We start from the raw sequence: 537,103 nt of genomic DNA, 5'->3' as shown, positions 1-537,103 counted from the left end.
CATGGAAATGTTATTAAGATTGGTGTCCCTTTAATTTGAGCTTGTTCGTTCCTGTGTTGGTACAGTGTTCAAGTATGCTAGGTTTTGTGAACCTCTGGTATCGTTATGCGTGCTAGACTCTGGAAAACATTTTAATTATGCCAATGTAACACTTCGGCATATATGTATGTTTAAGGAATTTGAAAGTAACATTTTCAGTGCTACAGTTGCTCTGAATTTCTCGTCACTATGTTATGTTTTATAGGCTGACACAATATAGAGGTACCTATAATAAAATTAAAAAGGTTCGTCCTTTCTTAATAAACATTTCTTTTCATATTTTAAAAATAATCTGCTCTCTTTTAGTCTGCTTTTTACAGCGGTTCTTGTTTTTATAACAACGAACATTTTCTTAAAGTTTGAGCTTAACAGCAAAATTATTTGTTTGGATAAGAAAAATCTTTCTAAACTATTATCCTGTTTTTGTTTGAGTTCTGTATTCTAAGTCTTATAGGTATAATATGATGTATTGTGGATTCTCGGCCATTTCATTAGTTAGGTTTTCAGAAAAACCTGAGTTTGATATCTAGTTATCTTAAAATACTATTTTACGGCCACGTAGATTTTATTTTAATCTTGTCACGCTAGACATTACATAGAAACTATTATTACTAATGTGATATTTTTCTTGCTGTGAGTCCATTTTTATATTCTTCTGTAAGCTATTCCAAAGTCCACACAGAAACATACGTTTCATGTTTATCAGTTCATCAGTTTAAAGATTGTTCAAAGACTTGAGTATCAAGATTTCAGTCGCAGTATTCGTCGCGTGACAGAACGCATTAAATAACTTCATCTTTATAACGTTCTTTACAAATAACTAGTCGTTAGTGATTATCAAGATTTGCCTAAAATGGAACAAGCTTAACCACATGATAAGCATCCGAGTGACAAGTTAACGGGTTTTCAGTCAATTACTTACATTATTTATTAAATTGATAACATCTGTTTCTTTGAAACTGTAATGACTCTTATTTTCGCTCTATTTGAAATATGGCATTAAGGTATGAAGATTACAGATTTAGGCTAAGGATTATACAAGTAAAATATTAGTTCCAAATTATTCTACCAATTCTCCGTACTTTTTATAGTTAGGAAGTAGTTGATTGAGGGGGTCAGACAGGGCAGTCGCTCCTTGTAAAGCACTGGTACTCAGCTACATCCGTTTAGGCTGGAAGCCCACCCCAACATAGTTGGGGAAAAGGCTTGGAGGATGATGAGGAAGTAGTTGATTTTTACAGTAATTGTATAAATAATTGTAGTGAATATGTATTATTAGGTACACATTCTACACTATGACATAAAAGAAATACATAACACTTTTAGACTTTACCGATATTATAAAAAAAACTCCATTCAAACCCATATGAGACTGCTTCTAGCGATATACCAAAAGCGTGGGTATAAAGCATAAAAAGAGGGGATTACGTTCATTCTACAAACTCAGCTGTATACTGAGAATGATGAACGAGTACTTTGGCGGCATGGAGAAGGTAAAATAGCGGAGATGCCATAAGGAAGGTAGGTCAGGCGCCTTCTTGTAGGTCTAACAATTACTAGAACTTACGAGACGTTGGGGTCCCTTGTCAAATCGAAACTAATCTGTCAAAGATTGGTCTTGATTTTTTTTTTCACCGATTCTTTTCAATTTATTTTATTTACAAGAATGTTCACAAACTTAAAATTACCTTCTAAAACTAATAAAATGGTCTTGATTTATTGCTGATTTTATTTTGAAAAAAAAACGGGTGGGTTCCATAAACGCGTTTAAGTGCAGAGCTAATAATATTCCTCGTGCCCCGAACACTCGCATTTGACGTGTTGCTTTCTTAGAATATTTTGCGTTATGACATCTCCGCTAGTAATTTTGTTCTCCATGGTTGGCGTTAAGAATTTATTTTTAACCAAAGGCCGATACAGTTTTGAATGGGAATGCCTGCTTTTTATAGAAATGGCATTGGAGTATGCCAGTAGTCAGTATTGAAATGGGTATGTGTTACTGAGTATGTAGGTTTTTTCTTTTCATGGTTTAGTAGGGATTTTTTTATTTTAATTGCTTACGTGTATGTGATATTAAACCTATATACGCCTAGGATTTTCCTCCCACTGGTCGAAAGAGCTTTCATAGGCCTATTTGAAATAAAAAAAAATTGAGTTTGAGTCTCTTATTTATGCTTGTAGTCATATTTATGAACATTTAATTTTATTTAAGACTACTACTTTATTTTTACTTAATGACTTATGAATTAATATAATATGATTCCACGACACTGGGAGTAAATGCTACCTTTGAAATTATATATTTTTGTGTTGAATTAATATATTAAATACTTATTTATTTATAACTCGATATTGTCAACAATAATTTACTGTTTTTTTTTCAAATGAATAATAAAGGAACCTTTCACGGCCAACATAATTAAAACGTGCCACATACAATTATTATTAAAAACATATTTCTGGTATCTGCCAACAACCTTAATTGTGTCACATAAAATATTAACAGTAATTGTTTGTCAGTATTTATGTGCAATTTAACGTTCACCATCAGAATTCCTATTGAAATATTTTTATATACGCCGATAAACCCTTTAAAGTTTAAAATATTTGTGTCCGCAACGTGTGAAATAATATACTAACCGGATCGGAGCGCAGATATATGCGAGACACAATTGATTTTCTATTGTTTTATAATTAGCGACATACAAGCAGAAGCTATCTATTGAAATATGACTTATATTTGATGAAGATTGTTCATTTTGAAGTATAGATATATTACTAGCTTCAAACCGCAGTCTCACCCGCATTCTGAAAGAACTGCTGTTCGTAACCGGATGGGAATTAAAAGGGAAAAAATCTGCCAAATTGGTTTAACCATTTTTGAGTTGTATACTTTTTATATTAATAGGTTTTTCTTTATATTTTATAACTAACTCGTGACTTATTTCTAGATAGACTTAACAATACATAACTGCAGAGGTTTTCCCATAATCTAAATACCTGTAATCAAAGAATACTTACAATAAGGTGAAAAAAACTTTATAATGACAAAGTCTAAAACATCTAAAACTTTAATGCTTGTACAACAACTAAAAATAAACCTAGTACCTAAAGAATTTTCTCCTAAGCGAATTTTTAAAGCCACTTTCTCGGTAGTTATTTTAAACTGTAATGCTTTTATGTAAAGATATACTTTTAGATTAAAAATATAAAGCCACGGAGTTCGAGCAGCCTTAGCTTTGCAAGTTTCTCATACAAGTAGTGATGGGAAAATTGGTTTAGAAGTATCCGCCGTTATACGCAAAAAATATCTCTTTACAGGGGGTTTATACTAACCAGTTGCAGGTATTCAATATCTATCAGATTATAATGATTAGCTTCTTTTGTTATTAAAACATTTTAAAATTATATCCTAATTTTGTAATTCAAGTATTATTATCATTTTCAATAGCGGCCATATAATATATCATCTCATATACTTTTGGATACTACTTTTGGATTTTTTCTTGTAGATAAAAAACCTTCTCATTATAGGCACCATACGTTAATATTATTGTAACTGAAATAGCATAGCCGACTATCAGACTAACTGATGAAATATCCGCATAGCTCAATATAGCACATCACTAGCTAAAGAAAGCATAAACATCATGTATGTTTTGGTTCCGCACAGGTAAACTAGGTCGAATAGGATTATGAATGAATAATAACTTAGTACAAACGAACTCGCTTGAAACTGTAAATATTTTAACTGGATAATCGTTGATCTCTTCCTTATCTGTAACGTATTTTTACTGTTTGTATGTTTATATAATCTCAGGAATTCTTCAGGTAATTCTGTAAATGTATTCAGTGTTCAGTAAGTGTGTCGTGGTGGCCTAGTGGGCAAAGAACCAACCTCTCGAGTATGAGGGCGCGGGTTCGATTCCAGGTCAGGCAAGTACCAATGCAACTTTTCTAAGTTTGTATGTACTTTCTAAGTATATCTTAGACACCATTGACTGTGTTTCGGATGGCACGTTAAACTGTAGTTCCCGGCTGTAATTGAACATCCTTGGCAGTCGTAACGGGTAGTCAGAAGCCAGTAAGTCTGACACCAGTCTAACCAAGGGGTATCGGGTTGCCCGGGTTACTGGGTTGAGGAGGTCAGATAGGCAGTCGCTTCTTGTAAAGCACTGGTACTCAGCTGAATCCGGTTAGACTGGAAGCCGACCCCAACATAGTTTGGGAAAAGGCTCGGAGGATGGACCTACATACAGTAATTCCCACGAAAGAATCAAACGAAGGGAAAATGTTTAGTGTTATTGGAAAGCTAGATAATTTATTAAACAGAAATAGCCTTCCATTACTTGCTTAAAATTATTCTCAAACAATACATGTGTGTGTGTACATAAAAAAATATTATCCAAAAACAAAACTTGTACTTATACATACAGGATGTCCCAAAAGTCCCCTCGTGACGAATGAAGATAGATTACGTAGCAGAGAATGGTAAAACCAAAAAATACGACAAGGAAAACTGACTTATAAACGATTGTTGTCAGTTGCCCAACTTCTATCCTATTTAGCCAATAATATGTCGTATATATCACTATCATATGTATAAGTTTTTGTAAGACTTTTTTCTCTGTGCCAATTAGACAAAATAAAATCATTAATCAGGTTACCTAAACAATTTTATTGTTAGTTACTTGTCGTTTTATTTACAAGATACTCTTAAAATTATTTGTTTGGTATATCATCCAAGACCAATGAACACACGCGTATGTTTCTCAGCTCTTCCCGTGCAAAATGGCTGAACCGATTTTGTTGAAACATAGCATTAGCTAATATAGCTTAAACATCATGATAACGTATAGGCTACTATACATCCATTTGCGGGAAGTAGTGCCCTACGGGATATAATAATGAAATCATCAGCAGAAAATAATAAGGTACAATTTTCTTTCACCATAGTACTTAACCTTACGATAAAGTAAAATCACAGGTACACCACGACATGTCCAAAATCACTCTTTCCTTACAGTGAAATACAAAAATTACACCTACACTTATAAAACTGTAAAAGACAATATAAAATTGCCCGGGGCACTGCCACCGTTTCTCTGTGTAGCACAAAGCAATGTTCTAGTTTGAAAACATATAAGTTCTGGTTTAATAGAAGTGTGATATCTTGGCTCTGTCTTTGAAAATATAGCAAAAATGCATTGGCTGCGACAATATTATGAATAAAAGATAATATATTTACTTGTAACTTCGAAAGGAAAGACGGGGTTCCTAACTTTCGACTTTTCATTAGTGACATTTACCATTATGTGATCGAGCTAGACATTTAACAAAAAATATGCAATCCTTATATTATAAACTAGCTTTCCGCCCGCGGTTTCAACTGCTTCCCGTAGCTGGTTGGTGACAAAAACTATCCTAGTATGTCCTTCTCCTGGCTCTAAACTACCTCCCTGCCAATGTTCAGCTAAATCGGTTCAGCCGTTCTTGAGTTATAAGTGGAGTAACTAACACGACTTTCTTTTATACATATAAGATTCGAAAGTAACTTAAGCCTTTCCCAAGAATCTACCTACCTATAAATGTCACTCTACTTCCAAAAATCCTCTGAAGTTGTCGGAAATGGACAAACGAATGCGTTGAACGACTTTGTTTTACAATATTACCTAATATAATGCATGTTTTTGCAACTCATTTATAAAGCTTCATGTGTATTTCTATAAAATTCAGCATAGCAACTTCATTTCGTTTTTAAGGTAAGTAAATTCGCCTTGTTATAAACTACATACAGCGGCCATATTTCAGCCAATGTCAAATGACATCACATTACAAATGGCACGCACTGCGACATAAGAATAATATTTGTAAAAGTCTCTGGTTAATTTAGTAATGGCCGAGTACAATCAGGCACGAAACTGATAGTGTTTTGTTAACCGATTTCGAAAAAGAGTTTTGGAGTTTGACCTGTGTGTTTCCCAACTAATTTTGATGCGGTTTTCAGCATAGTACTTATCAGACTCAAAAGTTTTAAGTAAGGTATACATATTATTGAAGGTGATTTTTTGGAAAAAAACGTTTTATTATAATTTGCTTCGGTATACTTATTTTGAAAGGATATTTTCAATGAGACCTTTATAAATAACCTTTATAAATGTGTACTTAATTTTAAAACAACAAAAATCTATTGAAATGCATAACTTTTCATCTACTTAAGTCGTATTAAAGTTTAAGTAGGTACTGAATAGTTTTTTCAACTAGAACAAAGCTATGATTTCTTAATGAAACATGATTAAGTCTACCTTTGATTCTATTTTATAAGACAAGTATTATATAGCAGCATTAAACCTTTCATAAAAATAAAACAGATATTTTCTTCCTAAAAAACTTACTAAGCCACATCAAAATATTCCAAAATAATTTTGTACGCGATGTTCCGTATGCTTCGCATTTATTAATCAAATTATGCCTTCACTGTTCGTGTTCGTTCTGTTATTTTCCATAACATGTGCCGTTCGCAACATACGTAATAGTCATACCTAGATAATCATAGCAATGTACTAAAATACTTTTACTAATTAATTAGTGACAGCCGCTTTTTTTCCATATTTAGACAACTAACAGTATTATAACCTGCACAGTCTTTTACCAGACTAACTTATGGTCTGCTTCCAGTCTAACCAAATGCACAAATGTTCTCCATCGAGCGACTACCTATCTGATCTCCTTAATCCACTTACCTGAGCAAGACAGGTTGTCGGTTTTCTAAGTACCAAAGATGTTTAAGTGACAGCCGGGACCCAAAATACATGCTTTCCGATACGCGAAGGAACTCGTCATGGTAAGATAGTACCTAACCTATCTACGGACCGGCCGCGCTAAGCGTTGCTTAACCTTGCTGAACATCGACCCGTATGGTTATTAAGTACTTAGCCACGAGCCCACCTTTATAATACCTGTCATAAATCCCTCAACGTTTACCATTCGCATAATACTTCCAAAACTGTCAATTCTAGCGAGGAAAATTAAATAAATTAAATCCCCCACGGCATTAGAGAGGTGAAAGCGCCTCAGTAGGGTTGTGAATTGTAGCCTAAAGCAATATTTATATTTCACATCTCTAGGGCATCTCGAATAGCTAAAATAATAAATGATTTACGAGCCGTTTTGTTTTAGGATTTTTTTGTTATGTTTTAAATGTTATTTTTGTATTTTCTTTAATAATATAAAGAGGGAATTAATGTGTATTTTTGACGCAGTAGGGAAAATTTCTGGATCCACAGCTGATTTTGAAAATTCTTGTATCAATAAAAAGCCACGTTGTTTATGAGTTTCATAGGCTATATTTTACCCAGATACAGACAGTAAATATAATGGGACTTCAAAGAAGGCACTGGAAGCAGCAACACAAAATAAAACATTGTTTTTATATTTTTTTTTTGTTTATTTTGTCTTAAAAGCAAAAAACATTATTAAGTACTAACATAAATTACCGTCATACTGTTACTTATAGTGCTCATCAAATAGTTATCACACAATAATAGGTCACAAAAATAATAATAAAAGAATAGGATAACAATAAAAACAAAACAATAAACTTTTATAGCGCAAATATAAAAACTGTTTGGTATAAAACTTTCGGTGTCAAAACAAAAATACGTAGATTCCTGAGAGAATAACTTATCACTTTGACGTGTTTATAAAGAATTTCTCGTAATAAATCATTGATATTATCTTTTTATAAAACACACACACAGAAATACACATATGCGTACATTCATAGACAGATACATACATCCAAATTCTTACATTTAAAACATTCGTTGGATGGCAAACAAATGCAGATGCGAATATTTTAGTCTTAAATATTTACTAGTTTAAAAATACTGATAAGATGATTTTTAGATGAACTTTACAACCAAAAAAAGGTTTTTCCAACAAGTCCAAACACATTTATGATACAATGTTCTATCATGAAGTTCCAGTTCATATCTTAGGACTTCGATCAGTTCGACAGTACATACCATACCATTGTATTGTCATCAGAATTACATATAGCTGCCGATTTTCATGCAGCTTCAATTCTTGACAGACGGTTAAATTATTTACCTAAGATACCATTACACAGTCAGTTCGAGGTAATAAAAGCGTGCCAAGAATTATTATCTAACTCTCAAAATAACTCGAAGCCTAAAAGCAAACAATATAAATATAGTACACCAAACACATTGTCTTATCAATCAAGTCTGCTTCGAAACTTTATCAGTGAACAGTTTTGAACGACAGTCAATCAATCAAGGTTAAACAATTTGCTGAGTCAACATAACCGAAGTGTTGCGACACGGTGTATTCACTTTACTTGGTTATTTTTAGAACGGTACCATAGTAGCGCATTTTTCGTTTGGTTTTTCACGCGGCATCGTTCGAGTCATAAGGGAGATTTTCATGTACCACGCAGAGAGAAACTAAGGGTATACACGTGACAAAGTTCTAAGTGGATAGTGGAAATGCTAAGGAAGGCTAAACAATCGGCTGATAGTTGACTGACTAACTGACTAATGTCTATAAATTATCAATCCGTTTTTCTGCGATTAGAGATCAAATTTTGACGTTTGATCCATATAAATTCGTTCAATCAATCTGTAATCGCAAGCAACGGATAGGTCTAACATTGAAAGCCGCAGTTAGTCTTAGATACCCGACAGGTAGTGAAAGATAGTTTAGTTTGAAAAGTAAAAAGTTTGATAGCATTCACGATCATTACCTACTTATAATCCTTGTAATAGTTGTAATGTACGCACAACCTGATTCACCATACTGAAAGTGAGTTTGGGGTTTGTGTGTAGGGGTTTTAGGCTACAGGGGATCTAATAGTAATATAATATTATAACACAAGAGTTTCATGGTTAAGTACATCATCAGGGGACAAAACGATATAAGGTTGCTTCGTGTTTTCGCCAATAATCTACTCTTTGTCCTAATGATGTTCGCAATAAATCTTTTTGGGTATTATGATTCGAGATTTCGGTGTATGTTTTTTGCAGTGTAAGTTTTGTTTTCGTGTTAGTTGTGTCATAATGACTTAGAATTAAATAACTCTGACCATTGCAAAATAATTCTGTATTTATTGACTAACTAAATTGCTACGGAGATTCCACGAGAGGCAACTTTCACTAAGTAAACTTCATATCTCCGTATCAATCTATCTGGAAACCAACACAGAATTTTCCAATACGATATCATCAAGAAGTATTTACAATTCATTTAAAATAAGCCACCCAATATCACCATGGAGCTCTCCAAGGAACAAACTAGTGCATTCAAGAACATTCTCTCATATTTCTAGCATCAAGTGCCAGTATCCCCATTCCATATCAAAATGAAAGCATTGTCCTCAACACGCTATAATCAACCTTATTCTTTGACGCTACAGTTCAGTTTACACTGCCACTGTTATGCAGTTACACCATTTTGAAATTGGAAAACTTTTTGCTATTACAATTTGTATTGTCACATCGAACGGAAATCTTTTGCAGTCTGCACGCAAGATTGGACTTTATACGTTTGTGATTAAGTGTCGTCTTGCATGGCTGGATGGATTGAGGAACAGTTCTGATAGGTTTGAGCAGCAATTGCATACCTTGTCAGTTGCCATAATAGTAAGTCTAACGTGGCTAGTATGAATGTGGCTGACATGTGAAATAACGTCATCCACCATTAGATATTCTAAGATAGAATTTTAGTGAGACTATTAGTGATAGGTACCAATGAACCTAAGGTCCTTGAATTTCGTGGATATTGTCTTTCAATCAAAATTGTCAATAACTTTTTTTAAAAAAAATCACAGAGAGGTATTACATAAGCATCTAAGTACTTGATAACTACAGTGGCTAGCTATTTTGAAGATCGATTTTGGCAGTAAATAATATACATAAGTAGTTTACTTCAAATTGTTACCTTTCATTACTGATTAATATCCCCCAATATGCATAACACTGTTCCATAATTATTCATACGTTACTGCAACCCAAACGATCCCTCAGAGTAATATAATACGCTATCGAACGGTATCATACACTGCAAATGCACTACTATTACAATTTCACGCATCGGCTGGCATGCTAGGGTTGTCAATCTGGGTTAAAAGTTGGCTCAAATGCTGGCTCCAACGTTATCCAATGTGTTGAAGAATCAAAGATAAGCTGTCGTTCCGAGAAACTCGTGCCTTGGATAGCATGTTAGCCCGTGAGACCTTAGTTGTAATGTGTTGATCTTTAAGACTTAAAAGCCAATAGGTCTACGATTAGTGTAAGATAAGGTCAAAGATTTTTATTTCATGTATACTAAATAGGTATATTAATATTATAGGTTTTTCTTTATTTGCAGATTTTCAAAGAGTGAGTCTCGTGGAAAAGAACCAGCCATAAACTCCACAGACGCGCCCAAGAAGTACATATCATGGTTTACTAGAAACTGGACTGTGGAGATAAGATATGTATTTCCTCTGTTAAAACACTGATACTTACAACAATTACTTAGACAGAGGACCTAATAAGTTCGGAAAAAACAGGCCATGATGGTATACCCTCATGAAAATCCCACGTCCCAATTCTAGTCCAACCTCGGCAGTTGACTGTCATATCAGTTTACAAAGATATCCACGCTTGCGATTGTTTCAAACATTGGTTCCAATGTTGGCTCCAAACGAGACGGGTTTACTCGTTTATTTTTTAATGGACAACGTCATGTTAGCGTCAGATAACTAGATCAGCGCTCGGTTCGTGAATGGTAAGTGACGGGATGAAGGGATATACATATAATATACTAGCTGTTGCCCGCGACTTCGTCTGCGTGGGAAATATAGAATTGTCAAAATACTATTTATCTCGTAGGTGTATTGTGTGTAGGTATATTTTATGTATGTGTGGCCATTTATCATCATCCTCCTGCGCTTATCCCAATTTTATTTGGGGTCATTATTATGTTTTCTCCTCCCATACTCTTCTATCTGCCGTCGTCTCTCATGTGTGACCATTTATAATTAAATTTAAATGAAAGAAGTAAAGTTTGTGACTTTGTGGAAATCTCTGGGCCTAGTCAACCGATTTGGAAAATGATTACGTATGGGGCGTAAGTAATTCTCACAGCATACAAAGGTCTGATAAAGCTGTCATTTGTACATTTTCTGCAGCAACTGCGACTTATCAGAAGCCAGAAAGTCTGTCAAACAGTCTTACCATGGATAACGTGGTGTCTAGTTCACTGGGTTGAGGAGATCATATAGTTAGTCACTCCAAGTAAAATATTGGTACTCAAACAGATTCGGTTTGACTGGAAGCCAACAGCTACATAATTGGGAAATAGCTGGGTGGATGTCATCAGGCAGGCACATAGTTTCACTACAGGGGGTAACACTTGAGGATTTTCTGTGCATTCATTCACTATGTTAAGTTGGGATTCCACTGAAATGTTTGAATTAGTTCACGAACAGGTCAATATCTGTGAGAGTAAAATCCATGTGTTCGTACTTGTACCCCAGTAGGGCCCAGCAAGGTCTGCCAAGGTCTGCCGGGGCTGCGGGATTGTTCGAAAGAGTTACCGCGGCCCTGGTGCATAAAAAGCCTACGGACGGAACACGACGGTTTTTAGTCAGTAAGAGTCTGATACACCCTCACCGCTGCTAACCCACAGCGGGAGGGGTAATTTGATGATTTTTGACGTAGTCGTTAGAAAAAAAATGTGTTCGCACTTGAAGCCTGCAGTTCTTTTTCTCTGTCAGTGACAATGTGATTGCACTGGTTCCGCTATGGGTACAGCGTGAGGGAGTGTTAGGCTTTGGCCCTGGTGGGCCAACAGTCTACACAGTGGTGACAGCCGGGCGCCATCTCCATGAGATCAGAGTTGGGAATATATGTGTTCAAAAAAAAAATGGTACATTTAGCTAAAACACGTTTTATAGCAATTCTGCCTTTGTAACTGAATGATATAAATGATGTAAACGTAGATATATAAAAGGTATTTTTTTAGACTCAGCTCGGGTCTGACTGTGACTGTTCGTAATCGTGAACAGTGTATCAGGATCAGAAGTTGAAAGCAAGTTTCTCTCTGGTATGCGACGCGTAATTTGTACGTTTTCAGGCGCGATAAAGGGGTATTTCTATCTGCACTTTGTGCCTAGGCTTGTTTCTAAAACTACAGAAACTTACCTTAACTCACGCTTAGCAGCGCTTGCGAAAGACACATTTTTCTCCTTTCTTCTAGGATCCATAAGCGTTACATGTTTTGAAAAAAATATTTAAGGTTTGCTGACTACTGCTAATTTAACGTAAGTTGCTTTTAAGCCTCCACATTAATGGAAGATAAGCTAAAATAAAACCCCAGCTCAATTTGTTTATGAAAAAATGCACAACTCCATCTATGACTTTAAATGATAATTATTGTTCAGCTAATGTCTTTCCACCTTGCTGCTTTGTCAAATTTGTTGTATTTTATATACCACAGATGGAGCCGCTTTGACCGTGGCTGAATAATTTTACCCCTTTTGACCGGCATAAAAAGTAGCCTATATGTTAATCCAGGGTATCACCTATCTTAATAAAAAAAATCAATCAAATCTGTCCAGTTTTTGCGTGATTGAATAACAAACATACATCCATACATTCTCACAAACTTTGACATTTATAATATAAAATTAAGATTTTGTCAAGGAGTAGGGTAGACTCGATCGAAACTTTATAGGTATGAATAACAAAACATAAAGAAATATTGATTTTGAATCGACAACATATTATATCCGCAAAATTCGGATTATGGAGAATTTCGTTAAATTTCAATGGCCCTGACAGACAAAGCGCAGTATGACAGCCATATTTGTCAATAGATATAGATAACAGTAGATAGATCGACAATTATGTGATTTCTGGTGAAGCCAAAAACGAAACACACTTTTTTATGTAGAAGTTATAGTATTTAGAGTTACGTATTAGTATTTATAGCGTTTCTTAATTTTTGGAATCAATTTATAGAAAATGTTAAACATTTTTCAAAGTATCGCTTGTTTTGTTACTAAAATTTGTCTTTAACACATTCGGGGGCCAGCTACATGCCACTGCAGAGGTCAGTTTTTGGACTCTTATCGCATAAAATTATGTGTCACGTATTGCCTATCTATCAAACGGTAGTGGGTTTATAAATCTATGACAGCATCCATGATAAAAGGATTGACATCTGCGTACTAATAAAAAAAACCGGCCAAGTGCGAGTCGGACTCGCGCACGAAGGGTTCCGTACCATTATTTATAAATCGGACAAAAAAATCACGTTTGTTGTATCGGAGCCCCCCAAAATATTTATTACAGTCTAGTTTTCAGTATTTGTTGTTATAGCGGCAATAAAAATACATCATCTGTGAAAATTTTAGCTCTCTAACTATCACGGTTCCTTAGATGCAGCCTGGTGACAGACCGACGAACAGACGGACGGACGGACAGACGGACAGACAGAGGAGCGAAAATAATAGAGTTCCGTTTTATCCTTTGGGTACGGAACCCTAAAAACAAAAAAAATACAGGATTCAGAAAAAGAAACAGCAAAACTCAAAAGAGGCCGTCTATACTAATTTAACAAAATATTAATAAAATACGGTTTATCTCTGTTCACCGGGATAAAAAGTAGCCTATGTGTTAATCCAGGGTATAAGCTATCTACATACCAAATTTCAACCAAATCGGTCCAGCGGTTTTTGCGTGATTTAATAACAAACATACATCCATACATTCTCACAAACATTCACGTTTATAATATATAATATATAATATATGTATTTATATACATTTATGTACCAACAATGTATAACAAATTAAGTTAAGGATGGTCAGATCAAATTTAAGAACATGAGCGATTAAAATTGCAAATACTTGTCAAAGTATTTTTAGGGTTTCGTACCCAAAGGGTAAAACGGGACCCTATTGTTTTCGCTCCTCTGTCCGTCCGTCCGCCCGTCTGTCACCAGGCTGTATCTCATGAACCGTGATAGTTAGAGAGTTGAGTACAAAATCCGTAATTTTTTTGCTCATTTTCTAAATAATGGTACGGAACCCTACCCAATCTGTGCGATTCCGACTCGCACTTGGCCGGTTTTTTTATGACTGATGAATTTGAAATGAAATCTCTTCAAGATATTATCATCACTTTTGATTCGAAGGAACCCTTCATGACACCAATCGAAATCAGATTTATGTAAATAGCTTTCCAATGCAATTGCAGTTTCTATTTGACTGTTTTGACAAATATTTATTAGTAAGTAATTAATTCATCCTAACAATATTATTATGCAAATGATCATCAGTATCAGTATAGTCATTTCGCCGTTGCGGTAACAACTAAATAAAATTGATCAAGTTTTAAATTTCGATGTAAAATTGATGTTCTATGAAATCTTAAGTCATGTTGTGTTGGATATCAATGTCGGTTTTATTACGAACTTGAGTTGGTAACTAAATACTATAGTTTTCGTAACAAACTTAGACGTATAAAATTCCAAATTATTTTAAAAAAGAAACAGAAAAAAATTACAATACCTACCTAACAATTATCCCAAAAATAATTACAGAAAGATTACTGGGTAATCCACTTTTGGCCTTAAATTCCATTTTAAGAACAAACTAAAAACACATATTGTTAATCGAACTCAGTGCATCGCAGTCGATAGCAATGCAATCACAATGTAATAAATAGAACGAGTACGTTCAATAGACTATCTTGCCCACGGAAGAAGGAAAGATAGCGGAGATGCCATAACGAAGGTAGGTCAGGCGCCTTCATATAGGTCACAGTAACGTACCGTAGGCATGACGTTCGGATTTCTTGTCGAAACACGACCAATCTGTCAAAGAATGGTCTTGATTTTATTTTGAAAAATAAAGGGTTCTAAAGAAGGCGAGTATGGAGTAGTAACGATCCTTGCCCCTCAAACACCTGCATTGGGGAGCTCTACTTTCTTAGGAGATATTGCGTTATGACATCTTCGGTAGTCATATTGTTCTCCATGATTTTTACGAAGTTGGTCGTGATTGCAACTTCGATAGTTTAGTATATAGTCTTGAACAGTTAGGCCTCTGCCTCGAATTTTGCGGGCAGCGGGGCGGCAGCGGCGGCGGCGCGGGAGCGGCAGGATGTTACGCGTATAATTAAATGGACCGGCCCTCGAATACAGCGGCGCGGGAGCGGCGCGGCGGCGGGCAACGAGCGGTGCGCTCCAGTCAAGCGGTGACCGCCCGCGTTGCGCGTCTGCATTGTAGGTACAGTGTTGTACATTTTTTTTGTGACGTATCAAAATTTAAATAAAACTACTTTTACGGATTTTATCGCGGTTATATTATATTATTTAATCCCGACGTTTCGGATCCTTTACAGCATCCATGGTCACGGGCAGACTAAGGTGTTGGTCGTCTTGATATATTAGTTACAAACAGCTACCCTACATTTTGTTAATTATTATTGACAATCCGATTCACGCAAAACGAGCTAACTGTATCCTTAGGTCGAGCAGTTGTAGGCTTGGATTTTGATTTAATAGTTTCTATGATGGGATTCCAAGCAGGTGGTATGACCCAGCCATCTTCTCTATTGAAATTTGGATGTTTTTTAATTTCAATAGCCTCGCGAATCATCCTAGGTAGGAATCGGTTTTCTTTTGCAAGGACTTGTGGTTTATCAAATCTGATGTAATGCTGGGCCTTGTCTAGTGTGTGTTCACAAACTGCTGACTGTCTGGAACGGCGGTGTTTGACATCGGCGATGTGTTCTTTTACGCGGGTCCCTATGCTTCTTTTAGTTTGGCCTATGTAAGAGAGACCACAATCACATTCAAGCTTGTATACACCCGCATCTTGTAGAGGTATGTGACACTTGACAGGTGGTAAGAATTGACTAATCTTCTTCAGCGGCTTGAAGTAGGTTTTGATTGAAGCTCGCTTCAAGATGTAGCCAATCTTGTCTGTGACTCCTCTTATGTATGGAAGAACAGCAGGTAGACGCTCAACTGTGGCTGGTTTCACGCGGGTTCTGCGACGAGGGCGTGGTACTCGGAGCTTGTTGTCGTGCAGTACTTGCTTAACATGTTGAAGCTCAGCACCCAGGTGTTGTTCATCGCAGATCCCACGTGCTCTCTGAAACAATGATTTACCAACGGTAGATAACTGTGTTGGGTGGTGGTGGGACTCACCATGAAGGTATTTGTCTGTATGGGTTTTCTTCCGATACACAGTGTGACTCAAGGTGTTATTAGGGTTACGGATAACCAAAACATCTAAGAAAGCTAAGGAGTTGTTTGCCTCTGACTCCATAGTGAATTGAATTTTGGGGTTTATGGAGTTAAGATGATTTAAAAATGCTGTGACTTTGTCAGATGGTAGTATTGTGAAAGTATCATCTACGTACCGCTTGTAGAATTTGGGTGTTACGGGTGCAGATTGCAAGGCTCGCTCCTCAAAATCCTCCATGAAGATATCAGCAACAATGGGAGATACTGGGGAGCCCATTGCTACACCATCCACTTGCGTGTAGAAGTGATTATTCCACAGTAAATAGCCAGATGTTAGGCAATGTTTTAACAGTTCAGCATATTCAGTAGGCATGTTATTCTCTGCTAGTTTCTTAGACACAATCTTGATGCAGTCTTCAACGGGTAAGCATGTAAACAATGACTGAACATCAAAACTGACCATAGTTTCATTGTCAGCTAGTTGTAGGTGTTTTATTTCACTGACAAAATGGTACGAGTCCTTTACATATGCTGCTGTGTTTCCTCTCAATGGTGAAAGTACTTTAGTCAGATGTTGAGCCAATCTGTAGGTTGGTGAGTCGATTTGGCTGACTATTGGTCGTAGTGGAGCATTAGGTTTGTGTATCTTCGGTAGCCCATACAGCTTTGGTGGTTTTGCGCAGCTAGGAACTAGGTATTTTACGTCTAGATTCAATGTTTCGAGTACTTTTTATCAAATCACTAGTTGATTTCAATGTTTTGTTGTGGGGTCGGTCTTCACTTGTTTATATGTACTTACATCCGATAAAAGGTCTTGTATTTTATCATTGTAATCTGACGTATCCATCACCACCGTAGCATTACCTTTATCTGCACGTAGAATTGTTAATTCAGGCCTGTCGCGAAGGTTTTTTAACGCTAGATATTGATTTTTATTTAGATTCGGTTTGGGCAGTATGTTGCGACGTAATACAGACGAAATGTCCTGACGTATCGCCTCCGAATCATGTTTATTGATTTTATTTTTAAACAGGCAGTCTTCCACGTTGCATATAATGCTTTCTACCGGTATTTTTCGAGGTGTTACAGCAAAATTTAGGCCTTTCGATAACACTTGAACCGTATTTTCATCCAAGACATTTTTTGATAGATTGACAACTGCGCGTGATTGGCTCGCAGGTAACGGGCGCGTTCCGTTTTCTTTTCGTGTGTTATTTTGGACATTTGATTTAGACGTTAGTTTTCAAATTTGATTATTTGTCTGTTTTGCATTCATTATATTTAGATTTTTCGCGCTCATCTAGTATTTTCATGCAATTATTAAAATCAAATGTAGTTAAATCTATCTTTAATTCATGGGATGACGCCTCAATGTCTTGATTAACGCGGTGCAAATCGGATCGTGTATTTTGTATTAACTGCTGTAGTAACTTTTTACTTGCCTGGTTTAAGATCTTAGCGCTTCCTCGTATGTCCTTCCTTGGTGAAATTATGGCACACGTAGGAATGATGCTGTTGTCTCTGCATCTCTTCAAGAAATTCAAGGATGTTATGAATCTTGCGCGCTTCGTCTTGAGATCTTCCAACCGGCGTATTTTATTTGCAATTGGCAGTCCGTACTGGTTAACATATTGATTTCTGACACTTACGCGAATATTAGACATTTAAATAAAACTACTTTTACGGATTTTATCGCGGTTATATTATATTATTTAATCCCGACGTTTCGGATCCTTTACAGCATCCATGGTCACGGGCAGACTAAGGTGTTGGTCGTCTTGATATATTAGTTACAAACAGCTACCCTACATTTTGTTAATTATTATTGACAATCCGATTCACGCAAAACGAGCTAACTGTATCCTTAGGTCGAGCAGTTGTAGGCTTGGATTTTGATTTAATAGTTTCTATGATGGGATTCCAAGCAGGTGGTATGACCCAGCCATCTTCTCCATTGAAATTTGGATGTTTTTTAATTTCAATAGCCTCGCGAATCATCCTAGGTAGGAATCGGTTTTCTTTTGCAAGGACTTGTGGTTTATCAAATCTGATGTAATGCTGGGCCTTGTCTAGTGTGTGTTCACAAACTGCTGACTGTCTGGAACGGCGGTGTTTGACATCGGCGATGTGTTCTTTTACGCGGGTCCCTATGCTTCTTTTAGTTTGGCCTATGTAAGAGAGACCACAATCACATTCAAGCTTGTATACACCCAAACTCTACAAGCGGTACGTAGATGATACTTTCACAATACTACCATCTGACAAAGTCACAGCATTTTTAAATCATCTTAACTCCATAAACCCCAAAATTCAATTCACTATGGAGTCAGAGGCAAACAACTCCTTAGCTTTCTTAGATGTTTTGGTTATCCGTAACCCTAATAACACCTTGAGTCACACTGTGTATCGGAAGAAAACCCATACAGACAAATACCTTCATGGTGAGTCCCACCACCACCCAACACAGTTATCTACCGTTGGTAAATCATTGTTTCAGAGAGCACGTGGGATCTGCGATGAACAACACCTGGGTGCTGAGCTTCAACATGTTAAGCAAGTACTGCACGACAACAAGCTCCGAGTACCACGCCCTCGTCGCAGAACCCGCGTGAAACCAGCCACAGTTGAGCGTCTACCTGCTGTTCTTCCATACATAAGAGGAGTCACAGACAAGATTGGCTACATCTTGAAGCGAGCTTCAATCAAAACCTACTTCAAGCCGCTGAAGAAGATTAGTCAATTCTTACCACCTGTCAAGTGTCACATACCTCTACAAGATGCGGGTGTATACAAGCTTGAATGTGATTGTGGTCTCTCTTACATAGGCCAAACTAAAAGAAGCATAGGGACCCGCGTAAAAGAACACATCGCCGATGTCAAACACCGCCGTTCCAGACAGTCAGCAGTTTGTGAACACACACTAGACAAGGCCCAGCATTACATCAGATTTGATAAACCACAAGTCCTTGCAAAAGAAAACCGATTCCTACCTAGGATGATTCGCGAGGCTATTGAAATTAAAAAACATCCAAATTTCAATAGAGAAGATGGCTGGGTCATACCACCTGCTTGGAATCCCATCATAGAAACTATTAAATCAAAATCCAAGCCTACAACTGCTCGACCTAAGGATACAGTTAGCTCGTTTTGCGTGAATCGGATTGTCAATAATAATTAACAAAATGTAGGGTAGCTGTTTGTAACTAATATATCAAGACGACCAACACCTTAGTCTGCCCGTGACCATGGATGCTGTAAAGGATCCGAAACGTCGGGATTAAATAATATAATATAACCGCGATAAAATCCGTAAAAGTAGTTTTATTTAAATGTCTAATATTCGCGTAAGTGTCAGAAATCAAGACGTATCAAAATGTCTTCTGACGTGCAAGAGCTAATTATTTCGGCAATCTTTGAGAGGGCACCCATAAGGAACAGCAAACACAACAGAACACAACACTACACTGCTATAGTGCCGCGCGATCTGCCCGCTAGTTTGGAGAACAGGTATGCGCTGCCCGCCCCGCTCCCGCACCGCCGCCGCTGCCGCCCCGCTGCCCGCAAAATTCGAGGCAGAGGCCTTAGACGGGTAAACTTGGTTCTATGTATGTATTTGTGTAGCACCCGCATAAGATGTTCCCTGTTCAGTATGTTGAGATAAGTGGTAGTAGATTATAATAGGATGGTGAGTTTATGCTCAATCTATTCTGAATTAAATATTTGGATCTTTTGAACCGCTGACATGTAGTGCCAATAGTTCTTTTTCTTTTTCCAAATATGTTAGGAACTGAATATTCTACGTCAAATGCCCAGATCAAACCGGTAACCCCGTCTCAAGACATAGATATCTCACAGATAGAGTAGCCAAGCGGCTTAACATGCTTAACCATAACAAAAGTTCGAGAACGAGTGTATTTTCGCCGTTTCGACTCACGTGACTGTTTCAAAATATTCCTACATACAAACAAATGAGAAATAACCTATCACATACCACCTTTGAACGTCACAACACACTTGAAATGGACCACACAGGAATTTTGATTGTTCTCACTTCAAAAACCCTTGTCCCCATCAAATCTTTGACCGGTCCCTTCACACGATACTGGGTACATGATATGTTGATTAAATATTCACGTCAATAAGATTACTATTGGTTCAACGGTCTCTAACAATCATAATACGTTTAGGAGCCAAGTGTCAATCGAGGCTATTGTTTTGGGGTCCCAATGAACTGTGATTGACCGGTCCCTCGTCATTATTTCTTCCCTTAGGTTGCTTTATAAGGGAGTATATTAGGGTTGTATTTTAAGGGTTTCAATATATCCTGCAGCTTGTCATTTATTTATTTCCATATTAGGTAGATTTCTGTCTAGATTTTAAAACTTCAAATGACATTTCAGACACTATTTATCATCGTTGATATGTAATAATAATTTTTAAATATTTTGTGGGATCAATTTTTAAAAATGTAGGAAATACTACGTAGCAAAATAAATAAAGGATATAGGACATTTAAAATATTTTATATCCTGGTCTTAGGCCCAATATATGGCAGAAATACCTTTTGCCCCTTTTTTCTTAGTTTCCTACAATATACTCTGACTTTTTAGAAATAATTTATTCTAAACAGACCATTTCAGTACTCCCAAATCGTCACCACTTATACTTGGCGGGCTTGCCAACTCCATATAAACGGTACCTTCAAATTTATTCATAGCACTAATAGTTTTTGACACCCCAGCGGCCGTGTCCCATGTTTTTGGCATGTCGTCTTGGCAAGAGGTTACACTGGGTGGCTGCTATCTGTGCCAGATGCCGTGCAGTGAAATGTAGGCTTCTGTGCCATTGTGAACCAGGTTTACTGAAGTCAGAATAATGTAAAGGTTGTACCTACTATTGATTGTTATCTGCCTAACTTTTTCCAAGTTTGGGACTGGCTTAGAGTTTAACCAGGTGCAATTAAGTACTACATGAAGTAGTCTCAATACTCAGTCGCCTAACTATTCCTAGAGACAGTCACCTGTGCAACACGATACTACTTATATTAAGTATTTTTTTCTGCCTTCTGGGTTGCCTGAAGTCAGAAAGTCTAACGCCTACCAAAGATGTACAAGCTACACAAGTGATTGTCGGGACATTTTTCAATGACACTCGAATCACGGACGAACTCTGTGGTCAGTGGTCATCCATTGCGGACCGCCCGCGATAGCTGGAAGCCTTTGATCACTCGACCCGTGTGGCTGTTATCTTGCCAGGATCTCACGCTATTTATAACTATCATTACATAACATACTTGTATGTACTTGTATCTTTTAATATAAGTGTTGACAAAAGTACTGAAAGTAAACAATAACACCGGTAGCTCACATATTTGCACTTCAAAATACATATTGCTAAGCTCTCGAAATTTTAAAACATCTGGCAGCTCTTGTCATTCTACTGCTCTTGTTGCCTAAGGCTTAGCACAAACTCAGGCGTGTGAATATTGTATAAATTCAAAAATATCGTGGTGACCTAGAAGTTACAACACCTCATTCATCTCTTATGACTTTTTGTCATTTTTATTTCTATGCGTATTTTAGACACGCATGATAGCAGATACATATAATTGACTAGCCCTTTTCCTACGGCTTCCCTCGACCCGTGGGAACTACTATCCGTACCGGGACAAAATGTATCCTATATTACTCGGGTAGAGTGTAGCTTTCCAACAATGAAATAACTTTTCAAATCGGTTTAGTAGTTTTCAGTTTTATTATATAGATTTACAAGTCTACAATCAACAGTGTCACCTGATCTTGGTCCTTTTGCTTTTTGCTAAGTTCGGTTAGAAATTGTGATATGTCGCCAACTTTTAGTGTCCATGTATGCACAGCACCTAATAGTCTGTCAGGTCAGGCCGCGACTGACTGTGTCTGGTCTTTTTGACGCCTTTTTATTCGATGCTGTCAAAAATGGTTGCTGGCGTGCTCTAAAACGGAAAACTTTTCCGTAGCTTTGTTTTTGTTTAAAATTGTTTTGTGGGCGTAACTTTTTGATCAAAAATCTAGTTTGGTTCCTAGTTTAATTTGAAGTCTAAGTTTTTTGATGCTAAAAGTATGCCTTGGAATAGTTGAGATTGTGAAGTTCAGTAGAAGTTCAATAATTTAAACGTTGACAAGAAACGCCGTCAAAAATTGAGTCGAAGCTGCATTTTTTTGTGCCTTTGTAGGGCCAAGTGAATCGAAGAGCCTTACTTACACATTATTTCAAAGAATGTAACAACTTCCAAATATAGGTACTTTATTCACACAAAACTGACTCATATTACAAAAAATAGTGCCAAATTCAATAAAATACATATAATATCTTTATTATCTAAGCATAAAAGTTCTTAATCTGCAATACAGCGATTATATTGACGATGACAAAAGACAGGCAACTCAGTAACGTACGAACACTGATCGGGCTTATTCTCATCATGGTGTGACGAAGTGGACGATGCTTGAATAGGAGTAGGAGTCTCTCCAATCCGAAGCGATCACGTTCATCTGTGGTAGGAAATTAATTCGTGTTAGGTTAGGTTTTAATCATCGCGCGTTGTTCCACGCGCTCCTCAAAGAGATGTCAGCAACTCCAGTGGGGCCCAACATTGCCAAGGTCTGCCGGGGCTGCGGGATTGTTCGAAAGAGTTACCGCGGCCCTGGTACATAAAAGGCCTATGACGGAACACAACGGTTTTTAGTCAGTAAGAGTCTGACACTCCCTCACCGCTGTTAACGCACAGCGGGAGGGGTCATTTGATGATTTTTGGCGTCGTTATAAAAAAAAGGTCCCAATAACGATTGATATACTTATTGGCAATAAGTTACAGATAACTTTTAAAAACTTTTTACAAAAAATAGTTTCCTTAAAATAGTAGCATAAAATGAATTCGGTACTCATTGTTTTGTTCAATTTAAGGTAGTGATATTTAATATTTGATTTTACTAACAAACATTTTAAGCTAATATTGGAGACCCACTCTAGACTCAAAATGTTTCCTTCTCCAAAATCTATATAACTCATTAAATACTTACTAGTGCACAGCATAATTTTCTCAGCACAATTGATTTGCATATTAGTAAAATTATCAGCGGTTAGATCCATGACCAATGCCAAGGTCAAGAAAAAAAACAACGGATGTCCTGATATAAACAACCATGGAATATCTATTTTAAAATCGTCCTAGAAAAAAAAATAACATTTTATCAACCAAATCTTATGAAACCTGACATTTTTAGTTATTGCCCTAAGAAGATCCTTTGGTATCCCCAAAGGAGCTACGATATTGTTCAAAAAAGTTCCCGCGACCCTGGTACGTAAAGGGCTCAAAAAGGAACACGGTGGGTTTTAGTCAGTAAGATTCTGACACTCCCTCACGCTGAGGGGTCATTTGACGACTTTCCACGACAAAAAAAGGACATCAAAGGAGTAAAATGGTTAATTGTCAAGGAATATCGCCAAATCGGGACTTACATATTGTTTACAAAGCAATAACTGAGTAACAATTGAGAAAATCGTTTTAAATGCCGCACAAAACAGACAATTTGCGACCTGAAAATAAACAAATTCATTAATTATTATTTTCTGCGTTTAATTAAAATTAAAAATTTATTTATCTGTAAATAAAATAAATAATCATACGTACCGTAACTTTGAATGGAAATCCGATATATTTTAAAGAGTCGACCAGGGTCTCATACATTTGAATGAGCCTATTCACAGCAAAACTATTTCTGTTTGTATCTTTGATATCGAGAGAATTTAATGCCATCCTCATCACTTTTGATCGAAAATAAAGTAACACGATGTTAAGTAGAATTGATATTCTTCTCAAATCATTAGCGATATGAATAAATATAATGATTAGTAACTCAAAAGATTCACATGTGGGTGGCGTAGTTTGGCAGAACACATAGCATGAGTAGACTCTATAAATTACTATATAAATAAGACCGACTATTGCAAAGACTTTCAATTTTTTGAGTTGTTTTTTCGCTACGGATGAACTATCTATTGTATATGCGTTGATCCAATATTTAGTTATGTATTCATCTCCCGTTAACAAAGACACCAAAACGTTTACAAAATATTCGATACCCGTTAAATATCTGCTGAGCACTGATATTTTTGCGAAACGGAAAATTACACAATACATTATGAACGTAGTTAAAATGATCGTGTATAATGTGGATATACGAGGACCGATTGAATGTAACGATTTTTGATTCAAACCGAAGAAAACATACAAGTAGGCAAAATATTTTAAATCTAATACTGTGTGGCCCACAAACATTGTTCACTTTTTTAAACTTCCAAATTCGAAAACCTTTCGTAAACGTTACTCACAGTAGATTGAAGAGAGACTACTGTTCATTGGTTACAATAAAACAGTATAAGGCTACTATTTTATTGCTTACAATAATGATATATTTGAGTCAATGTTATGATGCTATTTTAAAGTTTGAAATTACTACCTTCTCTTTGAATGTGGATCACAATGTTAATTATGGCCTTATTTTAGATTATTTAAATGACCTTACACTCTACTATAATTTATTCGAATCTACTGATGATAGAAACGCGGGTTTGTTTACATTTTTAGATTACAACCGGACGGTATATACGTACATACATACCTACATATAATGTACGCAACTATCCTGCATTGTGATGTGTCCAAAACTAAAAGTGTATCACTTCCATTCTCCGAGCCCTTTTCCCAACTATCTTGGGGTCGGCTTGCAGTCTAACCGGATGTAGCTGAGTACCAGTGCTTTACAAGGAGCGACTGCCCTGTCTAACCCCCTCAACCCAGTTACCCAGGCAACCCAATATTCCTTGATAAGACTGTAAAAGTGTATTACTTAACGTAGTAGAATGAAAGAAGAGCGTTTTAATGGTCTGGCAGGTCAGACCGTTGACGGCTTCCAGTTTATTTTGACGCCTTTTTTATTCAATACTGTCAGATTTTTTGGTAGCGTGCTCTAAAATTGAGAAACTTTTATAGCTTTATTTTTTAAACGGCTGAAAATCTATTTTGATATTTTTGTTCTAAACTTAGCTTAATTTTGAAATCAACCTGTTTTTTCTCGTTTGGGAATCAAAAAAATCTGTACATGTAAAGAAAAGAAGACCAGGTACATACTAGGTATATCGCGGGCCAAAAGTTCTCTAGAAAGCAAGCCTATCTACTAAATACAGAAAAATCTAAGGCTGTAAGTAATTATCAGATTTTTATAGCGCCCTAAGTTGACTCCAAAGCTTTTTATGACAACCCTAATTAGGAACATCTTTTCTCATAAAGCGGAGAACCCACCGCTGGATGAAAAAATATTTGTTACGGCGTTGCGTCGATGGAAGAAAAAATAATCAGCAATTTTATAAGCAAAAAAAGCAATTTTCTAGTGATTTTGTCTTTTCAAAAGAGTTTCTTTAATATTTAAATGATTGTTTTTTTTTTCATAGTTCTTGATTACCCCTTCTATGTTCTTCAGCCTTTTATTTCTATGGTGTGGTAACTAATACGAACAATTTCGGAAGATTTTAGTTGGGTTTACACGTGTCATAGTTTAAATTGTTAGTTATCAATTGTTTACTGTTGGCGATCCACTCGGAAAATCCACCAGTGTGAGACCACTGTTAACCTAAATATTTTCTCTCTAAATAAACAAAACAACTAATGAACCATCACGATGATATCGCGAACTATAATAATAGCGGTATTATATGAAGCTGCTCCATGTATACCCGGCCTAACGTGGCTGTCATTACACGGCTGTTTGCGCGCCTTTGACTCGACAAAGTTCTTTGTCCCTTTGTAAGAAAAACAATGTGTTAGTCTGATGCAGTATGGAAGTTTTATAGAGCGCTATAACTTAAATCGTCATTTTTATATTAGCATTATAGCTCGGGGTACGCGAACTAATGAATAAAACGTTGGAAATGTGTAAAAAGGACGTATAATGAGTAAAATATATAAGTGTAAACAACAATGGGAGGACAAGACAAAACTTAAACATGGAAAACACTAGCTAAACACGACTTATAGGGTCGGCGCGCGGCAGCGCGCGCGCGTGTTGTTGCTGACGGAGCGCGTCGCGGACTAACTAGACTTTTGGACTGGCGGGCGGCGGGGGCGCAGCACCCGCCGCGCGCCGGTTTGAAGCGGATCGTGCGCGTCTCTGGCGCGCCGGGCGTCGGCGGTTCGCTTGGAGCGCGGGGCGAAACCTATGTTTCGAATTTTGACGCGCTATATCCTCCCCCTCCAAGTCGGTGGAAGGCTCTGAAACCGACTTGGAAACCTTGACCCTAGGGGGCCTACCCCTCCTACGAGAGTCAACGACAGCCTCACCGCTGCCGACGTAAGGGGTCAGGAGGCTGGCATGGTATTTACCCCGCGGTAAATCATTTTTGTCAACGATCTCAAAAATCGTCGGCGAAACAACACTTTTTATCTTGTAAGGACCTTCACGCCTGGGTGCAAACTTACTTGTGAAACCCTTGGCGGCCTGACTCAATCGATGGCTCTCCACGAGGACGAGGTCACCAACTGAGTAACGCGAACTAGCGTCTGTCCTTAACACGAATGGTTCCTCGAAGTTACGCTGGCGGAGTATGGGACTGGTGGAAAGGCGCACCTTCAGTCCCTCGAACGCGCACTGTTCGGATTCGGACTCCCCCCAGTGCCAGCGTCGATCCTTCTTCAAAGGAGATACATGATACGGTGGGCTAGCTATGGGTGTGGCATCTCCTGTGTCGATGCGATGGACTGCAAAATCAGTCGGTCCTCCCCCTGGAGCGGAAATGTCTGCATTGACATTCAGAAGGTCGGACAATCGCGGACGTTCAGTCGCTTCAAGATGTGAGCCCTCGTCCTCGCGAAGACCCACAGACGAACATGACAGGGATAACGCGCTTGGTTCATAAATAATGGGCTGAGGGGCCCTATTATCACGCAAATACCACTCATCACGACAGAAGTCTAATACCATGCCAGCATCCCGTATGAAATTCATTCCTAATAAGCTATCTGTAGCATTAGGTAACATAAGAAAAACAACATTAAGTGTCACCCCGCGCACAGTTACATTTACTTGCGCTGTTTCAACAATTTGCGCACAAACTCTGCCATCGGCATATTTTAATTCTGTAAATACATTGGTAAATTTTTGGCCGTTATTAACTAAATGCGCTCTTAGCGAAACACTACCGATGCAATGTTTAGCGCCAGTGTCCAACACTAATCTACCGATAACACCGTACACTTCAACTTCTAGAATCGGTCGCACTCGCGAATCTAAGCGCGTATCACTGGCGGACACTGATTGAAACACTGATGATGACACAACACTTTTCATTTCTTTACACGCCGGACAGTTCGATCGGATGACTCCGGGTGCTCCACACCCGAAGCACGTGATGATCGGCGTCGGCGCAGGAGCGGATGACGCCTTAACATCGGCGGCCTTCTTGGCTAACTTCTCACACGCCTCTTTCAAATGGCCAAACTGCTTGCAGTAATTACATTGAGGCCGGGCCTTAGGAACAGAAGCCGAAGATCGAACGGGCGAAGACGGGGCGGCGGCTGAGGTCGACGGCTTAACCACAGCAGGAGCGGGGCGCGGCCGACCCTCGTCGAGAATGTCCTCGACACGGCGCGCTTCCGCTACCAACTCCGCAAACGTACCAAAGCTGGAGCGGGCCACCTTCTCTCTAATACGATGTTGCAGGAGCCCGTAAACCATATCCAGCTGTACCACCTCTGACAGAGAAGACGGTGGTAACTGGGCTATCAGCGCCCTAATGTGGCACACAAAAATGTCGGTGGACTCGTCGTTACGTTGCTCACGCTCAAAGATTTTCCTATAAATTTGATGAGGCGGTAATCTTGGACCGAATGTAGCCTTTAATGCTTCGACGGCATCATGCCAAGTGTAAGTAGTCTCTTTAACTCCCTGCCACCACGTGGCGGCAAGCCCCGTTAATAACATGGGTAACCCACGCAGGGCGTTAGCGTCGTCGACACGCACGCACTCCTTGTAGGTCTCGACGGCGTCAATAAATGCAAGGACGTCGCTCGCTTTGTCCCCATCAAAGCGCGCAGTACACTTCGCGAAGTGGCCAGAATAAACAGGTGTACTTACAGGATCGCGACGATTACTTAACCTCTCGATGAGCAGCAGCAGCTGGTCAGTGGTCATGGCCACCGGAGCAGAACCAGCGACAGCTTGCGCGTTCTCCATTTGTGCAGGAGCAGCGCCGCGCGGATGAGAGTCCGGCGCAGGCGCGAGCGGCGGCGCCAAGTCCTCAGACTGGGCGGCGGCCGAAGCCGGGCTCGCTGCACGCGATCTCGTTAGAACCATTATTCGGAGCTAACGCGTACACACGTCGAATAAACAATAGTCCACGTTGGCACCGCACCGATAACACGACGCGAAACAAGTACCAAACGACGTACACAAAAGTCTCTTAGGTACCCTAGGTCACCGACACAACCTAAGTTTTTCCAATGCGTAAAAGTTCACGTTGATACCGCACTAACATACAGCAGTACGAAACAAGTACCAACAAAGTTCAACAAGTACAAACAGTTAGGTACCCTAGGTCACCGGCACTATCTAGGCTTTCAAAACGTACTACTAAAGTTCGCGTCGGCACCGCACTACACACCGCAGCACGAAACAAGTACCGGAAAAAATACACGGACGTCACTTAGATATCCTAGGTCACCGCACAACCTAGGTCCTAAAATGTACTAAAGTTCGCGTCGGCACCGCACTACACATCGCAGTACGAAACAAGTACCGAAGAAGATTGAGTTGAGTCCGCGGAACACACTAACCCAGTTCGTCACGCAACTTAGCACTCTCTAGTGTTCTCTCGTAACGTAAATAATATTGATGCGTCGCGTCGATCGAACGCCCAAATCCGTTACCATATAATATGGTAATGTTTCGAACGCGAAGCACGCTTGGCTCCGCCTAGCCTCCCCCGCCTCTTCAGCCTCCCCGGCGCATGGCGGTGGTAGCGAATATACCGGACGAACCAAGCCTAGCGAGCGCGTAGCGTAGGTACGCGATATTATTTACGACAACTAAAGTTCTTGTTTTTAAACATTGATTTTACCGAATTACACAATATACACATTTAAGGCTCGAGCAGACGGGATGCGTATGCGTAGTTACGGCGTACACCGCTTGCGTAACGTAGACACGCGCGTGTCTACGTTACGCAAGCGGTGTGGCCTGTCTCATACATTTCCATACATTACAACTCATGGTTACGCCGTAACTACGCGCGTGACTACGCGCGTGGTTACGCATACGCATCCGGTCTGCTGGAGCCTTTAATGTTCCAAAACTGTTATGTAATGCAAAAGTTAACACAAATTAACACTGATTCACTGCGTCACGTTGGGCTGCCAGTTATAGCTCGGGGTACGCGAACTAATGAATAAAACGTTGGAAATGTGTAAAAAGGACGTATAATGAGTAAAATATATAAGTGTAAACAACAATGGGAGGACAAGACAAAACTTAAACATGGAAAACACTAGCTAAACACGACTTATAGGGTCGGCGCGCGGCAGCGCGCGCGCGTGTTGTTGCTGACGGAGCGGGTCGCGGACTAACTAGACTTTTGGACTGGCGGGCGGCGGGGGCGCAGCACCCGCCGCGCACCGGTTTGAAGCGGATCGTGCGCGTCTCTGGCGCGCCGGGCGGTCGGCGGTTCGCTTGGAGCGCGGGGCGAAACCTATGTTTCGAATTTTGACGCGCTATAGCATTATAATTTTATGTTGGTCTACTGTTAGGATATATGTTAGTTTAACAGCCACTTTTTCGATTCTTATCTTAGGTTAATTTTCATTTATCGTTAGAAGTCGCATTCCGGGTGCTGGACATGTCCGTATCGGTTTGCCCAAGAGACTATGGTACGAGGTCAGTTAGGCAATCACACTGGCGCTCAGTTGCATCCGGTTAGACTGAAAAGCTGACCCCAAAACAAAGTTCGGAAAGAACTAGACAAATTATGATCACGTTTTTTTAGTATTTGTAACCACTTTATATTAGAATGGGAACAAATATAATGACCACCATAAAATGCTTTGAGACCCTAAGTTTTGCAACCAGAAATATCTACTGAACACCAGAAAAATAAAGTCTAAAAATGTAATAGTACCAGCTATTTTAGTCACGACTTCACTTTAAATTGTATTCGACCACCAAATTTAGTAAATGATCACCAACTCTTGACGCCCAAATTAATGTATTATTTTTGCCTAAATAAGTCACTGTGATTGCCATAAAATGTAGGCTTATTACCAAATAAAGTATTACCCACCCAAAACAAAAATGTGAAAGACTGCCAAGTTCGATAATATGGGAATGCTTCGCCTATAAAAGAAGTGAGATCTGAATAAGTACCAAGTTCCATACACATACCTCAGTTAAAAATAGTTACTTTTTAATGATGTTACTTGGCAAGTTTTCATACACCTTGTTATAAACCTACTAAACGCAATGAATCAAGTATTTAATTTTCTATTAAAACTTGCCAAGTAATCATCATTAAAAAGTAACTATTTTTAACTGAGGTATGTGTATGGAACTTGGTACTTATTCAGATCTCACTTCTTTTATAGGCGAAGCATTCCCATATTATCGAACTTGGCAGTCTTTCACATTTTTGTTTTGGGTGGGATTTCATTTATTTTTGTAAGGTTGTTTATTTTATTTTTTTCTTATGATGAAGTTAGTTAAAGAAATGTCTCATTTATACTATTTTTTAGATTTTTTAATATGCACTATGTTTCTTACAAAGAAATGAACTAGATTAACTAAATGGACTAGATTTACCAACTGACTGACATGTCATGTTATCATATATTATGTTCGTGGATCAAAGTTACACATTCGTTATTTTCGAAAGTGATTCACACTTGGCCGTTTTCAGATTTTTACTTTACTTTGACTAAATACAAACCTTTGTACCATTCGAAGATATATTATATAAATATAGATAAATTTAGTTCGTTTTAGTTCCTTAGGGGTATAAATTTACACCGGGTATAAAACACCTTCATTATTTTGAAACCGACTCACACTTGGCCATTTTCAGATTTTTCCCTTTACCTTGACATAAAGACCTACCTCCATGCCAAATTTCAAGTCAATACGACCATTGGAAGTGGTCTAGGTTTTTGATGAGTGAGTCAGTGAATAAGTGAATAAGTGAATCAGTGTATAGTAAAAATAGCGATTTTCTGACGTCAATATCTCAAGACCTACAATAGGTATATTAATGAAATTTTGTATTTTAGATAAGTGAGGGGGTCTCAACAGATACTAGAAATTTGATATGCGTAAATAAAATAGATTTTGAGTTACAGGGGGGTCGAATTTGGCCTGAAATGGTTCGTGTAATATAACCCACGGCCGGTGTGTCGCTTTTTTTGCTCGAACTTGGCGGACACACTGCCGTGTGTCTAGATGATGCCATATTAACTTATGTGTCCGGCTTGCAATGCATGCGTGAGTGTCAGTATGACGAGTGACAGGGGAAAATGGAAGAAAATGACATATTGCGCCGACGCCAAGTAAAATTGGGAACAGGGCAGGAGAAAGAAGAAGAAGAATGTGTTTCTTAATACACTCTTATCGCACTGTTTAGAGGCATGCAATAGACAATTTTCCACGCTAGTGCAGGAAAAGGGTCCCAATAATGTTATTACATTTATTTTATCAGGCCGAACTTATTTTTTTGGAGTCAGTTTACTTAAACAGGATAGCAAGATGTAAAAACTTTTTTGATGATCATTTACTACTTTTGGTGATCATTTACTACTTTTGGGATAACAATGTTTTTTTTGGACTCATTTTGCTTAAATAGGATAACAGAATTTAAAAACTTTGGTTATAACCAAAGTTTTAAAGTAAGATTATAATCTTACTTTAAAATGGTGGTTTAATTTTGGTGATCATTTACTATTTTTGGCTTACGCATGATTTATTTTGGAGTAATTTCACTTGAATAGGATAGCAAAGTGTTAAAACTTTGGTGATAGTTTTACATTAAAATGCGAGTTTCATTTTGGTGATCATTTACTATTTTTGTCTGCTGTTTGTTACTATATCTGGTGATCAGTTAAACATAAGCCTATTAGAATTTCCCGCTACCAGTCGAAGCAGTAGCCTTTAAGGAATAAAATTGTTGTGTCATATCTATCAAATACGTAGAATACCTTATAACATTAATACTTCTTGGGAAGTGGCGACAATTGGGTCGAAGCTGCAATTATTTTTCTTGTATAAGGCCAAATAAAGCGAAGAGGCTTACACAGCATTTCTGAGAATGTAACGCCTCGTAACAATAGTTATTACGACAAGCAAATATTTTGCTGAAGTGGGAAAATCACTGTTATTTATTGAACATTATTTGCTTACTGAAATATGTAAGGTTGGGGTCCCAAGTTATTTTATTTTTGATTTTTGCCTAGTATGCTAAGTTGAATTACATAGATGCATTAAAAGAAGGTTTAAAACATTTATATTCAACTGGCCATTTTCCCACTGTTTTACTCGTGTCCTGTGAGAACTACTGTCTGTACCGCGATAAAATATAGCCTTCTTATATTTTTCGGAAAGAATGCAGCTTTCCAATAATGAAAGGCTTTTTCAAATTGGTTCAGTAGTTTCGAAACATTGAAGGTACAAACAAATATTTTTTTCCCTATTTATTATTTCGCACTTCGCAGTGTAGATATTATAAAGTTTGTAAAAGTGTATACTTATGCATTTATTCCTTGTATTTATATCCCAAAACAGATGATCCAATTTTAGTTGTCATCTTACCAGTCTGACAAACTGTGAAAGTACATGGTGAAACATATATATCTGAGGGCATTTCAATAAATAAGCGATTTATCGAAATGTTCGAATTTAAACGGCCCACAGAACAGTAATTTTACTGCACCAATTATTCCGAATTCATCGTTCATTATAAATGTAAAATTTAAAAATTTATTCAGGTGAATATCATCGCCGACATTTCATCCATCGTTACATTTTTGTACATAAAAAGTTTTTTTTTCATAATTTTATTTTCACATAATATATTTTCGAGAGCTTCCTACAAATTAATCCATCTTTGTATTCAGCTAGACAAAACACTTTTTTTTTTCGACAATTTTAATTACAGAATCATCTTTCAAGTTTGATCTCCAACTCGTTATTTTACTTGATATATTCATTTCTAAGTACTGTCTGTAAGTAAGTAAGTCTGAACTATTGAAAAGATTACTATCTTGAAACCAAAATATGCAAAAGACTGATAAACAGCAGGTAACCCCTCAAAAGAAAAAACAACTGAAACTACAAGGGGTTTGCCAAAAAATCTGCATGTTACATAATGTAATCCGTAGTAAAATACATAGGAACCTAAGTATGTATTACACGAACAAGATTGGAACTACGCCAGCGAACTTAGGGTTGTCACCGTTTCAAGTAAACTGAAAGCTATATAGACTTCGCTAAGACTTTATCTAGACAATCGATAATCAATAGGGAATAGTTACGGAGTATAGATTTTTCTGTGAGAGAGTGGACATGTTCTGAGAAGTAGGATAGTAAACGGCGGATAATGTAAAAAAAAATATCTTGATGGAGTAAATAAAGTACCTCTTGTTGACATCAAAATACCGATCAGATATTAGAACGCCCTCGGACAGCCGGTTCTTAGAGCTAAAAGCAACTAAGTTCATTCAGTAGTTTATGAGCTTATCACAAAATATAAATCGACAAACAGACATGACCTCGAACTTGGTTTTATAATGATAGCGGTTTCATGTAATAAATCACTAACATTATATCAGATAATTAACCACTTTAATTTTCCATTAAACTATTGTGTGCCATCCCTACATTCCTTCATGACAGGTAGGTAATGCAAAACATCTTATGAAATTGTTTTTGTTCATTTTCAATGCAGAGGACACAAAAAGTTCACACGAAGCTACTATGTGGTCCTACCGCAGTTCCTTATGTCTTCAAATTAAACGTTCTTACCATTTTAACAGGTCTGTCAGACTGTCTTGCTTTAGATATGTTTGCTTTATGTTGTTACTTTAAACACCAATATATGTATTAATATTTATTGCACAAATAAATACATTTTGGCACACTTAAAACAGAGAATTGTGCATAACTCTCTTACAGCCAACCTTAGAGTGAAAGAGTGATTTGAAGGTGTTGGATATACAACATGTAACGTAATTAACGCACACCCTCAAACACCCCAATTAGAATATTATGTTATAATCATAACACATACACTGAATTTTTAATTTAACATGTATATGCATTGTTATTTACTAAATTAGTTATACCAATTCTTGGAGCACTTTTTGGTCATACTACTACGCACGCAAATATCGCGCCGCGCGCCGCTCGACTCGACACAACATAACGAAACTACGGAAAAAGCCGACAATACACGAAGACTTATTACTTTGAGTTACGGTCTATTTGAATTTGTTTTGATTGTACAGGGTTAATATGACAATAATTTCCGTAGTTTTAATTATTTTTGGGATAAAAAATTACCTGTATTAAAAACAATATAAATCGATTCAGTAAACGATTCTGAACAAACTAATTTCAGGATGTGCGTTAATTAAGTTACATGTTGTATATTTTTCGTAATTACAAAAAATATATGAACATGTGTTCAAATAAATTAAGATTATGATGATGACAGTATAGGCGATTGTTTTTATACAATATCAATGAAATCAAGTCACGAAGAAATCGAATAGGTTTTTTTTTTCTATTGTTACTTTCACAAGTTTTAGGAAATTGTGATCAAAGCCTGACGTCAGCCACCAACAAAACTTTACCTTTTACCTTTAGTTATAATTGAAAAATAGCGTAACCATGTTTTTATAACAATTGTTACTCACCAAATATATTCCAGTCATGTTAAGGAAATTTTTTCATTGCTATGTAATATTATTTTATTTTTTTGTGACCATATATGTGAGTAATATTTTATTATACAGCGATTATTACGAGGTAACTACTTCCTGCACCTGGACAAAAGAAACCTGAGTACTTTATTTCTTTTAAATCGGTTCAGTAGTTTTAAGGACGTGGCACATTACAGCAGCACGGCAACAGCACGGCTCCACACCAGCATTTAAGTTGTCATTCAATTTAGAGCATTAAATCGTGTACATATAATATATTTCGTAATGTCAATATGAAAAAGCCAACGGCGAGCAGTCAGCGTGCTTGCCGCTTCCACACAACTCGACTCGCCGCCCGCGTGCTGCAAGCGAGCGGTCCTCATGCGAACAGCGCGCCGACGGCGTGCTAATTGCGCGCCGACTCCGAGCCGGCAGCGAAACAACGTCATTACGTCGTATTCAATCATAACATCAATCATAATCGTCTTAAAATAATATTGAGTTTGCGGTGACAGCAAGCTAACACCTCGCGGCCGGCGAGCGGACAGCGCGCCAACCACGCGCTGACCGCTCGCCGTAGTCTTAATTCGAGGCAACGCCGTGCTGCAGCCGTGCTGTTGCCGTGCTGCTATAAGGACGTGGCACATTACAGCAGCACGGCAACAGCACGGCTCCACACCAGCATTTAAGTTGTCATTCAATTTAGAGCATTAAATCGTGTATATTATAATATATTTCGTAATGTCAATATGAAAAAGCCAACGGCGAGCAGTCAGCGTGCTTGCCGCTTCCACACAACTCGACTCGCCGCCCGCGTGCTGCAAGCGAGCGGTCCTCATGCGTACAGCGCGCCGACGGCGTGCTAATTGCGCGCCGACTCCGAGCCGGCAGCGAAACAACGTCATTACGTCGTGTTCAATCATAACATCAATCATAATCGTCTTAAAATAATATTGAGTTTGTGGTGACAGCAAGCTTACACCTCGCGGCCGGCGCGCGGCCGGCGTGCCGACGGCGAGCGGACGGCGCGCCGACGGCGAGCGGACAGCGCGTGGTTGGCGCGCTGGCAGCTAGCCGTAGTCTTAATTCGAGGCGACGCCGTGCTGCTGCCGTGCTGTTGCCGTGCTGCTATAATGTGCCACAAGCTATAATGTGCCACAAGCTTTTGCGTGAAAGTAGGACAGAAAAACAACATCTATACTAATACTAGCAGACCCGGCGAACTCCGTTTCGCCACCAGATTCGTTTTATGTAACATTTCGTTTGGTGATTAAAAGATAAAGAAAAAAAAAATTTTTATTATATATTTGAAAAGGAAAATATTTATTTCATTTCACAACAGTAATAAATACATTTCGATTACCTACTAAAATGAAGTGTTATTTAGTTGAACTTCCCTAAGTAAATGAAAGTTACTCTTTGATATCGCTACAAATCCAAAGTAAATACTGAATCGAAGCGTAAATACTGGATCGACTGCTAAATGTACAACTGTGGGATATCTTTCATGAATTTGAAATGATTGAGATATCGCTTTTCTTTATACAAAGGAGTTATAGCGTCGACGGGAGATTGGAATACTCTTGTAAGTTATGCCGTCCTGGTACATGGTGAGTAGTTGCATCGAAATTCCGCGATCCCGATGGATTTGGTTCATGTATTTTATTATGCTGTCCTGGTACTTGGTGCGCAGATGCGTCGGAGATTTTAATGATAAGTTAATAATGACAATACTGTCCTTGTATCTGTAATTGCAAATAATCATTAAAAGGATGATGGGTAAAATTGGCCGGTAAATCCAATAAAAACCATTCGCATATCAAATGATAGCTTATACCCTAAGCTTCATTTTTTGTTATGGGCACAACCTTGTAAACCACCGGAGAACGAAGATATAACACCTGATAGCATAGGATAGCCCATGGACTTGAACCACCTCAGTGCGTATGGGAGGGATGTTTAAGTGCATTATTATTGTCAATAATTGTCAGAACGAGTCACAGAAGGTATCTGTGCCCATATTTTCCAAGTTTATTGAAAAAAAAAGATTATTTAGCAGGTAGTATTTACAACGTATGATGTACGTATTCCGCCGTTCTGGTGAGTCTAACCGGTAAATCCAATAAAAACCATTCGCATATCAAATGATAGCTTATACCCTAAGCTTCATTTTTTGTTATGGCCAAAACCTTGTAAACCACCGGAGAACGAAGATATGACACTTGATAGCTTAGGACAGCCTATGGACTTGAACCACTTCATTTTGTATGGGAGCGATGTTTAAGTGCATTATATTATTGTCCATATTAGTCAGGACATATCACACGAGGAAATGCTATCTCCAATAATGGAAATACGGTGGTAGAAGTAAAAGTTTTTATGTTTTGTTTTGCTATTAAAACAATTATGCCTAGTTAAGACCGATTTTAATTGATAATCTACCCTAGGCTGATTTAAATAAGTGATAAGTTGACGAAAATACATCATGCAATGAATTTTTCTACTATGGATATTATTTTAACAAAAAAAAATGATGCAAAAAGTATAACTCTTTTGTGCCCGACTGTACTTATTTCCGGTCGATTCTTGACATGAACTGTATTATTTCAGTAACTGTAGGGTATAAGCAATAATCTAATTCACATTAGAACTTTATTGCTTATCCGGCCAGGGTTCATACAAAATTGCCCATCATCCTTTGTTGAAGAATACGTTGTAAATTGTTTGATGGTGTAGTGTGTGGTGTATATGCAGTTGTTATGTGTTGCAATTGCCATCTACTTGAAGTGTTGGATATTGGTTTGTAGTACATGCTATGTATCAGAGATGGCGCTGTATGTGAAAAACGATTTACCCACTTTTCTGTTGAATTATTCCTGATTATTCCTGAATTTTCTTTACTATAAACCTCACGGAGCCCGAGACCTTTCCAACGAATGCAAAACCGTGGAAATCGGTTCGTGCGTTCTGGAGTTATAGCGTCAGGGAGGAAAACCGGACTTATTTTTATATAGTAGATTATAAAGCTGAAGAGTTTGTTTGTTTGTTTGTTTGAACGCGCTAATCTCAGGAACTACTGGTCCGATTTGAAAATTTCTTTCAGTGTTAGATAGCCCATTTATCGAGGAAGGCTATAGGCTACTTTTTATCCCGGTACGGGAAGTAGTTCCCACGGGATGCGGGTGAAACCGCAGGCAGAAGCTAGTATTCGCTTATATTATTGATTACTACATTATTTAATTGAATAAATAATAAAATTACACTCAAGCTGTTTTGATGGTAGTAACTTTTATTCTACCCCAAAATAAATATTTTCTCCATACAACCAAAGCGAATCATGAAAAATAACCTCAGAAGGCTCAATTTCCTGAAAATCAGGCAACCCTATAAAGGGTGGGCATGACTAACTCATTATAAAGACTGTCCTACACGAACGCGCTCGCTGTGAAATAGCTATGGTTATTGTTAGTAGTTCCTATCGTATGGCACAACCTTTATTGAACGCTATTCCATTAAACTGACTGTGCAGCCATCCAATCTAAGGAATTGAAAGTTTGTAGGCTCTTGTGATAATGATATGGTACCAATATAATGGTGAATTCTCTGACTCTTCATCGCATGTCCACCGTGCCCTGAAACTTGCTCGCGGCAGGACCTCACGAGTGCATCCGGCCGTGCTCTCGCTGTGGCGGCATATTGGGCTGACAAAGTGTAGTCTTACTATAAGACATGTCATCGACACGAAAGAAGAAGAAGAATATAATGGTGCGTAATCGAAGTGTACTTGTATTATAAAACTTAACAATTTCTTTTCTAATAAGATAAAGCTACGAGTTTATTTTCACGCGCTAATCTCAGGAACAGCTAAACTGATTTGAAAAAAAGAAAACTTTATTGGGAAGCTTATTATGGCACAATATTTCACTATCGCGTCATTTTAGGTTGAGGTAGATTTAAATAACCAACAAACATATTCATCTGGTGGTTTGCTTAGAAAAAAATAGGAATTTGACATACTATCTCTAGTAAGCAAATCCAGAGATACATTATTGAAATCCGCACATACACTAGCTATATAGACAGAAGAATATATACTCAGGTTTAACGCTAATCAAGTTGACCAAGAGGATTAGAAAAATACGTAAAAATAACAAATAGGTACTACCATTTCAAAGAGAAGGCAATACGAAAATGAATTACCAATGCAGATCTGCGGTCGAAACGGTAGGTTTAAGCCAGCTTTTGTTTACATATGTGCATACAGTATGACCAATTTACATAGACACTGACTCCTGGGCTGACGGTACGAGGTAGTTTTTTCGTCCATTTTGTTATTCTATTGCATATTGAGTGGAATAAAATTTCGGGTAGGCAAATGTGATTCTAGTTCGTGTTTCGATTTGTTTTTTTAGGACTTTTGTTTGGTACGTTACGTTTTTTGGGAGTTATTTGGTTTAAAATAAGGAATATGATAGTTTTATAACGTCGAGGTGGCCTAGTGGGTAAAGAACCCACACCCTCTCGAGTATGAGGGTGTAGGTTCGATTCTAGATCAGGCAAGTACCAATGCAACTTTTCAAAGTTTGTATGTACTTTCTTAGTATATCTTGGACACCAATGGCTGATAAAAAGGTGAAGGAAAATATCTTGAGGAAACCTATAAAAAGGTCTTAACATGTAGTTTTATATGCCCGGACTGTTTTCAAATCAGAACTATTACACTGGACTATTACGTGAGGTATGGTTACAAGAAACTTCACATTGAAACAGTACCGATAATTTGTGGCTTGTATTACACCAGTAACTCACGACTTGTGAAGATATATAGGTACGAGTAGTTCCTATCGTGAACAACAAATTATTAAGGAAAACACCGTCACAGTAATATTTATCCACTGACTTTCACCCGCTGTTTCACCCACGTTGCCACTTCCCTCATCTAGATAAAAAGTAGCCTTTAAGTTAATCTGCTATACAAACTATATTACTGGAAAGTTTCATCAAAATCCATCTTGTAGTTTTTGTGTGAAAAAGGAAAAAACATCCATCAATAGATTATGTTAGTAATAACTTTATTATCAAACCACCAAGCCCTAGGCAAACGCCTTAGCATAAATCTATTGCACATTGTATATATTTTATGAATATTTAACAAAATTAACTTATGCAAACAATTTAGCTTCATCCGAGACCTAAAGCCAGCCGAAATAGTTACTCAAAGCTACGCAAATGACGTTATGTAAATGCAAACTGTTGAATACAAAAATATACTACCTCAAACCCAGTTGATCCTTAAAATTTCCGTATTGTTCAAAACCATCAAAATGTTGATGTCTAAAGCTATATTTTCATGCCGGACTTCAGACGCGGTTTTGCTTGCTCTCGACTTCCGACTGACGCTCCTAAAACGCGTCTGTAGTCATGCAATAGCAAAGTGCAGATAACATTGTCCCAAGTTATACAATACTTATAGTTATCGGCACGGATATTGAGCTCTGACTTTCACCTGCGCAGAAGCAATTTATTGGTTTATTGCCTTATGTGTACCTACAGTGCGCAAAGCGATCCCCACTCTTCCGCCGAGAGCTCAATATCCGTGCCGGTAACTATAGGTACTATACTATTTTTCAGCGATATGCAGCGCGTGATATATAAACAGTAAGTCCATTGGAGCCGATCACATGTAGCTCGGAAATATACCTTTAGAGTACCCTGCAGAATAAACAGTCGGCTGACAACAATTTTTAATTCTAATCAAAGTTTTAGTCGGTCTGATACCAGCTATGATATATAAAATACCTGAACTTTGTAATGTGTGTCTACCATTCATCTTCATACAGATTTATTATCCCAAACAAACTATCGGCCGACTAAAAGTTTGCAGTCTGCTTACTCTTAAGGTAAACGGAGCAATGTGGCTGAAAAATTACCAGCATTACTGGAAGAAAGCTCTTAGAATTTATCCTCTCTCGCTATTAGCATAGACGTTTTAAGTGTCACTTACCTTTTAGAACAAGAGCTGGTTTTTGTTGGTATTTTAAGTCTGTTTTGTAGTAGCTTAGTGGTGTGGTTAAGTGGTTTAATGCAGCTGTGTTGAATTCTAGACTGTGTGGATAAAACCAGCGGATAGAGTTTTTATTTTTCTCGTTTATTTACAAAGCTGAAGCAGGCCTCTAGTCTATACTAATACAAAAAAACGAATCGTTTTTTTGTTTGTTTGTTTGTACCCTAACAGATCCTACTGTACCGATTTGTAAAATTCTTTCACTGTTCTAAAGCTACACTCTTCCCAAGTAACATAGGCTATATTTTTTCCCGTTACGGACAGAACAAAGTTCCCACGGAACACGGGTCACAACGGGGGAAAACGACTATTAGGTAAATAAGTAAAATACACCCTTTACAAAACAGACAACACCCTTTAAACCTGACCGCGCCATAAATGACGTCACCGCAATCGTCTCACAAGATATCATTAAGCGTTTACCAACTTATCACTGTCATCGTCGGCACCCTTATTTCTTAGACATACGTTTCAAAATACCTTAAACTGGTGTGGACATAAGTTTGTGTTTTAGGTGTCATTGACGAATCTGGGTTCATTTCTCATCAAGTGTCATTTTGGTATGTCACCATCGGTTGTACAAAAACAGTCCATTTACCATAGACGGAGATGTTTACTGTGATACGTTACCAGCTTTAACTAGATAATGAAGACACAAGTATTCTATAGAGCCGGTAACCACAGGGCAGTCTGATGCGATAATCTCGCTGACAGCAAGATGTCTGCTAAATATGTTGTCAATGTACAGTGTACCTAAAGGCCAATATTTAAAGCCCATTGTATTAAATATTATAAAAATATATAAATAATATTAAACCTCTTCACATTGGCCGATTTTTCAAACGTTATTGCCCGAACGAATAGAGAGGTTTCGTGCGGAAAAACCGAGCAGAAAAACCACCAGTATGAAAAGACTGCTATTCCATTTTTGACGTATGAGAGTGCAGTCATACCTATAGGTAAAGCCTTTACATTCTTGACAAGCCTTCACATCCTCATGGTTCAACTAAAACAGAAGAAAATTCTGCACAACTCAAATGTGCAACGGTCCTAATACTGTCGTGCAAATTAACGGACGAGACTGCATTCCTCTAACTGTGCATACTCTGCAATTACTCACTTTGAACCTGTGCAATTGTAGTTAAGTTTCAAAGAACGTTAGTGCTATTTGAGCGATAGAACTTGATGAAGTTGCAATCAAGAGCATTTGGTTTGTAGGTACTTTATCATCTACCTAGCGTTTTCCTAACTATGTTGTGGCCAAGTTTTTTTTTAATGACATCATAAATCATCAAATGAAAAAGTCGTGGTGGCCTAGTGGGCAAAGAACCAACCTCTCAAGTATGAGGGCGCGGGTTCGATTCCAGGTCAGGCAAGTACCAATGCAACTTTTCTAAGTTTGTATGTACTTTCTAAGTATATCTTAGACACCAATGACTGTGTTTCGGATGGCACGTTAAACTGTAGGTCCCGGCTGTCATTGAACATCCTTGGCAGTCGTTACGGGTAGTCAGAAGCCAGTAAGTCTGACACCAGGCGAACCAAGGGGTATTGGGTTGCCCGGGTAACTGGGTTGAGGAGGTCAGATAGGCAGTCGCTTCTTGTAAAGCACTGGTATTCAGCTGAATCCGGTTAGACTGGAAGCCGACCCCAACATAGTTGGGAAAAAGGGCTCAGAGGATGATAAATCATCAAATGACCCCTCCCGCTGTGGATTAGCAGCGGCGAGGGAGTAACAGACTCTTACTGACTAAAAACCGTCGTGTTCCGTCGTAGGCCTTTTATGTACCAGGGCCGCGGTAACTCTTTCGAACAATCCCGCAGCAACGGCAGGATGTTGTGTTCGGCTTCCAGTCTAATCTGATGCAGCTGAGTATTTTGTCGTGGGGCGACTTTTTAATATGAAGTTACTAGTATGAAGTTATTATAAACGTTCAATTGAATGATTGAATTTATTTCTCTCAATATGACAAAAGCATCAGCAGTATTTAATTTTAATGTGGATTAAATAATAATATAAATGGTTATTATTTTTATTTCGAACTTAATAGAGCATGGACGGCTCTTTAACAATAATACCCACTGATTTTAAAATACTTTATTAAAACTGTTTAAATTAAATATTAATGACTGTATAATTATCATATAATCTGTACAATTGAATCCTACTTTGATTGGTCGGAAAATGTCGTTAAATTCGCTCGCTCACTCGTCATTATAATGATTTCCATAATTCCATATCGTTATTAACTTGGTTTGATGTAATTTGTAGTCAGCTGACAATAACTGGATTGTCATTTATATTTAAGCTTAAATACGTTTCATGTTCGTGTAACAGTAAGTTAAGTAGGAATTTATTAAAATGATATCAATTTTACATTGATTTAGTGATGATCGCATAATGTGTATTAGATATGCCATTCTATTGAGTTTTTTTGGAGAGGAACTCGTGGCTAATTATCAGCTACACTGGTCGACTGATGATAAGGTTAAGCAACTTAGCTCAGGTGGTCCATAGATGGGTGACCTGATTGTAAAAAAGAAGCGGAATATTGATCGATGGTATACCATTCCTTATATAATTATATCTATAAGAAATGGCCAGACTAACTAACTTGTTAAAGTAAATTAGTTTCAGTGTTGACTTCCATTTACTGCCTGCCTACCAGTTAGTCATAAAATTTCTGAATACCCTCATAAAAGGAATGTCAACAACCTTACAATGTGAACTAGTAGACCATTGACACTTTGTACCGTAACAAAATATTGAGTTAAAAAACCGCAAATAACTTTAAACCAGCTTAATCCATTTTCATGGCACTTACTTTGGAACCACCACTGGCAAACCAGCTTTCTTCTAAAAAAACTACACCCAAATTAGTTCACCCGTTTCAGAACTATAGTGCTACAGAAAGAGACACACACAAATAAGTAGCTTTAAAGTAATACCAATCTTTTCGCGTCGAGGAACAAAAACTGTTTAAAAAACCAGCGGCGTTCCAAAGATTATTGGCTCTAGTAATTTTCCATGGCTATGTAAACATTTTTTGGTTTCACCTCCTTCACAGTAATGGGGTAACTTTGGCAGTAAAATGATTTAACGCCCATTTCCTTTCCCTCGGCTTTATAGACCACTTAACTTTTTAATTTATGAACGAAATGCACCTTAGGTGTCGGAATTCTAGTGAGTTATCGTTGAAAATTAATTAAAAATACCTAGAAAGTTCTGTGTGAAAATGACTCGTTCGATTTATGGGGCTTTCAGTATGTTTTTTATGGTGCAACGAGGAGTTTTACTGCATCATGCGTTATAGAGTTACCTACATGTTTATTTTGAAAAACCGTTAGCCGTAGTCTCGTATTCTAATAGGAAATCGAAACTGGAACAGACATAGGTATATATTTTTATAGATATGTATTTTTTTAATTTTAAAGGTTTTGTAGACAGTTAATTTTTAGTGTGTCATGTTTGTTATGTGTTTTTCGTTTTAATGTGAAAATCTGAGCGTTCGGGAAAACACGCACAATAAATGTTTGGCTATCACAGTAGGAAAAGTATATAAGACATTGTTTATTTACCCAGTGAATTTATACTTCATCCTATTAAAAAGGTACATTATCCTTTACCCAATAGACTAAGTATTTACTTGATACAACAGTATTATATAAACCTTTCTTCCAGTTGAGATATTCAGTACCTTAGCTTCATCAGATGGCCCAATTCCGAGTTGGCAGCGTTGCCAAATTGGATAACAATGCTAATCGCTGACTAACCTAGTAAATTGCACTTTGATGGAGTGACGAATCGATAGCCAACTATATTAATGTGTGGATTAACTTACAATGTTAATAATTAGTTATATACAGCCCCGGATCTAGGGGGGGGCAAGCCGGGGCCCATGCCCCGGGCGGCAAATTCAGGGGGCGGCAAAATCAGGCGGCTGCCTGATTTTAAATCCTACATCACAGATTACCATAATAGTTACCTACAGGGCCGTCTTAACCTATGGTGCAGTTTGGTGCAGTTGTGCGAACAGTAACGGTTTTAGGGTAGGGCGCGGTTGGGCGACGGCCCAGGGCGCCCCCAACCAATCCTTGATCACAATATTACTCCTATTTTTGTTTTAAATTTCATCAAAGATCGCAACTTATAAGAACTGTATCCAAATGTATGGATTACATCAGGGCTGTCTTAACCTTGGTGCAGGGTGTGCGAATAACACGGGCGCCACGGGCTCAGGGGCGCCGAAGCGAATTTGTGTTAAATTCCGCGTTAAATTTGAGAAATTCTCGAACAACACTACTTTTATGTCCCAAAACTCAAAAATTTTCGCGCTCGCTTCGCTCGCGTCTTCTTTACACTTAAGTTCTTTGTCACATACAGCTACTTTTAATGTCCCAATACTCAAAAAAATTCGCGCTCCCTTCGCTCGCGGCTTCTTCACTTCATAGTCTAGTCTCCTTTTATTATATATGTTTAGGAATTTTAGTGATCCAAAACTCAAAAATTTTCGGGCTTGCTTCACTTTACAGTTGTTTTTATTTTTCAAAAAGGTAAAAAGGTAGCGTCGTTTTTAATGTTCTTTTATTAATAAGAAAGTAACTTCTAGTTTCCTTATTTACGATACTACTTTAAGTCCCAAAATTTTAATACATAGGCGCCAACACCAACAAAGAGTTATGTACGTTTGGGCTACATTTTAAGTAATTTTGTTTTGAGTTCTAAAATATAACAAAAAATTTCGCGCTCGCTTCGCTCGCGCAATCAGAAGCCATGTTCCCGTGTTTTTGCATTCACCAACAAGCAATAACTTATGTACGATTGGGTTACATTTTACGTAATTTTTGCTTTGACTTGGTAACAATATAAAAAATTCGCGCTCGCTTCGCTCGCGCAATCGACAACTGCATATATGTCTCGCCCAGGGCACTGGTAGAGTTAAAACCGGCACTGTGTGCGAATAAACCGGGCGCCTCGGTCTCAGGGGCGCCGCGGGACGCCCCATCTCCAGGAAATTTCGATGATATTACACCCGTTTGATAAGGAAGTTCCATCGTATCACGATACTTTTTAATTGATCATTTAGATTATTTTTCACTTTTAACATCCTCCAACTAATTGAAAAAATTCTCGCTCGCTACGCTCGCGGCTAAATGACAATGTGTGTGCTATTTTTCTGATGGTTTATTATTTTTATTGACGCCCGAATCAACGAACACAAATGGCATTCGCTCTAATCACGGTTTATTTTTATTTGTACATAATTCCCAGTTTAATTTGTAAGTCTTCAAACAAATATTTTTTAAAATTCGTTACTTGACAATGTACTTGATCAGGTAATTTTGTGTCATAGGCTCAAAAAATTTCGCGCTCGCTTCGCTCGCGCAATGATAAATGCGCTTCCGACTGCTTGTTACTTTACAGCGCTTTTTAAAACTTATTAACTTTTTGTGTACATTCATCTGTCTCGACTTTCATAACTTGGCCAACAGTTTGAGCCTACAATGATTTGGACACATTTTTTTAAGTCCTTTACCTACAAAAAAGGGACTTTCATTGGTGAAAATAAACATAAGTACGTATGCGGGGCGGCATTTTTCAGTTTTTGCCCCGCCTAAAAAAAATTGAAGATCCGGGGCTGGTTATATAATTTAGTTGTTATATACAATCTAGATTTGTAAGTGAAAAATAAATATTTTTGTTTGAGGTGACACAAAAAAAATATTGACCAATAACTGTTGTTTGATCTTATCGTAATTATTATAAAACATCGTCCAACGTTTTTCAACGATTGGTTTTACAGAATATTGCTAATAGGACATCAAGTAACAAATGTGTTACCAATATTCCTTGAAACCGAAAATGGTCTTGGCGGTAAATGATAGGTTGAAAGAAGGACAAGAGATAGGAACCAAAAGAAACAGAAACATCTTAGGCGAGGCGGTAAGTCCGCCTTTTTTCAATGTTTTGTAACATGTGTGCAAAAAGTATAATAAATTAAATAAATCAATTATTTAATATAAAGTGAGTTGAAAATAAGCTAGTATTATAAACGACGTTAGTCCTGATGTATTAAGCGACACCCTTGTTACCACTGAATACGTTCTAACTCTTAAAGTACACAGATTTCTCTAAGCTCCGCCTGGTATCAACTGTACACTCATTAGTCTTACTGAAATGTATCCTAGAGTTGGATTTCAGTGACTGGCATAAATTAATGAGGCGACTATCTTTGGCTCTTAATCGATATTTTAGTTTGGTTATGTTTGTGTCCGAATTTATATGCAATGCCATCCTGATTTAAATGGGGTCAACTTCAAGCCCAACGTTATGCAACTGACTGCCAGGGTATTACAAGGAGCAACTGCCTATCTGACTTCCCCAAACCAGCTACCCGGGCAATCAGATACCCCCTTTTTTTAACGACGTCAAAAATCATCAAATGACTCCTCCCGCAGTGGGCTAGCAGCGGTGGGGGAGTGTCAGACTCTTACTGACTAAAAACCGTCATGTTCCGTCATAGGCCTTTTATGTACCAGGGCCGCGGTAACTCTTTCGAGCAATCCTGCAGCAGCTCGATACCCCTTGGTAAGACTAGTTAACAGACTTTCTTATGACTTATTCTTATCATCATACAATACCTATAGATATAAGAGTCTATCAAAAAGATAACAAAAAAAAAACTAATTTCATACAAATCGAACAAGATGTCTTCTAAAAGTAATTTGCAAAAAATATTCGAGCAATATTCCGCCCAATGTGTTTTAAATTTCTCGGAGACCTGACACCGCTATCTTTGATTTATTACAACACTGTAAGTTTCTTCCAGACGATAATGGTTTTTTTATACCTATTTACAAGACCTTTTTGTCACTCTGAAGGTTGTTTGTTAAATGATTTTTAGTTAGTAGGTACTGTAGCGCGTGGCGCGCTAGGAACCGGGGATCTTCAGGTTATTAAATTAAAACATTCAATAATAACTTTAGCTTTGCGTTTATTCGCTGACTCCGGGGGTGAAGTGACATACTTCAATATAAAAAACTATTCTATTTCTATTTATATCATTGTCCAGCCAGTATCAATAATTATAATGACTAAAACCTACTTTTAATCTACTTCAGTACTACATCTCTACATCAGCTACGCCCTTAGGATAAAGTTTAAACTTTATCTCAAAAGCGCAGCTTTAGGCGGACAATCATATAAATGTTACCTGCCTAAAACCTATCAGAAAGTTACCTACGCACGGAATTAACAAAAACACGTCCCTTACAATGGGATAGTTAACGATAACATGCGTAGTCAATGATTTAATTGTGCCATGTTGCACCACAATAACGCACATTAGCATTAACTCGCACGCAACAAAAACCGTGCGAAAAAGTTGCGTGGCGTGTTGCTAACAGCAAAGGATATCCAAAGTGAACACCCGTCGCCTCCACCATATGTAGCGCGTGGCGCGCTAGGAACCGGGGATCTTCAGGTTATTAAATTAAAACATTCAATAATAACTTTAGCTTTGCGTTTATTCGCTGACTCCGGGGGTGAAGTGACATACTTCAATATAAAAAACTATTCTATTTCTATTTATTCATATTCATATTCATATTTATTTGCATACCATAAAGTTAAAAAGATGTTACAAGGGGCTTAAAGCTAGGTACATATTATGGACCCTGTTAGGGCACAGCAAAAGAAGGCTAGAAAGTTTGATTACAGTAGTATATACAATAATAATAGATGCAATAGTAGATTAGGAAAACACAGTTATTCATTCGACTATCTTTTTATCGTCAAGGTATTCTTTAACGCTATAGTAGCATTTGCTTAGGAGGAGTTTTTTCAATTTGTTTGCAAATATATGTGTCTTTTTTTCATTTCTTAGTGTTTCAGGTAGTTTGTTGTAAATTTTTATAGACATGACTAGTGGGCTTGATGAGTGTATTTGTAATCGGGATGATGGTAAGTTTAGGCGTGTTTTGTGTCGAAGTGTGTATTTTGTCTGTATGTCTCCACGTGTGGTGTAAAAATCTTTGTGTGTGTGTGCGAATTTACAGATTTCCAGTATGTATAAGGAGGGTAATGTAAGAATGTTTAGTTTTATGAAGTGTGGTTTGCAACTATCTGTTTGGTCTATGTTAACTAATGTCCGAATTAACTTATTTTGTGTTGTGAATAGTGCTGGCGCGTCGGTGCTATTTCCCCACATTATTATTCCGTAGTTTAGCCATGCATGCGCATAGGCATAGTAGGTAGTTAGAGCCGTTTTTAAGTCTGTTGTCTTCTTAATTTCACGGAGAGCATATAAAAATTTTGACAGTTTTGATTTAGTTTTTAGTACGTGCGATTTCCAATTTATGTTTGTGTCTATTGTGATTCCTAGTAATGTAAATTCATTTACTTGTTCTATGTTGTGGTTGTTAAAGGAGAAATTTAAGCAAAGAGGTTTTTTTTGATGAGGGTGAAATATTATAGTTTTAGTTTTTTCAAAATTAACTTCGAGATTGTGTGCATCCATCCAAGTTATTGTTTTAGTTAATATATTTTCAAGGGTAGAATTAATGTTTGTGATGTTATGACACGGTGTGATAATCGATATATCATCAGCGAACAAAACAGAAAGGCCAGTTCCTTCTAAGGTTTTGGGAAGATCGTTTATATAAACGAGAAAAAGAAGGCACCCAATAACACTTCCTTGTGGTATTGAGGCTGTTACTGTTTTGCTGTCGGAGCGGTATGTTTGAATTTCTTTTGTTTTATCATTAAAGTGTTCTAACTCTACAAATTGAGTTCTGTTTTCTAAATAAGAGCTGAACCATTCATGTGATTTCCCGCGGATACCTATTCCATAGAGTTTATTTAACAGTATTTGATATTGTACCTTATCGTATGCCTTAGTCATATCTAGGAGCAGACCGATTGCGTATTTTTTGCTATTAATTATATTAAGGGCCTCCTGTATGAATTTATACACAGCTAGAGTAGTTGACCTGTATTTGCGAAAACCATGTTGGCATTCATTAAATATTTTATATTTCTCGCAGAATGCGTATACACGGTTGCACATTGCTTTCTCGAAAATCTTTGATGCAGTTGGTAAAAGAGCTATGGGACGATAATTGCTAGGGTTTGTTTTTGTGTTTTTCTTATGTAGAGGTTTCACTATTGCTATTTTGAGCTGGTCAGGGAAAACGCCTTCTTCGAAAGATTGATTTATGAGTAGATAGAACGGTAAGGTAAGTTCATCTGCACATTTCCTGAGTAGTTTTGGTGGGAGGTCATCAATGCCGTGGCTGGTTTTATTTTTAAGATTTTTTATTAATGCATGTATTTCATATGGATCTACAGGGTTGAGAAACATTGTGTTCTCTGGAGTGGAATGTACGGGGTTGCATGTTGGTCTGTTAGTTTGACTTTGGCTGTTTTCACCGATAGATGTAAAAAAGTTGTTAAAAATGTCTGCGATTTGTTTGGGGTCAGAAATTATTTTGTATTAATAATAATTATTTATATCATTGTCCAGCCAGTATCAATAATTATAATGACTAAAACCTACTTCTAATCTACTTCAGTACTACATCTCTACAGTACATACCTATTATGCAAGTCTAAATATTGCTTTTTATCTGAGTTCACGGGCCTATTAAATATAACCTATTACATCAATTGAATTAAAATGAGAAATCATGAAATATGGCATTTGACAACTACGTATTCAAAAGATATAAGAATGTTTCAAATGTAATAGTTTATTTTTAAAATTCTGTCTCGTTTTTGCACATTGAAAGATGGGCTCGTATTTTTTCTTGTTTTATTCTAAACTTACCGTTTTTTCAAGAAATACATACCCTTTCGAAAATTCAAATTCGAAATAGTCCACCATTTTACTCACAAGGCCTTTACGATAAGCGCTCATGAAGCTTTTCAAGGCTTCGCTGACGGCAGGCCTACGCATTTCTTTCATCCACTTTTCACGAAACTGGTGAATACGAGTTCCCTTTATACACCTTATTCACTTAGAGTATTTTAACGACGGTTTTAATATTTCCATTTAAGGTTTGGAAAGCTACTTAAAAGATTTTTTCTTGAGTGTGGCACACGTTGATAAAGATGCCTCAAGCTAATGTGAACTTTATTGCCGTTGGATTAAAGTTGAAAATCAATGGGGTATGACGTGTTCCTAAGTTAATATGAGGCTATATTTATACTTGCACCTGCTACGGCGTAGCTTCAAACGTAGGCTACGTCTACTACGTCGTCGGTAGTCCGTAGTTATTAGTTTAGGATACAGATAAGTTTATAAATCAAATGTTTGTTTCACATAAATTATGCACTATGTACAAAAACTGACGAAAACCTGCATAAAAAGTAGCTTATCTCCGTCCCAAGTTTTATCTCCTTTTTGCTTAACATCCAATTAGATTCAGTCGTTTCGTTTTGCATTAAACAGACACTTTCTTTCTAATTCATCATAATGAATTTTAAGTAACAATTCCCAAAAGGTTTCTTTTATAGTTTAAAACACAGGCTGTGTGTATTCTCTCATTGACCCATACAAACCAAAACAACACAAAAAGATTCTCACCTCTAAAACCGAAAGTCCTATTAGAGAAGCCAACACGACCAATATCGACACAAATTGCCCAAGTGAGATATGTCCTACGTAATTTCATTAGGGACCCATTTTATAGCTAGTTTTACTGGTATACACCGGATCTTTCCAATCACGGGAGACGGGGTATGTGTAGGGACTTTAGTGGCGATCGATAGCTTTCTGGCTTGTCGTGATAGGAGTAATTTAAGGTAAGGTGTAGTGTATTTTAGGGGAGATTCTTAGAAGTTTATTTAAGAGTAAAGGCAAGAAAAAATCTTGAGGAAATCTGGTTTTTAAAGTCTAAAATTGTCTATCTGTCTTAAGCAAGCGTGGTGATTAATGCTTATTCCTTCTCTATGTGAGAAAAGGAATTTGCTCAAGACAATACTAATGTTGATGTAGGTATATATATCTTTTTTTCTATAGATTTTTACATACATGTCTGTTTACACTTCTTTCATACATAAAATACATAACAAAAAATCTTTAACTCAAATTCTCGATGCCTTCATTAGTTACATATACATACGTGAAGAAAACTACGTGCAGTTAATAAGATATTATTACTGCAATCAACGCAATAATTCTACCTTCCCTTAATATCCTACCTGCACTTAGAACAACAAAACTGAAAGATTAATCCATATTATCTTATCAGTATTCCACGAAGATATTATAACCCAACCCAATAAAACGTTATCTAACACAACGACGTACTTTCAGTATCAAGGACTTCTAAACTTGGTCGAGCTGTCTGTGAATTGTCGGTGGTATGGTGCAGTTATAGTTTAAGAGCCGGTGTTTTACAATCTTGATTTATTTCTATGGTTCATTTTTCTGCATGAACCCGGTTGACTGCAATGATTTTTAATTTTAATATAACAGTATGTTTATATTTTATAAAGAAAAAGATGTAAAATGTTACATCATCTGCCTCCCCTATACTTAACTATTTTGCGTCGGTTTCCAGTATAACCGGATGCAGCTGAGCACCAGTGTTTAACAAGAAGCGACGAGCCTATCTGAGCTCCTCAACCCCCGGGCAACCCAATACCCTAAGACATGGTTGTCAGAATTACTGGCTTCTGACTACCCATAACGCCTGTTGAAGACGTTAATATAGTAGGTAGTAAGTTTTTTTATTCACCTTTGGTCATCGGAATTTTTAACCTGCTACAAAATTATCATCCTCTTGTCCTTATTCCAATTTTATCTGAGGTCAGCACAGCATGTTTTTTCCCTTTTTAACTCCTCTATCAACCGTCATTTCACAAGTAAAATCTTTTTAAGGATGTTAACTTTCACACAATCGACTCGACCTCTATTTTCACCTATCACAACATAAGAAATATTTTACAAACCGAGCTCTTGTACTACCCGGATTATCCGTCGCTGTGATAGCAGTGAGTGTTAGCTGTAGCTGCAACGGATTATGATGGAAATGATACACGGATGCTGGAGATACACGTGTTAGTTTACTTACGTGATCGTTCTAAGCTCTACAGGTTGGTTTGGTTATCTTTTCAGGATTAAGTCTCTTGAATTCGGTTTTGGAAAAGGTTTTAATAATGGCAATGTTGTCTAGGTCTTATGCTATAAAATGTGAAACCTTGAATAAAATAATAAGTTTTTTTTTTGTATCTTACTGCAATCTGATAATTTAATTACATCAGATAGGTACACATTACTGACAAAAGATACCTATGTTGTCGATAAGTAATAAATAAAAGGTCAACAAAATTCTATAAAACTTTTATAAACGGACAAAATAGTTTGAAATTATTAATAGTTCTGCAAACTAAATGGCTGAACAAAAGTCCTATATTCAAAAGTTGGACGCACTACTAACGCGAGTAAATTTTTATATGGAATTTAGTAGTTAGGATATTTTAATTAAGGCGAGGAAGTGGTCAACAATAATTCCATAACCGGCACGCGCATCTAAGGCGCCAAAAGGGGTCGGAGCGTCTGAGCGGGGCGAGGATAACAATACGCGCGCTAGCTTATAACTAAAAGTCGTAAGCGACAAAATGGTTTTGTAATTTTAATATTTAGAAATGATAATTTAATAAAAATTCCTACTACCATTTTAAAGAGTATGTATATACTCAACTACTAAAAAAGTTAAGAGGCTTAAATCGGTCCCGTTTGCCCATAATATGTGAATCTCTTTTTAAAAAGAGGTATGTTTGATATATTTTTCTCTGTTATAAAAGTTACCTAATCATGTTTCTACAACTAACAAAATAAGGCTTATATCATGAACTTTCAGGTAACCAAGTTGTATTTTGATCCGTTTTGTATTTACTGAGAAAAATTGACATCCTTGGCGCCAAAAATTCCAATTCGTCCTCTTAAACATTGCTTGTTGTAAACGTAATCTTCTTCTTTCGTGTCGATGCTGCGAATTCTCTGACTTGTCATCGTGGTGTAGCAATCGGTTTCACGGCATACGAGTATGCCGCTACTCACGGAGGGGGCCCGAGCATAGGTGGCGCTCTACGAGAAGGCTTGCTACATCTCCCCCCAATAAACGTAATAGGAATTGAAATATTGTTAATTTTACTCATTCACTTAAGGTACGTTTTGAATACTAGCTGCCGACTGCAACGACCGATCGCACATGCCACGACTGCATGAAATCGGCCACAGCTGCACTACTGGTTTCGCAGTAGTTGCAGTCGGTAGCTAGTTTTCAAAACGTACCTTTATAATGACTCATTCATTTATTTTTATTCAGTAGATCTATTTGATCAGGTAAAACTAACTCCGAATTATTTCAAGGTTATTTTCATGTACAGTAGACCGCACATCAGTGGTAACTGTCATGCACCTTAACTCAATAGTAATAAGTACGATTTTCCTATAAAACTGTTACCACTGACCTGAAGTTGACTGTACATAGGCACAAAAGATGTTTTTGTCTCGGTTCCTAAAGTGTGGGTGAAACCCCAAAAACAGCTAGTGAATAATGGAATCAATTAAGTAGGATGATTTGCAAAATACTTTGCACGGAATCCCAAAATAGTTTTTCTACAAATATTTTCCTGTGTCAGACTTGTTTTTAGATTCGGAACTGTTAAACCTGAAGTTTTCTATAACTTTATACTTTTGAAATGAGCATTTTTTCTGTTTAGAAGATGAAGCTCTAAAGTATGACTGTGTGAGTCCGATTCCAAATCAAGCAAGAACCAATGTGACTTTTATAATAGTGAGCTATGTGTATAATAATCTACATTCTAAGTAGGTACCTATATCTTCTATACCAACAACTAAGTTTAGGTGAAAGTAAACCTGGTCTTCCAAAGTAAGTTTGAAAATAATCCGTCTTGAGCAAAAGTGATGAATAAAGCTTATACTTTCTCCGTATGAGAAGATATCTGTTCCTTGCAGTGTGACCATGATAAGGCTGATGATGAATAAATGTCTATGAGCCTGGGTATATTATGTACCATTGCAACTATGCGCAATATGAATTTAAACAATATAGGTAGCTAAGCTACTATGCAATAAATTACAAAGACAGTACATACAGGTTGTTCCTATAATGTTTTTAAAACATCTGAAACTCGACTCGACGAAAAAATACTTTAAAAAAAACCTATAAAATTGTACTATGTATTCTTTTAACGACAGCGAATTTAAGTACTGCACAAACCGATAATAAAGTCATTATGTGGTAAAGTTATTTAAGTCATAATATGGTAAATAAAAGATCCGAATAAATATAATGCTTTATGAAGTTGCTTTAAAAGCAACATACTGTATAATCCAGCTTGAAACTGCGTACCACAACGATGATTTATTGAAACACGCTTTACTATAGCACTCGTAACGTGGTAAAAGGAAAAATATGTAAGATGTTTGTTACACAAACGAGGTTTATTAAATCTGAATATAGTTAGGTGACTATGGAATTACATGTAGAGTGCATACCTATGGTATTTTTTTTCTTCTGCATGTATTAGTTCTGTGGTGTTAAGGCAAAAGGGGATGAGTCAGAAATTGTGAAAAATGAGTTAATTACACAGTTGGGTACAAAATTTTACGAACTATCATGGTAAAAAGGAGATAATTCAATATAATGTATTTTATTTCGTGAATCTCCAATAAAAAATACGAGTCTAGTCATAAATAGCAAAACCTAAAAAGTAAAAAGGAGTTTTGTCTAGTTATCTTCTTATTGCATACGTGATCCTTTACTTTTAAAATTAGGTATAATGAGATAAGTCGACTTGTGCCTAAATTCATATTCGTCGTTCCGCGTTAGTTGCATTTCGCGCGCGAAGTTGACGTCTTTTTACTAGTGCAACGGTGCAAAAAATCCTAAAATTATGGTTTACGTGGGTAATTTGAGTGTTGAAACCTACAGAAATGAATAGGATTAACAAGTTCGATTTAACGTAAGTATGATGAATTTAAAACCTTTAAATTATGAGCTGATTCGGATCTGGAGGACAACCAGTATGGTTTCCGTAAAGGGCGTTTAACAGTTGACGCTATACTGCTTCCTCCACGCATACGCGTGAGGGTCCTGGCGGTCCTGGCGGAGGAAGCAGTCGACCGGGGCGAGGTGGTTTCGGCGGTGTCGCATGACATCGCTAACGCGTTCAACACCCTGCCCTGGAATATCATAAAGGAGGCGCTCCGTTATCATTAAGTGCCAGGGTACCTCCGTCGCATAATCGGGGCCTATTTATCCGAAAGAGCTGTCGTGTACCTGGATCGAGAAGGATGGGTTCGTCAGAACATCTCTTCCTCAGGGGTCGGTTCTTGGCCCTCTCCTGTGGAACATTGGCTACGATTGGGTCCTGCGCGATGCGCTTCTCCACGGCGTCAGCGTGATATGCTACGCTGACGATACGCTAGTCACAGCACATGGGTAGACGTACCGGCAGGCGGCCATTCGGGCCACAGCCAGTGTCGCGCAGGTCGTGGGTAGGTCTTGGCCTCGAAGTGGCCTTGCACAAATCCGAGGCCCTTTGCTTCCACGGGCCAAGGAAGAAGCCACCTCCGGGGTCCAGTATCGTGGTGGGAGGTGTTACCATCGCTGTGGAGCCGACAATGAAATACCTGGGACTCGTTCTCGAAAGTCGTTGGGACTTGGGCCACACTTCCAGCGGCTCGCTCCTCGGTTGTTGGTCGCAGCTTTAGCGCTCTCACGCTTGTTGCCCAACCTCAGGTGACCCAATACCTCCTGCCGGAGGCTCTATATGGGGGTCGTGCGGGCGATGGCGCTTTACGCCGCGCCAGTGTGGGCGAGCACCCTGACGGCCCGCAACCTTCCAGTGCTGCGAAGACCACAGCGAGCGATGGCCATCAGGGTTATAAGAGGATACCGCACGATCTCCTTCGAAGCTGCATGCCTCCTAGCCGGATCGAGACCGACAGCCCTCGCGTCACTCTATACATGGCGCGAGGAAGCGGTGGGGCGGGCCGAGCGCCTCGCGCCTCGGCAAGTTGAGTTGCGCAGTTCAGAGCTCCGCCAAGACCTCATTGCGGAATGGGAGCAGCGACTTGCGCGACCCACGGCATGGCACGCCGCTCTCGCGGCGGTAAGGCCCATACTGAAGGAGTGGCTGGAGGGACGCCACGGCGCCCTCAGCTTCCGGCTGACACAGGTCCTTACCGGACATGGGTGTTTCGGAAAGTTGATGTGTCGCATCGGTCGGGAACCCACGCCCGAATGCCACCACTGTGGCATCTGGGGCAACGCAGCGCCGTGACCTAGCGGCAGCAGTAGACGCTGCGGGAAGTCTTTCGCTGCCGGCTGTCGTGTCCTGCATGGTCGGCAGCGAAGATGGATGGAACGCCGTAGCATCCTTTTGTGAGGATGTGATGGTTTGAAAGGAGGCGGCGGAAAGGGAGAGAGAAGCTGCTTCCTCTCTCCCCGCCCGCAGCAGACGTGGAGGACGTCGCAGAATGACTAATCTCCGGCCACCATAGGGCGCGGCCTGCGGGCGACAGACTAGGGGCGTCTGTCGTCCGATCAGAAACAGGCCTCGAGACGGTGGCGTTGTGTTACGCGCGCATCTCTTAGTGGAGTTTGCTGTGGCCGCTGGGTGACGGCCACAGAGGTTGACGGGGCCCGCCTTTGAACATCTGGGGGGCCAATACCTGTCGGGGGTGCGGAAGAATGCTTTGGCGATACCCGTGCCCTCGACAATAGGTAATTGAAGGCAACACTGGGTGGGTTTTTAGCCGGTAAGAGTTTGGCACACCCCCTCCACCGACCCCAGGTGGAGGGAAGTCCATGAGGATTTCCCCCCTGCCAAAAAAAAAGGTATATACGTAAATAATAATAGCAAATAAAGAGACGAGTCGTTCTAGGATTTTTTTTTAATTTTTACCGTGTTACGGAAAAAGGAGATATGTCAATTATTTTAATAATTAAGAAATAAAAATATTTTTCGGGTACATATAAAAGACGACTAAATTAATAAATGAAAATTAAAACAGAGTTGTGTTAATTATTTCCATACACTTTTGATTAAACTGCATTTTTATTACAAAACAAACACGCGTTTTTTTGATTAGCCCCTGGTGAAAAGTTGTGTTTTTTGACTCATCCCCTTTTGCCTTAACACCACAGAGTTAATTTAAGTATAAAAGGATTTCATTATTATTTTTAATAATAAACATGTAATAAATTAAAATTTTATTTATAATGTCAGCATTTTTTTCGATAAGGTAAAAGGGTGCATAGTCCATGTGCACAATTTTAATTCATTAATAAGTTATGACTCAAACTTTCAAAGAATTGTCAATTTTCTCATATTTTTCAACTATCATGCAAGCATCCATTCCAAAAAGTAGGGGCAAGCATCCTACCAAATATTTTCTCCCACGAAAGTTCTAACTCACTTTTCATGATATTTTCTCCGAACTGAGTAGAAAAGTTACGTTAAGTACGAAGGTAATTTAATATAATGCACATCGTTTAATGAATCTGGTAAACAAGAGAGGCTGTAGGAAATTCGATAATAGAGAATTTATCAAGTTTCGCTGCTACGGGATGGCTTTTAAGTACGTGCATCGTGAAACCAGTAAATACCTATTTGTGGGAAATTAATATTGTAAATGTAAGATATTAGATTCTTCATCATCCTCCGAGCCTTTTTCCCAACCATGTTGGGGTCGGCTTCCAGTCTAACCGGATTCAGCTGAGTACCAGTGCTTTACAAGAAGCGACTGCCTATCGGTTTTTTAGACCGATAAAGATAAACCGTTATTTTTAGACTGTTTCTATCCGAGTGCAGGAAGCAGTAGTACTCGTTTAAATAACCAAAAATAATTTCCACTAATAATATTCAGTAGCACTTATTTAAAATAATCTACTCTCAAAAAAAGGTTCAACAAAAACGAAAACCTAATAAAATAAATGTGTGGGGACACGTTTTTAAATCCCACCGTAATCCCGGGGCCGGGATTGAATAAGCCAGCTTGCAGACGTTAACTCAAAGCAATTACGCAAGCGAGCCGTCGGAACGCGCCGTCAGATGTAAACTTATGAGGTGGCCATATTAACATCTTGTGCTAGATATGCAGATGGATCACTTCCAGTTCATGTATATTATTTGGAGACTAGCTATTTCAGGCGTATCCAGAGGGAACTATCGCCCGTAGATGGATAAAAGATAACCAATGTCATTATTCAGGCTATAGACTATCCGTGTAAAAAAACTTTTGAACTGGTTAAGTAGTTTAATAGGGAGAGTAAAGTTCGCGTTTTATTTTTATTTTTGTATTTTTTAGCAGAGTGATTAATGGGGCAGCAACAAATGGGGACAGTAAATAAAACAGGGATAAACATAGTTCAAATTTTACTTTTAATTTTTTCTTTGTACAATATCATGACATTGTAAGTATTTTAAAAACTACAAATACCAATTTCGCTCCGAACCATAACTTGTTAAAATAAACAAACACTGAAACTACCTAGCCAGATAATTAAATTCTTGGAAAAAAATAGTGTACTTTGAAGTATAACAGCGTCCTTTATTATTTCTGAGAATCACCTGAGACAATAATTATGTCTAGAATTACTTTAATTTTATTCAATGACTAGCCGTTTTCGCGCGGTTTTACCCGCGTCCCGTGGTAACTACTGCACGTACCGGGATAAAATATAGCCTATGTTACTCATGGATAATGTAGCTTTCAAATGGTGAAAGAATTTTTGAAAACGGTCCAGTAGTTTTTGAGCCTATTCATTACAACCAAACAAACAAACAAAGTTTTCCTCTTTATAATATTAGTATAGACAAGTTGGTCAGAAATCAGATTATTAGATCTCGTCTGGTTATACTTGAAAAATCAATTTTCAAACACAGTTTTTTTAAATATAGATAACAACCAAGTTTTTTCGTTAAATGTCAAATTTTGTTTATAGCGTGCCCTTACAAAACCATGCACCATGTAGTATATTTTACCATTTTATTTATATATATTTCAATTGCAAACAGAGCATAGGACAAGAATTTCCTTTTATATTATTTAACACATAAATTTTGAAATATGTAATCCTTTCAACGTCGATGGTTTAATACCTGAAAAAAATTTGTCTGTTTTGATAAAGTACAAGCTTCATCCATATTTACATAGCATTTATTGAAAACCACTAGGATTAAATGTATTCCACTATAATATTTACAATTCTATCGATAAAATATAGATAGCGAACTTCAACAATGTTACTATTTCACACGATCACCTGATTTAAATCCGTTAATCCCGCATAATATCCCGGGATCAATCCCGGAATGTGGCCACACCTTAATTACCAAACTGAGTAATAAAATAAATCCGATTATTCCATTTCTGTCTCATTATGTGGCACATCACTGAATACAAACAAATTGATATGATTAATTTTCTTTTGAAACATTAAATATTTTGTGTATTAAAACAGCTCATTTTAATTTATTCAATTAATAATTGAATTGCTTTTAACACAATTTAGAGTTGTCTACTTAATTGAGATATTAATATAAAATGAATTATTTGTAGTATGGTCTTAAGTCACATGGGACATTTTGATAGAATTTTAAGTTGTTTCTAAATGTATATCTATTGGAATATTCAGTGGTGACGTACAGACATGGACTAAATCTTTGCTAATCAGACCTTAATCGAAACGCGAAGGTACTTTGACTTTTGATGTCTCGTCCCTCAAACTTTAGGAGTTAGTGAACAAACAAAATCGAGGTTTGCTACATAAAATCGAGCTCACTACTAATTTTATGACCTAAAGTCTGATCAAGGGTAAAAAGTTAAACGACTTTACTTTCTTAGGGTATTTTCTGAGAGCTTTTTAGACGAATCTTTATAAATTAGCACGCGCAATTATACCTTGCCTACGTAATTTTTAACCCCAAAGCGAATAAGGTATCATAAATATATGAAAACACCATATCGTTCATTCTACAATAATAAAAATAAAACTTAAAAGTATTTTCGAGTGATGCTAAATAATAAAAATGTAATGGCAGCTTTAATAGCAGCAGCAGGTAGTTGTATGTCATAAAAATGTTATTATGAAAAAAAAACTCTATAAATATTAAAATAAAAAATAAAAATAGCCCGTAAAACAACACAAGCCCATGGCTATACAGAATTTACAAATTAATATTTCAACATTTTAAAATTGACTTCGAAATTCGCTACGGTGAAAATTTCCACCGACATTTAAAATTCTATCGATAAGGCTTTTCGATTTAAATCGATTTCCATTTCACGTATCGATACCGGCATCTTAATAGTTGCATCGAAGTTTATTAATACCGAAATTCAATCATTGCGATAGTCGCGTGGCCTGATTCGAATCGACCTAGTTGTAACTTTGCCGATTCGATAACCGGTACTCCGAAGTTTTGATTACGTGTTCCGTTCGATTGTTCCAACTATTGTATTGTTATTAGTTCTAAACAATAACATATTAACTTGACAATAATGTAATAATAGTCTCCTAATGTTCCCATTGAGTACTAATATTGTTATCCTTACATTGTTCCGGGGAAGAAGAAACAAATTCTTTGATAGCTAAAAAGGCATCTTCTGGTTTTTGGGAGGCAATAAACGATTTACCCAACCATATAACATATGATTGAATGTTCTTAATTTATCTTCAATTGCTATTGCATTATCATACAGTCGTCAATCTTAGAACACAGCTGCGGCAAAGCTTTGTTTGCCAAAATAAATCTAAGGATAGATGACACAATGTACCACATTTATATTTTAAAAGTGTTTCAGACAGCCAGCCTAAGCTTCAGATGGGTTTAAAGTATATTAAATCAATCCTCATGAATAGTGAAAACTGCATGTCAATTCGTTTATTAGTATTCGAGATATACACGAATAGACGAGATACAAACTCGGCGGAGGGCTTTAGGTATACCCAATGTATTAAATTTTTTTGTATTTTGCTGTGCTGTTTTTTTACGCCGCTTTAACCTAGAAGGCATTTTAACAAAGTGATTAGTTAGTATGTCTCAGGTACCTCTCATTTATCAGATACACGACACTTTTTAAACTTTGATAAAACAGAGCAAAGATATCACAAAAGTTAGATTTTGAACAGTCCGTATATTCAAACTAACTTTAGGCACTCTAAAATTTTGCATATGCAAAGGGCACATGCAAAATTTAGTTAGAGAGGAAACGAGAATAGAATATTTGGCAGGACGGTTTTTATTTTTATGCCGTATTTTTTATCTGTGGGCGTTAAAAAAGTTCCGTTCTTTTATTGATTGTTTGGTGCTTTGTTTCAAAGCGGAACAAAAATATGCATGCAAAAACATGACAACGGAATATTAAGTATTACTCTGGGGGTTAACATAGCGTTCCAAGTTTAAGTCTAGACGATTTTATCATACTCTTAATTAAAATTCCGTCTTGTTAAACATTCAAAACTTTATGTGTCTTTTAAAATTAATTATTTGTGAAAAATATGTAATCTAAGGAGTTATTTTATAGGATATGTAGAAGCAGCTTGTGACAAAATATCTAACACACATGGAACGATTGAATACAAAGTTAAGCAACGCTTGGTGCAGATGGTCCGTAGATAAAATCTACATCATGACGAGTTCCTCCGTGATTCAGATGGCATGTTAGTGGGTCCTGGCCGTCATTTGAACATCTTTGGCAATCGTTGTAGTCGTTAGTTAGAAGCTATATATTCCCACAAACAGTCTTACCAAAGAGTATCGGGTTGCCCGGGTACCTGGGTTGAGGAGGTCAGACAGACACTCAAACATGTACTCAGCTGCATCTGATTAGACTGGTAATCGACCTCAAAAGGCAGATAATGTGTAATCATTTATATATCTCTAAATAAAAAAACCTCAGCTGCATCTGATTAGACTGGTAACTGACACCAACATAGTCGAGAAAAGGCTAGGCAGATGATGTGTAATCATTTTTAAATCCCTAAATAAAAAAACAGTTCAAAGGTAATGAGACCATAAGTCTAAGTGCTTGCTCGTACACTCAAAGCCACAAACTGTAGTTCACGAAAACTTAGTCGGAGTTAAGGCAAGTGCACTTCGTGGCATAAAATCTTTATTTGGTCTCAAGTTTGTGAGGTGTTCCCACGGAGGAAGGAAAGATAGCGGAGATGCCATAAGGAAGATAGTGCAGGCGCCTTCTTGTAGGTCAAGCAACGTACGGTGCGCGTAACGAGACGAACGGGTTCCTTGTCAAATAAAAAACAATTTGTCAAAAATTGGTATTGATTGACTGGTGCGTTTATTTTTAAAACTAGCTTCCGAACGCGGCTTCGCCCCAGTAGAGTTCGGTTATATCGCGTTTCCAAGAGAATTCTTCAAAAGTCCGGGATAAAAACTATCCTAATTCTTTCTCAAGGTCAACTCTATCTCTGTACTAAATTTTATTAAAATCGGTTCAGTGGTTTAGACGTGAAAGCGTAACAGACAGACAGACAGACAGACGGAGTTACTTTCGCATTTATAATATTAGTAGGGATAAGGGACGGGTTCCATATATAGCTAGTAGGGTTCCTCGTCCCCCGAACACTCGCATTTCGGGCGCTACTTTCTTAAGAGATTTTGCGTTATGACATCTCCGCTAGTCATTCGTTCTGCAAGGATGTTCCTGAAACTAGCGCTTGTCATGCAGATGTAGTAAATAATGCATGCCATGCTCATCAGTGCGTCTTTGTTGCACTACTTTGTAGTTGCTAGTTTTTATTGCATTTGTTTTGCGGTTTTATGTAAAAAATATATGTTTAAGCATTACATAGCAGTTTTTAACTTTTAAATAAGATTCAGAAATTATTTTGCAAGAAAATTATCTTCTGTCTAGCAATTTGCCAGTAAATATCACTTGTAAGTATATAAAATTATTTAAATAAGGAAATTGATGGTATTTTGATTTGATTTAATAATATCATGATGTGAATAAGTGGGATAATATTTTTGCACGCTGTACCACAAACATAACCATCAATACGTTTCTATTCCAAAATAATAAATGGCATTTAGAAGAGTTTTTTAGTGATTTATCGTTTTACATAGATTTAAAATAAATTCGACCCAAATGACAACCCTACAATTTTTTCCTTACCCATTTTCCGTTCCATAAATTCCAGAACAAGCTTGTAAATCCAGGCAATAGTTTTAAAAACACTGGAAGTGTCAAATGAGAGAGTAGCTTTGTTCTCAAGATTAAAGTCATTGCCGTTTTATTTCTTCACTTAGAGTTTATTCTTGTTTTACTAAGTACGAAGGCGCTTTTAGCTGCGTCTGCGGTTGAATATTTTATTTTATGCTTGCATTAAACAAAGTTGTTGTTCGTAAAACCTTGGTGTTTATGGCGCTTTTAGTTGCATTTTGTATCTTCGTTGTTTATGTCCTGTCAATAAAGTTTTAATAAAGGCATTTAAGTTTGAAAATATAAATGACTATATATATTTTTTATGGTATTTTATAAGTTCATATTTGCAGCTATCGTCCTGAGGTGAATACTCCCAGTCTATATCGTTTCTCAAGTTCTTGCTAAACTATAGGTGTACCAAACATTTTATTTGGTTCAGTAGTTTTGGCATGGAGTTGGAAAGACTGACAGAGACTGCCTTACTTTCGCATTTACAATACAAAAAGGAACTTTGGTATGAAGTATCCAGACAAATTGTAGGTAATCTTAGATGCTATTAATCCCAGTACCAGATCCTATATAACATGCAGACAAAACCGCAGGAGTCAACTAGAATAGTTATTAAAAGAAGCGATTAATATTTTCCTACATAGTGGGAAATATTACATTTTAAATACCTGCGGGGAATATTAAAATTTAAATGACACGAGCGTAATATAAAGTTTAATTAAAATTATGAAGTTTCTTACACTGAAACATGGGAGTTAGTGGTTATATTAATTTCAACTTCACTGTCTTAGTTGTAAAGTGCTTTTCTATATGTAATATTTTGTGGCTTACGTAATTCAAGTTCCAGTCCGTGGTTTTACCTGCATCAAGATAGAACTACTTACCACACATTGACAAAGAAAAACTCAAGTATAGCCTAGCCTATATTTGTTATTCTGATGATGATATTAGGTTATCTAGAATTCATTAAATTATATTCGATAGTGTTTGTGTGAATAAGTCAGAAAACATACCACAAACCAGGTTCACAAAGGGGTACAGAAGAAAATGTAGAAGAAATATGATTGGTTTTGAAGAAATATGATGATTATCCACCTCAAAAAATAGAATTTGTATAATTCTCAACAGCGATCATCATAATATATCATTGTCGACAGATGGCCAGACTAACAGTCTGGTCATCTAATCTCTCTTTAACCCAAGCATATTCACACAGTTATTTCAGACCTACGATTTAAACCAATTGCAAAGCACTTTAAAGTAAGGTAAGCTACATAAATCAGCATTAATTCGCGAACACTCGTGGTAGATTCCTGTGGGATCCAAAACGCAAGCCCCCATTATATACGCACTTCATGGGTAATAAATCGCTTAGAGAGATTTAGTATGGGGTAATTTTCTATAGGAGTTTGATGGTATCGAATAAGTTTAGAAGAGAAAGTTGCACTTCGGATTCTAAAATCATATAAAAAAACTAGTCATCTATACTAATGTAATAAAGAAAAAACATTTTTTTGTTTGTTTGTACATTAAAAGCTTCGAAACTACTAAACCGATTTGAAAATTTCTGATCTGAAAATGCTTAAAAATATCGGCATAAACAACTATCTTACAACTTTAATTTGCAAATCCAACATATTCGATATAACAAAATATTTAACTATATGGCATCTCTTTTATTATAACAAAACAAATGACGCATTTCATCAAGATATTAATCGGTAAATTATTCCTTTGTTTTCGTCGCACACGAAAATATTATGCATACAAAACGAAGTGGGGTCTTCCGTCTTGACTTACAACCATCCTTACTTTTGTTCTGTTTATTTTTCATGCGTAAGTTGAAAATGCTTTTCTTTGGGAAATGATATGATACCAGGTATCCGTCATGGATATCCACAAATGGATAGAGCGAAGTACCAATATAATAGAAGAAAAATAAGAAAAGCTGACCCCACCACCATGTGCATGTACCTAACACAGGACACTTCTGTAATATACCATTTTATTTCGATGTTTTTATGTAGATGAATACCTACCCTTGCATATTTAAAAAAACCGCTGCAATGTTTTATCGAGTTTATTCAAGCAAATAAGTAAATAATTTCCCTACACACCCTTTCTAAAATCTGTATCTAACCACGTTTTACCATGAATTTTTAATCACCACAATTAGGCACACCTTCACCATTGTCCATCCAAACTCTAGAGAAACTTGCAAGACAGTTGCTTATTACTTCTCACAATGCAACACAAGACACAAGGCCGGACAATGGACAGTCCCATGAATTAGTAACACAGTACTGCGCCATATAATCCCCTGTCAGTGCCATGACTATTACAGTTTGGTAGATTGCTAGTAATAATTGATGTTCATATCTGGATGTTGATAGGCTGGAGCTAGCTTTACCTTAACTTAGTTGATTATGTCCAAAGTATAAGAAGAAAGTACGTATACCTTAGAAAAGCTACATAGGCTGCCTAATTTTGAATCAAACCCTTGCAAACAAACAAAACTAACAAAAACTTGATTCACAACCAGGCATCCCTCGTCTCTACTTCAATATGGTTAGGAACTAAGCAAGAAGAAGAAAGAAAGAAAGAAAGAAAATACGTTTATTCACGCACGCGTGTGACACAGCCTTACAATCAATAAACAAAAATAATATTAAAAAGAGAATAACAGTCGTTATAAATAACACAAGAAAAGACGAATTACAATTAAAAAACTAGTGGAAAATATGTGTCACACCCCACGTGAAACGGCCCTTGCTCAGCATAATGCTGAGACCCTATAGAAGAGAATATTTTATCTTTTTGGTTAATATAAGTATGAACGTTTTACTTTACGTTCATTTATACATACAAACAGCGATACCTATTATAAAACATTCTCTAGTAGGTATAAGAGTCAACGACGTACATATCCTACAGATTTGAACATCAGCATGTCGATTCTATAAAATATCACAACTCACTTCGACATCACTCTCACTTCGACTTCGATCTAAAGGTGGAATTCCGTGGACGCGACAATAGTCAACCTATGAAAATGTATGGCACCGTTGCCGAGGCCCGTGACAGTCGCGCGCGGCCGACGAATTTCGTAAGCTGCTCGCGGCATTGTCAACAATTTAATTCTGGTTTTACTAAAATTCTATAGATGTTATTAAGCGCTAGACCATGTTGAGAAGCGTACGGCCGCGAGCGGCTCACGAAATTCGTCGTCCGCGCGCGACTGTCGCGGCCCTCGGCAGCGGTGCCATACATTTTCATAGGTTGACTTTTGTCGCGCGCGGCTGCGACAATCGCGACCCACGGAATTCTACCTTAAAGTTTCGTGATTGACATTGTCAAACTACACTAGCGCTTCACTATCGAGCGTGTTGACAAGTTGAACTAAATTAAAGTCGAGATTTTGACAGATCTGCCAAAATCTGTCTATCTATAGGGGAGGTAGGGGAGAGATGGGCAGTTGGGAGACGTGATGAAATCAGAATAAAAGCGGGGTCCTTTTATTCTGATTTGATCATAGTTTTTTTTATTGGGTAGTTTACGTTACCGACTGGTAACGGTGTTCATCCATAGACTTTCTGTCATTTCTGTGAGTTGTCAAGAACAAACACTCGTAAAAGTACTTAAATATTTTGTTGCGGTTTCGGATCGTTATAAAGAGAAAACTAATGAAAGGTATGTGTATTTTCTATTATTAATGATTGATTGTCAAAATCTCCAGTTACGATTATAGTAAGTCGATGCAATCCACACCTATTATACCTCTAGAAGAGGTACTACAGCAATAGTTTATGGGCCCCACGTTTTTATTTTAGTCTAATATGACCGGGACCACCGTAGGTTGACAGGTAAGTAACTATTTTTTATTTTCTAGTTTTCAGTGCACATAAGATAAAACCGTTTTAGTTAAGTTTTTTTACCGATTTTTTTTTTATAAACTAAGTCAAAAGTGTCCAATGCTCCCTATGGTAGGGAGGCTTGGACATACCATGTAATGTATAATTTGTAAATTTTTGTTCTTCTTCTTCAGTGAAAATTTGTGAGGTTATAAATCTGCGCTAAAAATCCTTTATAGAATCTTGTTTCAGGTACCGTTGCCAACTTGATCTAGGGACTCCATATTTATCAGCTGTTAATTTTATTTTTTAACCTTTTGATACCTCTTGTATTGCTCGTTATATTAAATCTTTAAGAATTTCCCGTCGCAAACCATTCTTTTAACCCCGACGCAAAACGACGGGGTGTTATAAGTTTGACGTGTCTGTGTATGTGTGTGTGTATGTGGCATCGTAGCTCCCAAACGGATGATCCGATTGTAATGCGGTTTTTTTTGTTTAAAAGGAATGTCATTCGGGAGTGTTCTTAGCTATGTTTGGTGGAAATCGGTTCAGGTCTTCAAGGTCATCAGCTCGTTTGTTAGGTGTGATAGGAATGTTACACGCTCAGTTTACTTGCAAGCATATGTGGGATCTAAAATTTGAAATACTAATGTCTTCTGGAACCACTGAGCTGGTCTGCTGTTAGGACACGAAGATAGGAGACGTAACCCTGAACTGCCTTTTAGTAAACCCATCGAGTTTGGGCTCGTTTAATTTGTCTTGACTAGTTTTCTTCATGTTTCTAATTGACGAGAACCTAATGCTGGAAATGGGATGTGGCGGATGAAACCCTAGAATGATATATAACCCTGGATCAACAAAGGTCCATCTTTATTGTTTCTCAATCTGTGCAATTCTCCCAGAGCCAGTTTGTCATGAGGATTGTTAAACAGCTTCCTTTGGCTGAGATCGCATATAGCGAACCCATCATAAAAAGAAGGAAAAATTAAGGAGCTCCTTTAAAAAACCATGAAATAAAATAAAATTATAAATTTAAAAAAACCCCCGACCCAAAAAAGTACGCAATTATTATGACAAAATGTTATAAACGATAAACCCTATAAAAAGCAAAAAGTAACTTTAAACACTACGTAAGTACCAACTAAAGCATGTCAGACTAAACAAAATTTTGACGTGTCGACGGTTTTATTGAAACCGTTTAAATATCTCGTAATGTTGAAACTGATTGTAATTTTTAGGATAGCTCTTTGATTTTATCTAGCCAAACATAAGAAATGACAATAAAAGTTGATTATCTGTAAAATCTGAATTTTTTATGCAATAAATGTGAAAAAGTGCCCATCCCTCCCCAACCTCCCCCAAAGTATGAAATGACATTACGAATCGAAGTGAAATGCGAGTTGTTGATCGAATTTTATAGAATCGCAGGACAGGACTTATTATCTCCAACCTCAAAATTTCCCGCAAAATACCGATCGGCCACAGCGCGGTTACACCGCTGCAACCAGCCTGCAACCACGCGGCACTTTGCTGCTAATTTAAAAGCACCCTTATAGTCATGCTACAAAGGTTCATTATTGCGGTAAGCATGCCTCATTACCGCCAATTTCCAAGCGCCCTTAGCGCATAAATTGCATCATTAACTAAGTATCCGTTCGCCTAACGGGCCTTGTTGGTTATTTCAGCATAAATTACACTGTTCAGCTGCAAACCAAGCAACTTCTAACTAGCAAAATATTTCCATAGCAAAACTTTATCTTGCACTACCTCGAGAACACAAACCGTCTTCATTATAATTAAAGGTGCATTTTCGAGGCACGCAGTTAAAGAAATGTGAGGAGTGTATGACGTGACGACTTAAATCGGGCCTATGTTTGTCGCATTTCTTGGGAATACTGCAATACATTTCCTTACTCTGCCTGAGCTGCATACGACTGTTGCAGCCACATAACTACATCAGACACGCGGCTTAGAAATGTAGCTTTTTAGTAACATCTTTACCTTAAACCAACACAAAAAATAGCCGGTACCTGTAACGTTAAGGGTATTTTCGAATAATCAGCCAAGATCTTAATTAACACCTACTTTTATTTTACTTAACCTAAGCATTCAAAATGACGTGAACGAAACCAAAAAATAAAATTAGATTCATGCACAATCCCTTAAGAATTAAGCACGGTAGCTTATTTCAGTAAAAACGCCTTAACTAACATCAGCAAAAATAATAACGAACAAACAAAATATTTGTTATAATGAGATGCTACTGCCTACTAAAATAACAGTTTACATCAAGATATGCGCGATAGGCTCAAACGTAGTCGTAAAAGTCTAATTTATGTATATGAAGTACTTTGCAAGTTAAATTTGACCCCTAAACTGTAGGCATTAGGAATCCATTAGGTAAATAAGTTATCTTAAAAAGTTTTGTGAAAACGCATTTTTTCCTTGCCGTCTGGGAATTACTTTAGAACTAAGACTAAATATGTCCTAAGGGCATTAAATAACCTTTCTGTAAGCTGGACCGCTGACATTAAAACATTTATCATTGAACTTTTTGTGAAAAGTGTCATTATTCAAATTGATCACTGAGAACAATGATTAATGCTGAAATTAGCCCTGTTAGACCTTAAAAAATTATGATTGAAACCTTTTTATTACAGTTGGGACCTGGCATCCTGTTTTAGTAAGATAGTCTAGAAGGCCATTCTTTATAAAATAAATTGGGGCAAAATATTTAGGTAGGTACTATCTCCAAAAAAATAATACTCAAAAAGTCTCTCGCAAATCGCCAAACAAAATCACAGACCATCTTTAACTAAAAAAGATTATATTTTCGATTCCAGACGTCTCATAACAAAAGTATTTCATAGCGATAGTACTCATAAGTACATATATTGTCCATATGTCGTCTACAGTTTGCCACTTGACTTACAAACCGGTGCGGTCCAGTTTACTCGGCAAACTAACATGACCAACTTTAGTTATACAGTACCCGTTGTAAAGTGCTTTGTGCGGCGTAGAATTGCTTCAAATTGTTGCAAGTTGTCGTAATAGTAAGTACGAGTTCACCAACGGATGGTATGGTAGCCAATCGTTAAACGAAAAAAAATCCTCGTATGAAAAGGGATCGTATGATCCAATTATGTATTGCGTAGGTCGGTATCGCCCTTATTAAACAACCAACGTGAGATATTTATAAATACCACCCACTCCTTGTTAAAATTCAATTTGGTAATCGAATCTTAGACAGCACTTTCATACTAGGGCTTTGTCCGAGCGTTTTTTGATTTATACTGGCACTGTGTACGAGCAGACTATAATTGACAACTACCGGTGTGAAAGATGACGTTAAATACAGAACGACAGAGTTTTGAAGCTCAGGATGTGTTTTATTTATACTCTCAATTTTGCTACGCGCGACAAAAATCCGCTAATATGAAAGCGTTGTTAGGAAATGAATGTTAAGCTTTGAATGTTGTGTATGGAGTGATGGTAAACGGCAGTTTAACTTAATCGGTCTGTTATCTCATTCGTGAAGCTGGGCTTTTGTCTGAAGAGGGTTAGAGTAATAATGCAGTGGTGTACAGTTGTAAATACAACTGTTTGGAAGTAAGTTGTAATGTGGGAACATGGTTGATTACACACGTTCACTGTGGAAATGGATGTTAGCACTTTATTGTTTTTGTATGAAGTTTTACTGCAGTTGTATGACTAAAACACAATTCTAAACATTTAAAGAGTTCCAACTATTGAATAGTGTACGACCCCAAAATAAACTTTATTGATCTTTCTTGACCTCTATTAATGAGATCATTCAAAACTTATGGTTTCGTCTCTTTCAGATGTTCTCGTACAAATAGCTTTCAAATAACTCCATTTCTTTCATATTATCTAAGTGTCAGAGAAAAAACGTGTGGAGAACTTACCTGACTCCGTACACCGAAATCGAACATTAAGATTTCTGTGGCCCCAAATCTTAAGGTACTACCTAAGGTATGGCAAAACCAACTCAAATAACATTGAACTATAAAAGGAATCCACCACAAGCATGATTACTTCTTTTTGCAAGGTGCATCGCATTCATGCAGATCAAAGGTACATGCAATCTTGGACTCACAAAGCTATGTTGCATCGTTAGGGAATTTTGTAAAGGTAATGTTAACTCATTTGGAAGTGGAATTGTTGGTATTTTCGATGTTATGACGAAATTCTGCAAAAAATTATTCACATTGCCATTTAATATGAATTGGTATTTTTTATATTTACGTCATTAACGTTAATTATTTACAACAGAATAAAAGATGCGTGGGCAAGTCCATTGTTGTAATAGAAAACTACATACAAACTATGACATTTTTTTTTCTAATCTTGCATAAGTATATAAGCGCGTTAAGCCAAACAACTATGTAGCTTTACAATAACAAAGGTAACTTCTATATCCGATGAGCCATAGATGATACATAGCGGTTGTTAACTTTCAAAGTCATTGTAACTGTAACTATTGTATCTTTGCCGTAGACAGGGAAGTGGTTAAAATTATGTAAGCTAATTAAAACTTGCCACATTTCTAGGTAATAATTACAATAGCCCAGATGAAGAAAAGGAACTATTTATAAAGACTTTTTCCGCAAGTTTACGGTACAAATAAGTTTTTCCCAGAACACATCGACTTTCATAGCTGCGAGCTAAAGCTGGTTTATAGAATAAAACAATTTTATATACTTACTGCGATTCAAGATTAACGTGATCTGACCCCGCCCCTTGACAAGGAAAATGTTATTAATGGATGCTAAGAGTTATGAGTGTAATATATCATCTATAGTAACATTATAAAGCTGAAGAGTTTGCTTGACCACGCCAATTACAGGAAATACTGGACATTACTAGACACGCCTATTTATTGAAAAAGCCTATAATGTAATGATAATGATGATCATCATCATTCATATTATATTAAGTACAGCTTTCACACTAGCAGATTTTTAACACAAAATATCTTCAAAACTACGAGGGTAGCAATTGGTAGCAACTAATGGTAGCTGGTAGCAACTCTCTATATGTATTTCGAGAGGATCGGAGAGTTGTGACAGGGATCCTGACGCAGACAATGAACCGTATATGAGCGACTCATTTTCTAGATTTTTCGCGCCGGTTATCAATTATTTGCCACCTACACCATCGAGCGATTGGCACTGTGAGTGATTTTCAGGATTTCATTAAATAAAAATGATTATTACTAACATTTACAGTCACGCACGTTGATTGACAACTAGACTAGATCTGTAGACATAACGTGTAGTGTGATTTCAGCTGTGAATGTAAAAGCCCGAGATTTTTGTTGGGTTCTAAAGTGAGCGGAATCGAAATTTTATCCTCCTCGCTAGGTGATTATTGAATTTATCTCCTCACTATAACATCTGATTTTATTGTTCCTGTATGTATTAGTTACTTTAGTAATTAGCATAATGAATTATAAAAGTAGATTATGTATTATTTTATACTTTAGGTACATTTATGAATCCATCTTACTTTCCTTCAGATTTTAGGATCGAATTTAGGTGAAATCTATCTGTTCGGCTTTCACGCCAAAATTGAACCGATTTAAATAGGTACTAAGAGGGTTTGGATTGAAGCTTAATATGCCAATTTTTATTAGTAGGTATACGGAAAGTAAGCACCGAGTTAGGTATTGATTTAAAAAAAAGTTTTTTTTTCAAATCATTGTTTTCATTTTACCAACCCGTTTTAACCCTTGTTAGCAAAAATCGCTAGCTTAAAGACCTCTACTTAAGTGGGTATACCCCGTCACTGTTCCCGACGGTGATGGATTAAAGATACGAGCAAACGCTCGTTACAAACATATTATATACGGAACCAGATGCTTGTGGGGTGAATTAATGTGTATGTTAGGCCCCATTGTAGGGCTGCGAGATTGTCTGAAAAAGTTACCACGGTACTGGTACATACAGGGCTTGACTAGGAACATGGTGGGTTTTAGTCAATAAGAGTCTGACACTCCCTCATGCTGCTAACCCACAGCGGGAGGGGTCATTTGATGATTTCACATTTAACAAAAAAATGCCTCAGTATAGGGTTATGTACTGGGATTTTGTTTGTTTTGATTAACAAGAGTTATTTATAAATACCACCCACTCCTTGTTAAAACCCAATTTGGTAATCGAGCCTTTGATAGCACTTTCACACCAGGGGTTTTATTCCGAGCGTGTTTCGGTTTGTACTGGTGCTATGTACGAGCAGACAATAATAATTGGAAACTGCTGGTGTGAAAGATGACGTTAAATACCGAACGACAGATCTTGGGTGCTCAGGATGTGTTTTATTTATACACTCAATTTTGCTACGCGCGACTAAAATCAGCTAGTATGAAAGCGCTGTAAGGAAACGAGTGATAGTCTTTGAATGTTGAATTTGCGCTGATGGTAAACGGCAGTTTTCAGTTAACCAGTATGTTATCTTGTTTGTGAACTCAGACGGTTGTCTGAAGAGGGTTAGAGTAATAATGCAGTGGTGTACAGTTGTAAATACAACTGTTTGGAAGTAAGTTGTAATGTGGGAACATGGTTGATTACACACGTTCACTGTGGAAATGGATGTTAGCACTTTATTGTTTTTGTATGAAGTTTTACTGCAGTTGTATGACTAAAACACAATTCTAAACATTTAAAGAGTTCCAACTATTGAATAGTGTACGACCCCAAAATAAACTTTATTGATCTTTCTTGACCTCTATTAATGAGATCATTCAAAACTTATGGTTTCGTCTCTTTCAGATGTTCTCGTACAAATAGCTTTCAAATAACTCCATTTCTTTCATATTATCTAAGTTTCAGAGAAAAAACGTGTGGAGAACTTACCTGACTCCGTACACCGAAATCGAACATTAAGATTTCTGTGGCCCCAAATCTTAAGGTACTACCTAAGGTATGGCAAAACCAACTCAAATAACATTGAACTATAAAAGGAATCCACCACAAGCATGATTACTTCAGCTCTTCTTCCGAGTGACTGGATAAGTCCAATCTCGTGGTTGCAAGGTGCATCGCATTCATGCAGATCAAAGGTACATGCAATCTTGGACTCACAAAGCTATGTTGCATCGTTAGGGAATTTTGTAAAGGTAATGTTAACTCATTTGGAAGTGGAATTGTTGGTATTTTCGATGTTATGACGAAATTCTGCAAAAAATTATTCACATTGCCATTTAACATGAATCGGTATTTTTTTATATTTACGTCATTAACGTTAATTATTTACAACAGAATAAAAGATGCGTGGGCAAGTCCATTGTTGTAATAGAAAACTACATACAAACTATGACATTTTTTTTTCTAATCTTGCATAAGTATATAAGCGCGTTAAGGCAGATAAGTAAACGAAACTATTTAACTTTATGATAACATAGGTAACATCTATATCCGATGAGCCATAGATGAGATACATAGCGGTTGTTGACTTTCAAAGTCATTGTAACTGTAACTATTGTATCTTTACCGTGAACGCGAATGGAAACCGCCGTGAACGTGAATTGGTTAAAATTATGTAAGCTAATTAAAACTTGCTACATTTCTAAGTAAAAATTATAATAGCCCGGATAAGGAAAGTGGCTTTTTCTAAACACTACTTCCGCAAGTTTACGGCACAAATAAGTTTTTCTCAGAACACATCGCTGTACATAGCTTCGAGCTAAAGCTGATTTATAGAATAAAACAATTTTATATACCTACTGCGATTGAAGATTAACGTGATCTGACCCCGCCCCTTGACAAGGAAAATATTATTAATGGATGCTAAGAGTTATGAGTGTAATATATCATCTATACTTTTGTTATAAAGCTGAAGAGTTTGTTTGACCACGCCAATTACAGGAAATACTGGACATTACTAGACACGCCTATTTATTGAAAAAGGCTATAAGATATGATAATGATGATCATCATCATCATTCATCATATTCATATTAAGTAGCGCATTCACACTAGCGGATTCTTGGCACAAAACGGACCTTTGAGGTACGGTTTCTCGCAAATTAATTATTTGCCACCTACACCACCGAGCGATCTAGAAAAGATGGAAAATGGTGGGCACTGTTGGTAATTTTCAGGATTTAATATTAAAGAAAAAAAACAATAACATCAATTATTTATTTGACATCACACACGATGATTGACAACTAGACTAGATCTGTAGACATATTGTGTAGTGTGATTTCAGTTGTGAGTGTAAAAGCCCGAGATTCCTGTTGAGTCATAAAGTGAGCGGAATCGAAATGTTTACTCTTAACTATATCTATGTACTTAGTACGTAGTAATTAACTTAGCAATAAGCATACCAAATTATAAACGTTGTTTATGTATTATTTTATACTTTTTATTTATGAATCCACCTTACTAATTTACCTCAGATTTTAAGATCCAGTTTAGGTGAAATCTACCCAGGCCTTCGCAAAAAACTTCTGAACCGATTTAAATAGTATCTTACACAGAAGCTTTGGACTAAAACCTGAGAAAGTAAATAGGCTTCTTTTTCGCCGGGTGCAGGAAGTGGTTGCCACAGGAAACGGCGCGTTAGGTATTAATCACTCTATAAAAGATTTTTTCAAATCATTGTTTTCATTTTACCAACCCGTTTCAACCCTTGTTAACAAAAATCGCTAGCTTAAAGTCCTCTACTTAAGTGGGTATACCCCGTCACTGTTCCCGACGGTGATGGATTAAAGATACGAGCAAACGCTCGTTACAAACATATTATATACGGAACCAGATGCTTGTGGGGTGAATTAATGTGTATGTTAGGCCCCATTGTAGGGCTGCGGGATTGTTCGAAAAAGTTAATGCGGCCCTGGTACATAAAGGGCTTCAGAAGGAACATGATGGGTTTTAGTCAGTAACAGTCTGACACTCCGTGACGCTGCTAACCCACAGCGGGAGAGGTAGTTTTATGATTTTACATGTAAAAAATGCCTCAAGGTTTATGTGCTAGGATTTTTTTGTTTTGAGTATCAAATGTTAAGTGTAGTGTTTGCAAAGTTTGAGTAATCTCAATTCAACTAACATTAATTTCTTCAGATAATAAGTATTCAATATACAACGTAGGGTCATTAATTAACTATTGCTATTAAGGGTGAAACTTGGAGTGGAGCGAGAAATTCAAATACAAAATGATTTTTACCTAAGTTAACCTCATGTTAAGCTTGATTTCATGATTCACGTTCGTAATACCTATAAATCGAAGTTTTTCCTCCATTCCAACTCCGGATATTCTTTTCACCATCCTATTAGACTGGTTCAACTAGCAACATATTCTGCAGAAACCAACAATTCTATCCTATTTTACCGCAGAAAAATGCATCGTATTTTCCTAAATACAAAGTAAAACGAGCATGCCGTAATCCAAATATGTAAGTTGTATCAAAACAAAGGCACACTTTGCCGTTGGGATATGATAGCAAAATAAATAAAACTACCAAATCCCGGTGGAGGCTTCAGTGGGGCGCATTTCAGACTGCAGCCCCGAGACGTGACATAATAGGGATGTGACATTTTGCTAAAATATATCGATATTTATTTAAAGAATTTTTGAGACCACTAATGGCTAATCTTGTCTTGTACCTCCTTGTATCGCAGTCTTAGCAGAGCTTAATTGTCGATTTAAACCAACTACTGTGTCACCTTTATGATTTTGCCATCAAGTAAATCGATGCCTAACCTAAAAAATCAAAGTGCAATATACAAAAAAGTTTTATACGTGCGACCCTGCCAGGATTCGAACCTGGAATCTTCTGATCCGTAGTCAGACGCGTTATCCATTGCGCCACAGGGCCTGTTCCTCATCGAACCTAAAACCACACTAGAATCACAGTATCCATATTTTTTTCTTTTTTTTGTTTTCCGAAAGCTGTTTTTGGCTAGTTTCCAAATAACCACTCTGCTTTAGAGCAGCTAGCATCTTGCCAGTGCATTCATTAGCTAGAAAACAAGCAATTACCTTAATGAAAAACATTCATAAATAACAGTTCTCTCTTTTATTAATTCAGATTCTACATTCTACTAATAATTTTATTTTTCTTTTGAATTGACTTCAAGTACCCGAACCAAACAATCTCTTTACTTTTGCTATCAAATCAAAATACCTTAAAAACTTATTATATTATACAGAATTGTTAGTATATAAAAACTTAAATCTATGTTAGTAACACTCCACTATGCACTGTCATCGTGCGGTCCTGTGGCACTTGTCCGCGGACCAACACCAAATTACACCTTATTCGGCTATTACCGGAAAAATACCAAGTCACACTAGTACCCAGTCCTACTTTAAAGTAAGCATTTCACTGATTAGCATATCTATCAATCCGCAACACAGTCTAACAATCATCTATTTATAGACATGTGACAGTGACGAGCGGACACATAATTGACAAGACTGCATCGTGCTGCTGTGGTTACCGACCGCAGCGGTATGATGCTCGAGAAGGTTCCAGTCCTTGTGGTTAACGCGGGTCTATGCTGTATTTACTGCGAATTTGTATGATTTAGACCCATTTTCAATGACAAGAATACAAATAAAAGATGTTTTTAATAGAGCAAGGCCCAAGCTCACCGTGTACATAAACGTCAGTTTTCTCTTAAAACAACTGTTTACTTTGAATATTTCTAGTGAACAGTAGAAGTGGAAATAAGTTGTAAGAAAGCTGCTGTTTATGTTGTAGCCGAACTTGGCTGAATTTGACTGTGGTTAGATAGGTACAATATATATTTTTTTTTTGAAATTTCGTATGTTGACTTCAAATATCGGTTTGGTTATGATAGCATTGAATGTGGTTTCTACAGAACAACGTTTATAAATCTAATCAGACCACGATATCTGATGGAAACAAATTTTAACTCGCTTAAAACTTGTGAATTTCCTAATCAACTTACAAAGCAGCATATTTTCCTCGATCAAATAGCGAGGTACTAGATCGTCTCTTTCATCAGTTCTATTGATCATCCTCTTTTTGTTAAGGAGTCAGCAGAATTCAAAGGGCTTTGTTAGTTCTGTTGCGAAGTAGCGATGACAATTGATTTGATTTTGTGATACTCCTTTTATTGGTGTATTTGGCTTTTTTATTATAAGGGATGAAAAAATAAGATACGTTTTTTTGGATATCGACTAAAAATAAAATTCGTTGTAGTTTTTTGTAGTAAAAAGGAATACCAAAACTTTAGAGTGTGCTACTGTTCTAGGAAATCTTTCACGTCAAAAAATACTAAGTTCTGCGAGTATTTTTTTAAGTTTTTTTTTCAAAAGTACCCTGTACACAATAAATCACAAAAATCGATTCTAAATATAGTACACGATAGCACACGCGCATTATAAAATATTTAAAAAAAAATCACAGAAAGTATCATCATCATCAGCCTATCAGAGAGAGGCCTATGTCCACTGCTGGACATAGGCCTCTCCAAGTGCACGCCACTGAGATCTATTTTCGGCTTCTCGCATCCAGCTCCTGCCAGCCGTCTTGCGCAAGTCATCACTCCACCGTGCCTGAGGACGTCCTACACTACGTTTGCCGAGGCGTGGTCTCCACTCTAGAACTCGTTTACCCCAACGGTTATCGGTTCTTCGGCTAATATGGCCAGCCCACTGCCACTTCAGCTTGCTGATTCGGTAGGCTATGTCGATGACCTTGGTTCTCTGACGGATTACCTCATTTCTGATGCGATCCCTCAGAGAAACGCCGAGCATAGCTCTTTCCATAGCCCGCTGAGCGACTTTAAACTTGTGGACCAGCCGTACCGTCAGTGTCCACGTTTCGGCTCCGTAGGTCATGACAGGTAGGACGCACTGATTGAAGACTTTTGTCTTTAGGCACTGTGGGATCGACGATGTTAGGACTCGACGTAGCTTCCCAAATGCAGCCCAACCCAACTGAATTCTCCTATTCACCTCGTCCTCAAAGTTGTTTCTACCTAACTGCAATGTCTGCCCGAGGTATACATATTTCCGAACAACTTCGAGAACGGCGCCGTGTATCGCAATCGGTTCCGGTAGAACATGTTCATTGAACATGACCTTGGTTTTGTCCAAGTTCATCCGTAGGCCGATGCGTAGAAAGATTCAGCCAAGTCGTTCAGCATCTGTTGTAGGTCCTGCAGCGTTTCCGCCATGATGACGATATCGTCAGCAAATCTCAAGTGAGAGATGTGTTCGCCATTGATGTTGATGCCGCGTCCTTTCCAGTTCAGCGTCTTGAACATATCCTCCATTGCATTAGTGAACAGTTTCGGGAAATAACATCCCCTTGTCTCACTCCTCGATGCAACGGTATGGGCCTTGTTTGCTGATTCTGTACTTGGACGGACATTGTAGCGGCTTCGTAGAGACATCTCATCACTTGGATGTATCGCCAATCTACTTGACAACGCTGCAGGGACTCCAGAACAGACCAGATTTCAACCGAGTCAAAGGCCTTCTCATAGTCCACAAATGCTAGACACAGGGGCTGATTATACTCTTCGGTCTTCTGTATAATCTGCCGCACTGTGTGGATGTGGTCTATGGTGCCGTATCCGCTCCGAAACCCAGCCTGCTCCGGTGGTTGGAATTCGTCGAGTCTTCGCGCAAGTCGGTTCGTGATCACTCTTGAGAACAGCTTATATACGTGGCTTAGGAGGGAAATGGGTCGATAGTTCTTCAACTGGGTTTTGTCTCCCTTTTTGAAGAACAGGACGACAACACTCCTACTCCACGCCTCTGGAGTTCTCCCTTCAAAGAGGACGGCATTAAAAAGCTTCTGGAGCTCCCCCAGTACGGGCTTGCCTCCTGCTTTTAAAAGCTCTGTTGTAATGCCATCCTCGCCAGGGGCTTTTCCATTTTTGAGCTGTTGTGGTCAGCTCCTCCACTTCTCCACTTGTTGTGGTCAGCTTCGTCAAGTGGCTTCTTCCAAGAGATTGTACGAACACCTTTGACCCCCGATTCAGCTCAATTGCTCTTTCAATGTCCAGAGTATTGGAGCACCGGAGGTCGCGTCGTACGTGCTTGTTGATCTCTTGGTTTAGAGCCCGCTGAGCTGACGAAGTGACAGGCGGGTTTTCACGTCGTTTCTTCATAAGCCCTAATGTCTCTTCCGAAAGCTTTGATTTCTTGCCCTTACGCTACATGTTACAGAATCTCGAACCTTCCTCCCTGAGGATCCGAACCACATATTCGTGGTTCTGGTTAACGTCTGTTGTAGTTTCCACGGCGGCAAATCGGTTCTCCAAATTTGACTGGAACGTTTCAGATCCTGTCATGGTTTGGAGCAGTGTTGGTCGGAGCCTGGCCTTCATCAGACGGAAACGTTCAGCCTTGAAGTTGATATTCAGAGAGCCTCGGACAAGTCGGTGATCACTCCCGGTATTAAACCTATTGATCACGGAGACGTCTCTGAATATGTGCTTCTTGTTCGTCATGATGAAGTCAATCTCATTTTTAGTCATAGTATCGGGGCTTTGCCACGTCCACTTCCTTTGGGGCTGCTTTTTGAAAAAGGAGTTCATCAAAAAGAGCCCCTCGCGTTCTAGGAAGTTGACGAGCATTTGCCCCCTATGATTCCTGCTTCCAAATCCATGGGATCCTACTGCCGATTCGCCGCAAATCTGTACTCCCACTTTAGCGTTAAAGTCCCCCATGACAACGGTGTAATGGGTCTTTGTAGTGAAGTGGAGGGCCCTTGATATATCATCAAACATATCCTCCACTTCATCGTCTGAATGTGTCGAGGTCGGTGCGTACACTTGCACTACCTTGAGGCTATACCTGTCGGTGAGCTTTATGATAAGGTACGCTACCCTGTTCGACACACTAGACACCTCCACCACGTTATCAGCTAGGGACTTATTAACCAGAAACCCAACGCCACCTTGGGATTGTTGGTCTCCCTCTCGGAAGTACATTAGGTGACCTGATTCGAGGGTTATGGTGTCCTCCCCTCTTCGAACTTCACATAACCCTAATATGTGCCACCTAATCTTCCCAAGTTCCACCTCGAGTTGCGCCAGATGCGAGTCAAGCCGTAGCGTGCGGCCGTTGTACGTCGCCAGAGTCAGTTTAGTTTGGTGGCCTCCCGTAACCCGGAGATTCTTCGCACCCCCTGTCCCGCCGTAACCACGGTCGCCACCGTGACCGGGAATAACGGGACTGCCGGGAACTAGGGGCCGTGGCTTTATGGTTCTGCACATAGAGGAATTTAGCCTACTGCTATCACGCTGGCCAGACGGGTTGATAGAGGGTTTTTTTTTCGAGTTTTCCTTCTCTCGCACGGTGTTCGGTGCATTTTTTACTCCATTAGTCGACTTCTACGACACCCACTGGAAGAAGGGGTAGCGACATGTGTATTCTTAAGCCGTCGCTACACGGCTAACAGAAAGTATAACTAAGTACAATTATTCTTCCTAATAATTTTAAGCATAAAAATTCACCAAGAAATGAAATAACCCAAAACCGTGAATTTCCCCATAAAATAATACCCCATCCCGTCGTACACGTCCCAACACTAGCTCGACAGTCACCGTGTGCAGCGGTGTCCCCGCGATACCCAGAATTAGATTTGTAAGCTATCACAGCTCTAGCAGGTCAGCCCCGGATATTATACCCGGTTTAAAACAATGCCTGTAGATAACGCCCGGGTATACAAATGTCATGTGTGGTTCTGGTGATTATTGTTTTAGGATTTAGGGGTAGGTATTTTATGATTTTTCTAAGCTTATATGGCCCAAGTTTTCTGTCAAAATAAACGTTGGGTTTTTAAAGCAACCGTTTACGACGAAGTTACATGTTTTTTCGGAGTATACAGTTGTTTTAAAGAAATCGGACGAACTTAGGCCTCAATTAATGAAATGGCGGTGAGCAGACCTGCTAATGCTTGATTACAACGATTTGTTTAGCTTAGGGTAGGGATAGTAATTCTTAAAACTACACGGTGTCATGAACATGGGTGATAAAATGAACATAATAATAACAGATTGCATAAGGACAATTTTCAAATAATAAAAAATGATAACAAACAAAATCTTTAAAAATCATCACAAGAATTATCTTTCCCTAAAAAAAACACAACAACTTGTAAACATACAGGAACTTGGAGCGAACTTTCTCGAACTTTGATGAAAAACCTTGTCCATATTTTGGGACTAAAGGAAATTTAATGTAAGTACGTAGAAATTTTGTACGTTGTACCTTAAGGGGCTTGCTCCAATAAAACTTTTTTAATAACGTTCCTTATTTTATCTCATTTATCCATCGATATTGTGAGGTAAGATTACTAGGTCAAGACATTGTCAAAAGTGGCACAGTTTAGGCAAATCATTAATTTTTAGTACGCAAAATACGATTTTTTATTAAATTATCAAGCCTGTTTTATCCAAAATAGTTATCTTATAAGTATGTATTATGTTCAACTGTTAAAAAAAAGTAATTTTTCAAGGGATAAATCCAACGTTTTGGGATACAACTCACAGGGCCCTGTGGCGCAACGGATAACGCGTCTGACTACGGATCAGAAGATTCCAGGTTCGAATCCTGGCAGGGTCGCATAAGTTTTTTGTTTGTGTAGTTTTTGTACAATTTCTTCCTCTAGTGACATGCAATGAAAAGTGTCTTGCTAATTAAAACTAAATTATTATTTATTGTGCATCACATAAAACTAAACAAATTAACAATTATTTTTTTACTTCGGCATACTTTTTCACAAAAATGTATACCTATGCTGAAAAAAAATTGAATGATGTAATTTTTTTTATTTATTCTCTCTTGTTCTAAAATAGCTCTTTCTATATCAAGAGGAATCTCTCAAAAAACATAGCCATAAAAGATAAAACATTCATTTTTGTACCATAAACCCCCATTTTACTATCATAACTTTTTATGTACCAACTTAGCATCAATCCAAGGGTTAGAATCGACAATAAAGCCGTTACGACGTACTACATGTACCATATAATGTAATAAATGATTATTTATATGGTACTTATACATTCTTAGTTAGTATTCAAGGGCTGACAAATTTTAGTCAGCTGATTATTTTTGTCTTTCTAAGTGAAAAATAATTTATAATTCGATATCCATACAAAATCGAGATTTGATTGAAAAGATACATATGTTTTTATTATTTTGTTATAACATCAAAAACATTTCATAAAGGGCGACTTCAAATTAATTAGGTACAGTTAGAGTTACCTTATTTTAAAAAAAAAGATCTTTTAGTTAGAACTTAACAAAAACGGCAACGATTTCTAAGGTATACTCTTTTTATTTTTTTTCCAAAAAGTTTTTAAACAGCGTTACTTTGGCCTTAGAGCCTATCGTGAAACATAATATACTGAGGAACTTACCGATTGCAACGCAGCAGCAGCTGGTTTGAAGACACTATAATAAGAGTAAGTCCTAATCAATATCAAAACAAAAAAAATATCAAATTTATTTCCACCCTCTTGCAAAGGTAATAAACTGATAAGGGTGTTCCAAATTACTGTCAAGACGTCCTACCAAGCGCTACACTGGTAGCCACAAAAACAGGGACACGTTATAAGAAAGAGGCTGGGCGTACGACCATAAATCAAGTTGCGTAGTCCAAAGAAATGTAACTAGGATCTTTGTTTTTATCTCAAGCATAGATTTGCAAGCGTGTGCTGACGTTAATGTTATAGGGAAATCGAGGAAGGATATTTTTGTGGAAATATAGGGGGACATTGCTGTATAGGCATATTTTTAATCTATATTTGCTATCTCCTTGGCAGAGTGGTCGTGAAAACCACTGTGACGTGCACAGAGTTCCGATTTCGATTCCCGGATTTGGCCAAAACCACTTATGGTTTTCTTTAAGAAACTTCACAACACTTAGGCTAGCCGCTTATTGCAATTATTGCATGCCTTTGCCAGGCATTGCCTGCTGCTGCAACTATTTGTCACCGTATTGTCACGTCACCATAATGAGCGCACTCAGTATAGTTTTCATTGCACTTGACTAAGAGACAAAAAGTCACGGTGACGAAAAGTTGCAATCAGCGGCTAGCCTTAGAGTTTGGAAGTTGGAAGTTGGTGGTGTAGCACAAACCTGCCTAAGATACCTAAAGTCACCGTTTACATTTTTGTCTTCAATGTACACAAAATTTATGTCAAATTCTCTGAATGTCAAAGTGTTATCTGAAACACAATTTCTCTCATCGAATTACTGCTCATCATTTTACCGAAATCGATTTAATGTAATCGGCCGTAGAAAATCGGTGTTTATCTTATCTTTTTCAAAACGGATATTAGATGAAACCTGCAAATGTCTGTAAGATTTTATATTTTGACTCTGATGCATAAATTTTTGGTTTTGAAAAACAGCAACACATAGTATCACACTAACAAAAAAGCTGCACAACAAAAAAAATGCAAGCATGTTTTGTTGTGTATACACACGCGTTTTGTTGTGTGTGTTAAGGCATCTTCTTGGTATCAGAAGAGGCTAATTTCTTTGTTTAGGATTTGAAAAATCACACACACAAAATGACAGACCGAATTCGAATTGATAAGCCAAGAATACCAAGTCCTTCTCATTTTCTGAAGACATACATTAAAGTTATAGTTATCCATACAATGTAAAAAGCATACAATACACCTGCTTCTATTAAATCAAATAAATACATATAAGACAAATGTTTATTTTTCTTTCATATTATTTTCAGTGTCTGAAATTACAGGATTGTATTGTCACCAGGTGCTCTTAAGGGTTATAAATGGAACTATTACCATTTGGCTATTTTCTTTCTTATGTAAGAAGAGGTAATATATTTTCTTTAGTGATTAAACCCTTATAGGTGTGACATATTCCATTACATCTCTTATGTATAAAAATTAATTGCTGTTCGTTAGTCTCACTAAAACTCGAGAATGGCTGGACCGATTTGGTTAATTTTGGTTTTAAAATGTTTGTAGAGGTCCAGGGAAGGTTTGAACGATACGAAGTTCGCGGGATCAGCTAGTAAGTAATATTTGTCGTTGTTTGTTGAAAATGAGTTATATAAATAAAATTTTTACTACATTAGAAACAAGCACGGTTTCTTGAAAAAAATTTTTCGTTCATTTCCATAAGGAAAGTACAAACTTCTTCCTTATGGAAATGAACGAAAAATTTCTAAACATCACAACAACAATGACTAAATGAGTCAGTTTGTTTGTAGTCAGTTCCAATACAAAAAGTTGTGAAACTTTAAACCCAAAGTTAACCAAAGTGGGTTTCTAAGTAAAACATCTGTTGTTATGAAACATAATAAATCTATTGATCATTCTATAGGAACTATAAATAATATAGACGGTATAATTATATTTATACATAAGATCGAGTGTTAGGGTACACGTGTCTCCAAGAAGCCATTAATCATAGCAGCCTGCTCCGCTTGAGACAATGTTGAGGAGTCATCATTGTTAATGACGATAATACGGGAAATGCGGACAAACGATACATAACATAAATATTACTCAAGCAAAAATTGAAGAAACTATATGTATATCCTGGTAAAAAATAACTTACAAATATATTATTGTGAAATATAAGCTGTATTACTGGGAAAAAACATCAAAACTCATTCAGAAATTGACGCGTAAAGGACTAAGAAACAAAAATTGCTTACAAACTTTCAGCTTAAAATAAATACAGCCTATGAACCAAGAAATTTAAATCATTTATTCAAAATACATAACATACTTTTCATTCCTTCAGCTGAAATACATAAGTTAAAAACTACACAATTAAAATTATTAAATTTATCGGTACTTTAATAACGTAATAAATAAATTTATAGCGAAATCTGCACCTTGTACAATCAATACCTAATTAGCGAATTTGTAGAAAAACAGCATTTAATGATTATGATATTTATATTTTCAGCTTAATAAACCAAACAGTTTTCACAAATGAGCGTTATTCCATACAATATAATTGATAGCTCATTACGAAATAAAACTAATTAACGGCTAATGCAAACCGCATATATTAGCATTTAAACCGCAGAATAATATTTAACGCTCATTCCATTATTAGTTGTCCAATTCGGTTTTGAATTATATTTATAATTCAATATCAAAATACAAACGACAACCAAATAACGATCAGTAATTATATCTATAACTGAAATTAATACAGTACACTTGATTTTCCCAACGGTTTACCCGTGTCCTTTGGTGGTGCTACTCCGCGAACCCGGTTAAAAACCGGAGAAATTATCGAGCTATTTATTACTGATAGAATTTTTCAGATTCTTATCTGTCTAGTGGTTAATGAGATTAACGAATTCAAATAAATAAATCTATTCTTTAGTTTATTACAATATTTTAAAAATAAAAGCTGAAAAAATTTTCGTTTTAATACCGTTTTAGTATCGCATAATAATTCGCAAATCATGAATACGGTCATAGTAAATATACGGCCTCTTTGTACGAATCCTTGGCTTTTGTTCCAGTTACTCGTCAGCCATTTTTTTGTGCTGGCAACATTATTTATTTAGAGCACAATAATGAATGTCATGCCAGCACTCTATTAATCATTTTGTCACAAATATAAATAGAATAATTATTTATATACAAGTACATATATTATTTAAATGAGGAATTTATTTTTGTAAGGCTTTTAGTCTACTTAAGTTTAATTATGTCAGTGGACACTCTCTTTGTAAGATTCGAAGTTCAATTTGTGTAAAAACGTAATGGAAGTATTATCTAAGATTACATCAAATACAAAAAGGGGGATTAATTTATTCAAACTTCAATTTTGTCCTAAGTACAAAATTGTGCTCTCTTAGTCCACAGTAAAATCTTAATTAAGTATTAATAAATAATATCATTCATTTAGAATAAATAATTACTTCATGATTTCTGTTAAATTACAAACTGCTTTATCTATACTGTACTAAAAAAATCTTTTAGTTTGTTTTTAACGTCTAAGCTCCGAAACTGATGAACCGATTTCAAAAAATATTTCAATGTTGGGAAGCCACATATGTACATTATCAGCGAGTAACATAAGCTATATTTTATCTAGGTAGGTAAGTGCAGTAGTGCCCGAGACGCGAGTAATACCACGGGAAAATAGCTAGTCCTTTAATAAAGAAGATTAAAAAAAGAATAATTTAACTCAAAGCCCTGTTACTATACAATACTGACTATTCTCACTCTCCTCAAGAGCTAACTAAACGCAGCATAACTCAGAAAGCGGGCCAGTCATGTCCCATAATGTGGTTAGCTAGCAAAATGCTCGGTAACGGTCAAAAACAACACACGTTATTCAATAAACCCGGATAACGTATAACGGTTTAACGTTATTTCATATTGTAACTTAGTTTTCGTGCTGTTGTGGTTGCTCCTTAGAGCACTCAACCTGCCGGAACCGCCATGGGAAAGAGTCTGTCATTTTGTGCACAGGGGGCAGTGCATCCCAACAGCATTGCGATAGCTCACTCATGCGTTTTCGATGTCATAGTTGCATATGCACATTGCACACGATCCAGCGAACATTTACACAAGCATTTACTTGACGTACCTACACATGAATAAGCTCTCACACCTCTGGCAAAGGAGAAGCCACAATAGCGTATCTGGTAGGTTGACTGCTCTAAGTTTTGCTATATTTTGCATGGAAATATTTTGAAAAACAAAGTTTCTTTGTAAACAATGTTTTAAGATTTGCTGACATCATCATCAAATAGAATTATAACGTTACTTACATAGCATGGTATTAAATGGTAGATCCATTGCGGAAAAACAAAGATCATGTTATATTATTTAAGAGGCACATAAATATTTTTTGCAACACAATATAAAAATCTACGGGTTCAATATCTTTGAAACGAAATAAGTACATCAATGAATTATTAAAGGAATACGCAAATGGGTAGAATCGATCACGCGAATATAATAACATTGACAGAAACGTTAGCATTATAATCGGATCAATTAGCCAATAATGTATTCTTGATTTTCATTTCTTTGGAAAAATACATTTTTTGATATTACAATGTCATACAATATTCATAATATTTACTTTTTTTATTCAAGGAAATGTCACTGTTATCCTATTCCTTGCGATTCGCTGATTCATTTTTATGCTACTATTTTATGTTCTGTGTTTCAAAAGGCACGTTAAATTGGTGGGGCTGTCATTTAAACATACTTGACAGTTGTTGGGCATACTCAGACGCAAAAAAGTCCGACAACCAGTCTAAGGTAATTAGATTAATGAGGTCTGATAGGCAGTCGCTCCTTATAAAACACTAGTGCTAATTAGCTGCATTCGGTTAGACTGGAAAGTGACATAGCTAGGAAAAAGTTAAGTAGATGAGGTTTTTGTAGTAATATGCATACCATCTAAATCATAATCTCTTGACAGCGAACAGGATGATTCATCAAAGTTTTCACCGAAGGAGTAAAATTCGCCTCCGGCTCAAAAGCTAATAAATTGCCGCTTATCTTGTGTACCATTCGAAAGAGATTTCAGAGGTTCGGCCCTAATCCCAAATAATGGGAGCCGCCGATGCTAAGGCATGGCTCTAAGCTGGTTTGTACAAAAAAGGGTTTTTTGTACAGTTTATTGCAAGTTTTTTTATGGGTTCGTAAGTATTTTTGGAGGCAACTACTACATAAATATAAGGAAAGAAGAGGATAGCGGATTATTTTGTAATAACGAACTGAGACATCATCATCTGCCTAGACTTTTCGCGACTATGTTGGGGTCGACAGTCTATCTGATCTCAACCACCCATTTACCAGGGCAACCCTGGGTAAGACTGGTTGTCCGACTCTCTAACTACGCGAAAAGATTTCTGATAATCTAAGACAAGGTACCCTAAAACTATAGTATCGCATGTGAAAACTTTTATACTAATTAGACGTTTTAATCAATGCCTTGGTAGCCGTACAGTCTTCACTGATAGTTTGGCTTTTAACATTAACTTAGGCTTTAGATCTTAGAATAGACTCCAAGAGCCTAGATCTGAGATAAGAAGGCAAGGGTTGCTAAGGCCGAAACTCCACCAAAGACGGAGACGAAAGGATCGGAGAAGAGATTTTTTTAACAAACAACAGAATTGTATTATTGTCACAAACGTGCATCGGAGAGCACGTTAATGTCGGTCCTGCGCCCGACCTCTCTCCGGTCGTCACAGATTGCCGTCCCATCGGGCAATGAGAGTGAAGGAATAGTTAGTGCACTATAAGACGTCCTGCGCAGCTGGCTGATTTCTATATATGAGAACAGCCGCCGTTTCCGAAATCGGCCTTGGATGCCATTATTCATTATTATTGCTCTCAGCTCAAATTCAGTGGAGGTCACTGTGCGGACATTTGCAATATTTATATGGCGCGATGGAAATGGAGATATGAGGTGAGGTGTGCTCATATGACGTGCGGTGATGACCAAAGACCACGAGGTATCTCCGCTCTGGGGGAGTTTGTTGCGCCACTTCTTCTTCCCAGCAAAACCGCATATGACCTGGTGAAGGGCGGGTGTTTTGGCTGTCTTTTGATAATTTGACCTTCAAAATGTGCTGATTTTCTCGGCTTACTTTGAAATAATAACTTTTTATCTTTGTCTCCCAAGCTGAAAAATGTCTCATATTTCTGCTTGACAGTAGAGTGCAAGCCTTAAGGCGGTGCTTAATCAAGATGGCGTAATTATACAGTTATTTAGGCCAGCGGAGGGTAGCAGTCGGCTGGCAGTAGTCTAATAAGTTTGATAATTTAAATAAGTGAAGAGTTTCTGTTAAAACCTTTCAGTCCAGTGAGTGGCTTTATTTATTTATGGAAAGAGTAAAACTTAGATATTGATAGTTTGAAAAATGTATTTAATTTAGGCATCTCATCCAAAAATAATAGACAAGTAAACGGAGCACCATTTTTTATCATGTTTGTTTTGGCTAAAACAGTCATTGTACGAGTACTTCGTAACTAAATAGCAACAAACATAAATTCATACATGTATTAATTGATGACACTACACTTACATTAGACTCATCACTTCCATAATTCAGAAACCTCCATTAACCAAAACATCTGTCCTCAAATTACGGAACAAAGTTTAATCAAGATTCGGAAACCGTCGGCAACGTTCGGCTATCTCCGTCAATGTTGTAGTCCCGCACACTGCAAACTTTTAGTCGGTCGATAGTTGAATGGGCTCATAAATCAGAATGAAGATGTACTTATGGTGGCCCGCATATAACAACGATCAGGTATTTGGCCAATATCAGAGACCAATCTGTGGAGATCTAAAGGGGAGGCCTATACAGGCCTATGGCTGAGATGAAGATGATGACGATGAGAAACCAAAAACTTTGTTTGAATACATAATTTTCTAAAAAAATATTTATTTTAAACATCGGGCCAACTGTCGGCCGACTGTTTAGTCGACAATCTGCGGGTCTTAAGGCGATTACACATCAGTGTGCCACATCCGATCCTGGTATAAATTCATAGCTATTTATGTTCGTATTTGCATCCCGGTTTCATCTCGCCTTTACGAGATTTAGCTGTTTTGTTTCTCAAACGAATTTTCCTTTGATATCTGCGCCCCGCTTTTTGATTTGGGTTTGCTTTGAATTATTACATTTTGGTTACGTTTCCGTTGATTAGACTGCAGAGGATTTGAGTATTCAGCGTCTATATCTGTCCGATTATCTGCTAAACATCCATGATTACATTTTGTGTAAGGTTAAATCACGTTAAATACTTATAGCCGACGACCTCGATGGCGCAGTGGTCACCATGCCGGACTGCCGAACCTGATTTCCCGGGTTCGATTCCTGGTTCGGTCGACATTTGTGTGATGAGCATGCTTGTTGGCCGTGGTCTGGGTGTTACAATATGTATTTATAAATATGTATGTATGTAGCTATATGTAGTTTATCAGTTGTGTTAGCACCCATAACACAAGTTAATTAATAACTTACCATGGGGCTAACCGACCGTGTGTGAAAAGGTGTCCCGACATTATTTATTTTTTATTTATTTATCAATTTTTAGGAAGTGACTGTTATTTTCTTGAGTTCCAAACCAAAGAGAAAAACGGGACCTTATAAGACTTTGCTGTCTGTCTGTAACTATCACGGTTCATGATATTAATATCATGGATTAGTAAAAAGAATAGCTGAGATTTTTAAGTTCAAAAGTTAGCAAACAGGATAGAACATCTAAGGCTATATTCCATTTGAAACATAATATACTTCAGGGAACAACCTGTATGTAAACTTATTTTTAGATAGCGACCAGTACCTAAGATTGGTGCGCTCAAATTCTTCACCTTTACAGTACTTATTTACAGATTTTCCCTGAAGGAAAACCTCAGTTCTCAGAAAAAACATACACCTAGAAATTCTTCTTATATTTATAGCTTCAGGCAAAAACTATAACAAACAGAAATTCTTTGCCTATTGACTCAAAACGACAAAAGGCGCTGGCATGCGAAAAAATAGGCTTTAGATATCTATGACAGAGCCAAAAACAGATTTATTTCTAACTAGCTTTTGCCAGCGGTTTCACCCGCGTAACTCACTACCACTACATACTTCACATGCACATAAATAAAACGAAACCAATTGTTATTACATATGTATACTTGTTAAATGGGCTATGTAATACTGAAAGGAATTCAAATCAGAATAGGAGTTTTTAAGAATTTTGCATTCAAACAAACAAACGTGCAAATTCTTCAGCTTTTTCATATAAAAGTATAGGTATGAAACTAGAAACACGATACTTATAGAACCTTTATTCATATTTAATAGGTATGGAGCACTGAAAATTTTTAAATATTTCCCTAAGCACCCTACTGATTATAGAACTCAAATTGACAAATAAATATTTTGATCGAAAGCTTTGAATAATTAATGAAAATATTCAATTTCTGTACTAAGTGACTTTGATTACATTTATCAATTTTCTTTTGATAGAATTATGTCAATATTAATTTTCGCGATTCGTCCTATTGTCATGCTGATACAAGTTCGTATAAAAAAAATATTGAACGACAATATTGGCATATTTTAATATTCTCAAGCATTGTTATTATTGTAAGTATCAAAGCAATTACTATGAGTATTATTTTCGTTAAAATAGCAATAAAGTCAAAATTATGTTACTTTTCATTAAATTGCTGTTGCACACAGTTGTGAGGTACACTTAATTTGCGAGAAAACTATTTTTCCGACTGAAATAGGGAGGCTCTCAGTTTAGCCTGTATATATGTATGTTTGTGCAGCATTATCTTGCGTCCCCCTGAACTGATTTTGATGCGGTTTTAAGCATAATATTTCTCAGACTTAGTAGAAGGTCTAAGGTCAGTATTAATGTCAGTTATTTTTTTTCTAAATAGTTTTCTACATGCACGAGATGTAGCATAAAATTGACTCCCCAGTTCAGGGTAATCTTAATCGGTTAACCATTCTACAGTGTTAGTGTAACAAAATAAAACACACTCTACTAACAATAATATTAGAAAATATTTCTTAAGGGCTTGTTGTCGACTTGAATGATTGTAGGTACCAAAAATAAGATGAATGGATAGAGAGTGAAGAATGATACGAGTACAATAGGAATGAATTCTGATATAACGTATGAATGAAGGAATACAATGTATTAGGTATTATATTTTTTCATTCATTCGTTCACCAATAATAGCATGAAATATATGGAACTGGCTATTGTGCATTTCGACAAAATATAAATTTGTTTAGTACTTCCAAAAATCCTCATTAGTCCCGCGTATTTTCAATAGAACTGGAATTTCTGTTTGCTACATAAGTGGTCCATGTAATTCGACTGGTGTAGATAATGTTCCCCACCGACATGAAATTCTAATTTAAATAACACATACAAGTACAAGGCAAAGGATGATGGGTAAAATTGGCCGGTATATCCAATAAAAACCATTCGTATATCAAATGATAGCTTAGACCCTAAGCTTCATTTTTTGTTATGGGCACAACCTTGTAAACCACCGGAGAACGAAGATATGACACTTGATAGCATAGGACAGCCCATGGCCTTGAACCACTTCAGTGCGTATGGGAGGGATGTTTAAGTGCATTATTATTGTCAATCATTGTCAGAACGAGTCACAGAAGGTGTCTGTGCCCATATTTTCCAAGTTTATTGAAAAAAGAAAGATTATTTAGCAGGTAGTATTTACAACGTATGGAGTACGTATTTCGCCGTTCTGGTGAGTCTAACCGACATAACCAATGAAAATCATTTGCATATCAAATGATAGCTTATACCCTGAGCTTCATTTTTTGTTATGGGCACAACCTTGTAAACCACCGGAGAACGAAGATATGACACTTGATAGCATAGGACAGCCCATGGACTTGAACCACTTCATTTTGTATGGGGGGGCTGTTAAGAGCATTATATTATTGTCAATATCAGCCAGGACGTGTCACAGAAGGTGTCTGTGCCCATATTTTCCAAGCTTATAAAAAAAAGATTATTTAACAGGTAGTATTTACAACGTATGGTTTACGTATTCAGCCGTTCCGGTGAGTCGAACCCTTATATCCAATAAAAACCATTTGCACATCAAATGATAGCTTATACCCTAAGCTTCATTTTTTGTTATGGGCACAACCTTGTAAACCACCGGAGAACGAAGATATGACACTTGATAGCATAGGACAGCCCATGGACTTGAACCGCTTAATTGCGTATGGGAGGGATGTTTAAGTTCATTATTATTGTCAATAACTGTCAGAACGGGTCAGAGAAGGTGTCTGTGCCCATATTTTCCAAGTTTATTGAAAAAAAAAGATTATTTAGCAGGTAGTATTTACAACGTATGGTGTACGTATTTCGCCGTTCTGGTGAGTCTAACCGACATAACCAATGAAAATCAATTGCATATCAAATGATAGCTTATACCCTGAGCTTCATTTTTTGTTATGGGCACAACCTTGTAAACCACCGGAGAACGAGGATATGACACTTGATAGCATAGGACAGCCCATGGACTTGAACCACTTCATTTTGTATGGGGGGGCTGTTAAGTGCATTATATTATTGTCAATATCAGCCAGGACGTGTCACAGAAGGTGCATGTGTCCATATAAAAAAAACAGTTGGTGTAACTATTCCGCTGTTCCAGTGACTTTAACCGGCATAGCCAATAATATCCATTTGCACATGAAATGATAGCTTATACCCTAAACTTCAATTTTTGTTATGGGTGGAACATTGTTAACCACTAGGGAAAAAAGATATCAGTCCTGTAAGCCTACGACTGCCTAGTGAATTAAACTACTTTGGCACGTATGGTATATAAGGAAAACCTATCTTTTTATTATAAATAACGTAGCTTTTCCACCACTGAAAGATTTTTCAAATCAGTTCAGTCAAGTTCAGAGCCCATTTAATGCAAATACTTGTCGTGAGTACTTGCACAGACATCATCTAATGGCCAGGATAATACATCTTGCTTTGAAATATAATCCTGTGGAATTAGAGGTGTGCTGGCATCAATCTATCATCACCAATGACTGTCGACTGTCCTGGCTAACAAGCCTGATGTGCCATATGATGAGAACTCTGTGAAATCTGACAAACAACTTAAATAACTTTATTCTACTGATTAAATCGGACTTGACCACCCGTTTGGTTACTATTTGTGCATCACTACATAGTATAAGACAAAGTCGATTTCTCAGTCCTTATATCCCTACGTCCCTATGAAAGCTTAAGTCTTCCAAACTACGCAACAGATTTTGATGCAGTTTTTTAATATATTGTTATATTCAAAGATAGAGTGATTGAAGAGGAAGGTTTGTATGTGGAATAACATTCGTTAAATAGTGAGTAAATACTGTTTTCCCGTGCGAAGCTGGGGTGGGTCGCTACTTTTGTAATAATTCCACAACCCAGGGCCGACTATCCTGGTGCCGCAGAACGAGGAAATGTTATCTCCAATAATGGAAATAATATACGGTGGTAGAAGTAAAAGTTTTTATGTTTTGTTTTGCTATTAAAACAATTATGCCTAGTAAAGGCCGATTTTAATTGATAGTCGACCCTAGGCTTATTTAAATAAGTGATCAGTTGACGAAAATACATCATACAATGATTTTTCCTACTATGGATTTTATTTTAACAAAAAAAAATGGTGCAAAAAGTATAAATCTTTTGTGCCCGACTGTACTTATTTCCGGTTGATTCTTGACACGAACTGTTTTATTTCAGTAACTGTAGGGTATGAGCAATAATCTAATATACATTAGAACTTTATTGGTTATCAGGCCAGGGTTCATACAAAATTGCCCATCATCCTTTATGTACTCTTTTGCGTCCGAGAATCTATGCCCATATTTATAAAGAAATAATTAATCAATAAATAAATATATTCAAAAAACATTTAAACTTATTCGAACCTTAATACAGAAACTTGTAACTATTTTTTATCCAACCCTTATCAATCATTCAGTCTGCCTTTCCGTCATCGAGGCGTATCAAGTCTGATAGTCCGACTCACGCGAGTAGGGTTGTCGAGACACAAATCAATGGGACGAGCATTTGTTGAAGTGAATGACGTTTTTGTTAATATGAAAGAAAAAAAAGCAGTTTTCATTGTGGAAATTTTAATAAAATAGATAGTTACAAGATTAATTAAGGAAAATTCATAAAGGTCTTCTTTGCGTCCGATACTGTGTTTTGTAGCTCCTAAAACAAACAGGAATTCAATATTTAATAAATAGGTACGTATATAAAAAAATAAATTAAACTTATTCGATCTTAACATAGAAACTTGTAACTATTTTTTATCCAACCCGTGGCTCTGCCTCTCCGTCATCGAGGCGTATCAAGTCTGATAGTTCAACTCACGCGAGTAGGGTTGTCGCGACACAAATCAATGGGACAATCATTTGTTGCAGTGAGCGACGTTTTTATTATTACGAAAGAAAAAACAGTTTTCATGAGAATTTCTAATACAAATAATGGTTACAAGACTAATTAAGGAAAAATTATGAAGTTCTTGATTGCGTCCGTGACTTTGGGGTGTTGTGGGTGGATGGATAGTTTGGACAGCCCTATTCTAGCCCCCAGGGACTGGGATACAAAGTTGTAAGTTTCTTGAGAGACACATGACCACTTGTATTGAAATATATGGTCTAACTTAAGATTGGGTGCTCACATTCGTATAGCTTTATTTGGTTCTTTTGTTTCTTTTTTGTGCCGAATTTGACTATTTCAAAAGACCCGATTTTCTGAGTACGTGTCAAAATAAAATGTTATCAGACTAACGAGGACCAAAGTCATTTATTTTTATTTTTGTCTTACTTTATGCTCAATTTAAATTACATAACCTCAAGAAAACATAACATTTATATTTCTTAAAATTCTACTGGTTAAAAAACACTAGTTAAACACTATCCGCCATTTTGTTTTGCTTGCCCACTTTATCTCGCTCTACATACCGGAGATATATCCGCTATTATTATGCACTATCACGTTTTGTCTCTACAAACTTAAAGAAAAACCGACAAGGCTTATAGAGCGGTTCAATCTTAGTAACATAATATTATATCACGACTATATTTCCAAAATAAATAGGCAGAAGTATCGTTTTGTTACTGCAGAACTGTACTTAGTAACGGATTTTTGCAATGGTAGTCCATATACATTTTTTGTTTTATCTTAATAGATACAGTGACAAACTACTATACTGATTATTTTGTACACAAATTAAAAGTCCAGTTATTCCTATACACAGCATACTAACATACCGATTTATATATATACTAGCTTCTATGTGACAAAATAGCGCTTGAAGAGGTTCACTTTTAATATTCGTAGACATAAAATTCTTCTGTAATCTGTAGATTACACGAATATATAGCTGAAAACACTGTTTGTATGAGCACACTATTTCAAGAAATACAGGCCCAATAAAAAAAAAAACTTTCAGCATTAGATATCCCATATATCTAGAAAGACTACTTTTTATCCAGACGCACCAAACAGTTCCCACAAGACGCGGGTGAAACCGCTGAAATCATAAAAGAGCATATTGTTCTACTGAGTAATATTAAGTAGGTATATCAAAAGATCTAATGACTTCGAGAATAGTGGAAAGATGTCTTTGTCTAGCTAATTACCTCAGAGTTATCTAAGTAGGTCACGTAATGTAGTTAGACTCAGTCAAGCGTGTAGTCTTTCAGCTGAAATTCAGCCTTCAGATCCGGGTAAAACAATACTCTTTCAATGTTTGGTATGAAAATTAATGGACAGGAAGTATTTCTTTTAAGATTTACTAAACTAATGATGAGTATAAGAAAATTTTTCTATGAATTAATTGTATCTAAATGACACTGTTAGGTAACAAAAACCAACTTCATCTCTTTTAAATCTTGACGGGTAAAAGTGTTGATTTCAACCTATTTACAAAATAAATATCTACAATTTATTTTCAAATCTTTTCATTCAATACTTTTTAAAACTGGTCAACGTAAAAATTCGCTAAAACTATGAAAACAAAGTTAAAATGGAACGCTTAATTAGTAACTCCACAGTAACAAATCGACGTACAAAAAAATCGCTAACTTTTAAACAGTTTCTACGAAATCAATTACAAACTTTCCGAAATACAACATTCTGTTAAACGAAACGGAACTAATCTCGAAATAATTAACCGCAACCGTTTGCTCTAAAAGTAACTTTTTTCAAAAAACCGTTTTTTGTTGAAATCCGTTTGAATAATTCTGAACGAAAGCGGTTCAATGACTCCGGTGGTGATTGTTTGATGAAAATATTTTTAATCACCAACATATAGGTAGGTTCACTTGACTGAATCTAACGGGTCAGTAGATTTTCAATGCGCATATTTGTATGTACGTTTAATGTCATATATTTACTGAAAACGTACAGAAATCTTTACAAACACATAATTACAGTTAGTTATAAAACTGAAACTTATCTTGTAAATGTGCGGCTTAAAACTAATTGACGGCCTCCAGATATGCATTAATTAATTAAATATGGATAGATCTGAATAGTCCTTAAAATACAGTACTTTTAAAACCAGATCATTGAAAACAGCTTTCAATTTAGTTACTATCTGCTTGAACTAGTTTCATAAACCTTATAGAAGAATACTCTATTTTATTGTAACTCAATATTACCAGTGACCGCAAAGTTCTACAATTCTTCAATCAAGAAGACATCTTTCATAAATAAATTTAAAATCAAATCAGTGTACAATATACATCAAAAACGTTCGGAATCCTCGGTCCATTCCTTGGTAAATAGAAGGTCGATTGTATTACTGAAAAAACTAACTTCGTTTTTCAGACACTCAGTCGTGAAAGCGTTCAACCTTCATGAAGGAAACACCCGTCGCGTTATTAGAATTTTGACAGTTTTCGTAACGCCTTCGAGTTTATTGAGGAAAATACAAGTTTTCTCTCGAGCCCTTAGATTGTTCAGAAAACAATTTCTTTGAGGCTTTGTCGAACGATTTCTACTCAAGTATATGTAATAGGAAAGTCTTGAGTTTTGTATTGTTTGATCTGTGGAGAGCTATTATTTTTTTTATTCGCGAAATTGTATTAGGATTCAGTTTTGCTGTTCAATTTGTTTTTATGTACGTAAATCTCACACTACATAGTTTAACGCTTTGTTCTCACGTAGGTAGGTATTTACTTTATGTACCTAAGTAGAACTTTCAACATAATGTTTAGAAAAATCATGTAGGTATACTAAACAGTGAGAAATAACAGAAATAGAGCGACACCTTTTTCAGCAGAAAATATCTCTTTCAGAAAAACTGTTGTCCCAAAATATATCATCCCATTTTCTCTAACAAATGAAAGGTCCCAAACCTAAACGATAGTAGCTGCTTATGTCTGTTACCCCAACAGCATAATGAAAATTTTAACAAAACATCAAAATTGCCAAAAGAATTAACTTCTCAACATTTATTTTTAGAAAATGTTTAACATTAGGTGGTAAATATTTAATTCCACATTTTCACTTCAGGAACCCGCATAATTTTCCATTTTCACCTCGTCAAGCCGTAAATTAAGCACTAGGTAGATATATTTTGGAAATTTCCCAACAGAAACCCGAGAAGAAGTGCTGAAATATAGAATTTTAGATGCCAGTAACATGATGTCCTGCAAAATAATGTTTGGCCTTTTTGGCAAGTCGGTCCCAAATGAAAAATGTTATATCAAGAGTAAAAAGTTGTTGCGTCCTTTTGAATTTGTATGATGGAAAATTTTGTTGAAATATCTCGTGATCGTAGATACATTCTTTAGTTACTAAATGAACTCTATGTTCATTCTATTATATAGACCTACTAGTTATAAAATTATAAAAATGTTTGTATTCCAACCCAAAAACTATTCCATGCCTAGAGATAACTTTTAATCACTTTTTTACACTACTATAAATATTAAAGACCAATTTTTCATAAAAAGCCCTAAAAATTAACGTTTCATTTCCCAATATAAAAATAACTGTGCCAACAAAAAAATATGATTCCGCAAAGAAGTAAAAACCATAACATAAATATGGAACAACATAAACATCTCGGTTTACAAAATTCCTAGAGGAGGGCATTTATTTTCATTCCTTCATAGGTTCGGCCGAGACCATTACAGGAAAGCCGAAAATTCCCTATTCGGCACTCGGCCCAAATAAATGGCAGTGCAAATAATTTTGGGGACAAACAACGCTGGACTAAATTCTTATAGGCATCTCTAGGTAACGTTTGCAAAAAATATCTGAGACAAAAAGTTTAGTTTAACGACCTTGGAGAAAATTTTGTGTAATGTTTGTTTAATAATGTTTTGTATAAAATTTTGTAAATTAACTTTTTGTACTTAGATAAGTTTGCATAATGAGCTTGCTCAAAATACTGGTAACAAGAAACTAATGGCTTTGGTATCTTCTTCTTTCTCCTGCCCTGTTCCCATGTATTCCTGCAATGTATTACTTAATTAAATTCATAGATTAGATCTACTACTCACCGTAAAACACCACCTTTATTATTTACCAAATCACTTACTGCAATATTCACCTGATTAAAAAGTAACATTACTTTTCACAGTCTCAAACCAAAGAGCCACAAAAAATAACAACTTTTCCGATATTTTTTTATCTTTTTTGCTCTGCCATTACAGAGAAGATTTTCAGTACTGCTACATTATTCAACTTATAGTGGGCACGCCTTTATATTGGCGGGTTCCATAGATGGCCAAGCCTGAATATTTTACCTGCCACAGCGATGTCAATTTTGTACCGCCCAGGGAGCTAAATAATTCACGTTTCGCTGACAATATGGCTCGAATTCTGTTTACGATGTATCATGTTTATTAGTTTTTATACAGGTAATAGAATTTTGGAGCGCGTTTTGTTGCAAACGTATTGTTTGGGTATGAAAGTGCAATTTGTTTTGTAAGTGAAAATACATCGTTTGAAATACTATAAATGAAAATGAATTGGCCAAAATAGTATTCGGAGATTATGACAGGACGAGTTCTAGAGTAGAGACCACGCCTCGGCAAACGTAGTGTAGGGCGTCCTCAGGCACGGTGGAGTGATGACTTGCGCAAGGCGGCTGGCAGGAGCTGGATGCGAGCAGCCGAAAATCGATGTCAGTGGCGTGCACTTGGAGAGGCCTATGTACAGCAGTGGACTGCGATAGGTTGATGATGATGATGATGATGATGACAGGACTATTCGATATTAACATCAAGCCCAAAATATGCAAAACTTTAAACCATCTACTCCAGTATGTATCGACGGTGTTAGCGATGCCGTTGAAATAGCTGAACTGTTTCGCCAACAGTTTACTGTTAAATCCATTTATCGAGATTGTTGGCAATGCTGTTTAACCTTTGTCTGAGTCACTCGTATTTGCCTGAAGAGATGATTAAAACAATTGTTATTCCAATCGTTGAAAATAAGATTTATTTAATTAACTTTTTATTGCAAACAAATTTCTCTTATCAATAACGAACATAACAATAGAAGTGAAATCATAATTTAATTTTACACCAAAATGAAGAAGATACTTTCCACAGCAGGCGTTTAATGTTGACAGTGTCGTAAGCCGCAGAAAGGTCGACGAAAACAGTGCCTGTCACCTTGCCGGTTTCAAAGCCTTCCTCTATGTCCTGGGTAAGGTCGAGGGTCTGGCTGCAGCATGATTTTCCAGGTCGGAATCCAGCCTGTTCCGGTATCAGTTTTGGATCGACCAGGCTAGCAAGTTTTAAAATTAATCTTTCAAATAGCTTGAAAGTGTGGCACAGGAGAGAAATTGGCCTGAAGCTTTTAGGATCATCAGCAGGTTCCCCCGGTTTCAGAATAGCAATGAAATCACTCATCATAACAAAAAATAATTTCTCGTCAAACAAATCAAATAGTTGAATTATTCATCTGTTAGTACTTTGAAGTTATTCTCGCGAACCAGGGGATACAAAATGGCTAAAGTTATCTTCGAGTCGTCCAATTATTCAGTTAGAGTTCCTGCACACTGAAGACTAAAAAGTCGCCCGATAGTTAGCCAAATGGTTGCTTTAGAGTTTGTTGCGCCACTTCTTCCCAGTAATTACACATAAGAAGAGGTGAAGAGTGGTTTTAGGAGCTGTCTCATGTAATCCTGACGTGACTCCGCTTCTGACTCTCGTCGTGTACGGACGTGTCGCTCTGCGCTCGCCCGTTTACGACTTTTGTCTTTGTTACGCCCGACGTAACGCTCACCGTAGTCGCTCTGCCGACTACAAATATATCAATCTAAAGCTGCTTTTTTCAAAGCGGCGGACGATTATCCTGTTTCTAAAACGTTTGTGTCAAGTAAATTCAGTTGACCCCTTCTGGGTAAAAGCCACAGTTTCGTGGTTCTCGGTTGAAACCATACGGTGACAACGAAGCCGAGAGGGTGTTGACCCAATCACACCCGCCGAACCCCTTCAGGGCAAGGCATTCAATTGGACGGGAGCTCGGATTTCGGCCTTGGGGGATCTCCTAGTCGTGCCTTGCATCTGGTTTGCTTTCACAGCTACACACCTGGTGTCGGTTGGGTATCTCTATACCCTTCGCACTAGACTGGCTAGGGCCCTTTCGCACAATAAGACTGGCGAACGGTTTACAAGCTTAGGGCTCACCAATAGTACTCACCTCCCTGCCTATACCCGGCAGGAGGGTTACACATCCCCGGCCCATCCACCCGGGGAGATAGGAGATAGGTTGTTAGGTTTTTATAATTAGGCCCCACCTTTAGCTCGGTAGCCCTCTTCCCTCACGGGAAAATGACTACCGAAGTAATTAAGTTCTTCTTTGAGGTCCTCCTCAAGGACCAAGACATCGTCGCCAAATATGGCGACATTATTAGTAACCTTGATATCAAGGACCCGCGCCTAGCGCGCTATTGTGTTATAGATAACGGCTCAACAAAGGAGGCCGGCGCAGCTGTGCCGCGCCCCATTGTCGAGCCTATAATTGTTTCTTCGGGGAAAACCGCCGCATTAGCGGAAACGGTAATCCCCAATACAATGGTCGATGCCCAGCTGCACTCGACCATTGTTCCTAATCCAATTGTCTCACAGACAATGGAAATTACTCAGGCGAGTGCACCTGCGTCAAACGTCGACGCCGAATGCATGGACACCTCGTCCTCCCGCTCTGCCTCACCCGTCCCAGAGGATGCTCAACCCTCCGAGCCCTCCGACTCCACTTCCTCCGATGAAGACTTCACCGTCGTACTGGGAGGTAAGAGAAAAAAGAACAAAAATAATGACAAGGCGCGCAAGACCATCGCCCTTGCCGCATCTCCTCTCCCTAGCCCGCCCGCTGTGTCTACAGCATCCCCCGCCCCGTCACCCTCGACCTCGCAGGTCGCTTCCTCCCAAGGTGCCGCTAAGCCCAAAAGCGCACCTAAGCAAACCTCCGCCGCCTGTATACTTACAGGACAAGGCGAAATGGACCGAAGTGTCCAAGCTGTGTGTTGATCGTAAGATCAACTACAGATCGGCCTCCAATACCGGCAACGGTATCAAAATCGTCCTCCCTACGTCAGACGACTATAGGGAAATAACTAAAGCGCTAAGAGCGAGGAACATTTCGTTCCATACGTACTCCCTCCCTGAGGAAAAACCTCTCCGGGTCGTCATTACCCGTATTCCGAAGGAAATCCCTTCGGATGACATTTTAAGTGACCTTAAGTCACAAAACATCCCTGCGACGCAAGTCCATAGGATGCACCGCGCCCGCAGCGGCCACGCCTTCGACATGGTGCTCGTAGTATGCGAGCCGTGTCCTTCCAAAATCCACCCGATTTTTAACATCAAATCGGTGTGTAATTTAACCGGCATCTCAATCGAGAAGCCAAATAGATCTGGCATTGTATCCCAATGCCACCGTTGCCAACTGTGGGGTCACTCACAGCGCAACTGTTTCGCCCAGCCTAGGTGCGTGAAATGCCTAGGCCAACACGGCACCTCCGACTGCCCGCGACCCAAGGACCGCACTCTGTGCACCGAGCCTCCGAGCTGTGTACTCTGCGGCGCCTCAGGCCATCCGCCAACTACCGCGGCTGCCCAAAGGCCCCAAAAACGTCTCCCAAGCTGGCCAAGCGAGCAAACGCCCGCCAGCTAAGGGAAAGCCCATCAGCGAGGCTACCTACCGCTCAACTTCCCGAGCGTCTCAGCCCACAACGGCCCTCCCATGGAACCCTCTCAACCATCAGAGAGCCTTTCCAACCCCGAGGCCAACTCAGCCCCAGCCAACTCCCGCCCCGGTGAATAATTCCACCGCGGCGCCCGCGAGCTTACCTCGCGTCCCTCCTGTCCTTCCCTCCGCGCCCTCCGCGCCCTCCGCGGCTCCTATAGCCGCCAAGCCCGCGCAAGCGCAAGCGATCGCGCCTTCTTCTAGCCCAGTATCAGCGCTCAGTTTTATGAACGTTATACTGAGCACGTTCAGTGTATTTACGAGCGACAGAGCTCAACAACTTTCGAGGGAGATAGTCGCCAGCAATGGCGACCTTATCAAACTCTACTCCGTTATGCAGGAGTATTCAGACGTCGCCCAGGCAGTTCAAAACCTGCCTCACTTTAGGAAATAGAAATGGATAATACATCCAAAATTAAACCCCATTCCCTTAGGCTTGGCTATTATAATGCCAACGGTATTCTCGGCCAACGCGACGAGATTTCCGCCTTCCTACAATCCCATAAGATAGACATTCTTCTCGTACAAGAGACCTTCCTAAAGCCGCGTGTACGCGGCCCTAATATAGCTAACTATAAGTTAATTAGAAATGACAGGATCACACGCCACAAAGGCGGCACGCTTATCTATTATAAAAGATCGCTACATTGTGTAGAGATCACTCCCCCCGACTTAAGCTGCATTGAAGCCTCGATCTGTCGACTAGCCATGTCCCACCACCAGTCGATCACTCTCGTATCGGCCTACTGCCCTCCCACGTCCTCATCCTTTCAGTCCTACGACCCGATCCTTTTCACGAACGATCTCAGAGCCTTACTAGGCCTGAGCGACTCTGTAATAATAGCAGGCGATCTAAACGCCAAACATCCCGCCTGGAATAGCAACACTACTTCTCCAAGAGGTAGGTTGCTATTCAATCAGTGTGAATCCCTCAACTTCGATGTCATCGCTCCGATGCATCCCACTCACTTTCCTAATATAGTCGACCACCTTCCCGACGTTCTCGATGTAGCGCTCCTCAAGAACGTAAACTTACGTTTACATTCGATCGAGGTACTACACGAGCTCACCTCCGACCACAGACCGGTTCTTGTGGAACTAGCCTCGCGCTCAGGCCCACTCGACCCGGATCGCCCTCCTCCCACCCAGATTGTCACGGACTGGAGAATGCTAAGCGAAAGCTTAAAATCCTCCTCCGCCCAGTTAGAATCAATTCCCGATGAAATCAACTCAGTCGCTGACATGACGGGCGCGATCGGCTCGTTCACCGAGCACGTACAATCCACCGTGGACAAGTGTTCACGTAGAGTTGAAGCGACGAGCTTTCATCGCTTCAAGCTCCCGGATGACGTGCGTGCTCTGGTGACCGAGAAGAACGCGGCTGTCCGTGCCTACAGTACTTTTCCCTGCGACGCTAACAAGTCTCACATGCGTAACTTACAGCGTGCTGTAAAGGAACGCCTTGCTGAGATGCGTGAAACGCGCTGGGACAAGACGCTGAGCGAACTCGAGCCGACTCATCAAGCCTTCTGGCAGCTTCAAAGGAAACTCAAATCCGATGAAGTAGCTTCCACCCCGCCGATCAAACGCCCCGACAATTCCATCGCCTTCGAGGACGATGAAAAGCGGAATGTCTGGCCGACAGCCTCGAGGCTCAATGCTCGCCTAGTACCCAACCGGTCGACCCGGCTCACCTACTAAAGGTCGAAGCCGAGGTCGAGCGCAGATCCTCCCTACCACCGCAAGAAGACCCCGACGATCCCTTGCCTCCCGTCACTCCAGACGAAGTGGCAGAGATCATCAAACGTCTCAAACCCCGTAAAGCTCCGGGCCCAGATAGAATAACCAATAAAGTGTTCAAAATCCTACCCGCTTCCCTCGTAATACTCATGACCGCGATCTTCAATTGCGCCATGACCCATAACCTGTTCCCACAGGCATGGAAAGAGGCAACCGTAATCGGTATTCCCAAACCCGGTAAACCAAAATCAGACCCGTCCAGCTATCGCCCTATCAGTTTACTCAATGTGTTCGGCAAGATCTACGAGATACTTATCTATAAGCGTCTCAAAGATTACGTCGAAGCAAAGAGTCTTATTCCATTAGAACAGTTTGGTTTTCGAACCCATCACTCTTGTGTCCAACAAGTCCACCGCATCGTGGAAGGTGTGAGCCACGGATTCCAACGTGGCCAACTCACCGGCACGATTCTCTTCGACATAGCAAAGGCATTCGACAAAGTCTGGCACAAAGGCTTGATTTACAAGCTTTACCAACTCGGTGTCCCAGACCGTCTCGTCGTCATCTTACGAGACTTTTGTCGAATCGCACCTTTCGCTATCGCATAGACGGCACTCTTTCTTCGGCCCACCCTATAAAAGCTGGCGTCCCACAAGGCTCGGTACTCTCCCCCATCCTCTTCACGCTATACACTAGCGATATTCCTAAGAACAAGCATGTTCAATTAGCCCTATTCGCCGACGACACGGCAATCTACTGCTCAGGCCGCAGCCCAGCCGCCATAGTGAGACATCTCCAAGCCTATTGCAACACCCTAGGTGTCTGGACTAGGCTATGGAGAATCGAACTCCACCCCGACAAAAGCCAGGCCATACTCTTTTCGAGCCCCGCCGTAGGCTTCCTCCCGCGCCCCGTCAGTCACCATGTTTGGTAGGCCGATTCCTTGGAAGGAGCATGCCAAATATCTAGGTGTAATCTTAGACCAGCGCCTCTCATTCGCCGAGCACATACGTAAGGTGCGCTCTAGAGCAGCCTTTGTGTACGGCAGATTGCACTTCTTGCTCAATTCAAAGAGCAAATTATCTCTTAAATCCAAGTTACGCCTCTACGGATCGTGCATACGCCCCGTCATGATGTATGCTTGCCCTGTGTTCGCACAGGCAAGCCATCGCTGCCTTCACAGAATGCAAGCCCTTCAAAACCGTGCCTTACGGAAAATCACAGGAGCTCCCTATTATGTTCGAAATGAGATTCTTCATGTCGACTTAAAATCCCTACCATCCGCCAGTATATGAAGCGTGCCGCCATACGGTACTTCGAACGCGCTGAGAAACACGATAACTCACTTATCGTGTCAGCCAGTAATTACACTCCCTCCCGCATCAGTAGGATTCGCCGCCCTAGGCATGCCCTTCTAGAACCTGACGATGAGATAACTGTCCTCCAAGAGAGTAGTAAACTCACTAGCACCCTATACAAACACAAACCGCGTTCGTACAAACCTCGCCGCCGAGGTCCGCCGCGACGTCCCGTTCTCTGTCCTCCCGACCCTTGCTCATCGAGCCAGCCCGCGAGCTGAGCCAGTAGCTTTAAATTCCCCATTTAATAATAATGATCATATGATCCAGCCTGTCCCTTTGCTGCCTCCCCAGCGACGCCCTAAGCCGAGGTCCGACCCCACAGGGGGTACCCTTAGCGCAGTCGCTTAGTTTATAAGTTGTTTTACGCCCCTGGCTGGAGGCCTTAAATTCTAGGCATCCACAGGGAAAAGTCCGGTTAAGCAGTACACGGCCTCCTAGGCTGAACTGCGAGATGCCATACCAAAAAAAAAATCCTGACGTTCGAAAAGTGCTGTTTTAGCCTACTTTGGATAAATAAGTTTTGATTTGGATTTGGATTTTCGTTTGAAAAAAAATATTTTATTAGGAAATCATGAATTCAATGTAAGTTATTAGTCAGTCGGATACCATCTAAATATCTGGTAATGAGCGTACTACCATTCATCATCATGCTGAATGAAATAAGGTCGACCATATTGTCGGCCTTCGAAAAATTTGCAGTGTGCGGGCACTCTTAGACGGATTAATTCGAGTGAAGTCACAATCAACTTGAAATTGATCGTCATTTATCATAAGGGGAGGGACAGACAGACTGGCTGGATTTTAGCTCTTGAGTGAAACGCAGTCGATTAAAAATTATGCTGTTCCGTTTGATTAGCGTAGGACAGTCGACCACATTGCCGAGTCGAAATGGGGGAGTCCGTGTATTAATAGCCTAATTATATAAATGTTAAGGTTAGTAAATACACTTTAATGACAATTCATCATCATCATCAGCCTTTTCACGTCCCACTATTGCACACAGGCGTCCTCTCCGCTCGCTCAATGCGGGTTGGTGATTACGGACTAAAGTAAATAATAAAAAGTAATACTTAGTCCAGGTTTCCCTGACATCTTTTTCTTCTCCATCTTAACCAGACAAAACAGAAAAACTATAAACGCGTCACCCAGACACTCATAGTATAAAGATTGATTCTTTACCCACCAGGCTACCATGACCATTATTTAATCGTATCGCCTATCCTCATTTGTTTTCAAACAAACTTTATTCCAAATACAGAGATAAAACAAAATATAGCCACCATTTGTTTTGATATTGCGTTTTCCATGTAGTCGTAAGAACTTTGTTTTCAGCTTTAAGCCATAAATAGGTTAACCATATCGGGGGAGGGTTGTTCTCATAAAGTATAATATCGTTTATTTGGTATTCAGGCGGCGTCTATACGTAGTATTGGTATTGTATTGTGAGCGTGTTCGAACTTATTATGTAAAAGATCGTATGGGTGAAGCTAGTATAATGCTTGGAGATTAAATAGATAAATAAAATATATCAATATACAACGAGTAACGTTAAATTTGCAATGTATCAAAATAGTTTCAATAGTATTGCCAACAGAACTTATCAGTAGAAAAAAAAACTTATTAAAAAAGATTTTATGACCTGTTTAGCTGATAAATCTGAGGTTTATTGTATACCAGAATAAGTCGTATTATTTTTTTAATATCTCAATATAACTTTACGAGTATATCCTGCCTTTACAAAATAATATGAAGGTCCAAAGACAAAGCCCAGAGATATTGTTGATTTAAATAAATAAATAATTAGCATATTATTAATATTTATTTGATCAGATTCAAGCAAAATTCTGCATAAGACTTTGTGGATCTAAATATTTATATAAGAACAGATACCTTTTAAATTATTCAATTAAATTGAAAGGTTTCAAATTAATTTCTTAGAAACAATACGCGTTGAATCTTTTATCTTCTCCTTGTATCTTCAAAACAAAATCCGACTTAAATAGGTACTCGTAGCAAACTTGTCGGCACTATACAATGCCTAAAGCTATTTTACATCAAAAATAATAATTATGTTTTCTGAAACTTAAGGAAAGAAAAACCGGCCAAGTGCGAGTCGGACACGCGCACGAAGGGTTCCGTACCGATTAATAAAACGGACAAAAAAAATCACGTTCGTTGTATGGGAGCCCCCCAAAAATACATCACCATCATCAGCTTTCTAACTATCACGGTTCATGAGCCGGACGGACGCGTGGTGACAGACGGACGGACGTATGGACGGACGGACGGACGGACAGAGCAGCGAACACAATAGGGTCCCGTTTTACCCTAAAAAAACAACATTTCTTATTTTCTTAGGTACTTTATTATTCAGTAACTACTAAGCACCGACATATATTTTTCAATCAACGTATTCTAAACAAAATACATAATACAGCTTTTGGCTTAAATCTCCACTATTTGCTCGCTAATGGTAGTTTTTGTTCGAAGTTCCATACAGCGGGTAATCTATCTTTATAAGGACGACTGTCCATAATGGGATGTGAGGCCCATAAATCTTTATTTGTAAATCTCCTCTTATTTGTTCGGACCATTCAAGGTTACGTCTTATATGTTCGTAGGTATATAAGACATTCAAAAAGGCTAATGTTTTGTTACAGTACTAAATGAGATGGTTTAAGTATCTACTACTAGATATTTTTCCGCGGTTTCACCACAGACTACTATAATAGTTATGGTTTCAGAGGAACTGCTGCGCGTAATCGCATTAAATACAGCCTATGTTATTTGGGAATACTGTAGTTTTCCAACAGTGAAAGAATTTTTGATTCGGTTCAGTTGTTTTGGAGCATTTAGGCTACAAATATACAAACCAAAAAAATCATCTTTATGATATTAGTAAAGACTAATTAAATTTAACATTCTTCACTATCCTATCTATCTAATTTTCTTTTATTTTTTATTCACTCTGATACCTATCGGATACCTGATCATCTTTGTAATGCACTACCATTAATCTCCATACTGATTTATGAGTCTAACCAAACTATCGGCAGTTTGGCAATTTACAATGTTCTCTACACATTGCCTCTAAAATATTGTACATGCATAAAGTAAATTCCATTTTTTTGAAACCTAAAAAAACGGTACACAAACAATTTTTAAAAAGTCCAATTCATTCTGTATTCATTCACCAATAAAATTATTTAATTTGCAAAGTGGCCTGAACAAAATTGAATATGAAAACAAAATTCTAATTGAAATACAAAACAGACCAAATGTTGTTTCATAAATGAAATGAAATGACATTGAACCATTTGGATGCAGGTTCAAACCTACTGAATAATGAATTTGGGAACGTACTATGAAAATGAGGATAAGGTAACCGAAAATAAATTTTTCGTAAATTTTTTATAAGGTTTATTTTTAGCTGTTGTGTGTGTGTGTGTTTTTTTTATATGAAGATATTTATACGCAGTAAACACAATGTGAAGGCGATACTTGAATGAATCGATACAACGATTGTTATATCAAATTGATTTGACTGTTTAAAACCTTGGTGGTGAAAAAAATTGATAGAGTCCGTGCTTAAAAAAAATACCAATTAGTAATAAACCTTGTCAAGTTAATTCAATTTATCTTTACTGAGTGGTTATTTTCTGAGGGGTTTTTTTTTATTACCTATCTTATCACTATTTAAACTATGTATATCAGGCTTTCAACAGCTTCCTGTTATTTTGATGTATAAGCTTTATTGCTCTCAAGATTCAACAACCTTCCAAAGCGTGATTAAGGAACAAACACCCAAAGCCACAAACTTTCACATTTCCAATATTACTAGAATAACAAAATAACTTCATATTCCGCCACTGCTCACAGCAACAACGCGGTAACTAACTGCAACGCAGGACAAGCCCTCTAAATGTCCAATTTAGTTCTACACGCGCCCAAAATTGAATTCTTTGTCATTTACCCTGTTTTGAATATTAGCACTCGCACGCAACACGGGGTAGGGTTCATTCATTTTCATTGTTCTTAGTAATATAATGAAGAGTAGGTATATTTTGGGGTTAGGTATGTTCTTTGCAGAGATGAGAAAGATATGTCGGTAGCTGTAGTAGGTATAGTTTTCAAGTTTTGAAATACTAGTTTTAAAATACGGTTTTTAGCGGTTCCACCCGCATCTGGATGGAAATATTTCCCGCAACCGGATAAAAATTAACATAATTATTTATACTTTCTTGGGCTCTAGACCAACGGTGTATCAGATTTTTTAAATTCGTTCATCAGTTTTGATGTAAAGGGGTGACATACAAACATTCTTGTTACAGCCTTTTTATCGCCCCACTGCTGAGCACAGGCCTCCTCTCACGCGGAGAAGGATTGAGCATTAATCACCACGCTTGCTCAATGCGGGTTGGTGATTTCAGACTTTATAGTCCAGGTTTCCTCAAGATGTTTTCCTTCACCTTTTTTTATCAGCCATTGGTGTGTAAGATTACTTAGAAAGTACATACAAACTTAGAAAAGTTGCATTGGTACTTGCCTGACCTGGAATCGAACCCACACCCTCATACTCGAGAGGTTGGTTCTTTACCCACTAGGCCACCACGACTTTATACAAACATTCATCATATTTATATGGGGGGGGGGATTAAGGATTTTGAATGATTAATATAATATCTCCATGAATTTAAAGACAAAATCACGTATCGTAAAAACAAAAGAAATAATAATGAAACAAAATCATGACCAATTTTCATCCAGTAATCAGGTAGAGATATAATAAAACTATCCAATAAAGACATGGCCAATAGACAAAAGCTCATTATTATCTGAACAAGCAATATCCGACTATTGAATAACATATTAACTACGACCATGGGCCGATGTTATTATTTATCTCATAATCTTATAATACGTATGTAAGTTCTTCCTTATTTATCTACTTAAAGGAGTTTGTAAGGATATATCCTTATGTGTGTATGTTTGTTAAGTTTTCTAAGTTTGTATGTACTTTCTAAGTATATCTTGGACATCAATGACTGTGTTTCGAATGGCACGTTAAACGGTAGGTCCCGGCTGTCATTGAACATCCTTGGCAGTCGTTAGGGATAGTCAGAAGCCAGTAAGTCTGACACCAGTCTAACCAAGTAGTATTGGGTTGCCCGGGTAACTGAGTTGAGGAGGTCAGATAGGCAGTCGCTTCTTGTAAAACACTGGTACCTACTCAACCGACTGTAAGCCGACCCCAACATAGTGGGGAAAAGACTATGGAATATACATATGTAAATATAATTTAGGTACATCAGAGCCAGGATAGATCACTAGTTTACCAACAAAACAATCATAACAACCCTACAATATCTTCCTAGTTCTCAGTCTATATTGCTTACGATAAATAATTAAAAGCCTCGGCGCATCTCATGGCGGGCTGCACAAATTGCATTATATGCAAGTCAACAGTCAAAGGGAAGACTCCCTTCAAAGAGACTGCGGTTGTTTTGTAATGCAGTTTTATTAGATTTCAACCGGCTTCTTGTTTTTATTGACATTTCATATTATATCACTGGCTGTTCCTTGTGGTTACATCGGCATCTCGGGGGAACTATAAAAATGAGCTCTGCCCATATTATTATCTGCCTATTTTAGTTTATCTGCGGTAATTTAATCGTCTCAGTAGTTTTGGCAAGGTAGCCGGACAGACAGTTAGATGGACGGACAGACAGACAGATACTTTCGCACTCATTACAACAAAGCACAGGTTTTTGTTTTTCTCTCTGTTTTTTTTTTCAAAGAAAAGCTCTTCATACTTTTATCAGATGTGATTTTATGCAGTTTATTTCACACATTATTTTTATTCCATTAATAGTTTATATAATTTATGTCTGTGTAATTGAATTTATAGTTACTTTAAAAAAAGCCATTTACTGAAATAAAATTAACATTTTGTACCTCTTAATAAACAAAGCTATCTCTTAACAAAAAAATCATAAAGAATGTTCTTGTCAATGAAACATTACTATCTTCTCAAGACCATATTTTCCCACAAAAGTGTTTTTGAGAAGCCTATTTGTATTCTGAGCGGCTTCCAACCGCTTTGAAAGTCGAAGGTTGACCCTTGAGTGCCGATCTTTTGATACAACCCTTCCTCTTTTATTGGTCGTCATTTATTTCAGGGGTATATAGGTCTTTAATGTGGTATGGGACCTGAATAAATTAGTGGTTGTCGGTTATTAGATGAAAGTTATAGAAGGTATACCTAAGGTATAGGCTCTTACTTAAGGTATAAGGTAACTTAAGACATGCAATTCTAAGTAAAATAATTAATTCTAGGTATGTTGTGTTAAAGTGATTTTATGTTGAAAAAAAATATTTTAGGTTGCTAAAATCAAAGTTACGGAATCCGCCATTTTTTGTTTCACTATTTCAGATAGATCCTGTGTGATTGAAAAAGTCATAAAAGTGCAATCACTTATTTTTGATCAATAAAGATTCAAAGGTTTCAGAAATTGAAATATGTTTTCTAAAGAAAATATAAAATCGATCGTAACTTTTACGACTCGATATAACGCAATCACTCGAACACTATTATTCACTATAAAGCCACAGAAATGTTTAATCGAGTATTATTTTATCATATAAAATCATGTTTTTTTTTAAAAACCTTATATTTATAAACTTTTGAAGAGGAAAAAAGCTGATATAAAAAATATTGGGGTGGCGAAAACAATAATCTTTATAGTTTTGTTCCTTCATCTGCGTATTTCATCTCATTATTTGGTACTAGAACAAAAATAAAAAGGAATGACAAAGAGAAAAGATTTCATATATCATTACCATATAAAACATAGGCATTTATTTTTCACGCTAAATTGAACCTTATGCAGATGCATATAAAGGCTTTACATTCAACTAAGCTTAATACAAAGGATTCATTTAGATAGGTTTGTACGAGTCTGACGTTTGATCGAGATATGAAATAAAGCGGGTACACGTTGAAATATTTGCCGTAAATTATTACCCCTAAGGCCTTTTTAGGGTTCCGTAGCCAAAATGGCAAAAACGGAACCCTTATAGTTTCGTCATGTCCGTCTGTCCGTCTGTCCGTCTGTCACAGCCGATTTACTCGGAAACTATAAGTACTACAGTGATGAAATTTGATGGGAATATGTGTTGTATGAACCGCTACAAAAATATGACACTAAATAGTAAAAAAAAGAATTGGGGGTGGGGCCCCCCATACATGTAACTGAGGGATGAAATTTTTTTTTTCGATGTACATACCCGTGTGGGGTATCAATGGAAAGGTCTTTTAAAATGATATAAAGTTTTCTAAAAAACATTTTTCTTAAAGTGAACGGTTTTTGAGATATCAGCTCTCAAAGTCGTAAAAAGTATGTCCCCCCCCCTCTATTTTTATAACTACGGGGTATAAAATTCTAAAAAAAATAGAGGTGATGCATGCTAATTAACTCTTTCAACGATTTTTGGTTTGATCAAAGTATCTCTTATAGTTTTTGAGATAGGTTGATTTAACTGTAATTTACGGAACCCTTCGTGCACGAGTCCGACTCGCACTTGGCCGGTTTTTTATTTTTAGAAGAAAGAGAATGAAAACGGTTTATTCTTATTTCTCATTAACTTTAAGCGAGCTGTGATTCATTTTTAATTAATTACTTAATTTCAAGCACAGCTTATTAGTCACTTCTTTTTTTAAAGATTCTTCTATTTTGAAATACTTTTATAAAAAGATACAAAAAAGGAAAAAAATAGTTAAACAGCACTCCAACAACACCCTCAGGCATTAAAATCATCAATTTTTTAACTGTTTCTGAATAATTCTCGTTCGATAATAACATATTTTCACAAATTAATAATTCAAGATATACACTATGAAAAAATTATCATGACACATAAATCTTAACTCAAGACTAAAATTAGTACACAAAATATATTAAAACCAAATCAACTTCATAATCTTTGAATCTCCTTGTCTAGCCTAATTTGAACTCCACTCACTCATGGCGGATAGACGCTCATTGTCTATGTACGGAGATATTCATACACTATGCGTCACATCACACGTGCCTGAGTCTAGCGTGCCTCGACGACAGTGCGCCTCGACGCGAGCATGCCTCGACGTGATCATGCCTCGACGACAGCGTGCCTCGACGTAGCATGCCTCGTAGAGTAGCATTGTCATGGACATTGCAATGCGTGACTGTGCACACAGATTCACATTTGCATATTGGTTGTTGCATTTGCAAACACCTGTGTCAGATATCGGATTAATACTCCTTCGAAATCGTGTCTACGTATTGTTAAGGGTTGTTTTTCCAAGAGGCTCTAGATATTGATAAACTCAAAACAAAGATTGACAAGTATTTGTAACTATTAATCGGAGCTCCCAATTATTAAATCAGAGACAGAACTTCACTAGACCGGGTATAAAAATTGAGATCATTTGAAAATTATAGAACTGAATAAAATTGAGTAAGCAATATTTATTGCCCCATTTAAATATTGATATGCTTGTTAATTGCCTACAATGCAAATAAATATTAATGATATATTGATTACTTTGGAACAGTATTCAAAAGGATAAAATCAAAAATATTTTTACTTATTTGTCAGGCATAGTCTATAAAACGCATGTAAATAAATAAAATTGGTATCTATCATATTTCTATCATCCATATAATAGGGTAGTGTCCAGGGTCGAAATAATGAAATAATATTTAGTCCGCTTTTTAGATAATCAAAAAATATTGGATACGTATTTTTTCTTTTTTTAATTAAACATAAAATGACAAAGATAAAACACTTCAAAAATTAGGAGTGGGGGCCTTTTACGTCACAGTGTCCTGAAAATTGTAGCAACTTGTGACGTCACACTCAACTTTAACACGCTATATCTTAACAAGTTCTGATCCAATTTAAAAAAGAAAAAATACTTATGGCTTAATTTTGGACAATCTACAAGACGGACTAATTATTATTTTTTAGGAAACTAGCCTATTATCTTCATAACTATGAATTCCATTAAGGTTTGCTTACAAACTAGATTAAAAAGTCATAGTTTGATCAGTGGTTGTGGTTCACTCTATGTCTCAACATGTGTCCATACATAAGCTATTAATTAATTTCAACAAAATACTGCTGTTATCTCGCTGGAACAGGATTATAAAATTGCAGCTTTAATATTTGAACTAATCAATTTTATGCGGTATTTTGGACTCTATTAGAATTTGGATATAGGATTTTTATGTACATATGTGAATTTTGTACCAGGATGCAGCGTAATTTGTTTTAAATAAAACAATATTTAACAATTTATTAGTTTAAAACCATAATTGATACAGACAATTTTTTGTAAACGCGCGAAATATTTATAGCTCATGTGGCGTGGCGTGGCATTTCAGCATAGAGAAGCTTTACTATTTATTCAACATTTTTCAGTACTATTTTGTTCTTAACATGAATTTAATAAATAATTATTGATGGATTAGCCTTATTTACTGTACAACAAAATATATGAACAATAATTGTAAGCTACATCACCATTTTATTTAATCAACATAATGGAAAGTTACTCTCTTCGTTCCACAAATTTTTGTTTTCACAAAGTCCATTATTAATATTTTATCATAACATAAGGTTTCCCATCAAACTTACACCCATGTTCATCAATCATGAGTTTTCAAAACATACCGTCTACTCCTTACGACGAACAATTTCATTCTAATTTAGACTATAATATCAAAGTATTAAGGACCAATTTTGTTTGGACAAATATTTACGTATTACAATGTTTTAGTACGGGCTAGTTCCTAAAGTGATTACTGCACTATATTTCAGTTTTGATACGACAAACAAACAGTCAATATGATCGCCTTAATTCATGTTAGGATAATACCAGTAAATAAAATAGAACTGCTGAGTAAAGGAAAAACTTCAAAGGAACATAAAATCAAAAGATATCTTTGTAGTTTGTGAAATATTTGATCTTTTGTTCAATTAATGAAAACGCGTTAAATGGGTCGGAGTTATTAAAAGGAGGAAAAGCGTATTTATCTTGGAAAAATATTTGATAAGAATACTTTTTTATTCCAAAGTAGGTGAATTAATGTTTTTAATTTATGATAAGCACGCGTTTGACGACTGTGATATCCTTGTGATAAAAAAGTAAAGCAATGATTTGGTCAAAAGTGGAGTACGCTTGTCTGTAAGTTATTTATTTAATCTTGACTTAAAACTCCGGGGTTGTAGCTATATACCTATTTTTCGTTTCATAGCAAGGAAAATTATACTTAAAATATTGTTTTGTAATGCGTTGCTATCGTTAAGTTGCCTCTATTTGCAGGTCCCGTGCAACGGAGCTAAGAAAAATAGGTTCCATAGGTATATATTTAAGCCAAGAGCTTTGAAACTCAAACACAACTTAGCAATATTTTTTAAACGAAAAAAGATAAAGAACCCCATTTTGATACATGCCAATATTGTATGTGTGAAAAGGATAAAGTATAAAAAGGTAACAATGTATCCTGAAATTTTCTTATAAGGCAATTTCTTTTTTATCCCGCGTTTTCCTCCTCAAGCGTGACTTATATCCCCATTCTGCCCCTCCCCATGAATTTCCTCTTTACTCTGAAAATATCTTAAAATCACAAAAAGCCTACGCTACAATTTTCAAAAAGTGGTTGAAAATCATACTGTACATATCCCAAAAGTAAAGTATAAAAGTCCCAAAGCCGCAGAAAAGCAATTTTATTTTATGATTTAATATTACTTTAGATCAAAGAGTATTGAAATTAAATATGTAACTTTAAGCTCAGTATAATAAAAGGTCACATTAATATTGTAGAGTCTGTATTTTTTTCTGTTTCAGTTTCGCACTAACAAACGTTTTTATTACACAGTTGAAAACAGCTGCCTCGTTGGTCTAGTAGTCGCATAGCGTGACAGCTGTGCATGGCGTCTCGGGTTCAATTCCTGAGTCATGCTGAAATAACATTGTGGGATTTAATAAAATCTAACCGCCCGTAGTCGGGAAGTTGGTGATTAATACACCCGTGCATCGGAGAGCACGTAAATGTCGGTCCTGCGCCTGATCTCTCTCCGGTCGTGTCGGATTGCCGTCCCTTTTGGTTTTAAGGGTGTAGGACTAGAGAGTGCACCTGTGTTTGTGCAAATGCACCGTATATGTCTTGCACAGCTAGCTGATCTTCTTAATGAAAACACCCCGCATGGCCGATAATAATCGGTCTAGTCGCCATTATTATGATTAAACTTGCTGATGAAAAATTGCCTAGAATTGAACCAAGTCAACCTTCTAACCTTTCATATAAGAGTCACGTTCATATATTATTTAAACCTGCACGATATTGCAAGATATTTCAGGTGTCGATAAAATACAGAACATTGAACTAAGTGGTAATCTTTCAAGATTTCTAAGAATTCGTTGAGACTGCATTTTCAGCTATATGGTAGGTACCGAATATCAATTTCGTTTGATAGGGAATGTGAGCTCACGTAAAAGTTTTGATGACTTCATCTGATACGAAGATAGGAGAAGAAATTGCTTTGAGAAAAAAAAACTTTAAATAAATCCTTACTAATATTTGCAAACGCGAAAGCTCTGCCTTTCTTTCTGGTCTGGTCGGTTTTCATGCTAAAAGAACTGGACTGATTTGAATGGGATAAAAGGATATAGGCTACTTTTTATCCGGATGTAGAAAGTAGTGCCATCCGGACACGCTGGCCTAGAAATGATTATACGCTACTTTTAATAGATGCCTCCGGCTACGAGTTAAACCTCAGAAAACCAGTCGTATAATAAATAAACATTTTGTCCTGACTTGCTTTACATTCGTTTTACATAATACTTCTTAATGAATGAAGACAAAGGTATTCCTGTATCGATATGCCCATGAAGAAGGATTTTAAAGAGAAAATAAGGATTATAAGCGGAAAGCCGATTATAGAGGTAGGAAAACAAAGTTAAATAAGGTTTTGTTTATTGAACATTTCCATGTAAAATCATACGTACATCTTAACGGATATCAAATAAGGAAGAGGTTCTGATGTATTTATTTTAATGATCCACAAATTATGTTCTTACACTATGAGTGTGTTTTTTATTTCCTTGCTTTAAACTCTGACCAATCCTTACTGATTGACCTACGTACGATACTGAAGATTCTGTTGAATTATATGTCTCCAACACAATCTATTACAGGGTCGATTAATGCATTCATATTATCTGAACAAAGAAGTTGTGTTCTCCATTTGGCCCATATTCGCTGCAACCAAGTGTAACACGATACGCATAACGTTCTAGTTCGCAATAATGATCCATTATTAATGCCAGCCAGTGTACGTACAATCTCGTGTAATTAATCACATGTAGTCTACACTGACAATTCAATTAATTTGTACTGATAGTTAGGCTGAAGGTGTTAATTTATAGTTAGGGTGCTTCTACATAGTAAGAGGAGCTCATGGCTAAGTAAGACACACGGGTCAATCGATCATAACGGTAAAGCACAGCTAAGCGTGGTCGCTCTGGGGATGGGTGACTACCTTGAAATGACAGATTCTTCTGTTTTTTGGAAAACACGTTAAATTCTAGAGTCCAGCTGTAATTTCAAAATCTTTAGCAGTCGAAAGTCAGAATTCAGAAAATCTGACTGCCCGTCTGTCAAAGTGTTATCAGGTTTCCCGGGTAACTGAGTTGAAGAGGTCATACAGGCAATCGCTCCATGTAAAACGCTGGTAATCAGCTGCATCCGGTTAGTCTTAAAGATGACCTCAAAATAGTCGGAAAAAGCCTACTAATCTGACCTCTTGAATCCGGGTAAACCGATATTCTTTGGTAAGACCGTTTATGACTTCCTATCTTCCGTCTTCCACAGAAAAATAATAAATATAGGTATTTAACTACTCCCTTTCATTCTCCCATTGTTAAAGTTTCAGATGTACTCTCCGTATTACCTCGTTAAATCTTAGTTAGGTTCAATTATACACCTATTACGGTTAGTTCAGACAAGTTAGACTGAACCTCGCGAAGTTTATAAACTTGGTTCAAACTGACGTAATAACCTGTTTCTGTAGTGAACATCTGATATTCAGTTTTGTTCTAAGTTTGTGTGTTTTGTTAAGTACCTATGTAAGTTGTTAAGTAAGTACAATATTTTTTCGGAAGTCTCCTTCAAATAGTTTTAGTTAATTTTCTTGTTTATAGCTACTGATATTATAGAGCTGTTTTTGGTTTGTTGTTAGTTTGAATGCGCTTATCTCATGAAAAATCCGATATGAAAAATACTTTCAGTGTTAGGTATCTCTTTTACCGAGGAAGCCTTATCTTAAGAAGAAGCCTGTCAACGTTTTGTTTGTTATGTAAATTATTTTATGCATTTTTTATTTATAATACATATTCAAACAGATAGGTCAACAGGTAGGTCAACAAAGTATAGAAGATTCCGACGAATTGAGAATCTTCGCTTTTTTTTTGTTAATCGGTGAAGAAAGTTTTCTTAACCGACCAAAGTTTTCTCATAGTTGTACGAGGCGATATCTTACCCCGTTCCCGGAATTTATCGAAGTAATTACCATTTACAAGCACGTCTTCATTCAATATTTAATCATCGGCCGTAATCCAATTATGCGTCACGTCTATATCACGGAAATCTAATATTTACTATAAAGGTTAGTTTACAATTATGGGGTCAAGTTTCAGTAATGAGGACTGAAACGCGACTTTTGCCCGGCCGACCCCAATCTTGCCCGGTCGGCCCCGAATCTTGCCCAAACGTGCCTGACTTGACAATGGGACAATTGGCACGTGAGGTCTTAGAGTTTACCGGTACATACGAGCATGGATGGAATTTTTTATTAGGGTACTTATGGCTATTGTGTAGTTGAATGTAAACATATACCTTTAAGTATGTCATTGAAGTGGGGTTACATACATTTTAAGAGCATGTGCTTTGATACTTGGCTTTATGTTTTACTAACTACACCGTGTCAGCCAATGAGTATACCTACTTACAAAAAATTGTGTCTTTGCTTAAACGCACTGATTTCAGGAACAATCATGCAATCAGATTTCAAAAATCATTTCGGTATATTATAGCGAAGCAATTAATATGAAAAGCGGCGTAAAACTGCTGGTGAAAACTAGGTATCAAGATAATAAGGCAATATCCGAAACATTCCTACCGTTAAATTAATACTAACTTCGACTGAATTCTCCAATGTATCAACGTCTTTATCCTGCCAATCATATTTATTGGAATACCTATCGAATGAATGAAATTATGTGAAGCACATTGGTGTTCTCGCGTGGCGAATATTAAGTACACGTGGGAACTATTTATTGGCTGTTCAAGCGCTTATACCTGAACAATGTGCCAATTTCATTATAGAATTTACGGAATTAAAAGAACTGGATCAGGCCATGATAAAATTTGCTCTATGTTTCAAAATATAGTGTTCATAATTTAATGGAAAATTCTCTTTCATGAAAGCTAAAAAACGATTTCATAGTTTTATGAAATGAAAGAAAGAACAAATTAAGTGTTTCAGCAACATTAAATTGATTAAAATAGAAAAATATTATTCGGCGTCTTCACTCGTACGACAATTTTTCGATAAATAGACTTTCTAACACAGAACGACAAATCGGATAATTGGTTCCTATTTACGAGATCAAGCAAACTCTTTAGCTATATACTATTAGCACACAGATCTACATAGATTAAATTAATTGGATGGGTGTCACACTTGAGGATACTGCGAGTGTTGAAATGACAACTTAAAACTTTACAAACAACTTATAACCTACATACATGAAGCAAGTCGTTACACAGCTGTCAGTAAAATCTCCAGAGACGAGCAAAGAAGAAAGAGCTTTAACTCGCAGAGGAAATAATGTATTGTTGTAATAAGCACTTCTAGTAAAATGTACGTTTTTAAAATAAATGTTGCATTTCCCAGGGTACTTGAAACAATGTGGTGTTTTACGCTTTTCAGGTTTTGTCAAAGGGGACATTCTTTGTCTGCTATTTCAGGGTACAAGTTAATACAGAAAAAAAATATAATCCATTCAGGTCAGTGGTAACAGTTTTATAGGAAAATCGTTCTTATTACTATTGAGTTAAGGTGCACGACAGTTACCACTAATGTGCAGTTTAGTACCTGGTACAAATATTTTTATGGAACCAGACATAAGTTTTTATCCGATACTACTCCAAGCTTCATGGATCTGTCTGAAATATTTACGAGGTTATAAAATTTAATCCCAAAGGACACCATATTTCAATATCGACTAGTGACCAGCCCCGGGTGTAGGTGGATATAAATAATATTCCCAAAATATCTGTTGGTGAAAGCTGCATGCAAATTCAATAGCCTTAACGCCTTTACAACTGAACAGATTTTGTAGAATTTCGGACAAAGGGAGTACCTAGGAAAGAACGACCTTCTTTCAAAGTACATTCTACAATATTTGCAAGTACACGTTTTCTATTTAACGGAAAGTTTATCTTAAAATGCGGTGTACAAGTTTTCAAAAATCTCAAAATATACCTTTTTCATTTTTTTCTCTCTCCAGATCAACTAACCCAATAAAACATGTAATAACATCCCTATATCGAAAATGCCTTCAACTGACATACACCAAACTTGTTTCACTCGGTAGCAACAAGGTAGCAACAAAACTAAACTGAAACTCATAAATCGCATGTCCTGGCATCCTGCCGAAACACATTCGACATTTTAAGACCTTTTACGTCTTCCATATGACTGAACGTAAACAAGGACAAACATAAAAGTAGGTTCCGACATTGCTACTTATTGGGGTTTTATTTTCCGTGTCCTGAATGGGTATGGAATTGAAATTGGGGAAATATATCTTACTGACGTGTACTGAAGGTATGTAGGCTATTTCTGCCTTGACATATACGTTTGGTACGTACGTATCGTTTTTTACGCGCGGCAAAAAACTGTGCCGCGAAATGTCCTACGAAGCTCAATTTCATCGTCATCTTTTATTTGTCCCACTGCAGGACACAGGTCACTTCTTATACAGAGAAGTAATTGAGCGCTAATCACCACGCGTGATCAATACAGTTTAGAAATATCAGACCATTTTTTATACAGGATTATATTGGGGGGGCATAAATACAAACGGGCAGCTTTAATTTATACCCCTAAGAATTTAACGTTATCAAGCTATAAAAAGTCTTTCAAAATAGCAATCCGCATATAGACTCGACCGATCTTAAACTTTGTATACCTAGATAAAATTATAGAAAGAACCATGTGACTGAACCAAACGACCATACAAAACTACGTAATCCACATCTTGAATTTCTAAATCCATCCCTTTCTACTCCTAACTAAGACAAAACAAAATAATACAGACTTATGACTGAAAAGACAGCTGGTTCGATCGAGCAGAATAACCGGGACAGTGGGCAATTCGCGTGAAATCTGAAATGTAACGTCAAAATATATTGCTAACGTCCTTTGTCAAAACGGCTGAGGGAGGCGAAATCCCCGAATGTTACAAAATAGAAAGAATTATGTCTCGTCTATGATTTTATTATTGCTGTGGTATATTTTTTATTGACGCTTTATGTAGCAGGCTTTATGAAAAACTAGATTTTATTGTTTTGTGGTTTATGTCTGGTCTTGTTTCTGTACCTAGCTTTTTTATTGCAGCCTCAAAATTATTGTTCCTCGGGATGTAGATACCTACCTTTACCTTTATTTGTTATCTTTGGACGTTGTAATCAGTTGACAGTCTGCGGATTTCTGTAACCGATCCATCCGTTATTTGGCGATAACTGATTGAAATAGAACACAGTTTATGTGGAGGTAGTATCAAACATCAATCTCTTATCACACCTCAACGGATAAAAAGCACTAGCTTCTGCCCGCAGTTGCACCCGGATCTAAGCTCCCCCCCCCGCTTATTTTCAGCTTAAAAGTTCAGCCTTTCTTGAGTTATAAAATGTGTAACTTACACGACTTTCTATTATATGTGTATAGATATTGCAACAGGTTACAATGGATACATGGACAATACATGGATAGATACTTTGATACTCTGTTCCTCTACATTTTTGTTTTAAAACTAAACTAAAATATAACAAAACAACAAAACCCAAAAACTACATCACAGCTTAAAACGTTCCAAATTCAAGTGAGCATTCCTTCTAGCCAGTCCAACACAAACTTTTTCATTAAAATTCTTCGAGATCTCGTGGCGGCACGAAAATGTATAAAAACCACAACCACAGTACCAACGTTAAGATAAAAGTTTACTCAATTTATGGGACATTGGGTGGGTCAAGAGCTTTTGGAGAAAGGTTTAGGCGGGACAAGACGTGATAAAAGCAGATGTTCACAGTTTTGGGAGCGGTGCAAGGCAGTGGTGACAGTGGAGATAGAAGCTTTGTATCGGGAAAATTGTGTTTTGGGCACAAACTTCACTAAAGAAGAGTGCAGAAGTTTTTAATAATCCAATAGAATTCTCCGCTCAAAGTCAAAGTCAAAAACGTTTATTAGAAGCAATAAAGTTGTAGCATTTTTTCACGTCAAAATTACAAAAGGACAGCACCCCCAACGCCCCCCTATTACCACTTCCTACTGTTATGGCTGGAAAGAAGAAACGGTGAAGAACAAACTTCCCAGCAACACAGCTATCTACTACAATTTAATTATAATTTTGAAGATGGTGCAGCAATCTTTGAATAACGAAATTCTATTGGTCATTTAAAACTTATCCTTTCCGCTCCGTTTTGGTGGAACGTGGGCCTTTAAGGTTCACCTTCGAAAATGGCTGACGCAAACCACTTGTACTTCTATGGTCACTGTATGATAGGATAAATTGTCACAAATAATATCTGAACATCCAGAATTATTGGTACCTAATTATTTGCTCTAGAAGTAACATTCGCTTGCCACATCATATTTCTCATCTGTATACTTAAGTACTAAAAAATAACGACAAAAGTTGGTTTCCAAATAAAAAATAATATCTACAATACATATTTAAAACTACGTGTAACTTGGGAAACTACTCCACGTGGTCGCATGCTATTTATTTTATCTTTCAAGAAGTTTTTAGTTTCTAATTTCACGGTTATTTCTTCAGTAGAATACCTAAGTGAAGCAGACTAACATTGTTTATTAGTACATTTTAAAGCAGAGACAGAAGACATGAGTTGATGAAGGTGATATGTCACTGGTTGAAAGAACAAAATGCGCGTAAGGGCATAGCACCTTCATTTATGCTATAAAGTAAAAAAAATATAAAATGTTACATATCACCTTCATCCACTCATGTCTTCCATTGATACAAACTTCCCTTTATAGAAGTCGTGCCCTGAATCACCTAAATAGGTAAATATAAAACTATTAGCTTCTCACTAGCCGGACATAATTTTGCTAATGTAACTATAAAAGAATGTGGCATCTATTGGCAAAGGAATTTTCAAAAAAACTTGAGCAGATTCAGATATAGCCGTCCCCAGCAACGCCACAAATACCACATTATCGCATAAATGTAGACTACAAAACCTAAGTCTACCATTAACTATCTAACTCAGGTACAAAAAAATGCCCTATAAATAAAAAAATCTACCACAACATTGATCTCCAATCTCTCATACCGCGACAGCATAAAAGTATCGACTAGAGGCTTATCCGCCGTCGATACAATCGGGATTCAATCCCGGGTCGTGTATAGCGCCAGTGCGGAATCCAGTTATACATACGTGGCTTGAATGAGAACATTTTTTTAGCCATATCTGTGACTGATAGAGACTGTTGCAGTGTTTTTTGAGAGGAAACTACGCGATATATTTGAAACTAAAAAATCATCATGCCAACCCTCTTCCCTAAGTACTAAATTAGGGCCAACTTCCAGTCTAACCAAATGCTGACTGCCTAATTGACCTCCTCAATCCCGTTACGCGGGAATACCAACATCTCATGGCTGATTTCAAACTTGCTTCTCTCTTCCCGTAATGACTGACTAACGAAGTTCATACAACAAACCTTATGATCGATCGACATGTGGGGATGTTACTTAGCCACAAACTTGTTCTACTTGTGAGAAGTTCATTGTCCAAAAAGTCATATAAATGTTATTTTATTTTGGTATTGTATATATGTTTAATTATCTATGTACTGTATTTTTCATGGGACCTAGTTGCCTCAAATAAGCCTATCCGTGAAATTGCAACAACCATAGTGGAATTTTACCATTACACACAAAACAAAAGGCATAAAAAAGGCACGAATGTAACAGGCTGAGAATGCAAGGAATCTGGCAGTAGCTTCCAAAATGCCGGTCAATCTAATCTACCTTCGGACGTCAACCCTTGCCTGGACGCCCATAACTGGCAGCCGTAACCCATGTCAAAAAATAACTGTCCGCCATTGAATTTTTTTGACATGGTCACTTCGGATTGGTTGCGCGGGCCAAAATTACGGGTTACGGAAATTCTTTTGTGATTGATAGCTTGATTTCCGTGAAGGATAATTGATTTGGACTATTTTAGGTTTAAGTGATGCAAGCTTTGTCTCTTAATATTATATTGGCTGATATATAGCTGTCGGTAAATAGCTTTACCGCACTGGATCTAGATAGGTCTCTAGTGCCTACTGAGTGCGCAATAGTGCTAATCAAAACCTATACTAAAATTATAAAGCTGAAGAGTTTCTTTGTTTGCTTGAACGCGCAAATCTCCGGAACTACTTAACCGATTAGAAAAATTATTTCAGTGTTAGATAACCCATTTCCCGAGGAAGGCTACAAACTATTTTTCATCCGGATTCATGCAGAGGTTCCTACTGGATGCGGGTGAAACCGCTGGCAGAAGCTAGTGCATGAATAAAAGTCTATTGTGCATGCTCGAAGAAAATGACTGATTGAATCACCATGATATTACTTACTATACAGTAGCTACTTACAAGTTTAGCAGTGACGAGGTATTTGACGAAAAAGAAAAAGCGACCAAAATACGATGGCCTCCTATAAAAAACATGAGAATAATAAAATGCAATCAACGTGAATGACATTTATATCATTCATCAATCTTCTTGGATCAGTGATCTGCGTAACAAATTGTTCCCAATCAGTAGATTGTATGTTTACTCACGTATTTGTTGCAGGCAATCTCTGTAAATGCATGGAGATCCACCTGAAGTTTTGCTGGCAATGAAAACCTATGTGTACGTTATTATTAGAGATATTTTTATATAATTTTGTGTATTAGTATTTAGTATATAACCATTGGCATTATGGAGAAAATTAATTAATTATACAGGTGATATCTAACTAAAACGAAAATATCTGCTATTTCTTTGTTGACAAAATAGCTGATAATCTTTGAATCCGCAGAGCCAATTTTAAAAAAATAGAAAAAATGTAAACAGCCGCTGAAAACCAGCTTTCAAGCAAAGAAAACGGCAAATCAGATCATCCATTTAGGAGCTACAGTACCATAAACAGACTCACACAGACAAATAACTCTTTTTGCGTCAGGGATAAAATCTCATTCTTGCCGAACTATCAATTCACACGTACTCTTTTATTCTTATTTAAGTACGTATTATATAAATGTTTATCTTAAACTGCACAACTAATAAAGATATACTGCCCACTTATTAATTTACGAGGCAGTATAACTGTTCATTATCAAGGAACAACATATAAGCATGAAGAAGTACGAGGAACAAAATAATTTTATGTCTGCTTTAAGAAAATCAAAGTTTTTCATTATCTACAGAATTTTCCTAAATGATGATCCTGCCTACCAGGATATCAATTTTTATTGTGGCAAATTAGTATTGTAGTATTGTGGCAAAATTTCTTTTTGAAAGCGATAATTGCTCTGATTTTACTACTCCAGATTTATTTAAATCTATTTAAAATTTATTTTGTCTTCTATCTATACATGATTATTCCCCCGTTTCAGTATTTCGTTCACGAAGGATCCGTGTAATCGGGTCAGACAGATAAAGGTCTCTAGCCTTAGGCAGTGTTTACACAACCAGCGAATGAGTACCCCTGTAACTGAATGCCCGTATTTACTGAAATAAAAGGTAAAGTTTCAGGTTTCACGCTCTTTGTTACAAGGAAAGTGGGTAGACCGAAGACAACTGAAAGTGTTTTGTACGGGAAATGCTGTTTTAAATAAACGACAATTTAATATGGTTGGACATTTTAATTTTCGTTCCTGTTGTCGTTTGTTTTTTATATAGGTAGGTAAACTAAACGTTTTCCCGCGGTTTCTCCCGCGTCTTGTGGAAATTACTGCCCATACCGGGAAAAAATATAGCCGACGTTACTCGGGATGGGTGTAGTTTGCCAACAGTGAAAGAATTTTTAAAATCAGTCCAGTTTTTTTTTAGTTTATCCATTAGAAACCAACTAACAAAAATAACCAATTTTCCTCTTTATAATATTAAGTAAGTACAGGTAAATATACCTAGTACCTATAATATTTTCGTACAGCATATAATATAGGTAAACAACATACACAAAACTCAAATAAGCTCCGTTTCAAACATCAAAATAAAACGTGTTTCGCATTGAAACTGTGTACAAATCCTTATGCCATCTCGTTTCATCCTCAAAACGGCGAAATGAATTTTGTGCATGACGTAGTCGCTGTTTATCCAGGTTTTATTCCAGAAAGTTCTCGTTTATTGCACGAAACCATTCGGGAAAATCCGGATATCTTCGGCAATCTCCGGATATCTTCGGCAATGTCCGGAAATATTTGGGATTATGTCTCTCGCTTGATTGATGTTTGTCAGTCAGGAGGGTAGTCAGAAGCCAGTAAGTCTGACACCAGTCTAACCAAGGGGTATCGGGTTGCCCGGGTTACTGGGTTGAGGAGGTCAGATAGGCAGTCGCTTCTTGTAAAGCACTGGTACTCAGCTGAATCCGGTTAGACTGGAAGCCGACCCCAACATGATTGGGAAAAAGGCTCGGAGGATGATGAGGGATCGTCATACGATTGAGCACAAATTGTCTGTTTTGACGAATCGTAAGACTACGGAATAGGGATATGCTAAATGATTTCCGATATTCGGGTGAGGTTTTATTCCGGGAAATGAGACTGGGGATTGATATCTTTTGCGTTGTAAATGATCAAGGATAGCAATGGCCAGCTTACTTTGGCAACTGTTTTATTGTTTACCTAGTCAGTTTCTTGTAAAATTGTTTTTGTATTTCTGTCTCCAAAAAGCTGCTCTGTAAAATTTAATAGGAGTGGTAGGTAAACTGTCATTCCTATTAAGATTATGAGAGATTGTGATTCGGCGAATTTGCAGTACCTAACTAAATAAAAAAAAACACTGTTTTCTTTTAAATTACAAGAAACATTTAATTAATCACCCTTGTTTATTTTCAGAGGCGTAAAACTTAAGCATCCATTTATTAATTAACAAAATTTCACGCTGTACGATTCTCAGAATTTATAAAACAAAAACCTTACAGCCATAAATAATATTTATTACAATGTAAATAAAAAAGGGGAAAGCGAAAACATTTTTTCCGAGTATCACGCTTGAATCAAGGGATTATTAATTACCCTGGCAACCTTTTTGTACATCTTTAAATAATGTTTTGATGCCCAGGGGTAACCGCGGACGACCGTGGTCAAAATATTTACGAATTGTTGTTGGTACGATGTTCGAAAATTAGGAATTTATGATACTCATTATTAACAACATGGTGCCCTCCGGTTTTGGTATGTGGCAACTTTATATACATTTATGAGGATCCATGTGTTACCTGCGTAACGTATCTGATTTTGTATGTATAAGAAAATCTTAATCTGTTCCGTTTTTGGGTTCCGTTCAGTTTTTTTATGGGAATTATCAGTAACAGTTTTTTTATGGTTTATTAAAGCTGAAGAGTCTCAGCACCACTAGTCCGGTTTAAAAAATTGTTTCTCTGTTAGATACACCATTTATTGAGAAAGGTTATAAGCTAGTTCTGATCTGGGTTTACAAAGTAGACGGCTACGGGACACGGGTGAATCAGCTGGCGGAGGCTAATCATTCATAAGTCATCTCCTCAGCGATTTGTCAATTTTCAACTGAATTGTAAATCATTTTTTAACAAACACAAAATTTAGCAATATGAAAAATTTATTCCCACATCAATTCGCAACACCCGTCCACAAAGTTTCGCTCACATTTTTCACTGCATCCATGTGTAATGCGACAGGACTTGCGAGGAGCGCTGTTCATATGCTAATGGCAATGGACAGTGGGCACGGGGCAATTGTGAGCTTCTGCAGCTTTGCCTTTGTGTCTCGTCTGGTGGACGAAGATTGTTAGATTGTACTAGGTTATGTTTACGGATTTGCTTGTAAAATTAAGTTTTAGGTAAAATGTAAAATGTAATGTGAATAGCTTGTTTCATAAAAAAGGGACGAATAAACCTGTTTGTTTATTTATTTATTTTTGTTATTCAAATATACTTTCTGTTAAAAATACACTCTTTTGCAAAAAAAGCGGGCACCTATGCAAAATCTTAGTTTTAAGGACTTTACGTGTATTTCAAAGGGTTTTAATGATTGCAGTATGTTTCTAGCATCAAAAGGGTTAGCCAAGCATGCGTGAGAGTGTATTCTAAATTTGAATTTTGTACAATTGCTAAGAAATTGGTTAAACCTTGTTTTGGACTAATTGCTGGCAGAAAGTTCGTCGGTGTTTTGAAAAGATTTTGAAGTGATTTTCAAAAAAATTATAATGCAGTTTTAATTAATGATTAATGTACCTTTTTGTGAGATCAAAACATTTTTGAAAAACTATGCGTATTTGATAAAATTTTCACCTGTTCTAAATGGGCTATGCTGATGATTGATGGCAATGTTAAGAGTTTCGGTATTTAAGTGTAAAGCGTTCTATTGTTTAGATATTGTACCCACGTGTTTTAAAATATTGCTTTTTTATTAATAAACACTATTTAGAGGAGTAACAGTAACAGTAACCTTGCGCTGCGACAAGTGCGGCAGATTATACAGAAGACCGAAGAGTATAATCAGCCCCTGTGTCTAGCATTTGTGGACTATGAGAAGGCCTTTGACTCGGTTGAAATCTGGTCTGTTCTGGAGTCCCTGCAGCGTTGTCAAGTAGATTGGCGATACATTCAAGTGATGAGATGTCTCTACGAAGCCGCTACAATGTCCGTCCAAGTACAGAATCAGCAAACAAGGCCCATACCGTTGCATCGAGGAGTGAGACAAGGGGATGTTATTTCCCCGAAACTGTTCACTAATGCAATGGAGGATATGTTCAAGACGCTGAACTGGAAAGGACGCGGCATCAACATCAATGGCGAACACATCTCTCACTTGAGATTTGCTGACGATATCGTCATCATGGCGGAAACGCTGCAGGACCTACAACAGATGCTTAACGACCTGGCTGAATCTTCTCTACGCATCGGCCTACGGATGAACTTGGACAAAACCAAGGTCATGTTCAATGAACATGTTCTACCGGAACCGATTGCGATACACGGCGCCGTTCTCGAAGTTGTTCGGAAATATGTATACCTCGGGCAGACATTGCAGTTAGGTAGAAACAACTTTGAGGACGAGGTGAATAGGAGAATTCAGTTGGGTTGGGCTGCATTTGGGAAGCTACGTCGAGTCCTAACATCGTCGATTCCACAGTGCCTAAAGACAAAAGTCTTCAATCAGTGCGTCCTACCTGTCATGACTTACGGAGCCGAAACGTGGACACTGACGGTACGGCTGGTCCACAAGTTTAAAGTCGCTCAGCGGGCTATGGAAAGAGCTATGCTCGGCGTTTCTCTGAGGGATCGCATCAGAAATGAGGTAATCCGTCAGAGAACCAAGGTCATCGACATAGCCTACCGAATCAGCAAGCTGAAGTGGCAGTGGGCTGGCCATATTAGCCGGAGAACCGATAACCGTTGGGGTAAACGAGTTCTAGAGTGGAGACCGCGCCTCGGCAAACGTAGTGTAGGACGTCCTCAGGCACGGTGGAGTGATGACTTGCGCAAGACGGCTGGCAGGAGCTGGATGCGAGAAGCCGAAAATCGATCTCAGTGGCGTGCACTTGGAGAGGCCTATGTCCAGCAGTGGACTGCGATAGGCTGATGATGTATGATGATGATCAGTATAGCCCATTTAGAGCAGGTGAAAATTTTATCAAATACGCATAGTTTTTCAAAAATGTTTTGATCTAACAAAAAGGTACATTAATCATTAATTAAAACTGCATTATAATTTTTTTTAAAATCACTTCAAAATCTTTTCAAAACACCGACGAACTTTCTGCCAGCAATTAGTCCAAAACAAGGTTTGACCAATTTCTTAGCAATTGTATAAAATTCAAATTTAGAATACACTCTCACGCATGCTCGGCTAACCCTTTTGATGCTAGAAACATACTACAATCATTAAACCCCTTTGAAATACACGTAAAGTCCTTAAAACTAAGATTTCGCATAGGTGCCCGCTTTTTTTGCAAAAGAGTTTATTATAAGGTACTTAGGGAAAGCAAAAAATCTAACATCTCAATCATTGATATACATTGTGTGCATCAACGTACATAATAGATTATACACTAATTAGTTTTGGAGAGCTTACCAAGAACGACAGATCACGTAAACACGTAAATTCAATACAAAAAAATTGCCGTTATAAGTAGGTACGAACGTCTGTATGGAAGTTATTTCCTACTTCTGTTTTAGGTACCTATTTTTATTTCTTCAAACTGGTAAAACAATACTCCAAACAAACACACTTTGCATTATTTCGTTATATTCTAAAAAGGTACGGAAGGTGTTTGAAAATAATATTCAAATAAAAGTATAAAGAGAAAAATGGAAATTCGCTGAAGTGGAATAATTTGATACAGATACAAAGGAAATGGGCGTTCTAAGTTTTATAAAAGAACCTTCCATGTATACTAACTTTATCCTTACATAATCTTTCTTTTAAATTTTTAGAAACTCAGTCTGTATTGTAGTTAATAATTCTAAAGGCGTCTATATGACGAATTTGTGTATATATATGTATTTTTTTTATTGTTCTACTACGATAGTTTTTTTTTTGTGTTGTAAATATCTATGTAGGTATATAACTATGTAAATAAATTTCAAATAGGTATTCTTACTGAAATGTGAAAATTAATCTTAATGTTGTAATTCATAACGAACACTTACTTTTGCATGTAAACCAAATTGAATACAAAAATATTTAATTACGACCCCTATTTTTATAAAATTCTTTTCAGTAGTTATTTCAACATCTGTGGCTGTCGATATGAGAAGTCAGAAGCCAGAAAATCTAACAACTAGCCTTACCAATGGGTGTCGGGTTTTCCGGGTAACTAGGTTGAGGAGACCAGATAGGTAGTCGCTCCATGTAAAACATGCTATTGAGCTGCATCTGGTTAGACTGGAAGCCGACCCCAACATAGTTGAAAAGGCTAGGCAGATTAATGATTAATCTTATATTACCTATGTCTATTTCATGATCGATTGTTACTCGATTTAACCATCTTACGAAATAAAAGGGTTTCATCACGTAAAGCCCATAGATAGGTACCTGTTCCGAATGAACCAACATAAGGAATGATACGTGAGAGCATTTGAAAATGAGATCCCGTCTCCATACTTGATATATAAAGTTTGTATACCTTGATACAGCATTTTCGAGAGGGTATATATCGAGTTTATGCATTTAATTTTGGGATTTGTAAGTAAGGACAAGTGTAAAACACTTTCGCTGTAAAACGACTGGACTGGGATGAATAGATGGAGGATACTTTAGATAAATAGATATACTTTATCAGATACACCAATTTTCGCTAAGAGCGATCACTGCCAGACAACCTTAGGATTGATTAAGACGAGGTGGAAAACAACCTACCTTAGAGATGGCTAAAGGCTTGAAAGTATTTTCCTCGAAACGCAGGTCGAATCACAGAAAATAGGAAGTACCTTTTAAGTCCTTTATAGGACTTATACATATTCGATGTTTCGCTAACGATAATAAAATTTAAACAAACCTTCCTAAATCCCAAACAAAGCTAACCCAAATTAAACAGCCAACATTATTTATAAAACAATTAGCAATTGGCTAATTATCTTAATCTGTATACAAATCCCTCGGCAGTAATCACGAGCTCACTGTAATTGTCTTGTCAGTTGTATAACTAAGTCATTAATCATGCTCGGTTATGAATCAATTAATAAATAAAGGATTTAAGGTACTGTTGTTTGTTTACCAATTTACCATGTTTTCTGGTTGCTTAGGGTTTGTATATCAGAGTAATGTGGAGGCTACTTTTTGTACCCCGGTACAAAAAGTAGCCTCCACATTTGAAAGAGTTATTCCAGCCCTGGTACATAAAAGGCCTACAACGAAACACGACGGTTTTTAGTCAGTGAGAGTCTGACACTCTCTCATCGCTGCTAACCCGGGAGGGGTCATTTGATTATTTTTGACGTCGTTCGTTAATAATCACGCTAGCTTTTGTTACTTTACCACGACTTAGCTATCATTTCTGTACAGTAAACTACTTCTTACTCCAAATGACACAATTGCACGCTGTTTCGAAAAGCACGTTGAGTTGTGGATCCCGATTGTCATTTGTACCTATATTATATTTGGCAGTTATTACGTATAGTTAGAACTCATAGCTTGTCAACCAGTCTTACCGAGTCGTACCGGGTTACAAAGGTAATTGGGTTGAGCAGGGCCAGCTAAATCTTGATGTAAAGGCGAGGCAGATTACAATAAACACTGAGTTAGGAAAATACATATATTTTTCTCTTTTTAAATAGAGGGAAGTAAATACAAAATAAAAAGTTAACAAATAAAAATTCTAATTCACGCCTTAAGTAACAGCTTTTGATTAAAAGTAAAAACAAAACAGGCACTTTAGTTTAGTACGCCGACAGTTGACGCGAAATGGTTATTTTTTTTAAGAAATTTTGATACCAATCTAAGTTTTCAATCGGTTTGATACCGGCTAAGTATCTGGCTGATCTTTGTAATGTACGTACCAACTTTCATCTTCATACTGCTTTACAAGCCCGAACAAACTATCGGCCAGCTAAAAGTTTGTGTTGTACAAAACAAAATATTCTCCCCAGACAAAATGGCCGGCGTAAACAAATAAGTATAAAAGTAACCGGGTCCGTACATAACTTCGTTATAATACCCTGCTTCCACTTATTACCCGGTTATACCGTTTATGAAAGAAAAAACGCCTTTTTTCTACAAAGTATATTAGGTAATTTTAAAATGTAATCTTCCTAGATTGTGTTTTTAAGTTATAGTTGTATTTTGCAGGTATTTTCGTGATTTATGGGTGTAATTAAGCATAGTGTTTCGTTATGCTTACAGAGGTAAACAGGTGTTATCTTAGATTTTAGAGTAAAATTTTGCTACAAAGTTAACAGAATATTTTTAAAAATATATTATAGAACCTCAGATCTGATAAAACTATCGTGTAAAAGCACAGATTGTTAAATAGCTATCTTTGTTCCTCCGTGCTAAAGACATATGTACATAGTTACTAGTAAAGGTTCAAATAACGAAGAAGTTAGAAAACGCATGAAAATGTATGCAGTAATTTTGGATGTACCTATCTTAAACAAACAGACAGATTGACAGCAGATGACTTCATTTTACAATATGTAGAGGAAGAACTGGAAACCCTTAATCAAAATTTTCTAGTAAATAAAACTAAAAAAAAACGAAGATAATTCCTTCCACTGATATAAAAAAAAATCTTCTTCAGATTTCCATTCAATAACCCGGTACCAAAATTTTCTTCACTAAAAAGTAACCTATATACAAAAAGACTCACTCCAGGTCACAGTATAAAATTGTCTAGAATACTAGAGCAGCTTAGTTCAAAGCTATAAATTTTCTAGGCTGTGAACGTCGGCCGATTTCTCGCTTCGTCGACGCTTTCGTTATTTTGTAAGATGTAGTATATGTATCAATAAGGTTTCTTCTTAGTAAAGTAAGTTTACAAGCAATATGTGTAATTTTACAGGGGTATTTACTGGTTGGTTTGTTGACCAAATAAAATTTGTGAGCCGTATTGTTTTTTTTTGGCGTGATTTTGTTTTGTGGATTGATGGTAATTTTATTTGTAACAATTTTAAAATAACTGCTTACAAAAAAAAACTTAAATGCTGTTAAATACGGTGATTAAATTGAATTTCCTTTCTTCTTTGATACATTCTTATCTTGAAGTCTCAATATTATCAGTCATCAGGTGATCATACATTAAAATATTTATGTTCAGTAGCAAGAAACCAAAATATTAAAATCGATGCTTATCAGCGATATTGAATTTAGCAAAGCATCCAATCAATAAGAAAAGAAAGTGTGATTTTATTCATGACCAATACCAGCACAGTCGTCTGATAACAACAAAATATTTCCTCTATCTAGACCGGCTCGAACTACAATATTGTAGACTGAATTTTTCATGTTCTCCCTGGCAATATTCCAAACTAGGCTATTGTAGAACAAACTTTCATTGCCATTCAGAATTTCACCCCAAACAATTTTCAACCTTAAATCTGAAAAATGAAGGTTGATTTTAGAATAGTCGTGTCTTCAGTGAAGGAATACATATTTTCGTTGAGGTGCGTTATAAGTTGTCGAAACTCCGCCCTTGATATTTTGCCAATACACGTAGATGGCAAAGTTTGATGTGAAAAAATGATAACTTGTCTGTTGATCATAAATACTTGACAATGTTCGGAGTGATGGGTAAGGTTTGATGGCTTTATTTTTTTTTTCTTTGAAATTGTTTATCAAGTTTGACATTTTTGTTGATCGAAGTCTATATTAATGTCAACGCAATTTACATAGATATTTACAATAAATATCAAAAACTATCCTAGTAAAACAAACAACGCAATTAATAGATAAGTACAGATTTACGTTATTCGGCTTAAATTAAATAATTGAAATAAGTATAAAATTATAAAAGTCCAAAACAAAACACATGCCAAAACCACAACATTTTCAGAGCACGAATTACAGTTAAAACATTAAAATAACTTCATTTCAAATATCCATACAAACCATAGCCACAAGGAAAAATAGCCAGTACAAAAACATAACAATAACAACCTATATTTAAAAACTTAAAATTACTATCTATAACTAAAAATGTACAAACTAGAATAACACAAATCACAAAACTATTAAAACACCGCAAAAGGCAGCTCTTCATCAAACCATCAGAATAACAGATGTTATTAAAATATTTCAGTAATATAATAACAAGAACTTCGCTCAGTACCGTTTACTTGGCAACAAACCAAGTGTAAGAAAACTCATGATAGCGAACAAATTTAATTATAAGTAACAAATTTAATCATGTAACTGTAGGAAACCTCTTAACTTGGAAGTACAGGAAGTTTTACTAGACATACATGAATACTGCATGGAAACACAGTTATTTCTTATTATGTTAAACCCAGTATCTATTAAACAAAATAACAAATAACCATTTTCTAACAGTAGGTATACAATTGAAATAGGAAAATCGTTGTGTTCAGAATTACATTATATCAGTATGTTAGAACCAGAAGGAGGAGGTCAGATAGGCAGTCGCTTCTTGTAAAGAACTGGTACTCAGCTGAATCCGGTTAGACTGGAAGCCGACCCCAACATGATTGGGAAAAAGGCTCGGAGGATGAGTATGTTAGAGCCAAAAATCTTTATGTCAATTACCTAATTAATTTATCGAACGAAATTAATCTATTCTTACTTTATCTTAAAAACAAAAGTATAAATAATTATGGATGCATCAATAAATGATTCACGTTAAATTCCGTTTCAAAAAAAAATTATAGCATAAACTATACGCACGCAGATTAAAATCTATCTATAAGAAAGCAATCGTTGAAAAACGAATACCTACAAAATATTGAACATAATTAACTATCAACGATGACATGAATAAAAACTCCATTTACCTAATTTCAATTGAATATCCTATCTACTAAGACAAAGCTTTGTACATGCAAATTAGCTTCAAGATAGCATGCATAACAAGCCTCGTTCAACTCATGACAATAGGTCTATGATTAGTCCTGGTCACTGAGGATGGAAAGCGCAGAGATGCCAAAGCAGGTAGGTCAGGAGCTTTCTTGTAGGTCAAAATAATACGTACAAGTAAAATAATGAGGCGTTCAGGTTCCTCAATCAAAACATCTGACAAAGATTAGTCCTGACTGATTAGTGATTTGGCTTTACACTAAATGGGCAGGTTCCAAAGAAGGCATAAAGTAGCCAGTAATGTATCCGTACCTAAAAATCCGCATTTTGGTGACGCATCTTTCTTAAGGTACGCGTTAAAAGCTTGCTGTTGACCGCACATGCTGCGACTGCTTGAAAAGAATGGATACGTGGAGGCTGACTGCACGTGCTGCTGCTGCTTCGATGCAAAAAAGTTTTATGTAAAAACATACAAACCAATAGTGCATCCGAGGTGATTTGATGCAGTAGTGGATGTGCGGATGGCAGTTTTCATTCAAAAGATAAAGATTTTCCGTTATGATATCTCCGCTAGACATTTTGTTCTCCATGATCCCGCTCAACACGCTAATGCATTTACTGTACTTGTTAAGCTTTTGTTTAAGATATTTTATCCTTGATTTAATTCTTCATAATAAAGACGATTGTTTCATTAATCATCTTTGTATTCGGGAAGCACGTGCTTGGAAATTTTGATTGTTTTCTGATTTCAGTTAAGTATGTATAAAATCGGTCTGCAAAAGTTGTTTCCAGATAGTCCTTATTACAAAAAGTGATTTCAAGAAGTACCTGTTTTAGTGCCAGGTTTCAACCGCTTACCTTCTTCAAGATGATGGTTTAAACCTAGCACTTTTAAGACCAAGCTGTACAATATGGTGGGGTCACGTAACATGTTGCACTATTTAATCCTAACTAAACTTACCTACTTAAATGGCTTAGTGATCGAACAAGCGCCGATTCATTTCTATCTATATTCCAAACAATACATAAATAAAATAACACCACCTTCGCAATACTCTTCATAAAGTCGATACCACACGACCGTTCGACTCAATCGATAACTTTTAATTATGTTCTCAGGTGTGAATTTCAAAGCCTACATCATTATAAAGGCGTCACCACAAATAACAAACTGACATATAAACCATTATATTTGACGTTTGAGATTGGGGTCAATGAACTTTACTTCGGCACGTGTTGGGTTACCTTTATTTCTATATATTGTTACCAGTAAAGAAAAGGAATGAGATTGTTTGACGCCTACATGAAATATTCTGATCGACATACATTTATTTGATTGGGGTACTAGATTTTGCCCGCAACTTTATACGCATAGGTACCTTTCTAAGTATATCCTGTACTACAGCGAAATGTGGCCTTGCTCAGTCTATCCTTATCCTTTCCTATCTTTTATAGTGAAAGCGCAAAGAAACAAACTCACTTTTGCACTCAATTTCATTTAGATGCTTCACTTCTGTAAAATCATTTACTTGAAACTAAAAACAAATAAGAACAAAAACAAATGCCATATTCTTTACTTTTACAATATTAAAGTTTTACAATTCGATTCACAATATTTTATTTATGACGTCATCGATAAATAGTACAGAGCTGAAAAGTTCGTTTCTTTATTTTCTTACATTCACTCTTATCAGGTATTACTTGCCCGATATGATTTATCCAGATGCACAAAGTAGTTCCCACGAGAAACAGGTGATTTAGTAACCACGTTATAATAATATTCGGGCTGCCTGCCAATCTCAGGCACGTAAGCTCTAATTGGCTATCCCAGGGCACTTGAGGCAAACGTTTCAGGTGCCTAAAGGGGCCAATAAACGATGGATGAAGACTTGGTATATACTGCTATGAGTGTTTGCCACGGTTTCAGTCGATTTTCGCGTTAGATTAAAAAAAAACTTGATAAAAAAGTGCGATTGTCTGTAAAAACACACGTGTATTGTAGGTATGGGAGCCTAATAAAATGTCTTTTATCCTAATTTCCAGTAATAATACACCACAACACAGTAGGTAATGTACATTTTGTGAACGGCTAACTATAGGGTTTATGAGATGCAGCCAGGGTCCAGTTAACAGTTTAACCCTTTTGGGTCCAGAACCCTAAAAACTGACAACTGCCTAAAAGGTGGACTCGACCACTGAGGTTTCCTTACGTGTATTCCTTAGATACTTTAGGAAACGAATTTATTATAGTTGAAATACATTTTCACGTACTAAAAATAACATCCAAAATGTTAACTAGACATCAGAGTCATTATTCACAAACGCTCAAAATTATGAATTTGCATGCACTCATTAATAAATGTCACACTTAATTACTTGTTCATTACGAGAAGGTTCTTAAAAACTCGTTAAATGATACCATCTACATTTTGGAGTGAATCATAAATTATAAGGAACTGAAGATTTTTAAACATGACAAAACGAAACATACCTGCCATAGAAGGGAGGTATACCAAAAACAAAAGAATTGACAGCACTTTCACACTAGCAGATTTTCAGCTCGGTTTGTACGCATCACAGCAAACAATAATTGACTAGTACTTCTTCTTCTTCTTATCGTTTATCTAGTCTTGTGACGGGGTCCGCTTTCCGTATCTTCTTTTTCCACTTGGCCCTATCTAGGACATCTTCCTCTTCGAGTTCGCAGATTTGATTAGTACCTACTACTACAAATAAATGTAATGAGTTTTAAAACCGCGCGACTTTTTGAGGCTCAGAATGCGTCGTGCGTTAAGATCGGTTTTGCCACGGAAAACCTACCAGTGTAAAAGCACTGTATGTAGCTAACTGGTGTAAACAACGAAAAATGAATGACCCTTATTTGTTAGAGCCCCAAGAATCTTCTAATTTAAGTTCCTACCACTACAAATACAAGTCAAGCAACACAATGGCTTAGCCTATTACACGGAGGAAGGAAAGATGAGCGGAGATGCCTTAAGACAGATAGGTCTACGGCTTCTTCTAGGTCAAATATTTACGATGGGGATGACCAATACTATCAGTAACTAGTAAATTAACGAGGCGTTGAAGTTTATTGAGAAAGGTCTATCATTTTTTTTTCTAGAAAATGGGCGGATTTCAAAGAATGCCGGATGCAGTCGTTCGTCGTCCCCTGAACATCTTGGTGACGCTACTTTCTGAGATTTTCCGCTATGAAATCTCCGCTCGTCTTTTGTTCTCCATGGCCTATTCTATTTACTTAAAGCCCTGTATATTCATGGGGTTAATTGAGCAGATAAATAAGAGTAAATGGCTTACGCAGTGCGGTTAGTTTCGTTATGAGGTACACTTCAGATAAAGTAGTACTTTGTTTGCTTGTTTTCTTTTCTAGTTCTGTGGGCACAAGAGTGATATCTTTCAAGAGTAATTAATTGAATGTAGCCTAAGTTTAAGCTCAAATAAAATCGCCAAAGCGTATTGAGATGGCGTGGTGATTAACGCTCAATCCTTCTTCCATGTAAGAGGAGGCGTGTGCCCAACAGTGGGACGATAATAAGGCTGATGATATTTGCTTGTAAATAGCCTTGTGGTTTTTAAGTGTGAACGATAATTTCTGAATCTGAACTGCTGATTTCCAATATTTACGACTGAATAATCATCAGCACGAATCTTGAGCGCTGACCTTCACCTGGGCAGAAGTAATTTATTGGTAGCTTTTGTGGTAGGTATGAAGTGAGGCGCGGGGGCGGGGTAAAGCGATGATTGGCCCGCAGCGCATCACGTCGTAGCCGTCACTCGGTATTGGTTCTTTGCTAATAAATCGAAGGTGAAGGTCAGCGCTCAAGATTCGTGCTGATGATTATTCATGTTCCTCAATATTTTAAATCCATCTTTTTAAATAATTTTAAATCCATCTCTTTCACTGTATTTTGTACAAGGATGCCACTCAAACCATTGACAATTTCAACAATCCCTCGATAAAATGGTTTTAGGAGTGCGCTATCTATTTTACAATGAATGGATTTAACCGACTATTCAATAAAGCTATTATAAAAGCTGACACGAACTGAACAAGTCCCATTCAATGACAATTGGAGTGTCAATCGAAACTCGATAGTTGGCAGAAATTGTGCAGTTTTCAATTTATTAACTTTAAAGCAATCGAAAGGATTGTTAACGCAGATTTTGTTAGGTTTAGATTTTAAATAGAGGTATAATAAAATTTGATATCTATCATCATATATCTGTGAGAAAATAAATATAAATACATCATTACAAAATCTCATTATAAAGCGTGGTTCAAAGTACTAGTTATAGTCCATTAGCTTTCTTCATTTGATGTTTAATTTAAGCCGAGTACTGTTATAAGACTACTTTTATAATAAGGTGGATTACCTATTAAGTTACACAGAAATCGCTATAGAACGAAATTAAATGAGATTGCAATTTTTAACACCACGTCAAAATTCAGAGCTCTAAGATTTCGTAAATAACTCATAAGCAAAACAACTGACTTGCCAGTTTCAGATACGGAAAAATATTGTGTTACCAGCCTAAAAAACACAGAATTTAATCCAAAAAATAATTAGCTAAAAGTGTTTCTTTATTACAAACGATGATTCCTATCAACGTTTTCTCCCATAGTTTTTCTACATTATAACAATTCAGAGAGCTTCTCTAGTAGTACAAAAAAATATACATACATATATAAAACCGTTCAATTATTAACAAAACAGAACCCAGTTTCAGAAAATGTACCTAAAAATAAATAAAACCGCAGACAAAGCCTATTAGACAATAGACAGACATAATACATTTATCCTATCAAAACTTTTGTACAAGATAACGAAAATAAGGGTTTCGCTAATATTAAATCCGCAAAAAGGTACATTTCAACATTATGTTATCCTACGCTTGGAAAACTATGTATACCTCCTTAATTGTTATATTATTCACAAATATATATACCCAAGTTTGTATTTTTTATTGTACTTTTAAGAGCTTGTATACTCTAATATTAAAAAAGCTGCAGAGTTTGTGGGTTTGTTTCACCGGGCTAATCTCTGGAACAACTAGTCAGATTAAAAAATATAATTTTGATTTCCCATCTAGCGTGAAACTCTATAGGCTATTTATTAGTGTCCTGAGTGTCCACGAAGTATTTCCGATGGAAAACTGATAAAACAGCGGATGGAGGCTATTTAGGAAAAAGTATCATCGAATAAAAATACCTTTTATGACAATTTCACCAGGAACACAATGTCTCATGCTTTCTGCAGAACTTATTTCATTACAAAGTTACAATGAAGAGGCAACATAACTCGCGTATGGTTTTAAACTTCAACGTACCTACAGAATAAGTTTTAACCGAATCGCCTTGTGGGCACGGTTGACACAGATGCAGGCGATTATCTTATGTCAAATGAAATGCCATCAAATTTTAAAGTGTGTTCAAACATAAATCTATCTGGGTCACACTTACCTACATTCTAGGATATAAATATTTTTAAGTAGAACATAAAGTTTCACAGTAACCTACTTAACTATTTAATAATCTGTACATAGAATTATATATACGTTATAGTTTTCCGGTATTAAGATTTTAAAGTCCAGTCTTTTGCAAAGGATTCAAAGGATCATTGTAAATGAAAAATATGTCAGTAAGAAGAATGAAAATGCTGTGAAAAATAAACAGTATATACTCAAAACAAGGGTTATTGTTTCCTCATTTTGCGCAACCACATCACACATGTTTTCATTTTATAGGCCTTTCTGTACCAATATGTTTCTAATCCCGTTTAATCCCATCGGGACGGATCCTACCGTGGCGGATAAGAAATATTCTTGCAGTAACTTCTGGTCCAACGGGCCCGGATTATCCTGTTAAAATATAACCGGGTGCTTGGCGAACCGTGAAATGCGTATCGGATTGAGTTTCCTGTAAATTTTATTTCTACGTTGTAGTTTTATGAGAGTGTGCAATGTTGAGACTGTATGTTATAATTGGAATTAGATTAGGAAAGTATTATGGGAACTTGTTAACGAATTCATGTATTTTGATGTTTAGGGGGAATTATGCTATGGTTTGTAGCGTCGAAATGAATATAAAATTTGTCTTTTTTTACCTGTTTCTCAAACAAGACACTTTTAGATTTTACCGGCAATATCAAATCGCTGCTTTACAATGTACAAATACTAAACGAGTCATTATTTTATGGTTTTAAACAACAGGGCTCTTAAAATACAATTTATGATCTACTCCATCAAAACAGAACGGAGCGGAGAAAGCTCAAAAACAACCAATACAATTTAAACATTCAAATATCTTGGCTCCACCCACCCATATTCGGAAAAATCACATTGGTTATTTAAAAACTTCTCCGCTTTGTTACAGTCTTGACCTTTAAACTAATAAACAGCACCTACAACTTGCAATAAAACCGCCTTACAACAGACTTCTCGATAATTTAAAAAGATTCTTCGCTATCACTCGAGAACACTAGCGTAAGCATCCAATTTATTTCTTGCATATAAACTGTGATTGCTATGCACCTGAGAGACTGACTTGGCAACGATACGGCTGCATAGTACATAGTATGTAAAGGAAGACTTAGGAAAGTATTTTCTTGTAGGTTTTCTTCGTTTCTATGTCGTGTATCAATGTTTTTATTTTGAGAAAAAATATGGTGATGTTTTCTTGTTAATTGCACTTAGCATCCGTGAGTAGTATGAAATTGATTTAACAAATCAATTGAACATGGAGTGGTATCTAAGTCTCTAGGTATCTATCTATTCATGGTGAAATTATACCATTGTGCGATACTGTCATCAATGTGAAGCTTCAAATGTTTCTTATGTTCTATACTCGCTCCAGCAAGCAATACCTTGTGTGAGATTTTGTGAGCAAATACATGCTTGCAGTGGACTTGAGTTCAAAGACATTTTCTTCCGCCATTAGAACACCTATTAGAAGCATGTTACGAATATAGACATTTCATGAGTTTACATTAAGCAACATAATAATTTAATCAAAATATAAAGTCCTAACATAATATCCTAACACACATAACTTAAGATTAATCGAACAAATACTTCGAGCAAACCTTGAACATTGAACAATAGATTAATAACAATAACAAAGCGAGTTATGAAAGTTCCCCGTAATCCTTGCTTTATTGAACATAGAAACTTCGTTCATTAACGATCTTATAAACCAAATAATAGAAATCGGAACTTCGATAGCTGTATGAATTGTGTGCGTGACTGTACTTTGGTAGTGTTGCTTGAAGATACTACTATGTACTGTATTGAATCCGTATATTGATGACCACAAAACAATTGCCTATCGTTAACCTTTACGAAGGAAAAAACGAAGAATTCTATTTTTTTTAAGTTTAGCCTATCCTTGAAATCGGGATTACCGTGGATATCCTGTATGAAATTGCTTTGTGTAATTTTAAAGTTCATATTACTCATTCATTCATTTGTTTACCTATGCGTTCATTGTTTTTTATATTGCCTAACGCAGATTAAGTGTGAAATTGTCTGTCAAACTTCCCTCGCTATCTACAGAGAATAATCTTAGAAACCACTGGACCGAATTTGATGGTGATTTTATCATTCCAAAGTTTATTATAATAAGGTTCAGAGTCGTAAAATTTCATTGTCTCGGGTTTATCAAACAGAAAATAATTTTGCAATTTTGTGGATCAAAGTAGAGTAAATTTTATATTACCCAAGATATTCATATTTAACTCGTGTTTGTCACAGTCTAGCATAAGCTAATGATACAAAAGAATGTAAATTATTCAGACTTGAATATATTCGATACTAATTCTCTATTGAAAAGCCAGATATTTGGCTTTTGAACATAGAATGCGAAAGTTTATTTCACGTAATTGTTAATTCTAAGCGGCAAGCAATTCCAACAGAAATGTATAAAAGCAGAGCCTTATATATATAGTTGATATGGTTCATAACTAAGACCAATACATAATAGGCCACTATATTCCATTTTTGTTGACTCATAAAAAGGTTTACAAAATAGACTCTGTATCCATAGTTAGCAAGGGGTAATGGATTAAACGCTGTGATGAGATCAGATAGACAGTCGCTTTATGAAACACACAAGTACTCAACTGCATCCAGTCAGAATGGAAACCAATCCCAATTTAGTTGGGAAGACATCACAGACATTTATCCAAAACAATATATAGGTATTCGGTAAAATGCCGATGCCAATAAATCCGTCTTAAATCACTTAGAAACTTTCTGCTTCAATCCTCACATGAATGGGGCGATCTACTACTTTCTCATACAATTGACACTTTAAAAAGGCGAGCAGCGTTGAATGCACCTACGGATATTGGACAACTTGGTGACATACTGCCAGGAAATTGGTCATTAGCTGACCTTTCCTTTGTTGGAAGTTCGTTTAAGATTTTAAAGGTCCCGTAATAGGGTTGGATATTTTAGGTGGGTTTTTGTCACTATTGTTATTTTTGGGATAATGGCAATAATTAGTGGAGTGGAAATGTTAGTTGGGTTTGGAGGAAGGAAACTTTCTGAGCAATATGTCACTGATAGGGTGTTTCCTGGTCATTCAATAGATTTTTTTCGTCGCAATTATTGGAAGACTAAATTGTCAATGTATTAAACGATGCTAGCTGGAAAATGGTCGTTTCAACAAGACATTTTCTTACAAATACAAACATCAATTGAATCAATACCTCTCCAGCCACAACTTTGTAAGATAAAGCTACAGAACCACTGATACCTGCAAGACTTTGGCATGCAAATCTTACGACTGAGTGCATTCCGTATTCAACCCTTGCGGCCATCTTTGAGACGTCTGTCAAAGGAGTTTTAAGGAAGCTAGGAATTTGTGGAACTGGAAAATGTCAGGGTATTCTAAGTAACTGTATTTGTTGAGTATGTAAAGACCGTATTCTACTTCAGGTGAAATAGTGTAGAAATCGTCCAATTTAAGGCAAATATATTAAAAAGTGAAAGAGTTCGATCAACAGTCCAATTTTAGCAGCAAATGGGTTGATTTTAAAATTATTTCAGTGTTGTATAACTCATTTATCTAGTGGGATTCTAGGCTAATTTTGCATCAAAAGCGCAGAGCAAACTGCGAAAATTAACAACATCAAACAACCTCTATAAAAATGCAGCACTCCACAACATTCGAGGAGTGTCCTCCATTCGCCGTCCTCATTAAGTCTCGCGTCCCCACAGACAATGATATACGCGGCTGCACCTCCAAGCTTTTAACGTTATATTGCATGGAGAACAAAATGACAAGCGGAGGTGCCATAACGAAAAATCTCCTAAGAAAGTAGCGCGCCGAAATGCGGGTGTTCGGAGGTCAGGGGTTGTTGCTGTTTCTATCTTCTTACCTCCTTCTTTGGACCCGACCATCTTTTGTAGTACCAAAAATCGTTGACAGATGTCGTAACTGATCGTTTTGGTCATGACCACCGTATGAATTTGTCTTAGAAGTAGGCGCCTGACCTATTTGCACTGTGGTATCTCCGCTCATCGTTCCTTACTCCGTGATTATATTGCATTTTGTGCGCGAGGTTACGACACTGACTAATTTCACGCTATTTCTACTGAAACCACTACGTAAACCTGAATGGCATTGTGAACTATTGTTCGAGGGTTTTTTTCATTACGGGTGATAGAAGGATTGTTGGTTTTTGGCAGTGATGGAACGTGTGCCAACATTGTTGGACTGCAGAGTGCACGCTTTGGGTCGGCCAATAGTTGGATTAGTAGGCTTTTGATCATGATGGTGGCCAACGATCAGTCGACTAAAAGTTTTATGGGATTCATGGTTCACCTTCAAAGTACATATGTATTTTATTCAAAGTACCTATATTGTAAGATGGATGTCTACCTACCGATAGTTGGCCGACTGTTTATTCTACAGTCTGCTAGAAGTGTAAAATCGGGATGGACCCATGTATTCTATTGCTCCCTTGTTTTGCAGTCGAACAATGGTTGCAGACAGACAGAGAGGCTTTTTTACCCATGAATTAATGGGACTTACGATATGACCATTCCATTCGACGAATGTAATATAAAGTATAAATAAATAAATTACTAACAAATGAATCATATCATTAATTCAAACAAATATAACATAATTGTCCGTAATTTTTCCTCAAGGAACAAATTCGCTAGAAAATTATGATACAATACAAAATCCATAACTAAAGCCAGCGACGCTTCACAGAATGGGCCTGAAAACTCCAATTAGTGCCGCGGCGAGGCCAAGACAATAGCTTTTGATAAAACGACTTCAAAGATGTGCACGATATTGGACTTCAAATAGGACGGCTTCGAAATAGGACGGCCTTAAAATGGGACGGAGAAGAAATGGTAAGAAATGGGGTGTAATGCCTAATGGTATGCAAGAATGGATTCGGAAGCTAAATACGGCGCCAATGGAATGCTGATTAGGGGTAATTGATGAGATAAAAATCTTTTCTTTTACAAAGGTTAAGGCCCAATTTGGGGTGAAGATTTTGGAGTGGCTTTTCCTATTAGAAGGTCGAATTGCAAAGTCAACGCAATTAATTGATAAAAAAGATCTCGACGAATTGAGAAAATTTATCCTTTTTGGGAAGTCCAATAAAAAGTAGCCTGTGTCCTTTCACAGTCTCTGGACTATTTGTATACATACAGATAAACAGGCAGAGCTACTTTCGTATTTAACAAGGATTATCAGAAAGATCAAAGCAGTGTTTCTTCTACAATTTCGAGAATACAAAACCAAAATATTCAGAGACAACGTTTTCTAAGAATTCCTTACGCGTTACATCCAAATCGTGACTTCACTGAATAATTCATTTGGACCGTTTCACAAGATGATGAAATTAAAAGTACCCGCACTGTCTCGAGTTTTGAGGGTGGCAATATAATAGATTAAATTCTCTTTGACTAATTCGCGTTTTCCCATCCTATTAACGTTTCCTTTCTGTTTCGTGAAATCTGTTAAGGCGCGTTGGGTCCAATATTGGATGTTGGTCACCATGACCAACTTGAGTTGGTTACTCCAACAATGTTTGCGATAACTCCAAAGTTTACTTCGAATATTTGTCACAAACATTTGTAGCCGGCCTTAGATTTACAATCTGTGCTTATCGTCGGTAGCTTTTTATTCTTCTAAAGAGGTTTTATCAAGTTGATGTGGTAATCTCTTTGTTAAGACGATTTTAATGGCTGACTGTTGTTACCGTGATTTTGTTTTGAGAGTGTAAGCTTGAATATTTTATGTAAAATCCAACAGAAATCGAAGTTGTTTGTCTGTGCGTAAATCTGTTTAAATATTTTTTTTATTTCATTAATAGAACAAAAAAGAGGTTTCCCCATTTCCCATTACGTTTAAGACAAAAAAAAATACATAAAAAAACCCTCACTCAATAATCCAGTCTCTATATTAAAAACTTTTCCCCACAATTTAACCCAAGTTCATTCATTTTAATATAGAGCGTTAATATTAACAAATGGGTGTCAGTAGGTCAGTGGAAGCCCCTCTGTCTTCCTTGGACGTCGGTTGCATAAAGGAATGCAGGCCGTTGAAAAATGGCTAGATATTTTTATAGAAAGGCCACGATGTCTGGCAATGAAATAAGCGATTATTTTTCAGATAAAAGGGCTTTTGATTTTAGGTTCTGTTTTTGTCCTTTTATGTGTTGTGTTACTATTTTTTGTAGTATAAAGTAGTTACGCTGTCGCTTCAGGTTTAAATCCTGTAATGATAGTAAATCATTTAAAATAAATAAAATGACGGAAAAGTAAATAACAGAACTACCAAGTATTTCAAGTACTCTCTTATTAAATACTCTAAAAAAATAGGTTTACTTATACCTAGTTATAGGTAACTAAAGAATCACACAAGAATAATTTTACAAATAATTTTTAGGTACTAATCGAATTTTAGGTTCAAAGGAAATATGATTAAAACCTAAATAAGTTACCTCTTCTAAAATTATATTTTACTTGGCAAACTTTGTTTCTTAGTTTTCTATTAAATTGAAAGTTCACCATTAATTTAATTAACATTTTGGAACTCAACCACTCTGTTTAACTTGATAATATTTACTTTTAATCATTTCTGATATTACGCCTATATTCTTGAGGTTAATTTTTAAATAAGGCGTTTGATAATTTTAATTTAGGGTTTATAATTATTCTTTAAATTCATTGAAGGAAAATTCTCTCCTGAAAAAAGTCTGATAATGGCTCAGATTAGCTATCATATCACAAAACGTAAAACTATGTATCTTCCACTTACGGCTTCACCCGTGTACATCGCGATGTACACGGGTGAAGCATTGTCGGGAACTGCCTTGCTCACCCGGACAAAATAAGATACATATACATATACCGCTGAAAGAAATTTTGAAACAGAACAGTCGTTCCTTCTGGCTAATAAGGAAACGAGCTCTTCAGCTTTATAGTATGTATACTTACTGAACGCCATTAAGTACATATATGTAGATGGTATATATAAGGTGCTTTAATATTACCGGTAGTATTGCGTTTATAGATCACAATAGTAAAGATAAATAATTGATTATTTGTCATATTTTTTTTCATACAAAAACAAAATACGTATGACTTAATTTATTAGTATAAAACCATCCAGTGGAGTTACCGCGTTGCCGCTCCGCACCGAATTCTTTTCAATTTATTTCGTAAAAAGCGCGGCCGGCGGCGCTTTTCATACGCTGTTGCCATACTTATCAGACGGCGCCGGCGCGCGGCGGCTAGACAGACTGTCGTCACTGTCGTCAACGCGGGTTGCCCGGGTAACTGGGTTGAGGAGGTCAGATAGGCAGTCGCTTCTTGTAAAGCACTGGTACTCAGCTGAATCCGGTTAGACTGGAAGCCGACCCCAACATGATTGGGAAAAGGCTCGGAGGATGAGGATGAGGATGAGGTAGAGTCGAAACTAGTCAGCTGATTTCAGTTTTCATTCACAGAACAGATAGAAAGAGATAGCAGTTGTTTTCATTGACGAAGCGACACTACAAACGTAATTTGTGAACCACGTTATGCAGAGTAGAGCCAATGTTAATTTAACTTGTTTAATGTCTCAAATTGAATTGACTGTTCCGGGGAACGAAATTTCTTCAGTATTGTAATCTATAAACGCAATAGGTACTACCCCCCATTCAAGTCCTGGCAGGTAATATTAAAGCACCTTATATATTAGGTATATACCTCTATAGTACTTTATATATCCAGCATAACAAAAGTGAAAATCCATGGTATTTAGAATTGAATAGGAAAACAGAAATTACATTAAAACCAAACGAAAATGGTTTTCAGTTAAATTCACTTTACGTTTGCACATCGTGAAAGCGAAAACGTATACGTTTGTTCACCGTTTGACTTACGGCTTTCAACGCCTACACACGTCCTACGCACACCCACACATAGCGGCTTTCATGTGTGAGTTTCAGCTATTTACACAGATTATTTATCGTCGTGAAGTCATGTTACACTTGAGATGAGATTGATGGAAAGCAGTGAAAAATTAGGTTCATTTATCAAACTCAAACTCAAACTCAAAATTTTTTATTTCAAATAGGCCTATGAAAGCTCTTTCGAAACGTCAAAGTTAGGTGCACGGTTCCAAAGAGTTGGTCTCATGGAGAAGAACCGGCAAGAAACTCCATGGACACTCTTTTTAAAAGAAAATAAAAATAATTACAAACATACAGTTTTCTATCTAGTCCTGAGAATGTTATACAATCCAAATTGAGCTAAAAATGTATTAATAAATTATACAAAATAATTTTAGTGCAATCGTTACTGGAAAAATAATTTATACAATTCAAAGAAAAAATATATTGGGTAACCAAGTTATTATATAATGCAATTTGGGGTCTTGCTGGCTTGGGCTTGCCTGGTCTGGGCGGAGGCACTCCCGTGCCCGTGGTCGCCGGGGAAGCCACATGTGCAGAGAAAAAGAAAAAACAATATTAATTTAACGCCAGGCATCACTGTCATTAATGTAATCCTGAATTTTATAATACGCCTTTTTAATCAAAATGTTTTTAACTACATTCTTAAACTTTTTATCCGTGAGATCAAGGATACATTTAGGTAGCTTGTTATAAAAACGTACACAATTCCCTAAGAACGACTTATTTGTTTTTGTTAGCCTAAACTTGGGAACAACATTATCATAGTAATCGTTGCATTATAATACCTAAGAATCTTTTAATTTATTTTCAGATTTTTTTCCTAAACTTAATAACCAGAAAATATCTATAAAAAGAAAAGTCGAACGAAAATCGTTTTACGAGCACTTTTAAGTCCAAAGAGAATATATAAATTGTGCTTCAAGTTTTGCATGTTCGAGATATTTACCCGACTGCCAAAGAAGGAGCGTAATGTTTTTCGAGTGTATGTAAGTATGTATGTATGTCTGTTCCTTTGTGACCTCCTGTAGCCTAAACGGCTTGATGGATTTTGATGTATGAGGTATCGTTAGATTTGTCTTGATTACGGGAGTGTCATAGGATACATTTTATCCTAAAAGTCCCACGGGATATTTTTTCTAAATTTCCCTTTAAAAAAATATGTATGCGGTATCATTAGATTCATTTCAATCACGGGAGTAATTAATATAGGATACGTTTTTTCTCAAAATTCCCATGGGAACATGTTAATTCTGCGTCAACGCAAAGCAACTCATGCGTTAGCAAGCAAAAAGATAGGGCGTGGCCTGGCATGCGGCGCGCGGCGCGGTGCGGAGGGGGATATGCTCGAGTATACAGCCCGAATGCGGGCACACGCATAAGGTAAAGTAAGGTAAAGTAAGGTACATAGTCTTCTACATCTACAACATTTTCGTTAAATAAAACAGCTAAAAGTTATAAATAAAAGAATTATTATTAAAAATACCCGACTGCACACTAAAAGAGTAAAACAAGCCCACAATAATATTGATCAATCAAATGCTAAAACTAATTATGTAATACCGTTTAAACAATACCTATATTAAAATACACTACAATATGTGTTCGTAATCGATAGTTAAATAAACTTATTTTGAATACAAATTTACTGAATATAATTTATAAATATTGATGGAAAGCATCGCAGGCGGGGACCACCTTGACCGCCACCAACGAAAATTCTGCTAAATGGTGCACAACCGAAATGACTATAAATAAGCCTCTGTTGGTCCCCGCCTGCGATGCTTTCCATCAATATTTATAAATTATATTCAGTAAATTTGTATTCAAAATAAGTTTCTGTTTATTTAACTATCGATTACGAACACATATTGTAGTGTATTTTAATATAGGTATTGTTTAAACGGTATTACATAATTAGTTTTTAGCATTTGATTGATCAATATTATTGTGGGGCTTGTTTTACTCTTTTTTTAGTGTGCAGTCGGGTATTTTGTTTTTTTTCACAAGTTTATTCGTACTTAAAGAAGTAGTGTCGATGTTTTATTAATGTTCGAGCAACTAGCGAACGGGAAATGCATTTAGAGTGATCGCGACTTCTGGGTTACGAAGATAGACTGGGTAGATAAACTTATTTATTGCCTTTCAATATTTTATCTATCTGTTAATGTGCTTACTAGATATAGAATTAAGACATTCGCCCCATACATTAAATATCAAAACCCCTATTTCTTGTTAAACCACACATAGACAGAGTATTGGGAACGACCGTAGGTTTTGATTACCATGGAGGTAAGATCGGCTAAACTAAGTTTCATATAATAGGAGTGCATGCAGTATATATTAGGGCATTTACTATCTATATATACTTTAATGTGTTTCTTGGGCATAATGACTACGTAAAGATGATGGAAAATTTATTGAAGAAACCTAAGCTTTAAAGTATGAACTTGTCAATCAAACATGGTAATTGCATATTCGATATATTTCACAAGTTTATTCCTTCTTAAAGAAGTAGTGTCGATGTTTTATTAATGTTCTAGCAACTAGCGAACGGGAAATGCATTTAGAGTGATCGCGACTTCTGTGTTACGAAGATAGACTGGGGAGATAAACTTATTTATTGCCTTTCAATATTTTATCTATCTATTAATGTGCTTACTAGAGATAGAATTGACATTAGCCCCATACAAGAAATATCAAAACCAAACATAGACAGAGTATTGGGAACGACCGTAGGTTTTGATTACCATGGAGGTAAGATCGGCTAAACTAAGTTTCATATAATAGGAGTGCATGCAGTATATATTAGGGCATTTACTATCTAGACACACGGCAGTGTGTCCGCCAAGTTCGAGCAAAAAAAGCGACACACCGGCTGTGGGTTATATTACACGAACCATTTCGGGCCAAATTCGACCCCCCTGTAACTCAAAATCTATTTTATTTACGCATATCAAATTTCTAGTATCTGTTGAGACCCCCTCACTTATCTAAAATACAAAATTTCATTAATATACCTATTGTAGGTCTTGAGATATTGCCGTCAGAAATTCGCTATTTTTACTATACACTCACTGACTGACTGACTGACTGACTCACTCATCAAAAACCTAGACCACTTCCAATGGTCGTATTGACTTGAAATTTGGCATGGAGGTAGGTCTTTATGTCAAGGTAAAGGGAAAAATCAGAAAATGGCCAAGTGTGAGTCGGTTTCAAAATAATGAAGGTGTTTTATACCCGGTGTAAATGTATACCCCTAAGGAACTAAAACGAACTAAATTTATCTATATTTATATAATATATCTTCGAATGGTCGTACCGATCTGAAATTCGTTACAAAGGATTGTATTTAGTCAAAGTAAAGTAAAAATCTGAAAACGGCCAAGTGTGAATCACTTTCGAAAATAACAAATGTGTAACTTTGATCCACGAACATAATATATGATAACATGTCATGTGAGTCAGTTGGTAAATCTAGTCCATTTAGTTAATCTAGTTCATTTCTTTGTAAGAAACATAGTGCATATTAAAAAATCTGAAAGATAGTATAAATGAGACATTTCTTTAACTAACTTCATCATAAGAAAAAAATAAAATAAACAACCTTACAAAAATAAATGAAATCCCACCCAAAACAAAAATGTGAAAGACTGCCAAGTTCGATAATATGGGAATGCTTCGCCTATAAAAGAAGTGAGATCTGAATAAGTACCAAGTTCCATACACATACCTCAGTTAAAAAAGTTACTTTTTAATGATGTTACTTGGCAAGTTTTAATAGAAAATTAAATACTTGATTCATTGCGTTTAGTAGGTTTATAACAAGGAGTGTGAAAACTTGCCAAGTGACATCATTAAAAAGTAACTATTTTTAACTGAGGTATGTGTATGGAACTTGGTACTTATTCAGATCTCACTTCTTTTATAGGCGAAGCATTCCCATATTATCGAACTTGGCAGTCTTTCACATTTTTGTTTTGGGTGGGTCTATATATACTTTAATGTGTTTCTTGGGCATAATGACTACGTAAAGATGATGGAAAATTTATTGAAGAAACCTAAGCTTTAAAGTATGAACTTGTCAATCAAACATGGTAATTGCATATTCGATATATTTCACAAGTTTATTCCTTCTTAAAGAAGTAGTGTCGATGTTTTATTAATGTTCTAGCAACTAGCGAACGGGAAATGCATTTAGAGTGATCGCGACTTTTGTGTTACGAAGATAGACTGGGAAGATAAACTTATTTATTGCCTTTCGATTTTCGTATAATCTGCTCTGGATTATGTTTTGGTCAAGATTAAGATGGCGAATATCCTGTACATTCGCGGCTGTGTATCCTGTATATTAACGTCATCTATTCAGGCATATCAATTAAGCTTCATATAGTATGCATATGCAGTATAGCTTATCTGCAATTTCTATTACGTCAGTATCATGCACCGATGACATTTTAATCTGACACTAAGGGGAAGAGATACTTTTATCGCAAAAGTAGCTCGGTCAGTCCGTCGCGCTTTCACGCCAACGCTTGAAGTATCCCATTTCTCTTATTCTATCAGGAAACACAAACGGTGTCAGGTTTATATGGTGGTTTGGCAAATATGTTAATTGTAAAGTCGTGTGGCCTAGTGGTTAAAAGCTACCTCTCAAGTACGAGTGTGTGGGTTCCATTCCAGATCAGGTGTCAATGTAACTTCTCTAAATGATGTAGTTTCTAAGTGTGCCTTGGATATCAATGACTAATTAAAGGTGAAGAAAAATATCTTGAAAAAATCTGGACTTAACAAATCTGAAAGCGCCAATTGTCTTGTCGCTCATTCCTTCTCTGTGTCAGAAGAGGCATGTGCCTTGCAGGAGGAAGACAAAGAACGCTGATGGTGATGTAAAGTATAGTTTTTGATCAATTATATGTATTAAGTTCTAATAAGAAAACAGAGGTAGGTAACTCAAATTAAAAAGAAAATCTTTTAGTCCCAGATCCATTGAGTTTCAGGTTACTGTGTAGACATGAACTATCTCAACAGAATAAAATAAAGGTGATAGCAATTTACTTTCATGAATGAAAGTGTCTGTCCCCTTAGATTTATTAACACCGGATACGAAACCAGCTCGCTTGAAAAGTTAAACTTAAGAAAAAATGTATACGTCGAAGACTAACATTCTTATATTCAAATAAAAGCTTTTGATTAACCAGAATCATGAAAATAAGAAGTTTTAAATCAGATATAGATTCGCTTTGTCGATTGTCATTTAATAACCAGTATGAATTATAAGAAACTGCGTTAGCATATACATTTCCTAACAGCTCCAAACATTTACCATCGTAACGTTTATCATCGTAACACGGTCCAACAATTTCATATCCAGTGACTCCTACAATCCTGTTTCACCCGTATCGAGTACGAAGAACTAGCGTGGGTTGACAAGTATCGTATTCAAGTACCTTCAATTCTTAACACTACATAAAATTCATGGGCCCGTATATCTACAGTGTACTCTAACAAAGTGTGTATCTGTGGCCACTGAAGGTTTTGCTAGAACCATCGAATAGAAATTGTCTCGTGAAACGCAACAAATTCGTTCAGTGGACTGAGTTATTTCTTTTGTACCTACCTGTGTTTTTTGTTTTTCTTGTATTCGTGAGATGAGTCTTTGGCCATATAAAATCGCCTAAACAAATGCATGCCTATAGTTAGGATATCATGATCTCGATTAATCGTAAGAAATTGAGTGACACAAAGGTGCTTAATCCGTCGTATGTCGGAGTGCAGATATATGCGAGACATAATTGATTTTCTATTGCTTCATAATAAGCGACATACAAGCAGTTAAATCCTTTTTCATTTCACATAGATGGACACATTATGAAACTTGTTACTAGTAGAAGCACTCCGTTGTCATTATATGTAGCTAATATTTCTTCCATCATATGAACTATAGGCATGTAAAATAAAAATAAATTGAGCTCGTGTTTAGTATTACCTACTGCAATAACAAAGGAGGTAGCAAACGCGTAAATAAATATTTCAGAGAAAAAGCTGGAATATGGACCTAATTTCCTTTGTTTTAATTTTTAAATTGGAAGCCCTGCTGGGCTATTTTTAGTCAGTAAAATTTTAGAGCAATATCTGGCTTTGTTTTTCCTATATCAGTCTACCATATTTATTTCAGTTTTAGTTTTCATAACTTATATTATTACTAAGTAGCTATTCCACACTGTTTCTCGCATTCTGAGGGAAGTACTTCGCGCACACAGATAAAAGTATGCCCTAGAATCTATATCCTATAGATTAATAATATTTAAATTCCCGGGAATTCATAGCTTCCTTAGAGGCCAATTCGTTTAACTTCGGCGATCCTTATTTTTCCTTTCATTGATTTTCCTACAGTTTATTTCTTATACGGATAAAATATACCGAATAAACAGAAAGTTGGCAACTATCTCATACATAATTCCTCCTCCTGATCTCTTTCTCTAAGTATTTATAAGAATACTTCGTATATTGGTTTTCCTGGATTGAGAACGAAAAAGGCGTTGAGATAACTAATAAATAAGTTCCGATGTCAGAACTTTGGGTTTGAACAACCGATGTGACCATTGCAACAACTAACTTGGGACTTCATACCAAAATATTGCTGGAGTTCTGTTAAGATTCGGATTTATTACTTGTGTTTTTATAAAATGGTCAAACACAAAACATAAAGTTTAGTATCACAGTGATTTCACACTAAGTACCTAGCAGATTTTTCTCTCTGTTTCTCGCGTGACAACGCTTGTTTTTTACGGGCGTAGTTGAGAACAAACAATTGACGACTACTGGTACAAATCATCATCATCAACCTGAAACCTCGCAATAGGTTTGGCATGTGAAAAAAAAACCAAGTGTGTTCGCTCGACAAAATTCGGTGCAGATATGTGAATCTAACTTTAAAGAGGCTGATATTACTACCGCCAAAACCATCCTTTTCGAAGCAGCAAAGTGTCGCTCAACAAGAAAAGGGGACGGCAAGAACAAACGATTACTACAGGATATTATTAAAGTTCTAAAAGAAACAGAGCCCGCTTCACTGCCCACCTTCGTGGCAAAAGATCTACACCGTCTTCCGCCGGTGACTTTCGATTACGTGGATGTAACGAGCCTACTTAAAGACATTTTAGTGCTTAAACAAAACATCCACTGTATCCAAACAGATTACGTAAAAGCATCGGAATTATTTCAATTACAGCAAGAGATAGAAAACATTAAAAGTAGTCAATATCAGACACAAAGTGAGCAAAATATTGGCGCAAAATTTAGCAACGGCTTGTTTTTAACCCTAGAAGCCTAATCTATTTCGAACGTACACAAAGCCTTAACATACGTCTCAGAGGCGTACACATATAAAAGCCCCGATTTTAGGTAAATTATTTAATTATTATTTTTATTATTGAGCAGAAATTTTAATTTGGAATATAAACTAAAAATAAAACAACACTGTTATTAATTATAACTATAATTACAGTTATTTATTACAACAAATAAACAATATGCATAAATTGGAACAAAAAAAATTAACTTCTTCAATATCAGCTAAAACATATATATTTTTTTGAATACCAAATATCTTTTTTTAAGCTAATATCTATTCTTAGAGCAAACATCACAACTAATCAGATTTGAGCTTTAACAGTTGACCAAATATGTCCATTCTGAGTACGATTACGAACACGATAAATCCGCTCCGAGTTGGTAGGTGGTAAAACACGGTCTGCGCCAGATGATGGACCAGCTTCTGCAACAAGGGTAGGGTCGGTTTCTTCAGAGGCTCCAGATTCTTGTAAAGACGAAATGTACTCAGATACTTCATTATTTTCGTCCTCGCTTTGAACGTTGTCGATAATCTGGTTATCCTCAACTTCGGAATCTGAATCTTCCTGAAAAGTTGTCTTCCTCGTTCAAAATTGCAAAAATATCGTCTTCGTCTAATACATTAGACCGTGACATATTTATACCTGAAACAACGCCGAAAAAAGATATAAAATATACGAAAAACAAGCAATAGTAAAATCACTCAATCTCAGTTAAAAGTTACACAAAGCCTAAATATACGTCTCGCAGGCGTGCAACACTTCGATAAATCAAAAATGGCGGGACTTACCTCAACGATACAGGCACCATCCTCTAGCTCCTGTCGGCCACGAAGATAACAGAAGAGCACCACGCGCTAGCTTCAACCGTTAGAAAAAAACAAACGATATTCGAATGCGTGTACGTCTCGCAGGCGTAGATTAGGCTTCTAGGGTTAAATAACGAAGCCAAGCGCGTCCCGAGTGCGTCGTCTTCGCTTCAGCAAGCAGCGACCAGCGCGCATGCGCCCTGCGTGCCGTCGTCGACACCGTTGCCGCTCCTCACGCCCGCGCAGAGCGGCACCGCTGCGCCGGCCACTGCTTCGGCACAAGAGCCGCCCCCCGCGCCCGCAACACCGTCGCTCCCCGCGCGCTCGCTCGCGCCTCACCGCGTGACCCCATCAGCTGATTGCACCGAGAACGATATAACTTTAACTCTTAAACCTACCGAGTTGCAAAGTTGCCTTGTGAAAACGACAGAATTAATAGATAACACCTTTGATGAAATACAGTTTGATGATAGTTTTACGACTGTCGTGAACAAGAAGAAGAAAAAGACCTATATAGGCAACAGGATCCCCAATCAGCAGGGAAAAGCCTTACTTACCTCTAGTAAACTTAAAATAGTGCCCAAATTATCTTACATATACGCATCTCGATTTGATAAACATACCACAGAAAACGATATCTGCGATTTTTAACCGACTTCCCAAAAAGGAGGAGGTTATCAATTCGGCCGGTATGTTTTTTTTTTTTTTTTCTATGTATGTACATCGATTACTCCGAGGTTTATAAACCGATTTACGTGATTCTTTTTTTGTTTGACGCGGAATTGCTGCCAGTTGGTCCCATAGTCATCAGGTCAGGATCTGATGATGGAAACCCTGAGAAATCGAGGGCAACCTTCGAAAGTTGTAGGCATACATAGGGTAAAAACTTAACACTCAGGTGTATGCCTGAACAGCGGGGACCAGCAGGGCCAAGGCCTGCCGGGGCTGCGGGTTGTTCGAAAGAGGTACCGCGGCCCTAGCACATAATAAGGCCTACGACGGAACACGACGGCTTTTAGTCAGTAAGAGTCTGACACTCCCTCACCGCTGCTAACCCACAGCGGGAGGGGTCATTTGATGATTTTTTACGTCTTTAAAAAAAAAAAAAAAAGGTGTATGCCTGAAAACACTATTCAACAGTGAAGGTTTGGAGCTGACCTGATGATGGAGACCAGAGAAGGTCGAGGGAACTCGATAACTGAATATGTAAAATACCTCGTATTTGGGCTTATATTCTTTGTATTGATGAGAACTTTCCACTAATATGGATAGTGACAACTATTCGTATCACTGAAAAGCTGTAAATAAAAAACTTTTATTCTATTTCTTTTATTCTATTTTATTCTATTTTAAAGAACATGACATTATTGCACTGCAGGAACATTGGCTACTCCCAGACGACCTGGGTTATCTGGACAAAATTCATCCCGATTTTTCTGGGCACGGAGTTCCAGCAGTAGATACGTCGGCAGGCGTGCTAAAAGGAAGACCTTACAGGGGAGTAGCAATTTTATGGAACATGCTAGCCAGGCGTTTCTACCACTGCTCTAAACAGGTGAAGGTAACGCTGTTCAAGGCGTACTGTCAGTCGTTCTACACCAGCCAACTCTGGTACCGGTACACGAGGAGTGCGTATAACACTCTTCGTGTACAATATAATAATGCATTCCGGGTAGTGATGAACTTGCCCTGGCGGTGTAGTGCGACTGACATGTTCGCTGAGAGCAGTGTCGCAGGTTTTGCTAGTCTAGTACAGAAGCTCAGGGTGTCATTCTACAGCAGAGCAGCCCTGAGTACCAACAAAATTGTGTCCTCTGTGTTTCATAACGTCCATCTAACCCGAGAGATGAAAGACTTTCATTAATTTTTAATTACATTTAGGTTAAGTTTTTAATTTTGTTATTTTATTTTTTCAAAGTTTAAGTCATGATGTCTGTGTTAGTCTGTAAGTATCTAGTGTATGTTATGGCTAATTACCTGAAATAAACAATATTTAATTTAATATGGGCCAGTCCCAACCTTTAGAGTTAAAACTGTCATAATATCCATAGTTCCAGAAAATGTTCCTATATTATCATCATAGTCATCATTGGCCACAGAGCAACTAGATCTGATGATTGTGTTATCCCTATAGGTACAGCACTATAGTCATAAATATCAGTTTACCTCCAAACAGTTTAAATATATTCCGCTGACCAAACAAGCAAGCACTTTCCGTCAAACGCCTGGTCACAGTTCAAAGTTTAAAAGCTTCTTTGGACCTCTGACGTCAATTCATGATCGATTGTAATACTATTTGTCTATCTTGCTCTCTGCGCCATTGAGAGTCTGAGCCCATTGAGTAGCCACTGAAATGGAGTAAGCCTATTAACAACCTAAAAATAGAACCAGATTTGTTGGATTTGATGTAATTTTTAGAGTTCCGTTAGCAATCAAAAGAGAAAATGGCTTTAACGGCTGAATTATTCTGTACTTAATCTTATTTCGACGCCTTGAGTAAAAACCTTGTATAACTTTCTAGAAGGATGTGATAGGACGTGCTTTGCGACCTATTCTTCCTAGAAAGGCCAGAAATTGCAGGAAATTGCAGGAAGCTTTTGAGGTCGACAACTTCCTTATTTTTTAATTCCAAAGAAACAAATCAAAATCAAGAATTTGTTAATTAACTTGTGTTCTAATGTTTTTGGTCAAACTTTACTTTTTAATATAACAAAATCGCCGATATACCTATCACACATACCTACATAGATCTATATGATTGATACCTTCTTTTAGTTACCCCAACTCGCACTTGTCCATTTTCATATAGCCGTGTGGCTTATTTCTAAAGTCGGTGGCGGCGTGGGGAGAGTTCAACCCACTGTCGACGAAGGATCAGACTTACATCAAAAAGAATATTAAATGCTAATTGTACGACCTTAATTGTAAGATTGTAGAAAGTTACTTTAATAAAGTAATCCACGAAACATTTATATATTTTTAAAGGTACATACTTTTCCATGGTCGTTAATCTCTGATTAAAATTCCACAACAATTTGGCAAATGTACATATTTGTAAATTAATATCTATAGAAATCGTATGTTAACAGTATTTTTTTATCTATTTTTACCTTTTTATACTCGCATTGTAGATATTGTCAATAACACCCATCGTTACTTTTTCATGCTCACATTATAGACTTGCAGAAAATGTAATTAATCAGATACACATACTTTCCATTTCTTATTCAACTTGGCAAATTAGAATTAGATTTATTGTTGGAAGGCAGAAATTACGAGTATGTTTGAATATTTTCGAAGAAATATATAACTCGATTAGCAAAACCTTTCTGTAACAATAGAGAGCGTTTCTAACAACGAGTTTCTCAATCACATGAAACAAAATAAACAACACACAACGCATAAAAAAATCATTTCATTATTTGAATAAAGTAATAATTTGTTTACAATTTATTTGTATAGAAAGAAACATTTCAGTAATAGACACAATACAAAAAAAAAACGAACTAAAATTGGCTGTCAAGTTCAATTACCAAAACCGCTGTAGTTAAGCACAAAATAAAGCTTCTAGGCAGTAAAAGTCGTGTCCTATCTTCCTCAGCATCACAGACGCAATAAATAACTCTTACTGTTTATAAATAAAATACATAAAACGGCCATTTTGGCTTTCCCAAGCCAAATAAATGGCGCCGAACGTAATTTGTAATGTCTCACTTAGGTGACGCGAAAATATAGCGACGTCCTACTACGAACACTGTCCTACGTGACAAAGTAATGATGTGAAAACGTGGTGCGATGCGTAAGCTATTTGCATGTTCCTGTTACAGGAAAATAATTATGTAGGTATCTAAAATATATGTTTACCTGAACTTAATTACCCTAGTTAAAAGTAACTTTTTTCTACGCAAATGGGAAATTTTGAAAAAATGCGAAAGTGTATTTTCAATGAAACAGCGAAATTTTGATATGAGGTACCTAGTTTATAGAGGTGGGAATTCCGACCACGTCCAAGGGAACTACATCCCGCACGCGGATACAAAGTAGCCTGTGTGCTAAGTCAGCCATGGGTACATAAATAGTCTAGCTATTTATTAATTTAAATCAGTTCATTCGTTTTGGCTCTTCAGATATTCTCTCTTTCATTTTCACGTAGGACAGCGTGACATGACGTCATGATGTCACGGTTAATCATACGGATCTCTCTCCCATTCCATACAGTATTTGTTCTAATATTATAAATGGAATAATGTCAGTTTTCGTCCACGAATGTCGAGTTGGACCTCGTAATATCAAAGGAAAAACGGGGCTCTCATTCGATTAGGTTTTTAATCAATTACCGGATACTTCCAAATCTTCGTCATTAATCTATGTAGGCATCTATTGGCGAAAACCGAATACAAATACATGCAGTAGTTTTTGAGGTTTTTTGCGAACATACAAACAGGCAATTTAATAGGTATAAACTTAGAATAACTTTACTCCGTACTTACCTATTAATAAGGGGGATAATGTTGGTAATGGTTACAAACACACATCAACTAGTACCAAAGAAAATTCTGTTTAGATTTTACAAACAAAACATTAAACAAAAATAACACCAAGAAAATTCTTCTACACAGAATGTAGGCACGGCGCCAGTCTATACGTATGACATGCCATTTTAAAAGCGGGATTAGGCATGGAAGAACGGCGGTGCATGTAGGTAAGTGGATTTCCTCGTATTCTATATACTTAAACTCTGTGAGAAACGCGATTATATTTGCCCGTCCCATTCATCTGCATTTGCATTGAAAACAAAAGAACGACTCATATACTTGATATATAAATTCTTATTTCGTCGAAATTATCTTTCTTTGCATAATACATGTGTTGAGGGAGATGTATTACTTTAATGGCAAATAACACTAGAAAAAAATTATCTGAAATTAAATAAACGAAAAACAGAATTGAGTACCTATAGGTACTCAATTCAGGTACTGAATAACAAGAAATGTGTAAAATAGAAGAAATATGTACAACACTTCGCGAGCGTTGCCCTTTTCCCAATAGCACCTACAATAAGTATAGGTATGCAAAATATATTCATATTTCTGTTCCGAAGTTATTCACATTCTACCATATAATCGAATAGATACATAAAATCGTGAAAATAAAAGTGATTTCGATTAAATCTAGAATAGGGTTGACAGCAATATAAGTTCCACTACAATATAAAAACTTTGATACTTTCCTAATATACTAAAATATTGGCAATAGATAAGAGACACATTATGTCACATAAGTTATATGTATAGTTAGTTTCAATGGATAAAGTTTTGTTTGACTAGGCGCCTGGACTATTTTACATAGCAAAGCAATTTCAGAATTATTTCATATTTTTTTTCTACCAAAAGAAAATTTTATATTTTAGATCCAGGAATGGAGTCTTATTTATTAACTTATAAGATATGTAATACACAGATACATATTAAAGTGCAGTCAAAAATATTCATACTTGTTTCTGATCAACTACAAGTATTATGTAATGCTTTGTGTAATAACCTACTCTACTACCACAGAGTAAGGGATGTGTGGAGATGGCATAAGGTAGGTAGGTCAGGTGCCTTATTTCAGGTAAAATACGTACGACGGGTGTATCCAAAGCGATCAGTTAAGAGTGGAATCTGTCAAAAATTTTTGGTATTGCAAAAAAGGGGTTCCAAAGAAGGCGTATAAGGGCATAGACGTTAACGTTCCTCGTACCTCGCACACCCGCATTTTGGCGCACTATTTTCTTAGGAGATATTCCTCTATGACACCTCCGCAAGTAATTTTGTTCCCCATGTCTGCTACTAATATAAGCCGCCACATACTAAGCCCTCGTTGGAAGCAGTTACAATAACAATTACGATAACACTAGAGCATTTCCATAAAATTTCAAACGCTTGCATTATATTGCATACGTGGTCTGAATAGTATTACCTAAGTAATGCACGATTATTGGTATCGGATTTACATACACGACAAGTTACTACAAGAAGATCAAAGCTAAATGCTTAACGTGGTAGGTTCTTGGATTGGTGACTATCCACGGCATTGGGAGTTCCTACACGTTTTGGAAAGTTCGTTAAATTGTGGACCCGGCAGCCGTTTGAACATCTGTGACAGTCGTTACAGGTGGTCTGAAGCCAGAAAGTCTGATACCAGACTTACTTTTAAGATTAACTATTGCTCCCTGGGTTAGGAGGTCAGAAGATCAGATAGGCAGTCACTCCATAAAATACATGGATACTCAACGGTATCTGGATAAACTAGAAGTTACCTCCAAAATGTTGAAGATAGGAATAATCTAGGCAGATAATGACATTGGTCACAACTATTACTTCTGGTTCTAAAAGATTATTATTTCACATTCCAACCCTGGTTCTTATTCTCTATACAGCATTTTGATAGACATTATCACCCTCCACCAAAATGGCCATGTTGATGACGTCATTAACGCCATTTTATGGAAATTAAGGACCGAAGGATGCCCATGAGACTGTTCGTATCTCTCTCTGAAGACTTTTTGCAGTACCTTCTATTCTATTGGTAACCTGGTTTCGAAACAACTGTTGAAGGGTCGTTGGTTTTGAAGGCAGTAGAAAATGTGGCCTTAGCGAAAACTTGTTGATTTTTTAAAACTAAATGATAATTGTTGATGGCACTTATTTTTAATCGACTGTAAGAAAAGGCAATCCTCAGATTTACGTCGTATGTATGTTTGTGCACGATTTTCCCACGTTTAGCCGAACTGATTTTGACGCAGTTTACAGCATAGTATTTCTCAAACTTATGACATGAATTTAGGTAGGTATATTGTTGAATCTATTTTTAAGTTTTTATTACATTATATTTAAATGGTGATTAGTAAAAAATCACGTTATTATTTACGTTATGGTCACACGTGCCGTATGATAATTATCCCACAATCTTTCTCTCATCAAGAATAGGTACCCAGCTGATACAAATGATCTTTACATATGAGTCTCATTTAGCTTTATTGATACAAATGCTGTGACAATGATTTTATTGTTTCGGTAATCATTAGTGCCGTGATTATGGTTATTTCATGAGCGAAGGAAAATTTCATGCGCCCTTAGTCTGCTTACGCTCTATACTATCATAAGAAAGAGGAAACATTCATTTGTTTATGTGTTTGTATTTTTGTACCCTAAAGGTTAGAAAATTACTAAACCGATTTGAAAAATTCTTTCACTGTTGGAGAGCTAAACTATTCCCGAGAATATTTTACCCGGTTAAGGGCAAAAGTTTCCCTGGGACGGGGGTGAAACCCCAAGAAATCAGCTAGTATATTATAATAATAACTTTTTTTTACTAGAGGTAAATAGCTTTTATACACAGCAGTTCCATTACTGATATAGAACTATAAACTGTCTTAAAATCTTACTACAAATTTTCCAACAAAGTTGTAAGCACTCGCAAACGAAATAGCCTTACTGACTAAATAACTCCAAGTTTCGAAGTGAAGTTTTCGAATATTTCGTGATTGGACTTCTTAAACGATTTCTTGCAGCTGCATTTAGTGACTGAGGGACTGACGGTACTTAAAAATTTCGACTTTCAATTGGTCATTACTGATGTAATGGTGGCTTGGGGCTCTCGTTTGTAGGGCTGCGCAAAGTTGGGTTAGAATGTTTTTAGCAGTTACAAAAGTTATACCAGTGTTATGAATGGGAAAATAAGTTGGTTTGCTTGGATTTTTACCGTGAGATGTCTGGAAAATGGTTGAAATACAAAAAAAGAACACCATTGTATGTATAGGACAATGAAGCCTGAAAATAAAGGTACCTATTTTGTTTTTCGCAGTTTCCGTATTCATGATGTATAAATAAATAACGCAGAATTAAATTGTGGTTATGTAAATATATCACAGATATTTTATTTTATTGTTAAATTCTGTTTTCCTTGAAATTTAGGAAGCTATACTAAATTGGTAACATTTATAATGACATTTCAAAATGGTAGTCTTCGTTAGTTCAGCTGTCAGCCACACAAGCTCTGTCATTCTTTATTCAAAAAATATTGTACGGCCAGTAATTTGCAAGAAGGTTAGCATCACAAACCATTGGTATAGAAACTCTATAGCACTTTCAGGTATAATATCTTGACTACTTGGCATAAGCAGCTATGATCACAGCCCTAAGCAAACATTAACATAGGTAGTAATAACATAACATCATACAAGTTTGTTTTCTCAAGGGTTAAGTAGATACAGGTACCAGTATATTATGCACTAGCTGTTTCTCGCAGTTTCACTAGCGTTTCGAAGAAACTTCTTCCCGCACTTGGATAAAATTAAGCATTATTCGAGGTATAATGTAACTTCCCAACAGAGAGTGATTTTTTGCTTGCAAATCTGTTCAGTAGTTTCGGAGCCAAAAATAAGAAAAATAACTTCATTTCACAATCAATTAATTTATCGTATCATTGACACGTAATAAATTAATTCAAAATTAATTTACTCCAACTACGTACACTTCCATACAACAAGCATTACTTTACCATGCAGTATGTGACGTTGGAAACCAGCACAGCAATTGTGTGGTCGTAGAATTGCCAATATGTGCTCAACAGTACATTACGCTTGACGTGGCAAGTATCGAGCATTCATAAGCTTGGGTACACGCTAGAATAATACCTGTAGCTGTGTTGTTTACTAACTGTTGGTTTGAACATGGGCGTATGTTAATGAACGAGCAAGCCAATATGGGTACCTATGGTCCGATGATTTTGATGCGTTTAAGATTATTGAGTAAATATATACTGGATAATAGATAAAGCAGAGTGGACTGCATTACTTGTAGTAAATAAAATAGAAAGAAGCTAAGAAAGAAGATAAATAAAGAGCAAATTAAATAAAAAAAGTGTTTTTTACACACATCAGGCTGGCCGTGGCTCTTTTTTTTTTAACATTATTCCTTGGCACTTTAAACTTCTTATTAAAAAAATCCCCCACCATGTCTGTTTGCGATAAACTCAAAAACGACTAAACTTTTTTCATTCATTTTCCACCCACAGATCCCAGAGGGATTCATGAGGAGATTTTTTATGCGTAATCCACTCATTCGAAATCAGAGCAAAGCCCTAGATTGTAACAACTAACAACCATACAAAAATGCAAGCGCAGCAACCCTGCATCTAAATATTAATTCGAACGGCAACAAGACGCTATACCGAAGTGAACTTTAAACGATTTAACTTGTTTACCGTTTGCTAACTGCTTCAGAAACTTTAGCTTGAAATTAATACTGTCTACTGATGTCGAAGATATTTTTACTTCTTGCTTTTCTTCGCCCTGTTTACTAAATTTCATTAAGTTGGAGTCAATGTTTGTCGTTTGTTGATGTCTGTTTAGAGCTGGAAATATTATAGTTGACAACCTTCTTGTTTCCATAAATAATCGCGCATACATATACGGAAGTCGGTAAAAATTCTAGCAATTACGATTTTTAGTAGCCGGTTCCGCTTTTGTTCTCATCGTACACCTATGGGAAAAATTTCAATTTTATCGATCATCATCATCTCCCGAGCCTTTTCCCAACTATGTTGGGGTCGGCTTCCAATCTAGCCGAATTCAGCTGAGTACCAGTGCTTTACAAGGAACGACTACCTAGCTGACCTCCTCAACCCAGCTACCCGGGAAATTTTATCGTTCCACGGGATTTAATATAGGAGAAGATTTTTACCTTCAGGAAACATGACCTCAAGGCTTGAGGTGTTATACTACTGACCAAAATTCCAAACTCTTTAATTTTTCTCTTTTGACAGCTTATTTTCTCATCATCATTTTCATTTTATTTTTTGGTCCCTAGAGTCTACATAAATAAGTGACGTGATCGTCTTATATTCTTCAGAATTGTAAAGTAAACAAACAAGAGAATGCAAATAGCTTTCCAACAAGAATCAAAGAGAAAACTTCATTCTGTTCGCAATTATAAATTAAACTCATATTATTAAATGTTTGAGAGAAAATTTACAACAAGACGCTATACCGAAGTGAACTTTAAACGATTTAACTTGTTTACCGTTTGCTAACTGCTTCAGAAACTTTAGCTTGAAATTAATACTGTCTACTGATGTCGAAGATATTTTTACTTCTTGCTTTTCTTCGCCCTGTTTACTAAATTTCATTAAGTTGGAGTCAATGTTTGTCGTTTGTTGATGTCTGTTTAGAGCTGGAAATATTATAGTTCACAACCTTCTTGTTAACATAAATAATCGCGCATACATAAACCGGTTAAACTAGGGAATCTATTTTTTTTTTTTTGATGTCGTTAAAAATTCTAGCTAAAGTGTTTTTGTTCTCATCGTACACCTATGGGAAAAGTTTCAATTTTATTATCATTTATATTTTCCCAAATATGTTGGGTTCGGCTTCCAATCTAGCCGAATTCAGCTGAGTACCAGTGCTTTACAAGGAACGACTACCTAGCTGACCTCCTCAACCCAGCTACCCGGACAATTTTAATGGTTCATGGGATTTAATATAGGAGAAGATTTTTACTTTCAGGTAACATGACCGAAGGTGTTATAGTGCTGACCAAAATTCCAAACTCTTTTATTTTTCTCTTTCGACAGCTTATTTTATCGTTTTAATTTTTTGGTCCCTAGAATCTACATAAATAAGTGACGTCATAGCCTTATATTCTTCAGAATTGTAAAGTAAACAAGCAAGCGAATGCAAATAGCTTTCCAACAAGAATCAAAGAGAAAACTTCATTCTGTTCGCAATTATAAATTAAACTCATATTATTAAATGTTTGAGAGAAAATTTACATAATGAGCCAGGGAATCTTATTCTGGATAATGTTCAGTACCTAAATAAATTTCATTTTATCTCTATTAAAACAAAAAGAGGATTTCTGTTTGTACCCAGGCTTCTAAAACAGGTACTAAACCAATTTGAAAAATGTTTTCACTTTTAGAAAGCTAGACTTTCTCCTAATAAGAAGTTACCCCGGAACGCGTGTGAAACCGTGGGAAAACAGCTAGTTTTCCATATAAGTACCTTCTGTCAGCGGTTTCACCCCGAACTATAGTATACGAATAAAAGTAGTCTATAGTCGTCTTCAATAAACGGGCTACCTAACACTGAAACGAAATAAATCTTCATATTAAATGCTTTCAATAAATGTTTCCTCATAATACGGCCATAAAGCATTTAACATCACAATCCACAAGAACGTGAAACGGAAATTGAAATAATTACCTATTTGATACTTTAACTTCCAGCAATTAAAAAGCTTTGTCCTCAAGTATTCCTTGAATCCTTTAATTATTAATTACAGTTACGAATAGCACATACAAGCTGTTGATTTGCATTCGTGCAATATTCAAGGAAATAATTATGCTAATGATTCTCAACCCAAATCAACAAAGAAACTGGTACGTAATTTTTTTCTGAAATCCGTCAATGTCACCCGCGCATATTTTAAACTCGGCGCGTGTGCTACTGACCTTAAAACCGTGCTGCACCCTCACACAAACGCAAACACAAAGAATACGTAACGATCGTTCATAAATTCCATTCATAAAATTGGGTTACTTCTGAAATACTATGACATTACAATGACAAAAAAAGCAGCGCATATTAGCTATATCCCGTCTAATGTAATTTCAATCGATTATTTCCGTATTTTATGTCGTCCTCCTGAAATATTACACATATGCAAATCAACACCTTGTATTGTTTATTTAGGATGTTATTGTTTCTTACAGGACTTCTTTCTTATCTTCTTATGTGAGTCTACGGGTTTAATCACCCACAAGCCCCAGTGTCAGAGTTTTCTCAAACCCTGACAGATTCTAAGGTGGAATTGTATCAACGACTGCTAATGAACAGCATTCGAGGACGCTGGCTTAACGTGGCCTCCCAGGGTACGCGTGTGCAACACCGCCATCTTCCAGACTATGGGGTGCTTTGTGAAAATTTCCAAAACTCAAGCACTTTCGGCCTTGCGCAGGAATCGAACCCAGGACACTGTGCTCGGTAGTCGACCCTGCGATCACTAGGACCAATAGCGCATTTATTATAGAAAGCCTTTTATACTAAAATCCTTATAAGCTATGTTTTATATTCAGAGCAAATACCTAAGCCATTCAATAACGAAATGCTATTTAACTACTAATGAGAAATATCCAGAGCTATTAAATTTCTATTGTTTTATGTCTAATCAATGTCGATGAAAGTCAGTGAAGCGTTCGGAACTAAGGACCAAATAATTGAGAACTTAACCGAGTTAATTTGTGATTGGGCTTTTGTTACAGACGTTTATTAGTAGTGTTTGTAATTAACTAATTTATTATTACATTTTCTAATATCGGATTGGCATTTATAATCCAGGTTCTTTAAGGAGGTACATAAGGGAGTACACATGGGGAGAACATAATAAAGTATATAAGGAAGTACATAAGGAAGTACGTAAAGAAGTACATAAGGAAGTAAATAAGGAAGTACACAATTAAATTCTAACATACCCCTCTCCTGTCCTTGGAACGGAGGGGCATGCGTAATAGCATTTTTTATTCAGCATGAAAAAAAAAGGCTCTTAATGTTATTCAGTTGTATGTGTAAACGATATACAGCTCCAAACATTCTCATAACTCAACATACAAACACGTAGGAACTCATATCATCCTCCGAGCCTTATTCCCAACTATGTTAGGGTCGGCTTCCAGTCTAACCAGATTCAGCTGAGTACCAGTGCTTTACAACGTAGGAACTAGGAACCTATATTTACTCTGCACCTTGATATTCACACGTACAATTTAACGCCGATAATTTTCCGTATGAAGAGCGAAGTGAGCACATTCACGGTTCACGTTTGCTCTCAGTATTACCGCTCCGCTCGCTCGCAAACCTTGCTTACGTCATATAGGTTTCATAGCTTGTTAGTGCTCTTGTAAATTAGACTGAAATGCTAGGTAAAACTTTAAATAGTACTAGCTGTTTCATTCGCGTTAAGGGGGAACTTATTTATTAACCCGGACAAAGTATGTCATTGAACAGCTTTGGTAGTCGTTACGGGTAGTCAGAAGCCAGTAAGTCTGACACCAGGTTATATAGGGGTATTGGGTTGCCCGGGTAACTGGGTTGAGGAGGTCAGATAGGCATTCGCTCCTTGTAAAGCGCTGGTAGGTATAGTTATCGGCACGGATATTGAGCTCTCGGCGGAAGAGTGGGGATCGCTTTGCGCACTGTACACATAAAGCAATAAACCAATAAATCACTTCTGCGCAGGTGAAGGTCAGGGCTCAATATCCTTGCCGATGATTATACTCAGCTGAATCCGGTTACACTGAATGCCGGCCCCAACATAGTTGGGGAAAGGTTCGGGAGATAATGATGATGACAAAATATGCATAGCCTAAGCTATAAATAGTATAAGTAGCTCAGGTATAGTGTAAGCGATAAAGAAACAGTGGACTTTTTTTTAATCGGTTGAGAATTTTTGGAGGATTCATTAAATTAAGGAAAAAGTAATATAGATTTTTATGGAATCTTATTTCAAGTTCACTCAAACTCTGGGGCCTGGGGCTAGCAAGTAATGACCTAAAAAAAGAATCTAGCAGTAATTTATCAATAAAAGTTGTTATTTCTAAAATATTTCTACATAAGTACAATCTTAACATACTCTTACGCTTGGTACAAAATCCATAACTTTATATGGAAAAGCGTCTAGTGTAGTAAAACTTTCTTTGAATTGCACGTACGTAACATACAGAAGATGCATTGTAAAAATGTATCCAAAGACGGTGAGCTTCGTATTGTCAAATGTAGGGTGACTATCACTTTGATAGCATTTTAGGATAAAATATTTTAATCTGTCATTTGTAAAAAAATATAACCTGTTTTTCTTTTCACTAGTTGTTAAATAACAATTTATGTTAAATTGATATACCTTTACCTATTTACTTTCAAATAATTAAAAACAAGTTATCATTGATACCAAAAGATTTATAAATTTTGATAGTCAAAATGTATGACAAAATAATAAACATGATGGCTTAGGTTACCCAACAACAAAAAACAAAATTACATGATTTTTTCTCTCTGTTCATAAACGAATCAGACCATTTGAGTGTATATTTTTCAACCTCATTATTAATACCTGAATCGCTTTAAAAAATCTAACAGAAAATTCATTACAGCTGTTTACATAACATAGTAACCCGATTTCCTCGACAAAATTGAACGACGTCAAAGGGTACGAAATTACCAATTTTTTACCAAAAAAAAACTGAAATAGCCCAATCTGCCTAAAGCCCCGTTGACCGTGGCCTAAATTGAATGTCTCCAGAATGCTTTTATAAAAGTTAATTAACTTTTTAATTAAAAAAGAAGAAATCGTTTCAAACGGATTTGTAATGGTATTGAATTTAATGGTTGTATAAATAAGTATGTTTTATTACTAGGAATTTACTTTTAACATTAATAATTCAGAAACTGACTGATCTTTGAAGGTTGTCCGTGTTGATAATGACGACGAAAAGTGGGAAAAACTTTTTAACACGAACTATGTACTTTTACCTTGTTACCTAATCGTTTGAATATTTTATCTTTTACGCACTGTGATTTGTACAGATACTTAATGAGAGACTATAATTATTTTATTTCATTAATTTTTATATTATATTCTTACCCACGTTTTGCCAAACCAAAGTTTAAAAAAACAACAAAAATTAAAGTAGACGATAAATAAAAAGTTACAGCAGAGTCCTAAAATTTCAAACGCTTGGTGTCCCTACTGCAGACAAGGCTGTTGATACGCGAATATTGTTAGCGCAGGTATTGCCGAGCGCTGCCGGACAATGGGATGTGACGTCATGCGGCCTAAACTCTTTACTTTGTTTCTATTTCTGTGCCTCGTATGGTCATGGCTTTATTTTTGTTGACCCTTTTTGGGTACGCTGTTCTCTTTGGGATATGTATTTTTGTGTGATTCTTGTAAGGCGTTGTCTTCTGAAGTATTTTCTTAAATGACAAAAAAGGTTTCACCTAAGCTATATTATATTTTATACCAAAAAGGTTACGCACATTTCAAAAATATAGTTCTGTCCGAAAACAATTTAAAAACGAGTTTTCCAGCTTTGAATAGCTACGAAACAAATATTTTCACCGTTTTGACGTTTGTTTGTTCTATAATTTATCCGGAATTTCACAAAAATAAATTTTTATGGCTAATTCTGCTATTTTCAATGAGATTTTCTATTATAAACTATGTTTTCAACACATCATAAGATCAAGTACGACAAATCTTTTATCCCCAGCAGCTGCCGTACCAAATTATCAGGTACCACGCAGAAACTATGCAGCTGCTAAGAAGTCAGTGGGGCCCCGAAGAGTATTCAAAGTTTATCGCTATGGAGGAATACAAACTAAGGAGGTACCGAAGATGCAGAGTTTCGAGCTGGACGTAACTAAGTGCGGTCCGATGGTTCTCGACGCCTTGATAAAGATAAAGGACATGGACCCAACGCTCTCGTTCAGACGATCCTGCCGGGAAGGTATCTGCGGGTCCTGCGCGATCTGCCTGCAAGGCCACAACTGCCTGGCATGCATCACCGCCATCCCGCAAGCGAAGACCGTCACCGTGCATCCGTTGCCACACATGTACGTGCTCAGGGATCTCGTCGTAGATATGACTCACTTCCTCGCGCAATACAACTCCATCAGACCGTACCTGATCAGGAAGACTGGGCCGAAGGCACTAGGGTCTATTCAGTTTGCTCAGAGCGAGAACGACTGGAACAAATTCGTCGGGCTGTACGAGTGTGTGCTGTGCGCCTGTTGTGCTACATCGTGTCCTAGCTACTGGTGGAACGGGAGGCGGTTCCTGGGCCCGGCATCGTTGCTGCACGCGTATAGATGGGTGATAGACTCAAGAGACGAGGACTCAGCGCAAAGACTATTCGATCTGCGCGACGACTTTAAAGCTTTCCGCTGTCATACCATCTTGAACTGCGCACTAGCATGTCCTAAGGGCCTGAACCCAGGACTGGCCATAGCGAGGCTGAAGAGACTCATAAGTGGCCTGGACAAGAAGCCACCGCCAGAAATGGACCCACTGAAGTTAAGCAGTGGCGGCGGCGGTGGGGGATTGGAGGCTTGTCTCAGATCGAGAGGCAAAGCATAGAACATGTTTTATTTATATATTTTTTGTTTGCTAATATACTTTGATAATGATTGTGTTTGTATGTTTTTTTTCATCCTAGATCAGTTTAGTCTTAGGGTCATGTCATATTATACCGGCACCGCAATAGCACAGCTGCAGCACGGCGTCGCCTCGAATTTAGACTACGGCTAGCTGCCAGCGCGCTAACTACGCGTTGTCCGCAAGGTGCCAGCTCGTAGTCCGCGCGGCGGCCGCGATGGGATTTTTGCAAACACGCTACGTAACCTCGCACCTCTCTGTTGGAAACGCAAACTCTGCTGATTTCTTTTAATTTGCCAATAAAAATATCTCTGTATAGTACGCAAATCGACAGACAACACGTCTGCACCGAATTTGCGTTGCTGCGCCCAGGCCGTACTGTCTTGGGCTTCAACCTTCATGGAAGGAATGTAAAACATAACGTCATACCGTGTGTGCCGTACCGTGTCGTTCATGTGTGCCATGACCTCTAGTTTACTTACAAGACTGCTCCAACACCGCTATTCTCCATCCATTTTTCCTGGTTAGCAACCTTAAGACCTTGACCTTGGGAGGACGAGTCGAACATCTTATAACGAGGAACCCATCAATCAAGATCAGCACGATAAATCATACAAACTGATGTATTGATGCTACATGACGCCACAAACTTTCAACTGAAACTCATTTCTTCAAACGAATTTCAACTCTATTCTTAAAGCAATAGAGATGATTTTCTTGAGCAACCAATCGGGGTAGTTACAACCTTAAGGCTTTAGAAAGAAAGTTGTTTTTGTACCAGTCTTACGTGTCGATCTGAGGTAATCCTAAATCCTTAGGATGGTTTGGTAATCTTACTTATTGATCACAATCGTTACATCTCGTTTGTTACTGTTATTTAGTAAACATAAGTTTTTGTAAATTGTATTTCAATTATTTTATTGCCATAAAGCATAAAGCATAGTGGATAAATTATAGCCTATGTCATCAGGGGTAGTTTGCCCAACGGTCAAAGAATTTTCAGATTGTTTTGATAGTTTCGGAGCTTTAACAAACGGGTACAAACAAACAAAAAAAATTGAAGTCTAGAGGAGTGATCATAGTTTCTTGAGTAGAATAAAACAAATACACAATTTATCAACCAACAACTTTTTAACCACGACGATGAACTACTACATTGTCATAAATCGATACATAAATCACAATTAAAATTAAATATACGTTTCAAAAACCACATTTTGAAAACGACAAACAATTACAGCAAGTTCTTTAAATAAATAATCCTGCAAGCGACTCTGCTAAAATACTACGAAAATAAATTTTAACTGGGGCACTTAATATTCTGCACGAATTTCACAAAATTTTATTTACAATTTCGACTAATGCGGTTTGTGGTTTACATTGTGTGACGAAAACTTTCATATCCGTGTTAATTTCAGCTTTCAGGGTCCAAAACTGGGACTGTATATTTTAAATCGAATTTGAATTTATTAAGTTACCTCTTAATTCGGTACAGTGCACTGAAAATTTTAGAAAACTGTGTAGTTTACAGTTTGTATTATGAGCTCATAAAATTTTTGGATTCAGGATTTGAAATAAATAGGTAATGTTTTTATCCAGGTATGCACTAAGCACTAGCTTTTACTTCAGTGTTAAATATACAATAGACACTAAGGAGAGACCAGGTAGATACTTTTGGTTAGAAGGTATTTGAGGAAAGCTAAACACCCAAGCATAAAACTTAAGCAGACCTCTCTTAAGAGTACTGTTATATATTTTCCCTAAGTTCAATGATAGACATGCGGACAGTCAGAGACAGTGGTAAGAGTAATACACTGTTTACACTCAGCAAAATATAAGCTACTTCAAAAAATCCAACTAAAAAGGTATTAATAGCTTTAGTCTCTAATAAGACAACAAAGCCATAAATCCTGAAAACAAATCACACAGACTTAACCAACCAGCTTATTCTGCCACATTTCACGACGTAACCACAGCTACCAGTTATACTAACTCGTCTTTATTAGCAAGTAACACGCCGACAACCAGTTATCTCCTGGATAAGGCACGTAACAGATTAGGTGAGTATACGTACACTAAACGAAATTGTTTGCCCCCGAGAATTCTCTCGCAAGACGTGCGTACATCCTTGAGGCATAGTGTGGTAGTACAGGGTAAATACAGAAGTTTTAAATGGAGTAGTCTTTAGAAAAATGGCTGAGACGATTTTGAAGAAACGTATCTAAATCTACCCCTGGTAAACCAGCTTCCAAGAAAGAAAAAAACATTCAAATTGGTCATTGGTCTCCAAGATACACTAAGATTTTTTAACTGAACCTTCTACATCTTACCTGTCTTAACGTCCCTGAAACGACAAAGAAAGCTCTCGGGTGATCGATGTCGCCTTTCACATCAGTCTTCATTGCGGCCTCTGTCGTATCTCCAATTATTGCTAGCGAGATATTAATAGCTGCTATTGGATTACCGCCCTAATAAATGACATTGGACCCCAGTTGTTCGTAATGAGATTTATATGTATGGAAACCTGTTGGAAATATTTTGTTTGGGAAATTAATTGGGATAATTGTTTATTGTTTTTGGTATTGTGTTGTGTTTTGAGGGAGGTAATATGTATAGGAATGTTGGGTGGAGTTAGTTTTTGTGCGTAAATTTACAATTGTGGGTGATAAGAATTTTAACAATAACGTTAAAGCTCACGTCAGCATATCGCTACGTTCAGACGGAATAAGAATTTCTAACGTTGAACTCTCAGTTATAAATTAAATTGTGACTCAACCGTCATAGCTCTTTATGAATGAAGTTCTAAATGTTAAAATGTTAGGTAACTATCGCGCTAATATTGGATTATCCAGGAATGGAAACATAGTTGCACCCAGAAATTGTGCTCCAACATACCATCCGTCAGATCAACTATATTTCATTGGACAAATAAATCAATGAAACCAGCAGTAAGCGTTAATGTATTAAGACTAACGGCCGGTTCCAATATTCATTCTATCTCTTATTTTTGCTAACCAGAGATAGGCATTGACCATAACTTGTATGGAGCTAATATCAAAATTCTATCCCTCGTAATTCAGTCAATGGATAGATCGAATATGGGGATCTAAGGCTCCCTTCATAAATCGAACACCAGTCGGCCGAATGATTTATGAAATCTTGACGGGACCCTAATTAATCTACCGTTAACCTGAAACGAAAGGTGGGTTCCGCGGGTGATTACACCCGGCAAGGTTAATTATCAATCTGACGATGGTTTAAAATTATTTGCTTAAGCAGTAAAATGGCGGACGAGACTTGAGATGACGCGGGATTCAGACCGAACTATTAGTCATGTCTGGATTTAGGTTTCGTTGGTTTGACTTAGATAGGAGTTTTGCTTACATAACGGTGCTTGTAATGTTTGTGTTTGGGAACTCCGTAAACATTTGCCAAATAAAATAAATGATGTAACTTAGTAATCTTGGAAATAATCACCCGAATTACCTCTCCTGAAATACTTCTTCTTTGCATGAGGAAACGATACTTAAATAAATCGCAGTCAAATAGATAATGTATTGTGCAAAGTAGGTACATGTCTTACCTAGATCATTTAATTACATACATATTTCTACAGTATCTAACAGTCGTATTTTTTAAACCATTATACAAAAAGTCAGGTTCTCTGGCTTAGAAATTTTCCATTAAAAGTGTCACACTTATTTCTTTTGGGAATAGGTATGTAGGTACTTAAAACATTAATAACTTTAATTTGAAAAGCTTTCGCGTGAACTGAAATACGCTTTTCTAAATTAAAATTCGTGGACTTCAAACGACACAGATTGTGAATTTCATTTTATCTACGAAAAAATAAAATTTCCTTCCTTAAAAAATAATATCTTAACCTTTTTGCTTTTTGTGGTGTTTTTTCTCTTTTTCCTTATCTTTAGAGCAAAACATTGCAAGTGCAAGTTTCTCTCCCTCCCTTTATTAATACAGTAAAGAAACTGTTTAAAAGTAAATGTTTTTTTTTGCGTAATATACTGGGGGCAAAACAGCAGTAAGTTACTGTAATTTTCTGAAATCTTCGTACATTTATAAACATCTGACCTAAAAAAAGTTTGCTATCATTTGCAAATAAAGCCGTTCGATGGTAACTAAAAACTTCGTTCTTCCATACTTCCGTTGCTTCTTCAACTCTTTGTACCTTGGCTTCCTCTACAATCTTTCTAATTTCTAGTTTTAGTACAAAATAAATATTTGCGACCAGTGCATGTGTATTAATCTTTATCAATAGGCCTCATTAAGCTGGCAATCCTGCCAAAAGTCTGAAAAATGAAAAATTATCATTATTAGATTAACAAAAGATCGCCTAATAAACAATACTAAGACCTAAGTTCAATAACCCTACAGTAATTTCTGCTTCGATATCTGTTTCAATTATCAAATTAGTATCATCTGGTACAATGTTTCAAAATGGCGTCGTTTTACCGCCTAATGGTGGCGCCATCTGTTGACAACTTTGAATTACTTGTTAAACGACCATTACTACGTGATTCTGTGGACTAATTATTGTAACCACGGAATGGAACTAAGTAAAACTATATTTATGTAATTGGGGAAGCAAGAACAACATTTGAATATGGCCGAACGTTGCTTCCAGCGATTTACCCGCGTCTCGTAAGAACTAACTCTGCGAACCCAGATATACTTTTCCTCCTATATCCTTCCTCGATAAATGAGCTATCTAACTCTGAAAGAACATTTCAAATCGGTCCAATAGTTACTGAGATTTAGCCAAACAAACAAACACAACAGCTTTATACTCATTATTTACCCATCATCGTCATAATCATCCTAAAAACATCCTCATAGCGAATATAACACACACGATTTACATACTATATTACATACACAATATGATAATAATACATAAAGAAATGCTCAGAATAAAAGCCAGTGGACAAAGGGATATAGGTCAAGATCTCCCTTAGAAAATATCTCCGCTCTATATAAGGCATTTTTGTTCTGCATGCAAAGAATAAGTAATATGCATGGAGAACAAAATGACTAGCGGAGGTGCCATAACTTAAAATCGCCTAGGAAAGTGAGCGCGGGACGAGGAACGCTACTGTTTTCGTTCTCATATACCTTCTTTCGACCCCACCATTTTTTGTTAATACCAAAAATCGAAGACAAATGTCTCAAAGAACCCGAACGCCTCAACATTTCACTCGTAACTGATTGTTTTGGTCTTGCCAATTATACGAATTTGACCTAGAAGAAGGTGCCTGACCTACCTACATCATGGTATCTCCGCTCATCTTTCCTAACTCTGTGGTAATAATATGAGACAGGATAGATGTTTATTTTATTCATAGACGCGAGTTTTCTTTAATATAGAGTAAGGAAGTACATAATTATGGAGTTTTCCTTTGATGGTAAGATTATGGGGGTTCTGAGAATTCATGTTTCAATTTTGGACTTTTACTTGAAGGGAACGCGTGGGGAGGTATCTTTATGGTTTGGGTAAACCTAATTAAGGGTTTTCCCAACCCTTAATTCAAGTCGTGACTGCAGCCAATTCTAAGACATGTAAACTTTAATCTTTAACAACTAAATGATTTTTTTTTTTATTGATTTATGATTTACAAAAAAAAAAAAAAATGCTGGCATAAAATATTTTGATAACTATGTTTCCACCCATATCCCGGAAAACCGCAGATCTAGATTAAAAGTAGCTTATATCATATCTCAGGTTTTAGACTATCTGAGTACTAAAGCAGGTTTAGCTTGAAAGCGCATTTATAAATAAGCAAGGAGTTTTGATGTCACGAACTCCTTCTCTTAAAAATACAGAATTGTTAAAGGATTCATCTATAATTTGTGTACAGCCAATTACAATTTAGATCCAATATAAACAGTTGAAATAGCTACTCAAAGCGAACAGGTGCTCACGACTCGGAAACTAATAAAAACCACTGAACCGTCTCTCACCCGTAACTTTTGTTTCAATAGACATCTTTGAAAGTATTGTTACAAAATAAGGATGAACAGAAGGTTAGTTCTATATCAATATTCTTTCTATCTGTTCATTTGTTTTTGTACCAAAGAAAGCGTGTCGTGACGAGCCAGAAGCATATCGGTTTCAAGTAAGTAGTACCTATGTTTCCACCTTTACTTGTAGAGGCTAAATACAAGTTCCTATCTCCAGTAGGCAATTCAACAAATAGATAGGATATTGAAGTCCACCAGAAGGGATGCTAAAACTTTCCATGGTCACAAAAGAGCTTAAATAAACGTATGGTAAAGCTTAATCCATATGTTTTTTCCATTGTTGTGTCCAATGTGTACTACATGCGACACTTAGTATAGCTATATAACGATTTCATGATTGAATAGAATATCTTAGTACATAGGACTCTTACTTTTCGGATTGACTGGAAGCCGATTCCAATACTTATACCTAGTAAGTAAAAGCCTAGACAGTTTCAGTGCATACCTTCTGTACTTAATTACTTGGTGGCATTATAGTGAGGCGTATCTCTAACTTGTTCGTTATTACTTATTTATTACTTAACTCTGGTAAGTTCAATCCTGATTTATGCTGAACTCTTCTTGAAGTGGCTACTGTATTTTTTCTTATTTATTGGCACTTACTTAGTTTGCCACTTTATCTAGAGGTATTCAACAATAAAAAATTATGTTTTATAATGAGGATGAGAAAACTTAAACAGTACCTATGTAGTATGAAATATGATTGTATAAAAAAAATACTATGGCCAGTTGGAAAATATTGTACCTAACTATTATTTTTAGCTTCGATTTATGGTCGAAATATCTGTCGAATATGAATAAAATTCAATTTGTGGGCAGAACATTATTAAGATTACGTGAGTAAATACGTTGTTATTTCAACCAAAATAAATTAATAATTTAAACTGGATACGATGTAAAATGTTAAGCTTTTTCGGGTTTAAATGGGTTTAATCCCTTCAGGGTAGTTCTACATTCTCAATGGCAGGGTTTACCCTAAAGAAATACCCGAAACATAGTTGTTTAGGAACTCTTGCGGAAGGAATTTCTTTGGCTCATTACCGAAATTAAATAACGAAATAAAATTTAAATATGTAATTATCGAAAGGACAAGTAATTGTGGAAATGGAGACCACCTTCTTGCTAAGCAGTACCTAGTACATAACTGTAACTACATACTTCTACTAATATTTCCACCTCATACTGTATTATGGAACAGAAAAATAAACAAAATTGATATGAATACTGATGATTGAAGCTGTTCTACTAAAGGGGCAACCTAGATGTTCAAAATATTTTCTACTAGCTGGTGCCCGCGACTTCGTCTGCGCAGGTTTAGTATTTCGAACAATATGTTTACAAATTGTAGCCTATGTGTTATTCTGATGTATAAGCTATATTATTGTAAAGTTTCATTAAAATCCATTCAGTAGTTTTTGCGTGAAAGAGTAACAAACATCCATACATCCATACATACAAACTTTCGCGTTTATAATATTAAGTAGGATTCAATTGTGTTATATTTATTGAATTATTAATGTACACACTATACAATATATATACAAACTTAACCTACTTATCTTTATACAAAACTAAAAATAAAATACTATATACAAAATGTATATAAACAAACATATGTTCAAAATTAATTGACAATTGAGGTTCAATATTGAAGATTTCACAATGATTTTCAGTAACTTTATTGCACAATATTTTTATTTTAATATTACGGAGTCTAGATGGTCTCAGGCTAATAGTACTATTTCATCCTCTCATCGTCAATCAGATTTTGGGAGTCTTTTCTCACCTGTATACTGAAACCGACTTACTACAAGTTTGTGTGATGTGTGCTATTTACTGTAACCATAGACTTTCGACTCACGTAGTCGAGCAATTTGTACTAGACACCTGCAAGGAGATATATGTACTATAAAGGTGGTATATGGCTAGAATAAAGGGTCTCTGACCGGTTTGTTTTCTTGCTAGAGGATTCCCACCATGCAATATTGAAAGCCTTATTTGAAGATCAAATTAAGATGAAAAAGTGTAAGGAGTGGGGCATTCCAGCTAGAAATAGAGCAAATTCGTCAATTATGTGGAATGTTACGGCTACAAAAACCTGTGAGATGATGGCAGACGGAAGAGTATGAAAGAAGAAGACTAAAGTACAGACACCAAATAAAATTAGGATAAGTTCAGACGGATGAAGATCTCAAAACACAAAAAATATCTAAAATATTGACGAAAGTATCATTCCACAATCAATTTCTATCATAAAAAATCCAACCATAATCTGACCTGCATCTCCAATTATTTTAAACTACTTTAACTATTTTAAAATTCAATATCTGTGTCATCCAGTCAGTCCAATGCCATTTCAGCAGTTGCATGCAGATCCCATATTCCCATATCTGTTTCCCAAAACATCTCTTGGGGCTTGACTCGTCCCGACACAACGGCAGAAATACTAGCTGAATGCCTTTCTTGGACGATCGAGATGAAAATTTAAATTGCCTTCTAAGTTATAAAAGAAGAAACTTGGAAATCATGCATTGTGTCATTTTAGTAGCCTGGATGTAAATGTTTGTGCTGTGATTTTTAGGTGCAATTAGAACAGTGCCTACATAACTTTGTGCCGCTAAAGTTATCCAAAATCCAATGATAGTGTATCAGTCCAAAGTCATTTGACTATCGTGGTGTCATTAGTAGCTAACTTCGGACAAGCAAAGCTCCTTGACAAGACAACATCTGTACGAATGAATAACTTCAGTATCCTACAGTTGTTTGGGCAGAACCGCAGAACCACAATAATACCTTCTCTATAACTCGGATATATTTCGTAGCTCGTAAAATGTAGGAACACAGCGTAGAAACATTGTGCTTTTAGTTGATTAGGAAAACCAAAACTTTACACTCTACATCTCAATGCAAACTTACATACCAACTTCTTGTCTGTATTTTGAGACTCAAACTATAGCTGTTACCCTCGGTTCCAACCGCATTCTGAGTGAACTACTTTCCGCTCGCAGAAAAAAAGTAGCCTTTCTCAAGCTTTAGAGTCCTACCTGTGTGCCAATCATTATATTTTTAGAGTGAAAGCCCTACAAACAGACAGAGCTAGAACATGTTAAGTTTTATTTACTTGTATTTAATATTGAGGATCAATCTGGATCATCCGAATGGATATTTGAAAAAATACATCTAAATCCCGCATTTTATTTTATCGACGTTTTTAATTATTTTTTTTCGTTTATTTTTTTCTATAATGAAAAATAAATACACCAATTTTTCTCATCACGGTTTAAAACCCACCAAAAACCTTTAAGCTGACCATCCGAACACATAACGCAAAATACATACATACGCGTAAGTACATAAGGATCAGTTTACACTTGATAAGGGTCGCAGTTTCACGCATCACCGCCCTGATCCGGATTTATTGATAGCGACCTGTCAGCCCGGATAAACTCAACGTGTTTGTAGATCACAAACTGCGATATGGTTTCTTCACTTGCGTAAATTAGGTCAGTGTGTAATCTTCTTTATGGTCATGCTTTTGAATTAGTCTTGTTTTGATTTCGTAACCTTTTAAATTAATTTTACGTTGAAGGAGCATTCTATGTGCGAATCAGGTAGTTACCTGTTTCACTCTCGTCTCTATGGGACAACTTCGCACAACTGGACAAAAAGTATTGATGTGAAAGACATACAGACAGACTGAGTTCGTTCTAAATTAATACGGACGTTCGTTCTTAATTAACAACATCAACCAATAGAAAATATTAAATAACTTTGTCAGACAAACACACCAAAATAAACATAGGGAATTTTAAACCCAATTTATATAGGTATTCAATATTTAATTTTAACCAAAACCTGCTTACCCAACCACAACTTAATTGCTTTACAAATTCACAAACATCTAAATCCTAATGTAACCCTAATTACTCCAACTTGACAGTCATGACAAGATGGCCGCCACATACAAACACAAGCACAAAGCGCTTAAACTTGAATTATTATAATATTACTAACAGTTTCTCGCGGTTTCATCTGCGTCCTGAGAGAACTACTTCTAGGACCTAGGTAAAAATAGCTATTTAGTCATCTGTGCTATATAATAGCCTTCTTAAATACAGACTATAAAATACTGACATAATTGACATAACTGACATAATATTTTACCTCGTAAATATTATAAACACTTTTGATAAACGTGCACCTAGCTACATATTGACGTTTCGTAAGCACCTGTATTAGGTATATGCAATAAAAACCCTTGACTTAATGATTTAAATCAACGAAGTGGACGCTGAGATTACAGCGTTCAAGCAAACAAACAAACTCTTCAGCTTTATAGCATTAGCATAGGACAGATTACATTACACTTCATTACACCAAAACTCACAAAATATCATAAAGGTAATCCTTACGCAAATTGATTCACAGAACATAAACGTGTCACTTTTATTTGCTCGACATTGTATCCAACGATTTGACGACACATCGGCCCATTTTCGGCTCTCCAATAACTGGAATGAAAACATTTTAACCCTCTGACGGTCGGTTAAAAAAAGTCGACGCCTCAAATTGGAATTGATGAAACCTACACTGCCAGTTAGACGGGTATGTTAAGCCAATGGATAGGTACTGGGAATCCGAAAATACTGAAAATGCTGTGACACGATACTGCTTTTAATTTTGTTGTCGTTGGAGGGTTAAAAATACGGTGTGTTAATAAGGCTTCCACTGGGTTTAATGTTTAAATCTATGTATAGTAATACTGTAGGTAAAGCTGATGAATTTATTTGATAGGACAGGCTAAGGCTTTATCCTGATGCAGAGATGAGGGTGAAACCGTTGGACAGAAGGTAAATCGAAATAAAATAATTATTTCTCACTACATTGTTGTAAAACGCGTATGCCTGTTCGTTTGCGAAAAAATACTAAGCGGATTTCAAGTTGTACCAATAAGTATACATATAGAAGACTCAAGAGGAAAGTTTAGGAAGTATAAAATACCCATACAAAACCGGGTTGGGTCGCTAATTAATATTAAAACAGAGCCTAAAATCATTATCATTAACATCCGTTTCAATTTTCTCTTAGAGATACGTATCAAGGCCTTGCTTGCCATTTATTACACAGGAATGGATATAAATGATGTAGTGACGATGGAAACTTATTAACCTAGTTTCTGGGCTAATCGAATGATAGTGCTTTCTTACTTACATAAATGTAGGTTATGTCTTTTTTGGAAGGAATGAAAAGGCATAAGTAATGTTCATTTATTGGCTAAAAGTACAAGTACCTATATACAAACTTAGTTTACTACACTTTAATATAACATAGGTACTTATATTTTTATGTAACAACTTAGCCATTCACCTACTTATATTTATTCATCGTGAACATATTTCTTAATACATTTTATGATTATACTTTCACATACCGATCTGTTTACAAAGTATGTACTTATTTTGAAGACAAACGGCAACTGGGAGAACTATTTTTATGCATTTCAGTAGTTTTCAAATTCCTGATTTTAAATTTTTGATAGGTCGCTTCCGCTGAACAATACAGGTATCATTTTCAGCCAATAAAACTTTCATGAAACAATATACACATGTATCTATAAAACTGGGTGCAATTCAGGTTTCACTTTTTGCGGGTGGAATTGATACTTGAGCGTCTATAATTTTTAGCGTAGTTTTTTTTTTAAGGAATGAGAATGAGCCATACACTTTAAAACTAAGGTTCAGCAAAGAAACCCGCAAATAACACAGTTGTTGAAAACTTAACTCTCAGAAGTACTAGCTCATCACTATGAATGACTAGACAGTCACGCAGTGCCCGTCCCTAGAGAAATCTCTGACAGAACCATAGATATACAACAGTACATAGATAGGCAATCTAGTGATTTTAGTGGAGCCAAAACTGGAATATATATTAGTTGAGTGACTTTTTTTTCCATGTGTGACTAAAAATGTGCTGCGTTCCTCAACTTAAAAATCGGCAATGTGGTGTTTGTTGATTTAGCTCATAGAATATTAAGATTTTTTTTTTACAATTTTGTTGTTAACATATGCGCTTGATGCGTAGGTATAGAACCACTACAGGAACCTAAAGTATTCATTTTTGAACTCTTACCAAGAATGTATATGTATCTGTCACATATTGTCAATCTATCAAACAGTAGTGAAATAAATCTATGGACAGAACACACATCGAGAGACGTGACAGACGAAATGAGGCAATGAAATAACATTGTACTGAATATTTGTGAAACAGAGTAAAGACAAACTATGTGACTTGTCACGAAGAGTTAACGTACAAGATTTACGTACAGTAAACTGCACATTAGTGGTAACTGTCATGCACCTTAACTCAATAGTAATAAGTACGATTTCCTATAAAACTATTATCACTGACCTGAAGTTGACTGTACCTTACGCCTTGGGCAGTCATGACCAAAAAGGTTTAGTAACATGCGGAACTATGGTGATCAGAAAAAAAAAGAACGTCGCTATGTCGAACGTACGGTCTCGTACAAGTGGGTCCTTCATTAATTGCAAAGCCCTGGGCACAATGGGAATAGGGCCTGTGTGCGCATCATGATCAATTATTCAGTTATCCAATTATATCCATGATTATGTTGCTCGCCAATAACCATGGTATTACGAAGAAAATTAATGAAAGGGCGAGGTGGACTGACTTCAGGGTATGCATAAGGAGGTACAATGGATACAAAATATTACTTGTGCTGAGAAATGCGACATTAAAAAAGGTCTTGACTGACAAATGGCTAACAAAATGATCATATAAGGTTTCTTTTATTTCTCTAGAGATGTGCAACCCCAAAAAAGAAAACGATTAATCCTAATTAGCTCCAATCTCTTGGGTGTAGGTGTGGTATGATGGAAAATGATTTAGTAACAAGATCCAAGTTAAAAATAACACGATAATTCCATAGGTTAATTAGAGATAATCCGGCGTGAAGCCTTTTAAAATGTATTCAAGCAATTATTTCATTAAGGCTGTGAAACTTTAGTACTATGTTGGTAGGTACCTACGTGGGTGGTAGACGCGCCTCAAATCAAAGTTTGTTCTCTATACATAGTAGGTGCTGCAGCTGACACGTGCTAACAAATGTCATATTATAAAACAAAGTCCGATGTTGTGTCTGTTTGTAATTTCGCAATAAAATGAAAAATTAACAGATTTTTTACTAGCGTATTTTTCTGCTACATTGCAATAATTGATTTTTGGTTAATGTACCTATACCTAGTTTATATCTGGGCTAAAGGAAAATAGTCCCTTAAGTATATAAAAATAATCGTATTATCACAAAAAAAATAGCCTTTAGCCAAATCTCTTGTATGTATCTACATACAAGCTGTTGATTTGCATCCGTGCCATAGTCAAGGAGGTTAAAATTAAATACGTAAATAATCGATTTGAATTACGGTAGGTGGGAAAAAGCTAATATGCGCTGCTTTTTTTGATGTTGTAATTTCATGGTATTTCAGAATTTAGCCCACGGTTAAACACAAATCATAACAGAATTCCCCCGCGGCCACAGTGTGTGCGCGTGATGGCAGCTATGTGTGCGTAGACAGAGAAAACTAATGTCTACGTGTGTGCGTGAGTGTCGATGTGTGAGTGTCTTATCTACGACATGACAGCGCGAGCGCGCGAGCGAGCGAGACCGAGTGATACGCGATAGCAATCATTTTACCTAAAGTTTCGAAAATCACCTTCATTATTGTCATTAACTTCGTTTTACTTTACTTACTAATTTTTGAGCATAAATTTAACACAGATATCTTATTAACTACAGTAATAAGCAATACTAGTGCACGAAAGAAAGTTCACTAACATGTTAACAGCTGATTGATAAAATGTTCGTTTTGCTTTATCTTTCAGCATAAAGTTTTCGCAGTGATTCAGTTTTTATTTTTGAATTAAATTGGTTAATAATTAGAAATTTTGCTTCCTTCTTAACGGTCTTAGGACCTTGGAACACGGAAATCTTATTAATGACGTAATACTAGTGCGCTAAAGGAAAGTTCACTGACCTGTTAACAGCTGATTGATAACATTTTCGGTTTGCTTTAACATTCAGCGTAAAGATTTCGTAGTAATTTTGTTTTTACTTTTCGATTAAATTGGTGAAAGATGTGTTAGTTAAGTGTAGGCACGAGGTGACGAGGTGATTCTTTCGGCTCGTAGGTATTATTGGCGTGGTTAAGAAATCAACTTATTTACACTAATAAAATTGATTAAGCTGACTACGTATTTACAAAATGTACAAATAAATAAATTACCTAGTTTAGTTACCCGGAGGTACTTACTGTTCAAAGCTGTCACCTTCACACTCTTGGCACAATCGAGCACGACGAAGTAGCTGGTTGTCCTTCAGCTAACATAACACTATCACATTCGTTTTTAATGTGTCGAAAGCACTAAGTTAACGGTCCTAGCACATAAGTCTGTCACATGACCAGCATGACCCTCCGTGATGAGGGTTCCCGGTCGGTAAACATTTCCCGGAACATAGGTATGTACGGCTGTCATTGCACATCCTTGGCAGTCGTAACGGGTAGTCAGAAGCCAGTAAGTCTGACACCAGTCTAACCAAGGGGTATCGGGTTGCCCGGGTAACTGGGTTGAGGAGGTCAGATAGGCAGTCGCTTCTTGTAAAGCACTGGTACTCAGCTGAATCCGGTTAGACTGGAAACCGACCCCAACATGATTGGGAAAAGGCTCGGAGGATGGATGGCTGTTAGTACACTGTTGTCACTGATGGCATACAGGCGGACCATCGCCACCAACTCGTGTTCGTGTAGTTTTCCGTCATCTCGCACTTTGTACCTACACGTCGCGGAATTCAAAGCGCACGTACGCAGCAGCGGCGGCGACATCAAACACACTGCTTGCCGTCGGCGCTTGTTTGTTCCGGCTTCAAAGGCACGCGGGGAGCGGCGAGGCGAGTGTGTGGGAGTACTCGCACTGTGATTGGGTGAATTTGGGTAGGCTGGATGATCTACGATTTTTATTGAACGATCGTTGCGTATGCTTTGTGCATGTATCGTTTGCGTTTGTGTGAGTGCGCAGCGCGGTAGTAAGGCTAGTAACACACGCGCCGAATTAAAGTACGGCTGGGTTACACTGACGGATATACGTAAATAAGAAAAAAACATGAAAAAATTACCTACCCATTTTTTCGTTGATTTGGGTCGAGAATCATTAGCATATTTACGTCCTTGACTATGGCACGGATGCAAATCAACAGCTTGTATATTGTGATAAAAAGGTGTCTACCAAATATCAGATCAATCTGACAAGAGGAAGGTACTTAAATTTCAATTTCTAATTTTGACCCAAACAAACAAATACCGTGCGGGTGGAGCTAAATAAAACCGTTTAAAAATAATCATAGTTACTTTCGACGACACTGTCCAAGTTATTTCAGCAATAATAATTATTCCTGCTTTTGTTGAACTAAGTATTTAAGTCTAGACATAGATTAGAGCTATTTTAAAGCGTCTACTTTGAAATAAATTCCAGAGATTAAAGTGTTTTTCTTTTAATGTTTGTGCTAAAAATACACAAGCAAAGCTTCAAATATTTTGTCAATTTCGAACACAAGTTTTAATAAGGTTTTATTTTTATCACAGGTTCAAGGAAAAGATGCAAAGGGCGAAATATTTTAATGCGCATTCATTGAAACGTGGGCAATACGGATGGTCCAATAAGCAGGTGTTATTAAGATTTATAATTTAATTTTTTATTTGAAAAAAGTTGGCATGAATTTGTTGGGCAATTTCCTGAACGTTTAAGCGGGCAATTTCATAAACTTATGTATTTTTATTTTTTTCACTCTCAGGCAAGCTATGCTATTTTATTAAACCAGTATTTCAGTTGTTTCGGTTTTATTTAATTGATAGCAATTTAACATCACTGATAATTGGAAAGTATATTCAAATAAATCAGCTTAATTGGAAAGCTTTAGCTATATATCGTAAATAGTTATATTAAATGATATTTCGTTGGTAATATTTTTTTCTTTATAATTTATTTGAATGTTTTTACATTTTCAAAAACCTTTACAAGTCGTGTTATAAATGAAATAGTTGGATATTATAAATCATCACTAAAAATTGCAATGCAACAATACATTTAACAAATATTTTATTATTGCATAACAAAGGTTTTTTTTCGAATAATATACCTGCATTTAATATTGGCCTATGAAATGCGTAAATATTTGGGATAACAAAAAATATTTAAATCGGGAATAATTAAAAAGCATCATAAAATACCATAAATTTTTGTAAGCTAAAATATTTTTATTGTTTCAGTCAACGTAAAAATTCCAAAAACATGGAACACTGAGGTTTTTTATCGTGAATTCTGTTCTAAACTAGCTGTTCCTGGGGTCTGACCCGCATCCCGGGTAAATTACCCTCTGTACCCGGATAAAAATACGCCAATGTATATACCAATGCATAAGCTATTTTACTGTGAAGTTTCATCAAAATCCGTAAACGAGTTTTCGCAATAAAAAGGAAACGAAGAAGGATTATACGACTGCCCCAAAAACACATCATTTATTTGTCAACTAGCTTCCACCAGTGGTTTTACCCGCATTGCTTCTATAAACTACTTACTCTGTGCATCGATAAAACGTAGTCTAACAGCCAGTTTTTTCATCAAAAGTAAAAGCCAAAGTAATGTCATAAAGTAAAAGTAACGGTCAAATTCGTTTTTTCAAGGCTAAAGTGACAGCAAAACTAATAGAAAAACGAATTTGACCGTAACTTTTACTTACATAAGTTTTATTGTTATTTAAAGAAGAATGTTTCAAATCGGCCAGTATTTCCATTTTCAAGTTTACCGCGACCAAACAAATGCAAACAAACTTTTCAGCTTTATAATATTAATATAAAAAACAGCAAAAGATCTCACTCATGCAGCCGACAAGGGTTCGTAGTAACTATACTACCTACCTACATACATAGTATGTTAACGAATCGATGTATTTGTGTTAGTTCGAGTGTTCCGAACTCGAACAAAGCCGAGCTGTGAAACGTATATAGTAGGTTGTTTACTCTCGGCACGTGCTGTGAATGCAGACCTTCCCTTGAATTCAGCTCTAGTTAGACTATCTAGAGATAAGTAGATGAGTCGAAACATTAGGAGAATATACCTCAATATGTTGGTTCTTTTATTCTTCCACTGACGCATCTCTGCTTACGTTTACTGATATCATCCTTCTTCGTGTGAGAGGCCTGTGCCTAGTGGGGCGATAAAAAGGCTGTAACTGTAACTGCTATTATGTATTTTGAAAAAATTATCATGGAATAAAGTAAGGGCATTTTGATGAAAATGCGTCTAATAAGTCATTACATTCGCAATTTTCGCTCCATCGATTGGTATAATATTTGGAATTCCGATAGGTATCTATCTTTATCCTAGACTCTTCACATAAGTAGTTACAGCTAAATGACGGAGAATCTGCTTTTCTGAGAATCTAAATTCTGTCACGGATAAAACAAAACTTTTCCGACTTTCTTCGCTGACTATACACGAGTACAAATCTTCATCTTATACTTATCTACCAGCATCTTCACACCTCCCTTGTGGGTGTTTCGTCAATATTTTGATAGCTAAAAGCACCCGCATATTGCAGACTTAACAGTCGGCCGACAATTGCCGATGGTTGGCAATTTTTTTTATTGATCCTTGATTCCAAAGTGTTTTCAGTCGGTCTGGCACCGGCTAAATTTTAGGGCTTGTCACTTGACTAAATTCAGCCGTCTAAATAATGCAGTTATTAAATTCAGTCAAATGTAATCGCATTTAGGAAGGTAAGTTTCACCAAATCATTTAGAAACCTAATTAGACAAACCTTATTAGGCTACTAAATTTAGTAGAGTCTAATAAGCCCTTTAGTGATATACATTTACATAACAATTTGTCAGCCTAAACAAACTATCGGCCGACTTAAAGTTTGCACTACTCGAAAGCGTCAGACAGAGCTCGCTTGAAAGAACCAATTGGGTCAAAAGTGCTTCACTAGATATGATGAATAAGTGTATTGTAAATAAGTAGCTAATTGTTCAGTGTGGAAGCGAATAGTTTGCCGGCTTATTATCGGTTACTACCCGTAGCTTGAAATTAATTACGTAACTAATAGGTACTGATAGTTTCTTTACAAACTATTATTTTTACAGAAACATACTTCCAATTTAATCTTTACCTCAAATAAGTAGACGTAAAAGTCGCTGACCGAATTCTTGTGATACCTACACATGAAATTTCGCGACAGATTATTTGTCGCGCGTAATAAACCGAGTGAAAAATCCGCTAGTGTGAACTGCTTTAATACCAGACATTTCTTAGCGCTTCGTGAATTTGATATCTTCATTTTAATATCACAGAGTTTCGAATAAGAAGTAGTGGGCTGGCTGAATTATTAATATTTCTTTTTAGCAGTTTTCGTCAAATCTTTCTAGTTTGAAGGTACTTCAGTACCTCTACTTTCTGGGAATTTAATAAGTTGTGGTGTAATATTTTACTAGGTGTAGTTTGATATAATAAACGAGCTTACGCGAGCGGTTTTACTCTCATCCAATTAAAAAATCTCAGTGCAAACAGATAAAAAATCCTCAGCCTTTCTTGTGAAACTGGGCTATCTCAGCCTGGACGTTTTTTTCCAAATGTTGGGATTGTTCTAACCCATCAACTAAATAATATTAATTCCAAATAGATACCTACAACGATTTAAGAAAGAACACGAGGGTCATCGAGACGAATCTTAAAACCATCCCACCATCATTCAGCAGTTTTGTAGTTATTGTATACATGCATGATGAAAGACAATATAATCTCTCTTGCCAGTTAGGTAAAAACGCACGGAAAATTAATTTTAGTAGCGTGTAAAAAGGCAGTGATTTACATTTTTAGGTCGATGAGCGCTATTTATCGTCGAGTAGACAAACTGCGTAGACGCCAACCTAAAGTGCAACAGTTATAAACTCTTGTAAATAAACTAGGTGGCGCTTATTAAATATAGCTTTACGGGTAAAGAATAAAACAACATTTTTGATAATTTATTTCATTTCATTTATTGTATTAAATCAGCATTTTATAGAAACATTTTTATAATTTAGTTGTATAAATAATGCTGGCTGTTTTGTGTTACATTAATGAAGTGGTCACACTAAGCAAAAGGATGACTAGTGCTGTTCTCTTTATCGATTAAAATGCAAAATAATATAATGATATAATAATGTACTTCAGAATAGTAAATAAATAATAGACATAATTTAAACATTTTAAAATCTATTTTGGTATTGAGAGAATAATTTGGAATTCTGTATGAAATAAAAATATCAAGATGTTATTACAACAGATATTATTGTCGAAAGCATTCCAATATTTCTTCCGATTTGGTTCAAATTCAATGCAATGTCTTAAAAATCTATGAATATAAAGTTTAGTCACTCTAATGACTTTTATATAAATACTTCAAATACTCAAAACATTATTTTTCTGATTTTCCAGTTTCAAAAACAAAAAATACTCATCGATCTCAGAAAAATATACGAGCTCCATACTAGACATTTAAATTTTTCGAATCCAAAAAAAAGTGTTGTTCTAAAGTTCTAATTTCGAAACTCACAATCGAGTTGTTTTCTATTAGGACAAGGGCGTGACTTCTTATATCGATTATTTCGATACACACGATTCGATAGATAAGTGCTCACCAGATAATGGATAGGTAGTTGACAACGTATTTTTTCTTTGCATACAATTTGTGAATCCTGTAAGTACTTACTTACATGTCTTTTTTATATGACTGTCATCTAACTAGATATCACCAACGTTAGCAGCCATTTATAAGATCCAGTAGCTATTATCGATATAATTTAATCGAATATTAACATGTACAACGTGGTACAACCCTAGTAGTTTGTTATGTCATCAGAAAATTAATGCGTCACTTTTTTCAACGACGACGCCATTATCTACTATCGTATCGCATGCATTGCATGATTCTTTCTTTCATTCATTTTGAAATCTTGCTGCGCGTGGTTTGGTCAATCTCCAAATATAGTTTCCACATCATCTAAAATGAAGACAAGCTGTAAGTCCGAAATAAACGAATAGTATTTGCAAATCGAAACCTATTAAATTTCGAATACGCCATAAATTGATTTTAAAATTACTTGTACATCAAGGTTATCATCGTCGCGGAACAATGGACGCATTGCAGTGGAAATTTCCAGAAGACAGAAATGACGATGGCAGCGGACTGGGCGCGTTTACTTGAAGAGGGTTTACTTAGAAGCCTGACAGATCAAGAAAAGGGTTAAAAAAGATAAACATCATGCCCGGATGAAGGGTAACAGGTATAACACGGATCAGTAGAACGAAGAGTAACTGACACGTCAGTTTATCTTTGTTCCTTAGATACTTTCATATTTCTATGCATTCCCATCGCCCAGCGTTCTTAATTTCAATTTGAAGTTAAGTCGACGTACCTACGTCTCTGAATAGCTACGTACCTCAATATGAATAAAAAAATTGACGAAATATTTATCTACTAAGTATCATACTTAATCCATGAGGTCTGGGCTTTAGTAATGCATATGCGGGACACGGTCCCGCCCCGTCACATTAGTTAAGGGTTAGGGAACATAGAGCGCCGACATGAAATTCAGGAGTAGGGCAATACTGCTTATTATGAAAGCAAAAGCAACTTTCAAGGATGCAAAGTCACCTTGGCAGGTAATGTATTATAAAAAGTTGCTAGTGGATTAGGCCTATTGGGGACACCACTATAAAAAAAGCGCACCTTGTGCTCTACCTCTAGGGTGGTGTGGAAATGAGCACCAAAATATACATCATCAACCTTTCTATGGTCCCTCTAGTGGGCACAGCACTCCTTGCACACTGAAGGATTGAACACAGTATGCAATGCAGTAAATGATTTGCGTATTAGCTTTGGTAAGTATGAATTTGTTTTATTTAGTACATGCAGAACAGATGAGATTAATCTTACACAAGTACCTGCACTTATTTGCATTCAAAACTCAGTCAATACGTATTAGAAACCAGATATCTGTAGCATTTCATGGTTGGGTAGGTACACTAGTACTACTAGGAGTTGCGGGTAGTCTGAAGCCAGTAAGTCTGACAGCAGTCTAACCAAGGGGTATATATTGGGTTGCTCTGGTAACTGGGTTGGGGAAGTCAGATAGGGCTGTCGCTCCTTGTAAGACTGGTACATAGCTGCATCCAGTTAGCCTGGAAGCCGATCTTAACATTGTTGGGGGAAAAAGGCTCGGAAGATGATGGGTAGCTACACTATTCTCGAGTTACAGAGAATATATTTATCTGGGTATGGGAACTAGTTCCCTTGGGACAAAGGGAAATAGCAGGTAAGAAACTAAACTCAAAAATATCTAAAATTATTTATTTTCCGTTGCGCTTACATCGATTCACTGTCATCATTGTAGTCTCCCCAGTTATTTTACTATTAATCATTCACTCAAGACTTGCAAAAATAATACTTGTCATTCACAACTTCCACTTAGTTTTAATATAATAAATTCCTATTAATCATGTACAATGAGATATTTTACAATATGGTAAAAGCATATAACAGTATTTGTGAAACCTCAGGCTTATACTTGTAAGAATTTCAACCATTTGTGGTCTATAAAACAAAAAAGGTGTCAATTTTACCATCTGACTAATAATATTGCTCTAATCTATTTATCTACATGTGGTAAATGATAATTTTTAAGTATATAAAGTTCATTTGTTGATTGCAATCTGTTTGAAACAATTTCACAAAAGCAGAGGTTTGAATTCGGTACATTAAGCAAATGATTGTATAAGCACATAATTAACTACTTGTTTTATCATTATTTTTTAGTAAAAACTGCTTATGGGTAGATCTATTTATGATATTGCGAGTATTACCAGAATAACACCGAAATTCCTGATATTTTTCAAATTGGATTTAGTACATTAGAGCGGTTTTAGACAAGCGTACTGCTATACGCTCGTTTTTGTATTTTAGCCAAACACTCATTCTAAAATGACTGAAAAACTTATGCCAAAACGACCAATACGCTCAGAAAAAACGCTCGTTTAAAATCGCGCTTACTCATTTTAGTAGGATCACCAGCCTTGCACAGTTGACAATCATTAATTAACCAGATTTTGTGAAAGATAACAAATTGTTATAACGAAATTGGGATCAACAAATGATAAAGTTACACCTAATCACATAAAAAATATGCTCTGCACCCATTTTAAGTATGCTTAAAACTCAAAAAGCTGTCATATTATTCTCCTATTATAAAATTAAATTATTTCTAAATATTATCCAAGGTCTAATTTGCACACATTTTCTTAAATATTAAGAGTTCATATTTAATTCAGATCACTAGCTATAAAAAGATAGACAACAAATAACTGCACTTGTGTTTTGAACAGTCGGTACACTGCAGAACTTTCAATCACATACAATACAAAACAACCACTTTTTCTTTATTTTCCAAACACAACTTTAATCATGCCTGCCACATAATTAGTCTAGGCATTACAATCTTGTCATTCCGAAACGAACGCTTTCTAATTCCCTTTACAATACCGATGTAACCCAGTGATGTGACAATCTTGTTTCAAAATTTTATCGATACTTTTTTTTCGATGAAATGACGCCATCTTCGATTTTACTTCGGAAAGAAGAAAGTACATTCCAATCATTTTTCAATCTCTGTCTATCAGTTTACAGTGGCGGTATGTACTGTAATCGCTAGTCTTGGGCTCGGTGCCCGGGTGTCGATTCTCAAATGTTGTTCATGTCGTATAGAACTTGGGCGATTGTTCGAGAAGCTTCCACGCTGCTTAGCGCGATGGTCGCCAAGTGAGCCTCGTATGACCGGAGTTGTCTGTGAAAGAAATATACGTACGAGTGATTTTGTACTGTGCATACTTATGTTTATATAAATTTAATTCTATGAAGACGCTGAGATTAACAATATGACTTTATTAACCACGAATGCCATCGCAGTTGGCGGAAATCCAATGTTTTTTTTTTATTATAAGCGTTGTTTTAATTATAATATAGCAAGATTAAAATGTTGTTATCAAAACTAATTGAACTAATAAGTCAAAATGGGATTTAAATTTTAAAGTCTACTCTAATTTTATCTGTACTGAAAGGATTTTAAAGTCGTCGCATTTTTATCTGTACTAAAAACACATGGGTAGCGCCACTACTATCATTAAAATCCATATTTTTTCTCACCTCCGTCCAGTATTAGAATAAATGACAATATTCCTTAATATAAGTGCTGCTGTCAATCGTATGCTCTTCGTGACCGGACCCTCGTTCTCATCCTGTTAAATTAACAATTTTATTAGTAAATTATTTCACTATAATATGTACAACATACAATATTTGGTTATGTTAAATAATTTCTATGGTGGTGAAAACAGATTTAAAAAACATGTGAAACTAGATAATTATTTGTGTATTTCTAATGGTATTAAAGCATAGCACTTAAAAATATTTTTTAGTTGAAATTCTATGTGTTTCATTAATAAAACATGTATGCGTGACTTAGTATACAAAAACTAACACAGAAGCCAAAAACAAACATTTGTGTTTAACACTATGATACACACAACACATAATTTAGCTACAAAAACACATGTTAAGTGTGTCTCTCTTGTTCTTCTCAATATGAGTTTGACACTACATATTTATCAGTTTACCAAAACTCAACGTTACCAGTTGTTAATAGAGATTTAGCTATATCAATACTCGAAATAAAGTCAATTTTAGAAAAGTTGTTTTCACATAACACATAAAAAATACATGGGATTTTTTTTCTTACTTATGTAGAATTCGTATAGTTTGGCTTCTCGCCCGTTACCAGATCATAGTTGAGTTTTGGGACACCTTGTATACAGTTGGATACAAACACACACACAACACAAAAGCTACAAAAACACTAGTGTTAAAGCTCATTTTCGTTGGTCGTTAACATAATCGTTATTATACAGACAACATAATCTCTATTTTAGAACAAAATGTTGAAAAATAAACGATAATTCATATGCGGATTACAGCATTCGGTCTCTGTGACATGTCCCGAATACGAGCATTAAATCCTATACAGTTTAACTTGATGAAAATGACACCTTCAAAACTGACGTAATCTGTACAGGAATGGGTGATAGGATTCATAACCATTACACGAAATTATATAAAGCATCTCATTTGCATCTTTTCTTTGTATTCTAATGTGAATCTCTTGTCATAGGTTAACAATGCCTCCGTCAGCCTATTCGGAGTTGAGAATGTCATTTTAATTAAGTTAAATGTTACAGGGCATAACGTCGCGGATGTGGGATTGTGCGAAAGAGGCTGGGCAAGGGACATGGTGGATTTTACTTAGTAAAGAGTCTGACACAGCGGTCATCTATAATATCGGATAATTCCCAACCCAAAAAAGGGCATAACGACCAATGAGAATGAGCGTATGAATGTGTTCGTCTCACCAGTTGTTCCGGCGTGCGACTGAGTTCGGCCCTGTGCTGCGCGTGCACAAACACAGACTTACGTTAGTGACGTCACACGGCACACGTGACACTATCGTGACTATGCATGACTTGAGGTGATCAAATTGTGAGTTTCAAGTGACTTTTTGTACCATAGTAAACCATCATCATAATCTTTACTCAGCTAAGTTGGGGGTGTTTATATACAGAATGGTTAAATATCGAAATTCTTTTGTTAAATAGAAATGTGATTTTAAGTGTAACTTTTTGTGATTTTATGGAGGTCTTTAGTAACTCACAATTTGATTCCCTTATTGCTTAAACGCAGGGGTGATATCATAATGAATTATTTTTAAGTACCTAGTACATTGGATTGGTATTTCGCAGTTAAAACTTAATATATCATGGTTATACAATAATAATATGATATATCGAATGAATGAAGTTAAAATTTAGTTTTATGGTCTTCACCAGTTAATCTTAAATGGCCAAATGAAATAATTATTGATGTATGTAAAAATTTAAATGAAATTAGAATGATTTGATGTCTCATAAAATCATGAGGATTTAAACTACACCAAACGCCATTTTATTAATTGCAACATTGAAATCCCTGCACCTTTAAATTATTATTGTGTTAACGAAAAATTTTACATTTCATTAAAGCATATTCTAAAACGACTGCTGCTTTCAAAAAAGGTTGCAAGTATTGAAGTGAGAAGTTTGCGAAAATAGCTCTTAATTTAGTAGTAATGAGGTACATATTCTCTTACCATAAGTTCTCTAGGATTGAACATATCGGCGGCGTGTTTGTTTAAGGCTGCGAGAGCAGCGTTGGGCGGGTAGCCGAGAGTGACGGGTTTGCCGTCAGTCCCTTCCGCAGCCGCGTGACGACGGGAATTGTAGATCGCTTTTAATGCCTGTAGTAAAAAGATAGGAATTATTAGTCCATTGTTTTATGGGTATGTCTAATGAAGGCACATCTGTCAAAATCGACAGAGACAAGGGAATCTAATTTTAGGATTCTTTATTTGAAATCGTGTGAAACTTTGGATCCTGTGCGTCGAAGTGTCCGAATCTGGAAGAATTACGGATAGGTATGACATTTTACAGAAATCGATATTCGAGTGTGCGTTCACCATGAAGTTCGCTTTATACATCCTACCTACGCCTTTAAGTTTGGCGATATTTTTACGCCTAGTAAGACCAGTACAGTGTCCAGGACAGTGAACACTGTGTGTAGGCTATACCTGTAGACATACACTGACCTGCACAGTACAATGTTTGTCGGTGAGATGGTTGAGCAGCGCGAATGTCTTGCGCGGCACTCGGTCACAGTCCAGCCACATGCACAGTGTGTGTAGGCTATACCTGTAGACATACACTGACCTGCACAGTACAATGTTTGTCGGTGAGATGGTTGAGCAGCGCGAATGTCTTGCGCGGCACTCGGTCACAGTCCAGCCACATGCACAGTGTGTGTAGGCTATACCTGTAGACATACACTGACCTGCACAGTACAATGTTTGTCGGTGAGATGGTTGAGCAGCGCGAATGTCTTGCGCGGCACTCGGTCACAGTCCAGCCACATGCACAGTGTGTGTAGGCTATACCTGTAGACATACACTGACCTGCACAGTACAATGTTTGTCGGTGAGATGGTTGAGCAGCGCGAATGTCTTGCGCGGCACTCGGTCACAGTCCAGCCACATGCACAGTGTGTGTAGGCTATACCTGTAGACATACACTGACCTGCACAGTACAATGTTTGTCGGTGAGATGGTTGAGCAGCGCGAATGTCTTGCGCGGCACTCGGTCACAGTCCAGCCACATGCACAGTGTGTGTAGGCTATACCTGTAGACATACACTGACCTGCACAGTACAATGTTTGTCGGTGAGATGGTTGAGCAGCGCGAATGTCTTGCGCGGCACTCGGTCACAGTCCAGCCACATGCACAGTGTGTGTAGGCTATACCTGTAGACATACACTGACCTGCACAGTACAATGTTTGTCGGTGAGATGGTTGAGCAGCGCGAATGTCTTGCGCGGCACTCGGTCACAGTCCAGCCACATGCACAGTGTGTGTAGGCTATACCTGTAGACATACACTGACCTGCACAGTACAATGTTTGTCGGTGAGATGGTTGAGCAGCGCGAATGTCTTGCGCGGCACTCGGTCACAGTCCAGCCACATGCACAGTGTGTGTAGGCTATACCTGTAGACATACACTGACCTGCACAGTACAATGTTTGTCGGTGAGATGGTTGAGCAGCGCGAATGTCTTGCGCGGCACTCGGTCACAGTCCAGCCACATGCACAGTGTGTGTAGGCTATACCTGTAGACATACACTGACCTGCACAGTACAATGTTTGTCGGTGAGATGGTTGAGCAGCGCGAATGTCTTGCGCGGCACTCGGTCACAGTCCAGCCACATGCACAGTGTGTGTAGGCTATACCTGTAGACATACACTGACCTGCACAGTACAATGTTTGTCGGTGAGATGGTTGAGCAGCGCGAATGTCTTGCGCGGCACTCGGTCACAGTCCAGCCACATGCACAGTGTGTGTAGGCTATACCTGTAGACATACACTGACCTGCACAGTACAATGTTTGTCGGTGAGATGGTTGAGCAGCGCGAATGTCTTGCGCGGCACGCGGTCACAGTCCAGCCACATGCACAGTGTGTGTAGGCTATACCTGTAGACATACACTGACCTGCACAGTACAATGTTTGTCGGTGAGATGGTTGAGCAGCGCGAATGTCTTGCGCGGCACTCGGTCACAGTCCAGCCACATGCACAGTGTGTGTAGGCTATACCTGTAGACATACACTGACCTGCACAGTACAATGTTTGTCGGTGAGATGGTTGAGCAGCGCGAATGTCTTGCGCGGCACTCGGTCACAGTCCAGCCACATGCACAGTGTGTGTAGGCTATACCTGTAGACATACACTGACCTGCACAGTACAATGTTTGTCGGTGAGATGGTTGAGCAGCGCGAATGTCTTGCGCGGCACTCGGTCACAGTCCAGCCACATGCACAGTGTGTGTAGGCTATACCTGTAGACATACACTGACCTGCACAGTACAATGTTTGTCGGTGAGATGGTTGAGCAGCGCGAATGTCTTGCGCGGCACTCGGTCACAGTCCAGCCACATGCACAGTGTGTGTAGGCTATACCTGTAGACATACACTGACCTGCACAGTACAATGTTTGTCGGTGAGATGGTTGAGCAGCGCGAATGTCTTGCGCGGCACTCGGTCACAGTCCAGCCACATGCACAGTGTGTGTAGGCTATACCTGTAGACATACACTGACCTGCACAGTACAATGTTTGTCGGTGAGATGGTTGAGCAGCGCGAATGTCTTGCGCGGCACGCGGTCACAGTCCAGCCACATGCACGGCGCCTCGCCGCCCGCCGCCGGCGGACAGTGGCTGCGGGCCGCGTGGGTGAACACATCTGCTGCACTGCCGAATGATCTGTAAAATGGTGATGATAATATTTATTACGAGAACAAGATATACAGGAGAATAAAATTGGTCTAAAAAGCTCCGTGCAGCAACAGTCCTGTTGTCGAGCGTTCGACGTACCGGCGCCGCACTGTTGCCGTACCGTGCGTTGTACGTCGGCACCACAGCCGGCCGTCAAGAAACGCATAAGTTGAAAGCGCCCTAAGTTTATTTGGTAAGTTTCTATACAGATATATTTTTAATATTAACAATATTCTTCGATTCTTTGGCGACACACTTAATACCAACTATTTATATAACACTCGGTTATGTACTTACTTGCCACATCCTCTCCAGTGACAAATCCATGGCGTCTCTTCGAGCGGGCTGGTGGCGGGCGGCGGCTGAGGCGTGGGGGCGGGAGGGGGCGTGGCCGACGGCACTGGGGGCGGCGTCACCTTCTGCTGTTTATGTAGTACGATTCAGGAAAGTATAGGCACAAATCTTATCGCTAAAAAGTAATTTCTTCCAGTCAAACAGCTTAGCTTATCCGAAGTACGCTAAAAGTGATTTCACGCTGGTCAAAATGTATAAAACAAAACACTCCTACGCATACGTCAGCATCTTATATCTAACTTTGGAGAAGAAAAGTTATTTTACAGGAACTGTAATTCTGGGTTACGTTGCTATCATTATCAATAGAATAATAAGAAATACTGTCTTTAAAAATATCTATTAAATACCTCGGGAACAGGTTGGTTGACGACGAGCTCTTTATCACCGATCTTGGTGTTGCCAACCATGACTGGTTGACGGGTGATCACCTGTCTCATTACCGGTTGGGTAGTGGCTTTCTGTAGACAAGAATTAATGTCTTTCAAACTCGGCTTGAATACAGGGAGGAAACAAATATTTAGTTTTACAGTTCGTAATCCCGTGTGCTTGTAAGCCAAAAAAAATGTTGATGAGAATTAAAAAACAATAAACTAATTTATTTGGCTCATTCTCATTGGTCAGAATGTTAACAGCTTGGTTCGATGACTGGCTTTCGCCTGTTTTGGCAGTCTTATGGTGACTACCCAACAGAATCACCTATCATAATCGACCGTAGTGAAAGTATCTAATTCTGTCTTATGTCAATGTCTGTGATTCTTCCAGATTCGAACGACGACTCCTTACGATTTCATAAAAATTATTATAAAATTAAATTCCTTCGTCGCGCTCGAGTCTGATTAAACTAATTTCTTCTCTGTATGAGAAGAGGCCTGTGCCCTGCAGTGGGGCAATAGCAAAGCTGATGATAATATATTGCATTATAGAATCTATAGTAAAGTACTTACCGCACAGCTCTGTATAACGCTAGTCTTGGCCTCACTAACGACGGACACCTGGTTGCTCTGCACACTGGTCACTACAGGACTCCTGTGGTTGCTGAACCATTCGGTGCACGTTCATTATAATCTACCCTATATGTACTAGAGTACAGTACTTACCGCACAACTCTGTATAACGCTAGTCTTGGCCTCACTAACGACGGACACCTGGTTGCTCTGCACACTGGTCACTACAGGACTCCGCTGTGGTTGCTGAACCATTCGGTGCACGTTCGTCTTTATCGGCGCGTTCATTATAATCGGCTGGTTGTTTGATACTGTTATAATTTGCTGTTGGCCTTGTAGAAGTTGTTGGTTACCTAAGGAAGTTGAATAAATAAAGTTAAAGTATATGAATTGGAAACACCATCTTTAGTTAGACAAAATTATATAACTAGTTTTGTCCACAATATTTGCTGTTGTACCGTGTTTGGCGCTCATTCTAACAAGATATACCTGTACAGATTTTTTTTCAAATAGGTCTTAATAAAATATTTTGTTAGACTTATTACAAAAATAGCTTCTACCGGTGGTTTTAGCTCCGCTTAATGAGAGCTGCCCCCGAGTACAATATTTGCCAGAACAAACAAACAGCCAAACATTATAAAACACTATTTTATTTATAGGTACAGACAAACTTACCCTGAATAAGCTGAGCATTACTGGTAACAATCTGATTACTGGTCGAAGTACTAATAAGCGCAGGTGGTTGTTTCTGAGTAACCACGATTTGTTGCGGCGGTTGCTGGTTGACGATCTGAGCCTTATGCGGTTGCGGGGGGTTGGTTATTATAGGTTGCTGACTGGGCGTTATTTGGGGGGCGTTCTGTTAAATTAAGAATACAAATTAATATATTATATACACCTTTTAACAATAAAACTACACCGATAAGCATTTACATAAAACAAGACTAAAAGATACATACTTTATATAAATATTAATTATAATTGTATAGAACATGAGGCTACCATGTAAATATGTAATAATCATACAATACTTATAAGGTTCTAGCAAATCACACATAGGCCGAGATATTTTTAAATAACCAATAGAATTTCGTTATTGACACATCTTGTGCTCCGTCCATTAAGCGAAGAAATTGTATTGGTTGTTTAAAAACTTCTGCACTACGATCTTCCCGTTTTCAAGTAAGGCCTGATAAAGCCTGATAAATTTTCTCTAATTCTTTAATCAATTAAAGAATTAGAGAAAATTTTATATTATATGAAGACTTCATTCAAAAAATATATACCAAAAATATCATATATGATGTATCGCTAGCACATGCATTTACATGTATAATCCCAAATTAAAAGTACAATTTAAACAAAAAAACTCTAAGCAAACTTTATAAAAAATAAACAGAAAGGAATTATAGTCCTTATATACTTATACACTATTCGACTACTTAAATACAAAAGCATAATATAAAAAGTAATATATCTGGCCCAAATCCAAACGACAAAGAAATACAATTGAAATAAAATTTAGAAGTTTTCTAAACAAACACAGACGAATATAAACTCTAAACGTGAAGCAATAAAGTCTAAAATTACACAGCATGATCATGCCTGGCATACACATAGAAAGGAATAAACGTTGGTATATTTTTCCGCTAATACAGTCTAATTATAATAAAAGTACTGTATATGTTTCAAAGTACTCATGCACATTGACAACAACCTACATAGTACAGGTTTTTGGTACAAGTGAAAAATGTCAAAATTTTAAAATTACAAATATTACAAAAACGCCAAAAATTTTTACTATAATATCATCCAATTTCTTCTAATAAAAGTACCTTATTTCAGTTTTAAACAAAATAATAATTTGTTTTTGCAATTTCTTTTGTTATAATCTATAACCAATTGAACAATCGGTAAGGCTCAAAAAACACACGTATAATTCAAAGAGGCACTCAAAACGGTACCCAAAACCTCTAAAAGCAATCAAAATCCACAAAATCATTCACTCCGTAACCTTCAAATCGATTACACCAATTTAATCGATTGAAAAATCGAATAACAATCGACTTCTACGCAAAAACCTGTGCCAAAAGCTATATGCTTATAATATAGTGTGCATGGAACCTGGGCGAGGGCATTCTTGACCATCGTGATGGCTTGCGAAGTACTCACTAAGGCCGGCTGACTCAACACTCTCTGTGTAGACTGTATCACACCAGAGTTCTGCGATAATCAACTTTATTTCAACAACTTAAAGTCCAAAATTGGTCGTTTGCTACGGTTGCTGTGGCGTTATGAAAATGAATGTAGACTGTATGTGTCACACCAGAGTTTTGCGATAATCGACTTTATTTCAACAACTTAAAGTCGACAATTGTTTTTTACTACCATTGTTTGTATTGGTGATGTTCGATCCGCAAATTATGGAAGATGTAATATGACCTTCTTGTTGGTATTTTTTTATGTGCAGTCAGATCGAACGCAACTTGCACGATTGAATTTTAATTTACTTATTCCTAGAGTTTCCATAGCCTTGTTTATGAATTACTTCTCCATCTTATGAAAACTTGTTTTTACTTTCAGCATTTATCTTTTGGAGAACATTCATAAACATGACAAAAACTTACCTTTGCCGTATAAGTACCTAGAACATTATTTCTTATAATAAATATATGAACTTAATCTATGGTTATATAACCTGTTAGTAAAGCCACGATTACATGGTTATATGGTTTGATGATGAGACGAATTTACACGCAACATAATATAAAAAGTGCAGAACCCATTTCAATTTTGAAAAAAAGATTTTTAAGTATGTACTTTTTTATTGCAGATCAATACTATCTGCGGAAAAAGTAAAACCCTTTTTAACCGTTTGACTTACATGCATTTATGCATGTATGTTTGTCCACGATAATATCACGTTTGGCAGAACTGATATTGGTACGGTTTTCAGCATTTATTTGAAGGTTCAAGGTATACTATTGAACTGCGGGATTGTTCGAAAGAGTTACCGCGGCCCTGGTACATTAAAAGGCCTACAAAAGACATGTTGGGTTTTAATCAGTAAAAGTCTGACACTCCCTCACGCTGCTAACCCACAGCGGGAGTCATTTAATGATTTTTCATTATAAAAGTATATTATTGAAGACGGTTTTGTAAAAAGTCAGTTTGAGTTTAGGATTTTTTTTCCTAATATTAATTTTTAGCACGGTTCAGCACGAAACTTTCATAAAGTATAAACAATACGACAAAATTGAAAATCCCGTATTAAACACAAGAAAACCCATTACACCTGTAAAAGATGTTATACACAAAAAAGCAGAAAAAGAAAGAATATGGTGGTTATTTTGATTATGATCCCAAAGCTTCTATATCTGGAACTATTAGTATGATTGGAAGCCAAGAGTATTAGCACAGTGAAACAATCTTTTCTATACAGTCAATCATTAGTATTCTTAGATATTGGCTCGACAACATAGAGTAAATTATTGCATTGTAATTATGTTGTAAGACCTACCGAGTCAGCTTCGTAGTTGGTTAAAATAGGAACTAAAGTTAAATCCATCATTTAGGTCAGTACCAGATGCGGAAAAAATAATTATCATAATTAAAATATATATATATATAGTAAAGTAAATAATTTAAAATTCAGTTACACGTAATGTCACATGGCGAGATTACGCCACCATGTAATTTAAGGAGATTTTAAGTCGCACATGAACTCTCGTTTCTTTTAATAACTACACCGAAGTGGCAACACCAAATTTTACTCGCCTTTGTACATCAACTTTCCAAATGTGAATGAAAATAATTAAATTAAGTCTATGTAATGTTAGTGTAACTAATTTAACTGGCCACGGGTCGTTTTGTTGTTAAATAGATAAATATGTATTAAGTATAAATTGAATCAAAGCTAGCAGTGCCAAATAGCTTACTCGGTAGGTCTATGCCCAGCAAATTAACCGATTGACCAACTGCATAGAGTGAGATAGACTGTGGTTAGCTACAAGATTTGTAACCTGTATAATATGCTGTTGCGTTATCGCCTCTGTTGCCTGCGTAATAAGGCTGTTTAGCGTTGCCTCGTCCAAACCGCCTGGGTTGTTCACCTTTTTGTCATACACATTTCGTTTAAAACCATTTTCGAAAAATATTTTATGCTAAGAAGTTTTTTATATATTTCAATGTGAAACACGTCAAAATAAATAAACATAATTACTTTAAAATGGAAAGAAAAATCTCCAATTATATGTAAAAATCTGTGAAATAAAGATAATTGAGTAAACATACCGTCAAAGTGAGAGGTCCCCCGCCGGTTGGCCCTTGAACTATAATAATAGTTTTCTGCATCATATTCCCAGGGATGTTTTGGGCGATATAACTTATTCCACCTGCAAAATGAATAGCAAATTTCAATGTTATGTAAAGGCCTCAAAAACTACTTATATTATATTATAAATTAGATTATCTATGTGCTGAATTTCATTTAACTCAGTCTAGAGCCCGGAAAAGGACATAGGCTACTTTCTACCAAGTCGAGAAAAGTAGTAAAACCTGAAGAATAAATTTAATGATAATAATAATACCTTGAGCATTGCTAGGTGTAGCTATAATCTGCATCGGTTGTTGCATAAACTGTGGTTGAGTTGATATTGTTTTCTCTGTAAAAAAAATATAATTTAAAGATATACATTGCAATTTATAAAATTTCTAAATAAATAACAATGTATCATTCATTATATGAATTGAATACGAGAGCTCACCTTGCAAGATAAGCTGGCCAGCTTGCGAAGCAATAATGTTCTGTACATCCATCGGTTGCACTTGTAACATCGGTTGTTGCATCTGTATTGTTTGCTGTGGTAAGAAGAAGAATTGAACATAACTATTAGATCAAAATTGCTTGTTTCATCTGCAGATTTGATATGTCACGAAAGCTAGTGAGCCACACTGGTTGGTAGTTTTTTTGACAAAAATTATCCATTTGTTCGAGTGCAAAGAAGTTATAAATATACATACACACACATACACAAACATTCACCTTTGTGTGAGAGTGATCGTGAGATTGTCGTATGTAGTTATCTAAGCCTAAGCGCTCTGTTATATAACAATATAAATAAGTTAGTCCGTACCTGTATAGGTGCCTGGACCTGTAGCGTCGGTTGTTGCACCTGCAGAGTCGGTTGTTGCACCTGTATCGTCGGCTGTTGCACCGACATCGTTGGTTGTTGCACCTAATTATAGTCAATGTTATATGTATTCAACGATTCAAAAAGTTTGTATTTTAAGTTATTTGGGTTTTAATTTGATTTCAGGGAATATATTTTTTGTTTTATAAATGTAGACTAATATTGCTATTACCTGTAAAATAGGTTCTTGTATGATGACAGAGTTGTCACCGGCTGCAGTCATCAAAACCGAAGGCTGTATCATTTCTACTGGCTCTTGCTTCGGTGGCAACTGTTTAGAAAAAAAGAAATCTTAATACCATACAGTTTAATAAAAATAAAAGACACAAGAAAAGTAAAAAAAAATAGCGTTCGAATTAAAAAATCACATCCTTCCGGATCCGTCCGCAAACTGAATCCGGTTTATCCGTTTAAGAGCTACGGTGCTACCGACACATCCTCTCTTACGACAGTCCTCTTTTTGCGTGGGTAAGGCAAGAAAATAATCTGCTCCAAACAACTTTAACATAATACTATCTACCAATAACAATTAAAAAATAAATTGTGCATATACTCAATAAGCATATTTAAGGCTAGCTAGTAAATTGCTTCAAATGTAATGAACAGTTGCGCAAAAAAATTAGCAAGAAAACAACGATTTTACTGCAGTGTAAAATCTACAATACAAAAAAATACACTAATACATAGTTATTATTAGAACCTTAGCTCGTAGAGCTCCCAAAAGTAATCCATGTGGGCGCTATGGTACGCCATAGAGAACAGACATGAAAGAAATATTATGTTATGATAACGTATAGAAAAAAATAAATATTGAAACCATAGCCTGAGCCCAGACACCACCAAAGCGGAGCGGAAGTTTTTAATCGATTACAAAAAAATGGTTCTCAAATCGACACCATATGAATATTTTTGAATAACCAATAGAATTTCGTTATTCGAAATCTCGCATCGCTCACTCAGTGCTGCCATAAAGTAGAAAAATTCTATTGATTTTTTTAAAACTTCTCCGCTCCGCTTTGTTTTGGTGATGTTTGAGTTATGTAGTATATAATATTTACCAAATCCTCTTCATCTTCCAGTGCTGAAGCTGCAAGCGCCGCATAAAGATTCGCCGCTGTCTTCGACACGCTTTCTTGAGGCGGCTGTAAGCAATAAAAAAAATTAGAGGTATATACAGTTACGAATTTAAATATGAGTAAAATTGCTGGTTGTAGTGGCATCGACCAATCCTGGTGACAAACGTGTTTTTGTAAGAATGGTGGTATTGATTTACACTTTCATGTAAAAGGTACAGAAAGGATTTTGATGAAACTTCGCACTGATTAGCTAACAAGGATTTATCCATATGCGGGAAGTAGTTCCCTCGGGATGAGGGTGAAACTGCGAGTGGAAGCTAGTAATTAAATATAGTTTCCTAGTTAAGTCTGTTGCCTGAATGACTGAATGACTGGTGATTAGAAAATTTTGGTGTAACGTTTCTCTATTTTCATGTTTTTTTTATTTTTATTTTTAAGAACGTGGTTAAAAGAATAGAAAAGACTAATCATGTTAAAGAATTCCACAACAAACCTTTTCTTCCACCTTCGCCTTCTTAGCCGGCGGTTCCGTATACGAATGATCACCAACACCAACAACAGATTCAACCTCCTTCTCAGTTTTCATAGACAATTGACCTTCTGCCTTCACTTGAACCAACTGTCCCTGTTCATTCTTATACTGAAGAATAGGCGCTTGCAATTGGTCACTCTTCAACTGAATGATTTGACCCTGTTCGTTCTTTATTTGAATTAGTTGACCTTGCTCATTCTTTATTTGAAAGTATTGGTTTCCTTGAGAAACAATGCCTGGGTCGTTGATTTGTATGACCGGGGTCGGGTCAGATTTGACCTGAACGATTTGACCTGTTTCAGTTATTTGTATGGTGGGGGCGTTAATCTGGGGGCCCATTTGAACTACTTGTAATGGAGGATTGGAGTTTTTCTTGAGTAGGTCCGCTAGCATTTTGTTTTGGGCTGATTTCTGTGAATATAATCATGATGAGAAATTAAATAAATGGGTTATCTATGTATATTATAGCTAGTTAATAATATAAATAAAACGTACGATGGTCAGTTGCGTTTGCTCGTCTATTTGAATCTGCACTGGTTCTTCTTTCGGTACTGAAAGCAATTTATATGATTAGACATACATAAACAGCTAATTACTAAGCTGTTGTATTTACATATCTACATTAGGGTGTCCCAAAAAAATCAAAATCATTTTTTTTTAATGCATACCCTCCTATTTTTTTCCTTTTGGTCCAAAACTATTGTAAATAAAATTTTATGATGATAGGACCACGGTAACCCGTGCCGACTTCCATTTGTATGTATGCCATACTTGCTTTCTAAGACTAACGCGATGTAACGCGTCGATGTGCTTGTGATTTCTTGTTATTTAGTGATCGAATCATTGTTTTCAAACAGCCAACATGTCACTAGACTTACGCAGTTATGAAAAGGGCATATTTTTAATTAGGGAACCTAAAATATCAATTGACGGGCTCAAAACTTCCGTCTAATTGACAAGTTCTGGCAGTTTCATTGTACAACTAGCGACCCGCTCCGGCTTCGCATGGAATAACAGTATTTCCCCACTATTTGATGTTTGTTATTATACATATAACCCTTCCTCTTTAATTACTCTATCTATTAGAGAAAACCGCATGAAAATCGGTTGCGTAGTTTTGAAGATTTTGGTATGCTTACAACGGGACACGGGGACAGAAAAAGCGAATTTGTTTTTAACTATGTAGTGATATTCGGGTAATTAATTTAATTGTGAATGAAAGCGTAAATCTTACTATTTGCGAATGCATTATCTACTGGGGAAAAGCGCGTATTCCAACTAAATCTTTGCCTATTGTGTGACGAAACTCGTCATCTTGTATCCCCTTGTATCAAGTTGGGAGGGAGGGGGTTGTTTTTAAGCAGCGCCATCAAGACTTTTTCAGCAACTTAGGTAATTGTAATTTGTTTGATTTTGCACATGCTGATGCGCTTCAATTAATAAGAACAAATCATCATGTCCCGAACCTTTTCCCAACTATGTTGGGGTCGGCTTCCAGTCTTACCGGATTTAGCTGAGTACCAGAGTTTTACAAGGAGCGACTGCCTATCTAACCTGCTCAACCCAGTTACCCGGCAACCCAATACCCCTTTGATAAGACTGGTGTCAGACTTACTGGCTTCTGACTACCCGTAGCGACAGCCCAAGATGTTAAAAATGACAGCCAGGACCTAGTGAGCGCGAGTTACAGAAAGCGCGTGCCTCAGAGGACCAAAGAGGAAATAACTCTTGAAAAACGATGGGATGTATCGTTTTTCAGGGGTTATTTCGTCTTTGCTTAATTCTTTTTTCAAAAGAAGATCTTTACGGTACGTTGTATGGCAAAAACATCTCTAACTTCATTTCAGTAAAAACCGAGCTCTTTGATCGATCGCCTTAAAATTAATGACAGTTTTCTACATGAATGTGTTCTACCTTTTAGTCAAATAATGCTTCGTATCAAGAAGCCGTTAAGAAAGTTTCATCACTGAGAGTTAGTGAACGATGTGGCCAAAAGATCGGTAAAGTTCATGCAAGACTTTTATTGATTAATCACAGTAGATGAGGAACAAAAACAATTATTGTTAAGTACCGTCCTAGAACATCGGAAAATTTATCCTGACAGTAAAAAAAACAACTTTGAAAAGAAAATTTTAACAATGATATTATTTTGCAATGTATATGAGAAGATAAAACATTATTTGGATGTATTCAAGTTTTATTTTTAGTTATAATAATTAAGATCTAAATTTCTCCATAGTAAGTCAGTACAAATTTTCATGTGAAAACTTTGGCATTAAGTCGGCACGGGTTACCACTGTCTGATCGAGATAATATTTATTATAGGAGTTAATGAGGTCAAACCGAAAAAAAACAGAGGGTATGCGTATTTGAATTCGAGAAAAAAAAATTCCCCCTTATTTCTTGGGACACCCTAATCTACATGTATATTTACCTAAAAGATCTTCTGGCTGGTTGATAACAACCTGTAAATAGAAGAAATTAAAATTACTTTTACTTTAAAAATATCACAACATAAAATACCAAAAAAATATTACCAATACCATAAAGTTGAACAAAAAACATATGTAGAGGTAATGTTTATGTATATGGCATAGAAAATTATTTTTACCTTATCTGGCGTACTACTGGCAACACCGCCTGGCGTTATCGTCGTACACTTGATTAAAGCTTCGGGGTCGACATCCATTACCTGTTAAAAGAAGACAATAACGTATTTACTTGACCAGAAGCAGAATAATACGACCACAGAGTAAGCAAAGAAGAGAAGAGATGCCATAATGCAGGTAAGTCAGACTCCTTCTTCTTGGTCAGATAGGTACGATGGTCGTGACCAAAACGATCAGTTACGAGTGAACTAACGAGGCCTTTGAGTGCTTTGAGACATCTGTCAAAGATTTTTGGCATTACATAAAATGGCCGGGTCTAAAGAAGGCGTATAAGGGCTAAGACAGTAACGTTCCTCATTCCCCACAAACCCGCATTTTGGCGAGCTACTTTCTTAAGAGATTTTCCGTTATGGCACCTCCGCTAGTTATTTTATTCTGTACTAGCTGGTGCCCGCGACTTCGTCTGCGCAGGTTTAGTATTTCGAACAATATGTTTACAAATTGTAGCCTATGTGTTATTCTGATGTATACAAGCTATATTATTGTAAAGTTTCATTAAAATCCATTCAGTAGTTTTTGCGTGAAAGAGAAACATCCATACATACAAACTTTCGCGTTTATAATATTAGTAGGATGAAACAACCTTCAAAAATAAATTTAAATTAATTGTAAATAATTACCTGATTAGTTTGAACAACAACAGTGCTAGGAGTGGCGGGTCCTCGTTGTTGACTCTGTTGTCTCTGCGCTACCTATAGTCAATATAGAGATTTAGTTTTACGCGCCAAAATATTGCCCATCCCTGATCCTACGTCAAAGAAATTTAAATAATGGAGTATTTCTAGAGACTTGTCAACAACAAATAGTGTGTTATCAGTTCGATATTACATAATTATCAATCAGTCTCAGACATTTTTCAGCCATTTCCGTACATAATCAATTCTATAAATAGCCAAGGTAACAACAATATTTCATTAACAGGTTCCTATACGTTTTTTTTAGATTTAAGCTATGAAAGATGTGAAACAAATTCAATATCTGTTTGTTTAAAATATTTTATGCCTGCTAAGGTTCAACTGATCCGCATCTTTTTTTTACAATATACAACCTACCACGAAGACAATTCCTTAAAATAGAAAAAACCATGCTGATATCAAAGCTAGCGAAATACTCATGCCGGTTCAAACCAGTTATTTTATTGTTAGTTTATTAACTAGTATACTTGGCATGCCTTACTACGTCGCTTTTCACTGCCACTACTCGCCTTTTAAGGCAAAGACCGCCTTTAATACTTTTCCATTCGTAATTGTAGGCAAAGACATCTGCAGTCTGCCTATAATGTCAAGCGCTTAAAAAAATACCTCACTACAATACATGCCTCAATTTGATAGTTCAAAAGCCATATTATGACATGGTATAGTTATCCAGTAACGAATACAGCTATCTCTTCTTCGCATTGAAACTAAGTTATCCACATTTCAGTGCGAAAGATAGACACGTTCCAGAGCGAATATGAGAAAAAAGTAATAACATAATGAATAAGACGTTATCACCTGCCTAGTCTTTCCTCAACTATGTTGAGGTCGGCTTCCAGTCAAACTAGATGCAGTTCAGTGCTAGTCGCTCCATGTAAGACACTGGTACTGTACCAGTACCAGCCAACAGTCTACCAGTCTACCAGAAAACTAGTCTCACCAACGCTTGGTAAGACTGGTTTTCAGACTTTCTGGCTTCTGACTACCAATCACTACTGGCAAAAATGTTAAACTGACAGTCGAGCGAAACCTACCAATTTATCATGCCTGAATAGAATCTGGATAACTATGACATGTAATAATACAGCATTTATAGAACCATTAAATCGTTGTTATAACGTTCAGAAACTCAATTTAACATGCATGTGGTTAATTCTTTCATTTGTATACTCGTATTTTATACCTTTGTTTGTGATTTTTATACCCTTCTTTGAAAACATGTCACCTGCATTTGTCTAGTTTCGAAAATAAATTGTTTCAAAATTATAACAAAAAAAAAATAACAAAATATAATGGGAACATAAAATTTTCCTATTATTTTTTTTAGTTCATCTGGTCAAAATTTATTTACCCGAAGATATGTAACGTTGTCTAAAAAACTATTTACTATTATATCTTAAACTGCAAAGCAAAAAACTTGCGCGAAATTAAAGATAAGAAAAAAAAACTCCTTCTGCATAATTTTTCTTATTTCCCATACATAATTATAACAATAAACAGACCCCAAAAATTTTATAAAATTCATACAATATGTTAATGTTAGTTTTGTTAGTAGAACTTACTTGCGGTGTCTGTAGGGCGGGGCTTACTTTGTGCGCTAACAAATGCTTTATAAGCGTCGTGTTCGAAGGGTTCGACTCGAGGGCTTGAGATAGATGCGGGTGGGCGGCTGTGGGTTGTGCTTGCGTCTGTAGAGAGATAAAATCAGTTAAAAATGTGATTATAAATAATCCTTCAATATCGCCACTGGGTTTTACGAGAACTATGTATTTGAATGCAAAGCTGCGTTTGTAACACCTTCACAGTATTACGCCTGAGCTGGCTGTGACGAAATTTGGTGAATAAAGAGTTTTCAATATTTATTTATATGTAATCTGGATGTGGTAAGAAGTTCCATAGAATAAAACCGCCAGAAACAGGTAGTTTTCCATGAAAATTCAACTGCAATTTCTGATTCTGCCTGTAAATGTTATCTTGACTATATGTAGACAAAAATATGACCTCTTTTTTACACACCTAATATATTTGTTCTTGTACAAATTATCCTTACTATAACCCTTACCTGTACTTGGGGTGTAGATACAGCGGGCTTTGTTTCAGTTGCTGCCTTATTCGTGAGCTGAGCTTTTAGTATCGGCGACGAAGGTCCTATAGAGAAAAACATATACATAATTAGGTATTCCAAGATAAATCACCTACTAAACGTTCGCTCGTAATAGCATAAGTCAAATATTTTTAGCATGAAGACACACGTTTATTGAAACTGACAACAAAAACATATTATTCGAACTTGGTCACTATACCACTATATAAATTGGCCCAATGTTTGTGCTTTTATATTGGTATCTACTTTTCTTTCTTTTCCGAAAAAAATACCATATACAATTATTCTTCTTTTGAACTTAATTACTCCAATAGTAAAATAGTACATCCAAAGTGAATAAATTATAACAAACCTGCAGTAGGACTAGGTCTATTCGGCATAGTTCTGGATCTGATGCCGATGTACACTTGTTGAGTCTCGCCAGTCGCTAGCGTCACTGAGTTGGGCCCGACTGTACCGCCGAACACCGTCCTACAAACATTTGAAGAAAAAAATATGTGTAAATAATTTGCAGAAGAGTGTTTGTAATGCTTTCGTAGCAAAACTGCTGGATCGATTTCGATTAAGCTTGTGATAGAATTGAAGAAACTGTGTGTAAAAAAAATATTCGGGCGCGGACTAGTACCCTCAAGGTTACAGATCTAGAGGGGAGAAATAGCTAGTATGTGTATTTGTACTAAAACAAGTATCATGAACGGGCCACATTATTTAGTAAGTATTAGGTAATTAATCCTTCGTCGGTACATCTCGTTAGCGTCGCACGCGCTGTTGTCCGACGCCGGCAACACTTCGTATGCCGAGCGAAGCCATGCTTGCGCGAAGTGTTATACTAAACAACACGAGCGAAGTCGTAGACAGTAGCTAGTGCTAAATACTAACTTACCGGACTAATCTAGGAAGTGTTGTGGCGCAATAACGCCCTTCCTGGCGAGCTTAGTGCAGCACGCGACATATTGTCGGTACATCTCGTTAGCGTCGCACGCGCTGTTGTCCGACGCCGGCAACACTTCGTATGCCGAGCGAAGCCATGCTTGCGCGAAGTGTTATACTAAACAACACGAGCGAAGTCGTAGACAGTAGCTAGTGCTAAATACTAACTTACCGGACTAATCTAGGGAAGTGTTGTGGCGCAATAACGCCCTTCCTGGCGAGCTTAGTGCAGCACGCGACATATTGTCGGTACATCTCGTTAGCGTCGCACGCGCTGTTGTCCGACGCCGGCAACACTTCGTATGCCGAGCGAAGCCATGCTTGCGCGAAGTGTTATACTAAACAACACGAGCGAAGTCGTAGACAGTAGCTAGTGCTAAATACTAACTTACCGGACTAATCTAGGGAAGTGTTGTGGCGCAATAACGCCCTTCCTGGCGAGCTTAGTGCAGCACGCGACATATTGTCGGTACATCTCGTTAGCGTCGCACGCGCTGTTGTCCGACGCCGGCAACACTTCGTATGCCGAGCGAAGCCATGCTTGCGCGAAGTGTTATACTAAACAACACGAGCGAAGTCGTAGACAGTAGCTAGTGCTAAATACTAACTTACCGGACTAATCTAGGGAAGTGTTGTGGCGCAATAACGCCCTTCCTGGCGAGCTTAGTGCAGCACGCGACATATTGTCGGTACATCTCGTTAGCGTCGCACGCGCTGTTGTCCGACGCCGGCAACACTTCGTATGCCGAGCGAAGCCATGCTTGCGCGAAGTGTTATACTAAACAACACGAGCGAAGTCGTAGACAGTAGCTAGTGCTAAATACTAACTTACCGGACTAATCTAGGGAAGTGTTGTGGCGCAATAACGCCCTTCCTGGCGAGCTTAGTGCAGCACGCGACATATTGTCGGTACATCTCGTTAGCGTCGCACGCGCTGTTGTCCGACGCCGGCAACACTTCGTATGCCGAGCGAAGCCATGCTTGCGCGAAGTGCTCGTTTTCCTGTTTATAGAAGGAGATTTTTCTTTATTGCATTTATTCTAATTTTTTGAGAAAACTTCTAACAGTCTACAAGGTCTATGATCGCACAGGACGACTGCGGAAAGTGTACTTTAACTTAATTGACTGTTATCTACGGATATTACATGCTGGAAAGGAATTTTATAAGGTTCGCGACAATGATTTGTACTAAATTGTTTTTTGAGTAACAACATTAAAGCGACTTTAAACTTCTTACAAATCATTGCACAATCCTTCAATCTTATTCTCTACTTTTGCGCAAAAGTTGCGCAATGTATAACATTTGCGCAAAAATGGCGCAAAATATAAATATTTTGAGCATTAATTACATAGAAATTAAATGAGACCTTATTATTACAATTTTCAATTTTTTTAACTTTTCGATTTAACAACGTCTAACATACTTTTTTTTTAATTACAAGTAGAAGTTTAAGATCTTACCTTAGTATCACTCACCTGCACAGTTCTCTGCTGTAAATGAGACTGCTGTATTGACGTCACGGGCGCCAGGGTGGACGATGAAGTGGTGACAGCTGCAGTGGACGCTTGAGGGGCTTCGGTCGCGGGCTTTATGGCCACTTGAGCCTGTTGGGTGGGAAAACATTGTTTTTCATGAATGTACACGCATTACGCAAAGATTTATCTATAATAATATTTTGAAGAGGTACAATTTGTAAGTTTGTATGTAGGGGGTAATCTTTGGAACCGTTCTAGTCGGGTTTCCAAAATTCTTTCAATGATAGACAGCTACTATGTTCCTGAGTGCCAAAGGCTATATTTTATCCCGGTGCGGGCAGTAGTTCTCAAAGGACGCGGGTGCAACCGCGGAAAAGCGGCTTGTATGAAAAAAAAAATATGGTAAATCGCTGGGCCCGCTCACCGTCTCCACCACGCGCATCAGTATGCAGGCGGGGGCCTAGGCTCTGTGCCTGGGGAACATACTCACCGCCTGCTGTTGTCCGAGTCGCTCGTGCGCCTCTCGCTCGGCCTGCGCGGCGAGGGCGCTGGGCCCGCTCACCGTCTCCACCACGCGCATCAGTATGCAGGCGGGGGCCTAGGCTCTGTGCCTGGGGAACATACTCACCGCCTGCTGTTGTCCGAGTCGCTCGTGCGCCTCTCGCTCGGCCTGCGCGGCGAGGGCGCTGGGCCCGCTCACCGTCTCCACCACGCGCATCAGTATGCAGGCGGGGGCCTAGGCTCTGTGCCTGGGGAACATACTCACCGCCTGCTGTTGTCCGAGTCGCTCGTGCGCCTCTCGCTCGGCCTGCGCGGCGAGGGCGCTGGGCCCGCTCACCGTCTCCACCACGCGCATCAGTATGCAGGCGGGGGCCTAGGCTCTGTGCCTGGGGAACATACTCACCGCCTGCTGTTGTCCGAGTCGCTCGTGCGCCTCTCGCTCGGCCTGCGCGGCGAGGGCGCTGGGCCCGCTCACCGTCTCCACCACGCGCATCAGTATGCAGGCCCGAGGCCCGTAGCTTTGGGCCTGTAGGACATACAAAAAGTGTCAAGTATATACGGTCCATGTAATTATAACCCCCATATTCCAGGGTCCTGGTAACTGTTTAGAACTATCCCGCAACCCCGACATGACGTGGGTCTGTGTGCGGTGAGTTCGGGTTTTCTCATCGCTCATATCTAGATAGAAAACAGACCCGTGTAGGCGGCGCGCGTTGTTCCACGCGCTACTCAAAGAGATGTCAGTAAACCCCGACTACCCGGGGCTGCGGGATTGTTCAAAAGAGTTTACCGTGGCCCTGGTACATAATAGGCCTACGAAGGAACATGATAGGTTTTAGCCAGTAAGAGTCTGACGTGCCAACTGACCTCGACAGTGACGAGCGAGACGAGCGTGTGAATAAGGCCGGGCACTCTGGCCACGGCTTCGCTAGCGCGGTCGCCGAGCGAAGTGAGCGCGTAAACGCATTCTAGTGTACATACTAGTACCATTATGTCGCGGAGAGTTAGTAGGGCGCATACTTCTTGGTACACCTGGGGACAAATAAAGTGGGGTCAGTGAACTTTGTGTTGATGTGAAAATAATGAAGAAGAATTATGAATAATGAATAGCGCTTGCTAGTATTTTCATCAGAACTCAGAGGGTGTGCAAGACCGGTAAGTGGGATTTTCTTACATACATAGTTACAAGTGAAGCTAATATAGGCCTTTTAAAAAGTTGTTTTAGTGGTTAATGACAGAATTAAAACCATTCTATCTGTAAAATAAGTTAAACAACATTAAATTGTTTATGTAAAACTGTGTGATAAATATTATTGAAAAGTGAATTAATGCAATTTTATCTACACAAAACATTACATAAAACAAACATTTTCCGCATCAGTATTTTTTTATACATATGAAACATATAACATATAAAAATGTTATACAATACCTTAGCTTCAAGCGCTTTAAGCAGCGCATCTTCATTAACTTCGTTCTGAGCGAGTTTATTCAGTAACTCAAGCGCTGCAAGCACTCTCGCTCTGTCCTGTGACACTAAAGCTGACTGAATCGTTGACAGCACGTGACGGGATATCAGACATGTTGCTGGGTCCTATAACACGAAAAAATACTGAAAAATTCACACCTGTTACTAAAACTAAAAAAACACGCTAGTCATGTATTGTCATCAGAACTCGGAGCGTGTGCATTCATCCTAATCGAACACGGGACGTGGGTCAAATTAATATTCCAAGATTTTCTTACATACATAGTTACAAGTGAAGCTAATATAAGCGGGTTAAAATAGAAACCGGATCAAGAACCTCCTCCTTTCTGGGAAGTCTGTTTAAAAAAAAGTGAAGTCATTTTTTGGCAAGTAAGTGTAATGAGCTTACCTTGATGATAAGTTCAGTTGACACATTTCCTAGTGTATCCAGTCCTGATTGGCGTAATGTGCCCACCCAGCAGTTTGCGCAGAGCAACAGGAATCTGAAATGAATAAGCGCTTTAGGGTTCTTTTCGGATGGCCGAAATAAAAGCATTATTGACATGAAGACACGACTCAAAAGTTATGAAGGTAAAAATATCGTCATTTAGTGCCTTTGTACTTGATTGTTCAATATTTTCTTGTCTTATTAACAGCGTACATAAAATGTTAAATATGTAAATAAATCATCTTTTGAACTATAAGGAATTGGTATACAGAAAATTAACATCATATTAAGAATATATAATTAATATTACAACTTTAACTTCATTTATATTAAAACCGCAAAATTCATCAACAAATCTTACCTTATAAGCGTGGTATTCTTAGCTAAATACTGCACATTCTCATCGTGGAAGGACAGCGAGCGAACTATGGAAGCTATCTGCAATACCCGTTGAGTATACACACAAGTGGCGCCCCCTGGGAGCTCGGGCGCGAACAACTCTTCTGAGGGCTCCGTTACCCAGTCTTCTAGAACATCCTAGAAGGAAATAAAACTTGGTACATACAGGTAGATTCAGGTAGGTTGGTAGATACTCGGAGAGCAAGGCCTACTAGAAGAATGATGTTGATATTCAGTTTAATATGTATTTATAAAACGTTGTATTTACATTTTGCAGGCTTCTGGGAGGCGCAGAGAAGTTGGTTACATATGTAGTGTGGTATCATAATAAAACGTGAAATGAGGTAAAACGCGACTTTTCTATAGTTTGGGACAACGATGACATGCTTAAGTTCCGATTTTCGTAGTTAGATCAAAGTAAATTAGAAAAAAATACAGGGTATTTTTTGTGGCTTTATTAGGTTAGCCAATGAAAACCCACCTTTTAATACCCTACCCATCATTTCCTTAATTGCTAATATCTAATCACATCCAAAAAAAACTTACATCATCCAAAATCTTCTCCACCAGCAATTCTTCTTCCTCAGCGCCATTCAACAAACAATCCGTCAGCGTATTATACGCAGCCCTAGCTTGCACAATCAACTCGGGTTGTTCCACTCCGGGCTGCATGAATTTAGTCTCGTCGGCTAACTCCTTGGCCCCGCCACCACCGGCGCGCATACTCCAGAAGTCGTCTGGGTAACGACCCCGGGCCTCGTAGTAGGAACGGCCGATCGTGTCGCGGAGACTCGCTGGTTGAAAGTTAGTGATGCATGATAATGTTGTAATTTTTTTAATAAAACATTTTAGTCAACAGCATGGCAAAATCTTGATGTGGATACTATCAAACACACAGTCATTAAATAGTACTTATTACATAGTAATAAACTTAAACATAAGGCTCCACCAAAATGGACAAGTTTTTGAATGAGCAATAGAACTCCTCCAATCAGTTACTGATTGAGAGGACAAAAGTTGTCTGAAAATAGAACTTTTATTGGTTGTTTTAAACCATCCCTGCATTGGTGGAGCCTGGGTCCTTGGTGACTTGTTAATTGTATACTTTTTTTGCTTATGTATTTGACAACATTATATGTACAAAAATTACTGAAAAAATATACTCACAATGATTATAAACGCCCGCATGAGCCAGCAAAAAGTCCAATATATGGGGCGTAGTGCTCAAAGGCAGTCTATTCGAGTGGTCGGCTGCCAGTACCGTGCATACATTCACAGCAAAGTCTTGCTCGTTCGGCATCGGTGACAAGAGTGAGAGAGCCAGACGTTCTGATGCTGCAGCCACCCGGGAACTGGTTCGAAGCGCCTCACCTGATGCTTAATGCCGATAAATAATATTGCCTAATAACTAGCTAAGGGCTTTGTGTTTTATTGGTTAATGTTAATTGCGGAAGAATGCTTACTGGCTTGAAATAAAAAGATGATCATCGTCTTAAGACTTCATAATAAAAGAAAATAAGATGGTTACTTTAGATAAAAACAATTTGCAAATTAGGTACTATAAAAATATAGACACCAATCAATCTCTTCAAGTCAGTGTGGCTAGCTCAAGTCATTACATATGAAAAACAGGAGATTAAAGTCAAGGGACTGTTTTGTAGATCTGCACAAATTGCTTTGGTGTCTACAATAGGTTGTCATCTGAATTTAAATAATCCTGTCAATAACATAAACCATTTATCAAAACAAATGACTAACAAAGTCTGAACATCAACTAATAGAAAAGAATAAGCACAGATAGGTATATGTTTCAAGTAGAAACATACCTGATATGTACGTACCCCCACCATAGGATATTCGCGGCATGCCCCCCCTCCCGCGGCGAGGGTCTTCATCCATATCGTTGTCGTCATCTCTGCCTGGTGGACCTTTTGCTCGCTCATATCTAGGAAAATAAATTATAGCTCAATCACTACACAGCATATAACAAAGTCGCTTTCTCTCTCCCTACATCCCTATGTTCGCTTAAATCTTTAAAACTACATAATGGATTATGATGCAGTTTTTTTGATAGTGATTAAAAAAGAAGGTTTATATGCATTGCATATAAGCATTGCACCCGCGCGAAGCTGGAGCGATTCACTAGTTATAATAACGAATTATAGATGGATGTTTGCACACTTTACATAAAACCTAGAGAACTTATAAGTAGATAAATATTTACAGCTTTACTTATAAACGTGAATTAAATATAAGTACTTAAGGGATTTTTAGGAAAATTCTTACTTATAAATGTTGCTTAAGCATGTATTAACTAACATTTAATCACTACTTAAGACTTTAAGTAGTGATTAGTTAAAATGTTGCTTAGAAGGTGATTAGAGATTTTATAAGTAAGGGGTTAGAGTTTAAACCTTATACATGAGAATATAAACCTTAACACCTCTTCATACATAAAAAAAATTGTAACACTCACTTTTCCAAATAGGACCCATAAATTCTTCTAAGCAGTGTAGATCCATTGACACATGGATGTGGCAGCCTCAATGGTCGCAGAAATGACTCCCAAGTATCATTCTGATTTACCTGTAAGTGAAATGTTATTAATGCATGTCAACATCACACTTTGAAATCACCTATAGGTTAATAAGACAGTGAGAAATATTACTTTGTTCTTATTTGTATCCAAACTAATACAATGACATTCATCTATATTCTATAAACATAAAAATGAAACCTGCTTTCTGTTGTCACAACATAACATGAAAACGGCTTGACTTTTTTTTGGCTCAAAATTAGAGGGGAGGTAACTTAGACCCGAGAGAAGGTTTGAGGTTTTTGTCACTATCCGGCTACGGGACGCGGGTGAAACCGCGGGCGAAAGCTAGTTGTAATATTATTATGTAAAATTAAAGTAACAAACCACTCCAATAAGAATTCAATAACTATACTATGTGCATATGATGACTTGTAGTTTACCTTTGCTCATTTCATACATTTGGACTAAGGTGAACAATTTAGTTGTATTTGGGACTAGCGAGGCTACAGGACAAGAAGTGAAACAGGTCTTACCTTGCTGAGTCCTCCTCTCTGTTGTACCAAAGTGTAGAAGAGGTACAGGTCTATTTCTATGCCATTCACAATTGGCACTTTTGTTGGTAGACTGTAAAACAAATTATATTATCAAATATTTTCATATTCGCTGTTGCGCCATATAATACATTTTGATCTTAAATATAAATAAATAACTAGCATCAATAAAAAATAAATTAAACTTCTGAATGTGGCTGGTTGTTTGCAAAAAAAGCGGGTAGATATAGGTAGGTAAATCGGTTCTAGGTTATGTGCACTTAGATTAAAACAGTTTTGCACTTGGACTTGTAATGAAGAGCACATTCAAGGCAATTATTGAAAAGAGAGAATATACACACAAAAGAGCATACAAATCATAGGAACTATCAAATAAGAAGATCTAAACTTCATAGTAGGAGAATTCACAAACACAAATGCATAATATCTTGTGTAAATATATACAAACAAGTTTGGCCATATAATAAGGTATACTAACTTTTTACTCTCATTGAACTGCTTCAACTCCTTCAGGAAACCTTCTCTATCCTTTATGTAGTTGCTGGATTTAGTATTTATTTGTGATTTAGCCATTATAACAGTACAAGCGAACGGCTTTTAACGCACACTTAAACTGCAAAATACCGACACTCACGGATAGCGTCACGCTATGATAGAACTTTTAAAAGATCATGGATGTCACATAACTATGTATTATATCAATTTTATCTCATAATTATTAAAGAAAACGCAAATTTTCAATAATATGAACAGTTTGCTTGGTTTTCTTTGACATTGACAGCAAGCCGGACGAACCGACGAACGACGCTTGGTCGTTGCGTTGCCAGTACAAAAAAATAACAGCAATGATATGTAATAATGGCGGCCTAGCCGATTGTCAGCCACGGCAGATATTCTCATACAAGGAAATCAGCCAGCTGTACAGGGACATATTATAGTAATCAAACATTAGTGCAGACAAGGGTGTTCTTTTTTCCTTTTACTTTCATAGGCCGATGGGAACGAAAGCCAGACCGGAGAGAGTTAAGGCGCAGAACCTGCATCAACGTGCTCTGCCACGCACGGCTGTATCAATCACCAACTTCCAGACTCCGGGCTACTTTGTGAAAGTTTCTAAAACCCACAATGAGATACCCTGGTCCCTGAGAGAATCTGAGACCCTGAATTGAACCCAAAAATCCTGCACCCAAACACAAATCAACATGTTGCGCAAAACGGTTGCTGCGTCTGGTTTCAGAACGGACTATAACGTCAATGTCATTTGCTTGACAGTTTGTCATAAACATGCCGAAAGCCGTGTGATTATTTGTAATTTCTAGGTTATAAAGTTCGTACATTCTTCGTGTTTTTAAAGTAAATTACTTTCAAAATGGTGAAGAAGAAAATAGACAACCGTATAAGGGTTATGATAGAGAATGGCGTTAAATTGGGACACCGAACAATGATTATCCTTGTGGGAGACAAAAGTAGAGACCAAGTAAGCACATTGAATTGTATTTTAAACTACCAAACATTATGCGCATATTTAAACCGTGCTAAAAAGTATAAAACAAGAATATATGCATGTGGTATTTGTTACATTGAACAAAGGCGACATGGCCAATGATTCAAGAGGAAAGCGAATTACAAGCTAGCATAAACTCCTCTTTTCATTGGGTTGTATTACAAAGCCTGACTCGTGCCTGTTTTATTTGATTAAGAGCTAAGTTCACAGAAAGTTTTATATGCACAAAAATATAGTAATCTTCTTCCTGGGATAGGGGCAGGAGGATGATTATACTCGTAGTAAACAGTTATTTTAAGAAAACTGATGTCTATATCGGTCTGATTATTTTAATTGGGTCTAAATAACTTAAAACAATCTTGTATAGAGAGAATATGTTCTCTTTCAGGTTCCAATTTTGTATGATATGCTTGTAAAGTCTACCGTCAAGGCTAGGCCTACAGTTCTTTGGTGCTATAAGAATAAGGATGAAGCTATAAGCAAGTAAGTATTAAATACAATTACACATAACTTTATTTAACTTCTAATTTTGTAAATCAACCAACTTTTTTCATTAAGTAGTAAATTATAACTTTTTACATTATTGATACAACTGAACTCAAAAATAATTTTTATTCAATTTAATAAAAATATGTGTTGATATGTAATTTACTTGATAATTTACAAAGGAGCAATATGCATTACCCTAGAACAGCAAGGAAAAATTAGGCCCTTCAGGGAAATCATCTTCAAAAAACCGGCCAAGTGCGAGTCGGACTCGTGCACGAAGGGTTCCGTAAATTACAGTTAAATCAACCTATCTCAAAAACTATAAGAGATACTTTGATCAAACCAAAAATCGTTGAAAGAGTTAATTAGCATGCATCACCTCTATTTTTTTTAGAATTTTATACCCCGTAGTTATAAAAATAGAGGGGGGGGGACATACTTTTTACGACTTTGAGAGCTGATATCTCAAAAACCGTTCACTTTAAGAAAAATGTTTTTTAGAAAACTTTATATCATTTTAAAAGACCTTTCCATTGATACCCCACACGGGTATGTACATCGAAAAAAAAAATTTCATCCCTCAGTTACATGTATGGGGGGCCCCACCCCCAATTCTTTTTTTTACTATTTAGTGTCATATTTTTGTAGCGGTTCATACAACACATATTCCCATCAAATTTCATCACTGTAGTACTTATAGTTTCCGAGTAAATCGGCTGTGACAGACGGACAGACGGACAGACGGACATGACGAAACTATAAGGGTTCCGTTTTTGCCATTTTGGCTACGGAACCCTAAAAAGCATAGCATAATAAAAAATATCTTTCACTTATAGTCATGGTCGTAAAAGAGCAAAGAAAATAGCAGCAGGTAAACTGGAGGTGTCTGAAGAATCTCTGTTTGATGCGTTCCGAGTAGCCACTACAATACATGGACGGTATTACTCCGAGAGTCACACCATGCTCGGTCAGACGTATGGCATGTGTGTGTTACAGGTAATATTATTTTTATATTAGCACTAGCGACCCGCTCCGGCTTCACATGGGATAACACTATTTCCCTACTATTTAATGGATGTTATTATACATATAAACCTTTCTCTATAATCACTCTATCTATTTAAAAAAAACGCATGAAAATCGGTTGCATAGTTTTGAAGATTTAAGCGTACAAAGGGGCATAAGGACAGAAAAAGCGACTTTGTTTTATACTATGTAGTGAAGTCAAATTGTATAAAATTAAGTCAATATTATATTAGTAGAACCTTATTGCTTAGTAAACTTTGTAGATAATGTATCTGAAGGTATTGAAATCTAAAAAAAAAAATAATGCTAAAGGGTTTTTTCTTGGATAATCTCATTAACCACTGACCCAATGAAAAATTCTTGCACTCTTAGCCTACAGTACCTAGTACAAACCACTGGTGAAAGCTAGTTCGAAACTCGGAGGAACCTGTCATGAAATTAACATATTTTTTACAGGATTTTGAAGCCCTCACTCCAAACTTGATGGCAAGAACAGTAGAGACAGTGGAAGGAGGAGGTTTGATTGTATTCCTGCTCAAATCCATGGACTCCTTGAGACAGTTGCATTCTATTACTATGGATGTTCACTCCAGGTAAATATACATATTAATCATAAAGCTCAAATATCAGAATAAAATTCATTTTTCTCTGCTAATGATTATAAACCTATAAAACTCTCTGTTAAACTCTCCAACTTCTTTAAGCCTTATTGGGTCCATGTTAATGTACATATAATATATGGAATGCTAATAAAGAATTGAGTATAATGCTAAAATTTTAAGGCAGAGTACCTTTTAATCTACTCTACAAATAAGAACTAAAATCAATTGGTTAGTGAAATTATACATATATTTATAATTGAAGATTTGCTAAGAAAAATAACACACACATTGTATCTGATTTCAAAGAGAGTAGTAAGTATGATATACATAGTCCCACTATTCCCAAATCAACATTATAACATTTTCAGATTCAAAACAGAAGCGCACGACACAGTAGTGAATCGTTTCAACGAGAGATTCCTCCTGTCTCTAGCTGATCACCCTCGGTGCTTAGTACTGGATGACTCTCTCACAGTTCTGCCTATATCCTCCAAGACTGCTCAAGTGGAGCCAGTTGATGTTACTCCAGAGGTGAGCTAGATATTGACTGATTAACTGATTGTTGTTGAAAATACCTAGTGCTAACTGATATTATAAATATGAAAGTTGGCATGGAGATATCTTAGAGAAGCAATTTTTATGTGGTTGAAATCTAGCAGTGGATATTTATTCAGGGTGCCAGAAATTTGGTAATCATATAATATGATAGTCTTTATTGTTTTGACAGAAGTTTCAAACGATTTATCTACAAAGTGGTTCTTACATATTACCTATTAGTTGATAGTACCTTAGGTACCTACAGCAATAATTTTTACTTTACAAACTTTTTACAAGAATAACATGAAACCTTAACTTCCTAATTTTCAGCGCGTGAACCCAAAACTGACTGAGCTAATATCGTCACTGTCAGACTCGCCGCCGGCCGGGCCGCTTGTCGCGTTATGTCGCACTTACGACCAGGCAACCGCGTTAGTCGCACTCATTAACACACTCGCTGATAAACAGACGAGGTAAGTTTTATAGAACTTACTTAATTATTAAAACAAAAATTACATTATCTATTTCAGTTTGTTTATTTAAGACTGTTTAGCTTAAATTTTTTTTCAACGACGCAATATCATCATTTGCGTCAATCTGCTCCAAAAGCTACAATTCAAATGTAATCCGAAATTCTTTTTTTTTTCATCTTACAATTATTAAATTGTATTTTACTGCTCTTTTATTATCATTATATCTATTAAAATGTATTAAAATGTAAAGAGCTTTTGAAGTTCGATAATCGTAGCGAACAAAGGCACCGCTCCTATTGCAAAAATACCGGAAACTCATATTCACTCATTTCTTTTCCTCAGACCACCGCACTGCCTCACAGCCGCCCGAGGCCGAGGCAAGTCCGCCTGCCTCGGCCTCTCAATCGCCGCAGCCGTTGCCCTAGGCTACGTCAACATCTACGTCACTTCCCCGCATCCGGAAAATTTGATCACATTGTTCGAGTTCTTACTCAAAGGATTAGATGCGTGCCTCTATCAAGAACATATTGACTATAATATTGTGAGGTCGACTAACCCGGACTTTAAGAAGGCAATCATAAGGGTCAATATTGCAAGGAATTCGAGGCAAACTGTGCAGGTGAGTTTGAATACTTGAAATAACTAAACTAACTATGTATATGAATAAAATATTGCTAAAAATAATGAATTGTTTATGTAGATTTAAAATCAAAAATGTGAAATTGGTGTACCTAATAAAGTATATATCTATCTATATTGTATGTCGTATTTATAAGGGAGAAGGAGCTCGTGGCTAAGTAACAGCTGCTAGTATCGCTTGATCATAAGGTTAAACAACATTCATCAGTTTGACAGACTGTGGCAACTGACTCTTTGGCTGTCGTTATGGGTAGTCAGAAGCCAGAAAGTCTTACTCTGATAGTAAGACTTTCTGGCTTCTTCTTTCTGGATTGAGGAGCTAAGATAGGCAGTCGTTCAATGCGAAACTCTGGTACTCAGCTGCATCTAGCCAAACTTGAATATCTAGGCAGATGTTATTATTATTTTTTTGTAAATGAATTAATATTTTCCCCCAGTATATAACCCCAGACGAGCACACACTCATGTCTGCAGCTGACTTGGTCCTAGTAGACGAGGCGGCCGCCATTCCACTCAGCCACGTGTCAGCCGCAGCCACGCGTGCGCCACTGGCGCTGCTGTCGTCCACGGTGTCGGGCTACGAGGGCACGGGGAGAGCGCTGTCATTGAAACTGTTCGCCAAGTTGCAGACGCAGCATAATGCTCCGCCACCGGTGAGTGTATTAGTGCTGACAGAGTATCATCCCCCTGCGCCACGTGTCGGCCGCAGCCACGCGTGCGCCACTGGCGCTGCTGTCGTCCACGGTGTCGGGCTACGAGGGCACGGGGAGAGCGCTGTCATTGAAACTGTTCGCCAAGTTGCAGACGCAGCATAATGCTCCGCCACCGGTGAGTGTATTAGTGCTGACAGAGTATCATCCCCCTGCGCCACGTGTCGGCCGCAGCCACGCGTGCGCCACTGGCGCTGCTGTCGTCCACGGTGTCGGGCTACGAGGGCACGGGAGAGCGCTGTCATTGAAACTGTTCGCCAAGTTGCAGACGCAGCATAATGCTCCGCCACCGGTGAGTGTATTAGTGCTGACAGAGTATCATCCCCCTGCGCCACGTGTCGGCCGCAGCCACGCGTGCGCCACTGGCGCTGCTGTCGTCCACGGTGTCGGGCTACGAGGGCACGGGGAGAGCGCTGTCATTGAAACTGTTCGCCAAGTTGCAGACGCAGCATAATGCTCCGCCACCGGTGAGTGTATTAGTGCTGACAGAGTATCATCCCCCTGCGCCACGTGTCGGCCGCAGCCACGCGTGCGCCACAGGCTGCATTCAAGAGAAAATAACATCGCACAATTTTACCCAAAAATACTTACCAATATCAGAGATACAATAAAGAGCATAATACTTAGGAAATGGGCAAGGAAGGGCATTATTTTGAGGTTGCCTCATCTACAATTATAGACCTTAAACACTTTCAGTATACTTTGAATAACGTACTTTTATGTTTCAGATAAAACTAGAAGAACCAATACGTTACCGTTCCGGCGACGCTGTAGAGGCGTGGCTTAACTCCCTCCTATGCCTGGAGGCCCCGCCCCCGTCCGTAGGGGCGGGCGCCCCGCCCCCCGCCGCCTGTGAACTGTACCGCGTCAATAGAGACGCCTTGTTCTGTTACCATAAGGCTGCTGAAGCTTTCCTGCATAGAATGGTCGCTATTTACGTGGCTAGTCATTATAAGGTAAGGATTTTGTAGAAATAAATTAGTGTTTGTTTTATACTTGCGAACTGATATGACATTATGCAGTCATGGGATATATTTTTTGCATAGTTGCCTTTTGTAAACTACCTTTTTGGGTAGTTGGGTGAAAACCTTTTGGAAAATTATAGTAACTCGAATCAAAACCTAGTACAAATACAACCGTTAATCCCGTTTCAACACCTCTGTATTTATAAATAATTAAAAGTTTATAAATACAAATATTCAAAAAAATACTCATCAAAAGTAAATTTTAATCGGCTTCTAAAGCCACAAACACAGAAAACAATAACACAAAATTACATAAGTCACTTTTCCCCTCACGCAATTTTCAACTCTACACCCAAAACAATAAAGTCTAATTTCCCCTTGAACCCTGTCTAAAAAAAGTGTGGCGTCTAAACGGACCTTGTTCCATCATCATTATCTGAAAAAATTTTAGACACATGTTCAACAGACGTTTAAGAGTTATTGTGATACGACGGTTAAATTTTAATGTCCCCGTACAGAACAGTCCGAACGACATACAACTGCTAGCGGATGCTCCCGCGCATTGCCTGTTCGTGTTGCTCGCGCCGACGCCGCCCGGCAGCACTAGCATGCCGGAGATACTCTGTGTCATACAGATGTGTCTAGAAGGCAATATTTCTGACAAGTAAGTGAAGATTTACAAGGGTTTTGATCATTATATTGATAATACATATAAATACGGAAGTAATACTGTGTCTGACTGTCCAGCCTTCACACACAGATATGTAGTCTATAGCTTGAGAAAGGACGTAGGCTACTTTTTATCCAAGTGTGGAAAAGTAGTTCTTTGGGAACACCGGTGGAGCTGCGAGGAACAGCTAGTTTATTTATTATACCTTATTTTCGTACCAATGATTAACAGTGAAGAAAAACATCGTTGAGGAAACCTGGTATTGAAAATCTGAAATTACGCGTAAATTATTAATAGCGTATTCCTTCTGTATATAAGATTAAGTATTCCTGTCGACAAAAGTTTTCCTCCCAGTACTTTTGCTTGTCAGAAGTTGACTGCTACGTATATAGTGACTTCACGCTAGTCAAAACTATGACGCATATCAAGACTTCAAAGGTACCTTCAGAGGAGCTATTTTCCAAAAACTCTCACTTTTAGATATCGTCGTTCATATTGCAATTTGTTCAATTTCAATTTTTTTTTAATTGCTCAGGATCGCTTAAATTTTAATTTTGAACGCAATATTATTTAAAAATAAAATATTATTTTAAATAATCTTTCACTATTCTAGGTCAGTCCGCGACAGTCTAGGCCGCGGTCGCAAAGCCGCCGGCGACCTCATTCCGTGGAACATTTGTGAACAGTTCGGTGATAAAGACTTTCCGAAGCTGTCTGGAGCCAGGATTGTGAGGATTGCGACACATCCATCTTATCAGAGGGTGAGTTAACTAATATTTTCTTATAAGGACATAAGCATGAGGGACAAAATGACAAGCGGAGGTGTCATTACGGGAAATCGCCTAAGGAAGTAACACGCCAAAATGCGGGTAAGCTAGGAACGAGTTACTGTTTTCGCACTTATACACCTTTTTTGGACCCGACCATTTTTTTCAATACAAAATATCGTTGGCAGTTTGAACGCCTCTTCAGTTTATTCGTAACTAGCCGTTTTCCCGCGGTTTCATCCACGTTCCGTGAGAGCTACTGCCCGCACCGAGATAAAATATAGCCTATATTACTCGCAGATAATATATTTCTAATGGTGAAATAATATTTAAAATCGGTCCAGTAGTTTTTGAGTTTATCCATTACAACCAAACAAACAAAGTTTTCCTCTTTATAATATTAGTATAGACTGATCTTTTTAGTCATGCCCATCGTACGATTTGGACCTAGGAGAAGGCGCCTGACCTACCTGCATTCTGGTATCTCCGCTCATCTTTCAGCTTTACTCAAGTTTTATTTCCAAAAATGTAACGTATTTTATTTTACCTTTCACACAGATGGGTTACGGCAAGCGGGCTCTACAGCAGCTGTCAGCATATTACTCGGGCGACGTGCCTTGCCTAGACGAGGAACATTCTGACGACGATGATGTTAACGCTAATGGCAACTCTAATACGCTGCACACTGAAAATATCGTGCCTAGGTGAGGACTGCCTTATAAATTAACTAAAAAAAAAATACGTTTTCAACCTGTTAATTTAAAATCATTTGAAATGAAATGAAATGAAATGAAATGAAATGAAATGAAATTGTTTATTTTGCAAGTTGGACATTACATCACTTTTACACGTCATTTTAAGAACGCTGAGGCCGGCATTTCCTAACTGACTGATCCCTGAGAAGAAACGCCGAAACAAACTCAAGGGTCATAGTCTCTTTTAAAGTCCAAACATGTTATAAATGAAATAATTATGTGTGAGTGTCACCATGTACGCGGTCTGGAATGGCCTTTTGAGGAAAGAGCCACATCAGGCTGGAGCTGACCAGTCCCAACAGACGGCACGCATGCATCAGTCGTCGTGTAGCTCAACCATATCTTAGGGAGCTCAACGACCTGTCACACGACGATACCAGATCTGCAGAACATTTGCGTAGGCCATTTAAAAATACTCAAACCCGCCAGACAGTATTTATGTTATAAGGATATATAATGTTGCTCGCATACACGATACTCACATTCACAATAATAATAATAAATTTAAAAAAAAAAATACAATTATAACATATAAATGTCAATAAAAAGAATGTCATTAATAAAAGTTATCTGATGATAATAATATTTAAATGTCAAAAGTAACAATACACAGGCATTTAAAAAGATATCACTCACTAAGCGAGCAGCTCATTCCCAAGCTTCTTTATCATTTAAATAATCAGATATTTTGTAATATCCTTTTTTCAAGAGTTTGGATTTTATATGATTTTTAAATTTCCTGATAGGTAAGTCACGAACCGCTTTGGGAAGTTTATTGTAAAAGCGTATACATTGACCCATGAACGAGTTGCTTACTCTGTGGAGGCGAGTAGCATGTACAGCGAGATTATGTTTATTCCTAGTATTTATGCTATGAACATCAGACATTTGAACAAAGTTAGAAATGTTTTTACGAACGTACATTAAATTTTCAAAAATATATTGAGAGGCAACAGTCAGAATGTTTATTTCTTTGAATTTCTCTCTGAGAGAAACTTTTGGGCCCAGATTATAAATGGCTCGAACAGCTCTTTTCTGTAGAATAAATATAGTTTCAACATCCGCACAGTTTCCCCAAAGGAGAATCCCATACGTCATTGAACTATGAAAGTAACTAAAATAAACTATTCTGGCTGTGTCCACATCGGTGATAAGTCGGATCTTTTAATAGCATAGGCGGCTGAACTAAGCCTTCCTGACAATTTAACTATATGTGGGCCCCATTGGAGTTTGGAATCAACGGTCAAACCAAGAAATACCGTTGACTCAACAGGCTTCAACTCTACTCCATTTAGTTGTACATTGGTGTGTAACTGCCTTACGTTAGGCGTTGAGAATTTAATTAACTTCGTTTTAGATTCATTTAAAAGAAGATTATTGACATTAAACCAATGAACAACCTTTGAGAGTGCATTGTTAACTTCGTCAAAATTGTCGAGTTGGCGCTTGATTTTAAAACGAGTGAAGTATCATCGGCAAACAACACAATCTTGTGATTATCCCTTACGTGATAAGGGAGGTCATTAATATAAATAAGAAACAAAAAAGGGCCTAGAATTGAACCCTGTGGAACCCCCATGGTGACCGTAGATCCAGAAGACCTCTTACCATTGACATCCACCCTCTGAATTCTATTATGCAAATAAGAAGTCAGAAGGTCAAGAGCCTTGTTTTTGATACCATAGTGGTGAAGTTTCCTGATGAGTATATCATGGTGCACGCAATCAAAAGCCTTGGACAAGTCGCAGAAAATACCGAGCGCATCCTGCGAATCCTCCCAGGCCTCGAATATATTTTTAAGCAATTCCACGCCCGCATCCGTAGTAGAACGACCCTTGGTAAATCCGAATTGTTTAGTGTGCAACAAGTTGTTTCTATTAAAATGGCTCAACAATTGACGTAATATTAACTTCTCAAAAATTTTACTCAAAGTGGGTAAAATTGAAATTGGCCGAAAATTTGATGGATCGGTTGTACTACCAGATTTAAACAATGGAATTACTTTACTAAGTTTCATCAAGTCAGGAAAACACCTGATGCAACACAAGAGTTGAACACAGTTGCTAAATAAGGTGAAATTATTTCAATTATCGATGAGATTATCTGAACTGACAATCCCCAAAGGTCAGCAGTCTTTTTTACATCGAGATCTTTATACGCTTGAATAATATCCTTAGAGCTGACAACCGTGAATTCAAAACCTTTGTCACATTCCGCAACACAATTTTTTAATATTGTAAGAGCCGAACTGGAAGATGCCATCAGAGTTCTGGTTGTTAAAATAGGGATATTGGTGAAAAATTTTCAAACTCAGATGCTACCTCCGAGTCTGACTTAATGTCTACATTGTTTATTTTAAGTGAAAGTCTCGATTCCGTACAGTGGATCGGCCTATTTCTGAATTAATTATATTCCAGGTGGTTTTTATTTTATTTCCAGAAGCTTTTATTTTCTGTTTTATGTGTACTGATTTTGCGGAGGTACAGGCTCGTTTAAATATTTTTGAATAGTTTTTAACGTACTGTTTAAATGTTTCATCTTGATTGAATGATCTTTCATAGTATAATTCAAACAACTTCTGTCTACTTTTGTAAATACCGGCGTTGCCCAATCACTAAATGTTGCCTGATCACAAACAGATATGGACTTAGTAGTAAAACTTTTTAAATTCACAATTAATTAAGTTGAATAAAAGGCTGTAAGCTTGATCAGGATTATCATGATAGGGCAATTCAGGCAGTTTTCAAACAAGTTATTTTAAATTGTTCCAAGCGATGTTTGTTTACAGGAATAAAACTTACATTTTTTCTCAGACCTCTGTTAGTTTTCATAGGAAAAATAACTAATTGACCAGAGTGATCAGAATCCAACACATTTAAAATTTGTTTATTTAAAGGTTTTAAGTTTGTGAAAATGTTGTCTATACATGTAGCACTAGTGCTAGTTATTCTAGTTGGCTCGAGAAATGTACTGTACAAGTTGTATGATTTAAATAGAGTTATAAAATTATTAACAATAGCAGTATTTTCCAGTATATTAATATTAAAGTCTCCACAGACGACAACTGTTTTATTATTATTAGAAATTTTGAATAATACATCTTCCAGATGCTTCTCAAAAATTGTATATGTTGCACATGGGGGCCTGTATACACTCATTACAATGAACTGCTCAAGCTCAACGCATGATATCTCAATTACTCGCTCAACAGAAAGGTTCACAATATCCTTCCGTTCTTTGAATTTAATGGTATTGCGAAGAATTATTAGAGAACCACCACGTATTATATTTACTCTGCTGTACGAGCTGCCTACACAATGGTTCTTGAAGCTAAACATGAACTGATGCTCTTTAAGCCAATGCTCAGTTAAACATAAAATATCTATATTATTACAGTTCATGAACAACTCCAATTCCAATTCTTTACCAATCAAACCTTGAATATTTTGATGGAATATATTCAAATTCTGTTTGTTTCTAGTATTTATACTCAAAGGGTTTGATGGATCAGAAGTGACAACATTTTTTGCGGTATTTAATTGCACATTTGAAGATATAATTGTATTTATGTCACAATCCAAAATAATCGATTGACTATTGCTAGAGATTGGCTCTATTGTCTGGTGGTGGAATTTAAATCACTTGGAACTAATTCCAAGTTCTGTGAAAAAATAAAACTAGACTGCTGAAAAGGAGCAGTATCGTTAGCCAAGCATTTGGCTTTGTTATAAATACAATAAAATAGCGATTTTGCTATTTGTTCTTTATAAAAATTACAAAGATAATAATTATCTTTTGTCATAAAATAATTATTACTAATGAGTACATTAGAGTCAATAAAATTGAATTTTTCATTATACAATGTCATAGTTTGTATTTTGAGATTGCATTTATGTCTATATTTGTTTTCTGTCTGTGACAAGCCCTTGCCATAGGGAAAAGCATACAAAACTATTTTCTCTACGTTTAATTGAGATAAACACTCAAAGTATTTAATAACTGATTTAATAGTGGCATTTCCTCTTCTCCCAATTAGTACAACCAGAGTAGTAGTTGGACAGTAACTACTGCTTAGTATTTTATCTAATATTTGTTCATAAGTAGCCCCAGGCATACAATAGTTTATTACCTGCTCACCTAAATGTTGATGTAATCTGTGACACATGTTTTGTCCAATTTCATCGCTATATATTACTATTTTTTTGCAATAATTTTTTTCATTTTGTATTAATTCTATTGGTTTTTGTGTGTCGAAGGAAGTACTTTTTTTACAACTATTTAATTTAATACAATGAGAAGATTGATGAGAACCATCTAACCCTGAACAGCCTGGCAGATCTTGTTCACAACCTGGTGTTCGATTGTTTGTTAATGAATTAAACATTTTCTCATTCTCACTACACAGATCGACCAAGCTGTTCATTGCCAGTATGTACTCACCCATTTCTCTTTGTGAGGTTTGATATTTGCATGTAACTGCCATCAATGACTCTTGTAAATGGAGAATCCTTGACTGCAGACGCTGCATATCAACCTCATATTCTTTTTTACTATTATTGAAATTTAATTGCAGTTTTTTACAACTGTTTAATGATTTGTAGGTTTTGGTGTAATTATTTTTGTTATTTTTTATTAACTTTTGAGTCCTTTTAATAAATTTATTTATTTTGGCATATTTCTTTACTTTGTTTTTGCTGCCAATAATTTGCTTGACCTGGGATATTGATGCAAAGCTGTTGTCAGTAGTCAGGTCAATAGTCACTATTTGAGAACTATTTTTCAAGAGTGAGTCAGCAGACTGCACGAGTGGTACCAACCAGTTCCTCAAACAGTGCATTGGTTTGCTCTGTTTGAAGTCTCTGGCTGGTACTCTCCATCCTAATAATAGTGTCCTGGGCCTCACTCAACCTACACTTCAGTTCAGCGTTGTGTTTGAGAGTTGTGTCAAACTCATCGCTACACCGGTCAAACTGGTCAACAATGTGTTGGAGCTTATCCCGTTCTTCTGTGATGTTTAATAATTGACAGTGCAGTTCTGCCATCTCACTCTTTAATTTACTATTATTGTTTAAAATATTTAGTACTTCCTTCTCATTGTCATCCTGTTCCCTCTGTAGATCCCCACACAAATCCTTATATTTCTTAAGTTCCACTAGTGTTTGTTGGAGTTTAGCTTCCTCCAAACGTGCAGTGGCTTTCCTGGTCATTATTCTTTCCATTTTGCACAGAAAAAACAATAACTCAGGTAGGTGTTTATGAAAGTGTTTTAGTTTGTGTGAGAAACTATTTTCTAGGCACTATTATGATGTTAATTATTCTCTCCGGTAATCACTAATGAAGAATAAGAATTCTCAGTAATAAATTAAGTTGAAAAAAGATAGTACTTACAGGATTTCACGATGACAATGCACTTTAATTCAAAACTTTCAAAGATCGTTATACCAAGTTTCGAACTTTGACAGGCCGAGACTTGGTTATATTTACACAGTAAAACACAAAGTATATCACAAAAATTTACCGTCCCAGCAATAAGTGTTTATTATTATTGCGAATTAATGTTATAACTTATAAAATAACACTTAAATTATATTTAAATTAAATTAATTAATTGGGAGAAGTTTTGTTGACGTCTTGTCAACAGGGTTGCCACAGACCAAAAAAATTTTTATTAAAAAATTTAAATCACTGTATAAAAATCTGGTGAACTGTGAGTCTGCTTCTATATAACTTCTATTTATAGTAAAAATATGAGCTTCCAAATCTTTGGCCCATATAGGGCAATTTTTTCATATACATAGGGTGGGTGTTTTGGGGCTATCTTTTATTAATGTTGACTTTCAAAAAGTGCTGTTTTGCAGGCAAGTTAATTATTTTGAGTTTGAGAATAAACAATGATAATTATGTTGATTATAATCTTATTTATCTTCAGGAGCAAACCGCCAACTTTGCTGAAACGTTTAACAGAAGTTCGCGCTGAACACTTGGACTACCTCGGCACAAGTTTTGGTCTTACTGAAGAATTGCTCAAGTTCTGGAAGTCGCAGAAATATGTGCCTGTATACCTCAGGTATGTTTGTTTCATAACTACATTTCAGCCCATAGGACAAAGAGGCGTTTTTACGGCTGGTTATGGTTATGGTTGTGGTTGGTAAATGGTGCAACCCAATACTTTATTCTGTATATGTATTTATTGCTAATCGCGTTATAAAATAAAAATTATTAAGTTGCAATTTGAAAGTCAAATATTACTATGTATCTCCATGTTTTTTTTTTCTGGAGCTTACAATATGATGAGTTACAAAAACCGCTCAAAGAAATGCCAATATATTTTTTAGTTTTATCACAATCACAAAGACCGTAGGTAATGTAAAACTAACAAAAAACATCAAAATCGTCCCAGTAATTTAACCATAATAACTCACCCAAACTTCAACTTTTCAACAGTCAAAAAGCCAACGAGTTGACAGGCGAACACTCGTGCATAATGCTCCGGGCTCTCGGCGAAGCGAGTTGGCTGTCGGCTTACAGTGCCGACTTCCGAAGACGCCTCGCCCGACTTCTGCCTCGGGCCTTGAGGAAGCTGCCCGCCTCGTTAGCTCTGACCACGTTAGTTAACGACAATGTTAAGGTGGATAAACCTGGTGAGTATATTTATAGACTCCTACTATATGTTTTGTTTGCTCCAAAAGTACTGGTTAGCTACATTATAACTAGGTAACACAGGCGACATTTAGGCTGAGTCTGATTTTCTCTCTGACTTACGAACCAAATATAAGGGCGACTTGATACCCCTTGGTAAGACTGGTAGGCAACCCCAACATAATAAGTAAAAAAACTAGGCAGATAAATCTCATAGCAGAGTTCAAAAATAGTATAGGTATCCCTCTCGCTTTAAAGTCCAATAGGCAATTTTCTGTTACTTTGACTTGGCAAAATATGAAAACCAATGTTCAAAAACTGTCTATCTATGTATTTCAAATATCAAGCTTTCCTGCAAACTAAATTATACAATATCTATGAATAATAAATTATAAATATTCTACAATATCAATCTGTTATAAAAATCATAATATTTCTTATAAATTCAAGTAAACATAAATATAATTTTCTCCCTTCCAGCGTTAACAAAGGAGCTAATAGGCCAGCACCTATCAGGTCACGACTTGGCCCGTCTAGAGGCTTACACGCGACAACAGGCTGACTACAGACTCATAACAGACTTACTGGCTTCGCTTGCAAACCTCGTGTTCCTTGCGAAGACCACGGCTAAACTAGATGCTATACAACAAGTAAGTGGTAAACTATTTTCGACTTTATGTCTCAGAAGTTAGGATCACTTTTGTATTAATTAATAAATAAATAATTTTGTACATAATTTTATCACTACATATTATAAAACAAAGTAGCTTTTTCTGTCCCTATGTCCCTTTGTACGCTTAAATCTTCAAAACTACGCAAGCGATTTTCATGCGGTTTTTTTTTAATAGATAGAGTAAGGTTTATATGTATAATAACATCCACTAAATTGTGGGGAAATACAGTTATAATAATAAAATATTTAACCTGTATTGTTTATCATTTATCAATATCATTGATCAATTTTAGACCCTTTGTCGTTAATTGATGAATACAATTCACAAGCATTTGTACCTACATTGTTTCAAATAAACGAGTTGACAGCATCATTTCTAGTTAAAATCTTAATCTTGTCTTTATTACAAAAAGCTCTTTTGCTACCTATTAATATTTAAAAAGTCTTAAAACACTGATATTTCGTTCTAGGTTCTATTCATAGCAATGGGTTTTCAAATGAAAGATGTGGATGACATAGCATCCGAACTCGGGTTACCAGGCTCTCAGATCCTCGCGAAGTTTTTCGAAGCTTGCAAGAAGATCAACGCTTCTTTGAACGCCGTTCTAGAAGATTCCGTTGCCAAGGAGATCGGTATCGATGATAAAAACACAGATGACGTGACTATGGGACCTGTCAAACAGAGCCTACAAGAAGAATTGTCGAAGGCAGCAAAGGTAATTGTTTTTGGTGCATTAGTGGCGACTGTAGTTTTGTGGTTCAGAAATAAATAGTTGACAGTTTTTAGTCGTTATTGTTTGTTTTATTTCATTTATAAAATTGATAGTTTAAAAACTAAAAAGCACGCTTTGAGTGCGCACTGAAATGTTTTGATTAATTGGATTTGTAAAGACGTTTTTAGCTAGTCGTGTATTGTCATCAAAATTCTGCGGGTGCAAAATTTCATCCTCATCGAAGACCGGGAAGTGGGTCAAATCAATATTCCAAGATTCTCTTACATACATAGTTACAAGTGAAGCTAATATAAGCTTGTTAAAAAAACCTCATTGTTATAAGAATTAACTGCCCATTAGTCTTTAAAATTAAATTAGATTTTTAGTTACATCTTTAGAGGCAATTTAGTACAAGAAACATGTTTGTAACTCAAAATTCATATCAAATCCGGTAACTTTCCAATTGACACTTGCATCATTCATCAAAATCCAATTTAGATACCAAACTTGTCAACTAATTGTAGACTTTAAATTAAAGTGAATAAGATCTAAAATTGTGTGACATTCAGGACTTGGAGCGCAAACAACGCAAGGAGTTATCTCGTCTGATGGGCGAAGACCTCGCGCAGTACCGCATCAAGGGCAGTGACCTCGACTGGGGACAGGCGCTTGCTGGCACTAAGCAGAAACAACTGGTTTCAGTTAAGAGGTATGTACCTACTAAATAAATTCTTCTCTATAAGAAGCCTGGAGAACAAAATGACCACCAGAGATGTCAACGCAAAATCTCTTAAGAAAGTAAGGCGTCAAAATTTTGTTGTGAAACGCGGTACGTTACTATAGTCCATTTCACGAAAGAAGTCTCGCGGAAAATTGTGGAACTATATATTTTTGTACGTATTTACTGAGCTATTGCATAGACAGCGCAGCGTCTGCGGGACTTCTTTAGACTTTTTCCCCCTCTTATACACCTGTTTCGGTACTGGCACATTTTTTTAAAACCAAATCATCAATCGATCAAGACTATCTTTCTATGATATTTATATGAATTTTTCAGTGGCGAGAAACGCTTAGGCGACGACAGCAAGGAAATTGACGACCTGATAGAAGCACACTCGCAGAAGAAGAAAAAGAAAAAGAAGCATGTACGGAACCAAGAATAAAAACATTGTTTACTTGTATATCGTATTTTATTTTCCATTCTGAACCCTAAAACACGCGTGGCGTAATGTTCTCGCTGACTTCGAAAATTCAGAAAACAGAGGTATATTCAGAGGTAGCTTAGACTCGGGAGATGGACATTGGATAGTCACTTTCTGTCACTCCGGCTACGTGAAGCAGTTATCTCGGGACGCGGGTGAACCCGCGGACGGAAGCTAGTATCAATATAAAAAGGGATATAGGTTATACATATCCCACCCAAAACAAAAATGTGAAAGACTGCCAAGTTCGATGAAATGGGAATACTTCGCCTATAAAAGAAGTGAGATCTGAATAAGTACCAAGTTCCATACACATACCTTAGTTAAAAATAGTTACTTTTTAATGATGTTACTTCGATGATCATGATTCGATGATGATGATGATGATGAACGAATGCCTTGTAACGAATTTCAGATCGGTACGACCATTCGAAGATATTTTATATAAATATAGATAAATTTAGTTCGTTTTAGTTCCTTAGGGGTATAAATACCTTCATTATTTTGAAACCGACTCACACTTGGCCATTTTCAGATTTTTCCCTTTACCTTGACATAAAGACCTACCTCCATGCCAAATTTCAAGTCAATACGACCATTGGAAGTGGTCTAGGTTTTTGATGAGTGAGTCAGTCAGTGAGTGTATAGTAAAAATAGCGATTTTCTGACGTCAATATCTCAAGACCTACAATAGGTATATTAATGAAATTTTGTATTTTAGATAAGTGAGGGGGTCTCAACAGATACTAGAAATTTGATATGCGTAAATAAAATAGATTTTGAGTTATAGGGGGGTCGAATTTGGCCCGAAATGGTTCGTGTAATATAACCCACGGCCGGTGTGTCGCTTTTTTTGCTCGAACTTGGCGGATACACTGCCGTGTGTCTAGATATGCGTACTTGTACTCGCCGCCGTTAAGGGTGAAAACTGTATCGTCAATTTGATATCAGTTCATATGGAAAGTACCTATGAAATAATTTGGCTGGAACCACAATCGACATTCAATTTCCATAATGCAAAGTAACACTAGCTTGCAAATGATTACTCTAAGCTTTAATACTTGTTTTTTTTTTATGCAGAAAAAAAGTTATATTTGTCGGAGGCGCCATCAGGATGGCTGGCACTATCGTCCGACATCAGTTAGGGTAATCAAGCAAAGAGATAAATTTGGATCTACAACGCTAGGCAATAACACTAGGTACACTAGCCGTGACGTAGGGTAGTAACGCCACGAACACTCAATGAAGACTCGACCAAGACTGAACTAAAAGGCCCCAGTACACGTGGGCCCAAGTGCGGGCAATACACGCCATCACCAATGTGTACACGGGGTATTGGTGCAGGTTGGCGGACATTTGTCAAGGTTGGCGCGCATTCGGCGAGTCGTCGGTTTTTTGGGCACACATCAAAGGAATCTTGGCCCAGCTTGGCGTGTGGTGTTTACACATTCGGCCAATGTTTAGTTCGTCACCGACCGCTGATGATAAAGTACACTTTTGTGTTGCGTGTAAAAATAAATATAGTAGTGTAGTATAATATAAATATATATAGTAGTGTACAAATAAATAGCCGAAGCCTTAATTACTTCGACGTCCATCGCAAGTGGTTTGCCAGGCAGGAATGAGCCATGCGCCAATGTGTAAACACCATTTGATCGTGGCCTACATTTGTGCATTGCACAGCTTGGCCGAAAACCGAAAACGCCTCCAGAGGGCGCGCTTGCGTCTCGTTCAGTGACCGTACTATTGACTATCTCCGTCACGGCCATAACTGACATACACACGTCCTCGTGTGGCTACACATTGTACCTGGTGACAGAAAAAAACAAAACTGGAGTAATTTTTCAGCTCGGCCTACCTGACTACACGAGTAGGAATGACAAAATAATTTTAAACAAAACAGAAACGAAATGTTTAGAAAGAATGCCACAATCTTAAAATCAATCGAAATCAGATCACACAATCTCGAATCAATGCACCATGTAATGATCCAGACAGACCTAAGTCAATCAGGAATCGATAGGCTCCAGTCCTTCTCACTGGGCGTGTCAAAGATGAAAAATGATCAGTCCTTCTCACTGATATGATTTAGAATTATCAGTCCTTCTCACTGATAAGTTGTCACAATGACGATATCTTTGACACAAGCATTCCAGTCCTTCTCACTGGAACACTCCTAGGATCTACCCAAGGGATATCAGGGCCCCGATTATCCTAAGTTAATAATGTCAAAATCGAATAGAAATCGAATCGCAATATGATCGTAATAGCAGTTTTAACCATATCGGGCATTCTGCTACTAATAAAAGACCAATCGTATTCGATTGACATTTGATTGGTGTGCGATTGGTCTGCTATTTTGATGATTTTGCTCTATACGGTAGTTAGCTGTACAATCATTTTGCAATCGTAAATCATTTGCAGACAAAATGATTCATTATTGAATGACAGAAAAGGTTAAAAACGTTTATTTCAAAGAAAAAATAGCGGAATGCCACATACGCTTCAATCGTAATCGAGTCGGGATTGGATCTCAGTCGAATCGAGTAGAACGTCAATCGAAGAACGCTTAAGTAAAATTAGGAGAATCGGGCCCCAGTCCTTCTCACTGAAATGGTAAGGTAGGAATTGCATCTGAACAATGAACTTTGCAATGGAATTAGTAGCATTAACTTGAAATAAAATCAGCGAAATCAATTCGAACAAAATCAGTTGCAATCATCAGTCAGATACAATTATCATGCGTGCACTAATTAGAGTTCGGTGAAGTACCTTGGCATGGGTCATCGACCTCCAAACAGCAACTAAATCCAATTCAGTTGGAATCTCAGCTTGGAGCAACCTTCTAATGCGATCGTGGGCATACTCGTAGGTTTTATTAAGAGTTAAAGATTTCAAAACATAGCGATCGCCTTCAAGTAACTCAAGAACTTTTTTTTAATTAAAACTAGGTCACCAACTTATCAACGAGACAGACTGCCTCTCAAGGTTAGGTATTAATGTCTTACGACAATTAATCACAAAAATAAACCAAAAATGGATCGGTCTCACCGGGTTTCCAATCAACGAGCATGACGATGCGCACATCGCTATGGCGCGCAGTACAGCAAGGCTTCAGTACGCAGTACGCAGCCACCACGGAGATGCACACCGACACTCCGAACTCACGATGACACGTCAGGCTCCTAGCAGGCAGCTGGGATGCTCCAGTCACGGTCGCAATTTTGCCGCCAGATTGCACAATAACCACCGTCATTGTTGAAACATGAAAAGAAAAAAAAAAAAACAAATTCGGTTAATTTTCTAGCATACCTTCAATAACTAACTTGACATGTAACAATGGAAACCGATACCATTACCATAACCGTGGTTACCATACTTGTACCTTCGCTGAAATTCCCAATCAATTTTCTACTAAAACCTCCATTGGAAATTATCGACGTTCCATTTTTTTTTTGTTAGTGTGTAGAAATTTATTTTCATTGCATCCCACTTCTGATGTCGGAGGCGCCATCAGGATGGCTGGCTCTATCGTCCGACATCAGTTAGGGTAATCAAGCAAAGAGATAAATTTGGATCTACAACGCTAGGCAATAACACTAGGTACGCTAGACGTAACGTAGGGTAGTAACGCCACGAACACTCAATGAAGACTCGACCAAGACTGAACTAAGACTGAACTGAGACCGAGCTCCGCGGACGCCGCGCTGACCGCCACGACTCCGCCAAGCGCGCCAAATTGTTGTTTCACCGAAAACGCCTCCAGAGGGCGCGCTTGCGTCTCGTTCAGTGACCGTACTATTGACTATCTCCGACATATTTATATTCCATAATTCATATCAATATTTTCAAATTTTTCATGAAATGTATTTTTTTTAAACCACGATCGTTTGAGAATGAATCCGACTGCATTTCTTAGAAACGTCAACAGCAATCAAAACATTTCCTATATTTGCGGGTATTCAGATATTCACTCTTACTGTATTGTAGTTTAACTCTTACTAGTCTGTGCGGGTATTTAAGTTTCGTGATTTTGCATCACAATTTACATACTTTGAAGATATCTAAAGCCATATAAATTCACGATTCAAAGTTTATAGTTTAAACGACTAAATAAATACTTGTTTTTAAGGGCCGATTTTTCAATGGTCAGATAAAACGTCAAGTAGCTAACTGATCAATAACTTTATCTGATTCTTTAACGAACCAATAAAGAGTTTCAATTTTTCAAAGCATAGTTACCAGTCAGTTTACTACCTGACCTTTTTTTGTGACTAGCTTCACACTACATCTGTGTGAGCGAGACGCGCTTATGAACATTTACAGATCTAAGAAAGAGACAAACAATTTTCAACTTAATGACAGCGGTTGTCACATTTTAGAGGGAATCATAACATAACCTTAAACTTTGACGACTCGTCTTCGTGTTAATATTTATTTTCCGTTCGAATTTATTGTTTGCTTTTTGTGTGTTGTGTGTAATCATGGAAAATATCGTAAAACGTGAACGTTCCACGAATTTTAACAAAAGCGAAATAAGATTATTGACTGAATTGGTGGCAAAACACCGTACTATAATTGAAAATAAGCAGACAGACGCCGTAACCAATAAAGAAAAGGAAGCAGCGTGGATAAAAATCAGTTCATTATTTAATGCGGCTACGGGATTTACAGCGAGGAGTACCAAGAGCCTGAAGCTTAAATATGAAGGCATAAAAAAGGAAACCAAAAAAACATTGGCCAAACATCGGCAAGAGCTGTACAAAACTGGTGGCGGGCCCTCTTCAGCCCCAGAGGTTACAGATATACAGGAGAGGGTTATCGCGATATGTTCGAATATCAATGGGCTGGATGCTCGAAATGACAGCGACAAAATTCCAGGTATGAAGTCAAATATTTTAAAATATTTTTGTTGATGTTACCATGGGAATTGATATAGTGTTTATGAAAACAAAAGTAATAACGCACTACATTTATCTTTAGCATCTTTCTAAGCAGTTTGTGTATTGTTGTTTTTTTCAGAACCTTTAGAACTGGAAGAGACTGCTAAAGTTGACCCGCTATCGTTGCCACTGCAATCATTAGAAAATAATTTAGTAATTGTACCATGTGATGACGATATTCCGTGTACTTTAGGTAAAATATCTAATTCAATAATAATAAATAACTTTAGAAAATAACTAAACATGTGCTGTAATTAATCTCTGGCTGCAGAATGGAAAAGAATAAATGTTTGATTTTTACTCATATCCTTGATAGATTTATGATCACATGATGGCCACTGATTTTTTTACAGAATGTTCAACCTATATATATTTATTTAATGTAAAATGAAAACAAGGACCTGAATATATTTTTTGTTTTAGATCAAGAAGAGTTTTGCCCAACAGGATTTAAAGGAGAAAGTTAACAGTGAAATTGGAAATGGTATTTTAATTTATTGAAAAAAAAGTACATAGTATAATAGTGTAATAAAATATAATAGTAAATTAATTTGTTTTCAGACAAGGCCTTTGATGACTTTCAATCTATAGAGATACAGGATATGGAAGTGGATCAAACTGAAAAAGGTATGTCTTTATCAATTTTCCAGTTCATTTATTTACATTGTATAAAATAACATTAATTAAAACTTATCATTATTTTCAGAGAATAAGTGGTCTTCATGGAAGCCAAAGGCTTTAAAAACTAAGATTAGTCCATACTTGAAAAGTAATCAAAAAATTACTAAAGTTGGAGTGACTGCAAAACTGGACCATTTAACTGAATCTCGCTTAGAGCTAGTGAAGCTCCAGAAGGAAATTGCCATAAAAGAGCATGAGTTTGTCAAACAGGCACACTTATTAAAAATGCAGAACCTGCATAATGATGAAAGAAGGAAGCAGGAAATGCATGAAGTACTATTAAGTAAGCTCCGTACTGGTGTAAATTATGGAACAAGTCCTTTAGAAATAATAAATAAAGATTTATAAAATGTTTTTTTTTTCATTTACCTATTCAACAAAACAAGGATCTCTTTAGTCTTTGACCATTTTTATTGTAATGTGTGTGTTTAGTTCCAATAAATTAATTTTTTATCACTACAAACCCAGACTGTTAAATTCTAATAATCCTATTCAAAAGCAGTGAATACCTCACCACAAATTATTTGATTATAACAATATGATTACTGTAAAGTGGAGGTATAATAAAAAGAACACATTGTAGTTATAAAATTGTGTTTATTAATATATCATTACTAGTTGATTAGACTTTCAAAATATTCTAACATAGAGTCCCTTGTACTATTGTGTTGGTGTCCTGGCTGGTCAGCAATGAGAGTTTCAAATTGTGGTTGTTGTGGTATGTGGACTTCAGGATCCACAGGTGGTTCGCTTTCATTTCTAATTCTTGCAAGATTATGTAAAATTGCTGTTGCTACAATAATGTCTTGAGCGAGAGGGATTCGGCACCGCATTCCTATACTTAACACAGGAAATCTCCTTTTCCAAACCCGAAACATCTCTCAATTACATTTCGAGTACGAATATGAGACTCATTATATAGTCTTTCGGCTTCTGTTCGAGGATCACTTAACGGAGTTAGTAAATAATGATTTAAGAAATAACCACTGTCACCTAGGACCAGTCCATTCTGAAATCTATTAGTATCAAACTGAAACTTTGCTGCAGAGTTTGAGAATATCAAACTGTCATGTGTTGAACCTGGCCATCGTGTTACTATATCTTCAAATTTTAAGTCGCTAGTACACATAGCTTGCACATTCAATGAGAAGAAACCTTTTCGATTTCTGTAGTCTTCTGCAGTATTGCCACCTGGTGAAATTATCTTGATGTGAGTACAATCCAATGCCGCTATAACCCTCGGAAATCGGGCAATATTAAAAAATCCTTCCTGTACTAATAATATTTCTTCTCTGTTAGCTGGCAATGTAACAAATTCCTGGCGAAGAGAGGCAATTGCTTCAGTAACTTTTCTTATAATTTTGCTCGCAGTTGAGTTGTGTATTCCAGCAAAATCACCTATCGTAATGTAGAAACTACCACACGCATAGAACCGCAAAGTCAGAAGTAATTGTTGTAAAGCTGGAACAGAATTGTTTCTGAAAAATAAAAAAATAATATATAGGTATCTTTCAATGTTACCTAGATCGTAGTCAATATACAAAAATCTCGTTTTATTATTTATATAGAAAATAATTCTTACCTGTTTGTTACGTTGGCGATTTTACTTTCAATGAGGGTTAATAAAATTGCACAGTACTTTTTCGAGACGAAATCTCCTATGAAATTTCTTATCATCCCATAGAGACATATTATCAGGTCTCTCTCTAATAACTCTTTCTCTTCTCTCTGACTCTAAATAATTTAGCACTATATCATCTTCCTCGATTGTTTCGTCGTCGATAGAATCAAAAATATCCATTATTTTATAATTTAGGAAGCAAGAACACAAGTATAACCTACAAAAACGAACGCGCGTGATTGCAGAAATGACAAAATATCTGAGTTATCTGACCGTTAGCGCGCTACCTGGCCCGTAAAGGGCCAGATAAATTTATCGGCTGGATAGAGAGTTTACCTGACCGTTAGGGCCTATCTGTCAATTGAAAAATTGAGATTCTCGCTAACTGTGGAATAAACCTTATCTTTCCCTTTATCTGACCATTGAAAAATCGGCCCTTAGGGCCGATTTTTCAATTAATTCTTAACTTGCCTTAAACGCTCAAATTAATTCTACTGTCATCTGAGGTAAGTAATTGTAACAAATTGCTGAATTTGCAGTCGTTGAGGTCCTAAACTTCTAAAACCAATCTTAATGTCAATTCATAAGCGTTATTAATGGCGTCTGCAATTCTTAGATAACAAAATGGTTAAACTTTTTAATATTTATACTCTTTCTATCTTCGTTTTGTGCAATTAATTTCAGGTGGTAGTAACCTACGATTAATAAATAATAATTCCATCAATTAAAGAAAGAAGTCTGCATACATGTATCTATACTAAGATAAAAAAATATCCTTCTATACTTGGTATAATAAAACGTATTAAAGTGAAATAAGGATTTCTGTAGGCATAATGCGAGAATTTGACGTTAAAAATGGGAATTGGTCGGCGTATGTTGATCGTTTACAAATGTATTTCATCGCCAATAAAATTCAACATAATTTAAAATTGCCGACACTCATTGCATTGATGGGTGAGGAGGCTTATGAGTTACTGCTTACATTAGCAAGCCCAAGAAAACCATCCACCATCAGCTATTCGGAAGCGGTTGAATTGCTAGACACGCACTTTCGGCAGAAGCCATGTGTTTTATCAGAGAGATTCAAATTCCGAAAAAGAAGCCAATTACCTGGTGAAAGTGTAGCAGAGTACGCAGCAGAGTTGATGAAATTAAGTAAAAACTGTGATTTTGAGCCGCATCTGGAGCAAAATTTAAGGGATCAAATTGTTTTTGGTCTGCGCAGTGATGGAATCCGTCTGAAGCTGTTCAAGGCCGGGAACCTAGACTACAAGAAAACTATTGAGCTAGCGAGTGCTTTAGAAGCAGGTCAACAGAGTACTGAACCAGCAGAGGGCACTACAGGTGAGGAGGCATCTGGCGTTGCGAGTGGCCCATCACAAACAATAAGTCAGCAGATCAGTGCTGCTGAAAAATCTAAACAAAAGCCAAAAAAACAAGCTAGTAAAAACCAACGTCAGGGAAAAGTATGCAAGATGCGTTTTGCTGGAAACAGTAATTGCAAAACTCCACTGCAATTGGCTCAAAGGCGGCGATCTAGAAGAATTAGCCAGGCTGCAGATCACAGAGCTAAAAAGGAACAGAAGTCACCAAACCGTATACTGGTGTGTACAATTTTTTGTTTTAATTTTACTAGGTCAATTGTGAGCTTTGCTGTTGTGCGTTGCTACAATTTTGTAATTAATTATTAAAAAATAATATCAGCACATATTGTGAGGCTGATTCTTATAAGTCCTTATGTATATTTATCAATATATGTACATACACGTATATAGCTAGTATAGAGCAACTATTTATTTTTGTTTTGTGTAATGGCTCAAAAAACACTGAACCAATATAAAAATTATTTCACTGATATAAATTAAATAAATGAAAAACTAGTTCTATACTCCTCGAGTATATTCTGAGATTATATTTGTCTAGGTAGGTACAGGAGGAAGTAGTTCCACCAAGACCCGGGTGAAGCTGCAGGGAAACAGCCAGCTAGTCACATGTAGGGTGACTGGTAATAATTAGTGACAGTTACTTGTACACATGATTACCAACAACTTTCCTGAAGAAACTTTTTTATACTAATTACTTAAATCACAATAATCTAGCATCTGTATCAAACTTTGAACTTTGCCCGAATTTACAGAAGACTGAAACGCCTCGAGCCTTGTTTGACGTATTTGTCTATAATTTTTAGAAATGATTTTAGGCCATCTATTGCATCTAAGGTAAACCACGGCAGCGCCGTCAAATAATTATAAAAAAAAAATACTCGCAACCAACCGTTCTTTTTTCGTCCGAGATCAATCACGCCATAAAAAAGCAGATATCGAGATTGCAATCCCTATTTGAACAAGATGTTAGTAAATATCCACATTCTATTTTTATTTACTTCTCACTGCAATAATCCAACTGTTGGTAAGTAGATCAGCTTTCTAAATACTAATTCTCTATTTACAGGAAAATCGTAAGATTCGCCCGCAAGGGATGAAAGCAAAGAACCGGAAGAAGCCTAGCCAAAGAGTGAAGCCAGCGCAAGTACCAGCTCTTCAGCAGAAGCCAGATGCAGCCCCAGACGCATCTTTAAATTCAGCTTCAGCCCAAGCACCATCCTCATTACCATCGGCTGCACCAAATCCTGTTGAAGCCTTAAGATTACCGTTGTATCCTCTCCCAATTGTGCCTCGACCATATAATCCATTTCTCAAAAACAGGATCTTAAAACAGTTACTCGGTTACAACACCAACAAAAACAAATGATCCCAAAGAAAAAAACTGTCATTAGTCAAATCACAATAGCAAAACTTAAGACTCTTAAGACTCGCTCTTTCTCCTTATGCCTCTTGTGGTTAAACCAGTGAGAATAGGTAAAACAGCTATAATGTGATTTTACTGTTAATTATTAATACATAAGTTTGTGATGTAGTCCTTAAGGTGTCATGATTTTTAGAGCGATACCAAGGATTTGTATGCTTTGAGATTTATTATTCTTATTATATATTATTAAAAACGTTGCGAAAGCACAACTTTTTTTTGTTACAGTCGTTTATATAAAATTAATATGGTTGCTGGATGGATGTTGGGTCTATTTGAATGTTATTAGCAAATCCCACTTCATCTGCCGCGCTATAAACTTATTTAAGATGTTCACGCGTCAGTGACGTCGTGTTACTTATGTCCTAGGATATGAATATTGTGTAGTTGTAAGCTTTACTCATGTATGATCAAAGGGGCTGGCATGTTCCAAGAACTACCCCTAAAGTAAAAGATAAAATAGTAGTTTCGGGCACCAAATAGTGCCTTGTGGTACTCCAAGTACAAGACTGCATGAATTTATTTTTTGAGATATATTATGTAGTTTTCGGTGATTAAAGTGAATTTATTGTGATTATATAAAGGATGTTTAGAATTATCTTCCTATGCAGGAAGCATTAAGGCTGTCAAATATGTGTTATATGAACAATGAACAGATTGTTCAACCTGATCAAAAGCTTTTGTCCTATTCACAATACAACGATAAAGTGTAACGTTTGAATGTTATTCTGTTCAAAGATCAGCCTTCTGTTCAAGTTTACTTACAATAAATGTGTGTTTACATGTATGTTTTTCATCGCCTATACGTCCTGACTTGCTAGATTCTGATTACTCCTTACCGTTTCCATATGATGTCACTGTATGTCTTCTACAAGTGTAGACAGCTTATCTTTCTCCAGCACAGCATTTTTTTAAACGGATTTTGTATCTAGAAGGTATAAAAATAGCTAAGAAAACGACAGGTTCAATAATAATTTCTATAATTATTGTAATATAAAAAAGTGTTGGTAGTTATTCAACCCTTGGAATAGACAATAGATATTTCCTCTTAAACATAACAAATATGAGTGCGTGCAGTGCGGATGGGGCGGAGGTTGCCGCGCTCGTAAAAAAATATCATTTTTTAATCCGACCGTGCGCGCGCATCCCCTCCCCGGTCGCATCGCCGCACGCATACTTCTATACCATTTTATTACAATATAATGTGATCTAAGAAAAATAATATTTTCGTCTAACGCCCGATACGGGGCGTCTGGTAAACAATTTTATACTATAATTTGTTTGTCCCTTATTTTAATACACGCGTTCTACTCGTTACAAAGGTACGTAACATCGGCTCGTGCCGCTCAGTGTGGTACAGCGAAGGCCCGACGTCGTCGTCCCGCCACTTACATTTGATCTAACATTTGTTAACGTACGAAGACCACCTCGTACTTTATGCTACCATATCGAGAATAAAAACATCCACTACAAAACATAATTTAGAATATCATTAACATTAGCTGCTAGTATCGTTAAGTTAAACGTTATGGGATTTCGTTAATTTATACATTATTATTATTATTTTCTCACTTTGACTTGCGGGACACTTTCGAAATGTGAGGAAATGAAAGAAGGGAGAAAGGAAGAGAAACAAATACAAACAAAAACATAACAGGCAACAGGTTTGTAGATAGGTACACACAATCTTGCTAAAGCTAGGACACTTAAATTAGAATGGTCTTATGATAACATTGGTGTTTATGGTTAAAAGTATCCCGTAGTAGATAAGTTTGGCTAAGCGAGAGGACACAGCGGCAGCCGCGGTGCGGTGCGACATCAGACGTGATGTAGGTAGGTACAGAGTAATTGAGAAGGAATTGCACTTAGGAAAGGATTCGCGACTCTTGGCACTTTGACTTACGCTAATACTGTGTGTCGGACGAGTGGAGGAACACAGGAGATGTGCGGGAGTGTAAGCGACAGACAAGCAGAGTGAGCGCTAGGACATGACATGAACATTGACCAGACACACGATACTCGATACATTTGATTCACTACGTCACTAATTACTTTCACTTGAGATAATATATTATAAAATATAAATATACTTTTAAAACGTCAAGAATTTGAACTTATTGTAGGTACGTACATGATGATGTAAGCAGTGTACAGCGTCAGCTAGTTGCCACTGGGTACTCTATACATATACATCGTTATTTACTCGAGAGACACAAAAGCAAATGCACTAAACCTTATTGCCACACTTAAAGTTATTGCTACGACATATACATACCGCTCTACGTATTATTGTAAATATAATCAATCACAACATCCAATAAAACAAAAATATTGTTTAAATATTATTGCATTAATTTAGTTCAACTATAAGTCGGAAGGGTCGCTCAGTTGAACCACTGTATAATCTCTTTACATTTAGTGCGATTACTATACAGTGCAGTGAATACCAGAAATACTGCGAAGTTAATACTTCAAATCGACATCGATGAAAATAACGTTACACATCTCTTAACCGCGTCTCAAGATCGAGAGATTCCAAACGAAATTGGAGCTAAACGATTAGTCACTAAGGCACAATTTAAATTTCCCATTTGAACTTTATTTAACTCTAAAATAAACGAATTCAATTCCCCTTCTCACGTGGAGGCTGCGCGGCTCCACGTCTCGACAGATCTGCGCATCAAAATCACTGCAAAAATATTCAACGTGCACGCTTATTCATTACTACTCGTATGTACGACACTCACTTCAGCATTGCGTGGCTAGTTCACAATATACAACGTTATTGTTTTAATGGTTTCGCTTAATGGTAACTTATATTTAATTGCTTGGTGTCATAAATTGTTGGTTTTTGTTGCAGTTTTATTTTACCTTAATTAACATCTTATCTTTGCGTTGGTATGGCAAATAAACGATGACAACAAACATTTAATTAGGTATAGCAAAGTTATAACAGTATAATAATGTGTGTAACAGGTATAACTTTAAATATTTGACTAAGTTAATGAGCTGATTGTGTTGAGTTCTTTGAATATTACAGAACCACTAGATGAGTATAAATATGTAAACTTGGCGTTAGTGTTCTAGGCTGAGGGTGTTTCGATACAAAAATATATATTTGCAAAATAAAGTCTGACATTCAAACTGCTAACTAAAGGTCGGAAGCAGCAAGTCTTCTTAAACCTATATCTATAGTTGAGCTTAGGTATCGAATCGTTGACAGAGAAACTAGAACAATGTACGTGAAACCCTCTACGAACACATAGCCTTCTTGTTGGAAGTCAGGTAAAGTAAAAAGGGCACTAGCGAACAACAAGGACTCTAACATTTAACAAAATGGAATCAAGTGCTAGTTACATTCTTATATGTAGGTACCGACGTTAACTGGAGTTTTATCGACTCATTTGTTTTTACATATTTCATTATCCTACTCATCACAAGCAGTCTTCCGATTGCCAAGTTATGTAAAGTTGCGACGTGTGAATGCTGCCTTAGTAACGCTGAGGCGCTGCGCTTGCGCGAGTCACGCGGCTATTGACAAAGTGTGCGGCTGAACGCGAGATACTCGACTGGCGCGTAAAGTCGCACGGCGGGCTGAACAATATGTGTACTCACACAAACGCAGCACACTGAATAATCCTATGCTAAATGTATTAACGTCAACTATAAATATAAGTGCAAGTGAATGATATCTATAAATATTATCTAATTCATAAATATATCGATCGCTGCGTAAACATATTTATCGCAAAACTATTTATCTATCGTATACAAAAGCGCGTACCGTTAGGCCGTCGCTGGCGGCCGCGAGCTTGCAGCGATCCGGTACGATCTAACCACACAGACGACTACATACAAATATACGAGCTTTATAATTGATATCTCTTTGCAAACTGGTGTTTGTTATACCGCGGATTCAGTACACCAGCGATGGTCGTAGGCAGTTTAACATAACATATATGCATTCCTTTATAACTCCCAACTATATGTACCACTCCATGACGCTTGCTTAGTAGTACTGGAAGCGATGGCGCGTGATATCTCGAGGTATGGCAGCCGCACCCGACTGTGCTTGCCGCTTCCAGGCGACTAAAGTACTATTATTGCTTTCATTTACTATTTCAGTAACTACATACCGTTGTACTTTGTATCATTTAACCTATTCTAACATCAATATTATGTATTAAATCTTATTCATAAATGCATAATATTCAGTTATTGTATAAACGTTCAACAAAGGCTGCTTGTGGTATTCAAATATTTTGTGGAAGCTGAGATAAATATATGGCTATCGAGATATTTTCATATCATTTCTGCAATAAGTAGGTATTGTGTCGATTGGTGTTTTATGCAGGTACATCGTATTAAAGTATTGTATCCTACTTATGTACAGTCGAACAGAGCTATTCTAAGACTATTCTAAGGTGAAGCGTTTCCCGTCTCACAAAGATCGACTCTCACTCGAGCTGTTGTACTGAATCCGCAGTATGGGTTCTGTATAAAGTGCTTCAAAATTACTCTAAAATGGGCAGCTGAGAAGACACTTGCAATAAGGCGTGATGCCGCACGGCAAGTATGGCGGCGACAGCTAGCTCTGACACGTGTCTCGTGGCAAATTGACAAAAGGCATTTGTATTACACTATCACTTAATTAAAGCGTCCGTATCATAATAAACGCGGTCCTCACTGCGACAGTAGCTCCCTTCCAAACATTATCACTAGAATGTATATTGAATCCGAATTGACTATGTCTATGTCTGCTAGCACACACCTCCGTCAAACAAAAAGGAAAGGTAAAATAAAGAAACAAATATAAATCCATACATAAAAATTAATGTATTCTATTATCAATAACATAAGGTATAGTTACACAAATAATAAAATTAGAGGAAAACAAATTTATACATAATTCTTAACGCGAATAAAAAAAAAACAAATTATACATGCTATCAACACAAGATGCTATTAAAAAAAAGAAAACAGTATTTTACAATTTCCTAAAACAATCGTCTAATGCTTTCTTACCAGCGCGCACTTGTTCAACTTACCATAATAATTGTCAATTTGGTTTCAATTTTAGGGCTCATTTAATTGAGATTTAGATTGTACCTCAAAATGGTGAGAAATATAGAAATACACGTGTGTGAGGGAAGAACTAATGTAATTAAGTAATCCATTGACACGGTAGAGGGGTTTTGTTTACAAAGACAAGTGCAAACAATCTCATAGAAGTCACTGCATGTACAGCCATGGACCGTCACACCGCAGTACTCACAAACTGGATAAATTCAATGATACGTTGGAAATGTCAAATTAAGTAATTCAATGATTTCAAAGTTAAATAATCATTAATAAATAAATTTGTGGATTCGTAAGTAAATTATTCGATCACAGTTATTTTGTCAATGGTAATTTTGTGATACATTAAATAATAAGGCCAAACTAATAGCTTAATCACAAAATAAGCAACAAAACAAAAATAATAATATATAATTGTATTATAACTCATTATGAACTACAACGATAACAAAAACCAAGTACATAGACGCGAGTTTCCGAACGAGATGCAGTTTATGATTTTTCATTTGTAAAAATAATAAATTAAACAAAATATCGTGAATCGGTTCACATATGGTAGACTGCCAATAGTTTGCAAGACTCGATAATGCCAGATCTTTGATAAACGCCTCGCAAATCAATTTAAGTAAACTTCGCTTAGTGTGCAACTAAATTAAAAGTAATACAATGCCACAATAAATAAAATAATCAACTAAAATTTAAAATAAAACATTTGTGCGGATAAGTACCGATGGTTATCGAGATAATGTCAAATTGCTGCGAATATATCGAATTAAGACCAACAAAATGAACGCAACGTTAACAATAGATACACATTGTGCGAGCGTTCGTACTGTTACACTACTATCCAGATTGCATCACCTCAACAGACGAAACCTTAACTTACGCATACTTGATATCGAGCACTCCGTCACGCGAACGTCCTTACACTCGCGCAACCAGAGCGTATAACTATTTAGCTATAACTAATTTACAACTATATCTAATTGGAATAATTCCCGGCACTATAGTGTGATGTGTTCAACTAGAGATTTGACCGTGACGTATGAGGACAGTATTGTAACGTGTTGGGAAGAACGCGGCGGCCGGTGCGAGGCTGCGGTAACTAGCGGTAGACGTAACGCTAACTATCACTACAACTGAACGCTGCAAGCTCTACTATAACAAATGGTGTCACGACGGGATTCGAACTTGCACTCACGCCAGGCCCCACTTGCACATCCGATCACGCACCATTATACAAACATTATTATGTTAATTTCTCCTTGTCCGCTTAGCTATAAATATAGTTTACATAATATAAATTAAAATATAGAGTGAAAACTACACATTTCTTACAATATACTATGTACAAGGCATCTCTTGTCGCTCCCGATACGCGGCCGGCGGATCGCCCCTCACCACTTACTATAAACGTTCATACAAAAACCTATCTGGCACTAACATGTATATTCATTACAAAATGTATAATATTATAATATTATGTATATACAATCACAACATAAATTTGATAAACAACCGAGAGAAATAGATAATATGTTGGTGTTACGGACACTTTGTCGCAGAGTCAAATCTGTTCATGTCAAGCATTATATTGTACTCTTTAAAAGTATTCATTAAAATATATTTGAACTTTTTTTATTATTACACGAAAGGAATATTTATTTTGTTTTGTTCAGAATAGTGTTTCACGATCGAAACGATTATGTTTAATGATTTTCTTCCTCCATTGCGTTGAAGGGTATTGTGGAATACATACAAACGAATCTAGCTCCCCTAACAGAGTATTATTGTCACTCCAAAAAATGTGAATAATGCAATGACCAGAGACAACGGTCCCGGTCGCGTACTTTAACGATTTCTAAGCGTACAAAATTATATAGATCGCCATTGATAATATTGATGAAACTATTTGATTTGTCCCCAAATTATTTGATATGTATACGAAATAATGTTTATATGTGAAGACATGACAATAAACAGGGTTTTGCTCAATGATTGTTCTGTGTTCAGTTATCTGGCGGATAGGAACACGTGTTGTTCGCTATACGTTCATATGTGCGACGCTCTCAGCTGTCCGGTACATTACTCATTATTCAAAGAATCTATTTCTCATTTCGCAATCTTTCTTTTGCCCAACATTATTCAAGTGCAAATCAACAATGACTTTTGGCAGAAAAATGTTCAGCCAGTCTTTAACGGCTCCTTTCATTTTTCCTTGCTACTAATTATCACCTAGTCATTGTTGTCTGTCCGTTTGGAAGTATATTAGTGCGGAAGTATTTTTGTATCAACTCTATGTTTAAGTAGCGACCTTAACGTTTGATGAGGTAGATGAAATATCACGTCGTTTTATAGTCACAAACAATTTCGATAAACAGCCTGTCAGGCTTGCACCGTCAATCTTGCTTTTAAGTCAGTATCGTAAATTGTTAGCTGATTTTATGTACCGGTCGGCTTGAGCGAAGCACAATGTATTTGATATAATTGGTGTCAAGTGGAATCGCCCCGTTACATCGTCGAGTGATCAGTTTGTCGCCGTTGCACTACATTAAACATCTAAACTAAATTATAAATCATATCAGACATCACTCGCGTAAATCAACACAGCGAAAGTATAAATCAGTAAATTATTGCGAAGACCTACAGGTGATCCCATACATGTTGAGATATTAATAATATACTCGATTGGCCCACATGCGATCAAAATATTATTTTTGTCGTATAACTCCCATAACACTAAGAAACGAGCAATTCGTATATGTGTTCCCGACAGTAAAACATTTCCATTGATAGGGAAGTAACGCTACAACGAAAAACACTTAAGATATGATTAGTCTATCACTTATAATTACAGAGTCGGCCAACACGTGACTCGTCGCTCGCCCGTTGCTACGCAACGATGCCTTATTTACAATTTTCTTACAAATTTTTACATTTTGCTTTTGGTCATCGATTTGGGAAGAGAACGAAATGCGAAGACTGAGTTTAGCGATATTGTCGTGTACGGACTCGAACCCACTGCTCGTAGGTCAGACGCGCACTCAACCGATATCACGCTGTTATTGGGATAACCTCTACTTACGAACTCTCATTCAATATTGCTGAGTTACAAAACTTATGCCGTAAGACGACTATCGAACAGTCGATCTTCTCATAAATGCGTAGCGAGCCATTTCACACATTGCAGCGATTGGACGACGCATACTATTTCCATTGAAGGACGGTGAAGCATTCACATTCGTTCAATGAAACTATAACTACGTAGCGTTATCGAATCGCTACAACAGTGAAACATTGACAATAAAGACATTTGAAGCTTGTACCAATGAACCGCTGTTGGCTGTCAAATTTCTCACACATTAGAGTCATACAAGATATGTTGTTACAGCTTACTCGAGAGCGGTTGATTGTTGCAAGCTGATCCGGCAACACTCCATTTGAGTAGCCACTTAACTAAACGTAAACAATCTTGATATTTAATTTTTTATTTCAAAATTCAATTTAATAACAAAATTTGGCCAAAAATCAATATTACATTGCAATAATAACAATTATTATTCAATAGAATAATTATTTTAAGCAGTAATTCATTTCTTTAATACATATTTCTATATACTCAAGTATCAAGATTGTTCAGCTTTAATTGAGTGTCTATTGAAAGGGAGTATAGAGGGCGTTTTGAGAGTGTTTGTATTGTGTATTCCTGTGTGTAGGTCAGGTGGGGTGTCGTATGGGGCGTCAGTCGCGTGGCACGTGCTTGAGTAGCGAGATGGCGTGACGCACGTACTGCACGAGGTGACGGAACGTCGACGATAGCGACAACGGCCCGCATTTACGGTCCACTGATATGAACAGATCTGTAATGTGAGAAAAGTCATGTTAAAATATAGGTTTAATGACGAAGAATGTTCTTTTTGAAAAACACAAGTACATAATATATAGTAGTATATATATAGTGTATAGTAGTATAATATATAGTGTAGTAGTTATAAGGGCGCGTCTAGTAACAATAGTTGCCTGACCATTACAAAAATATTTTACAGACACTTAGGTCCGAGCAATTTATGACTGCAATGTTGCATTATGTCTGCAATGTTGTAGGCCACTATGCTGAAGCTCCAAGTTACAGTTTTTTTTATCGTCCCACTGCTGGGTACAGGCCTCCTCTCACACGGAGACGGGTTAAGCGTTAATCACCACGCATGCTCAATGAGGGTTGGTGATTTCAGACTATATAGACCAGGTTTCCTCGAGATGTTTTCCTTCACCTTTTTATCAGCCGTTGGTGTCTAAGATATACTTAGAAAGTACATACAAACTTAGAACAAGTTGCATTGGTACTTGCCTGACTTGAAATCGAACCCACACACTCATACATGAGAGGTTGGTGCTTTACCCACTAGGCCACCACGACTACATGTTGAAGCTACAGGTACAAAAATGTAGCCTGTCTAGACTAAGGGTAATGTAAGATTATTAATGACTAGCTTCTGCCAGCGGTTTCACCCGCATCCCGTGGGAACCTCTGCACGAAACCGGATAAAAAGTAGCATAAGGCTATATTCCTCGATAAATGGGCTATGTAACACCGAAAGAATTGTTCAAATAATCGCTAATCTCAAGACCAGTAGTTCCTGAGATTAGCGCGTTCAAACAAACAAACAAACTCTTCAGCTTTATAATATTAGTATAGATGTAAACACCTACTAATATTGCAAATGCGAAAGTAACTCTGTCTGTCTGTTACGCTTTCACGTCTAAACCTAGTGTTGACCTTGAGAAGGAACATAGGATAGTTTTTATCCCGGACTTTTGAAGAGTTTTTTGGAACAGGACGCGGGCGAAAATCTAGTCTAACTTGAAATCATGTCTAAAATAATACTTTTTGTGTATCCTAATAATTAAACATTCTTCGTCTTACTACAAAAACCTAAACATGTGTCGAACACTTGTCTAAAAAAAAGCAAAATGGACCTTATTTCAACGTCATAATCTGTAATTTTTTAGATAAGTGTTAAACTGACATTTAAGTTACTGTAGTACGACGGTCTTTTTTTATTGATTTTATTCTTATCACAACTTTTTTTCTTATACGTACCTCTATTAGTCCTCAGCCGGCACAAGGAATCAGCCTGCTCCCACAGATCATGCGCGACGTACAGGAAGGCGTAGTACTTGTTGAGCAGCAGCAGCGCCTGGTGCGCGTGCGCCGGCACCGAGTGCGCCAGCGAGCAGTAGCCCGACGAGCCCGACGCCGAGCCCACCGACCCCACCGAGCCCGCGGGGGACGGCGTCGGCGACAGCGGGGACACTGACTCAGCTAGCGCCGGCTGAACGATACAATGTAATTTAGTATGCTGAATAGGGGGTAGCTTAAAAATAAGGAAAGGTATTAAGCAAACTGAATTTGGATAACTGTATGAAAGTCATGTATGCTATCAACGACTCAGATTATTATGAGAATACTATGTGAAAATATATTTTAAAAGTAATAAAAACTATGTACCGATTCGAAAAATTCTTCCACAGTTTGCAAGCTACAGTAAGCCCGGCTGACATAAGCTTTATTTTATTCTGGTATAGGAAGTAATTTCAATTTGTATTCATTCCACTATGCATCAACCTCTTTTCAGTATATGACATTTGTCATTGTAATCAAATTCAATAGCAACATGAGTATAGAAACTTTTTAAAACTAAAAGTACTTGTCAAAGCATATAACTTGGCAAGAATATAAATTTTTAATAAGCTTATTTTTTAGTTATTTAATAAAATTAATTACATATTTCTTAGAAAATTCGATTCATTATCAATTCTTACCAAGTTACATGCCTAGAACAGTACAGACAACAAGAAAAGTGTTTGAATAAAAAAAGAAATAAAAATAAAAGGTAAATTGATACAGACATCAGCACGTACCTTCTGTTGGTACTCGTGAACGATCTTGTTGTATTCCTTCACTTCGCGATTGTACATCTTGAACATTCGGAGATACAGGAGCGCTTGAACGCGTAGGCTGGAAAATTTTATAGAAAATGTTGTAGGTTTGTTTGTTACGTTCACACTGGAAATATTTTATTTTACTTTTTATCTTAGTGAAGGAACTAGTTTTCTTGGGATGTCAGTAGAATCACGGGGTTTTTCCCGTGTGTTACTATTTAATGTTTGGGATAATTTAATTATAGAAATACGAATATTTACTCAATAATTGTAATACATACGTACAATAGCGAAATTGGTAGATATTTGGTACTTTTGTAAATGAGCAAGAAAAAGATCTACTAAAGCCTAATCTCTAACATTTTTTTTCCACAACCAACAAAGTTTTTCAACACCATTTATTTTACAATCCAAAACTAATTACCTTAGTATATCCAGCTTATTAAAAGTATCGTGAGGCGACGCCCTAAACCGCTGCGGCATAGAGTGTATACTCTTTATATACTCTATGGTCTCCCGGTAAATGGTGAAGGCGCCTTTAGTGTCGAGTTCGAGTTCCAGTACTCGGCCGGTCAGAACGAAGCACAGTACTGACTCGAGGTATAACATGACGCGAGGTAAGGGCTCTTGTTCCTTCTCGGCGGCAGTGCGGAGTCGCGTCGCTTCTTCTAAATAGTATCTGTCGAGAGATAAGTTTGCGTTACGGCTAGTAACAACAATTGTATTGTATGATTAGTGAATGGAATGTTTGATGATGAAAATGTGATAATTAGTAGGGTGTAAGGTTGGGAAAGGGGAGAGGGAAAAACAGTTGGTATGGTTGAAATTAAAAAGTTCTTGATAAGCGTATCGATTTCGTTACAATTTACAAAGAAGTGGTTGTCATGTGTTTAATTGTGTAGTGATAATATAAGGATGTTATAGTGACACTATCATGATGAATGTGTAATGAAACCATTGTGATATAGTGATGATAACACAGTGGTGGTAACAGAATGATACAGTGATGGTAACACGGTGTTACAGTGATGATATAATAGAGACAGTTTTGTGATACAAGGATGATAACACAATGATACAATGATGATAGCATCAAAACAGTGATGATAACACTCACTTGTGATCTCTCTCCTCGTCGGAGAGCGCGTCGGCCGGCAGCCGCTCGAAGTACGAGAAGTATATAGGGGTCTGGCCAGCATACGCGTCCGTCCGTTCGTGGTTTGTCGCTGCTACTTCACCGCCCTGACGAAATAAAACATATTTTAAATTAGTTTTGCGTACTTTGCTTATACTAGGATATAATTTTTCTAAAAAAATAAAACTGACCATCTGTTCCCGCGATTTAATTACAAGGGTTCTTTTGTCTGCATCAATTTATAGTACTTAATTTATTTGTTTAATTAAGGCATTTAAGGCCAGTAAATAATATTTGGGTTACTCTGATATAGCTAAATTATTGTATGTTCCATCCCATCAGAATCCATCCTATAGATTACCTTATAAGTCATTTGTACCCATAAAAGTGTGCTCATGATTTTAATAAATTTTATTTCATTTAGCTTGGTGATTAATGCTCAATTCTTCTCCCAGTGAGTGGAGGCCTGTGCCCAGCAGTGAGTCTATAAAGGAAAATGATGGTATTACCTCATGTGTAGGCGCATGTGTCCTCTTCGGCGCGTGGTGCCGCGCGGGGCGCTGCAGCGCGCGGAGCGTGTCGGCGCGGAGCCGCGACAGCGACACTCGTACTACCAGCCGGGTCCGCTCACGACCTGATACTGAAAGAAGATGGTACAGTTAGTATAAGTATTAAAAACAAATAAAAATTTAAAAAAGCTAAAAAACAAGCTATCTTACTCACCTATGGAAGACGCCTCCTCGAGCCTCTCGGAGCCGCGGCCGGACTTGAGTCCCGAGCCGACGTCAGCTTCCGCGCGGACATAGCGCTCCGACGCGATGCGGTCCACCGGCTTGTCTAGCGACGCCTTACTCTCTAGCCTGTCTAGCGACGCCTTACTCTCGAGCCGGTCTAGAGACGCCTTACTCTCGAGCCTGTCCAGCGACGCTTTGCTCTCTAACCTATCGGCCTTGCTTTCCAGTCTGTCCATCGACACTTTATTCTCTAACCTATCGAGCGGCACTTTGCTCTCTAGCCTATCCAGAGACACCTTATTTTCTAGCCTATCGAGAGATGCTTTACTCTCTAGCCTGTCCAGCGAAGCTTTACTCTCGACTCTGTCAAGAGATAACTTGCTGTCCGATAACCGGCTTTTCATGTCAGGAAGACGATCGTGCGACAATTTGTCCATCGCTATCCGGTCGTGACTCCTCTCGCCCGATAGCCGGTCGTGGGCCATCCTCTCATTGGACAACCGATCTATGGACATTTTGTCCGGCGGTCGGTCGGAGAGGCGGTCGGACGACAGGCGGTCGCTGGCCGACGAGGAGCGATCCGACGTAGACGTCCGTTCCGTGGATATTCTGTCGAGGGGCCGGTCGGGTATCCGGTCGTTGGAGGTGCGTTCGGTCGGTATCCGATCGTTGGCGATGCGGTCGGAGGGGATGCGATCGTAGTTGCGCTCGGGCACGCGGTCGGAGGGGGGGCGGCGGGGCGCGGGGGGCGACAGACGAGCCAGGGCCTCCTCGTGGCGCCGCTCCTCTTCGTCCGCCTCGGGCGCCGTCACCTCGATGATGGTCACCTGCCCCTTGCCCTTTCCACCCTTTCCTTTACCGCCTTTACCGCCCTTGCCACCGCACTCGTCGCTCTTTTTTGGAGTAAAAACCTGTGAAAACATTACGCGTTAAATAAATCCCAATACCAGATTTATAACTTTTAGACTTAATTAGCTAAAAGACATACCTTGCGAAAGATATGCGTCTTGGTGTCTTGTAGGGGGTGATGTTGAGGCGGGTCGGGCTCCACGTCGCTGTCGGGCGGCTGCGGCACGGGCGGCAGGTGCGCGGGCGCGGGCGGGGAGGGCGCGCGGGACTTGGGCGGGCGGCCGCGTCGCTTCTTCACCGGCCGCTCCTCGGACGGCCTGGCCTTGGGCGGCCGACCACGCTTCACCGCTCCCGTCGGCGCAGACGGAACCACACGAGGCGACGTCTACGAAACCAAACAATAGATATCACTCACCGGGTCATTGTAATTCTGACCTGTCATTCAATAATTTAGATAACTAATGAGGCTACTGGTATCAATAGCTATATTTCATGTGACAGTAGTGTTATCTTACCGTATGCCTCGGCGTGTCCTCGTCACTGGATGCAGTCGACACCCGGTTGGGTATCGACCGCCTCCGCCGCACCACGCCGGGAGACGGTGACGATGCTTCCGAATCCGACATCTCCGAGATTGGACTCTGCAACAAACGAAAAATTTTAAAATCCACTTTGGAAGTTTCTGTATTTTACGTGGCCATTGTTCAGGACCGATATTTAATATTCTCGCAATCAGTATTTCTCCTAAGATGACCAAGCCTATCTTTGACCGGTTTTAGCATTTTGAAGAATTCACCCCAATAACGCTGGGAGTACATGTAGATGCCCATGCCGATGAAATATTCCCGTGCACAGCACCCACAGCTTGCCACAAATTCGCCTTCAACTCGAAGAACTGTCGCCTCACAAGCTCTTGATTTTCAAAAGGCATATTATAAATGCTACTCTCAAAAGCTAGGAGTCCATATCGAAGACTGCACTTCAGTAAGGAGAGCTTGATCCATTTCTGCGTAACGTCCTCTTCATTTTCAGCCAGAAATGTGCGAAGCAGATGGTTGAATACTTCGAAGCACTTTTCCATTTTGAGGAAGTTTATCAGCCGACAATTTTGGCGATTATATCAAAGCTCCAAATCTTGTCTTTACTGCATGAGATTTTAATTCATTTGGGCAGTTTCAGTTCATTTAGGTTCAGTCTCTCCAAAACATAAATGATTACTTAATTCTCATGTAACCACAAAAATATTTCCTTAACAAAACGTATTGTAAATCAAAACACAAGTGGTTTGTTCTGAACGCGGTCACAGAATCGACTCGTAGTTAGATTGTAAGAGCTGTTACTAAGTATTTACTGAGCAACGTACGGGAATTCGTTTCTTAGAAGTGTTTATCTTTTGGAACATAACACCTGGCAAGGGGTCGCTTAATATAGATGGGATACTATTGCAAGTAAGGCTGAGGTCAGACCGTTTTGATTTGTTATGATTTTATTACGCTGCATCATTTTACACCCATTGCAACAATAAAAGATAATGCCCCTGCTTTTGCGGAGTGTAATTTTTATGCCAGGTTCCATCAGTATAGCCTTGCCTTAAGTGACTACGTACACAAAACGCTTAGTGATCATTTTTACAGCGTGAGAAAAGCTTGGGTGCATTGTTCTCCTCAAATGTCTATGCTTTCTTTATATGGTGAACTGCATATATAGTAGCTGTTGATACTTGCTATCAACACTTTGCTGATATTTCAGAATGTAAGACAAGCGACAAGTCGACGACAGCTTCTTGAAATGCCGAACTTGTCATTCAGTGTTTAACGCGTTGGCTAGCTAAATAGGGCAACTGTTTATACGTGGAATAGTCGCAAGGCACTTCTATGTAGCAGGTTTCTATGTATTGGTGTACACAGGAATAATTTTGGTCAATACTGTATGTATTTTTTTTATATTCCTAGAATTGCCATCCCATAATGTCTTCAACATGCAGCAATATGGCATCATGACTATAGATATGTATGTTTGTAACCTTCTTCTGTAGCTTCTGGACTATCTATGATCAGGTTTCCTCCTCATTGAAACAATCATCTGTTAAACTAAAACCTAGAAGAACATCAAAACTCCAACTCACCGGTTTCCCTTTGATATCAGCGAGGGCATGTCTGACATCTTTGCCTGAGTCATAGGTCTGATCAGGCGGGTGGGCAGGCGGGGGGGCGAAGTTCGACAGGCTCCAGGAGGAGCGCTGCGCAGGAGCCGGGGCCGTGGCAGCAGGCGCGGGCGCCGGCGCTGCAGCCGTCGGCGCCGGCGCAAGGGGCGTTGACTCCTCGGAAGAGGACTCCGATTCGGAATCGGAAGGCGACGAACTATCTGACGTTGGACTGCCGGAACCGATTGGGGAGATGGGCCTGTAAGAAATAGTATTTTAAAGTTAAATGAAGGTTCTGTTTCATTTTCTACACATCTACAGTGGCACAATAAATCTATACTAATATTATAAAGAGGAAAACTTTGTTTGGTTGTAATGGATAAACTCAAAAACTACTGGACCGATTTTAAATATTCTTTCACCATTAGAAAGCCATATTATCTATGAGTAACATAAGCTATATTTTATCCCGGTGCGGGCAGTAGCTCCCACGGGACACGGGTGAAACGGCGGGAAAACGGCTAGTAAATAATATTTTATAAATAGTATTGACTAGGAAGTTAATCTTTGGAATTTGGTCAACACTCATAAAGAATATTAGCACCGACAAACAATAAGAAGCGACTGAATAAAAACACATTTAAAACGGCGCATAAATTAGCAAGTAATAAAACAAAACTGCAATCCTTTTCCATGAAAACATTAAGTAAATGAAAGAAGTTTGGCATGTTAAAAATAATTAAATTTCAGTCGCGTACTTTAAACTAAGTTTGAACTGGAGATAAAAATCAATTAAAAACTTGGCGCTTACAAAAGGTAAGTGCAGACTGGGTGTAATTTTGTTAGGGACGGGAACTGAACTTACGGTCGTAACGCGTGAGAGTTCGCCACTTCGTCATCGCTCTCCGATAGGCCGAGGTCTTTGTTCACCACGTCACTGGAAACAACAAATAGAAACTATTAAAAAAAACCTTCGTGATTAGCTGGACCGATTTGCAGAGGCATTGGACTCTCTGTGTGCAGACAGGGTCCTAGCGAAACATTTTCTCCAAAATCCTGCTTTGCTTTTCATTTTCATACTACATTTCATCTGTATATTTGAGGCAAATAAAATTAACTAATCTATCAAGGAAAATTAATTATACATTACATAGCAAGTAGGTGCTATTAGTGCTCCATTTCTTGGCATAGTAATTTGTGTGCGAATGATATTTACTATTTAAAACCCCATAAACGTCAATTCATCCTAAAACTCGAAAAGTTGTACGAAGGACAGCTTCTTCATACAAAGTTTGTTACCAAAAGTTAACTAGAACCCTTCTAAATAAAATATGATACTTACGGTGACACTGAACTCCTTGAGTTCGATATCCGGTTGTCCAAACCTGTAACAAACAAACAAACAAAAACTTTAATAAAAACTTCAAACATCGTAAAGCGCTCGTAAAAACCACATTTATGTAAATCATCTTCTTTCATTTGAGTTCAACATAATGTTCGATAATTATGTACCGTTGCATTAACAATATTATCTCTGTTAATTCTGTAATTAATCTTTTGGTTTATACGCATTTATTCGATTCTTTATTTATATATATTAGAAAGCTGACATGTTTGTTGCTTGAACGTGCTAATTTTAGGACCTACTTGTCTGATTTGAACAATAATTTCTACTGTATTAAGTGTTATTATAAATGGGAGATATACAGGCTATTACATATTTCATTACGCAAAAAAGTTCCCAAGGGGAAACGACAGACTGAAGCTAGTGTTGATTACAAAGTTCTTTATTAAAGTAGTAAGCTTGAAGATATTTTGTTCGATCATCGTGACGTCAATAGATGACCATTGGTAACTATATCCTAAAGCTAAGTCTATAGTTTAGAAGATTAAGCAACCGTAAATTCTCCGAGCCACTTACAATCTCCTTTACTTGATAAATACCGACAATATTTCAATTCTAAAAGCTTTACGATTTGCGATCATTGTCCTGAGTGACCTCTTAAAAGCTTAGCCGATTTCGCAACGCATATAGAGGTAGATAAGTGCCATAAATGTGAAAGTACATAAGTATATTAATTGAGTTGTATGAACATCAAATACATTTCGGGTAAAGCGAAGTATTTTCGTGTTAAGAGAGGTTCTCGTTATAGTAAAGTTTTATCAAAAGTAGTTCACTTTGCGGCACAATCTGCAGCAAGCATTCATTAGCTGCGCAGGCTCACAAATAACTCTATGCATAATAATGTAAGTGGCGGTCACGTCGTTAAATTGAGACTTGTTCAAAACGACTGGACGAGACATTCCGAGTACCTACCTACTTCGCTTAGCAGTTTTATGACGTATTCACGGCACGTGTTTCCTTAAGCATTTCGCTTTTTTATTCAATGACGAATGGACGCAAGGTTGGCGTCTCAATAGGATGTTAAAACAACCTATAGTTCACCTCGAGACATGGTATAATTTATCTATTTTTAAATCGTTTTAGGTTAGTCACGCAAATCAAAAATAAGATGACTTGTTATAAAATATTTAATTTATTATAGCATTTAATACCGAAATAGCGCTACATATTTATTAACAAAAACATGTGAACTTTTCAGGTATTAAAACCCAGAGCAAAAAAATACAGAGCGGTAAAAAACTGCATAGGTACTCCCCTATTGCAGAGGAGTAATTTGCTAAAGTGTCCGATTGTGTGGTTCGACTGCGGCACACACGCTGCATAAAGTGCAACGCGCAGAGACCACTGTTTACTTAGGCGTAGAGAAATGTAAACATGCCAGTGGTAGCGAGTTCGGTGCTGAGCCGATTCCCGACTTTAAACAACCTATAAAAGTGCCTTCAACTCTTCGGTACATAATTGTGTTTAGTGTAAACATTACACTTCCCACAACTCTCACGGATCACATTTAATACGTGGAATGATTCGTGCTACACTTGAGGGCTGTTTATTTTAAAACTTAATATGTACATATAATATGGCGACATGGCAACAAATATGATTATATTGGCCTAAAACGTTAAAACTCCAGTCATTTTTTACATAATCAATTCAACAAAAATATGAACACTCATGAACAGAATGAAAAAAGATTGAAACAGCGCATTTATTTTGCTACGCAAACACCTGTATATTCCATCAATAATGTGAATCGTTCCCGTCGATCAAACTCGTTCACTCACTCATCGCGGCTTATCCCGCCAATAGAGAATAGAGTACATATCGACAAAGTGAATAAAATTTACCCCAAGACCGATGACGTAACGCGAGGACTATGACCGACAGTCCTTCAGGGTCAACGACCCTCAGGGTTGCGGTGACTTGCCAGTGTCAGACGGACGAACCGACGAACCTAGGCCTACTCGGGTACAAAAGTTGAAATTACTTATATAGGCCGTTTTACTGCAATATAGATATTACTGAACTCCAATGAACCCGTGAACTTGAAAATATGTGCCTAGCTTTTCAGCTGAGGTAAACATTTTTACTTTGAGTAATGGTTAAGTTTAATGGAACATTTGAAGTGAAATGTCTTTTGTAATGTCAAAGTCAAATGTGGTAACATCCTGGTGTACTGCTGACATTCATACGTCCCACGCTTGAGTCTCGAGGCGGCTGAAAACACACCCATCGAAAGTTTGTCCGCTATAAATAGGTTGGAACTAGCGTTGTAACGTTGTTACAGCGTCATAGAACTTGTGACGTCACACTACTGCCTGATACACGGAGTAGTACACTAATGGAGTGACAATGTGTCACGTTCCAACTGCTATCGATCTCCTATGACGTAACTACGCATGATAATCACAGACGTGGGAGCCATCCATAACTCGAATTAAAAAAAAAAATTGCTATGAAAATGGCAAACGCCTCGTAATTTCTTCAGGAAACGGGTGAATAACTGTCAAAAACTAAAATAGCCTTTAATCTCAAAGTTTTATTTTCGATTTGACATTCACAAAAATGTCAAATGTCAAATGACTTTTACCTACCTACTAAAACAATAGCGCGATGGGCAGCGAGCACTGACGTTCACTTGCGTGGGCAATGAGAATGACCACCCACGTAACTAACCGTCCATACGCGTGAACGTGACTGCACGTGTATTTGTACTGAACCATAGGTGGCCACTGAGTACATATTTCCTCATATCTTGTTAACAGACGATAGAGCATGTATCATTTGTATGTTAGGACTAAAATCCATTTACACTGACAACATAATCTTAAAACAACAATTTACTTTAAAAATTGTACATAAACAGTTGTTTTAAGAAAACTGACCTTTATGTTATCAGTGAACTTGGGCCGAGTCTTTATAAACGTCATTATTTGCGAATTGAAAAAAATCTCAATCTAAAAATAACTGAACTCTAACCCGCTTTGAGAAACCTTTGGTGCTCGACGCCTCAATCAATACTCGTGCCTTCTCTGTATGAGAAGAGGCCTTTGTCCGTAAAGTGTCAAGAATAAAACACAAAATCTATACTAATAGGTATAATAAAAAGGAGATATTTTTTAGTTTATTTGTACCCTAAGGGCTCCGAAACGACTTGACCGATTTGAAAAATACTTTCACTATTGGAAAACTACTTCCGAGTAACAAAGTTCCTTCAGGACGATGGTAAAATTGTGGAAAAACATAAAGGAATAAGATAAAGTTTACAATTTCTAATGTGTGCGAAACAACGTGACATTGACGACGTAATATTTCGGGTTCATGGAATTTGACTGTTTCGAAACATTCCTTCGTACTGGCAACATTTTTATGGCTTTAAGTTCTTGTTGTGTTGCCACACTCGATGCTTTTGTTTCGGCTAGGCTTATTGTTTATGCTTATGTGACAAATTGTTATACATTACGATTACTTAGATGTTGTGTTTGAACTAATAAGATTAAGTAAATGTACCTTTGGGTCCTTACATGTGCGGCTTCAAATATTGTTAGAAAGGGTGGTTTTATAATACCTTGATCCTTAATAATGGTTCCGATTTTAAACGTCTTCAAAAAAAGGAGGTGGTTCTCAATTCTAATTTTAAGGAGAGAGAGATCAAACCTGCTTTGGCGAAACTTTTTCTCTCTCTATATTCGAAAGAAAATTCTCAATGATTCTTATTTCTATCATAGTCTTAACCCGACCACAACACCATGCAAACAGAGTGCAGTACAATTGAAACAAAATAGTAAACAAGGCAATATCCTTTGTTATAAGTTGGTGTTATGCTGCTCTTACGACAACATCCGTCTCATTGAGCAAGCCACTCAATAAAGAGTACTAACACTTAAGGCATAAATGCTAATGAATTTGTGTATTTTGCTGTTTGTAGTATAACATAGCTAGTTGGTTAGAAGTTGAACGGTTATAGCTTTTGTTTAACCAGGCTCTGTAAAATCACTGTCTTCACCAGCATGTGTAAAAAAGAGAAAAAGGTACCTCTTGTCATCTCATCAAACTTGAAAGTGACGTAACATCATAATCTACGTTTGTTTGAGGAAAATAAATATGTTCCATTAAAACCCGACAATGGTAGGTACATTGACGAATGTAGGTACTAAAAGCCACTAAATACAAATTCATGATGTTTTACGATTCTTCATAAGCCTGTTGAGTGTGACATCAAATAATATAAAAACGTCACTTGGCCTATAAAAAGTACATATCGGCACTTCACGAGTTATTGCGTCACAATTTATGAGTCCAAAAATACAAATCTCGGTCTAAAAAAATGAGATCATTTTTTGGATCTGTGTCATCGGCAAAATATCTATTTTGTAGGCTTCCATTCCCTTTTGCGTAACAGTACAAATTAATCGTATTCGATATAAATAGACTCTCAACTGCGCCATTATTATTTTATCAATGGCAAGGATTGTGACGTCATTCGAAAATGAGTACGAATTTGTTTACACTTATAAATAAATCATTTTCATTCAATAGCTGTGTCCTTATTCTAATTTGTTTTGGGGTCAGGACATTTTTTTTGCGGCAAAAAATGTTATTATCTGGCAATATTTATGTCTATCGCTTAATAGGTCTTCTCTAATGATTATGGTAATTTGAGTAGAAATTATACATTATCAATTGTCGATTTTCGGTTCACTCCTACGCATTACCTTTATCCGCAAACACTGTCCAGCGAAAATAGACTGATGCCAGAATAGTGAAATGTCAGGTTAGTTTCAATCTCAATTAGCTAATAGATCACACGTGCACTCTTCAGTGACAGTTTCTAAGAGTAGTAAGATACATGTTTACTTCACAAGTGATATTATTAACTATTTATTAATAGTTCTTCCGTTTAATCAAAACCATATACTGCAACAGAAATGCTTAAGACGAAAGACGCAGCAAAGCATAGTTCCTAGTAGAGGTAGACGACAAAACAAAAACCTGAGAAATAAATCTAGTATGTACTAATTATAAATCGAACATACAACCGATTGTTGAGCGATTAGTCGCAGCGACGCTCTATTAGCAGAGTGCATAGCGGTCCTTAGCTCGGCTCGCTATGCATTACGAATCACAAACGTTACGCATGACGGCCGCCGCCGGTCAACAACTCCACTAAATATTTGTTTACATCGCGAACATTTTCATGTTTACAGTTTGATTTGGCGGCAATTCGAGTAGCCTACATGAATTCCGAACGGAATGTCACAGGTAAAACCTAGTGTGGACACATTTGTGTATCTGAATTTCGAATTAATTCTTTGGTGCCATAAAAGATGCTCTAGTCCTTGTGTCCTCAACAAACAAAAGCAAAATTTGAATAGCACGGTTAACAAAATATTTGCATAGCAGTACTTTTACTATTTAAAATGTTAGTAGTAAAGGAATAAAACACAAGGACGCATACATAAATCATGTCTCGGAGTGCAGTTGCGACTGCGACAAGCCGCGAATAAGAGCGAAGATAGTAAGACAAATATGCTAAACACGACATCTGTTGCTGAGTCCTCAACGAGCGGAGCATCCGTTGTTTTTTATACTGAATCCAATTTTCCTTACAGGGAATTATTCATTCATAAGATTGGACGAAAATTAGTTTTTTCCACGTTTTTGTGTATTGCACGTGGTCATTTGATTTGAGGAAACTTCTCCTAAAGGTTGATCGGTAAAGGTAAAATATACCAAATCGGGATTTTTCCTCAGTAGGCAATTAGGAATTCTCAAAAGCGCACGGATGGTATCGGTTGATGGCAATAAAATCATCTTCTACTAGGAAATATGCTAAACATTCTTTCCTCCGTCTATTATTTTCATACCATTCCATGAAATGCAAAAACGTAAGAGGCAATAGGTACAATATTCAAATCCGAAAATATTGTTGACGACGATTCCAGATCTATAAATAGACAATGAAATTGTATTTATTACGTGCCCTGAGCCAGGGAAATTCTGACAAGGTATTGGTGATATTTTACATAGGATAGGTACAAATCCTATTTTGAAGTATGAGCACAAAATGTGCGTTTATTTCATATAGGTAGTAACATTCAAGATGAATTCGGTGCGCATTTCCTAATAACGACACGTTTTAGTACGCTAGGTATAACAAATACAACCTTATAACCCGCATGAACAAAGAGGTTTTTAAGGTTCTCAAAAAGATAACCTATGATTATGTATTATTTCTAGCAAAAACATGCTTCGCAGATATATAAATTAATTCACACCAAGAACTAAACAAAATCTGTTTAGAGAACTAAGTAAAGATCAAAGTAAAACCTTACACAATTTGCTTTTCCGAAAGTTTGATACTTGATACTTGTGACATTCTTATCGTTAGCATCAAGTATCAAATTCCTTCGGTACAATAATGACGCAACATCGTATGTTGACCTTTTACTGACAACGTGTAGAAATGTAATTAAATCGTTATTAATGGAAGCATTTCCGTGTCATAATAGAGCTTAAGGTGCGCTAAATATAGGCTGTTACAGGATACTTCGTTTATTTTTAACATTTATAGAAAATATTACGGAACTTACTAAGAAAAAGTATTCTAGGAAAAAAGGATTTCGAAACTTACTGAACTATTTATAATGATGGAAATGACAAATCTTTAAACAGAGCTTTTAATTTATAAATAACACTACGTCATACCGTTTTATCGCAAATTTTTAAGTGCTATTTTTTGAACACTCAATGTACAAGAAATGTCACATTCACTCCATCTGTAACTTTTGTCTCTGACTGTTATAAAACTGATTGTTTAGTCTTCCACTGTCAACAAATAACTACCGTTACTTTAAAGTAAACCAATAAACCGCATAAATCAAAACCAGGATCGTATATTTTAAAATAAAAGACAATAAACTCCAAAATAAACAAATACTGGTTGCAAAAACAAAAAGAGAAGCATTTACATTTTCTGTAAAAAAAAAACAACGGAAGAAATGTTGCGTCTTTAGAAATTGTACTAAGTTGCGCAAAAAAAGGGGTGAAATATTAACAGGCCGGCCCTTCGGTGTCATTGTTTACTGTAACCAATTAGTTACAAAATACAACACAAAAATAATGCTGGCATTTATACTTATTTCTTTTCTAAGCAATTGTGATGTTCTGAAAATTGAACATTTTAAAAGGAAACCCGTAAACGCGTCTGTTGTATTTTTATAGAGCTAAGTTTTAAAGATAAAACGCTACTGTCCCATATATCATTTGCTCGAACATGGAATAATAAAAATCGGAAGTGCCACTAAATTGTGTCCGCTAAACGGACGAATGTTTGTCAACATAATTTACACTGCAGTGAAGTGAAAAAGCTGCACTGCATGAAATGTTACATTGATTTAATTGAAGCCGCTTCTAGTCAGAGTGACAGGTACAGCGTATTTCGCGTTTAACAACACTGTTGACAGTATTGGCATTTCGCACTTTAGTATTTATTTGAAAAGCGAATCAGGCTTTTCAGTTTCATATCAATGACATATGTTAAATTGTCCCTTATTGGAAATGGATTTGTAATAAGCACAAGAGCATTTTTCTTGTTGTTTCTGATCGACAATTAGGTACGTTTTAAGCGTCTTATTGTTCATAATAATACTAAGTTTTGGCATTCGAACTTAGTTTACAAAAGGACTTGGAAGACAGAAATCCTCGGGGGAGGGTGAGGGCGTGCTATGATAATTAACCCACCCCACCCTGCAAGACAGGTGGCTATTGTTCGGACAGTTAAAAAATAACGTTAATACCATGATACAGGTGGTTTTAGTTCAATCATTCTACATAACATTACGGTTATTTAATCCAAACTGAACTTTTCCAGATGTTTTATTATACCATGTAAAAATTTACCGGGAACTTCTGGTTTCTGAATGATGATATGAAACTCTTATAAGTATGCCTTGTCTAACTATGCATTGATTAGTTGTGATATTTTGTAAGTAAATGGTTTTCCTTTATTTTCTTTCAAACTGGGAAGAAGATTTTCGATCCCAAGTCCACCTTGAATAACTTTTAAATAATTTTGCTATTTCGTTAAACAGAAACATGAACATTTTAATTAACGTTGTTGGTCAAAGCGCCACAGAACGCACTACAAATAGCCCGCACATGTGCAATTTATAACCGACAAAAACTGTTAACTATTAATTGTGTTGCGTTTTAAACAATAAATATCAATTTATTGTTGCATTTACTGCTATTTTTAACCACTATTGTAATGGAAGGATGTGATGTAGTACTTTATTGATTCATAAATATTATGGTCTCTAATTATATATGTATCGTTCCGTAAGTGGATATAACTATTTACTTTACAAGGAAAGAAAACCTTATTTTCTTTGCCACGTGTAAAAGACATAAGACAAATCAAGTGAGTTGGTCTTCTCAGAAACATAATTACTTCTAATTTCCTTATATACTTCCTAATTTGCCTCTTATTTGAGGATAAACAAAGGTATCACGTGTTGCCATTTTAATATTTGAAACGGAAAACGATATCCAAATCGGTTCATATCCGTTCGACGGTGTTTCTGTCAGACAGACAGACACATAGGTTCGAATTTTCCCAAACTCAATTAACGAGGAAAAAAACATTAGTATCGCAAAATGTTTTACCTAATATTTGAAACTGAATAAATCTTTAGTCGGGAGCAGGTAAATGGAAGTTAATTAAAGCAGAAAGGCAATATGTGAGGACAATGCGACAATAAATAATGAATTGATACGAACGACGCGTGCGCACAGCCGCGTCAAACGTTGTGCCGCATTATTATCGCAGTTCCAATTCTGCATATAATATGAGACGGTTCTTAGAACTATATACTTAGTCGTTTTTTGCATGGGAGCACCAACAGACTGGTTAGCTGGTAGCTTAATTTAAATAAAACACAAAGGTAAAAAACTAACCCAAACAAATCTATAGGTAAGACTTTCTTTCTTATAAGGAGAGAAGTAAAAATCACATTCACATGCTAGGTACATAAAGGAAATACGTTTCACGAACAAATTATTGTTAAAATTAAAAACAAAGATTTGATTTACAAAACAAATACTTGTTGCAACAAAGTAGTACTTTCGTTCGCATTGCAAGAGCAAGAGAAACTAAACAATACTACATGGTGGTAAATATACAGTAGTGTAACTACATAATAACTTACTGAACCAGAAATTGTGGTCTTCAGGGAAATAGGACAGTTCTTTGATAACGTTTCAAAGCTTTCAATCATTGCTCATAGCTAGAACATTTTCTGATAAACGAACTCAATGAAGTGCCTATCCACGATAATTTATTGATACCCCTATAACTTATCATAGAGAAGCGACCACTTGAAATGATAAATAAATATCAATGATAGGTGCAGCGAGCGTGCGTGATTATCTCTATAAATTGCTGCTAAACGTCTGATGACGTCATCGACGAACAATAAAAACGTACCGTAAACCAATTCGCGGCCCAACAGTACATCTCCGCACTCGATTAGCTGCTGCAGCAGAGTCAATCGGTTCTGGTAACCGAAATCCGAAGTAAGCAATCCCAACATTGTGTCACATTTTCCTTTATCACAAAGCACTGAATCAACTACACACATCGAGGTACAATCGCACACTACATGCTTTATTCACTGTTCATTGTTTTAAATGTACTATCACAAACACATGTTGTTTTGGCGCGAAACCAGGACAGATGCGCTCGCGCCGCACGCCGGTTGCGACTGCGTTGCGTCTTCCGAAAGCTATTACAACGGACAGGTGGTGACAAAGGAGGCCCTGCTTCCCCTCTATTGACTAAATAAGCTCTGCGACTAGTTGCTCTACCAATCGCGCGACTAGTCGCAGCGACTTTCTATGAATTTGTTTAGGAATTAGAACTACGCACTTCATATATTTTGCTGATTAAAACAAAACTATGAATGAAAATGAGAAAACTCAATTTGCCTAATGAAGTCTTTTAGAATTTAAATGGATGTTTTTTTCGTTTCCAAATTTCTGCAAAGCCAGCCGACTCTATTTGAATGAGTACTTTTAAAATGAATCAGGTGCACAGGGCAACGGCGCCGAAACGAGATACGACACGGCTTTCAATATTTTTGATGTATGAAACTTCCAGATCAATGGGAATGGCGAATAACCCAATTGGAATTGGCTAAGTGCATGCATGCACGGTGTACGTGAGCGGGTGCACGGCCACCCGCGCCCCTCGCTATTATTACTCGCAGCGTACGAGGGTGGTTGAATCGGGGTTTGATTATTCGCACATCAACATGTTTGCATTTCATCGATTTCGTCTGAGAACAAGCCGACACTGCGACGAGCGACTTTCGGACAACGAGATCATGTACTAGTACTAGTATATCGTCAATTACTGGATGACTTATAATCGCTGAAGCATAATGGATGGTGTAGATAAGTGAGATAAGGCTACCGGTGTATGGTGGATGGAGCACGCGACGCGTTTATTTATTTTAGTGTGCGCGGCACGTGGGTACTCGCCTCGGGACGTCGCGACGCACCGACGCACGCGAGTGTACTGACCGCGCGGGTTTCGGACGCGCGTCATTCGTTGCACTATTGTGCATACGGCGTTAGAATAGTAAGGACATGGCCCGTTAATTGATATAATTAACTGTATGTGACGACATGGTGGAACATTCATTTTGGAGATTAATCATTTGATTATGGTTACTTTGTATGCAAAGTAAGTTGTTAATCACTTATGGCTACGTTTTAATTTGAGTTAAGTTGGTGTTTCATTTATGATGTGACGAATGAGAGGAATAAAAGTAATTGATTCATATGAACTAATGTAGGTACCTATCATGACATTATCGTTTAACTCAACATTGCGACATTATTGTGGAAATCCCCGACAATGCGAGGTGATAATGTGTCGGCGCGTCGCGACGAGCGTTATAAATATTTCATCCAGAGAAAAGGCGTTTAACGCATCGACAGCGGTCACACACACAGACATACGTGCACACATACATGTAGAATACGTGCATGGACAGACAAACCCCATCTATTTCCGTACCCGACAAGTATTTAAGCTATCCTACTTGCTCTCCGACTAGCAAAATAACTAGTGAAATAAACTTTTAACATGTCGGTCGTTACACGTTTTCTTGCGTTTGTTTGTGGTTGTGAGGAAAACTTTCTGAGAAACTCTGTAGGGCCAATTACGTATTATTATGTTAGTTTACTTATTCTATTAATTAATTCCTGTTGGCTTGGCTTTATTTATACAATTTAATAACTTGATGCTTATTTATATAAAACGCAAGTGTATACTGATTATCACAACGATAAATAAAACCAGGTAATTTGAAATGAAATCACCCAAAATTTAAATTTTTGAAGCAATGAAATAGGTAGACAGAAATTTCAGCATCAAAGTGTTGCATAATTAGGGAAAAGGCCGTTTTTATTACACGGAAGCCTCAGAACGAGCGACAATACAAAGCCAGGGAGCGAACTGCGAAAGGAAGACAAAAGATTCTCGAGCCCTTAGGTACAAGGTCAACGGTCGCTGTCAAATATCCTATTATTCCATATTCCTAATGCCACATCGCCTGGTCGTGCCAATCTTTATAATGTCACGATGTAAAACATTATCTCGGAAAAACTCAGTGACGCAATATTTAACACATATTACATCTAAATTACGTTTGTTTTGATACAGATTTTCCGTGACATGACGTACTCCCATAAGTTTGCTAATAATTGAGCACCAATGTAAATATGACGCAATAGATACTAACAGCTCATTTAAGTGACAAATTAAATACAATAAAAACTCTAATTTGTTCGTATAAAAAAAGGAGATATGAAAATCTCAAGCAGTTTAGCGGTAAACTCGGAGAGCAACTAACGAGAAAGAGAGCAGTTTAAAGGCTTCCAATGTACATAAATATCTAAATACGGATCAGATTAAGTGTACCATTTTACGAAATAGCGGGCACGAGGCCGGCCGCGCGACCGCCTCAAAACTTTTGTTACGGGGTTACTGCCGCTCCTGAATCTGACGCTCAACCTTTTTGATTGAACGTTTTCGTAATTAATTACGAACAAATTAAGACATGAAAAATGTCGAGTTAAAGCCCCGTCAAGTATAATTGAAGCAATCAATTAAAGCTAATGCAAACTAGCCAGCGCGAGTGTGCCGTGCAATTATTTTAAGATACCGGCGTCTCGCACTCGCATAATCCAAGCTGCATTCAATTAATTGGCAGACTGGCTACTTGCTCGCCAGTGGACCGCGTGGACCGCGTGACATCATTTCCGTTGATAAACTGAATAATGATGGTCAACATTGTAGCTCTCTTATCGTAAATCCTAAAACCTCAGTGACAGCGCAAACATAAAAATGATGAACTTTGTTCAGCACGAAATAAACACCGCAACCGAGCTCCACCTGATGAATTATTACAACAATTTATTAACAAAGTGATCCACATTATCATCAACGCTCATCAACAATACAGGGGTTGTACCAACATGAATACAGCGGCGAAATCACTACCCTAAAATTAATATCAAGCTGGAAAATTAAACGGATCGCTTCGACCAAGCGTCGGGCTCTAATTCATATGCATATCTAACTCGGCCACATTGGCACTGACCCTCGTACAAACTCTGCAAAATAAGATAAGCGCAGTTCGCCACTGAACTCGCTACACTTTAGCGCCTCTCGAATCGGTCGGCTAACACTATTCCCCTTCAATAGTTTAATGGTAGTAATACGAACGAGTAAGGATGTTAATTGTTTATAGGCTACAACTATGTGTTGTTCAGTTGGTACTATTGTGTAACGCAAATTCACCTTGCGCCCCTCGTCCGGTGTTTACCAAGGGTTGGTGCAAGGTCACTGTGAACGTGGACGTCACCCGCCCTAGCGCAAATTATATAATTTATAGCTGTTTTAAATACGTTCCGTCGTACGGTACACCGTGAGAAAAGGGTTGTGAGACGGCGGCGCGGCGACGTTGGACATCGATCAGGATTAAACTTGGGAGATGGCTTCCTAACTCGGCCACGTGTAAATTAAAACGAGCCTTCGGTCCGAAAATTCCTCCAAAAACTTCAAACAAAGCCCTTTTTGGATCAAGAGGCAATAAATCACGGGAATAATCAATACAAGACACGGTTTGATCGACCGCGGCACAAACAATAGCGCGCTATGTTTACGTAAACACTAAGTAAAAATGTGATTCAAATGTACTGATACATGTATGTCGCGACGGTGACATTCATTTACCTTTACGTCATAATCGGTAGGTACACATACGTAAAGAAGTTATTAGCAATGTCTGCATAAACAGAATTTTAAACCTGAATGCACGAATCAATTTGAGCAGAGCATTTTAAAATTCCATCTATGGCATGTTCTAAACCGCAAGCGTTTAAAGACTCGCCAGAAATCACCTAAAGAGTGGAGCAGTGACAAACTGGAAGAAAAAAAAATTTGCTCTCGACCGGGAAGCGGAAAGTGCGACGCCTCGCCTTCAGCTTTCAGACGCCATTATTTCATCCGGTATTAAGTCGGGAAATATTTCGCAACAGCCGCCACCTTTTTAATGTGGAATATAACTTGACTACGATACTGTAGAGTTCAATTTTGATCGGGACCGCAATGTTTATACATGGTCTTGTTTTGCGAGGCTCTGTGGGCCCTTCTGGTTGAAGACAATAGGGTGTATATTGATTCCTAGATAAACGTGTAGTTGAGACATTTTATTTCTGGGTGGAGGTCGTGGAGGATGTAAGTCGTCTCTCGTATTGGGGCTTACAGAGATTGTGTATCGATGCACGGCACGAGATTGTTTATAGTTTTGATTGCAGTGAATTTGCCATGAGGTGCTCGGCGGTTCGCCGCTCGCTCCATCTCGTATTCTTTGTTGACATTATTACTGAATGAACTCAAACAGTTGGATCGTTGTTTAAATATTCAAGGAACTAAATCAGAGCAAGAGCGTCTTTGTTGCAACATTTTTGAAATAGAGACGAAAACTTTTATAAATATGAAGATAGAAGAGCAACATGACTACCTCAAACTAAAAACTGCAGAAAGGTGCATTGGCCCAAAAGGGCAAATTAAGCGCTTAGAGCAGTATCCTGAGTACACGGCAGAGTATTACACGCGTAGATAAAATCTATAAGCGTTTGTGTGTGGACATTGCGTAACAGAGTGATGGAGCCCGTGGAACTGAGAGGAAGCCTGTGGTTGGGGGCACGGTACGTATACGCGCGCTGCATTTTAATGCGCGTCCCGCTCGGCGCCCCTACGATCGCAATACGATTACACGTACGTCTCATATCTCTTTGTTTTAAATGTCTTCTAGTTGGATGTGTGTCAGCTGTTTATCATAAACTTGCTGGGCTAGGCTAGAACTAAGGTTTAAGACTTGTATTACTATTTCTTTGTCTTGGTAGGCTGGTATTTTATTTTCTGTTTCAATCATCATTTAATACAGCATCTATAAATATTTTGACGGATTTTGAATATGAAACTTCAAATATAAGTCAAACAAAAGTTCTGAATTTAATCTATTCCTGACCCAAAATTACTGTTTACATTTAGAAATCAGGAATACAGGTCACAACACTCACAATTCAGACTCTCGTCGTCCTAGATTCTATATTTATAGTCTAGTGTTTAAGACATTCTCTCTGAGTGTTATAAATAACGTGTATCATCATCCAATAAATAAAATAAACTTCAGGAATAACGACTGCAAGCGCCCGTACTTCCTAATCCAGTTTTGTTCAAATAAAAGTCGTCGGTCGCATCTAGACACATAGTTGTACAATAAATATCAGTAAATGCATTTCCGTGTGGGTGTCCTATACAAGGCACTTTAACGTTTGCATGATAATGCTCTTCACGGTACATCTTCACTAAAAATCTAAGAGTGTGTTAAACTGTCGAGAAGCCGTGGTTATCACTCGCCACCTACATTACGATAGGCGTTTTATCACCGAGTCTCCCGCGTATAAAACATAACATTGTACCGTGCCATACACCTTCCGGAACTCGCCTCTTCAGTCCCTTTGTTCCGTAAGATTCGCTGAAATGACTCACGCAGTGTGGGGCATTCGTTTCCACCTTATTTATTGAACAGTTCACTTGGTACATGTAAACCGTACCACTTTATTTTCATAGTACATCAGCCCTCCATAAACAAACAGATAAATTGGGAATTCGGGTAAGAACATCACTAATCAACCTCCTTTGTTTAACAAACCACTTCAAACGAAACAAAAATTCAAATTGTCGTTTGTTTAATTCTAGCGGAGACTTAAACGTGCTCTATAACAAGGTTCAAACTGTTCATAAACGCTTTGACAGACAGAACGAGCGAGCCTTGAATTAGCGTAGGGAATAATCATTTATCTTCGGAAGGATTAAACGATATTATTACAAATCTACCGTTTACACTTCGTTAGAGCATGGAGCTAGAACATACTTTTGAACGAGGCGCGACTTGCCGCCTCTGTTGAAATATTGTGTATTTTCCATTGACCGGTGCGGCTGATGCTGCGGCATGCAATATAATCTAAATCGGTGCACATCAATACGCTAGTAGTAGTGCTATCTGTAGTAAACTAGTGTCTGCTCTCGAAATAGCTGTAGCTACGTTGTCGTATAACGTAGTAGCGTAGTACGGGACGTCACGCGCCGGGGGTGGCCGCCCCGCGCCACCCACCCGCCGACCTACCTATGCCGACGATAGATGGCGCCCTTAGATTAAATTGGCATATCGGATACACGATTTATTTCGCTCACCGATCGAAATGAAACATTACTCCTTCGAGTGAAATAAAAAATAAGTCAACTTGTATCTTTAATCTTTATACAATCTTATATCGCTTATCGACAAGTAATCTAGACACACGGCAGTGTGTCCGCCAAGTTCGAGCAAAAAAGGCGACACACCGGCCGTGGGTTATATTACACGAACCATTTCGGGCCAAATTCGACCCCCCTGTAACTCAAAATCTATTTTATTTACGCCTATCAAATTTCTAGTATCTGTTGAGACCCCCTCACTTATCTAAAATACAAAATTTCATTAATATACCTATTGTAGGTCTTGAGATATTGACGTCAGAAAATCGCTATTTTTACTATACACTCACTGACTGACTCACTCACTCATCAAAAACCTAGACCACTTCCAATGGTCGTATTGACTTGAAATTTGGCATGGAGGTAGGTCTTTATGTCAAGGTAAAGGGAAAAATCTGAAAATGGCCAAGTGTGAGTCGGTTTCAAAATATCGATGGCGTAAAATACTCAGTGTAAATTTATACCCCTAAGGAACTAAAACGAACTAAATTTATCTATATTTATATAATATATCTTCGAATGGTACAAAGGTTTGTATTTAGTCAAAGTAAAGTAAAATCTGAAAACGGCCAAGTGTGAATCACTTTCGAAAATAACGAATGTGTAACTTTGATCCACGAACATAATATATGATAACATGTCATGTCAGTCAGTTGGTAAATCTAGTCATAGTTAATCTAGTTCATTTCTTTGTAAGAAACATAGTGCATATTAAAAAATCTAAAAGATAGTATAAAGGAGACATTTCTTTAACTAACTTCATCATAAGAAAAAAATAAAATAAACAACCTTACAAAAATAAATGAAATCCCACCCAAAACAAAAATGTGAAAGACTGCCAAGTTCGATAATATGGGAATGCTTCGCCTATAAAAGAAGTGAGATCTGAATAAGTACCAAGTTCGATACACATACCTCAGTTAAAAATAGTTACTTTTTAATGATGATTACTTGGCAAGTTTTAATAGAAAATTAAATACTTGATTCATTGCGTTTAGTAGGTTTATAACAAGGTGTATGAAAACTTGTCAAGTAACATCATTAAAAAGTAACTATTTTTAACTGAGGTATGTGTATGGAACTTGGTACTTATTCAGATCTCACTTCTTTTATAGGCGAAGCATTCCCATATTATCGAACTTGGCAGTCTTTCACATTTTTGTTTTGGGTGGGATTTCATTTATAGATTTTTCTCCGAGATAGGGGAATCCTTCAATATCCCGTCGGCGCGTCTCGATACTACGACTTGCTGAAATGTCAAACGAGTGTATCGGAGTCGGTTAGCAACCATACTTTTCTTTTTACTTCTCAATTTTCCACGAGTCAGACTTAAGATTTCGTCTGCGATTTTGGTATGTGGATCCAATGTGTCTTATTTCTGTTATATGTCGCTAGCGGTTTTTTTGTTTAGTTATGATACACAACGCAACTTTTTATTATGGGGATGAGTATAGGTGTAGGTAAAGAACTCCCTATTTTACTAATCACGTAAATGAGACTATGTATGAGGGAATGTCATTCATGATGATATTGAAAATTCAGCCCAACATCAGCAGTCTACAGTCCAAACTATCAAAGTTCAGATGCAAAAACTAAAATTCGTTGCACGTACAAAACGTCACAATATTTTCTACCACTTAAAGAGTTGTATTTTAAAACAAATACTCATTTCAAGTTGTTTAAATATGCAAACAACGTTGCAGATGTTAATTCAAGCCGGCGCAAATATAAACTTTAACCGTAGAATTTTTATTTTAATGCTGTTATGATAAGTAGGGATATCAATAATAATAACACGCTCATGAACTGGCAAAGAAGCTCCAACTGCTGCCGCAAACTGCACGCGTTAATTAAAACTTACAGAAGATAAGACAACTTTGTTATTGAATAAATAAAACGTCCGTTTAAATGTCTTGGAAACGAACGGATCCAGTCGAGGATTGGCGCCTTTTTAGCGAGAGCCTCGACGAGTGAAAAGTTCGCTCCGTTCGGTAAGGCGTCTCCATTGATTTTAAAACTTTTTTAACAATAAATAACTGTTGAAGTTGGATCTAATGAAAATATAGAATGTAGATCTGCTCATAAGCTTTTGATGCACTACTGAGTACTGACACATATTGCAGTACAATGTAGATTTCTCAGAAGAAAATAATATTCAGTCCTTTCTATCATCTATAATTCATACAAATTATAAACCATTTAGAAACGCAAATCGAGCAACAGATGCAACAATTTCAATATGTACGCAATAAATAACGGTATCCAGAAATCCGTTGCTCATACGTTACCTATGCGAACACAAATTGTATTCGTATCTCGTCATATCTGGATCCGGGGCACGGAAGCAGATAGCGAAGTAAATCCCTGTTCTAGAATCCGCCAGATATTGGTAAACAGCCGCCAATGAAACCCGCGCTGCGAGTACGACCGAATTCTAAATTGATTCAGCGAGCAGTCCGAAGCGCTTATATCATTCATCACTCTTCCCAAAAAGTTGATAAAACAGATTTATGCTCGCAAAATATTGAAAAAAGATTTTTGAGCAACACACCTTTTAAAAATCGCGTTCAGAGTGTTTATCTTGCTGAATATCAAATTAATATAAACAAAAAATTTAACGAAAAATTATAACAAGCGAAAGCTGTATTGACCAAAAGCAATTAACGGAAATTATCAATTTAACAACTAAGATATGATTTTATATGAAGTGCTGATTAGCGGAAAGAATACTGATAGCACATATCTTCATGCTTAAGGCGTCACGTACAACTAAGCTGTCGAATACGACGATGTGTTCAAGCATTACAGTCAATGATAACATCGATTTATCAGAAAGTATGAACGTTCAGATTTAGCTAGTTGAAAAGTAAGATTCAAGGAGTCCACTGCAGTTTAAGTTTCACCACAGAATTCAATATCGTCGCGTAACAATAGTTTGCAAATCAAAAATTCTAACTTTTAAACAGTTATAAAGTGAGTTCTCGCATTGTTGAACGAGAACGCGCAATAGTCACGCTAAGTCCTTTCAACTGCACTTTGTAGACCAGGGTTTCTTAATCACCCTAGATTATCGTCAACACTTGGCAATGTTCTAACTTCCATACTCATCTGGAATTCATAATTACTGTGTTTCTCACTATGTTTTTGTGACCTGTTTGAGTCTACTTTTAAATTCAAATGTTCTTCTACAAGTTTGTATTATGTGAAATGTAGCAGGAACAGTAAATTCTTCCCAAAATAGTAGCTTTAAAATAAAATTCGTTGGAACCGTGTACCGCGTTTAATATTCAAGTGCAATAAAATACCGATGAAGCGATAGAAAATTCTTAAGTTCAACACTCCGCTAGCTGAGTGCGAGTAACTTGTGGGAGTTTCAAACTTTACATAATAAAACTTGAGGCTGAAGCCGTGAGTATAATCTAACACTAGTTGATTAGTTCCTTGAGACGACGAAAAAATTTAAAGAACTTACAAAATTCATTAGTCTTCGTTTACATTTGGGAACAATCAATCAGGGTAAGTTACAATCTCTAACGTCATAACTATGGAATATGCATCAAAGAGAAATCATAGTTTCAATCAAAAAGTGGTAGAATATATTTTTTAAACAAAGGAAAATCGAATCATCCCGAAAAATAGCAACACAATGCTTAGGTTTTAAAACTTTGTATTACTGAAGTTTACACTAACTAAAATCTCCTTGAACGGTTGCCTTAAATTCCAAAGCCAACCAATCATAAAGTGTGGAATTTCAAAACAATAAAAACAAGAGTAATGAGTAAAACGTCGTAACTTAGATGTTATCAGTCAGGCTTCGCTGTCACCGCGCACAAATCGCATTCCGCACACGGCAAGACGCAATATTACGTAACTTAATGCTTGCAAAAACTTTCTGATATACTTATTGTTTTATTAATATTCTTTAAGGAAGCCTACAGCGTTTTATTGATCTTGGCGATTCAGTTTTATTAGATTTTGGGAGATATTTCACATATTTTAGAAGTCATATCCATAAGATATATCTTTTGCAAATTTTTTATAAATGTCAACTTTACTGACTTTTTAGAAGTCAAACAACGAAAACGCGGGAAAAGCCAGTAAACTTGATTTCTCATACATTAACAAAGACCAAATCTATCTTATAAAATTACCATATAGTGTGGCGCATGTACATTATTCGGATTTCGGCCCGACTCGGGAATCGAACCCGAGACCTCGTGCTCAGCAGCCGCACTTGCGACAGCTAGACCAACGAGGCAGTTAGACACGAATAAATACATTACAAACTGACAAGCCACGGAGGAACTATGAAATGGAGTACTAAGAACAATCGTGAAACAATCAAGCCTCGTTATGTAACACTGAAAACTTTCTGACGACTGTCATGTCTTCAAGCAAATAGTGCGAACAAAATTGGATAATATGTATAAGTAAATGAAAACAACTTAGTATAAGGTACGCAAGATTTTCTCCCTTCATTAAAGCCCTATGAAGGAAGACGTTTAAATCATTTTCCTTCTAAGATACGACTATGCTGCGTTCTAGAACTGCAGCGCTACCTACCTCTGACATATGATTTCTCCATTCACAGTATACTCCATGTTCTGTTGCACATGGAGCGGTCGTTTATGCAACATCTCGTAGGTGATATTAATTCTAATATTGATGACATTTGCTTTACGACTGCCACGTTCTATGGTGTTACGATGAAAGGAATACTGTGTACGCCGCTTTAAATATGATGTTACGTCACTGTATGACATATTTTATGATCCGATATTATTTAATAGAAGTGTTGTCTTTTATAGTTCACTAGCGATACATCCGACTTCGAATGTGTAATAATTACATGACTAAACCTTACAATCAATTCGTGAAAATTGCATGGAAATCCTAACCGCAGTTTTTGACTTTACCGCGAACAGACACGCAGACCCGGCGAATATTCGTATTGAAAACAATACTTTATATAATAGCGGTGCGTTGTGCAGTTTCAGTTTAATATAATAATAGTGGTTTTTACACCAAATACATTATATAATTAAATATATTATCTAATTTATATAGAATACGAGTCGTTGAATAAGTAGTTAAAAAGTTCGTTACAAGAAATTTTCAATCAACGCAGACAATTGATTACTGAAATCAAACCCAGTATTAAAAGGTTGCTTACTTCAATAAAGTAGACAGCTCCAACATAAACTTACCGACTAATAACTTGGAATCGATTATTGAAGTATTACGCGTACCGATTAATATTTAATTACCGGTTACGTTCATTAGTGCTCCGCCTAACTTCGGTCGCGAACTACATGAAAACTCTTATTTAGCGAACATATTTAGTTGTTTACTTGGAGCACAGAGCTCGTTGAGTCCTGCATGTCGGTATTCCCCGTACATAGTTACGTACTATGGTTAGTTAGCCGCGTGCCTCACATGGAACACTGTTTTGATTGCCCGTGAGATTAATGCACTGAACATTATTGAGGAAAGAGCCAATTATTTTACCATTTTATAAGAAATACGTGGAGATTGACCGATAAAACGTTGCAGTGTATAAATATGGTTGATTATTCAATGTCTAGTATTAGATTGTTCGACTTGTCAGCAATTCAGGTGTCGCCAATCTCTGGCGCTCATCTATTATTCGTGGAAACCTGCTCGCGCTCAGGAATAGTGACGATACGTAGAAAGCGATTATTTATTCACGAATTACTCATTCAATTAAGAGAAAAGGATTATTAGATAGAAGACCTTCTAAGAATTTTATTATGAGTCTTTGGATATTTATTAGACCTTGAAATAATTTAAGTTGTTTCAAGGCTGTAACATAAAATTGTTCGAAGCAAGAAAAAGTCATGTATCGTAAAAGCGGGCGTAAAATAACAAGTCCTCACATTATTCATCATACAAAGTGTGGTTCAAAAAACAATAAAATGTACAGAGCAAAAAGTAATGGACATAAGCACATAATGTAACAAGATAACGACCGCCATTGTCATATTAAACTCGGCCGAGTTTAATCACATAATGGTCCGTTATTTATTGCGGAGTACACGTATACATCGTCCAATAAAAGCTACACCTTTTCAATGACCTAAATACTGATTTATTTATCAGCACTGAACCCTCCACATAACTCATAGGGGGTAGGGAGGGACGCGAAGATGCGAACGGCAACGGTTTTACGATTCGACAATCGTAAAACTTGGAAAACAATTCTCTTGAATACGTTATATTAGAAGGTGAAGCTATCTACTATATTTTCCGAACACTGTTTTATTTTCCTTTTTGTTTTATATGTGAATGACTGCGCTAATTAATTCAGTCACTAGCAGACTACAAAACTGAAAGCAAATACTAATTGAACACCAAACAACTGGATAGTTTATCTTTAAACAGTATAGGGTAAAAAAGATTCACCTTAGACACAATTTTATAAAAATATTCACGAATTCGCATTCACTGTTCATTCACCGGCGAGAAAAGGTTGAGTACGTCTGGGATTCGAAGAAAAATCTCACCAATACCTACATTTTCCAAGAAAACCAGTTTTATTTAGCAATTTTCTGTACGACTTGGACTAAGCCACTCCTAAATAGGACGGTGGATATTGAGCAGAAAAAAAACTATTTCATAAAGGAGGGACATCAAAGCTTAGTCCTGAGATAATGGGAGGTTTCGGAACATCCGTAATTCCGTACTATGAGGAGAAATAAATAACGCGGGATGCTCGTAAATGCGTCGTCAACAACTCATATTAGTTGCTCGATACGGCTTACGTAACACTGTTCAAAGGAATCTGCCGTTTACAAACAAATGTTCATTATACTAATAGTTCGGTAACGAAGTTTTGCAATGTTGGCTTCGATCAAGGATATTGCGGTTTGGAGAGGGATCCGAACTCGCGGGGGAGCGCTGGTGGGCGGCGCGTGGACAATTTACCTCTGCTTTATTTTGTTCTCTTAATTACTCGAGTTACAGTTAATAGTCCGCTGCTTCAGTTATTAAATTGGAATATTCAACGAGGATGAAGGAATAATCGGCTGGTAAATTGGCGCCTTTTGTTTTAATAAATGCCTTTACGTCATGCACCATTATGTATGACGATTCGGATTAACATTTTTTTGGTACAAACAGGATTACACGTTTCGATAGAAAATGACACGTGTAGCAACAGAATTGGGCACGTTGTTTGAATGAAATTGACTTATTTTCAGAGTAATGAGGCAATAGGAAAATTCGAATACAGTCGACCCGAATAATAAGGAAATAATTCAAAAAAATAAAATATGTTATCGGCACCCAGATGTGCTGAGGATATGGGGGAAATTGGCGGAAGGCTCCCGTGGAGATTGAAATACGAACAAAAGGTGCCGCAATGGTATATGTATAGAACCAGCCTGTATAGAGTAGAGGAAAGTTATTAGCTCACTAAAAGGGTCGGGCACGTGTTTACCTAAAAGGTCAGACGGAATCCTAGGCGACGCTGAGTTAGGTAAGTTAATACCGTTCGTTCACAGAGCATGCAGCGTACTAACATCCACGTATTCAAAGTAGCGCATCGATTATGGTGACCATTAAGGGTCCAGTTCTCAATTGACTAACAGCTGACTAGATAAATGATACTCTACATTCTAGCGGAGGTATTTCCATTGAGAACAAAACAGTTCAAACTATGTACGGTACCCATAGACTGGAAAAAATCTACTGGCTGAAAGTAAAATCTATTTTAGTACGGTTCAATTTACAGACAAAAAAAGGAAGTTTTAGAGTCAGTTTTCATCGGATAAAAAAGAGTAATCTAATCCGCGAAACTGACTCCCATGTTCGTGTCAGGGACAGGAACGCTGATTCTGGTGCGCTGAAACGATTTAAACGATTCAACTATCAATAGAGCAGCCTATGGCCCTCGGGGACATTTAGCTAAACGAATTTACTGCACGAGAATGTGCTGCACAATTGAATAAGCGAAAAAGAATTCAAAAAGTTTATTTACAAAATTCCACTTTTATATTTAGTCAGCATTGTGAATTGTTTAAAACTGCGAAAAAGCTCTAATTGTGTACCGTGGAAGTTTATGAACAAATCGTATTAAAGTTAACACTACCGTGGCGCCATTTGCGGGCAATTGTTACAGATAAACAACTATACAAAGAGTGCAACTCTATTCATTACGAGTAATTTCTTTATTTAGCTGAATTAAATACTAACGCGATTTTACATGACTTTCAATTAGCAATGATATCTTATAAGCATGAATAAAATATAGGCTTTAGAACGCTAGACTTTAAATGTAATTTAGACACGTTCATGGAAAAATGACGGTGCTTTTTTGGATGCTTATCCAAGTTAGTTAAAAGTAATACTCCCACTGTAAAAATATTTGGTTTTAACATTTCATAAAGTGTGATAAATATAACCCTGATTCCAAAATTAAAGTTGTGAAACATTCAGAATTTATTTCGAATAATCTTCATGTATTTTTCAAAAAACCTAAGCTGTTTATTGTGAAAAAGTTCGTTATCGTTCGCGTACAAACGTACCTACGAACCGTACGATTTTAATCTGCACTTTGCACAGTTTTTATTTTACTTTTCGTCGCTATTCGCTAGCTGCGACCGCTCACAGTTGGCAGGTGATGCATACACTCGTTCTACGGGCACGAATATAAAACTGCCACGATTTAACGAGACCTCAACTTTAAACCATTATAATAGGAATGCCGACACTAAAAATGGCATTTCGAGAATACAACGCGTTTAGTTAGCGGTTAGCTAAGCTAGTTTTTGTTTTTTGTATTAAGCAATAAAAGTGCGCTATGGTTAAATGGGGTTTGAAATTTTCATGATGGCAAATTCTTCTTAATATTTTCGACTTCTGTGGTCGTATTTATATAATTAAATTAATTCCTGGAAAGTATAATGCAACTTTCCAAGTAACATTAAATGCTAGCGCAAAATTAAAACCCGACAATTAACGGGAGATTTGACTTATAAACCTGTCATTATAAAGTCACGGACATAAAATACTAATAATTACTTGTGTAACAGCAAATGAGTTACACAAGGCAGTAGAAATTACATTGAAACGATCCCAGTTACGTCCGGTTCGGTCATATTCATTACTATTCAGTTAGCAAGCGCGAATATTTTGCTTGCAGTGTTGCTTTATGGACTTGTGTATGTATGCGTGAGGACGTGGCCATGTGTGCACTTTTATGTTCTTTTTTTCACAATTTATTTATCGACGTCGCCGACAGGTGGCGCTGCCGCGCGATCTGTGCGCGCGATACGTGTAAACTGGCTCTTAATATTTCATTCCACATTTTATTTAGGCGCAGTCAACCTTAAAGCTCGTGCAACTGCAATGCACGTACATATTGTTTTACGCGGGAAAATATGTTTAATCATCATCGGGGTGTGGATATCATACATAATTAATTATTTGGACTTCATTTTGATATTCGTTAACCAAACATTTTTTTTAATGTTTTGGTTCTCAGGGCGACCTAATGGCATGCCTAGTATCGATTGTTCCACTTAACATCACAGATGTGTTGACGAGCACTGTTTGAGTTTAGCATTACCACTATAGTTAACAAGTAACACTGAGACCGAATCTTACAACTCTTGTTTACACAACAAATACCGAAGTGGAATTTACTTTTTCCGAGTTTTCATTGGTTGTTGAGAGTCGGTGAAGTTATGAGGCAATTAGCGGGTTGCTAGGATAAAATAAGGTTTTTTTTAAAGGACCGGCATTTTAGGCACAGCAGTGGGCGGATGTGGGACTCCGCCGCGGAGGTTATTTACCCTATAAACATATAAACTTCGTGCCTTCACACCCCGTACTTTATCGTTAGAACCTTTTTGCTCTTACATTACTGTGAGTTATCCCAGTCATCCATGACATATCAGAATCAACTATTTGCCTCACGTTCTTCAATTGATATCACAGTTTATTCCATTAATAGCTCCCTTTAATTAATGTTTTATAATTATTTACTAAACATAGAACAGGATATCCGTTTGTTTGATGTCTCGCTCGATGCATTTATCGTGTGTTTATCAAAAGTAATCATAACATTCCGTATCAGCGATTGGAAATAATAAGAGTAATGTTAGCGAGCATTCCCTGAATACACGTAAATATTTATGAAAGAAAATGTCTTTTAACTGGAAGGTTTTAAGTGAAAGAGAATAAAGGTACATTTCACACGAGTTCCAATCAAATACCGGGAGAGGGGCAAAGCATAAAATATTCAAGTAATTTAGGGGAAACGAGAGGATGCGGAAAACTGTTCGAAAACGCAGGTTCGTGAATAGCCGATAATCCACATAATGGACCGCAAAGGGTAATCTAGTTAGCCTGAACTAGTAATCTGACCGAGTTTTATATAACAATGTGATCTTGACGTAACTGACGCGATTAACAATGACATGACTTATTTAAGTCACATAACGATCAAAATACATAGTCACATCTACGTTCGATTTTCAAAATATCTAATTCGAACATTTCACAGTTGAAGTCAATGAAGAAGATGATTTCAAAACACATGCTAAGGTTGCCAATTCAAAAATAAAAACGTCAGCTTTGGTTAAACAAAGCCGGCACAATGCACAGCATATTTGTTTTAGCCCTGGCAACCCTAATCTTAAAGCAGTATCCACTTACCGGGTTTAGGAAGGGGGGTTTTGAGATCGTTGACGGCCAACTGAGGATTCTCTTGGACCTGTAAAAGTATTTAAAAGTTACATAAACTTATTGATGAAACAACATTAATAAACTTGGCAGAAGATGGACTATTCGATTTGAATAAACTTATGTTCGATATCTACATAAACTTACAACGTCCGATTATTCTTAAGATCCAACTAAAATCTTTTTACCAGAAGTAAATCTCGTCATATTTTGGACCTCTTACAGGTCGGCCTACTAGGAAATTTCAAAAGAAAGTACTTTAACAAGGCCCAAATAGAAATTAAATCCTGGAATTCCTCTCCACAATCTTGCTCCCGGGAATTAAGGCAGTCCCAAAACACGTATGTAAAGAAAAACACTTTTCCCACCCCATTTATTCTCCGAACTTAATATTCTGCAGGAAAAAGGAGGACACTTTATTATTTTTCCCATACACACTAATTTAACTTAGTATTACACAAACGTTATGTACTAAAAGCGATATGAAACAGACTTGATCATATTTCTTTGACAATATGCCGAAAAATGTTGGCACTTCCAGAGTTCTATTAAGACTGCTCATAGGATTTTCAGCTGTTTGTGAAAAACATAAGGATTCTTTTAGCTCGAAGGTTTGTCTTGTATGTTATGGCCCTTTTGCCTGAATAAAATTAATATTTTTTATCGTTGTGATGAGGATTACACATACATTTCGCCAGTATTGCTGTCCGTAATATAACCTCTAAGCCTATTTAGGACATTAATTTTCGTTACGAGTTTTGCACAACTAGAACCATCTGTTGTGTATTTTATTTGCTTGTTTGACATTTAGTTGTTATATCATTGATAATTGTACAAAATAACGAGATAAATTACAAAACTATCAGATGTTAGGCACCCACTCTTCTAGTTAGGGTAACTTTTCTTGAAACCAGTCCAAAATTCAGAACTATCTGATTCCATTTACTAAGCCACTCCAATAAAATGCCCATGCCTACCTCTACGTATCTCACCCACACATCCAATCATCTTTCGTAGAAGTGGACAAACCACGCAATATTTTTTATAAAGCATAAAATATTATTAAGTTAGGAACATGAAAGAATATTATTTTCAAGATATGTACCTCTTATATCTGAGTACGGCATCAATTGTCTCTTGTCGTCACAAATCATGGTCACATGTACGTATTTTTCGCGCGTATCGACACTCGACCTTGCGTCGCAAGCATATAAACGTACACACACGTTTTAAGCGTAGTAATGAACTTGAAATTTGCATTTATAATTGTTTTCATATTTTCCAAACGTTTTGTGTAAACGTAGTTGTAGACATTTTTAATTAATTTTGTTACCGTGGTAGTTTTACGTACAATTGCGTAATGAATTGAGTCGCGAGAAATGCGAGAGTGTGCAATATGTTATATCTTATGTCATTATTTTTGCCGAATCAGTGTCAAGGCTGGCTGTCCTAGTTTTTGCATACAAAGCTAAGTCCGGACAGTACAGACGTCAAGCGTGTGACGTTGTTATGAGACTGTCACTTGTTTCGAGCAAGGCTTTATTGGATGTCATTGCGTGTCTTACCTTATTTGTGTAAGGGTTGAAGATGAATTTGTTCTCCGATTCTTTCCTCGGCGTCGCTGCTATCACTGTCAACGGCGTCGGGAGAGACTTCATCTCCTACAAGTTATACGAATATTTTAGTAATACTGAAACTTATTAAATATACAACGAATGCGAAATTTAATCGTACGTACCTTTAAAATACTTTCTATTGGCGGTTGACTATCCATAGCATTCTGCAACAGGAATAGTAAAATACATTAAATAAGCCGAAATATACGCTGAATACGATACGCCAGAAAAGCACATGATAATTAGTAACATTAAAACAATACAAATTCATATACAACTGAAACGTGGAAATTGGTTATATTTGCCTACACGGCCGTCAGATACAGACAAAGGAATATGATAATTACTGTCGGGATTCCGTACATTTAAATGTACGGCAAAACCGCAGATCCACTGAGGAAAATGTGGGCACGTGGACAGAGGAAATATTGTGACGTCACAAATACCGCTAATGTTACACAGTTTAATTTATTGTGGATGGAAACCAAGGGTAGTGAACAAACGAGTAAAGAGATAAGGCGCGTTGCTCACATAAAAGTTTGGACAAATTTGCACTAGCAAGAATAAAACTACTTTTACGAGAATACATTATGCCTCCTTAGCGAAGCGGGGCGATTAAATTTAGGGCCCGTTTACGGCCGACTATGCTTGTATGATTTACGACTTTACGGCAATAAATGTATTGTATTGTTGGCGTTGAAGGAATCTGCCGAGAACCTTAAATATTCAATTCGGAGAACTTATTCCTTTTACAACATGGCGGCAAATCAATTGGGAAGAGAGACAGAGAATGTTTATTGAATACTCCGAAGATCAGGGTATTGACTGGATATATTACAAGTTTTAATCAATTGGCGTATCAAAAGAAGTGATGGTAAAATTATAAAATGTGTAACAAAAGATGGACTATTCAAATCAAACATGCATTACACGTGCTATTCAAATTTCAATCACGTTACTGTATTGTGTAACCAATACAAGGAATTTCGTCCCATTCAATAAAATTGCCAAATAACTAAATGCCATAATCAAAATGGTGCAATCAATTAGCTGAGTTTTAAACTGACATTTCATACAATAAAACTCCCACTTGTTGACCTATCCTGAATACTAGCACTAGGTCTATGGTACGCGTGGGACTGAACTTCAAAGTTCAACATTATACGGCTGAATATACTGGTCTCAGTATTTTTACAATTCTCTGTATTATTATATTAATTACTGGACTAATTGAATGACATGGATGGCGACATGCATTCGTGGGAGGCAGCATGAAGAGAATTACTATTTTTGTTCTTCTCAGATTTTCACTCGAAAAGAAAAATACGATAGTCATTTTCAGAGAACGCACGTAAATGTCAATTGTAACCATTCCTAATATTTTATTAACAGCCTTAAAATGAAATGCACATTGAAAATTAACAATTCTCACAATAAATAGCGCAGCAAATAAAAACTGGTTGTAAATAAGAACTAAATAGTTGACGATCGCTTAATTATTGACAACATCGATGTTTGTCTGGGGACCGTACAGGCACGCGACGGTCGTTAACTTCACCATGGTATTTACAATAGTTTGCAAACAAATGGACGTTTTAAAATCACTAGCGCAATATTGGGCTTGCAGGCTGTCTATAATTCATTTGAACTGGTGTATAAATGTCGTGACCACGGTTTTTGGCCTAATTGACAGTTTTATTGACATCCGTCTGGCGAGCCCGGTCTGAATAGTGATGCTGAATGCACTGGTATGCACATGCATTCGATCAATAGTCATGGAAGCACGATGGTTTAAGATACATGACACGTTAGAAGATAAATTATCTAGATAAGTAGTCTTCTAAGAGAGACGGTAACTATTAGAGGAGGTTATGAATGAGATGACAGGTTAGTGTGATAATGAATAGTTAAAGGTGAGTGAGGTTTGACCGAACTGACCTGTGACTGGATACCGTTTGGTATCCTGAGTGGAGGCGGTCTGTGCGGGGCTCCCGTAGAACCGGAACCATCGCTCTGCACCAAAAAAATTACATTAATATTCTATTCACCTCGCCTCTTAATAGAATTACGTTTTGGGATTTCTTAAACGACATCTCCGAATTGGATTTGTTTCTTTTTGTGGACCAAATTTGGAATCGTTGTTCTTCTAAATTGTGCTCTGAAGATATTATCACATCCGACGTATATTTAGACTACGTATTGTTAGGTAAAACACAAAGCATACATACGTAAAGTGTTCGTGTGATTTCCTAACTCACCAAGTTCCCGGTATCAAATGTATTCTGCCATTCATCAGCGTATGTACCTACATGTAGCAAGTTTCCCCGAGTGATCGAAGTTGGTGGCGCCGTTTTGGAGTTAACCACATTAAACTTAATTACAATGTACGCTTGATGAATAATTCAGGCCGGAATTAACTAGTCCAAGATGTGGCTCTGTTACGGCATGAGAAGTTTCAAATGAGACGTGAAAAGGCCGGTCACGCATCGTATGACCCCCTTTATCAGCCCTACCACCATAATATTAATGTGACTCCTAACACGTTCGCACTTGTTCTAAATCTAAATTCTGCATCACAATAAAATGAGTCTTTAAAGAGGTTACACCAGGAAAAAGTTGTATTGTCGTTAAGCATATTTCAGGGAAGCAAAGCGATCCAGCACAAAAGATGGTGGAGCCCGAAGCGGCAGAGTTTGGTGGGGAATTTAAAAAGTTTCATGATAACACAACATTTTCCTGGTTGATATTGCTTTGTAAAGCGTACAGCGTGACAATAAACACCATTGTGTACCGATAAGCAGTTGTACGAAATTTTTCTCTATTCTCGCAAGAAGCGCAATAACGAGTATATCTGGAGCGTTTGAATTCCAGACACGTGTCGCTTATTATTTATATACCTTAGAACGTTTCTTCCGCATTTAAGAGAAAGACTCCAAGCAGACCTTTTTCGTAGAATATTAAACATGTAACCAGCCAGTATAAAATGCACGAGTCTTGGATTTAGCCGATGCAATTAATTAAGGTACAAATTGCGGTGCGCAATCAGTTTTGCTTGTATTAAGACAGTTGGGCTGAGGTCGCATAGGGTAACAGCCGGAGGGCCGCATATAAAATCCGATCGCGGCGCATACACGACATTGGCTGGTTGCAGGGTGGCTGCAGCTTTACACTACATATATTTTATAGTTATAGTGTGTGTTTACCTTGTTGTGTGGGATATGGGGGCGGTGATGGCGGACGCCGTTCTGGGGGGCGTGTGCGGGCTTCTTGAACTCGCTTTCTCGCCGTGATGGTGGGCCTGAGGACAAACAAACATACTTTATGAATACGGATACCATTAAACATCATTAACTTATCATTTACCTGATTTTAAAAGGCCGGGTCTTTTTTCTTATTTCTAAAAGAAGATTCTTTGTTGTCTACGGCGATTAAGTTGTTAATTTACATTAATAGCTTATTCTGTTGCGCTCAAACATCAATCTTCAAGAGACTAAGTAATTATTGTTTGGTGTCAACGTTTACGGTCGCCCGAGATTTTTATGGATTAATAAAAGACCGACATCAGCCAGTCTCGAAATCATAAGGCACTTTAACTCCCGTATAACTAAAAGAAGGGGGTGGGCGCCCCCGCCCCCCTCGGGGCTCGTGAGGGGAATCTCGGCTAGGTGTTTAGCTGGTTTATGGAGATTGCGATCAGGACAAAGGAGTCCAAGTTACGACGCCTAGATTGCGCACTGATCCATATAGTCCCCTCTAAATAGATAGCTACCTCACCTTTTTCTATCAGAAACTTATAGAGTGAGTTTTATAGTGTTTGTATTATGTGAAACATGTGTACGAGGATAATGGAGTTCTTTGTATGTATGGGTATTATTGAGACGGATATCGTTAATTTAATCCGGGTCGATGTTCGATGGGTTGCGTACATTATTATAGAAGTTTAATGGACGAATGTAACCTATATTAATATTTCATTTTATTATAATGGGTTACGTTACTAAATGGTTACTAACAATTAAGGTACTCGTAGCGTGCGTAGGAAGTATCTAAACAATTGAAACCACAATATCAGGGAAATTAATCAAAAGTTTTCACATATTTCACCATATGTTGAGGAATTTATTAACAAAATCGGATCTCAATTTTCTAATATCTACTAAAGAATGCGTGGGAAAAAATGTAATGCGCTTCAAATCGTAAGTAATTGAATTATGATAACTTTCAATAAATAAGATGATTCGGTTATTTTGTGAGCGCTTTAGTTGAGTGCGCGCCAGTGCAGAATATCTTCAATTACTGGCACGCACGTAATACTTACATGTGATTGGTCAATTTACTATTTCCCATTACCCGGCTACCAGTTTACAACCACTAATGCGATTCACTAACAAGTGCCGATCATAACATTCATAACTGAATCTCATTTAGCGATAAAACGGCGAGCATAGTGCGGTCATAGGGAGAAACTGCCGTCGAATATTTTATGCTAAAAACCTGCTTTCAAACTGATATTTATTTCACTATATTTTATTTACAGATCAAATTAAAGGTGCTGCGTCATTGATGTACCCGTTTAGAGTCTATGACATTTTCAGATGTCTAAATATATCTACTCCCAGGATAATATCATATTACATTTTTGCCTCTACGGCAGTCGCTGCGTACTGGGCGTTTCAGAATCTCCCAAGCTCGGTACACGTATCGATGCAATCCGACCACCTTATTGGATTAGAGGCAAAACACCGCACGATAATCTTCTCGGCAATAACTCTCTTATTTTTTCGGTAGCTATATTATAAGTGGGTATTTCTTTTTATGGGAATGTACACCGTGTGAAAGCATTGGATGTTACAGCAGTTAATTTGAAATAAAAAATACGTGGATGAATGAAAACTTAGTAGTTCAGAACTTTTTCAATAAAGGACGAATAATAATATTATGATTTACAACATATTTTGTTCAATCTTAAAGTACCTATCTAAGCAAAGCTTACGGTATACGCATTCATATTCTCAAAACTTTTATTCATAGAGCACGATAAAGATGGGATTACACGTGCATTGAAACTACGAGTAACTTCACAAGTATCAGAAACTTAGACGCTTCAAAACAAAGACCAAAGTTCAGTTTTGCATCGTACTACTGTGGATAGAGATTTAGAGAGAAATTCAGTTATAAGCTAAGCTCCTGACCTAAATCCCCAATACGTATGTATATTATAGTAAGTAAGAATAGTAACTTAATATTGAGAATCAGACTGTCGACAAAAGGAGACGGACACACAATGGTAGTCGGGAGCGACCACGGCAGATCGGCGCGCGTGTCGAATTCACCTTACAAATACCGTTACCTTATCGCGGCGATTGTTGCTTCAAATCGGATACAAAACCATAAAAGAGCTTGTGAAAAATCAAAGCAATTTATGTTACAGTTGTAATATTCACTGAAGGTAAACAGAATTATAGAAGGGGTTAATGATCGCTGAACCATGATTACAGACTTGGGAAATTTCCTGTTAGCTCACGAAACAATTTCAATCTTTGCCAAACTCAATATCCTATCAACTGATATTATAAGATTCCTGTTATAAATAAACTGCTAATGATTCCATTCAACACTAAAGTAACGAAGGGAATTTGTCACTACAATAATCGTTTGCTGACAACTTGCTTCTACAAATTGCAAGGGACTTCCTAGCATAACATTATTTACGCTACATGTTTCTTGTGTTATGGCACTGTCATTTGCAATGTTATCACTTAACCTCTCATCATCGTCATCATCGCTGGTACCTTACTTAATGATTGAAACACTAAATAAATTATTCTGTTGCGATTGTTGTTTTATGAGTATAATTTACTAGGATCGGTTTACTGTCGATCGGTCAAAAGCCATCACCAGTTTTCTTTGTGGTAGAAGTAATTATTTTTATATTGTCTTAATCACAGTTTCCTTTTGCTAACGATCACACATCGAAGACCCTAGTTATATTTAGCAGAAGTGCTTTTTGCGGTGGATTAGATTAATAGCCACGCCTTCTGTGTATTCAATGCTAATATGTTTTTCTAGTATCTCGGGCTTCGGAGTTGGCTACACCTGTGTGAATAAATACATACTTAATCATTCAGATATGGCCGATCATCATGTACGCTTGTATTTTTATGGCTAACAAATAAAAGACACCAGGTGGTTTAAGACCGTTTCCTGGCGGAGTAAAAAAAAAGGGTTTTATTTGTTTGCGACAACTGTTGGAGCCGCAGCAAAAAGATTAAGAATCGATCAGCTGTAGCCCTGATTGCTTGTGGGGTAGTTTCATATGAGCGGCTGACGGTGAGGGGGGCGCGGTGAGAACAATGGCCACTGCTGGCCAATGACGCGAGCACCTGCGGCCGTTGACACGTGCGCGCGCGCACAGGCCACTCGCGCCGCTTTGTTGATAATTACATGAATTATATTTGCGCAAACGATTAAATCAGTATCATACGTGTAAATCAGGTTTCATTTTAAGAAAACGTCGTGATGTCGTTCCAATGCATTCGAATGTTGATTTAAGATATTGACCAGAGTATGATCGCCTTTATAAATGTGTACATAGCCTTAAATAAATAATGAATACATGAACCTAAAAATATCTACGTACAATATAAATAAAGCACACATAAACTAAGTAGTTCCGACCCACTATTTTTAGCATTCCCTCAGGCATATTATCTCACTAACTGGAACAACAGATAATATGTTTATGCCGCATCGTTTCGCTCTTCGAACTTAATTGAATATTAAAAACGATGTAGACACTGTATCCATAATAAATAATAACTGTATAGTAATTCAAACGCCTACTATCATAAATGTTGATTTGGTATATTGATTTCTGACACTTACGCGAATATTAGACATTTAAATAAAACTACTTTTACGGATTTTATGGATTTTTTACGTCGGGATTAAATAATATAATATAACCGCGATAAAATCCGTAAAAGTTAGTTTTATTTAAATGTTGATTTGGTAATTAACACAAGCTTTTACAAGTGGTAATTCTAGATTGTGAACATGATTAAATACATAATATGGACTGCCTTTTTTCATTCTACATCAACTTTAAAACATGGAGATTATCTTTGAATTTCAATTGTTTGAGACAGTGAGTTTGTCAACAGTCACTGGAGAGGGCAAGGTGTTATCATAACAGAAAGTATTGTATAACCTGATTGTATAAACTATAAAGGTCCTTGTAAAACAGAATGATCAGCAGAATGCAGGGCACGCGTCCTCTTTGTTCGGCCCGAGGTCGCAGCCTACCGCGAAACGGAACGTAAGCGGGTCAATGCGATCTGCGACGACACGTCTCGAGGCCTTTCCCTCCGCTATAAGGAAGTTAATACGATTTATTCACAGCGGCGACACTTGTCCGTGTTATACACTATTTATAAAACTGCAAGATACACGGCACATCACCAGCTTCCGCCTTGGGAAGCGTCCGACCTTTGACATAGAAAAACTTTTCTATCACAACTTTCTATATTGGATAATACTTCAGTATTCGGCATTGTTGATGTCTATACAAAAGTTGTTTGGCATTTACTTAGAAGTCATGCCCAATTGTTGTGTCAAATGTTATGTGGTCACACAAAGTTATGTATTGCCAAACTTATGATACAAAATATTTTATTTGAAATCAACAAAAAATATAAATGTTAGAAGGCAGTAAATCTTAAGAAAGTCGACAGTTAAGTGCTAAAAGAAGAACAACATGATTTAAGATCTGAGAAGATTTCCTAAGCAAAAGAACTCAAGCTGAAGAGCAATTTTTATATGTTTTCTATCTCTGAGCGTCGGTTATGGCGCGGTTGCGAACGACGCCAGTATTTTGTATGCAGACGACCGACTGCATAAACAGAGAGAATACACTCGACAGCACACAGACACAATCAATGGGCTACCTCGGATACAAACAGAGATGTGTGTTATTAAACATTCGTTCGATAACATTGTATTACTTCTGAAATACATAAATATGTATAGGTTTACATTTGGCATGAACTAGGATTGGTAATATTTACGCAAATCTATAACAGCGAAAGTTATACCATGTCAATTCATTTTATCTTCAGGGATATCATTGTCACAAACTTACAGAGATGAAAGAAAAACTAATGAATACAGACAAAAAAGACATTCAAGAACCACATAAAAGTGAGTAAAACCAATCATAAGGAGTGATGTACATCTATTGCTGACCGCAAACGGATTAAACGAGTTAGAAAAGAACATTTTCGTAGCAACTTCTGTAATCTTGAGGTAATTCGCTATACCTTAGACCCTCACAGTTTCCTCGTCAATAAATAACTAAGTTTCTTTCACGCTGATTCTAGCCCTAACATATTTCATTCACTTGAGCATTACTCGGAAATCTTTTCTTGCAACTCTTCATAAGATGAGACAGGACCAAAATGTATGACTGAGCGCTGATCAGGAATAAGTTTGAGCTTCCTATTACTTACTTTTATGTCAGATTGATTTGATTTCATAATTGAAAATATGAATGGTGTGAATTCACAGGTTAGAATTTCAAACATTTTCGTTTGTATTACATTTCCCAAATGAACATTAGAACGAGTAAGAGAACCACGATTTAGACTTCCCGGCTTGTCCGAGAATTGTTTACCATATTACAACAATGGGAGAAACGGAATGAGAAATTCTAGGTTAACCTTTACGTGGATAAGGTAGTAAAGTTTTTTATGTTGGCGTTCAGTTTACGTAGGCTTACAAATAATCTTAATAAACATTCCGGCTTTCTTAGTATCGTGAAAAAGGATATTCCGACGAGAGTAGTATAAGATGGTTATCTACTAGAGATATATCATTGTGCGTTGCTATTTACTATTTTGTTACCGAATGAGTAAGTGCTTTTACATACATGTATGACTAAAGTTCGAACACCGAATTCTGTTATCCGGTCATACGGAAACGATACCCCACAGATTTTGGCTCATTTCATGATACCACTAAAAGCATTGCGTTAGATTCGGCCAATGTAGAAGCATCCTTAGTTGTTCCTTTATTTTTAACGATATTACGGACTTTTGGACATTACGTAGAAACTTCGGGTAAATATCTGCGGTAATGGGTTTCGCTGAAGGCCCAACAAGTCATGTTTAATTTTTGTGCGTATTCAAAACGTTGTGGTTTTGTTACCAAAGGTTATGAATAATATTAGTCGAACATTACTAGATAGAACTTATTTAAATTTCGATCAACTTTGTATATTTTAAAGTGTAGTAAATTAAAATTACATCGAGTTGGTAAACATTACCAATATTTGATTGCAAAATACAAATCTTTACTGTGTGGTAACAACAATTGTCACTTGGATATGCAAAGAGATACATAAATGTTTGACGCTGAGATTCAACGAGACGAGCACGTTGCGTCGTGCAAGACTATGTTACATCAAAAATGGCATCGCGGCACAAAATACGAGTAATTCTTGAAATTTACATATAATCAACGTCTATTCGAGGTCTGGCGGGGCACGTTCCACGTCTGCCGACAGCACTCAAAACATTTATATGCACATCACACATTGGCGGATTTCAGACGCTACCAACAAGCGCCTGTTGGTAAGTATTACTGCTTATTTCGAGTAAAAGCTCCTCCGTCCAGGTATCAGTTGCATTCTTACCGTAAACAAACCCCGGGCGCCATGCCTAGCTCTGTTTATAACACGAGACTGCAGTCGTATGCAATACCAAGTAGATTTTAAGATAGCAGTCGCGGCACGATATCGCTTTCACATAACACGAGACATTTTATAAAAACAATTTGTTGCTATTATTGGTCAAGAAGAGAAAACGCTATGTTTACCAAATCAAACGCTAAACGAGGAAGTCAAATGTCGGGCTTTGATATTTGTATCAAAGGATTGGGCTTATATTTACGAATAAGAGACACGTTGAAGATTACAGAAAATTCGTAAACAGACGTCGCGCCGTTCCCATACACCCCAAACCCTTAGCATGGCATTCCCTTGAACTCGTACGATGAATATATAGATTCTGTGAATTGCTTGAGATGGGGACAGCGGAACGCATAACACGCGGCCAGTGTCAAACGGCCATAAATTGTCCAGTCGGCGACCTACAAGCTTCTTTATGTACACCACAACTCCTAACCCGATACACACAATATATATTTTGTATGTTGTTCATTTTTCTTGGCTGGCGTCGGAATCAATTCCCAGCTGTCCCTCGGGGGTAATACCTCATATCGGTGTCCTGAGAGCCGCCTCATGCCAATATACTTTGTAAGTAGACAGTACGCACGCCCACAAATAGCTCGTGTTGTTTGTTACACGCGATATCATCCACAAACATTCATGTTATTATGTCGCTGTAATTTGCACAACGATTACATGAATTTTCTGCGGAGCGCGTTTCAAGGGTTAAGCTGCCAGTGGGTGAGACTAAGAATGAAGAACTAATGAGGCATAATCCTCTAACAGCCGCCTGTAATAAGCGCATAATGATGTGTGGCTAGAAAGTCGGAGTGACTGAAGACAGGCGTAGAAGAATAAAACCCATTGGCTCACACGGCTTCCAGTACATTTATCATATTTTCATGCGAGCATATTTCACAGCGGCCGCACAAAGAGGTGAGCGAAATAAAAGAGTGAACCAACAGAAATAATAAGAGTAATTCAGCATTCACGTCGGCTTTACCACCTCCGAAGAATTACCCTCATAAATCTTTCATTCGCGCGCCAGTTCAGCTACTCACTTATTAAAATAATCCTGAACTCTATACGCGACGGTTTACCGTCGTTATTTCGTAAATCCCCGATATTACTCCAAAATCCGTATCCCATTTAAACAATACGTACATTGTAATCTCGATTACAAATGTAAATTATATTTGCGAGGGCCGTGTAATAAGGCCGGGGAGCCTGAATGAATGTCAAGGGTGAACTCACCACGTTCTATAATAAAACATCCGCGTTTGTGGATGTGTTAATGATGACTGATAGACGAGACGGATCAGAGGCCAAACGTTGGCCCCATGACGCCGTGGACTTGTCAAATGTTACGTCATTTGCATACTCTAATGAAAATAACACGGTGATAAGGAAACGAGCGAAACTTACATTTATCACTGCCATAGGTCGGGAAATGTTGGTCAAATAATTTTCTTCTTTTCCTTTCATAAATCGTACCGCCACTATATAAGTGTTATGCACACAGTAAACCATTATATGCCGTTATAAATTCTAATTACAGTTAAAGTAATTACGACAATGACTCTGCTAACCAGAGGAATATCTTCCACTGGAGACTAATAATTCTGGAACAGATTTGCATAACTCTTCTAAGTAGTTACTTAGTTTAACATTTCTGTCTATAAACCACGTTATTACTCCCAACATTTCACGTAAAGCGCAGTTATTTAGCAGCGAGAATTAGTGAAAATTTTGTGGAGCACAAAGTGCAACATGCAAAAATGGCAGCGAAAAGTTGAGTAATATACAAAGCCAGATGAAACTGAGGCGTAATATGAAAAGTACGTATAAGACCTGTGGTCGGGGGAGGGTGGGGGGAGATTTATTTTATTAGGATATAGTAACAGAAGCGGTAAAACAGGGACGTTGGTGCTACTCGAAGCTTGAAGCAATAACATTTAGGTTTATAAAAGGCTTGAGAGACTATAGTTTGTCACCTGGTAGCGACACTTCCCACCACATCTTCGTGATCAAAAGACATAAATACCTTTTTTGTCTCTAATGGTCTTTTCAAGTACCCAATACACAATTAAGTAGAGTTTAATTAACTTGTGTCTAGACGGTATTAGGCTACGTGTGACCTTCGATATGAGCAATAGGCTCGCCCCCAGTCGAATGGAACCTTGTTGGTGAATAGTGGGTGTGTGACATATCTGCCCACATACTGACTATACAGGTGTGATAAGCACGTGACTCATTGTTCAGTAGAACTTCAAGTGTGACTTAAGAAGTCACTTTCTATCACACTTTTGATCCCACACTGTGTTGGTTGATACATTCAGGTGTCCTTCTGATCTTTATTTTCGAAAATCTCACTACAATATTTCCTCTTTCTTATATTCTATTCAAATAAAGCATTCCTTCCTACACCCAACATACTACTCTTTTAGTAAACGAGAAAGGAAACAACGAAAAAGACTCTCCGCATAAATACTGATATCCGTATTTTCGACACACAACGGTTTATCCCAAGTTGGTCATAAATCTGCAATAACAAGTCTTTCACCATAAGAGAATTAAGAGCAGAACCTATCTGATGGGCTTTATTAATGGTGAGAACAATACTGGTATAGTACGGGCACACGGCTTCGTCACGGCCATGATTGGTAAATTGAACCTTGACTCCGCAACTGGGTCGCACATCTTGTACTATTCATGTCTATGAAGTAATACAGTATGCCCACACTATAATGTATGTAGCAGTAGATTAATGCAAGAAACATTAAGAGGATGCTAAAGTAATTTTGCCAACATTTTTGTGAATATTTATGGCGTATGTTTACGCTATAAATATTTCTAAGGCTTCCTAAAGCTTTCTGGTCTTTTAAGATTGTACTCGCACCCGAAGTAAACTACTGAGGCTGTTTACGAAAATTAATGAATGCATATTGGTGTACAGGTGTATATGGTAGGTACAGATTTCAATAATCATTCTTCTTTGTGGAGTTGACCTTCTATAAGTTCTCTGCTCTGTGTCTCGAGTGAGTCTTTTGTTTTTCTAGTGAAAAGCCACTGAGTCACCTCAGACCTTAACATTTAGTTAGAATTAGTGACGTTATTTCCCACGCTTTCGCTTTTACTAGTACCCTTATTTCGTAGTAAAATGATGAAAGCACGTAGGTCATTTTTCTTTGAGGAATGCAGTAGTACATTTTTAAAACGGTGCTTTTTCGCCCTTAATAGCCGTCACTTATAGAAAAGAAAGTTATACACAGGAAAACAACGGAATAAAATTTAGGCGAGAGAGAAACAATTTGCCTTAGGCTAGATGCCGACTTTTGATATAGAAAACATGTTTCATTTGAAACGGTAAGCTTTTAGTATCTTTGACATTGTTTGGTTCATCAACATAGACATTGGTGTGTCAAACAAGGATGAAGATATTTCTTGTACACATAAATCTTGTTATTGGCATGATATTCAGAGCTCCGCAGTGCACCCGCCGCTAAGTGTACCGTCGAACCCTTAATTTCTCGCAGAGCGGGTTCCCAACACGTTATACGAGTAAATAAAACAAGCAGCTACTGAAACGCTTCATAACTACCTCACTTTTTATTGCCAGACTTATTATTGCGTTGCATTGCGCTACTTTTGAAAGCTTTCGAATACGCTTTAAAAGATTATTTTTTTGTTGCCCTTTTTAAGCCTATTTTCATGTATTGTGTGCTTATTTTTAACTGCAGTCATAAGCAATTTAGCTAGCAATTAAAATATAAATCGTTTAATCAATAGGTACTGCATAGTTGTTAATAGAGTTATTAAAAACAAAGCACGGGTCTGCGTCACCATGAGCGATACTGCAGAACCGCTCAATCATTATTATACCTTAAGGAAAAATTGCATGCCAGAATGTGAGTCATTAAGCTATTTCTTCTTACGGTATTATAGTACTTTAATCTTGTATTAACATAACATTAAATCACGCTTGTTTGATTTACGGGCAAGTGGAAACGTACTTATTGCATGCTTCTGCCAATGATGTATGTCAGAAATATCAACCTGAAAAGAGACAGATCGCAGATCAAATGGAACTAAGTCCTGTCAGACTGAATAAATAAGTCTACTTGACAAAAATTAAGAAATTATATCCTAGAAAATCCAAGCTAAATTAAAAGCCAGTTCCCCAACAAGATAAGTGCCGATGACAACTGAAAGAAAACCCCTTTTACTTTTTAATTCATGATTTCATTAAAATATTAAACGCTAGATCGAACAATCAAGAACATTAAACTCTACCCAATTCGTTTGAATGCCCCCCTGGGGCCCCGTTAAGAGGTAACTTGTCAAATTCAACATGCCAGCCACCTTTTAAAATTTTACGAAGATCTGTGCTTAAAATTAAATTCATTTTCACCGAAATTACGGCGGCACGTGCCTTCGTTTCAGTGTGAAACTTTTATATGAACTATATTTTGCGAACTGAAACTTTTATGTTTAGTAAATGTTTATGCCCTTCATCATGACTATCTTCATCAGCCTTCAATTGTCCCACTGCAGGGCACAGGCCTCTTTTCTTACTCTGTTCAAGGGTGTTTGCGATTTCAGACTTAAAGGTCCAGGTTTTCTTTAAGATGTCTTCCTTCATAATACTTTGAAATTACATGTAACTTCATCATAATCCACTTTCAACTAGTTTTATTACCATTAAATTAGTCTCCATTATCTACTACAAAATTATCAGTTATCGTGGCCTAGTGGGTAAAGGACCAACCTCAAGTATGAGGGCGCGGGGTCGATCCCAGGTCAGGCAAGTACCAATGCAACTTTTCTAAGTTTGTATGTACTTTCTAAGTATATCTTAGACACCATTGACTGTGTTTCGGATGGCACGTTAAACTGTAGGTCCCGGCTGTCAGTGAACATCCTTGGCAGTCGTTACGGGTAGTCAGAAGCCAGAAAGTCTGACACCAGTATAACCAAGGGGTATCGGGTTGCCCGGGTTACTGGGTTGAGGAGGTCAGATAGGCAGTCGCTTCTTGTAAAGCACTGGTACTCAGCTGAATCCGGTTAGACTGGAAGCCGACCCCAACGTGATTGGGAAAAGGCTCGGAGGATGATGATGATGGATATCTACTACAAAATTCGCGCTTTTTTGTTTAATTTGGCTGTTTAAAAACTTGAACGGTAAGGAGCATAAAAACTTTATTGAATTGAAATTAAATTGCGTGATTGTACAGAGGGTGTCGGTCTACAACCCCTAGGGTCTTGGGGGCTGGAACTGGTTAATATACAAAAGGAAACACATCCTTTAATAAAAAAACAAGCCGGAAATGTTACACCGTTCACCTTGACATCAAGACTTGTCAGAACCACTGGGAATTCCGTCCAATTTCTTTACCGTTGAATTCAAATGCATAAAGCATTGATGTCACATTTTTGCTCTCATTCTCACGAATGATTCAAGAATCTATAGCGCATTGTTAACTAAAACTTTATTTACCAAGATATTCCAAAATCTTACTGAACTACCTTATCTTGTAAATGGAGACGAAGTGATCTACCTACATAGCATAATTTTTATAAAGCATATTTATCAATCCGTCAGTTTTGCTAGCTCGTTCACGGACCTCTTTCACGATAATGCGATCATAACCCAATATTTAGAAGAGTCTTTTAGCGATATTTCGGTCGAGATACCGAAAACCTTTCAACTTTAATAAATTACAGCTTCAAAACGTTCACGAAGTCTTCTGCAATAATTACGAGAACTTAAGGTTATTGAATTACCGTTTGGAACCGTGTATCTTTTAAAGGAAGGATTTATCTCAATAAAGGTCTTTTCATTTTGTATATGACATTAAATATCTAAATCTCTTTCATGTTTATAAACAGTGTAATGTATGGAGATTTTTATCACTGACGCGTAACATTCGTTGTACAATTTATTTAAGCGTGCATGAATAATGGGAGCTGATTTAAAACTTTCTACACGAGCATAGTTTGAGCTATATGAATTTTCTCCTTATAGAGAAACAGGACACGTAGTTAACACTCTCGCAGCCGTGAGACGTCGTCGCAAATGAGAGGTTCACCGTGAAGCGGCTCCTCATACATCTTCATCTGAAGCATGACTACATTTCCATAAGGCGAGGAGTTAGTGTACAGGATATTAGGGCCACAATAATGCAATGACAAGTCAATTTGCGAGCGTGCGCCGCCGGACCGTCCGCGGTTGTCAACGTTGACCGATGCCCATCATTTATCATGACCGCACATCAAATCACCATCGGAATGTAATGGACACAGAACATGTTGTGACGAGATAAGTCGTTAACGGAATTAAACCAATGCACGACCAATCGCACGCTCTTGTTGCCCGCAATGTCAATATAATCACAGTTAAATAATGGTTCTCACAAATTACCTTTTCTACGTCTCTGTACCACCTAAGATGAGACCTATTTATTTCCTTTTGTAGAAAATGTGTTTCTCTTCCTTAATCTACTAGAATGCATGTGAACTCATTTTCAGTTTATGACCGTCTAAAATTCTTATCTAGTAAAATCTGAGCCAGCATTTTTATTCTCTTTGATTACGATCCATATAAAATCGGACGCATTCTACACGCCAATTTGATTTAGGATTTTGTACGGCGCATTCAATGTAAATCAAGTCGACCTCAATAATCTGTAGAATATTCTTAGAATAAGAAATCCAAGCGATACACGCGTGGAGCTCAATAACTCAGTGGCAAGTCAAGCAATAGCTAACTCGGCGGTTCAGTACGTCGCCGTTTCTAAGTTATGGGACGCATGCATCAGTGAAATGTGTTTTCTTACACCGACCTAACTGATGGTTGTAGCGCGAGCATGTTTCGACACTGTTTGTCGATATCTAGGCGCGGCTTCACAAAAAGCGCTGGATGTCATTATTAAACGTCACAAAGTACAAATAAGGCTAGTCGCGTGACAAAGTGCTCGAGCCAGTAAACCATCGGTTTACGTGATAAGGCGGCCAGCCGAGTTAGTTACGGTTTTACCGTAGCGTTACAATGGGAATTATGTTTTAATGGCTTTCCTCATTGTTCTTCGGACATTAATTGTTTACACACATATTGCATGCAGAGAGCGCGAGTGACGTTATCGATCATATTGCTCAACTTCAAAACAATTTTTATTAAAAACTTATTTTCCTACTAGCACCGCCTCCAAGGTTGAAAATTGTTCATTCAACTTCTTATTTAAAGCGAGTATCGTAAAATACAAGATATATGTATGTCTAAGCTATAAATTGTACGTGGAGAGACGTATGTTTGATATACCTACGCGCTAATTATTACATGTACCGGGTTTTTCTTAGTCGGATGAATACTACAGACGTTGTGTTCTTCCTTGTGTAAATAATATTAGGATATTAGATAATTGTTAGGAACTTTCCCAGAGGAAATAGTGAAAGGAGTTGACGACAAACAAGTGCTTTGTTTCAGTCATTAGGCGTAGTGCGCGGGGCGGGGTGGTCTGCGGGCGACAGCGAGTGCGTCGCGTCACACGACACGAATGTTTGTCACGCGACACGGGCGTCGCTCGCGATTTTTGAATCATTTATCAACAGCTTGTTTACACTGCTGTACGCTATACTGCGACCGGTTCCGACGGCCGTGCAAAAACTGGGTCATTCTTCATTACGACCAAGACGGAGCCAGTCAATTCATTGATTTACACAATTTTACGTTCAATTTGTTTCGCGTGACAGGAAACTATTCCATTACCATATTGACAAGGGTCAATAAAGTTTCGATATTAAAGAGATAACAATCCCATAAAATTACATTAAGTTGGTAACTAATGAGGTAGCCTGAGAGCGCCTTACAGACAGGCAAATAGTAAGCTAGTCGCGATGGAGAGTGACTTTCACAATGCACTCGTCACATGCGAGTAAGGCAGTAAATGTCTATAATGTGCATTTGCAGAATGGGGCTTCTCGTATAAATATAACTCGTATGTGGGAGCGAACACACGTAATGTCGCTACATATTTATCTGAGAACTTTCCCGCAATCTGTTTGGCGTATGTGTTTTGCATGTATAATTTATAGGACATCAAAGGTCTGGAATAAGGTTAGGTACATTGTTCTAACCGGTTTAATTAAGAGCTACCGACCGAGCATCCGAATGATCGTAAAACGCGACGATAGTTGGCTCAGCTTTATGGGATGTCTTACAATTATTTCCTTCTGGAGGAATATCATTACCATATACACTTCTTTTTATGGCGCTGACGTTTTATAGCGGTTTTTTTTTTGGGTTAAATCCCGGAGACTTGAATAAAAACTTAACGGCGCGTCTTATAACATTAAGTAGCAATTATAGAAATCTTACTTCCTATTATTTGTTTATATAAACATGAAATGTAATTTCACGTCAATTAACCGATAGAAATCGAACGACTGGCGCGTAAAAAGACCTCGATGTGAATGAACTGTTAATAAATTGACAAGTGTGATGGTATCTCCTTTGCTATTGACACGATATTTACTGAAATCCAATCTCGAGTTGAAAATCTATCTCACAGAGGGTGTGTGAATGCAATTTTTCGTCACGTCTGTAGTGGCGTGACGTCCCTCTTACGTCAGTGTCACGTAGCGCCGTGACGTCACGGACAGAGCGGCCGGCCGTGATTTCGCGTCCTAGGCCGGCCGGCTAGAAGAGCCCACTGAATCATTCATTATCATTTATCAACTACTACGCTAAGCGTCGATCACATTTACGGACAAACCATTGTAAATATTATAATATCTATAACACCCCCACCATTCTCCGCAACCGTGCAATCTTACAATTTTCTCACCTCACCACCGCACTAATAGAAATTATGAAATTAATTTCATAATGGTTTGTAATTTTCACAATTTATATAATGGACGTATCAAGGATGTTGTGTCACGGTTGGTTAACAAACTCACGTAAACAATTTAGAAGTTTGTACACTTTGTGTAATAGGTAAATACTTGTAAAGAAATCATTTTTTGATAAATGATTTTCTCCAGTACATAGTTAGCTTGTATTGTACACAAATTCAATGATGTCCGAATTAGTAACTTGCACGTGGGGCACGTATTAATTTTAGCCTAAATTAGTTGCTTTGCAAGCATTTCACGTTTCACGGGTAAACATATCGAATAACCAGTCGGGTTTACCTGAAAACTGGTGGATTCTGAAAAGTAGGAAGAGCACAATTGCGTATCAAATAGCTTTATCCTCTTTTGTTATGCTAATATCCTCCCCCGAAATTACCCCCTCCGAGTATAATCTTGGGGGAAGTTAAAAAGTTTTCCTTGTGTTTATAAGGAGTTTCCATACAGCTTTGTTTGGTATCTTGACCGGCTCTGATTGAAACAACATTGTTATTGATGTTAATATAATTTCTATGAGGTACATAGTTACGTAATTTAATTTAGCGGATACTCAACGTCATAGTTACAATATTCAGTAGGGTAAACACAACTATGTTCGTTCTTGCGTTGAAGTGGGCGACGCTCAACAAGTCTACATAATGTAAATTGTGGAATGATTCAGTTTCTCCTTTCAGCTACGGGTTTCCTTGGCGCTTTCTTCGATTTAAGAGATATATTACAAAGTGGACGTTTACCTTGTCCTATATTCATGAGTTTCTTAAGGTTAATTGTTGTAGGTACACAACTCATAAATGCGATCTAATGTACCTCATGTTCTAACATCGACTAACGTCAGCTGATGCTATGCTTACAAAGAACCGAATTATCAAGGAGTATCATTTTCGCTGACGTCAATATAATTCAGGATCTACCTAAGCACACTTACAACAGATTAAATACTAATAAGCGTTATTCAAAGTAGATGTAGTTAACCCGTAACCGCTTAACCTTCTGGTAACAAAGACATCGTCATAAAGCCATAACGGATGATGTACGTACAAAGTATTTTATTCCGTAACTGCGTCATCGGATCGGGTCCAAGACGGAATCTATACGAAATTAAATTGAATTTCCACGCCAATGGTTTGGGGATATCTGAAGCCTTTTCCTTGTTCGGCGTTGAGTTGTGATAAAACGGTACAGGTCTACTTCACAAACACTCCAATTATTTGGTCAAGGGAATGTAGATTGGATTGTCTATAGCTTTATTATTAAACGCAGTTGCTTTCCTCGAAAATACTTAATAGTTAGAAGATATTTAGGGTAAGTTATTGAATTTGAATTGTTTTACTTTAAAACTCAAAGTTACCATACGTTTTATATGAGCCGCCAAAACCAAAACTCTGTAAGAAGTTTATTAAAACTAGGTTGGTAACGTTAAATCTTTTAAAGTTATTAAGTAATAACGAGTTGGAAGCACTTGAAACTGGTTCTACCTTCCGAAGGACTTTTCGAAGCGAAATAAGCCACGTATGAACTTCTAGTTAATTTCTACAAAGTTCATCTCAAATTCTCAATGAAATTCTTAGTTACAAGTATGAAGGTGATGGCTAAAATGCTTTTATAGATAACATATAAAATGTGACGTTTTCATAAGATTCAGATAGTTTGAAAATGATTTTTTTTTTGCGTATATTGATTTCTATCGCAATAATCAAATTCACAAAGTTCTCGATTAATATTAAACAATAAAATCCACAAAACGCGACCAATCCCTAAACAAATTAAACTGATACCTTAATCAAAATCCTATAGAGCTACATTGCCAACCAAAGTCACGATTCTCATCTCAAACGTGTTTAATGAAACATGTACCGGAGCACCATGAAGACTATGAAACCAGGTTTAATAAACATAGCAGCTTAGGACTTGATAACAATATAGTGGCATGTTGCCAACCCATGGCGTATCTACGAACATATACAGCACCGCCCGAACTGTGACCTGGATTGACTTTTCACCTTACAAAGGATTAATATACAATAGATATTTTTACTCCATCCAGTGTAGGTTTCTTCCGAGAAGTCGACATAAATTGTAATATCAGAGATTTTTCTGTATTCCTATTTCAGTCTTAATAGCTGCTAAATCCGAATCCGATGTCAACATAAATATGATTGTTAAAACAACAGTAAAATAAATGTACTTACATGGTGCAGGACTGGGTGGTTCGGCGCAGATCCCAATAGATTTGCTAGGGTCATCGATGAACCACTGCGCGAGGTGATAATCGCCGAGCTTGGTCTGAATCTGCTGGCTCACGCGATCCCTGTTGCCTGTCACCTGTCAGACAAAACGAAACGTTAGCATTTCAAGAAACACCACTCGGTCAAAAGAACACCCCACACAAATATAGGTCAGGTTAAGTAGGTGCCGTTAAAACGATTAGATATTACTGAACAAACCATCGTCCTTTTGTGAATTTACGGCATCCTTTCTTCAAAGCAAATTAAAATAAATCTCTACAATGATAAAGCTAAGCAGATAATTAACCAAATTACTATTTCGTCTTAAAATAATGTTGTTGATGATAACGGGTCTTTGGATTACCCAGAATTAATAAGCTTTAAGAAGTGGCTATAAATAGGAGCGATGTGCGATTAGTGTTTTATGTTACCAAGGGGGTATAAGATGAAAGAGATTAAATCAAGGCTAACAAGACAGTTGACAAACCTAAAGTTGCTTTAAAGGTCTAAACCAATTCCCTCACATTTACTAGCTCGCCAAATTTTTGACCTCGTTCTATAACCTAGTTTCCCAGCCTTGAAAATGTCTAGGCATCTATCCATCTCTGCACCTCCAAGTTTGTATAGTAACTTGAAGACTTAATTGAATTGGACTCACTTGTTTGTAAGTAAATATTATTGCCATTCATGATTGCAAATAGGTACGACACTTAAAAAAAATAGATTGAACTTGCTTTTATTAACTAACTAAAACTAAATAATATCTTCATCATCTCCATAAACCAATCGACCATTCATTTTATTTTGAATTGTATTGTTTTGTGGAACTTAGTCTAAACGTTTTATTTATGCTTTCATGCGCCTCCTCAGAAATATTGCAGTTATCAAAATGATTAATAAATTGATAAAAGTTTTGAACCTTTTAACATGCAGCGAATGCGTAGTATTTATTTCACCCTAAGAAATTTTGAATAATACGAGCGTATTCAAGAAAAGCTTAACGCTATATTAAGTCAAGCCGTGACACGTGCCATCCTTATTGAATAGCCATACTTCAAGTGAAGACAAAAGTCAAAAAGAAGCAAAAGCGCAGACTGCACAGGACTGGTAAGCTTATAAATGGTAATACAATCGTAAATAGCGTATGTATCATCACGAGGCCGCCGCCGTGTGGCCGGCATGTGTCGTCTCGGCTTAAATAAACCGGCTCACTGTCGACCAACGTGATTCACAGCACAAGCTTATTGGGAATACATGCAAATAATACCACTATTTTTTGCCATAATCTCCCGTTATTGAACGCTGGGGAAGATCAAGGCTTTATGGTTTATGGGGTTAGGCCCCTACCGGCTAAGTGCTTTCCAAGACTTATGGGGTGACATGTGATGAATATCAAAACCGCTATTACGCAGAAACTGAAAGCAAATTGCTTGCCCATAATTTCTCCTCCCTCATACATTTTTGGCCACCATTGCACAATTTGGCAGGAATGGAATTCACAGAATGCCGTTTATAAATAGCATAAAATTTATCAAGCCAATTTCGTTGCGATGATTTATTGATTAAAAATCGGAGCGGCAAATTGATAACGCCAGTTTTGTTACTATAACAAGAATGTGATTAATTAAAACGCTCCATCGAATGGGCTCGCCGGAACCGCTCACAGTGATTGTTTAAGCTTTATTTAATAATCGGACTCTGGCTGTGTTGATTTAAATATTATTTCGAGTTTAGGAAAGGGGAATTTTGATTAGATGCAGCAATCAAAAGATCGATCAGATTTTGCAAAGTTTGATGGGAGAGATACGCGTCTGTGAAATACGACATTTCTAAGAACAATTAAGAAATTTCACAACTTGTAGAGGTATAAACATAACTAATGCTGTACTTTATCTCACGATAAGCCTTCAAAACTTCCAGATTGTACACTATCTAGCAACAAAACAATTACTGCAGCTTCCGGGAAACGCAACCACAACTGACCACACAAATTATTGGATCATCCCAAACGATTCCACATCAAAATTATATGAGCATCTGATTCAATTTCAGAACACGCCGCTTTACAAAAATAATAAAAACGAACACCATAATATAGTTTTAACACAATGGGAACAGAGCTCAAAATGGAACAAAGTAAACGTTTTCGAGTTTGTCGTTCAATGCGCAGAGATTTGATTGAAACGGCAAATCATTTACGAGACCTGTTTCACTGGAGTATTTTCCGCACGGCTATTTGCTAAAGTGCCTTTTACGTCCCTTTTATTTATGTATTGTTTTCACATAATCCTACAGTGTACCGTCAAAGACTAATCTGTATTTTAGACTAACCTTCTACGTTTGCACGTTTACTCTTATATGTCTTTGAAAGGAATGTATCAATTTTGGATCTAATGTAATCTCCGATAAAGGTCTTTGGAATTCAGCAAGCGTATGTTACGCTTTCTTCTTAAAGTGACCTTTTTCGAGTAAGAATTCTAATGTTAACCCTCGAGAGTCAGGGTTTGGTGTATCAATAAAGTGCTTCATAATGTTGATAACATTGATGTTCTTGATATGATCGTTAACTACAATGGCGTGTCTGTAATTAAAAGACATAAAAAGGTCATGTTCAATAATACACGTGTATCTAATGATTATTCTAAAACTTCCATCACTCCGCTTTATGCAAACACTGAATAAAGTTTTAATTGAAAATTTTAAATGAGTATTTGCTTACGAAATTTGAATAAATATGGAGTGCGTTCTCAAACATAGAAGTCCGCATCCGCAAACACGTTTGGTGCCGATATGACACACTCCAAATATGAACAAACGACTAATACCTACGTCTGTGTTTAAATTCATAAAACTGTTTACTCTCTCGGTCCGTACGAATGTTCACAGATGAAGTGAGATGTAGGTCAATAAGCACATAAAAACAATCATCGCACAACTACGGAAATAGATAAGATTATGTGTTGCAACTACGAGTGTAGCTAAACATAAAATGAGAATAAAACAAACATTCAAGTGAATAGTAGCGAGCCACATTTCAAATCCAACCACATTCTCACCCAGACTTCAAAGCATTCAGACGTTAAAGAACAATTCAGTGCAAAGGATCTCCACAATCGCACAAACACATCCGAGATCGGATTCCGAGTCAAAATCTAAATTACGGAGCAACAAGTCGATCCGTCTCGCAACTCCTTCCGATAGCACACATTCGAGTCATCATCGCGGAATTAACAATCTAGAACGGTTCGCACCTCGCAATATAAATCTTGGCATTAAGGCGAACGAGTGAATTTCACCACGTGTTATAGGTATCTGTGACTATCATAAATCCCGTACGTGGTACGAAGTACGAGTGGTAGTGCGGAGTCAACGCCCCGCCCGACTGCTGTGGGGCGCCCGGCGCCGCCCGGACGAAAGGACGTACTTCAGGGGCCGGCTACATCAAGTAACCACGAGTGAGCCATGTCTTTGAATAATTTTGTCCACCTTCAGTTTTGTCTGAACGGTGTTTGGATTAAGTCAAGTTCTTAATGGCTTGTCTTATGAATGAGAACATCTTGATTTGGATCATAAGTCGCTGAAGCAAACATTGCAAACCAAAACCACACAAGAATTTGCTACCATTAATCTGTAAGCAATCAATGCCACAAAAATTGTACTAGAAAGTGTAATTATCTTTTATCAGGCAGTTTATCTATTATTATTGCGAAATAACTCTATATCGTTATAAATTCCGCCCTTGACTCGATATATAAATTAGTGTGTCAATACCACGGCAACTCACCCGACTGGTATCAATAGAGATATTAATCTTCAGAAGGATAGTGGCAATGGTTATGCACTTTGCATCGTCGGATATTTCCTGGAAGCGGACCTTGAGTTATTGAACAAACAACCATCATTTCCTCGAGGAAGATGACGCACGCACATATCTTCAATTTGGCATTTACGAGGAAAATACCAGAACGCCATTGAAATAATAAGAAAACATTATTTTCTTTATTGCTAACTTGCATATCATTTGATTAACACCAAAGTAATATAAATGTGGATTTCCTAAAGCACAAGAAGATTAATGGCTAAGAACCATCGGAATAAATCGTACATCATAAACAGGAAATGACACAATTAATCTATGTTGGAACTCGGACAATTAACAAAATTACAGATCGCCAAGACAAAATTAAGAATTTCATTTAAAGCATTCCAAGGGCGAATCATCGCAGGTAGCAACAATTGAAGACACTCAAATATTTTACGACATAATAAAGAAAAATATTCGGGAGTCAACGGCCTAGAGTTCACAAGAAGGGTGCAAAATAAGTACAAAAAGGACGCGTTCAGAGAGGGGTCGCGTTTTATTACTTACATTAGTAGAAGATGGGGTAGGCACTAGCCGACATACAAATATGTACCACCTGGCACGCCAGGACCATGTGAATAATGTCCCCGAAACGTGTCAATATGACGAGTCATCGACCCAAATCGAGTCAACGACATTATCTGGTAGGCGCGCCTAATTTATCTCCGTAACATGATAGACCTCCCGAAACTACGAACAATTCTTGTGAACTTGGAACGAGTTCCCATATCGTTCCAACATTACGGAGCGAGGATCAACGAGGGATAATCTGTTTACCAGATTTATAGATATTCAAGCATTTGTTACCAGATAAACGTAGAATTTTTTGCTGTTGGAAATGCTCGTATTTGTATGATTAAAAAGGCATATTTTCATTAGATATTTGTGGGGAGGGATGGGGTGCGCGCCGGAGATGGGCGGCGGGTTGTAATGAGGCCGTCTAGACGCTTCGCAATACTACATTGTATTTGTACCTATTGTACTCCACAACATTGTACACTGCCACTTAACTTATCGTCTATATTAATGAATAAGTAAACGAATTAAATACGGTCTGTGGTGTAGCTTTGCGTCAAGTTGGTTAATTTTATTTCAATAGCAGGTTATTTATTCAGAGCTGAGATGTGTCCGAGCGGTCGTCGACTTGTCCTTTACTACGGCTCGCCGATGATTAACTACGTTTACATTGTCAACCGAACGTTATTGAAATGGAACCAGTTAATCAAATGATTTATTATTGCGTTACAATATCGGCTTCAAGTATTAATGCGAATACTGATTGAAACTCAGATAATAGTCAGATTTAAGATTCTTTCAACATTTCTCTAGAAACGTTTTATATTTTCATTTATTAAAAGGCTCTTTGCAAATAATTGCTATAACCTCAGACGATTCAGCTTCTGATGGCGAATGATCGATTTTGATTAGTTTACTAAACGCCTTAACTGGCTAGTTGCAGTACTGAAGCAGAATAAAATAACCTGCTTTGTCGCCATTGATATTCAAAGAACTGAACAACTAATCACAATGCATGTAAATGAAGCTTTTAAAACTTGTGACAGAAGTAAACAAGGTGGTTCTCGTGTTAATGCATGTGCTGATGATAAATGGGTTTCCACATGTGTGCACGGGATGTTGACAGGCCCTGAAACGTCACGTTGGACCTAAACCGCCCGGCGACGCGCAACGTGACTCCAGCCAACGAGACACGATCGGGACTCCATTGATTTTACACGGAGAAATGTTAGCATTTCATAAACAAATAAATATGCTCACGTTTCTTCATTTCTACACTACAGTTTATATTTTGAATGACTACAACAATTAAAACTAATATAAATACGCCTTAACAGTACTGCGGTTACCGAAAAGGTGAGCTCAGGGTTGTATACGGAGAATTGGCAACAACATTTTCCTTTGTTCTACAGACTTCATAGGTATTGGATTTCCCGTCCCTACTGACGATAAAGATTATTATACCCCAAGCTGTGGTTATTGCTATGGATTTTGCTTGTATGTTGAATACAAAACCTAAACCAGAACTAATATTTGCGGGTAAATATTCCAACGATATTAGTGCTCAACTAGCCAAACTAATCAATTACGATACGCAAAAAGCAGCAAACCGCACTTACGAATGAAATAACACGAATAATAAAAGCGTATTCCGGCAAAAAGAAAACAAATCACATTAAAATCCCCAACGTAATATAACAAACTTTAACACACAAAGAAATGAGAATATACACGAAAGTATAAAAATAAGGAGGAACGGAAATAGATGTTACTTCAAAAGTAACCTCTATCTCTCACGTTTACAGTTGGAGTGGGATGAGTTATGGAGAAATGCTACCATACAGTCACGTTCGCCACGTTACAATTTATATTTACATTTGAAGCCTTGACAACGCGACATAAACTATCATATTTGGAGAATGAGAAAATGCCTTTTTTGACTTCAGCACCGTCATCAAAAACCTTTCCATCAGGTATATTTTTTAAAACACTCCTGACCTACTTCCCAAGGTCTGCCTTGCTTTAAGAATCTAGTTGCTGCGCTCATTAGCGACCAGAATCAATCAAATTATTCTCATTAAAACTTCCCCGATTGACTTTACTCCAAGTACAGTAAACACGCCGATAAAAATAATGATGTAAACAAAAATCTAATTGATAAACACGACGCTACGAAAGTGAAATTAAATAAGTTTGCTTTGCTTATAACAATAATGACGTTGGTATTTGAATAAACTGTTCATTCCGCAACTATTATCGTGTGTAAACGTATGATAGAGCGGTGTATGTGTGCGGCACACATGTGAGTTAGCAAATGTCCAGAGACTCGTGTGTGTAGCGGCGTCCCCCTATCGGTTCCATTTCCTAGGGAGTGCGGGAGGCGAGGGAGCTTTAATTACAGTTGTATTTGTATTTATGCACATATGTGTGGCTGTATGTCATAAAGTGGGTCGTGCGAGTGCACCCGCCTGCTCAGATAAGCCGACCGCTTTTAAAAAGTTATTATAACTCCACTTCGTTTTGGCGCTGTTTCGTCGACACTTCATCATCTATTAAAGGTGATCAGTGCGTTGAACATCAGAGAATGATTTACGTTTCACAGTTTTGATATAAAGTCACAGGTGCGATGGAAGATGATTAAATAGTACCTCAAGCGTCAAGTTATTAAGTCACATCGATAGATACGATTCAGAACGGCGTAGCCAGAGATATTTGCGAAGTATGAAAAAACATTCAGGAAATGAAATAACCGTGAAGCGTATATTGTGAAGTATGATTACGGCTTCGTTTTTCAGATCATTATTTAAATGTAGAAAGTAAATTATGCTGCTGTACAAATTCATGATTCATGAATGAATGACTACACCAGGCCACTAAAGCTACTTTAGAACAGCTACAAAGATTTGGAACCGTGTTGGCTGCATTACGTTTGATTTGTTTTACAACAACCGACACGACTATTTCAGACATAGTTTACAGTTCGCTCATTCTGCATTCCAAGGAAACTAGTGCTCCAGTCACATATATCTTCCTTTATTACGTAATCTTTTCCTGCGGGTACAAGATGTCGTAATCACTTGAATACAATTGAGCAGCAACATGCAAAAAGTTAAGAAGTTCAAACATTTTGAACACAAATTACGTGTCCAACCGAACTTCTTAGCAAGTTGGTGCAAATAAACATAAGTCTTATAGGCGAACAACGGCCATTATCATAATTTTGTTGTTCCATTTGAGCAGTTTAAAATGATTTTGGCAGTAATTTACATAGCGCTCCAACAGAACGTATCAACGTAATTACCCAAGTCGACACGTAAACAGCGGACGACCTCGAACCCGCTTGACACTGGTCGCGCGTCCAAACACACTTGATCTCCCTCGACCCGATGGCCATTTAGCGCCACTAACGAGCGAGGAGGGGTGTTTGCGCGTTATCAGGGGCCTACTTCAAGTGGCTGGGGCTGGGGCGCTGGCTATCAGTTTAAGGTAGGTAGTCAGTAGTCAGTATCTACGACGACTAGATCCGAACACGGCACGTGCGGGAGGCAATAAAACCACATAAGTACTTCACTTTTACTGCGGCCGATCACGCGATCTGTGGAGACACTCATATCGCAAGAAGTAGATAGGCTTCGTGGAAATTGTTATTTGTGCAACCGCTTTGAGTATTTAAAGTTACGTGTCTCCAGTTTGCATGCGTGGCGTGCATTATCTGTGCTCATTTCAGTGATCTAACGCTCAGACGGTAAAACGACAGTAAGTTTAAAGTGAAAACTTTTGTTTGCGGTATCATCGTGACTGGGCGTCTGCTCGCGTTGCACTCATAACTATTGTTCCTTACAGATCTCGTATAAAAGGTACTGTCTGGTCTACGCTGAGCTTGTCTGCTCAAACTAGTTCCACAACTGATCTAGATTTGAGAACATTTTCACTGTTTGAAATCAAGACTATAAAATTCGCGTTCAGATTTATATATCGATCTGTAAAGTCAAATATACACCAAGAAGAACATTCTTTGTAGGTATATAAAATATTATTTGTAACACCGACTCTGAATGTACATTAGCCATAAACGATTGATTGACTTATTTATCCATCTATCCCTAAGTTTGATGGCCTTACTAAATCAATTAACTCGAGACCCTCGCCATCTACAGCGACTGCTAATTACATTTAAATTGATAGTATTATGTACCGAAATCATTTATCTTTCACCGCTATACTTGGATCTTTGGAATTTCGTATGACATTGTAATGTGACACGCGCAAGCGCACTACCGACACGTGATTGCGGCGCGCATGCTTCGATGAGAACAAAGGAATGCACTAACCAGACACACTATAGGTTAGACCCGCACTAACTCAATGCATTTACAATACACAAGCATTTACAATAACCACATAACACAATAGATGGCAATTGACTTGTTCACGTTGATGGACCTTCCAGAAAGTTTCAATTAGATATTAACTGGAATTGGAATGAATAGCTCGATTAGCACTAGGTATAACTTCAAATTGCATTTTCTAAATAACTTAAAAGATGAGCCAGTGAGTGAATGAACGCATGTTTGTATGACGGCCGTATGTTGTTGTGTTTACATAAGAAGTTCGGCCATATTTGTTTCGCTTCAGGAATCGTGTGTAACATTCGAATTCAAACATTACACACGATTCGCAGAAGCAAACACCGGTATCGTTGCACTTCTTAATGTAAATAAAACAAATCTAAGTTTTAAATCGGCAGCATGCGTTAAGAGTAAATTTTGATTGTAACCTGGACTGGGTTTATGGGATTGTGTGAGGTATTGCGATTTGTGTATCGAATCGTAAACCCACGAATACATTTTTCAGCGGCCGCGATATTCAGAACAGAGCAATTCGGAACACTCAATTTAAATGTATTTGTATACATTTGACGACGTCGCTGAATACTAATGTTGGCTAAAATTCCAGCTGCGTTGTATTCGTTCGAGGCTTGTATATAAAGTAATTGTCGTTTAATGAATAAACCCCTAATTAGAATCAGTCTCAATTCAGTGAATTGAGATTTGTTATGCTTTGACTTAAAACTGTAGCCGCCGAGTAATTGTGTGTAGGTGTAATTAATTACTTATTTATCTTTGTATACTTCAAAATGTATAATGAGGTATAAACAACAGGATGATATTAGTTTCTTGTGTGCAATAGTGCACAAACGTTGAAGGTTATGCTTGGGAAGTGTCCTTCGCGCTTCAGAATACATATCCTTCGGATGGCTCTTTAAACGTGAACAAAATAAATAGCACAAGAGAAACGAAATAACGTTGTTCTTTCATGTTATATAGAAAGCAATTTTCTAGTTTCCTAGTGTTATCAGAGATCTTTATTTAACTGTCCGTAAATTATAGTATTGTGTTCTAATTCTTATTATAGGCTTTCGCATGTCAGACCACAATCCATTTCCATTATTGAAAACTAGCCCAGTTCAACAGTGGGAAAATTGTCAGCTGATCCAATTATGTACACGTTTTTGCGGAATTGATTCGCTTCAGTCAATTAGGTACTGTATACAAATGTATTGGCGACACGTGTAAGTATTTAAAACTGAAGCGTTTCTTTGAATTTAAGCTGCATTTTTCGTAAAGACATAGTTTCAAAGTGGCATAAAATCGAAACAGCAACTATTTCTAGCTACACGACATTATGGGCCCACCGTGCTATCCGGTGCTGAGGTCGGCACGAGCCAACACTACAGTTTGCAAAAATGCGCTTGGGACATTTTAGTGCACTGTAAGCTTAGGGTTAGACGAAAAATATGCCTTTATTTATAGGATTAATACCGTAGAATACTAACCGTCTTCGATGTTGAATTATAACGTAGAATGCAGTGTGATTCAGTATCACAAATGCCATTTCGTAATGTAAATAAACAAAACATTATTTTACTGTGTAGACATTTAGATTATCTATCTCAGTGTCGTTTGCCAGCGTTCTACATCAGTATCATGAATAAAAAACTGAATCGTTGATATCTAGGTCTGATTTCCAGGCTAATTGATTTTCCGTTTTCAGTTATGGAGCAAGAGATTGATATTGGCAAAATAAAACATGAAATAAATGTGACAACTTATAAGGCGATTCGAATAGTAGTTTTATATTTTGAAGAACCCTTATGTTTTTAGTGTAAAATGTCCTTTTATGCCGCAGATTCTTTCACGTATGGCTTGTGGCACGTGCGGCCGTGGCCGTGTATTACTAAGTGTGTGAGGATGAGTGCGCGTCTGAGTACTAACCCTGATCGGCGCCGGGAAGAGCGACGATGCGTCGGGCTCGGCGGCGTGCGCCTGCGACATCTGGTGCGCGCGCGCCTGCCGCTCGCGCTCCCGGTCGCGCTCGCGGTCGCGGCCAGCCCACGCGCCGGAGCCGCCGCCGCCGCCGCCGCCGCTCCCCCCGCCCCTGTCCCGGTCCCACTTGTCGTACCTGCAACAACACAACGTAAACATTACATACGTCACTTCACAACAATAATTAGCTAAGAGTTTCTACGCCTGCAAACACCAAAACCCGTAGCGCTTCCACAGCGAAATTAATCTAAACCGACACGGTATCCCGCGCCTGACACAATTACAGAATTACACACACTCGTAACGTTGAGCTGAGCAACATTTATATTAAACCACGTACAGCGTTACTCTTGACACAACAGCCGTACACGTTTGCACTGGCGCTCCCCTGAGATTCATGGAAAGGTATTCTTCAGACAAGTTCTGCGTACTACATGATCAATAGAGCTGCCGGGGTGTATCAAACATACAGAATGAGGTTACTATGCAACGTAGAGCTTTTTAATCCCTGATGGTATAGCCTCAGGCTTAAGCTGAAACTACGCAGATCGCAAAGCCCGAAGCGTCCGGCAAAAAATATATATTCGAAACGGAATAGTTCGAACAATGCGAGGCTGGCAACCCATTGCTACGAGTGTCGAGGCACTGAACCTTTCCCTCGGTCGGTCCAATTTTACAACCTGTACAAAAAGATGAACAGCTGACACCCATGTTTTTCTCATATTCCCATGCGTATGTATATGGAAACAATAACATTTCATATTACGAATAGCCTATTGTGAATGGAAGGCGGTGAACACACTTGTGCTATCGACGAACTTGCTTTTCAAGAAACATTTTGACGACTAGAATGCTATAAACTTCTATGGTTTCCGAAGACTGAGAAAGTCTAATAGAACCATCAAAACAAAACCGTTAGAATGGAAGTTTGCTTTATTATGAGCGTTTATAATAAATAGAAAAGCTATTGTATTTGTTTTGTAGTATGTGATTTAAAGTCGATCGAATGAAGAATTCCAGAAAGCTGCCGATCGACCGATGATTCACAGACTTATCAAGAAATAAACACATAATGTGAAATTGAATGTAGTTTCTTTTTTATACAAGGTGACTAATGCAGACAGACTGTTCCATTTTGCATAAAGCTTAGGAGGTTAGTAAGTGTTTTTAAGTATTAAAAAAACTTCAGGATGTTCCAATATCCCAATACAAGAATATTTTAGGTTTTACAATCAAGAAAAACTTCACATAAAAATGAAACAATAAATAAAACTCATTAGTACGAATTGAGCGAATCCATTTTCCTCATATCGGCGGCCACTTGTTAACACAATGCTCAAAGTAAATATTTATAAAACACAATTTTAGATAACGTATTTATTTATCGACACAGTTCTATAGAAGTGTTATCTGTTGCATTACGGTTAGTTTAACAATATAACAATAGCGATCGGTAGTAACACCTCATAAAATAACAATAATCGGACTCTGAAACCGGCTTGCCATGTTCTTGGACGCATAATACTGGATTTGTTAAAGCAGTTTTTAATATAAAGCGCAATGGATCGGTACATTATTATGAGCATCGACACGAATAAGACCGCTGTGACCATTAAGGTACAGTACTACGCCTTAATATGTATGTGACCGAGTTGTTTGTGCGTCTCGACTCGCGTCCTTGACGAATACTGATACGGAACGAGTTTTCACATCGATTTATTATGACACTGATTGAGGTATTATTGCGTTCTGTGCAGAGTGCAATGGGTGAGCGACTGCCATTGTTCATATTGTATTTTACATTGTTCTGAAACTGGTTGTTACATGTGCCGATAAGTATCCTATTACGTCATCTATAGATGTGAACATAAACAAGCAAATAGGTAAACTTCGTGTTCTATAAACACTTCATTATTATGCGAACGGAAATTGACTTATGTTTTGTTTTACAAATTGATATAAATAAATATGTATCACAAGAACATGCTCGTGCATATAATCGCTGAAAATTCAGTCTTGGTTGGAAAAATTGCTAGTGTATGTTCGGCGAATGAACATTTGGCCTGTTTCTGTTTTCTACGTGAAATATTTTATTTACAAAGTTATGAAAACGATGAAAAAGTTTCTACGTTAGTATAATTTATGAAATAGTAGAGTGAACAATTTCACTTTCGCCGTGTTCCCGGTGTCAGTGCTTAGTTGAAAGATTTATTACCGGGCGGCGGCCTCACTCGATTTAGCCGACGGCGCCAATTAATATGTTCGCTCAAATAAAAACACAACAAACGCTCATTTCGCTGTAATCAGGTGCATGTGCAATTATAATATCACGCCTGTGTTATTAGTACGTAAGGAGAAGTTGGTAACTACACAATAAAGCATAGTTATATTAACTACTTACTTACTTACAAATTCAAGGAATTACAGCTATAATAAGAGAAATAGAAGCATCCCAATGGATAAGTGTGATAGAACTGGGATAGAAAGATGGAATCTGAAGTTATAGTCACAGGCCTTGACGCTTCACAGGGCAAATAAATATCACTTTCTACATCGTTTATCAGAGCTATTTAGTTTCTTGCAAATTATCAAAGCCAAGTTTTGTTTGTATGAAGTAAAAGTGAAACAAGAAGAAACAAAAAATTATGAACATTACGTCAAAGAGGCTTATTGCGTAAAAGCTCGTACACAATATTCTGAGAAATTCTCGGTCAAGGTCGTGTTTGGAGGTCCTGTTAAGTTATCCATTTTATTTAAGAATCTGATAACTTTTAAATAGTCTCAACATAAAGATTTTAAAGACAGAGACTGTATGCAGAATTTGGATTTTATTTTATACTCTCCCTCTTTCTAACATCAGTCTAAAACGATTCTTAAACCTTACGTTAAAGTACAGTTACACCACACAAAAAGTCCTAGGCGAGTTACTAGCTCAGTTAAAGAAGGCTCAGGACCTTCGAAATTCAAAATAGACTCTATCGCAATGTCATGTCATTCTATACAACATTTGGACACTCGAGATTTTCGCCAATACTTTGGCAATTAGACTGATAAAAATTACCCAGTTGCAGTTCAGTAGAGAAAATATTATTGATGGAATCAACAATGAAAATATAATTGATGGAAACGAAATGTAATAATGAGGGAGATATTCAGCACATTATATACTAGCACGGATGGTAATGAATAAAACACGATGTCACATCGGACATCCGTGCCGGAATACAGAGAATAATTAAAATACAACCTTAAAGATACATTACTATACTTATTAATGAATTGGTAAGCGGTAAGTTTTTACGCTTTGATTTATTGTATCATTAAGTGGTGTAATCGATTAAAAGGAGGAAGAAGAGCTAATAATTGGGAACAGAGTTACACAAAAACCCTCTGCTTTACATGAGTCGCGCAACAAACGCGTCAAAATGACAATATTTTTGGTTCAAATACAAGTACCAGTAAACGCATGACTAATCCCAAACCATAATACACGACAATGACAAAACCATTACAAAACTAATACATTTCATGAGTCAGTAGAATAGAATAGCGACAAAATACAAATTATAATATTAAATTGACCAATCACGCGACACTCGGTTACAAGGAAAACCAAAGTCAGATTTCACAGTACTTTGAACCGTATATGAAGGTTAAAGGTAAATGTCGTATATGATCATTAGGTGAAGATTATGTGCTTATTCAATAAGGTTCACTAAGTAACAGACATTTCGTTGTACTCTGTCCACATTGCAATAGAACCGGGGTACCTTAGAGAGCGAGCAGCGGGTTACTATGTATAAACTAGACAAAAAATGTACGTTTAATTAAATAAAAAATCAATTAAAAAATCGCCTTTAACTCCTGTAAAGGCAGTTATGAAGAGCAATCCGATATTTAATTAGTTTTATTTACACACTGATCGCTTTATACCGATTTTAAAAAAGAAATGAAAAGGTTCGAAGCAATAATATTGTACAATAAAAAATAGAGCTTTTGCGAGAAGCGCAGACTGAGAATAAAAACTATTTATTTGTTGATAAATAACCTTTCATTCCCATACAACGGTTTTGATTCTCGGGACCAACGAACCAGTTAAAATAATAACATTTTCGATACAAAATAAAAACAAAAAAGACTGCTTGCATTTTCGCTATTTATATATAATAAAGGTTTCTTATCAAGGTGAACGGCCGATTTATCATCCATCATGTTGTTACCTTGTATATTGTAATCTACGAGTAGTTGTGAGAGGTGTATACTACATTATGTTTTCTCGGTCAAATCACTTAAGAACATGACTTGCTAGACTTTTACCTTGGACCTATATGATAGAACCTGGTTTATTTTTTGCATGTTTTTTGAGCTATAATGTAAAATGTACACAACTTATCAACCCGCTTCCCGCTTGCAGTAGAACCTCCGAAGCGCCATTCAGTCGCCGCCAACGAGATAAGAAGAACAAACAGTACATCAGAGCCAATGCTTTTACCAGCCGGCATACTTGCATATGTAATGGGAAAACTCGACGTTGCACAACGCTTGCGTACACATCATTTACAAATAATTTTAACAAAGCCTCTAATTTTGTATTAATTAGTTGCGTAAGTAGAGTTACCAAATCGTAACTGTACATAGGCTTATCGCTTCAAATAAAAGTAGAAATATACAGCCTCACACGTGATTAACACAAAAGTCTCGACTAAATTACTACCTTGAATTACCTTAATTGAACATCAAAATGAAAATCTATTTGCGTCGATTAATTAAGTAAAACATTAGTTCCCTGAACTAGCGAAGTGTAAATAAAGCAGGAGCCGTTTATATCACGCAGCCACGCCTTAAATGTTGATGGCGAAACTTTGTTTGAAAGAGTCCCTCGTCATACAAAGTGACAAACTATTTTTATCCCGACAGAACAGGTAGTTCCCCTGGGTTACACGACGAATTATTATTTTCCTTTGTTGTCCAATCAGTCCCAAGAGTAAGATTATTTCATAGGCATCCACACACTTTGGAACACATTTAACAAAACCGCTCATTATTGGTATAACAAGGATAAAAATCTGCATATTAAACTCGTTAATGCGATGATTGACGTCATAAAGATTTACGGTTCATTTTTCGTCGAACATAAAAACCTTATTACGTATTAAAAAGACGAAAATGTACGTCTACAAAAATCCCTTTCACCTTTCGTTAGAAAATAATTCGATTAGTTATAACAAACCGGTGCCACGCCTAACGCGAGCGCCTCTCGTGTCATAGGTTGCGAGGTGGCTGGGTCGTTGACACGATTATTTTTCAGAGGACATTTTTATCAGTGAATGATAAGTAGTGACACCATTGTTATTCCGATAACGCTTACAGTATGATTTGCTGCAAAACACGTAAATTGCGAGTCCAGACGCCGCACTCGCCCACGCCGGTCTTTTAGCGGGAATTGAAATTCTCACAATAGAAAAATTCAGTGTAGCTATTCGTGGGCGTCACACAGACATTGTAGCGTCACTGAATAGGGATCCCACCCTCGTACACGTGCGGTCTATAGCACGTAATTATAAAACCATTTGTAGACTCAACATTCAACTATAGATGGCCGATTAAAGTTGAGTGCCTCGCAAAACTGATACGAATATTGTATTTCATATTCAGGCGTTCTAGACATGTTTTATTCGCAAAGCTCATGAATACGAGTGAAATATTAATATCGGTTCATTATTGTATAAATTCTTAGATTATGAGGTTGAATATGAATAGCTATAACTTGGTTAGGCTTCTTAGGAATTGTTGAACCCGTATTCTGCTAGAAGTCGACATAAATAAGTTATTCTGGGAAATCTGAAACTTTTACGTCGACGTAAGTTTTATGGTGGGAACGTATAACAATCTAGTAATATAAACTATACAGTGATGTACTATTTAACTCTTACTCAGTTAAGAGCACGTATAAAAGAGTAATGAATTACAGTAAAAACCCACATCTTGGAAATAAACAGTGTCAAGAATTCTATTATCAAAACAAGACAGCACATTGATAAAATCAAGGGGTGGATAAGTTTAAAATTCCCACGGACGGTAAAAGAAACATACGCTTACTATTACACTATTTAGATAAAAGATAACTAGCCTGCAGATGTAGGTCCATATATAAAAATAAGTTTCTAGGAAGCAGTTAGCCCCGAAACATTTTGATTTCGCTATAAAACTCAAAAACGAAAGAACACTACGTCTGGGAGCGTAAAACGCGAAAATTCAAAATATTCCGTACACAGAATTCTCCTTTAGCCTTTTACTTTTTTGACGATTTGTGAAAATACGTTAACTTTCATTGCATTGCCAAAAATTCATGTGTTTCTACAGTATTAACAGGTTTTTTACCGCTTTTCTTTAAGTACGATACTAAATAAATACTATCCTTTTTTTATTCAATAAGTAACTACATAAAATAATATTAGCAGCCATTTACCCTGTACAGTTTTTCCAAACAAAGTTAAAGCAGTTTAGAAAAAGTAATTTATAAATAGTAAATTGCTACGAAGCTGCCTGCAGCTGAATAGTTAAACACGTTGAGTTCAGGTTTCCACAATTTATCAACACTATTCAAAGAAAAATGGAAAACAAATTGTACTGAAGCTTTTTATTATCATTACTCACTCTTTGAAATACGACTTTAACAATTAGCTTAGTGTCACCCCGTCTAACGAACACTATTGTTTTCATTCATGTGGCTATTCTTTACAGTAAATAAATATTTTATCAGCTTGCTCCAGAATAATCCGTTTTATTATCCTTTAACTTTTAAGTGTAATGCACCTCGGCGTCCGTTACAGGAGGTGGGCGGTTACTATCGCTACACCAACTTTATTAAGAGAATTTTATATCTGACGATACTAATAAAACTATCAAATTCAAGACAATTTCATCCAAACTGGTACAATAATCGTTACAAACGTAAAACATTCTAAATGTAAAGTAAATGAGCATAGCTACATTTGTCAACAGCATAGTTAAGTGTTCCCTAGCAAATAATTAACGGCTGGTAGTAGCGTTGCGTAATAACCTGACAACTAAGTACCCGAGACAGCCGTAAACGAGGTAGCAAGCACCGAATATACGAATGTAGCCGGTGAGGCGGGGAGCTCGCGAATACAGGATGCATTAATTGTACTCATTTCGCAATCTGTTTAGCGATTTTATTGGATAAGTTGGTCACGTGTGCCTAGCAGCCGACACAAGATACCTTATTATACAGATAACGAGACTTAATGCCACATTGGGATCGGATAAAACAGCAAGAAATAAGATACATGCATTTAAATGTGGGCATAAACGCGAAATGCTCAATAAAGTAAATCTGCCATTAGTTATTTATAAAGCTCATTATAACTGAAGCTAAGTTCTGCGTAATTCGGGCAAAACTCGTCTTCAACTAACTGTGAGAAGAATGAGTTCATATTGCGGAGGATCTGTGTTAAGTCTTACTTATACACTTGCTCATATTGTTGTCAAGACCTCAAACATGTTGTGGAAAGCTTTCAGCCTTATCTAACATATCAACTAACAAAAGGCGTGAAGCCTCGAATCATTTAGGCTCAGAAACAGTTACATAATCATCTAATTGCGTACATACATTCGTGAAACAATCTCACAGTAAGAGAATTATTACGTGAAACATTCATTCAGAGCTGTGAACACAAACATCGGATTCGGAATTCATCGCATTGTTGTTTCAAAAAATTGTGTGCAGATCACATAAGTAGATAAAATATGAATGGTGGCTCCTACGAAGATTTGTGTGCGAGTGTACTCACTAAACAATAGTATGGTCCTTAGGTACCCACTGCTCTAAAAAGTTGTTGCCACTGATTCCGTTTCCCTTTTTCGTCATGAATATTGTAGTAGTCTTCAAAAATGTATTAAACGAAATGTTGCCCAGCTTCTTTGAACGTACAATTTAATTTGCCAAGGTAGGCAACCTTGTTGGTCTAAATATTTTGTACAGGAAAAACGAATTTGGGGAAATGGAAACAGTTGAAAAAACATGATGACAGATCACAGATGTCAATTTGTTTCAAGTTTACGAGTGCGAAAAGTTGTAAATTATAAATTCAGCATGTAAAATGAACAGACCACAAATGTTGGAAGCACTCGGCGAGGCTATACGAATATTGTGGCTGTAATTTGACACTGACAAATAAAATAATTCACCTCAACATTTTGTTTCACGGGTAGGGTATATCACGTGTGTTTGAACATTGTCGCAGTTCGTAGAAGTCTCAGAAATAGAATCATATTAAAGTCAATATATATGCACTAGCAATAACTGCGGGATGGTGTCTGTTCCTTCTTCAACATGCTAACGAGTAATATTGGCAGCTCTGTTCTACAGATGGTGTTCGCCAAGATTTACATAAATTAACTCCTACAGCGTAAGTAATACTGAGACAACTGTAATTATAATTAAATCGCTCTACATGAGCTTGGCTTATTTTTTATTAGTGATTACCATAACTACCCTGACAGGTGAAGAAAGACTATTATTTTTTAAGCGCGTTTTTACACTAGCGGATTTCGGCGCGCATTATATAAGCTTGGTTCCTCTACGCGGGAGTTATTGGTACAGCAAAAAATTATCGTACAGTTTTTTAAGTGGTTGTTTTAATAGATATTTAGTGCAGAAAATATCGAGCGGAAAATCCGCTAGTGCTTGAACTGGATTATAATTTACTTCACTTTTTTTCATGTACTTGATAACCACTTCTTAGTCACGATTATGTAGAAATTAACATATTATTATCTTAATTGTGTTTATCACAGCTCTTTGCAATGAAGTCGGTAATCGCTCAAATTAACATTGACTTTTACTTTACATACACCTGTTTTGATCAGCAGTTTCGAAGAACATAAAGCATGCATTTAAATTGTTCAATTAATCTATTTCCTTCCATTCGTCATGCGATACAGACTCGTGTCTCGCCACAATTGGTGTAGTGTTGCCAGCATTTACTTGCAGCTTATTCATATAGAACTAAGAAGGTTAATTCGAGCCACTTCCAATTCAGCTTATTGGATTATCGCGAGCTTACCGTCGCGTGTATCGAGTGCACTACGCGAATAAACCGGGTGAATGCAGTCGGTTTTCAAACTAAATACTCAACTCTTGAACATTAAACAACGGTTTGCTAGAATAAGCTCCATTTAACCTAGGATAATAATCAATTTAATTGAAAAAAAGTATACAAATAAACCGCCGAGTGGAAGATATATGCTAGTGGCTATCGTTCCAGGCGATTAAAAAGATAACATTGAATGAACGAGCATCATAAACTTGTGCACTGATAATATCGAATATCAAGAAGAAAGAGCCGATCATAATGCGTAACAGTTATCCCGTTATGGATGCCTGCAACACGATCACTAGTCCAAACATCAATATGGAACACTAACTCTAATCTCGTACCATTTTCTCGATGTAAAGGAAAATAAACTTAAAGCAAACATAGCACCACAAACACAACATTAACATTGCGTATGCTAATTACTTTGTAATTGATATCACAAGTCAGGTTAGTGAACCTAGCAGTTGCTAGTCTTAATATATCGGAGCTAGGCGCGCCCGTAACATGTGGTGGAGCAAAACTTCGCACTAACGATAATGAAGCTACAACTAAACTAAATAAATAAGAAGAATGTAACACAACATTGAAATAAACAGCCGTCAAACATCTTGCCAATCAACCACAACCTTTCCCAACACAAATAATATAATGAACTTCTAAATTGCTTCATCGACTGCAAACGAAACTCCTGAGCCAAACATTATACACGTAAAAGAAACCTTAGTCAAACAGTACTTAGCGGCAAGTAAATAAATACATGCAACACAAACGAAGCAAGTACGTATGTTAATCAATTTGTAGGGAGTACAGCTCACGAGCTGTTTGTAGAACTTGCCACTGTTGACAGTGAACACCGAACGTCGTATGATAACGTACGACTAATATTCAGGCTAATATGTGACGCAAACGTTTAGATTACGTGACGGGGGACACAACAAAAATACACAAATATGGATAAAACCTGGTGATATCGACATAATGAACAATTGTCATACAAAGAAGTCGAATGCTGAATATGAGCTGAACTTATATTCAAGCAGGTATTATAAAGAGGAATCTCTAAGAGGTGTCGTCGAAATTTAAAGAGCAACACAGACTCAATCCAAATAATAATAACTTGGGTATACGCGCGACTTCTAAAAATACTTGGTCGACACAGAGAATTTTTATATAAAGCTTTATAATCTTATGTTTAAAAATAAACATGGCTGTCGTTTCAAGTTCAAAAGATGTGAATTATCGTAGGTGGCTTCATTAGGAGACCTGGATTTGTACGCGATACAGAACAGGGACACGATAGAAAATTATTCAGGCGAAAACAAAAAAGAGAAAAGAAAAATAAATCTAGACACACGGCAGTGTGTCCGCCAAGTTCGAGCAAAAAAGCGACACACCGGCCGTGAGTTATATTACACGAACCATTTCGGGCCAAATTCGACCCCCCTGTAACTCAAAATCTATTTTATTTACGCATATCAAATTTCTAGTATCTGTTGAGACCCCCTCACTTATCTAAAATACAAAATTTCATTAATATACCTATTGTAGGTCTTGAGATATTGCCGTCAGAAAATCGCTATTTTTACTATACACTCACTGACTGACTGACTGACTCACTCATCAAAAACCTGGACCACTTCCAATGGTCGTATTGACTTGAAATTTGGCATGGAGGTAGGTCTTTATGTCAAGGTAAAGGGAAAAATCTGAAAATGGCCAAGTGTGAGTCGGTTTCAAAATAATGAAGGTGTTTTATACCCGGTGTAAATGTATACCCCTAAGGAACTAAAACAAACTAAATTTATCTATATTTATATAATATATCTTCGAATGGTCGTACCGATCTGAAATTCGTTACAAAGGATTGTATTTAGTCAAAGTAAAGTAAAAATCTGAAAACGGCCAAGTGTGAATCACTTTCGAAAATAACGAATGTGTAACTTTGATCCACGAACATAATATATGATAACATGTCATGTCAGTCAGTTGGTAAATCTAGTCCATTTAGTTAATCTAGTTCATTTCTTTGTAAGAAACATAGTGCATATAAAAAAATCTGAAAGATAGTAGAAATGAGACATTTCTTTAACTAACTTCATCATAAGAAAAAAATAAAATAAACAACTTTACAAAAATAAATGAAATCCCACCCAAAACAAAAATGTGAAAGACTGCCAAGTTCGATAATATGGGAATGCTTCGCCTATAAAAGAAGTGAGATCTGAATAAGTACCAAGTTCCATACACATACCTCAGTTAAAAATAGTTACTTTTTAATGATGTCACTTGGCAAGTTTTCACACTCCTTGTTATAAACCTACTAAACGCAATGAATCAAGTATTTAATTTTCTATTAAAACTTGCCAAGTAACATCATTAAAAAGTAACTATTTTTAACTGAGGTATGTGTATGGAACTTGGTACTTATTCAGATCTCACTTCTTTTATAGGCGAAGCATTCCCATATTATCGAACTTGGCAGTCTTTCACATTTTTGTTTTGGGTGGGATAAACAGTACATCCATCTATCTCACACGTCGTTAATTACATCGTTAACATTCCAGACACAGTTTCTTCGTGCATCAAAATTCAAATTAATATACGTCCTCATTGAACTAAAGGTCAAATTGTTAAAGTATGTACCTCAGATTATGCTACAAGTAAAAACTTAGTTAACTTCGCTAAAGCATCACTGGGCAAAGGCTAGCCTATTTGAATTTCGCTTAATTGATTCCGTAGTACTTATCGCACGATACAGGTAGGTATATCATGCTGTATCTTTAGTTACTGTTAATGTGTTAGAGACATGCATACTACTTCTCTTGTAACTTCAACATTTAGATTGTATGGACATTTCTTATGAAGTAGTTTGAGTATTCATATACTTATTTTACGAATACTATAACTGGGCGGGGTTGTTTGCTTAAAATCGCTGCTAATCTCAAGGAACTACTGGATCTAATCACTGAAAACTTTTAGTGATAAATAGTCCATTTATAGAGGCAAGAATTTGAAAGGGCTTGATTGAAAGAATGTAATAAGTTTATGCTTGCCATTTAGTTAAAACTTGCCAAACTAAACGACCAAATAACAAAGCGACTTAACCAAATAACTTGCGTGAAATATAACTGGCACATAAGCACAGTTAGGGCTTCCTAACAAGTCATAAATAACGACAACACGACGAGTTCGCAGGAAATTAAAAAAATGTACAAAATTGTCGACCGTTGGCGACCCCACACTGTGTATTCGTTTGTGTGTTAAACTTTACACATTAGATATTCCAACACGATTACCTATTAGGTACAGCGCCTTTAACGAAATTAGTTTTAGGAACTTTATAACAATAAGCAATTAGCTTAGTAGTTAAGTATATTGTTTGCAAGATGTCTTACCCAACGCCTCCGTTCAGGGCGGTGACCAGGCCAGGCCTCTCATAGCACATATGCATACCAGCAATGTCTGCTGCACACTTATCAATACTGATTGTATTTTATTCCACTGCTTTACACAACACAACACAATATTATCAATTAATCCACTCCACGTACGAACATTTTTGATTGAAAGTTATATCCATCAATTCACACTGATAGTTTGGCTACTGCGAAACAAAATTATTAGTTGCGCCAAATGTATCAGCACGGGTCCATTGCGATTTTATCGATTGTTGTCATGTAACACTTGATTGCTGTAACCGATTGATATTCACAACAATTAACAACTGCTGAGAAGTAATTAGATAGCACTTACAATTTCTAACAAATTATAAGAGTCAATTTACAGGTCAAATAGCTAACGGAATGGAGAAGAAGCAAACACCGACTAACCGTAAAGGCTGATTTACATTGAGTCAGTAACTGACGTCAGTGTAGGCGCCGAAAACTGACGCGTGCTATTTACACGAAGTCAGTGTAGTGTCAGTGTCTCGTCAGTAGTACTGTACTGACTTCAAATCAATTTACACGATGGTAGTGCCGGGTCAGCACTGACTTGTCAGTGGACTGACGTCAGTTACTGACTCAATGTAAATCAGCCATCGTCGATTATTCATTTTAATTACCCTGACGCCATTTAACTTACTTTTATTAAGGAAAATGGTGTATTGCAGGAAAACTTTTGAAATAATATTTTCAATACGTCACATGAGTCGACGAAGCTCATACACATGATAGGTAATATGGCAACCACCGCTTACTATATGTAACCTTGTCAAATCTTATCTGACCTTGCAGAAATTGCTAATTACAAACCTAATTAGATACATGAGACCGTCGTTATATTTCGCGCCTGTAATGGAATTGGAGAATAATAGGCAAATGTTACTTATTGCGACGGCTAATGAAAAATAGCTTTTTCCTTTTAAGGTTGTCGAAGTTTCTTTTCATTTATAAAGAGTAAGAGCTTCAGTCTGTCAGAAAGCGATATTAAGCGGTAATGAATCACATTCTGTGGGACGTCCGGATAATCTTAATTTAAAGAAACGGTGATTACAGGAATTGCGTCCCGGTCAGATGATTAATTGGGAGGCAGCGTGGTGGATACTTTTTGCCTTATTTAACGAACATCGGGTAAATAGGATGTGGCGGGTATTTTTTCGGCGAGGGTCATGAGGAGCCATTACGCGGGTGTTTTCTCCTGTGATTGATCTGCGTCCCGCCGCGCTAAGGGCACGCTGGACCTACCACCCCTACTTGGGGAAATGGTGTGTTTATGGATAGCGGTATCCACACCAATACACCCGTATCTATACGGACGTACAAGTCTATAGCTCATCCGTGAGAATACAGTTTATGCTAATGATGCTTAGTGTCATTTGGATGACCGTGACGATTTAAATTGTAACTATAAAATTATGCGAGTATCACAAAATTTACATTTACTTAATAGATAGTCATTCAAACGACCCCTAGTCGGACAGGCGTGGGAAATCATAGTTTGTCAAAGCTATTCTTTTTAACGAACGAGAAGTTCTAGGCCGATTTGAATAACAATAGAACAGATGGTCAAATCCTGAAGAGAACAGGTAATGCCGACATGCGGGTGCATAACTATTACACACGGCTTGGAATGTCCGCGGAGGCCATGACCGCAAATATTTAAACGTTTTAAAAGTAGTTTATTTTCTATACGAGCCAAATACTGAGTGTCCTATATTTGAGAAACATTAACCCAGTTTGATGTCGAGGTCATAGAGTGGTCACTCTGTCACTATGATTCGCGGAGAGCGAAACAATCTCCGAACAGACAATGACGTGCCAACTATTTGTTCATCAAAAACTACCAATTGAGATTTCGTTCAAACTTGGTAGCAACAAATACTTTGTACGTTAGTTGTGACCGTGATGGGGTGAACTAGAGGCGTAGAATAAATAATGTTGTAGAAGAGGCACATTCTGGTGGATAGTTATTCAGCTTGTACAAGACTATTGGAGATAACCCTTGAGACGTTAGGGACCCTCTTCGTCCCCGTGGGAAGGTCTCAGTTTATCTAAAGATAAGTGTCTCGCGCACTGACCACGGGCTCGTTTAGATTACACCCTCTCTTAATATTCAGTTTTGGTCGAAGAAAGGATCTTTAAATTGTAGATTGAGAAGTTTTGAATAATTTGTAAATATTCGCCAAACATTATGTGGGATTGATTATTTGGAATATTTCAAATCTTTATACTTGTACAGATGTTCAAGAGCTATATGGATGATTTGCTTCTTGTGCTATTGTATCCGTGCAAAATTAATATTGTAGTCCCAATACCCAATATATAAAGTGTAAAGTTCAAAGACTCTGTTTTTGATTCCTTAAGTTTCATAAATTGTTGATAATGAAAATGTCAAAACTTATTTCAAGGAATTTAATAAAAATGTATACAATAGGAGGAAAGAGCGTTGTTTATTGTGAAATAAAAAACATTGTTTTTAAAATGTATAATTCATAATAATTACGTTGTCTGGCATTGATTTTTGTTTTGTTCAGTTTAACATTAAATAAATAATGACGCAGTCTACAAATTGTTTATGAATATGGAGTAGGTAATGGCATAAAGCGACACTGCGGCTACGTGTGGAACTAAACTAGATAATAATGTGCCAACAACTGTACATTATTATACCTGAATTAACTAATGGGCAAATGCACTAATACCATTTGTTGCAATTAACTCATATTTAGATGAACTGCTTGTGGTAACTACTATCGATCAATTTCATAAACATCAATTCTGATGCCGATGATTTATTATCCAGGCATAATATAACATGGAAAATTTTACTATGCAGATTTTAGGAAGCTACCAAATAAGTAGGTAATAATAAATGGTAAGACATAAAATATTACAATGTAAAAGATTTTATGACTACATAAATTAAAAGTATACAGTATTAACCTCGTCATTGACTTCAAGAGCGTGACTGTAATAAAAACTCAAACACAATTTAATTTCAACATTTAAGTTGAAACGAGTAACATAAACAAAGCACTTTCCACTGTACAGACAAGTTGCTACTCGATAATTAGTTAGTTTTTTAAAGGTATCATAAATCATAAATTCCCAGTTCCAGCAATCAAGTGCGTCATGCATGAGTCAACATCATGGACATAACATCCGTCGGAGTCTTACAATAAGCTGATGCGGTTGCGTCGTCAAAGTCAATCCTACGATCCAACACTGCAATCCAAGTGATCACTGGTGGTACCCGCCACAGATTTCACTGTGACGCACAAACACACAGAGAGGCCGAGCGCGCTGACAACACGCACGCATTCCGTGTCCGAATGCAAAGCGCATCACGATCGCCGCTCACGTCCGTGCGAAAACCCGCCAAAAGCGAGTTCCCCGAGTACCTTTTATGAGGTATCTGAGGTATGGCATGCGCCGCACAACGCGTACACGACCAAACGGCAGGCGAGGACGCGCGCGACTGCCGTTCGACGCGGGGCGGGACCGACCGACGACGCTCTCGCAGGTTATCGTGAGTCGACTACACAGATAATGATGTCAAAAGTGGATCGGACTAATGCTCCCTATTATACTGTAAACGTACCGAATACCCAAGCCGATGCCCCGGTGACGAACAACACATCACTGATTCCATAAGATATCAATTTATCTATTAGACCTATCAAACTGATACTTAATAATCTTGCCCGCGTAAACTATTGTTACGTTAATGATTGATTCAATTAAGTTTACTTCCTTTCAATTAATATCATGAACATTTTCAACTTAAAATAGTAGTGCAATGATTGTTCAAATAAATAGTTTTGATTCTTTTATTATTAGCTTTTGTCCTCCTAGTCGAACGCTGCAGATTTTTGGTCCTTTGCCTCGTTTTTTCCGGGTATATAAAACATTGTATTTTACAAATAAAATAAACAATCATTGGAATCTTTTCTTTGCACAGCGAAAATGTTGCCACGCCTCTGAAAATCACCAACAAAGAAGTATTAGCGAAGAATATCACTCATCGAAGTGAGCGCGCGCCCGGCGCAAAACACCGGCCGTAATTTTTATTGTCCCACGCTGTCCGTCTCGTTAATCCAATCTGAATCTTGTCTCAACACACCAAGACAAAAAGTCGCTTAACACCGCGCTATGCCCGCAAAGTATTAGTCAAATCGAATAATGTTGATATTTTGACGATCCACCGAATGTGTACCGTATCGTGGTTGTGTTGGAGTCTTTAACAGAACGCTCACGGTAATGTGGATGACACATTTTGTATTACTGGATTTTATCGGTTTACACTCAGCCTTTAAGTCTAGTGTAGTATTGTTTGCGGTTATAAGGTCGGTTTCAAGCCTGGCAAATGGTCAGTGCCTTTCTTCCATTTAGCAGTACCTATGTCTCTATATTTTATTCGTATTAAGAGGCGTGTTTCTCGCAATGGAAGTTTTATTGTGTTTTTGCGCTGGATTTCGTTAAAGACCCGTGACATATAAGACTATAAGGTATGTTTGGTCCTACGCAAAACATAGAAGTGAACGAAACATGAATTTATTATAATGAACACCAGTGAAACGTACAACCAATCGCGTTTCAATCAGCATCAAAGCTTCTAATTAACGTGGCATTCGCTACGTTCAGTTTATTACTATACGGCAAGTTTGTACAAAAATAAACACTGACACCAATTAGCACATACTGGTAGGTACGGTCTCCAGCGAAACTATTCCATCGCGACCAATTATTAGTTACATTCAAATAGCAGGGAGCAAGCTATGTGGTAACTGAAAATAGTAGTATATTGACCATTAAGTGAATTGCACACGGATAACTAATTCGTTGTGACCCAAATTTGGCGTGACAAGCGGAGCGCGCCTGCGACGTCCGTGGCGGAACTAGGCGGATCATCCCGGGGGAGGGGAGAGGAAACTTTAGGGCCGCACAGGGAACCACATTCGTGGATTGCATGCCACTTTCCACCCTGGTCTTACTTAGGTTACACTATCATTTTGCCTCACTAAAAAAATAAATAATCTGCAAGCTTAACCAGATTGTTTAGAAACGGTAAATTAAAATTAAGATTTTCTTAACGCTCTTTGTAAAGAAACTTTGCTTTACAAAGCAACCGGCTTTACGGCTAGATTAAGCGTAGTGATCTTGTGGTAGGTAACACAATATTAAAAGAACTAACACTTAACGCTTCTTAATATGTGTCACCTGCGAGCATCGTTTAGTGTTTTATTATCAACGTACGGTCGACCCATTTCTTGTTTCGCCTTGATATTTATAGCTAGAGAATTCTGAAGATTTGTGATAGTAATAAGAATAAACGCTAATATCTTTTATAGATAAGGTAGCTAAAAAATGCTTTTACACAATCTACCAAATATTTGTTCAGAAATAATGATGTTATCAGAATTTAATTACATTCCAAGATTTTGGTCAAAAGGACCAATAAAGGACCAAAACGTAAGTGATACTGTTAGAAATCAGGACCATTATTCGAAACTAAATGAGAGTAAAACCGCAACTCCCGAACCCCTCCAACGCTCACAGTTAGTACACAAAGAGCTTTTGATAAGTCAAATTCGAGATTGTTCCAACTCCGGTATGAAAACAAGAGGTGGATTTTGTTGGATTATATAAAGCAAAAACTAATACCCCTAACTTTCGATAACATTGTTCTTTGTTCTATCTGAACAATCTACTGTTTATTTAACTCTACACACACTGCGTCACGGGATCTTGTTAGACGGACGTATTGCTTCCAAGTACCATTTAAAGTATAGAATAAATATTTCAATATCAAAAATAGTATATTATTTCTTTTAATCCCATACCTCCTATAGGTTATGGGCCCAGTGCGAAAAAGGACATTTAGTAGTGAGAACATTCAGTAGTGCGTAGTGACAGTAAAGTGCATAGTTGTAAATAAAAATAAAGTTGTGACAATGGAAAAAGTGAAAAGAAACATTAAGCCTTTTAATGGAGAAAAGTACAGTGTATGGAAATTTAGAATTCGTACACTGCTTTCAGAGTTAAACTTGCTCAGTGTTATTGACGAAGAAATTCCTGGAACGCGATCCGCTGAGTGGGAAAAGAATAATAAGGCAGCCAAAAGTATTATAGTCGAATATTTGGCGGACTCATATCTTAATTATATTAATGAAAATGGGACTGCTCAAGCAGTTTTAAACATTTTGACGCGATCTATGAAAGGAAAAGTGTAGCAACTCAATTAGCGCTGAGAAAACAATTATTGGGATTAAAATTAAAAGCCGATATACCCTTGATCAAACACTTCTCAACATTTGACGATCTGCTGACAGAATTATCAGCTGCTGGAGCTAAATTAGAGGAAACGGACAAAGTAGCTCATTTATTACTTACTCTCCCGAATACATATGATGGCGTTATCACTGCAATTGAGACACTATCTGAAGAAAATATCACTCTCGGTTTTGTAAAACTAGACTATTAGATCACGAAGTAAAATTAAAAACGAGAGTCGTGATACCAGTTTAAAGATACTCCATGTTGAAGAAAAATATAATAAAACAGATACAATCGCACAAAACAAAACTATTTGAAGAATACAACATTCAAGAAAACAAACAAACAAAAATTTGTGAAATGTCATTACTGTGGACGCAAAGGACACAAGAAACAGGATTGTTTCTATTTCAAAAGACAGACAAATATACAAAACAATGCCCCAGAAAGGACAAGACAAGTCCAAACTATTGCCCTGCAAGAGGGAACGACCTCGAATTCTTCTTTTTCAGGATTTGCGTTCATGACAAGCGCATACCATTATGAAAAAGACCACTCGACAATTAAATTCCTATTAGATTCAGGAGCGTCTGATCACATCACAAATAGAGATGATCTCTTCACATCGTTTGAATGTTTAAATCCTCCTTTAAAAATTTCAGTAGCTAAAAACAATACATTTATTTCAGCAACTAAAAGGGGAAACATAAATCTTATCAGTCAAACAGGAGTGCAAGGAATACTTACAAATGTATTGTTCTGTGCCGAAGTACCATATAATTTAATATCGGTATCAAAGATGCAGCAAGCAGGATTCACCATAATATTTGATGACAAAGGCACACAAATTACAAAGGAAGGTAAAATCATCATGAAAGGTAAGACATTGAATAATCTTATAGTTCTAGAGTTTAAAATACCAGTAATAAAGGGAATCCGCTTCCCAAGCATGTTATGTTAATGAAAATAAATATGAATTATGGCATCAACGCCTAGGACATATAAGTAAAACTAAATTCCTGCAGTTAAAATGTCATAATATGATTGATGACTTAGATGAAATAAATACCGTAACTCCAAATGATAAGTTGTGTGAAGCATGCATAAATGGGAAGCAGACTCGCCTGCCTTTTAATAAAGTTAAAGACAAAAGTTACATTAAACGCCCTCTGTTTATTGTGCATTCAGATGTTTGTGGTCCTATAACACCTCCAACAATAGATAACAGAAATTATTTTGTTTTATTTGTTGATGAATACACACATTATTGTGTGGTGTATATGTTAACTTACAAATCAGAAGTGTTTACAGCTTTTAAAGACTATGTCGCTAAAAGTGAGGCTAAATTCAATTTCAAAGTAGTAAATCTTTATAGTGATAACGGTGGTGAATACTTATCCACCGAAATGAAAACTACTGTAGAGAAAGAGGCATAAGCTATCATTTAACAGTTCCTAGGACCCCACAGTTAAATGGTGTTGCAGAACGTATGGTTCGCACAATAACAGAAAAAGCTCGTGCTATGTTAAATGGCACTAAAGCATCAAAACGTTTTGGGGAAATGCAGTTTTAACTGCAGTTTATTTAATAAATATTACGCCTACGAAAGCTTTAAGTCAATCAAAGACACCATACGAGATGTGGCATGATAGGAAACCAAGCGTTAAAAATCTCAGAGTTTTCGGTTCAACTGTATATGTTCATAATAAAACCAGTAAAACAAATTTGACAATAGGTCGTGGAAAGGAATACTGGTAGGTTATGAACCCAATGGTTATAAAGTTTGGAATACAGAATTCGAAAAATATGAAACTGTAAGGGACGTTGTAATTGATGAGACTAATTTTATCGAATCTAGGCCTTCATTACGACCTGAACGGAGTAATAATACATATTCCCAAGACGAAACTGATAATGACTCCGTAACAAAATCAGTGTCTTATAAGTCTCATAGTTCTGGCCCTAAATCAGATAGCTCTCAATCTGATGAATGCAGTACAAGTAAAATTCGAAAAATCGGTAGTCATGAAATACCGAATGAACCTGAAAATGAATCTGAGAGTAGTTTGAAACACAAAAATCAGGATAAACCTGATGAATTTTTAAATTTACGAAGAAGTGAAAGACTGAAAACATGTTCGCGTAAATCATATAATGAAAATGACTATGATGTCTATAGTGCGTTATCCATCACAAGTAATATACCAAAATCATTAAATGAAATTAAATCTCTGAACGATAGGAATCAGTGGGAAAAAGCAGTCAGAGAAGAACTCAATTCTCTTAAGAAAAATAATACATGGACATTAGTACCAAAACCATCAAATAAAAATATTGTAGACTGTAAATGGATATTCACTATTAAAATGACGTTTCAGGTCAACCTTCAAGATATAAGGCACGTCTTGTCGCTAGAGGTTTCAGTCAAGAATATCTTAGTGATTATAATGAAACATTTGCACCAGTTGCTAGAATAGCAAGCTTTAGATTCTTAATTAGCTACGCAAATCAATATAATTTACTGATTCATCATATGGATGTAAAACAGCATTTCTAAATGGTACACTAAAGGAAGAAATCTACATGAAAGTTCCTGAAGGTGTAAAATGTAAAGATAATTACGTATGCAAATTAAACAAAGCTCTTTATGGCTTAAAACAATCAGCTAGATGTTGGTACGAAACATTTGAACAATGTCTCAAAGAAATAGGTTTTCAGAACTCCCCAGTAGATAGGTGTATATATATGAAAGGTAAAGGAGACATTTCTAAAATATTTACGTAATCTTGTACGTCGATGATTTGGTTATAGCATGTGCAGATTTGCAAACAATGAATAATTTCAAAGCATATTTAATGACTAAATTCGAAATGACCGACTTACACGATATCAAATTATTTTTGGGCATTAAAATAGAGAGACACCATGATAAAATTACTTTAGACCAAAGTGCTTACATTAAAACCGTTTTGAATAAATTTAATATGAGTGATTGCAATCCTATAAACACACCGATGGAGCTTAAATTAAACTATGAAGCTCTTAACGCTGATAAGAAGTGTGACGCACCATGCCGTCACCTGATCGGTTGTTTAATGTACATTATGCTTTGTACGCGTCCGGACTTAAGTACATGCGTAAATATTTTAAGTCGGTACACAAATAAGAACAATAAAGAATTGTGGTTATGCTTAAAGCGAGTTTTAAGATATATCAAAGGCACAATTGATTTGAAGTTAACATATACAAGAAATAATTACAATAACATCCTAAGTGGATATGTCGACTCAGATTGGGGTGGCCACGATTGTAATGATAGGAAAAGCACTACTGGATATGTGTTTAAATTATTTGATCAAAATACAATTACATGGTGTACAAAGAGACAAACATCAGTAGCGGTCTCGTCTACTGAATCCGAATATATGGCTTTATATGAAGCTGTTAAAGAAGCATTATGGCTTAAGTCTCTGGCAGAAAGCATAAACTTAAAATTAATAAGCCCATTATTTTATATGAAGATAATAACGGATGTATTAGCATAGCTAATAATCCAACAAGTCATAAAAGGTCCAAACACATAGATATAAAATATCATTTCTCTAGAGAACAAGTTGAGAAAAATGTAATAAAATTAAATTATATTTCCACAGGTAACCAGTTGGCAGACTTGTTGACAAAACCTTTACCAGTCGTGTCTTTTATAAGACTGAGAAAAGGATTGGGTATAGAATAAGTTTTAATTTAAGTACAATTTCATTATGAAATGGTCTGATCAGGTTTTTCTGGGTTTTCCCTGATCCTGTGCAGCAAATGTTGGACCATTATTGTACAGTTGTCCCAGACCTTACTTGGAAGTATAATATGTTACGTCGTATTTATAAGTTGGTATTCACTTTGTAATGTTGAATTGTAGACTAGATACTGTATAGTAAACTAACGAATGACTAAAAGTTAGGGATTAATTTTTGAGGGGGCGTGTTGGATTATATAAAGCAAAAACTAATACCCCTAACTTTCGATAACATTGTTCTTTGTTCTATCTGAACAATCTACTGTTTATTTAACTCTACACACACTGCGTCACGGGATCTTGTTAGACGGACGTATTGCTTCCAAGTACCATTTAAAGTATAGAATAAATATTTCAATATCAAAAATAGTATATTATTTCTTTTAATCCCATACCTCCTATAGATTTCACCCCGGCCAAGCCTTCCTGGTTAAATATGCACGCAAACGACCAACCGCTTCGGAAATTGGCACTCTGGTAAGGAACGATACTGAATGTAGTTCTCAGTAATGTAATTACATCGAGTACCCACCAACACGTGGAGCTGTCTATTTACACTGAATACATAAACAACAGCTCGTTGGAAATCAAATGGCATTTAAGTAAGACTGCTGGCACACGGACTGCGAAAGATTCTCTTACTTAGAGTACACATTTTCAATTACATTAGATATAATGCGGAAAATTCAGCTATCACGAATAACGGAGATAGGCAATTTCTTTGTTAAATGAATTTATAACAACTGGTTGTGCAAACTCTTCCATTTTCGCGTTTTGGCAGTGTAAATGAAGCCAATACTATTTATTTCACCAAAAGACAAAGAGACCATTCACGAAACATTTCATAGCACAAATGCCTGTGGCAGCTAAATTCCTCTGAGCACGAATCCTGCTCGTGTATTGAGAATTTGCATTAAAATTGCAGATTGAATGGCAGGTTCTATGCGAAATCCGAGTCAATAGTGGAATCGCGTTCTGTGAGCTTCCAGCTTAATATTAACAACGCATTGAGATTGATAGTGGAAAGCCCTTAAACCACGTTATAATACTAGTAAGTTTGTAAGTATAAAAGTAGTTTAACTACTGCTTCAAGGCTGAAGGAAATGCACCTTTCTTGTTATAAAGTGTGCAATATAATGAGAATAAAATCTCCGCTGCATCGTGTCTATAAAACTGTGTACCTTGAGACAAACTTGCACGGGCAAACCTCTTTTTCTACAACACTGGTCTTTAACTTTTATTTTAGAAGTATAGACTTTTGCAGTATTAACTGTGAAAATAAATGCTATTGAAGAAGTTTGTTGTATTGTCAGGGGAATTCATAATCGACCTTTAAAGATTTTTTTGGGAAACGGAATCGTTAATAGGACCTAAAGACCAATGGATCAAAAATACCTAGACCTAGGGCTGTTACGCACATTACATAAGTAGAATATTAGACTTCTCGTCACACCCAAAGCTGACCTTTACCAAATACTATTTTTTATTACCTACAGGTAAGAGTGAAGTGAGTATCGGAATAACAGTCCAAAAAACTGGAATTATTGGGAGTTCGAAAAAAGCGCGCAGTAAGCGCAAAAGAATGTGCTATAATCAATTGTTGATGTAAAATTCGCAATATCATTAGCGGTTGGCGAGTCCCAAACATTCATCGGGCCTTATCGCTCCGCTCGTTATCTTGGCGGCGCTCGCGACGTTTAAACGAAACGTTTCCGAATGTATTAACGCGAATTTCAAGGCAATGTCTCGCTCTGTTTATAAACTTGCTTCATTTCAGACATGGTGCATTTAAATGGCCGGAGTAGTTTATTTATACATGACATGTGGTTCGGTAAAAATATAACGTGTTCTGCCAATGTTTTGTTGATATTGCGTCTCACGTATTGGTGTGATTCAGTAATAAATGTGATGATGTATTAACACCCTTACTTGTTCAGGGCTCGCATAAATCATAATCAGTTGGGATATACAATTGTATACTGATATGTTATTTTGCAGATCGATATGAGCATAAACAGAATATAAAACAATCGATATCTATTACCACACACAAATCGACACGCTGTAAATCTTTGTAGCATATACCGATAACACTTATCTGTTTTATCGTGGCGATATTGGCAATCTTGTTGATAAGCTTTATTGTTTCCGATAATACTTACTACGTGTATATCTCTAATTAAATGAATATCTACGTACACGTGCACAGTTTAGTGGTCACGCCCAGATTCAATGTCAAAATCAAGCTTTACGAAATAGCTATAGACGCAGAGTGTGCCCCAGTAAACAAAGTCTCCGTAACAAATTAAGTTGGGCGGTCAACCGCTCCAATACACTCAATATATGAAATTGATCCCGCTAAACTGGTCAATCACTTATTCCACAACACTACTCATTGACTATGTTATGTTATTATCGTCATGTAGGTCTGTTTGATAAGGTTTCATTTATTAGTGCTACAATATTCATCACGGAAAAAAATGCTGCTGTAATTTACCCCGATAAGGTAGACAGACGGATAGATATCAATGCCATAATGTACCCGCGATATAGAACAAGAACAAAAACGCATCAGGGGCTTGCATTTATCGAAAGCGAAGGAGAAAAAAATGCTTTTCAACCCCATCTAGCCAGACGGAAAAATACGTCGTTGCCGATTGTTTCCCTGTCCGGAACGCGAAATGCAAAGTATGAAATAATTATGGCGGTGAGAGTGCGCGACATGTCGCTACCCCTCCCCCCTCAGCCGGCCCCCTCCCGCCTTTCCCATCAGCCGATCGTCCTCGTCTCCAATCTCCGACCCCCTAGACTAGAAGGTGGCGAGGCGTCGACAAAACGTCGCCACAAATGCGGTAAAAAGGGACTTGTTGCTTTATCAGTGTCAGGTTTTCGCGTGAAAATTTGTTGAATAAGTAATGTTGCGTTACACGACCTATTTTCTGCAATGTGGAACAGTTGTCAAACTCTATCCCATGTTTTCGGGTCCACCTTTGTGTAAAATCGTTTTATCTTTGTAGTTGAAGGAGTAAACTTAATTTGAAGCGAACGTCATGTGTGTCCACATTCACGTCATAGTATAGCGATCGCAGTAACGGAATAGCACAAAACGCATTAGTGTGAGCGCACACAAAGTCGGGTAGTTTCCGCCGATGCATGACTAGGGTGACAAGGGCGAGATTCGAAAGAGGAATGTCCCGCAATCGATTCTTTAGAGCGCGCGGCTGGGCTGGCATCGCGTCCAACAGAACGCCGGATAATTGAAATACCTGACGGCAGTCACGGGAGACAGGATTGGGTTCGAGACTTCGGCCGCACTGCTATCTAACGTAAACATTTTGATGAAATGTTTGTCATGATTTAAGATTTTTTAACTACTGGGTTTCCTGCTCGATGACGCTCGTTTATTTACAGCAAGCAATTTATTACTCGGTATTTTAATAAATTTACTGCATACAACACTTCCGCTTAATAAGGTGACATTGTGTAACCTTCTGGAAGTTTTCTTATAATAACACACGCTTTACAAGCAAGAAATAAATATCAATATTTTTAATAACCTGTTAATAATTTTACGCATTGTTTTTAATTATTTTAAAGAATTTTTACACATTAAAGAAAAAAAATGTATCAATTAAACAAAAAACCCTGCTCAAGTCCAAATTGACAAATGACAATATAAACAGAGTTGACAACGAAACGATTAAGTTATTGCTGTGAATAGTAGTATAATTCACAATACAAACTGTTCGCCGACAGCAGCTCAGCGAACGACCCACTTTAACCGCATTAGCGTCGATAAAAGCCTATACTTATATAACAAGTACGTGTATGAAGCCTGATCATTCACCATAATTCGCAGTATCCCAGTCTTTCAATACTGAACTACTGTCCTTTGTCCATATTGTGACAGGACGAGGAACGAGATGATATTTCATATGAGACGACTTTTCAAACGCTCGCTTGTTTTTATTCTCCGTCCTATTCAGCAGTGTTCGGAGGCAACGCAGCCCGAGCACGTATGTACATTATATTGCACTGTAATTCGATATTGCCGCTATGATAATACTCACGAGTTATGTTTATACTAAGGAATGTCACGTTATACTGGCAGTTCATTCAGTACTTCGTAATTGGAAGCAAATGAAACGCAATGAGAATTTCAATTTTTCAACATCTTGATAGAGCACGTTTATGATAAATAATTTAATAATGACAACTGAAATAAGGTAGTTTTCTGCGAAACAGTTCGTAACAAAAGACTAGATTGAAACAAAACACAGACGCTGCCAATAAAACTTGCATTCATACTATTTGCCTACAGAACCTTAAAATGGTCTTGGAAGTTTGTAGCGAATCAACCTCCCCAGTCAGCGTAGCAAAATAAAACAAGTTGTTTTAATAACGTTGCAATGAATATACGTCTAGACTTGATACGTGTAAGTACAGCTGTTCAGCTCAATTCAACATAAACATGAGCTATTAGACAGGCACATCTCTATTACACAGGACGCTATATTCTAGCTATACGGCACGGCGGGTCTAGATTAATCAACTACTGTCTACTGCTGCTATCCTGACGTACACCACTAATGTAAACCTGTTGATTCCTTAATGTCGACCTATATTACACTGGAATTGCGAAACGTGGAATTAATAATTTAAATTAAGAAGTCTGTGGTTTGTGTCCAAATAACAGCGGCATTTATTAACAAAATATCAACACTCATCATCTGCCTAGTCTTTTCCCGACTATATTGGGTTCGGCAGTCTGACAGGATGCAGCTGAGTAAGTACCAAACTTTACATTGAATAGGTGACATATTGTCATCAGACTTTCTGGTTTCAGACTATCGACTGTAAGATGTTCAAAGTCCGAAACACAGAAGAACTCGTAATGATATGCTTTTTAATCCTAACTTTCATTTATGAACCTGTGGATATTACTTAGCCATGACCCTCAAAACAGTCAAACACATTGTTTATGAAAACCAGCAAAGAGCGCCAATGCGCTAAGTAAACAGTTTAAACATAATTCTTAAAAAGGAAGATAATGAAAGATAAGAGAGAGCATAGCTTTTCAGAGCTGTAGGTAAGTAATAAAGAGGCGCTTTAATTTAATAACAAAAGACCGACGATAGATATTAAATTACACTAGAAAATAATTGAAGTAATTAATATAAAAATGAGTAAAGAAACTATAAAGCTAGGGATTAAACTAATTCGGGATAAAACCAGAGCTGAGGGAAATAGGTTCACTATTGAACAGAAACTGGTAAATAGAGATACAAAAGAGTTTTCCCGAAGCATTTTTAAAGCTGGGGTAGTGCTACAACACAGTATATCTACCAGTTAAGCGGGTTACGATAAAGGTACACAAGCAAACGTTAAAAATACTGTAGGTATAAATTCTTTTGTTATTTTTACATCGCTTTACCGCGCCAGCCTTTGCTGAGTTAATATCTGAAGGATTGAAGAGTTAAATCAATCGGGTTTCAAATCATTTACACATCAGTGTACTAATTTGCTTATCGATGATTTATCAATAATTAAGTATTTTATCTTGTTTTAAGTTCAGATAAAGTATGGAAATCGATTAAAGGATTTTACCAAAACATAATATCGCAAAACTGAATCACGACCTTCTGTAAGTAATTAACAAAAATTATTATAATTTAATCCCTTCGTGATATTATGGATCCATGTGTTTTAAATTGGAAGCTATTCTACAGTTAATTAAACTGTGTATGTTATGTGAGGAAACCAACGTTTCAATTCCTTTGAAGATTTACGCCGCAATAAGTCAGATTTATAGGGTATCATCGTTTTACTGTATACTTAATTGGATAAACTAAAATGTTATTAAATCTTGAAACACCGCAACTGAAAATTTTCCACTAGTTATACTTAAGTAATTTGTCTAGACTAAAGTTATGGAAAGTGAAACAATTTCTCCCAAAAATAATTGTCCTTAATTAAAGTATGCAAGACTGAATTGCTTGATAATGATAATACTATACCTGGCGTTACTGATCTAGAAGTATTTGTAGGTCAAGCACCAGTCAAAGGCACCTCACAAAATTTTGATGGGTTTGAACTTCAACCAAAAAATAATGATGATTAAGACAGTAACAATGTAATAATGCACATTAGTATGAAGACAGTCAATTCGGTGATAAATATTTGATGCGCACGCGACTGAGCACCGACAATGTTTACTTTGGACAATCAACAAACGATGACATCATTGCTTTAACTTACTAGATCATGTTTGTGTATTTAATAAATCATTTTGTACATACACAATCACTTCTGAGCTTATGTAGTGTAAGAAATCTACGTAATTTCTAAATTGAGTTCTCTGATTTGACTTTAATGATTAATGTAAGCTTTCTGCATTCGTGTTTTCCTAACTTTAGGAAACAAAAGGTTTTATGTACCCAAAACTTCTCAGATTCTCTTTTCTTTAAATTTTCCAATAGTGTAAGAATTCATCGTATGTAATTAATGGTCATTTCTTTGGTACTAAATTACTTAAAACCTACTAAATAAATACGCCTCGAGCGAGTCTTTGACCAATAATCCAATGACGTATTTATTGACATTCACTCAAGGTTTAGTAGGGAAAACCAATACGAGGTGTTTGCAAAAATAAAGCTCGCTTTAAGGAAAGAGCACGTGTAAGTAGGTGTATTAGGTTATAGGTTTTTTGAATATACATACGTCATCATGAAATACATAATACCCAAAGCGTCGCTGGGGTCAACTATCCTAAAAGGAGTAGAAATAGGATACAAGTTGCGCTAAACATTTTATGACATCTCGCCGTTAAAATTAATAAATAAAATGAAAACCACCTAGTTACTCAATGAAACAAAAGAAAAGTTGTTAGTCACAGAAGCGGTAAATAAAATATGACCGGAGATGGCCAATAATGCTTGCATCGCATTCCTAATTTATTTATATGACACTCTCATTAGTCTCAGGATTGCAAATTGATGACGTGTCCACTCCATCCAGTTTTATTGACACTTAATATCCTATTCCCTTTTGCCCTTTAAAAGGAGTACTGCAAGGTTCTATTTTCGGCCCACTCACGTTGTTATTAAGAAGTTTTAACGCTTGTCCTAGTCTAGTAAATCTTGGTTTATTGTTACAAGTCCACTTGTGAAATAATGGGACATATTAAACAGATTGTAAAACTGACATTGTTAAAATTAATACTTCTTATTAATTGTTTACATTGGTTCGATATGAGAAATGACGTGATTCTTCAGAAACGACTTCACATAGCACGTATGTTTATAATAAGGTATAGGAATAACTTATGGAAGAAAGAATTTTCCAATGTCAAAAAGGACATGCGAAATGTCATATTTGAATTTTGTGCTTCCAGTTTTATTTGACCTCAGAAATGTTGAAACCATTTTCTTCTTTTTTAACTACACAGCTTCAGTGTTGTTAAAAAAGTGATTTATTATTTACTTAGTGAAAAAAAAAACATGTATTTCACCTTGAATACTACATTACCATACATGTGATCAAAATATTTATTTATTGTCGAATACCGGTTCTGGTTTCTGCTTAAACATACAATAACAACACACGACTTTAAAAATAAAAAAAATCACGACGAAATTCATCAGAATGTTTCAGGCGAATACATCAGAGATTACAGGAGTTCATACATTTTAATCAGTTTGTAGGAGACACGTGCAGGCTAGATAAATGTGAAACGTATAGGAAAATAATCAAACTTTTTATCGCACGTGTTTTTTACATGAGACGCGGTACCGTAACGCGTTGTCACATTTGCATAGTTTGATTTGAATCCAATATGTTACTATGGGAGAAACAGTCGAGTTTACAGCTGTTGACGATAAAGTAAATTATTAAAATATCGAATTATTGGAGTTAGGAGTGGCTCTACTTTTTACTACATCTAAAAAACCCTGGTTGGCTAGGCTACAAAACACCACCCACGTCGCTAAGCACCTATCATTTCTATCACAGCATTAGTTAAATCTTTAGTCCACTAAGATTCAAAATAAGAAAAAATAAAAATAAGTTTAATATGTTAAATCAGTTCCGTTAAAGCTCATTGGACTAGTTTCTGTTAATGATATGCGGGGTGTCCGCATTTAAGCGGAACTATTGCACTTCCGGAACCCCAAGTGTAACCAGGTCAACTATAACGACCTCTTGTTTCTTTAACAACATAATGACCCGTTTTCCACAAATGTCTTCGGCCGTAAGATAAGCTTCTAACACAACATTCCAGCATTATTTCTACTCTGTCATGAATCAGCAATATGTTCTCCCTCTGAACTTGTCATCGTATTTAATAAGCCATGAAACGATTCAAAGCTGCCTTTTAGACAATAACTTCATACTTATGTCATCTTAGATTCAACGTCACGCATACATTAGAAGTGAAAGCGTTGAAATATTATTTAATTTTTAGTCAACATGGCGTATCTAACTGCCGGCGTGCAACGCAAACGTATCGAAATCATTGTTGAAGAGAACTCAATAATAAATAGAAAGTTGCCGAGGACTAGCATTGTTCCTTTTATGCCTCTTGATCACAACAAAAAATAAATTCGCTTTAGGGCATTGTCTAAACAGATTAGGGCAAATGAATGTTTAAAGAGGTCGGTGTATGTGCTCAACGGTAAGGCTATGTAAGCGTTATCGATAGGACACGGTCAACAAACGTGATTTATCTAATTAGTTAAACAATTTGATGAGCGAATGGTACATTCGCTGCCTTGGTTGCTGTGGTGCATGAATTCGAGATAACAAATGGTTTTCTGGGGCATGGAATAAAATTTAAGTGTTTACATTTAATGGCGCTACTCAGATTACAGCACGTAGAATGTAACAAATACAATAGAAGAACCACACAATACAGAAGAAGGAAGAATAGTAGAAAACGAGAAACTTTATGATATGCTCGGACGTGCAAATGAGGGCAATTTCATTAAAGGCGTGCCGTAAATCAAGTCTGTCAGCGTTGTTGGACCAGGTACATTATTCTATCGCAGAAAAAAAAATGTATCAACGAAGATTTAGTGCGATTTACTCAAGCGTTTCACAGCGTCTTAGATAAATTCCGAATAAAAATATGAAGACAGTTTACTTACGTATGAGTATCATTTATTAAACGTATGACGTGAGATGACACACACATGTCGTTCTATCAAATCATTAGTAATGTAGGGCGATCACGATTTCCTCTACGCATTACGTTGTGATAAGTGTGGTGTCCTGTTCGCGCATCATAGCATTTATAAGTAATAAACTTCGTGATCATTTGCATACAGCGATTAAGCTAATGACAGGAATCAACATTGAATATCTCATCTATGTATATAAAATACAACAGTTTCAATTCATCACGTCTTCCCGCCTCGGGTGGGAAATCAACAAAATCAATACTATTATTTTTATGATTCATCCAATTTCAGAAAAAATCTAATACAATCTAGGCGTTAGGCACGGGAGAAAGAAGAGTGCGTAACAAATTTGGTTACATAAAGCGATCTAAATAATAGGAAATGAGATTACAATATCGCCAACCGAGAGGCTAAACCGTACAAAAATTCCTTCTCACGGCACAACGGTACCAATGCACGCGCACGCTGCTAAGGTCACTACGACAAAACAGTCATCTCTCTCTGCCTTTTGGGCTTTGTTAAAAGCGCAAGGGAGACAGATGTCAATGCAAATGAGCCGGTGGAAAAAACGAGCATTTGACTTACTGTGGCGACGCACAGTGATTGATTAGATGCACCTTCTTCTTCAGGAATCGGCGTTTACTTGGAATCGGACGAGTCTGCTCGCCCCCATTGTTTGTCCGTTTCGACATGGCTTCACATTATTACAATGCTTCTCCTTTTGCTGGACGATGGAGCAATAAATACATCGTAAACTAAGTGCGCGCACATAAATTTTTGTACCGGACTATAATGTGAGTATTTGATGATAGCGCGTTGTCTGGTTACAACACCAGAAATTCAGACCTCAGATAGATAAACTTGATGATTTACGGAACATTGTATCTACGTATGTATTGAATTGTAATTTACATCAATTAAATTGTTATTATTAGGTTCGTCAACAATGTCGAAAACTAATAAGCATCCATTGTATTTGTGGCTCCATCTATCGTTCCGACTGGGCAGTTCTTGTGTTTACAGTTGTTTGGCAATGACTGCCAATGACCATTTACGATAGCGATATCAATGGCAGAAAAATTACAAATTCTAATGCAGCACGTGACGTTTGTATTTAGTAACATAAATAAACACGGGAGAAATAAAAGAACACTGTTGTAAATAAATTAAACTGTATAATGCCATATGTTTACTTTCACAGTTCACGGCCGCAATTTGTATCGGTACTGAGGAAGTCGCGCCGTCTCCTTCTTGTCGGCTAAGATTTGCATTTGGGACGCGTTGCTCTATCTCGTTCTCGCGGTGATTTATAGTGACTAAAGCTTTACATAACCGCGGCGGCTACTTACTACATGTTGTGCTAGTGCCAGTCCGTTTATCACGATTATGACGCTATAAAATAATTATTTTATCTCGTTTAAGTATGGCTTATCGCGGACGAGTTTTCAAACTTTACTTATTCAGTACGGTTTAGTGGGCGCCTAATTGCCATCAGACTATAATATACTACGTAGAACGGATTAAGGAAATAATTGTTTGAACGTTAGGGTTCTTGTCTATATCAAAAATGCTGAGGTACCGATAACCTCTTATACGCGTGAGATGGGTAAGCTACATATGGATTTATTCGGATTGCCTGAATAAATAATGTAAATTAAAGCGGTTTTTACAGTATTTTTTTCCATTCGTGTTCGGCCTATTGACAAAAAGATGATCATTTTCAAAAATATTCTCACAATAGTCCATTCACCTATCGACATAAAATTTGAATTTTGATTCTAGCAATTAAATACCTATTTAACTTTGAAGACGACCCAAAAAGTATTGTAATAAATTAACGAATGTAATTAGTGTGATTGCGCAAAACACACAAATCAGAGCGAGGTATTCATTGCAAGTGATCTAGTAAAGATATTGCACGGCCGTACATCGCAATTAAATTAGAAATTAGAAAACGCGCAACTTTCACGTAATTGATGCTCCTACAGTACGCACCTGTGTCGGCGAGTGAATAAGCGAAACTAATTATGAGCCGACAACTGCACCAATACACGGACAATCTACATAGAAATCTTTGCGCACCAGTTCAATGATCGATCCACAAACAATGTCGACGATGCTTCTAAACGAATTGACCAATTTAAAGGGACGCCAACTAAATTACCTAGACGAGATAAATCGCCTTAAAGGGACACTAAAACAAGAAAAATTGCTAAACATTTTCCAACAGTTTGATGGGTCAACAGCCACAGAGTAACGGACAAATGTGCCAATGAAACATGTTTTAATAATGTTATACTAATTGATGTGAACGATTTACGTTAAACAGATATTGTGGCGGAGTTGACTTACCGGCTCGACTCGAGCATCATTTTGGGTGGCCTGTAAACAGAAAAATAAATATTTTAACAAAGGGAGACATTAACCAACACTGACACACATGTATGTAATAATGTCAACAGCACACTTGGAAGTGTAAATACATCGGAATGTGAGGATGTATGCGAAAACAATAGATCACTAACAATAAGAAAATGTTAGTACGCGGACCCAACGCAACGATCGGTTATAATCTGAAAAACGTTATAGACGTTTAACCATCAGGTATTAAGCGATCATCTTGAGGAAAATGTGTATTTATTACAATCAAATATTATACCAAACCATATGAGGAATGGAGTGTTTTATGTTGACATTTTATGTACATTATTATGAAAGTGCGTTTGTTTTCGCAGTGTTTGAGTTTCTTGGAATCGTGTTGAGCAAATCATCTTGGTGGTGGTTTGGCGAACAAGGCTAAATTCCCTGGTACGCTAATTATGTGGTTTAGTCCAAGGTTGGCGCGATATGAACTAAGCGGTGCGGTATGAAAACCTCGATCCAACGTCTTCACTAAAGCTGTCGACCTAAATAATACTTTGTTTTTATACAATTCATCCAAGGTTGCAGTGGCTAATATTAGTTTTCGCAAGAATATCTGTTTATATAATTTAGTTTATGAAGACTCAAATAAAATAGCAAATAAACATTAGATCATGAAAATAACAGTCAGCTTGATAAAGAATATCTCCATGCCTCCATCAAATCACAATACAAATATTGACGAATTGCAAGATAGTACCTAAATTGAAAAGATAAACTTCAGCAACATCAAATGATTATGTACACTACGAATATCAACTTTCAGTCTATATAGCGCACCCGAAACAAATAACGTATAAAAAGTAACAATTAATCTGAAAGGCACGACCCGACGGGAAAGTGTCACGCATATCTAACGATCATGTCACGCGAGGGATATTCGATACTCACCATAACCGCGAACGTCGTCAAGGTCACCGAGGTCATTGCATTGTTGACTCCAATAACAATGCCTGCTTCGTTCCCTACACAACCTTATCTTTTATCAATCATCGATAATTTCACATGCTTAACGTCTGCTTTTAACTCGATAAACTTATCATCGGCTTTATCATGTATTGTAGCCATATGGAAGATTTGCTCACTTCATGCAATGATCGATAATTTTATGAAATGTCGTACCCGCATCGAGGTTCATGAAATTATCTAGCAAATCCACAATATGGCTACTACATTTAGACATCACTATTTCGTGCCACTTCCGGATTACTACCTGAATTGATTGCAAAGGTAATAACGAAAGCAAAGTGTTAATAATAAATCATAGTTTTCCGGTGATTATCTTTTTTATTAATGCTTCCTTCGAAGCCGATGTAAAAACCTCTCAATAAATTATCTTAGCATTTAACGCAATTTCGATACTGATGGATGCATCAGTCAACAGAGTGAATTCTCAAAAGCTTGGTTCGTAAACCACTGCGGGAAATATGTATGACAGCAGAGGTACAATTGGATCCTGGGATACAGTAGCTACCGTCATAGCACCTATCACTTTTAACCACATCCTGTCATCCAGTTGTGCGGTGAGTCTACGCCACACAAAATATTCTCTTTCAAAACAACAAAACTCATCTAAGCTTGGATATATTTTTATTTCAACTGCTGCTAAACTATAAAATCGCCTATGAGCCATAAAAAACTAATAAAATGTACGAAATGAAACAATTGGGCACTTTTTGTGTCAAAAATAATATAAATGGCCATTATACGACTATTTTATTTATTTACTTATTTTTATAGATATCATCTTCAAGTTAAAATTGGTTTATTTTATAAGCTGTATCGATAAAGACTTTCAGCACTTCATCATAATATTACTTCATAAATACGAATAATTGCAGTACCGCACTACAATAAATCACGTTTGCAATAGAAAGGCAACAATCGCCGAGCCATCGGTGGCTATCTGACATCCTGTTAGACGTACAGCAGGTAAATTTGCAGTTGCCCGAACTCTCTTTATACAACTGGTTCCAAAATACGTTCAAACAATTTTCGACCTTCGTAGCTTTGCCATAACTTCGTATCACCAATCTTAACACATGGAGGCCAAGCAAATCTACGCTTTGTAACCCAAAACTAGAAAGAATGTTATGCTATGCTATAAGAGCGGCTTGTGAATGAGGATATCGGTGTTCCACAAAGAACACTGAAAAAACAGTTTGAATAGCCAATAGTCGGAATATACGCAAAAAATTTGAACATCATTGAGAAATTATTGTTGTGTTAATGATGTTTTCATATTGTGCACAACTATTTTGTAAAAGAAAAAATAACTTCTTATAAAATGTTCCACTGTTTCATTCTGTTGTTTGGCACTTCAAATAAAATTGAGGCGCCAAGGTTGTTGAAGAAGGTGCAATTGAATTAACATTCGCATATGAATTGCAAATGAACGATTTATAACGTACCGAAACGAAACAGTCTGAATTCAGCTGCGTACCTACTGAAATACACAGGTGGCGATATAAACAACGAAAGTAACAAAAGGTTCAAATGAACTTTGTGGGAATTGCTCTCATAGTTTGTTTGTGCGGAATGTTTTGTCTATAATTTCACCCGACGACGAGTCACATATCGATTTATTGGGTCTTCCGTATAACCTTTTATTCTGAATACACAAAAGTAAAAAAACAAATTTAAAAATATTCGACAGGTATTTCAACAGTTATTAGTAAAAAAACCCTCTGCCTTTCCTCTCAATCCACACTTCCCATTTTACTTAGGCTAAGAACCTTTTTACAACGCCAGTCGGCCCAATGGTCTGTAATTTTGTTTTGATGAATTAGCCAAACGACGGGATACTAATAATTGAGGATGGACGGACAACGCCGAACCGTTCAAGCCCTCCAATTTATAGCGGATGTATCGAAAGGCTTTTGCAAATAAAAATGTGGACTTTTTGGAAGATGGAGTTCATCGTTCGCTTGATCGCGTTACCGTCCTTGACGTTTGTATGTCGAAATGCGTAAAGTAATAAACGACGACGAAAGTTTCAAGACATACTACCGGGAATTCTTCACTCAACTTTTGATTCGATGTTTGATTGTCCCTCAATTCAGCCAGTAACATAGTTTCAAACATATAAATAAAAGAGTCGAACGTTCACAGAAGACCCCTAAGAAATGTTTTGAAAGTGGCACTTAAATATTTAAAACATCAAAATAAATAAGTTGAATCAACAGAGCTTTAATAAAAATGAGGTCAATGAATGACAAAAGAGTAAAAAATGTAGTTGTAAATATGGTATGGTCGACGTCGGCGCGATAGTATCCCTGAGATGGCAATAGAAAGAATATCTCTAGGGTCTCATTAGCAAAGCGAGCGAAGCATGCTGCGGTTAGAGAGACAGTCGCACCGAACAGCACTTCCCGTAAGAAGGGCCTTATTAGTAAGCGGATGGCTGTTTCGCCTATTTGTTAATGCTGAAGTAGTCTGCTGCTTCACCTTACATACAAAACTGCATATATCCACATCACGGTGTAAATATTGCGCCTTTGTTCAGATTTAATTCCATTGTTATTCCCTACAAAACGTCTTTCTAAAGAAATCGATTTCTGCTAATCAAACTAATAAAGATAAAAGAACTACTTCAGTACTTACCGTGTAATAAAATCAAACTAGTAAACGAGAAGCTCAAAAGAAGCCGGACGAAGTTTCGAACATGGACGCACCGCCTTAGAACAAATAGCACGGAGACGGAGAGCCCGCTTAATTCTCAACGAATAAGCTTTTTACTCAACATTGAATGCGGAAAGCAGTTGTGTACAAATAATCATAATAATTATTCTGTAATTGTGTGTGCTGTGTTCAGCGTGGCGTATCAAAGCGATGGCTGCACGCGCCGAAGGAGCGGAGGGGGTTGTACTCTGTCGGCACAATTTATGACAAACTTCACTAATTCCATATCCGAGTCGAGTAGTGTAATTAGTGTGTGTGCGGGCAACCGATGAGTTCCGAACATAACCCGGCTCCAGACACACAGACACACAGTCGTCATGTAAATCAAAGAGCAAACAGTAATGACTCGTCGAGATTACCAGTTGGATGCGTGCGCTCAGGCTTTAATGTGTGCTAACGTGTGAAGCCGTCCTAGATAACAATATGCCTGTCGCTGCACCAGCTCTAGATAAACTTGTTTTCTATTGTATATTTTGTGTTGGTAAAGATGTAGGTTAAATGTTTGCTTTGAAATATCACAAGGAATGCGAAGATGGGTTTAATGTGAGGTATGACAAGCTGCAAAAAGTTATTAGCAATTTCGAATATAATATTTAGGTATCCTGTTGATAGCCAAAATTCCAAGAGGATAAATTAGCAAAAATGAAAAACCCAGCAATATGTGAAACGTGACAAATGACGCAAATCGTTTTAAACTTAACTAGATACAACAAGAAAATCACCACAAAACGTATATGATAATGAATGTGTTTGGACGGGCGCGTGCAAGCGTGGAACTGGTAGCGCGAGCGACCACCCGGTCTGACGAGACTGGTCGCCTTCGTCGACCTTGCAGCTTTCGATTCTGCACACTATCGATTAACTTCCATTATACACTTTGCTACCAATTCCATGCTAAAACAGCTTTCGCTAGATATCAGCTGACGAGTCATTTGCATTCGTTCACAAAATTAAATTGGCATATTGTGTCCAAAAAGAACTAACGAGAGAATAATTGCTGCAATCACTAAGGTTTGTATACGAATTTGTTTTTGATTATGAGGATACTCATATGCTACCTCATTTAAACGAACGGTTCCATGATTAGCTTCGCCCTTTTTCTTCATCCGCTGCATTCAGATTCAAAATTTCTTATATCGTTTACAATTTTAATATCATATTGTAATACGATTCTGAAACATCAAACGGAGCAATTACTCTGTGATTGAATTCCATTATGAACGCGATTATATTTGAAATAACTCAAACCAATGATGATTACATTTGTTATAATAATATGAAAATTGTTAGGAATAAACCATTACGAAAATAGTCCGTAGACTATGAGAAAATTTAGATTATGTACACAACCAGCACGCAAAGGTTTTCGACCTATTTCACTTACTATATTAAAAGATATTTCTGTAAATGGGTAATGGGAACTTGGGTAATAAATCACTTAATACTTTTATACTCAATTGTATTCATATATTTTATAACACTCAAATAACGAGTAACATTTTTGAGTATTCAAATTCGTACACTTCGATGAAATAGTTATTGAGGCGATACAGTTATTTTACAGCTAATTTACAAAAAATACTTCAATAAAATATATCCAAGACGAAACTAGTTTATGCGGTGAACATAAGATTATTTGTCGAGTCCCGAGCGCATCCCGCAGACATTACATCTAAAAGCAATTCTAAAAATAAGACGCAAAGGATTTACGATCGATTAAAGCTTTCATTTACATAACTATGGCGTCCCGATTTGTTTTTATTAAGCGAAAATACTTTTAAGTCGAATAAATACGCGTCTGCGAGGAGGTGAAATAATGTTCAGTATATACGAGTTGGTTAATACTTGCAATTTATTTGTATTTTGTAAGTAATACGTTTTGTAAGTAATGGGATAATGCAGAGAAATTGATACAAGACAAATGCATAAATGATTACGAAGGATGAGTCTCCAATAAATAGAAAAGTAAATAGGGTGTTGATTGACTGTTTGTGCCGAACTCTGTAAGTACTCGGGATTAGTAATGGTGAGCTATAAGGGTACAGGTCGATCTCGGCGTCAAGCATACCTTTGTTAGGAAGTAGCATTACACCTTTTGTGAACAAAGCTATCGACTCCTTCCTTCGTTACCGTGTCCCAACTGTGAATTAACTTTTCCCCGAACACCACACGAGCACAATCGAGTAGCAGATTCATAGAATTTCCAATCAAAATGTAAATTTCAGCCCAACTATTTTACATTCATCCCATTCATTTGTCGACTGAAACTGGGAGTGAGGTGAAACGTATTGTATCGGTCTCTTCGTTCACAATATATCTTTATTGCAGCTACTGGTAGGAGGCAATCCCGATCTGCCCTGTGTATACGGACATTTTTTACTCGCTAAGTAAGTTCTGAAACAGTTATTGCCATAACAGAGGCGATTTGTCAAATTTATTGCGCTTCCGCACTCACAACAGTAAGTTACTAGCTATTTAATAGCCAGTTTTATGTATCGTTTTTGCAATCAAATTTTGGAGACTAAAAATCTACAGAATAATGCAAAGGTTGACAAGAATGCTTCTTTATTTCTTTAATGAATGTCCCACTTGGGCTGGTAAATATTTCCAATATTATGACATCACTTGCCAATAAATTATAAGAGGAAGTTCAAATAAATTGTTAGCTGCAGTTTAAGGTACAAATAACAATTTAAACAAGGCATAACATCAGCTCGTAGCCATGACACATCAGACGCAATCATAACGTAAATCTGCGCCGCGCGACGTCCACTTGTCATCGGCGCAGACGACATGCTCCTTCCTTTATTATCATATCATTTGTGCCCACTATCATAAATACCGCACAAACTGACACAAATTACTCACCTAATAAAACCACAGAGTAAAATAACATGTACTGTATTGACAAGTCTAGTGGATGTTAGATAAAAAATGCCACAATTATAATTTTAGTCTGGTGATCATAGACCATAGTATTATTTGCACTGTACAGGTCGTTGAACTTCAGAGCTTTTGCAGTATGAGTCTGAGCGATGCCAATGTACTTGCGAATAGTGTTGGCACGGTGTGAGGCTCTGATGACACAGGAAGATATAACAACTTGAGGATTCTTCCTACTTTACTGGATTTTATGAAAATATGTTTTCTTTAACAAAAACAATATCTCAACAAATATTGAATTTAAGTTAATTTTAATAGCAGTTCGGGATCACACTTTTAGTTCAATGTAATTTGAGTGGACCGCAAATTCGAGATGACTTATTCTCAATATTTGTTTGAAATCAGGTCAGCCAAGTCCGCATCGGCTTTCGGGTATCAGATTTTAAAAGATTTTGCTGAATTATAAAATCTTAATAATTCCACAATGACAAGGTTTATTGATTCAAATGTCCTTGCTGCTCAGATATAGATTTTTTATAGGCAAGAAAAATATATGAAGGTCGATGACGAATAAAATGGCGTTAAAGTTCAAGTGACATTTCTATGGCATTAGTTTGGCCACGCATTTCCAAGGAGGCCTAGAAAGGTTATTAGATAGGCTGAACATGTCTTGTTACAAAAATAGCAATTATCTTGCGCACACACAGCGATTGGAGCGTGAAGTCCATCAATCATGGCGATCGGCGGCCATGACAATAATGGAGTTTATTAAACATGTAGCAAATTCGCAACGCTTTCAAATTTCTTGGAGAACGCGTCTCGTAAGGCCGCTCAGGGCGCTGGACACCAGCCAACAACTCTACCTACTTCAATCTTAAATGCATTTCAACTATTTTATTAAAGCCATGTATACAAACACGCATTATGTACTCGTTTCCCGATTAACTTACAGATAAGATGTCATTTGACGCTATGTTATGTAGGCTATAAAATCAGATATTAAGCAAGCCTGTTGTGAAACTTCCCCTTTATAATGTTACTAACATCCATGTTTTCTTTGTACTTGTAACACATATTTGTCCTCTCATACTCTTGCTTACATGCTTGTATCGGCGCCTCGATGATGTCAGCTCGACACTATAGCAAATCAAGCGTGCACTATAAAAGCCAGTGCCTGTGTTGCCATAGAGCCGACACAAAAGCAACCGCTAAATATGGTATTTTAATAATTATCATTCCGACTTAGGTTATTATTGTCAGTTTGCACGGCCCGGCTGCGTTCCCACTAAAATGTTACGCAACTGCGGCAGTAAAATAACTCGGTCGAGATTGGCAGAATTAATACCCACTCCTTAGGTGGACTTGAAATTAAATAAAAGATTTATTGTTATAATTAAAATTTGTCATAAAAACGGCGTGGCATTTGTTGATGGTTAAATAAAATTAATGGTTGTAAACGCTAACAATTTTCCACGGGCGGCGGTTCTGTCGCGACTCGTGCTGTCAGCGGCGATATTTCAAGATAAGCTACTTGGCCGTACGCTTCGCTCCTGTGTTCCGTTCCCACGCGGCCACGCAACAAATAACAACACAACATTACCGAATCATTTATAAAATGAGCCACCTCAAATCGTACGACGTGCGCTTGAATTTATTCTACATTCAGCTACTACGGAGTAAACATTGTAACGCAATAGACGACTTGTCCATTCCTTCAAAGTTGACCTACAAACACTGATTAAGTGATTTAACAGTTTGTTCAGAGCAGTAGAACACTCGTTAATCTCTATCAGAATCTACACGATTCTGTAGGTATTCATTGAATTACTTTGGTGAGACTATAATTTCCAATTTAATGTACCAGGATAATATGGCCGTAAAGAGTAACGGAACCCAGTGTGAGCGTCGGGCGGCACGTCGCGGTCCTCGACCCGCGCCAGCAGCGGCGACGGCGGCACAAACCGCCTTGACCTGCGAACTCTTGCTGGCTTCCTATTGCCCACTGCAAGCCTAGTACTAGAACCCGATTATACACGAACAAAGCCGATTAAATACGAACTGGCCTTCTCTAAACTCATACACGTCTTTTAAGGCGCATTCATCGCTTGGAGGCAGACTATCATTTGCTTGACTAACTACGTAGTGTGCAGATTTATTGAGGTCAATTTAGCCATCGATCAAAATATTACTTCACTATCAGTTCTAATCAGCGTATTAAATCATATGAGAAGTTTGATGAAAATTATAACAAGTAGAACGATTATTATTTTAAATGTTCATCAAATGAGGCCCAAGTCCATGTAACATTAGCATAATAATTGATGTTTACTAACGCGTGTGAAGATCGTGAGCCACATTAAATGAGTCGATCGATCACTAAGTTACTTGATACATGATTACGCACGGACATTGCTTGTGAAACAATAGTCTAACTACCGCTTTTGAACTACGAGTCTGTCTCGACAGCGAATGATAAACAGATGTCGAAACAAATTGTGAATTCATGACGGCAGAGACGAATTGTTAACTACCTTTATTTTGTTTTATAATTGAAATATTCCACTAAGACGTGCAAAGATTTAAGTTAATTCTAATTATAAATTCGACACAGGAGGTTTCGAGCGATTGTTAAACACAATAGCGCTGGAGTGTATTTTTAATAACAAACATTTAATTTGACGTGTTTAATTGAGGAAACTGACATAATGATCGTGTTTAATTCTATGAGGACGAAGGAGCACACTGAGATAATCGCCGCGGAGCAGTACTCACCGCCTGGAGCCAATTACAGCATATACGCTGAGTTCAAAAACCGCATTAGTACCTAAGTAACTTCAACGAGCTACTCGCTACACCACCATAGTAACCCATTTTATAGGACGCTCACATTTGCGCGGGACGATAATCAGCCGATCTAGGACATTTTTTTTTTCTCATAGTACGTAATACTATTATGTTGCAGTTAACTCAAAATTAAAGGAATCGGGAAGCGTGTCGACGAGGGGATGTTCCCCTCGTGGGACACCGTAGACATCGATAAGATTAGATTTTTGTAACCCGGTTACCGTCACAAACAGGGTCGCAAGTCTAGGAATGATTATATCTGTCAACATAGTCATATAAGGCATGATGACTAAGATGGAACCGGAAGACCCAAAATGGCGATGCTTAGAATACTTTTGGACGTACCATGAGAGCATTCATTTCAGAGTAATTGTTTTAAACCTTAACAGTTATAAAGCTTGACTATTACAAAGCCATAAAAATCTACTTAAGGATACATAATTACTTTTCTCAAGAAATCCCCAATTTCGCAGAAAAAGCGTTCACGATTCCTTTAATTTAATTATTCAGGATATCGGAAGTCAAAGATATAGCCATCGTCCAAAAAAGTAATCAATAAACAAAAACAATGAAGAAGCTCCTCGCATTAGCCTACAATCGTGGTACAACGTTGCGTACACGCAACCGCATAACGGTACGCGTGCATCGCCGGATACGGTGCGCGTCATCCGGCCTCGTACTCGCACGTCACACTCGCACGACAACATCAATCATCGCGGCCAATTGCGAAGCGTGTCGAATGATCCCACATTTCCTGGATAATACTGATTTTCTGACACTAGTTTTACTTTAAAGTGCTTTTCAGTTCCGCTCTTCCGACAGCGAGTTTGTAACAGCAGTATTTGTGAAACCGGAATCAATGAATGAAAGTAGTGTCTCAGCTGTTTGAGGGTCACTAACCGGTTTGGCTGTGGTGATTGTTTTTGTTGAAACATAACTTGATTATTTATTCCATTCCGATGATCTACAAAGGCAATCATAACATGTTCCCATATCATTCCTTAGATTTTCTATTGAACTTTGGGATTGCTTCGTGCGTGACGTTTAAGAAGTCATTAAAGTTTGTGGATTCACAAACCTTTCTCAGCTGTGGTGTTATGGCAACATTTTGTATTACAAGGAAGTTCTCCGTTCAAACGTGACTCCACTTTCTTTTGCCTGTCATGATACTGACAATCAGATGTTTGAAATCAACCGCAAATTGTGACTGTAGAGTTACAGTTAGCTGGCACGAAAGTCACTTTCGCATCTTCACTATTTCTCATACACTGTTAATCCAAAAGATAATATATTCGATTAGATCCCCAAACAACAATCGCCCCAAATCGTTCTAGTACAGTTTTGAGATTCCTACCTGGACTAGTCGCCACAATTTTCATTTCCGTTTGTAGATTCCTTTCGAAATGGAAATGCAGCGGGTGAATAGCAAGGCAAACTTCCGAACTCAGATAATATTGTTTACTCTGACCGGCTAGGTTGATCGTTAGGGCATTTAATGACTAAGTGTCCAACTCCAAGTTAGTCCTCCAGTCTGTTATGACGTCAGCAACCTACGTCATAAATTCGCGACGTAAAAACTTGAGTTTATGATCCAGCTCTACGTAACTTACGTAACATTTTATTCCAGGATTTTCGCTACCGAGTGGTAAAAATAAGTATGGTGGCCGTCCAGTGGCACATACTTACACATTGTGGTAGGATAAAGGCCGCTTTCGAGTACCGGCGCTGACCCATATCTCACGTGAAGCAAGATGTGCCGATATGCTCTATTTTACTTCCATTCTTCAGATTAGCATGAGCCGTAATCAATTCGATTGTTGGTTTAATACAAATACTTGGAATTTCACTTAAATACTCATTTCAAATAGTATAAGAAGAAAACTATATTTGTATATGAGAATTTTCTTGGAAATTGTAGCCATTATAAAGCGAATTGCTTACCAATGCAACACAAACCAAGACGTTCGTTAGAAATGATCTCGTCATGATTGTGGACTTAGAACATTACTGGCGCAATAAAGGTAACCAATAAAACAAATGATTACGACCGATATAAAGCCACCGACAGACAGGCGTTTATTGACACAAGTCTGCTAGACAATGTGAGTCTAATGTGTATCCGGCGTTTTTACAATTCACGTCACAATACGAGCTTTTGTAATATGTTTTGGAAACAATTTTATAGTTTATGAAAGAAGTCAAAAGCTTCCATTTAATGTTATGTGCCATCAAAAATAAAAAGAAGATCTGTATAAGCCGATATAAAAAAGAAGTAATTTATCAAACCCGAATAAAGATGTCGAATCATCGAAAAAGTAATCTTCATATTTAGTTAACGACCTCTGAGTCGGTTTTCCCAAACTAAAACGAACTAAGTAGAAGAATAAGTTGAGACATTAAATAGTACAGACATACGACACCATCTAACGTATTTCTCAAGAACTAAACAAGTTTCCGAGTCGGTGCTCGCGACAAGTCGTGGAATGAAATCCGAGAGAGCACCTCAATAAATGGCCAAACATTTATCTTTGGCTGAGCAGTTAATACTAGACTGGGCGTCGCCTACATCTGCATTACTTATCTGAATATCTCCTCTAATTACTTAAAAACGAAAGCCTTCGCTTAGCCTCCTTTATTGGATATGTGCTACACGTTTCTATGCAAATAAGATCCAGTCTTTAAAAATATATTTCAATGAGTAAATATTCAGGTGGACCTAACCTAATATTTGCTGCGTACAAAGCTGATATAGTGTTGTGTTTACATCGTCGGAAATCGTTGAACATAAGTAGTTATGTAGGTACATCCGTAGGTTGTTCTCAGAATTAAGATTGCATTTGTAATTCCGTTTGAATGTTATTATTTTTAGACGATTAACTAAGGACTGCTAGGGGAGAAAATTTTATATCTGTATCAAACTCGGCCAAAGTTTTAAATGTGAAGAGTCATCTGCTTTAGCTACTGAAGTTTTTTGTGACATTTGTCATTCATGTGATAGAGAAATTGAGAAACATTTGCCTATTAAGTTAAATAAAGCTTCAAGAATTAAAAAGGGGATGGTTATAAATCCTTATAATAAAAGGACACGTTATTTGAAAGCTAGTTGATTTATGTATCGCGAGAGTGTCGACATCGTCTACCCAGAACTCGTAATGTGGCCGATGCTTCGAATGGGCTCGAGATCCCGCGATATACGGACCGAGATTCTAACACAGAACTTAAGCCTTTCCGAGAAACTTGCCAGACTGTGAGCATTCTTTCATTAAACGCATTTTGACATAGCTTGCTTTTTGTACTGGTTATGTACTGTTTAGAATTGTAAAGAGGTTATTAAATACTTGGCTCTCGGAGTTCTTTTTTGCAATTGGTCAGTCAAGTTGTCACTCACAGCTAGATGAATTTAAAATGTCCTATGATTTATACTTCGTGTTCGTCTTATCATAATTGAGCCTGTCAGATTCACAAGATTGTTCATACCTCCCTATAATTGACTTTCTATTAATAGTTCGGCTCTATTAGTGTTTATTTATACAACTTTGTCTAAGTTTAGTCCGTATCATTACCGGGAGCTAAGCCGCCACATCGCAAATCTTCCTCAGTTGCGTAGGTGCCAAGCGTGGGCGATATCTTTGGAAGCAACCAGATATTAAAATGTATCCTTATTTTACTTTAATCAATGCTCTCTGAACGTTAAATAAGTTTAATTTTATCCTGCTACAGGAGAAGACGAGGCTACGGTTGTAACTTGACGTCACTATTCTGAGAAACTTTACTAGTAATTCTATAAAGTACTTAATATAATACGATAAACGTATAATAAGGAACTGTTATTTGTGGTCCGCATTGATATTTTTGTACATAACCACATAAGGAAAATCATCATCATCATCATCATCCTCCTGCCCATATCCCAATTTTATTTAAGGAAAATGTCTGTAGGTAATCAACCATGCATATTTAAATTCAAAAGTTTGCGTTACCAAAACACCTGCAGCTATGAGCTTTATTCGAAAATCCCCCATCAGAGATCCGGCCGCAAATTCCTCAATAAGCTTAAAATTCCCCGCAGTTTGCGGAATGCCCCACAGACCGTCCCGCTTGCCCACTTGCAAAGAAACCTTATCCAATTAATAACACTAAATATTAGTGTACCCGGACGAATTATTCCGTTCCAATCTTTGTTTTGGCAATTTTTTCACACGATTGCCAAAAAGGGTAAAACTTTTACAATTTGTTTTCTCGGCTTTAAGCGATGTTATTAATGTCATCTAGTTCTGTCCAGTTGCAAATAACAATTAAAGTTCAAAGACATATTTTTCTTATTAAGTAAACCTTTATTAAGTTGCTTTTTTCAGTTTCAGTAATACTAAATTGGGGATCCCATGAAAAGACAGGTTCAATTAATTTACTAAGGAGTACTATTCGACGATTCAAGCAAATTGGAAAACGCAAACCTAATCAATCATTTGGGCCTATATACTTAGTTTTAAGCTTTGTAGCATCATCTCCTAAATGAAGAGATAAGATGGCTTATTAGCTAGACCACAAGAGGCAGAGCTAGACCTCAATCTCTTTAATCTTAACCAAGCTAGCTAATCCCGCGAACAATATATATGTTATGGACCAAGTGATAAATTGGGCAGTATACATAATGCCCGGTCATTATGAAAAATGCCCAATATGAGAGTGCAATTTGATAATAATTATTCAAATAATCAAATTGACCGGGCACTATACATATTGCCCGTGACCTTTTGGGCAATGTAATACAAACATATTTAATTTCATTTTTTTTTATTGTTATTGACATTTAACTTAAAATAAACTAAATATTAAACCACTTAAATAATCAGCCTCATGATTTGGATTAATTATGAAGGACTTCTGCCTTAAATGACATCATAAAATATATTTATGCATGGAAGTAAGCATGCAACATGCAGCAAGCATGGCTTCTGTCACGGCTCCGGCGCTGCAGGGCTCCGGCGGTCCCATGCGAGCTTATCGTCGCAGATGGTTTTCACGCTCACCACCGCAGCTTCGGCTTGCTGGCCGGCTCCGCCGGCCAGCCTCAGCCGCGCGGCGAGCGCTGAAACTACCTGCGCCTCAGCTCGCAGGCCGCCTCGCCCCTCTGCGCCTACGCGGTTTTGAATTGCACTCTAGGGGTAGGGCAGACAAGACTACGTGGAGTCGGTTTTGCAGCGATTCGTTTTCGTCACTAAGTTCAATTTTTAATACAATGTTTTGAATCCAAATTAAATTCTACCATTTAAAAAAACGAGCCAAGAAAAATGAGAATAAGAAAAACGAGGCGGAGTTAGTAAATTAGATGACAATTGTCTAATTAATAATTTTGTGGCTAGACTTATAATTTCCCATTAAAATAGAACATATAATTTAAAACAATAATCATAAAATATGTAGCAAGTAACAGGATTTATTTATTAGAACAACTGCCACCCTCGCACCGCATAAAATATAGCTTTATTATCAAATTGCCCAACTATCATGTAGCAATATAATAATGCCCGTACAATGTGATAAATAATTAAGTTAAGGTAGTTATTAATCACTTGGCCCGATAAAGCTAGACATTATTCATAATGCTCGGGCATTATAAATAATGCCCGAATTAATCACATGGTCCATAACATATACATCATAATCGAAAATTCACAAGTTACATCGGTCTAGACAAAATAAATCCAGGCAAACCGTTATACCTTTTTTGCAAATACACTCTTGTGCTAAACTTATCTTCTCTGTAAAGTTTTGAAAATCCTGAAAGTTTTATTAAAGTCCATTCGAGGTTCCAGACGTTTAATAGATTTAGTTTTGATAGTTATTTAACGTTATAAATCATGTTTTGAGTATCTGACATATTAGATTGGACCGAGCTGTTTAATAAATAATTTGCACATCTTTATAGATATCTGGTTTTAAAAAGTATAGATTTAAAGAAAGCACTGTATTCTCACATTGCGTTCGATGGTTCAAATATTACAGATTATAAAAGAATGTCACAGGAAACAAAGAATAGCTTTCAAAGAAGTGTATCTTATCAGAACCAAAAGTAAACACGTTTTTCTTCTTACTAGCCGAGGTTCACGAGATAGTGTCGTTAGGCCAACAAAGAGCACGGATTTATAAACAACCCATATCTCTAGCTAGGAGGTAATCTAACGATAATAACATTTTAGTCAAGTACTGAAGCTAATGATTAATAAATGTACTTATGTGCGAAGAATCTCTGAAGGCTAGGAACACAAGGTTTTTGTCAGTCGGTATATAGAATTCTTACCTTTGACTCAACTTTATTATTCTATTAGGTAAAATCCAGCCACTGTATTAAGATACTATTTAGATAAAAGTCTGCTCTCTTGAATAAACTGTATATAATAATCGTGCAGACGGTTAGTCTAGCCGATCTTGAGAGTTAAGAGGACAAAAATACTTATTTTTTGTCGTGCTTTAATACCTGCATACTGATTTATTTATCCAACTATGAAAATGCACTTGTGCACGAAACTTGGTCTCGACACAGTATGCATTCAACGATCCAGCCTACACAGGGAGATATTAAAGTGAGGGGGTGGAATGGGAGCTTGGAATCTGAACACCCGTACCACCCCTCCCGGCGACTAATTTCCGACAGACTAGTATACTCCTTCGGTATATTCTGTTTTACACTATTTCATATTTTATTGGCTACGGAATATGATAGTACGACAGCCACAACTGACGTTAATACGGCTACAAACACTGCTGGACGTAAAGCTGTATGCTATTACTGTTTCTTTGATGATATTATTCTGCTACGTTTACATACCTGTAACAAAAGAGAAATAAATCATTAATTATTTCCATCAAATAATAATCACGCAGTTCCCCTAAATGTGAAAAGCAAACCGAAATATTCACCACCCGATCCCAATTTAAAACGGTAATAATTTTCGACCAAAAGCTGACGTTTTATCGCAATTTCATCGTCTTCACTTCGTACCAAGCGGCGATAAGTTCCTTTCCAACGGCCTTGCCTGTTTGACCTTTTTGTTTTAACCCACAATACCTATACATTGCACTACTGTTACCAATAAGTTCATTAAGCATTATTATTGTCTAACTTGTGACGACTTGGGTGTTTCGGCAAGTTTACGTCAAAAACTCTTATGAAACGTAGTTAATGTGTTGCAACTTACTAGTCTAGTCACAAAGCATTATGAATAAGACGTGCATAGTAAGTTTACTGTCATATTCCAAACAGAGCTTTCCTCTGGAGAAATAAAGTTCAATTTCGTACAACATTCGCAGCTTCCTAAGTAATAAATCCATTGGAACTAATATCGACATATAGATGCCAAGCTTGTGCTTGCCAATTCGTCTGCAGTATCTGGTTCCCAAGGCAACAACTAGATGGTATAATCGGCAAGTTATAACATCTCAATACTGTTTGTAGTTTCGGTCTTTTAACTTGTATAAAGAGGTTTTACGATAGTTTAATCTGCGGCAACCGTCAACAACGTTTTATGAGTTTTCAGAATGCTTCAAATCACCAGTGTTTTTTTCTGTTGAGTATAAAAAGTAGACGTAGATACGCGACGCAAGTCGTTAACTTGAAAAAGGGTTACAATGGCTCACATACGAGCTGCTAGCAACACGTTATTACATGGTGCACTATTGCAATGTTTTATGTGCTCGAACATTTTCTTGCAGTGGCAACAGGAAATCCTAGCTTAACGCTTTTATGGAAATATTATAGTTATTCTGCTTGTGTCAATTGCTCCCGAGATCTGTTTTCTTATCAGAACTGTTATTGCGTCGAGCTTATCTGGCGCGAGCACATTTAAATGCTCATCGTTGTAGTTTTCATATTACGTATTGTGACCATCGTTTTATTCGACTTTTCTACTGACATCAATGAGAAAGGATAAGAGAGCCTCAGATTATCTCATGAAGTTACTACTAGAATGTTAACAAGGGACTCCTAGAAAGCAGCATAAAATCCCGATCAATCAAGATTAACCTCGTGTTAACATACGAGACATAAGGAGACTTTAGGTAGTGGCAATGATTCTCGACGGACTAAAGATTGTAACAATGTAGGACCGAGCGAGCCTTTTCATTTCAACTATTGCCAACGAGTTCATCAGAATTCAGAGGCCGTTTTTGCAAACTCACTGGCTCAATTTTACAGACAGTTATCACAACTCTTAGCACGAAAAATAAAGCACCTATTTTCGTGTTCCTCTAAAAGGTGATCAGATTGAAGATCATGCATCGCATACCTATTCGAGTGAATTGCAATGAGTGTCGCGAAAGGTTTTAATGCAGGTCCTACTTAATGCTTTGCGTGAAGCCGCTAGTCGGCTCTAGCTCATAATAATTTAATCCTGTTTGTCTTTCATTTGGGTCATGCGATGTTCATTGCTGGAGATACGAGTGGAACATTGTTTTATAAGGGGAAACATTCCCTATTGTTTCTTCACATTAATCACAGCCAAAAAGTTCATGTTTCTATGGTTTATCTTTGTACATAAACCGGTACGAAACGACCGCAGCGGTGGGCAAGCGCGTTATCGATTCAGCTAAACTGTTTAATATCGTGATACTGATGGTTACATAATTACTCACTGATAAATTAATTAATCGCTCATCGCGAGACAATTAAGTAGTGCAATGATAGCGTTCTAGTTTAATTTTACATGTGCTTTTGCTTTCAGATTTTATTGATAGTCCTTAATTAAATCATTCTGAACATAATTATACTTCGATTTTGGTTTATTTATGTTTCAGGTAGCCTTTGCCTTTTTCATTTTTGACAGCATAGCGTGCATTATTGTCTTTGTCTCAACCTTCACGGCCTTTCTCATACTCATAGCTCCATCCATTAGCTTCTTCTTCTCTCTTCGTCTACTTTACGAAAAGCTATATTAATTCTGGTTTTACATAGCCTAATGTGAAAAGAATATCAAAGGAGATGCGTAGTTCATTATATGTTTTAACCTAGGATACAAAAAAAATTAGTTCAGCAGGTACGAATTATGGGTGTCGCAAGAGATGAGGAGATTAAATCAGGTGAATGAGCAGCCTCATTCATCCGTGATAATTCAACACTACATGCATGCGTGGACTAATTTGTAAACCTTATATAACTACTTATACGAACAAAGCTTACAAGAAGAAATAACGCTACACTGAATGCAAGGACCACTGAAAAATATTTTGATCTTTCCAAAACCTTTGTTACAAAGGTTTGTTGGCAGCTATTACCCAAACAAAATAATTGAGCGTTGATGCCAGTATTTCGACCAAACAAAAGTAATAAGCTTAAAAGCTTCCCAGCTAAATGGAAAGTACGTATTATTTGAAAATGAAAAAAATACATGGTTTACCTGATATTAGAGAATGTAGCTCGTGGTTTTTTGCCACGAACTAAAATATATGTAAGGGATTCACTTGAAACACAAGCATGAAGGTTTAGCAGGATTTGATGCAAAAAGTTGAACAAGTTTGGATAAGTATCAAATAAAATGTTACTTGCAACTTATTATTATGTAACAAAACGTCTTCCAACAGTCCTACAATTGAATGAGTCGTTCAGGAACTTTCAGCTGAGTCACAACCTTTTTCCTTCCTTTGTAAATAATGTGGGAGAAATGTATTAATTTACTTAAAATAAGTGAGTTTCCACCTTTAAAGGGCAATTTCATATCTCGTTGAAAAGCTGCGTGGGTGTTCTCGCAAAGGTTATCACCCTAGCTTGGCTCCAATCAAATACACTACCATAGTTAATTGTTTGTAGATTTGTTCCGTAGTACTGTCTGAACGTAATTTTGCTACTGCAAAGAGAAAATTAAGTAGAGCAGGAGTTATGAATACCATTAACTATTTCTCGAGGCTACGTTTGCGTACATACTGGGAATAAAAAGTGGGCTATGTCCTTAACCCATATGTGTGAACGAATTATTTATTTTGAAACATTTCTAGGTAATTTAAAAATTATAGCGTTACAACTAGCATTAAGTTTCACGGATCCTAGATTAGAATAAGTAAAACCTTTACATAAATATTTAAGAAATCTGAAAGTAGTTAGGTTCGTACAATACATACTTCATTCCTGAAATGGGTGAATAGGGTTGATACAAGGTGTCATTTTCGATTTTAGCAATCAAGTGGCTTCAAATCCAGGCTCACGACTAGAGTATTGCTCTAAATACCAGCCTAAGTGGTCCTTCTAATGGCAGTGCTCATACAGTGACTTGTCCAAGCCTCTCATTGTGGGATGTTTCATGTTAATCAGGAAATAGGACACTACCACCCAGAGGCAATTACTTAACTGCGTCTATATTCACTTTGTATTCGATTCAAATAAGCAGGACTTTCATAAAGAAACACCTATATTTCGAACATCAACATTCATAATATTTAGATACATTCCGTACAAAAAATCCTAATGCATCCCAAATGTACCAGCATACGTTTGAGCCGTAGTGACTTGAATAAAAATGAGGTCAAATTGGATCAGAGAGAGATAAAATCTATGGGAGGCGAATGTAGGACCACGGGACTTTGTTTTTGTCTCCTGATGGTAAAAAACATCTGCGTATTTATAGTACCCTATGTACCGTCAGCACAGTACAATAGGTCGACTCGTAATAGCTGACAATTATAATGTACTTTGGCTTTACGCAACTTCCACTAATAACTACGTTATGTTCACATCCAGGTAGTGATTTAATAATTTCCCGCTCATTACCACTAAGTGTCAATATTTATTTTAATTACCCGACGCTATCACAAAAAATCACACCTACGAATTACATCTCACGCATTAAAGAGAACAGAATGACTTCTTAATTCATCCTGTTTAATCAAATAATGTGCTTGTCTATCCATCAATCTTCCCATCACGCACACACAGATAAAATCAAAGGAACAATGTTATCTGGAAGCGCCATCGACTACGTCTAATTAGAAGACAGTCGGCCATTCCACCTATGATGCGAGCCTAAAATAATAGTGCACTAAAATGTCTGTCAGTCTGCGAATCCAAAGTCAAGGCAACAAAAAAATAATCACCGATTCCGAAGTATGGCAGAAATTTGTGCCGACACGCACGCCCAAGTGAGCGGCCCCTTTATTTGACAGCAAATTAATAATCACACGGGAGACCGGAACGCCTTAACTGACACCCGCTACGATTCAACATCGACTTTATAATGTAAGCAATAAAGTCTAAGGTAAACATTTAACATCAAATAAATGTTCTTATGCAATTTCAATCCTTACGGTGTGAGACATTAAAGCTTAAATCGAGCACCGGAACGAAGTTAATAGGATGTAATTTATCCGGGTTGAAGCGCGTGGTTGCCGCTCCGGGTGCGGTGCGAGGGAGACGGGCGACGGCCGGTCGCGCCGCCCGACGAAGACGGAGATGTTTTTGTTGTTGCGCGCAGTAGTCATTAGTCGCGGAGCAGGCAGCTCGGCCGCGCCACCGTCGCCGTATTGTGGAAACGAGGTGCGAGCACTAAACGTCGTAAGCGCCATTCTCATTAATTTTCAGGAAGACGTGAAATTCCCTCTCATTGCTCTTGCCCTTCGTTAAATAGCTTCCAGCCTGTTTCACGCTTCTCGAACGCTGCACGTCCGATTCAATGATATTTAATTCGATGTTTAACAATTAATTCGCGCCGTTTTCCGGAGTCCCTGTTATAATTAATTTACCAAATAAACATTGAAAACATGGATTTTGTGTCTAAAAATTCCTTGATTCAAAGAAAAAACCCACCGACGACAACATTCAAATAAAACACAAACACTCCTAATGAGATGATAATGTTATTTAATTTCGAACAAATGGGTAACAAAAAAGGAAAATACGAGCTAAAAGCTGTTCTACGGTCTTACACAACCTGCACAATTTTTAAAACCGTATAAATATTCATAAAGTGCCTATCCGCGATAGCGTTCTAAATATTAACGTCAACGCGACAAAAAACTTTGAGGGCAAATGCGATAACCCAAGCGCGGTTTTTGTGCGCCGAGTGAGGTCACTGGAAGATTTACATTCAGCCAATAGACCGTCGCTCACAATTAATTTATGTTATAGCTGATGGGCTGTGACATACGCGATGTTAGTTATGTATCTGTTAGGGCTCATACGCACTATGCGGGTAGCCGCATTACGGCTAGCCGCGCGGCTGACCGCAGGATGCGGTTGCGAATGCGGCCAGCCGGATCGCGGGCAGCCGCATTCGCAACCGCAACGTGCGGTTGAAGAACCGTTGCGATTTGCGGTCATGTCAAAGATGGACGTGGAAGAAGTTGCAGCCATTTACTACATTTACACACGTTACGTAAAGAAGAAAAAACAAAGAAAGAAGTACTGGGTGCATTCTTATTTGCAAACACGAGATGAGAGCAAGCATTTTGCAAAATTTTTCGAAGAACTAAAAAACAGTCACTCAATGGCGGGCAGCCGCAGACTGAACCGCACAGTGTGTATAGCAACCGTCCGGCTGGCCGTCACTCGGGCCGCAGCCCTCCGAGCGACCGGAGCGGTCTGCGGGTAGCCGCATCGCAGTGCGCATAGAAATGAATATTACGTACATAATTCTGCTTGCGGTCAGCCGCCCGGCTAGCCGTAATGCGGCTACCCGCATAGTGCGTATGAGCCCTTAGTGTGGCGTGTCTGTCCCGCGCCTAATATGAATGTTAAGTAGTCGTAGTACGACTAAATATTATTGCAGATTAATTGATTGTGCCGTAGACTGTGAGAGGAATAAATAATGCTCATTTTCTGTAACTAGCAGCGTCTATGTCTTATATGAATCAGCATTCCAATCGATTTGAACTTTCTTTCAAAAGAAACAAAAAATTCGATATCATGTGATATCATCAATATAAATGTTTCATTGACTATGCGCGAAGACTGTACAGGAAACAGCAGAATAACCTTGCGGGCTTGGCTCATCTGTCCGTCCGTTCATCCGTAACAACTGTTGCGGAGGGTCTCCGCTTATCATATCTACCTGACATTATTGCCCTTTCAAAACATTCCCAACATCACAAAAACCAAAACCAATATTGTCTTAACTTCGCTTTAAAACTAAAAGATATTCTCAAAGAATCAATCAACTTGTTCCAAAGTTTCCAACTAGCTTTTCTTAGTAAACTCAACGTTCCGAACAGGCTGCGTCAATGTTTATTGTTTGCGATAAAGCTTCTTGTAAATCGAAATGTTAATGAATGAAATATTCTTTATGGTCTTGCTTTACAGGGACTGCGGTGGGTCTGGGTAAATCCAAGTTTTGTCATCAATTCATACCGGTCAAACGTATGATGAATTGAGGCCACCGATATAAGTCTCGTGGACCGAAATGGGTTTATGCAAAGTTCATAGACCGTACCAAATTACTGAGCACTTATTTCATGTAAAACATCGTGGTCTGTAACTCATCAGGATATTGACCTGACATAAGTTAAGTCGATAAAAAACTCCGAAGATGCCCAAAAAAGCATTCATCTCTAGATATAACTCTGCAAGGTAATCATCGCAGCGCAATACATAAACAAGAGCTGTAGTACAAGCGAAGTCAACAAACACACGTGGTCATTTCGTTCATAACTCGAGAGATCTTGAGATGGTCATTCCACTTCCGACAACCGAGGTCCTTCGCCCACACTCTGGGACGCCGCCAGTTTCAGAACTAACGTTAAATGTCACCACTTTAAATAAGGATATTTATTTAAATGCAAGCGACATTTTGAAGCAGCTTTGTTCATCGCTTAATTAGAGCAGATATCAGACGATAATCCGTCTCTCTGCAAATGCAACGATACGCTACGTGTGATATGAAAAATCACTGTTGAAGCAAATGTGTGATAACATTTTAGTCCGATTTGACGATATTTTACCGACTCACAGAGACCATATAATAATATCTTAATCCTTATAAGAGTGCTCAGGCAGTAGTAAAACAAGAACTATTTAAAGTGAATGAAAAGTTTTATATTAAAATGCAGCAGTAAAGCCGTCGTCACACGCGGCAGTCACGGCTGCATTTCGCATTCACAATAGCGCGCTGGGCGGGATGCGACCAGCCACTTCCGACAACGGGGACCAGCCCACGCACTGCCTGATACCCGACGCTGTTCCATTCAGAAAATAAACACACAAAAACAACTAATAAGAACTAGGTCAAAGATTTGTGCCACAAAACTAAGGACTTGCAAGATTTTAAATGGGTTTAAAATTTCATTTTGGAATAGAATCGGCACTTTTAACTGAATCAGTAGGGAAAACTTATCGTTTCGTGCAATTTGTGAATATAAATACTTTAGGCAGCGAACGTCTACTGCTGTATTATAAATTCATGCGTCATACCTAATTAGTCAAGACCAATGACGATGATGTATGCAAATCCAAAACCAGATTTTATGTTAATTAAGAGTTAATTTCCATCATTATCTATGTAGACGACCCAATTCATAACGACTGTGTTATCCTTACCATTAATTAATCAATGGACCATTAATTATCTAATTCGCAAAACCCACTACCAGATACAACTTCATAATCCTTTGTATTGCCAGATTTAAATGCAATGTGTACATAAAATTGGTGTGTGTAAGTAAGCATGGCCTTTTAGTCCCGGAAATTAATAGGGCGTTACCTAGTCTCTTCCCGTGGGAGTCGTAATAGGCGATTAAGGAATTATATCGGGAGCATGAATAGGAGCATCTACCTACATACTGCCAAGCACTAAAGGTTAGACGAAGATGGCAGATGTCAAATGGTCCCTGATCTAGTGTGATACCTAAAACTTGTCAAATAAAGAACTTAATGAAGCTCAAGAGATCAATTTGTAACTAACAAGTACACTTAGATTAAGTTATGAAGTTAATATGTTAATATGTGAACAATAAAAGAAATTAACGATAGCTGAAACGTTACTATAGTTCTGTTGTTATACATTAAATTAATAACGTTCATGATTACGCAAATGTAACAATGGGGTAATTATTTAGTTACCTATTATAATAGGAAGTAATTGGCTTCACTTATGGCTAACTCTTTGTTGATAACTGCTTTTGTTCTAACTTATAAGCAATATCGCAAGTAGAGAGCTAAAGCTTTAAGTTTTATCGTCTTTTACGAAGTATCAAGGTAAACCTTTGAAGAGGTTTTAATACACTTTTGTATAATTTTATAAAGTTTAAACTTGGAACCGGGTACTTAATATTTTTTTGTGAACTCAATTTTGTCTCCAACAAGTTATCGGTATAAAATGCCATGTACTTGCATACTTATGATCTAGGTCCACTCAATGAAAATTCCAATAACTCACGGTTGATAAAACAATTGAATTTCGAGATGAACCAAAAGGCAGATTAAAATTAAAATCAGGTAATTCAAAATAATACGGTCCAAATGTGTTAAAAAGGGGCCACGTGTAAGCTACCCTTACCGATAATATTCCGGGAAAACCTTCACAATTTCACCAGTTCGTACATACGACCACGCATTCTCATAATCGACAAACATTAAAAGCTTTCTTTTATTAACATTTCCTAATGCAGTAAGGAGAGTGACGTCACAAATGCCCAGTAATGCGATATCTATAGTACACAACACAACCGGTGTAATGACATCATACAATAAACAATGCCGACTAAGTATAGTAGATATCATTACCAATCCTACAATACTGGATTGAGGAGTTATGAACAAAACGGTAGTCCGGACATAATAGCTTCGACTAAGTGATTCTTTTGTGAGTAATGTTGGAGTTCTGACTAGTAATTGGTAGCGTGCCACGTTCTTTATAAAGTCACCGTGGGAAAATCTCCAGCGATATAGAAAAGCCTGAGAACTTGATTAAGTCTATGAAAATTCATATCGATAAATCTCATTAGGTTTTCGAATTTCCTATCCGTGAATAATTGCGTAAAAAACTTACTTTCTCAGACATACTTAGAGATATTTTTTTGGACACGAATAACTGAGTAAAAGTGAAGGAAAACATTTTGACGAAACCTGAAAATCGTGATGGTGAAAATTGAAATTAAACCAGACAAAGACAAAAATTTTAACTGTAAACAGGAAAACTTAAGTGGTATTCAAGGTAATGGCAATTCTGTAAAATAAAAAAAATGACATGATGTCTGTACATAAGTTTTAGGGCATGTATTCTACTGGGTCTAATGCCTCTTGATGGTTAGTGATAACAATTGTCGCCATTTCTACAGGTACATAAGCATTAAATATATTTAAAAAATATTTAGTGTTTAAAATGCCGACAGTAAAACAAAACACACAAATATATTACCTTGCAACAACTTGTGATCCGAAAATAAACGCGATATTTACCACAACACAGCGCAAATATGTACAACGAAGGTTTGTCTTTAAATGTGATGTGAGTTAACAGATGTATTAATAATACAATGACCGGTAATGTCTGCACAATAAGGTGCTAATTCGGAAGTTTCGACACAGTTCATTAACACGAGTCTGGAACCAAGGTCGTTCAGTACTTATAAGCAATGAAAATTCATTGTGGTGACGTGCTCCATTTGCAAATTGACGATCTTCCTTATATGTCCTACATAAGTTCTAACTGAATTACTCGAAGCAAATAAATCACGCGTATTTCAGTCCACAATAAATGTAGAGATTTTCCATACTACAGGTTGGTTTAAGCTTTATTGGTTATCATTTTGCATGTTTAGTGTGCTGCAAATATTTGCGGCTCGAACATTAACACAAGTGGTATACCAATTGAAGCAGCGTAAAGTGTCTAACGTATTCAAGTGTATTATTATGCTTGGCAATTATCCAAGTTTAAATTTACCCATTATTCCATTTAAAATTAATAGTAGTATAACATTCGCGTGAGTGTAGAAAGTTTAAGATAAAAAGTGTTGGATACGTTGTTCGAGATTTTCATCAATTTTGTGGAAGAGCCGAGGAGACCATCTGTTGTGGCGTTGACGTGACTTACAGTTTGTGGATCGGCAGGTGGCGTTGCATCGCTATAAACACACAAACACGGTGTGACTGAACCTTGAACGGTCCACTTGATATTAATGTTAAATTATGAAACCGATTTTTAAAACAACTCCGCAATCAATAAACGAGAAAACTATGGCAAGTTACACCAATTAATAGAACACAAAAGTGTATTATGTTACAGGCGATAACAATTAATAAATGGGTCGATATAACAACATGTTTAACATGCGTTACTCTACGTACAAACATACGTAGCGCATACAAAATCATAATTTGAATAGCAACGTGATATGATAAGATACAGCGACACTGGATGAAGGCCAGTATAATGTTTTGTATTTGCAATTTTTATTAAAGATATCTGTGATAAACTGGATCGCACTGCTTTCGACCTAGTGATAAAAGGTTTTGGGTGCAAATTGCCGTAGCACGGAAGGAGAATAACAACAAGGTCAGCTAAATAGATAATTATCAAGTTATATGATAATTACTTTAAAGCCTGAACAACCTCTGTTGAACCGCTTCGATAGTCTGGCGAATACTCTCTTTGGACGTGGGGTTGGATCTTGAGCATTTTAAGATAAGCCCCGATTGATTGAATGCGTGACGTACAAAACTAATTTTAGTTGGGATATTAGATTTAGGATTTACTAGGTTCGAAGAACTGTTTCAATTAGTTTTTACATCGACGTCTATGTAGTACTTTGAAGTAATTTATTGGCTATCAATGCTATCATTTGGAAGAATCATGTTGTATAGCAACACATTTTATAAATAAATAAAAAAATATTTTAAGATAATTGTAGTGCGATAAAATAGTGAATTGAAACCAATTTTGGCTGAATTCGAGTGGCACATCAGCATGATAAGCGAATTAAAATGATATCTAATTGATTCTCATTCACTGGGAGTGAAATAATCCTCACTAATATGAATGCGAAAGTTACTTTTATTGTATGTCGCACTTTCACACCAAATTCAAAGGACAATGGCTATACTGAGAAAAGAGATACCTACGTTACTTTTATCCTGATGCAGAAAGCTGTTTCCGAAGGACTCGGGGAACAGCTGGTTAGTATAATAATATTTATAAATAGACTTTAGTAGTGGGTGCAGGCCATACGTAGTTCTAGGTATCCATGTGACGATACTTATTCATACGAGTCAATTTTATTCATTGAGGTTACGTAAGTAGGTTAAGTATGAAGATACTGTATCATTTATTTTCTTAGAGATCCCTGTATACTCCCTACTTGTTACTTTCAATGAAGAAGCGAATTAAAGAATCTTTATTGAAAAGTTGACAGCAGAGATATGATAAATTAACATCGATCCAGAGAATTTTCATCAACTCTTTCTTAGCAGAGCATAGGCTCCTTTTACTTCTTGTGGTTTGATCATTGGATGGCAAAGATTTGTATCGTTCTTTTAGATTATTTGAGTTCGGCAGTATGATTTTATTTCATCATCTAATCAAAATTTTCTGTACCATGTTCTCCTCACCAGTTACCTATCGTCTGCATATAACTTCTATCAACAACTATATTAGATTATCCAGAAAAAAAAACAAAGTTAATGCGAGCAAATATTGCATTTTGAATTAGTCAAAATTTTAATGCGGATGAGAGATAAGTTATCTAAATTGAAATACCCATGACGGATAGCGTATTTTCCTATGTTATTAAAAAATATCACAATATTTATAAGCAAATAAGTGATAATTGGTAGACAATTTGACTAATTGCTCTAAAAATTTTGACATTCAACATTAAATTAGAGACCTATCTACACTTAATAAGCACTAGCTAAACCTGTTATGAATATAACAAGTTTAATTTAGTAATACATTTAATTATTTCATTATTGATAAACAAATTGTACAAATAATGAATCAAATTAGCTTTTTATCTACATCAGTTTAGTTTAAATAAATTTTAATCCTGACACCACATGCTTACACATTATTATCACAACACCGGAATACGCCAATGGAAATAATTATGTCATATGATTAAAATAAATTATATTCGACAACGTTCTGTCGGCCTGAAGTCTTATCTATTGTATTCAAGATAAAAATAATATTATTTTAATAGCAATTTAAATATTACGGATTGGCCAACATGTGTACACGTCACAACCCAAACATTAGATTGCCTGTTGGATTACTTAATAGTTATTATTACACATTTTGTCTCAGGGTTGCCAGCTAAACGTGTTCTATAATAGAATATTAATATTAATGAATAAATGTTAAAAATAATTTATAAGTATTTTTAAATTAAATACGATTTTAGCATCGTTAAATTATATACATAACCGGCCTATACATTAAATGTATTTTTAGTGTAACCAAACCTGTTTGACAACTTGACCCTCGGATAAATACAAAAGATTTAAATTGGCAACCCTGCATGCGAAACGAAACCGCGAACCGGCGCGTACGCATAATGTAGTTAGGGGATTATTTTTTAATCCAATTACATAGTAAGATCTCAAAATAAATGGCAGAAGCAATAAATACGTCGTGACCGACAAATAGTGGCCTACATCACTGGATAAAACTAGACGGGTTTATTGATACAGCTAATATCTTCTACTGTTATTACTCTTTATCTTCACGCCAGTTTATTTACGGTCCACCTGCACAAGAATCGAACTGTAGGCTAATCTTGTTAAGCCTTTCTACTCAAAAGCAACTGGTACATAATGGGTATCAAGATTTTACCATAAAATTCCAGGGACTGCTAACTTTGCTCTACGAAGCTAATTTTTCCTACAGTCCTTCGATGGAGAAATATTTTCATGAGCTTAGCACACAATGTGTTTTGAGAATGACTCAGATCAATAAAGTTGAGTCATTTGCACATCACGTGCGATGACCACGATAATGTTCCACATCTTTGATAAAATCGCTAACGTTATAAATCTAAAAATACTCGCTAAGAGGAAAAGTTTTGGGATTGTTACATCATGTGAAGATAATAAACAAATCAGACTGAACAAGTTTATGTTTGTTGTATCTATCAAGCCGATCATACTATCATCATTATAATCTGGTCACCACGACCTTGTCATTGTCAGTCATATTATCGACATGTTCTAAAAAAAATTCGTAATGTATTAATAAAATTGCAGGTTGCTTTTCTACAAGTGTAAAAGGTTTGAATGTCCTTGAAAAATGATAAAAAAGATAAATATCTTTTAGTTTTACTATGGAGATAGATTGGAATCTAGTAAAGTCGTGCAGTGTGAAAGTCGATATACTTAGCTAGAAAGATTACTCGTCAGACCACGGCATATCGAAGAGTAGGAAAGAAGAAAACTTGCTGCAACGACCCCAAAAACATTGGGATAAGGGCAAGAGATTAAAGATGAATAGAGTCTAGGAAAAGAGACAAATTATATTATTCACCCTACCTGTGACATAATTTAGTACATTAAGAAGAGCTGCTAAGGAGGAAATATCAAGAAGCTAATTGTAATTTAACAATAATCCAAAACATCCCGCATCGGCAAGCTAATCCGATAGCTAAACGTTAGAGACATGCGTTCATGGTACGCAACAGGATCCATTGTCTGTGCCGATCACTACTTGATAGGTTAACGGAACACTGGATGCTTTGTTCATTCTGTACTGCACTATAGTCCAAGTAGTAAACAAATTGAATGCACTAATATAATTATAAAGACTAAGGAATCTTCAGAAGCTTAACAAAAAATCGACTACAATCTTAATACAAACTATAACCAAGTTTGTTTAAAGGAACCTCACATCAGATCATCAATGTAAGTAATATCGAATTTGGGCCAAATAATTTTAAGCAAATAAGGTTTGGCAATCATATCGAATTCAAAAGTGCCTTATCTCCATCAAGCATGATATAAATTGTAATACGACAGGTTAATAACTACTACTTGATAGGAATAGAGAAATCGCTAGATTGACTGATTAAGTTTCTAAATTCTCATATTTTTAGCGATGTTTTTCCGAGTTGCGGATGTACATATTTTCTTTGGCTGAAATACGTAGAGATGCTTTCTTCCATAAATGTTGTACTGCATACCATGATCATTTATATACAAAACCGTGATTTTCAAAGTCAGGTCACGCAATAATTGAGCATGCGTTGTAAGAAAATCCGGCCACATAAGAAACTAACATTCCATAAGCCCCTGACAACGCAACGCTAGTAATAGCTAATGAATGAATACACGCAAACAATAACTCGGATAAATTGAATACTCCTTTTATTCTTATCAACGATCATCAATAATCAAGCGTACGTAAAATGGTCGTATAACACGGCACAAGCGAAGAGGAAGGAGTGCGACCTTTCACTTTCTCTAGAGAAATATGCGACCGCTCAGGTTTTTTGCAAAGTAAAAATGTGTATAATAAAAATGCCGTAAGCTAAAATACCTGCATCTTAAGTCATCATTTGAGCCCAATTTAAATACAGTTTGGTTGAAAAGTCTCTTCTCATAGAGTTAGAAGCCATTGCCTATCTGATACTGGAAATCATATTGATCTGGGTTTAAACTATTCAGCAAATCATTTCGTGCAGCAATTCTGGATTGATAAGCCTTTACCAAATTACTCTATTCGTCCGATATTCACCTTAATCCGACACAAAGTTAAAATATGCATAGTTCCAAACAAGCTTTGACATTAATAGTCACAATTCGGAAATAACCTGATTTCCATACCATATAAAGGTTGTTACACACTCATAACAAAGAACTCCATCTTAATACGATTAATGTATCTCCATCGTGCCTGTCACGGTAATTGATAGGGCTTGAGATCATGCTGCAGCATGTATAATTAGAAGGAAAAGTAGCGGTAAATAATTAACCATTCCTAATGCAGTGACATCCTCAATGTGTTATTTTAGACACCTACCATCATTAGTTGTAAGATAAAATAATTGACTCGAATACAGTTAATATCGAAGTTGTTTTAGCTTGAAAGGAAATTAGAACGCAACTTTTGATGGTATTCTTAAACACACATGGAGACAAATTCTTGGGTTTGTTTATTTTAAGACGGATCTGTCAGTGAGCGCGTGTCGGAGTCCCTCGGTTCCACGCCTGTCGACATCCTGAAACTATTAATTCAATCCTCCACCGATAAATCAGCCGCGACGAGCGATGAAAATAATTTATTCCCAACTACCCAACAATTTATAGGACGTAAAGTGTTAACAGCTTCTTTAATATTTCCTCATTTCTAACTAAACAATGCAGGTAAAGTTTAAATGCTATCATAATAATAGCTTCCGGCATTTATTTGCTCAAGGATTAAGATACCCTCATCTCGGTTTTAAATAAACGCGGATAAAAAAGTAGGTCAGCATTCATTTGAAGGAAAAGATCAATTCTCTCGTTTTCCCGGCTTGTGTGATGTTTAATTATTTTGACGCACAATACGTTTTGTTTCATACAAAAGTTTTTCTGGCAATTATCGCGGCGGTACCTACTGCAAATCGTGACGAGACTTAATTGCAAGTAACGTTTCTGTGCGTCAATAGAAAAGTGAAATCGAAGGCGTTTAGATACGGGTAAAGTACAAAATAGAGCATGTTGTTTCCCAACATAAGTTATCAAACACAATGGGTTACATAATGGATTTAAGTAAGGGCAAAGGTTACAGACTATACAGTATCAGTATTGTATGAAAATTAGGTCATTATTAAAGCTGAATATACATATAATGTTTTTGTGTCAACTACCTAGACACCTACTTATACTTCAAAACAATACACAAAACAACTTAAAGCCAAGTACCTCAAATGGTATAATATTATAGTCAGCTTATTCAGAAAAATCGAACATCGATAAAAAACTCAATGATGGTGGAAATGGACTGGTTTAACAACAAACCAGTGAACAAAGGTCAATACATTGTGTTATAGTGTTAGACTCAATCGAGTACTAGAAAAACATCGGACCGGACGCACGAGACGGCTGGCTGTAAAGCCTAGTACTGATTACGGTTTATTATTCGAGTGGCGGATACTCTACCGGCTAAACCCCGGACCGGGTACAATGCGCCGGAAATAGTCTAAAGAAAATGCATAGCACTTTCTATTGTAACATCCGACACTTTTAAGGATCTTATTTCTATTCAGGGAACTGCTTGCAGACGTTTGGGAAGTATTAAATCAGCGCTAAGTTTTTAACGGACTTAAAACAGGAGGAGGTTTGCAATTCGAATGTTACAATCTTATGAAGACACGGATGTACCTAACTAGAAGAATTAACTTTCACTGAGGTGTGAGCCGAAGCTCGGAGCAACATAACCCAAAGCAGATAACAAAGCGACAGGGGTACACAACACCAGGTTGGACCGCCTCGCGGGGCATGACCTAGATCAAAAGGTTCGTGACACCTTCAAAGTTAAGAAACAAGGAAATTCAAAGCGCTTAAGCAAAGAGTTTGTTTGATTTGTGTGAAAACGACTAGTTTTATAATTAAAAATTTATAGCGGAGAGCGATGAGTTTGTTTAGAAGAAAAAGTAGCAAGGGAACAGATAGCCTGATACTGAAGGCTATTCAAAAGCCTTATTATCACTAACACAACTTTATACACATATTAACATGGTTAAAACAATGTAACAATAGAAATTAAAAAGTGAATAATCGCTTTTAGGAAATTGTCAATCTGACACATAGTTTACACATTGAAAATGTAAACTGCCGAATCAGCAAATAGGCTCTACATTAAAATTAACAAATCATCAACTAAAAATTACTGTAAATAAACATAATTATGTACTTGTTTCTGTTAAAAACATGATAACGTTAGCTCGAGTTCAAGGTTAATTATCCGCAAGCAAGATAAATTAACTGGATACATTATTCATTAGTAGGTAGCCGATGTTTTAATATTTAATTGGCTTCAGGGAATACTGGATATACACCTGTAGCTTTGAATATTAAGGAACGATTGAAAATTAACTTACTGTTCATCAAAAACCTATTCACAGAAAAGTGAGAAAAACATTTAGAGGCTATAAAGCTACTAAGCTACCTACTTGTTTAGACTTTATTTCTAAAAATGGAAAAGTTATTTCTGTCTAAAATAAAATTGGTTAATTTCGTGACTTAACAAAATTTCAAATGGAATCGTGTAAACAAAGAGAGTTTCTTTTGAAAGGAATCATATTACAATTTTAGCTCAGTTTTGAATTTAACTCCGACAATTTTGTAAGATAAAGACTTATTTTGGTTTGCCTTAGCAAGAAGACAGTAAACAACTTGGCAAAACAGTAAATAAATGTACTGGAGACCCTGTCTATAGTGTGGACAAGATTATCAGTCTTGTAAGTACGTTACAGGATGATGTGTGACACCGATGGAGAGATTCTACCTGACCACACTAATGGCGTCGACCAATCAATTCTACCATCGATCGATGGGTCTGGTGACACCCTAAGGACCAATAATATCATAGGTGAGATACAAGGCCACTCAACAGACAATGTCTCAACAAGTTGCCACAATAGCAATACAATCTTGTTCCGTAAGACAGAAATAATTGAAGTTCTTTCCAAATGAGCCTTTGTTCCCGGCGCTAACTTACTTAGTTTATTAATTAAGTTGTTCGCGATCTGGACTGCTTACTGTTCTGTACAACTCTAAGACCCGTTGGTATAAGTCGCAAAATTATTATTTCATATTTATTTACTTTTGCACTAAATTGACATTTTACTGACGCATTAATGGTTGTTCTTCCATTTACACGCGTAAAAGATTATAAAATAGTTTGAACAATGGAATCAGTTATATTATAATTGGCATTTCTTAAGCAAGTGGTTCATAGTTCGTTAATAAAGAGCCAGCGTGTCTAAAACAAACTCGTTTATGACAGCCACACGACAACTAACGGTCCATTTTCGAAGGCATAAAAACACCGCAATAACATCTGAATAACGCAAATATTTCAAGTGAACTTTACTACAATTAGGTTCCTTTAAACAGTCGAGCGAATGTCAACTTTTCAATCAGGGAGGGTGAGAAAACCAAGGGGTTCTTGAACCCCACGGCCGCGAAAGTTAAAGCTTCCATTCAAAAATAACACATAAAATATACCGACAAACAATCAATGGACCGAAATAGAATGCAATTTCGACAGTAAGATATAAATAGGGACTGTTTGGTTGCTGGGGGTGAAAATAGCCCCGCTCGTTAGTTAAAACATTTTAAAAATAAAACAGTGAAAAAGGAAGAGATAACTTACACGAGTATCTTGTTAGCAAGTATCGTTTAAGGAAATTTTGTTTCTTTAAAAATATTTCTGTCGTTCACCTATAGGGTATTATATTTTATTTTTAGCATAAGTAAAAAAACAAGTAAAGCTACATTAAACTTTTAATGGCTTCTAAATCCAGGAAATTAAAGGGTCACCCTTTAATTTGTCATGTTTGAGAAGGATGAATTGATAGAATATTGATTCATAACAACATTGGTTCAAACTTAATAGCACTACTTAAAATTTTATAGGCTGAATGGGTTTATTTGCAGTTACAACATAAGGGTGCTGTTATTGTGTGCAACGGTTCTAATAAATCCCATTATTCTACTGACTACACAAAAGTATTTGTTGTTTTGTCAGTAGATGGATGTTTGTGACTCTTTCACTCAATAAGTAACTAAACGATTTTGATAAAACTTTTTATTATGTGTGTTTTATACATCAGAATAACATCTGTAGGCTACCTTTTATTCGGATGCGCAAGAAGTAATAGGGCACGGGTGAAACCACGGGGAAAAGTTTACTATAAAGATCCAGGAATAGAATAGAAAATGGTATCATAGTTTGTTTTGGGATATTTCTATGTTAATTAAACGAAAATTATGTGGATGTTGTAGATGGATACTGAGTCAAGACTTCAGACTGGAGGTAACCAACCTTGTGGTTAGGTGTTTCTAGGCTGCCTTTATTTCACCTTACGAAAATAAAGTTTTAAATAACTAAATATTCTACTTAGTTCAGTTTATTAGAAACAGCTTCCAGACCTTAGATCGATTACTGTAATCGAATTAGTATCGAACATGGCATTAAAGATGTCGAAAAAACTAACACTTATCCTAAACCTGAGATTACTATTAAAATTAACAACTCCATCGACGCTTACTCTTAAATTTTTATGTAAATATTTGACGAATCAAAAGATTAAAAGATACACGAATACAGGTTTAATTAACATGCTTATAAAAAGCGTTAAACTCTTGATTTACTTATTTAAATAAGCATAAGTAATGAGTTTTTGTTCAAACCTTATTTTTTACTCCTGAACTGACATTGAAATAAGTCAAGGGTTAAGTAAGTAACAAGACCTTGCATTTTATACAAACCAAATTCATTAAGTTTAAAAATTATACCGTTTGGCTGATCAGATAGGTAAAAGATTAATCAAGCTACGTACATATAAGTTACTTACCATGGTAACTAAAGTGTATTGTTATTGGTGGTACGAGTCTTTATCAATAGTTACGTAATAATAATTGGACCGTACAAACAATATGTAACATTATGCAACCAACTAGCAATACTATAAATACACCAGCATTTACCAAGGGTGGTACACCTTGGTTTTATTGCGGCTTGTCATACTAATCGTTATCGCGAGGCGAGCTTTCTTATAAAACATCCCCTTCAGAATCAGACGTTTTATACGCTTTAATAGCGAAACCGCATTCGAGATTTTACTCTAGTTGAAGTATTATAAGTACTGCTTACTTTTATATTAAAAACTTGGAAAGATGTTAAGTAAACTAACAAGTTTATTAACCAACTCAATATTACCCGCTATCACTATACTACTATTTATTTACAATAACATTGATAAACACTGTTGTTTTTTTCTGTATCAATAATTTTTATTTATTATCATCTTATATGATCATTATTATCATATCCATTGTTTTTCAAATAAGGCGATTTTTTAAATATTTAAATGAATTCCATTGTTTTCGTTAACAAGTCGTTAAAGGGTATTTTCCAACTGGCTGATTTCGTAATTTTGTCGCGAATTTCTATGCAAAGTGTTTAGGAAGAAGCCCCCTTAAGCGGAAGGTTTTTCTGGTGTGCACCCAGGGAGGGTTAATGAATTTGGTTTCCCTTTTCTATTAATAGTATCAGTCAGTCGTTTACTGTTAGACGAGACTAATTTAAGGGAAGTAATGAATGTCGCTGCAGCGTTCATTGACATATCCGTTCCAATCCGTCTCATACTTTCGCTAGACGAAAGGATCGATTCTGCAGAGATTAGACGCGATGCTCCGGTCAATTTAATTTGTCTGCAAACTTGCACGCGCACTAGCACTAGCTCAGTGGCGGCCCTAGGGGTGTGCGAACTGTGCCCTCGCACAGGGCCTCGCGCTTAGGGGGGCCTCGCGCTACAACCCACAACTGGCTCTCGATCCAGTTTTTTTATTTTTGCTTAATTTGAGAGTCCTTAAACAAACAATTTAAAAATTTTCGCGCTCGCTACGCTCGCGGGTATTTTGCTTTCCACTTGTTTTTTTTTCATCCTTTTTTAGCCGAACCTAGAAAGTAGCGCCGCTTTAAATCCTTTTATTTACAAGAAAATAACTCATTGTTTCCGTATGAATGTGATTGCACGGTCATGTTTGCACCCGGGCGCTACATGAGCTAGAGGCCCTGAATGGCTGAATCAGTTATACGAAGAGCTGAATATTAACTGAAAAAACAGTTTTTCGAGGCTTAAAATTATTAAAACACGTTTAAGGAATTCGATGATACAAGATCGACTTTCAGTCTTTGCTATTCTTTCGATCGAAAATGACGTTGTTCATTCATTCGATTATTCTGCTTTAATTAAAGATTTTAGTCTTAAGAAAAGTCGCAATCATCAGATCATTTTAATATTTGTTAATTTTGTGATTCTTTAAATATAAACTGTAGTAAAAATAAAATGTTAGATATTAATTTGTTTAACTTGACCATTTCTCCTCAAACATGACGTTTACCTAAATCAAAATACCAGCTTACTTTCGCAACACATACTTTTCACGTTGGACAAAGGGCCTCGCATAGACCTGCCGCACGTAGCCTCGCAATGGCTAGGGCCGCCGCTGCACTAGCTTATTCGTGTTCCAAACAAAATATTTTGCACATGACTAAGACCCAGTGATAAATAGTGAGCGTTGCTCATCCAAAAACAGTTAGCCTAAGAATGTTGCGATTCAAAACAATTGGTTTAATTAAATGTTTACACGTAGAATATATCCGTTATCGTTAGTAAACTTAGTAAACCTAGTAAGTAGCCTTTTCCAGATAAAAATGGCGCAGCTGGGTACCAGACATTTAACTAGTAACTGGCCGAATTAAAAAGCAAGCTTTACAAAATTATAATGGAATTCAAATAAGGTAATTTATTTCCATACTCTTCAATTATCAGTTCACGGAATTTCTTAATAATGACAGGGCTCCATTAACCCTCAGGTTATACCGATTCTTCCAGGTACGTCGGCCGTCCGGGAAATTCGTAGAAACTCTCCCATTTCGTTCGCGTTGAATAGTTTGTTCTGACCCGGCTTTAAATCTGTTCAAATTTTGTCTGTGACACTCTTTTTGCGACATTAATTAACCGCCGTCGTTTATAAGAAGAGTTAGGCATTAACGGCGCACTGTTGGGCGACGTGCCAGCAATCTTAGAGTGAGCATCTTACTCCATGTTCGCTGTTTATTGCAATTATTCGCGAATCCCTAGAATGCTCCCCTCTGAACTTGAATGGACTGTAACAATAATTCTGTCCAAACTCCACTCCACTGTGCTCGGCACAATCGTTCGCCGTAAACCGAATTATTAAGCGAGATTAGTACTAATACGCTACATTACTAAGAACGACTGCGAATTGAGAGCGCCAAATATAGGATTAATAGAACGGGTAACTACGCGTATGTAAATAATTATCATTATCTATGTAATTACATTAACGCCGCCTACATATCAATTTAAGCGTGTTTGATACTCTAAATTATATTCCTACATCAAAGAACAGTAGGATGTGGTGAAATTATTAAGGACATGTAGCGTTTTTTTGATATCCATGTTGGCCTTCAATCTATAAGAAAAAGCACTAGAGAACGTAACGTTACGTTAGAACTAATGATCATCAGCGACTTTTTTGCACCTACACACAACTACGGCACGAAGAAAATAAAAATTACCTAACCATTAAAAAAAAAGAAGTTTAATGACCCCAGACATTAGAAGGGCGACTAAAAAGTATTTCACCCTAGTAAAGTGGATAGTTTTCAAGTGTCAGTTCCAACGACCGGCGTATGTTGAGACATGGCGTATGATCGATGCGCCCCCGCGCGGATGCGTTCGCCCTGGGATCGGGAGGGTGCGGTAGATCTTTTCAATCAGCTAGTTAGCCGGCAACAAAAACAAACAAAGCTGGGTGGTCCGATGTCCGCTGCTAGTTATGCGCTTACGTAAGAGCAGAGTATTTCCCTCAATTGTTCACGACTAACTTCGTGGATTAAGTACTTTAATGGCAGTTTGCGATATCCAATTTTCAAGACCACTTAGCCAGTTCATTAATATCAATTCGTCAACATTATTTACTCGAAAAGCTAATAACATGTGGTGGGTTTGTAATGGTTTTTGTGTCGCATTAGATTACACGTGTGTACTAGACGCCTTCCTGATAATCTCTAATACAAAGAACAACGAAAGTGTGTGACATCACAAAACAGACCTTTGTATTGACCTATCAATTCCATGATAATTATGTAGCAATATATTTTATCTCGAGCATTAGAAACACAAATATACTATAACAAATGAACATTGTTTTTGGAGCAGAAATTAAGAGTCGACCAATCGTAAAACTCCGATAACGAGGTTGTTACAAGATCGACGCGTGCGCAACTACGATTAATATAATTGCCAGCCATTATTGACTATCGACAGTAAAACGTTACCCGATAGTTAGTCTGACTTAAACACATGTTTTTACTGGTACAAGGAAATTTTCTTTAGCTCTCATTATTTTTTACGTACTAACTGAAAGTTGGTTAATGATACCTTTATGGTAAATTTAAGGTTCCCCTGTTTTATAAATCCTAAGGAGGATCATAAATTCACTAATTTGAGGTTTTCAACGTCTTAATTATGTAGTTCATGAGTTTATCTTGGGCTTAAAGTACCAATTGTGAAGGAAAATTAAAACAGAGAGCAGCGTTCCTTGAAATCGCTGGAAGTTGTTAAGTCCTACTTAATGTAAAAAATTCGGTTATGTATGTGAGGATGGATGGATTTGGTTTGTTACTCTTTAATGCAAAAACTACTATACGGATTTGGATTGAAAATTTCCAGGAATACAGCTAGTTCATAAGGATATCAAATAGATTACTTTGAGATACAGAGAAGATTTGTATTAAAGCTACTTAATTCATATTTGCATAAAAAAATTGAATAAAAAATTTAATACTGGCAACTAAGTACCAAGTTTTAAGAAAAGTTTAGCTGTAAACCGACAGGGAAAATCTACTAAATTATATAAGTCACAATGTTTAATTGTTGTTCTCAATAACTTGAATAACCCTATAACCTACTTACTTAATTAACAATATTATTTGGAATTTAGATTTTATTTTATTTTTCCAAAAATAAAATCACCAAGTCACCTTGGCAATAAAATCTGGTAGTGAAACACCTTGCAGAAACATGAAATCACCAAAAATCTATAGGAAATAATAACCCCATACATTGACCAGTTGATCTGACAAAAAGACTGGTATGTCCCCTTAAGGAAGCGGTTGGCCCTTGACATACTGACACTTGCAGGGGCCAAGGTGACCAACTTGACCAAAATTGTTCATACCGGCTTCAGTGAACTTCAATACAGTATGGAATTTCTATAGAGCATGGAAATAACTGGAATACAGATTATGTAATGCCTTTTATAGTAATGTGTACCTTCTGCAACTTTTGATTACAGATTGCTGTCTGATTATGGTGAAATTGAAATTAAGAATATGCAACCAACTGTAATGTGGCATAGAATAATGAAGAAATTGACAAAAATCTTCAATAATTAGAAAATAAAATTGTCATAAGTAATCTTCACCACCAGGACATTATTAAGTAGACAGATTACTTCAATAAAACATTTATTAATAACGTTTTGGTGCAGACAGAATTATTATTTAGCTAAGTATTTATTCCATGTTGACATAAGCCTTAGCATTAGCATTTATACTGCTTACTAAAGATTAACAATCTTTATGTTTTAACTTTTAATGTATTATTTTATTTTAAAACAAAAACAATTACATAACAATTGTGCATTTTAAGTGGTATTTCATTTGTTAAGCGTTTTGTTATTGCCTAAGCAAATGGAATATGTTCATTAATAATAATGTGGAAGTGGTTAAATAGTGGTGTTGTGATGGTGTTAGTAAAAAAGTTGATTCACAGTAAAGGATAATTTATTGAAAAACTTATGCAACGTGATTTGACGCACGTACGCACGTACATGAATAGATTCTGAAATCCGCATCTAAATGTTCTTCCGTTTAAAAGCTATGGTGCCACAGAGAGATAGATGCAGAAAGTGGACATAATTATAACACCCCTATTATTGCATTACGGGTAAATAAGAAAAGAAAAACTAATTTAGAAAACAATCCATTTACTTAACAATGTGTGCTTTATCTCCCTAATATTGCAATAGGCAATGCCAAGATATAATTATCAAGATGTAGTTAATGTAATATCTATCTTATCAGTACTGCCTTATTTGAAAATGTTTAGACATATTTTTTCAGACAAGTGATTTATCTATTAAAATTATTTTTTAAATAAGCATACTAAATGCTCTTGGAATTGTTCTCAAAAGTAAGTAAATAATAAGACAATAACTTTTAGACTTAAGTAGTTTGTCACAAGTTTCAAGATTTAATATAAAAAAAATGTTAAGTAACTGACAAGTTGCAAACCCAAATTACTTTCTAAGAATTTGGTAATAATAATTTTAGGAAGAAGCTTTCCGTGTTACAAAGAACCGAAGGTAGGTTTATCTATAGTATGGTTGTTGATAGGATTAGGTAAATAGACTAATTTTTCCCTGTGGATCTACCTGCAGATTGGTTTATTTCTCGCACCCGAATAATAAGGAAACCTTTCACATGCTCTAGAAGTTTAGACTATCAGTTTTACTTAAATTGGTTTGTAGTCAGTTAGATAGAGTTACATTCAGTACTTGTTTGAGTCAATTATTTATATTTCCAACGATATACAAAAACCTTAGGTTATGCCATTTTCCTTATTGTACACAAAACAATCAATGTCAATGATATAGTAGGCAACTATATGCGTGTTGAAGATATTTATAGTTCATGTGTAAATATTAAAACGGTTATTAATTAGAGTCATAAATCTTATAATAGCTTGCAGGTGATATTGACAAGGGCTTCTTAGTACACAACACTGTTAATGATATTCTAGTTTTAATTAAGTATGTACTTAGTAGTGTTAGAAAAATAGTTAAGAAAAGTATTTAAAGTAACACTGATAAAAAAGGACTTAATCATTCTGACTTTGCTGAAAGTATAAGATAACAAGAACCAAATTAGTAACAAGGTCTCAATATTTTTTTTGGATGAGGATAAAAGTATAAATACTTACATTTGTTTTAAATTATGTGATACCCCGCAAAAAAGGTAGTTGAGAAAAAGTTAGTCTGTATATTTCAGACAAATTGACTACTTACAACATTGAAAATTAATTATCTATGAGAAATAGCTCTGTATAATAATAATAAAATATTGTGGTAACAGTGGTAAAACTGACCTAGATACATTTTATCAGCAAATAGACATTTACAAAGGTTTCACCTACATGTTATGGGAAATATTTTACAAACAAATAAAGCTCTTTACTTTATTTCATTGATATCTATGTAATACAAAGTCACTCTAATGCCAGTTTCTTATTTAATAAACAAGAAATGATTTGCTCTGTTTACCCATAGTAATTTTTTATGTTTATTTTATGAGGCTTATGTCAAAAAAATATCCTGCCCAATTTACTTTGGGGTTTTTTCAACACACTGTTTTCTTCTTTCATTACCCTGAGCCATTACTAACATTCAATCCCTATTCAACTCATTTTCCAAGCAGTGTATATTCTTTGGTCTACTTCACCTCTCTAGCCATCCAGATAACACACGTTATTTTGTGTATATCATCCCTTCTGAATATAATTTTAACTTAATATCATTATGATATTAAGGGAGTTCAGGTGTTGGTGCTAGTTAGGCGTAAATGGAAGGAGCTGCACCGACAATAGCTGGGCTCTTAAATTGATGATGATGCTCATTATGATGGCAATAGATAGAAGAGACAAGTAGAAGTCAAGTTTACTCTGCCAACATATAATCAAGTGCTCAATGGATGTTATTAGATGTGAAATCACTAATTCTAAGAATTTGATCTCTCAGTATTGTTTTATTAAATGTTATGGATTATGAAGTGTTAAGTTTGACAAATGGAAAATTTTATGACTCTGTTAACTACTGTTTTACTATGTCATTTTATGTTTTACTTCTGTTTTTATTGGTTTTAGTTTTATATTTAGGAATAATATGATGAGGTAACCAACACATTAAGTATGGATTAACCGCAGCTTTGAAATCAAAGCATATTTTTATATTTATAAGCAGTATGCAAATATAAGTTACGAGGAGTTTTCCCCATGGTTTTATTTGCCTCCTATGAGAACTACTGCCTGTACCCGGATAAAATACAGTCTATGTTACTCTAGGATAATGTAGCTTCCCAACGGTGAAAGAAATTTTAATAATTCAGTAGGTTCTGAGCCTTTACGGTACAAGGAAGGAAATTGACAAAAGTAAACTTTCAAAGGGATAAGTACTTAAATACTGTCATCAAGTGTTTTAAGTTCATGAGTGTTTATGAAATAAATAGTTACTATATGCAATACATAATTTGTTTCTAACTAAAAGGTTACAGTAACTGCTTATCTATATTTAATATTTTTGAAACAAATTATGAGTAATGATGATTAGTCAGCTTGGCAACAGATATCATTATATCATGTAGGACAATTTATTTTTCAAAAATGTCATGTATTTAATTTGTTTTTAAAGTGAAGTAAATAAAATTCAATACTATGTTGATTAGATTGTGTGTAATGAAGTTAATATTTTGTTATGTGTGCAGAGTATTAAAAATATCATCAACTAGCCTTTTCTCATGGTTCCACTTCAGCCCTGGGAACGTCTTAAACCAGGCCCATACCTAGGCAAAATATACGTAATGCTACTTGAGGATTGTGTAACTTCCCTTCAGTGAAAGAGTTTTTCGAATAGATGTAGTAGTTTCAGAGTAAATATAAACCAAGAAATGGTTCTCTAAGATATTCCTACTGTTTACATTGGAACAATAAATTAATTTATTCCAAAAGACTATGTAGTTTCTAATAAATAAATTCAAGTCATTGCTTATGCAGTTAATGTTATGTTGCAATAAGCTTGAATAATAATAATTATCATTACAATATGATATGATGTACTGTTGTATTTGAAGTAAGTATGTAATATTAAATAATTACATAAATACTGGCTAAAAAGTTTCATAATAGAGCTTTTATTTCATTTTAAAGTGTGTTATGAATTGCCTGTGGAATTCAAATGATTGTTGTACTGTGGCTTTAAAGAAGTACTTAATGAAAAATTACATGTGTAACTTTTAATATTTTAAAAGTTACTTGGAGATAAAAATTTGTTGGTGATACAAATATGAATGAATCCTTCATCATAATCATTGGCCACAGAGCATCTAGGTCAGATGAGTGAATGAATTAGTTAGGACCAATTTTGAATCCCTTAGAATAACTAATTGCCTTTCAGATCTCTGGAATAAATTGACAACTACTTTAAAAATGTATGTTTACCTACGTATGTCACATTATTTAAGTTAGGATATAATTACCTATACTTGCTTGCTAGGTACATACTTACTACTGAAACATGCTGAAAAGTTATTATTGTATTTGTTAGAAAATAAATGAATATTTAACTCTTCTAGAGTGATGTTTTAATTTATAATGTTTTGTAACTTTTGAGTTCTTATCTCAGTGTGAGGCAACTTATGTTAAGTTACCTCACATGCTGGGTCTAAAACAGTTGTAATGAAATGGCAAATTCTCATTGACAATACCACTAACTGTACCTGTTTTATGAGGGATAAATTAGCAATTTAAATAAATCCAGCTTTATGCTAAGACATGACCAATATGAATACATGCCTTTGATCCCTTATCACGCATTTTAAGTTAACATTCATACTGCAAGTTGTAGTCCAAGTAATTATTATTATAAAAGTAAATAAAGTAAAACAGCAAAAGTAAAGTTTTCATGTATGGATATCTAAACATGGCTATACAACTTGCTCAGTAGAGCATTGTCTCTCTCGCGCGCCTCCAGCCGGGCATATGTCCGTCTCCCTCACTCCCTTCACTCCATGGATAAGAGAAAGTAACAAAAGAAAAATAACACATCCCAGCCTCAATACATAGTAGTAACTGCATCCGCATTTATGTTAACTAACTTACACTTTAGAAATAAGCACCCAAAACAAATTATGTAATTAAAGGTCTGTGAGTCAACAAACAACTACTGAGCCTTATAACCTATACTCCCCAAATAACTATACATTCAACTTTCGCAACGGTTCCGTAATTATGTTATTAATAGAAGTTACATGTATAATCACAAATGTGTACGATATATAAAGTAAACATAAACAGGTAAACTAACCCTTTCTTCATGAGCCACCTCTGTTGGCCCCAGTTGATAAAAGAACGTTCCAATGAAGAAGACACTCATCCATTTTACGATCACTCATCTATTTACACGATTTATTTAATTTGTGTTTGCACTACTTGTCACAATCAAACTAAAATTCCACTTTTTGCTGCGCTAAACGCAGACGTCATTGACAAACAACCGAAGTGACGAGTTATTGCACGGGATCACATAGTAGATGAAAACACTGCGTATTTTAAGAGCCATTGCATCGATATATCACAATTCTTATCACTTGAGGTTATTACATTACTAATCACTTCGTCTACATCGGTTATTTATAAAAATAAAAAGGTAAAAAGCAAAAATTACTCGTAGACAGCACTCACGACGTCGCACACTCACATAACGTAACGTGCGATTTCGTTCACACACACACACACAACACAACTAAAGTCAAGGTGACAGTTGGGCCGGGGCGCTGGCGTCGTAAAAGTCAGTCCGATTCCAACTCTAGTTTATTTGTCTATTGCAACACTGAGCTTAATTTCCGTATTGTACGGGCTTCAAATATTTTTTGTGTTCCACGGGACTAATTAAAATAAACTTTTAGCCTTCCTTTTCTAATTCTTCTTTCTTTAAGTTTATATTATGTATTGAATATGCTATTTAAAATCAAGTACAACATTTCGAATCGGACGGAATGGCTTTTGGCCCATACTGCCTTCCTCGATCATGTACTATGTTACTTGTATTAAAACTTTTTACTGAATTGAAATTAAACTTCGATTTCTTGACTGCTAAAATAAATCATCGAGCTTAGAATGAAATAAATTAAACTAAAGCGTGTTGATTTCATGTTGCCTCTTTTGATGAAATACGTATCTGGACATTATTCTCCTGGACACTGAGTTTCATCTTATCATTACCTCACTCTCCAACTAACTAATACTCCAAGGTATCCTGCATGCTGTACAGGCAAATGGTCTTAACTAAACAAATGGCCATCGGTTATCTATTGACATTGCCATTATTTTCATTTTCGAGGGTGTGAATGTGAATACGCAAACGTAACGTCGATGAAATGATTTCAATATATTATCTTAAGCCGCGTACGCACGTACGAACAAATTTGTTGCGTTACATGATATGCAACAACTTGGTTCGCACGTGCGTACCACTATCGAACATCGAACACTCTGTTCGTCAAACATGTTCGCGGCGATCCTTGTAGTGTGTTCTGTATGGACGGTGTCCGAAGCGCTTTAATAACTTCACAATCGACCACTTCCAACGGCGCCGTCATGGCTACTAAGATAGAGTTCACGATTGTTGTTCGCGAACTCGACTCGAACTATGTTTGCGTTCGTGTTCGAATATGCCGTCCATACGTACGAACCAAATGTTCGGGTCTGGTGTTTGTGTTCGCTATGTTCGTGTTCGTACGTGCGTACGCGCCTTTACATGACAACGTGTATGCATGCATTACCAATGATATCATTTGCATCTGCTGCTGTTATAGGCAAAGTGCTTATATAGGCCGAGAGGAGTTTCGTGTGCCCCTTTTTTGGTAGGGGGGATATTACATGACGCCGCTCGCGCTCGCGCTCGCTGATGGTACAGCCGAAGGGAGTCGTATCAGACATACTAAAACCGATGGGTTATTCCCGCTCGGTAACACCATTTCATCAACACTGTTGACGATCGGGAATAAAAAGTTTCGTTCGTTCACAGTGTTGACGAACGCTACTTATTATTTTAGTGTAAAATGGTTATTATGCACATGATAGGACCACTTTTATTTTCTAGTTAATTGTGTTTAAAAGATCTAACATAATCCATAAAAACATTTTAAAAATCCATGACATTTTATTTCCATATTTTAAAAATAAAAACCAGCATTCATGGACACTGCGAACGAACGAAACTTTATTCCCGATCGTCAACAGTGTTGACGAAAGAGTGTTACCGAGCGGGAATAACCCAAACCGATGTGTTACCCACTGCTAATTACAGATCTCTTTCTAATTCAGATTCAGTCGATTTCATACTTATAAAGTCCAGAATCCCTGCAGATGATTCAACTGAAAAAAAAACCGCAGCTGTGCAGATGGAGTTAACAATTTCAGATCCGTGCCTTTGGTGGTCAACCCTCGATGCCCATAGCATCACCAGCGGCGGGTAGTTTGTGAGTACCTAACTCTTCTTCAGATGCAGATATAATTAAAATAATCATAATAGGAAGGAGAGGCATACTGGTGGTTGTCTCTACATTTTTTTTAACGGATTAGCTTACTCTGCCATTCAATGTTGCCTTTGTTGTTTATAGTTGTGGGGTAAAATATAAATAAAACAAAAGGTCATTAAATACATAGTTTTATTAGAAAATGAAAACAAAATCCCTTACACTACCTAAATAAGGCACGACGTGTTCAAACAAATCGTGTGGTCGGCAGGCGCCGCCCGCTCACGATAGCGGGAACAGAGATTTAGCACACAAATGCACGTAGACTTTCACATAAATCAAACAACCCTATACATATATATGCTGTTTACAAAATATACAATCATAATGCAACCGCGCAGCTATCATTTATTGCTGGTTACAAGAAACTTGCTCACAATACTGTAATTTGGCCGGAAAACATCGATGTATAAACACTAACATTTGTTTAACAGCATAATAAAAACACATAAAGCATTTGAAACAAGGACGAAAGACGTCGGCTAGGTATACAAGTTTCTTAACCTCGATATGTTAGGTATATGTATTTATAATATTTGATTGATATACAACAACTGGTAGGAAGCAGAGGATTCATAAATTTTAATAAGCTTTACAAATACAGTAACACTGAAATTTACACAATGTACAACAGAATATATTATAAATATACATAAAATTTGTGCTTTCAATGCATGTGTGAAGGTGAGATATAAAATTGGAGCAAAATTTTGATATATTTTTGTATGTTTACAATTTTACTAAAAATACGTGTCAAATGTGTGTGCTGTGTATACAACTTTCTATATTACAATAAGTTAGTATACAAAGGAGCATTATATTAATAATCGTATATAAAGTTATGTCTAAAGCGTGATTAAATTACATGTCCCTATATGATTACAATCTCTATATTGAAACAAAATGCAAAATTCTTACTATGAAATAAATTACTAAACCAACATTTGATACACTACTCACTAAATTTGTAAATAATAATATAGGAATAATATCTTAATTTGTATGTCTTTGTACCAAATCATGATTTAGATTGAAATTTAACAATTTTGAGCTTCATTGACAGTGAGAATGGTGCGAGAGAGCTTTGATCGATGAGAAACTATAAATACAGTTAACAATAGCTAGAGGTTGAAAATGTCCAACTTTTCATCGTCTGAAAAGGTAATTTCGGACCCCTAATGAAAGACATTAGCAAAATTTTCACGTGAAAAATTTTGAATGCCGGAAATTAAAATACAAAGTGATTATAAATTAAGATGAACTCAGACGATATAGTATTTTATCACAACAATAAAAAAATGAAATATTCATGAAATTTCGTGAAAATAGAAATGTCGAATAAATTACAAAAATCTCAGATATCAATGTCCACAAAGTTTAACAAATTATTGTCTCCGCATTACTGATACGTGCCCAAAAACTCGTTCTCCAAATTGGTCAATACTACATTAACGTTAGAATAATCAGTGTCTAATACTTGGGTAAAAAATATTACCATAAAAAATTGGTTTAAAAATTGTTTTAGTAAAAGCCAAAATGTTGGTTTGTTATATTTTCTAGGCAGTACAAAATTTAGGTAGACACCGTGGTTTTTCAGTCATTTTAGGTGTGTTAGAATTTAGTTAATGCTAGGGCGTCCGACCCAGCAGGTTGGCACAGCAGGCTAAATGTCAGTAGTGGTCGACGTCAGCCGTCGGCGCCACTGAGTATACCGATGGAGGTCTGCGGGACAAAATGTTAGTAGTGTTAAATAATGTATGATTTCATCTTCAAAATAATTGGTGGGGTTGGATAGTATGCTAATTAGAGGGATGTTTTATTAATTGCAGATTAGTTTCCCAGTCACCACGATTCCGATGAGAACTCCAAGTACCTTTTATAATAATTTGTAAGGACGCGAGTGTGACCAAAGTGTAGTTGTCACTAATAGTGTGTGTGTACAGTATACAATAATAGAGAATAGCGGAGAATAACAGTGTATCAGTGAATAAATATTGTGGAGAATAACATAGTTTCAGTTTTTAATGGAAAATATGAGTGTGTCAGTGTCAAATGTATAGTAAATGTGTATATTGTTACCGCAGCGCCCGTCGCGGCGCGGGCAGGCGGGAAGGCCGCGGGAGTGCCGATACGCGTTCGACGCCCGACGCTGGCCGCGGCTGATCCACTACTGCCGCTGGAAATGTTACACCATTTGTTATTATAAGCTGTAATATTTCGTTCAAAGGGTTTTTCACGACTTTTAGAACCATAAAAATAAAACTTTTGTTTAATTCTGTCCTGAAATCATTACATCTTAACATCAGGTTCTAGCAAATATAGAGCCACCCCAAAGTATTGATCGTTACAGAGCTGCTAGTTTTGATTTGGTGTTGCCATTTAAAACACAGGAGCCAAAAATCTATGGCTATTTAATATAACTTCTTTGACGTTTAGATACTAAAACGAATTTATATTTCTCCTAACTCTTATATGTATAGCAGTTTTAAAAGCAACTCTATCTTCAATAATAAATGTAACTTACGTGGCTGTATCTTAGGCGCGGGTCCTGACGCTGGCCTAGAGATGCGCAGTTGTCCCGCCGTCGCTATCGAGTACGGCCGGCTAGTGGGTGGCTGTAATACGTCACACTAACATATAATATGGGTACATTAGTATTGCTTTGTTAATTTTAGTCTTACACCACAGGTGAGTTTGTAACCAAAACCATGTTTATTGCAGTGGAAATTAGTCAATCTCTTGTAGAAAGTATTTTTCATTTTTAGATTAGATATAATGCATTCAGTGATATTATTAGTATTATTTCAAATATAGCAATGGCACTCGTAATCTTATTGCCATATGAAGGGTTAAAGACATAAAGAAAGAAAAATGACGAGTTTCTTATTGAAAAGCTGAAAGGGTGTTCATGGACAATAGAAGTACAGTGGAAGAAAACTTTTTTGAAAAGCAATAAGTCAAGAATGACAGTTCCATGCTATTAGGAAAACATCCAAAAGCTACACAAACTTCTACAACATATATAAATCTACTAACTAATTATTCTAAAAATATATATCAGTACATCATGACCAAAATACACTGATGTCAAATCATTGTTAAGAGCAAAGTCGATAAGATTTCATTTTATGATGTAATAAATTCGAATAAACTTTTTACTTTTATCGATATATCCTATCGACATAGGCCTCATCTCTAGACTCTTGTAGAGAAACTGATATAGAGGATAGTGTAAAACCAGACATCGGATTAAATGCATCACAGAATGCATATTTGCATCTGCAAATGCTTATAATACGATACCTTCTCATCACACACAAGCACAACAAATAACACATAAGCGAATTTCATAGCATTCGGTAAAGCGCATGAACAAGCAGGTGATAAACATTAAAGTATTCGACATCAGTATACTTTTAGTCAACGTACAATATACTAAACTCTTGCACACAGTGGCCCATTTCTTAAGAAATAATAAAAAAAAACAACTTAAAAAAATTACTGTGAATTACCAACGTAAAGCATGCCGTTAACTATTACATCAATGCTATGTGATGTATCAAACACTGGCGCTTCAAAACACAGATAAGCTTGTCAGGGAAAACCATAGCTGGATCACTTGATGAATTCCATCATCTGCCTAGCCTTTTCCCAACTTAGTTGGAATCAGCTTCCAGTCTAACTGGATGTATGCTAAGTATCAGTGTTGTAGATGGAGATGGACTGCCTATATGATCACCTCGATCCAGTTACCCGTGCATCCCCTTAATAAAGTTGTTTTTCAAACTTATTTCACGCAAATGCAGTGAGGTGGTTGGCGCAGCATGTTTTTTTCTTACATAATCTTCTAGCTGCTGTCATCTCTTACAGCCAGTCATCAAAAGTATAAGCCAAAGTAATGTCATAAAGTAAAAGTAACGGTTAAATTAGCTTTATCGTGATTTTATCTATTAGTTTTGCTGTTATTTAGCCTTGAAAAAACGAATTTGACCGTTACTTTTACTTTAAGACATTACTTTGGCTTTTACTTTTGATGAATAAACTGGCTGTTAAGTAACATTCTTTCTAGATATGGCGAATTCCACAATATTCATCCATCTTCATGCTCATCACCTTTCTCACAACATGATCCCGAGCTATGACTATAACATCTACAATGTTTATTAACTGGTGCATCTCGCACATAGATGGTGACAAGCATGGGCCACAGTATACACTAGTGTAAACTTTACATGATGGACACTCACGGGCAGATGATGGTTGCGCATGGGCACCGGCGCGACGCTCGCTCGCAGCTGTCGTGGGAGTTAGTCACCGCGTTAGTGCCATACAAGTAACACGTTCAATGTGGGCCCGGGTTGTTGCAATGTTTGATAAATACAACTATAACTATCTGATGAGTCTTTTTGTATAACATAAAGATATGTGTAGCAATTGGATTACCAAAATTGGCTTTTTAGGCAATGATTTTATTTATTTAGTCCCCATTTAATTCAGCCTTCATAATTATTATGACCTATTTTTTTTTCGATAGTTTCAAGTTTCATATGCCTTGCCTTTAGAATAAAATTTTGGGCAGCAAGAAAAATAAAGTTTTATAGAATGCCTTCTTAAATAATGGTATTCTTTGAATATTTTAATAAATAATTTAGGATGAAGTGTACAATATTATAAAAAAAATATAAAGTCAGTCAAGTAACTTGAACTAAGACATTAGGGTCACATTGAACGGGTTTAACATATTCATTTAATTATGATATTAGTTTAATTATTCATAAGTAAGTAATGTATGAAAACATAAAAGACAAGTTTTAGACACAATTTAAATGACGAACACATTAAATATTAGGACAAATATTAATGCTATTTTACCAACACCATTTATTACCAAACATGGAAACAGAAAAAAAGAACTTTTACTTAATATTAATTAATAATGAATCCTGTATTTATGAATATTAACTTGAAAAAATCTGAGAAATAGAACTTTATTTTGGACCTATAAGAAACCCTTTGTTTCTTTTTTCTTTAAACGGACAAAACATGTCAAAAACATTTAGAAAATAATCAAAACCACAAAACCCCCAAAAAATTTATAAAAACTCATAACTTTTTCAACCAAATTCAGCCCAAACTCCTATTGAATATTAAAATACTTACATCTCTGGGTGCAACCAACTGACTTTGCGGTCGTTCTCTCCTCAAAGTCTCGGTGCCTTGTCGCACCAGCGGCGGCGTGGGGGGGACCTCGGCCTTAGCAGCCTGTCTGTCTTCTAACTTCTGAAATATTACAGGTAAATGCTTGGGAAAGTGCGCTTGCAAACATGCGGTGTGGATGCATGCTTATTTTAGGGGATAGACTGAGAATATAAGAAGAAAGATTATGCTGAATATAAAAGGATAGGGGCCAAAATGCTCACTAAATAAAATTAATTGGAATTTTCATGGAGAACAAAATGACGAGCGGAGGTGCCATAGCGGAAAATCTCCTAAGAAAGTGGCGCGCCAAATGCAGGTTTTAGGGGGTTCTTCGCCCTTATACTCCTTCTTTAGAACTCCCCATTTAAAATAAATATAATCACCAATGCACCAAAACCAATCTTTGACAGATTGATCTTCATTTGACAAGGTACTCGAACTGATCATTTCATCATTTTGGTCATTTCCATCACACATATTTGAGCTAGAAGAATGCCTTCTTTGAACGAAAGACCTACCTGCCTTATGACACCTTTACTCATTTTTCCTTCTATAGTATAGTCATTACTCACATGTGCATGATGCGGCACGGCGACAGTGTAGGAGTCGGTGGCGACGGGCGGCACGGGGGCGGCGGGGGCGGCGGGGGCGGTGGGGCTGAGCGCGGGGTTGGACGCGTACACGCCGCGCCGCACCATGGTTCGGCCCCCGAGCGAGAGCCCGCGGCTTGCGACCGCTACGCCGGACGCGGCTGGTGTGGCTGCTGTGTTGTCATAGTAGAAATTTTGTTACAAATTTTCTTTTTTTTATTGATCACATTGAAGACCTCCACTCGCTTATACAAACAAGTGTACTCGCGAGGGAGGGTTAGCAATAGCTGGCCGCCAACTTCTACCCTATCCCACAAGTATGCTCGTTTGTAAGCAAGCTGCTTCATAAGTTGACATGAAAAACACGCGGAGTTAAGATACGCGCCGTGTGCCTTGTGCTTAAGCCAGCGAAGGCTCTTAAAATCATTTTTTGATAATTTCTGTCCTTTTTATAACAGACCAAGAAAAATATCTAAAAAATAAATTTTTCGAAAGATTGTAAGATATAATGCTCGTTTTCTGTTTAATTTATGGTAAATATAAATAATTTTGTATCAAAATAACCATTAAAACTAGTGCTCAAAATAAAAATGTCCATGAGTATACCATGACGAAAATAAAACTTTATAAACATGTAATTCTTACCCGGTATCCTATTTAGTTCTCTATGTGAACTATATTGTCTTAGTTTAGACGTAGGAAGACTTGTTTTCCTCGGCACAGCTGCGGGTGGGACCATTGAACCGTATGATGCTAAAATTGAAAATTAAAATAATAATGAAGAAATAAAAAAAATACTTGCAGGTGAAGTGAATTAACCTCTTGAATGCCGTTAATTAAAGAATAATAGAAAATTCATTGTGTCTCACGTAGATCTGCGCAGCGGCATACAAGGGTTTAAGTGATTGATCATGATATATTTGTAAGCTTATGGTTTATGTATTGTGCATAAAATAACCAATTAACTCCTCTTGACAAACAAAAATGCCATTGAATCAGGTGGTGGCTTAAAATAATTCAAACCCAAAATCAGTATATCTCAGTGACAGCAGCTCTCAAAAGAGTTTTTATCTGCTAAAAACAGTAGAGTTGTAGGACAGCAGTAAAAAGAATCCCTGTAAAGAAACATAATATGCCTTCTTGGCAGTCGGGCAAAAAGCAGTTTTTAAAATGAAACTTACCAGCCGAAGGAATAACCCTAGTAGGTTTAGGCACGACACTAGGCGCAAACATTTTCTTATCCGGACTCGCTTTCCCCGCCATAATATCCCTTTTAGCCGAACTCTTTTTCACCATAGTCGCACTATTTATTATAGTAGTATTATGCATATCGTATGTGCGTTCCAAGCCCGATGTATTTACACTGGCCACTTTAGTTACCGTGTAGGACTTATCATCTATCATATCGTATATCGGTGATATTGTGTTGTGCAAATTCAGCAGATCGTTTTTGGCGCCTTTTCGCATTGTCATTAAAGGTGTGGACGCGATTTGTGGCCCTGGAATGAGATTGTGTGAATGTGACAAGCGTTTGTGCTTTGTTTTTGTACACCAATAAAAGTATAGGCACCCATGTGAGTCGTAAATGGAGTTGAAAATACAGTATGTTGACACAGCTCGTGGATATAAAAAAAGTGAATTACGAATAATTGTAATGCAGTATGTATTTTTGCGACCAACAAAAATAGGGATGTTGATTAAAAAATAAAAGCAAAAAGAGAAAAACAAATAAAGAAGAAAAAAGATAATTAAAAAGAAGAATAAAAAGATATTAGTTTTTTAGACAGCCAAAATACTTTTACATATAATGATTTTCTTACACAAATTAATAAAAACAAAGATAATAGGTGCAAAGTTGTTTTTGTACGAAACAGTTGCGTTACACACATACAGAAAGCGTCGGTCAATACTTTTTAAGGCTGTGAGTAAAGTTGAATTTCTACGCATTTTTTTTTGTTAGCTTGTTTTTTTTAATCAACATTCCTGAACCTATTGCCACAATCCTTTGCTTATTCCACCAATTTATTGGCACCACCCCGTTACAATCACCCCCTCACAATATACCCCACATGGTGTCCGTCATACTCACGTGTGTCGTGATTGGGCAGCGTGTCGGGCACGGAGTCGGGCGGGCTGGACGAGCTGAAGGTGCCGGTGTCCGTGCTCTCGCTCGACCCCACCATCGCTCGCTCTTGGGAACCCCACTCCTGGAATACGGGTTTTTTAGATAATTTTAGTCCAAAAACGTCCACTGCTGGACAAAGTCACTACTTTGCTCGGTCGGCAGCAACCCGCATAATACTAATATAATAGTAAACACATACAAAGTTATTTGAGCACTAGGAGCAATGTAAACTACCGCTATGGTATATTTTTTAATAGATACTTTTGCGTCTGGTTTCGGTTGATGCTTGCAGAATAATAACAATTTTTTTTTGTATATAGGAAGAAGAATTATTTATAAGTTCATAAAATTGGATCTCATATAAAAATACGTATGTATATTCTAATAAAATGTGAAGAAAATTACATACCCGCGCATCATGTTGTAGGGTCCTATCGCCAACATCAATTAAATTAAGGGTAGCCGAATTAATATCTATGATTTGTTTATCGTCTGACTTCACGTACACAACCGTTGTATCCATGGCGCTTGCCTTGGGCGTGAGTTTCTTAAACGTAGCATTTCTTTTGGGGGTTTCTCTAGTGGGTTCTTCCTGTCTTTCGAAACCATTACCGGTGCCGTTGAGCGGTCTCCGTCGCGCCAGCAACTCTGAAGCATTCTCCATACTCTGTCGCGGCACTGTGATAGTCTGGTTCGGCAACTGAATGGTCTTAATAGGCGAAGTGTCCACGGGAGCTGGTACCGTCTTCTCAGGCTCCGTCGGCAACGCCTTCCGAGCCATCGACAACTTCTGACGGGCCTGAATAATCTCATTCAACTCCTGCTTCCCCAAAGTAACGTTCAAACTATTCCGTCCTATATCCTCAGGCTTCTGCATCCCCATATCTTTGTAAAACGCGTCGTCAGTTTCGAAATTTTCTTTTTCAGCGTCATTGTCTCTTCTGAACCTATTATTAGAGTAGTGTAAGGTGATCGTCTCCGCCATTTCTGGGTTCGGCTTAGGTATTACTTTCGGCGAGTCTTTCTTGTCGGAGTTTTCGTTTAGAATTTTGGCGGTGTCAATCTGGCAGGCTTCCTCGCGGGATTTTGTGTAGCTTTCGGAGTTTCTGATGGCTGATTCTCGTTTCGTGAAGCTGTTGTATAGGGTGCATCGGGGTCTTGCGGACAGGAGTTTTTCGGACTGTTCGAGGTGTGTGAAGGTAGCTGAGCTGAAGATGTTAGAGTCTGTGGTGTCTTTGGGTTTGGAAGTATTTGAGATTACGTAGGAGGAGTTGACGGAGCTCACAAGGCTTGGAGGTAGGGAGTCCATGAAGCTATCGTTGTCGGGATAAGTAGTTTGTGAGAGGAAGCTGGTGCTCATATCCTTTTCGTCAAGTATACTGAGCGTCATACTTGTCATCATAGGATCGATGCTGTCGCGGCCTGACATTGGGAGACCTGGAAATTGAGATAGTTACTTATTTATTTTATTCATGTAACAGTTTATGTACAAAGTTACACACAGAACACAGACAAGAAGAAAAATAGTACAAAGGCACAGCTTATTTCATAAGTAATCTCTTCCAGTAGACCCGTTTTGGGAGAGTTGGAATAAAGAAGGGAGTCTTTGTAAATGAAGAATGAACTTTGAGACCTAGGACAATAACATCATCAAACATACACTAAAGATATATCACATAAGTCGATCTTTTTATTATAAAAGCCTAACACAATCAGAGTATGTACCGATGTGTTACCTATACCAAATTCCATGTCTGATACATAACTAAAGCCTACATACCCTCTAGTTATCAAGATACTAAATACACATTTTGCACCATACCTCAAATATTACACACGTAAATCTACTAGCTAAAGCATAGTACATAACACCGATAATGTAACTTCCCCATCCTAATAGGTTATGTTCGACGCAGCGAGGCGGCAGCACGGCTGTTGTGCAACCGCCCTAATGCGTAATACTTATATGTAAAGTGGACCATGGTTGCGATCCTTATGTAGTGATGTTACTTCATTGATTAATGTGTATAGACTACCGCTTACTACTGGTATAGTAGGGTAATTTATCGATAGCTGATCATTGTCCTTTAATTTCGGTTTTTTGGTTAAAAATAGCATGCTTATCCACAATATGGCCTTAGTTTTCTCAAGTATGTGAATGATATCAGACATATTTTAGGTGACATAGAAAATAAAATACAAAAAGTTTTTTTGCGGGTTCTTCTCTATGGAACCAATGTTTTGGCTCTTCCATAGAACAAATCTACGCTTCGGTAAATGGGTTCCACATTTATCGACTGATTAACATACGTTTTGACATAAGGGTGTTTGGTCATAAGTGCCTGTCCATGGTCTAATAAGTATAATACATACTTAATTTGATTTGTAATAAACTTTTGATTTGAAGATACTTAATTTAATGATTTAACCGTAATAAATCTCACCCGAATCCTTATGCGAAGGCATAGACTTTCGACTATCCATAGACTCGGCGTTGAACGTTCCAGAACTCTCCATGAGCAGTGAAGAGACCAGACTGGGCGGAGACATGCGCATTAGCGACTCGCCACTCTGGTACATACTGAGGCTGGGTCGCTCGTTTAACATGTTTGTTAAACCTCTGCAATTTTAAAGGAAAATAAAATTTATAAATAGTATTTGGAAATGTTGTAATGTTGCTACTATAAGAAATAGCAAGATGATGATAAACATGTAAAAAAATTAAGATCCAAAAAGGGTCATTATGCTCCACAACTTTTTTAACTTAGAAATCAGCCTTATAGAAAGATTGCTTAGTAACATTTTTGTTGTAGTTATCCTCAGGTAAGTATGTCCTATTTGTAAAAGCTGTTCACAATACTGACCCGTTTTTGGACCACACTGGGTTTCTTGGCTGAAACTTGTCTCTTACTCGAGGTAATTAAGATGAAGCCGAAATCAGAGTTATAGCTAGAAACAGGACCTAAAACTTGAGTTCACTGACCTCAACTTTCTGAAACCAGTTTACAGTAAGGTCACTGATCAATAACCCTGATAAATTATTTATATTTAGTTGATAAATATTTATTGATCAATCAGTCTAACAGTATAACAGATACTAACTATTCAGGTTTCTTAGCTCATCAGAAAAAAATCAAACGGCAAATTCGACATCCTTCAAGGAAGGACCTAAATGCCTGCTTCCATTAGTAAATAAAATCATCTAGGTACCTCAAATAAGAGACCAAATCCTATGAAAAGCAAACCATAGACCCAAGCTAGCGAGCCTCAACTGTTAGAAGCAATGTTAACACAAAAACCATGGAGAATAAAATGTCTAGCGGAGATGTCATAACGCAATATCTCCTAAGAAATCATCGCGCCAAAATGCGCGCTTTCGGGGACGAGGAACGTTACTCGCTCCGCCCTCATACGCTTTCATTAGAACCCGCCCATTATTTTCTCAATAAAATCGCCAATCAATCAAGGCCAATCTTTGACAGATCGGTTTTGATTTGACAAGGAACCCGAACGCTTCTTTAGTTCTAGTAACTGATCACGCCTATTTGACCTACAAGAAGGCACCTGACCCACGTTTCGTATGGCATCTCCGCTATATTTCCTTCCTCCGTGACAAAAACCGTACGCTCCCAAACAGTATTAAGCTAAAATAACCTAAAACAGTGGAGTGCCGTGTTCGGGGCGGCTGTCACTCCGTAACACCGCACTTGCGCATGCGCCAGTTTGACGTACAAACTGAATATCCACCTGGGTAAACATCATGCAATATTGTCAGAATGCTGGTTGCTTTATTAATGTTTTGAATAAATGTCTTGTATTATGTATGATGGTTTACTGAGATGGAGATAGCATGAGAGGCTGTTAAGCTATGGAACGGAATGAGTTATGTTATGTCTAAATGAGTTATGTAAGTAATGATCTGAAACCAAACATGATACAGTTCTAGCCAAATTTTTTTTCATCTTAAACAAATTGCGCGAGTCCTGCGCAGATTTTTTTTTATTAGCTGTGGCGAAGGGGAAAGGAAGGATATGTCGAATCTGGTTGCGGACCCCCATTGAGTTTTGCGAGAACTATTTTTTTAACCCAAGTTTACTGTTCATTTAAGGTTAAATGAAGGATTATAATGAAATGCTAATATGGAAAGTTAGTTTTGCAATTCATTCCAATACATTCAATAATTCAATAAATCAAAATAAAATATATTTCAAATAAATTGTAGATACAATATGTACTTGATCAACTCCATTGTTCACACATCAAAAGTAAAAGTATCATAAGCGCTGCCATACAAAAGCAAAATAAAAAAGCACTATGGTTAGATCCGCCTTTTCCTACTTTCCCTTTCTTACACACTGGAATCAATGCTTAGTCATGCACGGTAATTAATGAGAACGGTGAAGAGATAAGATTTAGTTTTGCCTTGCCATAATTGCATAAGCCAATTACTTAATTTAGGAGACCATTAACTATTTAGGCATAAATATTTGTCAAATCTGAATTTCGTGTATAGGTATATTGGAAACATTTTTCAAAAATATTGAAATTGGTGTTTTTTCAGGTGCGAATATTTTTGGTCGCGATTCTAATGTCCATGGATAAGAAGGTCAATCGTTTCGAATATCATTTTACTTTGATTATAATGAGTGTCCTACATTCTTGCAATGTTTTGTTCTATCAAAGATGATTGTTTTTGATAACGTGTGAAATTAAGCACATCACCTTGAGTTTTTAAAATATCAACAAGAAGATCATAAGACAAGGCTTCGAGAAAGCTGTCAGAAATCGGAAGAATTTATTTAAAAATAACAAATACATATTATCTACAAAACATTTATTAACACAAATACAAAAAACCTAATACAAGACTTAATATTCAAGAAAAAAAAATATAGCTAATCCGAATAATTTCCTAAAACTAACCCAATCTACTATGAAAATAAACAAGATGCATAATCCATAGACACAACGGCGTGCCCTCATTAATGATGTAACACGTTTAGTCCAAATTCACAACACAATAGTGGCGCTCTCGGCGCCATTTATATTTTTAGATCTCTACTCGAGTAGTATCGAACAGTATCATTAGTATGCATTGTTTTGATTTTAATTGATAGAACTTTTTACGTTTACGTTTAATCGATATCGCTTTTCAAAAACAATCGATAAACACATCCATAGTTTTGCGATTAGGTACAAACAAAATTTTTGACTCCTGTCAATACGTAGATTTTAATTGTTTTTATTTTTGTATGTATTCGTTTAAGTATAAGTATTGTAATAATAATTATTTATGGATCGTATCGTAATTATCTATGGACCCTAATGCCTGAAATAAAGGAAAAAATATTATATGAATACATGAAGCTGAAGCCAAAGTTCAATCTCTGATCACAAAAGAACAAACGAACGATTATTATTATTACAAACGAAAGGTTATTGAAATCCGCAGTTAACCGAGATTCGATTGTTTTTGCAAAGTGCTATCGATTTGAAGTTGCAGTTTTAATTAAAAGCTTTTATTGTATTAGGAGACACGTGCCGCGTGTCTAAGAAGCCTTATAGGCTTTGTATTAGGCGTATGTGAAGCGGATTAGAGATCTAACCCTTTATCATAGACATGTTCATGCTATAGATAGCTAGGAATGGGAAATGTTGGTCGAATTAAACGGCGCGAGAAATCGCGGGTTTGCGTAGCCTTAGGGCACCATGCAACACCCACATTATAACATTTGGAAAGTTTTAATCGCTCTTGTTTTTGGTCATTAGTCCAAAGGAATAAAAAAGGCAAAAATATGTCAAGATTGTCACATAACTGTTCTTGCATTTCTCTAGTTAATAAAATCTCCATAAATAAACACACCATACCACTTCTATGGAACAAGATGCTATGGTAAAATTTGAAGTAGCACAAAACCCATCATATTTTAATTTTATTAAAAAGCAAAAAGTAAATACTAACTTGTTGAAGGTGTTGTGTAAGTTGTGAGCTGGCTGCGACAGATCGATGTTGATAGGCTTGGACGATGCATGCTCCATCGATGACCGTCCCGACACCTCCGAAGCGAGGGTCACATCCAGATCTTCCAGCTGAAATATTAACGGAAAAGGTGAAGTAAATATAGAAGCTTTTGTAAACTTGTATATGGTTAAATGCACCTAAACTTTATACATATTGCATGATGCCTAAAATATTTGCTTTGACCTCTTTTGTTTAGTTTATGACATGTGGCTTCATGGATGACATTTTAAGACCGCTCTAGTACAATTCTCCTAAAAGCTCCAAATAAAGTTTTAAAAAGAATAGTTTCTTCTTTACAAGACTATACTCTTGGTGACCAAGCACCTCAGCAAGAGTGGAAGATACATAGTTGACTATAGAAGCTTGACCCACCAAAACATACCAAACAAAACATACTTTTTTTCATTTTTTATCCTACATTGTATTTACTACTAAGACGACAAAAAACCTTGAAATCGTGAGTAAACAGTACAGTACATTATTCACAATAGGACTCTGAATCTGTTTGTGATCCGCTTCACACCTTGTGCTTACGTAATTTACTTTCCGCTATACGATATTTTCGCTTGACACGACATCGCGCGTCATCGGCTTACGTCACGAGAGTGCACTTATTAATGTTAGAATCTCCCCTGCTATGTTTAGATGGGAGGATTACGACTTTGAAGGTCTTTTATCCAATAAGTGTTGATAGTGGAAAATATTTTCGCGATCATCCGCAATTTTGTATGCAATGGAATGTTCAATTTATAGTGTGACGTGAGATAATATCTACTATTCCAAATCAAACCAGTACGCCATAACAAAATAGGCAAGGAGCATAGTAACTTAACGAAAGTGTAGCCCAAATAACACTACTTTTTTTAAAGCTAAAACAGCAACATAATAGAGTCATTACTCCAAAAGTAAAACCAAGGAAATGTATAATCATAATTACGGAAGAAATAGCTTTACCAATAGATCTCCCAAACATGGTCAACACTATAAAATGAAAGTTTCATTAGACCGCCACTGTCACTTTCATTGTTTCTCTAATGGACATGAAACATTGAGTAGGCGGATCCAATTTGCCATTTTGGTTTGAGCTGGGAGCCAAAATTGATATGGCCTTTTATAAAAAACTTCTAAGAAAAACCTTCATACAACTACAGTGTAAAAGTGCTTGGCAATGCAATGTAGAGGCTGCAAAACACATGAAACCGTCGTATTTGATAGGGAATTGCTACAATACAGCCTATTTAGTTCGAAATTGTAAGATGCCTGAAATATAGAAATTATAAGCCTCGAGGTCTTAGGTAAGTTGAAGTTTGATCTCGTAACAAAGATCAAGGCCCATAATTTCTACAGTAATTATGACGTCACATCCAGACAGATAAGCAGTATAAATCCGTGTGTAATCCGTCGCTTTGACAATGTCCACTGTCCAATAAGCGGGTATTATGTAGGCCGTCTACGCCAAATCTATTGGGCTTCATAGTAGTGATTATATTATCGACCGCGATGTTAAAGCCTAGGTTCGATTAGTGATGAGATGAGAAGCACTGCATGACTGTCGAAAAAGATTTGACTGATCATAATTATGTATGAACTATGAAGAAAGCTAAATCCTTGTTTGAGATCTTACAAAAGGTTCTGTGATAAAAAAACAAGAGGCAGCTTATGGTGACTGTATATTAAAAGAATGATGAAGCTGAATAGCTAATCGATCAATCAGAACTCTTCCTAGTAATTTGTGTTGCCAATAATGCTCATTCTTAAAACCCTATGCCTAGAGCTATTGTCCAACTTAATGAGTAAAAGAAAAATGCGATACATCTGAATCGATCACTCATACGTTTGGTATGCTCTATAAGCACGTCGAGAGGATCCTTTAGATATTCAAAAAGCTATGAGACATGCTGTCTTTATTTACGACTATTAAGAGCTCTGTCACAGTTCTGCAGTCGTCTCAAGGTCGGCATCCGCTGGTAAATGAGCTTTTTCAGTGCACGTACGTTACATTAGCTATAATGTCTGTTTGTTCATACTAGGTTGTGAAGACTGACTTCTAATTTTATACCCTATTTCAATAACATTATTCTCCTTAGTTAAACCTTTTTTATTATGTGTGCTTGTTATGTTATAATGTGTTTTGTATTACAACTTCAATCTATATCACCAGCCGACACACCCAGGCTTAGCGCGGGCGTAAATTGTATACCTAATCACCTAACCTTTTCAATGAATCATTCCAAAAATTCATTAAGTTTTTTCATGACAGACAGGCAGAAATGGCGAATTGTTTATTTCATAATTGGTAGTAACATTTACATTTTTGCAGAACCAGTCCTCTTGGTCTCCCAAAACATTATTGCCTCTTTAAAACTACACCTTTTTTTAACGACGTCAAAAATCATCAAATGACCCCGCTGTGGGTTAGCAGCGGTGAGGGAGTGTCAGACTCTTACTGACTAAAAACCGTCGTGTCCCGTCATAGGCCTTTTATGTATCAGGGCCGCGGTTTTTAAAACTACACCTAGAACCCACTAATAGAAGCCAAAGTCTAACCCAATAATAACAAAACATTATGAGCTGTTATTCTGTTATGTCATTAAATTATGAGCTGTTAATATAGTTAAAACAATAGACTTTACCATTGTTATTAAAAACTATTCGATCGCCTTTAATAACATGCACGTTTTATTTACACAGCTGTGTGTGAGCTTTATCGAGTGGCAAGATGAACTCACTACGATATAGTAGCGCTTGATACTTTACTTTTTATGACGCAGCCCATTTTGATAAATTTTTAATACTTTCTTCAGTTGATTATCCTTACTAATATGATAAATGCAACAGTTATAGTCTGTCCGTGGGAAATGTCTAGTTGTAAATATTAAGTTGCCTAATAGAAAAAAGCAAAAGATTCAGGATCTTTATGGTCTGTCGTAGGCTGTGGAAGTTCTTGACAGTAGGAATCAGATACTAAAGTGCCATATCAATATTTACTTATTTATGGTATTGGATGCTTGTCTGGACAGAATAATCAATAGCGTAAGGCTACGACATTAAATTGATAAGATTTCTTTCCCAAAAGTAAGGTCACCAATTCTTTGCATACCAGCAACAAATATTGCAATAATACGTGATAGTCTCAGCTATTGCAAGCGCCACTGTGTGTACTCACCCGTATAATGGCGTTTTTAGACACGACCAAACCCTATTTCTTTATATACCTACTTTTTCTCGTGAACGTGTATAAAAATGTTTTGTTTTTGTTGAATATTAACCAAAGTCAGGAACAGCTGGTTACAATTTGAAAGAATAATTACATTCCATTAAGTTCGGGCGGGTTGCTAGGTCGCTACGATATACCACTATGTATACCTAACCAGACCATAAACTCCAAATTAAAACAAAGCTGTATCAAGTCACATTTTAAAAGTATACTTTATCAATTCAGGTTTCAAGTGACCAACAAGATGATCGGCTATCCTATAAAATCTTTAATGATTTTATTCTACCTATTTTTAACGATTGAGCGCGGTTACTGTTAATCAGGCGTGAAACTGGTGCCTAAGCTGTTAATACGGTCATCAATTTTAAGGCATAAACTCAGTCGATTTACTTTATAGGCATTAAATTCCAGAATGGATTGGTAAACTGTATAATGTACTGTTCATCTGGTAATTTAGGCTGTTCGGCACTTCAATGATGTTTCCACTGTAATGGATCGCATTAAAATCTTACCAGATTACAGTATCCAGATTACAGGAATATAAAATTACTAATGTATCCGTTATCCATTCCTAATCCAGGAAATAATCCTGAACATCAAAAAGCATAAAACGGCCAACATTTAAAAATCGCACAACATCTATTCACAATTCAATACCAAGGACGTATTTAGCATGTATCACTTATTCCATGAATACCAGCATACGACAAACGCATGCATTTTTAACGTAGTGTCATTAAGTGTACACGCTGATTTGAAACCAGCCGTGATCTCATTTATTATGCAAGTTCAGTGTCATGGCCGACAATCGAGGTTATTCAAAGAAGAGGATTCGGAATAAAACCGTTATGACGGAGTATGGGTCGCGAAAACCAGATTGTGAATGAAGTTGAGCGAGTAAATAATGAAGTCATCATTACGATTAATTTGTATTAAGATTTAACGTCTATGTAAACAAACAATGGATTATTAAAAACGCTCTAATTTTAGAACGAGTTAATGTATGTAGGGTGCTAAATTATCCCTGATTCTATACATAGAGTCAAAAATTCTGTCTCAGATTGAAAGTAGCACTTTAACACTGACATAGTTGGCGTTCTATCCAAATATGGCACTCAAGCTAGAATAGGTTTAGAATAAATTGATCCGCAGCCTAATTACGTGACACGATTTCTTTGTTTACATAGCTGTCAACCATGATACACATTGCGTAACACATGATCAACAATAGGTCAAATCTTTAGTCATAAACAGCATTGGTTTAACACAGTATGCCAGGAGCTGCAATGAACGGGGATCTTAAGATTGTAAGACGTACCTGCGGATCGTCATCCTGCACCAAACTTCTCCTCTTCATCGCATACTCTTTGACAGCAGTACTGTTCTCCGAATTCGTGTCCACATTGAAAGTCTTCAGCCTTATCATCGGACTGATGGGTCCTAAAGGATTATTGTATTTGTTGTACGTTAGATATTTGTTGGCCGACTGGTTGGTCGACTGAAGTATTGTGTTCATTGGAGGTATGGGGGACATCGAAGGTGGATTGGACGCAGCCTCGACAATGTTCTGTATGCTCGGCCGATGCGTTCGTTTCTTTGGCTTCACGTAGGTTCGTGAGTCGAACTTGTGTTTGTCTGGCATCGAGAGGACTTCATCTGAAAGAAAAAAGATTGTTAAGAAAACATACAACGATGGAACGGCCCTGAATTTGGGCCTCTTGGAATGAACGGAAATTGCCAAAACTAGCACCGTAGAACTGCTAGAAACTAATCTTATTTTTAACAAGATAGTTTGGAGAAGTCATATTTTATATAGCATACGTAACAGTCAAAATCATTTGATATCAATGCAACTGCAATGCGATAACAGCCCATTCATAACTATTGGCTTGAAACAAAAGACTACGAAAGCTGTGACACAATACAATGTTTACAGTCCAGAAGTAGCTGTATTGTGTCTCGCATTCATGCGAAAAACAATAGTGAGTAAGATTAAGATCAAATGTTCAAGCCAAATTAGAATGAACATTGGCAAACTTCACGGTTCATTTAAAAGTAACGTCCAATTAGGATTTGCTTTTAATTTATCAATAGATCAGGTAAACGCGGAAGACGCTAGAAAGTTCAACAAACCCATTTAATCGCATCTTAAAGCTTGGTATTCGTTAGGGTTTGACCGAACACACAAAAATAAACCTTACGCTTAGATTTTAAGATAGATTATAGCATGTTTTGTGTTGAGTGTTAAGTGGTTACAAAACAAAAGCGTCGAAATTCAGTTCGCAACGCACTGGCATCGTAGAAACGTAGTTAATTGGCACCAAAATTGGTAGACAATTTGCATTTGATGTGGACGTGGTCAGGAAATGGCTGTGACAGCTGTTCCTATGTTATGAAAGGAATGCGTGAGGCGACTGAGAATGCCAAGCTTCCTAGAATTGACACCAGTATAGGGCATGTTATAGAAAGCTATGGGACGCACATCCTTTGATATATTATCCATACGGTCTGAGTAGAAACTACCAATAACCGTTTTAGATGTCAAACAAGATTCAACCGTACTTTCAGTGGTAAGTGGATATCGGCACCTACGTTAATAAGCAGTGACAAAGGCTATGGTAAAATAGTTACCCATTATACAATAGTAGCATCAATAGCAATGCGGAACTTATGCAAAATTATACAATCGCATTAACGCCTACTCGGATGTCCATGCGTGCGGCAATTAGATTAAATACTGCAATACTTCAGGCAATCATCCTAATTACGTTATTGTCAGACAAAAACAGAAAATGACAAGTATCATTAAATGTTCGTTAACAGACAGTTTATCTATTAATCCATCTCGATCCATCATGTGCGTAGAAAGTGAAACTTTTATTGTACCAGTTTCGAATATTAATTGAAGTGTAGGCTGCAATGCCATGCCAATATTATGGACTGGTTGATTAACTGTATGTAAATCTAAACCAATAGATATGAACCTGAGGATTTGCTTTGCAAAAACTTCTTGGCTTAATAATCGGCTTTATAGGACCCTATTTCTGTATTTTCAGCCCAATTTTGTAGAAAGATTCACTGCATCAGGTTTAACCAAGTTACACAGATAGTTACATAATATAGTGTCTTGTCTTACTGACTTTGTTCGGTACTTAGTTGCTTGAAATATTATGCCCATTTTGGACCAGTCGACCTCCTTTACTCTCGTCTATTGAGTATTCTAGTCCTACTTTATCTACATTACCTAGGTGTTCCGAGCTACTACGATAGCTTATTTTATTACTCAGAGAAGCTGGTCTACAAAGTCTAGCTTACGTGACAAGGACGAAAATGCATTAGAATATTAAAGTAGAGATAAAGGAACGTAGGAGAAAAATATATTATTCATAAACCGTTGCAGATATGTAAGGGGATTATTGTAGAATTTGTAGAGTAAATCTAGCGTGTCTTAGGAGAAGAAGCGGGAATTTATACGAGTAATAAATAGGAGGATTTGTCCTGACACTTTATGTCATATACCCGATACGTAAATGTCCCGACAATATTCTCACATAAGCTTACAATCGATACCGCGTGGGAAGTTGGCAAACTCGAGTGAGGTGGAGTCGATACACAATATCCGCCAATACATACACATCTGTGGGTTTACTCTCAGTATTACGCAAACAATAACAACACTAATTTTATTTTGAATTCTCAGATTATCTACGAAAAGTAAAATAGCAAGGTATCTCTATTCGCGCTAGTTTGCGGGTGTTTTCATAGGTGTTCCTCAATAGTGTAAAAACGGCAAACTCAGTATATGCAATGTAATAAAAGGATGATGGGCGTTTTGGTACCCCGTCCAACAGTGTTGATTTTAGTACCATTGCTTAGGTCTTGGCAAGGCAAAAAATGTTTACTATGACGACTAGTCCCAAATCCTTGTCCGTTTCGCGTAACATCGACTAATAGAATGTGTAATGTTCATAAGTCATCAACGTAGATGTAGTTCTTAAATCCAACTGTATTGAATAAAAACTGGTAAAGTAACAAAAAAACAGGAATTTGGTCTTCTTTAAATGTTTGCCTGCCGACTGCTTTAAAAAAAGACTGTGCAAACCTTTGCAGTTCACGCAGAACCAGCTTATGTATTTGATGAAAGTCTTTCAGTATTAACAATCAATTAAGGTTGAAAAGTCAGGAGACGATGTTAACATAGTCCATATTACGACTTAATCTTGCTCCTCAAGAGGTGCTGAGATAATGATGAATTTCTTCCTAAAAAAAGATGAATAGAAATGTTTTGAACTTTTGTCAAATCAGATGATGATTGTGTTTCCGTAGTATGACTCCATAGACGATTACAACCTTTAGATTATAATAGAGTGTATCTCAAACAATGTAAGATGTCTATTAACTGAGTTTAAAATGATTACACTGACGACATAAGCCTCTTAATGCATTTGCATATATGGATGACATACTTGTTTCTATGTCGATTCAATTTTTATCATTACTCGGATCGGACAGCTAATTGAGGCAAGCCCCATAGTTTTTATTATTCTTCACGTAAATACCTTTCTAATGATTTATCATGCGTTACTGTTGGAGCGGGTACCAAATCCCATACAAAGTGCCCATTGTCCTTTAAATGAGGTGTGTGTTACTTTTAAAATATAGCAATACCTAAAAACTAGACATGTTCTCAGAATTGTCATTACAATGTTAACATACCTTTGCAGTTGATGTCACTGCATTTCTTAGCGAATATACCCGCCCAATTTTAATGACTACTCTAAATATACCAAGACCAATAGTTACAATCAACTGACCCTAGCACCGTACACCAGGCAAACAAGTAGGTAAATTATAAAGTCTAGTCAATAATAAACGATCCCAATATTCTATCTATCTGTGATTTTGGCTACTAGGGATAGAAATTTGACATCAGCCCTATGCAAGCAATGTGCTAAGGCACAGATCGGCACAGGTAGGATCGTAGTAAGGCATAGGCGAGGTGAGATAACACTAAGCACTTGCGTGTATAACGTATCGTACATGGGAAATCATTCGCTGAACAGGTTCCTAGGTTATTGCTTCCTGTGGCAGCAATTTATCAATTAGCTCGACATCCAGTTTTTGCATCTCCACTTTAATAGGAAACGCGTGATATAGAACTTTTTGTTTGTAAGATTTCACTAGTTTGATGCGAATTTAATGAAGCAGATTTTATGGGCTCTAGAGGTCTACAATCTTTGCAGTCTCCAAACAAACATGGTTTGTAAATAGTGCAGTAGGATTAGGGAAAAAGAGAAGCTCCATATTTTTTCGCAAAAACACTCAGACGTGAAATGTGTGGCGTTAACTTAACGCCCACTTGCTATTCGAAGAAGGTCGACGTTGTTGCTTTACGTTTCTTTTTTTACTTTGCAAATATTTGGCAATATGCTCCGTTTTTGGAGGCTTCGGAATGTAACAAATAAAATTCAGGTATCCATTGTAAGTGTACGTCTGTAGTAATATTGACTTCTCAAAAAAACTAACTAAGCCTTTTCGCCGAAATTGATGTGCAACCGATCCAAAATGAATCATTACTGGGTTAGCTGTAACACTCGTGTGCCAAGGGTTCCGGGTTCACGAAGACAAGGACCTTTTCTCTTGGTTATAATTATATTATAATTAAAGAACACATGGCCATTAAAACGGTTATCTACATGTTAGGTTGTGTAGTTAAAAATATTAGCCTGTCCACAAGGTGCTAAGTTTAAGGCGCGCCAGACGGAAAGATATACCTAGTGGTGTTCTAATAATTAAAAACACATGTCGTAAATTAACAGTACTTCATAACACTCGTTCGTTATAGCAAATCCATGAACCGGCCCCGACTCCTGGCAAACTACAATTCGGATACTGCACTGTCATTATCTAGTATCAATGTTATGGACCAAGTGATAAATTGGGCAGTATACATAATGCCCGGTCATTATGAATAATGCCCAATATGAGAGTGCAATTTGATAATAATTATTCAAACAATCAAATTGACCGGGCACTATACATATTGCCCGTGACCTTTTGGGCAAAGTAATACAAACATATTCACACATCCAATATCAATTGACAGAGCATAGAAGTAAGCATGCAACATGCAGCAAGCATGGCTTCTGTCACGGCTCCGGCGCTGCGGGGCTCCGGCGGTCCCATGCGAGCTTATCGTCGCAGATGGTTTTCACGCTCACCGCCGCAGCTTCAGCTTGCTGGCCGGCTGAGCCGGCCAGCCTCAGCCGCGGCGGCGAGCGCTGAAACTACCTGCGCCTCAGCTCGCAGGCCGCCTCGCCCCTCCGTGCCTACGCGGTTTTGAATTGCACTCTAGGGGTAGGGCAGACAAGACTAGGTGGAGTCGGTTTTGCAGCGATTCGTTTTCGTCACTAAGTTCAGTTTTTAATACAATGTTTTGAATCCAAATTAAATAAAAAATCGGTAAAAAAACTTTTAAGTTAAACGGTTTTATCTTATGTGCACTGAAAACTAGAAAATAAAAAAAACTGTTACTTACCTATAAACCTACATAGGTGGTCCCGGTCATATTAGACTAAAATAAAAACGTGGTACCAGGACAATCCCGCAGCCCAGGCAGGCCTTGGCCCTGTTGGGCCCCGCTGGGGTTGCTGACAGTATTCTACTTGAGTAGCCCTTTCATTTGATACCCATATTGAGGGGGTTGTGAAAAAAATATGTAATCCGCCATTTTGTACCGGCGGCCATCTTGGATTTACAATGTTATTGATATTAGTATATTGTATTGTCATCGGAATTAAAGGTGTGTACCAAATTTCAGATCAATCTGACAACAGCAAGGTACTTAAAATTGAATTACTAAATTTGACCCAAGAATAAATAATAAAACAAACAGGGTAAGCTAAATAAAACCGTTTAATAATTAATAAAAAATCGAGCCAAGAAAAATGAAATCAAGAAAAACGAGGCCGAGTTAGTAAATTAGATGACAATTGTCCATAATTTTCTGGCTAGACTTATAATTTCCCATTAAAATAGAACATATAATTTAAAACAATAATCATAAAATATGTAGCAAGTAACAGGATTTATTTATTAGAACAACTGCCACCCTCGCACCGCATAAAATATAGCTTTATTATCAAATTGCCCAACTATCATGTAGCAATATAATAATGCCCGTGCAATGTGATAAATAATGAAGTTAAGATAGTTATTAATCATGTGGCCCGATAAAGCTAGACATTATTCATAATGCTCGGGCATTATAAATAATGCCCGAATTAATCACATGGTCCATAACATCAATACATGAAATAACCTTTTCCGACAATGTTTTCCTCTGCTAAATCATGCATAGCTTCAACATAAAATCAGTCATTAATCAAGGACATAGAGTGCAATTTTCTTTGACAAATCTGCAGCTACAAAATGATCACAATGTAATTGGATGATTGCTTTAGTGACATTGAACGGTACTAGAATTATCTTAGTGTACTAGTATACCAGGTTCGAAGTATGTACCGTTTAAAAACAGTCTATTTTACTTCATCTTGTCATCGTGACGAAGATTGACAATAAAACGGAAAGTAACTGTGTCAACTGTACTTCTCAGGCGAGCGCAAGTGTATAATAAATCAATTTCGAGACATTTTGCGACAGTCACTGAGATGTTTTGAGTTTCCTGTAATTTTGGGTGCACTACGTTACTGATAGCAGCTCGGATTGGTGGACTGAATCCTCGGAGTTTTGTTGATATGATCATTTGGTATGGAGATATGTAGGTGGCAGCCTATGTATTTTATCGTGGTAGGCTACTTTTTGGACGCAGTTCCTACGGGACACGGACGAAGCCGCGAGCGAAATGAAGGACCAGAAATAATTTCAGCTTCATTAAAACCACCATCTTCGCCTAATAATCTGGAATATTGGTAAATAGACCTCTTGCCTCTGTTAGTCAATTTAGTCCCATTAGCGCATAATTCGGGACTCAAAGGAAGCTTGTTCGTCGAACAGAATTCTAAGACTGGTCAGGGGTCAAGGGTGAATGACCTTGAGGTTATTTCCGTGGCTATATACGGCACATCGTCTGTAAAGCTAGATTAGCATTATAATTTTTAAGTAACTGCTTCGATAATTAAACGACTCTTTGTCTTAGGGACTACTTTCCACGATGAGCCGTTAAAACATATAAAAGTAAAATTTCAAAGTCAAATGTAATCCAAAAGAAACGGTATAACAATTTTGTCGAGTTTTTTGAAGTATCAGATATCCTTAAGAAATTTTTAGGATTAATAACGATGAGTCCTGAAAATTGACAACCAAATCGACGCTGTATTTGAATGGCATACCTACATACCAGCTTATTATAACCATTCTAATTTTCCGTATCATTATTGTTGACGGTAAATGATAATTGTGCACAAATAACTTGTCCATTTTCCCACGAAACGGTAAATGTTTTGAGTTTTGACTGTTAACGCAACCAATGCGATGAACATGAGACCTTTGCAAACCCAACATGATACTCCTAATAAACAGACGAAGATCGAAAGTACTGATGAAACTTCATAAACTAAGTCAGGTATTTCTCTGAATTCTTCAAAGCATATTTACTGGATCTCAAGACTATTGACGAAGCATTCTGACTAGATCACGCGACATTCGAACGCGAAATTTGACACTATCTCGTACAGTATGTTATAAACTTGATATCATATTACTGCATTGCAGTGGAGGGTTTAATTAGAGACTCTAGATATAGGGCTGATCGCAAAAGGTATCTAAACAATTAAGGTGCTCAGTACGAAATTGGAAGGGATGTATAGGACTTTTGCCATTAGTAAGTATCTGCTATAGATTCAAGTTTTTATTCTATGCTAACATTTGATGGCATGTGGCTCCCACATGGGCGATGACGTCACATAATGTGAATTTGATTACCTATGTAGGTTTAAGGTCATACTGATTTCTTTGAAATTATTTATTCCACCATTAGCCTACAATTCTACGACATCTTATTAAATAGAACAAAGTTATCAGTAAAATTGGATAGAAATGCAGTCTGACCGCCCACAGATTGCAAATAGTGGACCAGTTTGAACTAGTAGAATTTCAGCCATAATTACACAACCATTTTGCTAATAGGATCTACTGCAAATAATTTGTTCATGTCGTCATTTAACTAGCATTTTACAGATCAAAAACGAAGCAAGACATATCTTTTGCAAAGTGCAATTTTATTTGATAGTGGAAAATTTTCTCTAGATAGCGAAGACTGAAAATTTTATGTAAACATGGGGTGCTCGCATGCTTTAGAAATAAATTCATTCAAGAGAATCAATCCATGACCTTCGAAGTGCCTGCCGAAATCCTTGAGGCGAGAAGACCAATCACAATAATTGTTATTGGAAGCTCAAAATAATTGACCCATTATTTTTTAGTACCTTAGCATGGCATACCAACCCAGGTTGTAAGTTACATGATATCAGATCTTTGTACAGAACCAATCAGCCGCGTCGAATGTCATTAGAACAGCTACCAATTGTTCATGATCATATCCTTTGTTTAACGACCGGCCGGCAATCATTCTGTACCACTTAATTTAATAGACGTTTCGTTTTAGAAGCATAGCGAAAGGAACTTTGAGAAGAGAGCAACTTATTTTTTTTTGTATTTATAATCAGTGACCGCAGAACTTGTGATGTCGGGAGTTTCTGCCAAAATATGAGTTGGGTGTAAAGAAGGAAAGCAAAGGAAAAAAGTTGGCTGGTCATGATGAACTTGATATTTCTAAGAGATCATAGGATATAAGTGTTATTACAATCTGTCTTAGTCTTATTATCCTTGCGACTATAAAAAAATCCCTTTAAAGGATATTTGTAAACTCATAATGTAACATTACGAGTTTATAACAGCTATTTCTTTCCAAGTCTTTGGTCGGTTTCGTTTAAAATGCTCGGGCTAGGAATCTTGTGATTTCTGTTACGTCACATTAATCACGACTAGGGCTGCCATCCGTCCGGGTTTCCCCGGATTTGTCCTCGTTTGGAGGCCGTCCGGGCGGGGTTTCAAGAAGTGTCCGGGGAAAACCCGGACACTTTTCATGTAAGGAAGCACCTCATTGAATTTAAGTATATGTTAATAGTAAATGGATTACAAATTAGGTATTATTTTGTTTAAAAAAATCGTACTCGTTCGTGAAAAAAATGCGATTTACGCCAAATGTCCGGGTTTTTTAAATGTTTGTCCGGGTTTGGCGAAATTCGAGATGGCAGCCCTAATCACGACCAATCGCTTGTCTAGACTTGCAAAAAAGTCTCTAACGATGTCACTCGTTTCAATTATCTCATTGAGCTCTCATATAAACCATCTTCCCTATACATAATACATTCAGGTTTTGTAGAGAACGAGGGTTGATGACGCATCAAAATTCACGAAAGTAAAAAGCGAACTTATCTGACTCATCTGTAATGTCTGTTACATTTTCACGAAAAACAGCTGAACCGATTGAGATATCACTGGTTATTGGCTTTTGGGATCTAACGTTAAACTGTAGGTCCCGGCTGTCATTGAACATACTTGGCAGTTGGTACGGGTATCGGGTAGTCAGAAGCCAGTAAGTCTGACACCAGTTTAACCAAGGGGTATTGGGTTGCCCGGGCTACTGGGTTGAGGAGGTCAGATAGGCAGTCGCTTCTTGTAAAGCACTGGTAGGTACTCAGCTGCATCCGGTTAGACTGGAAGCCGACCCCAACATAGTAGGGAAAAAGGCTCGGAGGATGATTGGCTTTTGGGATCAGTGTCTTGGGAGACGGCTGGAAAAGCTTTTTATTCGGCGCGAGTAGTTTTCACAGATGCATATGAGACCACAGCAAACAACAGTCTACACTATTACATATAGGTAAAGAATATGTTTGCAAAGATCTTTTGAATTACTGAACCGATTTCTGAAAATTATTCCTTTGTAGTAGAAAAATAGCTAATTCTTAATTGGGATCAACCCACTGATTGGTGCATAAGCAATCAAATCATGACCGAATGCGACTGTGTTAATCTGACCTAGTTAATTCTAACTGTCGGGTCGTTTGAGGATGAGAGTCGGGAGTGTATTATGTCAAGTTAAATTATAATAAATCATGTGTCTGCATCCATTGCTATGCAGAACTAGGTCCCCAAGGTTTTACCCGAGTCCTGGGGGAATTTCTTCCCGTACCCGGACTAAATATAGCCTATGTTACTGGCGGGATAGTCAATCTTTCCAAAAGTGAATAAATTATTCAAATCGGTTCAGTAGTTTCGGAGCATTTAGGGTACAAAAAAAGAAGTTTTCACGTATTAAATTAGTATATTAAAAAAATATTCTAGAATATTTTACGGTGCAAACTAAAACAAAACATAGAACACATTTGTTGCAAGTTAATGTGTAATTTGTAACAACAAAAGTGTGCAAGCCTTACATAACGTTAACTTGCAATATTCACAAACATTACAAAAATGACTTCATAATGCAAACAATTGCCGTTACATTTTATGTATAAACAGTTTCATAATTATTAGATCATAATATTAAAGGATAACACTGCTATCAGTGAAAACTGCAGTAATTTGACTAAATCCATAGATAAAACATAATTTCCTAAAAAAACAATATGATAGTATTGTTCAAGAACTTCAGTGTTATCTTAAATACAAATACTATAATGTCCGGAAGATAAAATACTTTAAATTAACATCAACAGTTTGCTAACATAATTATTATGTCAGATAGTAAATGACATATTTTAATTAGGGTGTTCTTATTTGCTGTGAGTAATTTGCAGTAGAGTCTACTAAATACTAAGTATTATATTTTTATTTATATCTTGAAGTTAAATTATGATAAGTGAATTCATATGTGCTAATTTATTAAAAAACATTGACCCTGGTCAATATTAAAATTGACCATATTTGAACAAGTTTGGACATGTTCTCTTATCACAATGTCCTAAATTAGCCAGTGACATAATAGATACCATGTTTTATGGTACATCATCAAATGACCCCTCCCGCTGCGGGTACAGTGTGAGGGAGTGTCAGACTCTAACTGACTAAAACCCAACATGCTCCTTCTTAAGCCCTTTATGTCACTCTTACGAACAATCAAATGAAGGAAGTCGTGTTGGCCTAGTGGGCAAAGAACCAACCTCTCAAGTATAAGGGCGCGGGTTCAATCCCAGGTTCAGGCAAGTACCAATGCAACTTTTCTAAGTTTGTATGTACTTTCTAAGTATATCATACAGGCACCAATGACTGTGTTTCGGATGGCACGTTAATTGTAGGTCCCGGCTGTCATTGAACATCCTTGGCAGTCGTTACGGGTAATCAGAAGCCAGTAAGTCTGACACCAGTCTAACCAAGGGGTATTGGGTTGCCCAGGTAACTGGGTTGAGGAGGTCAGATAGGGCAGTTGCTCCTTGTATAAACACTGGTACTCAGCTGTATCCGAATAGAATGGAAGCCGACCCCAACATAGTTGGGAAAAGGCTCAGAAGATGATGATAATATATACTTTAAAATACTTACTTTTAATAATGTTGTCGAGTACTGTGTATAGTGTCTTCTCCAACTTAAGATATTCATTGTCCTCATTAACGGGCCAGTCGCAGGATAAGTTCCAGTCCACAATGTCAACAGTCTGCCCCGAGTCATCTGGGACTTTATACAACCTGTGTACAAAGAAACAAATAGATAATAATAAACTTAGTTAATAAGTAATATGCATACAAGTATTGTGCCAACATGTTATTTAAATACATGACTTCATGCGTCCATTGCTGTGCACAAAAATTTATCACAATAAACTAACAGGATACTTCGGATCCTTTGAGGATTGAGAAACCTTGCTTTTGCTTTGGAGTTTGTTGATACATAAAATTAGATGTGCTTTATTCAGTTGAAAACGCATTTCTGTATAAAACATATTAATGTTCTGCAATCAATCAATTTGAATACAAAATAATTTAATAAGAAAAACATGATTGCCCATTTTCCAATTAGATTCTATTAGAAAAAACGTGTTTGCATTCACATAATTTAGTAATTGTAATTGAATAATAACACATAACTGAGATTAACTAATTAAGGAAAGAACACACATATATTTTGAGAACAACATACATATATTTTCTATTTATATGCAGAGTATGCTTTAAAGAGCGCTCTGTTACTAGAGTGACATACAATTCAAAACTTATTAAAGATTGGACTTATTTGAGAACAGGGCCCCGATTCTCCTAAATTAATAATGTCAAAATCGAATAGAAATCGAATCGCAATATGATCGTCATAGCAGTTTTAACCATATCCATATTCTGCTACTAATAAAAGACCAATCGTATTCGATTGACATTTGATTGGTGTGCGATTGGTCTGCTATTTTGATGATTTTGGTCTATACGGTAGTTTGCTGTACAATCATTTTGCAATCGTAAATCATTTGCAGACAAAATGATTCATTATTGAATGACAGAAAAGTATAAAAACGTTTATTTCAAAGAAAAAATAGCGGAATGCCACATACGCTTCAATCGTAATCGAGTCGGGATTGGATCTCAGTCGAATCGAGTCGAACGTCAATCGAATGGCGCTTAAGTAAAATTAGGAGAATCGGGCCCCTGGCAGAAATTAAAAAGTGTGTCACAGATAGCTGCAAACCACTCTTTATAAAACATAATATACTAACATTACCATCTTTGTATATTTTAGAAATTTGTGTTTTCGTCAAAAAGAATCCGCAACTGTTTCCTCTTCAGTCAAGTATATCTCAACGCAATAGGCGTAATAATAATAGACTATGCTTGCACAGCGCCAAAACTACCCTCATGTGGAGAAGTTTGTTCTGTATGGCTCCCAAAATTTATAATAAAGTACCAGATAGATATAAGTTATTAAATATTAACCTATTTAAAAAAAGACTAAAAAAACTTTTATGTAAAAGAGCATACTACAGTATAGGTGACTTCTTAAAAGATAATATTTAATATACTAAGTTTTGTAGTAATATTTGTAGTTTGTATTGTAAAGCAAGTATTTGTAGATTTTAAGTTCAATAAATGTTTGTAAATTTGTTATAGATTCTAGATTTTAAGTTTAATATATGTAAATTTGTACGCCTGACATGGCAAAACATATTGAAACCATAAATACTATTGTAACACCTTTGTAACATATGTTTTAAACAAATAAATTTATCTTTATCTTTATCTTCTTTGAGTGTTACAGTTTTTGCCCACTTCACTCTTTGCCTATATTATTTACCTGCAACATTACTTGTTGCACACACACACAAACACAGCTAATTTGCGCTATACAGAACTGTGATATAATTTATTAGCAGTATCTTCAAGCCCTGTCATTATAGAAAGATGCATAAACAATAACCTTTGTTCAGATTACTATCTAAAACAATTGATATCAGATGAATACTGATCAGATGAATTCATAATTGGAAAATCATTTATGTCAAGTTATCTAACACATGGTTTTTCAAGGGAAGGGTTCGGAAGAACCTAGGGATTTTACAATAAACATCTAATGATCAGCCTAAATTGTGTTTCAATTATATATTATACATTTCTTTAACCAAAAAGTTCTTATATATTATGGTCAGCGATGATTTGTAACCAATCAGAATAAAAGTTGTTTGAATTGTGTTCCGTTACATTGAAATAAAGTTTAGGAAAGTTTATAAGAGTTTTCACAAGATTGCTTGTGTTATTGATAATTATCATGCACAAGTATTGATTGGCAAGTAGATAGCAGATATTGTATCAATTATCACTTAACTTATCACAACTAATTTGAGTACAATTTATGTCAACTTGATCTACACAATAAATAATATCTTATCAGCTTGATGATTTACTAGAACACTCTCAAATACACTAATTAGAACAAAAAGAAAGGATACATACATTTATTGTTTTCTTTCTATCATGTTTTTGGAAATATTTTGTATTATTTATTTGTATATTTATGGAGGGTAGATATAGATGAGACATATTTGTTTGTTAGAACATATCTAAAATGTCTTTGTATCATGTAAACAAATAAAAAAGTTGTATATTAAATCATATACAACTTCATGACGAGTTAAGTGCTATTATTATCCTAAACTAAAACATACATCTATACTTCCAGTGTAGGTGTGGTGTACAAGAATGAGTAGGATGTGAATCATTTATCTTGAATAACCATGTCTTTAGAGACTAGCTATGCCTGCATATCATGATACCTTAAAAAAACTTTCAGCTTCCAAACAGTTGTTCTATGAAAACATAATAACAACATGAAGTGAAGGTGATTCATCACAGTCAGAAAAAACCTAGCCAGCACCACCTGTGCATGATAGCTATGCTAAAATACTGGTTATAGTGGTTTAACTGGAAATAAATAACTTTACTATTAATTGGAACGGGCTGAATAACCGTCGACACTCCACTGACATGTCGACCGGACGAGACATACATGACCCCGTAAGCGCACAAACACTCGCCACCACTTATCCTTACACTAAATACTCCTCAATAGTACTCACCACGTCTGATCATCGGAATAATCCAAAGATTCCACGTCGATCAGATCAGAATCAAACATATCTTTGTTTATATTTTGATCAACCTGATTCATAATACCAATAATAACGAGACATCAATTTGGCACTTTACGCAAATCACATATAAATTTAACGCAAGAACTACATTTACTACAAGGAATACTGTAAATATAATAAGAAAAAAGATATAAGAACCAACACGAATTGTCCCAGACAAGTTTTAGTTTGGAATTTGACATATCTGTTAGGAATTTATAGTCTATGACATTTAAAAAATGTAGGGTTGTTAGTCTATGAAAAAGCTTGACGGTGGTGTGATTTGTCATGATGTAAAAACCAGTGAGAACAATGTTATAATTCCTAACAAAATGTGATTGTATTTCTTTAACTATTAATAAAGACTTTCAAGAATACCAGAAGTTTGAATACCTACAATAGGTTATGGGCCCAGAACGCCCGAGAAGAAAAAATTAAAAACCGGGATTGGGTAATGAAAAACCCAACATGAAAAACAAGTGAAAAAAACTAAAAAACAGTAATAACAAGGAAGAAAATAAAAAACGGTGAAAAACTAAAAAATGGAAAAACCTGAGATAATACAGATAGAAAAATTAAAAGATGCGGAAACATTTTTATTGTGGAAATTTGAATTCAATATACACTTAAAAGCGGCAAATCTTGCAAAAACAATTGCACAAATAAAAGAAGATGACAAGAAAAGTGACTTCAGTATCAAAGATGCTCAGGTGCAAAGAATTATCATAAGCAGTATTGATAAGAAACTAAAAGGTCACATAATTAATTGCAACAGTGCACGTGAAATGTACGTAAAATTATGTGAAATATTCGAAGGTTCTGAGCAAAGAAACAAAGATGCCCTATTACAAGAGTTTTTCACATATAAGAAACAGGACAGTCAATCGCTTTCCCAATTAATAAGCGAAATAGAAAATTTACAATTTCGTATAAATCAGCTAGGAACAAAAATAGATGATGAAATGGTCATATCCAAAATACTAAGCTGTTTACCAAATAATTTAAACTATTTTATAACTTCTTGGGAATGCATGGCAGACGATAAAAAAACCCTTCAAAATTTAACAAACAGACTTCTGGCTGAAGAAAATCGAATGTTGAAAGCAAAAGACAGTGACAAGCAGCTAGCATTTCAAGCTACATCTTCATCTACATCTAAGAAAAAGTTTAATACAATAAAATGTTTCAAATGTAACAAAACAGGGCACATGAAGAAAGACTGTAGAGCCTGTAGTATCTGCAAAAGGGACAACCATGAAGATAAAGACTGTAAGTTTAAGAATAAACAGTGCTCAATCTGTAAAAAATTTAATCACAAAGAAGAAAATTGTTTTTTCAAAAATAAGAATAAGAATGAGAATGAAGAAAAAGTAACAAAAGAATAGAAAAGGCATTTTTACAAATGGTGAAATTCAAGAACCAAAACAGAAAGAATTTGTTGTAGATTCTGGGTGTACTGCACATGACCAAAAATTTAGACATACTAAAATTTTTTGAATGTAAACCATCATCTGTTTTGACTGCAAATGAAGAAACAATAGAGGTGAAAGGGACTGGTAAAGTCATTGGCAATAAATGCACTCTTAATAATACCCTGCTTGTTCCTGACTTATCACAAAATTTATTATCGGTTAATGCAGTTACAAACAATCAAGGAGTGGTTATATTTACCAAAGATAATGTAAAATATATAAGGAGTCAGAATTAATATTAACAGGAAAAAGAAAACGGTTTATATAAAATTAATTTGGATGATAATAATATGCAAGAAAAAACACTGTTAATGAAAGAAAATGGCACTGCTTTAGAATGGCATCAAAGACTTGGACATCCAGGAAAGAAAATACTAGATATATTACCAGATGTGGCAGATGGAATAAAAATAAATGGATTAAGGCAAATAGACGAATGTGAAATCTGTACACAAGCTAAACAAACAAGACTCCCATTTAACACAGTAAGAAACAGAGCCAGTAGACCACTTCAATTATTACATACTGATGTATGTGGACCGTTCGAAAACAAAACTTATGATGGCTATAGTTATGTTTTAACCGTCATGGATGATTATACTCATTTTACAAAAATATACTTGCTTAAATATAAAAATGAAGTTAAAGAAAATTTAAAACATTATATAGAAGAAACAGAAAGAGAGAGAACAGAAAAGGTATCTACCATAAGATGCGATAATGGAGGTGAATACACAAGCAATGATTTTAAAAATGGTGTACTGAAAAGGGAATAAAACTAGATTATACAGTACCATATTCACCACAACTAAATGGTAAAGCAGAAAGACTAAATCGAACCTTATTAGATAAAACCAGAGCATTACTATTTGATTCAGGGTTAGATAAAGAAATGTGGGTGAAGCTGTATACTGTTCTACTTATATTATAAATAGATTACCAAGTGAATCATTGAAGAATAAGACACCTTATGAGATGTGGCATGGTAAAAGGCCTAATATATCTAATATATGCAAGTTTGGTTCAATAGTATATGCTAAACAATTACATTCAAATATTAAGAAACTAGATCCAAGAAGCAAAAAGTTAATCATGATTGGATATACTAATAATGGATATAGATTGTGGAATAAAGAAGAAAGAAGAATTGAAATAGCAAGGGATATTGTTATAATTAACAATAATAAGAAAATTGAGAAAAATATGAAGAAACAGGAAGTTCGGTGATAACAGAAATAATACCAGGTAATAATGAAGAAGAAATAAATCAAGAAGAAGAAAGTGATGACAGTTATTATGAAATAGAAGAGTTAGAACAACAAAGTAATGTAATAGAAGACAACATTCCAGATATTATTGATGAAGTAGAAAATGATGAAAATAAAGAAAGTAATACTGCAGAGATAGAAACTATAGAAACTATAAATACAAAACGACAACGGAAAAAACCAGCTTACCTGCAAGATTATGTATTACTTACGTATGATGAAGTCATGAAGTCTGCTGAAAAGAATAATTGGGAGAAGGCCATAAATTCGGAGAAGGAATCATTGGAAAGTAACAATACATGGGAAATAGTTGATATAGGAAGAGCAAAAGGACACAAGATATTGTCAAGTAAATGGGTATTTTGTATAAAAGAAAATGGTACTTACAAAGCAAGACTTGTAGCGAGAGGCTTCGAACAGCAAAGCATTGACTATCAAGAAATATATAGTCCAGTAGTAAGTCAATCAGCAATAAAATCATTAATAGCAATTGCTGCTTCAAAGGAATATGAAATGATAACTTTTGATGTGAAAACAGCATTTTTGTATGGCGAGTTAAAGGAAGACATATTTATGTACCGTAAAACGAGGTGACTTTGAGATCCGGGGCGACATTGATGATTACTCAAAATTTATGGTTTTACTTATTTTTATATTTGGAATGGAACGTAATAATTTTTATTTTTATTGTGTTGGCAAGACTGACTCATCAGCCATGTTTTCCGAAAACGTCGAGGTGAGAGGATTGCTGTAAGTAATTTATTTATTTGTTTAAGTTAATATGTAAATAGGACAGTTTTTTTAATACCGGACAACTTTGAATGCACAAATGTATGTATTTACTTGGTATTTATGGAAATAGGATATGTGATTGTATGTTTATTTGAGAACAAAAACAAGTTTTAACCTTCCTCTTGCGGTCGCCATTTTGTTTTCTATGCTTTCATTTGTAGACCGGGGCGTAATTGATTAGTCATATGAGGCGACATTGATAGCTATCAATCTCGCCCCAGTTAATATAAAAATGGAAAGACATAAGACATTGTATCATTTATCAATCTAACCCCAGGTATTTATTTTGTTTGTAGAATCAGAATGGTTCGGACTTACAAGAAAACTCCGGGTACCCGCAACTACAAAAATTATAGTAATGAGACCCTCGAAGAGGCTCTCGAGAAAATCACAAACGATGAGCTTACTATAAACGCTGCCTCGCTTCAGTATCACATCCCATTCGGTACATTATATAACAAGTAGGTAATGATTAAAGAGTTGTGAAGAAACCTTCTACTAATTTAAAAAATGTGGCATTATTTCTATTGCTTATATTTTCTATGTTTTTATTTTTTTTTATTTTTTTAAGTCTGTACCACGTACAAATAATTCTAAGAATGATTGTGTGACCATGTTGATAATTGCGTAGAAATATTTAGTTTTGATAATTATGTTACCTACCTACTAGGTACTTTTTGATCTCTGATTACCCACCTATTATGATTGTTGAGACTGATTATTATAACAGAAATTAGTAAAAACTTTAGAAAGTTTGATATTATTATTAATATACTGACTGATGTTGATTAGATAAAAAGTTTAAAAATTATTTGCGTGTTTTAATGTAGACCCTTTATTACAAATTAAATAAACTTGGACTCAAATATAACACTAATCAATTTCACCCTAGAATCAGTAGCCCCAAAAAAAAAAAATAGCTATTTTGGAACCAATAATGTCAATTTTATTTTTATTGTTTTGTTCCTTAGCGGGGTGTCTTTCATATTCGATGAAAAAGAACGTGGTATCAAAGTAGCCCCAAATTCAATATTAAATTGATTACAAGCTTTTATTTTTTTCTATATTAATACCAACTTTTTCCAATAAAAAAAAATTAAATATCAAAGTATGTCGTTAGTCCACCCTACTAGCATTTTTTTTAAATGTGTAACATTCAAATACAAAGAAAGGCATCAGTTTACATTTTAAAATTAATCAATGCCACCTCGTTTTACGGTATATTCCTGAAGGATATGAAAGACAGCCTAATAAAATTTGTCGTTTAAAGAAAGGACTATATGGGCTAAAACAGGCACCAATGACATGGAATAAAAGATTTACAGAAACTTTAAGGAAACTTGGACTGAGAGCTACAAAGTCAGATCAGTGTGTGTTTTTTAATGAAGACAAAACTATAATATTGGCTATATATGTTGATGACGGTTTGGCCATATCAAAAGACAAGGAAAAGTTATTACAGATCTTGCATCAATTGGAAAAAGAATTTATCTTAAAAACATATGAACAACCTCAAAACTATATAGGTTTTGAAATAAAAAGATCAGAACAAGGCATTTTGTTGCATCAGCAGAATTATACAGAAAAATTACTTAGAAAATATAATATGTATGATTCCAAAGCTGCAGATACTCCATGCATTGTGGGAAAGGAAAATGAATCTAAGATGGCTACGTCAAATTTTCCATACAGAGAACTAGTTGGTGGATTATTGTACTTGTCAACCAGGTCAAGACCAGATATCAGTCAAGCTGTGAATGAAGCAAAAAAGGTAGAAAATCCATCAAGGCAAGACATATTAGCAGTAAAGAAGGTGTTGAAGTACTTGAATGGAACGAGAGATAAAGGGATTTTGTATAATGCTGGGAAAGATATTACAAGATTGCATGCATATTGTGACTCAGATTATGCAGGTTGTACAGAGACCAGACGAAGTACAACAGGGTTCATAATAATGTTGGCAGGTGGACCTATAGCTTGGTGCTCCAAAAGACAGCCGATAGTAAGTCTATCGTCAACTGAAGCTGAATATATAGCAGCAGCAGATTGCGTTAAAGAGTGTTTATACTTAAAGACTTTTATAAGTGAATTAATTGGTAGCAGTATTAAGATTAGTTTGAATATTGATAACCAGAGTGCTATCCAATTGATAAAAACAGGTTCATTCAGCAAGAGATCTAAACATATAGATGTGAGATTTTATTTTATACACGAAAATTATAAGAAAGGATATTTAGATATTATATATTGTCCTACAAATTATCAGATAGCGGATATGTTGACGAAACCACTATATAAAGAAAAATTTAAATTTCATTGCGATAAAGTTGTTGTGTGAATTATTGAGTGTTATGATTAGAAGTGTTTAAGTTAATGTTTTGAATACTTGTTTAAGTTAATGTTTTGAAAACTGATGGTGTCTCTGAAGTAATTATAAGGTATTTTTTATGTTCATATATTAAAAATAGGAGAAGGTGTTAGGAATTTATAGTCTATGACATTTAAAAAATGTAGGGTTGTTAGTCTATGAAAAAGCTTGACGGTGGTGTGATTTGTCATGATGTAAAAACCAGTGAGAACAATGTTATAATTCCTAACAAAATGTGATTGTATTTCTTTAACTATTAATAAAGACTTTCAAGAATACCAGAAGTTTGAATACCTACAATAATATCACCATAAGCAAAATGCCAAAAAAAGAATGAAGAAAATGAAAGAAGTCAACGGTAAATTCCATAGAGTAGGGAATTTTAATCGAATGTTAATAAATAATTTTTAAATAAAGCTGAGTTCTAAATTTTGTAGTAAAAATTGTGACTTAATCAGTTAATAAATTAATTTAATTATAGTTATTGAAATTGTAGAAAGAAAGGAAAGTAGAAGTTGCATTTTTTTTTGTCTCTGGACGATGCCTGGTGTAGCCAGCTATCAAACAATGTTTCTAAAGGAGGGAAAATACTTGGTGTAGAGTATAATTTTATGTTGCAGATATGAGTAGATGAATTACTTCAAATATTAATTAACAAACAGCTACATTTTACCATTCTTCATGCCATTATTATTACATATTTATAATAACCTTGTTGATTATAGCAAACCTCATGAAACATTATCTCTTCATGTTTATCGACTACAGTAGTGTGGCCAACTTTAGCTATCTGTGTTCTGTTTTCTTAATATTATGATTTAACAAATAAGCTTTTCCAAATCACTTGATAATTTATCCCTTTCAAAATAAAAACAAGTCAGCATGGTCCCATCTTGAAATGTAAATTTTAGTAACAAAATGGGAGTTTTTTAGAAAAGTTTTGGCAACACTGTTTTTGACAGTGACGTTTGACATAAGCCAAAGCATAGACAAACAACTTCCTTCTTTTTGTCTACGGACACGTTGTGAGCACGTTGTATTTGGTGTAGTTTTTAGAATAAAACTACGAAAATGTCGTCCCATCTGAACTGGATGATCATCCGCAACAACCACGCCTTCCTGGTGAAGAAGCGTAACATTAAGAAGCCGTTCAGCAAGGAGCCCAACAATGTGACTAACCTCAACTCGTACAGATACAACGGCCTGATCCAGAAGAAGGCTGTTGGCGTCGTCGAGAACCCTGACAGGAAAGGTTTCACAGTAGTGTACAAGAAGGCTAAGGCGACTAACAAGCCCGTCAAGAACACAGTACGCCGCACATTCAAAGCCGGCGCGAGGAGATCGTTGTACAAGGTGAAGAGGTTGTTGAAAGCCAACCACTACCGCACTGACTTGTCTAAGGCCACCCTCCGTCGTGCTTCAGCCATCCTTCGTTCCCAGAGGCCCATCAAGGCGAAGAAGCCTAAAGCCGCGGCCGCTAAGACCGAATAACTTTTGTATGTAAGCTGACAATAAAAAATATAAAACCCTACCTCTTCGTGTCATTTCTTGTAATTAGTGCCCCAACATAACCTATCAATTTCTATTTTAAAGTAAATATTGAACTTTATACTGCAATTAAATAGCAATTTAAAATTTGTACACAGCTTTTCTTAGGAATTTTAATGAAATGAGATTAATAATATTGTGGATTAGTAGTATCACAATGCCAAAAGTGTTTAATTTTATTTCCTGTAATGCAATACTGAACTAGCTCCTGTGTCTAATTCAGTTTTGAGTGTAAAAATAGTACATAAAACTTCATAGCATAATATTTGTACCCTTCTTACCTGTCACTTGAGTAATGCGAAGTAAAATTGAACTCGGAAATTACCAATTCATCTTGATAGCACCTTGATTGAAGAAAAGCCTTTTCTCAGCTTTTGTAGTAACTAGCTGTTTTCCCGTAGTTTCACTTGTGTCCCTCGGAACTTCTCCCCATACCTGGATGAAATATAGCCATATTACTCGGGTACAATGTAGCTTCCCGAATGAAGATTTTTTAAATTAGTTCAGTTGTCATGGGAGACTTTAGGGTACAAACAAACAAAAAATGCTTGAGAGCTGCTTTTCTCAAGTGACATAGGCTATACGTTATCCCAGTACAGGCAGTAGTTCCCACTTAACACTGGCACAGTTCCAGTAAATCTGCAAGTATTCAATATAGTTGTAGGTAGGTAGAATATTTTTATGATAACAAGGGGGAGGCGGAATGTGGATTTTTTAATAAAGAAACAACTTGATGCATCAATAAAATTTATTGATAACAAAATCATGATTTTCATATCACAAACAAGGAATGTTCAATAAATACATAATACATCACTGGATTTGTCATGATATAAGTTACAAACATGATCTTTCTCAGGAACCAATAAATTATATCAAAGACAATTTACTATTATTTTTAACAGATATTCTAATGCACAGTGCTTCACTAGTTTAACACAAATTGTTACAGAGCTTAGACATTATTTGTGTTCAATATTTCAGTTTACATACTATTTACAATAGATATTAGAAATAATTTATACATCAATAAATGTAATATTGTTATGTTAAATTCATTGCAAATATGTAGACATGATTGGGTATTATTAACCGACTTCATTTATAAATAAGTCCATATCAGTAAATATTGTGTAGGTATGTATTCTATATCTTTTCTACTTCAGTATTAAACAAAAATAATTGAGTGTGTAAGCACATTTCAAGAGTACATATTTTACTACACACATACTGCACAATAACTATGAGCAAAATTTGATTAAATTCACAAGTTAATTAAAATGGACATTTTCTCATGAATTTTTACAAAAGTTTTCAATAGTTTATTAATTTACACAGTTTCAATTATAGTACCGAACATCCACCACATCTACTACTATACTAGACTAGACTAAAGACAGCTTTGCTTGTAAAAGTTGCCCTTATAAGTAATCTAAACATCTTGAAGTTGTAAAAGCGATTTGTCATCTAGTAAAGGGGGGGTAGTTCTGTGCCTACGAAAAGCTCCAGGTACAAAATACATAGTAAACATGAAAATAAAAGGCACAAACATTTAACCTATCGTTACCAAAGGCACAATACACCAAAATTCATACTTTAGTATTTACAATACTACCAAATTAAATTTTCAATTTATTATGTGTAGATGCCTAACTAAAGAGATGTGACATTTTGCTCTCAAGCCCATGATTTCGCTTAGGCTTGTATTCACTATGGAAAGCAAGATGACCGAATAATTTTCTCTTGATCATAAAATTTTGTCCAAGTAGTGAATACAAGCCCTAATACCAATATGCAACCTACTCATCAATACACATGGATATTAAATGTAATTTCAATTATAATTTATTATAATAAAAAAACAGAACGTGAATTGGATGAGGATGACAAATAGGCTTTTTCGCAACTTTTGTGGACTAATTAAAACTCATTAGATAATTTTAAGAACCTTATTCAACTTGTCTCATTTTGGCAGTGTTAAGTACAGTCAATGCAGATGTCTGCCTTAAGTTGAGATTGTACAATGAGCCAAGTATGTTTTTACAAAAGTATGTCAAATAAGTACTTTGCCCTTTCTGGGAGTACATAGGTACATGAAACAGGCTGCAAGAAAACAATTTTAATACACCAAAATTCAGTGAAGCATTTGCAATCATGATAGTTATATGATTTTCTCGAAAATAGGTCAAAATTCATATTTAATACGATTATTACGATTACAAGAAGCTCATGATATTTTTATTACATAGACGCATTGACATTTTTATTTAGTAATTTACAATTTTCATTTAAGTTCTCATTTAGCTATCTAAACACGTAACCTAATTATAGGCACATTTATTTAATCTAATAGTTTTTTTTAACATTTGTTTTGTTGAACAAATGTGTTTTTTAAATCCAAAATGATCCAGGAGAAGGCAGTGGGTACAATGTACATTGTTATTGTCAGGTTTATAAATAATTGGGTAAAATAATAAGTCTAAATTGTAAATTAAAAATAATACTGGTGTGGTATCACTGGCAAACATACAACATTCATTAAGAAATTAAATCTATTGTGATTAACATGATTATCCAAAAAAAACTTAACGTTCATTTTTGTTTAAAGCAATTCCTTTTTTATCTAAATATTCATAATTGTTTATGACACCAAATAATTGAAAATTCATAAAAATCCTTAACATAATTTGTGCTTTTAAAATTCAAATTATCATCATTAGTGCTAACTTTAAATTAACTAAAACCTAAATTGACTAGGATACAAAACTAACACTAAGTGATGCTTAAGAATAGTTTGTACATAGAATTGTCAATTAATTATTTGCGTAACTAATATTATGGCAATACAATATTGGCCATATTGGATTATGACGACATGTAATTTTAAAAAGCGTTCATATAAAGAATACTGAGCAGAAAGTGAGCTGGCCTAGTGTTGCAAAAAAAACGTTTTTTTTCTAGTGTGAAAAAAAACCTTGAAAAAAAAACAGATAAAAAACTGTTTTTTTTCTGGGCCTTGTTTTTTTCAAGAGTATAATAACTCCAAAATTGTTAGGGCATTTACCGTTAAAGATTAATACTTAAGATTACATAATAGAGTCTTAGGTTTATTCTTGAATCTACGGTACTTTTCTGATAAAACAGTACCAACATTTCATGAAAATAATGGCAACATTCATAGATATTAACTCAACGAAAGGGAAATTTTGAAAATTCAACTATAAAGTAGGCTAGAAAAAAAACCAAATTTAGAAAAAAAAACAACGATGCAAAGTTTTTTTTCATGTTTTTTTTCAATAAAGTGAAAAAAAACAAACCGTTTTTTTCATTTTACATCACTAAGCTGGCCTACAAAGAAATAGAGGCTCCTATAGTGCATTTGCTTTCATTTTGACAGTTTAACATTACGTCCTATCTTGATTTTGTCTCCAAGAAGGCTTAAGATTTCAAAGTAAGCATCATGAAATGAAATGAATCTTGAAAAAATGCTATAACAAAAGCAATTGCATTATATTTTCTGTGAAGTAATGGTTACAATGTTATTACTTCACTGAATCAGTAGCTACAGAATACATTATTTTTGTGAAGAGAAATTAAAATATTACTATATGCTAGGTACCTAAATATACCTAAGTTTAAGTAAGACTGTCATACTGACTATAATGTGCAAGCATGTGCGTTGACGTAGAAGGAACATTATTGAAAAAGTATTAAAAAATACACATAAAAATATGGAAATAAAACTATTGTTGCGTTCAAATAAGCTTTAAAGTTCTCTTTATATCGCTCAATTAATTAATTTTCAATCAAATTGTCAATAAATATTTAAGATTATTGTAATAATTCCTTTTTATGTACATTATTTAAATTCATTTTTTTTCAATTTCATACAAAAGCGAATTGAAAATGCTTCATAATGGTCTTGCAACTACATTTTAAAAAGTAGTTTTATAAATTAATTCCCACATTGCATACTTTCTACTAGTAACAGACAGATATGATAGTAAATGCATATGTGCAATTTTCCTTGGATTCTATACCTTGGACCTCAGTAAATTACACTTATATTTTGTTTAAGAAACATGATAATTCTTATCGGAGCCTGCTCAAAAGTCGCCTAGATAGAAGTTAACTGCAGCATTGCATACATTGTACTTGGTTTATGAAGCAACTAAAAGATGACGAATAATAGAGTATCTTTTTTGGAAGTCTGTAAAAAAATTACTTCTCTAAAAAACTAACTAAATCTTTACTAAGAAACTATTGTTCAATTTGTTAAGTTTATTGTGTAGCGACTCTTGAACGGGCACTCATAAGAACAACCAATTTCTTAAACACAGCCTTATTAGGCATACTACAGACACAACTAGATTACAAACTTCGTTCTAACATCGATGAAAGTTGAATTACGGAAAACACAACCCACATCACAACAAGCACCAAAAACAAATGTGCGTTTGTTTTTTTTTTTCATAATAAATAATATAATGTTTTAAGTACGATAAACAAGTAAGAATTTACAGACTGTCCGACGTGTCTTGGCGAGTCTGAAATACTCTATGGGTGCGCAAATAGATTTTTTGAGAACAAAATTGTCTACTGCGCAGCTGTAGGGAATGCCAGACTTGCAAGATACGTCGAAAAGTGTATATGATGGACCTATCAATTTATAAAGCAAAAATGATGTCGGTGAAGTTCTAAGGCAAGGAATAGTATTTTCTTATAATTTCATTTAAATAGTTTTAGATTATTTGATTAAGCTGCTAGCGCTATATTAGTTACTTTCAGAAGTATTCCATCCTTATGTTTTAGTTTGAATATGTTTGTATAGAAATGCCTACTTCATTCATTTTCATCTCATAGACCTTCACCGACTATCTAAGACAATGATAAAAGACTCAAATCCTATGCATTTGTGACAGCAGCCTAAAAAAATTACGTACAAGTAAATTATAGCCTCGTGATAAAAACCACAATAAATAAATTGTAAAACCGACAACCACAATGGAATGTTGAAGTGACGAAAAACGAGATCATTCGCAAGCTAATTTGCTGTCAAAAGAACTGAGAGCTATACCAAACGCCTGTAGAGCGCAAAGAGGGTACCTAAAGTCCATTGTAAAGACATCCTCAGATATACGACCGAATTGCATGACTACATAATCCGGTTCCGAATCGTGAACAATTTGGAAATTTTTCACACTTGCCTGAGTCACTCTGCCGTGAAAATTGAGAACGTACGACTGAGTTTCGTCGTTCCAAACGGGAGTTTTGTTGTGTAGTACGACAATATCGTCTAAAGTTTGGCTCTTGAGTCGTTCGAGAAGTGTTTCGCTGTCGTCCTGTGGCGCGATGGTGACGCGTTGGCGGTCGGGAGTCATGCCTGGGAGGATGACGGTCATTTTTCTCGGACCTTTGAAACCGAGGACGTTTGTATCCTGGAATTTTAGATAGGTACATGGTTAATTAATTTGTTTATTGTTGTATTGTATTATGTTGCTACTTTTATTCAAATGATTATTCTGGTACTTTATTAATAAAGAAACTCCTGTAAAAATTGTAATAGCAATATAACGCGATCAAAGTAAATTGCAATTTAAGTTAATTATAGAGATCTGATTTGAATATAAATGGTTGTCACTATGATAAAATATAAACATGTATCCATGCCACAAAATACATAGGTACAGAAGTCAATCTACATACAAAGCGCGTTCGAGTCACGCAGACATAGGTGTCTCTGTGTGCGTGTTCACAGACGCGCTGTCTCAAAACAACTCAAAACAGTGCGAGCGCGGCTGCCGTTTTCTTGAGATACGCGCGTCACACACAAGGTAGATAAATGTGCACTCGTTGTGATACCTACCTAACTGTAATTTGACTGTAATATTTTTAATTTTAATAACAAAAGAAAAAGTAATAAAGGAGCAACAAAAAAATTCGTATTATAATTGTTCAGTGGACGGTTGTTTTTATACAACAATAAACAGTGAATTGTCGTTTTTTTAGCCTGCCGTATTACCTATAGTATGTACTTACTTATTTTCTCATATTTCGATGGTTCGTATAATAAACGCAGTAGGTACAGTTAGGTGGGTAGGTAAGCGCCCCGGCGGCCTCTGGCCCAATGCCGTAATAAGTTTTGCTAGTGTCGACCCAGGCGAACCTCCCAACCTACCCTCAAAGATTATTACTAGTAGGAGTTGATAATTTTTGTGATCATGGCGAGAGTATGTTGTAAGGTAGACGAAATAAAACTCGCACATCAAGGTTTCTGTAGGTAGAAGCAAGCTTAGATCAGGGACTGTACCAGCCCATTACATAGAAAAAAAAAATTTTCACAAGTAAAGAGGAGGGTAAGTATATATGTATGAATAACAAAATTATAAATTGCGGTTTCTGAAAAAGTTCGGTATCTCGTTCAAACGAATTTCCGTTGAAAGTGTTTATTAACCTCTTGTATGCCACATTAAATATTTTATTATTATTGGTTTATATTTCATTTTTCCTGTTTTATTCTTAACAATACATCAAATAATTAGATACGAGTACCACTACCACGTTAGTTTTATGCGCATAAAAAAGTTGACAGCCCTAGCGCGACCGCCGAGTTTAGGCATGAAAAGTGAAGTACATACATGAGATTGACTTCTGTACCTATGTATTTTGTGTCCATGCGTTGTAAACTTTAGCGACAGCCATTATTTTAAACGGGCGGTCATTATTGTCACAGTATAATGGATGAATTTTATAGCATACCATTCCGTATGGAACTACAAAACTGTGTATTATTGCATCCTGTATACGTGATGCGAGTTATAAGTAGAATGAAATTATAAAATAGTTAATAGTTTATTGTGTTAAAAGATGAAATATAGTGATGATTTTTCTAAAACGAGTTTCTTCCATTATTTATGTATCTACTGTCAGCTACAAAATTCTACTAACACAATCAAAATTACATAATATGTACCTGAAAACAAAAAATCTAAAGCAATCGGTTTAATGACTGTTTTGTTATTCTGATGTTCATGTTATTTCTTTCTGTTGTCGTGGTATTTTATAATTTTTATTTTATTTATTGGAGTTTTGTTGTTGCCCGTACATATGGGTTGCATAAATATCATTCATCGGCGTAATAAAAATATTAGCTAGTCATCAAGGTGCCGTACAATTTCTCAGAATGATGAAGTATTTATCTGAATAATTAAAGGGGAAAACTTCGACCCGTACCTAACCGCAAAGCCTACGTAAGCAAACGGTGATATTAATAATAAGTAAGTTTGTAGTTTACTGAATGGAATTATTTTGTATTCAAACATTTGTAGGAAGTTTTAGTATAATATTATTACATAACAACAGTCAAAAGCTTTGGAATTAATCAGTATTGCAGTTATTTCAGTATAAAATAATTAAACCTAGAAGTCAATCCGGGTTTTTCTATACGGCAACCGACTGCATGCGATAGAGCATCTACTAAAAACAAATTAGTTGAAATTTTGTGACGATATGCAAATAATCCTTCTTCCTTTTGCTTATAACGGTAAAATATTAGTGTGTTATAAAATTTACTTATGAGCTGTTTTCGCGGTTTCACCAGCGTCCCGCCGAACAAAATATAGCCTATGATACTCGTGGATACTGTAGCTTTCCAACAGTGTAAGAAGTTTCGGAGCCTTTAAGGTAACAAGAAACAACAAAAATGTGTCCTCTACATTATATTAATATGGCAGTAAAGATATAGAAAATAACTACTTACATAAACAACAGCAGCCAACTCATGTCTAGTATGAGCGTGATCGTGCTTCCTCCACGCTTTGCCGTTGTCGTACACAGTGAACGCAGTCCCCAGTAAATTGGATCGCAACTTGCCCGCGAAACTGTCAGCAGTGCGAGTTAGTTCTGTAGGATCCGTGGAGATCAGGTAGTTCGAGGTGGCTGATTTCTTGCGTTTGCGGGCTGAAAATACAAAAAGTTTCTTTGTTTAAAGCAGTAAAGGTGATTTTTGAATGTGATAATTTGTAGGAGTAGCAGTCGGATTTGCTAGTTTTTGGTACATGATAATGTTCTACTCGAAGGTCATTTTGGGCTGTTTAAAATCATGGTCTGTATTTTCGAACCGGTCATAAAAGATGCAAGGTCGAAAGTTACATTTAGCGCATACCCTATCAAGTTTAAGAAAAGAGAAACGTTAAAAAGCTCTAAAATTGGGAACTCTGCCAATATAGGGTTCTATATTACAAGGCTTACTCCAGAATATTTCCAGTTCGGCTTAGAATCAAGACGCAGCTTACTCAAGACGTTAATTGATAATATTTTTGATGTATTGTGTAATTAACAAAAATCCTCGTCAAAAAGATAAATTATCCTCCTGCCCTTATCCAAAAGACAAATAATGTTAATATTGCAGAAGCAGGTTACATAAAACGATTGGCACAGAAAATTCCTGATAAACAAAATAAAATTGGCAAATGTCTACACTTTTTGGATGTACTTGGATCTACAAATATAGACTTGGCTAAACAACAGTCGATTTCGATTGCATAATTATGCTGAAACTGTTTGGTTCAACGGAAAATAGAAAAATAATTCGGAATAGCAGACTAATATACTAATGGACCCATTGTACTCGAATGAAAAAATAAAAAAAACTGCAGACAGTCCTTTAAAAATACCAAAAGTTTTTAGTTAATTTTAGTCCCTAGTGACATCCATGTGACTTAAACAAAGACAAGTTAATATTTAATTTCATTCAAACCAAATTGGATTAGCAATCAAATTAATAGAAGTTTATTTATGAACACAATTTAGATAATGGACAGTGACCAATTGATAGTTTTCATCAAGGAAAATTAATATTGAATGGGAAATGAGGTGCGATGTTAATGATTGATAAACAGCGACCTTCTAATGCTTATTGATATTAAGAGCGTGTACGCTCGGCGCGCGATGTCAACTTTAGGTAATTCAACGCAAAAAACCGCGCAGACTAGCGTCGCGGCTGTGTGCGTGCCTATCATACTTCACGTATAGTCACACAAACCATTTTGATCCTTTCGAGTGAAATTGGTAGAACAAAAAATATATTATTTAGTAAATAGTTAATAGCGGGAAATAGTGTAAGTCTATGGATGTCTAAAATATAAAAGCATGAAAATAAGTCGTTAATACTTACACTCTTTTGCAAAAAAATCGGGCACCTACGAAAACCTTGGTTTTGAGGACTTTCTGTATATTACATACAATTTTTAACAGTACTAAATAGTCGACTGATGATTAATGACAATGTTAAGAGTTTCTGTATTTTAACCGATTTAAAAAAAAGAAAGGAGGAGGTTTCAATTAGATTGTTTTGTGATTGTTCTCAATTTGATTGTTCTCGATTTCTCAAAGACGCCTGGACCGATTTGAAAAATGAAAAAAAAAAAAATTATAGCTCGATTGGTAACAGACATCTGCAATAAGTGATTTCTAGCCTAAAGAGTCCGCCATATTGGATTTAGACTCGCGACACATTTTTTTTCGAGTTATTCATAGCAAGCCCTTTCATTTGATACCCATATCGTAGGAATGCATTAAAAACATTTTTTTCTCCATCTTGGGTATACCGCCATATTGGATATAGAATCATACATTGTCATTAAAACTGAACATTCAAACAAAATTTCAACTCAATCGATAAAAAAAATATGCTTCAAAATTGAGCTTTAAATAAAATAGTAATGTATCAAGATTTGTTGGTCGCGCTTGAAATGTATTCTATTCTCGGTATCCACGGCAGAGGTTATTCACCCTACGCGATGTGACGGAGCGACACGTCCTCTCTCTGTGAAGCCTTGCGGCGGTCTGGTTTGAGTTGACTCGCGTGCAGCGTTTTATAGTAGTTTTTAAATAATTTATAAAAAAATAAAAACGAGAGATTAAATTATAATATAAAGTTTATGTTTTAAAGAAAGAGTTATATTACTATAGTAAATAATTGTTATATTAAATTAAGTAAGATAGATAGGCAAAAAAAGCATTTGAAATTCACAATTTTTCACATTGTTAAAATATTTTTTTCTGAAAGATAGAGACCTAAATCAAAAAATGCTTTCAACTAACTATAGGCATGGTGATTTCGTCTATGAGTAAAAAAATAAATATGATTAGATTTGCCACTGTTTTCACATGAATTTAAGCTTCGAAATAGACGCTGAACGGGAATTTTATAAAACATCTGTTACGTTATAGGGATTTTAAGTGTTTAAACTAAACAAATTGAAATTTATGTTCAATTAACTATATAGACAGTGAAATTACCTTGCGTTATTAAAAAATAACATAGTTATAGGATAAGTAGTTACTGAGAAACAGTGGTTTGAAAAGTACCGTTTTAGGCCAAATGGCGCGCGGTTGACGTACACGCTCTTAATATGACGTTTTTCACCTATGTATTTCGAGTACGGTTTTGAAAATATACTTTTCCAGTATTTTACGTGAAGGGACTGGTTTTCTGACCTCCTTAGCTTAGTTACTAGGGCGACACATGACACTAATCAATTAATTATTTAAACTATAAAATGGTAACTAGTAATTCATCATTTTGAAGGTAATAGAGTTGAAATTAACGGTGGTTTATGGAATTTAAGATACCTTTTTACTTAATTTTCAGTTTTACTCAAAGCAAGGCAAGGCTTAACATCCTAATTCACGTTAGGAAACAATTTTTGTCATTCATAACTAAAAGCTCGCGGCAATTATTGCTTAAAATGGCATTCAAACTCTATAATATTGAAGACTTAGCACTGAAAACGATTATACGTTTATTTATTACCTGTAATACATTTCTAAAGCCGCGTTTGCACTAAAACCGATAAACACAGCATTCAAAAAGGTCGTAATACTGAAACATCATTCAAAATCCAGCCAGACTTTTAGCTCAAATTCCATTTCCAAATTCAAATTACGCGCGCAAATATTTTTTTTTTTACATACCAGCCAGCAAGAAGACCTTTTTCCCATAATCCTTTTCGAGGTGCAAGAAGTATGTAGGGTAGAGTCCTCGGTCCATGCCCTTACGGTCACGGGCTATGCGACATTTGTATAGCGTGCCGTGCTTAGCCGGGGTCACCACGAAGGTTTCTACCGCGCCCTCCACTGACCCTTCTATTTCAGCTGTCTGTTGAATAAAGAATTTGGTTAGGTAAAGATATAACACGTCTAAATTAATTGTGCCTTTGACATACGTTGATTCACGAGAAAAATAATGTGGCGTAAATACTTAGTAGTGCAAGTCGTGGTGGCCTAGTGGGCAAAGAACCAACCTCTCGAGTATGAGGGCGCGGGTTCGATTCCAGGTCAGGCAAGTACCAATGCAACTTTTCTAAGTTTGTATGTACTTTCTAAGTATATCTTAGACACCAATGACTGTGTTTCGGATGGCACGTTAAACTGTAGGTCCCGGCTGTCATTGAACATCCTAGGCAGTCGTTACGGGTAGTCAGAAGCCAGTAAGTCTGACACCAGTCTAACCAAGGGGTATCGGGTTGCCCGGGTAACTGGGTTGAGGAGGTCAGATAGGCAGTCGCTTCTTGTAAAGCACTGGTACTCAGCTGAATCCGATTAGACTGGAAGCCGACCCCAACATAGTTTGGGAAAAAGGCTCGGAGGATGATGGAGGATGAAATACTTAGTAGTATAGTAACTATTATAGTAATCTGTGCTAGTATGGTGGTTTTGGTAATTCTATTTATTTACAACGTTGTTCTCATTATGTGAGTTTTAGGGTCAATTCCCACTGAAAGAGCAGCGGCCGGCAGCGGCCGTAATTGCAAGGGATTGAGCGCGAGCGCGGCGGGCCGCGCGGCGCCGCGCTCTTACATTTTCCGTGCTCTTACGGCCGCTGCCGGCCGCTGCTCTAGTGGGAATTGAAAAGTCAATTCCCACTGAAAGAGCAGCGTTAGACTAAGGGTCAATTCCCACTGAAAGAGCAGCGGCCGGCAGCGGCCGTAATTGCAAGGGATTGAGCATAAGCCCGTTAGATTAAGGGTCAATTCCCACTGAAAGAGCAGCGGCCGGCAGCGGCCGGCAGCGGCCGTAATTGCAAGGGATTGAGCGCGAGCGCGGCGGGCCGCGCGGCGCCGCACCGCGCCGCGCTCTTACATTTTCCGTGCTCTTACGGCCGCTGCCGGCCGCTGCTCTTTCAGTGGGAATTGACCCTTAATCTAACGGGCTTATGCGTTCGCAACATAAATTACCTACTAGTAAGACTTAGATATATGATGCAAGAAACCAAGTTTTTTTTTTTTTATAAATTTATTATTCCATTCCACAATTCAGTTTCTATAACTAATAAGCGCCAAACTGCTGCAGCAGTTTGCAGGCGTTTCGCTCATTAAAATAATTACTTACATGTAGAATGTCTAAGAATACTAAATAAATATCCATTTACATACACACTCCCTTATGTATTACTATGTCTTATCTATTATAGTATATAACTTAATATTTATATTTATACACTATTTATTCCCTTTCCAGTAAACAAGCATATTTTTAATTTTTCTTTTTAATGTTAATTTACATTTTATTTTTTTATCTTCCCTCAGTTCTTCTTAATTTGAGAAACTGATCGAGAGCTAATTGTGAACCTTGAAAACTCGTTGAAGACTCAATAATTCAAATCAATTACAAGGCAAATCCAGAGGTGTAATACCATCTACATATGTTTACAAGTTACTTACATCATATACTTTTGCCTCTCCGAAATTGATCACTTGCGTTCCAACAAAAAATTACGGCCTGATTCACGAGGCCTGACACAAATAGCTCAGTTCGGAGGTGCAAATTTATTTACCGTGACATACTCAACATACCTGGCTAGGCGAGCTATCCCTCCTCGGCTTATCATGCAGGGGCGCGACAGCTGCGTCCGCGCACACGTCATCAGTGCTCGCGTCACGGCCCACACTGCAGACCGGTACGCTCTCGTCATCTTCCTCCCCGCTGCCGTCACCCTCGCCTACCGTTAGCACTTCTATCTGATTGCCTAACTCTGTGGGAAGTAAAACTGAGTTTTAGATCACGCTTAAGAAAAAAAAAAATAGGAATAGTCAAATGGAGCGTTGCTTAGTAATCCGGCTGACTAATACCTAGCGCTTCTTACAGGCCGATGCATAGTTATGAATGACAGTATGGATGGGAAAAATTTATTTACTGGTGTACCTACATTATAAACCTTCTGTTGTAACTTTAACGCTCTTAAAATAAAATGCAGTCTAGTCTCTCGCAATTTGTCAAATTACCCTGCAAAACATTGTCTATTGTAGTTTATTTTTTCATGTTTTTATGGCATTCCGAAGTGCTTCAAGCCAGTCCAGAACAATTGAACACTTAAAAACCTTTTTTTATGAGAAATCATCAAGTGCGCAATTAGCAGCGTGATCCCTCACTGTGTCAGACTCCTGACTAAACCCCATCATGTTCCTTCTTAGACCTTTTATGTCCCAGGGCCGCGGTAACTTTTTCGAACAATCCCGCAGCCCACCTTCAGTAACCTAAAGTTATCTTTTCAGTGATTTATATTTATCTAAAATGTGTGCACAGCTGGAAGTGTCCATTTATCTGAAGTGTTTAATCTGAAGTATTTGTGCAGAGTTTTATCAATTGGCCGAGGCATATTTCCTGCTCAAGTGGGAGACTTGTCCTTGTTATAATGATAACAAGTACCTACATACTTCTTCTACAATATAATAATATTTGTTCTCTAGCGATATTTATTAGATATTTTACGATTTACCATTCTGAGACAAAGAACTAAGTCAGGAAACAGGTACCTACTTTATCTTTTTCATAAATAAATTTTAAAATGAGCCCAAGGGAAAGTAATAAAAAATGTAGTTAGTGTATACTTCATGTCAAGTTACACACTGTGTCAAACTTGTATTACTAACATTGTATCCATCAAATTATTGGTTTTAAACAAACACAGAACCCCTTGTTTGCTTTTGCTACAGTTGGGCAATAAACTCATTGGGTACGAGCGCCATATTGAAAATTTAATACCCATTAGCAATGTTTAATTCGTATATGAATATAGGTACTCAGGATTCTGACAACATAATTACACTCTCTGAACGAACAATAAATTAAAAATGTAGGTATATATTGGTACTATTTTCAGATCGCAAGTGTAATTAGTGATAAAAGTTTTCACTGCTAATTGAGTCTAATCATTTTGTTTATACTGATAGTTTACTACATAGTATTTTGTGTTAAATGTTCTAAAAAAAATTGATAAATTCCCGAGAATTCTAATGAAATGTTTATTATGTGTTTACCAAAAAGTTCTTTCAATTATATATGTAATAACAATAGTAGTTCAAAGTAAAACCAGGTAGGTACAAACGGGCCATGAATGAATAATATGTTTTCCTTCTCTTTAATAACAAGCTTATTCACAAGTATCACAACTATGATTCATCATACAAGGTCACGAATTTCTGTATGTAATGTAGGCATACAATAGTAAATAATGTTCTTGAATGTTTAGGAAATCAAGTATATTTAAAATATGTCTATTAAATGAAAGTTTGAAAACGTTTTACATAGAAGAGACTTTAAGTGAAACATAATGACAAAAAAAAATCTTCAATATATTTATTCTTATGTTGATTGGAATCAGCTAAATTGTGGGTATTGGAAAGAGTAAATTAATTGTTTTATACCATGTTAATGCCCTACGACTAGTCGAGACGGGCAGCAGTTTTACTTTTGAAGTGGACGTCGGCTCAGAGTAACAAAAGCCACAATAAACATATGTAGTTAGAAAACCATATATAGAAAGAGTTACAGGTATTAGAGTACAGAAAACATTTAACTAATCATGCTAATGTTAAATAATGTACACAAAAGCATAAAGACCTCATTTTAAATTAAAAAGCAGAATTCATACTTACCATCATAAGTTGATATTCTATTAGTTTGGAGGGGTATAACTTGGTCCGGATTGACTGGCGACATAAGAAATTGCATCGGGCCATCATAGCCTGGATGAAAGGAAAAGAAAATGCGCATAACGAAAATATACATCAAAGATCATGCATGAGTCAACTAAACATTGAGAAATATTAATTGATTGGGTTATTAATAAATGATGAACTTACCATGCAGTTCTCGGGACCGGCTGCCTGATATTGGACGTTTTGCTGATCCTACTCTTAGATCATTCGCTTGAACCATGCCAGAATTTTGGCGTTTCTGTTTCATTTTCAATTCCATTAATTGCCGCTGAAATCACCAGAAAATATAAATGAAAAGACACTAACTAACGAAGGAGACCGTAAAAACTACGAACAGCTCTTCATAAAACATGCAAAAGTCCAAGAAATAGGCGAGTCTTTTAAAACATTTTTAAAACCACTTACTTGCTGTTCGATTTTTTGATCTCGCGTTGAAGCCATTGTGTTTGAGTTCTGATAACTTGTATTTAACTTTAACTACAGCGCACTACAGTTTAGTTGTAAATATTTTAACTTTTATCTCAAAATTCAATACAATAATTGGCATTTTGTAAGCTCATTTTTTGTTTATAAATCATCTTGCCTACCGTTGCCCAGGAAAATAGTGTTACCCGCCTAAAAAATAATAATTGTGCTACACCCAATAGTAGTTTTGTGATCAATGGTTATATTTTAAGTTTTATTTTTTTTAATTTCTTTAACATAAAATAATTTGAGGGTTTTGGTTATTTTTCAGGTCCAAACAGCTGTCAAATAGTATGGAATTGTAGGTGCCGAACTTATTGTTTATTGAAATTCTGTTATATTGGAAGTGTTATTGATTTTATTATGGACTACGGTCAGAATAAGGTTTCCGAACTAAAAATTGAGCTAAGAGAGAGGGTGCAAAAGTCACTGGTACATACTAAGGAAAAGCTTGTTGAAAAATTTGTTAACACAATATGATTTAGTTTTTTTTATTTACTCAACCTCAATAGTAAAACAATAATGCAGTGCTTTAATTATAAAATAAAAAAAACACTAAAATCGTTCACTATTCATAGTAAAGATAAGCACTTTGACAGTTACCTGGACCTGACGACTCGGTGCTGCCACCTCGTGGACGCCATTTTAGAAAACCCTCTTGTCTACTCGAGTAGTTTTAAATTATCAGTAAATGTTTTTAATATTTTGTGTCTAATATAATTCTACCAAAACTATCCCATCTACACTAAAACATGTGTATGCATATAATAGGATAGGGATACTTAGCTTAGATGAATGCAAGCGGTAAGATTTTTTAAAATTCAGAATTCACAATGAAAAACTGACGCGGGCGGTGATAAATATAAATACTTACGTACCTATATTTAGTACGGGTTGTCTCATAAAACCGAAATGGCTTTATGAATTCGTAAGACTAGGTAAAATGTGTGAAGCCAGATTCTGGAATTCAGTGCCTTATATTAAAAATATAATTCAGAAAGCCATTCTTGATCCGAATTGTGAAATCCCCAACATAAGTAGTCCACTTTTATGTATTGTCCTTTTAAAGTTCCTTATGTACTCCCTTATACTTCCTTATATACTCTCTAAAAAACTACTCCTTTATGTACCCTCCCCATGTTCTTACTTGTATGTATAATATGCTATGCCTATTGTGTACCTACTCTTGCTATACGCTCCCTTACATACTCTCCTTTGTACTGTCTTACATGCTCTCTCTTATCTATTCCCTTTATAAACATATTCCATTACATCCTCTCGTATACAGGTAGGTAGTAGCACAACTTCCTTATGAACTCCTCTATACACCCCCTTCTGTATTCTCAATATATACTCGCTTAAATACATTCATATGTAGTTTCTCTATATCTAGGTACACTCCCTTATGTATTCCCTTACTCACTTATCTACCTGAATTTAATGAAAGTGAAAGTTCAGTCACTCCGGATGGATGTGTCCATTTTTGAGGGCTGGATCCACCCTCGTTCTTTATTCTGTTTTTATTGAAGCCTTCACGGGTGTGCGGAAAAACATAAATATTAAGTAAATTGATTTCCAAAACACTTAATTTAGTAAGTCATCGACGACTTGGAAAATGGATTTTTAAAGTAATATCGTTTGGTCTGCCGATGACGGCAGATTTATTATTATTTATTTATTTATTTAGATAGAAGAGTATGGAAGGAGAAAACATGTTGCACCGACCCCAAATAAAATTGGGATAAGGGCAGGAGGATGATGATGATGATGATCGTTTTCTACATTTTCGAAAATGATAAAATATATGGTAACACTGCTTATTTCTTAATCTGTCAATGAACTGTCAATCTGTCATTTATTTTTCAAGATGGCTCCAAATCGGAGTGTTTTAGGATTTTTGAACCCAAAAACCATTAGTACAGTTTTCAATAATAGTATCGCAAAAATTCCTTACCGATATGTGCATGGGTGTAATGGCTGTAAAACTTTTATAGGCGGTCAACCCATAGCCGTACTATCCGTGGCACGTAAAAATTGTAAGTTTTACATGCTTTCATTACATCACCGGTTTTTCATTAATTTCATGAACAATAAGCTATATGAGCTGAACGTAATATTTTTCAGTTTTTCCGCTTATTTTGAGGTCTAAAAGTTGTCGACTTAGAATGTACTTTGACATTTTGTAAAACATAACCTAACTTTTGAATTTCGTCGTTCAGACAATGTCGGCCCTAGGCACCGATTTATTCACACAACGAACAGTTTGTGTGCGGCTGACTACTACAAGGTTCTCGGTGTTGCCAAGAACGCTTCTGCCAAAGACATCAAGAAGGCTTACTACCAGCTTGCTAAGAAGTACCATCCTGATGCAAACAAATCGGATCCAGAAGCTTCTAAGAAGTTTCAAGAAGTGTCCGAAGCTTATGAGGTAGGAAGCTGAATTAAAGTGACACTTTTCTCATAATGTAGCAGTTTAAAACCGTTTATAAAAGTTAAATTATTTAGCAGTAACTAATAAATAAGGAGGACAGAATTTTAATTTCCTTATTTTCTTTTATCTATTCTTTTATCAACTTCTTCCAAATAAAAAAATGCTTTACACATATACACTACCAGTTATATTTTAAGCAATTGTACAATACAATAAAACTGTTTTCAGATACTCTCCGATGAAAATAAGCGCAAACAGTATGATACCTTTGGCACAACTTCTGATGACATGGGTATGAGAGGTGGTCCATCTGGAGCAGATGGCTTTACTCACCAATGGCAGTACAAGTCCACCATAGACCCTGAAGAGCTGTTCCGGAAGATTTTCGGTGACGCTGGCTTCAAGAGTGAGGCTTTCAGTGACTTTGCTGAATCCAAGTTTGGGTTTGGTGCAGCCCAAGAGGTATGTTAAACATATTTAGAATTTAATATTGATTTCTGACACTTATGCGATTATAATGCATTTAAATAAAACTAATTTTATTAATTTTTTTTTGGGACTAAATAAATATTGAAATTATTTAGTCCTGTGAAAAAGTCCATAAATTTAGTTTTATTTAAATATTTAGATTTTAATATCGGTTATTAATAGGTGATGTAAGAAAATATTTCATGTTATTAAGTTTTTTTCAGAATTCATCTTGTGATTGTAAGACATCACCTTATTATATAGGACTGAGTTTATTTTACATACTGTATAATTTACAAATGAATAAAATTATCAAGCCATATTTTTCATTTGCGTTTCAGATGGTAGTGAATCTGAGGTTCACAGAAGCAGCTCGTGGTGTGAACAAAGAGCTAAATGTGAATGTTGTGGACACCTGCCCCAAGTGCCAAGGCTCTCGCTGTGAGCCTGGGACCAAGGCCATCAAATGTACTTACTGCAATGGAACTGGCATGGAGACTTTCTCTCGAGGTAGGCTCTGTCAATGTCACTTTATCCTGAACTCTGTTACATTTGGTTATGCATTGTTTACTAAATTGATCCTGATCTCTTTCCGGTTGTGTTGGATTGCCATCCCATTGGGCTATGAGAGTGAAGGAATAGGGAGGATTATTACTAAATTGACAGTGTGATTTTGTTTAAAAAATGTGAACAGCATAAACTAACTCCATTTCAACAAAATTTTGTACATTTTAAGTTGATTTATCTGGGAAGTTTTATGAGCTGTTGCACCAAGTGCCCCCATAATTTTTAAAGGGAACAGTTGTGTTGAGAAAATTTTCGCTGATTGGTGAATCTTAATACTAATTTATGATTTGTGTAGGTCCATTCGTGATGCGTTCCACATGTCGGCACTGCCATGGAACTCGAATGCTCATCAAGTTCCCCTGCGTTGAGTGTGAGGGAAAAGGACAGTCGGTAAGTGTCATCACAACGGAAGTGCGGGCCAAGAGGTTCATGTTTTGAACAAAATAGATCATCGGCAGGTTCTCTGCAAATAACACATTCTGTCAAATTTTTAAACACCTACTGTTTGCTTAAAAATCTGATGATTCTGTAGATTTAAGTTTTAACTAAATTTTTTTACCTAATGAATTATAACATTAGATTTCGTTTTCTACTATCCTTTTATTGTATGTATGAATTTAATGCCACCTAATATTTTCTCCATATAGGTGCAACGCAAAAAGATCAAAGTACCAGTCCCAGCTGGTGTAGAAGATGGTCAGACTGTCCGCATGGCTGTCGGCAACAACAATGAGATATTTATCACCTTCAAGGTGGAGAAGTCCAATTACTTCCAAAGAGACGGACCTGATGTTCACACTGATTGTACCGTAAGTACTCATTGTGTTGGATTTACTACCCATTATTATTTCATCTACATTAATGTTTTATGGCGTTATATTTTTCTTGGTTCATTCAATAAATACCTACAATAAAGGGACTTCTTTCAACATTTGCTATATTATCTCGCTGTGGTGGCATATCGGGCTGACATAGTGTAGTCTCAATATATGACATGTCATCGACACGATAGAAGAAGAAGAAGAATATCATGTTTTTAACTATTGTGTGAAAGTGTAAAGTGGTGGATAATATATCACATAGCAAAATATAGCACCGTGCTATTTATACATAGCATTATAGCAAATGCTATCGTGGCTCACAGTTGTTGCTACTTGCTAAGTTGCTAACTTGCTAATAAAATATCACACGCGTTCTGTCTCTGTCCGTGCGCGTCGTAACTCGCATCATGCACGAATCGCACGCAATCGCAATCGCAGACTAGCAGATAGCAGATAGCAAGACACGGCGCGGCGGCCAGTCGTCGCATGCTTTGCGTTTTCTATCGGTCGGTCGCGCTAAATAGTTGATTTTTGTACATACAATCAATGAAATTTTAAATACGCCTATAATTGCTTTTCATAACATACCTAGTTTATTTCATAAAACACTTACGCCCGAAATTATATTTACAAATTATTAATTTATAGCGTAAAATCAATTAAAGACAGTCCTAAGCCTGAAAACTACTGAAAAGTATGAAGGAAAGTTCATTGGTTTTTTACTGTTCCATTTTATCGTAAGAATTCATAAACGCGATGTAATATTCTTAATTTCTTGTATAGCAACTTAGCAAGCAACTACAGCAAACACTACGCTTGCTTTATTCGCACCTACTTAGTGAACCTACGCATAAAATAGCATGCTATAAATATAGCAAGTAAAATAGCATGATAAAAATTTATAGCATTTCGCATATAGCAAGTTATTGCCACATAGCAACTTTGAACACCACTTTAAGTGTTATATGAAAATGTATCTAGCTACCATGTATATAAAGTGAACTGTAATTTTGTAAAAACTAAATGAGAATGTTATTGTTTACAGATTTCTGTAGCCCAAGCACTGTTGGGTGGCACGGTCAGGATACAAGGGTTATATGAAGACCACACATTGCAGGTCAGTACTTTTTTTCACAAATAGATGATTGCTTTCATCCGTCTGGTAAGAGAAGTCAAACATAATTGGGAGCAGCTTAGTAAGATATCATGATTACGTTACGTTTGCTGTGTAACTTTATATGTATACTCTTAACTCTATGTATACTCATACATTAGGGGTCAAATTTCGACATGCATCCTCCTCCGAGCCATTTCCCAATCATGTTGGGGTCGGCTTCGAGTCTAACCGGATTCAGCTGAGTACCAGTGCTTTACAAGAAGCGACTGCCTATCTGACCTCCTCAACCCAGTTACCTGGGTAACCCGATACCCCTGGCTAGATTGGTGTCAGACTTACTGGCTTCTGACTACCCGTAACGACTGCCAAGGATGTTCAATGACAGCCGGGACCTACAGCTTAACGTGCCATCCGAAACACAGCCAATGATGTCTAAGATATACTTACATACAAACTTGGAAAAGTTGCATTGGTACTTGCCTGACCTGGGATCGAACCCGCGCCCTCGTACTTGAGAGGTTGGTCCTTTACCCACTAGGTCAAATTTCGACATGCTCCTCAAAAATTACTTGGCACACTAGTCAGTCCGTGGTTTGGTAAATATGAAATGTAGAGATTGCCACAACATTCGATGAGAAAGGACATCGTACTGACGTGCATCACATGCGCTGGCTGTCGAAGCTAATTGAATGTTGCGGGACACAAATGAATTGGGTGGATCTAAGGTTTTAAGCTCTCAATGCTTGTTGCAGATAATGCCATGCACGTCGTCACACAGCATTATCCGGCTGTCGCGGAAGGGTATGAAACGCGTCAGTCAGCATGGCTACGGAGATCACTACGTGCACATCAAAATACAGGTATGTTCTGGTTTATTTGTGATTTAAAATCATGACAGTATTTATTAATGAGAGTTCGTATGATTTAGTTGAACGCCGATAAAGTACTTGAGTTTTCAAATTCTTAATAATGGCCACCTATATTTTTAAATACATAGTATGTAAAGAAAAAAATAATCTATATTTTATCAGAAAAATTAAAGTTGACTAAAATGATAGTACAGTAGAATCCGGATATAACGATCTTCAAGGGACCGACGATACTATGTCGTACTAACCGGACGACGCACAAAACGGACGGATTATTTCTTAAGTACATAACTTAACTTGTACATACATACATAACTTACGAATACATATTATTATCTTCTTAATATAAAAATGAATTGATGTTCGTTAGTCTCACTAAAACTCGAGAATGGCTGGACCGATTTGGGTTGTTTTGGTTTTAAAATGTTCGTAGAGGTCCAGGGAAGGTTTAAACAATACGAAGTTTGTTGGGTCACCTAGTTTATATATAAAAATGAATTGCTGTTCGTTAGTCTGACTAAAACTCCGGAATGGCTGGACCGATTTGGCTTATTTTGGTTTTAGAATGTTTGTAGAGATACGAACGCGGGGCGGGGGTGCGAGTGCGTAGGTAAACAAAACATTGCGCGTGTGTCGGTTTAACCGGACGTATTATAATAAATATTGGTCGCTATAAGCAGTTGGTCGCTTAAACCGGAGTCGCACTAAACGGTTATATTCTCTTAGTACCTGTATACGAAACCTAACTTGAGTAAAGATTATCGTCGCTAAAACCGATTAGTTGTTATAAGCGAAGTCGTTATATATGAATTCTACTGTATATATAAGAGACGTAAATTAAATGCTACATTCATTTAAAATAATGGTTTTAATTTTATTTTGCAAAATCTGCAATCACAGCGATCACTGGGTTTTGTATACTTGATCATGTACATATTTTTGAACTTGAAAATTATGTTCGTCAGGCACCAAAATTGCTGTCGAGCAAGCAGAAGGCGTTAATGTACGCTTACGCCGAACTTGAAGAGGATACCCCCGGACAGATACACGGCGTCACCCTCGATAGAGATGGTAAGAAATAGTACGAAGCTTACCGTCAAACTGCTTTGCTTACTCCAAATAGAATAAGCCAAAAATACCACAAATATAGCTTGTAAGACTACAAAACAGGGTAGGACAGACTAAATTTCAACTACAATCTCACGGTGAGATAAAAAAGTGTATAGACAAAAACATTTATTTTACAGACAAATCAAAAAGCAGTGATTCGGGCGGTAAATCAGAAAAGGGTACTGGGTCCGAAAACATACACCATTCGAATCGCGATACCGACGATGTTGATAGAAATAAGTCGAAAGTGTGGACGTATATTGAAAGTATAAGCGATACTTTTAATGCTAACAAAACTTATTTTGTGGTTGGTTTCTGTATGGCTGTTGTAGCGTGTGCTCTTGCGATGGTCACTGACCCACAGGACAAATATGGCGTGAATGATTATGTGAATGCAATTGAAGACAGACCTGGAAAGGAAATTGATAAGCCATTTGGGTATGAAAGAGCTCTTAATAGGGCTAGGGAACAGAATCCTGAATTGTACAAGGAATGAATGAGGTTCTATTGTAGGTTTTTTTTTGTGTCAGTGACAAGTCTAAGAAGTGGTCAGAATACTGTACCAAGCTGTGAAAACCATGTATGGCATAAAATATAATGAACTTTCTCAATATTTTGAATGGTTCCTGTATCCCCCTAACAGTTACTTAAAAGCAATGCTCAAAAAGGTTTTCACTATCTAGCTTTAAGTTTGGATTAGTTTATTAGTTTTCCACCGATAAAGAGCTAGGCTTTGCAAAGACCTGCCGAATGTGACACCTTACACAATGAAATTACATATATTACATATAATAATATGTAACATGTTATGTAACACATCAGTTGCAATATGCAAAATGATAATTTGGTCTAGGACTAAGATATGATATTGTTATTAATTTGTTTTAAAGTTTATGTACGACCCAACCAATTTAGAAAAGACCCTAAGATATGTTGATGTTAAAGCTATATGGGATATTTTTACCTATGATATGATGGTAGGGACCTTTATTTCTACATGATATAATTATTTAATGTATATTTTGTGCATATAGCTTATTTATTTATGAGAGTGTGTTTATGAGAGTTGTGAGATTGACAGGCCTAGTCTACAGGTTATAGTATGATGGTCATACATTAGTTCCAATGATATTGTAAATAATTGTAGCCTGTTTTACGAATACATGCAATTTAAATTATTATGTTGTTTCATTCCGAACCTTTTCAAACCCTACACCATCATGCTATAATCCAGATATTTTAAATTCAGTACACAAAATTTTATGAGATACTTTTATATCTTCACAAGTTGAGAATTAATATTCAAGAAATCTAGACAGATAATTCAGAGTTATAAGTTGATACATCAAGAGTAAATTCGTTCGAAAGCAGATTCGTTTAGATTCTCTACACAGAACCACATTATGATTAGGTACATACTTAGCTTGATTTTTTACAGTGACAACAATAGGTATTGAAAATCTTTTAAAAAAAATTTGGCTCACAAGTTTCCTTTTTAACAAAACGAAAACGGGAATATCTGGTTTAAGGACAGACAACAGAAATAATTTGAAATATATTTCAAAGTTCATTTAAATAGTCGTAAACAATTGATTTACAGGAGCAATGGGGGAGAAATAATGAAAGGTCTAAATGAGCCTTTTCGTAGGTTAAATTATACAGTAAAAGAGCTGCATATTGTAAGTTCCAATATAATTAAATATCTGTTAGTTGGAGTCTTATGTAACTAAAATATTATACATAGTTATAGAAGCTCATTTTACGATAAAACACATCGTATGCTGTAAATATTGTTAGAGGTAAAAGTAATACCACCCATTCATTATATTAATATGTATAAATACATTAATATAGAGTGTAGTAGAAAGTAAAAATTCGTAAGTGTGATACAGCTTTTGTAACCCTCTGTACGTTCTCCGCCCCCACGTTCAATGGGAGTGTCAGTATCTATAGAAATATCTAAGTTTTCAAAGTACATGAAACAGTAGATTTCTTCCCTATAATTGTTCATTGATCACTATACATATGTATCGTTGACTCTTATTAAAATTTTCAGGTAAGAAAATGTCGATATCTGAAATAGACATGGTGGATGCTGTTAAGGAGGCCATTAAGGACAAAAAGTCCTTAGAAGGAGCGTCTACCGAGGAAGAAGTACTCGAGGAATCTAAAAGGAGCAAGGGATAGATAGCCAATACTATACTTTATGTGTATTTTAATGTGGGAACAGTGCTTTGCTGATGAAATTGTGGGATACATGTTGCTAGTTCTGCTGAAAATTTCTACCATATGCGTCCTTTCTGGGTGTATAAAGGAAAAAAATGTTCAGAAATTTTTGCCTGTGGACCGAATTGGGATTCAAATTCTTTATCCCTTATTCCTTTTTTTGTTTATTTGTTTTTTTGTTACTACGCCTTAGAGTTTCTCTCATATTATTCCAAAGCACAAAGTAGGTATAGAAATGGATAATTTTTGGGCAGAAATGTATGCGGGTTGGTATCGCGATACATCTGCTTTCATTGCAAGACAATATTCACTCAGTTTGAATGGAAGGTGCAACATTTTTCTCTTTGGAAAATTCTTGGTGTTTTCGTGCTTCGAATATCACTAAATATTAAGTTAGTGCGTAATTTTATCAGCAAAGCTCTGATACAATATAACATTTTTCCGAAAAATAGGTTATAAAATTCACGCTTCGCTTTAATGAGAATGTTTTATTTTTGTTTTTTGATGTATATTTAATTATACCAAAAATAGGTATCGTGCCGTTTGTATTTCCTTTACAATTCTGTGATACAAGGATGAATGGAGTAAACATTTCGTTTTAGACTTGCGAATATAATGAAAATATTATAATTTGTCTTGATGTCTGAAAATTCATGTTTTATTGGACATTTCACAAAGTAATATTATAATCAAAGAAGCTGTACATAGCCGTTGACTAGTGCGTAGGAAATGGTAGTTAAATAAAAGAACAAATTACTTACAACTTTTGTTTTATTGTTAAATTATAACCTACTTGCAAAACCTTTGTTCGCTGACGCTAAGTCGCAGATTGAAGTTAATATAGCGAGTTTTATTTTTATAAGAAAAAACAGCTAACTTCTTTTTGGGGTTCCCTACCCAAAGGGTAAATCGGTTGTTTTCGCTCCTCTCATGTCCGTCCGTCCGTCCGTCCGTCTGTCACCAGGCTGTATCTCATGAACCGTGATGGAAAGCTGAAATTTTCACAGATGATGTATTTCTGTTGCCGCTATAACAACAAATACTGAAAACTAGAATAAAATAAATATTTTGGGGGGCTCCCATACAATAAACGTGATATTTTTGTCCGTTTTACAAATAATGGTACGGGACCCTTCGTGTGCGAGTCCGACTCGCACTTGGCCGGTTTTTTTATACATCTGGGTCTGGGATATGTTACTTACATGGTTTTTGGTACATTAAGCCCCAAACCAATTTTTTATTGAGGATGGCTTTTCAATTCTGATTATCTTATCATCGACTAATCCTCATTGTGTTTCGTACAATTTATACTTCTCAGCTATATAAGCGACGACTGACCCGCCCTGTTGCCTCAGCATGGTCAACCCGCAGGACAGAAGCAGCACCGCGCCTTCCACGTACCAGCCGTACAGGAACCGCACGTTACCCGTTACCTGAACATTAATAGACGACAAAAAATATAGACAAATAGACAAATCTCAGCAGGAACCGCTTGGATTTTATTAGCGAGTTGAGAAAAATATACGGTTTAATTCGCATGGGTTAAACTGTCTCACCTGCTACTGTCTATATACCTACTATTCTCGCCTTAGAGCCCAGAACATAATATGTTATCTATCTGGATGTATGTTCTGCGCTCTAAAACGCGCTCATTACTAAGCATCTAACTAGGTATGTAAAATGTTACCTTTGTACTTAAATAAAGTGTTCTGAATCAGTGCAAAAACACTAAGTAGAGAGCATTTGGAAGAAACTTTAACTTCGAATCTTAAAATCGTACTTATTTGCTAGAATACTCACCCGGTCCAAGCCCCCGGTGGTAGTAAACTCGACGGGGAACATGGCTATGTCTACGGGTTTCCTCTCCCGTGCCCATCCGAACGCCACCGCTCCGCAGAGGTAGTATAGAACCGCTGTCAGGAACGTCCAGCGACAAACGCTTAGCATGCCTAGTAAGCGCTGGAAAAGATATATGAAGACTGCATGAGAATACGGGACTGATGTTGATGCAAGATAAAATAAAATTGTTTTTGGCACCGATAGACTGAATTTGTTTTGCACGTAGGGATTTGGAGATACAAATGAGAACGAGTTTAAATTTTTAATCCTCTGTCCGCAAAAAATACTATGAATGTAATTTATTTTTTAATGCAAATGGCTTTTTTAGGTTTATCCCTATGTCGACGAGTACATCTACTTGGGCCAGTTAGTCTCTTTCGAAAACAGGCAGGAAAGGGAAATCGATCGCCGCATCGAGAATGCCTGGAAAAGCTACTGGTCCATGAAACACTACATGAAAGGGGGACCTTCCCCTTTCACTCAAACGAAAATTAGTCGACATGTGTAGCTTGCCCGTCCTAACCTACGGTGCGCAAACCTGGTCTCTCACAGAGTGTCAGAAGTTCAAGCTCAAGGTTTGCCAAAGAGCAATGGAGCGTAGTATTTTAGGTATCAAGCGGATGGACCGAGTACGGAATACCGTCATACGCTCCAAAACAGGAATCTTCGATGTGGGCCAAAAAACAGCAAAATTAAAATGGGACTGGGCTGGGCACGTCAGCCGAATGCATCCAGACAGGTGGGCCAATGTTGTTGCTCAGTGGATACCACAGGATGGCCACCGCAGACGTGGTAGGCCCCGGAAGAGGTGGCGCGACGATCTAGACGCCTACAACCCTGACTGGTGGGAGCACTCTAAAGATCGAGAGGTGTGGAAACAAAATGGGGAGGCCTTTGCCTAGCAGTGGGACAATAAGGGCTAAGAAAAAAAAAAAAAAAGGTTTATCCCTAGGTACATCTCTTGATCTCCCGAATTGCAAAAGTAATTCTGCGTTCTGGACTTCGATCAGTGTCGAATAATGATGATGTCTTGGTCGAAAACTAGGAAGATTATAATACAGTATAGTACAGTCTATCTATACAGTAATATTCATCTGGAACAGCTTACCATTATTTTCTTACGAACTCCTCTTCTAGTAGGTGATTTCAGAACCTCCGAGCTTCGACTGCAGTTTGGGCTTTCTGAAACATAAAAAAAATATAGATCATTATAAATTTTAGCAATGCATGTTTGTGCTGCAATTATTCATTATCTAAGTATTCATTCCTAACAGTAGAAGTTACAAAATTTTACTTGGTACGAGTAAATATAGTTTCATTGTGGTTAACCGGAGTTTTCAGGCTTTTCCTACGAAAATGTAAAAGTTTGTCAATTAAGGTATCCAACCGTTACATGTATGCAGGGATAGCAGTAGTTAACAACAACAATTTGTGGTATCTGTGTTGCATTATACTTAAGCCTCATTTACCTACATGGAGAGCATTCATCGCATAACTTGTCGAGATATGTTGCCTATTACGTAACTATCCGGTAGCTACATATCTTGTGTATACAGCTTCAAAAGTAGCTGAACAAATCAACATTTTCAAAACTGCTAAACATCGTGTTGTCGATAGCTTACCAGAGTACCTATTAATTTTTTGAACATTTGGATGTTGAGTAAATTTTCGGGGCCCAACATGGCCAAGGCCAGCCGGGGCTGCTGAATTATTCGAAAGAGTTACCGCGGCCCTGGTAAATAAAAGGCATACGAAGGAACACGATGGATTTTTAGTCACTAAAAGTCTGACACTCCCTCACCGCTGCTAACCCACAGCGGGAGGGGTCATTTGATGATATTTGCCATCGATAAAAAAAGTAAATTTTAGCGTTTGTATTGAACATTTTACGTTGTTGAGCAATTATGAACATTTTGATTTGTTCAGGAACTTTTGATGCTGTTCGTACCCTATTGTGCGTACCTTAGTATGAAACAGCAATCAATTTAATTACTAAAAGTTATTTTTATTAAAAGCTTATCTTTACGATACAACTGAATAGTACCAAAGAAATAAAATAGCGTGTCCGATACAATCAGTATCTAGCTAGATAAACGATACTCGGTCTAATTTAGCGAACTCGCTCGTTCTGCAGTAATTAGCAGTAAGTGCGGCGCAAGCTGTGAAAAGTGCTTGTAATTCACTTAATGCTATGTTTAATTACCGGCGAGCCGCTACTGCGTTGCATTAAACCGATATTGTTAAGGGAATGTGGAGTATTGTGGAGCTTTTATACGCAGAGAGAAAAGGTGTTAAACAAATTAATGTGGAGATAGCTTTAGGCATGGTTTCGTTTACTTTGGGTAAAGAACGAGCACGAGCTAGCTTAATAGTAATTGTGCCTAAAACAAAATCTTAATTTCAGCTATTTTTTAATCTGCTTTCTTGAAGTTTTTAATTTATAAATTGAGGTCAACCGAGCCTGATATTAGAATAGGTAGGTAACTGGATTGCCTGCTTACAAATTTTGAAATTTCACACGAAGATTTTGTGTCGACTGATTTATTTAAACGGGCGGCGCCCTATTTATATGTGTACGCCTGCGACAACGAAAATCAGCTTTTGAAAATTTAAAATTTTGAATTTGACATTTGAACGTATTGTATTTTTCTTCATGACTATTGAAGGTTGCTAGGTAGGTACCTTCAAAATTTGTAAGCAGGCAATCCAGTTCTTGCCTGCTTACCTATTTATTTTGGGGAAGTTAAATAAATGCTATGTAGTTGTACTAACAGAAAATATGACGAATGCATTCAAAATACGAGTAGGTAACACCCCATTTCGCAGGTGTGTGTGACATCGGGCTAACTTCGCATTAACTGGCTCACAGTAAGCAATAAGCAAACAGCGAGGCAGACTAGGTAGGTAGGTACCTTCAAAATTTGTAAGCAGGCAATCCAGTTCTTGCCTGCTTACCTATTTATTTTGGGGAAGTTAAATAAATGCTATGTAGGTAGTTGTACTAACAGAAAATATGACGAATGCATTCAAAATACGAGTAGGTAACACCCCATTTCGCAGGTGTGTGTGACATCGGGCTAACTTCGCATTAACTGGCTTACAGTAAGCAATAAGCAAACAGCGAGGCAGACGATTACATATTTACCGACCGCCATATTGCCACATTAACGAATGCTCGCCACCGTATATTCCCTTGTAATGAGAATGTATTGAGCGCTGGCCGATGCGCAAACATCACACTGGGAACATGCATCGTGGTAAATAATGAGAGATAATTTGTATTAAACTGATATTGCAGGGTATTGTTACCTCTGCCAGGGCTGCGGGATTGTTCGAAGGAGTTACCGCGGCCCTGGTACATAAAGGGCTTAAGAAGGAACATGATAGGTTTTAGTCAGTAAGAGTCTGACACTCCCTCACGCTGCTAACCTAGGTACAGCGGGAGGGGTCGTAATTTCTACACAATATAGGTACGCTATAGTTTGTTAAGTGTAACAGAGGGATTTCAGCTAAGTAGGTTTGTGAAACCTGGACTTTAAAGTCTGTAATCGCCAAACCGCCTTGAGAAAATTGTGATGCATATTAAGAGACTTATGCTGATAATGTTGAAAAACTATACTTTTCGCTTAAGGTTAGTTCACAAAGGTGTTTGCCTATTTACCTATACCTACTCGGTTGTAAAAAGTATTGTGTGTACTTTAAAAAAAATACCATCTATAGAGCTCAGAGGAGACGATTTTGTAAGAATTTGCCTTCAAAATCGTGTGCTACAATTTCTGTCCACCTTGTTACATGTTTGTTAGTTTTACATGAGTTGGTTGTGTGTTGTTCATTTTTACTTGTGTTATTGTTCTGAGCGTGTGTACCTATATGTTATTAAATCATTGTGTAATATCACAACTGTCCCGTTACAACGGGCCGTAGATCTCTGATAGCTGTGGGCGCTACGACTGATGAATGGATTGCTGCATTATATTATTCAAATACACGACGCGGTTTTGATACGAAGGTTAACAAATAACAATAACAGTGTATTTTGCACCTCTTTGGGTTGAATGATATGGCATTGCAGATGTAATTTGTAAGTATTTGGAGTATTATTTTCTGCCCATTCCGTTATGTCTTGTAGATTCACAGTGCACTTTACAATACACATTAAAAAGGTATGCCTAACCGTACATAGATTAACTTTTTGTTTATTTTTGTTGTTTTAATTATACCTACCTTCTCATGAATCTGAATAAAGGTTTTAAGCATGGTCCTTTGCACCGATTTATACTAGATACCAATTTTAACTCCAAAGATTTAATTTAATACAGCATAACTTAAAGATTTTTCTGTCAGCCTGCTTCGTAGAAACATTATAATCTCAGATATACTTCTGGATATTTTTGTGTAGTGTCAGTATGAACAATAAACAGATTCAAGCTTATAATTGAAACTGTCCTGTTTGAGGTGCCCCTGATGGCTTTATTATGATACAACGTAATTATAGCGTCCTGTAACTTATTGTTGCTATTTAAAATATTGCTATTTACTCTGGCGATGTAATTATGATGGTGTCACACACAGGCGGTGCAATTTTGTTCTCGTCACAGCATTTAATTCATGTAAAATGTCGCATGCTAGAAAACTACGTAAATACGGTACAGGAGCCCAATTATAGATTATTGTCATTCTTTTAAGGTCGACGTCCAAGAATCCAATTTACCAATTTTCACTGAAAACTACGTCTATTAAAGGTCTTTTGAGGCAATCACTTTAATACCTGGGGGTTTGTAGGTAACAAAACGCAGGTAAACTGAGTGCTCCGGAGAGTTAACCTATGAAGTTCCTGCTATACATAAAAGTATGTACTACAGCTTACCTGTCTCATTATGTAGCACAGTGTCCGGCTTGTCCGGGTCACATCTCAGCCTATTGAGGCAAGCTTGAACGCGTACCACTATACATAGGCTGGCGTTTAGCACTGAAACAATATTCATTTTAATATCACCTCGAACGAAGGATAGAGTGTTTTAAATAGATCCATGATAACATAAAACGAATTTTCTTTTAAAAGCTACCTCTCAGGTACGAGGTGCTAACAATCTCGAACCTGACAGGTAGGTAGTTTCTTCTAAGTTTCTTTTATTCTAAGTCAGACAAATCCAAATATAACTTTTCCAAAGTTATGGTCACTTTCCATTGTATTTTAGACATCAATGACTTACGGGAAAGGAATACATTTTTGTGGATGCCTCACAACTGTGATCTGAAGTGTCCAATCCGCCTTGAGCGTATGGAAAGAGTCCGATATCTTACTGGGGCACAGAGAGCGATAGTTGCAAAAAAGCCTAGAAGGCTTATTCTATGAAAAAGTAGGTCTTCCTTCGTCATTTTTCATGTAGGTAGGTATCCCAGAGAACATATCTAGAAAATGAGTTCAAGACTTACTTAAATAAAAGTGTGCTGGAACAGCAAAGGCAGCGTATATTAGCGCGGAGGTTCGTCCCCAATTTGTCTGCGGCATTGGCGCGCCGAAGCCTGAGGATATTTGCATATTTTATTATTGGTTACACGGCAAAGGGGAACGGCTTATTGCATCAAGTTTGTCTGGCGAGCGTGTTTATTATGCTGTAAATGCTAATAATATTTTGGAAACTAATGACTGGATTTCGGAGGGCACATTAAACTACGGGTCCCGGCTGTCATTGAACATCTTTGGCAGTCGTCAAGAGTAGTCAAAAGCCAGTAAGTCTGACAAGCAGTCTTACATAGGGGTATTGGGTTGTACGGCTGCGATGAGAAGGTCAGACAGGCAGTCGCTTCTTGTAAAACACTGGTACTCAGCTACATACGGTTTGACTGGAAGCCGACCCCAACATAGTTGGAAAAGACTCGGGATATGATACTCTGCTTGAAGTTGATTAAAAGCTGGGTGATAGTCGTTTTTTATGAAGTATAACTTACCCAAAGCCGTCATAACATAGACAGTGAACAGAAATGTCCCGGATAAGTCCCAAAACTTTCCAGGGTCGACGCGCGCGCCGGTGCTCACCGCCTCTATGGTGAGGCGCCTCTCTTCCTCGATACGCTTCTCTATGGCTCCCCGCCATTTTGGAGACTGAGGAGTTATCTGGGGAAAAAGGATTTGGGCTTTTAGTAAGGAGTCTTTATTGCGGAGCAGCTATTCGAGAGTAACCCACCTCGTAGGTATTCCTTTTATGAGAAATAGATAAGAAGACTCATGATTGGAAATGCAACTTTAGTAGTCACGATTCGTTCATGAAAATGAGCGTAGTAAAGACGTAACGCATACCTATACTTCTACACAGAATTTCATACTGTTTTGTAAAAAGGCAGTACTTAGTTTAATATGGCTCTAATCTAGTCTAAAATAAGTACATAATTTTGAACCATTGAAAATTTCGGCTCCCAAAGATGTTAACACGCATTATCTTTTACTTTGGTTACTTACTAATTGAGAGTAAACAGGTAAGCTGTAGTGAACACCTACCTAGTGTTCTGTAAACCAAGTAAAACCACTTACTCACAACGTAACCTTTAACCCTTCTGCCTAAACAAAAACTTACATCGTTAACATTTACATATTACAGCGGAGTCTTGTAACAATATGTTAACCGACATTGACGTTTGACGGATAACGGATAAAATACATAAATCCGGGATAATGGGGGCAGGTTCTGATTAATTGCCCTCCTCGCTTTCCTGCGGCGAACAAATTTAATTCAAGTAAGTACGAGCGGTTTTCTACGCCATTAACTGCGCTCATTGCCCTATTAAGTAAGTTAGAACGATTTTCTATGACGCTGCGTAGCGTATGAGCTACACTCCAGTGCAGAAAAACGGGAAAGTTCATAGGTGTAATGGAAACAAATGACAGGAATTATTCAGTTTTGTGTCTGTTCAAAACGTTTATTTAATTTTTGGTTAGAACTCCCTTTTTTTTAGAAAAAAAATAAGATTCCATTATGTTTAATTTTTAAAGAAAAAAATTACAAGATGACGGTTGATGTTAATTTCTGCATGAAGAAAAAACTAGAATAAAAAAAAAGCTAGCAATTTCTAAAGCTGGAACGGAAAAGTACTTAAAAGATGACATTTAAAATAAATAAAAAACATTGAAGAAACAAGACGGCGAGCGAATTAAAAATAACGCTAAGCTGTCAGCAGTTATTACTACAAATTGTCTAGAATAAGACTCAGCTTAGCTTACCGTAATTGGTTTCTTTGCATAGCTTTCGACGTTGGAAACAATTGAAAAAAAATGTAGAGGAGTTCTTAATTTGAAATGTTATTTTCTCCTTTGTTAAAATGTATAATTTATTATGATATGTAGGTATAATAAATAGATAAATAAAAAATAGCTGTCCCCGCGATTTCACACACGTTTTGGTAGCCCCACTTTTCGCAACCGGGTAGAAAGAAACATGTCCTTTTTCGGGCTTGACTTTGCTTTGGCTTGACTTCTGTGTGCCAAAAAAAAATATAACACCCGATATTATTTTTGTGGAGACTTTTTACCTATTATTTGTTTTCTTTTGAGTCAACATATAATTACAGACGATCGCTCAATTAATTTCTACTCAATTATTAAGACAATAGCTAATTGGATTACTTACAGCAAGTTCTTTGATTGAAACGAATTGTTAAACATATTTTGTTCGAAAGGCTGCAAAGTTAATGACCCTCCTTTGTGTACTGAAGGTCAGAATTCTTTATGGCAAGTGTTTAAAGGTCATAAGAATAACATTAACGTTTCTTTAATAAAAATTGGTTGAAGTAAATGGTCTATTAGGGCAGAGTTTGATTTTCTTGTTTACAAATCCATCACCGAAGGGTTAAACCAGCTAATATAATATATTGTAAATTTATATAAGATGAAAATATAAATTGTATGTGTATGCAATAATTATTACACAAATGTTGTGATAGTAATTATAATGAGTGACAAATATTTAAGTAACTGATTAATTTATGTGGGTTTTCATTTAAAAATAAATCCTCTATACAAACAGGCATTTGACTACATATTTATTTTGCCCAATATTACTGTTTGTTTGATTATTGTGGCGATGGAATTGCCTTTGTCGTGTGGCTTCCACGGCTACTGTTACTGTTACTACTGTACTGCCTTTTGTGCTGGGCACAGTCCTCCTCTCACACGGAGAAGGATTGAGCATTAATCACCACGCTTGCTCAATGCGGATTGGTGATTTCAGACAATAGAAGTCCAGGTTTCCTCAAGATGTTTTCCTTCCCCATATAACCATTTTTGCGAACATAACGTAACCGTTTCGACACTTAGTGTCGACACTGATCTATCTCGAAACATAATCTCGTCGACGTTCCGTGTTAGCGCCGTCGCTGCAACTAAAAATGGGGAAGATCTCGACACAATAAACAAGTAACATTTGGTTTCTAATTTACGTCGCCGTGTAGTAACATTGTTACCATATTTTAACCAGAGATCGCACTAATCATTCAATCATTCATTCGTTCGATCAATTTCGTTGGCTCGTGCGTGAGTGACACGACGAATAATACAAAATACAAGAAATCCCAAAATGATGGTTGAAGTATGATAATGATAATGAAGTAAAAAAAGTTTTAGTTTTCATTAATTAATATGGTTTATAATGCTCAAATCTTATTGGGAAAAAAAGTTTACTGTGTAATTTCTTTGAATATGTTGATATTTCCAACGCGCCACCGTAATATCATGTTTTAATAATTCTGGCGAAAGAAAAACTTTGTTAAATAAAATAAAAATATAAAATGATGCACATCGAGTGCTCAATAGCTTCCATTTAAATACAATATCAAATATTTTAATCCTAATACAAATTATTTTAGCAAGATTTACTCATTAAATTGGTAAATAATGAACTATGAAAAAACATTTTTGATGTTTGTTATGAAAAATATGCTCGTCGCAACTAGTCACAAAGTTACGATAATGTGTCGACACGTGTCGACATGTTACGGTAAATTGTTACAAAATTACTAGATTTTAAGATGGTTTCTCTTAATATTTGGTTACAGTGTTTTCCAAAGTTTTATCAAGTCAACATGCCTTTTGCATTGTTCATCAGAATTAATATCGCTTGTGCCGGTTACTTGGGTTAAAGACGAAGACGTCTTGTTTTGGCCGAGAAAAAGAAAAAACTGCGATTTGGAGCTCGAAAGTTGAAACTTTGGCACTAGGGTAGGGACTATACCAATAAGCTCCTCCACTAAATTCCGTACTGTTTTCCTGTAAATGGCCTAGAAAAGAATAAGTTTTAAGTTCAATAAAATGGGTATCCGTCAATTTGCCCTACCAACAATGCAACATCATGAAAAAAATATTATTATAATAAAGAAAAACTTGTGTACGAGTACAATTAGGGACCAGAGATATTTTGAGACTTGGTACTTATTTCTTTAACTCTTCTGTAAAAAGTTGAAGTCCATCGGAATTTACGTAAGGTTTTTGGTTGTTTACTCATTTTAAATTTCATTAAATGGTTGGTAACGGCAGAAAACATAGACAGTTTGAGAATAACTGGCTCTCGTCATGTTTTAAATGTGTTAAAGGGTTCTGGAACATCGACTACACCATGTTACTACCCAGTTACGACACAATTGTGTCAACATTGCTCACTGGTTACAAACCAAACGCAAAGTTTCTAAAATGTGTCGTTACAAATTAAGCTGTAAAGTATCGACACAGCGACCACACAAAGTTACTGAATCTAGTTTCCGTCACATTTTTACTGAACCGTTACAACACATAAAAGCTAATCCCTACACAGTCACGTTGTGTCGTACCTGTTACGAAACTGTTGCGACTTGTTACATCTTTATCATATCTGCGACCAAAAATGGTTGTATGGGTCCCCTTTTTATCAGCCATTGGTGTCCAAGATTCATTTAGAAAGTACGTACAAACTTAGAAAATTTGCATTGGTACTTGCCTGACCTGGAATCGAACTCACACTCTGATAGTCGAAAGGTTTGTTCTTTACGCACTAGGTCGCCATGACTACTATGTAGATTTAAATAAAGATTATGTACAGATGGGTATTCTGAATACCGAAACTACTTTTTATCCGGTTAGGGAAAGTAGTTCGTCCGAGGGTAAAACCGCTGGGAACAGCTAGTCATTCATAAAGTCATATGTTAAACTATTAATAACAATGAAACAAATTGATTGATGGTCCAATTTGGGCGACAGCAACGAAGAGTTGTCAAAGTTATTTATAGCTTTCCGTGCGTACATAATTTACTGTTTATCGATTTTACTGTGTTATTAAAATTCTGTTGTTTACTGTATGTGTCCTGAATTATGAATGATATATAAAGATAAATATTATTTCCCATTGTGGAATGGCTGGTACAATCTGATAGGTAGGAACAGTTGCCTGTTTAGATTTTGTGTGAACGCGCTAATTTCAGGTAATTACTGGTCCAACTAGAAAAACCTTTCAGTGTTAGATAGCTAATATGTCAAGGAAGGTTATAGGTAACTTAAGCTTTATAACCGGGTGATCAGAATTCGGAACGCGGATGAAACCGCTGTAGGAAGCTAGTCAGTATATAAATTCTATTCATAAATGTCTTGTCAAATGGGTCATCAACTTTATCAACAAAAAACTGACCCCAAAATTTTAAATTAACAAAAAAGAACAGTATGTGTTTTTACTGTGCAAAGCGATACTGAATGCCCCTTTTTCAGTGAGGCTCGAGTTGTTGTCTTGGCATCCGTACACAGACCGCCTCCGGAATGCAATTAGAAAATGTAATTATTTTCTGTCTGCGTAAACCTTTTGTAAATTGAATGAAATAACTCTTCTCGTTTCGCTTCTTTGCGGTGGTTATTTGATTTTGTATCTCCAATTTAAAATATATAAAAACTTTGCAAATAAAAAAAAGTTAATACATAAAATATATATCCAGACAGACACAGATGATTTTGTATCCTCACTAATATTATAAATGCTAAAGCAACTGCAGAAAAAAAAACGTACTAGAACACTTTTTATCCGACTACAGAAGGCCAATACTCTCGAGGTGCAGACAGATCTTGGTAGATATGTATTACATTAGGCCATAAATATTATAATCTTTAAAAACTCTAATATCTATAATAAATATATGTCAAAAAGTTATCTAAACTTATGTCTTTTTTTTCTATTTAGGTATTGAATTCGGGGTTCAACCCCATCGTACATGACATGATAATATAATTTCTTTAAGTGGAAGAGACCTAACCGCTTTGCTTCTAGCTGTGGAAAATACAGTCTGACCCAATATTCGTGGTCGGTAGTGTACGTATAGTTTAAGTACCGGGTCATTAGGTGAGTGACGTCAAGTGCAGTGCTATATGATATTGGCATGAGACGCGCGCCCACGTCCCGCGGTCGGCTAACCGTGACCAAGCTAATGATTATAGATTATTATTTAAGGGTTTAGTTTATTGACAGGTCGTTTATAATAGTTATTATTAATAGTTATTTTTCTGATTGCTAGTTTAGGCATGTTAAAAAATATAGCAAAGATAGATTCATTTTTAAGAAGTCGGTATGTCGGTACGTTAATTATTCTTTCACGCTAAAACTACAAGATGGTTTTTGATGTAACTTGTCTGTAACAACTTTTGTCTATGTGCTGGAAGGCGTTTCAGAAACAAATTGAGTAGGTACGCGGAAATACACTATTATCTAAATAATCCTTTCATAGAAAAAAAAGTAAAAAACCTGTCAGATTAAATGTTCTCCCAGTTAGGTGATTTACGATTTACGACTATCGAGTCCATATAATGTTACTATCGTTCTCAAATTCTATCTACAGTAAGCAAATCAACAGATAGATACAATATTGGGAATAGCCGTTAGTGACGTAACGTAAGACGAGTTACCCAAATACACGTTAAACCTTCAACGTCACCAAAATATGACTGCATAAACTTTTGACGTTACCTTTCCCCGTTGGACCTTAAGGTGGACATATTGATAGTCAATATTGTTGGCTGATATTGACAAGGGTCGGGACAGGGTACCAAGGGGTGATTATTATAATAAGATACCGAATCTGTTTAGGATTTTCGGGGAAGCCAAAGGTCATAATGTGAAGTGTTATGTTATATTCTGGTTGCGTAAAGGTTTTGCATGGAACGCATACTTGCGTGTAAATAAGAAACACATTTATATATTCTGTCGTCTAAACACTTTACACGAAATTACTATAAGTTATCCCTTGTGTGGTAAGGGAAAAACGGTAAGGTTAGGTACCTATCCATGTAATGTAAATGTGCATATGTAAATTATTTTATGACGTGCTAAAATTAAAGATCGTGGAACTCACTTGAAAGGTCGCTGACACCTAACTCCAAAGGAATAAGTGATCTTTGAAAGAATGAGCAATATTCATGACTGACAAAGCTCATTGTGTTTCAACAAACACTCGATATAGACGAAGAAACGAGAGCCGCCAGACACTACAAATTAAATAAAAGTTCAGCCCTAAAATATACAGAGTTTATTTGAAGCAGTAAATTGATGAGATATTAGTCAAAAGGAGCCAGACTTGATGACATACTCATCTTTATAGTTTATTTTTGCTTGAATGCGCTAATCGCAGGTACTAATAGAAAAAAAAAATAGTATTAGATAGCCTATTTATCGAGAAACGATCCGTGTGCGAGAAGTAGTTTCTACAGGATACGGTTGACGCTGGCAGAAGCCAGTATTTTATGAGCTCAACCGAAACTTCATTCGTGAGTAGAACAAACTAGCGACTAAGCAACCTCCCAACTTTCGAATCTACTTTATCTCCTGGCAAACGTTTTATTAGTGAGAAAATAACTGATGTCTGATGGCACCTAGATCTCCTACTAAAACATCATCTATTCAGATTCACTCGACCATTATCTTGATTCAATTAAATTGTACAAAGTCGAAAACAAAAGGCGAGACATATCTATTATCCGAACCAGTGGTCTTGTTCCAATCAATTATACAGGGTTATGGACGAAACAAAAAGTTACTTCGTATATTCACTTTTCTAAGAATCAAGGATAACGATTTCCGAGAATTTAGTCATAAAACCTCTCGTTGTCAGTTGTTAACAAATTGTAATAGAATAAGATTTGTTAACCAGGTTTATTAATCAGAATTTTGAGGTCTCTCAGATTAACCAACAATAATCGAGTTTATTAATTGAAAGTTTTAAGTAAATAGAGATTCTCACAACATAAATAAAGGATGTATCTTTCGTGTTTTTACAGGAAAGGGTGTTTGTGAAAGAAACTATTCAGAAGTTGTATAAAAAATTGCTTGTCATCAATCTTCTTCTTAGCGTTTATCCCGTCTTGTGATGGCGTCCGCTTTCCGTATCTTCTTCTTCCACTTCGCTCTATCCTGGACATCTTCCTCTTCAAGTTCGCAGATTTCCATGTCTTTCTTTACGACACTCAACCACCGCAGGTTAATTGCTTGTCATCAATATTTTTAGTAATCTGTTCTCATTGCTGTACACAGCTTTTCTATTACATCGAAAGGTAAGCATTTTCACCATTAAATCAATAGTCCACCAGATATACCCATGTAAAAGGCCAGATAACTACCGAATCCAAAAGGTCTTTATAGAAAGGTTCCACGTTTCCACAATAGGGTAACATAATGGGTAAACATCCTGTCTGTTATTACCTTTGTACCCATAAGTACCTATTTACATAATTAGCTAAGTATGCTATGAGAATGTCCGAGATAATAATGGGGGATGTTTATAAAAGTTGTTGTAAGTTGACCTTTGACCCTTCAGAGCCGAGGTCAATGTAAGGAAAAAGGCGCATTTTACCTCTTTGACAAAAACTTTTGTTAATGCAGAATAGTATTAAAAAGAATCCCCTAAAATATTTTTGCATCGAGTGTAGCTATAATAGTACACAACACAAATAGTACATAAGTTCAGTTACAGCCTTTTTTATCGTCCCACTGCTGGGCACAGGCTTCCTTTCACACGGAGAAGGATTGAGCATTAATCACCACGCTATAGACATTAACCGTATTAATAATGTCAAGCTATTTATATATTTCCTTAATTAACATAAAATATACTTATGTTAATTTCTAAAGCTACTTTCTTTAATATACACAGGTACGGTACCTATATCTTAAAAGTATTATGAATGCAAAAGCGAAACTTTCTTTGTTAACTTACCACAACTTTTCATCACAGCGCAAGAAGTAGTTCCAACCAAGTAAAACCGCGAGCAAAAGCTAGTGGTACATAATTAATTAACTGAACCGCACTAATAATACCGGTAGCTACTCGTAATGGAAACTGCTCGTTCAATGTTTACCGATGACATCACAACGCTAGCTTCATATAAACGCAGCTTAGAAATACACTTCTCATTCACAGTGCCATGGCTTTTAGAATCATTTTTGGGGTCAAGTTTTACTTTACGTTATCGGGGGTTTTGTTATGTTTTCAGGGTTCCGTAACCAAAGGGTAAAACGGGATCCTATTGTTTTCGCTACTCTGTCCGTCCGTCTGTCACCAGGCTGTATCTCATGAACCGTGATAGTAAGAGAGCTGAAGCTGAGATGTTGTATTTTGGTTGCCGCTATAACAACGAATACTGAAAACTAGAATTAAATAAATATTTTGCGGGCTCCCATACAACAAACGTGATTTTTTTGTCGGCCGGTTTTTCGGTATTAGGTATTCTGATACTAAGGCGGATCTACCATGATGGGCAACGTGGGCGTCCCCAAACCCTAATTAACTAGTGATGTCATATATTTCTTTTTTGTATACTCCCTTATGTGCTCTCTCTATTCATATACTCCCTTGTGTACTCCTTTATGTTCTACTTCTATGTATGGAAACTAAAATGTTCAATATTTAAGTCAGTGTTATATATCCGTGTAAACTAGTCTTTTGTTAGATTTTACGCCATATCTACGTACCAGGATACAAAAATGATCCCAACTACACGTGTTGTAGGTAATATTCGTAGCATCTCGTAGCACCGTAGCGCCGTAGCACCGTAGCACCGTTATGCGTAACTTTGTAAAAGGATTCTGCTACAATGTGCTATAACTATGACCGTAATAGGAACGTGTCAGGTAAAAAATACTGCGAAAATAATACGACGGTAGAGGTATTTTCCGATTTAAAAAAAATACTTTTTTTTATAGAAAACCAAATGTTGCCAAATGAAGTATATAAGTAGGCACTTAACTAAAGATAAACAATGAAGTCATGATTATAAAAAAAAATAGTTTAAAAATAAAATGTAGCTAAAAATCAATTTAAATATTTAATGACGATAATTACTTAATCAGTTGAATCATTTGCATAGTTTATTTGTTTTATATGCATTTATGTAAAAAGTCCAATCAAGATTATTTACCTTTACTTAAGTGCCTACCAAAATGTCGTCTAGATCACCGTCAACAAAATCTTGATTGAATCAAAACATTCCATATTCTTACGTAGTTTTTTTCAGGTCACCTGTGAGCTAGCTTATTAAGTTTCGTATGACAAGGTATCATGTTGCGAAGGAAAATGAGATTGTAAACACCGTCGTGTCATGTCTGTGTTTTCTCGAAACGTGTCAAGACATTCTAAGATTATATCTTGTTTCATAACTTGGTTATGATTTTTCTTGTTCATTTTGTAAAAATGTTACATATCGAAGGTATATCCGAGTATGTGTTAATAAGGTAGGACTTTGTGGTTGAAAATACTTGAGTAGGTAACCAGATTAATATTTCATTAAAGTATTTGAAATTTCAGGTAACAGGCTTGAAAAGAGTTTGCCATATATGCATGCATATAATTTAAAACTTAACAGCAGAACTTAAAACAGAAAAATTACCTAGTACATTCTATAAAACGTCGAATGATTGATCGATGTCAAATTGTTGTTAAATCAGCACACTTTTTGACAACGCACATTTTTTTAGTCCCAACATTGTATTCTCGCACCAAAAAACACGACACAAAACATTTCATGAAACATGAAATATGGACGAAAACACGCAACACCATTTGCACATATTGTTACGTAAATAAAACTTGCAAAATTTTTCAGTTGAAAAGCTGAAAATTGATTCGAAATTGTCGACGAACATTTTTCATCGCCAACTATTTAAATTCAGATTTGGGTAACTGTGCCAGGGGTAGGCCACTAGCCTTCAGTATTCCACCGGCATTTTTAGTTTTCGATATTTCGATTTGAGGAAATTGGAATTTCTTGTGAACTTCACTTGACGCCTGTCTATCGCTGAAATTCGTTTATTACAAATCTAAAATTAACTCAGCTGAAATGGGCCAAAGTCACTGGCCGAAAGGTCAGATGCCTGTTAATGTAACATTTGTCACTTCGAAAATATCATCGAAATTATGTCTGAACGAAATTGGGTCTGGAATACAAATGTTTCTATTTTTATTTAAATCAAACAAATCAATTTTGGCAGGTCAAGCCAATATCAAAGTTAATCGAAAATATTTTATTTAACTTTTGACTTTAAATATGTTGGGCTGTTGATTGTTTGAGCCTTAACATAAACAACGATACCGTTTTCATAACTCAAATAAACTTTTTGGATAAAAGGGGATATTTAAAATTGAGACTGCTATTTTTGTGAAGGCCTTTAAAATTATGATACCACAAAAATCTGGTGCCTACATTCACGTAGCAACCGCTATACCTTCGCGGAGGAATTTTCAGCATCAAATCAAAGGACGGTATCTGTGAAGGAAGCTGAAGAATTTACGAGACGCGCAAAGCTGCCAGCCCTACCCTTTGTCATGTTAAAACACATAGCAACGAGATTTTCGTTCAGAAACTTTTACTCAAACATGAATCGAGTTCATTTACAAACTCGTGGTTTTTTTATTAAACTTAGTTTAGTAACAAACGATTTTTGAGCTACAGTTTTAAAATTTAAAAAAAATGTGCAATTAATAGGATGTTTGTGTTTGGTATTTGTTTACTGATTTATTTGAATGAAACTCTGAAAGGGTGCTGATGGTTAAATAAAAATTAAGAGTTATACCGTCCGTCCTGTATGAAAGAAAATACTACTACATAGTATACATACAGTGCGAGTTATTTTAATCAGTTGTTGAATGGCTTGTTATATAACCTCTACTATCAATATGCGTAATAATAAGCTTTAGAAGCAAATTCAATGGGTACTGTTTAGATTAGGTTTCTAATAGATGGTACTAATTACTGTATTGGCTGTGCTTACCTATTAGCAAGTCTTTTAGTATTAAAAAAAACATATTTTCCGATATTTTTGTAGTGGGCGATGGTTATTTGTAGAACGGTGTATTTATTTAAAAAGTGGTCATTTTATACAGGTATTTCGGATCACCCTTGATGTGAGCGTCGAAATATTTTGTGTATTTTTTTATCCAAAAATAGTTTTTGCTAAATATGAGTGGGCAGAAACGAAATTCCGAGTTGCATAAAAATTCCCGCAGTATTTTTTCATAAAGTTGATTTATTCATAAAGAAGCCTATGAATAGCCATGAACTATGCTTTTATGAAATACGTCGTTCGTTAACCGTTTATTTTTTCGTTAAATGAGTAACTAAACCTACCTAAGTTTTGGGTTTTCGAAATACAAGATCATTTATCTTCCACAGAGTAATTTTAGGCAATAACAGGGCTGGATTTCAGTCTAGCTAGAACATGGCGTAGACACCTTAATTACAGGCTGGAAGGTGAGCTAGTATTTGAGCCGGCAATTCTAGTCTTCGAGTGTTAATTCTAGAAATCTAGGCACTACGTTATCTCAATTAATACCTAGAAATAGTTCTGTTATTTTGTGTTAAATACAAAGAAATGTAACTGCTTTTTTATAAATAAAAATAAATAAAATTCATTTATTTCAGGTAAGAAACCCATAATAGAAAAAGATTGAAGAACACAAATACAATAACAGAATTACAAATTTAAAATTAAAAAAATATTTATTATCAAATAACGCTTGAAACCAGTGTTTATAGTTCCATGAATTATTGTTTGTAGTTGTTAAAACCAATAACTTTAATCTAGACAAAAACATAGATTTTATGGGAGTTGCTCGACATTAATCCTGACTATGAAATAATATCTATCGTTCAGAAAAAAAGAACACTGTTCACAAGCATTTTAAATCTGAAATGGTATACATTTATACTTAATTACTATTTTATATTTTATTTATATAACAACGATGGAATTTAAACTTTAATATATATAAGGCACTATCAAAGGGTTTTTTTGATTTATTGCTGTTCAGTTTCCATATAGTGCCTCACTCACATACGGTACGCGTGTCGTCTCAAATGTTCTTCCAATACATTAAGTCTAACTTTTTGAAATGTTGATGCGCCCCTACTTAAACGCATCTTACATTCCTCACTTATAAATGGAACGTGCTAGAATGTTAAACATTTTCTTGGCTGTGTGATGCTTTTGAAATGAATTAAATGCTTTTGATTTGTTTAGTTTATAGGGGATGGTGTTATTGATCATAAGGTTGCTAAAATCGCTTGACAGCTTGGATAAGAAAATGGGTTTAAATAGTTACCACCTTATTATAAATATTGGTCCTAAAACAGGACCGGCTTTAGTACTAGGTATAAACCATAGTATCTAATAAAATTAATACTTTAAACCTAGTACTAAACACGGTAATTTTTGAAATCGCGTTTTACGAGTACAATAGGGTGGTTAGTGTTTAATTTACAAGAAAGGCTCACTCAGATCGCAAAGCAAAAGTTTTCCTACATTTTTGTATCACTTCTTTCTAGAAATGAAAATGTATTTATTTATTATCACATAGTTACTTTATCATTACATTAAAATAAATTAAAATATCAAACAAATTAATATGAAATATAATAATTACAAAGCCGCAATAATCTGGAACAAACGGGACCACAGGACTGCGCGGTACATTGTGGTAAGTGTGACGGGCGTTTGTCTGCCTATTGTAGTGGTATGTGATGTGATGTTACTGGCCATAAATGCCATATAATAATATTATGTATGTATCTATAATATAAAAATGAATCGCAAAATGTGTTGGTAAGCGCATAACTCAACAACTCCTGGACCAATTTGGCTAATTCTTTTTTTGTTGTGTTTGTTATTGTCAGGAGTAATATAATAAAAAAATAGGGTAAAGTAGAGAAGTCAGTTGACGGGAGCGAAGCCGCGGTCAAAAGCTAGTAGGTCATATAATTATGTTGCCAAATTCGAATTTTGAATTATTATGTCTGTGAAGACAGAAGATTCAGGTATTTAGGTGATTGTGGCTAAGTTGACATACGGGTTGATCACGCGAAGGCTGGGCGATAAGTCGATCATAATGGACATTATTTAATCTTCACTGCCTCGGTTTAACTAATTTATTTATTTCAATACTTCTTGCACATACATTACCATGACGGATATAACGCTTTAGGCGTTCTCTACCAGTCTTCGTTTGGGTGGCGGAATTTACGGTTTCACTTACATTAAAATTCTCATTTTAGGCTCCAATAAATGTTTCACAATGATATGTAGTGCTAACACTTTCAATCGACATAAAACATAATAGTTTAACATTTTAATATGTTCATAGGCAGACAGGAACATACCGCGCATACCAATAAACAAGGATAAACGCTCCCCGCCCGGGGCTAACCCAGTACGAACGGGGAATATAAACACAATAAATTAATTTGCAGCGGTTTATTAGAGCACATTCCATTAGTACAGGTGAGTCGTACACGCATACTTACCTGACGTATTCGCGAGAGTAAGGGCTTAGATCATTTTAGCAACCGGAACCGCCATGATCAAATCTCTACGCAATAGTTTGCCAATTTGCGGGGGTGAGCCCTTCGTGCGTGAACGCAACAAATAAAGATAAAGTTTTATATAATGTTTTTAATTTTTATGTTATCTTTTTTAAATTTTCTTTATTTTTGAATTTCCTTTGTAAGAAATGTACCCACTCAGGTTTATGTAATTGACTTTTGAAGTCGTGTAAAACAAACAAATAAATAAATAGCACACAACACAAAAGTTTGTAAAACAAGCCTAAAATTTACACACACATGTATGTGGAGGAAACGCGGCACTCCTGTACCTTTGGCACAGGGAAGTGGTATGATGTCTCCGGTTGGCTAAACTCTCTAAGGGTTTGGTATAATGATAAGGATCTATGTGGGTCACATACCTGGAGGTTTATATTGCATGATTAAGTTTCGCGGGACGAAATCGCGGCGGCTTCGTGGAAGATTGGTTTTTGAGTACCTACAAGTTTTTTTTCATTACATTAAAATTATATTTTTGGCATGGGTTGCAATAGTTACTGCAAGTAGACACAAAGTAGATAAATATTTGGTATAGTGAAAGATATTACCTTTTTTAACCGAAAGGGAGAAGGTAAGGAAGTGTTCAATATAAGATGAACCACGAGAAATAGTAAATGTAACATTAATTACAGAGTCTAATTACCTAATTGGTTAGTGCTTTGTGACAGAAAATTAATTGTCAAGATAAGCGTTTTGCCCTAATTTTCAAAATATTTCATCACTTATATGATTAAAGTAGATGAGGCATGGATATAATTAACTAGAAAAGTTTAAAACTTGTATTTCAGGATCGTTCCAGCCACTTCAGTTTACAGTTTACAGCTAAAGCTACTCAGCGTATTTCCCTAGAGGACACTGCAATACTGCTGCATTTCGTGTATGTAATACAAATGTTTTGGAAAAGATTGAAATGGCGTTTGCAATGCAGTATGTATTACATAAGTATACCTGGAAATACTACCTTTCAACAAGCGTCACCTTTGGCATATATGTATAATTCTAATCTCGTTCAGTTTTGTGTTAGGTTGCAAATATGACATAAACGTTAAAAGCTTGGAAAGTGTACCATGTTTTGCTATAAAGATTGACTGGTAAAAAAATGCGAGTTAAAAGATGACTCATTTTAAAATGTTTTCGTTAATAGATAGACGAAAAGTTTCAGATCACACGTTTTTCCATAAAAAGAAATAGGTAGGTATTATATAAATATGTTGGTAATACAGCAATCTATAATTTTCAAACGCTACATTTTTTTTGTGACGAAAAATAAGCAGTACTAATAGAACTTTTTTTTTGCTACTAAAAAGGCCTTAGCTCTTTGATCGTTCAAAGCGAGCATTAAAAGTAGGTCGATTACAGTTCGATGTAGGAAATAGTAGTGTAATAAATATCTCTTGAATATGAATTGATACATAACATTCCGACATACATCGTTGATTGGGAGTTTCGAAAGTAGATAAATATAGCAATAAAGAAGCTTGCTTAAAAATGAGTTAAAGATATTGGTAAAAAGTGATAATTTGGATTATCACTGATATTTACATATACGAAATAACTGAACTGAACTATCTCAAACACAGTTTTTTAGCTTCAGTTTTCGTAAAAGAATTAATTTCAAAATACAATACTGTTATATCCTTATTAAATTCCTTTTAACATTTATAAAACGGGTGATCATCAAACCGTCTATAAGCCCAATCATTCCACCCAGAATGGATCCAAAATGGTTGAAATCCAGAATGGTTTGCGAAGCGGTGTTTCACAGTTCCATTCCCAAATACCCATCCTGGAATGGGCTACTATCCAATCAGGTCGGGATTGGTTTTGTTAGACATCCCAGTAATCTGTAGCAATACCTCGTTAGAATGTAAGCTGTCCTAATACCGGCCGATGAAGTATTTGGCAGAGCAATGACCGTTGCGCCTATCTATTTATTTATTAGGTTCGGCAACAATTTTCGAGCACCAAAAACTATGTAAAGAATTGGCATGTGTGAAAATCACTAGGTGAACACTGCGTAAAATGTTAAATTAAATCAACGTCAAAAATTGTTCTCAAATTTGTATATTATTTATTTCTTGATATTTCAACATAAATAAAGAGCAAAAACAATGAAGACATAAAATAATAGTGCTACATTATCGGTGACCACCTATTTTTTATATTTTTTAAATATTTTTTGTTTAATATTTTGATGAATAAATGATAAAAAATATTAAATTGAACTCAAATAAATCCATTTGGGACATTAAACAAAACAAAATAATTCTAGTATAGAAAGGTAAAAGTGAAGTGAGACACTGACGGAAGGCATTATAATTCTGCCTGTGTATTCTATACGAAGATTTTGATTAAAATATTTTTGGAGGATAAACGTAAACGATGTTTGATTATGGAAAAAGTTGGTACAAGTTTAATTGCTTTTGACTTGCTTTCCGAGTCGTTTTATATCGTTTAGGTAAATATTGGGAGAAAATTGAAATTACGATCGAAAGTTTTGTTTGGAAAATGCAATAAGTTAAGCTACACACATAAACTAACTTTAGCATAGATAGATGACAATAAACGAACATTGTCTTCAAGCTCAAAAGAGCAAATGAGCTACATCAAAGAACAAACACCAGAATAGAATTCTGCTAAGTTACGCCAGTCGAATTTATCGCGAAAGGCTTTATTCACAACCAAGACTAATTGTAGCCCGGGGAACCCTAGCAGATCCTTTAGAGATTCCGTTAACTTCACAATTTAGTCTCTCAACTCCAGCAAATAGAATCCGCTTGCCATCTGAGAATTCCCAGTTTTGCCTACAAACATTTCGGCTGCTAGAACTATGGGGTCGCTGACGGTTGACTATGCCGGTTAGGGCTGGCACAGATAAGCGATATCTTGAATCTATTTAAACTAACGTGAAGCGCATTGAAGAAGCAACTATTAATTGCTTATGAAAGTTGTGTTGTGTTTCAAACATTATTTCAATTAATGAGGTAATAAGACGTTCATAATATATTGTCATCAGCCTAAAATTTTACAGTCTAACCGGCTTAAGCTGAGTATCAGTGTTATACAGTTATCAATCGAACATTAACCTTCCACTATTGTTATAAGTTTGAAAATCTATTGAAAAACTTTATCAGATTCAGGTAGGTTGACGTACATGTGCGTCGCGTATAGCGTTGCATAGAGCGACTGCCTATCTGAACTCGAGTAAGTCGAGACGACCCATTTGTAAAAGAGTTATGTTGATAACATAGTATACGAGTAGGTATAAACATGTTCTGCTGTGTGTGTGACCTTAGGATCAGGCGAATCTTAAAATTTAACACCACGGGTTTTGGATCGAAGCCAAGTTTGCTGGGGGGCGCTTAATGAGTGTTATTGCTGGACATAGATAAGCACAAGGGAGATTCTCTGCGTTTTCGGTTGTCTCGTTTTATGGTGTGTATCGTCTAACCATGTGTACTGTGCTTAGTCAAGTTTTTATGAATGTGTGTTGTGTGTGAAGAAGTGTAGACTTAGTGATGTTGGTCCCATACTATACCAGTATGCTATAGTGGGGATAAATGTATAGAAAACAGTAAAAGTTAACGTAACATTTGCTCTCCGTTAGAAATTACACAAATAAAACTAAACGGAAATTAAATACCACAATAAGGTATGTTGAAACGACAAAATGACTTGTTTTCAATTTTTCATCCTACATTTGTACGAATCACTATTTCATTCACCGTATTCATTAAAAAAATGATTAAAACACGCGTTTAATAACGTTGTATCGGATCTGTCATGGTGGCTAAGCCCAGAGATTTAAATTGGCTAAGCCTATAAGCGTGAGCTAATCCCTACATGTAGCAGTCTTCAATAATTATGATCAGTGATCACTAATCTATGTATAGGTGAATTAGCAGCTCAGAATTTCCACGACTTCATCAAATAATTGACAGTACTCAACAACGACTACTCATTCAAGCTTAGAGAGCCATGGAAATGCCAAGGAAATTCCAACAACAAATTGATATGTTTCGGCTGAAGCTCGAACTATGGCTTCTACTTGGTTTAGCCGGCTGCAGCCAGCCGTAAACGGACATTTGCTGGTAAAATTCGTTGTATCCTCTAGACAAGATAAGAATCTCAAAACAATAATGAGACCTCACTTTATCTACGGATTTGCGGTTGCACCTAGGCCTAGCCGCTATGATAAAGGATACACCTAGTCTTTATATATAACTATAATTGAGATACAACTAAATTTATCGGTATATGGCCGACTAAACTAGCTATATCGGGTGTGTCGTTAACAATCACATTAAATCATATCGCATATACTTTATGATATTCTATGGCGAATTGTAAAAAAAATAACCTAATCCATTCAGTGGTAACCACAGGAGTCATTTTTCGTTTTTATAGTTTACAACATCATGTGTAAAGCATAGATAAAGTCAGGAGGATCGAATGTTTTGATCAGTTGACAACTGTCAGCTTCCAAGGGAGAATTTCAGTTGTTTGTAATGACTGACTTTTATATGGTGTTCTAATTTTTGCACATTTTTATTCCATTTACTTTGTTTGAAAAAAACATGTTTTTATTTTTACGTATTTTTCTTTTATCTTTGTTTTAATCGACATATATTAACCAGTATATTAACACATTTCATTTAATGTGATTATGAACGACACACCCGATATAAACCCAGGTGTAGCTGCACTACGGGCTTTAGCTGTACCAGGTATAAAGACGAAATTAAATGAACGATTTTAAATGGACAGTGTAGGACTATTTAAATATCACGAATAGCATTCGTTGGACTTGTAGTGTTCTGAAGAAAAAGTGAGTCCTACTCTTTTTATTAGGGTCAAGTGCGAGTTAGTACTTTTGCAGACTTCTTGCTTCATGAAAAAGGAGGAAATCAACCGGCTTCTTAGTTTGTTGATTGGGAAAAAGAGTAAGTTCGTAAATAAAGTTCTAAGATGGACGTGGCCCAGTCTTAGTAACTTTATTTACGAATGTCTTTTAAGAGCAGTATGAAACAAGGACGTTAATATTAACTGTTTGGCCAGGAGAAGAATTTGGTACCTACTTATAACACGTAGTGAAGGCACCAAATATTTTTATTAACAACTGGCTGATGCCGTGAACTTCGTATCTTTTAAACCTTCCCTGGATCTCTACAAACACTTTAAAACCAAAAAAGCCAAATCAGTCCAGCTATTCTCGAGTTTTAGTCAGACTAAAGAACAGCAATTCATTTTTATATATAAGAAGATATAGATGATTAATTCTTATGTTATAAAAAAGAATAACGCAAGGGCAACAACTCCCAAAGAAAAATCGCATTACCACTTCTAATTCAATTTATTTTCAACAAAACGCGACGCGGGTTTCATATGACGTCTAAAATTATACAAACCAACCACGTATATAGCTAATAAGTAAAGCACATTTATATTTGGGCTCACGGATTACATATTAGGGTGCCAGTAAATAATCTTCGTTCACACAATATGGAAGCAATTTATGACATAAGACGTACTACCACAGAACATTAAATAACGACGTTTTGGAGCTGGTATTAATATATTTCTTTAATTGTATTAATATTAGCCGCTAACTATCTTCTAATGGTCTCTGCACACAGCGGGCGCGGCGCGGCGGGACGGGACGGCGACGCGACACTGAGCAGTTGTAATGTGCTAGTTATAACGGACGACATCACACAGAGCCGTCCCGCTCGGCGCGACGTGACGCGACGATCTAGTACATTGTGTCGCGTCGCCGTCCCGTCCCGCCGCGCCGCGCCATATAAGTGATGTAGGTGCAAGTCTTACTGAAGGGTATCGGGTTGCAAGCATAATATAGTTGAGGTGGTCAGATAGACAAAAGAATGGTCAGACAGAAGAAGAAGAAAAAACATTATTATTGCCGGTTAGACTGGAAGCCGACCTCAATGTAGCTAGGAAATGACGAAACAGATTAGATTTCCTATTGTTCAAATTATTAAGAAACTCTACTTAAAGTTATTTACTGCCTAAACTAAGCTGAACTAAAGCACTCTGTCATGCCCTGGAGTTAATCAAAACTCAGAATTTACAAGCTCATTTCTTGAAACATTAAACTGCCACTTTGCCGATGCCGAACTCATCTTGGCGGCTGTAACTAGATTACTGCCAAGTGCTAGCAATTAGATGCGAAAACATAGATTTATCTCACATGGCAATGATAACCACAAGACAGTGTAGAAGTTTAGTTTATCTCCTTGCCACGCTCGAGGACACAGGTTCGATTCTCGCATAAGTAAAATATTAGTGTACATGAACCTGAATAGAATATGGTGTTCGATTTGCTATGGGTACGTATGTACGTATTCACAAAAAAGTATATAAGTAGGTATGTTTTTCAGTTGTCTGTACAAACCATACCGATAGTAAAACCTCTGATTAGTTTGGGAATATTAAACATATTTTCTTTATGCATTTTCCTCGTGGATTAGCCAGATATATTACATGACGTATCATTTTCGTACATCAACATTTTACGTTTCATTTTACACACCTGTCGTATTAGGTGAGTTGGCTGAGTATAAAAAAATTGCCTCGATCCATCCTCGTGTTAGGCGTTAGCGTTAATACAGTTAGCGTGACGCGGCATATTTTCGTCCAAAACTCTTTACTTTTTCTTATGTCTTGATTTTTTCTCGGGATTCAGAAAAAAATATACATGACACGTTTTATTTGGGCTACCCCTGTTTGTGTAGGCGCTGAAGTAACGCCTTCTTTTAAATTCATTCGATATCGATTTTGATGGGAATTTGTATATGCAAGGTGTTGATTTGCATTTGTGCCATACTTCAGGAGGAGGACATACAATACCTAAATAATCGATTGGCATTACAGTAGACAGGAAATAGATAATATGCACTGCTTTTTTTGTCATTGTAATGTCGTAGTATTTCAGAAGTAATCCAATTTTATGAATGTTTATGAATAATCGTTGCGTATGCTTGGTGGTTGCGTTTGTGTGAGGGTGCAGCACGGTTTTAAGGCCAGTAACACACGCGCCAAGTTTAAATACGGCTAGATGATAGTGACGGAATTCCGAAAAAAATTACGTACCAATTTTTTGTTGATTTCGGTCGAGAATTATTGGCATAATTACGTCCTTGAATATGGCACGGATGCAAATCAACAGCTTGTATAGAACTAATATCAAAATTCTGCCGTTGGAAAAAGTAATTTATTCAAAGTAGGCTCAAAATCGTCACTTTGTCATCAGTCTTTACAAAAGACAGCCCCAAAACGCCCACCTTTCACCACTTCCTATGTGTTTTCCTTTAAAGAAGAAATGGTGGAACAAACTCCCCAGCAACAACAAGTTAGTAAGCAAATCAAGAGGTAGAATATAGGAAACGGCCGTTTTCAATGATCACAAGTAACATCTATCTATCGTTTCATTGTTCGACTTTACGTCCTAGCTTCAAACTATCTAAATCTACAAGTATAGTAAGCACTCCAGTATAGTTAACATTCCCAGTCTCATTAGTAAATAAGGTTGGCACGGACCACGAGTCGTTAGTGAATAGAACTGCCTCTAACGTAAGATTGAATACAACTCGGTAGTGCTCTGTGGTGTCAGTAAAACACTATATATAACTGAAAGGACCTTAGAGTTACTTTTCTGTGTAGTTATTTAAAACCGTATATAAATAAATATTATGTTCATAAAGAAATAATTAGGTATATTACCAGTAAAATTCATGGTGTCAATTTACTTTTTAAGCATATTGTACTGCTACTAATCCACCATTTTAAATTGTTTTCCCAATCTCTTGATCAACACTTCAGTTGTGGCGATACTTGTTGACTTAAGTTCATAACGATCCAAATCTTTTGAAAGGAAGATTTAAAAAATAATAGAGCTGGAAAACAAAGTGCTAAAATACGGATCACTTGACATCACATCATTAGAAACATCTCCAAACACTTACAAACAACGTTGACGAAGTTATTTAGGCCGACAGTTTGCCTCAAAGCGTCCATATGAGGCAATGAGGCAATGAGGCAGTTTGGCACTCACACTTTGATGATAATGGCAGCCTGCCAAAGGTACACTGAAAATTATGTTGTGCGGTTTAATGAAAATTTCGTAATATGAAATGCTCGGTTGGGGGAAGAAAAAGTGTGTGGATTACGTCTACATATAGCTGGTTTTGGTTTGGGGGGTATAAAGAGCTGATTACGTTAATAGCAGGCTATTTATTTGTTTTGTTGTTTGGCTTATTATGCCAAACAACAAAACAAAGCCAGAAGATTAAAGAATTGACAGTGCAAAAAGAATTATTCAATCATTTATACAAGCGTTTAAATGAAAATGATCGAAGTGAGCATATTATGACATTAAGTATAACCGCTTCACTGTAGACTTTCAGTCCGACATTTTCATCGGGGTGTTTTGTTACCGCGCTGCACCACCTATTTCGGTCTGGTTGGTGGTGAGTGCGCACACTACTCAAACTATCGTCAGCTTTGTATGTAATGGGGCCATTAGTGTGCAGTCATTGGTGTCTAAGATATACTTAGAAAGTACATACAAACTTAGAAAAGTTGCATTGGTACTTGCCTGACCTGGAATCGAATCCGCGCCCTCATACTCGAGAGGTTGGTTCTTTGCCCACTAGGCCACCACGACTGCGACACCAGAGGAGAAAATTAAAAAGAGAAACCCGAGACAGTATTAGGTGCACCCAATACACAGTGTGCATCTATTGTAAGGAAAATTAAACGATTTTCACTCCAAATTGATGGACGATCCGAAAATGTTTTTCCGACTACTTATTATCGAATGAGCATGTCTAGTTACCAAGATGGACACGCATTTAAGACTTTATACATATACCAGTTGTATATTTAGCGTATACACTGGGGTTAATTTAAAGTCCAATTACAAAAATATGTGATTTATTGAAGAGCGTGTGTACAGTAGACTGCACATCAGTGGTAACTGTCATGCACCTTAACTCAATAGTTATAAGTACGATTTTCCTATAAAACTGTTACCACTGACCTGAAGTTGACTGTACAAGAAACATGACAGCTAGTGAACGGAATGAATTATAACGAATGACACAATGGCCGCGGTGACCGGTGAACGGTGTACGAAATACGCTTGGTAAAATATTCTTATTAAGTTGTCGCTTGATGACAACCGAAGCATTTAAATTTATTAGGCGTGAGGCAATAGCCGCAACACCAGTAGAAGAGAGATTTAGCAACATAATGAGGTAATGATTTGATGAATATAAACCACATGTACAAACAGTAACATGTTTTACTTCACCTTAAATCACAAATCAAATCGTAACTCTTAAATCATAAACGAAACTCTCACACATTTAAAGGTATAACGGATTCTACTAAAAAATCAAATATTTCTTATTTAGTTATCAGAAGGATCTGAGAAACTGAATCATCAGAAAAAATGAATTATCTAACTGAACTGTATTACTGGAAAGTATGCAATGATGATCTTGTGTACTGAAATGAAGACATGGGCTGTTCCATCATGTGGCTATTAGTTGATTGAGGTATTGCTTGTAAAGTATTTGTATACCTAGCCTCTGTTGTATTCTTAAAAACTTTTAGTATAGCAATCTTGGCGTCAATTTTTTCTTCATCAGTTAGTTTCTGAAGAGATGGAACAAGCGATAGGGCAAAATTTGTATCAGCATCTATTTTCATTTCATTATTTTTCTGTGCCTCGTTTAAGACTTCGTCCACATACTTATTCGATTCCATCTTTGGTTTCTTTCGGCTAGGAATCGAGAATCTGCTAGTACCAGCTTCCTCATCATCTTCAGCATTATCTGTATCGTCACTGCGCTTGCTACTTTCATTTTTTTGATTTCCAACATATGGAAGTAAAAATAATAATTGCTGAAAGTAGATATACTGGCGCCTTTTGGTCGAAGCTTGTCCCGATTTTGGGTTTTTTTGAGCGTTCAATTCCCGACGAAAGCAGGTTCGTAAATTTGCCCATTTGTTTTGCAAATCGCGACCTGAAAAAAATTTGATTGCAGATATTTGGCGGCTGAAGTAAGTTTAAAATCTTTGTCTTTTGACTACTTGATGGGACGAAAAATTCTTAACGATTTATATCAAATGTAGCATATACTTCAAGCATTGTATATGCCAGAAAAATAAGATGACTGGATTAAAATTGCCGATGAGTGCAATAGATGGCAAACACATTCGCTTAATAGAACAAGACGCTTCCAGTTGACAGCGGTGAGGACGATTTTTTGACGCTTTTTAGTTTTATTTTTATTACTAGGATAACTTTTACTTATATTGTAAATGTCTTTATTGAGTAAATATCCTAACGTGTACGTACCTGTTTTCGTTTTCGTTTCAGAACTTAGCTGATTCCACTGCGGTATAACCTCTTCACAAATTTCTTCCCATAGTATTTTCTTTAAATACACATCTGCATAAGCTCTTAAGTTGTTATTATAAAGTGGAGGTCTTTTTTCTATTTCATCAATCAGCTTAGCAGTAAACGAGTCGTCGAGTATGGATTGAGCTGAATCCATTTTTTTGTAAGGATCCCACCGATCAAATCGACCGAAAAATCTGTTCAGATTGGTTCAGATTAGCACTGATGTTGCTAGTTTAAGACATTTACCAAAAAAAATGGGAATCAAATTTTCAGGGTATTTTAAATATAACAATTAAATCCAATTACAATTTTTATTAAGAAAAATAATTTATAAACAAGACACCAGAAAGGTTTTTTGTTGCTTGGGAAATGATGCATGAGTCTGTCACTAGGCTGTATCTCATGAACCGTCATAACTAGACAGGTGAAATTTTTACTTTCACAGATGACGTTGATATTATAGTTGGTACTTCAACAAATATGAAGAGTTATGTCGGTTTTATGCTAAAGGCGTATTGAGGCCATGACAACAAGTTTTTTGAATGCGCTGACGTCAAAAAATCACATTCACTATTTATCATTTTGAGTAAATATGTAAAAATCGAAACAAACCTCTTTTTTTATTACGGGTGATTATATTTCCTCCCCTGGCAACTGCCAAGCTGTCAACTGCATGAAACAATAAAACATCCTGTCATAATTGGACAGATTATTAATAAATTACATACAACCTACCTACATGTATATTGTTTATTTTCGTGATCAAATTATAAAATTGGCTTTGACTAATTCCGCTAACAAAAAATATTTAATCTGGGTTTTGACTGTTATATGCAGACGACCATAGTCGAGGGCAAAAATACCTTCATGGATTTAGCGAAGAGCGAGAGGATGCAAATAGTTTATGACAATGAATATATTTTCGCTAATTAAAACTGGTAGCTTATAAGACCAAACTGTCGGCCGGTTTGCGAGTGCAAAAGAATTTCATACCTAGTGCAAGCTTTCGGCCGAGTTAGCCGGCTGTTTAATTGCATTATCCCATTATACATTTTAAATTGTACTCACTTCAATACATCTCCGTACCTACTTATCAAGCGCCCGACTGAAAAGTCTGTAGTGTAAACTCTTATTCAGCTACTCTTACAAATCCAATTATATAAGCGTGGCTATAAAACTATACTTCTTCCGAGTTATTCTGTGTTTATTAGAGTTAATAATAATATTTAATGGAGATTCAGTAGGTAGATATAAATTTGCATAACGAGATTTACCCACAACTCCATAGTACGGGCTCTACCGTTATTTGATTTGACATCTGGATTTAGCTCATCAGAAAGTTTTTATTAAACTCTCAGAAAGATTTATAGCTTTACAAGGTTTTTTGCTTTTTCATTTCCGAATTATTTTATAGCAAGTCCAAGATTTATTGAGCCGACCGGCCGGAAAGTTCGTTATGAATTTATATTAAGTTAAGTTTTTTAATTGTTTTTGTTCTTTAATTAGGTAATAGAGGGCGTAATGGATTAATGGAATTATGTAAAGTTTTTTTTTGCGTTGAATCAAAAGGTGTTCTTGGCATAAAAATGAGGTAAGTCCGGAATAAAAATTGTTGATCCTACTGTTGCTATTATGTCGAATGAAATAAGAACAGTTTCTGTTTCCATGGTTCCACCCGAGACCCGAAGGTACTACTTCCCTACCACACCGGGAAAAGAAATAGCCCATGTACTTTCTCAGGCTCACAGACGACAGATAGACTGACAGAGCTTCAATCGTCCTTTGTTCTTTTGTGCCCAATCACCACGTCTATTTTTGCACCATTATATCAAATCTTAGAGCTAATCAAGAACATACAGAGGTACCATTGCATATTAATCAGTCATATTATAATGATATACCACAGTATACCCATAGCAATCACACGCAACCTTCTTCAGTAAACAAAGGACCATGTAACACGACACCCAATCAAATTGAGAGGCGTTGACGCGAAAACGCAATTGCAACCGAGTCAATATTGATTCAGTTCAGCCATCTAGTGATTAAATGTTTGCGGTAGCTTATTACGGTTGTATTCAGGGTTCTAGTACTTCTGGATAGTTGGTGTTAGCTTTGAGATAATGAAGGTTATGTAGGATGGGATTTTTTCAAAAAAAGTCACTGAATAAATTAATTGGAATACTATGTTCATATAAACGAGTTGAAATAAATGATGCTGATAAAAATACATTTTAATGACTGTAACAAATATAACATTTGTAAGATCCTCGGGGCAGTTCTAGGGTTAAATAAAATTAATTCGATTTAAGTTTAAATCTCTCATAATATTACCCCCACGAAGGTAGGTAAATAGAGACTATGCATACCTATTATGCTGCTATGAATGCGAATTTTAAATAAAACTCTTGCGTCCTAAGCGTACCTAAGTATAAATCACTGCACTATTTAATTACTCGATTAACCCACAGAGTCGTAAGCATAAAAAAAAAACTTCATACAATATTGATAACAAGGAAACAACAAACAAATGCCTTACAGCTAATTCTATCCGAAAACAAATGAAAACGGCCTTATTAACTCACACATCGTCATATGTATCTATTTATAAACTCGTGTGACGTCACAGGGCGAGTATGTAGGCCAGGCAGTCCCGCGGGACAACGTAGTATCTACTTACGTACCTGCTCCGTTCACAATATTCAAATTTCATTTCTAGGAGATGTGCAAATTGGCGGGTGAAGTATATATTTTTTTCTATATTCCCTTGATGGGATATCAGGATGAAAATCTTGTGATATTCCCCTTTTGATATGTTGGTATATATTGTGGTATATTCGGCTACATATATGTAGGTATTTATGTCTGAAAGTAATATAGGCATTGACATTTCTAGACGAAAATGAGGTTTACATTTGATAATCCTTTTTTACTCAGCGATTATTTTCGGCTCTTTATAAAGAGATAAAAGAAAAATTCTTATTGTCTTTACTGCTTACGTTCGTTTACTGGCGATTAAAAAATAGACGCGGTTTCAATTTGAAATACGATGTTTTTTGGTGCTCTGTTAATTTGAAACCTTTAAGCTATTTGCTAGCGAAAAGTAGTAGTATTTACGAAGATAAGATAGTAAAGTAGAACTATGATTGTGGCTTTTTACTTACAAATACAAACAAAATAAACTATTCTAGTAAAGCTGAAATGAAATCTGTGCAACAAGTTGTCAAAGGACGGGTGGCCTTAGAACTTCGAAAGTTAGAAGGCCCTGAGTTTCTGAGACAATATAAAAGTTAGGCTTTGACATCTAAGAAGCTATTTTAATTACTTCTCAAAGGATTTGAAGTAAAAGAATGTGCTTTAATACTGTATAGAATGAAGTATACACTTTCCATTATTTCATATAAATAAAAGTGTTAATGGTCTGATTTTGTCAAAACCATTTTAACGTAGGTACTAAACGACGCAAGACTATTTATATGCAAATCATACAAATTCCATATCTTTCCGTAGAAATATAATAAAACTAATTTAACTACCTTTAAACCTTAAAAACTACTCGTATAACCTTTAACTGAGCGGTTTTATGCAACTTTACTTATCTCCGACGACTCGGCGCTGCATGAAATTAACCGGCGGCCATTCCGGGAATACTTGCAGCCTTCAAAAACCCAACCAGACATGCGGTACTCAGAAGTCTTACTCTTGAAGTGATCCCATGAAGATCTCTGCTCTGGTTTGTGTGTGTGCGTGCGATGCATAGGTGTACGAAATTGTCTCGTCGTAGAATGGTTAATCGTTGTACAATTTTAATATTTGTAATATGTATTTTATGTGCCTATGTATATTCTTGCTAGAAGTATATTTACTTTGAGTTCAATTCAGTGCAAATTCTTATTTTAGAAAGTGAAGTGAAAGTAAGGGTCCGTTCAGATAGACCGGCTCGGAGAGAAGAGCATCGTCGCGCATTTTTCTTTACACACAGACCGGAGTCGGCTCCGATCGGCTCCGATCGGCTGCGTGAGATGCAATTGGAGCCAAACGTCAGCAAGACCGAGAAAAAGTACACGATCGGAGCCGGTCGGCTCCTCTTATTATTTCACACCGAGCGCCTTCGAACATTCTTAATGACAAAAGCAGTGCGCAGTGTCTGAACGGACCCTAAGTGATCTTGTTGTCATGTTTAAAAGAGAATTCCTCAAGTTTTATTTATTGTCCATTTAGACACTTGCAAGTATGTAAGACTGGAGTCTAGCATAACTTAATTTAAAAGAGGTGCTTACACCTAAAAGCTTAAGATTATTTTTATAAAGACACAATTAAGTATTTGGACCTTCTGTTTTAATATTTTTTACCTGTAAAAGTAGCGCATACCTGCCTTCGCTACGATTATTTAATTTCTAGAAAGTGCTGCTAATAGCTTACAGAATTCTTGCTGTTCAAATTATGTGACTCTGTTAGTTTACTGCCTAGATTTTATGTGAAAGCTTTTTCTTTGCGCAGACTTCGAAAATGCTTTAAAATTATTCGCTTTTCATCAGTGGTTACTTGAAACTACATATGTGTAAATACCTTTAACATACCTAGGGTTAAATGTATCATTATTTCTTTATAGTTAATGATTTTGTAGGTGTATTAAAGATCGGATTACCGAAATTGGTATTATCAATGCATTTATATATGTTTAACATTTTTTTTATGACACTACATCCGTATCCGTGAGAATTGCTCCGAGAATTCCTCAAATTTATAATATTATATATACAATATTATATATAAAACATGTAACTTAATTAACGCACATCCTGAAATTAGTTTGTTCAGAATCGTTTACTGAATCGATTTATATCATTTTTAATATAGGTAATTTTTTATTCCAAAAATAATTAAAACTACGGAAATTATTGTCCTATTAACCCTGTACAGTCAAAACAAATTCAAATACACCGTAACTCAAAGTAATAAGGCTTCGTGTATTGTCGGCTTTTTCCGTAGTTTCGTTTATGTTGTGTCGAGTCGAGCGGCGCGCGGCGCGATATTTGCGTGCGTAGTAGTATGACCAAAAAGTTCTCCAAGAAATGGTACAACTAATTTAGTAAATAACAATGCACATGTTAAATTAAAAATTCAGTATATGTATTATGATTATAACATAATATTCTGATTGGGGTGTTTGAGGGTGTGCGTTAATTACGTTACATGTTGTATATATACAGGTATAGATTACTTACCTGCCTCAGTTCAGTAGCTAGTTTGATAACTAGTAGGTGTTGATCCTTTTCAAAGTTCACGGTTACTTTAACTTCATGAGGACCTGAAAGTAAATGCATCTGACTAGAGTCAACAAATTAAATTGTACCGAGGCTGATTTAGGATTATTTATTAACAAGGTATAATATAATATAATGTCGGGACACCTTATCACACACGGTCGGTTAGCCCCATGCTAAGTTATAAATTAACTTGTGGTATGTATAATTACATATAGCTACATATATACATATTTATAAATACATATTATAACACCCAGATCACAGCCAAGAAGCATGCTCATCACAAATGTCGACCGAACCGGGAATCGAACCCGGGACCTCAGGTACGGCAGGCCGGCATGGTGACCGTTGCGCCATCGATGTCGTCGATGGTACGTAAGTACGGTGGTAGTAATGGTTATGGATTATAATGGTTCTAGGACCATTACTACACTAGCTTGTCGACAAAATCTGTACGAAAACAGTTTTTTTTGAGACGCAAAGTTATTTGGCGTAAATGAATTATTGAATTATTATGTGTGTGTACAAAAATTCGTAAATAAATAAATAATCTTACCTTCAAAAGTGTGAATGGTGAACACAAAAATAATGGTCCAGAGTATTAGAAAAGAGCCCAGCCCCAGTTGGCAGACCATGCATCTGAAGATCACGGAGCCAATGGACTCCTCAGGGAATTTTGGAATCGGGTATAGTCTCAGCCATGTGATCTTAGAATAGAAAATAAAGAATGAATTATTATTTTTATATTAGCTCCTTCTAGCTAGCTAGTACTATTTTGCACACCCGGATAAAAAGTGTAGCCATCCTGAATGAATGAACTATATATGGCAGTGAATTTTAAACTGGTCCAGTAGTTCCAGAAATAAGTGCGTTCAAGCAAACTCTTCGACTGTATGGTATTTAATACTTATGTATTAAAAAATTACAATGCAAAAGTTCATCTCTATCTTGCCCTTTAGAGAACTCAGACAGAGTAATATGTTTTAATAAATAGTTATTCTTTGCAAAACTTGTTTGAAACACAAACAGTTGTTGTATCTCAGTTCTAAGTTGAGACAAATGTATTTTAATTTACTTCATCCTTCAAGAAGATTTCATGCTGCTAAGATTTCAAGAAAATATAAGCGTAATGTGAACTTGTTGCCATTACATCAAGAAAGTTTGCTAGAATATGATTACACTAGCCGCGTGAGCAACTACAACTTATATTACTTTCATAATATTCATCACTCAACGCGGAGATAGTTTCACAGTTTCACTTACTTTGCGAACACCGGCAATCTCATTATCGGCTTGAACGAATTTATTTGTTTTATCATCGACACCTCCTTTTTCACTATTCACATTACCACTTTCTGTTCTTAACATATTACGTCCTCTCCTTATTTTATTATTAAATTTTCCATTAGCCTTAACAACAACGTCTTTGTTAATTTTATTTGCGTTAGAACCACACAAAAATATTCTTCTGTCTTTGCAAAAATATTGTTTATCACCGCTACTATTTGCAATACTTCGTTTGACACTTATTCCATTGCCATCTAGTCTAATAGTGTTATCAATTAAAATATTAGGTCTAACTTTATTGTACCTCAATTTTCTGTAAAGTGGTTTTACGAAAGCGTTGGTTTTAAATTTTTCTTTGAGCGCGTTCTTCATGGTATCTGATGTTCAACTGCAGTGTACGAGTTGTAAACGTACCAAAAACTGTGTGTAGCGTGTTCCCGAACCTTCGAACTGTTTCTCATTAAAAGTTGAATGCAATTACTTGGCCAGTTCTCGCCCAATTTCGCCGACGATCTGTAGCAGGGCGTAATTAAAATCTATTACGGCCGTTGTTTAATTGTTCACTTCTACTTTGAATAAAATTACATAGCATTTCATCTTTTTAATTCGTCCTTTTTAAAAGTAACTTTTATAGGTGGTATTTCTCTACATTTCCTAGCCTATTTTATCATTCTTATTAAATCTTTAACCTTTTCTTTGACCTTTAAAGGTAGTTTATTGTCTAATCAATCAATCAATGAGAAACTCTTTCTGACAGACAACTCCAAACAAACAGAAGTATAAGTAATTTTATTCTCGTCAAACAGCGCATCAAATTCGTGTTTTGGTTATTGAACTTAGTATTGTAGTCAAAGAACTATGTGGATATACTCGTATTCAAAATATATATTTTTTACTACACACATAGGCGTTATCTTGATTTGGTGAAAATAATTTTATGTGAAAGACAACTAATAGAAGCAGCTAAACACTTTACAGTTCACGAAACTTCAAAGATACGGAAACATAAACCATAAAAATAGCGATGCACTAAAAACAATTTTATTCTATCAAAACTCTTGCGTTTCAATTCACCAGCTGCAGCGTCCCTCTAAGTTTCTGTTTAATAATATTCAATTATTCATACAGCCTTATCCATATTAACATTGCCTCGGAACCGGGAAAGAAGCAAAGTTAAATTGAGTTCACGTCGTGTGGTCTGTCACTCAGGGACTAGTCCACGATTACCGTGGTTACCAATTCTGGCTATTTCCATGTCCAATAAGAAAAAAGCCGGCCAAGTGCGAGTCGGAATCGAGCACAAAGGGTTCCGTACCATTATTTAGAAAATGGGCAAAAAAATCGCGTTTTCAAAATTACTTATGGGATAAAATACATAAGCCCACCCCCCCCAAATATGTATTTTATTCTAGTTTTCAGTATTTGTTGGTATAGCGGCAACAGAAATGCATCATCTGTGAAAATTTCAACTTTCTTACTATCACGGTTCATGATATATAGCCTGGTGACAGACGGACAGAGGAGCGAAAACAATAGGGTCCCATCACGGAGGAGAAAAGACTAGACAATTATTGATAGCGCATTTCATCGTTTTAATCGAGTAACAAATAAAATCTGTTTAAATTGTGGTAAAAATACAACTATGACAAGATGTCAGTTAGATGTGAAGGACGGTATATGGGCGGTGTCCAGCCACGCCTGCCGTGACGTAGTCGTGACGTATTTGACCTACCTGAAGGCGCGTGACCTACCTGCGTTAGGGCATCTCCGCTAGTCTTTTCTCCTCCGTGGGTCCCATTTTACCCTTTGGGTACGGAACTTTAAAAATGCATGTCCTGTTCGGTTTTAAAAAACCTGGTAGTGATAGGCGAACTTTACTGCGGTTTTGAACGTTTCGGAAAAAAAAACCGTTGGTAGATGAAATCGCAGTTTTGTCAGTCGATATGATTCATTCCATTTATTTTTATTATATCTGTAGTTTCTTTTTCATTGGTCTATAAAAAATTATGTTTTGCTTTTTTCTTACATAATGTTAATTTATAATAACCACAGTTTTATTTTATATAGCTCCTTTACCATTCTCTAAGTAGTAGAGAAATATATTCGACTATATTTTTTGTGGCACGTAATCAAAATTGAAATCTGAAGACAGGATAGTAAATACCTTTCTTATTTATTTTACAACATTACTCGCGATTAAATAAAATCAACGAACTGTTTAAATCGAATTCAATTAAATAATTTAATTACATTGATTCAATGAACATTCTATTCAATGAGCGTGTAATCTTATCAGCGTTTCTATTAGAATTGCGTATTCTTTGACTATTGTTATCATACTTAAGAATTTTTTACTATTTTTGTAGATACAAATTAAAAGGCATACTTTATTATTGTTTACTTCGACCCCTGTGAGCCAACCCATATTTCGCTAATTATATAAAAAAAAGAAGATATTAATTGTACTCTAATCAAACCCCGAACCCTAATCTTAACAGTGTGCTATTTACTACTTGAATCAAATACTTCTTTCTCTCTACTTATACCTCCGTAGAAGTAAGTAAAGGGTCAATTATTAGTACGTTATGTGTTTTATTCATGAACGGAAAAGGACTGCCTCTATAATTACTAAAAGTAATTTAAAATACCTCATGTTATTGATTGCCACAAGCTACGCAATTACATGACGTATTTTTAAATTACTGTGCCTGTACGACAAAATTATTAATAGTGTTTCTCATAGGTAAAAAGTTTGTAGAACAAACAACATACATAAAACAAAAGTAATTGAAACAAAAAGTTCATTTTCTATTACAACTGAAAAAATGTATTGCTTTTCATCATTAAATATAATCAGAGACAACTTTAGGGTATATCATAAAAGTGTGTTCTTTTGGAAGTGAATTTTGTGCATAGTTTAGTTCCAGTAACATTACTTCTATGGTATTTGTCGACATTGTACATACAGCTATAGACATTCTATTAAAAACTCTTCCGATTTTCCGAACTTGTATTTGTATTTAAAATCAGTAATCGAGAACGCACTCGTAACACCGTGGCGGGAATATTGATTTCCCAGTTGCGCAGATTGTCAACGGCGCGCGCAGCAACTGTCAAATACGACGTTATACAGCGATGAAATACGTCTCCAAAATTGATGTGAAAATAACGTTATTTTAACAAACTTCCGAAACTTAATGAGTTGATACAACAATTGTTTCGTGGTCTACTAATAATTTTCAAAATTATAGTATGTCGTGAGAGGCTGCAGGTGTTTATTTGGGTGCGGAAACCAGGTTACCGCAGCCCTACTCGTTCTATGTCATTGTGTGTTGTGTTTACAAAAAATCTTAGGCCAAAATAATGAGACGAAAGTTAATGTAATTATGGTGTCAGTGTGTGTTAAGTGTATACAGTGTATAACAAATTATTGTAATGAGCGAGCATGTTTAGCAAAAGAGCATTATAAATAAAAACAATGAAAGATAAAGATGTCGAGATGCCTGCGGATATTCGGAGCTTACTCCTTCAGGTTGACAAGGAAACACTCGACCATACTTCTCATAGGTTTCTTCATACTAACCATAACCGCAGTACTTCAGATGTACGCGTACAGACACCACGAGCACCCACTCCCACAGCGGAGGGTCGGTGATTTTAGCTACAGCCCAGGCGCCTTTTTAAGAGGCCGCCAGCCCGGGAACATGAGTTTTTGCATGTTCAACTATGGCCTGCCGAATACTCTCAGATGGAGGTCAATCTCAGTACTGCCGTCCCCTGAAACTGGCAGCAGAAGCCACTACGGTGTTATCTACAATGCCATCACGGGTATGGCGTTCCTTAACACCAGCAAAGTTGACGCAGTGACGTATGTTACTCAAGCGACCCCAGAATTTCTCTATCATGTAGTGGAAATCGCAAAGTTTTGGGATGGTCCTATCAGTCTTGCTACATTTGTACCTAGCTACGATCTAGACATTGCTATGCAAATATTAGACCACTTATGCCATTGTTACCCGATGATGGCTAAAGTTTCAGTCCATTTATTTTTCCCAAAACGTTTGTTACCCAAGTTAAGAACTTTGAAAGAGAGAAGAAAGTTTTTAACCACACCACCTCCGCCAGTTCAGATGGTAAATATAACGACGAAAGAATTATTGAGACAGAAATTAGAGAACTATCGCAAGTTGAACAATAAGACTAGAGCAGAATACATACAGAGAGCGCGAAAGAATAAAATAGAACGTATGATGTTAAAGCTTCCAGATTCAGGATTCGTTGTTCCTGACTTTAGATTTGAGGATTGTGCAGGACAAAACATAGATTATACAAATACATATAGACGATCAACATTGATGATGTATCCAATAAACGTTGGTAGGAATGTTGCGAGAAACGCGTCGACGACCAATTATTTCTTAGTGTCTGATATAGAAATGGTGCCGAGTCATGGTTTGGCGCCGAAATTTTTGAAGATGATTCGAAAATTAATGGGAGATGAGAAAAGGGACGCTGGCTGTGTGTTTGCTAAGACTGTGTTTGTCGTACCTCTGTTTGAAGTGGAGAGAGGAGAGAAAATCCCGCACGAAAAAGTGACGTAAGTTGATAAATTGTTTATTTTTTACGCGAGCAATACAAAGGAATACAGAAAGCGTGCTTAGTGCTTATATATAGTTTCTTTTGTTGCTATTGTTGTGGTCTTGTGTAGAAGGTTGCTCTTTTCTTGTCATTGAATAGTTGCATCTTTTGAGCTGTGTGTAAGACCTAAAGTACCTACATACTTCAGCAGCAGATCCTCATTGTATTGAGAAGGATTTATTTTGTCGTTGTTGAGTACCTACAATGCAGTTTTCATAGCAATCGATACTTAGTTTACAACATACCTAGTATATTAAATTATGTATGGTATGAGATTAACTAGTATGTATATCATGGAATGCCATCTCAAGACACATATTTTTTTTCAATCAACTTACTATACCTGACACGTCTTCTTTATAAGTACCCGAAATTGAATCCAAAACCAATTTAGGTAGCGTTCTATTTCTTTGTTTTTCTATCAAGATAGAGATTAGTATCTCAGATATATTCAGGGCACATATCAACTAGTTTCTACTTCAGACGTTTCCACGCGATATATTCTTGATGCCTAGCTATCATAATTCTTTTATTATTTCATGTGCGTGACTTGACTAGAAAGAACGTCATGACCCATAAATAGGAAAGAAAAATATTACCGCAAAGATGTAATCAATATTGCTAATCAGTCGATTTGTTTAATCATAAGTTGTTTTGTGGTCCTATTATGATAGATAAGCATTGGTTGTAAGTGTTACTGAATAGCATCAATAATAAACCCGCAAGTGCATGCATCTCGCTTGAGGAAAGGACTTGAAACAAAGTTACGAAATGTAATGAACTAGCTATGTGTTATGCCCGATTTCAACATCTGAGTTTCAGCGTTTAGATTTGAAAGAAAGTGCGGAATGTGGACATTAAATTCCTTTGGATTTCAAAATATTTTTGAATTGGCATTGAATTTACATTGTCTCTTGGACTGTCTTTTAAATATCCTTGAAAGATGCCCTTTTCCGTGGCATTCAGCTCGATATTAGAGAAAAGTACTCTACGCTCTATCACCTATTCCAATACATTTTTTTTATAATTTCATGTTCTCCCAAATTTATGCCGAAGGCGTGCCGTTTTCAAAACGTACTTTATATCAATTTTATCGAGTTCCAACCAGTAAATGTACCCTCCGGCATGCACTTGTAAAGCGACGTAAAATTTTATTGAGATGGAATATTTTTATTGCTTCCAATTTTATGCATACCTCTTCTTTAGATGTTGAATTTTTGAAAATGTGTTCGGAATGTTGTTGATATGTATGGTAAAACATTCCTTTGGTACAGTAACATAAAACGTAGGTTTTATTGAAGAATTTGGTCCTAAACCTTGGCATATATCGCCGGCAATTTCTAAGTCTTATAGGGGACGTACGAAGGCCCATACTCTTGGCAGTATGCCAAGCTGGTACAAAGGTGGTACGATTTACAATCACTCACATACCCAGCCCTTTATTTCTCCCAACATTTGTTTTTATCCAGAATGTTTTTTCACCAGGTTAATTCAAATGATAGCCACGAACCGAGCGACATACTTCCACCAGCGAGTGTGTCCTCATTGCCAGCGGTTTCCAGGACTCCAGACCTGGCTTATGAGACCCTCGAAAAATGTTTTAGAGGTAAGACATACACACACTTTTCATCTAACTTTAGGAAAAAGGAGTGGATTATTTGACTTGCATTTTTTATATATTTTATGTTCATGATGATGATTTCTTGTGGATGCTTTGAGTATTTGATATGATTATTCTTTGTGATTCGACATCTTAAGAATGATTACAAGTAACTCAATTCTCTCTTTTTTGGAAGCCATAATAGTAATTGTCAAGTCTGAAGAAGTTGATAGTTTTCAAACGTGCCTTCCTATAATAATGGTAATTTCAAAACAGACAACATGAGTCGCCAAGACTTAGGTGAAACTATAAGAATAGTTAGGTACCCACTGCATCAACAAAATACAGAAAGGCATGTGTGAATTTGCACCGGTAATTTTTTACCCAAAAACATGGACTCAAGCTGGGAATTTCTGGAACCCGGAAAATATTTGTAGATTACACCAACATCTGTTATATAACGTTTTCCTTATGAGAGTCGAGTCGAGCCATATCGAATCGGATTACTGACGACTAGCTTCTGCCGGCGGTGTGGCTTGCCTCATGTTCGGTAATGATAACAGGATAAAATTGTACTTTGGCGCAAAACCAAAGTATTTTCTTTGAGCACATATTTTTTGGAATTAAAATATCATTATTTTAAATATAACGTAGAAGTTGTGTCATTCCTAACTTCTATTGTGGTAGATTTTATAAACTGTAAACGTCCTTTGAAAGCAAGGTTTGTTTAATGTGCTTATTTTGAAGGAACCTGCTTGAATCTCAGCATGTTGTTAATGCATGTTCTGTTAATTTATCTTTGTTTTACCATTACATTATATACCAACAATCAGCAAAATATTCCTGTATTTATTGCATATTCTAATGCAAGCTGTTTCTGATAAGTTACCTGCCTTTAAATAAAATGTTTACAACAAAAAACTTCTATGAATCGCAATCAAATCACTTCATTGATAAGTAAGTCCAATCAATATGATTGTAATTGCATATAGACGGAACGAATCGCAAAAACTATTGGCGTTAGATTGAGTACAGGCTAATAGATTGCAGATTGCAATTCCTACTGCGTTTTTTTCGTAGCCTTGATTAAAAACTTTTATTGATGAATATTGAAGTTCAAAAAGGATAGATTGTATTGAAATATATAGATGCAACTTTACATTATTTTTATGAAAGAATTTATTTCTACGCATCATTCATAAATTTTCTGTAAATTGGCTTGGAAATAGGTCGACGAAATTGTGCACTATATTATGATACAGGTATTATGTTGATAGAATGCCCTTACATTAAATTAGTTGACATACTTTCGGGTTTTTAATGGTAACGTATCGTAATCAGAGAGCAATGGCTTGAACTAGGTTTATAAGCAATTTATAGTCACCCATCCGCGGACTGACTGCGACAAGTAGCGTAACTTCGATCTGAACTACAGGTGTTGGTATTTCTCAGCTTTATAATAGCCAATATGTATACAGAATTCCAGATAGACGCAATCTGACTGTCCGTCCGTACGTATTCAACATATGTATGGAGAACAAAACGACAAGCGGAGTTGTCATAACGGAAAATCTCCTATGAAAGTAGTGGCCAAAATGCGGGTGTTCGAGTAACGTTACTGGCTCTGCTCCACACAACTGTACTAATTAAGTCCTAACACCTCGTTAGGACTTAATTAGTACACTTGTAACTGATCGGTGTGGTCTTGTCTACCATACGTATTTGACCTACAAGAAGGCGCCTGGCCTACTACTTTTTGGCATCTCTGCTCAGCTTTACTTACTCTTCGGTATAGACATTGTAATAGCATAGATTTATACACGAATTCACATCTAGATGGTAGTGTGATGAGATTTCTCAGCTGTACAAACATACAGATTTATCTAGACCAATCTAAGGTTTATTCGATTTGGTTGAGGTAATCATTCTACTACGCTGAATAGGTACTTGGTCAAAATGAATGGTTCGATTAGATCCTAATTTTTGTTCATCTTAGGCATGTCTTAGATATATATTGAATCAATTAGTTTGTATTTCATTAAATGGAACATTTACCTATTAACCATTTTGATATTGCGTTGCGGTTCAACAGATCGAGATTTTTTTATTTTTGATTGAAGTCACGTATGCGTACAGCAAACTATTTATTTTAGGTCTTTAAATAAACTATATATGAATACTTAATATAAAATCTGACTTGTCGGACATACCTATAGGTATTACTTAAAATTAATATTGTTTTTAACATGATTATTTGTCAAATTCTGTCAAACATCCATTAAGCAAGCATTGGAATGTATGATGGATGGTCGGAGGCATTAAGTATACGGAAATGTACTTTACTTGTGCGTGAAATATTATTGTGTGTTCAGGATGTTTGATACGGAAAATGTGTGGTGTCAATAGAGCGTGGGGAATCAAATATATGGTCATTTATTAGCTAGATTTAGATGAATTTCTATGGGAAATGTCAACAACTTTCATGATAAAATATATGAACGATGATGATAAATTAATAAAAAATACCTAAATAAGCAATGCAGAAAGAAATACGTTTATCATACAAAATTACATAAAAATAACAACAGCAAACAGAAATAAACACTTTTTTCAGCATCGTTACAAAAAACGATTAAACTTAATAGCGTTACGGAAAAAAATATATTATATATGTAAACACTTTAACATCTTTATAAGCATCTTAACACAAAAGCACGATATTATCTCAAACAAAAGTGTCGGATGCAGGGTTAAGCCACGCAAAAACTCGTCTCCGACTTATTATGGACACTATTATATCCTCTTAAAGATAATCGGGTGCATGAGAATGACTTTGATGAACGGATTGCATTTGTTGCCAGTATTATTCAGCAGTACTAAGAGTGGTTATTTCTAAGAAGTCTTTGTATAAACATAATTCAAGAAACCTCAACTAATGTCAGTATTTACTTACGAGAATTTTCGTAAAACTAGGTGGTCCCACCCACTTTCTGCGGGAGCTACTTCTTACACCTAGATAAAAAGAGTTAATTTTTAGACCAGACTATATGTATGTATTTAAATCAGCTCAGTCGTTTTGGCGTAAAAGTGTCATAGATAGAGTTTGGAGTCATAATATTAAAAAAGATAAAAGTAGATGAACAGAAGCTAGAATCTTATAAAGACGTTTCGTGTATATATCTTTCGAATTATTTCTACTGAAACTGTACTTTTCAAAGTAACCATGAAACATAAAACCGAGCTACGTTAAGAATTTCAATTCATCGCAGAGTCCTGTCAGACCGTATTCGGCAGTCAATCAAATCGTTTCCTCCATCTTCGATAGGATTGCTAGGAACTGAGCGTTCTCAATCATTGCGGTTCAATCTTGTCGAGTGACAGGCATAGTTCTAACCATGGAGAATAAAATGATGAGCGGATCTGTTATAACGGGAAATCGCCTGAGAAAGTAGCGTCGACAAAATGCGGGTGTTCCGGCGAGGAACGTTCCAGTCTACGCCGTCATATGCTTTCTTTGCAACCCACCCATTTTTGTCAGACCGAAAATCATCGACAGATGTCTCAAGGAACCCAAACGCCTTGTTATTTCACTCGTAAAGCATTTTGGTCACGCCTACCATACGTTACTTGACCTACAAAAAGGAATTTGATTGAGATTGAGAGCACGTCAATGTTGGTCCTGTGCCTGATCAGGCGATACGACCGCAGTCTCTCTCCGGTCGTGTCGGATTACCGTCCCATCAGGCTATAAGAGTGAAGGAATAGTGAGCGCACTTCTGTTTGCGTAAATGCTTGTGCGCTATATGCCTCATACGAGAACAGCCGCCATGGCCAAAATCTGCTTTGGACGTATTATCATTATTACAAAAAGGACTCACCTGCCTTTCGGCATCTCCGCTCATCATTCCTTGCTCCGTAGTTCTAACACACTTTACCCCTCCCCTCTCCCATCTCATAGACGTAGTCTGCGTCACCCGTACTAATTGCCAACTAATTATTGAGAGCTTGGCGTCCTAACTGGGCCACTTTATCGTATTAGAATGCTAACCAGCTATAACGGGGTCCTAATTTGAACTTGTGGCTGTTATGGGAATACCTTTATAAGTCGTTTGGACTTTCTAGTGGGTTGATGTCATTGGTTATATGTTCGGCATTTACTCCTCTTATACGTACGTATCTCGTACGTTTTTATTTGCAAGCGTTCTTTTTTTATACGGTTTTTCGGTAATACGGTAATACGGTTTTTCGTTTCTTTATATACCAAGACTCACGTGCTACGACCAACTGTTAATCCTTTCTGTAACAATAATTACAAGAGAGTTTGTGTATTTTGAAAATATTTGATTATTTAAATTACTGAATAAACAAAAGTCACATTCAAAAAAATCTTACAGTTCAATGGAATTATACAAAAACAAAAGTGAATTCCGTACTTCTCAGATATTTTCTTTCCAACTTTGTCCCAATATTGGCTGACTCAATAACCGAAGCGTTTTCCAATTCATCTCAGTTCAGTTGTGATGGACGAACTTTTTCGAATGTACTCGAGTTCGTTTTGCCAAGCTTCCAGACTCTAGTGAATTTTGCTCAGAAGTCATTTGTCTTTTCTAAAACTAATGTTTGTAAGTACTTGTCGCGATTAGTTTTGGAATGCAGAGGAACTCTTTGTAAGTTACTGCTAGTTACGAAGTTCAATAGTGGGGATTCAGTGCTTAAGTTAATTAGCTTAATGATGGAGCGAAAACTAATCTACATAAAATTGAGTTATGGGTTTAGAGATATGTGTATTGTAGATTTAAAAATTAACTTACTTCCATTAAATATACATCTGGTTAATGATAGACGGAAAATTATGAAGGTTTTTGTTACTAATTAACTTAATTACCAAAGCTTCACCAACTCTGATTAAGATTCATCAACAATACCTTCATAAATTATACGCCGAACAAACATAATTACTTAATTAGTCAGAAGTTTCCTAGATAATTACTTAAGCAACGTACCCTATTCATCAAAATGCGTCACTACGATATGTTTCCGAAGAGTCATTTTCTGTGTTATCTCGAAAGAGGTTAGTAATAAATCACGGGTCTCAACTGTAGCCAAGTGAAGCATGATATATGCTATCTATGCCAGTTACCCGTATGGTGAGAACGTGGTAATGTAAAAGTTATTGGTACATAAAGTACGAGCTTCCGATACCGAAGTGATTGCGGGATTTTTCTCGCTATAGTATGGATCAAAGGGATTCTGCTTGTTCGTCGTTAGGTATATTGGTAACCAAATCTTAATATTTGATGTCAAAGAGATACAACATAAAATAAACTATCAAACCTACATTTTACAGACACATATATTAGAAAATAAGACGGAGAATAAAAATGTCATCGTCATCATTATGCTAGACATTAAGCCTTACGAATTAATTTTCAAAAGCGAATTCAATTTTTTATGCCTGGAAATGTTTCCCTATCATAAGAACTATTCTAAAAAACACTAAATGAAGGATTTGTTACAGCCCATGCTGATAGCCAAGCGAGAGTACCCGTACCACAGATGGGAGCCGCTCTACTTCGGCACTAACAAGGAGCCCTGGTACAGCGAAGCCCTATCCTGGGAGGGTCGGCAGGACAAGATGACACAGGTAACTAAGCACCTCCACAAGTCTTAATGGAATTATTTAAGGGTTCAGGTGTACCTATGTATAATGTTGAAGACGACAATATATGACAATAACAAGTGAGGACTTGTTATTGGCTCTCAGGTTAACTTACAGTTCCTTGTCTGTGTTTTTTAGCTGTTAGTCCTCCATACTACTTAAAGGTAGCTAACTAGGATATAGCATTAATTGGCAAGTAAATATTAATTCTTTTCCAATAGTCGTTCTTTGGAACTTTCCGTTTGAATTATTTACTAAAATAAATCTGTTGTTGTTGATCATAAGACAGTTAAAATTTTCGTCACGACCATCTTGATGCGGTAGAGGTAATACTTAAAGTAAAGTATCGAAGACAAAGTAAAAATAAATGTTTTAAATACAGATGTTGGAGATGTGCCTTCAACAATATCGGATGGTGGTACTCGACGGAGGTTTCCTCTCCCACGCAGCCATCCCCAGGTCCAAGCGCCACAGGAAAAGAGCCGAAAATATCAATACAAAGAAGTATATGAAAATCATCAAGTGGTTCAAAGAGAAATATGAGGAACGACAGGAGTGTAAGTTACTCTGGGGCTGCCCATCTTATGTGAAATAGTCACACAGACGCAAGTGACTGGTTAAATGTTTGGAGTTCCTCAAGGAGCAATATTGGGTCCTTTGTGAAACTTGGATAGGATTTGCGAATAGATTGACCTGGCGAAATATAACCCGGTAATTGATTTAAGGCACTATACTCACGATTCTTACTGCTTTTTCAATAAAACACGTGCAACAACCCAGCAATGTACGAATCTGACATTTGCAATTTTTGTACCTAGACGTTCATCACGCAATTTTTTTCTTGATACACAAGAGCTTGATAAAATCTCCTGTAATATATTATGTAAATGATATTCAAGGTTACATGTCTTGAACAGTGAAGTTCTAGACCTGACTCCGGTAAATATGCAAATGTAAGAGCGGTAATGTTGATATTATACAAAGTGTACCAAATAGATGGAATATGTTTATTCGAAATAAGGAACATTGCATGACTTTGAATGTAATATTTTCCGATTCTTGATGCTAATGAGCTTATGAAATTGATGCAGATTTTCGTTTAGATTCCAAGCCTATAAGATTATTGATTCAAAACATAGTATTTTATCAGATACGATAAATAGCTTACAGTTAAGGTGACTTCAGACATGCTAGTTGGTTATTGCAGTTGTGATATTGGTTCTCGTTTTGAAGTTTATTAAGGTGAGGTTTCACGGGTTACCGATAAAGTATCAGTTAGTTATCTGATACTTTATGTTATCGGCCAGATAAAGGTTGCTTATAATTTCTTCGAGACCTGTGAAACCAAAAATGATCTGTCAGATAAGTTCTTGATGCTTTATCAGTAACCGGTAAAACTGGCCATTAATGTATTTATTTGTTAAGTTAATTGATCAAAGATTAACTAGCATGTCAGAGTCAAAATAATGGTTGATATAAATTCATGTCTCCTAAATGTACCTTCTACCACTTTACGTTCCTATAACGCTGTAAATACCAGAGATATTAAACACTCCGTTTTTAAATAATATCGAATATTTATTAGCGGTTTTATGTAAAATACGCCTTATTTTATACACTTCAAAGTTAATTATTAATAGGCTTTTGATAAAATGTTTCGCTTCTCTGCCATTGTTTGAATTAAACAGGATTTTTATATATTTTATTCATGTACGTTGAAAAATTATGATGATTTATACAGTTATGTATATTAGGATATTTTAAAGTGAACCCCGTCGTAGAGATATTGGGCCCTTTTGCGGTATATATTTATATGTATCGAGGTCTTATATGTGGAAAGTGTCGTCCTAAATAAAGATTTTAATATTATTAGATGCACTTTTGGTATTATTTTTTAATCTCCCATTTCCCTCTTATCATTGATATTCATATATCTGCCTATAGTCGATTAAAACATCAAGCTCACTAGGTACGCTAGGTATTATACACCTATGCATACATAGATACCTTTAAAAACATTTGACTTAAAAAAAACCTTTTACTGGCACTTAACAGACTTGCAATTTCTTTAGCATTTTCTTACTTGAGAAGCATGTGGTTTCCGACTACGACCTTGTTAGAAACCAAAATATTATTCCTCCTAATATTACTCCGCAAATAAAGTTGATGACAAGCTTGTCGAGTATATCAGCATGTCTTGGAGTAAACAAGCCCAACTTTGCTACTCAAGTCAGTTCGGAGTGGCTGTCTCACTCGCGTTTATCAACCGCGTAGTGTTACAAGGGGATACTCAATTAGATAATTATTTTACTGAGCATTTTCCAAAGAAATATATTCCAAAATATTTTGTTTATTAGTCTTTTTTTATATAAAGGTAATTTTGGAGAACAATTTGCCCATATTAAAGTAACTTACAGGAAAGAGAGTCAGCGGATAAAGCACTATTTATTTGTTTCCTGAATATTAATGGCCATTTCCAATATTCAAACTATCTGTTGTTTTGCTAACTAGAGATAGGGATTAGACATAACTTGTATGAGACTAATGTCGAAACTATCAGTCGTGAGCAAAAGATCAGATAGATAGGCCGTAAACATACGGAATACTGAGTATACTCAGACAATATAAAGAAATTAATTGAAGCTTAATGACGATGTTACATAAAATGTTTTTTTTTAATGCTAGAAAATGAACTACATGCACAAACTAAAATAGTTTTGAGAAGGTTACTTAAGGTTTCTTTAAAATTTCTACATGAATATATGATAATGATGTTACACCATATTTCTTTAAACTTTATGTCGTGTAGCACTCGCTATTCTCTGCTCGCATTCACGAACACCTCTTAAGTGCAGTGTTGATATCTAAGAGAACAGTTATTGTTGTTCTTTGCGAGCAATTTCCCAGCATTTTGTAAGCAAACAAATCGAGCCTTTTAAAGGAAAATGTTCTAGAAACTTCTGAAGATTTCCCTTGAAAGTGAAGTAAGTATTTAAGTTTGTATCTTATGACCTGTACCCGTTGTATCGGATTGAGCTAATTCAAGATAATTTCGTTGTTGATAATAATTATTGGCCGTACTCGAATTCAGAACTGAATGTTTATGAAATTCACATAAAATTAAACGAAGGTAGTACATGATATCTGAGATTGAAAGCCAGTACGTCGTTTTTTAAATCTGCCAAAATATGAGAAATGTGTGTTGTTACTTGCTAAAACATTCTTAAAAGGTCCTTCCGCTTCCCCAAAAAATAATAATAGATTACGTGTAAATGATTGATTGGAGCTTCCCCCTTTAATGTATCTGAGTGTAAACAAAGATCCCTTTGGAAGCGTATCTTTCTACCTCTATATAATTAATTAATACATATGTTTATGTTTGTGTCCAATATTTTTTTATGATTAATATTTCTTTTTACCATAAGGCGACAAAAGTTTTTCGATTCTGGCACTGACAAATAATTTCGAGGAATATCTAAATTCAAACACAAAAATTCTCAGATCCAGATTTTATCCTAGAAAAAGGTTCGGTTACTTTTGAGAGCGAATGTGTACACAAAGACTAGTATTTTGTAATACAGATTTTGAATACTTACATGAAGAAATATTTTATTTTGTTAAAGGCACAGTGTTTGCAATTTCGTTTGCTTTATAAAGGATTTTTTTCAAGTGTAACTTGTTTGGGTAGCAAAATTGTTCATCGTATTAGTTACTTAGTTATCGGTAAAAAAATATTTTTGAGCAAAATCACAGTAAAAATCTGGACAAAAGAAAGGAATCGTCTACGTTGCTAGTTCAAACATAATTCCATACAGCTAAAGGATTTATTTTTTGTTTAGTTTCATCTATTGGTCATATTTACTCGGCTCGTTCAATAACTCTTTGTTTGACTTTCTTTCTTATAGCCTTTTTATAGATATTTACTTTGACCAGAAACTAATAGGATCCTTGAGGATTGATGATCGTTTTTGTAAAAGATTTTATCATATTTACTTTTCGCTTTATCCTTTAATATTGATAGAAAGGTTACGGCATTGTTCTTTTACTTTCTTGTACCACTCAATAATTTCAAAAAATGTTTTATGACCTTCAGATAATATACCTTTTTCATGAGCACATACAGTAATTTCCGAAGCTTTAGTAAAACCGCGGGAATCGGCAAGCATAAAGCGACTTCCAAAATGGGGGATCAATTTTCTTTTTTATATTTAGTATAGATAGGTCCTTATCATTATTCGGTCGTAAATTACAAATAGGGTCCGCCTACCCACGAAGGTTGTGACAAAGTTCTCCCTGCACACAATTACTTTGGGTTTTCGCGTGGGAGTGCTAGTACCAACATAACAAAAGCATGGTTCCTAGTAAACAATATACATCAGAAACTTCGGGGATATTTGAATCCCTCAGTACGAATGCTATTTTTGTCCTGTCACAATTTGTGACTTTTATTATGAAAGAAAACTTTTGGCACAGTACAAAAAATATTCAAGATCATTCGGTATCTTTCAGGATTTGCGATATCACACAGATAAATATGAATATACATACATTAACTTACTGTTGTTTATTTAGTCGCATTCATTTCTTAGAAACACATAAGTACAAACAATATCTATTTATGTTTCTATGTCCACATGACCTACGTAAGATCAGTTTTTAACCATCTGATCAAACCAGATCTAAATATAACACAATGTTTAATCATCATTCCTATTCTTACCGAAAACATTTTTCATCGAAAATTCTTTTATAAACCTTTTAGATGTTTCTTGTTCTTTTAATAGTATAAGTAGGTTAAGTTAAAAGCTTTTAGGCTTTCGCTATATTCGGGATTTTTCTCATATAGGCTTAAAACTAATCATATTACGTGTATCAATTTTGGAAAGTAATATAGATTTTTAGGGGAAACTATTTTTATAACATTTTTCCTTTTGGTAAATAGAGTGTATAGTATATTGGTTTTCATTACGTGTAGCAGAAATTTCCCCAGAGGCAGTAACATCACAGAAAAGAGGGAGTGTTGAGTGGTAAATTTGAGAACTGCTTCGGGTAAAAATGTAAAGAATCTCAGTAAAGAGACAAAATATATGTTTTAAACTATGCTCTGGTTGGTTGATAGAAGATTTTTGTTTTTATCTAAATTCGATTCTAAGGGCTTTTTAGCAATTTGAAACTGTAATCGTATCTTATCGTAGCTTAACCAAACAGCAACATTATCAACAAAGAAACCAGGTGAACTTTTATGTATTTCAGCAATTTGAACATTCCCAGCATGACCTTGCAAAATACCGTCACAATAAAACAACGAATATTTTGATGGCCTTAACCACAGCATACATATGACAAAAACAATTGAAAGCTACAGTGTATGGCTTCACAAACTGACGCCATTTCAAACACGACGTGTTATTATATTTTCCATACCAAAACATTTACGTTACGAGAGAATATTGTAAGGATGCGAAATTGAATCGACGTCAGTATGGAAGTGTTTAAAATTGCGCTTTTGTGATGCAATAGATTCTGCAATAAAATAGTCATTATTCTAAAAATAGTCATTATGTCGTACAGTCATATAAAATAGCCCAACCCTAAAATATATAAAACCCCAAAACGATTATTGTCAATCTCATTTACTATAAAATCATCAATATAATTAGGACTGTTGTTTGAGCACTCATTCGAATCTGTAGAAAGAAATTAGCAACATAATACAACATGTAACGTAATTAACGCACACCCTCAGATACCCCAATTAGAATATTATGTTATAATCATAATACATACACTGAATTTTTAATTTAACATGTATATGCATTGTTATTTACTAAAGTAGTAATACCAATTCTTGGAGAACTTTTTGGTCATACTACTACGCACGCAAATATCGCGCCGCGCGCCGCTCGACTCCACGCAACATAACGAAACTACGGAAAAAGCCGACAATACACGAAGTCTTATTATTTTGAGTTACGGTCTATTTGAATTTGTTTTGACTGTACAAGGTTAACATGACAATAATTTCCGTAGTTTTAATTATTTTTGGGATAAAATATTACCTATATTAAAAATAATATAAATCGATTCAGTAAACGATTCTGAACAAACTAATTTCAGGATGTGCGTTATGCCCGGTTTACACTTTGTTAAGTTAACAGTGCAGGTGATTAGTGCAGGTGTAGTAATCAAGGTGTGAACAGAAGCGTAAAGTGATTAGTGTTAAGTGATACGTGCGATTAGTACTTATTGATTAGTGCGAGTGAATAGAATCAAGGTCTATTTTTGTTGTTAAGTGACTACCCCCTCTCAACTTTTCTACTACCCTCTCTCGCAATTTGCCTGTACTTATCAGTGTGTAAATACGTGTGTGTTAAGTGCGCAGTGTCAAGTTCAAAGCGAAAATGAAGTAGACGGAACATGTTGTTCCGTCTACTTTAAAATTCGTACAAGAATACATAAAGTTTGAATGCCTATACATACAATGTAAAGTGCGCAGAATTTAAAAACAAACAGTTGAGAGATGCGGCCCTATTGAAACTGAGTGAAGCGATGGGAATTCCCGATTTCAAAATTGAGTTCATTTTCTATATCAGATACCACAACAGATACAATCTCCTTAATTATTTGTCTCAATATTAGGCTCTGATCTTCCATTTCTAGAGACACTATGCACAACGGACAGTACCACTATGAGCTTCTTCCTAAACACTGTGTAAACGGAGATGGAAAAGACTACTTAACACTTGACACTTATCGCGTAAAGTTAACGCTTAACACTTATCACTTCACACTTCGCAAAGTGTAAACCGGCCTTTAATTAAGTTACATGTTGTATACCTTCGTAATTCCTGGATTTATATTCAATTAGTATGTAGCTTACAAACATATTCGTAACTTTCCTTGA

The 537,103-nt window shown here is 36.6% G+C and overlaps 16 protein-coding genes, 3 long non-coding RNA genes and 2 other non-coding genes across 32 annotated transcripts; 11 read left to right on the top strand and 10 right to left on the bottom strand.

Moving 5' to 3' along the window:
- Positions 1-15,393: 15,393 nt before the first annotated feature.
- Positions 15,394-16,884, bottom strand: LOC135118180 (uncharacterized). Its single transcript, XM_064039443.1, has one exon. The coding sequence runs from the start codon at positions 16,767-16,769 to the stop codon at positions 15,531-15,533; it is 1,239 nt and encodes a 412-aa protein (XP_063895513.1). The 5' UTR covers positions 16,770-16,884; the 3' UTR covers positions 15,394-15,530.
- A 173-nt stretch (positions 16,885-17,057) lies between these two features.
- On the bottom strand, positions 17,058-18,518 carry LOC135118246 (uncharacterized). The gene is given in 2 exon segments (XM_064039574.1): positions 17,058-17,562; positions 17,564-18,518. Coding segments are annotated over 2 exon segments (912 nt in total). The 5' UTR covers positions 17,971-18,518.
- Positions 18,456-19,621, top strand: LOC135118245 (uncharacterized). The gene is made up of 2 exons (XM_064039573.1): positions 18,456-18,472; positions 18,506-19,621. The coding sequence occupies exons 1-2, from the start codon at positions 18,456-18,458 to the stop codon at positions 19,482-19,484; spliced, it is 996 nt and encodes a 331-aa protein (XP_063895643.1). The 3' UTR covers positions 19,485-19,621.
- A 58,578-nt stretch (positions 19,622-78,199) lies between these two features.
- Trnar-acg (transfer RNA arginine (anticodon ACG)) lies at positions 78,200-78,272 on the bottom strand. Its single transcript has one exon. It is a non-coding gene; the product is annotated as a tRNA-Arg (tRNA).
- Positions 78,273-83,934: 5,662 nt separating this feature from the next.
- Trnar-acg (transfer RNA arginine (anticodon ACG)) lies at positions 83,935-84,007 on the top strand. The gene has a single exon. It is a non-coding gene; the product is annotated as a tRNA-Arg (tRNA).
- Positions 84,008-176,033: 92,026 nt separating this feature from the next.
- LOC110373271 (succinate dehydrogenase [ubiquinone] iron-sulfur subunit) lies at positions 176,034-177,158 on the top strand. Its single transcript, XM_021330498.3, has one exon. The coding sequence runs from the start codon at positions 176,144-176,146 to the stop codon at positions 177,101-177,103; it is 960 nt and encodes a 319-aa protein (XP_021186173.1). The 5' UTR covers positions 176,034-176,143; the 3' UTR covers positions 177,104-177,158.
- Positions 177,159-198,609: 21,451 nt separating this feature from the next.
- Bap170 (Brahma associated protein 170kD) lies at positions 198,610-227,924 on the bottom strand. The gene is made up of 39 exons (XM_064039572.1): positions 227,587-227,924; positions 227,091-227,181; positions 226,495-226,604; positions 225,845-225,963; positions 225,186-225,395; positions 224,565-224,812; positions 223,981-224,156; positions 223,581-223,674; positions 223,136-223,297; positions 222,571-222,735; positions 222,083-222,229; positions 221,693-221,800; positions 221,203-221,331; positions 220,559-220,728; positions 219,149-219,267; positions 218,755-218,840; positions 218,255-218,380; positions 216,618-216,689; positions 215,940-216,020; positions 215,763-215,793; positions 213,824-213,879; positions 213,290-213,739; positions 212,779-212,862; positions 211,893-211,991; positions 211,664-211,765; positions 211,295-211,388; positions 211,118-211,192; positions 210,822-210,922; positions 210,551-210,640; positions 208,653-208,751; positions 207,204-207,387; positions 206,682-206,881; positions 205,932-206,042; positions 205,528-205,652; positions 205,056-205,218; positions 202,504-202,650; positions 201,731-201,766; positions 200,472-200,563; positions 198,610-200,112 (listed from the first exon to the last, which is right to left on the bottom strand). Exons 1-39 carry the CDS (start codon positions 227,679-227,681, stop codon positions 200,010-200,012), a joined length of 4,950 nt encoding a protein of 1,649 aa, XP_063895642.1. The 5' UTR covers positions 227,682-227,924; the 3' UTR covers positions 198,610-200,009.
- A 449-nt stretch (positions 227,925-228,373) lies between these two features.
- Positions 228,374-245,451, top strand: LOC110373273 (RNA cytidine acetyltransferase). Its single transcript, XM_064039416.1, has 18 exons — positions 228,374-228,585; positions 229,001-229,095; positions 229,938-230,097; positions 230,584-230,720; positions 231,098-231,260; positions 231,597-231,739; positions 232,082-232,358; positions 232,816-233,031; positions 233,817-234,044; positions 234,572-234,717; positions 235,337-235,484; positions 236,049-236,194; positions 242,175-242,312; positions 242,690-242,886; positions 243,365-243,534; positions 244,028-244,273; positions 244,840-244,979; positions 245,328-245,451. The coding sequence occupies exons 1-18, from the start codon at positions 228,478-228,480 to the stop codon at positions 245,431-245,433; spliced, it is 2,964 nt and encodes a 987-aa protein (XP_063895486.1). The 5' UTR covers positions 228,374-228,477; the 3' UTR covers positions 245,434-245,451.
- Positions 245,452-250,878: 5,427 nt separating this feature from the next.
- LOC135118181 (uncharacterized) lies at positions 250,879-251,450 on the top strand. Its single transcript, XR_010277411.1, has 2 exons — positions 250,879-251,042; positions 251,122-251,450. It is a non-coding gene; the product is annotated as an uncharacterized LOC135118181 (long non-coding RNA).
- Positions 251,451-251,673: 223 nt separating this feature from the next.
- Positions 251,674-252,773, bottom strand: LOC126056495 (putative nuclease HARBI1). Its single transcript, XM_049849748.2, is given in 3 exon segments — positions 251,674-251,964; positions 251,967-252,574; positions 252,679-252,773. Coding segments are annotated over 3 exon segments (957 nt in total). The 3' UTR covers positions 251,674-251,710.
- Positions 252,774-253,522: 749 nt separating this feature from the next.
- On the top strand, positions 253,523-255,688 carry LOC126054767 (uncharacterized). The gene is made up of 2 exons (XM_049841439.2): positions 253,523-254,321; positions 255,169-255,688. Exons 1-2 carry the CDS (start codon positions 253,551-253,553, stop codon positions 255,466-255,468), a joined length of 1,071 nt encoding a protein of 356 aa, XP_049697396.2. The 5' UTR covers positions 253,523-253,550; the 3' UTR covers positions 255,469-255,688.
- A 4,647-nt stretch (positions 255,689-260,335) lies between these two features.
- On the bottom strand, positions 260,336-412,520 carry LOC110373270 (AF4/FMR2 family member 1). 6 transcript variants are annotated; one of them, XM_021330495.3, is made up of 21 exons: positions 412,073-412,520; positions 366,751-366,780; positions 332,541-332,727; positions 321,852-321,984; positions 304,232-304,326; positions 302,967-303,041; positions 301,151-301,192; positions 300,978-301,073; positions 299,386-299,443; positions 272,748-272,790; positions 272,271-272,342; positions 271,388-271,664; positions 269,778-269,903; positions 269,402-269,647; positions 268,403-269,324; positions 268,189-268,319; positions 267,662-267,786; positions 266,969-267,223; positions 266,512-266,620; positions 265,703-265,934; positions 260,336-264,461 (listed from the first exon to the last, which is right to left on the bottom strand). In XM_021330495.3, the coding sequence occupies exons 1-21, from the start codon at positions 412,081-412,083 to the stop codon at positions 264,343-264,345; spliced, it is 3,384 nt and encodes a 1,127-aa protein (XP_021186170.3). In that variant the 5' UTR covers positions 412,084-412,520; the 3' UTR covers positions 260,336-264,342. The 6 variants fall into 6 exon arrangements, with proteins under 6 accessions (XP_021186170.3, XP_049697386.2, XP_021186168.3 ...); XM_049841429.2 differs by lacking the exons at positions 366,751-366,780; positions 412,073-412,520 and adding exons at positions 345,109-345,404; positions 348,331-348,647; XM_021330493.3 differs by lacking the exons at positions 366,751-366,780; positions 412,073-412,520 and adding exons at positions 345,109-345,317; positions 348,331-348,647.
- Positions 351,683-355,589, top strand: LOC135118207 (uncharacterized). The gene is made up of 2 exons (XR_010277426.1): positions 351,683-352,307; positions 355,083-355,589. It is a non-coding gene; the product is annotated as an uncharacterized LOC135118207 (long non-coding RNA).
- A 1,900-nt stretch (positions 412,521-414,420) lies between the features above and the next one.
- LOC110373259 (uncharacterized) lies at positions 414,421-447,289 on the bottom strand. Of its 4 annotated transcripts, none has more exons than XM_049841432.2 (15): positions 447,036-447,289; positions 444,023-444,165; positions 432,777-433,114; positions 428,182-428,309; positions 424,664-424,839; positions 422,629-423,656; positions 422,184-422,301; positions 421,276-421,593; positions 420,740-420,847; positions 420,077-420,267; positions 419,466-419,585; positions 418,553-418,600; positions 416,830-416,935; positions 416,385-416,481; positions 414,421-416,027 (listed from the first exon to the last, which is right to left on the bottom strand). In XM_049841432.2, exons 1-15 carry the CDS (start codon positions 447,125-447,127, stop codon positions 415,976-415,978), a joined length of 3,063 nt encoding a protein of 1,020 aa, XP_049697389.2. In that variant the 5' UTR covers positions 447,128-447,289; the 3' UTR covers positions 414,421-415,975. The 4 variants fall into 4 exon arrangements, with proteins under 4 accessions (XP_049697389.2, XP_049697390.2, XP_049697391.2 ...); XM_049841433.2 differs by having other exon boundaries at positions 416,830-416,920; XM_049841434.2 differs by lacking the exon at positions 418,553-418,600.
- Positions 447,290-450,396: 3,107 nt separating this feature from the next.
- Positions 450,397-451,432, top strand: LOC126055523 (uncharacterized). Its single transcript, XR_010277432.1, has 2 exons — positions 450,397-450,579; positions 450,918-451,432. It is a non-coding gene; the product is annotated as an uncharacterized LOC126055523 (long non-coding RNA).
- Positions 451,433-453,955: 2,523 nt separating this feature from the next.
- Positions 453,956-454,520, top strand: LOC110373261 (large ribosomal subunit protein eL28). The gene has a single exon (XM_021330477.3). It carries the CDS (start codon positions 454,061-454,063, stop codon positions 454,478-454,480), a length of 420 nt encoding a protein of 139 aa, XP_021186152.3. The 5' UTR covers positions 453,956-454,060; the 3' UTR covers positions 454,481-454,520.
- A 751-nt stretch (positions 454,521-455,271) lies between these two features.
- On the bottom strand, positions 455,272-470,167 carry Ktub (king tubby). Of its 2 annotated transcripts, XM_064039414.1 has the most exons (8): positions 469,945-470,167; positions 469,684-469,807; positions 469,477-469,566; positions 467,395-467,573; positions 465,515-465,698; positions 462,297-462,496; positions 457,886-459,975; positions 455,272-457,466 (listed from the first exon to the last, which is right to left on the bottom strand). In XM_064039414.1, the coding sequence occupies exons 1-7, from the start codon at positions 469,978-469,980 to the stop codon at positions 459,571-459,573; spliced, it is 1,218 nt and encodes a 405-aa protein (XP_063895484.1). In that variant the 5' UTR covers positions 469,981-470,167; the 3' UTR covers positions 455,272-457,466; positions 457,886-459,570. The 2 variants fall into 2 exon arrangements, with proteins under 2 accessions (XP_063895484.1, XP_063895485.1); XM_064039415.1 differs by lacking the exon at positions 469,477-469,566.
- A 1,666-nt stretch (positions 470,168-471,833) lies between these two features.
- On the top strand, positions 471,834-480,376 carry LOC110373266 (protein tumorous imaginal discs, mitochondrial). 3 transcript variants are annotated; one of them, XR_010277406.1, is made up of 11 exons: positions 471,836-472,040; positions 472,224-472,432; positions 472,664-472,897; positions 473,245-473,413; positions 473,766-473,860; positions 474,118-474,279; positions 475,337-475,408; positions 476,161-476,268; positions 477,243-477,348; positions 478,988-479,066; positions 479,444-479,637. XR_010277406.1 is itself a non-coding variant. In XM_064039421.1 (10 exons), the coding sequence occupies exons 1-10, from the start codon at positions 471,872-471,874 to the stop codon at positions 477,881-477,883; spliced, it is 1,683 nt and encodes a 560-aa protein (XP_063895491.1). In that variant the 5' UTR covers positions 471,834-471,871; the 3' UTR covers positions 477,884-478,565. The 3 variants fall into 3 exon arrangements, 2 of the variants coding, with proteins under 2 accessions (XP_063895491.1, XP_063895492.1); XM_064039421.1 differs by lacking the exons at positions 478,988-479,066; positions 479,444-479,637 and adding an exon at positions 477,525-478,565 and having other exon boundaries at positions 471,834-472,040; XM_064039422.1 differs by lacking the exon at positions 478,988-479,066 and having other exon boundaries at positions 471,837-472,040; positions 479,444-480,376.
- A 523-nt stretch (positions 480,377-480,899) lies between these two features.
- Positions 480,900-488,082, bottom strand: LOC110373277 (uncharacterized). Its single transcript, XM_049841443.2, has 7 exons — positions 488,050-488,082; positions 487,405-487,570; positions 486,889-486,978; positions 486,320-486,421; positions 482,561-482,634; positions 481,414-481,572; positions 480,900-481,046 (listed from the first exon to the last, which is right to left on the bottom strand). The coding sequence occupies exons 1-7, from the start codon at positions 488,080-488,082 to the stop codon at positions 480,900-480,902; spliced, it is 771 nt and encodes a 256-aa protein (XP_049697400.2).
- Positions 488,083-510,761: 22,679 nt separating this feature from the next.
- Positions 510,762-511,933, bottom strand: LOC110373272 (uncharacterized). The gene is made up of 2 exons (XM_021330500.3): positions 511,701-511,933; positions 510,762-511,365 (listed from the first exon to the last, which is right to left on the bottom strand). The coding sequence occupies exons 1-2, from the start codon at positions 511,897-511,899 to the stop codon at positions 510,812-510,814; spliced, it is 753 nt and encodes a 250-aa protein (XP_021186175.3). The 5' UTR covers positions 511,900-511,933; the 3' UTR covers positions 510,762-510,811.
- Positions 511,934-521,395: 9,462 nt separating this feature from the next.
- LOC110373285 (uncharacterized) lies at positions 521,396-531,433 on the top strand. Its single transcript, XM_021330519.3, has 4 exons — positions 521,396-522,899; positions 524,426-524,546; positions 530,059-530,184; positions 530,582-531,433. The coding sequence occupies exons 1-4, from the start codon at positions 521,794-521,796 to the stop codon at positions 530,792-530,794; spliced, it is 1,566 nt and encodes a 521-aa protein (XP_021186194.1). The 5' UTR covers positions 521,396-521,793; the 3' UTR covers positions 530,795-531,433.
- The last annotated feature ends 5,670 nt before the right edge of the window (positions 531,434-537,103 follow it).

Source organism: Helicoverpa armigera, chromosome 19 (assembly GCF_030705265.1).
Source record: "Helicoverpa armigera isolate CAAS_96S chromosome 19, ASM3070526v1, whole genome shotgun sequence".
Classification (NCBI taxonomy): Eukaryota; Metazoa; Arthropoda; class Insecta; order Lepidoptera; family Noctuidae; genus Helicoverpa; species Helicoverpa armigera.
Note: the sequence above shows the minus strand (reverse complement) of the source record. Positions and strands in the feature narration are given on the sequence as shown.

Excerpts from the sequence above, each read along its gene's own strand:
- LOC135118180 (XM_064039443.1), bottom strand. The coding sequence starts at position 16,769 with ATGGTCAGTTTTGATGTTCAGTCATTGTTTACATGCTTACCCGTTGAA.
- LOC110373271 (XM_021330498.3), top strand. The coding sequence starts at position 176,144 with ATGGCTAATTCTGCTATTTTCAATGAGATTTTCTATTATAAACTATGT.
- Bap170 (XM_064039572.1), bottom strand. The coding sequence starts at position 227,681 with ATGGCTAAATCACAAATAAATACTAAATCCAGCAACTACATAAAGGAT. Across the intron at positions 222,230-222,570 it reads TCTCGCTCGTCACTGTCGAG|GCCCAAAGCTACGGGCCTCG; the intron begins GTCAGTTGGCAC and ends TATGTCCTACAG. Across the intron at positions 211,992-212,778 it reads TGGAAGATGAAGAGGATTTG|TTGCCACCGAAGCAAGAGCC; the intron begins GTAAATATTATA and ends TTTTCTAAACAG.
- LOC110373273 (XM_064039416.1), top strand. The coding sequence starts at position 228,478 with ATGGTGAAGAAGAAAATAGACAACCGTATAAGGGTTATGATAGAGAAT. Across the intron at positions 233,032-233,816 it reads AGCATAATGCTCCGCCACCG|ATAAAACTAGAAGAACCAAT; the intron begins GTGAGTGTATTA and ends TTTATGTTTCAG. Across the intron at positions 243,535-244,027 it reads AACTAGATGCTATACAACAA|GTTCTATTCATAGCAATGGG; the intron begins GTAAGTGGTAAA and ends ATTTCGTTCTAG.
- LOC126054767 (XM_049841439.2), top strand. The coding sequence starts at position 253,551 with ATGCGAGAATTTGACGTTAAAAATGGGAATTGGTCGGCGTATGTTGAT. Across the intron at positions 254,322-255,168 it reads AGTCACCAAACCGTATACTG|GAAAATCGTAAGATTCGCCC; the intron begins GTGTGTACAATT and ends CTCTATTTACAG.
- LOC110373270 (XM_049841429.2), bottom strand. The coding sequence starts at position 345,164 with ATGCATATGTGCTATGAGAGGCCTGGCCTGGTCACCGCCCTGAACGGA. Across the intron at positions 269,325-269,401 it reads AGACGCATATCTTTCGCAAG|GTTTTTACTCCAAAAAAGAG; the intron begins GTATGTCTTTTA and ends ATGTTTTCACAG. Across the intron at positions 267,787-268,188 it reads CACATGCGCCTACACATGAG|GGCGGTGAAGTAGCAGCGAC; the intron begins GTAATACCATCA and ends TTATTTCGTCAG.
- LOC110373259 (XM_049841432.2), bottom strand. The coding sequence starts at position 447,127 with ATGAATCAGGTTGATCAAAATATAAACAAAGATATGTTTGATTCTGAT. Across the intron at positions 419,586-420,076 it reads CCGTGCCGCATCATGCACAT|AAGTTAGAAGACAGACAGGC; the intron begins GTGAGTAATGAC and ends GTAATATTTCAG. Across the intron at positions 416,028-416,384 it reads GCGCCGCGACGGGCGCTGCG|ACCTCCATCGGTATACTCAG; the intron begins GTAACAATATAC and ends TTTGTCCCGCAG.
- LOC110373261 (XM_021330477.3), top strand. The coding sequence starts at position 454,061 with ATGTCGTCCCATCTGAACTGGATGATCATCCGCAACAACCACGCCTTC.
- Ktub (XM_064039414.1), bottom strand. The coding sequence starts at position 469,980 with ATGGCTTCAACGCGAGATCAAAAAATCGAACAGCAA. Across the intron at positions 469,567-469,683 it reads CCGGTCCCGAGAACTGCATG|GCTATGATGGCCCGATGCAA; the intron begins GTAAGTTCATCA and ends CCTTTCATCCAG. Across the intron at positions 465,699-467,394 it reads GGGATAGCTCGCCTAGCCAG|ACAGCTGAAATAGAAGGGTC; the intron begins GTATGTTGAGTA and ends TTTATTCAACAG.
- LOC110373266 (XM_064039421.1), top strand. The coding sequence starts at position 471,872 with ATGGCTCCAAATCGGAGTGTTTTAGGATTTTTGAACCCAAAAACCATT. Across the intron at positions 475,409-476,160 it reads ATGAAGACCACACATTGCAG|ATAATGCCATGCACGTCGTC; the intron begins GTCAGTACTTTT and ends TGCTTGTTGCAG. Across the intron at positions 477,349-477,524 it reads CGTCACCCTCGATAGAGATG|ACAAATCAAAAAGCAGTGAT; the intron begins GTAAGAAATAGT and ends TTTATTTTACAG.
- LOC110373277 (XM_049841443.2), bottom strand. The coding sequence starts at position 488,082 with ATGTCGGTTAACATATTGTTACAAGACTCCGCT. Across the intron at positions 486,979-487,404 it reads CTATGTTATGACGGCTTTGG|GCTTCGGCGCGCCAATGCCG; the intron begins GTAAGTTATACT and ends AAATATCCTCAG. Across the intron at positions 486,422-486,888 it reads TCCAGCACACTTTTATTTAA|TGCTAAACGCCAGCCTATGT; the intron begins GTAAGTCTTGAA and ends ATATTGTTTCAG.
- LOC110373272 (XM_021330500.3), bottom strand. The coding sequence starts at position 511,899 with ATGGATTCAGCTCAATCCATACTCGACGACTCGTTTACTGCTAAGCTG. Across the intron at positions 511,366-511,700 it reads TGAAACGAAAACGAAAACAG|GTCGCGATTTGCAAAACAAA; the intron begins GTACGTACACGT and ends AATTTTTTTCAG.
- LOC110373285 (XM_021330519.3), top strand. The coding sequence starts at position 521,794 with ATGTCGAGATGCCTGCGGATATTCGGAGCTTACTCCTTCAGGTTGACA. Across the intron at positions 522,900-524,425 it reads ATCCCGCACGAAAAAGTGAC|GTTAATTCAAATGATAGCCA; the intron begins GTAAGTTGATAA and ends TTTTTTCACCAG. Across the intron at positions 524,547-530,058 it reads CCTCGAAAAATGTTTTAGAG|CCCATGCTGATAGCCAAGCG; the intron begins GTAAGACATACA and ends GATTTGTTACAG.